Below are 406387 nucleotides of genomic sequence, written 5' to 3'. Positions count from 1 at the left end.
CTCTCTCTCAACACTCAGAGCCTCTCGTACCACCGTGCAAATGCATGTAATGCGATACCCACTACCACCACCTGGAAGGTATAATCACTACAACATTTAACGTCTGTCGTAATACCCCCATGCCACCGTCTCATCCATCTGATCGCACCTGCATTCATTCTGCCATAACTGTCCCTCTTTCATGCCTTCCATCTAATCGCTATTGCATGAGTCCCAAGTAAGACGATGATCTAGCCCGCATCCCGATCAAGAAAAATATTAAGAGATGTTAAAAATACAAAAAATTATAAAAATCCAAAATAAAAAAATGTAAATTAATTCTATTTTAATTATTAATTTATTTGACCCAAAAAAACTAAATATATCATTTCAAAAATGCCGAGGACAATGCACGTAGAAGGTGTAGTCTTGTTAAGTACTTTAGAAAGTGTAGTCTTGTTAAAAAATGCCGAGGACAATGCACGTAGAAGGTGTAGTCTTGTTAAGTACTTTAGAAGGTGTAGTCTTGTTAAGTACTTTATAGGCGTTGAAAGGGTGGAGAAACAATTTAAACGAAGACCCATTTTAATCTTTAGTCGATTTGAATTAAGGAAAATACTTCGTGGGCATGATGGACGGGGCTCCATAAATAGGTCGTTGAGATATACATTCATTTGCTTAACTACATTCACATAGTACATTTAGCGCCGTCCATAGGTTTGAGATTTTAGATAAAATTGTCAAATCACCGGGGCGTAAACCTCTCTGGGTTTTCTTAAGCGTTGTGCAGCACAGAGGCAAGGGCTCCATCAGAGCAGCCTCTGTATTTGAAGCTCTGTGAGGAATATTTGAATTTTCTGTATAGATAGGGTTTTTCTGAGTTGCAAAGCTTTAGCCCTAAAACATGGGACCTCGCAAAGTAACTAATAAAACTGCAGCCTCGACGCCTTCCAAGAAAGCAGCGGCTACCAAGGCCACCAAGAACACTACATCCAAAGCTCGGTCGTCGTCCAAAGTCCCGGTGGAGAATCGTTCGCCAGAGGCCGAAAAATCGACTTCGGCCGAGGTGAAATCTGCTGAGGTTTTGAAAGAGACGAACACTGTCAGTGAAGAGGAAAAGGAGGTTTTGAAAGATGCGGATGAAAAACCCTCAGTTGGAGAGGGCTTGGAAGATGAGAATGTTGCAGAAGATTCTCCAGCCGAAATTTCGGGAGGTAAGGTAGAAGATGCTGCAGCTGTGGCGGAGGTCAAGATGGAAGAGCAAAGCGCTGGATATTTTGAAGAAAAAACAGCGGAAAAGAATCAAGAAGAAGAGAAACAAAGCGTTGAAAATTTAGACGAAAACGTTGATCAAAATGCCGATACAAAGTCTGCAGAGGATGAAGATAAGGAGGATGCTGGGAATGAAGCAGAGGTTGCCGATGCTAATGCGGTGGATGAATATTCTGAATTGCAGAACTCAGTGTCGACGTTGGAGCGGCGGAAGAACAAGAAACTAGAGGTCTTTGTTGGAGGGCTTGACAAGGAAGCGACAGAGGATGATCTTAGGCAAATTTTCGAGAAAATGGGAGAGATTACCGAATTGCGGCTGATGAAAGACCCTCAAACTGGAAAGAATAAGGGCTATGCTTTTGTGCGCTACGCCACTCCGGACGAAGCGAAGCGTGCTGTGAATGAACTCGCTAAAGTAGAGGTACGTTGAAAGTAGTTTTGTGTCCATCGAAAAAGAGAAGTATGCTGTGGATTATTTTGTTTCTATTTTATTTCATAAATTGATTGTTGATCGGTGTTACGGAATGCTTCTGTAGACACTCCATGACACGTTCTATTCATTTCATTTTTTTCTTGTTCGATTACTTGTTCTATAATTGAAACTACTTATGTCATCAAAAGCAATTATATATTTTGATCTCCTCTAAAACTGTACCTAGACCAACTTTGCATGTCGAGTTTGGTTAGGCTTATTTTATATTTATTATCAATTTAAGATGTACTCTAGGGACGAAAAAATTAGGCTTCGCTAGAGACGAATTTTTTAGTTTGTAGCTGCAGTGAAAGTAATCTGGAGACAGTAATGGGAATGCTTATTTTATATTTATTATCAATTTAAGATATACTCTAGGGACGAAAAAATTAGGCTTCGCTAGAGACGAAAATTTTAGTTTGTAGCTGCAGTTAATGTAATCTGGAGACAGTAATGGGAATGAATTAAATACTATATTGTCAGCCTGGGATAGCTCCCAGTAATGGGAATGAATTAAAGACTATAGGGTCAGTTTGGGGTATCTCAATTAGCAATGGTAGTGGAAATAAAGTCTCACTGAATTGGAAGTGGAAATAAAATCTCACTGAATTCAAATCTGTGCTATCTCTGTCTCTGTGCTATCCCCGATGGAGATGAGAAGTCGGGATGAGAAGTTAGGGCTATATTGTCAGTTTGGGATATCTCAATTAGCAATGGTCGTGGAAATAAAGTTTCACTCAATTGGAAGTGGAAATAAAGTCTCACTGAATTTAAATCTGATTCAAATCTGTGCTATCTCTGTTTGCTATAGCCTATCCCCGATGGAGATGAGAAGTCGGGATGAGAAGTTAGACATGATGAAGATGTAGTCCTACCAAGCTTACAAAAAAATAAAAATTAAAGACTATTAAATACACCGATTTACTGCTTTTGTCCTAACATGATTGGCCATTTTGGAAGAAAGTTATAGTGTGGAAAGCTGTCACAATTTTTTTCTTCTATTTTTTATTTATTTTTATCAACAAGATGTGTTTTCTTGATTGTTTTTTTATTTTCCCATGTTTTTTTTACATGTTTAACCTTTACAGAAATAGTATCCATTGTTTTTTCCTTGTGCTTATTTAAAAAAAAATTAGCCACTGCTTATTGCATCCATGTTTCTTCCCATTGTATATAGTACTTTCTGGTGTTATGTATTTAATGAAAAATTCTTCTTTAATCCAATGACGTTTGCATTCTTTCAGATTCGAGGGAAGAAGTGTGGAGTTTCTCCCCTTGCTGAAAAGGACACCGTCTTCATTGGAAACATCGACAAGAACTGGACCAAAGATGATGTAAGGTTTACAAATCAGCGTTTAAAGAAACGATAGGGTGTTGTTGCTATTGGCCTTGTGTGTTCGCTACTGTTTCTTCATTCTTAATATATTAGAGTTTGAGGAAAGGCTTTATGTATGGGGTTTTTACTACGTTGGAATTCGTTAAAGAAACGATAGGGTGTTGTTGCTATTGGCCTTGTGTGTTCGCTACTGTTTCTTCATTCTTAATATATTAGAGTTTGAGGAAAGGCTTTATGTATGGGGTTTTTACTACGTTGGAATTCGTTGTCTTATTCTTTGAATATTATCGCCAGTTCATCATTCATTTTATCCGTACTGTAAACGGTTCGGGGATGTTTTTTGGGTTGCGTAAGGTTCAGCATGTACAGAAATGTCATTTACATATTAAAAAGTTCAAGCTGCAAATGTCTTGTTTGTGTCTTCGCAGGTTTTCAACAAGTTGAAGGAGCTGGGAGTCGAAAATATTAATGATGTCAGTGTGGTTGAAGACCCCAGCAATGCAGGAGTTAACCGTGGCTTTGCATTTATAGAACTGGAAACTCATAAAGATGCTCTAATTGCATTTAGAACATTGCAAAAGAATAGAACTTTCAAGGAGGATAGAACTATTAAGGTTGCTTGGGCTCAGCCTTCGAATGATCCTGATGAAGATGTAATGGCACAGGTATGACTAGAGGAATATTTATTGCTTTGTTCTTTAAAAGTAGTGTTGTACATCTTGTTTGTACATATGTGCTATAATCATTATTCTGTATGGTTCTAAACTGTAGTGCATGCTAAAGTGGAATCTTTGTTGCCTTTGCAGGTAAAGTCAGTGTTTGTAAATATCTTGCCTCCTACATGGAATGAGGAACATGTTAAAGAACACTTTGGCAAATTTGGTGAGATAGAAAGGGTTGTTCTTTCATGCAATATGCAATCTGCGAAGAGAAAAGACTTTGCGTTTGTGAACTATACTACTCGAGAAGCTGCTATTGCATGTATCGAGGCATTCAGCAAGGACGATGAGCTGATTGATGGAGATTCAAAGGTTTTCTATCTTTATTGCCCATGCTCTAAGAAAAATTACCTAGCAACATATGGAGCTTGTTGCAATTTCAGTTGGAACTTTTTTAATATTTTGGTTGTCATACAGGTGAAAGTGAAGGTGTCACTAGCCAAACCTGCACATAAGGGAAAAACTAAAAAAGTAAAGTCAAAAGGACCAAATAAAGGAGATCTAAAGGGAGGGAACAAAGGTGTTTCTCAAGGTAAAACAAATCAAATTTCTTTGATGACTATAATTTCCCTAAGAAGATATTTCTATAATTTGGTTTTTATGTTTGGTATAAAGTAGATTACCATGTACGACACTATTTTTTTATGTGATGTTGGTCACTTTTTAATGTGTAATTTTGTTGCTTTAGGCCTTCTGTTGATTGCTACTATATGGTAATTTATTATTTTATTGGCTTCCATTTATTGACTTCCATTTCTTTGTTAATTGAAATAGCTTTATAACCAAAATTACAAAGTGCAAACACATCCTTGAAATTTCTATTAATGTGTAAGTACAAGTGTTGAAAATATCAGTATTGGCAAAATATCGGCGAGGGTCCAGAAAACATCTTATTGGCAAGCATAAAAAATGCATAATATATTAATTTTTTTCTTCAGATTTTTAAACATATAAAGCAATAACAACATGAAATAAACACATTGGCACATAAATATGAAGAAAGCATTGATATATATGATGTCAAATAGAAATGATACATCAAAGGCGATACCAAATCCTACTGATCCCTGATAATTGTCCAATCAAGGACTCAAATGTGGAGAACCAATACAAAATAACATCACATATATAAAAGTATCTCATCATCATGAGTTATATGTAGCAAAACAAATAAAACTAGCAACTATCTATCTGAAATCACTGCCCTCTCCCCCTTTTACGGGAAAACATGATGGGTTGTTTGCTAGGCCTACCGTTAGTAGTAGAAGGCTTTGGCCCTGCCTCTGCACCTAATCTCAAATAATGAGTGCTAGGTATGGAGCTGTGCTCTCCTATATCTATAGTAGATGGTGTTGATGCTGATGCTCCCACAGTGCCCTGCTCCTCCTCCTCTTGCTGCCCCTGTTTTAATGGATCATCTGGCTCTAACCATGAAGGTGACTCCTCCAAGATGGGCTCCTCAAACTCCACCCTCCATTGAGACAATACATCAATATTGTCTAAGGAAATGGCATCTGGATCCATTGGTGCTTCTATTTGCCTCACTCGAAGTCGGATGTTATAATGCACATACACTAAATCATTGAGGTGTGCGAACTCCAACTTGTAAGACTGTAAAAAAAACTAATGAGTCTTGACTCTTGACACTTGAAGGTCATAAATTAAAAATTAAAAATTACAGTAAGTGTAATTGCTCAACTGAAGGCTGGCACTCAAAGTTATACTTGTTGCGCTTTTTTACGTGTATTTTCTCAAATACACTTCAATTTCCCTGAAGAGCTACATGTTTGACTCAAGATTCTTATGGCCAATTTATGCAAATTTGGTGCCCTTGCACCATAGCTTCGCCACCAAATATCTACAACAAAATAAAGAAATAAAAAATTCAAAAACTTAAAACATAATTAAACTTCCAAATAAAAGTTACATAATTGAATTTTAAAAAAATAGAATTATGAGTGGAAATTCTAAATTGAAAATTCTAATTTCTAATGAGTGATGACTTGTCACTTACGTGGCATGAAGAGGGTCATGTCCCTAATAGCATCATCAAAGCCAAATAGGCCAACACAATCCCGATAAAACTGTATCTCGCGATTGATTTTGCTACGAAGCTCAGGATCATGTACCATCCTATGAATGCAGGAATGGAGCCCTTCCATCACTTCACCATCAAAATCAAAGCCGCATTTGTATGAAAATGCGGGGTTGAGGAAGAGTGCTACTGCATGAATGGGTTGATGAAGCATCCATGTCCATCGACTATCAATCACATCCCATAACATCATATGCCTATCAAGGCCAGCAGAACCCTTGTTTGCATAATAAGAACGAATGGTCTCCTTGGCCCTATCCATGGCCTCATACAAATAAGCCATTGCAGGCTTCTCCCCATCTACCAATTTGAGAACCTTTACTATAGGTTCACTAACTGAGCATGCTTATTCTACTCCACGCCAAAACGTCTCAGAGTACACCATTTTTGCAATGGCTTTCCTGTCCTGTCCCCTGCTGTATCTACAATTACGCCAGTAATCAGACATAAACATTTGCTTCAACTTGAATTGACATCGAAGCAAAGATTGAAGAGTAATAAAGTTTGTGGCAAAACGTGTGATCGCAGGACGCTGCAACTCCTTGTTTTTAGTGAATTTCCTCGTGAGGCTAAGAACAAAAGCATGGTTATAAATAAACTTGGGGACGCTCCTAGCCGTATCAACCACCTCCTTGATGAAGGAGAGTTTCCCCATATCATCAAGCAGCAAATCGAGACAATGTGTTGCGCACAGAGTCCAGAACAATGTGCGATGCCTCTCCATAAGCATCTTGCCGACAGACACATAATTCGCTATATTGTTTGTTATGACTTGCACCACATTCTGCACACCAATTTCCTGAATGAACCCATCTAACAACTCACATATCGTTGCTGCATCTTTGATATGCTCCGATGCATCCACTGATTTAATAAACATGGTACCTTTAGGACACTGTACCAAGAAATTTAGAAGGGTCCTACCCTTCCTATCGGTCCAACCATCGGACATCACTGTGCATCCAGTAACTTCCCATGTTCTGTTCAACTCCGCCAATCTAGAGTTGATGTCTTGCTTTTCTACTTGAAGAATTGGCCCTTGCAACTCCTCATATGGAGCACTTTTGTACCCTAGGCCCACAACAACAATAGCATCATACATTGGCTGCCAAAATGGATTGGTTTTGGTGATGTTGAGAGGTAAGTTGCTCCAGAAAAGACACCTCCCCATGACTCTATCTGCTTCTTGGTTCTCCTTTTTTTTAACAAGTGATTTTATGCCAGGTTGTGATCCATGTCTTGTTCGTGGAACAAAGAGTTGATGTCCTGCTTTTCTGCTTGAAGAATTGGCCCCACAACTCCTCATATGTAGCACTTTTGTACCCTGGGCCCACAACAGCAATAGCATCACACATTCGTTGCCAAAATGGATAGTGGTTTTGGTGATGCTGAGAGGTAAGTTGCTCTAGAAAAGACACCTCCCCATGACTTTATCTGCTTCTTGCTTCTCCTTTTTTTTAACAAGTGATTTTATGCCAAGTTGTGATCCATGTCTTGTTCGTGGAACAAAAAATGCTGACCTCGCACTAGCAGTAGCAGGTGATGCTGTGGAGCCCCTCCCACTACTCTCAGCATCAAAATCAAGAGAAGATATGCCGAAAGATCTACTTGCACGTTCAACCTTGTTTCTTTCTGTCTCTTCCTTCTTTTTGTCTTTTTCATCAATTGCCTCAAGATCTTTTTGTATAAGCTCCAGACTAGAAACTGTACAAATCTTAACATCATGTCCAGTGAGTCTAGCCTGATGGTATTTCAATCGTGTAACCCCTCCTGTCATCTTGGTCCCACACAATTTGCATGTAAGATATGCCCGATTTGTCCCACCATCAAGCTCCCCATACTCCCAAAATGGGTCCAAGGCTTTTGGCATATTTGAATTTTGTAGTGAGCTAACTCAAACCTAGGGCACCAAAAAAAAATTTGGAATTGATAAGTAATAACCACTTGATTTTGCAAAATATTTTTTTTGCTACATTATTTGCAATGTGAATTCAATGAAAAACCATAAATGACAATAAGACGGTGCATTTGAAAGTTAAAAAAAAATGGAGTTTGCTGCCCAAATATGGAGAAAACCCTTGCATTTGTTCATAGGCATGAAAATCATAGCAAATGGAAAAAAAAACAAGCAAAATGTTTGTAGGCAAATAGGCAAGCAAGAATAATCGTAAAACTATCAAAAAATTCATTAACATAGGGGTTTATTTGAACATACCTGTTAATGGAAGAAATGAAATTGTCTCACTGTTCTTCAATCAACAAAATCTTCGTTTTTGGTGGCAATAATGGCTATTCAACACTCAAATCCTCCTTGGCAGCAAGTACATACCTCTCCCCTTCCTTCTCCAGCAATCAGAAATGAAAATGAATGAAAAAAAAAACAAAATCAGCCTTTTCTAGCTGCGGCAGCAATTTTTTTCTGTGTTGTCTGGGCGATATTTTGCTTTGTAGCGCGATATTTTCCCGAGATGTCGTCGATAATTCGGAAATATCGCGATATTTTCGGGGAGACAAAATATCGTGATATTTCCTTGGCGATATCTTGTCTCCCCAAAAATATCGCGATATTTGCGAATATCGGCGATATCTTGGCGATATTGTCAACACTTTATACCATACTAGTCTCTTATGTGTTGTTTCCTTAGAGCGTAACTATTTATACATTTAGATTTTTAGTATGTATTGATTTTCTTTAATTTAGATTTACTCTCTAGTTTGATCCTTCTTTTTTTCTGTTACGTCAACGGGAATAGAAATATCTTTTGATCTGCTTAGTTTGATTAGTTCCACAGACCAAGTTGTATGTATGCCTTCTAAATTTTATATCTGGTGTAGTATATTACTATATTGTAGCTATTTATTCTTCTAGAGTACAAGATTTCTATCAACCTGTTTGTCTGATTTGCAAATCTATATCTGGTTTGTTGAGTGGAAACAGGTCATGTCATTGCAAAATATTCCTCGAACACAACAGCTGGTGCTGTAGCCCTTGAAAAGGGTGGCCAACCAACACTCCCTTCAGCAACGCTCCCTTCAGCAACTCTACCTTCAGCGGCTCTACCTTCAACAACTCATGAAATTCTACATATTTTAAGACAACAAGCAGCATTGGGACAAGGACATGTATCTGTTAGTGGAGGTGCTCATTTTGTTTCATGCTCAAACTTTTTGTTGGCTTTGAATTAAAGCGGTTGTATGCTGATGCTATTTTCCTTGGAAAACCTTTTCATTATTCTGAAGAATTACATACTATTACAATAAAATTTGGCATAATGGCAACCACAGGTCATCTCAGCCCATATACATTCCATCTATAGGAGTGATATTTTTGAAAAGCGTGAAAGAAGGATGTCCATTTCATCATAGAAAATGAATCTGAAATAATTAAGTAACCTAAAAGGCTATAAACTTAAAGAGACCCAGAAAGCCAGGGATATCTGTTTACGGTGGGGGATTCACAGGCAGCTGCATTAGCATCTTATGTATGGTCATCCTTCTCTCCCCAAATCAAGTCAGTGACATCAGTTTGTCGGGAGCATGTCTCTTTTCTTCTATATATGATATCACTCTCAGAATCCTAGTCTGTACAGGCAACTTGTCATGCTTGTAGTAGAGTTGGGTCCCAAATTGTGTTTTGATCGTGTTGGGTTGTTCTCTGTTTACACACACAATCTCTATTAGTAGACAGTGATTAAGCAATCCCAGGTTTGTGCATCTTGCGTTGTATATTGTGAAATATCATGTATGTCCATTTCTGAAACTTTCAGGTCATGTTGGAGGGCTTCAACAAGCACCTATGGTTCAAAACCTACAATCCATGGCTTCTGTTCAAGGGTATGGCCACACCTTACCAGGAGTTAAACGCTCACACACAGCGCTGGTAATATTCACATATTACTTGAATGTCTGTTATAGTTTTAATGTGAACTGCAATTGTTTAACATTTTCTGTTATAATTTTTCTTTATACAGTGGTGAAAGGATATGTAACATCTCTTTTTCAGGGTGACATATCTGTAAACTCGAGAGGTAATCCTCGTGCTCGCTTGGAGAGTACTACTGCAGCTGGAGGCTTAAGGTGTGCTTATTTTGTATCTGATACTAATATTTTTTTATCAGAGGCCACAACATAAAATGATGAAACTTAGGGAATACATTTCAATGTTGAGGATTGATGTTTCCCATTCCATGGTGGTTTTGAATATGAATATCATGGATCATGTTAAATGATGTGGGAACATTGTTGACAATTTTATTGCTTGTAACTCTAAAGAGGTTCTTTTTGTTGTTCTGGCAGCTATGGCTTGTCTGCAGGAGGACAGGGTTCTTTTTCCAATCCTATATTTGCAGGAGCATCTACAGAACAATTTTATCACCGTCCAAGTATTGGAGGTGCATTAGGCATATCTAATGGCTTTCAGTCATAATTTTTGCCTTAATTTTGGTTTATGTTCAAGTTCCCGTGCATCAAATCTTAGCACAGAATCATATTCCAATTATCTACACTTACCTTCGGACAAAAATGCAGGTGTACCTTATGCTACAGGTTCTGTAAGTTATGCCCCTATTGGATTTCAGGTGAGGTTCTGCTCTGATTATATGAATATAATCTGATTGTTTATTAAACATTGATTATTAATCTGTAAGCGTTAATAGTGTGACTTGTTATTAGCAAGGAATTTGTTGTAGGATTGTTGTTTTATGTTTTTGTTCTGCATATGTATTGTAGGGGGCATATGCACATGGTGGTCGTGGTGGTGGTGCCAGCTCCTATGGTAAACGTATGTGTTACTGTATTTAGCTATAGTGGGACATTGTAGCTATGTTTCTGGATACCTTTAGGCTCTTTTGTTAAGCTTTTGACATTTCATTGCTTTCTTGTCCTATGAGCTGATTTTGGCATCACAACTTGTTATTTTTGACACAGGTTGATAGTGCCAGGCATCATTTCTGGCCATAACCCTGACCTGGAGATAGGTTTCCATATTGGTTGTGGGTAAAGACATTATAGATATGCTGCTCAACAAAATAATCTCAAGCTTTTGCTTCACAAATTTTGAAAATCCTCGAGTTTTGGGCACTCTTCTACCTTGGCTCATTATAACGAGTGCAGAACTTAATTTTATCAGACTCCTTTCAGCAAGCTCATTTTTCTTTTCAACAATGAAATCGGAAAGGAGAACTTTCTTTGCTTATTGGGCACTTTATCAAGGGGGATTGCGATGTAAATTATAAGTTTTAAGCTTTCTGGGCTTGATGCAAACTTTTTTTGGTCCATTTCTTTACTCATTTGTTGAATATGAGTTGGAACTTGGATTGTTATCGATTGATATTCCCTTTTTTTGACATTTTGATTCCTCAGGATACATTGTGATACTCATCTGGTGCTTGTTTATCAGAATATTGGATCTTAGTCTACGAGCCTTTGAGTTTAATCCTTAGAAATGAGCTTTCAACAATGTACCTAGTCTGACTTGGTATGAGGTGGTTGTATTTTGCTTATTCAATCCTTGAGAGAAAACTGATAAGTTATGTATTGAATACAGCCTAATTTTCTTTCGAGAAACACATGCTAAAGTTGATGTAACAGCAAGTATACTTAAATGTGTTCTCATCTTATCTCACTAATATTTGTATTAAGATTCAATTTGAACTTTTCTTCTTGGTTTAACCTGAGAAGCCCATTTGGTGATATATCTCAGAACTCATTAATCAAATTCTGAACTTTAACCCTTATTTTGTTTATGAATCTTATTTAGTTTTCTCTAAAAATTGCGGATTGATGTCTTTTCCCTTCCTGATTGTTGTTGGAATGCTGGAAGTAATGTGAAAACTTATTTCTTCTGCATGCTTTATGAAAACCATTGCCATTAACATTGGAATGCATTTTGGTGCATTGAACTAGGCACATTACACACCTTAAATAATGCCATTCACGGAAATGCTAGATTATGCTTCCATGAAAATCCACATCTTGGATTACATGGCAAACCTGAGGTATTGATATATATTCCTATCAACTCTAAATAACAGTGTTTTTGTATAAGTTACATTAGTTCAATAAAGTTTGATATTTGAGGTGGCTATCGAAGGATATTATCACCTTCTCTCTGTTTCTATGTTAATCTCTTATTCCATGTGCAAGGTTAGCATATTGTCTTTTCTAAACTGCCCGAGGTATGTTTCATGTCCCAAGAAATAGAGCTTTATCTGCAACATGTTATTGGGTTTGGTTGTGGAAGCGTTGCACATAACAGACATTGGTGAAAAGTGCATTTAACCATTCAAAAGTGAAAAAGGTAGGTTTTAGCAGATGAATGTTAATTTAAGTCATTTTCTTAGCCCTTTTAGAAGACGGGCAGTATTATGTACTTAATATATTCTTACTAATTATTTATTAGATGCAGGAAATTATATACCACCCTGATGACTTACGGGTTGCTCGCATTTAATCCATTAATTATGGATTTTTTGGTAAGTTAGTATTTCCTGTTTCAGGTAAGCTTTGTAATAAATTTTGTAATTTACTGTACGATGCTATCGTGGAGGAAGAAAATTTATTGTCCTCCTTTGATGGGCTTTGTTTGGATATCATTCATGCCTTTGGATTTTTCTCATATCTCAAAATATTGTGCGCAAAATATCACTATCATTGTTTGTAAAGCATAGGTCGGAACTCCAGAATACTTTATATTGGTCTGATGTTAACTGGCTAGGTTCTGTTTCAATTAAGAAACTCACTTTATTTTACCGTTGCTCCAATCAAGTTCCCAATATAAATTCATGTTTGTAATTTACGGTCAGAAACTATAGTTTACAAAAGTGGATTAGATTTTGTGGATTGTTACACTTGTTTCCAAAATGTTGTTGAGTTTCCAGTTTATGGAAATCTTTATAAATTTCTCACAGCCCAGCCACCATGAGTGATATTCGTTTTCCTTAATCACATAGCTACCTTGTTAGAATCATGTCTGTTTTTTCATTTAACTTAATTGTTGTGTTATACTTTTTTTCAGTTGACAGTCAGGTTTGTCAGTGAAGTCTTGTAGAGGGCACTTATTAGTTGTACAAAATGAGAATTGAATTGTCCCTGCCATGTATAAAAGTGTGATGAAATTTAATTTGAGTTTTGTTAGGACGTGGTTCTGTAATATTGGTCAATTATGGATTTTACATCTGATATATTACTTTTCAAAATTATAGAAGCTGAAGTTCAGTACCACCAATATGTCATGCCATCTAGCCATTGACTCAATTATTAATTCTCCCAACGTTTGATAGAGTTTTATTGTCTGATAGTAATCTCAAGATGGAATGTAGTCTCCTTTTTTGGTGATGGTTTTATTCCAAGCATGTGTTCTGTCCCTTTATAGTTCTGGAGAATATGTTTCTGAAACGTTATCTTGAGTTTGCAAATCCTACATAGGGTCTCTCTGGGCTCGGTGAATTCTCCAACAATCTGTTTAAGATGGTTGGTGGAGATGGTCAATTAATGTCTGGTCACTTACTGCTATTATAGATCAACGGGATCTCATGGTACTGTTGCAAGTGTGCATGATAAGTATAATTGAGATGGTTTCAAAGTTAGTGTGGGTCCCAATGTAAGCAAAAGTTTCTGATTTCTCCTGTTTTTCCTAGATTTTCACGTCTCGGAGACTTCCGAGATTTCTGCGTTTTCAGTTTTAGTTTATGCTTGCAGATATTTGCTTACATTCTGGGTTGCAATGTGTTTTCCATTATCAGAGATGTGAAATCTTGTTACGATTTTAACAAATATCATGCATGCATTTTAGTATTTTTTTCTTTACACTCGCTCATTAAGATGTCTCAATCAACTTCTGGAAATTATTCTTTACATGGAAAGTCCAATGAGCCATCATCAGTGCTGTCTTGTCATTTAGAGTCTCATGGATGAAAAGCCAAGGGTTTACTTTCTTGGATAAAAGGTTGAGTAATGGTTGCAGATTTCGGATGTATGTTTGGTCTCTTTGAGAAGATGAGAAATAGGATTAACAAATGCATGGACTAGGGTATTTTTAGATACATTTGTATGTGTTTGTAAGTTGGTTCATAGACTGCATGAGCCCTTTCGGACTTCAAAAGCTTTTTGGAAATGAGCGATAAAAAAATTCCTCAAGGAGCTTGTATTGGATATCAAAAGTTTCTTGGAAATCAGAGACAAAGAAGCTTCTCGTGGACATTAAAAGGTTTTCAGAAATGAGAAAGCATCTTTTGAGCATTTACTGGTTTTTCATACTCTTCGGGTGGAAACTATATCTATCACATCTTCAAATTGTAAGAATACAGGATGGTGGACAAACTTCGTTTCGATCCAGAGGAGCATGAAGCAATGATTAAACACTTTGTCTACAAGACTGAAGGATTGGTTAAAATGGAGGTTTGTGGTCACCCTTGATGGATTGGTGTGACGTGGATTGGATACAAGAGCTCCATTTAGCCTTTTTGGAAGATGACAAAACAATCTGCAAACTTTAGATGGATTTCCATATCTGCATAAGGTAGTACTTCGCCTATCCAGCTTCAAATTTAGGGAACATAAGATAATGGTTTCTCCAATAGACAGGTTCACTTTGTATATTTTTTGAAGACGATGTTGGAGCGTTTTATCATAGCCATAGTCAGTTGACATAATGTGCTAACATTGTACATTTCCTTGCCTATTATATTGTTATTTGGTTTTACCCAAGTATGTTGATATTTTTGGAAGGTATGCAACTTATAAAAGGTAAATGTGAAAGACAGAAGTGTAATTTTATAATGAAATTAGTATGACATGGTTAATGTTAGGATTTAGATTTCGTATTTTCAATTTAGCTTTTACAAAATATCATTATCATTTCATGCCACATTGGTAAGACATGCACACGTGACTTGATTTTATCTCCCGTTATCTCCTGGAGTTCAAATTCAACCTATCCTCATCTTTTTAATTATCATTTATCTATTACTGAATATTACAAAATTTGTTTTCTTCTTAAACCACTTTTATGCTAATTATTTGGAAATACAAATTATTCTCATTATTTTGATTACTTTACTGCTATCATGTATTATGCAATAAAATTAATTTTCAAAACGAAATATTCCAAATGTTTGATGTGGTACATCTATCCCCTTCAAATTCCCAAATAAAATAATCCAATCCACATATACCGGTAGTGTTAATTTAATTTTCATTGGATTTTATGAATGATGCAAGTAATTTAACTAAAATAATCCGATCCACATTGACTAATATTGTCAATTTCCATTGAATTTAATGATCGAGGCAAGTAATTTAGTCGTGATAGTCTTCTGATTATGTATTTAAACCAAACTCAGCTAATACATGCTCGTAAGAAATGATATGAGCATAAAGGTGACCAAACTCAGCTAATACATGCTCGTAAGAAATGATATGAGCATAAAGGTGTCTGGGATATGATTTGATTTTTCCACAATTAGAATTTTATATTATAACAATATTAATATATGTAATATGAGATTCACACCCATTTTTATGAAGACATTAGAAATTAGAAATATATGAACATAGAAATATCAAAGTAGTTAAAGGAATTGATTATATAAATAATTATTTATATTATGTTTGGTATTTATGCGGTAAGACTAAATCCATACCAAACCTTAAAAGTTTAAAATGATCTAAACCCAAACCATATCCAAGGAGGACCATTAAGAATAAAGTTGGGAGGTTACATTCTTCTCTTCATTCACAAGGCAATGACTTGACTTCAATAGTTGAAGGCATTAACAATTGTGGGATATATACTCATATATGTGTCTATCTTTCATGTGTTGTGATATATCCCTCTCTTGGTGATGTCTCTACTAGATTTATATAATCTTCATGGCTCAGTTCCTCATTCATGGCTCAGTTCCTCATTTGTCGCTTTGTGGAAGCCATGATCCATTAGGTTGTTGTATATAACTCTTAAATAAGGTTTATTTTAATATCATCATCACTAACAATGTCATTGGGTGGAAGCGTGGGTGTCCATGTGGCCGCGCCACTTGCCAACCCACATTTGTTGCGTTGAACCAGCGCTTTTAATCACCGGCATTTGGGAGGTCTTCAAGACACATTGATCTACGTGAAAACCTTAAATGGTCCACAATATTACACTGATTTTAATCCATTTTCCCAAGTTCTAAGAATTCCTTTTTAGTTTGGAAGCCATGATTCATTAGGGTGTTGAATAGAATTCTTCAATAAGGCTTATTTGAATATCATCATAATTAATAACATCATTGGGACTAGCATTGAGGGTTAACTCAATTGGTTGAGTACTTATCGTTAAAGCAAACATTGCTATTGAGAGATTATGAGTTCAATTATCTTGCCACTCTTGAGGTTAGGGTCCGTGGTTGAACCATTAGGAAGTGATCATTTTGAGTGGATTTGCTTGATACAAATATTTCGTGGATGTAGTGATCATTGATCTTTGAGGTCTATGAAACATAGGGGAAAAAGTGTTATTGGGATCATGTATGTTCTTCTAAGTGTTGGCACAAAAAACACATGTCCAGAGGCTATCCTTCAAGACATGCTTGGAGGTAGTGCTATCCCTAAAATGCATTGAGATATATTGAAGCATCTAGTGGTTCACAATATTTAGTAATGATTTCTTTCCCATTTTCCTAAGTTTTATGAGTTTTTTGGATTTTATCGTAAAAAAGTCTCCTTAGTGTGAAAGTTCACTTCATCCTTGGTTCACATGATTTTTTTTCTTAGTCGTGATTCCTTTAAACATGAATATTTCTTCTTGAAGTCAACTTCCAAAATGCTTCATTGGATAGAGGAGTTGCTCTTTTGGCCATGTAGCCTTGAAGGGGTTCATCTTGAATATGATTGACGATGGTAATTGTTGTATGCAAAGACTAACAAAGGAGGTGAATTTTTGATGACCATGTTTTTTGAGGTGATAGGTTGTGCTAAAGCTCAATTGTATGACTAGTGCAAAGTATAATCTTTGTCATTCCATGCAACATTACTTATTTTATTTATGAAAAATATGTACAATATAAGTTGTTTTATGGGTGGTCTTTATTGGAATAAAGTGAGGCATTTTTAGTTAGTGATTTAACATCATGGAATTGAATGATTTTGTGATAATTCATATATATCTCTTTCCATTTTCACTTAGGTATTTTGAGTGGTTGTAATAGTCATGTAAGACATTGGTGTTTGATAGGCATTTTCCACTTTCCACCCTATCTTTCTTCCTTCTAAGATCACTAGCACTACAAAGCTACAACTCTTTTAATATATTTGGTGCATTGAATCAGGCAAATTACACACCTTAAATAATGCCATTCTATAATGTTTTTTTCTCCATAAATATTTAATAGAAATAGGCAATGTTTGAGTCTTTTCTAAAATGGGAAAAGCAACATGAGAAAAAAAATGAAATCTACATATAGAGAACTACAATTTTCATGAAATATGATGCCTTATATCATCTTTACATCAATCCAAAAGAGATTATCATCCCATCATTGCTTTGACATTTTGCCAAAAGAATTTACAAAAAAATCATCAAGGAAGATGCTTCACATTACCCTCCATGAATCTTGTCTCTGACAAATATCCAGGTGTGTTTGATTGGGCTTCCTTGTGTTTCATCTTTAATGCTCAAGCCATTGCTTCATTGAGATTCATATTCATGTTCTATAAAGTACCATGCTTTCTCATAACATGATGCAATAATATCTTATGTAAATCTCATCTGTAATGCTTAGGCCATTTCTCCACTAAGATTCATATTCATGTTCTCTAAATTACCATTTATCCAAGAGAGAATAAGTTGAGTGCCCCATAAGTTGTTTATTAATGATTTTCCTTTTCAATGCTAAGGCAATTAGAGTGATGAAATCGATCACTACATGTGTTGCAAACAATGTTTCATTGCATGTGTCAACTTGGGTTGTAACTAGGATTGGTGGGTTGGTTTGATACCAAGTTGGTCCAAACTAGTATGAACTGGTTGAGTTTGTCAAGAACCAACCAAGTCATTGTGCGTCCCACCCATGCGAAATTAGCCAGTAGATTTTTTTTTAAAACTAACAAAATAATATATCTCTCCCCCAAAGCCTAGCAAATTCCTATAAAGAGTTCATGTAAGGTCTTTGAATCTTGGGACCATGGATGATAGGATTTAAATGGAGAAAAATGTGCAAATTCAAGAATAAAACATGTAATAAATGTTAGAAAGTGTAGCAAGAAAGACTCAATTTGACTTCAACCTTAGTCAAATTGAGTAAATCAAATTTCCACATTAGCAAGACAACTTGGAGGCAGTTAACTAGTGTTACATGACTCTTGTCACTCAATTAACTCAGCAAATTCGAGTTATAGGCTTGGAGTCCAATGATGCTTGTGTTGACTGATCATTTTTAGCAATCTAGTTCAATTATTTTAAGTTTGACTCAGTTAATTGTCCTCTAACAATCAATAGAGTTAGTTGAAGGCCAGGGGTGTAGTGAGACAACAATCTAACTTAGAGATCTGTAGGTTAACTGATCAATCAACCCAAAATTGTTCATGCATGCATGGAATTCAAATTCTTCAATTTGAGTAGAAGAATTAAGGCTAATGTATTTTTTTTGTATACTAGTGGAGTGTACAAAATTTTGCATGCAGGGAGTTGATTAATCCTTGGGAATTGCGTAAGAAAATAAGAACCTTTTTTATTGTTTAGGAGCTCTAATTAGCTTAGATTTGCGCAAGGAAATGAGAGGCTGAATGAGGCATAACGTGGTTGAGTGTTGGTAAGAGGTCCTCAATAAGTAGGGAACAATTTTGCCTTTATAGGTTATGCTTGAAGTTGGAGCAAGCAATTGTAATAGATTCTCTATTCAACTGATTAATGCAAAGAGGCTTGAGGGGTTTTTCCCAGTTGGGTTCCCCTAGAAATCATTGTGTATTTGTGGCTTTGTTTATTGCATGTTTTAAATTGTGATTTCCATTTCGCAGATTAGTAGAGTAGAATTGTGTCTCTTGTTTTCAATTTGAAATCTTGAGCAATTGCAATTTCTATCAAATTTCTACATGGTATCAGAGCCTTGAAATCACATTGGAACCAATATTATAAATCTGTCCCTTAGGAATTTTGAATTTGTAGCTTCAATGTTATGACTTTTCTTCAGATTCGAGAGGATGTCTTTCAACAGACTGAGATTGGAGTATGCCTCGGAAGGTAGATCAAATTTCATAGTATGGAAGGATCGAATGGAAGCAGTACTTGATGATAATGGTGTGTTAGAATATGTTAAAAATGACATTGTAAAACCCCAACAGTCTGATGCACAACAATTAGCCCAATGGAAGAAGGATGTTGCTAGAGTGAGGAGGATCATCCTAGAAAGTGTGAGAGACCATGTGGTCTCAAATATCCATGGCAAAGAAACACCATTTGCTATGTGGAAGACACTGACTGAGCTATTCGAAAATAGTAGTGACCATAGAAAATTGGCCCTGAAAGAAGAACTTCAAAATATTAGGATGCAAAAAAATGATACCATTCCACAATATCTAGCTAGGAGCCTATGGTAAGTGCAGGAGGAGATGCCTTGGCATCTCAATTCGAGCTAGATTTCACCCTCCTTGCTTGCTTGGCAAGCACAATAAGAGGGAGTGATTAGTACCTATATTTTGGTGCCTTTTACCATATGACAGGGAACAAGGAATTTTTCAATAGCTCAGAGGAGAAGGATCTCCAGATGCATATAGAACTTGGGGATGATGGGAGGTACAATGCTACATGAATTGGTACTATAATATTTAAGAGGGAGTTAGGCTCCCATCTTTGCCTCAAAGATGTTATGCTTGTATCTGGGTTGAAGAACTTGATCTTTGTAGTAGTGCTGGAAGATAAAGGATATGATGTTATTTTCAATAAGGGGAAATCCTTTTTGAAACATGTAGCTACTGGGAAAGTGAAACAAATTGGAGTTAGAGTGAAAAATATTTACAAGCTAGAGGTATATTTTTCCACACATGCAACTATACCTCTAGGAGTGAGGTGAGACGATGTAGACCTTTAGTACCAGAGTTGCAAATAACTTGGACAAGGTCCATTGAGGTGTCCTCCTCATGGATCATTACCTTGCTACAGGGGCCCACAATATTCAGTAGTAGAAGGATCAATGTCAGTTGGTGCAGTCAGATGCTGAGGAGCACAAAGCAATGTTGATAGCAGTGCAAGAGGCACAATGCAGAATCAACATCAGTGCAATTTTCCTAGTAGACAGTTGCAAAGACACAATTGATTCAATGTTTTTTTGGATGCTTCTCAGTTGCAGTTGTTGCAATAGCAACAACAATAGTGAGAGGTAGTGCTACAATACATTCCATAGGTGCTGGATAGGGCGGTGAAAAAACCCTTTCTTTCTAAGAGGGAGTGTTAACAAGTGTAGCAAAAAAGTCTCAATTTGTTTTTAGCTTTAGTCAAATTGAGTAAATTTAATTCCACACTAGCATGACAACTTGGAGGCAGTTAACTAGTGTGACATGGCTCTTATCACTCAACTAACTTAGTAAATTTGAGTTATAGGCTGGGAGTTCAATCATCCATGTGTTGATTGCTATATTTTAGCAATCTAGTTTAGTTATTATTAGTTTGACTTAGTTAATTGATCTCTAACAATCAATAGAGTCAGTTAAAGTTCAGTTGTGTAGTGAGACAACATTGTAACTCAGAGATCTGTTAGTTGTTGAAGAATCTAGGGCAATTAGATATAGTAGGATTTTTCTATACTTGATAACAATTTGTGAAGCACTTTTTCAATTCATCTTGTTAGCATGATCTTCTTTTCTTATTATTATTGTATGTGTGTTTACTTCATCAAACTGCTACCAAAACACAAGAAACAAGAACACACGATATTGGCTCTCTGCAAGGGCAAGACCTCTCTCTCTTAGAGAGGAAAACCCTTTCATAATGTTATCTTATTGAAGCTTCTTATTGATCAATGCCAAACCCTAGACCCTTGACAAGAATATCTTCTTTCTCTTGACACTTTGTTTCCCGACACTTTGTCCTCCTTCTGACAGTTCGTTTCTCAGCGCTTTGTCCTCCTTCCTTTGGAAACTGGTGATAGACCTTGTTTATGTGAGCTATAGAAGAAATAATTATCTTTGATACTTAGTGAGATCCTTCACCTATGAAGATACCTTCCTTCTCTTGTCCAACTGAGCTTCTTCTTGATGTGTAGTTGTAGACTTGATATGACGGCACTGCAGCCCTAGTTTCTCACACATTTGGGAGGTTTCCTTGTATATTTGACTCCTTTTTCCTTCGCTTGGGAGAGCCTCTTCTTCGATCTAGTGGGAGGCCTTATAGGCCTAAGTTTCTAGCCCAAACAATATAAATATGCAACTGTGATATTGCTGCTGTAGTGATTGCATACAACCCTCCTTTCCTCGCACGTGTGATTGTAATCTACCCTTAGAATAGCCCTTTACACTTTGGTTTTGTCTCCTCCTTCGTTGCACTAGAGGCTCCTTATGCTTGTCATTCTTCACCCTTTTCTCGACTTCTTATCTCGCTGATTTCAGAGGCTTTAGTGCTTGTCATTGGAGGAGTGGACAACCTCTATATATAGGGTCCTGTCCCTCCTTTAGGCCGAGTTGAGGCCAACTTGAAGACTTAAGGCCGACTTGAATTTTCCACTTTGTTTTTTCTTCTTTGGTGATGTCATTGCACGGAGAGGACTTGTGACTTTGCTTGGAGGGATATCTTTGACTCTAATACATAAATATACATGGTGTAACATGCTCTTATGGGTCTTCAACATTTTATTTTGACTCTTTGACTTACCTATAGCACTTTGACATGTGCTAGACCTATTTCAAGGAGCAAGAAACTCATTGATAAATATAACAAAAATAATATTTGTTTTCTTGTATAAATACAAATATCAAAATTACATTTATGAAGACCGAACCTAGTTACACTTTCTTCAACACTCCCTCTTAACTAGGGAGGTATTCATAGATTATTACAAGGGCTTTGACTATTTTTCAATCTTGAATAATTCACATAAGAGAAACTGGATTGGAAATCCATATGTTATAGCATCATAGTAACCAACATTGTTCATAGCAAGGCCTTGACTAACAACTCTATCTTTAATAAGATCAGAACACAATGTTGACGAGACCAATGACTTATAGACACCTTAATCATTGTCTCTCAAGGTACATACCCACCCGGGTGTTCACTGAGTATGACCTTTTAGGACTATTCTTGTCTTGGGTTCCCAACCCTCAAAGAATATTGATCCTCTTGCCTACTCTTGTCTTGGATGCCCTACACATCCTCAAAGAGTATCAGATGCCAGATGATTACCCAATCCTTCCATTCTTTCTTCCCAAGTGAAGACAAGAATGTTGTGTCTATCTCTTCCTCTTAATTGAGGAAGACATGCCCAAGTTTCCTCTGACCAGAAACTTGACCAAGCTCCTTTGTAATTAAGAACTTGTTAGAAACTCACTCTTAGTTTGGGACTTGTCCACACATCAACAACTTCTTCTTCGTGGGTTCTTTGGCTGCTGGATCTCCTTCTTCCTTTGATGTCATGAGGTTTTTGTTTGCATTTCTTATTGGTAGGGCATCGACCATCAATCACTTTCCTTCTTGGCTTGTGATGTCATTGCTTCCTTCGTGGAAAGTGGCCTTCTTGATATATGTTAGGTTCTTTCATCATACTACTCCTTTGTCATCCGACTATGCTTTAGAATATTTATCACATTGATGCTTAGTTGTACTTGCTTGTTCCCATACTTCGATTTAGTAGCCCTTCATGACTTCATCCTGATATTTGCTTGAACATCAAATAGTGCTTGGATGGCTTTTTCATCATGACATCTTAGTAGAGTTGAATAAGTTATTTGCACGTTAATATCTCCAAGGCCTTCATAGGTGTCAAGGCTCCTTTGATATTTTTCTTCCTTTGTCAGAGTTGTCATGCCTTCTTTCGGGAGATCTCTTTAATGGATTTTGTTAGATAGTGATTCTTTGTAACCATGGTGTTCTTCACATGCTTGATCTCTTTCTTCATTTACATCTTCTTGGATTGATTAGTCAACCACCTTATACTCCTTATGGGAGCATTTCTTCATGTTGACCTTCTTTGTATTGTAGTACATGCTTTCGAGCATGTCATTGGTGAAATAGATCCTTTTATGCTTGATCATGTTTTAGAACTATTCCAGTGACTCAATAATATATATTATGACATGGCTAACTTTGATGTATACATACCTCATCTTGATTATGCTTTGATCATCTTGGCTTCATTTGATGGTTCTTCTTGATTGGTGTAACTTTTCTTGCTTCATCTTTTCTTGCCCGCATATCATCCTTTCTTGAATCTCATGAATGGGATTCCTAATGAGACATCTGCTCTAATTTATCAACCTTCTTTTGAAGATTCTATTAGAGGATCTTGAAGACTCTTATCCTACAAATGTTCCTTCCTTTTGATGATAGAGGCCTTCTAAGATTCTTAATCATGATAAATTATTCTTTCATTGTGGATGAGGTACTATAATAGGTATTCTCCTATATGAATATCTTGAGCTATATCTACACCATGCTCTTATATTCTAGAAGATTCTACTTAACTATTCATTCTATCCTATATATATATGCTCGTATGCTACTCAAAGCTTTGAAACAAGACTTAAGTAAAGAGGTTGACTTAGTCATAGTAGAGATTTGGAGGATCTTCCTTCTTCTGCTTCTTGTCTTTTTATTTCACTTCTTGAGTTATGTGTGCTTCTTCCCTTTTTCTCTTGTTGCTATTTGCCTTCTTAAGTTTGGGACAATCCCTTTTGTAGTGTCCATATTCTTCGCATCCAAAGTATTGAACTTTGGACATATCTTTATTGCTTGTTTTTCGTGGACCAAATTTTCCCTTAGTGGGGTAGCTTCCTTCTTGGCGTATATGCTTGATGTGAAGTTGCCCCAATCCTCAGGTAAAGCATTGTGTCTACAGTTGTCATTTCTTTGTCAGACATGACTTGTCCTAGTTCTTGAAGTTGATCACTCATCTCAGAGATCTTCATGAAGTAGGGAGCTATTCATTCCTTTGATATCTTCATTTTGTACAAGTCATTTCGTAGAGATTTCACTTCTCTAGCTGTGCTTACCGAGAATAACTCTATTAGTTTATCATAGATTTCTTTTGATGTTTCAAATTTGGAGACATAAGGGACGAGAGAGTCCTTGATAGATTCCATTAGAATCCTTTGAGATCTTGTCTCATCCTTATTGTACTTGGCTAAGGCTTGATTTTGTTCCTTAACAGGGATAGTGATATTTCCTTTGATGAGGTATAGAAGTTCATTCTCTTTGAGAAGTAAATCAATCCTCTTCTTCCATGTAAGGAAGTTATTGGTCCCAACCAATTTGTTACTTTCCTTGCAAAAAATACATTGATTTATATTCAGGAGGGGACATATACTTGATAGAGTTTTCTGATGTAGTAGTCTTGCTTTCTTCTTGAAGACTTGATGGCTTTCCTTCTCGGATCTTCAAGTTGCTTCCTTCAAATAGACTTGCTTGATGATGAGATTTGCTTTGAGAGTAAGACTTGACTTGTAGTGCTTCTTCCCTTGAAGATGGTGTAGCTTGATGTAGGTCCTTTGACTTGATCTTCTTGTAGGTGTCTTTGTATGAAAGGCTTCTTACTTTGTAGTCCTTGATGAATAGTAGATGGTAGACCTTCTTGTCCTTGATGTGTCACCTTAGCTCTGAAACCATGTTGAAGAATCTAGGGCAATTAGATATAGTAGGATTCTTCTATACTTGATAACAAATTGTGAGTCACTTTTTCAATTTAACTTGCTGGCTTGATATTCTTCTCTTATTATTATTATATGTGTGTTTACTTCATCAAAATGCTACGAAAACACAAGAAACAAGAACACAAGATATTGGTTCTCTGCCAGGGCAAAACCTCTCTCTCTTGGAGAAGAAAACCCTTTTGTAAATTCCTCTTATTGAAGCTTCTTATTGATCAATGCCAAACCCCAGACCCTTGACAAGAATATCCTCCTAGCACAAGTCAAGCCCCTACTTCCGACACTTTGTTTCCCGACACTTCGTCCTCCTTCTTCTTTTGGAAACTGGTGATAGACCTTGTTTATGTGAGCTCTAGAAGAGATACTTACCTTTGATACTTAGTGAGTTCCTTCACTTATGAAGATACCTTCCTTCTCTTGTCCAACCGATCTTCTTCTTGATGTGTAGTTGCAGACTTGATATGACAACACTGCAGCGCTGTAGTGGGAGGCCTTATAGGCATAAGTTTCTAGCCCAAACAAAGATAAATACACAACTGTGATATTGCTGTTGTAGTGACTGCATACAACCCTCCTTTCCTCTCACATGTGACTGTAATCTACTCTTAGAACAACCCTTTACACTTCGGTTGTCTCCTTCTTCGCTGCACTAGAGGCTCCTTATACTCATCTTTCTTCACCCTTTTCTCGGCTTCTTACCTCGCTGATTTTAGAGGCTTTATTGCTTGTCGTTGGAGGAGTGGATGACCTCTATATATAGAGGTCTATCCCTCCTTTAGGTCGACTTTGTTTTTTCTTCTTTGGTGATGTCGTTTCATGGAGAGGACTTGTGACTTTGCTTGGAGGGATATCTTTGACTCTAATACATAAATATACATGGTGTAACATGCTCTTAAGGGTTTTCAACATTTTATTTTAACTCTTTGACTTACCTATAACACTTTGACATGTGTTAGACCTATTTCAATGAGCAAGAAACTCATTGATAAATATAACAAAAACAATATTTCCTTTCTTATATAAATACAAATATCAAAATTACATTTATGAGGACCGAACCTAGTTACACTTTCTTCAACATTAGTTAACTGATCAATCAACCCAAAATAGCTCATGCATGGATGAAATTCAAATTCCTTAGCTGGAGGGGAGGAATTAAGGGTAATACAAAATTATTTGTATACTAGTGGAGTGTACAAAATTTTGCATGCAGGCATTTGATCAATCCTTGGGAATTGCATAAGGAAATAGAAACCTTTCCTATTGTTTAGGAGCTCAAATTAGCTTAGATTTGCGCAAGGATATAGGAGGATGATGTAGGCATAAAGTGACTAAGTGTTGGCCAGAGGTCCTCAATCAGTAGAGAGAACAATTTTTCTTTTGTAGGTTGTGCTCAGAGCTGAAGCAAACAATTGTAACGGTTTCTCTATTCAACTAATCAATGCAAAGAGGATTGAGGGGTTTTTCCTAGTTGGGTTCCACTAGAAATTATGTGTACTTGTGGTAGTTTTTGTTGCATGTCTATGCATGTCGTTCTAAATTTTGATTTCCATTCTGCAGATCAGTAGATTAGAATCGTGTCTCATGTTTTCAATGTGAAATATTGAGCAGTTACAATTTCTATCAAATTTCTACAATAAGTAATAAATTACTACTACTAAGGGTGTAGATGTCCCTGAGGAGTGTGAAGATTTTGAGCTAGATGATGTTTTGTAGCTCATGTTGATGATCCTATTTCTAGTAGTGATGATGACTTTGATGAGGCCATAGAGGCCATTTAGAGCCTTATTGATTATGTATTTTATTGTTGATATATACGACACTCAGTGCCATTTTGATATATTCATTCTTACATGGGATATAAATGAACATAATTGGCATATTTTGTCTTTAATGGTTTGGAATCTTGAACATAATATTTTTTCATTAAAATTTAATTATGTTGTGTACTTAATTGAAAACGAGTCATTGAATCTCAGTGAGAACTTGAGTTGATAAGTAGTTGAGTCAAAGTCCAAGTTTGAGTTTTAAAACAATGGTTTCAACATGATAATGTCCTTGTTCTTAATTATACCTTTTGGGATTTTTGGGATATAAACTTTGCTTTGCCAATGTCAAGTTTCATTCTTATTATTTCCTTATTTGATTATCACTCCAATTTATATTGTGTCTTCACAAACTTTGTTGCACCACTTTATTTTATTTCTCCATTACATGTTTAAGCTCAAATTATTATTCCTTTGAGAATAACATTGATTTTCTTGTTTGGAATTCGATAGAGGTTGCATTGAAACGTGGTTGATGCATTCATGGTATACTTATAATTCATTACTTTCACAAATTAACTGATGCCTCCATATCTTCAAAGCATGAACCAATGCTAACATCTCATGAGTTGGATAATTGAGTCAAAGGTTTTTTAATTTCCATGATTCATAACCTATTATTCATTCTTCTTACATTAATAACCCACTAATTTGCTCATGAAAATCATTCATACATTTGAGGAATTCTTTTGGAATGTTTTCTGTGATGAACATAGATGTTGTTGTGAGGAGCTTCCTCAACCATTCAAACCTTTCTTTATGTAGAGCACTTCAAAATAATATTTCTCCCTTTCTTTAAAATTGGTAGAGTGGCCAACCTCTATAAACTTTTTATAATATCTTGCTAAATCCAAAAAGCTCACTAATTCATTCTTATATGTGGGCCAAATGATAATGATGTCATTACTCTTTGGGTCAATCTTTAAAAATTATACAAAGTAGATATTGATTTTTTATTTTGTATGAGGTCCCAAATTGATGCAAGAGCATTGAAAACAAGCTTATGATTAAGCCAAAAACATAGGTAAAGTTGATGACAAAAACAAGTAAACGCAAAACGTATTTGCAATGTAAAGGTATTTGATGAACTATGTATGGGAAAGATTTTTGTAGAGAATTGATGGATACAATCATTGGTAATGCTAATATTCCGGTGGATGGTAATTATTTTATATGAAATTCAACTACATGCGTGTTTTAGATGTTTTAGATGAACGAGGTGAAGCATAAATCTACGAAGATGGAACATGTGAAAAGATGTAAAAGGCTATTTGCAACTCACACGTGGGCATGACGAAGCTCACAAATGAGGAAGTGAAAGATGACTATGGATGGTCATATAGAGGGTTCGAGAGGAAGACACAAGAAAGTGAAAGAAGACTCCATGAAAACAAAGGATAAAGAGATGAGAGACATACGAGGATGAGGACACAAAGAATGCAAAAAAATACAATAAAAGTGACACAACAGAAGCATGACGGAAAAAATGGAAAAGGAGGAAAGGTATAAATAAAGTTAATGTGTAATGTGTTGTAACAAAGCTATATAAACCTTGTTGAAAGTTGAGAAAGTGTATGTACCTAAGTCATATGTGATGTAAGCCTACAAAGAAACAGAGAGAGAGAAAGTTGCCCCTTAGAGTTTGTGGTAAGCTTGAGACCATTATGTAGCAATTTGTGGTCCATAAAAAACCATTTTTGTAAAGGTTGCCTTTATGTGTATTGTGGTAATTGTACCATGTGAGCGCAATTCATTCAATGTAAGAAGCTCAAATGTGAATTTGAGGTTGCTAGGAATGACCATCAAGTCAAAGGAAAATTAAGGATAGAATTTGCAAGAGTTGAGGAACACATGGTCAAGAGACCATGAAATGTTTTGTTTTTTGGGAGTCTGATGCAGGGGCATCAATAACATGATTATGGGTGAGCCATAAACATAGGTGACAGATGATGACCGATATGGAAAGGGGAAAACATGTATAAGTAAAAGGCATTTTCAATGCAAAAAGGTAGTTGATGAACAATACATGGGAAAGCGTTTCCTAGAGAACCAACATAGACAATGGTTGGAAACTCATGTATTCCTTGAATAGTAATTCTTTTATATGGACTTCAACTACATGTGTGTTTTGCAGGAACGAGGTGAAGCATGGAGGATGTGGGAAGAAGACCATAAATCCAAGAAGATGAAATGTGTGAAGAGATGTAAAGATGAAAGGAAAAGTTTGAGGACCAAAGGAAAGAAAATGGAAAAATAATTATAAAGTATTCATTAGAAAGGGATATGAGACATAATGCATATGGGAGAATTATTAATGTATGAAAATGGAATAATTGAGATAAACATATCCCTGAGAAGATAGAGGAGGAATAGAGATATTAGGATCAAAAGTTATGTATAAATTCATGGAGATATGGTAGAGGATTCAGTGGATATTTTAGGAGATGGTTAAGGAGAGGATTCAAATTAATGACTAAATATGAAAATGGTTGTTATAGTTTCCCTGTATATAAGAAGAACATTTGTAAACTTTTCTATTATTATGAAAGTGTATATGGGTGATTAATAGAGATTTCCCCTAGAGGGGTATTATGGAGTGAATTTTGTTATCTTGCTTCTTATGCGATGTGAGTTTTTGAGTGTATATTTTCTGCTACATTATACGAGTGTCAATTTTAATGGAAGGAAACATTTAACATGTATAATGTGGTATCATAGCACATGATTATGCTCTTTGAGATTGTAGAGGGTATTAATCAAACTTCCGTTTAAGAGAATTCATAGGTACATATTGACTGGTGCATGCAATTTGTAGTGGTAAGCTGCTGTATGGAGGAGTTATGAAAATGGTTGTTATAGTCCCCTTATATTATATAAGGATAAAATTTGTAACATTTTTTATTATTATGAAAGTGTATGTGTTATTACTATAGATTTCCCCTACAGGGGAACTATAAAGTGAAAAATTTGTTATCTTGCTTCTTATGTGATGTGAGTTTTTGAATGTATATTTTCTGCTGCATTATATGACTATGGATTTTAATGGAAGGCAACATGATTCTTGCATTACAAATTTACTTTGTTTCACATGGAATTTGTTTTTTCTTAGCATTGTCAAAACAATGCTCAAATCGTTTCATGTTCCTCCCTAGTTTGTGAGCTTACTAGAATTTATTCAATTAATTCTCAAAGACATCATTTATCAACCTCGAACTATTTTGAACCAAGGGAAATACCAATACACTGTGTTGGGCACATCTTCCGTTAACATCTTAATTTGATTGTACCTTGACCTCAAGTCTAGCTTGGAAATTATTTTGGAACTATTCCTTCGGTAAAACAAAGTGTCAATTGATGCAAGCCATGATGACACATTTGGTCTTATGAATCCCCTTACTAGCAACTTCAATTTCAAATTCATTTCTAACGAGTTAGTCCTGTTTTGTAAATAAGGTGATCTACATATTGTTGTTGCAATGTTATATTTGAGTTATTGATTAAGTGACATTCTTGAAAACTCTTTAGGAAATAAACAAACTCTTGGATGACATGCAAATGCATTGTTTCTTCCTCACTTCCTTCCTCCACTATGCCCACTTGGGTTGTGAAGGTCGTACAACCTTTTGATACACTTTTGTTGTGTGCATGACTAAAATTTATCTAATTGTGTCAGGATTACCATTTCATGGTAATTAACCTTTACATGATGGGGATTCAACCAATCAATAGGTATTATACCATCATATTCACCCATAGGAATATTTTGTTACTCCATTTCTTTCTCCAATTGCTTCTGTTATTTATCCTCCCCTTGTAATTTATGCGGAAACAACCCCGATTAAAAATCCATCTAATAAAGTTAATAAAGGCAAAAATAAGACTAAGGTCATGGGACACATATTCCAAGTTGAATGTTGGGAAAAAACATAGTGATGGGTATCACTGGTGATCATTTAATGGCTATGGAAATTGGCAAATGCATTGGCAAAGGCTTTGGAAAGGAAAAATTGCATTAATTGGCATTTATTTATGAAGATAATGAAAAATAGGAGAAAAGGAAGGTGAAAGGTCATATAATTGCATGTGAGGAAAATTCAAGGAAAAATAGAGGAAAATGAATAAAATAGAGGCCTCAATGATAAAAAGGATTTTGAGGATCTATTCACAACTTTTTGTCAGTATAAGCTTTTTTTAGTTTTACCTTGGAGCTCTCTTCTATTCTCTCTCTCTCACTCTTGCAAACTTGGAGTTTTCTTGAAGCACACTGTATATGGAGAAAGAAGGCAAAGGAAAACATGAAAGTGCAAGGGATAGCGGGATCAATAACTACAACTGGATTTCTTTGCAGGTATTGAGTCACATTTATAATTTACATGTTGGTTTTGGCATGCATGGTGTATGCATGTAGTTATTGTTTATGATCTGTCATTGGCACGGAGGATTGCTCAAATTAACAATGGTTTTGCCTAGCCTTGCCATTTCCTGGATAGCTATGGTGTTGTGGGTTTTCCCTTTAGTTTTTTGATTGGTGCTCATGTTCCTTATGGTTGTGGGTTGAGTTTTTAGTTCCTGAAGCCTTGGTTGGACAAACGCTCTGGAAGCCCTGGAACAACTTAGGTTGAGTTACTAGACTAGGAAGCCATTGGTTGGAAAAACGCTCTGGATCCCTTGGTGGGTTGAGTTACTAGTCCTGGAGCCTTGGTTGGAAAAACGCTCTGGAGCCCTACAAAAATTGTTGGTTGAGTTACTAGTCTTGGAGTTGGGTTGGAGCAAACACTCTAAAGCCTCGAGCAACTTGGGTAAAGATCAATTTGGTGATGGTTTGTGATCTCTAACCGTGAGTTGGAATCACTGCTTGAGGGTTGAGGTGGTTTGGCCTTTGTAAGCCTTGGTTTGGTTATGATTTGTTTATTTCGTGAGATCCCACATTCATGCTTGAAATATGGCACGAGGGTGATTGGTTGAAAGAGAGATTTGGTTTAGGGTGGTAAGTGGAAGTCCCCGACTTGGTTGGATTTTCATATGTTAATAAGAGCTCCTTTCCTCTTGTATTTTATGAGTAAATTTACTTGTTATTATGTGGCTTTGATGGCTGTTCTATCATTTCTATTATTTTGGTTATTTTCTAGTTATAAGCATTGTTACATGACAAATTTTAGTTATGGCTCTCAACATGTGTTGATTGTAAATGAATGGTTATTGAATGCATTTCCTAATTGATGTTGTTGCCTCTATTATGAGAGGGAAAAAACTTTCTTGATGATTTTCAGATACGTACGAGACCCCTGTGTTCATTTATGCATTTATAACATGTAGATTACATGTTCACAAAATGTATGACAAAATGTCTGTCATGGTTAGGCCTGGTTAGGTCAAGTTCTTGACTAAGTTTTTCATTAATGGATTTTTTCTTGTGTCATTCATCATTCTTTAAAGTTCTATCAAGTTCTGGGCATAGGTTTGGATGTTGGCCCTGAAAAAGTGGCTCAGATTTTGGGGTCGCTGGCTCAAAACTGGGAAATCTAGACTGTATTCGCTAGGAAGAAGGGTTATCCATGTGACTGGAGGGTTATAGTTTCTGGATTGACTTGTCATGGGAGTGACTGGGAGTCTAGATCAATGAAAAATAAAATTAACTCAGGGTTTGGGCACCTGGAGTGGTGGTTTAGCTCTTGGGGTTCCTGTGGCTCTTGAGGAACGTTAGTTAAGTTTTGTTTTGTTAGTTCCACTTCCTTACTTGTACCAAGGAGGTTGAGTCATATCATAGTAACTCTTCGTCACATGTTTACCGCGGTAGGCCGATGAACTTGGGTAAATGTGGGAGGAAGTTCATGTTCCTTAAGTTGGAAAATGTTCATGTTCCTTATGGCTATGGGTTGAGTTATTAGTTCTTGGAGCCTTGGTTGGACAAACACTATGGAATCTATGTAACAACTTGTGTTGAGTTACTAGTCTTGGAAGCCTTGGTTAGAAAAACACTCTAGAGTCCTAAGTGGGTTGAGTTATTAGTACTGGAGCCTTGGTTGGAAAAATGCTCTGGAACTTTGTGACAACTGTGGGTTGAGTTACTAGTCTTGAAGACGGGTTGGAACAAATGCTTTAGAGCCCTGGACATCTTGGGTAGAGATCGATCTGGTGATGATTAGTGATGTCTGACCGTGAAGTGGAATCACTAGTTGATGGTTGAGGTGGTTTGGCCTTTGGAAGCCTTGGTTTGGTTATGTTTTGTTTATTCCATGAGATCCCACATCCATGCTTGGAATATGGTGCCCGGGTGATTAGCTGAAAGAGAGATTTGGTTCAACCCAATCTATGGTTGGGTGGTACGTGGAAGTCCTTAAATTGGATGGATTTGCATATGTTAATAAGAGCTCATTTCCTCTTGTATTTTGTGAGTAAATCTACTTGTTATTATTCTGGTTATATGTTGGTTATAAGCGTGATTACATGACATATTTTAGTTATGGTTCTCATCATGTGTTAATTGGTACATGAGTGATTATTAAATGCATTACCTAATAGATGTTGTTACAACTATTATGAGAGGGAAACAAACCTTCTTGATGATTTTCAGATAAGTATGAGACCCCTGTGTTTAGATATGCATTTATAACCTATAGATTTCAAGTTCACAAAATGTTTGACAAAATGTCTATCATGGTTAGACCTGGTTAGGTCAAGTTATTTACTGAGTTTTGAATTAATTGCTTTGCCCTTGTTTCATTCATCACTTTGGAAAGTTCTATCAAGTTTTGGACAAAGGTCTGGATGCTGGCCCTGAAAAAGTGGCTCAAATTCCAAGGTTGATGGCTCAGAACTGGGAAATCTAGACTGCAGTCGCTCGGAAGCAGGGTTATCCATGCGACTGGAGGGTTATAGTCGTAGGATTTCCTTGTCATGGGAGCGAATGGGAGTCCTAATCAATGAAAAAGAAAATTTACTCAGTGTTTGAGCACCTGGAGTGGTGGTTTAGCTCCTGGGGAGTCTTGTAGTTGCTGAGGAAGGTTAGTGAAGTTTCATTTTGCTGATTCCACTTCTTTAATTGTACCTAGGAGGTTCAGTCATATCATAGTAGCTCTTCGTCACATGTTTACCCTGGCATGCCAAAGAACTTGGGTAAATGTGAGAGGAGGTGGTTACATATGCCTAGCTCTTTTTTAAATCACCTTTGCTTTAGAAAGTTTTCCTTATACACTGCTATTAAAAGTGTTGTAGGAGAAACTTTTTATGTTTTGGTTTTGATTTTCTCCTCAAGCATATGCATGAATTTGTCCAATTTGAATTGTTCTATTAGCATTAAAGCATACTTGCTTTGGTTTGTGAACTTTCTCATATCCTTTAGGGATAATTGATCCTTGCTTCAACTCATTAGAGCCATTTTATTTTGTAGGACATCTCACTTAAATACTTCAACTCAAAATATCTTTGAGGTTTTGCCCAATCCATTATCTCTTCCTCAATTAGCGTTACTTGTTTGATGATGTCCCATGAAAGGGATGCATTATCCATGCACTAATACATTTTCCTACGTTAATAACCCAATTTCTGATACTAGGAGTCTAATTTTTTTTTGGTGACCTAACCATGTAGCTCTTATACTTATTGTCTGCCTTAGAACATGATGATTCCAATGCTTTTATAATTTATTTCAATGAAGTTATATATCCATAATTTGGTTTCTCAAGGTTGTCATAGTTTATTGTCATAGTCAACGATTTAAGACCCAATTATTGACTACTTTCTTGTGGTTTCTTTATTATTCCTGCTATCTATCACACTAGATGTTATCCATTACTCGTAAGTATGGTCCTGTAATTATTTTCCTGTTGGAAATACTGAGAGGGGGGTGAATCAATATTTCTTACTTTTTTTTTATTCTAGTGATTGCCAAAGGATATGTATATGTATACACAGAACACAGAAACCAGCAGCTGGAATAAATGCTTTTATTAAAACTCAAGACAGTATGATGAAATAAATACAATATAAGTATATATCTGACTGTGAATAGTTGCCAAGCTCCAACTTGGACTTCAGTGAGGTTCCAACCTCCAGAGCACCAACTCTGTTTAGCAGTGGTTCTACACTTAGGAGCACCTACCCCTAATGACTTTAGTCATGTTCGGTTATGAGGCTCCAACCCAATCTTAGTATCAACTGTTTTGCTGCAGTTTTCTGCACCCAACCCTGCTGAGCTTCTGCCGTTCTCCAGTTCTCCTGCTTCTCTGGTCTCTCCTGCCTCTTGCCTTTTCTTCGGCTTCCTTTCTTATAGATTATGCATACATTCGCGTTACTTCACCTTGTGTTTTTGTTTTTATGTGTTTCAGGCACCTCTGACTGATCGTTTCCACTTTCCACCACCTTTTTGGTTTCCTCCTCGGTCGCTGTAGATTCCTCTGCCTCGATTGATCCTTCGGTTTCCCTCCATAGTCGTTGTGGCTTCCTCTGAGTTGTTCGAGTTCATTGATACTCCATGGATACATAAATTCATAAGAGAAGTCCAAAGGGAAAAAAAAACTCAAACGGAAACCCGTGCGATTGAACCCGCACCGTTCGATCATCACATCGCGATTCGATGGTCTCTGTTGCTTTATTCACGTGCGTTAAACGTTGTTCTCTTTCCCACCATTGATCACGTCCATCGCGAAATCTAACAGTAGTCACAAGCCCCGGTCGCGCGACTTGCGCACGCGTTAACCCGCGGGGGCGGTGGTTTTTGTCTGCCACGTGTCGCAAAACAACTGGATCACACAATCATATACGGATACCGCTGTTGCTCCGTAGGCGGTGCGGGGAATACCGCCCGCCCGCGAAACCACCTGTCCCCCGGCTGTTAACTTTCGCGCGACTTCTGCTCTTGATCATCGTTGGATCCACCGCGCCCTGATCCGACAGCCCGCATCTGTCATGTCAACCAATAGACATACGTACACCTCCCACCGTCCGATCTCGCCCGACATATCATTCGACGGCGTTGGCTAACCCTCACCCCGCAAGCCGTGCACGCGATAGCCCGCAGGGAAGGCGGTTTCCCGTCGGACCTGCCTGCCATGTGTCGCAATCTGACAGGATCGCTCCTCCATGTACGAAAACTGCCTGTCTCCCATGAGCGGTGCGGGGAAACCGCTTACCACCCATATGTACAGCTCCCCACTCATTAACCTGCGTGCATCTTTATCGCCCGCGATCATTGGATCTGCCCGTCGTGCTGTATTTGCCGTCCATCTGCACAACTCTGATAGTGTATCCGGGGATTCATAGTATTCCGCCTCCCTGATAAGCTTCCGATAGTGTAATCGCTAGCATCCGATAAGCTTTTGTGGCCTATACGGCTCCCGATGGCTCCTGATAGCATTATCTGTGGTATATTTGCTCCTCTCGTCTCCATCTGCTCCGATGGCTCTGTGTGCTCCTCTTCTTCGGCTCTATCTGCTCCTCGATTGTTGCCATATTGACATCAATGACATTTGTGTCCAACGATCTCCCCCTTTGTTATTGATGGCAATTATCTTCTGCTTTTTCCCCCTTTGACATCAATGGCAAAGGGATGCATATGGATTCCCCCTGTCAAACTGCTCCCCCTGTCCTGCTACATATTTATGAATGAACTTGAGTGATGATAAAGAAATAACCCCCACCTTTTGACGCAGATGTTCGAATGCTTCTTTAGGAAGAGGTTTTGTGAAAATATCAGCTATCTGCTCCTTATTACTGATATATTCCAGGACGATGTTTTGTTCAACTACTTGTTCATGGAGGAAATGATACTTGATTGGTATGTGTTTGGTTCTTGAGTGCATCACAGGATTTTTGCTGAGACTGATAGCACCTGTGTTGTCACAATAGACAAAAATTGGTTGATCTGTACATATGTCGAGATATTTTAGAGCTTCCTTCATCCATAGTATCTGAGAACAACAGTCTGCTGCAGCAATATACTCAGCTTCGGCTGTGGATAATGATATGGATGACTGTTTTTTGCTGAGCCAGGATACCAAACAGTCTCCTAGGAAGAATGAATTTCCACTAGTGCTTTTTCGATCATCTATACTTCCAGCCCAATCAACATCGGTGTATGCAGTTACAGTCAGTGTTGAGTCCTTTGGGTACCAAAGACCGAAATCAGAAGTTCCCTTCAGATATTTGAGAATTCTTTTTACAGCTAATAAATGGGATTGTTTGGGAGCAGATTGAAATCTTCCCACCATTCCTACTGCTTGCATTATGTCTGGTCGTGTAGTTGTTAAGTATAGAAGGGCTCCAATCATTGACCTGTAATGAGTTGCATCTACTAGAGGGGAGTCATCATCTTTGCTCAGTTTGCAGTTTGTGGTCATAGGTGTGCTCATGGGTGCACAATCCTCCATTCCATATTTTTTGAGCATGTCTTTTAGATATTTGGTTTGAGATATACACAATCCTGCTCTTGTTTGAGATATTTGAAGTCCAAGGAAGTGGGAAAAATCTCCTATCATTGACATCTCAAAATCTTTTGACATGTTTTGAGAAAATTCATGGCTCATTTCATCATTATTACTAGCAAAAATCAGATCATCGACATAAACAAGCGCAACTAGTAACTTACCTTGATCTGTCTTTCTGTATAGATTGCTTCCAGCCACTCCCTTTTTGAAGCCTTGTTGTTGTAGATAGTGATCCAGTCTTGTGTACCAAGCTCTAGGAGCTTGTTTCAACCCATATAAAGCCTTTTTCAACTTACAAACTAAGTCCTTTCCTGCTATTAGATCAAAACCTTCTGGCTGCTCCATGTAGACTTCCTCCTTGAGTTCCCCATTTAGAAATGCTGATTTCACGTCCATTTGATAGATTTTGAATCCTTTTGAGCAAGCAAATGCCAAGAACATCCTGATAGCTTCCATACGAGCCACTGGTGCAAATGTCTCTTCAAAGTCAATTCCTTCAATTTGTGAATAGCCTTTGCAGACAAGTCTTGCCTTGTTTCTGATAACCTGTCCTTCCTCATTCATTTTATTTTTGAACACCCATTTGGTTCCTATTATGTTTTTGTCCTTTGGACGAGGTACCAGTGCCCATGTCTTGTTCTTCTCAATTTGGGTCATTTCTTCTTCCATGGCTTTTACCCAATGAGGATCCTTACTTGCTTCTGCAAATGTTTCTGGTTCTATCATAGATAGGAGGGCAATGACTTTTCTCTTGGGTGTAATTGTTATCCTTCTTCGGGTCTGCACACCTTCATCTTTATCACCAATGATCTGCTCTTTTGGATGGTGTCTTTGGACATACTTCGTCTTAGAAGGGGTATTAGGTGGTTCTCTTTCCTCTTCTTCTTCTTCTTCTTCCTCATCTATTTCTTCTTCTTTAGGTTCTTCTTCTTCAATGAGAGAGTCATCTTCATGTTCTTCAATTTCATTTACTGGAAGATCTTCATCAACCTTTACATCAATGCTTTCCACTATTTTCTTCAGTCTATAATTGTAGCACTTGTAAGCCTTGCTCTGTGTAGAGAAATATCCCTTCATCAACCTGAGAATCAAACTTTCCTGGTGAACCATCATTTATTTTTATGAAGCACTTGCTTCCAAAAATCTTGAAGTACTTCATCGAAGCAGGTCTTCCTTTCCATAGCTCATAAGGATTTTTATCACAATTTGGTCTTAGTTGAGTTCGATTCAGTTTGTAGACAACTGTCCCTAATGCTTCTCTCCATAATCTAGGCTGTAAGTCTGCTGCTAATAGCATAGTTCTTGCCATTTCTTGGACTGTTCGGTTTCTTCTTTCAACTACCCGATTTTGCTGAGGTGTTCTGGAAGCCGAGAATTCCCTTTTGATTCCATGAATATTACAGAACTCACTAAACTCGTTTGATGTGAATTCTCCTCCTTTGTCTATTTTGAGGCACTTAATTTTTGAATATTTTTCATTTTCTACAAGGGCTTTTAGATTCTTGAAATGCTCAAAAGTTTCAGATTTATACTGTATGAAATATATCCACATCATTCTAGTATAATCATCAACAAATAACACAAAGTACCTTTCTCCTTGGAGTGCTTGATTTCTAGTGGCCCACATACATTAGCATGGATGATTTCTAAGGGCTTCGATGTAGAGTGTTCCTTTGTCTTGTGGCTGATTCTGGTCTGCTTTCCATGTTGACATGGACCACATACTGCTTGATTTGGTTTGAACATCCTTGGGATGTCTCGTATAGTTTTGATCTTGCTAATATTGATCAGATTTTCGAAGATTGTATGTCCAAGTCGCTTGTGCCACAACCAACTGTCGTCTGTCTGACTCAGGTAGCATTTATTTTCTTGAATCTTGTTCAGAATGTAAATGTTGTCTGGTGTCCTCACCCCTTTTGCCACAAGTTTCCCTGAGGCAGAGTTCCTTATTTCACAGTCTTTGGTGCTGAAAACAACCTTATGTCCTTGATCACAGATTTGGCTGACACTCAAGAGGTTGTGTTTGAGTCCATCAACCAGTAGAGCATCTTGAGCTTTTCCTTTTCCATTGATCAGAGTAACTGTTCCTTTTCCTGCAATTCTGCCAGATCCACTTCCAAAGGACACATTCCCTTCCTTTTTTCTCAGTGAGACAAACTTCCTTCTGTCTCCTGTCATGTGTCTGGAGCACCCACTATCTATAAACCACTGGTTTCCATTATTTTGAGCATATAGAGCCAGGCCGCATTTGTCCATGCTGGAGTTCTTGCTACTCGTCTTTCTTCCTTTGAGTGGGAAGTCTTGTTCATAGTGTCCATTATTGTAGCAGAAAGAGAAAATTAGATCAAATTTGGTCAAGGGATCAAATGAAAGGTTTTGATTTGTACCTGCCTTTTGGGGGCATATGAGTTGATTATTCTATCCTTTAACTTTGTCTTTTCACTTCTGCGAACCATACAATGTCTGGCTTGATGACTGAAGTTTTTACAGTGAAAGGAGTGTCCAAGAAAGATGGTTTTGTACTTGTTGAAGCAACCACGATTTGAATCGATTTCCATCCTGGGAATTACTCCTCCCTCGTTCTTCGGATTTGCGATGGGCCTTTGGTGGAGTACAAGTTTGTATTTGTTGTAGTGTCCATTGTTCGACTCCATATTCTTCTTTGGAGAAACTCTCTCTTCATTCTTGGGATCTGGGATGCACTTTTGATAACATACTTTTTCATCTTTTGGATTGCAGGAAAATGCATCGGCATAGCTTTTCGCATTATTCTTAGTGCTTGAGGATTCTCCTTTGAAACCTATTCCAGACTTGTCATGTTGAGGTTTTTGATTTTTTCAGAATAGTCTCAAGTATTTGAGAGCTTTTATAGCCCTTTTTAATTTTCTCCAACTCCTTTCTCAGAGACACTATTTCGGTCTCGCGTTCTTCACAAGGCTCTTCCTTTTCTTTAAGCTTTGCTTCCAAGAGATCTTCTCTCCTTCTTATTTCCTCGTTTTCCACTTTGAGAGAAATGATTTTGTTCTGTAGTTTCTCATTTTCTTCAATGGCACTTATTAACAGTTCATCTACATTTCCTTCCAGCCCTGAGTCATCATCATCTGCGAGTGCCATGAATAATGCTTCTTGGCTTTCATTATGATCGCTTTCCTCATTTGATTTCATTTTGATGGCCATAAACTCATCCTCATCAAACTCATCTTGCTTGGAGAAGAAGTTTTTCTTATTGAACCCTTCCTTTTTATGTGCCATTCTTTTAGAATTTCCTTCATCATCACTGTCATGTTTATGAGGACATTTTGCTGCATAATGACCTTTTTTTCCACATTTAAAATAAATAAGAGGATACTTGCCTTTAAGCTTAGATCCTCTCTTCAGCTTTCGTACAAATTGATCCAATTCGGATTCCACATCTGACTCATCACTACAGTCATTCCTTTCTTTCCCCTTCTTTGACTTTGAGGCCTTGAATGTTGCATCTTTGGAGCTTGGGCCACCTTTCCTCATTTCATAGGCAGTGAGAATTCCATGGAGTTCATCCATTTTGAGGGTATCTAGATCCCTTGCTTCTTCTATAAAACTTATTTTGGAGTCAAACCTGTCTGGAAGAGACCTTAATACCTTTTGAACAATGGTACTTTCTTCAACTTTTTTGTCCAATCCTTTCAGGGAATTTACCACTTCAGCTACTCGGAGTAGGTATGCTGCAATATCTTCTTCATCTTCCATCCTCAAACTTTCAAATTGTCTTCTGTGAGTTTGAAGCTTTGCCTTTTTGACTTTTGAGTCTCCATCGTACAGGCCAACTAGCTTTTCCCACATTTCTTTGGCAGAGGTACAGTGCATGATTTTTGTAAACTCGGAATCAATGATTCCACTAGTGATGGAGTTCATGGCCTTTGCATTTGCGATGTAGGCTTTCCTCTCGTATTGGTCTATTGGAAGAGTGGAAGTAGTTTTGTATTCATTTTGAACAAAATTCCAGACTTCAGGTCCAAGGGACATTAAGTAGTAGGTCATTCTTTTCTACTAGAAACCAAAGTTAGTGCCATCGAACAAAGGAGGTCTTCTTGATGCTTCGTGATTTCTCATCATGGCTGCGGATCCTTCTTCAAGCTATTAGGCTAGTATGAAGAAGCCGACTCTGATACCAATTGTTGGAAATACTGAGAGGGGGGTGAATAAGTATTTCTTATTTTTTTTTTTATTCTAGTGATTTCCAAAGCATATATAGATATGTATATGTATACACAGAACATAGAAACCAGCAGCTGGAATAAATGCTTTTATTAAAACTCAAGACAATATGATGAAATAAATACAAGTATATATCTGACTGTGAATAGTTGCCAAGCTCCAACTTGGACTTCAGTGAGGCTCCAACCTCCAGAGCACCAACTTTGTTTAGCACTGGTTCTGCACTTAGGAGCACCTACCCCTAATGACTTTAGTCCTGTTCAGTTCTAAGGCTCCAACCTCTTGGGCTCCAACCCAATCTTAGTATCAACTGTTTTGCTGCAGTTTTCTGCGCCCAACCCTACTGAGCTTCTGCCGTTCTCCAGTTCTCCTGCTTCTCTGGTCTCTCCTGCCTCTTCCTTGTTCTTCGGCTTCCTCTCTTACAGATTATGCTTACATTCGCGTTACTTCACCTCGTGTTTTTGTTTTTATGTGTTTCAGGCACCTTTGACTGATTGTTTCCACTTTCCACCGCCTTTTTGGTTTCCTCCTTGGTCGCTGTAGATTCCTCTGCCTCGCTTGATCCTTCGGTTTCCCTCCACAGTCGTTGTGGCTTCCTCCGAACTGTTCGAGTTCATTGATACTCCATGGATACATATATTCATAATAGAAGTCCAAAGGGAAAAAAAAAACTCAAACGGAAACCCGTGCGATTGAACCCACACCGTTCGATCATCGCATCGCAATCCGACGGTTCTGTTGCTTTCTTCACGCACGTTAAACGTCGTTCTCTTTCCCATCGTTGATTGCGTCCATCGCGAAATCTAATGGTAGTCGCAAGCCCCGATTGCGCGCGTCAACCCACGGGGGTGGTGGTTTTTGTCCGCCACGTGTCGCGAAACAACTGGACCGCACATTCATATACGGATACCGCCGTTGCTCCGTAGGCGGTGCGGGGAACACCGCCCGCCCGCGAAACCGCTTGTCCCCCGGCCGTTAACCTCTGCGCGACTTCCGCTCCCGATCACCGTTATATCCGACGGCTCGCATCTGTCATGTCAACCAATAGACATACGTACACCTCCCGTCGTCCGATCTCGCTCGACATATCATCCGACGGCGTTCGCTAACCCTCACCCTGCAAGCCGTGCACGCGATAGCCCGCGGGGAAGGCAGTTTCCCACCGGACCTGCGTGCCACGCATCGCAATCTGACAGGATCTCTCCTCCATGTACGAAAACTGCCTGTCTCCCGTGAGCGGTGCGGGGAAACCGCTTACCACCCATATGTACAGCTCCCCGCTCATTAACCTGTGTGCATCTTTATCGCCCGCGATTGTTGGATCTGCCCGTCGTGCTGTATCTGCCGTCCATATGCGCAACTCTGATAGTGTATTTGTCAGGGATTCATAGTATTCCGCTTCCCCGATAAGCTTCCGATAGTGTAATCGCTAGCAGCTGATAAGCTTTTGTGGCTTATACGGCTCCCGATGGCTCCTGATATCGTTATATGTGGTATATTTGCTCCTCTTGTCTCCATCTGCTCTGATGGCTCTGTGTGCTCCTCTTCTTCAGCTCTGTCTGCTCCTCTCGTCTCTATCTGCTCCTCGATTATTGCCATATTGACATCAATTACAATCTGTGTCCAACATTTCCACCCTATAAAATCTTTCATATCATTCTTGTTTCTTTATTCAAAACTTCAAAATAGAGTTTGCTTGCATTTTTTCAAAAATAAAAACTATTTTCAAAATTGGAACAAAAATAATTCAACACTTTTTACAATAAAGGTTTCAAGCTATTTCTATCCGTAAGTGTAACATTATTTTCAATAAGTAATGAAACAATCTTAACTTGAGTGTTCTCAATAACCAAGTTGAGCATTCATTTCATAGTTTTGAGGGGGTTGTAGGTTCAGTTCAAATTTCTTCAATATCATTGCCTAAAATCACTTTCATTAAATGCTTCAATCTATAATTTGCTTATAAAAGTGGTTTGCTTTTATTAAAGGAAAACATCATAGGATCCCTACTTTTTCCTTGGAAAATTTTAAATGAGGTTGAATCAAAACTCAATTGTTAGCTATAATCTAAGGGACTCAACCATATTTGAACTTGTGACATATGATCTTGTTGGAGACATAAGTTGTGATGATGGTTCCACTTATTGAGCTAACCCCTAGGGCCATCCACATGCCATCTCTCTCTACACACAGACATGAGTGTAGGTATACATATGTTTTTTTAAACAGAATAAAAAGTAAAAAAAACAAAAACAAAATCATAGGTCTTTATTAGCTAAGTCAAAAAGATCCTAAAAGGGTTTTCAAAGCTAATTTTTACAGTCATATATATATATACACACACACATTTGTGGAGTTCATGCACGATTCATAGACCTTAGAGATAGGTGACCACTAAGTCCATAAAATATTTGTACTAGGCAAATCCACTCGAAGGGATCACTTCCTACCGGTTCAACCACAGAGCCTGATCTTGAGAGTGTCGAGAGAATTGAACCCGTGACCTCTCAATAACAAAGGTTATTTAATGACGGGGACTTAACCAATTGAGCTAACCCTCATGGCTAGTCATCTTTAGGCCTATATTAACTATGCTAGGAAGACCTATATGATGGCCAACTCGTATAGTTGGACTGTCCAAGTTATTTCTTACAAGTGAAATCCCCCATAATACAAAAAGTTGTAAATTCCTACGTTCAAGAATTGATTAAGAATAAGGAATAAGTACACAAAATGGGGAATAGGTTGAGAAGATATCTCAACCATTCCCATTAAAATATCTAGTCTCTCATACTAGGAAACTAAAAGGTTTTGAATTACAATCTCAATAACATTCACATCGTACAAATAACAATACATATTGAATTATGTAAATACAGGGACCAAAGTGTTAATTTGGCAGCTCAGGGACAAATCCCTCCATTGGACAACCTTTGTCATCAAGAAAGACCCCTCCAAGCCCTTGGAAGAATTTAATTTGGTTAAGGAAATTAATTTTTTAATTTGGAATCCCATGTGCATAAAAGGACAATTTTGCCCTAAGAAGAATTTGGACACCCTTGGATACCTATAAATACAAGTCAAGTGACCCTCATTTGTAGATCATAAATCATTCTTCTTTCTTTGATTTGGCTCACACAAGTTTGAGGCAGTTTGCAGATATTTGTTCGTATAGGTCTAAAATTGCAGGGTTTGAAGCTCACACGTGTGATTAGGGTTTTTGGTTCCCAGCTGCAAGCACGCTACAAGATATTTTTGATTGCAACTACATGCATGCTACAAGATACTAAGATCACGACTATAGTTATACTAAGATCATACTTGCATCTATTATGACTTCTTCTGGACTATATATCGAGACAGAGTGTGTCTTCATGAGATCACGACCTTATCACAATAATGATGAGATTGTGAGGTTGATTCAAATGTCACTGTATAGATATACCTAGACAGTGAACACCGAGGAGATGAGGAATGTAGTTTTCTCAATGTAATTATTGCAAAGATATCCGTGATGCACCCTACTGTACCCATCGAAGTTCTTGAGCTTGAGGATAGGCCTCCAATAATTCCATCCGAAATTCTTTCTGCAACTGTCCTGTACTTCCTGCACCTATGCAAAATTCAGGGAGAAACCGGGTTTTGTTATTCTGTACTTCCTGCACTCATCCGAAGCTCTGAAACACCGTGATTTCATCCGAAAATCTTATATGAATTCGAGATCTGTCTCTATGATTTGCGGATACCCTAGTTGGGTATTTATAATTGTTTTGTCCCCATATTTAGCCGACCCGTCAATGTGAACAAATGTGTCTATGTTTGCAAGCTGACATGACTTTCATTTAGTTCATTTGCTGGCCGAATTCATCCAAAGGATTGTGCTTGTATTGGAGGTTGTTCTAGACATTCAGTTGGACCCATATACAATACACATAGGCTCAAGAAGAGCTCTTCAATTTTCTTTTGACTCTTTGACTTTCCTAAACCTATGGAATGAGCATAAACTCATTCATATAATTTACAAAAATAATATCTCTTTTTTCTTGACAAGTACAAAGATCAAAATTACATTGACAAATACCCAACCTAGTTACACTTTTCTTCAACACTCCCTCTTAACTAGGGAGCTATTTACAATGGTACTTGGTTATTATCAATATGAAGAATTTATCATAAGAAGAATCAGATTGGTAACCCATATGTATAACATCATAGTAACCAACATGTTTCCACCACAAGGCCTTGACTGCCAACTCTATCTCTCATCAGATCAAAGCACAATGTTGGCGAGACCAATAACTATAGACACCTTCCTCATTGTCTCTCAAGGTACATACCCACTCGGGTGTTCACTGAGTATGATCTTCTAGGAATATTCTTATCTTGGGTTCCCATACCTCAAAGAATATTTGTCCTCTTTCCTACTCTTATCTTGGACGCCCTACAAATCCTCAAATAGTATAAGATTCCAGATGATTACCCAATTCCCCCATTATTTATTTCGAGGTGAAGACAAGAACGTTGTGTCTATTTCTCCCTCTCAATTAGGGATGATACATCCACCATGTGTCTACATTTCTCTTCATGGCCTTCACTAATACTTACAACTGTTAGCCTTGTTCTAGTTGATGACACATGAAATAGAAAAACACATCTATCACTCCTTTGTAATCAGGGGTGACTTAATTCAAGCTCCCTCTTGATCAGGGAGCTGTCAAAGCTTCATCTTAGCTAGGGACTCTTCTATACATCAACAAATTCTTCTTCGTGGGTCCTTCATCTGCTTGATCAACTTCTTTCCTTGATGTCATAAAATTCAGTTGAGATTATTTCTTTTAGGGCATCAACCATCGATCACTTTCCTTCTCGGTTCGTCTTGTCATTCCTTTCTTCATGGAAAGTGGCCTTCTTGATACATATCTAGAACCTTCGTCATGTAGCTACTTCTTTCCCATCATGCTTCTTTCAGGAATTTCCATCCACCACATGAATGCCAGTTGTACTTGTACTTACAATTCTTGTTCCAGTAGCCTTGCATGCACTCATCCAGATATTATTCAAGAAATCAAAACATAATATTAAATTAAATCGTACCTTACTAGATGGTTCTTCATCATGATATATTCCTGTAGGTATCAACATCCTGCATTCATGTTGACACATCTCCCAAAGATGTCCATTGTCAAGGGTCTTCATCTTTTCCATCAGAGTCTTCATATCTTTCTGGGAGATTTCCTAGTCAAGTCTTCTTGGTCTTTGGATGTTGATTGCCTTCATTAGGGTTGCATATCTCATGATCTCTTCCTTCCTCACTCATTCCATTCCAGGAGCTTTCAATCAGAGTTTCTTAACTATAGTCAACCACCTCATACTTCATATGAGGACATATTATGTTGATTTCATCTTAGTGTGACTTTATGCCTTCTTGCATCCTTTCAGAGGAGGAGATCCTTTTTCTCTTGATCATGCTTCTCAAGATAGAAGTAATGATCCATGTTACCTGCAACCATACGACATGACATTATAATATTAAACACAAGCATACATACCTTATTTTACCTTTAGGTCATCGAGGCTTCTTCCAATAGCTTCCTTGGTTGAAGAGATCTTCAATCCCTTGATATGCTTCATGTCATCACATCATTATCTCATGGATTTCATAGGTTGGAATTCTTGTTGAAACACTTGCTTCCTCTCTAGATTAGAGAACCCTTTGATGAGGATTCCATCAGAGAATTTTGAGGATCTTGTATATCCCCAATTGACAGATGTTTCCTTTTTGACTTGATGTATGATGAGCCTTAGATGACTCCTTTCTTTTCTTAAATGTCCACTGAGGTTCCCAAGAGCTATATACCCTACATGGATTTTGTCCTTCATGATTCCCATGGTGATGTGACAATCTCTTGTTTATAATGCTTCCATGATGCCATGATGCATCTTATTATCATTGTCATATCTTATAACACAAGATTTAAGAGCTTATGATAGGACCCTTTTGTGAGGGATACTATCTTACTCATATGATAGATTTGTTACTCCCTCTTTCCTTGGCCCTTTTCTTCATCTTCCTCCATCTTTCAGTGATATGAGCTTCCAAAATATTTCTATAGCACTGATTCTTAGCTATACTTATTCTGTCTTGTTTTAGGAGTAACCTTTCCTTTCCTTTCTACACATGGTTGATTTCTTTTAACCTTCAATATTTTTGTCATCAACCTGTATTTCTCTATCTAGCATAGAGACCACAAGTTGTTGAATGGGGTAACCTTCTTGTTCATGGTCATTTTTTACCTTGCCAATCAGTTAGAACAATGATGATTATCTTCCTTCCTAGATCTTGTATATGAGATATTATCAAGATATCCTACATCCCTTGATACCCTTTACTTTCATGTAGATCATATTTCATGTGACCTTCTTCATTGCATCTTTACAGAATGAGTTTATCATCTACATCACTTTGATGTCTCCAATATTTCTATGTGAGGGGATATTTCATAAGCATCCCTTTCCATAAATTTAGAGGAGACCTATTGATATGTTTAATGCCTTAAGCTTCTTAGAGGACTATGACTATCCTCCTTCTTCATGCAAGGAATATTGATGACCCATCCAACCTATAGATGTCTTTGCAATCATGAAATCATTTAACCAAACTTATTTATAGAATGAAAAGATACTAACTTGTCATGTGAAGATGAAATCTTCACCTTGATCATGTTGGAAGTGGTTGAAGCAGATGCATTGATGCTTTCTCTGGATGAGATCATTGTTGTACTGATAGGAATATTGCCTTCTTTGCCTTCGAGTTACTTCGACTTATACATCTAACAAGTTACTGTTGATGTACTTGGGATGACACTACATTGCTATCACATAAGTAGACCATGGAACCTCGTAGTATGCATCATTGTGTAGAATCATAGAGTATTGAGGTTGCTTTCCATGATGCATAGATCCCCAATAGTTAGAATTGTTGTGTCATAGGACTTATTCATTTTATATTGAGTATTGTTTATACAAACTTCTATATATATGCCCTTGAATATATACAATCAAGCTCCGAGAATCCGAGATGTCAAGACTATTCCTTTTATAGAAAGGATTCAATCCAAGGTGGACATCTTCATATAGTGGCACTGAGACTGTGGGTAGAATGGGACTTGTAAAATAAATGTCATTTGGTTGTGTATCCAAATTGAACTGTTGTATGAGCTCTCCTAATCGAGTCTTTTTCCTGTGATCATTTACATCTTTGTCTGAGTTTTCTGAGGTTGAGAATGTGGGAAGAATCCGAGAATAGGTCATTTAGTTGAGAGAGGCTATAATTCAAAATTGTGACATTGTATATTGCTCCTTGAATGTCTCTTTTAGCTACCCTTCCTTTGACTTTATCACCTTAGCTCTGATACCATGTTGAATAATCTAGGGCAGTTAACATTAGTAAGATTATTCTAGACTTGATAACAATTTGTGAAGTGCTTTTACAATTTATCTTATCTTGATCTTCTTCTTCTTATTATTAGTGTGTTAGTTTACTTCATCAAACTGCTACTAAAAACAAAGAGACAAGAACTCAAGAAGTTGGCATTCCGCCAGGGCCAAAACTTCTGCCTCTTGGAGAGGAAAACCAACACGCACATAATTATTCTTATAGAGATTCCAATTGACGAACACCAAGAACATGACCCTTGACCTACAAGGCCACTCCAAGACCAAGACACCAATCCTCTTCTTGTTACTGCTGAGATCATCATCATTGTTGTACCATTGAGGCCATCATTACTGCATCATCGAGATCTCCATCGCTGCTGCAACATTGAGATTATCACTGCTGTACCACTGAGATCCTTATTGCTGTATACTCATCGATATATATATATATATATATATATATATATATACATATACATATATATATATATATATATATATATATATATACACATATACATATACACATATACATATACATATACATATACATATAAATATACATATACATATACATATACATATACATATACATATACATATACATATACATATAGGAGTCTAGTTGCACTTAGTTTTACCGAGATACTGATCTTCTCCATTGAGGTCATGACTATAGTTATACTAAGATCATACTTGCATCTATTATGACTGCTTTTGGACTATATACCGAGACAGAGTGTGTCTTCATGAGATCACTGCCTTATCACAATAATGTCGAGATTGTGAGGTTGCTTCAAAGGTCACTGTATAGATAGACCTAGACAATGAAATATATATATATATATATATATATATATATATATATATATATATATATATATATATATATATATATATATATATATATATATATATATATATATATATATATAAGAGAGTTGCACTTAGTTTTACCGAGATACTGATCTTCTCCTTTGAGGTCATGAATATAGTTATACTAAGATCGTACTTGCATCTATTATGACCGCTTCTGGACTATACCTAGACATAGTGTCTTCATGAGATCAGTGCCTTATCACAATAATGTCGAGATTGTGAGGTTGCTTCAAAGGTCACTATATAGATAGACCTAGACAGTGAACACCGAGGAGATGAGGACTGTAGTTTTATCACTGTAATTATTGCAGAGATATCCATGATGCACCTTACAATACCCATCGAAGTTCCCGAGCTTGAGGATAGGCCTCCAAGAATGTCATCTTAAATTCTTCCTGCAACTATCTTGTACTTCATGCACCTATATGAAATTCAGAGAGAATCCAAGTTATCTTATTTTGTACTTCCTATACCCATCGAAGATTTAAAACACTGTGATTTCATCTGAAAATCCTAGATGAATTCGAGATCTGTCTTTGTGATTTGTGGACACCCTAGCTAGGTATTTATAGTTTTTCCTCCCCATATTTATCCAACTTGTCAGTGTGAACAAATGTGTCTCTATTTGCAAGCCGACATGACTTTTATTTAGTTCATTCGTTGGCTGACTTCATCTAGAGGATTGTGCTTGTCTTGGAGGGCTGTTCTAGACATTCGGTTTGACCCATATACAATACACATAGGCTCAAGAAGATCTTTTCAATTTTCTTTTGACTCTTTGACTTTCCTAGACCTATGGAATGAGCAAGAAACTCATTCATATAATTTACAAAAATAATATTTATTTTTCTTGACAAGTACAAAGATCAAAATTATATTGACAAATATCGAACCTAGTTACATTTTTATTCAACATGTACAACCACAAATTGGTTGATGAAGGGAGAATTTAAGCTATATGACAAGGAATTTTGTTGATAAATGACAAATGGACAAATTAACCATTGTACATCGTGGATTTACTCTCACCTAATGTGCTTATGCACTTCAATCATTCAACATTTATAAGAAATATATGTCAAAAAATTTAATATAAAAGATCCAATGCCAAAATCTCACACTAGTAATTAACAATACATTAAGTAAATTTGTGGAGAAAGACAATAAAGTTCGTGTCTCAAAACCACTAGGAATGTTTTCAGGCAATTGCAGCTTGGTGAAATCAATTCAGAACTCAAATCAAACTAAAAGGAGTAAATTGAAAACTAGTATCCAAGTTTGGAATCGGATCACAACATGCTCTCATACCAATGATGTGGGACTTACCACTAAGTGTGAAATTCCACTCAAGAGATCCAAGTTCGTACACACAAGAAAATGCAAATTCTAACTAAATTTTTACTAAGCAAAGCACAAGCTCTTATAATTTTAGAAAAATGACATAACCTTGAAAATTAGTAGAGAAAGACTCATTGATCTAACAAATTGGGATCTATACACAAAACAAGGAATAGGTTGAGGAAAGATCTCAATCATTCCCATAAAAATCTCAATGAATCTCTAAGTTTAGTAAACCAAAATGTCGCTAAACACAATCTAAATGATGATACAATCTCATACAAATAATAATACATATGCAAATATCTAAATAATCATATATATGCTCACTTTATACAAATAATAATACATATGCAAATATCTAAATAATCATATATATGCTCACATTATACAAATAATAATACATATGCAAATATCTAAATACTATGGACTAGAATCCTATCATTGATCCACAATTTCCTTGTTTTTACATATACTGCAACATCTAGGACCATGCAAATTTCTCTTTTGATATCATCAAAATTAAGATTTTGTTGACATTGCCAACAACACAGTACTCTAGTTTTAAGAGCATTGTTTATTTTCTATATTTTTCTCCAACACCATTTTTCCTCTTGGATTTGTTCCTCCGTTTTCACCATTTACCCTAGCTTTTCTATATAAACACTTAAAACCTTGTTTTATGATCACCTTAATTCATTTTCTTGATCATTAAGTTTCATATCACTATGTTTGAGATCATGGTTACAATGATTCCATTCTTCAACATTCTCTTCTTGAAGGAATGGATCATTTACATGCTTCCAATCTTATCTACATTTATCATGCTTTAGGAATTTACATTTACTAAACTAAAAGTAACTTGATTATGAAGAGTATTTAGTAAAATCATTAAAAGTCTCTAGTTTTGAGAACATTTGATCTTGAGATTTTCATCAATTTTGACCTAAATAAAGTTTACTAGCTTTCTAGTCTAACCATTTGCCAATAAAATGTAAAGCTTTTACTAAAGCTTGTTAGATTACAAAATCTGCATTAATTGACTTCCTCACTCATTATCCACTCTGTTGTTCCTTCATCTATCTATTTTTCCATCATCACTCATTCCTATAGGCCATTGTTGTGAAGCAATGCCCATAGAATTTTTGTTGCCAAATTTTGTCCGCTAATCATTTTTGCTTAAAGATCCAAGGGACAACACTAATACCTTCTATAAAAGAAGAGAAAGCTATGCAGAACTCTTTTTTTGATGCACACTATTGCCAGATAGATGTCCTAATGCTAAATTGCTTTCAAATGAATAATGAATTTTAGTTTATGAATTTTGTATGTGTGGAGTTTCCATTGAGTGGAACCTCTTGATATTAAAGCACACCTTTAAACTATTAGTGTATTTATCTTTTGTAAATCTTAGTCGCAGGTCAAGGGTCCATGAGGACGAAGGGTACCCAAAAAAAACCAATGAGAGGTTCATTGATAAAGCAAGCAACATTGTCATCCAAATTATAAGTTTCCATAGTAGTAGAGATATCAGAGTGGGAAATACTATCTCATAAATTCCTTCATCAACTATTAGTTTTACATTGATCTTATTCATTTTATGAAAGAATGTACTGTATGAAATGTAATTTATGTTCATGCAATTATTATGTATCAATTATTCACGCTAATGTGCTAGAACTCTAAAAGCATTCCCTTCCATTCAAATACTTTAATGATCATTGCAGAGCCTATTACATAATCGTTCCCATGCTATGTCTTAGAGTTTTCAAAGCAATATGTCGATTATAGTAATAGTGTACCTAATTCAACAATCTAGTTTTGCAAGTTATAATGGTATTTTTATCTAACAATTATGTATCATTAAATAGTCAAGATAGTAGTTTCTTATCGGATGTTCACAATCTTCTTCCAACTATTACAATAAAATAATACAATAATATTGAAACATTATTATATAATCATAAACAAGTAACACAATTGCCATAAAGTTATTACTAAAACACATCAATTATTTAATAAAATAGTAGAGATAAAAATCAGCAATATTATGGTTAGCTAGTCGTAATACCTTAGATGATTATATCTCCTCGTATTTCAAACTATCAAGGTATATACTACACCATCCATGTATGTTGTGATTTTAATTTCACCTTATATAACATCTTAATGTTTTTAAGATCAATTTTTCAATGTAACTCTTATGAACCAACAAAATGAAAAGCATTTATGTAATTAAAAGTTACAACTGTGCATAATACATTGCCATATTTAGTTTTTATGAAATAATCACTATGTCTATTCAAGCCAAGTAGGTTATATATATATTGGTCCTACTTTTAATCAGCAATGTGGAAAACAATATCTCAGTGCCTACCCTATTGAAATTAATCAGCACTGTGGAGAACAATATCTCATTGCCTACCCTATTGAAATTGTCGACAAATTAAAGGAAAATTTGGTTAGGAAGTATGTTTAGTGTAATCGGAGTTTAATCTAAATATAGAAATCATGTACACAAATTTGTAAAATAATTGAAATTTATTTTGATGTATAGCAGACAATTTATCGAGGCAAAGTGGTTATCTGATTTATTTTTTGAGAATAATTATTATTATTATTTTAAGTAGTGGTAAATAATTGAAATCGAAATCTATTTTGATGTATAACAGATAATTTATCTATACCAGAAACCCCTGCATGGTGGTATATAATTTTTTTTTAAAATTATTCAACATAGTCATGTTTCCGGAATGAAATCTAAATGGAAAAATTATTATTAAACCCTCCCAATCACCCAAACTGTTATCTGATTTATTTTTTAGAGAATAATTATTATTATTATTTTAAGTAGTAGTAAATAATTGAAATCGAAATCTATTTTGATGTATAACAGATAATTTATCTATACCAGAAACCTCTGCATGGCGGTACATAAACTTTTTTTTCAAAATTATTCAACATAGTCATGTTTCCAGAATAAAACCCAAATGAAAAAATTATTATTAAACCCTCCCAAGCACCCAAACTATATATCATTTACTTATTTTTAACAAACTTAATATCAAATCTGGTTATTTGAAACTGGTGCGGTCTTTACTTCAGATCTGTATTAACCAGAACTCACTCAAATTGAGCATGTTAATATTCAACTAATAATTTGAATTAAAGAAACCTGTTTGCAACTGTTGTTAGCGGGCATCGTAGAGTAATTATAGTGTTGACGAGGGTAGTTCTTGGCGTACAAAAAAACTCAGGTTAAATATTCAAATATTAATTCTAATAAAATGCAACAGTTAAGTTGTTTTTTTTTGAATTTTAAGTGATGTACTTTAATGATTATAAATTATAAGCGTTAATAACACGTTTCTTATAACAGATCGATTGAGTATTAGAAAAATTGCAACTCCTATTAATGATAAAATAGGAAGGTTCCAACTTAATTCTTAAGTTAAAGATTTACAACAATGATCCTGGGCTATAATTTATATTGGAGTTAAAATTAAGGTGAAGGAATGTAATGATGAACGAAGATAATGAGATAGATATAAAATAAAATAAACATATAATATAAGTGAAAGTATACTAGTTAAAATTAGTAATGTTACACTTTCAAAGTACTTTATATAACAATATTAATATTTATTTTAGTTAAAATTAGTAAGGTAAATCACTTATTCATTAGTATAATATTTTTACACTTTTAAATTATTTCAAATAATAATATTAATATTTTAAGTTTAGTTGCTCGAGAGTTGAGATTAATTTAAGTTAAAATTAGTAATATAAATTATTTTATATTTTTAAATTATTTTAGATAACAATATTAATATTTTTTAATTTTAATAATAAATTGATAACTTAATAAGAAAAGGAAAAAAGCATAGTCTAATTTATATATGAAATAAAATTTTTCATTGGAACTTGGTAAAACAATTACAAGTGGGGATTTATTCTCAGAAGGAACGCCCTAAGATGTAAAAATAATTTAATGAGCTCAATAAACTTATTATTATTATTTTTATTAATGAAATAGTGTGTTTTCCATCAGTAGTCTTTTACATGAATAATGTCAGTTTTGAGTGATTGGAGACTTCCACAATTAATCATATTGTTAGAGATTTCCAAAATAACACTATGTAATATGTGTGATCTGTCCAACGTTTCACATAGTGACTCTATCCATCATCAGGGACCACAGAGATCCTTATGAGTAAATGAGTGTTGGAGAGCCTTTTTATAAGAAACTATTTGAATATTGGATTAACTGTCAAATTTTGATGTAAATAAATAAATAATATTTGACCAATTTTTGAAACCAGAAAATATTTGAATGTTGGATCAACGATATAAATTTTGATTTAAATAAATAAATCATATTTGACCAATTTTTGAAACCATAATATGATTAGGATTTGGTAATTTTGAAAAAAGTGAAAAAAGTAAACATAGAAATAAGGTTTTTAAAATTTATTTTTTTAGTTGAGAATTAAAATTTATTTATTTATGAATTATAATAATTATATGAAAATTAAACGTAGATATGTTAATGATAAATATGTCCATCTATTATTAGATCATAAATTAATAGAATGGTTGAACTGGATCAACGTTAAGTGAATGGGGGATTTTTATGGTGAAGGGGATTTAATAAAACTAACATAAAACTTTCTTATTATATAGTCAATGGTCAACAATATGACTAGGAAAACAAAGAGGCTAAGGATTAAAGTGAAATATAAAATAAAAAAGGAGTTAAAGATTAAAGTCAACTAAGATGCTTAGAGATTAAAACAAAAAATAAAATAAAAGGAGTTAAGGATTAATATCAAATAAAAGGCTAAGAATTAAAGCGAAAAATAAAAATAAAAAGAGGTAAGGATTAATACAAAATAAGATGATAAATAATATATGTAATTATCGATATTAGATCATAGTTAAAGATTCTATAAGATGACCAAAACATTTTTATATAAAGGGAAGGATAAAGAGGGTTGGAGATGGGGGGTGAAGTTTAACCAGAGGCAATTGGAAGGGGGAAGACGAAGATCAGGGATGGGTTAAGAGTTATTGGGTGAGATGGTGGATGACGGGTTTCCAAGATTAGGTGAGCCTATAACCATCCTTCCTATTAAAGTTATTAGGGTTAGGGTTCTTCTCAATTTCAAGGGCTTCTTGAAAAATACGAGTTGTAGAATGGTAGAGACTATGAATTTTGATTGATTGAAACAAATTAAGTGCTTGGATTTATAAGAGTGTTCAATGATGAAAAAATTTGAAATACGGACCATATTAATTTTATTATTTGTTGTCAGGAGGATGACGTGTTTTATACCACTGCAATGTCGTTGATTTTACATCTTTAAATTCGTTGACATCATATTGTTGTTCATGTCTTAACTTGGTTTTCCCCGTTTACTGAAGTAATATTGGTTTACCGAAAACCTATCGTTAAATAACCTAATGTTCACGTTTGTGCAGAGATTTAAACTCAAGAAACTCTGAAAAGATACAAATGAGTGTGGTTAAGGTAAAGTTATGAGAGATATTTAAAAGAAATAAAATAATTAGAACTCTTAAATAATAACCGGGGAAAACGAATAATATTTTAAAAACTAATGTGATAGTATATAGAATTTGCTGAATTTTCTAGTTAGGGCGGATCTTCATAATTAATATTTTAGCTTTTGAGATATATAATGAAAATTATAAGATATGCTTTTCATGTCATTTTCTTGTTTGTTTGTTTTATTTTTTGGAGAAAAAAATGTAATTTTATTAAGAGAAAATAAAAATTATACTTTGTAGACACACCATGTGTAGGGAAATTTTAGCTGAAACTTGACATAAAAGAAAAATAAAGGGCAAAGAAAGATCGAAATATGTCAATAACCCTAAGATATAAGGACAATGAGAAATTTAAAAACAAAAATATATACAATGATTGTAATAAAAAATATAGATACTACATTATCCAAACTTTTTACCCTTCTTTTTATGCACCTTATGCCAACTATATAACACTAATTCGATGGGAACCTATGCCAAAGCTCTTTCTGCGTCCACCAGGGGAGCATCTTTATCTGAGTCAGAACTCTCTATAACATGGGCCCTTTTGGAGCTCCCGGGCCCATTTGAAATCTGCATACCTACATGAGGAGAATCCTGTTGGAACTAAATGATCGGTCCTATCTGAGTCTGAGAGATATTTTTCGGTTGTTGTGTAGGTTGAGCCATATTATCCTCTTCAAATTGGGCTTGTAAATTCTCTTTGGATTCTTCTGCTTCGTCTTATGAAGGGAGAAACTCTGAAAACTACCACTGTTTTGGTCGCTTGGGTTGCTTCTTTTTGTTTTTTGGTTTTTTAGCTCGAGGACAAGTATTCTGTAGGTGACCTATTTGAAACCATTCACGACATCCACATTTAATGTTCTCATAGTCCAAAACTTGTGAATACTATAATTTTTTGTGCTTCAATATTATGTGATTTGGAAGTCCTTTGCTTAGATATATTTCGACACATATTCTAGCAAAGGTGAATAACTATTATCCCAAAACCATGGACTTCCCTGAATATCAAAATCCAGATCCTTTTGGGTGTCAAATTTAACTATAAAAAACCCTTTGGAGCACAAGTATATATTGTAGTTTGGCGTCCACGTAGAGAGAATATATTGTGTTTGTGTTTCATTTTTTGGCCCAAACCCATAGAATCTACATATGATAGTCTTGTTTTGAAGGGTGAAAAGCAAAGATGAAACTTCTGCATTATTGACCACCAAATTGGGGACTTGTTTCATTTTGTCAACAATATAGGGTCCAAGAATATTTTTTTTATGTACAACAGATACAAAACCTATCCCTTGAACACCTTCTTTAAATGATATTATTGTTCCATTTGATAATATGGCTCCTGGAGCACCTCCACATAACCTTGTGTTCAAAATTATGATTGAATATTTTCTAATATTGCAGTCCTTGAGCATGTAGAAATCATGAAGAATATTCCCTTCAAATTACAAGCATTGGAAACTCATAGGAATTCCTCATTTATCTGCAACAACTTTTTTCAAAGAGTAGACAAGGGCATACCTATTTTACCAGAAAGAGATTTACCATGAAAATTTCCGATACAAATATGGAAAGAACTAGCATGTTCTAACAAATTCTAGGTCTGTAGGGAAACATTACATGGGGATGTAAACCCAAAATAAAGCAGCCATGAGCCCCTCTTAAACCCCAGGAGCACAGGGGATGATGGCACATTATGTATCCCCTGAGTAAAAAACATTGAAAATAGAGAACATTGACTGATGAAAAGGAAAACGGATTATAAGGCAGGCCATTTGTATATTTCAACACTATCAAAATGAGGCAACCATTGTAGACAATAGCAAATATCCCATGGAATTTTGAAGAATCCCAACTAGAATTTGTGCATACTAGAGCAAATTTATCATCAACAAATTTGTGCCTCCCTATGTCATTTACCTCCTTTGGAGATTCACATAACACAGATGGCAGTTTCAATAGATACGCCAATCAATCCCAACTATATCCCTTACTATCGTCAAATAAACGCTCACATAATATTGAACCAATGACGACAAAAGCTTTAGGGATGTTAGATGACATGGCAAAAAAAACTTGTGCTTCTCTACATCATAGTGTAACCCTAACTTCCCATGCCATTTTCCACCTAGAGATTGTCTTAATAATATCCATGCCATTTTATTATTAGCTCTTGAAATGATTAATATAAGACATGTTCTTCATGTCAATTTGAAAATAGAAAATTTTGAATTTTGAATATTGAATTTTTGGCTCCAAACTTGTCAAGTTGAACCTCTTTCAAGTCAATTCAGCTTCGGTGAAGAGACAACCATTCAAGCTAGCCATAACACTATATATAAGGTAATCAACCTCCTCCACAAGACACAATTCAATCTCACACATAACAAAGTATCTTTTGGGAATCCAAGTGAAGGAGAAGAAGAAGGAAAAAAACATCTTTAGCATCTTATCTATCTCTCTTTGACTTCGCACGTGTGATTCTCTCTCTTTCTACAACTTTGAACGTGTGAACTTATGAACAATTTTTGCGCAGCAGGGTTGAAATTATTGGTAACAATTTATGGGTAGCAGGGCTGAAATTTTGGGTAGCAATTTTTAGGCAAAAGAGCCAAGTTTCTAGGTAGTTTCTAGGAGTCCAAATTTTGGCTCAGGAAGATTAGGTAGGGTTGAGTTTGTTGGGATTGATAAGAGGGAAGTTTGACCATTGTATTGTTGGTCAGTTTGACCATCCTATTTGACTAACAGAATTGGGTGTATCTCTTATTGAACATAATAATTTCTCTAAGGAAAAGGTCCTGAGTTTTTCCCCCAAATGGATTTTTCCAGGGTAAATCTTGTGTTATTTGTGCATTGTGATCTCTACTGTCCTTGTACATTTATGGTTGAATTTCTAAAGTGTAATTTCTTAACGATAAATTGTAAGTGATAAAAGAATATCTATAACATTAGAAGTAATAATCATTTTTTCAAAAAATAGTTCTTGTATCTATTGCACTTGAAAAATCAACATGGTACTAGAGCTTTGGTGAAGGAAAGGACATTGAGATCACTCTTGAAGAGATTTGGTAAAGGAAAGGGCCTTGAAGATGAACCTTGAAGAGACATACATTTGCAATTTAATTGTTTGTCTATATCCATGGGTTCCTCTACAAAGTCAAAGAACACACTGTAAGGAGCTTCAAATTTAAGGGCTTGGAAGACAAGGATTGACCTCATTCTTGCAAAGAACGATGTTTTGGATATATTAAAGGGAAAGGTCACCAAACCTTTAGATAATGAAAGGCAAGAAAAATATGAGAAGGATGACATCACAACTAGAAGTATTATTATGGATTCTATCAAAGATCATTTGATTCCATATGTCCTAAATATTGACACTTCAAAGACGTATGGTGCCCTAGTTGGATTACACACCATCAACAACATTGGTCAAACAATGAGGGGGGCGATATCCCCTGTGTTCGTTGCGCCAAGTGTAATAGGGGGGTCACGGGGGGGGCGGTAGCCCCCTTGTACGGGGTTTGGGGCAACGCCTCAGAAATTTTTTGGACCCTATATTAGGTGTGCAGACCTACCTATGGTTTTGCACATGGTTTTGGGCATGATGGTTTTCTACCCATGGTGTTTTGTAGATCTGGTCAAGGGAAATATAGGTATGTTCTAATCTAAGGTTAATGGATTAGGGTTTATGAATGCTTCGACATGTATATATATGTATTATAACATTGAAAGGAATATAATGAAAAATCAATCTGGTAGTCCTGGTTTTGGGATCCAGGGGAAAATCTCTGTGTATTTGTTTTGTGTTTCTCACCATTGTATATTTTTTGTTTTTTAAGAATTCGTTTGCAGGTAATTTCTGTACAGGGTTAAAACCTACATTTTGTATCAGAGTTGTTTCAACTTCAAGGGGACGCCTTTGCTGCTGAGGGGTTTTTCTCGGGCCTGTGGTAGACCTTGTTCAGTGGGAGATCTGTGGGATCGATTCTTGTGGTGAAAGAAGATGGCGAGCAGTGGAAAGATAAAGATCGAGAAATTTAATAGTCATAGTTTTGAGTTGTGAAAACTCAAGATGGTGGTTCTACAGGTGGATAAATATTAGTGGATCACGATAGATTCATGTACTAAACCAATGACAATGTCATTAGAATACTGGGCAAAGTTAGATCAGAAGGAAAAGAGAACATTACGGTTGTGTATTTCAGATTAAATATTGTTGAATGTATTAGGGGAAGCCACAACGAAGGATTTGTGGGTTAAGTTAGGGACTTTGTACCAATCTTAGTCTCTAGCGAACAAATTGTTCCTGTGAAAAAGGATGTATAACTTGAGGATGAAGGATGAAGACTTGGTGACAGAGCATATGAGCACTTTTAATACGTGGTAAGCTAGTTGTTATCTGTTGATATAAAATTTCGGATGAAGATAAGTGCATCAATTTGTTGTGTTCTCTACTAGATTCATGGGATAGTATGGTTGTTTCTATAGGCAGTAATAAAACTACCTTGAAGTTTGATGAAATAGTCTCATCCTTGTTGTCAGAGGAGATGAGACGAAAAATTATGGAGAGCGAGAATGGAGATGCCTTGTCTGTACAAGGATGGTCCCATAATAGAAACAAAAATAAGTCCTCGAGTGGGAGATCTAAATCTAGAGGGAGACCTAAATCTCTAGGAAAACCTGTAAAGGTATGTTGGAAATGCGGAAAGGAAAAGCACTACAAAAAGGATTGTAAATCTAAAGCTCCTGAGAAAGGAAATGAATCTGATGATGCTCCTTTTGCAGAGGCGAAAACCATCTCAGATGAAGGTGGGGATATGTATTTAGATTCTTCTTCAAGTACACATGTAGATCACAAGGCATGGTTGATTGACTTAGGTGCATTCTTTCACTCGGGAGTGGTTCTGCGAGTATGGGAACTATGATGGTGGTGATGTCTCCTTAGGGGATGATAGGAAGGCTAGAATCGTTAGACGTGGAAAAGTCAAGCTAAAGTTGCAAGGTGGAAGGATTAGAACACTTTCAGGTGTTCTGCTTATTCTTGCATTGGCTAGAACTCTGATTTTTGTTAACAATATGGATGATGCATGTGTAAAAACAATGTTAAAGAAAGATACCCGCAAGATGGTTTTGGGAGCACTGGTATTGATGTAGGGAGTTAGGATGGGAACTCTGTACAAGCTTCTAGTACTATTATTGATGGGTGCAATAGTTCCGTGGTTCCTGAAAGTGGAGCAAAAAATATAGTGGTCTCTGGAGAAAAGACCATGCTATGGAATTAAAGGCTTGGACATATTAGAGAGAAGGGCATTCAAATACTTCATGGTAATGGTATGGTAGATGGTATGTCTAATTTCTCTCTAGCTTTGAATTTCTGTGAACATTGCGTATATGGGAAGCAAAATCGGGTGAGTTCCCCCTCTAGTGCTAAGAGGGCGAAAGGGATATTAGAGCTTGTGCACAATGATGTGTTTGGACCTGTGTCGGCTCCATCACTAGGTAAGTCTGTGTTCTATGTATCATTTATAGATGACTTCTCAAGGAATACATGGATATATTTCCTACGGAAGAAATCTGAATTCCTTGACAGGTTTAAAGAATTTAAGGCTCTAGTGGAAAACCAGATAAAGAAGAAGATAAAGGTGTTGAGGACAGATAATGGTGGGGAGTTATACAAGAAGGAATTTGAAGAGTTATGTAAGAAGTGTGGTATATCACAACAAAAAACTACTCCATACACACCTCAGCAAAATGGAGTTGCAGAAAGAATGAACAAGACATTAATGGAAAAGGTAAGAAACATGTTCAGTGGTGCCATGTTAGGACAAGAATTCTGGGCAGAGGCGGTGGAGACTGCATGTTAATCGGTTAATAAATCACTTTCATCAATGTTGGAGGATAAGACTCCATATGAGGTATGGACTGGTAAGAAATCCTCTCTTTCACATCTGAGGGTAATTCGCTATGATGCATATGTACATGTTCCAAAGGAGAAAATAACCAAGTTGGACAGTAAATTTGAAAGGTGCATCTTTATTGGGTATAAGGATGGTTTAAAAGGTTATAAGATTTGGAACCCAGAAACAAGGAAGGTTGTGTACAACCGAGATGTGGTATTTAGAGAGGTGAAAGATGTTATTAAGCATGAAGTCCTACCAAAGGAACTTGAGAAGATAGAGTTTGAGCTAAATGATGAAGAATCAAACTCTACAATAGAACAAGAATCAAAAGATGAAGAGCCACAAACTCTAACTGTGAAAAGATCAGTTCGAGAAAAAAGGCAGCCAGAAAGGTATAATCCATCTGCTTTTTGTTCAATTTTTCTTTATCTATTACTGATGATGATCCCAGAACTATAAGGGAGGCAGTAGATTTAGAGGATGACAAACTCTGGAAAGAGTCCATGGTCGATGAAATGGCATCTTTGGACAAAAATGAGGCTCGGGATTTGGTGGAGTTGCCGGCTAGAAGGAAACCCATTGGAAACAAATGGGTGTTTAAGAAGAATATGATTGCATAAGGCAAGGTGGAGAAATACAAATCTCGGTTCGTAGCAAAAGGTTATTCCCATGCGCCAAGACTTGATTTTGGTGATATTTTTTCCCCCGTTTCCAAGGTAGCTTCCATTATATTACTTTTATATGTTGCTTCTGCTTTTGATTTTGAGGTAGAACATTGGATGTGAAGAGAACATTTCTTCATGGGGATCTGGAAGAAGAGATCTACATGAAGCAACCTGAAGGCTTTGCGGTGAAGGGAAAGAAATAACTGGTATGCAGGTTAAAAAAAGTATATGTATGGGTTAAAACAGTCACCAAGGATGTGGTATCATAAATTTGATACATTTATACGGGGACTTGGCTTCACTAGAAGCAAAGCGGATCACTGTGTGTATTTTAAATTAATTGGTGACCGTGTTATTTATCTAGTCATGTATGTGGATGATATGTTGCTAATTGGAAATTATTCAAGATTTGAACACCCAATTGTCCTCCAAATTCGACATGAAGGATCTTGGTGCTGCAAACTATATTTTGGGCATGGAAATTAAACGAGATCGGGAAAAGAGGAAGCGATGGTTAAACCAGAGGAAGTATGTCGAGACAATATTGCAAAGGTTTAATATGAATGATAGTAAATCGATGAAGGTTCCTATTCCTGTAGGTGTAAAGTTATTTGCTGAATAATGTTCCAAGACACAAGAAGAGGAAGAGGACATGTCCCGTGTTCCATACACAAGTGCAGTCGATAGCTTGATGTATGCAATGGTATATACTAGACCAGACATTGCACATGCAGTGGGAGTATTGAACAAGTTTATGTCAAAACCAGGGAAAAAACATTGGATAGTAGTGAAACAATTTTTTAGGTATATGCGTGGCACTAGTGATTATGGTCCATGCTACCAAGGAAGACCAAGATTGAGATTGGATAGAGTTTTGGACATCCATGGCTTTGTCGATGCACACTGGGATGGAGATCTGGATCAAAGAAGATCTACAAGTGGGTATGTGTTTAACCTATTTGGAGGTGCACTCACTTGGATGAGCAAGAGAGAGTCTGTAGTGGCACTTTCAACCACAGAGGCAGAATACATGACAACCACTCATGCAATCAAGGAAGCAATTTGGTTGCAGAGATTGTGTTCTAGTATGGGGTTAGTACAACAAGCTATAGGGATAAACTATGACAACCAAAATGCAATTTGGAAAAGAACCCTGCTTATCATTCAAAGACAAAGCACATTGATGTTCAATATCACTTTGTGAGGGATATGGTCAAGGACAAAAAGGTGTTGCTGGTAAAGGTGGACACTTTGAAGAATGTCGCAGACGCATTGACGAAGTCTATGAGCACTGAAAAGTTTTCTTGGCGTAGAGAAACAATGGGCATTGCAGGGCTAAATCAATGACTAAGCTCTCTTGTGACCCCCTGTGTGGAAAAGAAAACAACAAGTGGGATAATGTTGGGTGTATGTTATAATCTTTGCACGACGAGTCACATGCGCGGGGCGGCAATTGTTTGTTGCCCTGAGCGCATCAGGGGGGCAGTAGCCACCCTGTATGAGGTCCAGGACAACACCTTGGGAAATTTTTTTGGACCCTTTATTAGGTGGGCAGACCTACCTATGGTTTTGCACATGGTTTTCGGCATGATGGTTTTATGCCCATGGTATTTTGTAGATTCGGTCAAGGGAACTACAGTTATGTTCTAATCCAGGGTTAAGGGAGTGGGGTTTATGAATGTTTCAACATATATATATATATATATATATATATATATATATATATATATATATATATATATATATATATATATATATATATATTGTAACATTGAAAGGAATATAATGAAAAATCAATCTGGTAGTCCCGGTTTTGGGATCCAGGGGAAAATCTCAATGTATTATATTTGTGTTTCTCGCCATTGTATATTTTTTATTTTTAAGAACTCGTTTGCAGGTAATTTTTGTACAAGGTTAAAACCTATAGTTAAGAGAAGGAGAAAAATGAGAGCATGAAAAAGATATATCTCATGAAATGGAAATTTTACTTCATTTTCAACCAAGGGATATGGAGTAGGAATTTGTCAAGAAGTTGCAATGGGAAACAATAGAGGTACACATGCAAATAACCTCCTGAATGAAGGTAAAAAATCTAATTATCACAATAGGTTCATTCCATATGTAAAGGATAAAAGTCTATATTCCATAGAGAAGCCATGGGAAATACTGTCAAATTTCTTTAATGAAGAATGAGAACTATATGATAAGTTGGAAAATGAAGCCATGAAGCTTTTGGAGGAACTACTACAAATAAATAGTTAAATTCAACAACAAGATGAGTTGAACATTGAAATTGGAGGATTATGGATGTTGATGAAGAGGGTGCCTAAGAAATGGTATAGAATTAACGAAGATGAACTAGTAAACCGTAAAATAGAGTTGATTGTAAGAGATTGCATCAACAGATTAAGAGTAAGGCAACAACATAATAAAACATGGGATCCAGGAAGGACAAGGACAACAACCAGAAAACAACATAAATGGATGAATGGACAACAACAACATAAAGTGTGGGATCCAGGAGGAATACCACAAATTTGAAGACATATGACAAGGAGGTCATAAAAATATTTATTACCTGGGGAGTTTAATGCAGGAGCATCAACCCCTAGTTAGACATTTTTTATTAGATCCAAAGGGGTGATGAAATATTTTAGGGGAATACATTACCTCAAATGTAATTTTTGTAAAAGAATCTATAATAGGAAAATTTCATGTCATTACAAGTGTCCAGACTCTAAAATAATCTCGGATGTTAGGTTGTGACGTTGTCTTGGTGAGCTAGTATTTTGGCCAAGTGGGCCTTTGTAAAAGTGACTAATGTCAGGCTAAGGTGTTAGTAGTTTCTAGGAGTTGGGATAGATGTTTGAACAATTTTGATTATGCTATGATATTTTCTAGCCAATAATTATACATGTGCAACATGCAAGGGTAGAGCCTAATCCAAGGTTTTGAGAACATAGCTCAAGGAGCTCGAGAGAGCAACTCAGAAAGAGAGATGCGTAAAACTTTCTAAATACCTCTTATTTTGAGTAATGAATGTGTTTTTTTGTTATTCACGTTGTATATATGTGTGCATGGTTTCCCACATGGTATGATTATGAATGCATCGAACAAATTTGGTGTTGGTACAATGAGCACACTATTGTGACAATCAAAGTAGTGATGTGTCATAGACCTGTTAGTTTGTGCTAGGCTTGGTTGTACCAAGTAGAGTGAATCTAGGCATATTGAGGTGAGAAACTAGGGAAAATAGCCTATGTTCACACCACACCAAGGCTAAAAGTTTTAGAAGTGGCGTTATCCTTCTGAATGGCGAGAAATCGCCAGAGGTTGGAATTCAAATCCATGTGTAGAGGAGTGTTGGAAGGCAAAGGACATCCTTGTAACCAACAAATATACAACCAACATGAGGTTTCACCAATACAAGGCTCCATAGTGAGGTCTCGGTGAAAGAAAACCTAAGTGGTTTGCGTAAGAGAAGAGTCTAGTATCAGACCCCCCTCATTAAATGATGATTGACCAGGGTGGCCCTCAGGCGAATGAGAATTATGGATCGCAGTCCCATTGACAACGCGACACATCCCATCATTCAAAAGGTGGAGTGATTTAGCATGGGTCTCTCAACGTGATTTTCCTTTGTGAAACCCCCTTGCTTTTCTTATGTCACAAGATAGACCACCCCCTTAGTCCATTTATTGGAGGGCCACTTCAAGCGAGAGTGCCTATTCATCACCACGGTGGATTAGAGGTGGCTTGTACAAGGCCCAAGCACCTTTGGGGATAACCCCTAGTTACTAGTAGTTCAGGGCTAAGTGCAGTTTGGCATTATGGCATAGTTTGGGGATTAGTCTTGGACACATAGTTCAACAAGTGCTTGTGCATGAAATAATCAAACTCCATGATGATGCTGATGACAAGGAGGAAGGTCTGATCAAAGGTCCATATGGTGTAAAAAGAGAACTTAGAGTTCACATGCATCTGTGAGACTAGGAAGAGTAAAGAAACAAGTCCAAACTTAGGTTGGTTGTGTTAAAGTCCTTACTAACTTTCTTATTCACCTTGCTTCATTCCATGAGTGTTATATTAGCATACATTAAAGTTTTTGATGGGAAATTTTTACTTCTATAAATATTATATGAAAGAAATACATAATCAACAGTTTAAAGAGACTAATTACACATAATATTGAGACTAGAGATCATTATTTCTAGTCTACAAAAAGTACTTTGTGGAGTTGCCATGAGTTGACCAATGTATAGCCTATCTAGCCTATCTATGTTGTAAAAGTGTGAAAAAGTGTTGCAAAGTTCATTATCCTTGTTTTATGCTCAAACTAATGTAGTTGGGGTCCCCTAATGAAAGTGTCATAGATGATTGATTTTAATATACCTCTATATGGCACTTTTTTCGTTCACATGAACATCTTTTATGGTTTATTATCCTTTCTTATGCATTTTTTTAATGTTTTGAGAGAGTTTGTAGTTCTGCATTTGGCGATTTATAATGCAAATTTGGTTTTGCATGTATAATTTATTACACTTAAAGGTTGAATAGGGATTCATAAAACACCTTGATAATATGTGTAGGAACCTTCGTAAGTACACAATATATCTTTTAGTTTTAAAAAATAACAAACAAATTATTTATACACATGATGCCATACACAAAATTTTATTAGCAAAATAAATTATGCATTCCATGTTACAAAGTTACAAAAATAATAAGCAATGGTACTTTTTTTTTTCAAATTAATTCATCCATTGGATAGTGACAACTAACATAACAAATTATTCACATACAAATAACTCAAAGTATGCATAGCATCAACCAAAATTTTTGCACCAGGAAACATTCCTTTAACCTCTACAATCCATTTAATAATTACAACCAATAATAATAATACACATATAAATATTTTCTAAAGACCATTGATACCATGCACCAAGGGGATGGAACTTGAAACTTAGATCCATTAACTCCTCGCGCTCTCTTGATGTAGTCCTCCTGTACATGTGGAAAATTTGTGTCCCAACAAATCATCGCCGACTCACTAGTTGACCTACCGACCTTTCATTGGATACTCTTCTTCGACGTGGACCCTTGAGCTACAATGGGGTTGTATGAAAGAAGACAAACACTAGCATGTGAGGGATAACACTTCAGCTCAAGAGTTTTTCATTCACAAAGCCTCCACTTCCATCAAAATCACCATAGATTTCAATAGTCACTTTAAGTACACAATGGCATTATGATAATCATCCAATAATAGGGTAAAAGAGAATTCCTTTCTCATAACTTGTGCCTTCTTTTATGGAAGGTTTCAGTGATGATACTTGGTCACTTCATGATTTTTTTTTCATTTATCCAATATTTTGATTATTCATCTATCCATGTGTCAACATCTCACTAAATCTCTCCTAAAATTATTTATTTTTCATATGAAAAATGTTATTTTCTTTCACCCACACATGTTCTCCTATTTATTCTCATAGTTGTCACTTGATCCCAATTTATACCCCCTAGTTTATGTTCATTAACTTAAATCAACAGGTAGGTCTTATATTTTGTCCCCCAATTACTCTATAATTTTTCTCAAGTTGAAATCTTAGTTAGATATTTGTGTGTGATACTCTTGCCACATGGAGGCAATCTCATGAAATAAAATTTCTCAAAATTTTAAATTATTGTGCTTTAATTTCATGCACAACCCTCTTTTCCTAATGTGAGTAAATTTTCATTGCATAAAGGTTACTTATTTTAACTGTATGTCCCATTTTCCCTTTGTTATTAGAAAAATTCTAATAGTTATGATTTATTTAAATATACATTATATATTTAAGGTTTTCCAAGAGTTAGGTATGGCAGGGTTACTTATTCGGTTCAACTTTTATAATTATAATTATTCTCCCTTTCCCAAAGTATACTTTTTTTTTTCCAAAACCCACTTACATTATGTGAATTTATGGTTATCATTGCATGATCACGAACTCTTATTTACCTTCCATTTTTTCTTCATGATGTTAAGGGTGCCAAGTCGATCGTGCCCTTTAAGAACTCCCTTTCCAAGGTCTAAGGGAGCCATGCTATTTTCCCTTTAGGCATCCGTGACTAAGAAGGAAAAACTGAGCGTGACAACATATATCACCATCATCTCCTACGTCTCCCTCTATGGTGAGATTAATGTCGTTGGGGATCAAGGAATTTGCCTTGATACACACCCCTTAGCAAATCCTCGTGAGCAACCCAATCTAGGGTCTTCCTGGCAAAGGTATTCCAATACCTTTCGATACAAGTCACGATGAGAGTGCTAGCAAGTGGAATCAGGGATGTTGTCCCACCCCTTCCATGGGTTCCATCTGTCTTATATAGCCCCATAACCCATGTGTGAGTTGTTCAACCAAGTAGCTGACATGTGTCTGCAACCACTATCATGACATTAGTAATGATAACAAAATATTAATTAAAACTTTAAATTCCACTATTAATAATATATAATATATCAAACCAAAGGTCGTTGACTCATCACATGCAAGTGCATCCCAGTGGCATATTTCCACAATAATCATTAATAATATTTACTCATAATGTTAGTCATTGATATAATTGCACATGTTAAATTATCATTATGACATAATCATCAATATAATCACTAAATGAAAGTAAGAAGTTAGTCCTTAGAATATGTAAACACAACAACATAATGAATTCACCACCATAATTACACATAGTCATCAAATAGGTCCATCATAACCATGATCAAAACCAAAATAACATCAAAAATAGTATACTACAATTATTAACACATCCACTAATAATAAAAGTAAAATAATTAGATCTTCAACCTGAGGTCCTCAAAGAATAATATATGTGCCATAGGGCTATATCAAGGTTAAGGTAATTTCAATGTCAATCAACTAGAGTGGGCCATTACATACACCCCCTCCTAACTATAGAATTTGTCCCGAAGTCCTCAAAATAGGGAAGGAAAATGATGACACATCTCCTCGAAATTTTCCCAAGTAGCCAAATTGAGACTATAACTGTCCCATTGGACTTTCACTTGGTACACCAATCACCACCTAATTTGTAGAGTGCACTGGTCCCATATGTGAACTGGATCTTCAATCACTGTGCCCTCGTTTGAGACTTGCAAATGGCTCAAGTCAATAACATGCAGATTTGAAATATAATAGTGTAATATAGACATATAAAACACATCATGCATACGTGCTAATGAGGTAGGTAAAGTAAGTCTATATTCCAACGACCCTTTCTTCTTTATGACCTCAAATAGTCCCACAAATCATGGAGACAATTTCACTCTCTTCCCAAACTTTATGGAGCTCTTATGGGGCTTTACTCTCAAAAACACCCTATCTCCTACTTCATAACTTCGATTTGTCCGATGAGTATTGGCGTAGCTCTTTTTTTATCTTGTGCTTCATTTATCCTTCCCTTGATCACGATCATTTATTATTCTATCTCTTATACTACTTTTGGTCCTATTAAAATCTGATTCTCTAGTCAATCTCAATTGAAAAACATTCATCAAAGCCTCCCATATATAAACTCAAATGGATCCATCTTGATGGAACTCTGATAATTGTTATTGTAAGAAAATTCCACCAATTGTAAACACTCTTTCCATCTTTTTTGTTGGTCCATTACATACATCCATAACATGTCATCAAGGATTTGATTAGTTCTCTTTGTTTGAGTATCCATCTCGAGGTGATAAGCAATTTTGAAGTTTAATTGGGTTACCAAGGCTTTTTGGAAACTAATCCAAAACCTTTTGGTAAACACCACTCCCTTATATGATATGATCTTCCATGGCACTCAGAGTAATCTCACAATCTCATGAATGAAATCTCTGACTATATCAGGGGCATTATATGTAGTTTTAATTGGAATAAAATGGATGCTTTTGGTTAATGTGTTGACCACTACAAATATATCATCATGTCCCATTGGTAGTCCCATGATGAAATCCATTGATATAACTTCCCATTTAGACTTTGGTATCTCATGGTTGACCTGTTGGACGTATATGCTCAACTTTTAATCGCTAACACTCCAAAAATCTAGATACAAAATTTACAATGTCTTTCTTCATCCCCTTCCAGAAGAATAATGGTTTAAGGTCTACACACATCTTCTTATAACTGGAGTGTGCCATGTATCCTACTCGATGTGCTTCATTCAATATTAGTTGGTGAATTTCTTCATTCGACAGAACATATATCTTTCCATGGAATCATAGTAGTCCATCACTATCTAGAGAGTACCTCTCATATTTTGGGATCATCATTTCATCCCCCTTAGATTTGTTGAAGAATGTAATTAGGTTTGGTCTTCATATTTGTATTTGAGTCTTAATGAAATGTATTTATCAAAACAAAGAAAAATAATTTAATATTATTATTAATATGACTTATTAAAGCATGGGTTTCATGCTTGGGTCATCATGTTTTAGGTCAAATTCCCCTTTGAGGACTTCTAGGATTTATATTGAGTCATTAAAGTCATTTTCCATTTAAAGAGACCCTTCTTGGGCTTTTGAATCATGTAAGAATAATTATTATTGAGTCAAATAAGTTATTTGTCACCTCCACACCAATTTGTCCTCAAGGAGATCAAGTCGGCCTCAAAAAGGGTAATTCGACCTCACCAGAAGCGTACACATACAAGAAGTTCGAATTCATTTGGAGACATATTTCACACAAGTTAGATATCCAAGAGGAGGATGCAGAAAAAGTGGGAAATTCCAAGAGAAGGAGAATTGCTCGAAAGGACAAGATCAATTTTTTTGGGTCATCTCTCTCCCTCACACATGTGGATTTTTTGGTTTACTACTGGAGGGTTGAAGTGTTGTCGTTGGACCGAAGTCTTTTTTCTGGGTCGAAATTATGCCGAGTCGAATTTGTTGTTGCTAGTTGTTGCCACTAAGTCGAGGTTGTTACTGAAAGGGTTATCATCTACAAAAGTAAGAAAGCGCTGACTTGGTGTGGAGGAAGTTTGTGTCTTGATCAAGAGTGTTATGCAACCAACTCACAAATAGATAGATCAACAAATAAAAAATTATCTTGTTCGAGGGGGAAACCTCCTTTACATTACATAAATAAACAATTCTTGGATGATTCAAATGACAAAACCTCCTTTCTATATATAGGAGTCTAAGGGATCACAATATAATCAGAGCCTACATGCCAATAATAATGTAATGGCACAACAATAACAATAGTGGGCTTCTATGGGTCACAATAATAACAATAAAAAAGCTACATGGGCACAACAATAACACTAAGGGGGCTACACTAACAATAACAATAACGGGCTACACTAGTATTCTAGAGACCTAACATGCCCCTATCTTTCAAAAGAGTTTTGTCCTCAACACTTGAGTAGTTATGGATGCTTATGTATAAAATTCTCATCCTCCCATGTGGAATATTCAACGGGTAAGTTATTCCACTTGATGAGATACTTTGAAATTAATCGATTTCGTAGTTGTCGAGTTCTTGTTTCTGTGACTGCTTTAGGTTCCAATATGATTTTTCCTTCCTTGTCAAGTTCTGTCATTATTTTTGAACTGGGAGTTTGTCACCTATAACTTTCTTTAAGCATGAAACATGGAAAACTGGGTGCACTCAAGAAGATACAAGAAGCTCCAATTTGTATGCCATAGTACCAATATTTTGCAACGACTTGTAAGGACCATAGTACTTTGGTGATAATTTATTATCCTTCTTAGCTTGCTTAAGGGACATTTGTTTGTACAATTGTAGCCATAAAAATACCAAGTCACCCACATCAAAACTTCTTTCACTGCGATGTTGATTTGTCGATTGTTTCATCCGATTCTGCACTGAAGTGAGGTGATCCTTTAAGAGTTGGAGAGCTTGTTGTTGATGCTCGATGTGATCTTCCACTGCTTTAACCTTATAATTTTCTCTTAAAGATGATATTATTGACGATGGATTATATCCATAAAGTGCCATAAATGGGGTCATTTTTGCTGCAATATGGAAGGAAGTGTTATACCACTATTCAGCGAGAGGTAGCCCCTTGACCCATTGTGTTTTCTTATCAGATACAAAGCAACGAAAATATCCTTCCAAACATTTGTTCACTATCTCAGTTTTCCCATCAGATTGAGGATGATAAGATGAACTATGAGCTAATTGAGTACCCAAACAAGAAAAATAATTCCGTCCAAAAATTTCCAGTGAAAATGGAATCTCTGTCGCTAACAATAATCTTTGGGTTTCACTGTAGCTTTTGAATTATTTCCATAAATGCATTAGCAACTGTACTGGATTTAAATGGAAGAGACCATGCACAAAAGTGTGCATACTTGGTAAGTTTATCAACTACCACCATGATGACACTCTTTCCTTTAGACTTGGGTAAACCTGTGATAAAATCTATTGAAACCTCCTCCCAACATTGCCCTCTTATTGCTTTTTTTCTTCCAATTGTTGTGGTGTCAACCTTGTAGGTTGTCGAAGGCTAGGAGCAACAAAAATTCCATCTTTATAGTTGTGAGTGGTAGGCTTCCTTGTTGCCATAATTTTGCTTTCAATTTTTCTTGCCAACCTGAATGCCTTCTCCAATGAATCAGGTTCCCAAAGGCGAACCTCATGTTGGATGTTATCCTTTAAAGTCCCTATGAAGACATCAATCCTATGCTCTTTTGGAATATCATTTACCCTTATATTCAATTTTTGTAAGTCCTCATTTTTCTCCGCCATTGAACCCTTTTGTTTGAGATTTATCAATTAGATAAAGAAGGTGTTTCTCTTTGTATCCTCATAATGTGCTATCATTTCCTCCGTAAAAATTGACCAAGTAACAAGTGGTTTACAAGAAAAAATCCATTGATACCATACAAACTGATTGGGTTCTAAATATAAAGTTGCAATGTGTACCTTTTGTGTGTGTTGCACATTATGGAGATCAAAATATTGCTCCATCTGTAGTATCCATGTTACCGGATCCTTGTCATCAAACTTCCTCATATCGATCTTTGGAATATGGGGAGTATTCAATCCAACGTTGGAGCCTATGAAATCATGATTAACATTTCTTTTGTTCTAATCACGAGTTTCATCTAATACCTTTTAGCCATTAGGAATCATTTCTTGTAGCAACTTTGTCAAACATTCCTTCAAACCTTCCATGTTTTCTTTTAAGCCATCCTTCAAATCTTCCATGCCGCCTTTCATTTTTGCTTATATACCATCCATACTAGCTTTCATGCCATCTTTCAAACCTTACATGTCTGATTTTAAACTATTCTTCAAACCATCCATCTTAGCTTCCCTTTCATATTTTGTTACTCTTTGTGAGAGCGAAATTTGTTGCACTTGATCTAGCAATTTTGATATATCATGTTGCATTTCTTCTTCTTCTTCATGTGTCATAGAAGAGATTTCTAGCTAATTACTAGGCATGTCCAAATTTTTTGTTTCAAGACATTTTGAAAGCAAACAATGATATCTATGCTTCACTATGCCCTTTAAATCACTTCAAACTATTTTTTCAAACAAAAGTTATGCAAAATTTAAAAAATACACACCTTTTTCTTGCTTTTTAGGAGCTCGATATTGAAATGATTGTAACTTTGTAATTTTGGATCTCCAAGTTCTAAAATTTCTTCCTGTGGTAGCTCTCAGAGTCCTCTTTTGAACCCCACAATTCTGATCGAGATTGGATTCTTCAAGGAAGAGTTATGCCAAATCTCCCACGATGACCGGATTATGGACTAGTTTTGTAGAGCAAAATTTTACGGGGTAGCATGTGTCACTGTTTCAACCTTAGGCCTTGAAGTTGCTACACGAAATACTGCAATCCGTGAAATTTCAGCCACTTTTTACAGAATTCAAATCCGATGCCTGAAACGAAAGTTACAATGATTTTCCCTAGGTCACCCGTTTGACACAGAATTCTAGAGCCCACAACAACCCTAACTTCCTCAGAAAATATCTCCAAAAATACAGAGAACCAAGATTTAAAATTTTTATTCGAAGTTCTATGAGATCTTGGCTCCACGTGGTAAAAATTTCAGCTTCTGAAGCCTCGTAGAATAAACGTTATAGAAAAAATTCCAAGATGACCTGTTTGAAGAAGCGAAACCCTAGAATCCAAAGCTCCGATACCAAATGTTATGCAACCAACTCACAATTAGATAGATCAACCACTTAAAAAATATCTTCTTCGAGGGGGAAACCTCCTTTACATTACATAAATGAACAATTTTTAGATGATTCAAATGAAAAAACCCATTTTCTAGATATAGGAGTCTAAGGGGTCACAATATAATCAGAGCCTACATAACAATAATAATGTAAGGGCACAACAATAACAAGAGTAGGCTTCTATGGGGCACAATAATAATAATATGGGGGTTACATGGGCACAACAATAGCAATAAGGGGGCTACACTAACAATAACAATAAGGGGCTACACTAGTATTAGAGGGACCTAACAAAGAGTCTTGGATCATCTCGTGAAATTATTAAGGAAGAGTTGTTGACTGGGTTTTCCCCTAGATAGGGGTTTTTTTGTGGTTGTCTACCTACCACTGGTGTTTGTGATCTTTGTGCTATTGCTTTGATAATTTCTTGATGAACTTAAGATAAAAGAAGAACATAAGAAAACATAATAATATCACAAGTAATTATCAATATAAATAAAATATTTTTGCCTTTCTAATTTTCTAACATGGGATTAGAGCTAAGGTGAAGAAGAAGGAAAAAGGCAACTTAAAGATATATTAAGCGAAGAGTAAGGAGTTTTAAGAAGTTTGAATAAGGATCATATAAATGGTTAAGCCTACCATTTTCAGGCAACTTAAAGATCTATTAAGAGGAGAGTAAGGAGTTTTAAGAAGTTTGAATAAAGATCATATAAACATTTAAGCCTACCATCTTCAAGGACAATGTATAACTCAATGAAGGGAGAAAACAAATTAGAAGGAGCATCCAACTATAGGGCATGGAAGAAGAGGATATAACTCATCCTCGAGAAGAATAAAGTATTGGATTTAGTCAAAGGAAAAGTAAAGAAGCCTAAAAATGAGTCAAGTAATGCATAAAAGGAAAAGTTCAGGGAAACATAAATACTGGCCATGAAATTAATAATGGATGGAATAAAGGATAACCTCATTCCCTATATATCCAACATATATTCTACTTAAGAGATGTATGAGGCATTATCAAAATTATTCACTATCAATAATCTTGGTCAAATTGTAAGCCTTAAGAATGAACTAAGATCTATAAAGATGACAAAAGAAGACACTGTGGCATCCTTCTTTGTGAGAATTTCTAGAATCAGAGATGAACTCCAAGCAATTGATGAGATAGTACTTGAAAAAGAGCTTGTAATCACTACACTTCTAGGATTACCAACATCTTGGAGTGCCTTCTCATCAGGTCTCAACAGTTGGAAGGAAACTCCTACATTTGAACAACTATGGAATGCATGTAGTTAGGAAGAAGTCAAAATTTCTCTAGTAAGCAACAAAGAGAATGAAGAGGAGAAAGTTTCAAATGCCTATTCCACTCATCACAAGAACAAAGGATCATTCAAGAAGTCTAAAGGGCCCAGAAGGAAGATATACCAATCCAAAATTGAATGCTACAATTGTCACAAGATGGGTCACTATAGAAGTGATTGTCCTGAGAATTTGAGGAATAGAAAGAGAAATAGGGATCAAACAAATGTTGCAGAACAAGGATCTCCAATGCAGAACAAGACTGAATAATCAAAAATAAAGGACTTATACTACTAAGTCCCTCTACTCTATGTTTTTGAATTGTTTTGTATTTTGATTTTTAGTACTTATAGGTTTAACATGCTTTGGGAAAACATTGTTGAATTGTTTTGTTAAAGTTATAGGTATCCCTTGAGATTGAACTAAAAGGGAGCCTCACCAATTTTCCAAAGATAAGTATCTTATTCCTTGTATTATCTTTCATATTTGGTCCTCCTCTTCTTATCTAAATGTGTTTATACTAGATGCTAATAACATTTCTTTTTATATTTTCCTTGTTTAGGAAAAACTTGATGATATGCTCAAGGGTTATGAGGAGACCTCACAAGGCAAAGCATAGAAGTTCTATTGGAATTGATGTCCTATAAGGTTTGTCTAAACTCAAAGGTATGCCTTAAACTATAAGTTTTGTTTCTCTTTGTTATAAAGGTATATTAATTGATTCTAAGAAATTTGCTTTACATTACTAACAAGTGTTATGTCTAGGACCTTTGAATCATAAAGATTCTTGTTTGGGTTATTAATCATTAATTGAATCTACACTCATTAAAAAATCATGTTTGTGGAACCCTAATGGGTTCTCTATAAAAACCCTAGCCTAAGGGCATGCCAATGTTAATGTGAAAAACCCTAGTCTACTTAGGGTTACTAATGAAATCTAGAAAATACTATTCTTTTGATGTTTGGGGTTTTGATGGTAATGTGTTCTTCGACCTTGAGGTCTTGGTAAATTATGGTTTATGAGTAAAACCCTTATGTATCAAGAGTAAGCTCATAGGAATGAAACCCTAAGTGTATGTTTGTCTGTCTGATAAAAACCCTAGCCTAATCAAGATCATTATATGCCTGACATTAAATGTATTGATATTTGTGTCTTGGGTTTGTCTAATATATGTTATGATATGCTTGTACATGATTATTCTACATATGTATATGTGATAACCTAATTGTTGATAAGTTCTAGTGTTTGTAACTAAGCCCTAGTAGAAGTTTGATATTCTAGGATATGGTGATATTGTTTCCATGATGATGGGTTTACAACAAACCCTAGTAAAAGTTGGTCATTTAGTTGAAACCTTAGATTGTGTTGTGATTGGTTTTGATTATTGACATCTAAGGCTGAAGTTGGAATCTAGGGTTTGCATTAAATCCTAGTAGAAGTCTAAAGTTGTTGGATGCATTGTAGAGATATACTTGTTTGAATTTCTTCTAGGGTTTGCAATATATTATAGTAGAGTATATCATATCTCTGGAAGAAATATTGAGGCCCTAGATATAATGAGACTGATATCTTGATTGAGTTACTGATGTGATCTAGGGGTTATAACCTAACCCAAGCAAGAAGTTGAGGTTTAAAAGGTTTGAAGTATGTGTCTCTTGCTGATTATGAATTTGATGTCTAAAGTCTAATACTTCCATGATTTTGATATAGTTAAGTTCATGCTTCTATATATGTATTTGGTTGTACTTGCGGTTTATGTTGTGCAGGTACATAATCTTCAAAATATTGAAGATATTCATAAGTAAAGTTGATTTGATGGATAGGCATAATGAAGAAAATTATATGAATGATGATGATCAAGATGACTTTGATAAGAAGGATGGAAGCCATGAAAGATTCTCCGATGTCATACAAAGTAGTTGATCTCCCTAAATTAAGAGGGAGTCGAGATAAAATGAAGGATATCTCCCAAGTTGAGAAGGAAGGAATATTATAGTCATGATGCATACCTTGAAGACGAAATTGGAGAATGAATGATACGGTGTTGCTGAAAGAAGGAAAGTAGGATCCGGTTGTAGAATATGTTGCTGTAGGAAAGGAAGTTGTATGAATAAGGAATATTCTGTCAAGATTTGTTTGAAGCCTCTTCTTATACTTTTCCTGTTGGTCCTTCAACGGCCAAGATTAAATCTCTAATCAACGACTAAGATTAGATTTGGCTTGATCCATGATTTTTGGAACCTTCTAACCCAGTTTTATATTAATACCCATTAATATTTTATTTTTCCTAAGTTTAGACTTAGGAACTCTATTAAAAATATTAATTATTTTAATATCTCCCAAACCAGGTACAATCTGTCCAAAACATTTCTGGGTCTTGGAGATCTCATGTGCTTTAGCCTCTCTAGCTTCTTCCTATTTTCCTCGAGTATACGGCAATATGCTAAGCTCTCAAATATCCTGAAATGACTGACTTCAAGCGTCTTCCATGTGAAGACTTTCTCTGGAGTAATCTTGCCCAATGCCCAATGAGGAGTTCTATTCTGAACATAGATTGTCGTGTTGCATGCTTCTGCCCACAGAAATTTTGGCATATCCTGATCATACATCATGGCTCTAACTACTTTTACGATAGTCTCGTTCTTCCTTTCAACTACTCCATTATGCTCTGGATTGTAAGGAGTTGTCCACTCTCTTCTGATGCCCTCCTTAGCGCAAAAATAAGTGAAGTCCTTATCGACATACTCTCCACCATTATCTGAGCGCAAAACTTTTATTTTCTTCCTAGTCAGATTCTCCACCAGAGCCTTGAACTCTTTGAATCGATAGAAAACCGCGTCGTTGGTTTTCAGAAAATAAATCCAAGTTTTCCTTGAGTGGTCATCAATGAAGGTGACGAAGTACTCGACACCACTAAGAGCTTTAGTGGACATAGGTCCGCAGATATCTGAGTGTATCAATCCTAGTACACTCTTGGCCCTGTTTTTACTTCTAGGAAATGCTGCTTTGGCATACTTTCCCAGAGCACATCCTTTGCATACATCATCTCGTTCTGTACTAAGATCCAAAACTCCTGTTACAGTGTTCCTGAGAATTCTCAGAGCCCCATGGTGCAAATGTCCCATTCTTCTGTGCCATAGTTCGTTCAAATCTTTGTCTCCATGACTGCCTATTAGTGCCATTGGTGATTCTAGTTGTAGTCTGTACAACCTATTACTTCTGATCCCCATCTACACTTTCTTTTTCCAGCTCGGGTGCTTGACGTATACTTTCTCCTTGATGAAGAAAACATCATAGCCCTTGCCTTGAAGTTATGATAAAGAAAGTAAATTCATCCCCAATCCTGGTACATGCAACACATTGGTAGCACGAAACCGTTCTCATGTTTATGTTTGAAAAACTATGGTACCCTTCCCTATTGTAGTACACTTTGCCTTATTCCCCATGGTGATATGAAAATTCATCCTTTCCTCCTGATAATTTGAGAAACATTCTCGGATTCCCGTCATATTCCAAGAGGCTCCACTATCTATATACCATACCAATTGTTGGAAAATATTGAGAGGGGGGGGGGGGGGGGGCGTGAATCAGTATTCCTTACCAATTAGCACTTTTAAATCTTTTCAGAGCATTAGTTAATCTTCAATTATTATTAACGTTTATGCAGTAATAACAGTAAATAAAAGAACCCAAGAGGCACAAAGATTTTAGATGGAAAACCCCCTCCGGGTCAAAAACCACAGAACGCTTTTCTAATAAATTCTTTAATCTTCAGCACCAACTGAAATGAAAGCAACAACTTCCTAGAATTCTAGAAAAGCATTCTTCTCCAGCTCCCACTGGATGGACGCTCCAATGCCCGAGATTCTTCAATAGTCAACTGAACAAATGCCCCAACACCCAATGAGCTACAACTCACCCTAGCACCACCCTACCACCTTGAAGTTTTCATAGGCTTGAACCTGTTGGTGACTTCATGCACCAACCTAGCACCACCCTACCACCCTATAGAAGAATGAAAGAAGAATGGACTCCCGTACTAGGGAAAATGTACCACTTTACAATGATATAGAATGATGTAGAAGAAGAAGACACACTAGACCATAACCCCAACTATGACACAACCACCTAATGATGATCCTAGACCTCCCGACACTGCCTCTTCAACTCTTGGCAGATAAACACTTGTACAACTTTTACAAAGATGCTTTTACAATGATACTTTTACAATGTCTATATGCAATGCTGCCCACTTGAAGACTTCATGTGGTGAACTTCTTGTTGCTGTTCTGCACCTTGATTGCTGCTCTTGTCATGCTACCCTTTCTCATTCTTCAGAACATTAGATTATGCATTGAGTCTTCTCTTGATGAATATATAATACCTGCAAAAAGTCTTCAAGGAAATATCCATGACATGATAATAGCAAAACTTACCTCATCCTGCAGAGCATATGTCAGTGCTAAACAAAAACAACAAATTAGAATACAAAGAACCTAATGCAATTAAGAGATGAACATGCATATACAGAAGATACTTACCTATAGCTTACCTCTGCTGCATCATTTTGCTGCACCTTGCTCTTTGCTACCCTAGAAAGTCTAGTCCTTTGCACCCCTTAACAACACTTGATCTAGTTTTTCTTGCCTTCTAGGAGCATGATATTTAATCTGATGTATCTCTGCGATTTCAAATCCCCAACATGTGATCTTCGGTCTTGTAGAAGCCCTTTGAGTCTTCTTTCCAATGCCACAAGTCTGACCCGATTTGGACTCTTCAAGGCAAAGTTATGCCCAATCTCTCACAATGACCTAATTATGGACTAGTTCAGTAGAGCGAACTTGTACGGCATGCCACGTGTCATTGTTTCCTCCTTCAACTTTGAAATTGATAAACAGAAAACTACAATCTGTGCGATATCCCCCACTTTTTACAGAATTCCAAGCCTCTTCTTAGAGAGAGAGTTATGACGATTTTCCCAAGGTCACTTCTTTGAGGTGAAATTCGGCAGCCTGCAAAAACCCTAACTTCCACAGATCATATCTTCTGAAAATATAGCGAACCAAGAACTGAAATTTGGTCACGACGTTCGTTAGGATTGCGAATCAAATGGGTTTTAATTTCAAAATCTAAGACTTCACAGAAATGAAGTTATAGCGAAAATGCCACAATCACTACATTTGGAGGATATATGAGATTTTTTTTATAGAGTTGAGAGGGGCTTCTATAGAGAATGTTGGAGGGATTTTAGGAGCTTAAAAAATTATTAATTATTGACTATTCAATGACCAAAACCAATTATGAGTGCCATGCCACAACCCCATAGGGTTTTAGCGCACTAACTGGGATTACTAACTTCAAACATGAATATCTCTCAAACTGTGAAGAATTACTTGGTGTGCCATATATCAACGGAAACATCTCGACGAGTAGAACCTATCTAGAAGATACTTGACTCAAAATAGAGTAAGTTGTCAAGTCAAAATTCCCTTGTAAGATCAGGGTAGCCCCTGGTGCTGCTTGGGTTGACATCAATGACAACCTCAAATCATCTTTAGATCAACATACCTTTGATGATGCAGATCTGGTCACACAAGCCACTTCTTCTTCCAGCCTGGAAGCCAACATAGAGAAATCGAAATTACTATCTCTTGTGCAATTCTAAAAATCTGTGTGAGTCTCAAGATGTAGATGCCTCTGCATCATGGTCTCGACCCATAATTTATTTTCCCTTCATGTCTCTGATTACTTGCTCCGATACCATGTGAAAATTCTATCATTACGACAATTAATTTATTTTACCCACTTATTTCCCAATAAGTTATTTATGAAAACCTTCCATAAACATTAAAATAAATTATGCTGCAGATATCACACCATAATGCAGAAACAAATACATGCACAGGAATCAAACACACCAAACATAGATATTTTGGACAATTGTCCCCGGAAAAATCCAATGCAAGAAAACCGATGCAGCAGAGGAGGATTTTTATTATTCAACAATTCTTCAGTACAATTGGGTGCCAAATTGGCTTACTGAATAGAGAAAAAATTCTCCAGCACTTCTCCCAGTCTCAGCGTTAGGCTCGCTGGCCGCTGCGTAGCTCCCAGACCCTTTGTGTCAGCTTCTGCCTCTTTGTGTCACTCACGCAGGCCCTACAGTGACTGCACAGTTCTGCTGCCTCTGCGTCTGCCTCTCTAACCTCTGCGTTGGTCCTCTGGTGTTGTTCCTGACTCTCTGTTCCATACCATCCGTCTCTTGCTGCTCTCCAGACCACTAGTTCGAATTTCTCAGCTAACCCTGCTCCAGAAATCGAACTGACTAGTCTCCCTCAGTGTGTTCTCCAACTGACCCTCAAGCCTCTTCTTATACTTTTCCTGTTGGTCCTTCAATGATCGAGATTAAATCTCTAATCAACGGCTAAGATTATATTTGGCTTGATCTATGACTTTTGGAATCTTCTAACCCAGTTTTATATTAATACCCATTAATATTTTATTTTTCCTAAGTTTAGAGTTAGGAACTCCATTAAAAATATTAATTATTTTAATATCTCCCAAACCGGGTACAATTTGTCCAAACCATTTCTGGGTCTTGGAGATCGCATGTGCTTTAGCCTCTCCACCTATTTTCATGGCTAGAGCACGTTCGATGCTACCCCAAATCAACACTTAATTGAGAGACCCTCATGAGGAAGGATGCCACATCCTCATCCTTTGATTTCTTCATTTTGTACAACTTGTTCCTCAACGACATATTTTTATTCCTTATTATCATAATCTTTGCTTGTTGATATTAGAGTGTGTCTTCCTAGTGTTGAATTTTCTAAGTCTATCCGTTAGAAAATTAATCTCTATTCTGCTGGTTTATTTCTTCCACTTGTTTAAATTCGAACAAGTTATTTAATACATTTAAATACCGAAATAAACATAATACAATCACAACATCTATAGATCAACAACTGAAAGAAAACAAGCACACAAGTAACACCGTTATTTTTGGACAAATGTCCCCAGAAAAACCTAATGCAGGAAAACCGGTGCAGCTATTCTGAGAGTTTATTATTATGCAGTATTTCCTTGAGTACAACTGGGTGCCTAATCGACTCACCTAACAGAGTAAAATTACACAACAACAATACCTCTATATTCAGAAACAAGTATTCAAAAAACCTATCCCATGAAACCCTCTCCAACGACTCTAAAGCTCAGCGCTGGCCCTTCTAGCCTCTACCTGCGTCAGCCCTCTGAGGCACTGCGCAACCTTTGGGACCCTCTACGTCACTCCAACAGCCTCTGCGTGGATGACGCAGTCCCTCTGGCTTTTGCGCTGTCTATGCTGGGCTTTGCGTGGCCTAAACTGGCTGCTGCTCTCGCTCTCTTTGCTTCTGCGTTGGTCTCTCAATACTGTCTCGTACTCACTGCCCCTCACTGTTGATCATTGATTCAACTTTGCTTAGCAACCCCGCTCTAGGAAAATGAATGACTGATCACTCTCGCGTGTTCTCCAACTGACCCTCAAGCCTCTTCTTATACTTTTCTCGTTGGTCCTTCAACGACCGAGATTAAATCTCTAATCAATGGATAAGATTAGATTTGGCTTGATCCTTATCCTTTGGAATATTCTAACCCAGTTTCATATTAATACCCATTAATATTTTATTTTTCCTAAGTTTGGACTTAGGAACTCCATTAAAAATATTAATTATTTTAATATCTCCCAAATCGGTTAGAATCTGCCCAAACCCTTTTTGGGTCTTGGAGATCTCATGCGCTTTAGCCTCCACCAATTTTCATGGTTAGAGCACATCCGATGCTACCCAAAATCAACACTCCCTCTTAGCGAGGACTGTGCTCTAGTAATACTCCTCACTGAGCATCACTCTTGATTATCTGGCACCGGTACCTGTGCTGATGCTAGGCCTCCCTGCCCACATCCTTTGCACTGCTGCATCCGTACAACAACTCCCTCTGCATCCGTGCTGCTGCTGGTCCATACTACCAACACTGCATTCCCCTCTCATCATGTTGCATCGTGCTACTACACTACAACTCAGTTACTGAGAAGTAAGTAACTGATCCACCCAACTTCTGACATCCCTGTCAGGCTAGAAACACTCCCGATGCTGAAGCTCCCTCTGCCGCTAACAAGTGCTCCCTCTACTAACCTCTGCGCTGTTGCAACAACTCCCTGCATCTCGCACCGTTGCACACCTCTCTGTGCCATCCTACACTGGTGCAACACTCTCCATGCCTCTCGCACTGTTGCAGCCTGCTAGCCTCGCGCTGCCCAAGGACTCCTGCACTGTAGCACTCTCTGCCGCTTCATCCGCATCCGTCTCTACCCACATCCGCCAGTCCTGCTACTCTCTCTTCAAGGCTCCCGTAGCAAGGTATAATCCAAGAGGTTGGGTACCTCAAGGATCCTGCCCATCATTGCCTGTAGTCTTCCTGACTACAACTCGATGTCTCCCCACTTCTTCTCTAGTGGCACATGAGCACTCATGGCACAATCGTCATCCTCCTCGACTTCTTTCTCCACCTTCGCTGGCGCTGCCTTAGAGTCAGAAGCCTCTCCCTTACTCTTCTTCCTTGGACACTGGTTCGCATAGTGACCCAGTTCCCCATAATGGAAGCACTTGACATTAGAGACATACTTCTTCTTCCTCTTCTTCTGCTTTCCCACAAATGCCAGAGCTGCATCCTCTTCCTCTTCCTTCTTGATCCAGACTCCTTTGCTGCTACCTCCCATCTTGGTTAGTCGTCTGATCTCCTCTTGGCGAAGAGTCGCCCACAGTTTTTCACAATTTGGAAGACTCGCCTTGCCTAGTATGCTTTGGACAAATATCTCCCACTCCTCAGAGACTGTCTTAAGTGCGGTCCTTACCATCAACTCCTAATCCGACATGGCCCCTATGGAAGTCAGTTGATCCCGGATCTCCTGCAACCTGCTGAGGAAGTGATCTATCTGCTCTACCTTCTGCATCTAGTATGGCCTTAGCTGATTCTCAAGGAGCATCTTCCTCTGCATGGAAGCATGCTAGTACAACGACTTCAAGGTGTCCCACATCTCCTTTGCCGTTTCCTTCTCGACAATATGTTAGACCACATGATCCTTGACCCCATCAAGGATGATGCATTTTTCCTTGGCCATTGCCTCCTCGTACCTCTCATTAGCTACCGAGTCAACTGGGATAGCCATTACTCTCAAGGTGAAGCCCTTGATGCGATGTTTGTCTAGAATGGACAAGATCCTGGCCTTCCAGACCACAAAGTTGGACGCTTCATCCAACCTATCCTGATCCCTCAGCCCATTCACGACCATCTCTCTGCTCTTCTCTGTCGACTCCTCCAAGTCTCTCTACTTCCCGCCTGGAAGTTCTCGGTTCGACTCCTGTTGAGTCTCTCTACTTCCCGTCTGGAAGTTCTCGATTCGACTCCTCCGAGTCTCTCTACTTCCCGTTTGGAAGTTCTCTTCTGGACTCCCTTTGAGTCTCGATTTCCCTCTTGGAAATCCTTCTGCCAACCGTCAAGTTGCCCCTCTCTGATCGTCTGTGCAATTGCAACACTGATCCAGATTCCTTGGCTAGAAATCCACCTCGGCAACAACTCCCTCTACCTTGGTTTTGCCTTGTTAGGTACTGTTCTGACCACAGTACCCCACCAGCTTTGCTCCCGCAAACTGCCCATAGCTTCCTTCACCCCAGCAACTGTAGGACTGAGCCTCTAGGCTCTGTGCAATCCCAACACCGGCAAAACAACTCCCTCAACCAATTGCGTCAGCCCTCCTGGCCTCTGTGTGAGCCTGGTTCTGCCCTCCTCAAGCCTCTGCGCTGGCCTCTCTTTGCCCCGGACTAATGACACAGTCCTTCTGCGTCAACCCTTCCTCTGTCGTTTCTGCAAGGATCAACTACTGTCACTCGGGACAACTGATTCTGCTACAAATGCTTTCCTTAGCTGATGTCTTCAGCTCTCCTGTGATCTGCAATCACCCTCTAATACCATGTTGAATTTTCTAAGTCTATTGGTTAGAAAATTAATTTGTATTCTGCTTGTTTATTTCTTCTACTTGTTTAAATTCGAGCAAGTTATTTAATACATTTAAATACCGAAATAAACACAATACAGTCACAATATCTATAGATCAACCACTGAAAGAAAACAAGCACACAAGTGACACCGTTATTTTTGGACAAATGTCCTCGAAAAAACCCAATGCAAGAAAACTAGTGCAACTATTATAAGGGTCTATTATTATGCAATATTTCCTTGAGTACAACTGGGTGCCTAACCGGCTTCCCCGACAGAGAAAAATTACATGACAACAATACCTCTATATTCGGAAACATGTATTCAGAAAACTTGTCCCACAAAACCCTCTCCGGCGACTTTGAAGCTCAGCGCTGGCCCTTCTGGCCTCTGCGTCAACCCTCTGAGGCACTGTGCATCCTCTAAGATCCTCTGCGTCACTCCAACAACCTCTGCGTGGATGACAGAGTCCCTCTAGCCTCTGCTGGGCTTTGCGTGGCCTGCACTGGCTGCTGCTCTTGCTCTCTCTACTTCTGCACTGGTCTCCCAGTACTGTCTCTGCCTCTCTGTCTCGTACTCACTGCCCCTCGCTGCTGATCACTGATTCAACTTTGCTTAGCAACCTCGCTCTAGCAAAATGAATGACTGATCACTCTGGTGTATTCTCCAACTGACCCTCAAGCCTCTTCTTATACTTTTCTCGTTGGTCCTTCAATGACCGAGATTAAATTTCTAATCAACGACTAAGATTAGATTTGGCTTGATCCTTATCCTTTGGAACATTCTAACCTAGTTTTATATTAATACCCATTAATATTTTATTTTTCCTAAGTTTGGACATAGGAACTCCATTAAAAATATTAATTATTTTAATATCTCCCAAACCGATTAGAATCTGCCCAAACCCTTCTGGGTTTTGGAGATCTCATGTGCTTTAGCCTCTCCACCACTTTTCATGGCTAGAGCACATCCGATGCTACCCGAAATCAACACTTAGTTCATCAAATAGTTATCAAAACAAAAGAGACAAGAACACAAGATGTTGGCTTTCTGCCAGGGCCAAAACCTCTCACTCTTTGAGAGGAAAACCCACAAAAAAATCTTCTTATAGAGATTCCAATTGACGAATACCAAGACCATGACCCTTGACCTATTTAGCCACTCCAAGACGAAGACACCAATCCTCTTCTTTGTCATTGCTGAGATCAACATTGCTGCTACTGAAGTCATCATTGCTGTAACATCGAGGCCTTCACTACTGCACCACCGAGATCTTTATCATTGTTGCACCCTTGCTGCACCTTCACCGAGATCTTCATCTCTGTTGCACTATTGTTGCACCTTCACCGAGATCTTTGTCACTGCTACACCATTGTTGCACCTTCACCGAGATCTTCATCACAACAATGAGATCTCCATATATATATATATATATATATATATAAGAGTTGTACCAAGGTATTCATCATGATCTTGACCTTGTAACTTACGTCTTCATCAAGATCATGACTGAGATCATGATTACAACAATGCCGAGGTCATGATTGTGTCTAGGATGTATGCCACACCGAGATCCTCCTCATCACAACTATACCGAGGCTGTGACTATGTCTAGAGTGTGTGCTGAGAGGGTATCACTGTGAGATCACCTAGATCCTCCACATCACACATACGCTGAGATTGTGATTGCGTTTGGTATAACGAGACAAAGATCTTCAAGACTGCAGGGAGGTCAAGACTTCATCTCTGTACCCATCCGAAAACCACAAAGATGCTTGTCTGAAATTTGTCTTTCTGTGGTGACCCTAGCCGCATATATATAGTGGTTTCCCATCATAAATAAGCCGACTTGTCATGTTGAACAGGTGTGTTTCCATATGTGAGCCGACTTGACTTTCTTTATTATTGTTTGGAGGCCGACTTCTTCAAGAGGGATTGTGCTTGTCTTTGGAGGGATTCTAGACAATGCTATAGACTTGTATTCATTAAACATAGGCTCAAGAAGAGCTCTTCATACATGACATTAATTCTTAGACTTCTAAATGACATCCTATTATTCTAAAATCACTTGCTCATGAAACCCAAGAAGCAAGTTTACAATAATAATTTGTTCTCTTTATTACATCATTTACATTAGTCATAATTACATGTCATTATGAAGACCGAACATAGTTACACTTTCTTCAACAATTTTGCCTTGTTGTACTTATCGAATATAAATGCACTCGCTTATCATACATAGCCTTGGAAGTCCTCAAGTTTGCAACAAATGGAACAAGAGAATCCTTAATTGATTCAACTATGATCCTTTGAGCTCTTACTTCTCCTTTCTTGTACTTTGCTAGTTCTTGTATCTTATTTTTGTCAGGTTTAATAATTTCCCCAGTAACATATTCCATTACTTCTTGTTCTATGAGTATCAAGTCAATTTTTTTCTTCCATGCTAGGTAGTTTGACGCCCCAATGAGGTTGTTGCTTTCTTTGTAGAAAGAACCCATATGACTTGAAGATTCAAGCATGATGTAATAATATGTTACTTACTTGATGACCAAGATTCTCCTTGATGATGTCTCCAATCTTCTTGATGCCTTCAAGATCTTTGAAGAGTCTTTGATGATGTCTTAGAAAGATGCTTCCTTCAACAACCACTTTCAAGATTCTTGATGCTTCCTTTAAGGATGCCTTCCAAATGGACCTACTTCCAGAGAGATCAATATTCTTCTTGAAGTCTTTCTCCCAGATCTTCCTTTGATGCGAGCTTGATGTAGACTTGATCTTCTTTAGTAGAAACCCTCCTACTAGGTCTTCTACCAATGAGTCCTCAATCCTTCTTGAAGTCTTCTTTTTTAGTCTTTCCTAGAGAGTTTCCTTTTCCCTTCCCCTTCACAAGTAACTCCTTCTAGTTTCCTTCCTGTCGCCTTCCTCGTTCACCTTAGCTCTGAAACCACGTTTGAAAATGGATAATGGCAGCGTATTATACTTATTTTCCTTAACCTTGATACTTATTTGTGAATCTTATTTATCTTCTTTAGTTCTTTAGTTGGATCTTTTCTCTAAACAGTATCAAGAAAAACAATAGCAACAATAGAGGACACTGATATTAGGTTCTTAGCTAGGGAAAAACCCCACCAAGGGGAAAAACTTCTTAGAATCTATTTCAAATGAGATACAAAGACCCAAACCCTAGACTGAGTCCTTCTCCTAGTACCAAGTTAGCCCTTCCTTCAAGTCCTTTCTTCATTTTGCATCAACCAACTTCAATACAACAACTTCGACCTACTAGCTTCAATACTGCACTTCATCTTGCAACTTCGACCTTGCAACTTTGTCCTTGCAGCTTCTCTAAAAGCCCTAATCCAACCTCCTCTTGAGACCTACCTAGAGCAAGACAACTCTCCCAAGGTCAACGAGGTCAATATAGGGTTTTATCCCTTCCAGCTACAAGATTTTGTACGTCGTCCTACTGCAACTTGGAACTGCAATTTCAACCTCCTTTCTGCAACACCAGAAACCCTAGATCTTCCCACGTGTAAGAGAGATACAACCTAAAACAAGATATTTTCATCCTTTTGGTTCCTTGGCCTTCTCTCTTCTTTTCTGCTTTCCCTAACCTCAGATCGAACTCTTTCTTGTAGATCAAACTTGTTGAGCGATTGTATCCAATTGAGGTCGAATTGCTTTCTTTTATAGCCTTCTCAAGGGGTTGAAATCCATCCTTTAGGCCGACTTGATGATCTCAAGGTTGACTTGTACTTTAGGAGCTTCCAAGACTTGCTAGACTAAAAAATAATTCTTTTTACAAATATATTTTTTCCCGTAAGGGTCTTATAAACATGATGTTGACTCCTTTGACTCGAGACAACAAATCCTAAGACCTATTAAACCCTAGAAGCACGGAGAACATGCATTTACCTAGAAGACCATCAATAATGAGCATGAAACCCATGCTTTAACAATAATAACTTTTATTTTATTTTCTTGTTTGTTCCATAGAATACATATTGAAATGAGTACAACAATTATGAAGATTGAAACTAGTTACATTTTCAACATAATGAATATTTAATTTGGAGTTATAAGCAACACTTATGGGCAAACTAGTGGGATCCTTGCCTATTTTATTAAACAATATATTACCACTCTTGTTAATTTAAAAAACACTTTAATGATTTTATTCCTCCTACTCATTTCTTGTATGATCTACCAAATGGTTGGAAAATTAATAAATTAATGATAAATGAAAGGGAACAATAAAAAAGGAGAGGAAGAATCAATGAGAAAAAAAGGGAATTATTAGAAGATGGTATTCTCTATAAATGACACAAAAGGCAGAGTGAAATTGATTCATGGTTCTCTTTCTTAATAATATCAACTATGCATTGCACTAACCTTGAGGTGGTCCAAGTAGATTTCAAATATTTTTTGTTTTTTGTGGCATTCGATGGCCTTTGTATGAATCATTAACATTTGAGGTTATTTGAGAGTTCTTTAGTCCAAGTTTTGCAGGGACTTGTAAAAGTTATTTGTCTAAGGCTTATGACTATTTCTTAATAAAGGATCTTGTTTTCTTCTCATTGTCAGTTTCACTTCTTGATTGACTACCTTCTTTTATATATTTGTAAACTTGTATAAGATATTTCCTTAATTTGAAATTTATTTCTGCAATGATACTTTTTCATTTTTTATTTATTGTTTATATTTTCTAGTGTATTTCTATTTGATAAAGTTATTCTTTTATATCCTTGTTTCATATATATTTGTAAAATAAAGAAATTTACTAAAAAAACATAAAATATATCATTTTCTAAACTAAAATTTAACACGAGATCTTTTTCATTCTAAGATAAGGCTTTAACCCTAGGGTGATAATCCCATCTACCTTGCTTAGCCTTATGAGGTTTGAGGTGTTTTTCGTGAAATATTTTGTTTCGTACATCAACACACCCAACATTTTTTATTGACCAAAGGCCCTTTCTTTTGCACACCTTAAGGTATCCAAGTTAGTAATCTGTGAGAGTAGGTGGAAGGATTAGATATTTGTTGTCCCTTTGGTAAGATGAAACTTGTCTAGGAGTTGTGTAGGATGGGACTTGGTGTGGCACCATATTTGCAATCAATTGCCTATAGGCTAGAGTAATTTTTAGAGTCCCAAATTTCAAGGACACAAGTTGAGTAAGAAATAAATAATCTTTTGGAGTGATATATAGGATTTTGGGACTAAGGACTAGAGGGTTAAAATATTATTAGCTCATTAGAAGGCCATGTTGTCCTCTAATAAGCTAGAAGTATGAGAATGTTGCCTCCTGAAGAGAAATATAAGTTGAATACATATATGCAGGGCTCACTTTGTGAGGTTGAGGTTAGAGAGATGGGAAACCAATTGAGTAGTTGTTAATTTTTAGGGCTAGATTGTTCTCTGCTGTAGACTGCATTTTTAAACAATTTATACATTACATTCACCCCATACCATCATATTACCATTAGCAATTATGTAGAGCGAAACAATAAGGAACAATAGAAGAAAATCATATACAATAGAGACACTGGGATTTAGGTAAAAAACTAGGGAAAAACCCCACAAGGGGGAGAACCCAACTAGATTCTTCTTCTTAGATATTCATCAAATGTTCAACTAAGATATGATGTATAGTTACAATGAGACAAGTCTTTTATCATCAACCACATTAGGCCACCCACGGCCAATCCTGGATCATACTAGATCCTGATACGATAGCAACAAACATACTTCTCAAGAAGATATTCACAAGCCCTCCTGTCCTTGTCACACGAATTTATGTCAATACTCTCATACTTCCATATACAAGAAGGTCATAGTCAACACTTCACTGTCATATACACTGTCACATCATACACTATCATATCACTGATATTAGAACACTGCCATTCATCAATGTCACAATGTTTGTCATCCATTACTGTCATATAACCCAATAGCAACTCAGACATCCAACACTGTCATACATTATTATTGTTATAAAGCCACTACCATTTATCACTCTCATAAGCATAGGTATGCCTATCACATGTCACTGTCATATAACAAGGTCACTGTCATGTCAAAGTCACTATCATGTCAAGGTCATTGCCATATCAAGGTCACTGCAATGTCAAAGTTACTACCATATCAAAGGTCACTGCCATACAAGGTTATTTCCATATCAAAGTTTACTCTATCATCGCAAGTATCATTGCCAACATATATTACTGTCATAACCAAAGTTACTGCAATGTCAAGAACACTGGCATATCAAAGTTACTGTCATATAAAAGTTTACTGCCATATCAAATTTTAGTACAAAGAGAAGGGGCTGCATACACTACACAGATAGGCCTCAGGCTCGATCTTAACCGTAGAGAATATAAGCCTGAAGCCCGGCTGTTAATCACACAGAATACATGCGAGCCACAAAGATAAGTGCAAGACACTGAGATAGATTGTGAGCCACAAAAGTAGGTGTGTGAGTCACTGAGATAGATTACGAGCCACAAAAATAGATGTGCAAGTCACAGATAAATTGTGAGCCACAGAAATAGGTATGCAAGAACCTGAGATTGATTGTGAGCCACAAAACAATATGCGAGGCCACAAAGAAACAATACGAGGCATAGATATATATAAGCGAGCTACAAAAATAACAATACAAGCCACAAATACATAAAGCGAGCCATAACAATACGAGCCACAGATACATAATGCAAGCCATAACAATACGAGCCATAGATATAATGCGAACCACTGAGAATACAATGCAAGCCATAGGGAATAGAATGCGTGCCATAGAGAAACTAATGCAAGCCACAAAAAAATCAAATACAACCCATAGAGAGTGTGAGACATAGAGAATCAAATTCGACCCATAGTAAATGATGTGAGCCTTGTTGCCATCGAAATCTTAGATTGAGTTGATGATATTTTCCATTCAATGTGTCTCGAGATCAACTTCATTGGCACACAATGTTGTTTGGTGAATCTTGATCCTTGGTACTTTATTCCTTCATGGGTATTTCACTGTCTATGTATTACTGCTTTTCTACCCTCTAGAAGTTACAATATAAATGCCCTTTATAATTAGGTCAGTTATCCAATATTTTTCCCAGTCTTGTGAGAAAAAGTATGCATGCTATTGTTTTCCAAAGGCTATCTTCTAATTAAGGATGCTAAAGAGTTAGATGCATTAGCTTGCTCTGAATTTATTGCAATGTTAGTAGCTCTAAGGAAGAGGATATAAGACTTCATTGTATATACCATTCCACTTTTATTTTCAACATTCTTGTAAATATTCCTTTGTTATTATAAGAGGTATTTTCAAAGCAAAGAAAAATGATTAGCCATAACGTCTCCCTTGGTCCCAAGAGCCACCATGCAATTTCAACGTGTATTCTCTGTTTAGGGCATTCCACAAACTTATGTCCCACTTTCTTGATCTCAAACTATATCAATGAATCTCTCTTTAATTTTGGCTTAATGAAACTATGTTTTTGATGGTGTTAAAACTACCCAATTCTTGTTGTTCTTCAAGCTCCATAAATAATCACTAATTGTGAAATGAAACATAAATGCAATAAAGAATCATTTAAATAGCTAGTAAGATGACAAGTATTATGGTTTTGATCTAACTTGCAAAGAAAGATAATAAAGTAGAAAATGTTACAAATATATGACATGAAAACAAAAAGCTTTCTTAAATGTAGTTGCAGTTTAGTAGATAGTCGAATCACCATGTGTTGACATAATATATAAGTAATTTTCTTCAGCCAATAAGCATCCCCTCTATCTTTCACTGCGATTGGAGAGTCTATTGCTTTTAAAGCCATATTCATTGTGATGTTCCTTTTTCTGGTGTTCCTTATGGCATCATTAGGATGGACTTTCAGGGTTGGAGGCAGATAGGTCACAGGTGCAGGTTTACGTCATCAGCTGGCCCATGGACTTTTCGAGATGTTTTATGGGGTCTAGATGAGTTCACTTGCAATCTTCCATCATCAGGATTGATTTTGCATAGCTCGCTTTTCATTCCATTGCATTTTGATAATTCCTTTAGAATGGAGTTATTATTGTGCCAAACTCAATTAATTATGCTTAAAGTGGCATTTCGAGAGAAATACTTGACAGAACATCTTAGTGTAATAGCTCGTTGGAACAAAAACAAGAAGATATATAAGATGAGATGGTTAGTGGGGATTTTCAATGGCCTGAGGAGGCATGATGGCCAATTTACCATTTTCCCACATTAAAAAGATATTTTAATTGAGGGAAATGTGCTCAACGATTAAAATAATAATAAAATAGGAGCTTCTAGAGGGGTCCATCGGATCTATAAAAAAAGGAGAAGACCATTAGAGGACATCTTGGATTCAATCTTTCTTTTTGTGTGAGAGGTTTGAGAACCCAATTTTTCTACATCATTTGTAGCCCCAAGACGGAAACTCTCTGGTGATTTAGTGAGACTGGGCGAGTACCCATCTCCCTTTGGTGAATTCATCCAAAATTCATAGGAGATCATTGTAGTGTCATTTCAGTTCAGTTTGGAGGGTTCGCACAACATTGGAGCAGAGTCTTGAGGCCAGTTCTATCTCAAATATATCAGTGGTTTCCGCATGTAAAACCCCAATATATATATATATATATATATATATATAAAAAGCTGAAATTATTTCTGCTCATTATGTTGTCATTTGCAGTTCTATGTTCCTAAATTTTACATGGCAATCTTTTGTTTATGAATGGAAATTTTATGTGAAATACTTTGAGTTAAATTTCAAGAAATTTTCCAAGTTTTTGCATTTGGAACATTACAGTCATATAAAAACATAGTGCATTTCCTGAGCATATGTTCAATCTTCTTCAGTAGGTAACAGCAAAGCTATATCAATTGAAATCTGAAATCAAAAAAATTCTGGTACATATAACGAAAGGATTGTGAAAGAAATAAAAAACAAAAGATAATGAACAACTAGGTTGAAATAGATTACTGTTTCTTTGTCAATTTGTGTACCATATCAACTGCTCATAGGATGATGTTTACAATCATTCCAGCAAAAATAGTAATAGAAAAAGATAAAAACAAGAAGTTCTATTTGGCAGGTAAGACAGCTAAAAATAAACAGTGATCATGCATTTATGTTTCATATATATCACCTTATAGTAGAAGCATAATCTCTATACAAATGCAGTGCTTTCTTTCAACCACTGTATGTACTCTTTACTTCCTTCTGTGATTGGAACAGCTATTACTTCTGGAACCCTTGACATACAACAAAAGTATACAATAAGTTTTCCAAACCATGAGATATTATATTCTGTTAAGTGAAAAAATTTAATTGACTTCACAACCGACACAAATGCACCGCAAATAACATTGGTCTAAGTAGAATATGGCCGAAATAGATGCAGCGCACTGGGTTGAAATTAATTTATTCTCCTTTCGGGTCATTTATTGAAAACATCATGATCAGAAGACCGTATTTGGCACCATTCAGAAGACAGCAATCGATGTCAATATATATTAACCTAAAGAAAACGTAAGGCTTAACTTGGTATGAGAAAGTCTGCAGAAAATACACCAATGACACTACATTTGTGAAATCAATAATATACCTTGTATACGCTATATACTATATGCAGTTAAACAGCTCTGTATGTGTATTATACACACAAACATACATATATCAGAAAGGTGTTTAATATGTCAAAATTGGTATGAATTTGTTTATTGCACCCAAATATAGACTTGTGTTTTTTCTAGTGTTCCATGTGGACGCATCCCCAGGGTTGGGTGCATGCACCCCTCGCTCCCCATGCACCCGGGACGAAGAGTCTACTGGGGGTGCATTTCTCCACGCACCCTTTTTGGGGAGTCATGGGGAGATGAAAGGGGGTGCGTTTCCCCAATGTGCGTGACGAGACTCCCCAAAAAGGGGTGCGTCTGGGTGTCCCCCCTCAAAACTTCAGTATCTAATATATAATATATAGTAATATACTAACGTGTTTTGCTTTCAATTTAGATTCTAGAATGATGAATGATGAATGATATGGATCAATGTATTATATTTCATTATTGAATTTATTTATTGAATTTCATGGTATGGATGAATAATGAGTATGTCATATGAATGATGTATGTATCAAAATGAATGATGAGGATGCATCAATGTATGTCATTATTTAATTCAATTATGAATTTAAATTTTATGTGTGGATCAAATTTGAATTTTCAATTTATTGGTATCCATATTACTATTAGTCAATTTAACATTTACGCTTTCATTATTGAACAATGAATATGAACTTGAATTTTATATATATATATATATATATATATATATATATATATATATATATATATATATCAGTGTTCCACGGGGACGCGTCTCCCAGGGTCGGGTGCACGCACCCCTCGCACCCCACGCACCCAGGACGGGGGGATGTCTGGGGAAACGTTTCCCCACGTCCCCCTTTTGGGGAGACGCAGGGGGGACGTTTCCCTAGTGTGGGGGACGCGACTCCCCAAAAAGGGGATGCCCCTCAATATGGGCTATATGTCCCCGTTAAATTTGCTTGTAAACAATGATTTATGACAAGGAAAACCTAATATTTGACCATATTTCCATAATAATGCTATGCAATTCATGGTAATGTTAAATTCTTAAAGTAAAAGTGACATTCTCCTTTATCTTTCATTTTCATCCTTTTACTTAAATTTTTAACATTACCATGAAATGACTTAGGATGTTTGAGAGTGGTTTTGACCTCATTGGATTTCATATGGAGAAAGTAGAATTTTAGATCTCACTCAAAATCCAGCAGACTTAACAGTTTTTCAGGAATTCAGGATTCGATGGATTCCAATGTTTCCACTGCATTTTGTCATGTAGAAGTGTAAGGAATTAGTATTTAATCAGGAGCACCAAGCCCTCTTTGTACTTTAGAGTGACTTTTAGACTCATCACTCCACTGTTTTTGAGTTTTAGTTATATCAATTTACTATTTCAGTATTCAGATTTCAATATCTATTATAGTCTATTATGCTTAGTACTAATTAGATTCTAGAATGATGAATTCTAATTTTAAATCAATTTAGAATCTAGAATGATGAATTTAATTTTTAAATCAATGTAGATTATAGAATGGTGAATAATGAATAATGAATATGGATTGGAGTATTTCATTATTGAATCTCGTGATCTATGGATGAATCATGTATGTATTAGTAAGGATGATGAGTATGGATCAATGTATTTCATTATTTAATTCAATTATGTATGTATCATTGTATTTATGCTTTCATTATTCAATATGAGTTTTGAAATATATATATATTAAAAAGGAAAAAAATATATATATACCCCGACGTCCCCCCGTCCCCCCTAAATTTCCCTAAAATTTGAGGGTACTCCCACACGTCCCCCTTGTGCGTCTCCTAGCACCCGCGTCTCCCCATCCTGGAGTCTTGGTGGAACATTGATATTGATATATATATATATATATATATATATATATATAATTAAAAATTATGTACCCCGACGTCCCTCGCACCCTCGAAATTTCCCTAAAATTTGAGGGTACTTCCACACATCTCCCCGCACCGGAGTCTTGGTGGAACATTGGTTTTTTCTTGAATTAAGCAAAAATTAACTGGACATCAAGAGGGTACAGAAAAACAAATATGGATCCTAACTTTCTAACAGAGTAAATGCAATGGTTCATTTCTATAAATGCATGATTCAACATATTGTGACCAAAAGGGTAACTATTATAAACGACTGTTATAACAGTGAAAGTTCTAACAGGATTGTTGTTACAATGACTTGAGTTGCTGCCACCCAAAGTTGTCAATTTAAATCAGGGTTTGAATAGAAGAGAGGGTGGGAAATTGCATCGTCATTTTTTTAATCGATAGGAAACCTGCAAATAAGAAACCCATCAAAAGATTCACAACAAAGTCATGCCATGGACGAACATTTTAGAGAGAATAAACCCTAAGTTGTTGTCTTTACTTTGTGTAGCATAAAAACTTAGGCTGAAGCACAAAGACTAATAGCTTGTAGACTTGAATGTAAAAATATACACAGGTATTTAATAATAATAATTTATTAAGTATAAGATGATATAAGAAGATTTGAATGTTACAATGAGGCCCTGCTTTTATACCGCAACATGTGACCTTTCGTGAATGGGCATGTCTTTTAGACATGCCTTTTCACTTAACTTAATGACTATTTAACCTAACTAATATTTGAATATGTAATATTTATATTTATTTAATTGTTATAAATTATATTCATAACATAGCCCCTTCCTTCAGAAGCTTTGTCCTCAAAGCTATATTGCTGGCAATTGTCTTTGCGGTGGTTGTCGTCTTGGCATATGGGAGGCGGAAGGTCTCTGGTGGCTCAACGTCTATAATTCGCTAATAACTCTATTTTTGAGTCCAAGGTTGTCTTCTTTTGTTCCCTTTTTTTATTATAAATTATTATTATTATTTTTTTAATTTTTTTTAAATATATATATATATATATATTTTTAATATATAATTTTTATTTTTATTTTTAACTTTATAACTTACTAAGCCCTGACCGAATCACCCTTCCCAAATTAATACTATAATAAGGTCCACTGGACGTCGAAGGTAGAATCGGGCGGCTCTATGAGTGGATGTAACTGTAAAAATTGACAGCAATGAATGGATTCATAACAAGACACAACAACATGGAACCAAAAACTGTCACGCTTTTTCTGTCGATTCTTGCTCATTCGTGTTTGATAATTATAAGCTTGGACCACCGAGTGATCCACAGTAATTATCGCTCGAACCACTAAGTGACCCACAAAATAGGATTCATAACAAGACACAACGACGTGGAACCAAAAATTGTCGCGCTTTTTCTGTCGATTCCTGCTCCTCCGTGTTTGATAATTATAAGCTCGGACCACCGAGTGACCCACAGTAATTATACGCTCGAACCACTAAGTGACCCACGGTATCCACAAAATACGACATGTTGTAAGTATATCTCGAGCCAAGCCAATTATATGCTCGTTCGAATGAACAGTCGCCACCGTTAACCTTCAGACACGGTGCTTGACGGTAGAGACTGTAACGTTTTAACTGTATCGGTTTGTTCGAATGGCAAGGAAAGGTTGCAGTGGATGGTAGGGTAATACTATGAATGGGTGATACTGTCACACTGTTAATAAAGTGGCCATCCTCTTTAGAAAATAATATCAGACGTATTTCACGAGTAATCTCTTGATGGTACAACATAATCATAGAGTTCTCTAACCTGTGAAATCCGTGGACCATTGGCCATTCAAATTCGCATTGTATTGTATAGAGAATATTGTAATTTTTTAATTCAAAGACCTTAAATTGCCTTTGGGCCTGTTTATAGAAAATACCCTTGCAGTTGGGAATGTCAAAGTCAAAACGTGATTTCCACATATCTGCTTGTAAATGGCGTGTTAACTCTATGAGGGTACAGAAAAACAAATATGGATCCTAACTTTCTAATGGAGTAAATGCAATGGTTCATTTCTATAAATGCATGATTCAACATATTGTGACCAAAAGGGTAACTATTATAAACGACTGTTATAACAGTGAAAGTTCTAACAGGATTGTTGTTACAATGACTTGAGTTGCTGCCACCCAAAGTTGTCAATTTAAATCAGGGTTTGAATAGAAGAGAGGGTGGGAAATTGCATCGTCATTTTTTTAATCGATAGGAAACCTGCAAATAAGAAACCCATCAAAAGATTCACAACAAAGTCATGCCATGGACGAACATTTTAGAGAGAATAAACCCTAAGTTGTTGTCTTTACTTTGTGTAGCATAAAAAATTAGGCTGAAGCACAAAGACTAATAGCTTGTAGACTTGAATGTAAAAATATACACAGGTATTTAATAATAATAATTTATTAAGTATAAGATGATATAAGAAGATTTGAATGTTACAATGAGGCCCTGCTTTTATACCGCAACAGGTGACCTTTCGTGAATGGGCATGTCTTTTAGACATGCCTTTTCACTTAACTTAATGACTATTTAACCTAACTAATATTTGATTATTTAATATTTATATTTATTTAATTGTTATGAATTATATTCATAACATAGCCCCTTCCTTCAGAAGCTTTGTCCTCAAAGCTATATTGCTGGCAATTGTCTTTGCGGTGGTTGTCGTCTTGGCATATGGGAGGCGGAAGGTCTCTGGTGGCTCAGCGTCTATAATTCACTAATAACTCTATTTTTGAGTCCAAGGTTGTCTTCTTTTGTTCCCTTTTTTTATTATAAATTATTATTATTATTATTTTTTTTTTAATTTTTTTTAAATATATATATATATATATATATATATTTAATATATAATTTTTATTTTTATTTTTAACTTTATCACTTACTAAGCCCTGACCGAATCACCCTTCCCAAATTAATACTATAATAAGGTCCACTGGACGTCGAAGGTAGAATCGGGCGGCTCTATGAGTGGATGTAACTGTAAAAATTGATAGCAATGAATGGATTCATAACAAGACACAGCAACATGGAACCAAAAACTGTCACGCTTTTTCTGTCGATTCTTGCTCCTTCATGTTTGATAATTATAAGCTTGGACCACCGAGTGATCCACAGTAATTATCGCTCGAACCACTAAGTGACCCACATTATCCACAAAATAGGATTCATAACAAGACACAACGACGTGGAACCAAAAATTGTCGTGCTTTTTCTGTCGATTCCTGCTCCTCCGTGTTTGATAATTATAAGCTCGGACCACCGAGTGACCCACAGTAATTATCGCTCGAACCACTAAGTGACCCACGGTATCCACAAAATACGACATGCTGTAAGTATATCTCGAGCCAAGCCAATTATATGCTCGTTCGAATGCACCGTCGCCACCGTTGACCTTCGGACACAGTGCTTGATGGTAGAGACTGTAACATTTTAACTGTATCGGTTTGTTCGAATGGCAAGGAAAGGTTGCAGTGGATGGTAGGGTAATACTATGAATGGGTGATACTGTCACACTGTTAATAAAGTGGCCATCCTCTTTAGAAAATAATATCAGACGTATTTCACGAGTAATCTCTTGATGGTACAACGCAATCATAGAGTTCTCTAACCTGTGAAATCCGTGGACCATTGGCCATTCAAATTCGCATTGTATTGTATAGAGAATGTTGTAATTTTTTAATTCAAAGACCTTAAATTGCCTTTGGGCCTGTTTATAGAAAATACCCTTGCAGTTGGGAATGTCAAAGTCAAAACGTGATTTCCACATATCTGCTTGTAAATGGCGTGTTAACTCTACGAGTTCCTGTTGATAGAATGATTCAATTGGAACTGTTTCCAATAAATTTTCCCCATTTGCAGCTATGTTAACTATTACCAAGGAATCGTCGTGCTCATTGTAGCAGAACGTTAAGCAAAATGCTCCTTTTGTGAAATTCAACTTGCTTATAATTCTGGTCGTTTCTTGATCAAATATGAGCACATATTTTGCATTGTCATATTTCATAATCAGATTGTCGATCGTTTAATGTTCTTTGCACTTTATGTACAATAGTACATGTGATTGCTAATCTGTGGAATATAATAAGAAAAAGAAGTAAACTGTTATAAGCATAGAACATACCATAACTTAACATGGTATCAGAGCTGAGGTGAAGACAAAGCCCAAGCAAGAGCAAGAGCAATCACCAAAGAGAAGATTGGCAAAGCTATCCTAAAAGAACGATGGGGTCCTCAACACTCTTTCCTGCCGAAGATAAGCTTCGTGAGAAAGCTGACTATCACGGATGGAAGATGTCTATCGATCTAACCCTTGAGGATCAAGGAGTGTTGGATCATGTGAGAGGCAATATTGTTGAGCCTCCATCAAATGCGCCTCCTGCTGCCAGGAACAAATGAAAGAATGGAGAAATTAAAGCGAAGAAGATCATCCGGGACTCTATCAACAAGCGCTTGGTGCCTACATCTCTGAACTAGACACCTCCAAGGAAATCTACGATAGACTGGTGAGTTTATTTAAAGTTAATGATGCAAATCAAGTTTTGTTTCTTAAAAATAAGCTGAGGGAAATCAAGAAGGGTAAAGATGAGAATATGCAAGCATACTTCTTAAAAATCACCGAGATCAAGAACGATCTCCTATCTATTGGGGAGACTATTACTGACAAAGAAATAGCACTCACGACTCTTGGAGGATTACCATACGAATGGTACGTGTTCAGGACTACTCTTCTGAACAATAATATAATTCCTAGTTTCGAGAAATTAATGGCTAGATGCATTCAAGAAGAAACAAGGGTAGAAGAGCAAGAAATGCCCTTGCCTAAAGGTCCTCCTGCTGCCTTTTCTTCTCATGCTAAGAAAAGAAATAATTCCAGGACTAAATCAAAAGGAAAGGCTGGACCTAAAGGACGATGTTACATCTGCGATAAAGCAGGTCACTATGCAAGGGAGTGCCCTGATAAAAGGGACTCACTTCGGGACGATGATCAAAATCTCTCTCATGGTAATCGAAGGGATGGAAAATTCAATAGCAAAGGTAAAAGGAATGCTGGAAATCAAGGAAGAGGACAACCATTCAAGAAGGCTAGAAATTCCAGAATGTATTAAATGCACCTAACCTCAAAAAGAACCTGGTGTCCATCTCGGCAATGGAAGACAAACGCTACAAGGTAACCTTCAGCGATGGCAAGGTACATGTATCGGAAAATAATGTTAAAGGTGCCTTTACTCTTGGGTTTCGTGTTGATTCATTATATCAGGTCGATTGAAGTCTACTAGGTGTCATGTCTCATGACACATCTCTTTAGTCCAAACTTTGGCATTAGAGGTTTGCCTACCTTCATTATAAAGCTCTACTCGGTGTAGGACAAATGGTGACAGGGATGCCCGAATTCTGAGTAGAGAAAGAAGGTGTGTGTCCAGGATGTGCTGAAGGAAAGCTCAAAAAGGGGACCATTCCCCTCAAGCCTAAGCAAGACCTCCGATATATTACAGTTGGTTCACTCAGGCATATCTGAGGTTGGCATTAAGAGGGAGACTACTACACCACATACTCCTGAGCAGAATGGTGTGGCGAAAAGGAAGAACCATACGATTATGGAAGCTGTCTCTATGGATAGATGATGCCTGATGTGGAGGAACCCATGGATCTTATTTATCCACCTGAGCCTCCCTCTTCTAGAAAGAGGCCTTCATGGCTTAGGGGGATACTTGATGATGCTGAAAGACATGCTGCACCTTGAGGAACCTTCCGTCAAAGTAAGAAACCTAACAGGTATCAGGGATACCTGACCATCATGAGCACGATCATACAAAATGAGCCTTCATCATTCTCAGATGCCGTCAAGCATCAAGTATGGAAGGATGCTATGACCATAGAATATGAGTCTATTATGGAGAATGATGTCTGGGAAGTAGTTCCCAGACCCCAGGACAAGACAATTGTCACTTCTAAATGGCTTTACAAGATAAAGCATGCAGCAGATGGAAGTACGAAAAAGTATAAGGCTCGTTTTGTTGCTCGTGGTTTCTCCCAGAAGGAAGGTATAGACTATGATATTTGCACCTGTTGCCAGATATACGACCATCCGCTTGATCATAGCCCTTGTGGCTTCACAAGGATGGAACCTACATCAGTTGGATGTTAAGACTGTGTTCTTGCACGATTCAATCAAAGAAGAGGTCTATGTGGAGCAACCCAAAGGATTTGAGATTTATGATTGAAAATCTCATGTATGCAGGTTGAAGAAGGCTCTTTATGGGCTGAAGCAAGCACCCTGAGCATGGTATGAGAGGATCGATAGCTACTTGATGAAGCTGGGATTCACTAGGAGTGAAGCCGATCCTAATCTTTACTTTAAGGTTGAAGCTGACAAGCCTCTCATACTGGTGCTATATGTGGATGACCTCTTTCTAACAGGTGCAGACCCTCTCATTCACAAATGTAAGAGGGAGTTGGCCTCTAAATTTGAAATGAAGGACCAAGGACTTGAAGTGTGGCAGAATCAAAGGGAAATTTTCCTATCTCAAGGAAAATATGTGGTAAAGGTATTGGAAAGATTCGGTATGATGGACTGCAAGCCTGTGACTACCTTGAGGATCTTAACTCTTAGAAGTTATATGGTAGTGATGTCGGACCAGATTTGGGAAATGCCTCTGAGTTTCATAAACTCATTCGCATTGATGTTCTTGGTGAACCTCTGTCCGAACATATGTTTTGCAGTTAGCATTGTGAGCTCATATTTGGTTGAGCCTCACTGGATCAATGCTAAGAATCTTCTGAGATATCTTCGTGGCACAATTACTAATGGGTTAAGATACACTGCCGGAGATGTGAGACTACTTGGATATAATTATGCTGATTGGATAGGCAGTGTGGTGGACTGTAAGAGCATTTCCAGGTGTTGTTTCACCTTGGGATCTGCTTTGATATCCTGGATGAGCAGGAAGCAGAAGTTGGTGGCTTTGAGCACCACCGAAGCAGAATATATTGCTGCTAGCATGGCTTCTTGTGAGGCAGTCTGGTTGCGAAAGCTCTTCAGTAAACTGTTTGGATTTACATTGGATACCATTGTGATTCTCTGTAACAACCAGAGGTGGGATTCGATTATTGAGGAATCCCGTATTCGTTGATTGCTCCAACAGATAGACATCATCTCGGATATGGTAAGTCGATGAGCAAGGAGGCTCCATCGCATTAAGATGATGTATAGGTCGATACAACTTGTCAAAGCCCCGAGGAAAGATCTAATATGTGATTTTCCCAAACGACTTGGAGTCATCAAGAAACCCTTGTACAAGGGTCCTGCATGTTGCATACATTGAGCTTTGGGAGCTCTAAGGGCTTGCAGTTCTTACTGGAGCAACATATGACCATAGGGTGACTCACCCTCCCCTAGTGGTGCGCACTGGAACAAGATGATTCGCTCTCTTGTGGGACAAGATGATTCGCTCTCTTGTGGAACAGGATGATTCGCTCTCTTGTGTAGCAGGATTGATGTGTTCTCCTGTGAGGCCTGGATTGATGTGTTCTCCATGGCGACTGTAGCAGGATTGATGTGTTCTCCTGTGAGGCCTGGATTGATGTGTTCTCCATGGCGATTGTAGCAGGATTGATGTGTTCTCCTGTGAGGACAGGATTGATTAATTCTCCTGTCGAGGCATCCTACCCATGCAGTCTGGGACTCATGGGAAGTACCTCTCATCTGATCAATGAGCAGGGAAATGAAGTTAGGGACCATAGTAGTACCGATGGACGCATCGTTGTATCTACCATACTCCCTATGCTAGGATGACCTCCATTGATCTGGGATCAATGATACTGGTCTGGGACCAGTGGTAGGAGTTGTACCATACTATGACACTGACTTCGGGTCGGTTGAGACTGGTCTGGGACCAGTGGTACATACTCTGAGACTGACTTCGTGTCAGTGCAGTATTGGTCTGGGACCAGTGAGAGTGGTACATACTATGACGCTGACTTCGGGTTGGTTGAGACTGGTCTGGGACTAGTGGTACACTCTCTAAGACTGCGATACTGGTCTGGGACCAGTGGTAGGAGTGGTACCTACTATGAAGCTGACTTCGGGTCGGTTGAGATTAGTCTGGGACCAGTGGTACGCACTCTGAGACTGACTTTGAGTCAGTGGAGGATGATACTAGTCTAGGACCAGTGGAGTTGTACTCACTATGACGCTGACTTTGGGTTGGTTGAGACTGGTCTGGGACCAGTGGTACATACTTTGAGACTGACTTTGAGTTAGTATGATACATCCTCGATCATTTCTTCTTCTTCATAATTCGGACAAAAGCAGAGCAGAACAGAACAATGCAAGAGTAGAGCAGAATAGAGTAGAACAAGACAGATCAATACAGGGCAGAACAAGACAAAGCAGAACAGGCAGAATAGAACAGAGCAGGGCAAGGGTCAGGCTGTACAGGGCAGTGCATTTGATGGATGAATAGTAGTGACCATCAGACAGATTGCAGATGAAGTTCTCCCTAGTTGAGAGGGAGTGTTAAAATTGGCAACTAGGGCCAAACTTCATGTGTGTCATCTTATTCATGGCTGATAATATTTTTATTAGATTTCTCTCGTCGAGACGTGTATGATTGATATAAAGATCATCCGATTCCGATAATTATTCATGGAGATATGAATTTATTTTGATTAAGAGAATTATTATCAAGCTGACCTACAACTCATGTAGGTTTAGAAGCCCAACAGTCGCATCTATTCAAACATCATCAGTTGTGTATAAATACAAGAGGACTTTTCCTCATTTGCACTCACACATCTCATCACATCTCTCTCTATTGCGCAAAAAAGAGTCTCTTCTCTACTGCGTAGAAAAGGGTCTCTCCCTCACACATGTGAAGCCGGAAGCTGCTGAAACTGAGGCTGCAACTGCAGAAGTAAAGTTTGACCTGTGTGGACTAGAAGATCTCCTCATCTGAACAGTGCTGTAGGTTCATTTGAGCCTCCTCTGGAAGCCACAACTTTTGGTGGTGGAATCAAGTCAATCCAACGGACGATTTGCAAGATATCGACTGCCCTAGTTTGAAGGAAGCTGCTGAAACTGAAGCTGCAATTGCAGAAGTAAAGTTTGACCTGCGTGGACTAGAAGATCTCCTCATCTGAACTGCGCTGTAGGTTCAACTGAACCTCCTCTGGAAGCCGCAACTTTTGGTGGTGGAATCAAGCTGATTCAACGGTCGGTTTGTGAGATATCGTCTGCCCTAGTTTGATGATGAAGCCGCTAACGCCGATGCTACTGATCTAGGGTTTGCTACTGCTGATATGAATCAGATTTATTGTACTATTTCTCTCTGCTGAATTATTGAATTGTGTCTCTTGTCTTGGCTTGTTTTCTATCAATCGTTTAATGTTCTATCTGCACTTTACTTTATGTACATGTGATTACTAATTTGTGGAATATAATAAGAAAAAGAAGTAAACTATTATAAGCATAGAATATACCATAACTTAACATTTCTTACATAGGTGACCCCAGAATGATGCCAATGATTGTAACCTGTCTGACAAGTTAAGATCGTCTTCTTTCAGTTTTTCACACCCTCCATGAGTAAGGTACTCTATTACAACTTTTGCTTGCTGTGGGGTTTTAATTACCTTAGTAGTTTGCTGCTTATTAGCCTTCAGATTAGCATCACTCTCATCTGAACTGTCCTCTTCACTACTCTCTTTCTTGGCAATTTTTGCTGGTTGTTGGGTCTTTGTTACCTTAACATTCTGTTTCTTTGCCTTTGGCTCATCATCACTCTCATCTTCCTTATCACAACCATTGATGAGATTTTCTTCATGTGGATCTCTGTCACTACGACCAAGTTTATTTTTACCTTTATTAAAAGTAGTGTTTTGTGCCTTCTTCTCATCATTTTGATCATGGTTTTCTTTCTTATTATTGATTTCCTTTCTACATTCATTAACTTCTGCAATTGATTTTTCTAATCGTTGAAATGCTTCTTGAATACTAAACTGCTTGACGTAATCAAGACGTGAACGTAATGGCACATTGTGCGATGAACAACGTTCAAAGACTCGCATGATTATATCGTGTGGCATGGCTTTGATACCACTGTAGCATAAAAACTTAGGCTGAAGCACGAAGACTGATAGCTTGTAGACTTGAATGTAAAAATACACAGGTATTTAATAATAATAATTTATTAATATATAAAATTGTATAAGATGATATAAGATGATTTGAATGTTACAATGAGGCCCTGCTTTTATACCTCAGCAGGTGACCTTTCGTGAATGGGCATGTCTTTTAGACATGCCTTTTCACTTAACTTAATGACTATTTAACCTAACTAATATTTGATTATGTAATATTTATATTTATTTTATTTATTTAATTGTTATAAATTATATTCATAACACTTTGATGCAAAATGATAGAATACTTACGATCTTTGAAAATTATTCATTGCTCTTTCCAAATTTTTTATCATCCTGTGTTCATTCTATGTACTAGTCTACAAGTCAAAGCATTCACTGTAAGAAGGAAAGCCAATATACATGTCGGAAAACCAATAAAAATTTTGTAGGACATTTATGATGTTAAAATAAGGCCAAACTCCATGTGGGTCATCCTATTTATGACAGCCGATATTTTTATTGGATCCCTCTCATCGAGAGGTGTAGGATTGATCTAAAGATCATCCAATTCCGATAAGTATTTATGAAGTTATGAATTTATTTATGTTATAAAACAAATTGTCAAGTCGGCCAGCAACTTGTGTAGGCTCAGAAGCCCAATAGTCATGCCTATTCATCATCCACGTTTTAGTATAAATAGAAGAGGACTTGAAGTCATTTTTGGAGACACACTTCTTGTGATCTCCTCTCCACGTCTTTGGGTTTTTGGAGAAGGAGAAATGTTGAGAGTAAACGCTAGTGTATGATGCCCTAGTCGCAGGTCATAAAGACAGGACATACGCAGGTCATAAAGACACTTATGTACAGGTCATGGAGACAATGATACGCTGTTCATGGAGACAGTGATACGCTGTTCATGATAAGACATTATACGCTGTGTAAAGGTGACCATAATAAGCCCTAGCCGCAGTCACAAATGGAGACACCTAGCCGCAGTAAGGGAAGCAATTCATACGCTGTAATGGAGACTATATACGCACAGCATGGAGACTCTATATGTTCATGGAAACATTTGTATATACACAACTATGGAGACTATCTACGCACAACATAAAGACCTCTCTGCGCAGTTAGACATTGATACACAGTCAACGTAATGCCCTCATCATTTATACGCAGGGCAGAGGAACTCCACACGCAGTCATGGAAACTCATGCATATAATGCAGACTATATACGCAGCAATGGAGCAAACGCACAGCTACGTGATGCCCTAATCCGTTGACAATGGAGCAAACACACAGCTACATGAAGACCCTAATCCGTTGTCAATAGAGACATATATACGCAGTTATGAAACCATATACGCATTGAGAACAACGCTGTCATGATATACGCATGGAGAGCACCATATACGCTGTCAAGAAATATGCAGCAAGAACGCATCTTACTTTCTGGGCCAAAGCATATTTTGGCATATGTATAGATCAGTATATATATGTGTGTTGATCTGAGCTCTTGCTAGCTCGTATACCCTCAGCAGTAATGAACGTTATTCTTGGTTATAATATCATAACTCAATCCTGATCATAATAATCTCATCTCGGCATCAATTTAAGGATGAGCTTCTCAAACGTTGTCACAACTTTAATGGAAGTATATTCATTATACTAATTGAAGCCTGTTGACAGCATGAGGTAGACTAGATGGACAACATGTAAACCTTTGAGTATTGTAGGTGACAACGTGGCACATAAGGCAGCCTTAAGGCTTGAAGGGTTGTTAGCAAGGCTGGAAGTTACAGTCATAAAGGGCAGCATGATGATGAATGAGATCATGAACATGGGCAACATGATGATGAATGAGACCATGGAAGATGCAGCACAGTGAACATGATAAGGAGCAGCATGATGATTTGAGCAGATGAGAGCAACTCAGTCATCTAGGTCCAGCACTGTGATGGGGCAGCATGGTGCTACACGGTAAGGTGCAGCAAATGGACGAGATGCAGCACCTTGATAGGAGAAGGAGTCATCTTAGAGAATTAGTTGAAGCAATATGTCTTCAACTGATCTCTGCAGATATGAAAAGTCAAAGTGTTGACTTCTATTGTAAATGTACTATCTCTCTCGCTTTCTTTGCTGAACTTTGAAGAACATAAAAGAAGAATTGATCAAGGGTTTCCCCACAATGTGGGGTTTGTCCTTGGCTAGCACCACCTCTTGTGTCCTCTTTGTCTTGGCTTGTCTTTAGTGATTTATATTTATGTTCTATCTGTAGTTTACTTTAATGCTGATGTGATTGCTAACTTGGAAAAGATTTTGAGTTATCTGTGAAAATTGAAATAAATTGCTCTAGCATAGAACATACCTAAAATTAACATGGTATCAGAGGTGAGGTGAAGACAATGCCCAAGCAAGAGTGAAAGAGCAATCACTGAAGACAGTTGGGATAGGACAAAAGGATCAATGGGTTCCTCATCCCTCTTCTAATTCACCAAGGGTGAAGTTGAAGCAGAAAATATTATCAGAATGGCGCAGCGGAAGTTTCTGATGGCCTACCTAAAGATCACTTCATTGGGAAGTTCGGATCTAAGGGTGGAAGGAAAGGCGGATGCCATGGTTGCAATAAGTTCAGCCATTATGCGAAGTAGTGTCCGAATGGAAGGGACACATCACTTGATAAAGATAACAATCACTCCAGGGATGGAATAATAGGTAATGCAGGTCATCAAGGAAATGGCCGGCTCTTCAAAGGAAGCAAGATTCATGACTGAAATAGAAAAGAGGGTGCATTTAAGTTAACCAACTCAAATATATCTAAGAATGAGAGTAGGTTTATGGATACCTATTTTGAACACATCTAAGAGTGGGTGTATGGATACCCAACTCAAATACAACTTAGAGTTGGTTTACGAATACACAATTGAATATAGTGGGCTCAAAATTCAACTAAGGTTGGGTGTATGCATATATCCAACTCAAACACAGAGTGCGGGTTTATGGACACTCATCTCAAATACAATCAAGAGAGCTACAATACCACGAGTGGGTTTATGGATACACAATTGGAATACAACTATGAGTGGATTTATTGATACCTATCTTGAACACAACTCTCTCAACTATCACTGAGTGTGTGTACGACTACCCTACTCAAATACAATTAAGAGAGCTCAAGTACCGAGAGTAAGTTTATGGATACCCAACTTGAATACAAATGAGACTAGGATTATTGTTGAAATTTCTAAGCCTGACTGTTAGAAACCCTTCATGTACTTTACTGATTTATTTCTGCCTACTTGTTCTATTAATTAACAAGTTATTTGCCATGTAAATACTGGAAATAAATATAAGCACATGCTCAGCAAATTACAGATCATCAACTGAAGGAAAAACAAGCACACAAGTGACACAGTTATTTTTGAAATTTGGACCAATGTCCCCGAAAAAACCCAATGCGGGAAAACCGGTGCAACTATCTGAGGGTTTTATTATTATGTAGTTTCTGAATACAATCTGTGTGCCAAAACCGACAAACCCAACAGAGAATAATCTCGGCAGTAGTACCTCTCTACTCGGAAGCAGATATTCCGGCTAAAACCCCAGATGACCAATCCAACAGCTCTCAGCTCCAATCTGCCCCACGAAAATCCCAACGTCTGCCTCTAGGGACTACGTCAGCCTCTCTCTGTGGTGGCAATACCAAGGAAAAGGAAACGTGTCAACAAACTGCTTAACTTCGTAGATCTTCTGAATAAAAAATCAGGGTTTTAGGTGTGAGGGTTTAATGCACTTTTAATTGTTTTGGCCTACCCCTTTGCACTGGCCTTGGTTTCGCAAATGTAGCTAATTCACATCTGCCGAGGGAAAACTAAGAGTTAGCCTCCATTCTTGCATCCACTATTGGTCTGGTTCGGCTCTGTGTATGCGTTGTGCCTTCACTTGTTTCTTGTGGTGGTTTGTTTGCTGGTCCACGGAGGCTTCAGGTCAACTTTCAATCTGCAAGTTTTCACTTATTCTTTGTTGCCTGGCTTATGCTTCGTTTTGTTCTGCTCGTGGTGGTTTCTGATGTTAGTTCTGGTGTTGACTTGGCTCTGTGTATCCACAGGTTCTTCCCTTGCTACTTCTGTGGGCAGCTCAACAAACGCTATTTCAGGTAAATTTTTGTTCTGGTTTCATTTCTGCATTTCATTTTTTTGTGATTCCAACCCTTTGGCCCCTTGGTGAGCAGGTAAACTTACCAATGGCGTTCTCGCTGGGAGAAACCCTCTGGCTAAGGACTCGGTTCTCGTCCTCTGACTTGGAGACAGGCTTTTTCCAGGTAAACCCTTGTTCTTCCCTTCTTTTATCTGCTCTCTGTCACCTTATTTTACTTGCCTTTCTGGTTTTTGACTACCCATCTCATTTTCATGGTGATGTGCAGGTCGTACCTGGAGAATGCTGCTCCACGGCCTCGTTCTTGGGAGTCTTTGTGGCTTGGGGAAACAGGGTAGGATCCCTTCGTGATTGTCTTGTTGTTTTTGCTTGTGTTATCCTTAGTCAGGCATAAACCCTTGGGGTTTCGTTTTCTCAGTTATGTTTTGTATGGTTTTATGGGTTTCAAACCCTCGCTGTCAGACTGGTCTTGGCCTGCAAAACGTTGTTTTCGACACTTGTGGGTTTCGAAACCCTCTACTGTTTTGGTTTCATAAATGTATATTGAACTGTTAAATTTTGAAATGTAACAAATGCACAGGTGTGCTTGAATATTGAATGTAAATGTACTTGGGTTTTTGAGAAAGAATGTGATATCTTTGCTGGCTTTGCCTTTGTCTGGTTTCTGGTCTGAAATGCCTTCAGTCACGAGATTTCTGTCAATGTCATTCAGCCTCTTTAATGAAATACTTCACTATTTTGCTTAAAACAATATTTGAAGCACTAATGCACAGGAAAAAAGAAATTGTCTTTCTTTCTTTATGACAGAGATTTTAGATTCATTTGCTTTCACATATACTCAAGAAAACAAATTGTAATTTCAATTTCTGTATTCTTTCTTCTCTCTAGATGGCAGACCCTCACAGTGGGGATCTGGTTTGGCTTTTATGCCTTACCAACGATCCCTTACAGTTGAGATACTGTCTTTCAGTTACCTTACAATTATCTAACAGTTTCTTTAAGCATACTCTTAAACTAATCCTATTTTACTTGCTTACTTAATTTTTAAAGGACAATGGCTGTATCAGCTTTAATTTAAATAAAACAAAAATAAAACAAAATTCGTAATTTTTTCCTTCCTTTCCGGCAGAAAGTAAAAAACCATTTCCAGTTGTCGCCTTTTCAGTCGGATGCTCCTGCATCACTCTGGTTCAGCGTCACCCTTCCTTGCCCTGCGTCAACCTCTGGAGACACTATGTCAGCCTCCAGAGCCTCTGCGTCACCTACGTTGGCTCTCTCAAGCACTGTGCAGCTCCTGGCTGGCTCTGCGTCCCTCTGTCCCGACTTCTGCGCTGCTACTCTGGTACTCTCTCTGCCTCTCTGCTTCTGTATTCATTGCCCCTCAGCTGCGACTCAAATCACTTCACCCAATTTCCTCAGCAAACCCTGCCCCACAGAATCGAGTTCTTGATCTCTCTCTGTGTGTTTTCCAAGTGATCCTTAAGCCTCCTCTTATACTTTTCTCGATGACATTTCAACGGCTGAGATTAAGTCCCTAATCAATCGCTAAGATTAACTCTGGCTCGATCCATGACTTTTGGACCCTTCTAACACAGTTTTATATTAATTCACATTAATATTTTATTTTCCCTAAGTTTATACTTAGGGACTCCATTAAAAATATTGATTATTTTAATATCTCCCAAACTGTTTAGAATCTGCCCAAACCATTTTTGGGTATTGGAGATCTCATGTGCTTTAGCCTCTCCAATTTTCGTGGCTAGAGCACATCCGATGCTATCCCAAATCAACACTCCCTCTTAGCAAGGACTGTGCTCTAGTAATACTCCTCACTGAGCATCACCCTGATCATCCAGCATCTGTCCCTTTTCTGATGGTAGGCCTTCTGCCCAACATCCTCTGCGCTGTTGCATGATGTACTGCTACTCATGGCCCTACCACTGTTGCATCTGTATGATAGTTCCCTCTGCATCCGTGCTGCTGCCCATGGCCCTGCCACTGCCACTGTTGCATCTGCACTGCAACCCCTCTCATCATGTTGCATCGTGCTTCCCATAGCACTGCCATTGCTAACTGCTGCACTGCAACTCAGTTACTGAGAAGTAAGTAACTGATCTCCCAACTCTAACATCTCTGTCAGGTTAGAGACACCCTCGATGTTGAAGCTCCCTCTGTCACTGACAAGTGCTCCCTCTTTGACCTCTACACTGCTCCATAACCTCTGTGCATCTCGCACTGCTGCCTCACGCTGTCCTGGGACTCCTGCACTCAAGCTCCCTCTGTCGCTCCATCCGCATCTGTCTCTACTGACATCTGCCAGTACTGCTACTCCTCTTCGGGGCTCCCGTAGCCAGGTATAATCCGAGAGGTTGGGTACCTCAAGGATCCTGCCCCTCATCGCCTATAGTTCGTCTGACTACAACTCCATGTCTCCCCACTTCTGCTCAAGTGGCGTGTGAGCACTCATGGCACAATCATCATCTGTCTCCACTTCCTTCTTCGCCCTTGCTAGCGCTGCCTTGGTCTCGGAAGCCTCTCCTTTGCTCTTATTCGTCAGACACTAGCTCGCATAGTGACCCAGTTCCCCACAGTTGAAGCATTTGACCTTGGAGAGGTCCTTCTTCTTCCGTTTCTCCTACTTTCCCTCAAATGCTAGGGCAACATCCTCCTCTTCCTCCTTCTTGATTCTGATCCCCTTTCTGCTGCTTCCTGCCTTGCTTAGCCGTCTGATCTCTTCTTGGCGAAGAGCCGCCCACATTTCCTCCAAATCTAGAAGGGTCGCCCTGGCCAATATGCTCTAGACAAACACCTCCAAGTCTTCTGATACTGAGTTCAGGGCTGTCCTCACCATCAATTCTTGATCTAGAGTGGCTCCTATGGAAGTCAGCTAATCCCAGATCTCCTTCAATCGACTGAGGAAGTTGTCGATCTGTTCTCCCTTCTGCATCTGGTATGACCGCAACTAATTTTCTAGTAGCATCTTCCTCTGCACGGAAGTATGCTGATACAACTTCTTTAGCGCCTCCCACATCTCATTTGCTGTATTCTTCTCGGCAATGTGTGGTACTACATGGTCCTTGACCCCATCAAGGATGATGATCTTGGCCCTCGCCATTGCATCCTCGTACATATCGTTATCAACCGGGTCAATTGGGACTGCTATTGTCCTCAAGGCGAAGTGCTTGAGACAGTTCCTGTCTAGAATGGATAAGATTTTGGCCTTCTAGACTACGAAGTTTGAGGCTCCGTCCAGTCTGTGCTGGTTTCTTACCTCGTTCACTGCTATCTTGCTGCTCCTCTACTTCCCTTTTGGAAGTTCTCGGTGTGACTCTCTCTGAGCCTCAATTTCCCTCCTAGAAACCCCTCTACCAATGTCAAGATGCCCCCACTCTGATCCTTAGTGTAGCTGCACCACTGATCCACATTTCTTGGCTAGAAATCCTCAGTAGAAACTTCCTCCTCCTTGGTCTTGCCCCGTTAGGTACTGTTTTGACTACAATACCCCACCAACTTCACTCTGCAACTTACCCACAGCCTCCTAAGCCCCAACAAACTGAAGGTTAGAGCTTCTAGGCTCTCCGCAGTCCCGGCACCAACAAAATCCGCACCTCCTGGCCACGGGCGTCAATCCTTCCTAACTGAGAAAGATGATCGGGCACTACGTAGGTCGAGTTTGCTCCCTTTTGCCACTGCGTTGATCCTCTTCTCGGCTCAAACTTGATGAGGCAGGCATTGCGTCACCCCTTCCTTGCTGCTTCTCCGCTAGGAACAACTTCTATCACTCGGGACAACTGTTTCTGCTGCTGCTGCTCTGCTCGACTGATGCCCTCAGTTCTTATGTGATCTACAACCACGCTCCAATACTATGTTGAAATTTCTAAGCCTAATTGTTAGAAACCCTTCATGTACTTTACTGATTTATTTGTACCTACTTGTTCTGTTAATTAACAAGTTATTTACCATGTAAATATTGAAAATAAATACAAGTACATGCTCAACACATTACAGTTCATCACTTGAAGGAAAAACAAGCACACAAGTGACAGTTATTTTTGGACCAATGTCCCCAAAAAAACCCAATGCGGGAAAACCGGTGTAGCTATCTGGGGGTTTTATTATTATGCAGTTTCTGAATACAATCTAGGTGCCAAAACTGGCTCACCCAACAGAGAATAATCTTGACAGTAGTACCTCTCTACTCGGAAGTAGATATTCTGACTAAAACCCCAAATGACCAATCCAGCAGCTCTCAGTTCCAATCTGCCCCACGAAAATCCCAGCATCAGCCTCTCTCTAGCTCAATGTCAGCCCAGCGTCACCCCTCCTTGCCCTGTGTCAAGCTCTAGAGACTCTGCGTCACCTACACTGGCTCTCTCAAGCATTGCGCAGCTCTTGGCTAGCTCTGCGTCCCTCTATCTCGGCTTCTGCGCTGCTGCTCTGGTACTCTCTCTGCCTCTCTGCTTCTATATTCACTGCCCCTCAGCTGCAACTCAGATCACTTCACTCAATTTCCTCAGCAAAACCTGCCCCAGAAAATCGAGTTCTTGATCTCTCTCTCTCTGTGTTCTCCAAGTGACCCTCAAACATCCTCTTATACATTTCTCGTTGACATTTCAACGACCGAGATTAAGTCCCTAATCAATGACTAAGATTAACTCTAGCTTGATCCATGACTTTTGGACCCTTCTAACAAAGTTTTATATTAATTCACATTAATATTTTATCTTCCCTAAGTTTATACTTAGGGACTCCATTAAAAATATTAATTATTTTAATATCTCCCAAATTGTTTAGAACCTGCCAAAACCATTTCTGGGTATTGGAGATGTCATGTGCTTTCGTCTCTCCACCAATTTTCGTGGCTAGAGCACATCCGATGCTACTCCAAATCAACAATTATGGACACCTAGCTTGAATATAACTCACTCTAATGTAATTGAAAGTGGCTATATGGATATCCAACTCATACATTGAGGTTTCTCATGGCCAAAATACAATGGAAATTGGTTGTATAATACCTAGCTCAAAATAGGATAGCTCCTATGCACAACACTTCCCCTAACTTAAATAAGAGGCATCAAAGATAGAAAGAGCAATACATCACAACTTCCCCCCTTAATACTAAATGTAGGCCATATAATGAAAATCTCACATATAATCCCCTTTGAATGCCATATTTCTCACAGCAATACAATTCCATAATTTGGTGAAGGTGGCCTCTAACAGAGGTATTGAAAAAAGGCCCATTATGACACACTGATCAACCAAAGGTACAAAGGGTGGCTCAAGTTATCTTTAAAATTCAAGTTGTCAAATATAATAAATTCAAAAAGTACCAACATCATAATTTGGGAAGAAGTGATTCACTATAGATTGAGACTCATCCATGGAAGAATCATCTATAAAATGTGGCAGCACATATCCTATGGACCTGTTACCACACAATCCAGTAGGGCCGGTTACCCACCATTTTGTGGGTGATATCCCTAAGAGATTTTTTGTTTTATCCAAGATGGTCCTTAGCTGGCAGCCAGCAGCGCCTTGCAGCCATCAACTAGCTTGTCGTACCACTTCTCCGCCACCTGAGCCAGCCATGTGGTCCCTCACCCATCTGTCATGATCGTATGTTTGAAGGTGGGCCTCCCAAACCTAAAGGTATGCCTTGTCATTTGGTAATTGAGTATTGTAGTTTGCTTATCATGGACACTTCTAGGCATGGATTAATGGGGAATTCGGTGGAAAGAATGGGCTAGGTCTGTGCTCCTGTCCCTTAGACCCCTTTTGGATATTAACCTTGGATTCTAGTCTCGTGGGATCTCTTTTACTGACCATTTGGCTTTAGGGATGGTATTTCATGGGAAACCTTGATTTTGGTTGCATGGTCCCGCTCCCTCATCCACATATATTGCCCCCTTTCCACTCATTATAACCCCATTCATCATTTCTCCCATTTGGGTCCACATTCCTCCACTGGGTCCACATAGGGCTAGCTCTCCCCTTCCCCTTGCCCACACCTTGGGTCGTGCCTGGAACGATGCCTCGGTGGTTGATGCACCTAAAAAGAAAAGTAAAAGCATAATTGGCCAAATTCAACAGCAAAAAATACCACAAAATGCAAAAGATGGCCAGGACAAACACATTTAGCACGTGGGCAAAAGCCAAGACATGAGCTCTATGGTTCTACCCCATCATCATGGCCATCACCTTAGTTCCTATAGGTTCTATGAGCCTCCTTCATCATATAGGAACCCATGATTGTCCCAACCCCTAGTGGGAAATGAACCACCAAACCTTAAAAAGGGGTATCCACTGCTATATCTCACACATCATGCTCTTACCCCTTGAGCCCCGAGCAGTTAATTAAAGAAAAATCATAAAAAGGCAAAAGGCGTATAAATAAGGGTGGTAAAATCAAGGTCGAGGCACCTCATGTACCACGATTGCTCCCTCCTATACATTATGTACCCAAGTGTGGGCTTCCCTATTACTAGCTACACTTGTACCCCAGCATGTGGCCCAGGGCTACCCCTTTCTATTCCCTACTCCATCCATCTCTTTATCACATGCCACCACCTTTTAAAGGATGTACCTTGGACATATTATCCCCTTTAGAGGTAGAAACCACCTAATGGGATACTTGGTTAACCCCATTTGGAACTTGGAAACATTAGCACCTGCCAAAGGCCATTATGGAAGGGAAGCCCATTATGAAGTCCCCACTTGTGGTCCATGGTTTATAAGCTCTTTCACTCGATTTCCTTTATGACTTGTTGTACTGGAAGGCTAGGGGACGCATTGGATCTTATGCAGGATTGCAGGTGGTTTCCATCTTGGGTTTGGTTTCTCTATACGGGGTTCTAACCCTCCAAAAGGCTACATTGGCACATGTAGGGTGTGTGTTGAGAGCCACGAACCACCACAACAGTAGACAACACTCCATGGATCCCCAGAGATTTTCAGAGATTGCTCGACATTCACCTATTGGACGAAGAAGATGCACCTGGTTCACCTTTGCCCGCCTGCCCCATAGTTGTACCATGCACTTGGCGGATGACCCACGACTTGTATGCTGATGTGGCATCACTTACACCATCATTTGAGCCCTTACAAATGGTTTATAGGGATCTTCGACTTACTTGGAGACCCATCAGGTCACTTGTGTGCCCTCACAGCCATTAGGAGCACCACAGGTTTATTTTGTGGAGAACAAGGGGCCAACCCCTTGTTCATTACTTTTGGAAGTTTAACTCATCATTTGGTCACTTATGGAATTCATTATGTTGATTTGTGGTAGCACTGGATGTGCTTTGGCCATGAAAATTGGTGGAGAGGTTAAAGCACATGAGATCTCCAAGACCCAGAAATGGTTTGGGCAGATTCTAACCAGTTTGGGAGATATTAAAATAATTAATATTTTTATGGAGTTCCTAAGTCTGAATTTAGGAAAAATAAAATAGTAATGGGTATTAATATAAAACTGGTTTAGTGTGAAAATTCTATCACTGCAGCAACTGATTTATTTTCCTACTTATTCCACAATTAGTTATTTATGAAATTACTTCAATAAACATTAAAATAAATACTGCTGCAGATATCACACTGTAATACAGAAACAAACATATGCACAAGAATCAACACATTGACACGGTTATTTTGGACAACAGTGCCCGGAAAAACCCAATGTGGGAAAATTGGTGCAGCAAGGGAGGTTTTTATTATTCAGCAATTCTTCAGTACAATAGGGTGCCAAACTGGCTTACCCACAGAGAGAAAAATTCTCTAGCACTTCTCCCAATCCCAACGTTAACCCCGTTGACCTCCACGTGGCTCTCAGACCCTCTACGTCAGCCCTGGGCCTCTTTGCATCACCCACACAGGCCCAGTTGATGACTGCGCAGTCTCCTGCTGCCTCTCCTGCCTCAGCGTTGATCTCTAGTGGCTGATCCCATCTCTCTGTTCCGTACCTGCTGCCTCCTGACTGCTCACCAGAACATTGGTTCAATTTCTTAGCTAACCCTGCTCTAGAAATTGAACTGACTGGTCTCCATCAATATGTTCTCCACGTGACCCTCAGGCCTCTCCTTATACTTTTCTCATTGACAAATCAATGGCCGAGATTAAGTTCCTAATCAACGACTAAGATTAGATCTGGGTTGATCCATGACTTTTGGACTATTCTAACACCGTTTTATATTAAATCACATTAATATTTTATTTTCCCTAAGTTTAGACTTAGGGACTTCATTAAAAATATTAATTATTTTAATATCTCCCAAACTGTTTAGAATCTGCCCAAACCCTTTCTGGGTATTGGAGATCTCATGTGCCTTAGCCTCTCCACCAATTTTCGTGGCTAAAGCACATCCAATGCTACCTCAAATCAACACTCCTTAACGAAGACTGTGCTCTAACAATACTCCTCACTGAGCATCACCCTGATCATCCAGCATCGGTCCCTGTGCTGATGCTAGGCCTGCTGCCCATCATCCTCTGCACTGCTGCATCCTGTACTGCTGCCCATGGCTCTGCCACTGCCACTGCTGCATCTGTACGACAACTCCCTCTGCATCTGTGTTGCTGCTGGTCCTTTCTCCCAACACTGCATCCGCACTACAACTCCCTCTGCATCCGTGCTGCTATCACTCCCATTTCTGCTTCTGAAACGGGTTCTTCACCATCCCCATCTTTTCCCTGAAGTAGTCAAACTGTTCTTCCAAGGGCCTTGGTGAGGATGTCCGCCACTTGTTCTCTTGTAGGAGTGTAGCTCAACTGTACTGATCCTCGTTGGACATAGTCTCTGACAAAGTGACACCGGATATTAACATGCTTCGACCTATCATGAAACACTGGATTTTCAGAGAGCTTGATGCAACTCTGATTGTCGCACATGATCCTGGTCGCCTCCATATTCTCTCTAAATAGGGTCACCAACAGTTTTCTAAGCCATATGGCCTCACACGAAGTTGTGCTTACTGCCATATATTCTACCTCAGATGAGCTCAGAGCCACGGACTTCTGTTTCCTACTGCACCAGGAAGTCATTCTTGATCCAATATTAAAACAATACCTAGAGGTACTTTTCCGATCCACTGAACTTCTTGCCCAATCTGCATTAGTAAATCCACTCAAACTGATATCCTTACCTTTAGTGTACAAGAGCCCATAATCGATTGTTCCCTGTAAATACTTGAGAACGTGTTTGGCTGCTGCCTAGTGTGCCCTCTTTGGTTCCACCATGAACTGACTGAGGGTGTTTACAGCGTAGCAAATGTCTGGCTTGATATTGACCAGATACATCAGGGAACCTATGAGCTACTTGTATAGGGTGGGATTGACATCCTTGTCTTCTGATGCATCAATCTTCTTCCAGTTGGTGATCATTGGCGTAGCCATAGGTCTACAGTCCTCCATCTCGAATCTTTTCAGGATTTCTATAGCATAACTCCCTTTCCCAAGGAAGATTTCTCCCTTCTGCTACCAAACTTCCAACCCTAGGAAGTAGTGCATTCGTCCCAAATCTTTCATATCGAATTCTGTGGCTAGATTCTTCTTGTAGTCCCCAATGATTCTAGATGATCCCGTCAGAAAGAGATCATCCACATACAATACTAAGATTAGCAACTCGTTCTCTACAACCAGATAGTAGAGATTTGGATCCGCGTCACTCTTGACAAATCCCATCTTCTGCAAGTAGCCATCTATTCGACCATACCATGCTCTTGGTCCTTGTTTCAGCCCATACAAGGCTTTCTTCAATCTGCATACATGAGACTTCTTCTCATGAGTTTCAAAGCCCTCTGGTTGTTCAATGTATACCTCCTCTTCTATTACCCCGTTTAGAAATTTCATTTTGACGTCCATCTGATCGATCTCCCATCCCATCTGCGCTGCAAGAGATATCACGATCCTAATAGATGTATACCTAGCTACTGGGGCGAAGGTCTCCTCATAGTCAATCCCTTCTTTTTGAGCATACCCCTTAGCCACAAACCTAGCCTTGTATTTCTCAACATTGTTGTCTGCAGCGTATTTGATCTTGTAGATCCATCTTGAACCTACCACTGATCTGTCTTGAGGCCTTGGCACCACTTCCCAGAAATCGTTTACCATTATGGAGTTGTATTCCTCTACCATCGCATCTAGCCAAACCTGATGTTGAGCTGCCTCCTTGAAGTTGGCAGGCTCTCCATCCTCAGCTACTAATGCCTGATATCTATATGGTTATTTTCGCTCCCTATTATTGTTTCTTGGCGCACTAATGAAGTCCTATGCATCTCGCAATATCTGACAAAGTTCCCTGCTAGTTTTTCCTTTGCCAGCAGGAGCTTCTGTTCGCTCCTCCTTCTCATCCTGAGAATCTTCATGTTCTGAGGAAGAATTCTTTACTTCTGTTGGTTGAAGAGGCTTAACCAACGGCTCCTCTTTTGACTGCTCCTCGGAAGGCATCTCGCGAGATCTTCTGAAAGCCCTGTCCTCCATGAACTTTACATCTCGTCGTACTACTACCTTCCTGCTCCCTGGAAGATAGATTCTGTATGCCTTAGCGTTCTCGCTATATCCCACCAGATATCCCTTTTCCGCAGTTTGATCCAGCTTCTTCCTCTTTTCTTTGGGTATGTGGCAATATGCTAAACTCCCAAATATCCTGAAATGACTAACTTCAGGTGTCTTCCCTGTGAAGACTTTCTCTGGAGTAATCTTGCCCAATGCCCGATGAGGAGTCTTGTTTTGAACATACACTGTTGTGTTGCATGCTTCTGCCCACAGGAATTTTGGCATGGCCTGATCATACATCATGGCCCTAGCTGCTTCTACAATAGTCCTGTTCTTTCTTTCTACTACCCCATTCTGCTCCGGATTGTAGGGAGTTTTCCACTCTCTTTTGATGCCTTCCTTAGTGCAAAAATCAGTGAAGTCCTTATCGACATATTCTCCACCATTATCTAAGCACAAAAATTTTATTTTCTTCCCAATCAGATTCTCCACTAGAGCCTTGAACTCCTTGAATCAACCGAAAACCTCATCCTCGGTTTTCAGAAAATAAATCCAAGTTTTCCTTGAGTGATCATCAATGAAGGTAAGGAAATACTCGGCACCATTGAGAGCTTTGACAGACATAGGTCCACAAATAACTGAGTGTATCAATACTAGTACACTCTTGGCCCTGTGTTTGCTCCTAGGAAATGTTGCCTTGGCATACTTTCCTAGAGCACATCCCCTGCATACATCATCTCGTTCTTACTCAGATCCGGAACTCTTGTTACAGTGCTCCTGAGAATTCTCAGAGCTCCATGGTGCAAGTGACCCATTCTTTTGTGCCATAGTTCATTCAAGCCCTTATCTCCATGACTGCCTATTAGTGCCATTGGTGATTCTAGTTGTAATCTATACAATCGATTACTTTTGATCCCGATCTGCACTTTCTTTTTCCAGCTCGGGTGTTTGACGTATACCTTTTCCTTGATGAAGTAGACATCATAGCCCTTGTCTTGTAGTTGTGACACAGAAAGTAATTTCATCCCCAATTCTGGTACATGAAACACATTTGTAGCACGGAACCGTTCTACTGATTCTGTCTAAAAGACTATGGTACCCTTCCCTACTGGAGTACACTTTGCCTTGTTCCCCATGGTGATCTGAAAGTTCATCTTCTCTTCTCAATATTCTGAGAAACACTCTTGATTCCCATCATATGCCACGAGGCTCCACTATCTATATACCATACTTCTAATGATGCAACATTAGTCATACACGCCACTTCTTCTTCCAGCCTGGAAGCTAACATAGAGAAATCAAAATCTCTTTCTCTTGTGCAATCTTCTGAAAATTTGTGAGTCCCCTGACGTGGATGCCTTTGCATTGTGGTTTCGACCCATAACTGATTTTCCCTTCCTGTCTCTGATTACTCCCTTTAATACCATGTGAAAATTCTCACTGTAGCAATTGATTTATTTTTCCTACTTATTCCACAATAATTTATTTATGAAATTACTTCACTAAACATTAAAATAAATATTGTTGCATATATCACATCGTAATACAGAAACAAACATATGCACAAGAATCAACACATTGACACAGTTATTTTGGACAATAGTCCCTGGAAAAACCCAATGTGGGAAAACCAATGCAGCAAGGGAGGTTTTTATTATTCAGTGATTCTTCAATACAACAGGGTGCCAAACTGGCTTACCCACAGAGAGAAAAATTCTCAAGCCCTTCTCCCAATCCCAGCGTCAGCCCAACTGACCTCTGCGTGGCTTTCAGGCCCTCTGTGTCAGCCCTGGGCCTCTCTGTGTCACCCATGCAGACCTAGTTGTTGACTGTGCAGTCTCATGCTGCCTCTGCGTTTGCCTCTTCTGCCTCAGCGTTGATCTCTAGTGGCTGATCTTGTTTCTCTGTTTCGTACTTGCTGCCTCCTAACTGCTCACCAGACCACTGGTTCAATTTCTCAGCTAACCCCGCTCCAGAAATTGAACTGACCGGTCTCCCTCAGTATGTTCTCCAAGTGACCCTCAAGCCTCTCCTTATACGTTTCTCGTTGACAAATCAACGACTGAGATTAAGTCCCTAATCAACGTCTAAGATTAGATTTGGCTTGATCCATGACTTTTGGACCATTTTAACATAGTTTTATATTAATTCACATTAATATTTTATTTTCCCTAAGTTTAGACTTAGGGACTTCATTAAATATATTAATTATTTTAATATCTCCCAAACTGTTTAGAATCTGCCCAAACCCTTTCTAGGTATTGGAGATCTCATGTGCCTTAGCCTCTCGACCAATTTTCGTGGTTAGAGCACATCCGATGCTACCTCAAATCAACAGTTAGAAGGTTACAAAAGTCATGGATCAAGCCAGATCTAATCTTAGAGGTTGATTAGAGATTTAATCTCGGTCGTTGAAGGACCAACAAGAAAAGCATAAGAGGAGGCTTGATGGTCAGTTGGAAGACACACTAGAGTGATCAGTCATTAGATTTACTAGAGCGGGGTTTGCTAAGTAAAGTCGAATCAGTGATTAGCAGCGAGGGGCAGTAAGTACTGGACAAAGAGGTAGAGATAGTACCGAGAGACCAATGCAGAAGCAGAGAGGCAAACCCAAAATCCAGAGCAGGCCACGAAAAGCCCAACAGAGATAGTGTAGAGGCCAGAGGGCCTGCATCATCCACGCAGAGGGCAGCAGGAGTGATGCAGAGGGTCCCAGAGGCTGCGTAGTGCCTCAAAGGGCTGATGCAGAGGGTTCTGAGGCTGACGCAAAGGCCAAAAGGGCCAGTGCAGTGCTTCAGAGGTGTTGGAGAGGGTTTCGTGGGACAGGTTTTCTGAATACCTGTTTCCGAATAGAGGTATTACTGGCAATTGTTTTTCTTTGTCGGGTGAACCAGTTTGGCACCTAGTTGTACTCAAGGAAATCCTGCATAATAATAAACCATCAAAATTGCTGCACAATTTTCCCGCATTGGGTTTTTCAGGGGACGAATCGTCCAAAAATAACAAAGTCACTTGTGCGTTTGCTTTCTTTCAGCTGTTGATCTGTAGATGTTGAGACTGTATTGTGTTTGTTTCGTTATTTATATGTTTTCAGTAACTTGTTCAGAAATAACAAGTAGAAGAAATAAACCAGAAGAATACAGATCAAATTTCTAACGGATAGACTTAGAAATTTCAACATGGTATCAGAGGGTGGTTGCATATCACAAGAGCGCTGAAGGCATCGGCTAAAGCAGAGCATTTGCAGCAGAATCAACTGTCCCGAGTAATAGAAGCTGATCCTTGCAGAAAGCGACAGAACAAGGGTTGACTGCGTCATCAGTCCGGGCCAGAGAGAGGCCAGCGCAGAGGTTGAGGAGGGCAGAAAAAGGCTCACGCAGAGACCAAGAGGGTTGACGTAGTTGGTTGAGGGAGCATTCTTGCCAGTGTCAGGATTGTGCAAAGTCTAGAGGCTCAGTCCTTCAGTTGCTAGGGCATAGGAAGCTATGGGCAGTTTGCTGGAGAAAAGTTGGTGGGGTACTGTGGGAGAACATTACCTAACAAGGAAAAACCAAGGTAGAGGGAGTTGCTACTGAGGCGGATTTCTAGCCAAGGAATCCAAATCAGTGTTGCAGGTGCATAGAAGATCGGAGAGGTGCAACTTGTTGATTGGAAGGAGCATTTCGAGAAGGGCAATCGAGACTCAGAGGGAGTTTAGCAGAGAACTTCCAGGCGGGAAGTAGAGAGACTCAACATGAGTCGAAGAGAGAACTTCCAGAGGGAAGTAGAGAGACTCGGAGGAGTCCACAGAAAGGGCAGAGAGATGGCTATGAATGCGTTGAGGGATCAGGACAGGCTGGATGGGGCGTCCAACTTTGTGGTCTGGAAGGCCAAGATCTTGTCCATTCTAGATAGCCATCGCACCAAGCCTTTCGCCTTGAGAATAGTGACGATCCTAGTTGACCCGACTGAAAATGAGAATTACGAGGAAGCAATGGCTAAGGCGAAATGCATCATCCTTGATGGGGTCAAGGATCATGTGGTCTAACATATTGCCGATAAGGAAACGGCAAATGAAATGTGGGAAGCCTTGAAGAAATTGTACCAGCATACTTCCGTGCAGAGGAAGATGTTACTTGAGAATCAACTGCGGTCATACCAAATGTAGAAGGGGGAGCAGATAGATCACTTCCTCGGTCGGTTGAAGGAGATCCGAGAGCAATTGACTTCCATAAGGCCCATGCCAGATGAGGAGATGTTGAGAACCGCTCTAAACATAGTCTCCGAGGATTGGGAGACATTTGTCCAAAGAATTCTGGGCAGGGCAGATCTTCCAGATTGGAAAGAATTGTGGGCAGCTCTTCGTCAAGAAGAGATCAGAAGGTTGAGCAAGACGGGAAGTAGCAACAAAGGAGTCCAGATCAAGAAAGAAGAGGAAGAGGATGCAGCGCTGGCATTTGCGGGAAAGCAGGAGAAGAGGAAGAAAATGGATCTCTCTAAGGTCAAATGCTTCAATTGTGTGTAACTGGGGCATTATGTAAACTAGTGTCCGAAGGAGAAGAGTAAGGGAGAGGCGTCTGACTCTAAGGCAGCGCTAGTGAAGGCAGAGAAGGAGGTCGAGGAGGATGATGATTATGCCATGAGTGCTCATGTACCTCTAGAGAAGAGGCGAGGAGACATCGAGCTGTAGTCAAGGGGACTACAGATGATGAGAGGTAAGATTCTTGAGTTACCCAACCTCTTGGATTATACCTTGCTACAGGAGCCCCGAAGAGAGAGTAGTAGGACTGGCGGATGTGGGTAGAGACGAATGCAGATGAAGCGGCAGAGAGTGCTACAGTGCAAGAGTCCCGGGGTAGTACGAGGCTAGCAGGCTGCAATAGTGCGAGAGGCACAGAGAGTGTTGCAACAATGCAGGATGGCACAGAGAGGTTTGCGGCGGTGTGAGACGCAGGGAGGTGTTGCAGCAGCGTAGAGGTCAGTAGTGGGAGCACTTGTTAGCGGCAGAGAGAGCTTCAACATCGAGAGTGTTTCTAGCCTGACAGGGAAGTCAGAAGTTGGGTGGATCAGTTACTTCTTAGTAACTGAGTTTCTATGCAGTAGTAGTTGGCAGTAGCACGATGCAACATGATGAGAGGGGGATGCAGTGCAGATGCAGTGTTGGGAGGATGGATTAGCAACAACATAGATGCAGAGGGAGCTGCCGTACGTATGCAACAGTGGCAGTGGCAGGGCCATGGGCAGCAGTACAAGATGCAACAGTGCAGAGGATGTTGGGTGGGGAGGCCTAGCATCAGCGCAGGCACCGGTGCCGGATAATCAGTGTGATGCTCAGTGAGGAGTATTATTAGAGCACAGTCCTTGCTAAGAGGGAGTGTTGATTTGTGGTAGCATCAAACGTGCTCTAGCCATGAAAATTGGTGGAGAGGCTAAAGCACATGAGATCTGCAAGACCCATAAATGGTTTGGGTAGATTCTAACCGGTTTGGGAGATATTAAAATAATTAATATTTTTAATGGAGTTTCTAAGTCTAAACTTAGGAAAAATAAAATATTAATGGTATTAATATAAAACTGGGTTAGAAGGTTCCAAAAGTCATGGTTCAAGCCATATCTAATCTTAGTTGTTGATTAGAGATTTAATCTCGGCCGTTGAAGGACCAACAGGAAAAGTATAAGAGGAGGCTTGAGGGTCAGTTGGAAGACACACCAGAGTGATCAGTCATTCGATTTACTAGAGCAGAGTTTGTTAAGTAAAGTTGAATCAGTGATCAACAACGAGGGGTAGTGAGTACTGGATAGAGAGGTAGAGATAGTACCGAGAGACCGGCGTAGAAGTAGAGAGGTAGACGCATTAGCCAGAGCAGGCCACGCAGAGCCCAGCAGAGACAGTGCAGAGGCCAGAGGGCCTGCATCATCCACGCAGAGGGCAACTGGAGTGACGTAGATGGTCCCAAAGGTTGTGCAGTGCCTCAGAGGGCTGACACATAGGGTTCTGAGGCTGACGCAAAGGCCAAAAGGGCCGACGCAAAGGCCAAAAGGGCTAGCGCAATGCTTCAGATGTGCTGGAGAGGGTTTCTTGGGATAGGTTTTCTAAATACCTATTTCCGAATAGAGAGGTATTATTGCTAGTTGTTTTTCTTTGTCGGGTAAGCCAGTTTGGCACCCAGTTGTACTTAAGGAAATATTGCATAATAATAAACCATCAGAATTGCTGCACCGGTTTTCTTGCATTGGGTTTTTCCGGGGAAGAGTTGTCCAAAAATAACGCTGTCACTTGTGTGTTTGCTTTCTTTTAGTTGTTGATTTGTAGATGTTGAGACTGTATTGTGTTTATTTCATTATTTATATGTTTTAAATAACTTGTTCAGAATTAACAAGTAGAAGAAATAAACGAGAAGAATATAGATTAAATTTCTAATGGATAGACTTAGAAATTTCAACACATCAGGCCTCTTAGAGAGCCTAACGATATGCATTATTGATCATTCAACCTCTTGGTAGGCTTATTATTTTATTTATGAGCTAGTTTGACGGGTTTGTCACCAATAGATGGTTATTTGCACATTATTTTAGTTGATGGGCTAATCTAGGCTCAAATTAGGTAATTCGAACTCCTAATGACTGTATAAATAGGAAAGACGGGAATTCATTTGTATCATCACTTTGGATTGGATCATTTTTCTCTCTTGAGAATTTCGCACTTCTTTCTTGGAGGATGAATTGGAGCATGGATGAATTTTGATGTTTGGATTGGATTATCTTATCTTGGAGCTTCTTTATTGTCAAATTGTTGATGGTTGGATATGTTTTCTTACATGTAAGTACACACATTTAATGCTATTCTTGTTTTACTTTGTCATATGCATTGGAATGGGATTTTCGCTATACTAGGGCTAATTGTTGCATTGCATAATTGCGAAATTGTGGAATTATTGTTTCTATATAGCATCTCTCAATGTATGGGCCATGTATGTTGAATGAAATATCCTAGGGATAATTCTACCATTGAATTTATCTTGATAAGCCATCTCTTTTTGAAAAGCGAAGTATAAAGCTTTGAGGTCACTTCTTCTTGCCCTAAAGGCCAAGCGAAGTAGTCCTTGAGGCCTCCTTGACCGAGAAACAAAGTCCTTTCTCATCATTTTCCTAGACTCCATTCTCCCCAAGGGATTAGGCACTAATCTACCAATAGGTGGTTACTCAAAGAACCATTTTTCTTCACGTTTCCCCTCCTCTTCTAGGTGTAGCCAAGTTGGGTCACCTAGAGCATCACTTTCCCGATAAAGTATCCTTAGAAAAAGTTCGATCTCCTAGCCTCTACTGTGTTGGTGTGTCCTCAAGGTCTCCAAATTTTAAGAAATTTCGATGGTGGGATAGTGGGATATCCCAAGCCCTAGCTCCGAGATCAAACTTTGCCCCGGTGTTCCTTAGGCTAGTACCTCATAGGATCAATTTGACACCTTTAAGTGAAAAGTCTTGTTTTGATCCTTTCCCTTTCCTTGTCTGGGTTAAAACCATCACTGGTTGTTAGATTCCCTCCCCTTAACCTAGACTAGGTCCACTTAGTCTCGTGTGGTCCCATACCTTTGACAAGTTAATTCTTCAAGAACCACTTGGGAAACCAAGTTTAATAAGGATTTTAGGGATTGGGAAACTCCTTTGCAAGGCACATTCCTTAAACCTAGCACATAAACCCTCACCTCTTTCTCCTAGAAAGCTTTGTACCTTTCTTGAAGAGCAAGCAAGATCCATTCTTAACTCCCTTCTAGGAGAAGGGTCACTAAGGTCACTTCAAATCCATTTGTTGATTCATCCTTCACAAGTAAATTTCCATATACTGGGTCTCCTCCCATTCGTGAAAGTAATATGAAGTCTTAGCTGAGGTGATAGTGGGGTAAGTCTCCATTGTTTCCCTTGATCTAATAGTTGTCCCTTTGGAGTCCCTTTTAGGCTCCCTACTAGTTTGAGTAGTAATAGGGCCCTAGGAGGGGAAACCTAAGGGACAACTACTAGACTAAGTGACAACAATGGGACAATGACCCACTGTCACCTCAGTCAATGTCCCCTGCTCTTTATGGACTTTCACCGATGGGAGGAGTCCCGGTAGGTAGGAAATCACTTGGAATGGATACGTCAATAACTAGGGACTAAGTGATTTCACAAAGCCCATTCAAGGAGAGACACAATAAAGGCTCAATGCTTCAAAGAAGCTAACATGCTCTCCAAGAAAGACCTTGGGGAGAGAAGATCAAGACCTAGGGTTTGAGATATGCAATGGTAATATGTATTCCTAAGGTCAAGACTTTAGGGGATGAGGTAGGACCTCTCAAAGGAGCTCTATGTGATGATTTAACACTTCTAAAAGGCTCTTCACTCTCTTTGAAAGACCTAAGGAAGGCTTGCGCTAGACCTAGGGTTTATGAATAAGTGTGGGAAGAAATACTTCCAAGGTACTCACTAGGTCAAGGCAAGGGAGGAGAAAGGGCTTCTTATGATTTATTCCAATGAATACTAAGCTCATACAACCCTCAAAGAAGTCCCCAAGGTGAGAGAGAAAGACCTAGGTTTTCCCTCTTGGAGTGGCACCTAGGGAAAGAGATTTTATGGATAAAACTCAGGCAAATGTCCACCAAATTTGGAGCATATATAGGGCTTGATGTGTAGACCCTTAGATTCCTGAAAAATCACCTCCCTAAAAATTCGTTGCAAGCCCTAGATTTTTTCCCTACCTTTAGGGGATCAAATTGTAGAAGAAAATATGGAGAAGAGAAGAGTTGATCAACAAACTTCTTGGATTAGTGCCTAGTCCTTTGGGCTATGGAGTCTGTTGACCACTACGTGTCAATGACCCATAGCAGTACACCCCTTTTTTTCTTAGAAGGGATAGCGCCAGATCGATGTGTTCATGCCGTACAATTATTATCATCAGCTTGACTTCCAAGATGTTATGTAAACTCTTTCTACATGTGTATAATGTAAATGATCTCAACAGATCTGTGTCATGTATGTAACGACCTAGGTAAACCTACTTTTCTAGGGACGATTTCCATTCTGGGAGGTTTTTGTCTCATCGATCCATTCTCAGATGGTTTGCAAAGTTTTCCTCCAGTCTTACCCCAAAGCTGGAATGGATTTTGTCACTGGAATCTTAGGCGAGTCCTAGTGTTCTAGATCGAGCCTATGTAAAAGTAATTTGGGAATAATCCTAACTATTTGGTTAGGTTATTTTATTACAAATTGCTTGATTATATTTGTGTCGCAAAAATGGGTAGTCTGTGAGGGCCTATTACAAATGGGTTTTTCCCCTTATGATGTAAAAAATATGAAAGTCATGATTTAAAGTGTCTTGAGGGTTGGAAAAAATAATTTATCCCTTCAGGTTAATTAATTGAAATTTCTGGCAAAAAATTAATTAAAATCCTAAGCCAAAAATTTAATTAATTCTAAGTCCTAGATAAATTTAAATTCTCCAAAAGCAAAATTCGTCGATCCTTAGAAATTAAATTTTAAAAGGTTCCGGGACGAAGGTAAATTAATTATTTTGATATATTTTAAACCTTTGATCCCTAGGGGTTAAGTCAAAGTCAAAATTTTGGGGAAATTAACTCAAAAATTTAATTTTTGAGTTAATTAAAATGCATTTAATTGAAAATTTCGAATTTCCCCAAATATTTAAATATTTTGACGGATGAGATTAAAAGAAATTTTAATTTTCATCAATGATCGAGATTGCTTTGACGAGGATCACTCGAACTAGCCGTTGGAAGATTTATCTTTAAATAGGAGATCATTTGTTAGTCGATTCATCTGACCTTTGAGTCATGTGCTTAGCAAGAAGCTCTTGTGTAATCTTTTTTTGGATAATAAAGGAAGACTTTGGAGTTAAGTTTTGCTGGTGTTATTCTTCATGAGAATGTTGTAAGATGTTTTTTATTTCATGCATAATTTTTTCTAAAGCCATTGATGGTAGCTTCTGAAGAGTGATTTGAGTATAAGTATCTTGCTCAGTTGTTGGGGTTTGAATAATAATTTAAATTTTGAACGTAATAGCAGGTATTTCTATTTGTCTAAGTTTTATTATTATTTTCTCGTTCTATTTTTAATGGCTGGATCGAGTTTTGAAAGGAAATCTTGAGTTAGATCCTCGAGCATTAGGGGAAGTTTTCAATTGGACCAGCCAACTCCCGATCTGTGTTTTATAAAGAGCCCAGCGAAATTAATTCTGGGCTTATCATAGGACCCTTTGCTTTATTGATGCATGAGGGTTTCGAGTTAGCAACTTTAAAATTTAAAAATCTTTTAATAAATGTGTAGCATAATGATAGATTTGACTCATGAGAGCTTGCAGTTTGTAATTATTTTTCTACTGTGGGTTTTTTTTGGGTTTTAGTTTTTATCATTGTATATATCATTTAGGTGTTTTCTTGTAGTCGTGCAACCTAAGTCACCAGGTTCGAGTTCGAGGACCATGAAATTCGAATAAAGTTCGGCAACTCAAATTTTGTCGATAAAATTCGACATATAGAAATTCGAAAAAAAAAAGTATATTAAAGATAGAGGGCAGATTTATACACTTATAAAGACTATCTTATTGTTAGAAATTATATTAACTGAAATATACTTCATATTCAGCTATGGAATACCCATAAATTTGACCAGGAGGGAACCATTATAAGCTGGAAGGTCTGCGTGTTATTGTGTAACGAGAAGATAAGCAAGAGCTAGTACCTTATCCAATAATGGAGTCAAAGCATAATTCGATGAAAAGCTTGAAATGTATAGGAAAAATCAGCAAGTTATGTAGCACATGAAAATTGCTAATGAGTCAACCATATTGACAAAGAAATAATGAAAATTTCTAAAAGATACCATTTGATCACCAACCAAAATATGATGTAACCATCAAAGCGAATAGAACAGTAAACAGTCATCAATGAGACAGAATTTCGTGAAGGCATAGTATATTGAAGAGATGAGTCATGACTTCATTGTAAATTGCAGAGATGATTTCGGTGCAGTGACAACTACAAGGTTTCGGTGCTACCACATAATACATTGACAAGGTCTAGATGCAGTGACAAAGTTTCAGTGCTGCCACAATGACAAGGTCTCGGTGCTAAATTTTGGACAGAGGCACAGCCGCACAGGACGTGAGTAACTCCACCAGCAAACAAATAATTTGTAACATTATGGACCATGGTTCGTTCCATTACTAATAACTATGACGGAAAAACTTACAAGTTACAGCACGCGGCAGTTTTCTGAGTTCTAACTTCTCGCCTCTCGGCCTGCCGCCTGGTAAACTGATATAGCAGAAGATAGATATGCCCAGAACAACCCTTTCTTTCACGCCTTGTTTCTGGAAAAACCCGAGCCCGTCAAGGTGTAGACTGTAGTCTATGGCGTCTGCGGCAGCAATGAAAACTTAAACAACGAAACCCGCCAATGAAACCTAAAACAGCAACACTCATACCCGCGGGCGCGAAAAAAAACGAATTTTAATCTGCTGCCGGCAAATTTCAACGCATCGAAACGATTTTAATGGCGAATTTATTCGGCAAAAATTCGAATGCGGCATGAAATTCGAGTTCGCCGAATTTAATGGCGAACTCGAACGAACATATTCGTTTGACCTTGAAATACGGCGAATTTCGAATTTTATGGATAAAAAACGGCGAATCCGGTGACTTAGCGTGCAGCTATAGATCTGAAGAAAAAATTTGTGTAGAGTCCAGATCTAAGCCCTAGAGGGTAAGATCTAGATCTTTAGACTTTATCAACATAATTTTCCAGGGATATTATTCAAATTTTTTGCAGTCCAAGGGTTTAAAATTTATTGGATCTGAAAATTTTCACAAAGGGTTTTGAGTTAGCACCTCCTTTAAAATTTAAAAACTTAATTTGTGTGGAAAATTGATAGATCTGGCTATTGAGAGTGTTAGATTATCAGATCGAAGAGCAGAGTTGGACTCATACTCCTCAGATCTAATAGATCTACCATTTTTGTGCATAGATCTATAATTTGTTTTGTTTTCTGACTTGGGTTTTTGGGGTTTTATTTATTTTTGTATATCTGGGTTCTGGGTTGTTTTTGTTTTTCTTTCATTTTTATGACTTTGTGTTTTGATTTTTTGATTTTCATTTTTGATTTCATTCAAAAAATATTTAAAAAACATAAAAAATTAAAAAAATTAAAAAATTCAAATTTTTTTTGGTGACTTTGATTGCTAATGAAATAAATCAAAAGCAGAGCTTAAGCCCTCACATTTAAATTTTTTTAATTTTTATGTGGCCTATGGCCCATAAAAATTTAAATTTAATTAAGTACTTTTGATTTTTTTTATTTGTTTCGTCACATTAAAAAATTTAATTGCCACATTAAACTTTGCTTCATAAGCTTAGCGCATTAAACTTACCTAAGGGATAATTAAATTCTAATTTAAAGTTCCTTGGTGTCTTTTGTGTTAAGTGTAAAATTTTAAATTTTGTGGTAGTGATTTCTCTATTGTCAAATGCGATTAATGTTTTAAAATCATTGACTATAGGAGAAAGATAATTAATTCTAGATTTGGGTTATTGAAGAAAATCATTTTTAATCTAGAATCATTGCTTAGCAGTTAATTTTCATAATTCTTCATGGGATTTAATTGCTAGAATATATCGCAATTTTGAGCATTCACATTTAATCATTCATGATCGTCACTATTCGTCACATTTATAAATTTCTCTGGATAACTTATTTCTGTTTAGTCTATGGTTAATTGAATATAAAGGCACTGGTCTATAATTATTTTTTTCTTGTGGTTGTGTCTTATTTTAATCTATCCATCTCAGTTGATCAAGATTTGTTCTCATTCGTCAAGTTGTCCATCTTTAAGTCTCCTAGAGCCTGTCTATTCTCATTCATTCACCTTAGGAACTACCCCCTTGACTTGTCTAGGAGAGAGTCTAAACGGAGTGAGTAAAGATTAGAGTGACAACCTTTACTCTGAGCATTGTCGCGGTGCCTAGACACTTTGTGCGACAACAGAGTCTTAGATGATTTAAAATTGGCCAAAACCGTCCTTAAGGATGCTAAAGATTGATGCCCTAGCAACCAACCTTTAACATTTACCCACTTGAGATTTATGGAGTTTTATGGAGAAAAGACAATTTCATCCACTAGGAACATTCATCATTTGCCATACCATGAGTAACATATGCAATTGCCAACCAAGAAGCTTTCCAAAAATGATTTTCAACAATTAGGGCACAATAGCATTAACCTAGTTGCAACAATTCCATACATTAGACATAATTCCAAGAAAATATTCAACAAGAAGCACTTACAAGATGACAATATGATATATTCATCCATAAATAATGAGATAGCTCCAAAGAAGTTCGAAAATTTCAGCTCCAAATGTCAAAATGCATCTAAGAATCTCCAATAGTCTCCAAAGAAAAAGTGAGTTCTTTTACAAGAGAAGAATCCAAGTGATGATGATGAGTTCTCACAAATGAGACTCATCTCTATTTATATGAATCTCTCCTAATTCAATTTAGCCTAATGACCCCCCTAAATTATAAAATAATGTGCAAATAACAAATCTTGGTTACAAGCCAACCAAGTAGCTACCACAAGTTATGAAAAATTCATCCATAAGTGAGCCGAAATGATGATGTCATGATGAAGAAGGGTCGTTGGACGGCCTCATTGAGTCCTCTAGGTGCCATGACCAGTGAGAGGGCTGCGATAAAGATGAATTAGGGGGTGTCCCCTAATTTTCCATGCAAGTCATCATGTGGGTCCCTAAGTGGGTTTGGGGCACATGTTTGTTGGAATTTCTAAGTCTAACTGTTAGAAACCCTTCATGTACTTTTCTGATTTATTTCTGCCTACTTGTTCTGTTTAATTAACAAGTTATTTATCATGTAAATACTGAAAATAAATACAAATACATGCTCAACACATTACAGATCATCAACTGACGGAAACACAACAAGCACACAAGTGACACCGTTGTTTTTGGACCAATGTCCCCGGAAAAACCCAATGCGGGAAAACTGGTGCAACTATCTGAGGGTTTTAATTATTAAGAAGTTTCAGAATACAATCTGGGTGCCAAAACCAGCTCACCTAGCAGAGAATAATTTCAGCAGTAGTACCTCTCATTCGGAGACAGATGTTCCGGCTGAAACCACGGATAAACACTCCAACAACTCCTAGCTCCAATCTGCCCCACGAAAACCCCAATGTCAGGCTCTAGGGACTGCATCAGCCCTTTCTAGCCCAACGTCACCCTAGCTTGTCCTGCGTCAACCCTTAGAGTCTCTACGTCACCCACGCTGGCTCTATGAAGCACTCCACAACTCCTTGCTGCCTCTGCGTGAATCTCTAGCTGGCTCTGCATCCCTCTCTCCCGGCTTCTGCGCTGATCCTCCTGGTACTATCTCTACCACTCTGCTTCTGTATTCACTGCCCCTCAGCTGCAGCTCTGATCACTCTTTCAACTTCCTTAGCAAACCCTACTCCAGAAAATAGAAATCTTGATCAACTTGGTGTGTTCTCCAAGAGACCCTCAAGCCTTCTCTTATACTTTTCTCGTTGACAATTCAACGACCGATTAAGTCCCTAATCAACGGTTAAGATTAACTTTGGCTTGATCCATGACTTTTGGACCCTTCTAACACAATTTTATATAAATTCACATAAATATTTTATTTTCCCTAAGTTTATACTTAGGGACTCCATTAAAAATATTAATTATTTTAATATCTCCCGAACTGTTTAGAATCTGCCCAAAACATTTCTGGGTATTGGAGATCTCATGTGCTTTAGCCTCTCCACCAATTTTCGTGGCTAGAGCACATCCGATGCTACCTTAAATCAACACTCCCTCTTAGCGAGGACTGTGCTCTAGTAATACTCCTCACTGAGCATCACCCTGATCATCCGACATCAGTCCCTGTGCTGATGCTAGGCCTGCTGCCCAACATTATTTGCACTGCTGCATCATGTACTGCTACCCATGGCCCTGCCACTGCCACTACTGCATCCGTAGGCAACCCCTCTCATCATGCTGCATCGTGTTGCCCATAGCACTGCCACTGCTAACTGCTGCACTGCAACTCAGTTACTGAGAAGTAAGTAACTGATCTCCCAACTCTGACATCTCTGTCAGGGTAGAGACACCCATGAAGCTGAAAACTCCCTCTGTCGCTGACAAGTGCTCCCTCTCTGACCTCTGCGCTGCTGCAACCACTCCATGCATCTCGCACTGTTGCCTCATGCTGTCTTGGGAATCCTGCACTGTAGCTCCCTCTGTCGCTCCATCCTCATCCGTCTCTACTGACATCCGCCAGCACTGCTACTCCTCTTCGGGGCTCCCGTAGCAAGGTATAATCCAAGAGGTTGGGTACCTCAAGGATCTTGCCCCTCATTGCCTATAGTCCGTCTGACTATAGCGCGATGTCTCCCCACTTCCACTCAAGTGGCATGTGAGCACTCATGGCACAATCATCATCTGTCTCCACCTCCTTCTTCGCCCTTATTGGCGCAACCTTGGTCTCGGAAGCCTCTCTCTTGCTCTTCTTCCTTGGACACTGGGTTGCATAATGACCCAGTTCCCCACAGTGGAAGCATTTGACCTTGGAGAGGTCCTTCTTCTTCCATTTCTCCTGCTTTCCCTCAGATGCTAGGGCAGCATCCACCTCCTCCTCCTTCTTGATTATGACCCCCTTTCTGCTGCTTCTTGGCTTGGTTAGCCTTCTGATCTCTTCTTGGCGAAGAGCCGCTCACATTTCCTCCCAATCTGAAAGGGTCACCCTGCCCAGTATGATCTGGACAAACACCTCCCAGTGTTCAGAGACTGTGTTCAGGGTTGTTCTTACCATCAATTCTTGATCCGGCGTGGCCCCTACGGAAGTCAGCTGATCCTGGATCTCCTTCAATCGACCAAGGAAGGTGTTGATCTGTTCTCGCTTCTACATCTGGTATGACCTCAGCTGATTTTCTAGTAGCATCTTTCTCTGCACAAAAGTATGTTGATACAACTTTGTAAGGGCCTCCCACATCTCATTTGCTGTATTCTTCTCGGCAATATGTGGTACTACATGGTCCTTGACCCCGTCAAGGATGATGCTCTTGGCCCTCGCCATTGCATCCTCGTACTTATCATTATCAGTCGGGTCAACTAGGCCCGCTATTGTCCTCAAGGCGAATTGCTTGAGACGGTTCCTGTATAGAATGGATAAGATTCTGGCCTTCCAGACTATGAAGTTTGAGGCTCCGTCCAGTCTGTCCTGGTCTCTTACCTCGTTCACTACCATCTCGCTGCTCCTCTACTTCCCTCCTGGAAGTCCTTGGCGTGACTCCCTCTGAGCCTCGATTTCCCTCCTGGAAACCCTTCTACCAATGTCGAGATGCCCCCACTCCGATCATTAGTGTAGCTGCACCACTAATCCAGATTTCTTGGTTAGAAATCCTCAGCAGTAACTCCTTCCTCCTTGGTCTTGCCCTGTTAGGTACTGTTCTGACTACAGTACCCCACCAGCTTCACTTTGCAACTTACCCACAGCCTCCTAAGCCCCAACAAGCTGAAGCTTTAGAGCTTCTAGGTTCTGCGCAATCCCGACACCAGCAAAATCCGCACCTCCTAGCCATAGGCGTTAATCCTTCCTCACTGAGAAAGATGACCGAGCATTGCATAGGTCGAGTCTGCTCCCCTCTGCTACTGCGTTGATCCTCTTCTCGGCTCAACCTTGATGACGCAAGCACTGCGTCATCCCTTCCTTGCTGCTTCTCTGCTAGGAACAACTTTTATCACTTGGGACAGCTATTTTCTACTGCTGCTGCTTTACTCGACTGGTTTCCGTAGTCCTCTTGAGATCTGCAACCACGCTCTGATAACATGTTGGAATTTCTAAGTCTAACTGTTAGAAACCGTTCATGTACTTTTCTGATTTATTTCTGCCTACTTGCTCTGATTGATTAACAAGTTATTTACCATGGAAATACTGAAAATAAATACAAGTACATGCTCAACACATTACAGATCATCAATTGAAGGAAACACAACAAGCACACAAGTGACACCGTTGTTTTTGGACCAATGTCCTCGGAAAAACCCAATGCGGGAAAACTGGTGCAACTATCTGAGGGTTTTAATTATTAAGCAGTTTCATAATACAATTTGGGTGCCAAAACCGTCTCACCCAACAGAGAATAATCTCGGCAGTAGTACCTCTCAGTCGGAGACAGATGTTCCAGCTAAAACACCAGATAAACACTCCGACAACTCCCAGCTCCAATCTGCCCCACGAAAACTCCAACGTCAGCCTCTAGGGACTGCGTTAACCCTTTCTGGCCCAGCGTCACCCTAGCTTGCCTTGCGTCTGCCTCTGGAGGCATTGCGTCAACCCTTAGAGCCTCTGCGTCACCCACGCTGGCTCTCTGAGGCACTGCACAGCTCCTGGCTGCCTCTGCGTGAGCCCTAGCTGGCTCTGCGTGAACCTTTGGCTGGCTCTGCGTGAACCTCTGGCTAGCTCTGCGTCCCTCTCTCTCAGCTTTTGCGCTGATCCTCCTAGTACTATCTCTACCACTCTACTTCTGTATTCATTGCCCTTCAACTGCAACTCGGATCACTCTTTCGACTTCCTCAGCAAAACCTACCAGAGAAAATCAAAATCTTGATCAACTCGGTGTGTCCTTGAAGTGACCCTCAAGCCTCCTCTTATACTTTTCTCGTTGACAATTCAACGGTCGAAATTAAGTCCCTAATCAACGGCTAAGATTAACTCTGGCTTGATCCATGACTTTTGGACCTTTCTAACACAGCTTTATATTAATTCACATTAATATTTTATTTTCCCTAAGTTTATACTTAGGGACTCCATTAAAAAATATTAATTATTTTAATATCTCCCAAACTATTTAGAATCCGTCCAAACCATTTATGGGTATTGGATATCTCATGTGCTTTAGCCTCTCCAATTTTCGTGGCTAGAGAACATCCAGTGCTACTCCAAATCAACTGGTCTCATGTGTATCCTTATGAAATATAATCCTATAAATTGCTCCAAATGTGGGCTCTGACAATGGTGCCTTCCCTCCCATGTCTCAAGGATGAGACAAACCTCCTTTGGGTCTTGGATCAACTGCCCTGATCATGATAAGTCGGTTGGGTCACACTGGTCCAAGTGTATCATCTCGCGAATGAACAATTTGTTGAAAGTGTCGAGGTTTCCCATGGCATTAAATGATGCTAATACACATGATGGAGTCCCATGGCTCTCAATGCATGCCCTATGAGTGTCAATATTATCCTTTGGTGGGCTTGGGCATCAGTTAAGTTGCCTAGCCCATGATGAAACCAACTGCCAGTTACATATAAGATCCAATGTGCTTCCTCACCTTCATGTACAATGATTCATTAGTGCATCTAAGTGAACCAACCTTGTTAATCAAGGGCACAAATGAGACTTCATAATGGGCTTCCCTTCCGAATTTGGAGCTTTGAGCATGTAATAGTGTTACCTCCCTAAGTAGGAGTCACTAATAACTAACCCTATAGTGAAAATTTCATCTATCACAACAACTGGAAATTATTTTCTTAATTGTTAATTTATTTAACAATTTATTTGCAGTTTGCTACAACAAATACCAAATAATTCACATTGTGATTTTCAAAAATATATACTGTGAAAGAAAGTAGCGCTCGAAACTGAGAAAATCTAGCACATGCACATAAAAATATGACACAATTATTTTTGAACAAATGTCCCTGGAAAAACCCAACATCGGAAAACCAATGTAGTAATTGAGGGTTTTATTATTATGCAACAGTGAAATTCTAAGTACAAATTATGGAAGCCCAACTGGCAATCGAAAATGCAAGTATCTAACAAAAGTAATTAGAGAGAAAATTCTTTCACCCCACTAGCAATCCCGACACTGGCTTCTCTAGAAAAACTATCCGTCCAAACACTAGCATAGGCCCTCTTTGTAGTCCTTGCGCTCTCTCTCACACGTGGCTCGAATCCGCCTCTGAACAAGCCGTCTAGTCTGTCTCTGCTGCTCGAAGTGACTCTCCGGCCCTTTGAAAGACTTTCCCGACCTCTGGAATCTAAATCGACTTCCTCCACAGCTAAATCGAGCTGCTTTGCTTTAGCTATTGCGTAGTCACTGCACTGCTTTTGCGTGGATCACTTCTGTCACTTGTTGTTGCCTCTCCGGATATGGAAAACTTCCTCTGAATCATTGTTCCTACCCCTCACTATCTCTGCTTGGAGCTCTGGCTCTCCGGCAATTGTTGTTGCTCTCTGGAAATCGATCTGCCAAGGAAATAGAACTGCTCAAGTGTATTCTCCAAGTGCCCATTGACTTCTTCTTATAATCCTCTATTGGAGCACCAAATATGAAAATTTCTCAACTAGAATCCCTACTGCAGCAACTGATTAAACTTCTCCTATTTGTTAATTACTGAAACAAATTATCTACTGCTTCCTACAACAAATATCGAAGCTAATACGACTGTACCCTTTAGTTAATTAATTAATTTGCCCAAAACAAGAACAGAACAATAGAGAAATATATACAAGTGACACAATATTTTTTGGAGAAATGTCCCCGGAAAAACCCAATGCGGGGAAACCGGTGCAGTAGCTTTGAGGGTTTTATATTAGTAACCAGTAGTTTCTGAATAGGACTCTGGATGCCCTTCCGGAAATCCAGTTACAGAGAAAATAAATTGGCAAAAAAACTTAGTGAGATTACTGCACTCGATCCGACAAGTCCCGATTGTTCTAGCAGCTGAACCAACTGTCCCTGACTATCTTTGCACTGGCCTTGCGTCAGCCTCAAAAGGCTCTGCGTCAGCTCAACTGGGAAACGCCTTGCCTTCTGGAGCAATTTCAAGCCCTCCCAACTCAGAAATGTAAGCTCCTCTGCAAAACTCAGACTTCTGCTCTGGATGACCACGTTGTCTCTGCATGAGCCCTTTTGGCTCAGCATCAAGCTCTACGTGGGCCCTTTTGGCCCAGTGTCAACCCTTCTAGTGTCTCTTTGCCTCTCTCTGTTGCTTATCCTAGGTCCTGGAGAAGATACTCCAACCCAACTATCCCTGCCCCTCACTGCAATAGCCCACTATCGAAAATCTTTCGGTAGCTCCTCTGCTCTGCTTCAGAAAATCGAACTTCTGAACTCTCTGTGTGTATTTCCAAGTGACCCTCAACCTTCCTTAGATAATCTCTTCGTTGACATTCAACGGCCCATATTAGAAGCTAATTAATAGCTAAGATCATTTCTGCTTGATCCTCGTCTTCTTCCAGAAATTACACCCACAGTTTATATTAATACCCTTTAATTATTTTATTTTCCTAAGTTTAGACTTAGGGTCTTGTTGTCGCACGAAGTGTCTAGGCACCGCGACAATGCTCAGCGTAAGGGCTGTCACTCTAATCCTTACTCACTCCGTTTAGACTCTCTCCTAGACAAGTCAAGTGGGGTAGTCCCTATGGTGAATGAATGAGGATAGCTTGTGAAACACAGGCTCTAGGAGACTTAAAGATGGACAACTTGATGAAGTTAGGATGAGTCTTGGTCAACTAAGATGGATAGATTAAAGTAAGACACAACCACAAGATAAAAATAATTATAGACCAGTGCCTTTATATTCAATTAACCATAAACTAAACAGAAACAAGTTATCCCAAGCGATTTATAAATGTGGCAAAGCAACGATCGTGAACAATTAAATGTCAACACCCAATCTTGAAATTTAGATGCTAAGCAATGATTTTCATTAATAACCCAGATTTAGAATAATTTATCATTCTCCAATAGCCAATGATTTTAAAACATTAATTGCACTTGACAATAGAGAAATCACTACCACGAAAGGACACCAAGGAATTTTAAATTAACAATTTAATTATTTCTTAGGCAATTAATTTAATGTGACTTAAAAAACCAAATAAAAGAGACCTTAATCAATTTAAAAAAAAATTATGGGCCATACATAAAAATTTTAAATATGAAAGCTTAAGTTTGTTTTTGATTTATTTCATTACCAAATCAAAGTCACCAAAACAGAGAGAGCTGCATGTAGGAGATGAGGAACAACAGGCAGCGGAGGACATGAAGATACACAGAAGAAGGCAGCGAAGGGAGAGGAAAACTCGGGTTCGAAGGAGCTTGATGGCAGTGGAGAGTGCAGGTCGACGAGGAGAGAGAGAGAGAAGCAAGGGAAGGCTGCAGGAGGAGCTTGGGCAAAGAGATAGGTGGGGCTGTGAGGAACCGCGGGGAAGAGGAGCAACAGGAGGAACACGAATGAGTGAGGGGAGAAGGTGGCAGTGGAAAGGGACAAGAGGACACAAGCTGAGATGGAAACCGTAGAGGAGGACGGTGACAGTGCAGAGAATGGAGCAACAAAAGTGGAAGAGGAGCTCGAATGGGTGAGAAGAGTTGGAATAAAAGGCAGCGTGAGGAATTTGCAGATCGTTGGAGGAAGGAGGGCCGAAGAGAGGGAAAGATGAGGGTTTTGAGGTCGCAGCTACGCAAGGATGAGCCACAACAATGGAGAAATAAGGGTTTCTAAAAAAGATTCGAAATTTGCAGCATAAAATAAAAATCCCAGGCAGCAGATCGACAAAACCAATCAGCAAAGAAATGGTAGCCCAGAAACTTAAAAAAAAATTCAGAAAAATTTTGATTTTAAAATGATGTGTTCCTTTGCTTCAGATTTATCCCTGAAACCCTTATGAAAGTTTCCAGATCCGTGAAATTTTAAACCATTGAAATATCCCTGGAAAATTATGTTGATAAACCCCAGAGATCCAGATCTTACCCTCCAGGGCCTAGATCTGGACTCTACACAAATTTCTTCCTCAGATCTGTAGCTGCACGACAACAAGAAAACATCCAAATGATATATACAATGATAAAAACTAAAACCCAGAAAAACCCACGTTAAAAAAAAAATTATTACAAAATTTACAAATTGCGGGCTCTAATCAACCAGATCTACCATTATGTGGCACATAAATCAAAAGATTTTTTAATTTTAAAGGTGCTAACTCGAAACCCTTTGTGCATCACCAACAAAAATCTTATGATAAGCCTGACGCTAATTTAGTTGGGCTCTTCAGTAAATACAGATCAGGAGTTGGCTGGTCCAACTGAAAACTTCACCTAACGCCCGAGGATCCTAAATCAAGATTTCCTTGCAAAACTCAATCCAACCATTAAAAATAGAGCGAGAAAATAATAATAAAACTCAGACAAATAGAGATACCTGCTATTACGTTCAAAATTTAGATTATTATTCAAACCCTAGTGACTGAGAAAGATACCTGTACTCAAATCACTTTTTAAAAGCTATCATCAATGGCTTTAGAAAAAATTATGCATGAAAAAAACACATCTTACAGTATTCCCATGAAGAGTAACACCAACAAAACTTAACCCCAAAGTCTTTCTTTATTATCCAGAAAAAGATTACACAAGAGCTTCTTGCACATGACTCAAAGGTCGGATCGATCAACTGACAAATGACTTCCTATTTAAAGATAAATCCTCCAACGGCTAGTTCGAGTGATCCTTGTCAAAGCAATCTCGACTATTTTTTTTTTGACAAAATCGGGTACTGATATATTATAAAAACTTCCAGGGACTGAGTCCTATTACATGGATATGATAAACCAAGGCATTAAGGATCCAAAACGGGTTCGCAGACCCTTGATCCTTATTGCTACATAAACGGTAACTAAAATGAAAGAGGTAACGGCTATATTGCCGGATGAAAGAGCCTGCTAGCCAACAAAATTTATAGTTCATGAGTCCTAGGGGTATTTCTGGTTAACTGAGTCATCCGGGAGAGGTTCCTTCCCTACGCTGGCTCTGGTTGAAGCTTCTGCTTGCATACTTTGGGTAAGTGTCCTGATATGGGCTATAGCTTCCTCTAGGTGGGAGCATCTGTCCTTCAAAGCCTCGATCTCAGCTTTTTGTTTTTCTAGCTTCTTCCTTTTGGATCTGCTGTCCGCCTGATAATCGTCTTTGAGGTCGTTGAATCGCTTGATGAATCTGCCAATCATGAAGGTGTGCGCTTTGCAGAGAGTGCACTCACTGTTCGTGATGACATTTTCTAAGGGATTGTTAGCAGGCACCTGAGCTTCCTGCTGTTCCTGTTGATCCGCCATATCTCCTAGGTGGAAAAGAGAACCAGAGTGCTGATGATGCAGAAAGGGGCGGTTTCTGGGGATGAGGGCGAAATAGGGGAAGGACAGAAAGGGGGAGTGCAGAGCTTTGCGCAAGGAGGGGACCAGAAGGGAGGGACAGGATGACGAAGGAGCAGAAGAAAGAAAGAGGGAGCGCTGTAACAGCCAAACAAACAACCTGTTAGAAGGAAATAAAACTCTGTAATTAAGATTGCCTGAGTTTACCGTTGTCGAGGGACGTGATCCAAGCTCCAGATGACTTCGCTCTGCTTCGTGAGAGAGACTGTGCTGGGAGGAGGCGCGTGCCAGGGCCTTCGTAGCGGTGGAGGATGAAATTAAAGAGAGAGCCATGCTGCTATAAATAGAGGGGGAGAGGTAGCTCGAATGAGTGATCCCTTGCTGGTCGATTCGATCCCTGAGGTGACTGTGAGGCCAGGGAGAGATTTTGCTGCGCGCGATGGGGATTTTGGAATGATGACCGTCTGAGCAAGACCTGAGATTGACGGCGAAGGACAAATAAAACATAAAATCGGGGCAGTAAGAGGTGACATATGCGATCGCAGGGGGGAGGATCTGAGAGAGGAGGGACGGAGTGGCGCAGTCGAGGAGATTTGGCAGAGAATGTGGAGATTCGGGGATGAGCAAATTTCGAGAAGGATGGAGTCTGAGGTGGCTCAGAATCTGAGTAGAGAGAGAGGGGTGGGTTTTTTTAAGGGATTGCTTTATCATATATAGAATCGTTTTCTCTGACTTGGCCTACGGGTCTACTGGCTGCCTTGTTGGCCTGATCATCCGCCTCTTTGTTGCTGCTCCTTAGCACATGTTTGAGAGTGGCTCCATTTAAGTCTCTTAAGTTGTCGGTGATCCTGGTTTTCACATTGTTCAGGGCAGTTTGCTTGAAATCCCTCCCCGAAACCATAGCAGCTATAATAATAGCTGAGTCACCCATTATGAGCGGATTTTGAAGACCTAGTCTCTTCAGAATGGAGGTTCCCAGGAGAAGACTGTAAGCCTCGGCCCTATTGTTGGACATTATGCCCAATCCCCACTCGTAAGTCACTAAAATTTTACCTTGATGATCTTTGATGACTCCTCCTGCACCTGCCTGACCCGGATTGTTTTTAGATGCCCCATCGAACAGAAGGGAGGGCCTCTTTTGGTTTTGAATCCAATCTCTGATTTCCTCAGTGGAACCTCTTAGCTTCCAATCGACCTTTCTCTGTCCTGTACTTACTGCTTTGTGATTCCTTGCTTCATAACTGAATTTGCTCATCCACTCAGTTTCCCTTGGATCCCCCGATTCTTGCTCTGATTGGACTATTCCATTGGCACTGATGGTCTCAGAGATGAGGGCAATTGTTTTTGCAAGGGTGCTGGAGATGCTGGGCTTCTTATCGTTAAAAATGCTTTTGTTTCGGGTGTTCCAGATTTGCCAACAGAGGGTTGGGGGGATGCTATTCCACAGTCTTTTGGCAAGGGTTTTGTTTTTCTTGGGGTAGGGATAGCTGTTCCCCCAATTTTTTTGAAGGAGGGTGATCTGATTGGGCAATTCACCTATCCTTAATGGGCTGGTGATGAGCTTCCAGCAATTTCGAGCAAAGGAGCAATCTAGGAAGAGGTGATTGCTGCTTTCTTCCGCTGCTCTGCACAGGCAGCATATCGAGGGACCGAGGATGCCTTTCTTCCTTAGATTTTCCGCTGTGAGGATTTTGCTTTTAAGGAGGGTCCAATTAAAGAATTTTATCTTTGGGAGGCATTCCGGATTCCAGGTCGCTTTATAAAGAGGCCAATTATTGTTGGCTATGGCATTTTGGAGGATTTTGTATCCTTCTCTGACTGTGTAGATTCCGCCATTGGGGTCCCAGACATACTTATCCTCGGACACACTGTTAAGGGGGGCTGACCCTGAGAGAGATAGCTTGAGGTCGGCCCACTGTTCCCTTAGGTTGTTTGGGAGGGTGAGGTGCTTCCAGCCCAGCCACCTGTTTTGGTCCCAAGAGGAAATATCATATAGGGACTTAAGATTTTTCCTTTCCATCCACAATTGCAAAGGTCTGAGATTTGGAAGAGTTTCCCTTGCTTCTGAGCCCATTATGCGATCAGTCCAGATGTTAATGTCTCTTCCACTGCCCGGAGCTCTTGAGATATAATCTTTGAAATGGGGGAGAGTTTTTTTTATAAGTTTCCAGACTGGGGTGCACTGCCTGTCAATGATAGGTTCCGATAGGATGTTGGAGTTGGGGCCGTTCAGGTATTTTCTTTTGATTACTTCTGTCCACCAGGCTCCTTTTCCGTTGAGAATTCTCCAAATCAGCTTGAAACCCATGGCCATGTTGGCAAGCCTTGGGATTCTTATTCCTAGCCCTCCTTTTTCGAAAGGTAAAATAACCTGGTCCCATTTAACAAGACTGAACTTTTTGGAGTCCTGCCTTCCTCCCTGCCACAAGAAGCTCCTAATAATTAATTCCATGTGCTTATGAGTGCTGGCCGGGGCGAGAGTGGTTGCGAACTGATATATGGGGAGAGCAGATAGGATGGCTTTTATGAGAATTGTCCTTCCAGCCAGGTTGAGCCAGGACACACCCCAACTCTGAAGTTTCCCTCTCAGCTTCTCAATTAGTTTCACCCAAATTTCAGTTTTGACCGATTCCTTTGCTAATGGCAATCCCAGGTACATGAAATGGCTCCAGTTCCTTTGGGCAGGGATGTCCAAGATTGAGGAGATTCTCTGAATAATCTGCCTGGGGACGTTCCAGGTATATATCATGCACTTATTGTTATTGAGCTTTCCTCCGGACACTTGTAGAAAGAGCTCTAACGTTTTCTTGAACCTTCTTGCCATGAGACTGGAAGCTCCTCCAATTAGGAGGGTATCATCAGCGAAGAGTGAGTGGTTTATCCCCTTGGTTCCACGCACTATGCTGATACCTGTGATTTCTTTTTGCCTACGAAGATTTTCCAGGTGTATGCTTAGCGTTTCGGCCATAATGATGTATAGGAATGGGGAGAGCGGGCAACCTTGTCTCAATCCCCTTGAGCTTCTGAAGAAGTTGCTTGGCCTGCCATTAATCAGAGGGGCTGTCCATGGGAATGATATACACTCCATGATCCTGCTGATGAAGGTGCTGGATATCCCAAATTTCCCAAGGGCTGCCTTAAGAAATTGATGGTTAACTCTATCAAAGGCGTTTGCCATGTCTAATTTAATAATCATACCCTTTTCCTTTCTATTTATGCTGCTGTGGATTGCCTCTTGGATAAGGATAACGTTATCCGTGATTTGTCTTCTGGGGACGAAGCCTCCTTGATTCTCAGAGATGAGGGAGGGGAGGAGCTTTTTTAGCCTGTTGGCTAGAATTTTGGTGATAATTTTATAGGAGACATTGCACAGGGAGATTGGGCGGAATCGGTCGAAGGATTGGGGGTTGGGATCCTTGGGGATAAGGGCTAAGTGAGAAGATTTAATGCTGTTCCCCATTTTGCACTTTGAGAAGAAGTTCTTTACCATTCTAATGAAGTCTTTCTTGATGGTTTCCCAGTGATTTCTGTAGAATGCCACTGTGAACCCGTCTGGGCCCGGTGCCTTGTCCTGCGCCATGCTGAAGATCGACCACTCAATTTCCTCTGTCGTGACCTCTTGATCCAGCTCATTGTTTTGGTCTGCTGAGATTTTATTTTCGATTAGGCTGAGGAATTCCGCATTATCGTTGGGCTGAGTGTCTGCGGATAGGAGGGCGCAGAAGTGTCTGGACGCAGCCTCTTTTATTTCTTCTTGATCTCTGAGCTCTCTTCCATCAATCATGATTCTCTCTATATGGTTCCCTGCCCGCCTGAGTTTTAGGCTATTGTGAAAAAAGGAAGTGTTTTTGTCTCCGGCTTTGAGCCAAAGGCAGCGAGACTTTTGTCTCTGCTCTTCTTCTTCCATCCTGTTCTGCTTATACAGTTCTTTGTACATTTCATTCTCCTTGGCCTGGTCTTCCTCTGTATATTGGATTCGCTCCTTTTCTTGACTCCATTGTTCTAGCTGTGATTGGAGATCAGCTCTTTTTTTACTTTCCTCTGCAGCGTGGTTTCTTGCCCATTGTTTGATAACGGTCCTGAGGGATTTGAGCTTAGTTTCCCAAATATAATGAGGCGAGCCAATAATTTCTTTTGCCCACTGCTCCTTGATCAAGTTTCGGAATTCTTCTTTGCTGTCCCATGCCTTGTTGTATTTAAAGGGGAGAGGCCCCATGTTCTTACCTTTGTCTAAAGTCAGAGCCACCGGTTTATGATCTGAAATGTATCCTTGGATGATTTTGCTTTGGATATTTGAGAATCTTGCTACTGTTCTTTCTTGAGCGAGGATTCGATCTAATCTCTCTTTTATATTGTTGTTGTCGGTTCTTTTATTGCTCCAGGTGAATTTCCCGTTGTGCGGAGGAATGTCCACTAGATTATGGGTTTGGATTATTGCTTCTAATGAGTCTCTTGAGGGATCAGCATAGTAGTTTCCTCCCAATTTCTCATCAGCATTCCTTATAAGGTTTAAGTCACCTCCAAGGAAAATGTTCCTTCCCTGTACTGTCATGAGGTCTAATGTTATTGATTCCCAGCATGAAGCTTTGTCCCTATAGTGGTTAGGGGCGTATATGTTGTATATAGAGTATTCCTCTTTTGAGGCTTTGTTCTGCATGTTTGTTCTTACCCACCAGCTGTAAAACTTTTGCTCTTTGAGTTCCCATTTGCTTTTGTCCCATAGTGTTCCTATGCCTCCTGAGGCGCCAGCTGCACTTGTTGCTACGCTTGCATAGCTTTTGCTTCTTTTTATGTGATTTTGGAATTCTTGTTTCGTGATTTTGGTCTCCTGAAGTAGGAGAAGGTCTGGATGTTCAGATTTGAGGAGATCTCGGACTGCATTTGTTTTTAGGGAGGAGCCCATCCCCCTACAATTCCAAGAGACCAATATCATCATTTACCTTGTTTGGTATTTGCCCCGCTTTTCTCTTTCATTTTTTCTCCGCTTCCTTTTGATTTATCTAGAAATGTGTCCATTGGTTGCTGCATTCCGGTGGCCATTTCTTTTGCAGCGTTTTCATCTCTAATCTCTTTGTTAGACTTTCTTCCAACTTTTTTGGGGGGATCTGTGGAGAGGTTGTTTTCCTTTGATTTATTTCTGGTTAAGATTCTTTCCACTGTTGGGGGAGGAGAGGGCTGGGGGAGGGGGCTGGGGGAGGAGATAACGATGGCGGTACCTCGAGGGGAAGGGGGGGGGGATGGAGGGTCCTCTGCGGACAGGGTTTCAAAGGGGTTGGAGGAGGAGGGGAAGGAAGGGGCAGAGCCAGAGGGATGAGAAGGAAGGGAGGGGTTTTCAGGGGGAACCTTTGAGCTTGGGCCTGGAGGGGGGTTTGATTTTTTCTTTTTGACATGCTCCCAGGCTCCCTCAGGGGTTTCGACATTGTCTTCAAGAACATTTGTTTTAGATTTGCTACATCTATTAGCGAAATGCCCATATTCATGACATACCTTGCACTTGAAGGGTAGCTGCTCGTAGTCCACTTGCTGAATGTGCGTCCACTAATCGACTTTGAGTTTGATTGCTTTCGACAGTCCTTTCCCCAGATCTACTTCAACACAGATCCTCGTGCATGCATGCATGTTCTCCTTCGGTTCAGATCTATCAATATATTTGCCAACTGCGTTCCCTATGGCTTTGACTGACTCATCCCCCCAGCAATGAAGTGGCAAGTGGGGCAGACGAACCCAGACGGGTACAGCGTTGGGGACATCCATTTCTGGATCAAAGTCTGGAGTCCATCTGTTTAAGTAGAGACCCCAGGAGTCCATGAAATAGGGGCCGTTTCTGAAGATGAGGTTCCTGTCCTCCATTGATTCGAATAGAAAGGTGTAAAATCCTCTGCCACAAAACCTGATTGCTATTTTCCCTTGCACCATCGCGTTCCAGTTGCTCTCGACCCATCTCTCAACTGATCTTGGGGAGGGCCACAGTCCCGTGAACTAGCCGACTAGGCCTCTTTCTGCTAAGGAGATTGCTGCTCTCCTCGGGAGGGAAGGAGGTAGAGAAACTTCTGGTATTTCATCTAATTTCTTGATGAACTTGGAGGCTGTAGGACGGATTTTTCCCGCTGCGCTCTCGGGAATGAGAGAGGCAAACATTTTCTCGAAGTCTTCTGGATCCTGAGGCGGGGGATCCATTGCTGCCATTGTAGAGTCAGATCTCAGGGAAAACCTCAAGAGGACAACCGGGGGGAGGCCCCGGTGCTGGGGGAGGGCAGGAGGCCCGGGAGCGGAGGAGGGGAGGCCAGCAGATGAGGAGCGCGGGCCTAGCAGCAGCGCTGCCAGGCGCAGAGGCGCAGAGCAGCCCGCCATCCTGCATTTCCCTCATATACCAAAGCAATCTCGACTATTGATGAAGATTAAAATTTCTTTTAATCTCATCCGTCGAAATATTTAATTCTTGAGGAAATTCGAATTTTTCAATTAAATGCATTTTAATTAACTCAAAAATTAAATTTTTAAGTTAATTTCCCCAAAAATTTGACTTTGACTTAACCCCAGGGATCAAAGGTTTAAAATTTATCAAAATAATTAATTTAGCTTAGTCTCAAGGCCATTTAAAATTTAATTTTTTAAGGACTGACAAATTTTGCCTTTGGAGAATTTAAATTTACCTAGGATCTAGAATTAATTAAATTTCTGGCTTGGGATTTTAATTAATTTTTTGCCAGAAAATTTAATTAATTAACCTATGAGGGGATAAATTATTTTTCCAACCCTCAAGACATTTTACATCATGATTTTCATATTTTTCACATCACAAGGGGGAAAACCCATTTGTAATAGACCCTCACGGACCACCCATTTCATGCGACACAAATATAATCTAGTAGATCAAGCAATTTGTAATAAAATAACCTAACCAAATAGTTAAGATTATTCTCAAATCACTTTTACATAGACTCAATCTAGAACACTAGGAATCGGTTAAGATCCTAGCGACAAAATCCATTCCAGCTTTGGGGTAAGACTGGAGGAAAACTCTGTGGACCATTCGAGAATGGATCGGTGAGACAAAAAACCTCCCAGAATGGAGATTATCATTAGAAAAGAAGGTTTACCTAGGTCGTTACATACATGACATGGATCTGCTGAGATTATTTACATTATACACATGCAGAAAGGGTTTACATAACATCTTGGAAGTCAAGATGATGATGATAGCTGGACGGCACGGACACATCGATCAAGTGCTATCCCTTTTGCGAAAAAAGAGGGTGTACTGCTATGGGTCGTTAACACGTAGTGGTCAACAGGTCTCATTAAAAATAATTAATTATTTTAATAAAATTGTTTCTAGGTGGAATTTCCCAAAACCAATGTTACTTGGGAGCGAGAGCGGAAGCGGGGAGCGGGAGCGACCATTTTCAGAAGCTCCCGGTTTGGGAGCGAATCCCGGAGCGATTTTTTAAAAATATATATATTTTTTATATTTTTTAATTTTTGATACATATATGTCAACAAAAACATGTAGAATGATGAATTAGATATAAAAAACATAAAAAAGCATAGATTGAACCATATGACAACAATCATCTAGAAGTTATAATCTTCATCAACCACGTCCGCAAGTTAGTAACATAGTAACATACAACATATTGAGTCTCATGATTCATCAATCTTAAAGTTTCAAGCTTTCAAAATTCAATATATAACATTTATCATCATTGATCACCAAAGTTGTACTTGTAAGCTAAGTGTAACCATTACAACAAATAATATCTAACATGAAATGAAATATTATAAAATGAAATGAAATGAAACAACTTTCAACTTTCATGAAGCATCATATTCATAATTCATTACTAATGAGTTATAATTGCCAACTTCAAACTTAAATTGTCATATATTGTTTAAAAAAATATCATAATAAATATGAAAGAGTCAATAGTTATAAAAGCTACTAGAAACTAGAAAAGAGAAGTAAATCTATTATCTATTTCTTATGCTTGGGCCTCTTGCCACCACTAGAAATGTCTAATTTTTTAGTCTTGTTGCAAAATCAGGATCTTTGTCATTAATATCACCCTCCAAGCATTAATATCCAGAGGTATCTTTGTCATTACCTTTGTATCTGTATAGGGATCTTTGTCATTAATATCACCCTCTAAGCATTAACATAAGATAGAAAAAGCATAGCATGTCAAGTCAAGATTTTGTTTGAGTGATGCGTACATTTTTAGAAGGGTCATGATAGAGGAGTTCGACAACCAATGTCACTAACATCAAGGTACATAGAGGGATTGGTACTCTTGATTAAATATGAGTTCCATACCCTAATATATGACAAAATTCAATGGAAACATTGCAATCCCCCAATCCTGAAATCCTGAAAAACTGATAAGTCTGCTGGATTTTGAATGAAATCTAAAATTCTACTTTCTCCATATGAAATCCAATGAGGACGAAACCACTCTCAAACATCCTGAGTCATTTCATGGTAATGTTAAAAATTTAAGTAAAAGGATGAAAATGAAAATTAAAGAAAATGTCACTTTTACTTTAAGAATTTAACATTACCATGAATAGCATATCAATACTAGGGCCTAGACTTGATCATTAAGTTGCCCCACTCAAAAACTATTTGTTTCTTTCAAAAAAAATTGCATTTTGAACATTACTACAAAAAAAAAAATGCAAAAAAGGCAAAACGCTCCCGAAAAGGCAGGGAGCAAATTTTTTTTTAGGGAGCACGCTCCCGACCCGCTCCCGAGTCGCTCCCGCCCGGAGCGCGGATCGGGAGCGGGAGCGAGGGGAGGGGGGGCGCTCCCCCGCAACACTGCCCAAAACGTTTGCTGGGTTCTTTGGAATACATGTGCCCAAGCCTCCCAACAAAATTTGAGACTTAGAGCACATCCGATGCTACTAGAAATCAACACCAACGACCAAAATTAAAACTTAATCAAGGGCTAGGATCATCTTGAAGTCAATCCGTGTGAGTTTCTAGACTATTCTCACATTGACTTAATTAATTCTGATTAATTAACTAGTTTTCCTAAGTTTAGAGTTAGGAAACATTAAAAAATAGGTTAATAATCTAATTAACTCATCGCTAGGTGGAATTTCCAGAAATAATTTCTAGGTTTCAGAGATCTCATGCATTCTAGCCTCTCCACCAAATTTCATCGCTAGAACACATCCGATGCTACAAAAACTAACACTCCCTCTTAGCAAGGACCGTGTTATAGTGCTGCACACCCTGCCACAACACTGTCTCTTTGTCATCTCCTGTCACGCTGCTGTTGTCTGGCTATACTGCCCACCAACCACTACACAACTCTGATGTTATATCCATGTTGCTGCTAACCCTGTTATACTGTTGTCAACATTGCAACTCCCTCCCATCTATTGTTGCTGCAACTGCAACTGAGCAACATCCGAAACACTGAATCAACTATGTTCAATGTGATGCATCTGTCTCTCGAGTCATGACTATTACTAGCATTTGCACTATGTACCAAGGGATTTGCGCTGCTACTGACTCTGCACTGTTGCCAACACCGCACTGCGCTCCTTTGTATCTGACTACTACTAGTCTGCAACTGTCACTCAGAATCTGACTGCATCATTATCACTGATCCATCCTGCTATTGAATACTATGGGCACCTGTAGCAAGGTGATGATCCATCCTGCTACGGATTATTGCGGGTCATCTCAATGGACGCTACCCATCTTTGTAGCTCTCTGGGGCTATAACTCCATATCGCTCAACCTCACTCTTGGAGGTATAGTTGTAAACATAGCGAAGTTTGATGTACTCATACTGTTGTTGTTACTGCTCTGCTGCTATCTCTGCACTGCTGCTGCAACTACTGCAATAATGAGTCCGATCTCTTAGATCTTGAAGCACTAGCTTCCATAGGGTTGCTCTCTTTGAAGCTAGACCCCCTTTGAGTTTTGATATCCCTTTGGGAAATCTCTCTTCTCCCTCCTGGCAACTCGCAATGTCCTCCTGCACTGGAAACTGGACTACAGAGCTCTGTGCTGGGAATCTTCTGGCTAGAACTGCAACTGGGCAATTTGCACTGCCTGTGACCCTGCATCTAGCTCTGGCATTGTCTCTCGGGTACTGACTGCAACTAGATTTACAACTATCTAATGACAGATTGCGTTTGCTAACACTGAACCTGCTACTATGATACTGTGGGCTCCTGTAGCAAAGTTGATGGTCCCGTTGCAACAATCTGGAATTGATTTGACTAATCTCCTTGTTGCAACTGCGTTGGACCCTACCCATCTAGCACACTAGAGTCTCATACTCCTCCTTTTGGATTTGGTGCCCCACTATCTCCTTTCGAGCCTTGTCCCTAGTTGGGACCCTTCTTCGCTTTGCAACTCACACTGGATAACTCATACTTCCTTCAAAACCTAAATCTGGAAACTGGAAGTCGATCTGCTACCCAAATCTGCATTTTGGCTAACTCGACGGCCTCCTCTGGCAATCTCGTATGACCATCTCTGCAAAGTTGCAAAATATGTGAAACTCAAAAACTAGAATGGAAATCTCCCTCTTTCACCTACTTGGCTAGTCAATTTGCTATTCACACTCCCTCCTGGAGTGAGAAAGTCTGCACTCAGCTACTTCCACTGCAAAATGGAAAATCAGATTTTTGCAACTCGAATTTCCCTGAGAGAAATTTTCCCTCTACTGTGTGTGCTTTTCTCTTCCACCCAATGCAGATTCTGCTTCTGCAAACTGCTGCAAAACCCTAAGTGTCCAACCAACAAATATGCTAGGCGAAAATATGAGTTGCTACTGCTTCCTCTCACTGCTGTAATCACTATTCCGGGCAACTTAAATTTTTTGCCAACCTGCAACTGAAAATCAAATTCCTAACCTAGCAATTCAGCCTGCCTACCAATAAATTGCGCAGCTTCTAGGAATTTCGGCCTGTTGCTCTATTTGAGCAGCGAAATTCTCTCCTTCGCTTTAGAGTTTCTCGACTGATCACTCATGCTTTGATACCATGTGAAAATTTCATTTATCACAGCAACTGGAAATTATTTTCCTAATTCTTAATTTATTTAACAATTTATTTGTAGTTTGCTATGACAAATACCAAATAATTCACACTGTAATTTTCACAAATAAATACTGCAGAGGAAAATAGCAGTGGAAACTGAGAAAATCTAGCACATGCACATAACAAAATGACAATTATTTTTTGACAAATGTCCTCGGAAAAACCCAACTTGGGAAAACCAGTGCAACAACTGAGGGTTTTATTATTATGCAATAGTGAAATTCTTAGTAAAATCTATGGATGTCCAACTGGCAATCCAAACAACAAGTATCTAACAGAAATAATTAGAGAGAAAATTCTCTCACCACACTAGCGACCCTGACACTGACTTCTCTAGAAAAAACTGGTTGTCCAAACCCCAAGCTAAGAGGTTGATTCTCAATGGGGTTTGATATCACGTGGTATCTCACATCGCTGGTAAAGATATTGCCTGACAGATGTGGGATGCACTAGCTACGATGTACAAAGGATCTTCCAAGCAACGAAAGATGTATCTTGAGGAGAAGTTGAGACACACAAGGATGTAGAAAGGGGGGCATATAGACCCCTTCCTTACTAGGATTCAAGATGTTCGGGACCAACTGTATTTAGTAGGGTCAACGCCCCAACCTACAGAGTTGGTGCGATTAGCTCTGAATAGCGTTTTCGAAGAATGGGATCACATGTCGGACAGATTGGGATCGCATGTGGGTTGATATGCAACAAGAGGAGATGAGGTGAGATCTGGTGAAGAGCACCATTAGTGGTAGCAGTAGCAGCAGTGCGATGAAATAAGTAAAGGAAGAGGAAAATGGAGCCCTCACATCACAGAGGTAGTAGGAGCAGCGCAAGAAGAAGGACATTTCCAAGATCAAGTGCTTCAGATGTGGTGAGCTTGGCCACTACAGCTCTCAATGTCCTCTCAGAAAGAAGGACAAGGGGGGGAAGTAGGATCAGCAAGTTGCATCCCCTGAGATCGACAACCTATCCTCTAGATTAGAGGAAGAGTTTGCCATGATCACCGAGTTACCTCTAGGGGTGAGGCGGGGTGATTTGGTTTTGTAGCCCCATAGAGCTATAGGATGGATAGGATTCTTGAGGAGGTCCACCTCATGAATCACCACCACGCTACGGGAGCCCATAACATGCAATCGCAAGATGGACCAGTGGCAGTTGGTGCAGTCAGGTGCCAGAGTGACAGATGCAGTAGCTAGTAACAATACAGATACTAGGCAGCGCAGTGCAGAGTTGGCAGCAGTGTAGTTGGCACAGAGCAGAGTCAGCTGCAGCGTAGAGGCTTCAGTGACAACGTAGAGTCTAGCAGCAGTCAGGACTTGGGTGACAAATGCATCATACTGACCACAGTTGGTTCAATATTTTGGATGCTTTTCCATTGCAGTTGTTGCAGTTGCAGCAACAACAGTTGGAGAAGGTTGCAGTGTAGATGCAGTGTTGGTAGCAATTCAACAGGGCCAGCAGCAGCACGGATGCAGAAATCAGAGTTGTGCAGTAGTTGGTGGGCAGTAGAGCTAGACATCAGCAACGTAACAGGAGGTGTTACAGAGACAGGGTGTTGCTTCAGTGGGTTGCAACGTTAGAACACATTCCTCGCTAAGAGGGAATGTTGATTTTTGTAGCGTCGGTTGTGTTCTAGCCACGGAATTTGGTGGAGAGGCTAGAATACATGTATTCTCCAAAACCCATAAATCGTTTCTAGAAATTCCACCTAGAGACGACTTAATTAAAATATATATATATTTTTTTAATGGTGCCTAAGTCTAAACTTCGGAAAACTAATTAATTAAAGGATATTAATTAAGTCATGGTGAAATCTTCTAGAAGAAGACATGGATCGAGTTCTAGTTAATCTTAGCCATCGATTATGTTGTAATCTTGGCCTTTGAAGCCTCAACGAGAGATTATAAGAAGAAATTCGATGGGGGTTGAAGAACACACCTGTAGCCACCGGGAATTCGATATTGTTGGGAAATCGAACTCCAAAGTAGCAGCTATGAGTTGCTGAAGGCGAATCAGTAGTTTCGAAACAGTGATAGAGGGGCAGGGATAGTAAGGTCGGAAGGAAGTTTTTCCAGTCTGGTGAGCGCATAGAAGAGAGACATCGTACTCCACAGAGGCTGACGCAATGCAGAGAGGCAGAGTAGAGCTTCAAAGGGAGATCCGTATTTGTTGAGGAGAAGTCGAGTTTTAGAGGCAAAAGAGTGAGAGCCTGGAGAGCCAAAAGATTGAGTTTCCAGAGCAGCAATTGATCAGCAAAGTGAGAGAGATGCTAGTCCCTGCATGGTGACATAGATCTGCGTAGGTTGATGCAGAGGCAGAAAGGGGCAATTCATCTTGAGCTAAGGTCAGTGTCGGATAACCGGTGGAAGTGAGATTTTTTTCACTAGACGTTTGTTAGTTATTTTCTCCGCATGGATTGCTAGATGTGAGCATCCATAGTATTGTACTCAGATTTACTACTGCATAATAATAAAACCCTCTGCTGTTGCACCGGTTTTCCTGTATTGGGTTTTTCTGAAGACCTTTGTCCAAAAATAACGATGTATTATTGTGTGTGTGCATCTATTCTTCTAGTGTTTTTATTTCTTCCGCAGTATTTATTTTGTGAAGGCTGCAGTGTACATGTTTCGATATTTGCCGTAGAAAACTGCAAATAATTTGTTCATTTAACTTAACAAATAGATGAAATATTATCAGTTGTTGTAGTAGGATTCGGGGTCACCAAATTTTCACAATGAGAGCATGATATGTAGGATATAGCAATGAATACCCACTTTATGTGGGGCAATACATTGACCACCAAGTGTTGGGATAATCATGGGTTCCCAAATGATGTAAGGGGCCAATGTGAGGGGCCCTAGGAACCAGGGTGATGGCCATGATGATAGGGGTAGAACTCATGTTTGGCTTTTGCCCACGTGCTATGTCCTAATTGTGAAAATTCTGAATCTAACAAACCAGAAATCTTACTGCAGTAAATTGATTTGCATTAATGCAAACTAGAAATATTCAAAAAATATTAATGCAAATACATTGCAGCCTACACCACCATACAGATCAAGAACTGAAAAAAATGAGACAATCACACTGTTGTCGCACAGAGTGTCTAAGCACCGCGACAACGCTCAGATCGGGGGCTGTCACCCTGATCCCCGATCTCTCTGTTTAAGCCGTCTCCCTACAGCAAGCTAAGGGGGGTAGACCCTATGGACAAACGAGATGAAGGAGAACTAGCTGGGAATCAACCGGCTCGGGAGACACAGCGAGGCAAATCGAAAACTTGATAATACTTAGCGAGATTGAGAATTTGATTAGATTTTAAATGATTAATACCAGTGCCTTATGAAGTTGATGATCTCGCTAGATGAAATGAAAACCAAGTAATTGGTTAGCTGCTGCTTATAAAATAGAGATATAAAAAACTCTTTAACAATCGCTTGAAAATATTTGCAAAGTATCTAGCATGTAATGAGCATTAAATAATCCAAGTAATGACGATAGATTTTCTATAGATAAACAATGTCTTAGCAATTAAATTTCAAGAGATGCAAATACTTTAATTAACCACGAAATTTAAAAGCTAACCAACTTTGATCCTAGAATTGAAAGATTATGCTCAATGACCCAAATCCAGGAAAATTTCACTGCCTTCAAATAGTTAATCTCTAGATATAAAAATTAAGCACACTTAACTATAGAAAAATGACAAATATTAATACCACGAAGGTCTACCTTTCAACTTTTAGCCTTAGCACAAAAAGACACCAAGAAGAAATTTTAAATTGACACTTAACTTTTCCTTAGGTGAATTTTTTTGATATTTTAAGCAAGACTAAATGTGGCAAAAATAAATCGACAAATAATTTTTTCGATTTGTTTTTGTTTTTTGTTTTTTTAAATGATAAAAATCAAAGTCAAAAATAAAAATAAAATTGAATTTTTAGAATTTTTTTAGAGTTATTTATTTATTTATGATTTATTAATTTCAAATGAAATGACTATCATAAAATCAAAATATATGAAAACTAATCTACCTACACCCTAACTATAATAATATATAAAATTAAACTAAAAAAACACCTAACTTAACAAAACCCTAAAAAAATTAAAATAAATATATATCTAAAAAATAATACCTGACTTATAACTTAACGCATGCACATAAAATGAAACCAAATCAAAAGGATTTCAAATGTTTTTATTTAATGTTGTTTGTTGTGTAGGAGAACGCAGGTTTGCATGGCGGAGGGAGGAGCGACTCGACGGAGGGGAGGTTGAGTTTGCTCGACAGCGGAAGACGCAACGAGGAGCAGGGACGGCAGAGAGATGGGAGCATGGAGATGGTTGAAGGTGACTGCGTGAAGCTGGACCGCGACAAGGGCTTGGCTGCGATGAAGAGCGGATGAGGGAATAGCTGCAGATGTGGAGCGTTGAAAGCCGTAGGTATAGAAGGATGTGAGAATGAGCAGCTACGTGAGAAGACCGCTGGAAAGATGAAGACTGCGTGGAATGGACTGCGATAAAGTTGAGGACGCTAGAGGGATGGCTGGAGCGATGGGTAATGGCAGGGCTGCGATTTCCTTGCAGATGGATGCTGGAGGAGCTTGCCGCGTGGAGATGAACCGGCAGTAGATTTCCATGGAGAAAAGAGAGACACCCAGGCTTCCTTGTGTTTGCAGGTTCAATGAGCACGTAGAGAAGAGCGTGGAGCAGCTCATGACTTCGATGAGCAGGAAACTGCGTGAGGGTCTTAGCAGCGTTAAGGGAATGAAAGGTTGGGAATATGCCTGTGGATTTGGCAGCTATGGAAGGGAGAAGGTTTCAACGCAAGCCCAATAGGATGAGATATTGGGGATTTACTGGGAGAAGAGAGGATTTTACACGATTTGCTTCAAAAAAAATTCGAAATTTTCCTGCAAAAAATGAAACCCCAGGTAGCAACAGACGTGGCCCAGAAAACCCTCAAATTTTTTTTTCCAGATCTGAAATAAATACCCCTGTAAGAGCTGATTCTAAGGCCAGATCTAACCCTCCAAGGCCTAGATCTGGCTTCAAACAAGAATTCCCCTTCAGATCTGCAACCTGTGATGACAAAGACAAAACACCCAGAAAGAATATAAACTCAAAAAAACCCCAAAAACCTAGCTAAATAATTACAGTAATTACAAACTGAAGGTTCTAAGTAGCCAGATTTATCATTATGCCACGAATATTTTAAAATTCTAGATTTAAAGGGAGGTGCTTCGCCCAAAACCCTTCATGCATCAACAATGAAATTTCTAATGATAAGCCCGGGATTCAATCAAGTTGGGCTCTTCAGAAAATGCTGATCGGGAGTTGGCTGGTCCAACTGAAAACTTCTCCAAACGCCCGATGATCTCAAAATCAGGGATTCCCTGCACAACTCAACTCAACCAGTAACGTAAAGGGAGAAAACGACAATAAAATTCAGACTTAATGGAGATACCTGCCATTATATTCAAAATTTAAACTACCATTCAAACCCTAGTGCTCAAGCAAGATACTTGTGCGTAAACCACTCTTCATAAAGCTATCATCAATGGTTGAAAAGGAGATCTATGCATGAAAATAAAACATCTTACAACATTTCCATGACAAATAACACCAGCAGAAATTAACCCCAAAGTCTTTCTTTATTGCACATGAAAAACGATTACAAGAGAGCCTTCACTTAGCACAGGACCCCAAGATCGAATGAATCAACTGACAACTGACCTCCTATTTAAAGACAAATCTTCCAACAGCTAGTTCGAGTGATCCTTGTCAAAGCGATCTCGATCGTTGATGAGGATCAAATTTTTTTTTAATCTCATCCGTCAAAATTTTAAATATTGAGGAAATTTTGAAATTATCAATTAAATGCATTTTAATTAATTCAAAAATTAAATGTTTGAATTAATTTCCTCAAAATTTTGACTTTGACTTAACCCAAGGGACCAAGGGCATAAAATTTAGAAAAATAATCATTTAACCTCAGTCCCTGGACCTTTTAAAATTTTTTATTTTTTTTTAAAGGACCCTCGAATTTAGCCTTTGGAAAATTTAAATCTACCTAGGACCTAGGACTTATGAGGGGATAAATTATTTTTCTAACCCTCAAGACATTTTACATCATGATTTTTACATTTTTACATCTCAAGGGGGAAAACCCATTTGATATAGACCCTCATAGACTACCCAATTCTGCGACACAAACATAATCTAGTAGATCAAGCAATTTGTAATAAAATAACCTAACCAAATAGTTAGGATTATTCCCAAATCACTTTTACATAGACTCGATCTAACACACTAGGACTCCCCTAAGATTCTAATGACAAAATCCATTTTGGCTTTGGGGTAAGGCTGAAGGAAAACTCTGCCAATCATGGATCAGTGAGACAAAAAACCTTCCGGAATGTAGATCATCACCAGAAAATTAGGTTTACCTAGGAAATTACATACATGACACGGATCTGCTGAGATTATTTACAATTTACACATGCAGACTGGGTTTACAATATAACATGATCAGGCTGATGATGATAGTCGAATGGCATGGACATGTTGATCAAGCGCTATCCCTTTTGCGAAAAAATGGAGTGTACTGCTATGGGTCGTTGACACGTAGTGGTCAACACACACAAAGGACACACTTATTTTTGGACTAAACGTCCCAGGAAAAACCTAGTGTGGGAAAATTGGTGCAGCAAATATGAGAGTTTTATTATTAAGAAGATTTTTGAATACAACTAGGGTGCCAAATCTGGCTCACCCAAAAGAGAATAAACCCGGCAGGAGTACCTATATCCGGAGACAGATATTTTGGCGAATCCAGCAACTAGATGAACAAACCCCACAGATGACTGTGTTGTCCCCAGTGATGTGCAACACTGGTTGCTCCCTGCTCTGTGCTGGAATTGTGTCACCTCCTCTAGGAGTTGCGTCACCCTCCCAGTAAGCCTTCCTCGCTCAAAAATCGATATGTTGAACTGCTACTCGATCTGCCTCACTGAATCCCCAGCACTGCCTCTAAGTGACTGCGTCAGTTCCTCTAGCCTCTGCGTCACCCTTCTGGAGTTGCGATGTCTCTCCCTGGTGCTGTGTTGCCTCTTTTCTATGTATTCTCGGCCTTGGACTGAAGTCCCTCTACCAAATTGTCCCTCTCTGCACTAGAAGCTTACTCCGAAATTCTCAGCAAACCACGCCCCAGAATTTCGAATTAGCTCTAGTGTTGCTCTCTCTGTGTGTGTTCTCCAACTAACCCCAAGCCTCCTTTTATACTTTTCCTGTTGAGAAATCAACAGTGGTGATCTAAGCTCTAATCAACGGCTAAGATTAAATTAGACTTGATCCTCGTCTCTTAGAAACTTCTCACCCATATTTTCATTAATACCCATTAATATTTTAATTTTCCTAAGTTTAGACTTAGGAAACCTATTAAAAATATTAATTATTTTTAATAAAATACAATCCAGGTGGAATTTCTCCAAACGATTTCTGAGTCTTGGAGAACTCATGTGTTCTAGCCTCTCCACAAAACTTCGGAGCTAGAGCACATCCGATGCTACCCAAAAAATCAACACTCCCTCTTAGCGAGGAATGTGCTCTAGCAATACTTCCCAGCGTAAGTATTGCACTGATCCACGACATTGGTCCTCTGCGCTGTTGATGCTCGACCTGCTGCCCCTCATCCACTGTGCCGCTGCAATCTGTATTGTTGCCCATGACACTGCCACTGTCACTTCTGCATCAGTACTCATGCTGCCCATAGCACTACCACTGCTAACTGCTGCATTGTAACTCAGTTGTTGAGAAGTAAGAAACTGAAAAGCCACCCAAAAGTTGACATGTTGATCAGTTTGGATGCCCCTTGACGCTGAAGCTACCTTTGCTTCTAATTTGTGTTGTCCCTCTGATGCTACTGCACTGCTGTTGTATCTACTCGGTGCCTCCCGCACTGCTGCAACACTCCACTGCGCTGCTTCAAACTTTGGCACTCTAGCTCTACCACTGTTGCTCCATCATCCCTCACACCAACTGACTCTCGTCATTTTGCTACTATCATTAAGGGCTCCCGTAGCCATATGTGATCCAAGAGTTTGGGCACCTCAAGGATCCTGCCCTTTATGTAGTCCTCCCGACTACAGCTCAATATCGCCCCACCTCTTCTCTAGAGGTGCATGAGCACTCATGGCGCAATCCTCATCGTCCTCTTTGTCAGCTTGCACTGGAGCAGCCTTTGAGTCAGACTTCTCTTCTTTGCCCTTCTTCCGAGGGCATTGCGTGGCGAAATGACCCATTTCTCCACATCTGAAGCATCTGACTTTGGATATGTCCTTTTTCTTTCTCTTCTATTGCCCTTGCTGTCTCGCTGATGCGAGAGACGCATCCTCCTCTTCCTCCTTCTTGACTCTGATCCCTTTGCTGTTGCTTCTCGCCTTGGTCAACTCTCTGATCTCTTCCTGTCGAAGAGCTGCCTAGATCTCCTCCCAACTGGGAAGAGAAGCCCTGCCCAAGATGCTTTGGACAAAGGTTTCCCAGTCTTCAGTGATTGCCTTCAGGGCAATCCTGACCATAAATTCAGCATCTGGTGCAAACCCTACAGAAGTTAGCTGGTCACGGATCCTTTGTAACCTGAGAAGGAAGGGATCAATTTCTTCTCCCTTCTGCATTTGAAACTATCTCAGCTGACTCTCAAGCAACATCTTCCGCTGAACGGAAATTCCCTCGTACAATGTGCTCAAGGCCTCCCATATTTCCCTTGTTGTGTCTTTCTCAACAATATGTGGGATCACATGATCCTTGACCCTGTTCAAGATCATGCGCTTTTCTTTTGCCTGAACCTCCTCGTACTTCTTGAGAGGATCAACATCAACTAGAACAACAACCGTCTTCAAGGCATAATCTTTGATGCGATTTTTATCCAAAACCACCAGGATCCTGTCCTTCTAGATGACAAAGTTGGATGCTCCATCCAACCTATCCTAATCCCTCAGTCCGTTAACAACCATCTCTGCTCAAATGAATGTCAAACTAGTTCTCTCCTCCCTCTTTCACTACTGCCCCAGCAAAACTCGGATCTAGATTTTTTTGGCGCTGGAAATCCTCTAAGAAACAAGCTCCCTCTGAATTTCGATTTCCTTCATGGAAATCCTTCTGCCAACCATTGTTGAACCACCACTCTTTGATCTCTCTTTGTTGCTGCTTAGCACTGGATCTAGATTTCTTGGCAAGAAATCTTTTGAGGGAATGATTTCCTCTACTTCGCTTCTGCCCCACTAGGTATTGTTTTGCACCAACAGAATCAGCACCCCACCAACAACTCAAGATGAAATTTGCGTTGCTCCTCTAGCCACGCAACTGGAAAAAACGAGACTCAACGATCTTTGTGCTGCCCTCTACAGCAACAACGTCACCCAATTAGGCTGATGCAGGCTCTGCGTGAGCCTCCCTTTGAGATTGTGTCACCCCTCCTCTGCTCTCTTGGCCAGAAACTGTGTCGCTTCTCGGGACAACTGTCTAATTTTCCTCTGTCCTTTCGTTGATGGCTTCAGTCCCCCTTGATCTGTAATCGCTCTAATACCATGTGAAAATTTCTTAATCTAACAAACCGAAAATCCTACTGTATTAAATTGATTTGCATTACCTACTTGTGTTCTTCATTTAACAAGTTATTTTCATAAAATTTCAGAAACTATTAATGCAAATACACTAGAGCTTACACCACCATACAGATCAAGAACTAAAAAATAAATGAGACAATCACATAAAGGACACACTTATTTTTGGACTAAATGTCCCCGAAAAAACCTAGTGTGGGAAAATCGGAGTAGCAGACATGAGGGTTTATTATTAAGCAGATTTTTGAATACAACTAGGGTGCCAAATCCGGCTCACCCAACAAAGAATAAACCCAGTAGAAGTACCTCTATCCGGAGACATATTTTGGCAAATCGAGCAACTTGATGAACAAACCCCACAGATGACTGCGTTGTCCCCAGTGCTGTGCAGCAATGGCTGCTCCCAGCGCTGCGCTGGAACTGTGTCACCTCCTCTAGGAGCTGCATCACCCTTCCAGTGAGCCTTCCTAGCTCAGAAATCGATATGTTAAACCGTTGCTCGATCTTCCTCACAGACTCCCCAGCGCTGCCTCTAAATCACTGTGTCATCTCCTCTAGCCTCTGCGTCACCCTTCTAGAGCTGCGTTGTCTCTCCCTAGTGTTGTGCTTCCTCTCTGCTATGTATTCTCGGCCTTGGATTGAAGTCCCTCTACAGAACTGCCCCTCTGCACAAGAAGCTTACTCCGAAAATCTCAGCAAACCATGCCCCAAAATTTTGAATTAGCTCCAGTGCTGCTCTCTCTGTGTGTGTTCTCCAACTGACCCCAAGCCTCCTTTTATACTTTTCTTGTTGAGAAACCAACGGTCGTGATCTAATCTCTAATCAACAGCGAAGATTAAATTAGATTTGATCCTCGTCTCTTAGAAGCTTCCCACCCATATTTTCATTAATACCCATTAATATTTTAATTTTCCTTAGTTTAGACTTAGGAACCCCATTAAAAATATTAATTATTTTAATAAAATACAATCTGGGTGGAATTTCTCCAAACGATTTTCGAGTCTTGGATATCTCAGGTGTTCTAACCCCTCCACAAAATTTCGGAGCTAGAGCACATCCGATGCTACCCAAAAAATCAACACCAATGGTCTTTTGAGAGTGGCTGAATTATGCTTTTTTTTTTCTTTTAGCTGCATCAACCTCCAGGGCATCATTCCAAGCATAACCCAAGGTGTGGACAAGGGGAGGGGAAAGCTAACTCCTTGTGGACTCAATGGATAAATGTGGACCCGGATGGGAAATATGGTGAATGGAGTTATAATGAGCAGAGGGAAGTGATGTATATGGTGTCAGGAAGCGGGACCACACAACCAAAATTGAGGTTTCCCATGTAGTGCCACCCCTAAAGCTAGTGGCCAATAAAGGAGATCCCATGAGACTAGGATACAAGGTTAACCATCAAATTGGACAGAGGAGACAAGAGTACATACCAAGCCCACTCTTTCCGCCGACTCCCCCACTAATCCATGCCCAAAAGTGTCCACGATAAGTAAACAAATATATCCAACTACACAATGAAAAGCCATACCTTCGGGGTTGGAAGGCCCACCTTCAAACATACAATCATGACAAATGGGTGAGGGGTGGAGATAATGGCACATCGAGCTATCTGGTAGCTGCAAGGGGCTGTTGGCCATCAACTAAGAACTATCTAGGAGAAAAAAATTCTCCTATGGATACTACCCACAGGTGGTGGGTAAGACACACTTCTTTTACAAGAGAGACATGAGTGTGTGTGACAAATTGTCCTCCTAAATTTGACTTCCCTATATTTATATGAGGGCAACCAAGTGGACAACCATCATTTATAATAATTATACTAATCTAGCTTACCTACTTAATGAACTTATGTTCATCACAAGAGCATGCATAGTGCAGTCTCAACACACGTAGTAATTTGAACATAAGGTAAGATTTTCCCGATTTCCAGCAAAAAAAAGACCCCACGGGCTATGAAAAGATGTTAGCAAATCAGAAGAGTTATAACTCAGATTCATAAGGTATGGTGTACATCTACAAGAGAGACATGAGTGTGTGTGACAAATTGTCCTCCTAAATTTGACTTCCCTATATTTATATGAGGGCAACCAAGTGGACAACCATCATTTATAATAATTATACTAATCTAGCTTACCTACTTAATGAACTTATGTTCATCACAAGAGCATGCATAGTGCAGTCTCAACACACGTAGTAATTTGAACATAAGGTAAGATTTTCCCGATTTCCAGCAAAAAAAAGACCCCACGGGCTATGAAAAGATGTTAGCAAATCAGAAGAGTTATAACTCAGATTCATAAGGTATGGTGTACATCTCATAAAATTATTTTTTCATTTCATATCTTCGTTGGCATGCATTTATTAATATAGTATGCCTTTATTTGTATCCACATCTGAAGTCATTCCAAGGTTTAGTAAAGAAAATATCCAATTGACAAGGAAAAACAGCCTATTTATCTTTGAGAATGACTGAGATAGCTGAATGTAGACTATCTGCAAATCTTACTAAGATGCTTTCAAAGGTGTGTGTCTTTACTCATATGGGTGGTTCGCTTTAACATGTGTCGAGAGAGCATTGAACAAAGATTCTCGTGTTTTGATCAGAAGAAGAACTTCTGTGTCAGACACAACCTGTCAAAACTCAACACATTGACATATCAGATTAATCTCTATGCACACTGATAAAAACAATTTTCTTGAACAATGCTGCCAACTAGAATCTAGATATTAATGCTAGTTCTTGCAAAAGACTAAACAACTTGATTTACAATTTCATACCATTTACAAGCAATAATCAAATCAACCCTTTTGCCAACATATCAGTATGTTGTATTAGCTTCATCTAATTATAAAATTTCACACTGAAATTTAGGAATGTCATCCAACTTCGAATGATGCAAAAAAAAAAATCCATACTTCAGGTTTCTTGTCTGAACGTTCTTTTGTGGGACAATGCCCTAACTATTTGACATATTTCATTTCTTTTAGGACTATCACATCCAAGAAACTTTAAAAAGTGATAACTGCAGCAGAAAAAAACATTTAAACAATTAAGAGAAAATATTCAACAAAGAAAAATACCAGCAGGGCACAAACCCTTGATTTCGAAGATATTTTATAGAAATACATCAAGTTCCATCAATGTTCAATGAAGTATTTGCAGGAAGATTAATCTTCTCAATGCATGCATTCATGAAAAGGTACAATAAAGCATGACATAAACTATGCAAACCTAAACATGAACTTAAAGATAAACTCAACCAACAAGATAACAAATGTGGATGGACCAGACTCAAAAACCCAAAGCGACAAAGCATGCTACATACAGATAACAAAGAGTTTAGGACACACCCTTAACATTAGCCCATGGTTCAAAGTTCAAACTTCAGATTTCAGCCAGATCTGAGACCATTATTTTTGGGTCAAGTTTTGGGCAGTCTGTTTTCAGCAGGCGGATGTTATTTCAGACGGGTGATTATCTTTTTAAGTACCCAGTATGGCATAGAGTATCAGTGCAAAATACTAAGCCATTCTGAGCACTTTCATATTTCAAAGGCCAGTTACATTTTGACACTTGTCGGAGTGACATTTGAACTCCAACTCACAGTTATTTTGGTTAAGAGATGAAGCAATACACTAGATAAGGATTCCCATGACTCGTTGAGGGTTCTGCCTACTATTTTTGGCTAGATACAGGAGTGCCCACTTTCTTTGATTGACATTGTTCATTTTGAGCCAATTCTAATTACTATTCTTGGTTCCTATTACCCACCTGTGTGGATAACCCCTAGGAGAAAACATTTCTCCCATTGTTCAGCTTGCCAGCCAGCAGCCCTATATTGATCCACATATAGCTAGCATCAAATGCCTCTCATTCATGCTCCGGATGTGAAAATTCCAAACTGGAATCCTATTGCAGCAACATGAAATTATTCTCCTAATTGTTAAGTTAATTTAACAATTTATTTGTTGTTTGCTATGGAAAATACTGGTAACTGAATAAATCACCCTGCAATCTACACAAATAAAATTGCAGAAGAATAAACGCAGGAAGAAATGCTAGCACACACACATAAAAATAACAGAACTATTTTAGGATAAAAGTCCTCGGAAAACCCCAGCTTGGGAAAACCAGTGCAGCAGTTGAGGGTTTTTATTATTAAGCAACAGTGAAATAATCTGAGTACAATCTGGATGTCGAATATTGGCGATCCTGCAAAGAAAATACTGGCAAAAATCTAGTGAGGAATTTTCCTCACCCCACAGTCAAATTCGGGCTTTGACAGCAGCTCTAAGTGAGCCGTCCAAATTGCCTCTGCGCAGGCTCTGCATCACCCGAGCACAGTCCCTTCTAAGCTCAGTCTGAATCAGCCTCTCCTCAAGCCGTCTAGTCCACTATTGTCTGGGAAAATGTCTCTCCTGGCCTCCAGAACCTCTATCCAGCTTCTGGCACTGAAACTTGTCTTTCCCCAGCAGAATCAAAACTGCCTCTAAAGGCTACTGTTCTGCCCCAACGTCAGCCTCTCTGTGGATCGTATACCTCTACAAATGTACTCGCCGGATCTGGAAATCTTCCTCCGGCGTCACTGTCTCTGCCCCTCTCTCACTACTTCGATCTCTAGCTCTCGCTCTCTCTCTAGCAACTGACTTCTGCTACTCTAGAAATTGATCTGCTCAGAAATCAAGCCTCTCAAGTGTCTTTTCCATCACCACATCAACCTCCTCTTATAATCCTCTGTTGGAGCACCAACGGCCAAGATTTAAAACATAATCGATGGCTAGAATCATCTCTAGATCGATCCGTGTGAGTTTCTAGATGATTTACGCCTTGACTTAATTAATACTGATTAATTAACCACATATTCCCTAAATTTAGACTTATAAAATATTTAAAAATTGGTTAGAAATCTAATTAAGTCATTTCTAGGCAGAATTTCCAGAGACAATTTTTGGGTTTTGGAGATCTCATGTATTCTAGCCTCTCCACCAAATTCTGAGGTTAGAATACATCCGATGCTACAAAAACTAACACCAGTATTTACATCTAGCCTGCTCATCTGATAAAAATTGCTCAACATATGTGAGGTACATTAACCATTTTTGTATTCAAGTGCTTTCAATTAATGTTTAAGGACATTCTAGTATGGATCATAAGTTGAACTGGATAATAGACCACTTTTAGTTGTACTCTTGTTTCCATGCTTCACGTTGATAGTTATCAATTGACCCGAGTCTAGTGTGACCTTCTTTGAGGCATTTCTCTCATTGTCTAGGAGGGACACGAAAGTTTTGATTGATGTTGTGTGTCTATGGTAATCCATACTTACCATCTCCCATCTCTCCCTTGTATCCACATCCCATCTTCAATTGATTGCTACTTGTCACTAGTATTGGTTCCCCATCTTCCATTGTTGAGAAATCAATGTACTTGTAGATTAGGGTTTGTTGTCGCGCAGATTGACACGACAACGCTTAGACCGGGGGCTGTCACTCTGATCCCCGATCCCTCCGTTTAAGCCTGTCTCCCGCGGCTAAGGGGGGTAGTCCCTGTGAGATGAGGAGACCAACTGTCGACCAGTTGGTTGGGAGACACGAGACACGATATAAAAAAAGCACTCGATGGATTTGATTAATTTAGCAGACCAGTGCCTTAAGAGATTGTGGTTTAAAGATTAATTGTTAGATGATATAGAAACATGAACCATGAACAACAATCATTTGTCATCAGCTAAATCACAATGCTCTTAAAATGACCAAAACGATATCCAGCAACTGAAAATTTTGAAAGCCTTAAACCACCACGAGAATCATGAATTATTAACCAGATATCATATTCGCATCTCAACTTGAAAATTTTAGATCTCAGCATGAAAGATGATAAATCCCGAAAATGACTGGATCTGACGAAGAAAAATTTCCACAATTTTTTTTTTATACTTTTTCGAATTATTATTATTATTATTATTTTTTTTTAAATCTAAAAAATGAAAATTAGAAATCTAACTAATATCTAAAATCTAAAAAAAATAAAACTAAGGCTTAAAAGTTTTATAAATAAATCTTTTTCATTTTATTTTTTTATTTTTCAAAAGTTAAAAGATAATGAAATCTAAAAATTAATCTAAAGCTAAACTATAAAAAATAAAACTAAGCCTAAAAACTAATTAAAACATAAACAATTTTTTTATTTTTTTTATTTTTTTTTTTTTTTTTATGAATCTATATTTAATAAAATGAAACTATTTAAAACAAAAAAAAATTAAAATTTAATTATAATACAACAAAATCCTAAATCTACCTAAATCTAAAATCTTAATAAAAACATTATAATCTAAAATCTAACTAAATCTAAACATAAATTGAAATGTAAAGCAAACTATATGAAATTTACATCTAAATCTATCGAAGACAGAAATAAAACTACACTACGAGACTATTCAAAACGCATATATAAAAAACCTAAGTTATGCCTACGCTATGGAATCGGAACAAAACCTATGATCTGATAGAGCCTGCGATTAACCTATGTAAAAAACACAGAATTTCAATGCACGTTATGTGACCATAAAAAAAAATCGATTTCTGCTGCTACGGAATATGCCCAAGCCGTCAAACGAAATTAAAGCACCAACTGAATGCAATCGATATACCTTGAAATCTCATTTACCTGGCCCGATGAATGATTTCGATACCTGCGGCGATGAATCGGAAGTGTTCAGGGGAAATGGTCGGGTTTCATACAGTCGACGGCGGCAGCAAAGTGTTCGATGGATGTAATACGCAGTTGAGACCACAACCGCAGGAGCATACGCCCCAACTGCTGAACGATAACGTCTCAGCTACCAGAGGAAAGAGATGCGGCCTCGAATTTTTTACGGGGAAGTGGTGGCACGCAATTACAGCTATTTCCTGGTGAATGGCTCTGAGTTTGCTGATCAAACGTGATTTTATACAAACCATAACATTTTTTAAATGCTGCACAAATCGACGGCACCAGGGACTGAGATCGCTGTCTATCCGAATTTACTCCGCCTGTGTGATGAAATCGGCTGACCCGCGTGCCAAACAAATAGACGGCGACAGATAAAAGGAAGCTTGCTTCTCAACGAAAACCCAGGCGTAATCCAAAACTATATTGTCCTTCAAAAAATTTGGAATTAAAATTCTCATGCGTCGCTGAGACTGAGAAAGACTAATATCAAATGGCAGGGGCCTTTATGAACAGTTTTCTGGGCTGTAGCAACAGCGTGGGTCTTCGAACCCCTTTGATATTTCTCAGATATTCCTTGGCTTGCCTGAAAAAAAAAACTCTTACAATAATGCCCACCTTTAGTTTGCTGATCAGATGGATTGAATACGTTCTCTTTTATCCAGCTAGTGTACTGATGCATGAAATAATGCCCATCACAGCTTTAGCACATGCTTTTACAACCTCAGATCAGAAGTACATGAGCCTGCAAAAACCCTAGTCAGTGCAATGATAACCCTGGAGAGCAGAAAACAAAAGCCCTAATCAAAACTGCATTAAGCAAAAAAAAAAAATATTAAAATCCTAGATCAGCCTAATAATTTACAGATTTGGCCCCTTAACAGCCAGATTTCAGCAATAGGCACAGAAATATTTTAAAGAAATAAAGATTCTCAGATTTTCACTGTGAAGAACTTCAGAAAATCCCTCATGCAAATTTAAAAAAAAATAAACCGAATGATAGACCCAGGATCAAATCCAACTGGGCTCAACACAAAATGCTTGCGGGAGTTGGCTGGTTCAGCCGAGAACTTCCCCGAACGCCCACAAAATTTCCTTCAATGATGTTTTCTGCACAGCTCAAAACAACTGTCAATAAAGAGGGCAAAAATGCTGCTAGATCTCAGGAAGTAATGGAGATACCTGCCATTACTTCAGAAACCCTAACAGCACCCAAACCCTAGCAAGTGAACAAGATACCTGTGCTCACAATACTCTACAAAAAGCTATTATTAACGGCTGAAAATAACATATGCAGAAAATTAAACAATCTCACAGCATTTCAAGAGAGTAACACCAGCAAGATATGGACCCCAAAGTCTTCTTTTATTAACCAGAAACAGATTTACAAGAGAGCTTCTACAGTATCAGACTCACAGATCCCATTGATCTGAAATGACCACCTAAGACCCTATATAAAGGAGATGATCCCAACGGCTAGCTCGAATGATCCATGTAGAAATGATCTCAACCGTTGATGAAGATCAAGACATCTCTTGATCTCATCCGTCGATTTATTCACTTAAAATATTATTATTTTATTTTATTTTTTAAATTTTTAAATTTTTTTATTTATTTTATTTTTTAAATTTTTTATTATTTTTTATTTTATTTTATTTTTTTAAATCTTTAAATTTCTTAATTTTTATTTATTTTATTTCATTTTTTAAATGGATCATCGAACTAAGCCTTTGGAAACATCACCTAGGACCTAGGACTTAGGACTCACGAGGGGATTTAAAACATTTTCAACCCTCAAGACACATTTCATGATGACTTTTTACAATTTACATCTCAAGGGGACAAACCCACTTAATACAGACCCTCACAAAACACCCAGTTCTGCGACACAACTATAATCTAGCAGATCAACGCACTAAGATTCTCCTAAAGTTCTAATGACAAAATCCATCCCGGCTTTGGGGTCAGGTTTGAAGGAAAACTCTGCCGATCCATGGATCGGTGAGACGAAAAACCTTCCGGGACGTAGATTACCACTAGAAAATTAGGTCCACCTAGGCAATACACATACACGACTCATGTTTGCTAAGATTATTTACAATTCATACATGCAGACTGGGTTTACAATCAAAATGATCAAGCTGTTGATGACTGCAGGATGGCATGGAAACGCTGATCAGGTGCTGCCCCTTTTTGCAAAGAAAAGGGGGGTGTACTGCATGGGTAGTTGACCAGTAGTGGTCAACAGGGTTGATTCTTCTTACTTGATAATTACTTGCGAGTATTTGTTGGCTTTTATTACTTAATTAGGTCTTCTTCATCAAGCAATTACTAAAACATAAAATGCATGAAGATCACAAGACACAAGATATAGGCTCCAAGCCAGGGTAAAACCCCACAAAGGGCTAAACCATAGGTGCAGGAATTCCCCCCCCAAGGATCTTGAGGCAGAACTGCGTCCCGTACGGATCTGCCACCGATCCTTCGGTGGAACCGCGGATCCAAAATTTGAATCCGCGGTTCTGCCTTTTTTTGGCGATTCCCAGAAAATTCAATCTTGGGGGCCCGATCCGCGAATCCGGAAAGGATTGAGTGCGGATCTGTGGAGGTTCAGCTGTGTATCCACCACGGATCACGAGCGGATCCGAGAGAAGGTGGACAATTCACACGGTTTCGCGAGGCTTTTTTTGTTTTTGTTTTGGAAATTTTGAACTGTTATGTGAGGAAATACACTTTCCAAATACTCCCAAGGTGCCCCTTGATGCTCCCAAGACGCTTCCTAGATGCTCCCTAGTGGTAATGTTAAATTCTTAAAGTAAAAGTGACTTTCCCCATTATCTTTCATATCCATCCTTTTACTTCAATTTTTAACATTACCATGAAATGACTCAAGGATGTTTGATAATGGTTCCAACCTCATTAGACTTCATATAGAGAAAATAGAATTTCATATCCCATTCAAAATTCGGCAGACTTAACAGTTTTCAGGATCAATGGGATTGTGGCATTTCATTGGATTATATCATGTATGAGGGCATGTGATTGGCATTTAATCAAGTGCACCAAGCCTTATATGTACCCCAGTGTTGGTGTTGTTGATTGTTGAACTCCTTTGTCATGGCCTTAGCAATTATGTACCCCTTCACTCAAGTCAAAATCATTGATCAGGCATGTTAAGCTTTCTCTACCATATTATAAGGCTTGGATTAGGCTGTTTGATCAAAATTATGCAATGTTGACTAATATCCCTATAGAATTCAAGTAGAGGCAAAGGCTAGACAAGAGAAGAGGAATCTAGCTTCTAGATGGTCGATGTTGGAATAATTAATCATTGATGTACAATGGATGCCACATCTATCTTATTTTATGTAAAAATATGAATGTTTTCATGTTTTCTACAACTAATTTGGTATTTTGGATGTTTTTTAATATAAATGCAAAAAAATATAAAATATACATATATATAGTAGATGCTTCGCTTTAGCCCCAAGGGTTAGCTCAACTGGTCGAGTCCCCATTGTTAAGTACCTCGCCGATCGAGAGGTCATAGGGTCAATTCTCCTCGACGCCCTTGGGGTTAGGCCCTACTAGTCTGGCCGACGGGCTTTAAAAGATTCTCTTCAGGGTTGATCTGCCCAGATTTTTCCAAGGGAAAAAAAGTAGACGCTTTGCTTCTTAGATTTTTGGGAAATGACGCTTTTGCGTCCCCACTTCCAAAAAATGCCTCCGCTTCGTCCCCGCTTTGTGCAACATTGGGGTAAACCCAAACAACTTCTCTTCTTATAGAATTAGATCAAAGTGAGACACCAAGAACCAAAGACCAAGACCAAGACCTCCACAAGCACCAATTTAGCCCTCCTTTAGAACCTTCCTAAAACAAGTCAAAGTCCACAAAGTCAACGCTAGTCAAACTTCATCAAATCTGGTCAAACTCGGAATTTCAACTCTGTTGCAACTTGCACCCATTTTTTCACAATTCCATGGAAGCAGTTGTGCCATTTTTTTCAAAGATCAAAATCATTAGCTAGCAACTTATTATGTCATTATAAACCCAATTTCTGCAAATTGTAATGTAAATGGTGCTAGTATGGTCATTTAATTATGTAACAACCTAAGTAAGCCTATGATTTTGACAACAAATTTCATCCTAGGAGGTTTTTCGTTTGATCGATCTATGTGTGTTTTTTGTTACTTTTTGTAGCATCGAATGTGTTCTAGCTATGAAATGTGGTGGAGAGGCTAGAATGCATGCGATATCTAAAACCCATAAATTGTTTTTGGAAATTCCACCTATAGATGACTTAATTAGATTAATAACCTATTTTTTAATGTTTCCTAAGTCTAAAGTTAGGAAAACGTAAATTAATTAAGTCAAAGTGAGAATAGTCTAGAAACTCACACAGATCGACTTCAAATCGACTTCAAGATGCTCCAAGTCCTTGATTAAGATTTAATTTTGGACGTTGGAGTCCCAACAGAGGATTATGACAAGAAGTCAATGGGAACTTGGAAAATACACTTCAACAACTCGATTTCCATAGAGCAACAACAGTTTTCAGAGAGCTAGAGATTGAAGTAGGGACAATGAGGCTAGAGGAAGTTTTCCAGATCCAGCAAGTACTTTTGCAGCGAAGACGAGATTTCTCCAGGAGGTTGCGCAGAGCCTCAAGAAGGCAGCTCAATTTGTTGAAGAGGGCAAACGTTTTCAGTTCCAATGTTGATTTGGGGTAGCATCGGATGTGCTCTAGCCATAAAATTTGGTGGAGAGGCTAAAACACATGAGATCTCCAAGACCGAGAAATGGTTTGGGCAGATTGTATCCAGTTTGGGAGATATTAAAATAATTAATATTTTTAATAGAGTTCCTAAGTCTAAACTTAGAAAAAATAAAATATTAATGGGTATTAATATAAAACTGGGTTGGAAGGTTCCAAAAGTCATGGATCAAGCCAAATCTAATCTTAGCCATTGATTAGAGATGTAATTTCGGTCGTTGAAGGACCAATAGGAAAAGTATAAGAGGAGGCTTGAGGGTCAATTGAAGAATACACCAGAGTGATCAGTAATTCGATATACTAGAGCGGGGTTGCTAAGTAAAGTCGAATCGGTGATCAACAGCGAGGGGCAATGAATACTAGACAGAGAGGCAAAGATAGTGCTAAGTGACCAGCGCAGAGGCAGAGAGGCAGACGTAGAAGCCAGAGCAGGCCATGCAAATCCCAATAGAGACAATGCAGAGGCCAGAGGACCTGCGTCATCCACGCAAAAGGCAACAAGAGTGACGTAGAGGGTCCCAAAGGCTGCGCAGTGCCTCAGAAGGCTGATGCAGAGGGTTCTGAGGCTAATGCAGAGGCCAGGGGGGCTAACACAGTACTTTATTGTTGTTGGAGAGGGTTTCGTGGGGCAGGTTTTCTGAATACCTGCTTCCGAATAGAGAGGTATTACTGCCGGATTATTTTCTCTGTCAGGTGAGCCAGTTTGGCACCCAGTTGTACTCAAGGATAGACTGCATAATAAAATAACCCTCATAATTGCTACATCGGTTTTCCCGCATTGGGTTTTTCAGGGGACGAGTTGTCCAAAGATAACGGTGTCACTTGTGTGTTTGCTTTCTTTCAGTTGTTGATCTGTACATGGTTGAGACTGTATTGTGTTTATTTTGTTATTTATATGTTTTAAATAACTTGTTCGTAATTAACAAGTAGACGAAATAAACCAGAAGAATACAGATTAAATTTCTAAAGGACAAACTTAGAAATTTCAACATTGTACCAGAGCGTGGTTGCAGACCACAGGAGAGCTGAAGGCATCAGCTGAAGCAGAGCATTTGCAGCAGAGACAACTGTCCCGAGTGACAGAAGTTGTTCCTTGCAGAAAGCGACAGAAGAAGGGTTGACACAGAGGGACTGTGTCATCAGTCTGGGCCAGAGAGAGGCCAGCGCAGAGGCTGAGGACGGCAGAAAAGGCTCATGTCGAGACCAAGAGGGTTGACGCAGTTGGCTGGGGGAGCATTTCAGCCAGTGCCGGGATTGCGTAGAGCCTAGAGGCTCAGTCCTTCGGTTGCTGGGGTTTAGGAAGCTGTGGGCAGTTTGCGAGGAGTGAAGCTGGTGGGGTGTTGTGGGCAGAACAGTAACTAACAGGGCAAAACAAAGGTAGAGGGAGTCGCTACCGAGGCAGATTTCTAGCTAAGGAATCTAGATCAATGTTGCAGGTGCACAGGAGATCGGAGAGGTGCGACTTGACGACTGGCATGAGGATTTCCAGAAGGTAAATTGAGACTCAGAGGGAGTCTAGCAGAGAACTTCTAGGCGAGAAGTAGAGAGACTCGGAGGAATCGTCAAGAAGAGCACAAAGATGGCCATGAATGGGCTGAGGAATCAAGACAGGCTGGATGGGGCGTCCAACTTTGTGGTTTGGAAGGCTAGGATCCTGTCCATTCTAGATAGACATCGCATCAAGGCCTTCGCCTTGAGAACATTGGTGATCTTAGTTGACCTGGCTAATAATGAGAACTACGAGGAGGCAATGACCAAGGTGAAATGTATTATCCTTGATGGGGTCAAGGATCATGTCGTCCAACTTATTGCCGAGAAGGAGACGACAAAGGAAATGTGGGACACCTTGAAGACATTGTACCAGCGTACTTCCGTACAGAGGAAGATATTACTTGAAAATCAGCTACGGTCATACCAGATGCAGAAGGGGGAGCAGATAGATCACTTCCTCAGTCGGTTGAAGGAGATCCGAGACCAACTGACTTCCATAGGGGCCACACCAGATCATGAGATGTTGGTGAGGACCGCTCTAAGTGCAGTGTCCGAGGAGTGGGAGACATTTGTCCAGAGCATTCTAGGCAGGGCGAATCTTCCAGATTGGGAAGAATTGTGGGCGGCTCTTTGTCAAGAAGAGATCAAACGACTGAACAAGACGGGAAGTAGCAACACAGGAGTCCAGATCAAGAAGGAAGAGGAAGACGATGCAGCTTTGGCATCTCCAGGAAAAAAGGAGAAGAGGAGAAAAAGGACCTCTCCAAGGTCAAGTGTTTCAACTGTGGGGAACTAGGCCATTATGCGAACCAGTGTCTGGGGAAAAAGACTAAGGGAGAAGCGTCTGACTCCAAAGCAGCACCAGTGAAGGCGGAAAAGGAGGTAGATGAGGATGACGATTGCACCATGAATGCTCATGTACCTCTAGAGAAGAGGTGGGGAGACATCGAGTTGTAGTTAGGAAGACCATAGGCGATGAGGGGCAGGATCCTTGAGGTACCCAACCTCTTGGATTATACCTTGCTACGGAAGCCCTGAAAAGAGAGTAGCAAGACTAGTGGATGTCGGTAGAGACAAATGCAGATGGAACGACAAAGAATGCTACAGTGCAAGAGTGCTAAATCAAAAATAAAAATTCGAAAATTGAAAAACAATAACCCAAAACAAAAAATTTGAAATTTTTAAACTAAAACAAATTTAAACAAACCAAAAAATTCAAACCTAAATCTAACTCATGACAATACAAATGAAAATTAAAATAAAAAGTCCGAGAGCACCCTAACTAAAACACAATCGAATAAATAAAAAAGAAAAGGTAAAGTCGAATGTCTATTTGTTGTGCGTGCGGGTCTTGTAATGGTGGTAACAGAATAGGGAGGTCTTCAAGCTCAAGCGAGGGGAGAGCTGGGACAGGTAACGAGAGGACAACGAGGGCAATTTGAGGCCACACGCAGATGGCGGCAAGAGGAGGTCGAATGCAAATGGAGATGAGGGTTACAAGCCAACGAGAACGGACATCGATGGAGATAAACGTAGGAAGAGAGAAGCGGGTTTGGATTTGTTGCAGGGATGGTGGATGGCAGCAACGAAGAAGTAATAAGCTGAAGAAATCCGCGGGGATAGCAGGTCGAAGAGGGTTTGCTGCAGCAAATGGAAGAGGGAGTGGAAGAGAGCTGCACGAGAGTGAATGGAGTAGCGTGCAAAGGGAGTGAGGCAGAGAGTGATGAAGAATGGACGTGGGTTCTTTCCTGTTACAGGTTTGCGTGGAAGGAAAAGGTAGCAGGTAGAGACAGGGAGGAGTTGGATGGAGCAGCGAGGGTTTGATGGTACTAGGAGGGAGAATTGCATGCAGATGGTTGAGGATGGGAATGGAGAACACTATTTGCTAGGCAGAGAAGGGGTGAGTGAGGAAAATGCAGGTAGAGGGAGATGGCAGTGAGGATTTAAAAAAAATTCGAAATGCATAGTGAACCCAAAAAAAACCAAGCAGCAAACCAATCAGCAAAAATGGTAGCCCAAAAACTATTTGAAAAAATTCCAGAAAAAATGTTGAATCCACTTGTTTCAGACTTAACCCTAAAATCCTCATGAAAATTTCCAAATCTAAGAATTTTGGAACCCCTATAAAAATTTCCAGATTTAACACTCTTTAAACCCTTGGACTGCAAAATTAATTTGAAAAATATTCCTGCAAAATGATGTTGATAAACCCCAGAGATCTAGATCTTACCCTCCAGGGCCTAGATCTTGACTTTACACGAATTTCTTTCTCAGATCTGTAGTTGCACGACAACAAGAAAACATCCAAACGATATATACAATGATAAAACTAGAACCCAGAAAAACCAACGTTAGAAAAATAATTACAAAATTTACAAACTACAGGCTCTAATCAGCTAGATCTGTCATTATACCACACAAAAAAATTATTTATTTAAAATTTTATGCAGGTGCTAACTCGAAACCCTTCGTGCATCACCAACAAAAATTCTTATGATAAGCCTGGGATTAATTTTACTGGGCTCTTCAGAAAACACGGATCGGGAGTTGGCTGGTCCAACTGAAAACTTCCCCTAATGCCTAAGGATCTAAAAATCAAGATTTTCCTGCAAAACTCAATCCAACCATTAAAATAGAGCGAGAAAATGATAATAAAATTCAGATAAATAGAGATACCTGCTATTACATTCAAAATTTAAATTATCACTTAAACCCCAGCGACTGAGCAAGATACCTGTACTCAAATCACTCTTTAGAAGCTATCATCAATGGCTAAAAAAATTATGCATGAAAACAACACATCTTACAGTATTCCCATGAAGAGTAACACCAGCAAAACTTAACCCCAAAGTCTTTCTTTATTATTTGAAAAAAGAATTACACAAGAGCTTCTTGCTAAGCACACGACTCAAATGTCGGATCAATTGACTGACAAATAACTTCCTATTTAAAGATAAATCCTCCAACGGCTAATTCGAGTGATGCTCGTCAAAACAATCTCGACCGTTGATGAAGATTAAAATTCATTTTAATCTCATCCGTCGAAATATTTAAATATTTGGGGAAATTCGAATTTTTCAATTAAATGCATTTTAATTAATTCAAAAATTAAATTCCCCAAAATTTTGACTTTGACTTAACCCCAAGGATCAAATGCTTAAAATTTATCAAAATAATTAATTTACCTTATTCCCTATACCTCTTAAAATTTAATTTTTAAGGATCCAATGAATTTTTCCTATGGAGAATTTAAATTTACCTAAGACCTAGAATTAATTAAATTTCTGGCTTAGGATTTTAATTAATTTTTGGCCCGAAAATTTAATTAATTAACCTATGAGGGAATAAATTATTTTTCCAACCCTCAAGATACTTTATATCATGATTTTCATATTTTTTACATCTCAAGGGGGAAAACCCATTGTAAAAGACCCTCACAGACTACCCATTTCTAGACACAAATATAATCCAGTGGACCAAGCAATTTGTATTAAAATAACCTAACCAAATAGTTAGGATTATTCTCAAATCACTTTTACATAGACTCGATCTAGAACTCTAGGACTCATCTAAGATCCCAGTGACAAAATTCATTCCGGCTTTAGGGTAAAACTGAAGGAAAACTCTGCCGACCATTTGAGAATGGATCAGTGAGACAAAAAACCTCCTGGAATGTAGATCGTCACCAGAAAAGTAGGTTTACCTAGGCAATTACATACATGACACGGATCTGCTGAGATTATTTACATCATATAAATGCAGAATGGGTTTACATTAGAAAATAATGATCAAGAAGATGATGATAGTTGTACAACACGAACACATCGATCAGGTGCTATCCCTTTTGCGAAAAAAGGGGGTGTACTGCTATGGGTCGTTGACACGTAGTGGTCAACATCTCGCTCTACTCGGGGACACATTGCTGCACAGGAGGAATGTGAGAATCCAGAATCTGCATCCATGCAACTCACAATATAACATAAGTAGCGTCCATCCAAAACCATCATATAACATTAAGCATAGGAAAGATATAAGCTCTTCATTTATTAATTGGTCTAACAATATGAAAAACATAAATCTACTTACACAATAAAATACTGAAATAAAAGGGTGTAGGGTTAGGAATACAATACAAAGGATGCCCCATGGCATCAGATGCATTCAATGTAGTGCATGCTGAGCATTTGTCTGCTTTCAAGGAAATCTATTGGTTGTTTCTCAGATATGCCATGTCCAATCCTGCACACGATAGGACTTTTTCCTATCCGAAAATCAAGTTGCTCGCAGCCATCAGATGCATCAAACCACTTTCTCATTCTCTTTCTCTTGCGCCTTTTCTTTGTGGCAGGTTGTGATGTTGATGATGATGTGGTCGGCGCACAACTTCCTTCTTGATCCGAAAAACGCTCATATGGAAAACTTGGAATGTTCAAAACTTTTGTGATTTTCGCTTCTTTATGAACTTGATCTATTATGACTGGTGGATTAGCCATGTGAGAATCAATCTGATTCTTATCAATTTCCATTTTATCTGGGTCACCTTCAATTAGCCACTTTTCAATGGAACATGTTGTCGCACAGATTGTCACGACAACGCTCAGACCGGGGGCTGTCACTCTGATCCACGATCTCTCCGTTTAAGCCTGTCTCCCGCGGCTAAGGGGGGTAGACCCTGTAGGGAAATGGACAACCAAATGCGAACCAGTTAGATTGGGAGACACGAAGGAACAAGCACTAAATTGATTTTATTTATTTAATGGACCAGTGCCTTATGGGCTTGATGTTTAAACGATTACTTACTAGATGTTGCAGAAATGTAAACCGTGTACAGCAATCATTTACCATCAAATAACTTGAACGATGCAAGATATCCAGTAAAACCACAACGTTCTTATAATGATTCAGCGATTAAAACTCAATAACGATATTCCAACGATTAAAAATTTCGAAAGATAAATGCTTTAAACAACCACGCAATTTCAAAAGTTAACCAGGGATCACATCCATATAGCTAATCTTCAAAATGATCATTCATGCATGCCAACTCATATAAAATGATAAACATTCATTCCACATCAAAAAATTTAGCCTTAGCAAAGATAATAAAGCGTGATAAACCCCTGAGCCAAGACCGAAAAATATTTCCAAAATATTTTTATGTTTTTCAAATGAAAATTAAAGACTAAATGAAACTTTAATTTAAAAAAAATCTAAATATTAAGATCTAAACTAAAAGAAAAGAAAATCCTTTTTTTTGCCTTTTTATGTTATTATACTTTCTTTTTTTTTAAGAAAAAAAAGCTTAAATTTAAAATGAAACAAAATCTAATTTAAAACAGAACTTGATTTTAATATTTTATAAAGATTTAAAAAAAAGGTAATAAAAAAAATAAAACTAAGATCTTAAACTAAATCTAAACTAAAAAAAAGAAATCTATTAAAAGTAAAAATGATACCCGCTTTCCTTTTTATATATTTTCTTTTTTATTTGATTTTTTATATTTATAAAACATAAAAATAAACTCTTTTCATTTAAAAGAAATCTAAAACTAAACGATAACTGACCAAACCTAGACTAAATAAGATCTACATTCGAATGAATATATGCAAAACAGAGTTATATGCAATACCTAACACATAAATATATGAAATCAAACAAAATGAAAATCTTAACACCACCTACGCATACGTCGAAAATACCTATGCTAAAACTTTACAAAATACAAAAATGCGTTGATAAAATGAGATCAAGGAATACGCTGTCTCTAACACGCACTGTCCAACAAAGGTTGAATGCTTTGCTTACGCTGTGCAGGTCAGACGGCAGAAGGAAAGCGTGAGGAGCTTGGTTGCAAACGAGGAGCTGCGTAAGGAGTGAAGACTGGACGCAGGGATCCGGAGATTGGGGAGGCTATGCGGATACGGCAGTTTCGATGGACAGGCTGCAGGCTTCACGTGAGGGATGAGAAGAAACACTGCGCAGGTTTTGAATTTGTTACGTGGACAGCTGGAATGGTTATGCTGCGTAAAAAAAATAAAAATAAATCGATGATCTGTTTACAGTATTGTGACTGCATGCGGTGCATTGAGGTAGAAATAGAAATCGTGGGTGCAAACAGCGTGTAAATCAAAGAAGGATATGCGCAGGTAAAGGGAGCACGTTGGAGATTGAGTGAAAATAGATTTGCAGGTTGGGCAGCTGAAAATGCCAGAAGAAACTATGTGAAGCTTTGACAGAGTGTGGATTTGGCAGCTATGGAGATGAAATGGATTACCCAGATTGCCAAGATAAACCACTGAAGCTTTTCATGAAATTTATATTTGAATTTCCCTGCTCCAAAAGCACCTGTAACCTGCAAAAGAAAGGAAAACCCTAATATAATATGTGTATAAAACAAAAAAAACCCTAGATCAGCTAAACAATTTACAACTTTTAGCTCTTAAACAACCAGATTGATCAATAATCAGCAGTAATATTACCGAAAATTCCAGATTTGCTATAAAAAACTTCAAAAAATCTCTCATGCATTTCAGAAAAATAAACTAAATGATAAACCCAGGATCAAAACTAGTTGGGCTCTGCAAGAAAATGCTAGCGGGAGTTGGCTGGTTCAGCTGAGAACTTCCCCAAACGCCCACTGGTCTTCTTCGATAAGGGTTTCCTGCACAACTCACTTCAATCATCAATAAAGAGAGAAAGAACAATTCTAGATCTCAAAAAGCAATGGAGATACCTGCCATTACTTCAGAAAACCTAATACCATTCAAACCCTAGCAAGTGAACAAGATACCTATGCTCAACAATACTCTATAATAAGCTGTTACTAATGGCTGAAAATCAAAATATGCAGAAAATAAAATAGCTCACAGCACTTCCAGAGAGTAATACCAGCAAGATTTTAACCCCAAAGTCTTTCTTTATTAGCACCAGAAAAAGTTTACAAGAGAGCTTCTTCAACACAAGACTCCAAGATCGAATGATCTCAAATGACCCCTAACACCCTATTTAAAGGAAAAGTTCCCAACAACTAGTTCAAGTGATCCACGTTAAAATGATCTCGACCGTCGATGAGGATCAAGATATCTCTTGATCTCATCTGTCGAATTTTTAATGTATTAAAAAATTGAAATTCTGCATTTATTTACTCAAAATATTATTATTTTATTATTTTTAGGTTTTTTACTTTATTTATATATATTTTTTATTTTTATTTTTTATTTTTATTTTTAATTTTTTAATTTTTTAATTTTTTATTTATTTATTTAAATGGATCCTTGAACTTAGCTTTTGGGAAAATCACCTAGGACCTAGGACTTAGGACTTATGAGGGGATTAAAACATTTCTTAACCCTCAAGACACTTTACATCATGACTTTTACAACTTTACATCCCAAGGGGGGAAAACCCATTTGACATAGACCCTCATAAACCACCCAGTTCTGCGACACAACTATAATCTAGCAGATTAACACACTAGGATTCTCCTAAGATTCTAATGACAAAATCCATCCCGGCTTTGGGGTTAGGCTGAAGGAAAACTCTGCCGATCATGGATCGGTGAGACGAAAAACCTTCCGGAACGTAGATTATCACTTAGAAAATTAGGTCCACCTAGGCAATTTACAGACATGACTCATATCTGCTAAGATTATTTACAATTTATACATGCAGACTAGGTTTACAACATAAATTGATCAAGCTGTCGATGACTGTAGAATGGCACGGACATGTCGATCAAGCGCTACCCTTTTTGCAAAGAAAAGGGGGTGTACTGCTATGGGCAGTTGACCGGTAGTGGTCAACAGAACAAATGACCTCCTCATAATAAGATGGAGCTTGCTGCAGCAGACAGGGAGGCTTATGATCTGTTGACATTTCCTTGTTTCTTTCATCCTTTGACTGATGCTGAAATTTCTGTACCTGTATTGTTATGGCATCCATCTGGTTAGAGTGTTCAACCTTCATAGCACTGACTTCCTTGGCATGGTTTTCCTCCATGGTCAATAACTTATTCTGAAGACATATCTGACCAGCTTCCATATCTTTTATTACTTTGTCATTATCTGCTTTTATGGTTATCAAGCAATTTTGCATAGAGCTCATTTCTCTATCATGATTAGCTTTCATGGTTTCCATTTCCTTAGCATGTTTTTCTCTCATGACAAGTAAATAGTTTTGCATGGAAGTCCTTTCTTTGTCATGACCTGCTTCCATGGCCTCCATCATTGTGTTATGATTTACTTGAATAGTACTCATTTCTTTCTCATGATGACTCTGCATGTCGGTCCTCATAGCCTTCATATTCTGAGCACACTTTTCTACTACGGTGGCTACGTGATCAGAGTGTTTAATTTTCATGATTTCCATCTCCTCATCACGTTGAGTGTACAAAGTTCTCATATCCTTGGCGTAATCAACTATCAATTTTTCTTGACTAAGCTCCATATTTTTTACAAGTTGTGTTTGACTGAACTACATGTCTTTAACCAACTGCTTTAGTTCTTCTATAAGATGCTTATCATTTTCCCTTTCATTGTCGACACTGATTTGACAACTTGTTCCTACTTTTCCACTATCATGGATTCGTCTTGCAACCGTACAAGTGGATGGCACATTTTGATATAAAGAATTGTCTTGAAATCTTTCATTGACAGTTGGATCCTTTACAAGATCACTTTCATCCTATTGCATAGTATTAGGGGCACAAGGCGAGCCACCTTGATCTCCATATCTATCTTTAAAAGCATTGATGATGTCTTGTAAAGAAGCGAAAGAATCTTCAGGACAATTATGAAACCAATTCAAAGCATCACCCTCTAAAGAAAAGGCAAATAGACGCATCTTGACATCTTCATGTTTATATTGGGAAGAAAGACAATATCTGATTATTATATGAGTAATCTTGGATAGATGCTTTCTAGTAGCAGCTGAATCACCACCCGAGAACAAAGGTAATTTATGAATGGCCTCTTCCGGCATATCATGGAGAAAGTTAGTAAAATGACACGGGGCAAACAAGTCATCCATGATGACTTGCTTAAAGGGATAAGGAGGGACCAAATGGATGCTAGAGAGAGAACCTGCTCAAGAAAATCAAGAGATCCACAAGAAGCGAGCTTCTAGTAGAAATTCTTGTAAGAAATGAAAGAAGTGGAGTCGCCACTTGAACATGAATCTAGCTCTAGGATCCAAAAGGCAAAAACAATTGGATATAAGGGAGGGCTTCTTGTCTGAGAAATAATGGATGAATAAGTGGAGTCGCCACCCAAACAAGAAACGAACCGAAATGTCCAGGTGCTAAAAGTGCAGATGAAACGATTAATGAGATGACGAAAGATAAGGCGATGAAAAGATCAAATGACGCCAGGAAATGTTGTGCTGATGGGATAAGAAATGATGAAAGATTAGATGATTAGAAAAATGTCGTGAGGACCAAGGACAGAAAAACTCTATCCCCGACAACGACACCAAAAAATGTTGTTGCAGAAAGTGTCTATGCACTGCAATAACGCTCAGCGTAAGGATTGTCACTCTAATCCTTACTCCGTTTACTCTCTCCTAGACAAGTCAAGGGGGGTAGTCCCTAAGGTGAATGAATGAGAAAAGCCTATGGAACACAAGCTCTAGGAGACTTGAAGATGGAAAACCTGATGAATTTAGGACAAATCTTGGTTAACTGAGATGAATAGATTAAACACAAGACACATCCACAGGATAGAAATGATTATAGACCAGTGCCTTAGTATTCGATAAACCATAGATTAAGTAAAAAACAAGTTATCCAAAGCAATCTACAAATGTGACGAATAGTGACAATCATGAATGATTAAATGTAAACGCCCAAAACTCTATCATGCAAGAGATTCCAGATTTAAAATGATTTTCATTAATGACCCAGATCTAGAATTTAATTAACTTTCTCCTATAGCCAATATAAATTTTAAAACATTAATCGCACTTGACAATAGAGAAATATTACCACAGAATGACACCAAGGAAATTTATGTAATCAATTCAATTGTTTCATAGGAAATTAATTTAATGTGGTAAATGAAGAAATTAAATTTTTAATATGACAAAGTAAATCAAAAGGATTAATAAATTGAAATTTTAATGGGCCATAGGCCACATTAAAAATTTTAACGTGAAAGTGCAAATCCTCTTCTAATTTAATTCCTTAATCACTAGAATCTAAAAAAAAAATGGATTTTTTTAATGTTTTAGATTTTAAAAATATTTTAGATTTTTTTTTTTAATAGATTTTTTGAACGTAAATAAAAGTCAAAACCAAAATCACAAGTTAAATAAAAAATTGAAAAATGAAAACAAAAATACAATAAAATCAGAGATAAAAATTCAAAAACCCAAAACAAAAAATTCGAAATTTTTAAACTAAAACAAACTTAAACAAACCAAAAAATTCAAACCTAAATCTAACTCATGACAATACAAATGAAAATTAAAAAAAAAAATCCGAGAGCTAACCCTAACTAAAACACAATCGAATAAATAAAAAAGAAAAGGTAAAGTCGAATGCCTATTTACTGTGCATGCAAGTCTTGGAATGGCGGCAGCAGGAAAGGGAGGTCTTCAAGCTCGAGCGAGGGGAGAGCTGGGAAAGGCAGCGAGAGGACATCAAGGGCAGTTTGAGGCCACACGGAGATGGCAGCGAGAGGAGGTCGAATGCAAATGGAGATGAGGGTTACAAGCCAACGAGAAGGGACAGCAATGGAGATAAACGTAGGAAGAAAGGAGCGGGTTTGGATTTGTTGCAGGGACAGTGGATGGCAGCAGCAAAAAAGTAGTATGCTGAAGAAATCCGCGGGGATAGCAGGTCAAAGAGGGTTTGCTGCAACAAATGGAAGAGGGAGCGAAAGAGAGTTGCACAAGGGTGAATGGAGAAACGTGCAAAGGGAGTGAGGCGGAGAGTGATGAAGAATGGACGTGGGTTCTTTCCTATTGCAGGTTTGCATGGAAGGAAAAGGCAGCACGTAGAGACAGGGAGGAGCTGGATGGAGCAACAAGGGTTTGATGGCGACAAGAGGGAGAGCTGCACGCAGATGGCTGCAGATGGGAATGGAGAAGACTGCTTGCAAGGCAGTGAAGGGATGAGTGAGGAAAATGCAGGCGGAGGGAGATGGCAGCGAGGGTTTAAAAAAAAATCGAAATGCACAGTGAACCCAAAAAACAAATACCAGGCAACAAACCAATCAGCAAAAATGGTATCCCAGAAACTCTTTGAAAAATTTCTGGAAAAAAATGTTGCATCCACTTGCTTCAGATTTAACCCTGAAACCCTCATGAAAGTTTCCAAATCAAAGAATTTTGGAACCCCTATAAAAATTTCCAGATTTAGAACTCTTTAAACCCTTGGACTGCAAAATTAATTTGAAAAATATTCCTGCAAAATGATGTTGATAAACCCCAGAGATCTAGATCTTACCCTCCAGGGCTCTCAACTTTACACAGATTTCTTCTTCAGATCTGTAGCTGCATGACAACAAGAAAACACCCAAATGATATATACAATGATAAAAACTAGAACCCAAAAAAACCCATGTTAGAAAAATAATTACAAAATTTACAAACTACAGGCTTTAATCAGCTAGATCTGTCATTATACCGCACCAAAAAAAAAAAAAAATTATGCAAGTGCTAACTTGAAACCCTTCGTGCATCACCAACAAAAATTATTATGATAAGCCTAGGATTAATTTTACTGCGCTCTTCAGAAAACACAAATTGGGAGTTGGTTGGTCCAACTGAAAACTTCCCCTAACGCCCGAGGATCTAAAAATCAAAATTTTCCTGCAAAACTCAATCCAGCCATTAAAATAGAGCGAGAAAATGATAATAAAATTCAGATAAATAGAGATATCTGCTATTACATTCAAAATTTAAACTATCACTTAAACTCCAATGACTGAGCAAGATACCTATACTCAAATCACTCTTCAGAAGCTATCATCAATGGCTAAAAAAATAATTTATGCATGAAAACAACACATCTTACAGTGTTTCCATGAAGAGTAACACCAACAAAACTTAACCCCAAAATCTTTCTTTATTATCCGAAAAAAGGGTTACATAAGAGTTTCTTGCTAAGCACACGACTCAAAGGTCGGATCAATTAACTGACGAATGACTTCCTATTTAAAGATAAATCCTCCAACAGCTAGTTCGAGTGATGCTCGTCAAGCAATCTCGACCGTTGATGAAGATTAAAATTCCTTTAAATCTCATCTATCAAAATATTTAAATATTTGGAGAAATTCGAATTTTTCAATTAAATGCATTTTAATTAATTTTCCCCAAAATTTTGACTTTGACTTAACCCCACGGATCAAAAGCTTAAAATTTATCAAAATAATTAATTTACTTTAGTCTCGGGACCTCTTAAAATTTAATTTTAAAGACCGATGAATTTTGCCTCTGAAGAATTTAAATTTACCTAGGACCTAGAATTAATTAAATTTTTTGCTTTAGATTTTAGTTAATTTTTTGCTAGAAAATTTAATTAATTAACCTATGAGGGGATAAATTATTTTTTCAAACCTCAAGACACTTTACGTCATGATTTTCATATATTTTACATCTCAAGGGGGAAAACCCATTTGTAAAAGACCCTCACAAACCACCCATTTCTGCGACACAAATATAATCCAACAGACCAAACAATTTATAATAAAATAACCTAACCAAATAGTTAGGATTATTCCCAAATCACTTTTACATAGACTCAATCTAGAACACTAGGACTTGCCTAAGATCCCAGTGACAAAATCCATTCCGGCTTTCGGGTAAGACTGAAGGAAAACTCTATCGACCATCCGAGAATGGATCGGTGAGACAAAAAACCTCCCAGAATGTAGATCGTCACCAGAAAAGTAGGTTTACCTAGGCAATTACATACATGACAGGGATCTGTTGAAATTATTTACATCATATACAAGCAAAATGGATTTACATTATAACATAATGATTAGGATGATGATGATAGTTGTACGGCACGAACACATCGATCAGGCGCTATCCCTTTTGCGAAAAAAGGGGGTGTACTGCTATGCATTGTTGACACGTAGTGGTCAACAAGGTGAAAGAAAGCAACTTCACACACTATCAAAGGAGCCATCCTCTCATGCAGTGGAATTGGGTGACAACAAAAGCTATGATGTTAGAGGCTTCAGCTCAACATCATTGAAGCTGGATAATGGATCGAAGTTGCATCTCAACAACATTCTCTATGTTCTAGGTTTGAAAAAGAATTTACTTTCTATTTCTTGTTTAGAAGATAAAGGGGGAAGCAGGGTTGCAGGGGAGTGCCCCCTCTCACGTCCCCTCTTCGAATTTGCGCTTCGATTAGGAGCTAGTCGAGAGCGCGCTCCCGGCAAAAAGAAAATGCTCCCTATTTTTCGGGAGCATTTAGGGGAGCGGTCGGGAGCGTGCGCTCCTTGACCGCTCCAATACGCTTCGGGAGCACCTTTTAAGAGGAGGGAGAGGTTGGGGAGCAATCACTCCCAACCGCTCCCCCCTCTTAAAAAATGCTTCCATCCGGTGCTGAAAAAAAAAGGTCGCGCTGCTGAGAGGGAGGGGCTATAGCTGGTGGCGTAGAGGAGAGAGGAAAGGGAGGGAAAGGGGTGGGGAGAAAAGATAAATACACCCTCTCCCCTCCCATTATTCACTTCATCCATTGAAAGCAAGAGGAGCAAGAGTGTTTGGAGCAAGAAAGAGTTTGGAGCTTGGAGAGAGGAGCTTGGTGAAAGAGGAGCTTGAGGAGCTTGCAAAGGGAGATTGGAGTTTGGGATTGAAGGCCAAAGAGGTAGGATCTACACTCTAATCTAGCATTTTTTTTATGTTCATTGCTAAATAAATAAATAAAAATTCTGTATTTCCCATTCCCATTCCTCCATTTTTTTGCATACTCAAAACATCAAAGTTCGAACATCATGGTTATATGGCTTGGCATTTTCTTCTTCTTGGTTCCTTTTTTGGATATTATGGTGTTGGAGAGTAGAGGAAGAAGAGGATGAAGAAGTGGGTCATAATGGATTTGATGAAAATCCCAGAGATTTGTTGAGGAAGAGAGTGAACATGATTTTCAGCCCAAAAAATTAAACAAGACCAAACCCCATTGTGGAAATATGTTTCTAGGTTGAAGGAGGGAAAGGAGGTGGAACCACTAAATTTGAATGACCCCATTGCAACAAAATTTACACAAGTTTATACACCTGTGCCAAAAGGCACCTCTATGGGAAAAGGCCATGGGATGAAGATAAACCAATAGGAATCAAAACTTGTGCAAGTGTGTCAACAACAGATAGAGCCAAATACATAAGGGAAGAGGAGAAGCCCAATACAAATCTAAAAAATAAAGGGTTTCTTTGAACATAGCTCACAAGCACATCAACATGCACAAAGAACTCCTTCAGCATCCTCCCATGGCAGTGGATATGGAGGCATAGGACCAAACATCTCTCTAAGGCATAGAACCATATCATATTTCCTTGATGAAGGTTGTAGGAATGATGTGGATTAAAAAATTTACCAGTTCCTCTATGCATGTGGGATACCATTCGATGTTCTTCACTCACCTTATTGGCATGAAATGGTTTCAGCCATAAATGATGCCCCTGAAGGATACAAGAGCCCTGGGTATGACAAGGCTAGAACCATTGGACTTGATCATGAAAAAGCAAAAATATCACATTCTTTGAGTAGAATGACAAATTCTTGGACTGAGCATGGGGGGTCCATTGTATCTGATGGATGGACGAATGTAAAAGGAAAGCCATTAATAAATGTTCTTGTTGTGTCTGTTAGTGGTGCCATCTTTCTTTCAGCATATGATTACTCAGAGAAGTTCAAGACCGGCATCAACATTGCAAAACCATCACTTGAAACAATTGAACATATTGGGCCATACAGTGTCATCCAAATCATCACTGAAAATTCTGCTAATTGTAAGGCAACAGGAGCAATTATTGAGGATAAATACCCCAACATATTTTGTTCTGGGTGTTTGGTTCACACAATGAACCTTTTGATGCATGATATTATTAAGAACAAAAACCAACAATACAAATGGATTGGTGATTTGTACACGAGAGGCAAACAAATGATAAAATTTATTACACATCATAGCAATACCCATGGACTTTTCCGTAGTCACTCAAGATTGGAGTTGTTAAAGATTGCGAAGAATAGATTTGCTAGCTATTACCTCACCTTCGGACACCTTTTGAAGGTAAGAGAGTCATTGGCTAGCATGGTATCAAGTCCACATTGGCAGGTATTAAAGGAAAGGGCTACAAATGCAGCTGACAAGCAAGGTTTTGAATAGGTGGAGTGTTAATTTTAGGTATGTTCTATGCTTAGAGCAATTTATTTCAATTTTCACAGTTAGCTCAATAGCTTTTCCAGATTAGCAATCACAACAGCATTAAAGTAAACTACAGATAGAACAGAAACATAAATCGCAAAAGACAAGCCAAGACAAGAGGACAAGAGATGTGGCGCTAGCAGGGAAAAACCCCAATGTGGGGAAACCCTTGATCAATTCTTCTTATATGTCTTCAATAGTTCAGCAGAGAGAGAGAGAGAGAGAGAGATAGTACATTTACAACAGAAGTCAATGCTTAGACTTTCTAGATAAGAGAATAGATCATCTCTAAATGAGATCAGTTGAAGACATGCTGCTTCAACTGATTCTCCAAGGTGACTCCTTCACCTATCATTGTGCTGCATCTCGTCATCATGCTAGACCTCACCGTGCTGCCCCATGCTGCACCCATCATCACATTGTTGGACCTCATGTTGCCACTGCTGTCCCATGTAACATATTGTTGTCCCACTGTTAGTGATATTGCCATACTGTTGTCCCGTGTGCTTGCTCCATCAAGATTCATTGTTGTCCCAAGGCTGCACCATACAGCACCATATGCCTTCATCATGCTACCACCTATCACATCATTATGCTACTGTACATATTGTGCACAGATCCGCCCCAAGCCTATCCACTTTGTCTCTTGTTTGAGGTGATAAGGCCTCTTGCCTATCACAGTATAGCTATCATCTACAGCCCACTTCAAAACCCCTTGATTGTAGTCCAAACTATCTTGATTTGGGCTTAGTCTTAACAGCCCTACACACAGCTCCTTGATCCTTGAGACAACCCTGTTCAGGACCTGTTTGCACCCTCAAACAGCCCTCAAACTAATCTGCACTTCCACAGCAACTTGTCCTCTGAACTAAGCTCTCCATGCTGTCCTGAAGTGACATTACCTTGTTGTCTCTTCTTGCTGCGGCTAGGGCATCCAGTCATCATCTTTGGACTGCATTTGGCTATGTATAGACTGCGGCTAAGTCTCCTGGTTGCTGCGTCTAAGGGTTGTCCTAAGCCCTTCCAAAAACAGTGTTAAGGTCTTACCTTGTTGCGTATAGATGATCCTCTAAACAACTCCCTTCTTGTTGCAGCTAAGTAGCCTTTGTAGACTGCCATTAGGGCATTCTTTTAGACGAGTTAGGGAAGGCTAGAGCTGCGTATAGGAGCAGGTTAGGGCAGGGTTCATCTCTCTTGGACTGCGGCTTAAACCACCCTCTTTAGGACTGCGGCTAGGGCAGTATTGAACCTCCCATTAGGACTGAGTATAGGGCAGCATTAGCCCTTCCTTGACCACTGATTAGGGCATGCTTGGACAACAACTTGAGCTCCTAGATTGGACTATGGCTAGGGCATTTTATCTCCATTAAGACAGCATATAGAACCCTTCTTGAATGCGTAGAGGTGTCTCCTCCTAGGACTGCGTAGACGCTGATTTAGGGCTTCTCCATTAGGGCAACGTAATCCCTTAGGATCTCTCCTCCCACTAAAACTCAAAGACAAGTAGAGAGGAAAAGATCCCAAGTGTGTGTACAAATGACTTTCAAGGCACCTCTATTTATACTAAAATGTTGAGCACGTGGGGTTTATTTGGTTGCTGGCCGACCTTAACGAATTGTCCCATAACACCAATAAATTCATATCTTAATGAATACATATCGGAATCGGATGATCTTTAGATCAATCCTACACCTCTCGATGAGAGGGATCCAAGAAAAATATCAACTGCCATTAATAAGATGATCCACGTGGAGTTTGGCGCTAGTTTCCAATTTTAACAAGGAGACCGCTCTTGATGGTCTGTTTTGGGCACATGTGAGGCAAGTATTGGAATTCACCAAGCCCATTTATAACATGATTCGTTTTGCAGTGTTGATTTGGGGTAGCATCAAATGTGCTTTAGCCATGAAAATTGGTGGAGAGGCTAAAGCACATGAGATCTCCAAGACCCAGAAATGGTTTGGGCAAATTCTAACCAGTTTGGGAAATATTAAAATAATAATATTTTTGATGAAGTTTCTAAGTTTAAACTTAGGAAAAATAAAATATTAAAGGGTATTAATATAAAACTGTGTTAGAAAGGTCCAAAAGTCATGGATCAAGCCAAATCTAATCTTAGCCGTTGATTAGAGATTTAATCTCAGTCGTCGATGGACTAACGAGAAAAGTATAAGAGGAGGCTTGAGGGTCAGTTGGAGAACACACCAAGAGATATAAGAACTCGATTTTTTGGGGCAGGGTTTCTTGAGGGAATTGAGTGAGTGATCTGAGTTGCAGCTGAGGGGCAGTGAATACATAGCAGAGAGGCAGAGTTAGCACCAAGAGGATCAGCGCAGAGCCGGGAGAGGGACGCAGAGCCAGCTAGAGGCCACACAAAGCCAGCTAGGAGCTGCCCAGAGCCAAAGAGGGCCAGCATGTGAGACGCAGAGGGTCCAGGGGCTGATGCAGAGGCTCTAGGAGCTAACGCAAAGCCCAAAGAGGCTGACCCTGGGCCAGAGAGGCTAACATAGGGCCTAGAGGCAGTGCTGGGAGCATTTCATGGGACAGACTGAGAGCTGGAGAGTCGAATAGGCTGACGTAGTCCCTATCAGAGTGACGCAGAGCAGCAGAAGCTGCATTGTTGCTGTGGGATCGTTCAATCGATGATTTAGCCGGAATATTTGTCTTCGACTGAGAGGTACTACTATCAAGGGCATTCTCTGTTAGGCGAGCCATTTCTGGCACCCAGGTTGTATTCTGAAAATTGCATAGTAATAAAACCCTCTGAATAGCTACACCAGTTTTCCCGCATTGGTTTTTCTGGGGACATTAGTCCAAAAACAAAGGTGTCACTTATGTGCTTGTTTACTTTCAGTTGATGATCTGTATGTGTTGATACTGTACTTGTATTTATTTTCAATATTTACATGGTAAATAACTTGTTAAGTAATTCAACAAGTAGGAAGAAATAAATCAAATAGTACAGGAAGAATTTCTAGTAGGTTAAATTTAGAAATTCCAACATACAGATATAGATAAACCAGTGATTGGGGAACTGTATGAGCAGATAGATACCATGTTGGTGCAAATAAAAATATTGTTCAGAAAAATGATCCCAACTTGTATACACAGATTCACAATTGTGTGTGTACACGGTGGAATAAACTTAATGTTCCACTACATGCTTTGGCGTATATCCTTACGCCAAAATACTACTCTCCTTCTTGGTTGGGCCAACCTACACTTGGGGGTGGGGTTAGGGTCAAACTCCATACAGATCCAGAGTTATCTACAGGATATATGCAAGCATTAGACAAGTTGGTACCTGATAGGGAGGAGTGTGCTAATCTGCGTCTTGAATTAGGCAGATACTTCAGTTGCACTAGTTTGTTTGGTTATTTGCATGCAATGGAAGATAAAGACAGATTTGATGCTTTCACATGGTGGGAAGCATATGGCGTCATGGGACTTTTGCCAAAACTGGCAAAAAAAGTTCTCTCACAGGTTGTAAATACTTCTTTTGTAGAGAGGTGTTGGAGCACCTACAACTTCAGACATAATGTGAGAAGAAACAAACTCAATGAAAGCAGGGCAGAAAGCTTGGTTTATGTGCACTGTGTTGTCGCACAGAATGTCTAAGCACCGCGACAACGGCTCAAATCGGGGGCTATCACCCTGATCCCCAATCTCTCTATTTAAGTTATCTCCCTACAGCAGGCTAAGGGGGGTAGACCCTATGGAAAAGTGGAATGAAGAAGAACTAGTTGGGAACCAACCAGTTCGGGAGACACAGTGAAGCGATCAAGTACTTGATTAAGATTTAACAAGACTTATAGGATTTGATTAGATTTTAAACGATTGATACCAGTGCCTTATGGAGTCAACGATCTTGCTAGGGAAATTAAGACCAAGTAATCGATTAGCAACTGTTGCTTAGATGAATGACTATTTTATATGAAATGCAGATCCTAAAACTAATGTGAGATGCAAGAATCTTGGTTAATTTTAGTTAAATGCCTATTTAAATGTGAACCCTTCAATCCTTTCTGTGTTGAGCCTGATTTCATAGTAATTGGCAGAGAAAAGATTAGGAGAAGTACACTAAGCTGTGATTAACGATACCTCTCTTGAAATTCTAACATACCCGGTGCCTCCGGTGCTGCGGAGAACTGTGGCTTTGACGACTGCAAGATTACCATTTTAAATACTATCAAAACAGGCTTCTCAAGAAAAGACGGATGGAGATCTATCTGTCTATCGACCAAGCTTATGCTTGGAAGTAAATTTTATCTATGCAAAGTTAACTTGTATGCAAATGCACCGGAAGATGAGATGAAGTTAGACTGGAGAATGGGAAAACACTTATGCCTCAAAAGCCCTCAATTACCCAAATGAAATGCTCGCCTTTTTTTAAATGAAGAATTACAAAATAAACTCTTGAAGAAACTATAGTTAAAACACCAACTTATTTCAAATCTTCTTGATACAATTTAGCTCAAAGAGAACAAAAACAACTTTGCAATTCGATATCAATGTCAACAGATGCTCAAAAAAATACTTATTTTATGAAACAAAGGATATGCATTTTATCACAATTCCATGACAGAGTACTTAATTTTCATAAATTAACTTTTAGGACAACAGTAAGAAAAACTTTATGGTAGCAGCAATATGACAATGAAAACAGTAAGCTATTAATGGTACCAAAATTTTACCGAAATGTTTCCAAACTTGCCCACATGAATTATCAAAAATTTCAGCCTGTTGTGATGTGATTTCAGTAATTATATCAAATTTGATATACTTATTACGGCCAGCCATTAAAACATGAAATACGCCTAATGATGAATGCCCAACTCAAGAAATTAATTCCTTAATGTATTAGACAACTTAGCAACTGATTTTAGACTAACCAACATGAAACTTTTACACTGTTATATTTCAGACTTCAGAAACAGAATTATTCAAAGATAACAGTGACCCAAAATGTAGATCTAGGCCAAATTCTTTATACACATCAAACATAAATGACTTATTAATGTATTTAGCAATTTTTTAGTTAATTTCAAACCACTTAGATGTGTTTTTCACCACTATTAGAAAGGTATATGACTTCTGTAGCAAACAGTGAGGAAAAAGATGGTTTAGAAATCAAACCCTTAGGCCCTAGGCCTTGAAGATCACTTGCCCAAGTTGCCAAAAAAAATTTCAATATCTGAAACACAAATTTTTACCAAATTTTCTGCAAAAACCCACCAATGATTAGCTTCATAAAATCAAATATTCAAATCAGAAATGGAGCAAGGGAATCTAGGGCCAATGAGAGCTAACACTAGGCCCAATACAATTAGCGTTGGGCTAGGAGAAGGCAAATTTGGGCTTAGGAGCCCCAAAACTTGAAACCCTTGTTCTAAAAAAATTTATTTTGCTTCAGATGTTCAAATTTATTGCAAAATCTTTAATGGCTAGCCTTGTAAAAAGATTTGGGATAAGATATTGCCCTACATGGCCTAGATCTGTCTCAAAACCCCCAGATATGCTTGAAAAATCTCAGATCTGAAGATTTACTTGGCTGATTTCTCAGATCTATTTCTGCAAACAATATTTGAGCCCAGATCTTGCCCTCCAAGGTCTAGAACTAGCTCAAATCTAAAGATTTTCTTAGCTAATTTCTCAGATCTATTTCTGCACAAGTAAAAAGAGAAAAACCCAATACCCAATATGTACAAAAACAGAGAAAATCCCAAAAACTCAAGTGTTAAAATTCAAAATTATGTTACAAAATTTCAAATCTACACAAGTAAATAAGAGATCTATACATATAATTGACAGATCTATTAGATTTGAGGAGTATGAGTCCAACTCTGCTCCCAGATCTGTAGATCTAAGGTTCTTGCTAGCCAGATATAGCTATTTTTCGACAAAATATTTAAAAGTTTTTGAAATTTTAGAGAGGTACTAGCCCAAAAACACCCTGCAGAAAAATAAAAAATAAATAAATAGATAAATTAAAAATTAAAATAAATAAATAAATAATTATCGTTAGATAAATCCCAAGGCTTATATGAAGTAGGTTCTTTAGAAAATATATGTTGAGAGTTGGCTGGTCCAACTGGGAACTATCCCCAAACGCTCAATGAGAACCTGATAGATCTTCTGCAAACACTAGATCAACCATCAATTTCTGAAAACATAGAGATACCTGCTACTTCAATCAAAATTAAAAATGTTACCCTAGATCCAACAAACTGAATAAGATAACTGTAGTTAGATTATTCTAAGAGAGCTATTGATTGATAGTTTTCACATAATATTAAGAAGAAATTAAAACAATGTTACCATAAATTCATGAAGAGGAACACTACAACACGTTGAAACCCCAAAGACTTTTGCATTAGTTCAAAAAAGTATACAAGAAAGCTTGAGAGCTTAGTACATAATCCAAAGATCGGATGATCTCAACTGAAAAATGACCTCCTATTTAAAGATAAATCCTCCAACGGCTAGTTCAAGTGATCCTCGTCAAAGCAATCTCGACCGTTGATGATGATTAAAATTTATTTTAATCTCATCCATCGAAATTTTAAATTATTGAGGAAATTCGAATTTTTCAATTAAATGAATTTTAATTAATTCAAAAATTAAATTTTTTGAACTAATTTCCTCAAAATTTCGACTTTGACTTAACCCTAGGGACCAAAGGCTTAAAATTTAGCAAAATAGTTAATTTACCTTAGTCTTGAGATCTTTTAAAATTTGAATGTTAAAAAACCCACAAATTTTTCCTTTGGAAAATTTAAATTTACCTAGGACCTATAATTAATTAAATTTCTGGTTTAGGATTTTAATTAAATTTTTGGCCAGAAAATTTAATTAATTAACCTATGAGGGAATAAATTATTTTTTCAACCCTCAAGACACTTTATGTCATGATTTCACATTTTTTACATCTCAAGGGGGAAAACCCATTTGCAAAAGACCCTCACAGACTTCCCAGTTCTGTGACACAAATATAATCTAGCAGACCAATCAATTTGTAATAAAATAACCTAACCAAATAGTTAAGATTATTCCCAAATCACTTTTACATAGACTCGATCTAGAACACTAGGACTCTCCTAATATCCCAGTGACAAAATCCACTCCGGCTTTGGGGTAAAGCTAAAGGAAAACTCTGTCGACGATCCGAGAATGGATCAGTGAGACAAAAAACCTCCCGGAATGTAAATCGTTACCAGAAAAATAAGTTTACCTAGGCAATTACATGACACAGATCTGCTAAGATTATTTACATCATATACATGCAGAATGAGTTTACATTATAACATGACAATCTGGCTGATGATAATAGGTGGACGACGCAGACACATCGATCAGGTGCTATCCCTTTTGCGAAAAAAAGGGGTGTATTGCTATGGGTCATTGACACGTAGTGGTCAAGAAACTGCAACTTGAGGTTGTTGAGTCATTATTGTGATCGGGCTTATGAGGATCCAACATATAAAATTTGGGACAACCACCAAGAGGACGATAATTTGGAGGATGGCACTATACATCTTGAAGAATTGGAGGCAGACCATATGAGAGATGAAGATGAAGCAACAACAACCATGCCACCCCCACCATCCAGTAGCAGTGCCAGTGCTCGAGTTCCAAGTCTTGTTCCTTTGTTGTCGCCATCTCCATGTACATCCTCACGTGGAGGGCATGTGCCTTTTGGTTCTGGTCATGCGACTATGCGGGAGCAGACTCCTAGAAGACCACCACGACCTGCTCAGAAATTAGGCATTTCTCATGGCGGCTGTAGATAATAAATTTACTTGTCTTTTCTAGTTTCTAGTAGTTTTAATAATTGTTGACTCTTTCATATTTATTATGATATTTTTTGTAAAAAATATATGACAATTTAAGTTTGAAGTTGGCAATTATAACTCGTTGGTAATGAATTATGAATATGATGTTTCATGAAAGTTGAAAGTTGCTTCATTTCATTTCATTTCATGTTAGATATTCTTTGTTGTAATGGTTACACTTAGCTTACAACTACAACATTGGTGATCAATTATGAAAAATGTTATATATTGAATTTTGAAAGCTTGAAATTTTAAGATTGATGAATCATGAGACTCAATATGTTGTATGTTACTAACTTGTGGGCGTGGTTGATGAAGATTATAACTTCTAGATGATTGTTGTTATATGGTTCAATCTATGTTTTTTATGCCTTTTATATATAATTCATCATTCTACATGCTTTTGTTAACATATGTGCATCAAAATATAAAAATATAAAAAATATATATATTATATAAAAAATCGCTCTCAAACCGGTAGCTTCTGAAAATGTCGCTCCCGCTCTCACTCCCAAGTAACTTTGGGGGAAAGGATTGCTTTTGTTGATCGAAAAGTATTGGTTTGGGGAAAAGACTCTAGCATTGATAAAGCTAGGGTTATTGGAGTTCATGAAGGAAGTCTTTACCGAGTCATTACACCATATCCTCAAGCCTTGTTGCATATGGAAATAAGTCCCATTAAGCTATGGCATCGGAGATATGGTCATCTTCATTATAGGGTCATCCCTACTCTCAGCCAACTAGTTCATGGTATTCCTAATATGAAGTTAGATCATGAAGGTGTGTGCAAGGGAAGCTCTTTGGGGAAACATACTAGAAAGCCATTTCATCACAGTGAAACTAGATCTAAAGAAATATTTGACCTCATCCATTCCGATGTGTGTGGGCCCATGTCTGACAAATCACTTGGAGGTCATCTTTACTATGTAGCATTCATTGATGACCATTCTAGGAAGACATGGCTCTACCTACTCAAAACTAAAGATTAAGTATTCGATAAGTTCAAGGAGTTCAGGGCTAAAGTGGAAACCCTAACCGACAGAAAGATAAAGATGTTGAGGTCTAACAATGGTGGGGAATACACTTCTAAAGAGTTGATTGCATATTGTAAGGATGCAAGTATTAAGAGGGAGCTCATTGTTCCCTACTATCCCGAACAAAATGGATTGGATGAAAGGAAGAATAGGTCAATTGAAGAAGGCATTCAAACTACGCTCCTTGATCAAGATCTACCAAAGTTCTTATGGGATGAAGCAACAATGATTGTCGTGTACATTCAAAATAGAAGTCCTCATAAGAGTCTTGATAATACTACACCTGAGGAAGTATTCACAAGGAAAAAGCTGAGTGTGGATCATCTCCGAATCTTTGGAAGTCCAGCATATACCCATGTTCTGAAAGACAAGCAAAAGAAGTTGGACTCGACAAGTATCAACGGAATATTAGTCGGTTATAGTATTTCCTCAAAACCATATAGAATTTACATAAAGGAAGGAAGACACATTGAAGTAAGCAAGGATGTCATATTCGATGAAAATCAAGTTTACAAGAAATCAAAGGATATTCCTATCGATTTTGATGACGAAGAAGTTCATCATGAGAACTCTACTACAAATGTTGAAGAAGAAGGACCAAGTGAGCCTATTCAACCAGTGGTTGTCCCAACCACAAGGAAGAGGCCAAATTGGTTGAAAGCTACATTAGAAGATGTTGAAGGACATGAAGCTGAAAAAGGGTCCTCCAGGGAAAGTAAGAAATTGAAGAGATATTTTGGCTATGCTGCATATATGACAAAGTTAATTGAAGCCGAACCATATACATTCAAGGAAGTTGAGCATGAAGAGGTTTGGAAGAAAGCTATGCAGGAATAATATCAATCCATCAGGAAGAATGCGGTTTGGGAGATCGTTCCTAGACCTAGTGACAAATCGATTGTCACATTGAAGTGAATCTACAAGATCAAACATGTTGTTGATGGAAGTATAGATAGACAAGTACAAAGCACGATTCGTCGCAAGGGGTTTCTCTCAAAAGGAAGGTATTGACTATGAAGAAGCCTTTGCACCTACAACAAGGTACACTACCATTAGATCAATGGTTTCATTGGTTGCTACAATGGGTTGGAATATCCATCAAATGGATGTGAAGACCGCATTTCTGAATGGGACCATTGACGAGGAAGTGTATATCGAACAACCCAAAGGCTTTGAAATTAATAGCAAGGACTCTCATGTTTGCGGACTTAAGAAGACCTTATATGGTTTGAAGCAAGCACCTAGGGCATGGTATGCAAGGATGGATGCATATCTAGTTAGAATTGGGTTCGTAAAGAGTTCTGTTGATCCAAATCTATACATCAAGGTCGTGGATAATAAGCCTAACATTATTCTACTATATGTGGATGATCTATTCATCACAGGGGTAGAGCGAAGAATTCAAGAATGCAAGAAGATGTTGGCAGCTGAATTTGAAATGAAGGATCTAGGACTGATGCACTCTTACCTAGGTCTAGAAGTATGGAAGAGACCTAGGGAGATATATTTGGGGAAAGGAAAGTATCATCAACTTATTGCAGAAATTTGGGATGACGGAATCCAAGCCGATGACTACTCCTATGATCACAAACCTCAAGAAGTCGAGGAGCTTTGACTCTAGTCTTGTGGATCCTACCTCATTTCGTCAGTTGGTGGGTTCCCTAATGTATCTGGTAAATACTAGGCTAAATATATGTTTTGCAATGAACATTCTTAGTCAGTTTCAGTTGGAACCTCATCATGATCACTAGATAGCTGCCAAACATATATTGAGGTATCTTCGTGGCACTATACATCACTACCTAAAGTATGATAGTAAGGAATTCAAGCTAATTGTCTTCACAGACTCTAATTGGGGTGGCAGTGAGACCGCTGGAAGCAGCACTACTAGAGGATGCTTTAGTCTGGGAGTTGCTATGATCTCATGGATGAGTAGGAAGCAAGATCCCATTGCATTAAGTAGTGCCGAGGCAGAATATGTGGTTGCATGTGAAGTAGTAAAAGAGATTGATTGGTTAAGGAAGCTTCTGACAGATTTGTTCGAGAAGTCTCTGGGTCCTACTGTGATTAATTGTGACAATCAAAGTTGTATCAAGATGTCTGGAGATCCCGTGTTTCATTCGAGGACGAAACATATCAATAATAAGTTCCACTTTATTAGGAACTTGGTGCAGGATGGGATCGTGAAGTTAGAGTATGTCCCAACAGATGAACAGGTAATAGACATACTAACAAAGGCTCTTCCTAATAAGAAGTTCGAATATCTAAGGAACCTGTTGGGTTTGGTAGATATTGGTGATTGTATTGATGATAAAGAAATGGAAGAGATTTGTTGAGGCTTTGCGAGTGAAGCATTGCCTGGGAGACATCAGGCCGACACTCTGTGTTGATGTCTGGATCCTGAAGTTGAAAAGGTGGTGTTGGTTATTGAGCCATGTTTTCGATACACACATGTATGTTTGTGTTGGTGGTTAGCAAGTAAACCTGATGGTACCTAGAGGGGCTGAAAGCTTGAGTCCACCTTAGTCCCACTTGGATAGATTTCCCTGGTCAAGAATATAGTCCATGGCATTGCGGTGCCTAAATTTTTGAATACCTGGTTGGATAGTTTTACCTAGCTAGGAATCTAGTCCATGGCATTACGGTGCCTAAATTGTTGAGTGACTGGTTGGATAGATTTCCCTGGTCAAGAATCTAGTCCATTCGCATTGCAGTGCCTAAAATTTCTTCATGTTTTCATATAGTTTGAGATCTTCCATAGTATATGTACATTATGAATACTTTCCTAGTTAAGATGGACTGTTAGAAAATGTAACTATGTTCGGATGTAACTATGTTCGGTCTTCAATAATGTACTTGAGTCATTATGAAATGTACTTGTCAAAAGAATAAAGAAAATATTTTTTTATTATTGTAACAATGACTTATTAAAGCATGGGTTTCATGGTTGGGTCATAATTATATTAGTCAACGTCCCCGTTGTGGACTTTTAGGATTAATATTGAGTTTATAGAGTCATTGTATATTCAAAGAGACCCTTCATGGGCTTTTGAATCATGTAAAAAGTTTTTGTATCAAGTCAAATATGAATTGTGTACCCTCCACATCATGTCGGCCTAAGGACCTTCATTCGACCCACGAGAAGCCTATATATACAAGGAGGTCAAAGTCATTTGGAGCATGCACTCTCAAGCAAGTTTGATATCTCAAGAAGAGTTGGAGAAGTGCGAAGTCTGTTCCTAGGAGGTCAAAAGAAGTGTGTGTTTGGGGAAGTCTACAGAGAGGAAGAGAATCAAACTTTTGGTGCCTCTCTCTCTCTCTGTTTCGTGGTTTGGGTTGGGAGATTGAAGTCTCTTAAGATTTCGCTGTTGTCGGAAGATGCATGTTGCCGAAAGTTGCTGCCTAGTCGAAGTTGCTAGAAGAGGTCGAAGATCTGGGAAGCTAACATGTTGTGGAGGGAAACTCTGGTCTTGGTCTAGCGTAAAGTGTCTCAAAGAATACTATTGAAAGGAAGAATTATCTCGACAGGTTTTCTCCTCGAGGGGGTTTTTCGCTAGCATGTACCTATATCTTGTGTCTCTTGTTTTGTGATCTTTATACACACATAATATGGTAATTGCTTGATGAAGGATAAGATAATAAATAAGTAAAAGAAGCCAACACACTCACAAGTAATTATCAAGAAAAGAGAATCAAACCCTAAAATAATATCTTTGATTTTCCAACAAATTTTAGATACAAATTCTATTCACGTCAATAGCTTATGTCAAATAAAAAAGAACCAAACGTTTTTTGTGCAATTCAGAAATCTTTCATATTGAATCATTTATGGTCCTAAATGCATGTTTCTAGTAATATCCTTGCCATTGCTTGCATATCCAAGAAGAACAGTTCCATGGACTACATTAATCAGATATTTGTCTTTCATGTTAATTATTCCAATCAACTGATGTATTTCAAATTCAAAAATACCTTTCCATTCCACCAATAAGTTGATTCAATACCTGCAAATACAAGAAACAAAATTGTTTATATATAAAAGGAAGGAAAACAAAGAATGTGGAACCTGAAATAGCATGTAAAATTGAAAAAATACTAGTAAATAATAATAATTTATGTTATGAATGATCCTGAAAACACTGTTGATGCACTTATTTCATGTGATGGTCATTAATATTTAGTGTTTTGTACTAATGGTTTCCTTGGAGTTTATATTTTAAAGAGTACTTAAGACAACTAATACAAACAACTTATGGGAAGTCTTATCCACCTCACACTACTAGACCATATATTACATTTGTTGTCAGACATTGGTCTGCTGCATCATGAGTTCTAAAATACTTGAAACGAACTCAAGGCATTGGACTCAAATATTCACAAGTGGATGACTTTAACCTGATTGGATATTTTGATTCAGACATTAATGGAGACAAAGAAAATGGAGAATCTACTTCAGCCTAGCGTATGACTCTTGTATCAAGAGTTGTCTCCTAGAGGTCACTCAAACACTCAGTTCCAACAAATTCCACAAAAGAGACAGAATATGTGGCAGTTGCACAAGCAACAAAAGAGATTGTGTGGATTAGGAAAATTCTTGAAGACTTACAAGGGAAACAAGTGAATTCAACTCCTCTTCTGATTGACAATACTTCTGCAATCAAATTGGCCGAGAATCCCAGATTTTGTGATCGAACCAAATACATCAATTCAAAATATCATTTGATTTGATATCAAGTAGAGGCCAAGACTATTCATCTAAAACATTGTTCCACAACTGAGCAAACTGCAAACATCTTCACCAAAGCAATTGGAAGAGAAAAATTTGAAAAAAAAATCAAATTTAGAATGCTGCATGGGCGCACTAACAACCCTATGGATTAAGGGGGGGAATGTTAAACACCTAATCCTCAGGGATTTGGAGAATATTTAGCAAATATATAAATATTTGAAATTTGAATTTTTAAAATAGGAAGAGATATTGGACCTGGAATTTGAAACCAAATCTCATGACATCTTTTGTATATATATGTGTGCTTGATTAATGGAAAATCAATGAAGTGAGTGTGAAATTGTATCTATTGCAACCACTAGAAATTATTCTTCTAACTGAAAATTTAATTATGTAGTTTATTTGCTACAGAAAACAACGAATAAAATCACAACCACAATTTTCAACATAAAAAAACTGCGGAAAACAAAATACTAGAAACTGAGAAATTCTAGCACACACATAAGAATTTTGACACGTTATTTTTGGACATTGTCTCCGAAAAAACCCAACTTGGGAAAACAGGTGCAGCAAATGAGGGTTTTATTAATAATCTTTAGCAGCAATTCTGAATACAATAATTTAGATGCACAACTAGTAATCTAGTATAAGGAAAATACTAGCAAAAATATCGTGAGAATTTTCCCTCACCCCATAGCTATTTTTTGCCTTCGACATTGCCTCCCTAGCCTCTGCACTAAGCTTCCTGCATCACCCTTTGCGCAGAGCTTGCGCTAGCCCTATGCAAATTTCGATCTTCAATCCTTTGCCTCTCCTGGGGACTGGAAATCTTCCTCCCAGAATACTGCTGCCCTCCTCTTCCACCTGCTACTCACCCTCTGGTTCTATCTTCTCTACCGAGTTGCTGCTACTAATAAAATCGAATTGCTTGGGCAACTAAGTATCTACACTGGTGTATTCTCCATCAACACATCGACTTCCTCTTATAATCCACTGTTGGAGCACCAACAGCCAAGATTAAAAGTTAATCAATGGCTAGGATCGTCTTTGGACCGATCAGTGTAAGTTTCTAGATTATTCTCACATTATCTCAATTAATACTGATTATTAACCATATTCCAAAGTTTAGACTTAGGAAATATTTAAAAATCAATTAATAATTAATTGAGACACTTCTAGGTGGAATTTCCATAAACGATTTATGAGTTTTGGAGATCTCATGTATTCTAGCCTCTCCACCAAATTTCATGGCTAAAACATATCTAGTACTACAAAAACTAACAGTGAGGAGTTACCTCTGACAAAGAGGCACCATACCTCATTATATGTTCCATCCACATGAAATCAAACTAGTGAGTACCCCAAATATCCAAATCTCTCAATGATAAAAAACATTAGGGTAATGAGCAATTTCATTCACCCATGCTCATCACTCTTACCCCAACATCAAAGTCTCCTATCATCATCTTCTCCACCACAAAACACCTCTTTGTCTCTCAAAGAAGATGACATGTTTACCTCTTTTACTCACTCCCCTAGACATTTATGCCGCACCATCTTCCCCCACCAATCCCCCCTCCCATTCGACCTTAACCGTGGATCCATATTCTTTCACATCTCCACCCTTTGTGATATCCCTAGGCAGCCCCAAATTCATGTTACATCTCCACTTTCTTCATGCCTATTACACTCAGATAAGGACATTAGATAGGTTGTGCAGGAAATGATCAGCAGCAAAGTAGCAGATGAGGATGGTTTCCAAGCAAAATTATTTAAACACAGTCTTCATCCTTTGGTTCCTTGGTTGATCTCTTTATCCATGTGGTTTGTACAAGTTTTCCATTGATTTGGTCACATCACATTATTCACCCAATACACAAACCAAGACCTAGCTCTAATCCCAATAACCATAAGACAATCATGGTGGATCACACGTTCCTGAAGCTTTATGCTATAGTTCTCCACTTGAAGCTCTCCCAAGAGCTTAAGCGATGAAACCTCAAAGCTAGAGGACAAGTCAAATTTCGATGTGAGCACCAAACTATTACTCACATCCTTATACTCAGAGCCATCATTGAGGAAGCTTTTCATTGCTTTTCTAAAGTTTATTGTTGATTTCTAGACTTTCAATAATCTTTTGATTCCATCCCTAGGGAGGCTTTATTCAAGAGACTCAAAGACCTTGGCATCTCAAAGACCCTATTTTCAGCCATCATGCATCTATACGAGTCAATCCTTCGTCACCTGTGCACAACACATGGTATATCACATTTCATTTACAGTACCATTGGTGTTAAATAGGGATTCCCCCTATTCCCCCATATTATTTGGGGTCTAAAATGATGAGTCGGAGTCCTTCTTGACCAAACACGTCTAGGATGGTGATGGTTTCCTTCTACACCATGTTCTGATTTATTTCTTTTTGTTTGCAAATCATATGGTACTGTCACTCCTAGCCTCATCCCCATATTGATTGCAAAGACAACCAGATGCCCCGGCACTTTCTTTGTGATCTTTGTCAGTTGACAGTCAACCCAAGTAAAACCAAGGCCATGATCTTCAACACAGCAAAGAAGATTCTCTAGAATCACCACTTCTTTTCTAAAGGTGAGGAGATTGAGATCACCACCACATATAACTATCTGGGGATATTATTCACAGGTCCTCGCTTCAATTTGCAGCCTGCATTTCAACCTAAATCAACAACGGCTACGAGTCCTTGGACCTCCTGGAGAGATTGTTTTTGTGAAAATTCCAAAATTGAAATCCTATTGCAACCACTGGAAATTATTCTTCTAATTGTTAATTAATTTTAACAATTGATTTGCTACAACAAATACCAAATAAATCACGCTGCAACCTTAACAAATAAAATATTGCGGAAATAATAGCGTTGGAAACTAACAAAATACTAGAACACACACACAATAAAACTGAAACCGTTATTTTTGGACAATTGTCCCAAGAAAAACCCATCTTGGGAAAACCGTTCAACAGCTGAGGGTATTTATTATTATGCAGCAGTGAGAAATTCTTAGTACAATCTCGATGCCGAAAACTGGCAATCCTACAAAGAAAATATTGGCAAAAATACTAGAGGGAAATTTACCCTCACTTCAGGCAATTATGGCTCTCAACTGTCACTAAAAAGCAAGCCGACCAACTGGGTCTACGCAGGGCCTGCGTCAACCTGAAGTTGCCTGCTACAATTGCTGCATGAATCGTCTACTAATCAAGTCGTCCTGCCTGCTACTGGCTGGGAAAATTCTTCTCTGGCATTATGGGACTCCTTCGCGACCTCTGGAAATGAAGACATTGTCACCTCTCAGCAAATCAAACTACCTTCTAAGGCTTCTACGCTAGGATTGTGCAGCCTCCTGGAAAAAATTCGACCTCTCTGCAAATGCACTTGCTGGATTTTTAAAACTTCCTCCAGCCTCACTGTCCTTAGTACCTACCCCTCACTGTCTCTACTTTGATCTATGGCTCTCTAGCAACTAATGTTGCTCTCTGGAAATCGATCTGCCAAGAAAATAAAACTGTTGGTGTATTTTCCATCACCACATCGATCCCTTCTTATGTCTTCCTGTTGGGACTGTTGACTTATGGTAGCATCGGATGTTCTCTAAGCCTCAAAATTTGCAGGGAGGTTAGGACGCGTGTATTCCAGAATACCCAGAAATCGTTTTGGGAAATTCCACCCGAAGAAGGTTTTATTAAAATAATTAATTATTTTAATGGATGCCTAAGTCTAAACTTAGGAAATTAAAATAATTAAAGGGTATTAATTAAACTGGGGGTGAACTTCTAGAAGAAAATGAGTATCAAGCCAAAATGATTTGAGCCATTGATTAGAATCTAATCTGGGCCGTTGGTTCTCAACTAGAAGATTATAAGAAGAGGCTTGATGGGCATTTGGAAGACACATCGAAGAGAGATCAAGAGATTGAATATCTCAGAGAGAGCAACGCAGCAGTTGCTAGAGAAATGATCGAGAAGATTTCTTGCAGTGAGGGGCAAGGATAGTTCCGAAGGGAGATTTCTTGATACGAGAATACATCGCAGAGAAGGCAGAGAGAGATTTAGAAGAGGCAGCGCAGAGGCTACGCTGGGCAGCGTAAGTTCACGTAGAGGCAGCCCAGAGCTTCAGAGGGAGTTTGAAATTCAGTTGGGAAGTCGAGTTCTAGTGCCAAAAGTTGGGGTGTGAGACCGAAGAGCCAAGGAACGAAGCTACAAACAGCAGGAGATCCGAGACGAGGTGATGCAGATCCGCAGAGAGGTTGACGCAAAGCTACGTACGCTGATGCAGTGACTACGCAGAGCCAACGTGAGACCAGCCATTCAAGGCCTAGATGAGTGTCGAATCACCAGTGATACTGTGAGGTATTTCTCACTAATCTTCTGCTAGTCAAATTCTTTGTATTGGATAGCCAGTAAGACGCCCAAAGATTATATTCAGAAAACTACTACTTAATAATACAAACCCTCAGTTGTTGCACCAGTTTTCCCACATTGGGTTTTTCTGGGGACATTTGTCCAAGAATAACGGTGTCATGTGTTGTGTATTTCTTTCTTGCTCAGTTTCTTGTTTCCGCATATAATTTTAATTGGTGAAGGCTCCAATGTATAAGTTTCGGTATTTGTTGTAGGACATAGTAAATAATTTGTTCAGTAATTTAACAAATAGAAGAAACTTAATCAGTTGCTGCAGTAGAAATTTGGGTCTTCCAAATTTTCACATGATATCAGAGTTGCAGGGGAAGCAAGAGGGCAAAGTCGGAAGAGCCCAACACTAAAGAGAAGGAGGAAAGTCAAATTGTTGTATAGGCAGCAAATTGAATCCCCAGAGGGATTGCACAATCCAGGAAAGGATGGCAAAATTTTCGTGGGAAAATCTCTCTCTGAGTGAGTTGATAGAGAGTAATATTTCCAGATTGAAGTTTGCCAGTGTTAGAGGGAGCAACGCAGAAGCATCAACGCAAATAAATTTTCTGGTGAGACGCAGTTTTTTGTTGTAGTTGCTGGGGCAGAAAAGCGTCAAAAGGAAGAAGGAGACACTATTGAAGGAATTTCTTCCTCAGAGAATTCCTAGTTAGGGAATTTGATTTCCCTATTGTTAAGCAGTAGCAGAGAGGAGAAGATCTACTAACTCCAACAGGGAGTGCGTAGGCTAGCCTAGTGCTGCGCAAAGGATAGAGGAGGCAGTTCGACATTTCGTTGGCAGAGACGGCAACTAGTTGTTTAAGAGATCAGGGTCGGTTGGAAGGTGCATCCAACTATGTGATCTAGAAGGCAAGGAACTAATGCCTTTGGGATGAGCATGATCTCAAAACCTATGTCGACAGTGTGGTAGTTGTACCCACGGATCGTGATCTGCTCAAAAAGTACAAGGCTGAAATGGTGAAGGCCAAACGATTGATCCTCGACGAAGTGAGAGATCACGTAGTATGTCACATTATCGGCAAGGATACTGCTCGGCAGATGTGGGAAGCATTGGCCATGCTATATGAAGGATCTTCCAAGCAACAGATGATGTATGTGGGACAGAAGATGAGATCCACGCAAATGCAGAAGGGAGAACGCATTGATCTGTTCCTAACGAAGTTTCAGGAAATCCGAGACTCATTGGCAGTTGTGGGGTCAACACCTCAGCCTACCAAGATGGTGAGGTTGGCCCTGAATTCAGTATCAAAAGAATGGTAAGTGTTTGTCCAGAGTATCCTAGGTAGAGAGAGATTGTCAGATTGGGAAGGGATGTGGGCCGCTCTTCAGCAGGAAGAGATGAAGCGAGACTTAGTCAAGTGAAAACTTCATGGCAGCAGCAACAATGGGACGAAGCCCAAGGAGGAGGAAGAGAATGCGGCACTTGAATCTATGGGGCAGCGGAGAAAGAAGAAGGACGTCTCGAAGATCAAGTGTTTCAAGTGTGATGAATTTGGTCACTACACTACACAATGTCCTCTCAAGAAGAAGTACAAGGACGAGAAGCATGATCTGAAGGCTGCATCCACAAAGATCAAGGAGGAGCTTGCCATGATTGCCCAAATACCTCCAAGGGAGAGGTGGGGTGATCTAGTACTGTAGCTCGAAAAAACTGTAGATGGAAATGAGGAGTCCACCTCTCGGATCAAAACCTTGGTACGGGAGCCTTGATCAGAAGTAGCAGGATGGACCAGTGTCAGTTGGTGCAGAGGAGTGTCGGAGTGAGAGTTGCAGTGGCTAGGAGCCCCAGAGACTAAGCAGCGCAGAGCAGAACTGGCAGCAGTGCAGTTGGCACAATGCAAAGTCAGCAACAACGCAAAGGCTTCAGAGGGTCATTGCAGAAACTAGCAGCAGTCAGAACTCCAACAACATATGCATCATACTGAACACATGTTTTGTAATTTTGGATGCTTTTTCGTTGTTGATGCAGTAGCAGCAGTAAATGGAGAAGGTTGCAGTGCAGATGCAGTGTTGGCAATGGCAGGGCCAGCAGCAGCACAGACGTAGAATTTACAAAGGTTGCAGTACAGATGCAGTGTTTGTAGTGACAGGGTCAGCTACTGTACAGATGCAGCGTTTGCGCAGTAGTTGGTGGGCAGTGATGTTAGACATCAGCAGCGCAGAGGGAGATGTTACAGAGTCTGGTTGATGCTTCAACAGGTTGCATTACTAGAGCACATACCTCGCTAAGAGGAAGTGTTGATTTCTAGTAGCATCGGATGTGCTCTAAGCCTCAAAATTTGCAGGAAGGCTAGGACACATGTATTCCAAAATACCCAGAAATAATTTTGGGAAATTCCACTCGGAGAAGGTTTTATTAAAATAATTAATTATTTTTAATGGATGCCTAAGTCTAAATTTAAGAAATTAAAATAATTAAAGGGTATTAATTATACTGGGGGTGAAACTTCTAGAAGAAGACGAAGATCAAGCCAAAATGATCTGAGCCATTGATTAGAATCTAATCTGGGTCGTTGGTTCTCAACGAGAAGATTATAAGAAGAGGCTTGATGGGCATTCGGAAGACACATCGAAGAGAGATCAAGAGATCGAATTTCCCAGAGAGGGCAGTGCAGTAGTTGCTAGAGAATTGATCGAGGAGATTTCTTGTAGTGAGGGGTAGGGATAGTTCTGGAGGGAGATTTCCTGATCCGAGAATACATCGCAAAGAAGGAAGAGAGAGATCTAGAAGAGGCAGGGCAGAGGCTACGCTAGGCAGCGTAAGCTCATGCAAAGGTAGCGCAGAGCTTCAGAGGGAGTCTGAAATTCAGCTAGGAAGTCGATTTCTAGCGCCAGAAGCCGGGGTGTGAGACCGAAGCGCCGGTGGAACGAAGCTACAAACAGCAGGAGATCCAGGAAGAGGGGACGTAAATCCCCAGAGAGGTTGACGCAGAACTACATAGGTTGAGCCAGCGTGGGGCTAGCCATCCAGGTCCTGGTTCAATGTCAGATTGCCAATGATAGTGTGAGGTATTTCTCACTAATCTTCTGCCAGTCAGATCCTCTGTATTGGATAGCCAGTAATGCATCCAAAGATTGTATTGAGAAAACTACTGCTTATAATACAAACCCTCAGCTGTTGCACCAATTTTCCCACCTTGGGTTTTTCTGGGGACATTTGTCCAAAAATAACAGTGTCATGTGTTGTGTATTTCTTTCTTGCTCAATTTCTTGTTTCCGCGTATAATTTTAATTGGTGAAGGTTGTAGTGTATTAGTTTCGGTATTTGTTGTAGGATGCAGTAAATAATTTGTTCAGTAATTTGACAAATAGAAGAAACTTAATCAGTTGCTGCAGTAGAAATTTGGGTCTTCCAAATTTTCACAAGGACTCCAACGGCCAAGATTAAATCTTAATCGATGGTTCAGATCATTTCTGGATCGATCTGTGTGAGTTTCTAGAGAATTCTCACCTTGACTTAATTAATTTTGATTAATTAACCAATTTTCCTAAGTTTAGACTTAGGAAACATTAAAAAATTGGTTAATAATCTAATTAAGTCATCTCTAGGTGGAATTTCCAGAAACGATTTCTGGGTTTTGGAGATCTCATGTATTCTAGCCTCTCCACCAAATTTCGTGGCTAGAACACATCTGATGCTACAAAAACTAACACTCCCTATTAGCGAGGAATGTGTTCTAGCCCTGCACATCCTGCTACAACACCTTGTCTTTGTATCACCTCCTGTCACGCCGCTGATGTCTGGTCATACTGCCCACCAACCTCTACGCAACTCTAATGTTGCATCTGTGTTGTTGTTGACAATGCCATACTGCTGCCAACACTGCATCTGCACTACATCTACACTACAACTCCCTGTCATTTGTTGCTGCTACAACTGCAACTACAACAACTAAGAAGCATCCAAAATATTGAATCAACTGTGTTCAATATGATGCATTTGTCTCCCAAGTCTCTGACTACTACTAGCATTTGCAATGTCACTGAAGAATCTGTGGTGCTGCCAACTTTGCTCTGAGCCACCTTCTCTACTTTTAACATTGCACTGCGCTCCTTAGCATCTGACTGTTGCTAGTTTTCAACTGTCACTCTGGTACTGACTACATCAACTGCCACTAATCCATCCTGCTATTGAATACTATGGGCCCTCGTAGCCAAGTAATGATCCATGAGGTGGACTCCTCAACGACCCTACTCAATCTATGTAGCTCTCTCGGGCTACAACTCCAAGTCACCCCACCTCACTCTTGGAGGTATGTGGGCTATCATAGCGAAGTCTTCCTCCAACCTGGAGAACAACCTATCTATCTCAGCATGCGCTGTTGCCTGTGTTGAGAAATCTAGGGCATAGAAATTAAGTGATTTCTCTTCTATTAGTAATTGCTTGTGAGTGCTTTTTACTTCTTTAGATTAGGATCTTCTTTTACTTAGGTTATTAGTGTTCTTCTTCATCAAACAGCTACAAATGCATAAACTATAAAGAGACAAGAGACACAGAATATAGGCTATCAGCCAAGGCCAAAACCTCTCACATTTTGAGAGGAAAACACGAACAAATTCTTCTTCTTATAGAGATTCCAATTGACGAATACCAAGCGCAATACCGTTGACCTATATGCCACTCCAAGACCAAGACACAAATCCTCCTTTAGTCAATGAGAGTCAACGTTCTACTCCTTCCTTCTCGACTTCTCTTTGACTTCAACTTCCTTCAAACTTACGGTTATTTTGGTCTCCCTAAAGTCAGAAACCCAAACTCATGAATAAGATCCTCTCTTATGCCTTGTTTTCCTTTGCTTTAGTAGCTGACCTCTTCTTTACTAACTCGACTAGTAGTATACCCTTGCTTCCTCCTTGATTTACCCTTCCAATAGGTCTGTAATAACTTCAGCCCTTTCTGCAATAGAAAAACAGTCCTTTTACTTCGCGCGTGTGAAGGTAGATCGCCTTAAAAAAGTCCCAAAAACAAAGCTAAAGACCTCGCTTCTCCTTCCCATCTCCTCGCTAGTTATAGGGCTTCTATTTGATGACCTTCACACTTATTGACTTCAGACTTCCTTCACCGAAATTCTACTCTGAAGTGTGAACGTTTTGCCCTATTTATATTTGTTGCAACCTCATAATAAGATGACTTGTCATCCAGCTAGGCCAACATGTCCTTTGGAGAGAATATTATTCCATTTGAAGCCGACTTGAAGGGAGATACTTGTGCTTGTCTTGGAGGGTTATTTATACTTATCTAATGACCCATACAAAACATAACATGCCCAAGAAGGGCCCTTCATACATGACATTGACTCAATTTGACTTTATGACTAGATGACAAATCCTAAAGGCTCACAATGGGAGCCATTACTAAAATAGAATTCCTTGCTCATGAAACCCATGATAAAAGCATTACAATAATAATTTTATTTTTCTTCTTTTCATCAATTACATAAAATCACAATTACACGTCATTATGAAGACCGAACCTAGTTACACTTTTCAATAGCCTGGTCATGCTTCTCCTTTTTGTCCTTCTTTCTGAGAGGACACTAGCTAATGTAGTGGCCAAATTCGCCACACCTAAAGCACTTGACCTTAGAAAGGTCCTTCTTTTTTCTTTGCTCCCCTTGTCCTTGACTGGGACCCTTAGATGTTACGGTCACATTCTCCTCCTCCTTCACCACCTTCTATCCGCTTCTACTCCTCCCACTGATGGAGCTCTTCAACAGAGCTCATCTCAACTCCTCCTACTGCAAATCAGCCCACATTCTGTCCCAACCTGGTAGCGTGTCTCTACCCAATATACTTTGGATGAAGACATGCCAATCCTATGGGAAACTTTTGAGTGTCAATCTTACTAGCTCTGAAGGTTGAGGTGTTGCCCCAACAACTGACAGTTGATCTCGAACCTCCTGAATCCTGGTGAGGAAGGGATCTATGCCTTCCCCCTTCTGCATCCTAATGCATCTCAGCTTCTCCTCTAGGAACATCTTCCTCTGCTCAGAAGTACCCTGGTATAGCGTGGAGAGAGCATCTTGCATTTCGTTGGTTGTTCCCTTTGTTGATTTTTGTAGCATCAGATGTGCTCATGCCTCGATATTTTGCAGAGAGACTAAGACACATGCATTTCCAATACCCAGAAATCATTTGGGAAAATTCCACCTGGTGATGGTTTAATTAAAATAATTAACTTTTTTAAATGGCTCCCTAAGTCTAAACTTAGGAAATCTAGTTAAGTAAAGGGTATTAATTAAATCAGGTGTGAATCTTCTAGAAAAAGGACGAGGATCAACTCCTAGATAATCTTAGCCCTTGATTATGTTTTAATCTTGGTCGTTGGAGCTCCAACGAGAGATTATAAGGAGTTTGATGGGCACTTGGAGTACACATCGAAAGAGAGATCAAAGATCGAATTTCTCAAGAGTAGAAGCATTGAGTTGCCGAAGTGAGATCGAGTGATCTTCTTACAGTGAGGGGCAGGGATAGCAGTTCGGAGGAGAGTTTTCCAGATCCGAAGAGTGCAAGGCAAAGAAGGCATAGAGGAGTTTAGAGAGGCAGCGAAGTGCCACGCAGAGGCAACGTAGAGCTTCAGAGGGAGTTCGAAATTCAGCTAGGAGAGTCGAGATCTAGTGCCAAAAGCCAGGGTGTGAGACCGGAGGGCCAGAGGGTCGAATTTCCAGACAACAGGAGATCAGAAGAGGAGGTGATGCAGAGCCCAGCAAGTGTGACGCAAAGTTGCGTAGGATTGACGCAGAAGCTGCACAGAGGCAGTGTGGGGCTAGCCAGTCTGTCCCTAATCAGTGTCGAATCTCCTGAATCAGGGTGAGATTTTTCTCATTAACTCTTTGCCAGTTTTTCTCTATACTGAATAGCCATTTTGGGCATCCAACGATTGTACTCAGAAACTACTGCATAATAATAAAACCCTCAATTGTTGCACTGGTTTTCCCAAGTTGGGTTTTTCCGGGGACATTGTCCAAAAACAACTATGTAGATGTGTGTCTGTTTATTTCTCTCCTGTGTCGTATTTAGTTTTTGCAATATTTGTTTTGTGTAGGCTGCAGTGTATGTATTTCGATATTTGTTGTAGAAAAATGCAAGTAATTTGTTCAAGTGATTAACAAGTAGGAGAAATATCATCAGTTTGTTGCAGTAGGAATCGGGTCACCCCAGAGGCAGGGCAGTCCTTGAGCCAAGGAGGTCGAAATTTTGAGTTAGATCGATTTCTTTGAGTGAGTCGACAGAGAAATTTGATTCTCCAGATCGAAGCTTTCTAGAGGAAGAAGGGAGCACTGCAATTTCCTTACAGAGCAAATCTTCATCTAGGACGCAATTATTTTACAGCAATTGCTCGCAGAATAGCGTCAAAAGGAGAGAATTGAACGTACTGAGGGAATTTCTTCCTCAAAGGAATTCTAACCAAGAAGTTCAAATTTTCCAAGCAGAGCAATAGTAGTTGTGTGTGGGATTTCTCACTCCAGAAGCGAGTGCGAATAGTTGGGCAGCAGCTGCGCACAAGAGAAGGAGCAGTTCAACTTTTTCAAGAGAGATGGCATCAACTAGGTTGAGAGATCAAGATCGATTGGACAGAGCCTCCAACTATGTGATCTAGAAGGCTAAGATCTCCTGCCTTCTATATGAGCATGATCTCAAAACTTATGTCGATAGTGTGGTAGTTGTACCTGTCGATGTAGATCCACTCAAGAGGTACAAGGCTAAGATGGCGAAGACTAAGAGGATCATTCTCAACAGGGTTCAAGATCATGTAGTATCCCATATAACCGACAAGGATACTGCCTCACAAATATGAGAAGCCTTAGCTATGCTATACGAAGGATCTTCCGAGTAGCAGAAGATTTACTTAGAGGAGAAGATGAGATGCATGAGGATGTAGAAAGGGGAGCGCGTAGACCCATTCTTTATGAGGCTTCAGTATGTCTAGGACCAGCTGGCTTCAGTAGGGTCAGCGCCCCAACCCTCAAAGTTTGTACGATTAGCGCTGAATAACGTTTCTGAAGATTGGCAAATTTTCGTCCAAAGCATCCTGGCTAAAGAGAAACTACCAGATTGGGAACCTGTGTGGGCTAATCTGTAGCAAGAGGAAATGAGGCGTGAACTGGTGAAGGCCATCATCAATGGCAATAACAGCAGTGAGACGAAGCAGGTGAAGGAAGAGGAGGGTGTGGCCTTGCATCAAAGGGGCGGTAGGAGCAACGCAAAATAAAGAAGGATATTTCGAAGATCAAGTGCTTCAGGTATGGCGAGTTAGGCCACTACAGCACTCAGTGCCCTCTAAGAAAGAAGGACAAGGAGGAGAAGCAGGATCAACAAGCTGAATCTGCAGAGATCGACACGTTGTCCTCCGGACTGGAGGAAGAGTTTGTCATGATTGTTGAGATGCCTCCAGTGGTGAGCTCAGGTGATCTGGAGTTATAGCCTCAGAGAGCTACAGAATGGGTAGGATCCTTGAGGAGTCCACCTCTTGGATCAATACCATGCTACGGGAGCCCATAGTCAGCAATAGCAGGATGGACCAGTGTCAGTTGGTGCAGTCAGGTGCCAGAGTGGCAGATGCAGTAGCTAGTATCGGTCGGATTCTGAGTAGCGCATAGCAGAGTTGGCAGTAGTGTAGTTGGCACATAGCAGAGTCAGCAACAGCGCAAAGGCTTCAGTGACAACACAGAGACTAGTAGCAGTAAGAACTCAAACGACGGATGCATCATACTGAACACAGTTGGTTCAGTATTTTGGATGCTTTTCCGTTGCAGATGTTGCAGTTGTAGCAGCAGCAGATGGAGAGAGGGTTGAAGTGCAGATGCAGCATTGGCAATAGTTCAACAGGGCCAGCAACAGCAAGATGCAACAATCAAAGTTGCGCAGTAGTTGGTGGGCAATACAACTAGACATCAGCAACGCAACAGGAGATGGTGCAGAGACAGAGTGATGCTTCAGCAGGTTGCAACACTAAAGCACATTACTCGCTAAGAGGGAATGTTGATTTCTATAGCATGGATGTGCACTTGCCTCAAGATTTTGTAGAGAGGCTAAGACACATGCATTCTTCAATACCCAAAAATCGTTTGGAAAAATTCCACCTAGTGATGGTTTAATTAAAATATTTAACTTTTTTAAATGGTTCCCTAAGTCTAAAATTAGGAAACCTAGTTAATTAAAGGGTATTAATTAAATCAAGTGTGAATCTTCTAGAAAAAAAGACGAGGATCAACTCCCAGTTAATCTTAGCCTTGATTATGTTTTAATCTTGATCGTTGGAGCTCCAATGAGAGATTATAAGGAGTTCGATGGGAACTTGGAGTACACATTGAACGAGAGATCAGAGATCGAATTTCTCAAGAGTACCAGCGTTGAGTTGCCAGAGTGAGATCGAGTGATCTTCTTGCAGTGAGGGGCAGAGATAGTAGTTCGGAGGAGAATTTTCCAGATTCGAAGAGTGCATGGCAAAGAAGGCATAGAGCAGTTCAGAGAGGCAACGCAGTGCCATGGAGAGGCAACGCAGAGCTTCAGAGGGAGTTCGAAATTCAACTAGGAGAGTCGAGATCTAGTGCCAAAAGTCGAGGTGTGAGACCGGAGGACCAGAGGGTCGAATTTCCAGACAACAGGAGATCAAAAGAGGAGATGACGCAGAGCCCAACAAGTGTGACGCAGAGCTGCGTAGGATTGATGTAGAATCTACACAGAGGCAACATGGGGCCAGCCAGCCTGTCCCTGATCAGTGTCGAATCTCCCGAATCAATGTGAGATTTTTCTCACTAACTTTTTCCTAGTTTTTCTCTGCATCGGATAGCCAGTTTGGACATCAATGATTTGTACTCAGAAACTACTGCATAATAATAAAACCCTTAGCTGCTGCACCAGTTTTCCCAAGGTGGGTTTTTCTGGGGACATTGTCCAAAAACAACTGTGTAGATGTGTGTGTGTTTATTTCTCTCTTGTGACGTATTTAGTCTTCAAAATATTTATTTTGTGTAGGCTGCAATGTATGTATTTCGATATTTGTGGTAGAAAACTGCAAGTAATTAACAAGTACGAGAAATATCATCAATTTGCTACAGTAGGAATCGGATCACCGATTTTTCACACCCTTGGCCGCTATATGTGAGACTATATGGTTTCGAACTCCATCCAGGATTAATCGCTTCGCCTCCTTCCTATATTTCTTGAGTTGGTCTGCATTTTGAGCAACTTCCACTACATTATCAATGCAGGCTTTCAGGCCATATTCATCTAGAAGGAAGGACATCTTAGCCTTCCAGATGACATGGTTGGAAGCTCCATCCAACCTATCCTAATCTCTAAGCCCAGTTGTGGCCATCTTTGATCAAGTCGAAAACTCCCTCTTTCCCTCTGCTTCCCTGCTACTCGCACTCCCTTCTGGAATTCACAGATATGCTAGCTGTTACTGCCAATTTGCGCGGAAAAATAGAACTTCTGAGACTCAAAGTTCCCTGAGAGAAATTTTCCCTCTGTTGTGTGTGCTTTTCTCTTTCACCCAACACTGATTCTGCTACTGCAAAACCCTCTGCATCCAACAAAAAATCTGCTCAGCGAAAATCTAAGCTGCATCTGCTCCCTCTAACTGCTGGAATCACTCTCCTGGGAAAATCGAATTTTCTACACCCCTACAACTGAAAATCGAACAGTTGGCCCAGCAATTCGACCTACCTCTCTGAACACTGCGCTGCCTCAAGAATTTCGGCCTGTTGCTCCCTCTAAGCAGCGAACTTTTTTCTCCACTCCTGAGCTTCCCGGCTGATCAACCATGCTCTGATACCATATCAAAATTCAAAAAGTAAAATCCTATTTCAGCTACTAGATATTATTCTTCTAATTGTTAATTAATTTTAACAATTAATTTGCTACAGCAAATACCAAATAAATCACACTGCAACCTTCACAAGTAAAATATTGCGGAAATAATAGCGCTAGAAACTAAGAAAATACTAGCACACACACAAAATAAAATTGACACCATTATTTTTGGATAATTGTCCCCGGAAAAACCCAACTTGGGAAAATCAGTGCAGCAACTGACAATTTTTATTATTATGCAGCAGTGAGAAATTCTTAGTACAATCTAGATGCTGAAAACTAGCAATATTTTAGAGAAAATACTGGCAAAAATACTAGAGGGAAATTTACCCTCACTCCGGGCATTTTTGGCTCTCGACTGTCACTGAAAAGCAAGTCGTCCAACTGGGTTTGCGTAGGGTTTGCGTCAACCTGAAGCTGCATGCTGCAATTGTTGCCTAAATCATCTACTAATCAAGTCGTCCTGCCTGCTGCTGGCTAGGAAAATTCTTCTCTGGCACTATGGATCTCCTTCCCGACCTCTGGAACTGAAGACATCTTTCCCTCTTAGCAAATCATACTGCGTTCTGAGACTTAGACGCTAGGACTGCGCAGCCTCTTGGAGAAACTTCGGCCTCTCTACAAATGCACTTGCTGGATCTAGAAAACTTCCTCCAGCCTAATTGTCCCTACCCCTCACTGTCTTTTCTTTGATCTTTGGCTCTCTGGCAACTGTTGTCGCTCTCTAGAAATCAATCTTCCAAGAAAATCAAATTGTTGGTGTATTCCCAATCACCACATCGATCCCTTCTTATACCTTCCTGTTGGGACTCCAACAACCAAGATTAAATCTTAATCGATGGCTCAGATCATTTGTGGATCGATCCGTGTGAGTTTCTAGAGAATTCTCACCTATACTTAATTAATTCTTAGTAATTAACCAACTTTCCTAAGTTTAGACTTAGGAAACATTTAAAAAAATGATTAATAATCTAATTAAGTCATCTCTAGGTCGAATTTCCAAAAACGATTTCTCGGTTTTGGGGATCTCATGTATTCTAGCCTCTCCACCAAATTTTGTGGCTAGAACACATCTGATGCTACAAAAACTAACAATTTTCAACACCACTTTCAAGCATATTGAACAAGATTGTCTTTTATGCTACACACTTCGTGACGATGAGGGATGAACTCATTCCTCATCCCCATTACATGCTTCACCATTGGATGCACGCCCTATGGATTCCCTTAGGATTGTTCAAAGTTGGCTCCCATTGACCGTGATTTGAAACAAACCATCGAATAGGCCATTTACACAGAATCTGCTAACTATGTTATCTCCAAGAGATTAAGTCAGAGCAACATCCATCTTCTATTGCCCGATTTATTATGAGATATATGGGAGATTTGATTGCTTGTTTGGGGGGCTCCAGGCCCTCTCTAGTTTCTTCCAGTAGTCAAACTAGAGATGTCTAGCCCTGTACATACAAGAAGCCCTCACACTCTATACCCACACTCTCCATCCTTCTCTCAGGGCGGATCTTATTCAGTGGATTCCCTCCTTTTCTGTTAAAATTGGCAACTAGGGCCAAACTCCATGTGGGTCATCTTATTTATGGCAACTGATATTTTTCTTGGATTCCTCTCATCGAGAGGTGTAGGATTGATCTAAAGATCATCTGATTCCGATAAGTATTCATGGAGATATGAATTTATTTGTGTTATGGGACAATTCGTCAAGGTCGGCCAACAACCAAACTGCCCCCACTTGTGCTCCACGTTTTAGTATAAATACAAGTGCCTTGCAAGTCATTTGTACACACAACTCTCTTGAGATTTCTTCTTCTCCACTTGTTTTGGGTTTTAGTGGAAAGAAGAATCTCTAAGGGAAAAACGTAGGTCTAGAAGGAGACCCTATACGCAGCAAAAGAAGGATGCCCTAGCCGCTATCAGAATGAAGCCTAGCCACAAGTCTTGTGAAGGTTTAGCCGCAGTTCAAAGGGAGATCTATCCACTGTTTAGGGAAGCTAGCCCTAATCTTGGAGCCCTAGCCACAGATCTAAGGAAGGGTTATAGCCCAACTTTGGAGGAGCCATAGCTGATGTAATAACGTGCCCTAGCCGCAATCTATTCATAGATAAACGCAGCCATGATGCCCTAACCCTATACGATGTTATGGAAGGGTTTCTAGTCATGGAGGACAACCCTTAAGACGCAGCAAAGAGGCTACCACAGCGAGGCAGTTTGGGGACTGTGTTAAGTGCTCATGGAAGGATATACAAGCTACTGTTTTAGGGTAACCGAAGTGCTGGTTGGAGGGTTGAGGGTATGTTCTTGAAGGCCGAGACAGGGAGGATAAGTTTCAGGGTTGTTTGAGGTGGTTCTTGGGTGGAGAAGCCTTGGGAGAGGCAGCATAGATTGTTGTGTTTACGCCGCAGGCCCTACCTCACTGTTGAAGGGCAACGTAGGGTATATTGAGGGTTGTTCATGCCCAAAACAACATCAAGCTAGCTGAGCACCTCTCCTAGTATAGGCCGCAGCCAAGGAGGGTTGCTTGGGGGACTGTTTAGGGGCTGCCAATATGCCCTAACCAGTCACAGTCACAACAACTATATTGCAGACCTAAAACTGCAGTAAGACCTAGTGATAGTGCAGCAAAATACATGGACAGCAAGTACATGATACACAAGGCACAGTGGGACAACAGTGTAGTTGTACATACAACAATACATGGACAGCAAGTACATGATGGACAAGGCACAGTGGGACAGCAGTGTAGCTGTACATAGCAGCAATGATTCATGGTGGATACATGGGACAGCAAGTACATGATGCAGCGATCATAGTGCAGCAATGGTACTTGGGTCAGCAATGGTACCATGGTACAGTAAGTACATGGAGCAGCAATGCACAGCATAGATCAGCATTGTACAACAGTACAATGATGGGTACAGTCATGATTAGTGAAGCATGATGAGATGCAGGGTAGTGATGATAGGTGCAGCATGGTGCAGCACAGTGAGGTGCAGCATGTTGATGAGGAGCAGCACAATGATAGGTGCAGCATGGTGATGGAGTCACCTCGGAGAATCAGTTGAAGCAGCATGTCTTCAACTGAGTTCAGTTACCTCATGTATCATCTACTTAGAGATAATCTATGCTCTTATTTAAGATAAGTCAAAGTGTTGACTTCTGTTGTAAATGTACTATCTCCCTCTCTCTCTTTGTTGAACTATTGAAGAACATATAAGAAGAATTGATCAAGGGTTTCCCCACATTGGAGTTTGTCCCTGGCTAGCGCCACATCTTGTGTGCTCTTGTCTTCTGCGATTTATGTTTATGTTCTATCTGCAGTTTACTTTAATGCTGATGTGATTGCTAATCTGGAAAAGATATTGAGCTAACTGTGAAAATTGAAATAAATTGCTCTAAGAATAGAACATACCTAAAATTAACATTTTCGTTGCTCCCATTAGCTAGGGTGTTAAATTTATGTATGTTCTATGCTAGAGCAATTTATTTCGATTTTCACAATTAGCTTAATATCTTTTCCAAATTAGCAATTACATCAGCGTTAAAGTAAACTGCAGATAGATCATAAATATAAATCGCAAAATACAATCCAAGACAAGAGGACACAAGATGTGGCGCTAGCCAGGGACAAACCCCAATGTGGGGAAACCCTTCGTCAATTCTTCTTATATGATATTCAATAGTTCAACAAAGAGAGAGATAGTACATATACATCAGAAGTCAACATTTTGACTTATCAAAATAAGAGCAAAGATCTTCTCTAAGAAGATGTCACATGAGGTAGCTGATCTGAACTTAGGTGAAGGCAGACTGCTTCAACAGATCCTCTAAGGTGACTCCATCACCATACTGCACCTCACTGTGCTGCACCTCATCATCATGTTGCACCCGTCACTGTGTTGCACCCATTCACTGAGCTGCTCTTGTCACTAAGATGCAACCAGTCATGGTTGTACCCATCATGGTGCACTATGCTGCACCACTCACAGTTGTACCCATACATGCTGTTGTACATACTGCCTCCACTATGTTGTAATCATTACAGTTGTACCGATACATGCTGTTGTACATACTATCATCATGTTGCTGCACTAATTGTCACCTACAGCCAACCAAAACATCTTTTTTCCTTTACCTTAAAACTGCCCACATAGACCTGTGTCCTCCTTTCTTCAAACTCGGCCTAGCTGTAGCATTTAACAACCCTCCACGCAGTCACTAAGAAACCCTTGCTATGATGCTATGGCCTATGGCCTAGCACATAGCAACTTTGAAGTAAATATCCTCAAAACAGTGACATAAACATCATTAGCGCAGCAACACTAAGGAGCAGACTTCAACGCTTTCCTTTACTGTATAACTATGGCTTATCAAACAGTCCTGAAGGCATGTCTATATTAGCTTCCTTTATCACACAGTCACCTACAGTAAACATGCATCTTAATGTTGTGATAAGACATTTCCTTGCAGCATTATAGGGCTACCTTTGTTGCTTTATTGATAGTGGATGAATGCTCCCTTAGGACTATGGATAAGGGCTGCTTCAAGCAGCGTATTAGGGCCTTCATTAACAGCATATTAAGGCTCCTTCTGGACTGCGTATAAGTATCTCTTGGACAGTGTATTAGGACCTTTCCTAACTGCGGATTAGGGCCTTGATTTAGGGCCTATATTAGCTGTGTATAGAACCTCCTCTTAGCTGCGTATTAGGGCCCAATTGCTGCGGAATAGGATCATTGTTTAGCTGTGAATAAGGGCTCAACAGACTGCGGATTAGGGCACCTTAGGACAGTGTATAAGGGCCTCTTTAACAGTGAATTAGGGCCACCCTTAACTGCGGATTAGAGCTCCCTCCTTGACTGCGTAGAGCCTTCTCTTTTGACTGTGCCTTGATCTCGTATAGAACAGCAGTTAGGGCATCTCCCTTTAGGTCAGCGTTTAGACTTCTTCTCTCCTCCATGACAACATTAAGGTCTCTCTCAGAATGCGGATTAGGGCATGGCATATTCCCTTTGACCGCGTCTAGATGTTCCTCCTTTGACTGTGGCCAAACTGTTGCTAGGGCATCCTCCTAACTGCGGCTAGGGCATCATGAGACTTAGGCCAGCGTATACTCTTAGGATCTCTCCTCCCACCAAAACCCAAAGACAAGTGGAGAGGAAGAGATCACAAGAAGAGTGTGTGTAAATGACTTGCAAGTCACCCCTTTTTGTACTAAAATCTTGAGCACAAGTGGGGTTTATTTGGTTGCCGGCCAACCTTGACGAATTGTCTTATAACACAAATAAATTCATAACTCTATGAATACTTCTCGAAATTGGATGATCTTTAGATCAATCCTACACCTCTCGATGAGAGGGATCCAAGAAAAATATCAGCTGCCTTTAATAAGATGACCCACATGGACGTTGGCCCTAGTTGCCAACTTTAACATAAGGGCACTAGGAGACTAGTTGATGATAGCATTGCTTCTAGCTCCAAAACAATGCAGATTAGAAGGGACCATTCCCCCTCCCTAGATAACTCAAAGACGATGCCAGACTAGATCCCTTACCAATATGCAATGTGGATCGCCTAGACATCAACAACGAGTTATAGTGCAGTAGAGGGTCCAGATCTTCTCCTAGCTCTTCCTTAGGGCATCATTCTATCATGAGCTTTTTTCATTCTGCCTCAGATGTTAGGAGAGGTAGATATAGTAAACCATGACCTCGGTCTTATATCCTTCCCCTCTGCACATCTCCCTCTCATTGCAACTACCTGTGAAATTTCCTTAAATTGTAGCAATTGGAAATTAATTCTTCTAATTGATTAATTACCAGTTTATTTGTTACAACAAATAATGAATAAATCACACTGTAATTCTTCACAACAAAATTACGCTGCAGAAAATAAATTGGTACTGAGAAAATAGATGCGCACACACAATAAAATTGAGATTGTTATTTTGTACTAATAGTACCCAGAAAAACACAGAAGGGAAAATCGGTGTAGCAAATGAGGGTTTATTTTTAGTTTATTTTTATTACGTAGCAGCGAAAATCTGAGTACAATAAATCTAGATGCCAAACTGGCAATCTTTCGAAGATAACATGGCCAAATAATTTATGAGACAAATTGTTTCACTCCACAACTGATCTGACTCCAAAACTAGCTTAATCTGGGCTACTCAAAATGCCCCTACATCAGCCTCTGCACAGCACTTGTGCAAGCCCTACTCGCACTACCTGTGGCACTACGTGGAATTTGTCGTTCTAGCTAACTTTGCCTCTAGAAATGGCTCACTTGGCCTCCTGGAAATTTTCCTAGCCTCTAGCACTTGAATCGATCTCACTTTTTACTGAATCGAACTGTGCTCTAAACCCTCTGCGCAGCATCATTGAGGAATAATGCGACCTCCCTTTCCTCCACTAGAAACTGACTGGGACGCTTCGAAACTACGTTGTTGTTCTTCCCTCAATCATTGATGCTCCAATTTCTCTAGCTTGAATTCTTCTTCCTATTGAATCTTTGCAACTGGATATCTCGGTCTTACCAAGGAACTCGCTCTCCCACTTGCTTGATGTGTTTATCTCCATCCCCATCAATATGCTCTTATAATCTCTTGTTGGATCACCAACGACCATGATTAAATCGTTATCAACGGCTAAGATCATCTTAAGACTCAATCCGTGTGAGTCTCTAGAGCTTTCTTGATCTTTCTCAATTAATTGTTATTAATTAATCAATTTTCCTAAGTTAGACTTGGGCATTTTTTAATTATTGATCAATTAACTTAATTGAGTTGTCTCTAGGTGTTTTCTCTCAAAACCTTTTCTGGGTTTTTGAGATCTTGTGTTCCTTAGCCTCTCTGACACAAATCACGACTAGAACACCGGTCCAAGGCTACAAAAACTAACACTACCCACACTTGGATCCAAGGGTTTTCCCATGTTGACATATATACTTAATGTTTCTAGTTCTACTTTATGTCTTGCTCTTTATATAGGAGACATTTCAATACTCCTACTTTGTATTGACCAATGTTACATTTATTGTTATCAACAATTAATTGTTGGGGGTCCAAAATTTAAATTATCAACAATATCAGGGAAAATATTGTATATTATCAAGAAATTTTAAAAAATACAAAAATAATCATTTTTTATCAATTTTTAAAGTTTTAAAACAACATCTACATCAAACAAACACTTTGCTACATAAATAAGAAAATATAATCGATATATAAGAGGTATAAGATGTCAAGCTATACATTAGACACCAATATTGAAATATGATATTTGTCTTGAGCCATAAGATCTAATAGAATGATACAAAATCATATCAAAACAAAAATAAATGTATCTCATGAGATGAATCATGGCAATAAAAACAATGGATTTCCCCTTGTTTGCTTGATGGAAAATGGTCACAACATCCTCAACAATGTTATCAGAACTGGACCAAAAGATTGGTCGACCAAAAAATACATAAAATATTCAAATTTTGAAAAGAACATATAATTCATGTGCATCCATATGAATCGAAATTATTATACACAAATAGGCAAAATTTCTCATGTATATCGAATGGGTGCACATAACCAAAATATCACCAAGTGAATCAGAATAGATCTCAATAAAGAGGCTCTAAATGGCCTCTGAAATCCAAAAAAAATCATGCTACAACAAATAGGTACATAAAATTAAAATCATTGCCTATATTGGGATCCTCCTCATCAATATCACATTAAAATAAGATAGAAAAAGCTTAACATCCTAATCAATGATTTTGTTTGAGTGAAGTGAACATTTTTACTAGGGTTATGGAGAAGGAGCTCAATAGTCAATGCCACCAACATTGAGGTACATAGAGGGCTTGGTGATCATGATTAAATGTTAGTTCCATACCCTCGTACATCACGGAACATAGTAGAAACGTTACAATCCCACCAATCCTAAAATCCTAAAAACTATCAAGTCTATTACAATTTGAGTGGGATCTAAAAATCTACTTTCTCCAAATGAAATCCAATGAGGTCGAAACCAATCTCAAACATCCTAAGTCAAATAATGGTACTGTTAAAAAATTAAGTAAAAGGATGAAAATAAAAGATAAAGGAAAATGTCACTTTTAATTTAAGAATTTAATATTACCATTAACTACTAGGGTATCTATCTCATGAGATGAACCATGGGAAATGAAAACAATAGATTTCCCCTTGTTTCATTGATGGAAATAGTCAGAGTATACTCATAGCTCAATCCCCTTACTCACTTTTAAAAAATTAGAGTCAAAAGAAAAAAATGGCAATAAGTTGAAATTGACAAAAACAGGGCGATAATTTCGAAATTATCACGATAATTACCTCAATTATCGTGATAATTTCAAAAGGGCAACTTATCATGATAATCACTGTAGATATTATCGTCGAGGTTGGTTGTGGTGATGTTATCACAATAATTCCGATAATATTGCGATAAGTGCAACACTGACATCATTGTGCTCAGCAACCCCATTGACCTACTTTTATGGTCATCTGTTGAGCATTAACATAATTATCTTATCCTCTCTCACTCTCTATGTAATGTAAACTCATAAATTTATAGGCTTTATGAGTGTATTGGACCTAATAAATTTTTTAGCTGCATTTTATAATTAAATTATTTATATTATAATTTAGAACTCATATATTATAGTATAAATTAGAGTTCATAAATTTAAGCATATTCATTAAATTTAGTAGTTAAAATTTAACATTATATATATATATATATATATATATATATATATATATAGTTTGTATGTACCATCCCCACCGTATCCATATGCTAGCTTTTCAAAAATCCAACAAACTTGTACCTAGATCCAAATCCTAGAAAGTTAGGTTATGAGAAAGAAGTTAACAAATCCATTTCTGGATCCAAATCCTTGAAACTTAGGTTATGAGAAAGAAGTTATGTTGTGTAACCTCTTCCTCTCTCTCACATACATTCAATGAAAAAGAGAATCAAGAATTAAAAAGGATATCAAGTAACTTTTCTTCCTATATTTATTTTTTCTCTCTAGATTTCTTGTTTGGCTAAATCTAATAATATCAGTGTTTCAAAAATCACAAATTTCCCCAAAACAATTTAATCATCTGATTCAATTGGCAGTTTTTTCAAAAAAATCGCGATCCGACCCCAAAAATCGTTGGCCCAAAGAACAACTTTTAAAAGGCTAAATTGGTTTTTTTTGTTTCATTTAGCAATCAAAGGACAACAGTGAGAGGTAATGAGGAGGAGAACTAATCTACAATGATGAGAGAGGAGAAACCTGAAGGAATTTAGGATTCCAAGCAAATAAATTTTGAATTTGGACCAAGTTTCTTCAGCAAGGCATGGATTTCACGTATGGGCATCAAATTTGACCCTATTTTTTTTGTTTTCGCGTTTTAACTTGGGTTTCAGTCACCCATTATTTTCCATGATTTTTGCTTGGGTTTGAGTGTGTGTTTTTTTTCCATTAGTGTTGCATTTAGTGGAGAGGTTTCTTTGCCAAAAAATCAAAATGTTGATTGTTAATTTTATTTGTTTAAATTCTTGTACCCAGTGTTTTTAAAATCGGCCGATCAGAACCGGTAACCGATCAAACCGGCCAATCAACAAGGCCACCGACCCAAACCGACTAAAAAACCCGGTCAGCCACCCCATTTCGCCAGTTTTGAGCCCTAACTGGTCCTAACTGGCCAGTTTAGGACGAAACCTGCCGATTTGTAATAAAACCGGCCGGTTAACTGCCACGGCCACGGAGGACCCACGCAGCGATTTATCCAAGGTGGTTAGGGTGTTTTGGAGAGAAAGTAAGGGTCATTTCCCTCCAAAAACACCCTCTCCAAGCCTTTAAGAGGCCCTTCTCCCTCTCATTTGTCTCACACATCTCATTTGGAGTATTTGTGAGTTTGATTGGGAGCTTGGAGAGTGTTGAGTTTTTGCTGGAGTAGTGGAACAACAGAAATTTTAAGCTAAGTAGTAGTCATCATGCCTCCAAAATCCAGAGATACTGCATGGGCTCATTGCGATGTGATTGATGGCAAAATGATCTGCAAATATTGCCAAAAATCCATTGAAGGAGAGGGTATTAACAGGTTCAAGCAACATTTGGCTAGGATAGGAGGCCACGTAAAGCCATGTGGTGCACCAAATGAAGTAATAGGGCATATTAGGGCAGAATACCTTCAAAAGTTTGAGACTCAAATCACTGAACCAACAGAGAAGTTTGTGACTGCAAAGTTTAGGAGTCGAGACTCAACCAACTAAGTTTGATCATGATGACTCATGAGAAGTTTCAAGTGATAATGTTGATCACTATTATCATATATGTAGACTTGAGTCTTGTAGTAGGCCACTGGCCCCATAGTTTGTAGGCTTTTTTCCGCACTCTAGAGGCCATTTAGAGCCTCATTCCTTATGTATTGTGTCGATGATATGTATTGCACTCGGTGCCATTTTGATATATTCACCTTTACATGGTATATAAATGAGCAAACTTTGCATATTTTGTCTTTATTGGGGTGGAATCATGGTTTTAAATCTTAAAAATAGTTTTGTTTCATTAAAAAATCATTATTTCATGTATTTTTCTAAAACCGGTTCGTTTAGACCTAACTAGTCCCGGTTCGACCGACTCTGGTGGGTAACCCGGTTCATTAGGTGGACCGGTCCGGTCACCGGTTCCGGTTTTTAAAACATTGCTTGTACCCGAGGTTTTTTCCACGATTTTTACTTGGGTTTCAGTGTCTTTTTTTCCATTATTGTTGCATTGAGTTAAGCTTTTTTGTCAAAAATTCAAAATGTTGATTGTTAATTTTATTTGTTTAACTTTAAATTCTTCTTGTGCCCTAGGTTCAATCTTACATTAAGAGTTCAACAAACATGCCAAGAAAATTGGACCCTATGTGGGAGTATGGTGAGCCTGATGGGGGGTGATACAGGTGGATATTGGTGGCCACCAACTATTCGACCTAAACCTCAAGTCGGTTTCATTTGTTTCCTTGTTTATTTCAACATTTACTATTTTTAGCAGTTTTTCGAGTCCCGAACTTCTAGAGCAGTTTTGACCCCCTAAACAGCGTTTTTTTGAGGTCCATTGTAGGCCCATAGCCATAGGCAAGGGCTTGCGGAAAAACCTGTAGTACTCGGAGATACCTTTCCAACAAGGTATCGTACGCGCCAAACGGAGATAATATGACCAAGTTATGACCCCGGAAAGTTGGTTGCCCAACTAACCCCAATAGGGCCCACAAACTCTTGGCGTTACATCTCCTGGGGTTAGGGTTTTGGTTGTTTAGGGTTTTCTCATGTTTTTCAATAATAAATAGGCCCTTGAGCCTCATTATAACACAGTTCATAGGCATGTAGCCGCCACATATCTTCTCAGAGATAAGTTACCATCGCCCGAACTAGTCTTATTTCCATTCTATTTGTAAGCGTATTTCAATATTTGATATTAATTTAATGAAGGGTTATTTCTGTTGCATCTTTGTATTTCTGGTTATATCTGTAATTTGTTGCATTTGTGTTTAAATTTGGATCAGTGGTATCAAAGCGGTCTGCTCTTTCTCTGTTTTTCTTTGCATGTCCCCAACGAGTTCGGGATATAAGGAGTTAGGACTTGAACTAGTCGAACCTTTGCAAGACCAACCTTGCAAATCCCGACGGCCTCCCATGGCAGAAAAAAAGAAAGACGAGGGGGCAGGAGATCCTCTCAAAAGGAGAAGCTCTCGAGCGACAAACAAACGCGATGATAGAAAACTTTGCCCAAATCCTTCAACAGCTACCCAAGGGCGACGCATCTACTTCCAGCAGCTACTCTGAAAGTGCCACACCCTTTAAGGTACAAGTTAACTTTGACATTCCCATATTTGAGGGTCAGGTAGGTGCGGACACCGTAGATAAATGGTTAAATCTGCTAGAAGAATATTTTTATGTTCATGATTTTTCCAACCAGGAAAAGATTACCTTTGTTCTTCTCAAAGTCTCCCCCCACGTCAAGGACTGGTGGGAAACCCACTGTGAGCAGAAGGATGAAAGTACGCAATCACTATTTTCAGCCGCACCCACTTGGGATTCGTTCCGAGACGCCATCAAGGAGCAATACTACCCTTGCTGGGAGCTATGAGGATAAATACATAAAGAGGACCACATGCGACAGGGAAGGGACCAAGGTGTGCCGGAGTTTACCAATGTTTTTCATACCCTTCAGACGAAGTTGGGTATCAAGGATTCTGAAAAACATTTGGTACTCAAGTATAGCAGCTGCGTACACAGGTACATCCAGGATGAGATGGAGTTCCTGGACATCTCCTCGCTCGGCATGGCGTACCGATACACTGTCAAGATTGAGCATAAGCTTAAACAGAAAAAGCGAGACTTTGGATCTGCGAATCCGAAGCAAGGGAAAGGCGCCCCCAAACTGCAGAACAAAGGACAAAGCCAAGGCGGGGCAACCCAGGATAACCCGTCGAAGCCGCAAGCAAAGAACAACACCACGAAGACAAAGAAGGACACGGGAAAGTGGTGTGAGTTCCATAAGAGCTCCACTCACAACACAAGTGAGTGTCGGACCAAGCAGTCACTGGTGGCCGAGCTAAAGGCTTCTGAGTCCGACGCATGTTCTGACTCTGAGTCAGAACCCAACAAGGGGAATGACAAAGGGAAGCAAATCATTGACGTGGAGCCCAGTGCCACTATGGCCACCACCAAGATCCAGAAGATTGAGCCTGAAGATCCAAAAGAAGGGGAGCGCCTATTCTACTCATATATGTGGGTGAAGGGTTCTCCACTTCAGTTCATTATCGACAGCGGGAGCCAAAAGAACCTCATTTCAACAAAGGTCATGAAGCGACTAGGCCTGCCAACTACAACACATCCACAATCGTACACCATTGGGTGGCTTCACCAAGGACGAGATCTCCGCTTCAACCAGTAGTGTCGCCTCTCCTACAGCATCAAGCCCTTCACGGATGAGTGTGTGATGTCGCTCCTCTTGAAGTTTGTGATGTATTATTAGGACAACCATACTTATGGAAGCAGCATGTTGTATATGAGTCTAGACCTCGCTCTGTTATTATTTCTTTAGGTTCTAAGTTATACAAGATACCAAAGGTATCCCCACCTACCGCCATCTCTTTGATCTCTGCTAAGCAATGCAGTAAGGTCATCTCCTGGACTGGGAAATTTGTTTTCTTTCTAATTTTCTCTCAAAGTAAGGGGAAGGTCGTGGCCACATCCATGGCCCCCGGGAAGGGTTCCTCCAAGAAGCAGAAGTAGGTGGATACGGTCGTGGAAGAATACAAGAACATCTTCTCCCCACCCACAGGGGTACCCTTGCATTATCAAGTGAAGCATTCAATTGATCGGACTCCTGAAGCACCTCTACCCAACAGGCGATATATCGTCACTCCATTCTGGAAAATGAAGAGATCAAGCGGCAAATCCAAGAGTTGCTGCAAAAAGGGCACATCCGACCAAGTTTCGCGCCTTTTGGGAGCCCGGTTGTACTTGTATAGGAGAAGGATGGGACCTGGAGGCTATGCATTGATTATCGGGATTAAACAAAATCATTGTCAAGAACAGGTATCCAATCCCTCGGATAGATGACCTACTGGACCAACTCAAGGGGGCCAAGTATTTCACCAACATCGATATGAAGTTTGGTTATCACCAGGTTCCACTAGAGCCCACAGATGTATGGAAGACCTCCTTTAAATCCAACGAAGGCCTTTCCGAATGGTTGGTTATGCCCTTTGGGTTGAAAAATGCCCCTGCTACTTTTATGAGGCTAATGAATGACATCTTGCAGCCCTTCACCAACTCATTCATAGTGGTTTATCTGGACGACATCCTCATCTTCAGCAAGAGTTGGGAAGAACACTTGCAACATATTCGACAGGTCCTTCAAACCCTTCGACAGCACAAACTGTGTGCCAACTTGGAGAAATGCACCTTTGGCATGAGCCAGGTCCAATACTTGGGTTACATCATAGATGAGCGTGGCGTGCATGTGGACCCGACTAAGATCCAAGTCATTCGGGATTGGCCAGCCCCAACCACTCTAACAGAGCTTCGCAGCTTTTTGGGCCTTGCAAATTTTTATCAGAGGTTCGTGTTAGGATTTTCCCATATTACTTGACCTTTGAGTCATCTTACTAAGGGCGGGGAGAAAGCAAAGTTTTCTTGGTCCGAGTCTCAACAAAAGGAGTTCATTGAGTTGAAGCACCGCCTCTGTTCTACACTGGTACTCACACTTCCAGACTACAGCAGCCATTTGAAATTGAAACAGACACCTCAGACAATGCTATTGGTGCAGTCTTCACCCATCACGGGCATCTAGTGGCCTATCATAGTGAGACACTTTCTGATACAATTCGGAAGTACCCCACCTATGATAAAGAGATGTATTCCATTGTGCAGGCTTGCCGACAATGGAAGCACTACACTCTGGGGAAGGAGACGGTCATCCACACTGATCATCGACCTCTTCAGTTTATATAGACAAGGGGGAAGTTGCACAACAATCACCATCAGAAGTGGTCTACATATCTGAAATAAATCCACTTGAACATTAAATACAAAAAGTGCAGCACAAATCATGTCGCAGACTGCCTCAGCCGGCCCCCAGTTGCAGCACTGACTATTGTTCTCAACTCTTGTGGTCATGAGACCTATGGATGGTCGCAACTATACAAAAATGATCTAGAGTTCGCCTCCACATACCAGATGCTAGTAAATGGGAAGCAAGTTCTTGATTTCAACCTCCACGACGCATTATTACGCTACATGGGCCACCTTTGTGTTCCTTCAAGCAAGCGTGCCAAGCTGATTTGGAAGGCACACTACAATCGGGTCGCAGGACACTTTGGTGTGGAGAAAATTGTGGTTGTACTACAAAAGTACTTTTATTGGCCCAAACTCCGAATGGATATTGCGAAATATATCAGATCCTGCACGGCCTGCACCATCGCCAAGCCAACCATCAAGAAGCAAGGCATCTACACTCCTCTACCTACTCCCAGCGAGCCATGGGAATCCATCTCCACAGACTATATGTCTAGCCTCACTTCTACTAGGCATGGTAATGATTGTGTATTTTGTTGAAGGAAATGTAACTAGGCTAGGTCTTCATAAATGTAATTTTGATATTTGTATTTATTCAAGAAAAGAGAAATTATTTTTGTCAATGAGTTTCTTGCTCATTGAAAATAGGTCAAGCACATTTTAAAGTGCTTCTAGAAAGTCAAAGTCAAAATGTAATTATGATAAGACCCTTTGAGGGCATGTTACATCAAGTATGTCAATGTACAAGGTCATGGGAACACCTCCAAGATAAGTCAAATCCTCTCCTAGCATCAACGAAGTCTCCAAGAAGCAAAATGATGGATAAAAGTTGAATTATAGTGCAAACTGTAAGTCGGCCTAATGGACAGTCAAGTCGGCCTAAAAGAGGAGGGACAAACCTCTATTTATAGAGGTTGTCCACTCCTCATTTGATACAAGAACAAGCTCTGAAATCCGCAGAAATAAAAGGGACTAGAAGGACGCAAAAAGCTAAGGAAGCAGGTCTACAAGAGCAGCAAGACAAGGAGACAAAACAGCGAAGGAGAAAAGATAGTTTCTAGGGTTTCTGTGGCCACACGTGCGAGGTTCAGGAAGGCCTGCCTGCGGCCAAAACAACAGAAAAGTAAAAGTCTTCATATATCACTGTTTTGGGTGCAAACTAGGCCTACAAGGCCTCTCTCTCCAGCGAAGAAGGAAGGAAAAGAAAGCGAGGAAAAGGAGGATTGTTTTAGGGTTTTGTCCACACGTGCAGCAAGGAAATCTTTGCGGATTTGACAGCAGTTGAAGACAACAACATGAGAAGCCTCATTCAGATATGCATCTAGGCCTACAAGGTATCCAAGGAAAGCGAAGAAGTCTCTCCCTATAACGAAGTAAAGAAGCCCTAATGTTCTAGGGTTTCTCCTAAGAAGAAAAGAAGCCTAAGCAGCAGAAGAAGGACGAAGTGTTGAGGAGCAGAGTGCCGGAAGACAGAGTTCCATGTGCCGGAAGTTATAGTGCAGAAAGAGGAAGGATTTGACTTATGCTTGGAGGATGTCCCAGTCAAAGGTCTAGGGTTTGGTAGTTGTTCAAATAAGAAGCTTCAATAAGAGAAAACTTACCAAGGGTTTTCCTCTCAAGAGTGGAGAGGTTTTGTCCCTGGCAAAGAGCCAAACTTTGTGTTCTTGTTATTTTGTTTTGGTAGCAGTTTGATGAAGTACACACATATGCACTAATAAGAAGAAGAAGAAGCATAAGCTAACAAGAAAAGTAAAAAGACTCCACAAATTGTTATCAAGTAACGAAGAATCATCACAACACTACTTTGCCCTAGATTCTTCAACATGGTATCAGAGCATAGGTGACACATCAAGGAAAGGGCAACTCAAGAACACTCATCAAAAGAAACATCTACAAAGTTGAAGTATCAAGCATAGAAGTCTCAACCACTTCAAGGACAAGAAGGGTCTACAATCCATCATTCACTAAGGTCTACAAAGCTAGAAGAAGAGCCTTGCATAAAGGCACCTACAAAGAAGAACAGAGTGGAGCAGAACCTACATCAAGCTACAAGTCATCAAGCAAATCTCATCATCAAGTAAGTCCCCTTGAAGAAGGCAACTTGAAGAGAATCAAGATCTAGGGAAGAAAAGCCACCAAGCCTTCAAGGAGGAAGCAATTCCATTGCATTTCAAAATCTATCAAGTAAGTACATGTCCCCTTCTGAATAAACATCAATGCTCTTTTGCAAAGAAAGCAATAAATTGGTATGTACCAATAACTTTCTTGCATGGAAGAAGAGGATTGATCTACTTCTCCGGGAAAATGAACTCCTAGAGCATGTCGAAAGGAATATCAATATCTCTATTAAGGAGTGTTAAAATTTCGAAGTCTAACCCGTTAGAAATTCTTCCTGTACTCTCTGGTTTATTTCACCTACTTGTTTAAGTACATAACAAGTTATTTACTATGTAAATACTGAAAATAAACACAAGTACAGTATCAACATTTACAAATCATCAACTAAAAGAAAACAAGCACACAAGTGACACCGTTATTTTTGGACCAATGCAGGAAAACCAGCGCAATTATTCAAAGGGTTATATTATTATGCAGATTATCTGAGTACAACTGGGTGCCTAAACCTGCTCACCCGACAGAGAAAAATATACGGCAGCAATACCTCTATATCCAGAAATAGGTATTCAGAAAACTTGTTCCACGAAACCCTCTCCGGCACAACTAAAGCTCAGCGCTGGCCCTTTTGGCCTCTGCGTTAGCCTCCTACTGACCTGTTAAGTTTAGGTATGTTCTATGCTTAGAGCAATTTATTTCAATTTTCACAGTTAGCTCAATATCTTTTCCAGATTAGCAATCACGTCAACATTAAAGTAAACTGCAGATAGAACATAAACATAACTCGCAGAAGACAAGCCAAAACAAGAGGACATAAGATGTGGCACTAGCCAGGGACAAACCCCAATGTCGGGAAACCCTTGATCAATTCTTCTTATATGTTCTGCAATAGTTCAGCAGAGAGAAAAAGATAGTACATTTACAACAGAAGTCAACACTTTGACTTATCCAAATAAGAGCACAGATCATCTCAAAGAAGATGATACGTGAGATCAGTTGAAGACATGTTGCTTCAACTAATTCTCCAAGGTAAGTCCTTCACCTATCATTGTGTTGCATCTCACCATCATATTGCACCTCACTGTGTTGCACCATGCTGCACCCATCATCATAATGTTGGACCTCATGACCATGTTGTACACATCATACTGCTGCACCATGCTTGCCTTGTTGTCTATTGACCCTGCCGCCTACACCTACCTACAAGTCAGTGAGAAAAGCCTTCAACCCCACAAGGTGTGGTTGGTGGCAGAGAACTCAGAGAAGGGGTTGTCACACTAATCCCGACTCTCTCTGTTTGAGCTATCTCCTAAGTTAGCTAAGGGGGGTGGTCCCTAATGAAAAGTTAAGTTAAAAGATGTGACTTTCTAGGAGAGTGTTATAGTGAAAATGGATTACTTTTAAGGATTTCTTGGCAAATATAAAGTGATCATCTTGAAATAACAATGCAAATCATTAATATGATTAAAAACCATAAAACCAATGCCTTATAAGGAATTTGTTCAACAATTTAAAGATATATTTTCTCAAAGTAAAATGCAATGCTTTCAAAAGAGAAAACAAAGTAACCTGAAATGTAAATAAAAATTGTTAGCACAAGATATGTAAGATACAAAATGCTTTTGATATAATCAACTTTATAAATCAAAACATGAGAAACATATCTTGCCAAAACCCAAAAATTAGTAATTAACTTGGAAATGTAAAAGAAAAGAAGTGTTAAACCAAGACATCAATATGCAATTAGAGTTGAAACATGAAAAGAAAACACTTGTTTGAAATGATTACAATACTTGCTTTTGAAATAGACTTTGCATATGAAAATTCAAACCATCAAGAGACAAGTAAAGTAAATGTAATGGAAAATTTTCTTGGTTAATTTTATTAATTAGCTCTACAGCAAAATTACAATTTAACTCTTCAATCCTCAGACCTCACCCTCGCCCAATGATATGGATCTCACAGTGATGAGTCAATAGAGTAGAGGATCCCTAAGATGTCTACTTCAACCAACTTATGTTAGAGGTAAAATTTTAATGAGGTTTAGAGCCTTCCTACACTAAAATGCCTACATGAAATTCAAATTGTGTTAATTCCCCAAATTAAAATAATGATATGTGCAAATGTTTCAAAGAGATTGATTTGTAATACTTGAAAACGAAATAGTGTTCAACATAAGTTGCAATTATAACTTCAATTGGAAGAAAATTAGCTTACAAGTGTCGCATGTGTTTCATCAATGAATTAAAATGATACAAGTAATTTGCTTGAAAGTAAAATTTGTTTCAAATAGACAATGACAATAAATTGCTTCAATATTCAAGATAATAATGTAGCATAAAATTGAAGCATGTATTCAAGTATTCATGAAACAATTTACGAAGACAAATGGAAACAAATCAAAGTTTGTTAAGAATATAAAATGCTTGCATGTAAAGGATGAATTGCACAAAGTAAAGTGTAAGCTTGTAGCTTCAAGCAACAATGAGAAAGAAAATGCAAAGCTCAAATGAAATTGTAACAAACTTTAACTTAATGAAATGTGATAGTGAGGTTGTGTTAATTCCCAATTAAAACACGCATGTAAGTGAATGAAGTATGAAAGCTCAAACCATGCAAATGTCAATCCACCCAAGAGAAGCCTCCCTCTAAATGGGGAGATAGGATACCATGGAAGAAATCCCAAGCTCCCACAAGAAAATTAGATCTTTTATTAATATTACAAAGAGAAGAGGATCCTTCAAAGTCCTCAATTAAACTTCAAGGAGAGTCCTCACAATAATTGCTTGAAACTTGGACACTAGACCTCCTTTCTTGAGAAAGTAGTGAGAAGATCTCACAAAACTTATGCAAGGGAAACAAGGTGTGAGTTTCCTCCAAATGCCCACGGCTTAAAGAGGAAAATGGGCAACCCTCTAGTGAACTCTGCCACAATAAGCCTCAAAAGGGCTCACGACATCCTTGGAAATCGAACCCCCAACACTTGTCAAAAGTCATGCAAACACTTGTTAGATGTTGCGGGAAGTTGCTCTTCAAAATCTACCACACAAGAGTTAGCAAACAATCCAAACAATGACTGCAAAATAGGTTAAGTATTAATCGAAAAATCAACAAGATAAAATGTATATGTACAATTATAATTTACAAAAGGCTAAGCTAAAGAGTGAGAGTAAACTCTCGTCTTTCCTTAGCCATCTTCAAGCTCTTAGATAGCAAATGAAAGAAACGAAGTACAATGTTATTTAAATTTAGAAGTTCTCGGCTTGTGTACAAGCTATGTGCCGAAATCCTTACAAAACCATTTTGTAAGATAAGACTATGAAGATTCAAAGAACAAATCAAAGCTCCTTTAAGAATGTAGTAAGAGTGGGTTGGTCTCTCCAAAGACTTCCCCTCATGCTTGATTATGTAATCCCAACAAGATGTTCCCTCTACAAAACTTCAATCAAGAACTAGTTCCATATAGATTTAGCAATAAACAATGATAAGAAACTCTAGAGATTTATATAAAACCAACTAGATTATTTTATACCTAGAGCATACTTCTAAATCAAATCTCAATGCAAGATAGCTCTACATTAACAAATCTACAAGAGCATATGGAAGCAAATTAGATCAAAGCATGAGTAAAAGGAATTATACCAATGCTCAACAATTCATCACATTTGAAAAGGAAGAACACCTCATGAATGAAATCCCAAAGTCTTTATTGATATTTCTGAAAGTGTACAAGGCAACAGCGCTTCCGCAAGCACAATAGCTAGCAACAATATTATACAATGTGAGAGCCCATGGCTCTATTATATAAAGAGTTGGGAGCGAATCCCAATGAAGAATGACAATGACAAATGGCATTGGAGCCAATCCCAATGTAGAAGTGATTAAACAAGTGGCATGAGGTGACAATCCCAAAGAGAAATTCGAATTTGTTAAATGGAGCTCCAATGCCAAGTGTAAAAATCGAATTTTGGCAAGTGGACATCATTTTTTTCTTCCCTTATGTGCCAAATTCGAATTTTATGGTGGAATGACAAGTGTATATGGGTGGTAACCCATATGGGGACAATTTCCCACAAAAATCTCCACCAAATATTCTCCCAAATCCTCCTAAATGTGCATTAACTTCACAAATTCGAATTTCCAAGCAGCATTTTCATTTAATGCCAAAAATTCGATTTTATTTGAGCACATGTCCTTTCCTTGATTTTAGGAGTCCACATCACCTTGGGACTTCACTTTAACTCCCCCATAATTTTCCACCTCATTTCCACAACATTTAGCATGTGTGGATATTTATTCTTCTCCATTTATTTAATTTCTGGCTTAATTAATTGTCAAATTTCCCACTAAACTTAGGAAAAGTGAGTTTTGAGGGTCCAAAACACATTATTAACCCCTAAAAGTGTCATAGTACAATGTTGAGGGTGAGAAGTGTAATTTTGATTACTCATACCCCATACAACTTCTCTAGACTACACTTATTACAATTTAAATACAATTTTATTTGCGATTTTTGGCCTGCGGGAAATCTAAAAGATTAAAAAACGACTACTTAGACCTAACCAAATTCCATGAAATTTTTTGTGTAATTTAGTATGGTATACATCAACTCTAGAAACTAAGATGTGTCAGGGGCTCAACCTTCAAATCGTCACCCTGGCTTTGGGGTAAAACGTGAGTGAAAAAACCTAGAAAATTATCTGCCTCTGAAAAAGAAGGGATAATTAACCAGATAAAAAAACACTCCAAGGTGTACTCGTTTGTTGATCGAGTCCCAACATCCTAGGCCTGTTACAGACTCAAAACTCATCATTACTAGTATCACTTATTACAATTCCCCGTAGGGTGTGAAACCTGGGTACAAGAAATATAATGAGAAGATAAAAGTAGAGTTAAAAAACTCTGTTGACTGACGATATCTGATGCTACATGTGTCCTCTAGATCATCCTTAGGCATGGAGTCTTCATATAATCATCAGGTGTCACTCCAGTGGTCAACATTTGACTCCATATGGGGATGCATGCTAGATATGAAGTGATAGTGTGTAAGAACCTGGAATCTGCATCCACTGACAAAAGACATATATCAGCAGTGTCCATTCAAAATATCATGAAAAGAAATCAAGTATAGAAACGAAAAAATGAAAATTTATTCTAAGAGCATAAATGAAAATTTACTCATGAAATAAAACTACTTAAACAAAAATGACGCGAGATAAGTGTTGATTTGGGATAGCATCAGATGTGCTCTAGCCACGAAATTTGGTGAATAGGTTGGGGTGCATGAGATTTCCAATACCCAGAAAGGGTTTGGACAGATTCTAAATAGATCAGAATATATTAAAATAAATAATATTTTTAATAGAGTCCTTAAGCCTAAACTTAGGGAAAATAAAATATTAATGTGTATTAATATGAATCTGTATCAGAATGGTCCAAAAGACATGGATCAAGCCAGATCTAATCTTAGTCATTGATTAGGGACTTAATCTCGGTCGTTGATATGTCAACAGGAAAAGTATAAGAAGAGACTTGAGGGTCACTTGGAGAGTACACCAAATGATCAGTCATTCTATTCTCTAGAGCAAGGTTTGCTATACGAAATAGAATCAGTGATCGAGAGAGCAGCTGAGGGGCATTGAGTACAGAGAAACAGAGAAGGCAGAGATTGTGCCAAGAGAGCAGTGCAGCGGCCAAGGAGGGTGACGCAAAGCCAGCAAGGGTTCACACAGGGCCACGCAGAGACAGCCAAGTGTTGCGCAAAGCACTAGAGGGGCCAGCACAGCTGACGCAGAGGCTTCCAAAGCTGATGCATGGCCTCCTGGGGCTGACGCGGCCCTAGAAAGGCAGACGCAGGGCCACCGTGAGACAGATAGGGGCTGACACAGTCCAGTTTGGGCAGAGGCTGGGGTTGCAAAGCAATTTTGTGTTGGGGAGCTGCCGGAAGGATTTTCCGGGGTTTCAGCTAGGAGATTTCTCTCAAACTATGAGGTATAGTTGCTAAAGAAATTCTCTGTTGGGTAGGCTAGTTTCGGCACCTAGATTGTACTCTGATGTTGCTTAATAAGAAAACCCTCAGATAGCTGCACAGGTTTTCCCGCATTGGGTTTTTCCGGGGACATTGGTCCAAAAATAATGGTGTCATGCGGTGTCTTTGTTCTTGTTTCTTTTAGTTGTTGATCTGTAATAAGTTGAGCATACGCTCGTGTTTATTTTCAATATATACTTTGTAAATAACTTGTTAAAGGAAAAATAACAAGTAGGTAGGAATAAATCAAAAAAAGTGCATGAAGGGTTTCTAAACTAAGTAAACTTAGATACTTTAACATGGTACCAGAGCGTGATTGCAGATCACAGGAGAACTAAAAGACATCAACGGAGCAGAGCAATAGCAGCAGAAAACAGCTATCCCGAGGTGACAGAAGTTGTTTCTAGCAACGCAGTAGCCAAGAAGTGTCACGCAAAGCCAGCGAGAGCCACGCAGAAGAAGCCGGGAGCTGGGTAGAGCCTCATAGAAGCCAGCGTTGATGACGCAAAGGGCTAGAGAGCTGACGCATGGCATCCCAGCGCTGACGCAGACCCATTCGAGGTGATGCAGAGCCAGCGTGAAGTAGAGAGGGGCTGACACAGTTCACAGAGAGGCAGTTGCTAGGGTCTAGAACGCTGCAGGAATATTGCAGAGTGGAGCTAGTGAGGTATTGTAGTCAGAACAGTACCTGACAGAGCAGGGCCAGGGGAGTTGTTACCGAGGGTTTCTAGCCGAGGAACCCGGATCAGCGGTGCAGTTGCACAAAGATGATCAGAGTAGGGAGCATCTCGACAAGCGACAGGAGGATTTCCAAGAGGGAAATCAGGACTCAGAGGGAATCCAGAAAAGAACTTCCAGACGAGAAGTAGAGACTCAGAGGAGTCGAACAAAGAACTTCCAGGAGGGAAGTAGAGGAGCGTCATGGCACTACATGGGGTAAAAGACCAAAATAGACTGGACAGAGCATCGAACTTCGCAGTCTGGAAGGCCAGAATCTTATCAGTGCTTGACAGGAATAGTGTCAAGAACTTGCCTTGAAGGTTATAGCTATCCCAGTCGACCCAAATGATAACGACAAGTATGAAGAGGCAATGGCGAGGGCCAAGTGCACTATCCTTGACGGGGTCAAGGATCATGTGGTACCACATATAGCCGAGAAGGAAACGGCAGTCGAAATGTGGGAGGCTTTCAAGAACCTGTACCAGCATACTTTTGTGCAGAGAAGAATGCTACTAGAGAACCAGATGAGGTCGTATCAGATGAATAAGGGTCAATCGGTTGACACCTTCCTCGGAGGACTGAATGAGATCCGAGACCAGTTGACTGCTATAGAAGCAACACCAGATCAGGAGCTTATGGTGAGGATAGCCCTAAATGATGTCTTAGAAGATTGGGAAGTGTTTGTCCAGAGTATCCTAGGCAGAGGGACTCTCCTACCTTGGGATGAGATGTGGGCAGCTCTTCGCCAGGAAGAGATCAGACGGCAGTCGAAGACAGGTAGCAGTAGCAAAGGGATCAAGGTCAAGCAAGAGGAGGAGGATGTGGCCCTAGCATCTGAGGGAAAGCAGGAGAAGTGGAAGAAGAAAGATATCTCCAAGATCAAGTGCTTCCACTGTGGGGAGATGGGTCATTATGCAACCCAGTGCCCAAGGAAGAAGAGTAAGGGAGAGTATTCTGAAACTAAGGCAGCGCCAACACAGGCAGAGAAGGAAGTTTTGACAGACAATGATTGTGCCATGAGTGCACACGCGCCACTTGAGCGGAAGTGGGGAGACATCGAGCTGTAGTCAGGTGGACTACAAGCGATGAGGGGCAGGATCCTTGAGGTACCCAGCCTCTTAGATTAGACCTCGCTATGGGAGCCCTGGCGAGGAGTAGTAGGACTGGCTGAGTGGGTAGAGACAGATGTGGATGGCGCGGCAGAAAGAGCTACAGTGCAAGAGTCATGAGACAACGCAGAACTAGTAGGTTGCAGCAGTGCGAGAGGCACAGGAGTGTTGCACCAGTGCAGGAAGGCACAGAGAGGTGTGCAACAGTGCGAGATGCATGGAGTTGTCGCAGCAGCACAGAGGTCAGAGAGAGGGAGCACTTGTCAACGGCAGAGGGAGATTCAGTATTAGAAGGTGTCTCTAGCCCAACAGGGAGGTCAGTTGGGAGATCAATTACTTACTTCTCAGTAACTGAGTTGCAGTGCAGCAATGGGCAGCACGATGCAACATGATGAGAGGAGGTGCAGTGCAGATGCAGTGCTGGGAGAAAGGACCAGCAGCAGCACGGATGCAGAGGGAGTTGTCGTACAGATGCAGCAGTGGCAGTGGCAAAACCATGGGCAGCAGTACAGGAGGCAGCAGTGCAGAGGATGTTGGGCAGGAAGGCCTAGCATCAGCACAGGTACCGATGTTGAATGATCAGAGTAGTACTCAGTGAGGAGTATTGCTAGAGCACAGTCCTCGCTAAGAGGGAGTGTTGATTTGGGGTAGCATCGGATGTGCTCTAGCCACGAAATTTGGTGGAGAGGTTGGGGCACATGAGATTTCCAATACCCAGAAAGGGTTTGGGCAGATTCTAAACAGATCAGGAGATATTAAAATAATTAATATTTTTAATGGAGTCCCTAAGTCTAAACTTAGGGAAAATAAAATATTAATGTGTATTAATATGAATGTGTTAGAATGGTCCAAAAGACATGGATCAAGCCAGATCTAATTTTAGTTTTTGATTAGGGACTTAATCTCAATCGTTGATATGTTAACAGGAAAAGTATAAGAGGAGTCTTGAGGATCACTTGGAGAGTACACCAGATGATCAGTCATTCTATTCTCTAGAGCGGGGTTCGCTAAGAGAGATAGAATCAGTGATCGGGAGAGCAGTTGAGGGGCATTGAGTACAGAGAAATAGAGAAAGCAGAGATTGTGTCAGGAGAGCAGTGCAGCAGCTAAGGAGGGTGACGCAGAGCCAGCAAGGGCTCACGCAAGGCCACGCAGATGCAGCTAAGTGTTGCGCAAAGAACCAGAGGGACCAACACAGCTGACGCACAGGCTCCCAGAGCTGACGCAGGGCCTCCTGGGGCTAACGTAAGGCCAGCGTGAGATAGAGAGGGGCTGACGCAGTCCAGTTTGGGCAGATGCTAGGGTTGCAGAGCAGTTTGGTGCTGGGGAGCTGCCGAAAGGATTTTCCAAGGTTTAAGCCAGGAGATTTCTCTCAAACTGTGAGGTATAGCTGCTAAAGAAATTCTATGTTGGGTAAGCCAGTTTCAGCACCCAAATTGTACTCTGATATTGCTTAATAAGAAAACCCTTAGATAGCTGCATCGGTTTTCCCGCATTGGGTTTTTCCGGAGACAATGGTCCAAAAATAATGGTGTCATGTGGTGTGTTTGTTCTTGTTTCTTTTAGTTGTTGATCTGTAATATGTTGAGCATGCACTGGTGTTTATTTTCAATACTTACTTTGTAAATAACTTGTTAAAGGAAAAATAACAAGTAGGTAGGAATAAATCAGAAAAAGTGCATGAAGGGTTTCTAAACTAAGTAAACTTAGAAACTTCAACAATAAGGTTAGAAATATGATACAAAAATATTGTAATACCCATAAATTGAAATACAGAAAACATGAAAATATTCATAGACTGGAAAACAGGAAGCTTTAAAAACTTAATTTTTGCACTTGCACTTACCTGAACTGCTAGCTGATCCTGTGAAGCTGTCGATACTGTTGCTGTTGAGCTCCAATTACCCAGGGAGACCAATTCCGCCCAGCCTGATTGAGTAGAAGTTGACTACTCAATCCAGCAAGCTTCTCACAGAAGCCCACTGTCCCCCGTGCCCAGGACCTCAGACGAACTAAAACTCTTCCAGTAGCAAATCTCTCTCACTGCTCAGTTTCTCCTCCTCTGGTTTCACTGCTCCCTTTTTCCCCCCTTCCTCAGCCATTTCTCGGTGATTTTATAGGCAGGGCTAAGCGGTGGCTGCCCTGTACACCGACTCCACCGCTTACTCTCGCGGTGACAGCTTCCTCCAGCTGTGAGTCATCCTCCCGTACAGAAGTTTCTGTTATGCGTTAAGCTTAGATCTTTTATGGAATATTTATAAGATTGAAGGTAATATACATTTGATCATTATATACATATTAATAATATTTATGTTATATGACATACTTTGTACCTTATGTATATATATATATTTTTTCTAATATATAAAGTTCATTTATACTTGCTTTAATATAACTTTAAAACTTTAGATTAATTAATTAGTTATTGGTACCATACTAAATCTTTATTCTATTTTATAATTATCATTTTTATTCCTTTATTATTATATTTTAGTATTATATATATATATATATATATTTTTTTTATACAGGAGCACATAATCTGTGAAATTAAAGATGGGTCGTTACATACACTCCCCCTTCAGAAAACTTCGTCCCGAAGTTAGAGAGTTTTAAGTTTATGATTTCGATGGATAAATTTTACCGTAGCCAAATTCCCAAGCTATTCTAAAATCATCCTATCCTTCCTAATCTCTTCCGCTCCCATCCTATCCGTCCTCTACTGGAGTATGCCATGGCGTCAGTTTTACTGACCTAACCATTCATAAACTCTACGGTGGCAGCGTCGATTATACCGACCTGATTCCCAGTAGGCATCCGGCAGTCATCATCACACGTCTAGGGGAGCGTGATTCACACAGTCCTCCCATGACCCCAGGGTTCGGAGGATAAACGGTGGGCAACACCTCCACCCCTCCCAATAGAACTTAGGGCTAACACCCTATCATAGAATCACTTGGAGCTTTAATTGTTCTGAGGTCCTGTCATCACGTGGTCATCCCGGTAATTGGATACTTGAATCTGCAATCATACACTCACTCATGCATTCATAAAATGTGCATCAGCATATTCAAAATAACTCATATATTATCCACATATGATACTACAGTATAACATATTTTACCATTTTCTATGCATGTCTTTTGACTCCTATCTAAAATGTATTCACTTCCTGATTTCTATGCCATTGATCATATTGACATGTAAAAACAAAGCAGATTTACAATATCTTAATTTCTATTAGAAGTAAAATCCTTTAACTGTCTTAACTTTCCTTCGACAACTATAATTTAATAAAATGAACCACATATATCATTTTGGTATCCATGTACCAGCAGAATTTAAACATATATTATGTCACAAAATTTCACGTTTATTTATAATCATTCAAAATGTTTCTGGGTCTCTGATTGCAGTGAAGTAAATGTATACTAAACATAGTTTAAAGTTCTTTCAAAATTGACATAGATTAGGGTATCTTTGGCATATGTCCACAGTATTTTCCCAAGCTACTGATCCATAACATACAGTCACAACATGTCTTCAAGTACTTGATTTACTCTTTCAGTCGGCCCATCAGTCTCAGGATGGTAAGCAGTGCTTAAATTTAACTGAGTACCTAAGGCTGTCTGCATGCAAGTCCAGAATCTAAAAGTGAATCGCGAATCTCTATCGGATATAATCTTCTTAGGTACTCCATGAAATCTAATAACTTCATTTATGAATACTCGAGCTATGTCAGCAACATCGTCATCCTTGTAAAGAGATAGGTATCGAAGAGTGAGATTTTCTCTCAGCCCTCGACTCCGAGAAAGGACACAAAAAAAAATGGCAGTTTTCAAACCTACGTCTCAGGTTATTAAAACTACATAGGACTACAAAGCAACCAAATTGACTATTGATTTGAAACATATTCATCTGGTTTATCAAATGGATCTTCACAGGTAAAATAGGAGAAATGTTACGCAAAAGCTTAGCTAATACAACTACTACTGCTTTAAAATTAGAAAATATGTTAATCAAAGGACCAACCAGCTGAGACAAGAGAAAATTTCCACGAAAACAAAACAGATGAGAATAGATAATTTGGAGCATATTGTAATCAAATTAGGTGCAAATCCAAATGATTCCTCTTCAATACAAGCCTTGATTAGACCAAGAGTTACAGATATTCAAGTGCTCAGGAGAAAAACTCAAAATATCAGCTCTAGAATATGTCCCAACACCAGAGACAGTACAGAAAGAGAACAACAATTGCTATCCCTGATTATCGACCAAAATAAACAGATATGAAAACAGGATCAAAAAGTTAAGTAAAAGAGAAGAGTGAGCATATATGTGCAGTAATCACAACTGAAGCACGACTACAGAGGGGGATCATTCAGAGAAGTTAGCAGAGACTTTGTCACGTCTAAGCATTTAATACCAAGAAATTGAAAACCTCAAAAAGATGCTTTCTATAAAGAATAATGAGATAAGGGATTTCAAGGATGATTTAGTAGATAAAAATGCGATCATCAATAAGGAGCAAGAAATAAAGGCTAAAATGCAAAAAGAATTTGACTAGTTCAGAAACCAATTAACAGGTACACAATCACTGATTGAAGCCTAAGAAGTTACTTTAAGATGAAGTAATTAATAATGTTGCTAAAAAGTGGAAATCAATTCTTGTGATTGGAGAAGAAGCACTATTGTTACAGAATACAGGGCGGTCAATTAAGACAGGTTCAGGCTCATTTGGGAGACAACCTACCAATTGCTATCAACTGGTAAAATATCTGAATTCCAGGAGTGAAGAACAACTCAGAAAGCAAGTGTGCAGGACAGGACTCTGGTGTTTATGGAGGCCAACAAAATCATTATGAAAAGGAATTTTATACAAGTACAAGATAATTTAAGTTGGTCAAAAAAAAGAGGTTGATGCTTTTAATGCAAAAACTTTCATATTTTGGAAGCAATGGGATTGCCATCCTGATGGGACAAGGAAGGAAAATTATTACCTCCAAATGTTTACAGGTATCCGTTCCTTAAGTCAAGGCAGATTCAAAGTGATTCCTTAGATATGACTGGCAAATTGAGTGGACATGATTAGTGGATAAAATGATGAATGACTTTTATATCCAATGACAAGTTCAAATGGTGTTTCCTACTGTACCAGCGTATCAAAAGTAGACTGAGTTCGATTATCTTATAAGTTTCTCAACCACTACAACAGAGTTCATTATTCAGTTAAAGTAGGACAGATGACAACTTATGATTGGACCGAGGAAGACATTTTCTTTTGAATATTAGATCCTAGAAAATGCCTTTTGCAACAATTAGTTGTTATGAGCTTTTTGTAAAAAAAATCCATGAATAACTCATGAAATGGGTTCATTTTTTTGGAGAGAAAAGTTTCTAATTTGAATTCAAAGTCACTACTTTCATAAAGCTTTAATCAAAAGATTCCTTATTCAGCATATGACAGTTTGTTCTCTTTTGTGGATGTTTGCATTTTGTAAGTTTCATACTTTATTTCATGTGAACACTTTGAAGTTATATGAAACACCTGAGAGGTTAAGCTGAGGATCAGTTCCCTTATATCTCCCAGCCAAGTTATATTTTATACCGAGATCTATGATATAATCAGGTTGTTTGTATCATACCTCTCCAGACATAGATTGATGCCTTGATTTCATGTGACTAAATTCTGTTCTTTTGTTAAACCATTATAATATTACTCTGTGTATTTCTGCTATATCAGATAGCAGATATATTCAGGTGAATATTGAAGAAATCTGTTATATTTCTTCATTCTTCTTTCATTATTCTCAGTTTTCAGATATGAAACATATAGACATGGCCCATACTACATCTTAATTCCCTAGGGGGCAGTCAAGACCTTTCACATGGAACTGTAGACTCTCTCTCTCTCTCTATATACATATATATATATATATACTGATTTCTTCATGCCACCTCAAGATAGTCAAAATTTGCTTAATGGACCCTTCAGTTTCACCTTAGGTATACTTGGGATTAGTTTATTTAAAACAGGGATTTCGAATTGAAGTACAGAAGCACAAAGCTGCATGTATGACCTTATACAGTGCATAATTTAGGAAATATTGTGTATACTTTACAGCACATGACACTATGATTAAGGAATAGAAGTCATTTCCAAATACATCTTATCAGGTGATAGAAAATCTAAGGCATAGTAATCACGAGCCATAGCTTCATAGTCCCGGTTAACCATGTGACTACATGACCAATGATGGCTCCACTTCCATTCCCCGCTTTCTTCCTTGCCAATTTCATTTAAGTTGAAGTTTAGAGTTGGTTTAGTTCACATTCAAACACTTCTGTTTCATTTTCAGCAACACTAATAAGGATGAGTCTACATTGTAATTATAATAAATCTGATGGCGTTCAAATTGCATTGTCGATCTGTCAGTTAACAATGTGCAACAAATGCTAGCTGACTAACAAAGTAATCATCAACCGGGGAAATCTAAGGATTCGCCTATTCTACACGCACACACATTGTTAAGCATCTTGGTATCATCCTAAAGCAATTTGAATTCTGTCTGCAAGCTTTGTTCAAGAACTGCTCAATTTGAAGAGGACTTTGCTAGGAGTTTAAGCCAATCACTAGCCAAATTTCAGAATTCAGCAGGAAAAAATTGTGCTTGATTTTTCTGCCTGACCATTAGCAATCTATTCTGTCTTACAAATGCTATAATTATGAGTGTAAATCCTCCTTTCTATTCTTATTCAATGTTGGCAGCGTATGCCTTTCACAGAAGGAAAGTGGATTCATTCTTATATTTATCTTTTCTTAGGATTTATATTTTTGAAATATTTTTGTAACAGGTTTGGAATGCTCTGTTTCTTGATAAAACTTTCCAAAGTACATCCAGGTTGTAATTCTATTTTCTTGAGTTCAGCTGTCACTTCCTATATACGATTCATTTTTATTCAGTGATGTTCTGTTTGTGCCAACTATGTTATATATATATATAACCTGTCTTTTTGGAAATATTAGCTGATGTACCTGCTGTAGTTTTATTATACTGAGCATATGATGCTTCTATAATCCTACACTTTAGGACATGGTTACGAACTGTAATGGTTTGGGAAAGAACTTTTAGATAGTTATAATGACAATCTTTTGCTGGTCATGAAAACTATACTAATGGCAAATTTTTCCAGTTGAGGGGTTTCACTCATCATTCCAAAATCCAAAAGTGCAAGCTTTCCATCGGCTGTGGTAAGAAGATTCCCAGGATGTGGGTCTGCATGAAAATAGCCATGTTCCAGTAGCTGCCTGAGACTACACTGGATGCCTATGTTCACCATGCCTATAAGCTTCAGGCCTTGACTTTGTATAGCTTCCTGCTCATTCAGCTTGACATCATCTATCTAATCCATTGTCAAAACTTTCATACTGGTATAATCCCAGAAGATTTCAGGGACAAGGACATCTGGCCTGTCTCCATACAGCCTTTTAACCCTTATTGCATTTTTAGCTTCCTGTACATAGTTGAGTTCCTGGTATACTCTTCTAGCAAACTCATCCAATGGCTTCTTTAATCTCAGGTCTTTGTATTTTAACAGCACCCAATTTGCCAGAGTATCGTAGGCGAGCTTTATAAACTTGGTCCAAACGAACCAATGTATTCCGATGCCATGGTATGATATCGATGTTCTTCTAACTTTTAGTAAAACAGACCAGACTCCAAACAATACAAACTAAAATATATGTTTCCTATTACACAAAGTCAACTTACGTATTATAACGATGGTTAGGCTGTCATAGGCAAAACGTTGCTACTTTCTAATGGTTATAAAGATATTATAATATTGGTACTAGCATAACAGTGAATACTCAACAGATACAACTTTATCCTCCAAATAAAAACACAGAACTTGGTGTCCAAGAGCTGACAACAGGGAGATTAATTGGACGGGAATTGACAGCAAAATCCTACGCATGCTGACCTTTCCTAGCCATTAAAACAAAATACTTATCAACGATATTGAATATGCTGTTGACAGAGAATGAACTGGCTAATCTGGACAGTACATATCATTCTGAAGTCAAATAAGAGGTGGGAATGATTTAATATCTACTTTTAGCTATTGGATTTCTCTTCTTTTTTTTTTTGTCAGCAAAAAAATATTTACTCCTCCTTATAGTCATGGGCAAAATGCTTTTTCAAAAGTAGCTCAAACACGGGAGCCTTTCACAAGAAATTTCAATCAATAAGCCTTACACAGGGAATTCAGTCAACAATAAAATGCCATAGACAAATAGTTTCAATCATTAAGGCCATCCTTACAAAATTTCAAACAACGAAATCAAGCTTTTCACGTGCAATTTCACAGAACTAGATAATTCCTAAATGCTGCAAACCGATCATTCCATGCAACAATTTGTCAAACCAAATAATACATTAAAATCATATCAACTTTATTATTGTATCTGGTCATATTGGGATAACATCATTTATTGCCTATCACCGCAAGTTTTGTTACTCAAACTTATTATTATTTTTCTTTGACTGTTGTTGATGTGGAAGCATTCATGACAAGTCAAAGTACGAATGTGAACAGCACACACCATGGAGAATTCAAACAAGATCAAAAATGGAGCATGGATGTAAGGCAAAGTGAAATAGCATGGGCACAGAAGAGCATGCTTGTGCAAAAACAGCTTGGAGCACTGTGGAGTAGCACACAATCGGAGGAAAAGGCACACTAGAGAGATAGACCAAGTAGATGAAGAAAAGTGCAAAGGATGGATTCCGGCAAGAAGATTAGTAGATAGCAGAATTATTTTTCTTTTCAGTTAACGATATAGATTCAATAAGTTAGAATTATTTGTCTTTATTATGCCCCATTTTGTAGACATTCTATGAAAATTGAAGTTGAAACTGTTGACTGCATATTACAACCCTTTGGTCAAGATGCTATGTTTCATTTCATGGTTGATATTATCTACTACAGTTTATTGATGACAAATGTTATATGTGTTGAAACTTGAAACTTGAAGATTGATGTTATGATTGATCATTTGATGACAAAGCTATAACTTATAACTGCCAGATGCTTGATGTTAATAGAGTACAAAAAGGGTCTTGCAGTAGTTTTGACAGTAGTCTATGAATATTATGGTCTTCATGTTTCTTGCTAAACTGTACTAGCATATTACTTATTTTAAATAAGCATCTTATTGCCCTAAAACAGGGAAATATTGAAGAGAAATGAGGTTGATGGTGAAACATCTGTACGGCACACCATTTTTTTTTTCTTTTTTTTTTTTTGCGTGAAGGAATTTTAAAATCTTAGGCATGATTAGAGATGAGACAGATTTTAAATATACACCAACAATTTAGAAAGACTGTATGTCCTAAAATCATGACATATGACAGCCAATCGTTTGGAAACATATGCCATGAATTTGCTCAATATTTATATAAAAAAAAATAATTATTTCAAAAGATGGGAAGACATACGCCAAATATGAAGAGGGTAAAAGCTGATTTTATTGATCAAATAAGAGTGTACAGTCAACTATCTTTACAAATTTCTGCGAAATTTTGGACTAAAAATAACTTTGGAAGCCAAAGATGTTGAATGTTCATACAAAGGTAATTGGGTGTTATGAAAGAAGCAAAAGAATGAAAGTTTCTGATTTGGAGCCTTCTTGTAATGCCTTCCCCAATTTTTCGAGCTATAGGTTCGTCACCGTCTAGGGCATCAAAACTGTCTACAGATTGACAAAGAGACAAACTTATGACTAAAAAAAAGGACGCTGTTTGGTAAAATCGATTAATAGGATAATTTGGATTCTAACACCGTGAAACTTCCTCAACATGCAAACTCAAACACTTTAAACTTATTATTTTCCTAATTCTAATTCTAATTAGATTAGAATCCAACGTATTGAAATGATCACTCACGTATTAAAAAAACAAGGCCATACGTGTTACAGGTAGAACGTCTTTTCCAACCTAAAATTCAAATTGCGTTTCAAAGCTTGCACCTTAATTTTCGATTAGTTTAGAGTAATTATGGTCCGGGCAATCGTGCTGATTTGGAGTGGAACCACGTAATTCGGGTCCTGATTGAAACGCGAATCCAACGACTTGGATTCTTCTTCCATCGAATTGACGCAAAGATTGCGCGAATGACCGGTGGTCATCGAATACAAACCTTAAGATTGGCCTCGAGCCCGATATTTTGAGCAAAACACTGATGCCTCCTGGATTTCTTTCTCGGTGCATTATCTCCGTAAGAAGCATAAGCAGCCGTCGCAGAAGCCACAGTAACAGTGCCGCCAAGCAAAACTTCAAAAACTTGGTCGCGTATCTCTCTTTATCTGAAATTCGCCGCCACTGCCGTCGCTCGGTTGCTCCGCTCCTTCGCTGCCTACTTGTTGGCAAGGATTAGCTTCTGATGAGACGACGGATGCTTCGGAAACCGCTGAAAACCTCCTCATTGTGACGCCTCGGTCAGGGATGCGCACCAGGCGTTCGAAACGCAGGATGCCCGACATATCTAATGGCCGACAACGCTTTCTTGATCTTCAAATGAAAATGTTGCATGCGGTAATGCTACACCATAATTTCTTGGTGAAATACCGTCACAGCGATATATAGGGCACCCCAAGAGCAGAAATTCCTTTGACCAACGATCCTTTTCTGCGTAACCGGCCCGGCGTTTCCTTCTGTCTATAAAGAAATGCAAGCCTGACTTTGAAGGTCCTGCGCGCTACCATTAATAAACTACAGCTGGCGCAAAAAAAGAAAAAGAAACTCGGTGCCCAACGTGTCTACCAGACGCTGCAGCTCCTGCCGCGGTAGCCATGGTTGCCGTGGCCAATAACGCAGTTATAAAGAAAAAAAAAGCCGCACGCCCGTCGAATCGAACTCGTGACGAGCCACGGTTGATTACAGAGATCACCGATAGTTTTATGAAAATTAATGGAAGCAAAAAAAATCGCTCATTTAACCAGAAATTTGAAATTCTAGCCGACAGGCAGACCCTCAGACAGCCATTTATACGCTCAGACAGAGGTTTCTCGCTGTGTAGGGCCTGTGAGGTCCCAAAGGGTTTGAACGCAGCTCTGATACCATGTGTAATACCCATAAATTGAAATACAGAAAACATGAAAATATTCATAGACTGGAAAACAGGAAGCTTTAAAAACTTAATTTTTGCACTTGCACTTACCTGAACTGCTAGCTGATCCTGTGAAGCTGTCGATACTGTTGCTGTTGAGCTCCAATTACCCAGGGAGACCAATTCCGCCCAGCCTGATTGAGTAGAAGTTGACTACTCAATCCAGCAAGCTTCTCACAGAAGCCCACTGTCCCCCGTGCCCAGGACCTCAGACGAACTAAAACTCTTCCAGTAGCAAATCTCTCTCACTGCTCAGTTTCTCCTCCTCTGGTTTCACTGCTCCCTTTTTCCCCCCTTCCTCAGCCATTTCTCGGTGATTTTATAGGCAGGGCTAAGCGGTGGCTGCCCTGTACACCGACTCCACCGCTTACTCTCGCGGTGACAGCTTCCTCCAGCTGTGAGTCATCCTCCCGTACAGAAGTTTCTGTTATGCGTTAAGCTTAGATCTTTTATGGAATATTTATAAGATTGAAGGTAATATACATTTGATCATTATATACATATTAATAATATTTATGTTATATGACATACTTTGTACCTTATGTATATATATATATTTTTTCTAATATATAAAGTTCATTTATACTTGCTTTAATATAACTTTAAAACTTTAGATTAATTAATTAGTTATTGGTACCATACTAAATCTTTATTCTATTTTATAATTATCATTTTTATTCCTTTATTATTATATTTTAGTATTATATATATATATATATATATATTTTTTTTATACAGGAGCACATAATCTGTGAAATTAAAGATGGGTCGTTACAAATATGCCCCATGGCATCAGATGTCTTCGATGAAATCCATCTTGAGAACCTGCCTACTCATAGGCAAGTCCATAGGTTCTTTCTTTGATGTGCCTTGCCCAATTCTGACTATCTTGGGATTATGACTTGCCCCAATTTTAACATGTTTGTGGCCATCAGATATACCAAACCTCTTTCTTTTCCTTTTCCGACTATTGATGCGTTGAGGCTTGATCCTGCTCAAAATTGGTGGTTCATTTTTTATATCTTTTTCCTTTTTTCGATTTTTTCTTTTCTTCTTGGTTAGTTGTGATGGTGATGATGATGCATTTATTTCCAATCCTACTGCTTTGTCTTGAAAATGCTCTGATGGAAAATTTGAAGTACCAAATCTTTTTGAATTATGCCTAATCTCTTCGTTTTGTATCTGTTTTGTTAAGGGAGGAAGGAAATTTGTCAACACTGCATCACTCCCTGTCTAGCATGATCTACAGATAATCTCATTGTTGGGTTTCCTTGGATCTTCAACATGATATCTTTTCTCTAACTCTTGATCAAGTCTGGCAAAGGTATTATCAAGCATGGGGATGGTGGCATATGATAAGTCCATTTGGAGGCTGCCACCTAGACCTGATGCCCATTTTCTTGATATGAGCATTCCCCATGAATCTAGAACATCTATCACAACAATACCCATAGTCATTATTCTATCTGTGTATGCAACTAGGAAAACTTGTAGATCTTTAATTATCCCACAAACTTCAATTCTTTTAGAATCCATTGAACATATGTTGTGATAGGGCCTAAAAACCCTTAAATTCAGTTGCTCCATGACTTTCTTGGTCATGACATTTGACGAAGCCCCTGAATCAAGCATGCAGTTGTGTAAAAGACGATTATTCACGATCAAAGAAACATAAAATGGTAGAAGATCTTCATTCCCCACATAACATTTCTACTTTTCAATACAATTTCCTCATCTTCCGAGTAGTCACTAGGCTTTTCTTCCCTTTGAGTAACTTCAATGGCACTTAGTAACTTGGCCCTTTGAGATGGTATCTTTAAAAGTTTTGTCACTGGAATAGAAACCTTTGCATTATTCACCCAATTGCCCAAGTCAAAATTCAATTCTGAAGTAGGAGGAGAAAAATTTATGTGATTATTCGGTCTTGGATATCCCTTTTGTGATAAGTCATCCCTTTGTGTTTTTCCATAGCAAGAATCTGTCCAGATGTAGGTTTTTCCCCAAAAAATTTAGTGACCTCATCAAAATATGCAATCATATTGTAAACCCCAAGATTATTAGGCCTATGGTCAATCTCTTGATTTCTCTCAAAGGTGTATATCTGATCTTTCATGGAGAACATATTGATTTGACCACTTGTCCCTCCTAACATACCACTTTCCATGATTCTCTTCACATATGGGCATGTGGCTTCTTCATGGAACTCATTACATGGCCTACAAAAAGGGGGAATCTGATCTACCATGTTGGTGGATTCCAATGGATTTGGAGGCCTATGCTCCTGTTGAGGGCCTTTATTATTTTTCCATCTATCATTTGGCCTAGTTTGGAATCTTTGCACTTGTGATCTCTCCATGGCCACCAACCTATTTTGCATGGTTTGCATTTCTTTGATGTGATTTGCTTCCATGCTCTTGATGAGTTGAGTTAATTCTTTAATAGGATCATGTGTAGTCTCTTCCTTGGCATTACCTTTGTAATCCTTTGATTTTTATGGCCCTCTATTGAAACCAGGAATTTTAGATTTTCTTAACTACTTTCTAGCCCTTTCTATCTTCAAGGCTTCAGATTGAGCTACACTTAGATTCGTAGGATCCTTCCTCCTCAACTCATAGGCAATGTCAACCCCAAAAGCATCTAGATATGAGCATAAAAGAAATTCATGAGGAGTTTTAACAATGGCAGGCATGCTTTTTACTAATTCATTGAATCTCTTGTTAAACTCCTCCATGGTTTCATTCTCATTTTTCTTCATGTTGCTAATGGCATTGATCAAATGCCTATTTTCCTTCTTCTCTCCAAACTTATCTAAAAATGCAGTCAGAATGGCTTGTAAAGAGTTACATGAGTTAGCAGGTTGCTCAGTGAGCCAATCAAGAGCATCCTCTTCTAAAGATAAAACAAAAAGCCTCATCTTCGCATCCTCATAATTAGCAATGTTACACCATTTAAAGATACAAACAGTAAAGTTTTTCACATGTGATGTAGCACTAATGGCAATGTTACCTTGAAAGGAAGGAACCTTTTCAATAGCCTTATCAGGGATATTGTGAGGATAGCCATTTATGATAGTGAAGTCACAAGGAGCAAAAAGATCATTCATGATGCTAGGCTCTACTTGTTCTTGAAAAAGCAAATGAATATCAGAAATAGCCTCTTACCCAAGACTAGCAAGAGTTCTACTATGAGAAAGTCTATTCAACCTCTCTCTAAAAACCCTTTCAGGATCAGGAGAGGGGCTATCTAGACCACTTGAATTTCTCCTAGTAGAGACTCTTGCAAAATTTGGATTGAGTGGAGTCGCCACTTAAGCAAGAATCTAAATCTAAAGTTCAAAATGTTAAAACCAAAAGTTTTGATGATTTTCCCAAGTACAAAAAGACCTGTCCCCAGCAACGGCGCCAAAGATGTTGACCCCGCCGCCTACACCTGCCTACAAGTCAGGGAAAAAAGCCTTCAACCCCACAAGGTGTGGTTGGTGGCAGGGAACTCAGAGAAGGGGTTGTCACACTAATCCCGACTCTCTGTTTGAGCTATCTCTTAGGTTAGCTAAGGGAGGTGGTCCCTAATGAAAAGTTAAGTTAAAAGATGTGAGTTTCTATGAGAGTGTTATAGTGAAAATGGATTACTTTTAAGGATTTATGGGCAAATATGAAGTGAGCAACTTGAAATAACAATGTCAATCATTAATATGATTAAAAACCATAAAACCAACGCCTTATAAGGAATTTGCTCAACACTTTAAAGATATATTTGCTCAAAGTAAAATGCAATGCTCTCAAAAGAGAAAAGAAAGTAACTCTGAAATGTAAATAAGAATTGTTAGCACAAGATATTTAAGAGACAAAATGCTTTTTAGATAATCAACTTTATAAATCAAAACATGTGAAACATATCTTGCCAAAACCCAAATTTTAGTAATTAACTTGGAAATGTAAAAGAAAGGAAGTGCTAAACCAAGACATCAATATGCAATTACTTAAAACATCAAAAGAAAACACTTGTTTGAAATGATTACAATACTTTCTTTTGGAATAGACTTTGGATATGAAAACTCAAATCATCAAGGGACGAGTAAACTAAATGTAATGGAAAATACTCCTAGTTAATTTTATTAATTAGCTCTACAGCAAGATTACAATTTAACTCTTCAATCCTCAGACTTCACCCTCGCCCAATGATATGGATCTCACAATGAGGAGTCAATAGAGGAGTAGAGGATCCTTAAGATGTCTACTTCAACCAACTTATGTTGAAGGTAAAATTTTAATGAGGCTTGGAGCCTTCCTACACTAAAATGCTTAGATGAAATGCAAATTGTGTTAATTCTCCAAATTAAAATAATGATACATGCAAATGCTTCAAAGAGATTGATTTGCAATGCCTGAAAATGAAATAGTGTTCAACATAAGTTGCAATTATAACTTCAATTGGAGGTGTTGTCGCACAGAATGTCTAAGCACCGCGACAACAGCTCAAATTAGGGGTTGTCACCCTGATCTCCAATCTCTCCGTTTAAGTTGTCTCCCTACAACAGGCTAAGGGAGGTAGACCCTATGGAAAAGTGGAATGAAGAAGAACTAGTTGGGAACCAACCAGTTCGGGAGACACAGTGAAGTGATCAAGTACTTGATTAAGATTTAACAAGACTTATAGGATTTGATTAGATTTTAAACAATTGATACCAGTGCCTTATGGAGTCAACAATCTCGCTAAGTAAATTAAGACCAAGTAACCGATTAGCAACTGCTACTTAGATGAATAACTATTTTATATGAAATGCATATCCTAAAACTAATGTGAGATGCAAGAATCTTGGTTAATTTTAGTTAAATGCCTATTTAAATGTGAACCCTTCAATCCTTTCTGTGTTGAGCCTGATTTCGTAGTAATTGGCAGAGAGAAGATCAGGAGAAGCACACTAAGATGTGATTAATGATACCTCTCCTGAAATTCTAACATACCCAGTGCCTCTGGCGCTGCAGAGAACTTTGGCTCTGACGACTGCAAGGTCACCGTTTTAAGTACTATTAAAATAGGCTTTTCAAGAAAAGAAGGATGGAGATCTATCTGTCTATCGACCAAGCTTATGCTTGGAAATAAATTTTATCTATGCAAAGTTAAGTTATATGCAAGTGCACCAAAAGATGAGATGAAGTTAGACTCGAGAATGGGAAAACACTTATGCCGCAAAAGCCCTCAATTACCCAAATGAAATGCTCGCCTTTTTTTAGATGAAGACTTAGAAAATAAACTCCTGAAGATACTACAGTTAAAACACCAGCTTATTTCAAATCTTCTTGATACAATTTAGCTCAAAGAGAACAAAAACAACTTCGCAATTTGATATCAATGTCAACAGATGCTTAAAAAAATACTCAGCTTATGAAACAAAGGATATCCATTTTATCACAATTCCATGACAGAGTACTTAATCTTCAGAAATTAATTTTTTGGACAGCAGTAAGAAAAACTTTATGATAGCAGCAATATGACAATGAAAACAGTAAGCTATCAATGATATCTTTATGCCAAAAATTTACCGAAATTTTTCCAAACTTGCCCACATGAATTATCAAAAATTTTCAGCCTGTTATGATGTGATTTCCGGAATTATATCAGATCTGATATACTTATTACAGCCAACAATTAAAACATAAAATAAGCCTAATGATGAATGCCCAACTCAAGAAATTAATTCTTTAATGTATTAGACAACTTAAGAACTGATTTTAGGCTAACCCACATGAAATTTTTCCACTGTTATATTTCAGACTTCAGAAATAGAATTATTCAGAGATAACAGTGACCCAAAATGTAGATCTAGGCCAAATTCTTGATACACATCAAACATAAATGACTTATTAATGTATTTAGCAATTTTTTAGTTAATTTCAAACCACATAGATATGTTTTTCACCACTATTAGAAAAGTATATGACTGTTGTAGCAAATAGTGAGAAAAAAGGTAGTTTAGAGATCAAACCCTTAGGCCCTAAGCCTTGAAGATCACTTGCCCAAGTTGCCCAAAATTTTTATATACCTAAAACAAAAAAATTTACCAAATTTTCTGCAAAAACCCACCAATGATTAGCTTCAAAAAATCAAGTATTCAAATCAGAAATGGAGCAAGGGGAATCTAGGCCCAATAGAACTAGCGTTGGGCTAGGAGAAGGCAGATCTGGGCTTAGGAGCCCCAAAACTTGAAAACCTTGTTTTAAAAAAATTATTTTGCTTCAGATCTTCAGATTTATTGCAAAATCTTTAATGGTTGACCTTATAAAAAGATTTGGGATAAGATATTGCCCTCCAGGGCCTAGATCTATCTCAAAACCCCCAGATCTGCTTGAAAAATCTCAGATCTGAAGATTTACTTGGCTGATTTCTCAGATCTATTCCTGCAAACAATCTTTGAGCCCAGATCTTGCCCTCCAAGGTCTAGATCTAGCTTAGATCTTAAGATTTTCTTGGTTGATTTCTCAGATCTATTTCTGCACAAGTTTAGAGAGAAAAACCCAATACCCAATATGTACAAAAAAGAGAAAATCCAAAAAACCCAAGTTTAAAATTCAAAATTATGTTACAAAATTTCAGATCTACACAAGTAAATAAGAAATCTATACAAATCTATACAAATAATTTACAAATCTATCAGATCTGAGAAGTATGAGTCTAACTCTGCTCCCAGATCTGATAATATAAGGCTTGTAATAGCCAGATCTATCAAAATTTCCACAAAATATTTAAAATATTTTGAAATTTTAGAGAGTTATTAGCCCAAAAACACCCTGCAAAAAAAAGATTATTGTTAGATAAATCCTGAGGCTTATATGAAGTAGGCTCTTCAAAAAATATGTGTTGAGAGTTGGCTGGTCCAACCGAGAACTATCCCCAAACACTCAATGAGAACCTAAGAGATCTTCTGCAAACACTAGATCAACCATCAAATCAAGTAGAGAAATAAAACAACAATAAAATTCTGAAGAAATAGAGATACCTGCTACTTCAATCAAAATTAAAAATGTTACCCTAGATCCAACAAACTGAATAAGATACCTGTATTCAGATTATTCTAAGAGAGCTATTGATTGATAGTCTTCACATAATATTAAGCAGAAATTAAAACAATGTTACCATCAATTCAGGAAGAGGAACACTACAACACGTTGAAACCCCAAAGACTTTTGCATTAATTCAAAAAAATATACAAGAGAACTTGAGAGCTTAGTACACGATCCAGAGATCGGATCATCTCAACTAACAACTGACCTCCTATTTAAAGATAAATCTTCCAATGGCTAGTTCGAGTGATTCTTGTCAAAGTAATCTCGACTATTGATGAGGATCAAAATTTCTTTTAATCTCATCCGTCGAAATTTTAATTATTGAGGAAATTTCGAATTTTTCAATTAAATGCATTTTAATTAATACAAAATTTTTAATATTTGAATTAATTTCCTCAAAAATTTGATTTTGACTTAACCCATGGATCAAAGGCTTAAAATTTAGCAAAATAATCAATTAACCTTAGTCCCTGAACCTCTTTAAAATTTAATTTTTAAAGGACCCACGAATTTTGCCTTTGGAAAATTTAAATTTACCTAGGACCTATAATTAATTAAATTTCTGGCTTAGGATTTTAATTAATTTTGGCCAGAAAATTTAATTAATTAACCTATGAGGGGATAAATTATTTTTCTAACCCTCAAAACACTTTACATCATGAGTTTTTTCATTTTTTACATCTCAAGGGGGAAAATCCATTTGAAATAGACCCTCACAAACTATCCATTTCTGCAACACAAATATAATCTAGCAGACTAAGCAATTTGTAATAAAATAACCTAACCAAATAGTTAAAATTATTCTCAAATCACTTTTACAGAGACTCGATCTATAACACTAGGACTCCCCTAAGATCCCAGTGACAAAATCCACTCCGGCTTTGGGGTAAGGCTGAAGGAAAACTCTGCCGACCATCCGAGAATGGATCGGTGAGACAAAAAACCTCCCGAAATGTAGATCGTCACCAGAAAAGTAGGTTTACCTAGGTGATTACATACACGACACTGATCTACTGGGATTATTTACATCAAACACATGTAGAATGGGTTTACATTATAACATGATCCTCAGGTTGACGATAATATTTGGATGGCAGGAACACATCGATCAGGCGCTATTCCAATTGCAAAAAAAGGGGTGTACTGCTATGGGTCGTTGACACGTAGTGGTCAACATCTGGCTCTACTTGGGGACACGTTGTTGCATTGGAGGAATGTGAGAATCCAGAATTTGCATCCACGCAACACACAACAAAACATAAGTAGCGTCCATCCAAAAATCATCATATAACATTAAGCATAGGAAAGATATAAGCTCTTCATTTATTAACTAGTCTAACAATATGAAAAACCAAATCTAACTACAAAATGAAATACTGAAATAACAGGCCATAAAGTTAGAAATACAATACAAAGATGCCCCATGGCATCAGATGCATTCAATATAGTGCACACTGAGCATTTGCCTGCTTTCAGGCATTTAATTTAAATACATGATTTTTAAACTCAATAAGCTAAATTAAATTAACTAAATTACTACCTAACCAGCTAAACTAACTAAATTACTAAGTTACTTACCTCTGCAGGCTTGCTCCTCGCTCCTTGGCACTTGCTCCTCGCTCCTCAGCACTTGCTCCTCGCTCCTTTGCTCTTGCTCCAGCTCCAAACTCAAGCTCAATGAAGTAACAATGAATATTTTTTTGGCCCATTGGCCTTTTAAAACCAAAAAAAAAAATTAAAAATTTAATTTTTTTTGGGTCCGCGGAATTTTTTTCCGCCGACCCGCTCCCGGCCCCGCGCGAATCGCTCCCGGAGCGATTTTTAATGCCCGGGAGCGATCGGGGAGCGGGGGTTAAAAATCGCTCCGGGAACGTCGGAGCGATCGCTCCCTAAGTCGATTCTGAACAGACCAGGGAGCGCAAATTTTTTTGAGGGAGCGCGCTCCCGAGCCGCTCCCGCTTGGAGCGCGATTCGGGAGCAGGTTCGAGGGGGGGGGGGCGCTCCCCCGCAACATAGGGTGGTAGAGTACCCAATCTCTACAAGCTTGTCATTCAAGTGCTCAGCCAAATATGTAGCTCCTCCGGATGCCTATGCAACTGGAATGTATTTGAAAAATACACACCAAGAAGCACAACAGTCAACAGGTTAAAAAAATTCCAAATAATTTTTTGAATTCATTAAATAATAAAAAAAAAATTATTATTTTTATAAATATTAATTTATAATTTATGACCCTCGTACAAGTTGGAGTCACAGTGTCTTAATGACATGGTCTATGTCTACTACAATATTTGAATGTGGGTGAGGCAACTTAAGAGGATACCTGACATGGGAGGCCATCTCATTGGATGAGATTGACACCACTTTTGCATGGAGGGTTGAGGCCAAGAGGCCTATCATGGAAACGGCTCCTGATTGATTAGAGGAGGTAGTGGAAAGGGTAGCAGTTGCAAGGGAGGAGGAGGAGGAGCAACAGGAGGAGGTGACACCACCTACCATAGTCACTAGTATAGGACGTGGTCTACCTCCTTTGGCTCCTAGTTCTTCAGCTTCTAGAGGACATCAGAGTGAAATGCCAGCCCGAAGGCCTTCTTCATTTAGAAGGAAAGCCATTAAATTTTCTTGCAAGAGGGGCAAAGGAAATCATTAGTTACTTAGCGGTTCATTTCATTGTATATGAATCATGATATGAAATACATTATTATGTTTTTTGTTGATATTTTGAGGTTGAGTCAGGACTCAGGATTCAAGACATGATTCACTATTATGTGTGATGTAGCACTAGACATATTACGCACCTTATATATTAGTTCTCTTTTCATATTTATGTGTCAATGCATTTATTTTATGTCATCGATGCTTTAGATACTAAAAAAATGGAAAAAATGAAATTTTTTGTATTTTTTTTATTTTGCCGATTTTTTGTCTATTTTGTCTATTTTTACCATTTTTTACAATTTTTTCTTTTTTCCGGACCCTTGCTGATTTAATCCTAATTGCCATCAAGTTATGTAACCTCTTCATCTCTGTCACATACATTCAATGTAAAAGAGAAACAGGAATTAAAAAAGATATCAAGTAAATTTTCTTCCTATATTTATTTTTTTCTTTCTACATTTCCTGTGTGGCCAAATCTAATAATATGTCTCCTATATTTCTTTTTTCCAAATGCTTATTCTATTTTATGCATTCTAAACGGTAAATCCTAGTAATTTTATTTAATCAAAACAATCAAATAAATTCCACGTATGGTAAGTTCATGGAAAAACTATCTTATGGGAAAAAGTTCATGACAAATGAACAAGTCCAAGACAAAGTTTCAAAAAGTCCAATACAGTAAAGAATACACATAAACGCAGTCTCAACAAAGTAATCAACTACCAACCAGGAATTTGATTGACACATGCTGCGAGCCTGTTGGATATGATGCTATTTGCTAATTCCTTTCCTGCATCCACAACGATTGATCTTAATCAGATAACTAAACCCATAGCACGATTATTGATCTTTAATTAGATAACTAAAATTGTAGAAATTGCAATCTCCTTGTCCGTGAATAATTAATGTAGCTGAGGAAATAAAATGCTCCCAACACAGTTATATACAGTGACAAAAAAAAGCATAATTTCGAAGAAAATTAAAACAAAAAAAAAAGTATTCTAGTGAATCGACAAACAGCCTACAATTTGATGCTTAACTCCACATAAAACACTTTCAGAAAACTAATAAAAAGCAGGTGATCATTTACAGTAAAATTTAGCCTTACAACGCAAAAAAGCATCCATCATAAGCTGCGTAATGATCATTTTTTTCAAAATAACTCTAACTCAAGAAAACATGATATACACTAAAATGGAAATGTAATTTAAAAAAAAGTGTATAAAATGATATCTTACTTCAAGTTATACCGTACTGAATATACAATGACTGCAAAGTACAGTCAATCAACCCTCATCAAAGTGATCAATTCACCAAAACAATAAAATAATATACCAAGACGTATATCTGCCAATAAGCAGCCAAATGTCAAACAAAATGAGATAAGAGTTTACAGTTGTCATTGAAATGGGCTTGGCTATATTCCATGCTTTTGATTGATGAACCGCCCTCTTGGTATATATTTGATGAGATGCTTGCTACCTGTAACCTCATGATTCATCTTAGCATCATGGTGCTGCTCTTGATATACTTGCTCCACTGTGCACATTTGTATGGGAAATCTAGACCTTTTATTGCTAATGACACGGTTCTTGTATGGAGCACCCTAGTGATTTTGATGGATCATAGTGGCATGGCATGCTTTTAGTGGATGGTAGTCTAATATAATAGAGCACTTCTCAAGCACAACTTTCTGTATGTTGTTCTAGTCATCACATGACTAGGTGATGGGACATGGTTCAAACATCATTGGTGATACATGATGCATAGATGATAAGCACCCTAGCACTCTAGGCCATACTTTACATGTGCATTACACCTTGGTATGAGTGTCATTACACTTCTCGAGAGTGCTTAGCATATGAACCCATTTTCATATGGTTCCAAGCATTTCAATGGTTTATTTGTGGCTTGAGATTCCTAGGCTGAGCACCCTAGCCTAGTAGGGTGTTTTTGTTGGAGAACGCAATATGGCAGCTATTAATTCAATTTCTCCTTAATCATAATAATTGCTAGTGAATTTTATTTATCTTCTTTTGTTTCTTTATTAGATATTCTTCATCAAACACTTATCAAGTGCAAGAACAATAAAAACAATGGACACAGAAATTAGGCTCCAAGCTAAGGCAAAACCCCTCTAAGGGGAAAACCCAGAAAATATCTTCTTTTCTTATAGAATCTGCTTCAAATGAGAAAACCAAGACCCAAAATCAAGGCCAAAGCCTCCTCTAGCACCAAGTCAAACCAATTCAACAAGAAGCCCTTTCAATTAGGTCAAAGTCAAACCAATTCAACAAGAGTCAAACCTTTCCAGAACTATGCCAAACACAGAATTTTAGCCCCCAGCTTCAAGATTTCAGACCTGCAGTAGGTTTGCAACTTCAGCCCCCACAGCATCTCAGTATCTTCGCATGTGAGAGAAATTAGGGCAAAACCTTGACCAAAAACTCATTTTTCTTCCTTCTTGCTCCAGCTTCTTTTCTTCTTGCCTTTCTAGACTTCCTCTTTGGAGTTCGCACCTTAAATCTATTGAAAAATACAACTAGGTTAAGTCTTCATAATGGCATATGTAATCATGATTTTATGTATTTAATGAAAAGAGGAAACCAAATTTATTATTTGTGTTCTTGAGGCATAGTTTTCGAGCTGAAGGAAAATTTATTTTAAGGTCAGGCACCCATTGAGTGCTTCTAGGTTCGTCATAAAGTCAATTGAGTCATTGTCATGTATTGAAGACCCATTTGGGCATGTTACATATTGTAAAGAAAAAATTATTGAGTCAAAAGACCCTCCAAGACCTCGTCATGGCACAAAGATCAAGTCAGCCTACATGAAGGGACAAGTCGGCCTCAAGATAGCAACTTGTACCCCTCTCAAGCCTATAAATAAGAAGGAATTCGACTTCATTTGCTCACTCACTCAAGCAAGTTCGATCTCCTCAAGATAGAAGCTGGAAAAGGACAAAAAGGAAGTAGAAGATCAATATCGAAGTTTTTGGGCCTCTCTTTCTCTCTCTCCCTTTCGTTAGGGTTCCTACAGTTTCTAGGCTAGACGAAATTTTGAAGTTGTTATGAAGCTGTAACGTCGAAATTGTGAAGCTACAAGGTCGGAGCTGTGAAGCTGCAAGGTCGAAGCTGTGAAGCTACCTCTAGGTCGAAGCTGTGAAGCTACGTCGAAGCTATGAAGCTGCCTCTAGATTGAAGTTGTGAAGTTGTTAGGTCGAAGTTGTTGAAGTTGCATCAAGGTCGAAGTTGTGAAGCTATTAGGTCGAAGTTGCTCAAGCTGCTAGGTCGAAGTTGCAAAAATTGTTGTTGGGGTCGAAGTTGCCAGAGAAGTTGTTGGAAGGTCGAAGTTTGTCGCTGGAAAGAAAGCCCATCAAGAAGGAAGAATGACTTGGTCTTGGAGGGTTGTTAAGTTTAGGTATGTTCTATGCTTAGAACAATTTATTTCAATTTTCACAGTTAGCTCAATATCTTTTCCAAATTAGCAATCACATCAGCATTAAAGTAAACTGCAGATAGAACATAAACATAAATCGCAGAAGACAAGCCAAGACAAGAGGACACAAGATGTGGCGCTAGCCAAGGACAAACCCTAATGTGGGGAAACCCTTGATCAATTCTTCTTATATGTTCTTCAATAGTTCAGCAGAGAGAGAGAGAGAGAGATAGTACGTTTACAACAGAAGTCAACACTTTGACTTATCTAGATAACAGCATAGATCATCTCTAAGAAGATGATACATGAGATCAGTTGAAGACATGCTACTTCAACTAATTCTCCAAGGTGACTCCTTCACCTATCGTTGTGTTGCATTTCGTCATCATGTTGCACCCATCATCACTATGCTGCATCTCATCACACTTCATTAATCATGACTGTACCCATCACTGTACTGCATTATGTGCCATTGCTGCACCATGTTGCCATCCTGACGTATGTGTTGGCTACACCTTGCTTGCTTGTTGTCCCTTGCTTGCTTGTTGTCCATAGCATGCTTGTTGTCCTTAGCATGCTTGTGTTGCATGCTAGTTGTCCCTTGCATGCTAGCTGTAACATTGCATGCTTGGTGTATTTGTCGCTAAGTACCATACAACTCTCCCAATGTTAGTTAGTTGTCCCTTGCATGCTGCTCTCCTTCAGAGACAGATGCTCCGGCTGTTTCGGCAGTTTCGGTTGTTCCCGACAGTTCTGGCAGTTCCAGTTGTTCCCAGCAGTTCCGACAGTCCCAGCAATTCTGGCTTTTCCAGCAGTTCCAGCATTTCCGACTTTTCTGGCAATTCTAGCTTTTCCGGCTTTCCCGTAGTTCCGACTTTTCCGGCTTTTCTGTATTTTCCGGCAGTTCTGGCTTTTCCAGCAGTTCCGGCTTTTCCGGCAGTTCCAGCTTTTCCGACTTTCTGCCCTTTGGATCAGGGCAACGTTATTCCTTATGATCTCTCCTCCTACTAAAACCCAAATACAAGTAGAGAGAGGAGGAGATCCCAAGTGTGTAGAAATGGCTTGAAGGCCACCTCTATTTATACTAAAACGTTGAGCACATGCAGGGTTTATTTGGTTGTTGGCCGACCTTGACGAATTGTCTTATAACGCAAATAAATTCATAACTCCATGAATACTTACCGGAATCGAATGATCTTTCGATCAATCCTACACCTCTCGATGAGAGGGATCCAAGAAAAATATCAGCTACCATAAATAAGATGACCCACATGGAGTTTCGCCCTAGTTGCCAATTTTAACACTCCCTCTCAACTAGGGAGAACTCCATCCGTTGATCCATATGTCTGACTGTACTATCTCTGCCATCAATGCCCTGCACTGCTCTGATCTACTAAGCTCTGCTCTACTCTACTTTGCTCTGCTCTGCTAAACCATGAAGAAGAAGAATTGATCGAGAATGTCTCATACCATTCTCTACAGACCCGAAGTCAGTTTCATCTGAAGAGAGTGTGTCATATCACTCTTACTGACCCGAAGTCAGTTTTATTGATCCCAGATCAATGTCACAAGAAAGTGTCTCAATCCACTCATACTGATCCCAGATCAGTTTCATTGATCACAGATCAATGTCACAAGAGAGAGTCTCAAACCACTCATACTGATGCCAGATCAGTTTCATTGATCCCAGATCAATGGAGGTCATCCTAGCATAGGGAGTACGGTAGATACAGCGATGCGTCCATCGATAGTACTACTATGGTCCCTATCCTCATTTCCCTGCTCATTGATCAGATGAGAGGTACTTCCCATGAGTCCCAGACTGAATGGGTAGGATGCCTCGACAGGAGAACTAATCATCCTATCCACAGGAGAACGAATCATCCTGTCAGTGGATGCCACGGAGAACTAATCATCCTGGCCCACAGGAGAACTAATCATCCTGTTCCACAGTCGCCACGGAGAACAAATCATCCTAGCCCACAGGAGAACTAATCATCCTGTTCCATAGTCGCCATGGAAAACAAATCATCCTGGCCCACAGAAGAACTAATCATCCTGTTCCACAGTTGCCACGGGAGAACTAATCATCCCGGCCCACAGGAGAACTAATCATTCTGTTCCATAGTTGCCACAAGAGAACTAATCATCCCGGCCCACAGGAGAACTAATCATCCTATTCCACAGTCGCCACAGGGTATCACAGGGGAAGGTTGAACCTGTCATCTTGTACATAGCGCACCACTAGGGGAGGGTGAGTCGCCCTGTGGTCGTATGTTGCTCCAGTAAGTACCCCAAGCCCCCCAGAGCTCCTAGAGCTCAATGCATGCAACATGCAAGACCCTTATAAGGTCTCTCAATGACTCCAAGTCGTTCGAGAAAGTCACAGATTTGACCTTTCCCCGGGGCTTTGACAAAATGTCTGCGACCTGTACATCAATCTCAATGCGATGGAGCCTCCTCGCTCATCGACTTACCATATCCCAGATAAGGCAGTATCTGATGTCTATCTGCTGGAGCAATCATCGAATACGAGATTCCTCAATAATCGAATCCCCCCTCAGGTTGTCACAGAGAATCACAGTGGTATTCATCATGTGTACAAATAACTCACTTAAGAGCTACTGCAACCATGCAGCTTCACACGAGATCATACTCGTAACTATGTATTTGGTCTTGGTGGTGCTTATAGCAACCGACTTCTGCTTCCTGCTCATTCATGATATCAAAGCAGAATCCAAAGACAACCAGCGCTGAGACGTGCTCTAGTGATCCTCCACACTCCCTGCCCAGTCAGCATTCGAATAATCATGCAGTTTCATATTTCCGGCAGTGTATCTCAATCCATGAGAGATTGTGCCCCAAAGATATCTCAGAAGATTCTTGGCACCAATCCAGTGAGGCTCAACCAAATATGAGCTCACCATGCTAATTGCAAAACATATGTCTGGATGAAAGTTCACCAAGAACATCAACGCAAATGAGTTTATGAAACTCAGAGGCATTTCCCAAATCTGGTCCGACATCACTACCATATAACTTCTGAAAGTTAAGATCCTCAAGGTAGTCACAGGCTTGCAGTTTATCATTCCACATCCAGAATCCAACTCCCTCTTACTTCTACAAATGAGAGGGTATGCACTTGTCAGAAATAGGTCATTCTCGTAATGTGCCAGTATATCATTCACAACATTTGGGTAATGGTTTGGATCGGTTTCACTCCTAGTGAATCTCAGCTTCATCAAACAGCTATCAATCCTCTCATACTACGCCCAAGGCGTTTTGCTTCAAGCCATAGAGGGCTTTCTTCCACCTATATACATGAGATTCTCGATCATGAATCTCAAAATCCTCGGGTTGTTCCAAACCTGTGGACCTGTTGCATGAGGGGAATGGTCCCCTTATAAGATTTTCCTTCAATACATCTCAGACATGTACCTTCATGCTCTTCTTGAATTCAAGCATCCCTATCACCATCTGACTCACATCAGGTAGGGCCCCATAGGTAGACCTCTGGTGTTATAGATGCGATATGTCAATTGACATGATCCCCAATGGACCATCCTGTAACTTGATACAAATTGCCAACCCTGAACCCATGAGAAAAAGCATCTTTGAAAATTCTATTTTTTTTTTAACACGTACCTTTCCATCGATGAATGCCACCCTAAAACCTTTGACTTCCATTTCTGAGATGGACACCAGGTTCTTCTTGCGATCAAGTACATAAAAGAGATTATGTAAATGAATCAAGTTACCCTCATTCAATTAAGGGGTGACATTCCCTACACTCTTTCCGGGATAGGTGGTATCGGCTCCAAGTATAATCCCACGATTGTTTCCATCTCTACCAAATTAGAGAGTGCACCTTTCTATCAGATGAAGTGCCTTGAAGCACTACAATCAATAAGCCAGATTCCCAAAGAATTTGAAGGAGAGGGCCAATACAAGAGAACGCTTCTTTATCTTATCAAAAACAACATTTGATTCTTCATATCTGGGGTTCTTTGCTTTCTCTAAAGAGTCGACCGTTTCCTTGATGACATGCATTACCTGTCATTCCTCTGATCATTGAAGATTTCCCTGGAATGATTGTTATCATCATCAAGTGATGTGTCCCTACCTCAAACACTCCTTCGCATAATGGCCGAACTTATTACAACCAAGGCATCTGCCTTTCCTTCCACCCTTAGATCCGGACTTCCCATTGAAGTGATCTTTAGGTAGGCCATCAGAAACTTCTACTACGCCATTCTGATAATATTCTCTGCTTCGACTTCACCCTTGGTGAATTTGAAGAGGGATGAGGAATCCATTGATCCTTTTTTCCTTTCCCAACTGTCTTCGGTGATTTCTCTTTCACTCTTGCTTGGGCATTGTCTTCACCTCAGTTCTCATACCATGTTAAGTTTAGGTATGTTCTATGCTGAGAGCAATTTATTTCACAGTTAGCTCAATATCTTTCCCAGATTAGCAATCACATCAGCATTAAAGTAAACTGCAGATAGAACATAAACATAAATCGCAGAAGACAAGCCAAGACAAGAGGACACAAGATGTGGCGCTAGCCAGGGACAAACCCCAATTTGGGGAAACCCTTGATCAATTCTTCTTATATGTTCTTCAATAGTTCAACAGAAAGAGAGAGAGAGATAGTACGTTTACAACAGAGGTCAACACTTTGACTTATCTAGATAAGAGCATATATCATCTCTAAGAAGATGATACGTGAGATCAGTTGAAGACATGCTGCTTCAATTAAATCTCCAAGGTGACTCCTTCACCTATTGTTGTGCTGCATTTCGTCATCATGTTGCACCTCTCTGCGCTGCACCATGCTGCACCCATCATCACTATGCTGCATCTCATCACGCTTCATTAATCATGACTGTACCCATCACTGTACTGCATTATGTGCCATTGTTGCACCATGTTGCCATCCTAACCTATGTGTTGGCTGCACATTGCTTGCTTGTTGTCCCTAGCATGCTTGTTGTCCTTAGCATGCTTGTTGTTACATGCTAGTTGTCTCTTGCAAGCTAGCTGTAACATTGCATGCTTGGTGTATTTGCTGCTAAGTACCATACAATTGTCCCAATGTTAGTTAGTTGTCCCTTGCATGATGCTCTCCTTCGGAGACAGACGCTCTTGCTGTTTCGGCAGTTCCTGGCAATTCCAGCTGTTCCCGGCAGTTCTGGCAATTCCGGTTGTTCCCGGCAGTTCAGGCAATCCTGGCAGTTCCGGCTTTCTGGCAATTCCGACTTTTCCGGCAGTTCCGACTTTTCTAGCTTTTCTGGCAATTCCGGCTTTTCCGGCATTTCCGGCTTTTTCGGCAGTTTCGGCTTTTCCGGCTTTCTGCCCTCTGGATCAGGGCAACATTATTCCTTAGGATCTCTCCTCCTACTAAAACCCAAAGACAAGTAGAGAGAGGAGGAGATCCCAAGTGTGTTGAAATGACTTGAAGGCCACCTCTATTTATACTAAAACGTTGAGCACATGTGGGGTTTATTTGGTTGCTGGCCGACCTTGACGAATTGTCTTATAACGCAGATAAATTCATAACTCCATGAATACTTATCGGAATCGGATGATCTTTAGATCAATCCTACACCTCTCGATGAAAGGGATCCAAGAAAAATATCAGCTACCATAAATAAGATGACCCGCATGGAGTTTGGCCCTAGTTGCCAATTTTAACAAAGGTCTTGGTCAAGGTTTATTGGTCTTGCGAGTCATCAATTGAAGTTCTATAAGAAGAAAAGGATTCTAGTGGGTTTTCCTCTCAGTTGGAAAGGTTTTGGCCCTAGTTGATCACCTATATTTTGTGTCCTATTGTCTCATTATCCTTTATGATTTGGTAGTTGTTTGATGATGGAGAACACTTATAATAATAAAAGAAAGAAGAATTTAATCAAGTAAAGTAAAAATACATCACAAGCAGTTGTCAGAAATAAGAGAAATCACCTACACTTGTTGCTCCCTAGATTTCTCAACATGGTATCGGAGCTAAGGTGACTACAACAAGGAAGGGCAACACAAAGAAGGATACTCGAGGGCCAAAGTATAAAGAGATCATCTTGGAAACATCAAGAGCATCAATCATCAAGAAGGACTAACCCTCTCATCATATTGAAAGGGAATAATTAAGAGCATCAAAGAAGACCTCAAAACCTTATCTCATCCAAAGAAAGGTTCCACACTTGAAGCGTTCTTGGGAATCTCACACTTTCTACAATCATTATCACAAGGAAGGAAGAGTGAAGCACTTTTGGGTCTGTTTTTCTGGGCTATATTCTCCACACGTGCGAAGTATTAAGACATCCTTCTGTAGCAGCAAGTATCAAATTGCATCCACCATCAAGGATCAATTTATGTGCCAAGAAAGGTCTCCTTTGCAAGTCGAAATAACAAGAAAAATAATTCAATTCAAGCAAAGTAGAAAGGAGGCAAATTTGTCAATCTTCAAGCCACATGTATGATCTAAGGTTAGGTTGTGTTGTTGCACAAAGTGTCCAAGCACCGCGACAACGCTCAGAGTAAGGATTGTCACTCTAATCCTTACTCACTCTGTTTAGACTCTCCTAGACAAGTCAAGGGGGGTACTCCCTAGGGTGAATGAATGATGGTAGCCTGTGAAACACGGGCTCTAGGAGACTTAAAGATGAATAACTTGATAAATGTGAAACAAGTCCTAGTTAACCGAGATGGATAGATCAAACAATTACGACAAATACAACCACAAGATAGAAATGATTTTAGACCAGTGCCTTAATATTCAGTTAACCATAAGCCAAATGAAAACAAATTATCCAGAGAAATTTGTAAATGTAATAGAAGTGACGATCATGAACAATTATATCAAAACCTTAGCACACAAAAATATTTTAGCAATTAAATTTCGAAAAATTTAAATACCATGAAGAATTATGAAATTTAAATGCTAAGCAATTCACAATCCAAAAATTTTAAATGATTTTTCTTTAATGACCCAGATCTAGAAAGATTTGTCATTCTCCTATAGTCAATCTTTAGAGACGATTTAAAAATTATTAAGCGTGTTTGACTATAGAGAAATAAAAATGCCAATACCACAAAATTATTTCCTTTAGATTTTACCCCTAACACAAAAAGAAACTAAGAAGGAACTTTAAATTAAAATTTTAATTATTCCTTAGGCAATTTTTAATGTGCTAAGTTTATGAAGCAAATTTAATGTGGCAAATGATCAAAAAGAAAATTTAATGTGCCAAAAATAAAGAAATCAAAAGGCTTTAATAAGCTAAATTTTTAATGGGCCAAAGGCCACATAAAATTTTAAATTTTTAAATGTGACAACATAAGTTCCCCTTTTGATTTAATTCCTTCGCAATTTCAAAGTCACAAAAAATAAATTTGAAAAAAAAAAAAAAATTAGTTTTTAATTTTTTTTAAACAAAATCAAAATCAAAATAGGAAATCAAAACATAAAAATAAAAATCAAAGACATAAGTTAAAATATATGTATATATATATAGATTTCTTTTAAGTTTAAATCAAAACAAAAAAAATTAATGAAATGTAAATAAAACGAAAAAGCAACAAAAATAAAATCGAATTTGTTTTTAAAGGAAAAGTCTAACCCTAACCCAAAGAAAAAACAAAGATAAATTAAATAAAACCAATGAAGTTGGATGTTTATTTTTTGTAGGTCGAGAGGAGAGGCAGTAGCAAGAGCTTCGAGCTCGGGCAATAGAGAGGAGATGGACACGGGCAGCACGCAAGAGGGAAGAACGAAAGATGAAGGTTTAGCTTGCAGGTCTGCAGATTAGGAAGGGATGAGGGAGCAATTGCAGGCAACGAAGAAGGGATTGTAAGAAGGACGGGTGGAGGAGAGATGACAGGTTGAGGAGCCACGGGGAAGAGGAAGGCATCATACTCTTTTTGTATCACTTCTTTCCATTCATCATGAGAAGAGGCTTCTTTGAAGGAAGTTGGTTCAAAATCTGTAGACAAATTCATTTCACAATCATAAGAAACATCCATATCAACGGGTGAATCAGAATTGTCTACATCACCTTCATTCTGTCTGGTTGAACTTCTTGTTCATGTATTTCCAACCTCATTAGGACGAACACTTTCAAGTGTATTTGTCATCCATTTTGGAGGACCTTTCTAAGATGGCCCAGGCTGCTCAGTTGACTGAGCTGAGGATAAATCAAGGTTGAGTCTCCCAATTCTGTCAATCACATCACTTAAAGTGTCATCAATGGCTAGTGCTTGATGTGCGCGAGAGAGCGCTTCAGAAGAAGATTCCACAGATTGATCCAGTATAGGAATCCCCCCTTCAATATGTGGAATCTCATTATCAAATTCTTGAAAAGACTTGGCATGTTTGAATCTATCCAAGTGATCAAGCTGCCGCTCAACAACATTGTCAGCCTTGGAAGATTCAATAAAGATCACATCTCTAGACACTACAAACTTCTTATTAACTTCATCATAGAGACAGTATGCTTTGGAAGTATTTGAATACCCCAAGAAGATACACTTACGACTCCTTGCGCCAAGTTTGTTTCTTTGTTCCTGAGGTATCAAGGCATAACATGTGGAACCAAAGACGTTGATATGCTTTACCAAAGGAATGTGGCCATACCACATTTCATAAGGAGTCTTGTTTCTAATAGCATTAGATAGACACCTATTCTTTATATACACAGCATATAGAACTTCATCAGCCCAAAACATAAATTTTACATTCTTGAAAAACATCATGGAATGTACCATATTTAAGATTGTCTTGTTCATTGTTTCAGCTACTCCGTTCTGTTGAGGATTATAAGGCAGAGTTGTTTAATGTTTGATCCCAAGCTAGCGAAGATAGTTTTCAAATTCATTTGAAGTGTACTCTTTTCCATTATCAGTGTGAATAGAGCCAATATGAGATTGTGCATCATTTTCAATCCATGCATGAAAGTTCTTGAATGTTTGAAAAGCATCAGATTTGTTCTTCAATAAATAAACCCAACACATTCTGGTGTAGTCATCAATAAATGTCATCATATATTTATTTCCATTTTCATAAGGAACATGCATTGGGCCACATAAGTCTGAATGAATAAGTTCAAGTTTTCTATGTGCTCTGGAATGTGAATCATGAAAATATTGTTTGTTGTGCTTTCCTAAGATACAAGCATCACATTGCTTAAGTTTCCTAGGAATTGTAGGCAAACCAGTAACACCACTTTTCTTCAACATATGAAAGTTGTCATAATTCAAGTGTCCAAATCTAGCATGCCATAAAAGACATGATGGAAATGTACCTTCATCATAATGAGAACTACATGAAAAGTTTTGCGCATGAGTAGAGGTTCCTTGCACCTTCAAAAGTCTTTCATGTTCTATCCCCATCATGACAAGTGAGAGATTTGATGCTTTTCTGACCTCAACCTTGCCATCAAACATGTGAATGGAGTGTCCTTGTTGGTGGATGTGGAAGACCATCAGCGTCGGGAGATATAGAAAATCATGCAGAAGAAAGTTAAGCCTGACGGTGCCAAGCCCTGATGGCTTGAGTTTTGACTTGTCTGCAAAGTATACTACATCAAAATTGTCAGTAAATTCTGCAAAAAAACTCTTATAAAAGTCATGTGGCAAATTTCCCTTGAATCAAGCAAGCAATCATTTTTCCAAGAAGCAAGTGAAGCATTAAATAAGTCTTCAGTTACTCCAATATTACAATGTGCCACAACATAGTGAGCGGATTCGGGTGCTTTACCTTTCCCTTTGTCATTGGTTTTACCTTTGGCTTCATTTCTTTCCTGCTCAATTCTGTCCCAAGGAAACTTACATGTGGATGCATCATGTCCATCTCTATTGCAACGTATGCAATGAAGATCAGACTTTTCTCCTTGGAACTGTCTACCCCCCTGCCTCTAAAATTCCTTCTTCCTCTTCCTCTTCAGCCACCTCTTCCTCTAGAAGAATCTTGTTCAGGATTCTTCTCTCAACGTGCAAGACACACAGCATCTTCAAAAGACTAAGAATTTGTCTTCTTCCCAAAAGCCTTCTCTCTCTCAGCGAACTTCTTCTCAAGGGAGTCAAAGGTGATCTCCTTAAGGTTTCCACTTGCTTGCAATGACTCAAAATAATTTGAATAAGGGGGATATAGTGCCTTGACATAAACTATGAGAGGAATGTCTATTTGAATACTAGTGGTTTTTATATCATGCATAATGGATCTAACTTCTGAGGATAAAGCAAGAGGATCATCATTTTTCAATTCAAGACTGAACAATTTAATCATCAATTGGACAACTTCAAGTTCAGAGTGGGAGTCATACAATCCCTTCAAATTTTGTAAGCCTTCAAAGCATTTGAGAATGGTAAAATATGGCGACTCACCTCTTCATTTACAAATGTTGCAATTAAGGCATAGGCCTTGTTGTTCTTATTTTCCCAAATGGCAATCTCCTTATCTGAGGTGGGATTTGCAGGTTCATTATCTCCTTCTCCTACACAAACTCCTTTCCACAACTCATTGAAAATGAGAGTGTGTTTTATCTTCCTTGACCATTCAGGATAGTTCTCTTTTCCCGAGAGAACTACTCCAACAATAGATATCAATGAATGCATTTTAAATATGTGTACTATGTAAAAATGTACTCTGCTGCCAATATATATATAAATTTCACTTCCGGTGTAAAAAATTGCACTCTAGTAGCAATATTGTGAAAAATACAATTCTGATTCGCAATATATATGACAGAGGTAATATTTGAGGGAGGGAGTATATGAGGGAGGTAGTATATGGGGGAGGGTTATATGGGGAAGGGATTATATGAGTGGAGATAATGTATGAGGGGAGGATTTCATTTTAAATCACAAATGAGGCAGCACAGCAGTATGGTGGTATCAATTGTTGGTTCATATAACATGATAGCGTTCATATAACATATATGGGGGAGGAGTTAATTGGAGCGGGGAGGTATTAACCGGTGGGGATGTACTATAACAGAGCGGGATTTAACATATTGGTATGGCAGTTAATATATTATAGCCAACAATTATATATTATAACCGGTGTCCGGGAGGAGTCGGTATGCCAGGTGTTAGACATTAAAACCGCAATTGATGCAACGGACAACGTTCATATAACTGGACAACATTCAACATATGGTGTATCGCACTGAGCGTTCAACTGTGGTATGGCACATACCATTCAACCAAGCAACCGGGTAGCGGTGATATGGTTCAGGCAGTGGGAGGTATGACTGGGAATGTAGTTAAGCGGTGATGTGATATATGGTCTAGGCGGTGGAGGGTTGTATAACTGGGTAGGTTATACAGTAATACGACCAATACAGTGGCCAGCGGGTTATACCATTCAACGGAGCCACACCAACTAGGAGTTGGGGCTCATCCACCAAGGAAACATAGCGGAGTCAACAATGTATGGGAGGAGGCGGTGTTGTAATATATGCAACTCAAAACATATATATATATATATATATATATATATATATGCAATGATGGCAGTTGATATAAAGGCGGAGGTGGAACACAGTATAAAGAAACACCGGATTTTGATACACCTTATATAAAACGTTGTTTAAAACGCAAACCATACAACACAGTCACGCCGACACTCCAACATATTCATAACACAGACAGTTATTAAATATCGGCATACCATTCGCGCAGGAGAGCTTTAACGCATCTCTGTTCGACTCTCACCGCACCACAGCTCCTCCAGGCAGCAAACCTGCAGCACCCTCATGCGTTCAACATCTCCAAACAGCAAACTCTAAATGGGAGCAGAAAACTGGCAGAATACAAGAGTTACAAGTCTAAAAAGGGACCTGTGTTCTGATACCATGTCAGACCAGGAGGTAACTCCTCAAATGAATTGTGATCATAGATATATACATGAAGGGAGAGACTCTTGGGCTTCATCTCCCAGTGTCTCTTCATATTCCAACTCTCCTTATTTTCTATTTACATTATTTTACACATATTCACCCAATCCCAAGGATTAGGTGTCAACAGACACAAATCTGTCACTTGTAAGTCAAGCTATTTTTATCTTCGGCCAATGCTTTTGACTGCTCATGGATGCCCGTTCCAATCACGACAGGTTCAAATACATTTGCCTGGAACTACATTAAGGCCTGTGTTGAGGCTTGTTCGCTATTTAAGGAAATGTAACTAGGTTCGGTTTTCATTATGACTTGTAATTATAATATTATGAAGAAAAAATTGGTATTCCTTGCATCATGGGTTTCATGAGCAAGATGTGTTTACCATAGGTCAAAGACTTCTTCTTGATGTCTTTAGGATTTTATGTTACATCATAAGTATTATGAAAGTCATAAGGTCAAAGGCTAACACTCCAAGACAAGTGTCACTATCCTCATGCAAATCCGCTCTACGAAAATGAAGTAATCTCCTTGTTGATATGTCAGCCTAGATTCAAGGCACTCCTGTCGACTCAATACACCATCGTTGACCCATATATATAAGGAGTAACGTGGAGTCAATTGAGACAAGTCTTCGGATCAATTCATATATTACAGTCAACGAAGAAGGAAACGAATACACAGTGAGCAAGGTAATATCTCGGAAGTGTCAAGTTCTCGAAAGTCTATTCTCAGGATACATAGACAGCGTGTCAAGTTCTCGGAAGTCCGTAAGCCATCCTCAGTGATATATCTCGGAAGTCTGTAAGCCATCTACGGTGATATATCTCGGAAGTTTGTAAGTTATCCACTGTGATAGATCTCAGAAGTCCGTAAAGCCATCAACTGTGACATATATCGGAACTCATTGAAGAACTGTGCAAATATATATACATAGTGACTGCGCTCTCGGTGGTGGCCTATCTTATCACAGTTGTATGGAATGACATAATTGAAGAAATGTGGTAGCTGAGCAAAGAAGGTGTCAAAGATAGTGACAGGACAAGTGACGACATAAGGAGTACAGTGATATCAAGACAGTGAATTGTAGACCAAACAGAGCAGAGGATAGTGACAAACATCTTGGAAGTAACCTTGTGTCTATTTTGTCAAGGGTCTTGGTATTCATCATCTAAATATCTATAAGAAGAGATTCAAGGGTTTTACTCTCAAGAGGAGAGGTTTTGCCCTGGCTTGGAGCCAACACCTTGTGTACTTGTTCTATTGTTGATCTTCTAGTTTGATAATTGTTTGATGATTGAAGAACACACTAACATAACAAAGTTAATTGAAGAAGACAACACAAATTGTTATCAATAAGTCTAAGAAGAATCACTAAGCCATGAATTTCCCTAGATTCTTCAACATTTGTTGTATTGAATTGAGTGCAGTCTGTGTTGGATTACTCTGAAGTTGACTAGCATTGCGTATAAACTACATTATGCATCAGCCGAAGCCTCAAATTTCATGTTTGAATGATAATTATATCCCAGCACAATGCGTGGAGTTCGCATGACAATTGTGCGTGAAGTGGAGTTCCAATTAATTTTTTTTTTCTAATAAAGCTTCCCATTTCACTTTATAAAGGGGCACATTATTTTAATGCAAAAAATCGATGAGAGAGAGTTAGTGGAGACATTTAGGCAAGACATTTTATTTTAAATAGCATATGAGATGAAGTATTTAAAAATTATGTTATTTCTTATATAAGGGTTTTGCTAAAAGCCTAATTGACAAGGAGTTTAAAAGGATTGCACTTGAGTTTGTAAAAGGTTAGCATGACAATGCCACTAGCCTCTAGCTTGTTATATATGCTATGGCATGGTGCATGATTCTATTATCAAGTGTGATTCATAGTTAATAAAGGTATCCAAAAATTGAGCAAAGTATGTGAGATAGATTGATGGTATATGCATGTTGCTAGGGTTTCATATTGTGTCTTGTTAATGTTTTGGAGTAAAATTCATGTTGCTAATGTGAAATTGACAACTTGAGTAGAGATAGTGCAAATTATTGTGGCTACGAGTTTGATACACTACTAGTGTTTGTCAAAAGATGTATATGGCAAGAAATATTGGACTCAATTGTTTCAGCTAGGGTTTGATCTGTGTGCAGAGAAAATATGAATAAGGGATTGACTTAATGATTTTTTGTTGAATGTCTTGCAATAGATTTAGATGAGATTAGTTGGTTGATTGATATATGTTGTAGTATTACTGGACTATGTGAGCAGAGGATATGTGCCAAGTTTGATGACAAGAAAATTAACGATTAGAGCAAAGACATTAGGATGAATTGAGCAAGGATGCAAAGATCTATTGAGCAGAGATTTTATAGGCTAATGTACGGACAAGGGTATGCATGTTGATGATCGGTGCGGAGATGAGCAATGAAGTTGCTAAGCTTTGCTATTGATATACATACTGAGCAGAAGCAGCAAAGATGGTATTGCAGTTTGTTTTATATCGACAATGAGGACAGGGGGATCTAGTCTGAAAATATATGAAAATGTGGTCTGCCATGGTAAGCTGAAGGTTGGAGCCTTCAAGCCAAGTAGTAGCTTGTTGAGCAAGTTGGCAGGGCGATGCAACGCAAGAGAGTGGAGTCTCCTTCAAGTTGGAGCTTGAGAACACTTCAGGGCGGCAAGGTGGTGGAGGGGCAAGTTGGATCTTGCACAGTGTGTTGGAGCATCCTTCCACTTGGAGCTTGTAAACCAGAGCGTTGGAGCGCCCTCCCATTGGAGCTGGTAAACAAGGTGTTGGAGCATCCTTTCAGTTGGAGCTGATAAATTTGGAAGTTGGAGCTTCCTATTGATGTAAATCATTGAAGACAAATATTAAGAAGCGTTCGGTGGTTTTTCTTCCAGAACGGTTTCCACCTAAAAGTTTGTTGTCTATTGTCTTGATGTTTGTGCATTGTTGAACGGTTTTGTTTATTAGTTCATGTGATATGATGTTAATTTAATGTTAATGTGAATTTAATGCTCTAAAGATTAAAAATTAACTAATTGGAAGGACAAATTGATTCACTCCCCTCTCAGTGTTTCCAACAATTATCCCTCATCTCCATGGGAAGACGTCAACAAACAATATGTGGAAAGCCACCTTTGCTTTGTATTAGGGATCCAGTCATGCCAGGAAGCTTGCCTTGAAGGACAAGCTAAGAAATATCCAAATGAGCAATGGCGAGCCCATCATTATGTACCTTTCCAGGTTCAGCCATGTTCAAGATGAGCTAGCTAGAGTGGGCAATATTGTAGCAGACAAAGACCTTGTGAGTCTTGTGCTACTGGGACTTCATAAGTCTTGGGAAATTTTCCAAGATGTAGGCAGTGGCAGAAAGAATCTTCCCAACCGGGACAGGTTGTGGGGAGAGTTGGAAAGTTGGACGAAAGATGGAGTTTCAGAGAAGACAAAGGACGAGGAGAACTTTTCCTTGGCAGGCAAAGGAAGCAAGGCCAAGGGAAAGAAGAACCAAGGCAAGGTCAATTCTAGTCAAAAAGGCAAGAAGAAGAAGAAAGATCTGACCAAGATCAAATACTTCTCCTGCCACTAGTTCAAACACTATGCCACTAAGTGTCCTAACCGGAAGAAGGGGTCTAATAAGGATCATGTGGTAGCATCAGCCGAGGTAGATGATTTTACTTCTCAGTTCAAGAAGGATTTCTCATTGATAGCTTTCATGGAAAGCTTAGTGGGAAGCAGCGTGTGGTACATTGATTCTGGAGCATCTTTTCACATGACCAGGAACAAGGAATTTTTCAGCCATTTGAAGGAGAAGGACATGTAATTTCACATTGAGCTAGGAGATGATGGCAGGTACTTGACCAAGGGCGTGGGTACTATCAGTTTTGAGAGAGAGACTGGTAACACTCTCCATCTCAAGGATGTCCTCTATGTTCCAGGCCTCAAAAAGAACCTTGTTTATGTTTCCACCCTAGAGGATGTTGAGAAATCAACGCTAATAGTAATTAAGATTTGATTCTTCTTCTTTGATAATTACTTGTGAATTATGTCGGCTTCTTTTACATTTTTATTATATTATGTTTCACAGTGTTGCGGGGGAGCGCCCCCCCCCCTCGAACCCGCTCCCGAAGCGCGCTCCGGGCCGGAGCGGCTCGGGAGCGGGTCGGGAGCGCGCTCCCGTAAAAAAATTTGCGCTCCCTGGTCTGTGAGGGAGCGCTTCAGGGAGCGATCGCTCCCGGAGCGCTTTTTAATGCCCGGGAGCGATCGCTCCCGGGCATTAAAAAATGCTACGGGAGCGGTTCGGCGGAAAAAAATTCCGCCGGACCCGAAAAAACAAAAAAAATTAACTAATTTTTTTTGGTTTATAAGCCCAATGGGCCAAAAAAAAATCATTTCAATGAGATTGAGCTTGAGCTTGAGAGCTGAGGAAGAGCAAAGGAGCAAGGAGCAAGAGCTGAGGAGCAAGGAGCCAGAGCTGAGGAGCGAGGAGCAAGTGCCAAGGAGCGAGGAGGAAGCTTGCAGAGGTAAGTGACTTAATCATTTAGTTAGTTTAGCTCGTTAGGTAGTTAATTTGGTTAGTTTCATTTACCTGTTTGAGTTTAAAGATCATTAATTTAAATTAAATTAATAAATTAAATGAATTAATCCCAATAAACTAAATTAATTTGCAGATTCAAGACTCAAACCCTACAAACATCAAACACGATGGACCTGAGGATTTTTATTGGCATTTTCCTCTTCCTGGTCCCCTTTCTGGTTATTATGGTGGTGGAGAGTAGGAAACGGAGGGGGCCTGAAACTGAAGAGGTGGATGAAGAAGCCGGAGGAAGTCAAATGGGTGAAAACCCCAGTGAGGAGGATGTGGAGGAGGGTGAACATGAGGGTCAAAAAACTAAACAAGACCAAACTCCATTGTGGAAATATGTTCACAGGGCTGAAACAGGGAGAGGGGGTGGAACCACTAAATTTCATTGCCCCCATTGCAACACTGACTACACAAGCTCATACACCCGTGCTAGAAGACACCTCTGCGGGAAAAGGCCATGGGATGGAGAGAAACAAATAGGAATCAAAACTTGTGACAAGGTGTCAACAGCAGATAGAGCCAAATACATAAAGGAAGAGGAGGACGCCCAATACAAAGCAAAAAGATCAAGGGGTTTCTTTGAACCAAGCTCACAAAGAACTCCTTCAGCATCCTCCCAAGGCAGTGGATATGGACATGGAGGCACAGGGTCATCATCTTTACGCCGTAGAACCATATCAGATTTCCTTGATGAGGGATGTAGGAATGATGTGGATTCAAAAGTTTACAGGTTCCTCTATGCATGTGGGATACCATTCAATGTTCTACGCTCACCTTATTGGCACGAAATGGTTTCTGCCATAAATGATGCCCCTAAAGGATACAAGAGCCCTGGGTATGACAAGGCAAGAACTGTTGGCCTTGATCATGAAAAAGCAAAAATATCACATTCTTTGAATAAAATGACAAGTTCTTGGACTGACAATGGGGTGTCCATTGTATCTGATGGATGGACAAATGTAAAAGGCAAGCCATTGATAAGTGTTCTTGTCGTGTCTGTTAGTGGTCCCATCTTTCTAGCTACACATGATTACTCAGACAAGTTCAAGACCGCTATCAACATTGCAGAAGCATTGCTTGAAACAATTGAGCGTATTGGCCCATACAATGTCATCCAAGTCATCACTGATAATGCTCCTAATTGTAAGGCAGCGGGAGCAATTATTGAGGATAATACCCGAACATATTTTGGTCTGGATGTTTGGTTCACACATTGAACCTTCTGTTGCATGATATTGTCAAAAACAAAAGTGAACAATACCAATGGATTGGTGATTTGTACAAGAAAGGAAAAAAAATGATAAAATTTATTACAAATCATAGCAATACCCATGGCCTTTTCCGCAGTCACTCGAGATTGGAGTTGTTGAAGATTGCGAGGACTAGATTTGGTAGCTATTACCTCACCTTCAGGCGCCTTTTGAAGGTAAGAGAGGCATTAGCTAGCATGGTATCAAGTCCACATTGGCAGGTGTTAAAGGAAAGGGCTACAAATGTAGCTGACATTGCAGGTTTTGAAACGGTGGAGGAGGCCGCTCTTGATGGGCAGTTTTGGACAACTGTGAGACAGGTATTGGATTTCACCAAGCCAATTTATAACATGATTCGATTTGCAGATACAGACAAACCAGTGATTGGCGAGGTGTATGAGCAAATGGATACCATGTTGGGGGTAATAAAAGACATTGTTCATAACAAAGATCCCGACCTGTACAAACTGATTCACGATTGTGTGTGTGAACGGTGGAATAGGCTTAACCTTCCACTACATTGCTTGGCGTATATCCTTACGCCAAAATACTACTCAGATTCTTGGTTGGGCAAACCTGCAGCAGGGGGTGGTGTTAGGACCAAACCCCATTTAGATCGAGAGGTAACTAAAGGATATCTGGAAGCATTAGAAAAGTTGGTGCCTGACAGGGAGGAATGTGCAGCTGTGCGCCTTGAAATAGGCAGATACTTCACTGGCAGTGGTTTGTATGGTAACTTCCATGCAATGGATGAAAAAGATAAATTTGATTCTCTCACATGGTGGGAAACATATGGCGGCCACGGACTTTTGCGAAAATTGGCAATAAAAGTTCTTTCACAGGTTGTAAATTCTTCTTCTGCAGAGAGGTGTTGGAGCACCTACACTTATATACATAATGTGAAAAGAAACAGGCTCAACGAAAACCGAGCAGAAAGCTTGGTTTATGTGCACTACAACTTTAGGTTGTTGAGCCATTACTGTGATCGGGCTAATGAAGATCCCACATATAAAATTTGGGACAATCACCCTGAGGACGACAATTTGGAGGATGGCATTGTACATATGGAAGAACTAGAAGAGGAGCTTGTACGGGATGAAGCTGAAGCAGCTGCAGCAGCCATGCCACCTCCACCTCCACCATCCAGTAGCAGTTCTCGGGGCCCGAGTCTTGTTCCATTGCTGTCGCCACCTCCATCGACACCCTCGCGTGGAGGCTCTAGTTCTGGTCGTCGGTCTGGGCAGGAGACTCCTAGAAGACCACCACGACCTACTTATACTCCTGGAGACTCTCGTGGCAAGGGCCACTTGTAGATTTACAGTTTACTTGTCTTTTTTAGTTTCTATTAGACTTGTCACTTTAGTTTTCATAACTGTTCAGTGTTGAGTTTTGAGTCCTTGACTCTTGACTCTTGACTCTTTCATATCATTATGACATTATGATATTTTTTGTAAACATTATATCACTGTGACAATGAAAATTTGAAGTTTGAAGTTGGGCCTTGGCAATTATAACTCATTGGTAATGATTGTGAATTATGAATATGATGCTTTGTGAAAGACTAAAGTTGTTTCATTTCATCTCATTATTCATGTTTCATTTTATAAATTTTTAACATTTCATATCATGTTAACAGTTAGAAGTTAGGACTTAGAAATATCTTCAATATTACTTCTTGTAATGGTTAAACTTGGCTTACAAGTACAACTTGTTACTTTGGTGATCAATGATGATAAATGTTATTGAATTTTCAATTTTGAAAACTTGAAGTTGAAACTTTAATATTGAATTTGATGAATCATGATTTATAAGACTCAATATGTTGCAGTTGTAATATGTATTTTAATTTTACTAAGGTTGATGACGATTATAATTTCTAGATGATTGATGTGATATGGTTCAATGATCAATTTATGTTTTTTTATGTTTTTTATGTCTATTTCATCATTCTACATGTTTTTGTTGACATATATGTATCAAAAATTAAAAAATATAAAAAATATATATATTTTTAAAAAATCGCTCCAGGATTCGCTCCCAAACCGGGAGCTTCTGAAAATGGTCGCTCCCGCTCCCGCTTCCGCTCCCGCTCCCAAGTAACATTGATGTTTCATCAAGCAATTACCAATTTATGTGTATATGAAGATCACAAGAACAAGAGACACAAAATGTAGGCAGGCAACCAGGGAAAAATCTCTATAAGGGGAAAACCCAATCAGAACTCTTCCTTCAGTAGATTCGAAGACAAGATGAGATAGTCCAAGGCTCTTTTGACCTAGCCATAGACTTCCCCCAATCACCAAGTCTGCCCCTCCTTCTCCAAGTGATGTTTTCCCAGCAACAACTTCGACCTAGAATTTCGACCTGGCAACAGCAAAATTTCAGCCTCCCCAGCAGCAAAACTTTGACCCTACAGTAGAATTCAAAATTTTGACCCCAACAATAGCCCAGTAACTTTGCACGTGTGAGAGAAAGATAGCCCAAAAATTTTAATTTGTCTTTTTCTACAATCTTCTTCCTTCTCTTGGAATTTCGCACTATTTACTGCCTCTCTTTCTTGTATATCGAACTCGTTGAGTGAGTGAGCAAATCGATCGAACTGCATGCCCGTATATAGCCTCTTTGTGGGTCGAATTTCCCTAATTTAGGGAGACTTCATCATCATAGGGCCGACTTGGTGTGGAGGTGTCAAATGACCTATTTGACTCAAAATTTTTACATGATACAAAAGCCCAAGAAGGATCTAATAAAATTGGCAATGACTCTATTGACTCAATATAAAACCTAGAAGCCTAAAATGGAGGCTTTGACCTATAAACATGATGACCCAAGCATGAAACCCGTGCTTTAACAAGTCATAATAAAATTTCTTTTGACAAATAAATTACATTTTACAATTGTGAAGACCGAGCCTAGTTACATTCTTCAACACTCCCTCTTAACTAGGCAGGTATATATATATATATAAGTACATGGAAGATCTCAAAAACATATGAACTATGAAGAGTTCAGGCACACTCAATGCCACGGACTAGATACCCAACCAAGATTATCTATCCAGGTGGGACTAAGATGGACTAAAGTTTGCAGCCAATCTAGGTACCATCAGACTTACTAACTAACCATCAACCTAGGGATCTAGGTGTGTATCCAAGGTCAGAGATCCAAGACCAACGCCACCCTCCCTCTTCAGGATCAGGACATCAAACACACATAGGCCAGTCAAATTTCCTCCCAAGCATCCACCATTAGATGCTTCATCTCTCTTTATCAACTAAACCTGCAATGTCAACCAAACCAAGCATGCTTCTAAAATACTCAAACTTTTGATTCAGAAGAGACTTTGTCAGCACATCAACTACCTGTTCATCTGTTGGAATATACTGTAGCTTTACGACCCCATATTGTACCAAACTTCTAATATAGTGGTACTTCTTGTTGATATGCTTCGTCCTTGCATGGAATACAGGGTCTTCGAACATCTTGATGTTGCTTTGATTATCACAATTTATTATAGTAGGATCCAGAGGCTTTCCAAACAAATATGACAAGAGTTTTCTCAACCAAACAATTTCCTTTCCTACTTCACATGCAGCAACATATACAGATTTGACACTACTTAATGCAACAGGAACTTGTTTTCTACTCATCCATGAGATCATTGCAGCTCCCAAACTAAAACATCCTCCAGTAGTGCTTCTGCCATCAGTCTCATTGCCACCCCAATCTGAATCCGTGAAACCTATCAACTTAACTTCCTTTCCACAATATTTTAGGTAGTGATGTATAGTGCCACAGAGATATCTAAGAATATGCTTAGCAGCTATCCAATGGTCATGACAAGGCTCCAACTGAAATTGACTAAGAATATTTACAACAAAACATATATCAGGTCTTGTATTTACCAGATACATTAGAGAGCCCACCAACTTATGATAGCTAGTAGGATCGACGAGACTAGAGTCAGAGCTTCTCAACTTCTTGAGATTAGTGATCATGGGAGTAGTCATAGGCTTGGAATCCATCATACCGAATTTCTGTAAAATCTTGATTATGTATTTACCTTGACCCAGATATATTTCTCCAAGTTTCTGCCAAACTTCCAAACCCAAGTAATAATGCATAAGTCCTAGATCTTTCATTTCAAATTCAGCTGCCAGCATCTTCTTGCATTCTTGTATTCTGTGCTCCACACCTGTAATAAACAAATCATCTACATAAAGTAGTATAATGACTAGTTCATTGTTCACTACCTTAATGTAGAGATTTGGATCTGCAGAACTTTTGACGAACCCAATTCTTAAGAGATATGCATCCATCCTTGCATACCATGCCCTAGGAGCTTGTTTTAAACCATATAGGGCTTTCTTAAGTCTGCAAACATGTGTGTCCTTGCTATTTATTTCAAAGTCTTCTGGTTGTTCAATATATACTTCTTCGTTGATGGTCCCATTGTGAAAAGTTGTTTTTACGTCCATTTGATGAATATTCCATCCCATTGTAGCAGCTAGCGAAACCAAAGATCTTATAGTAATATACCTAGCAATAGGTGCAAAGGTTTCTTCATAGTCTATACCTTCCTTTTGAGAGAAACCCCTTGAAACAAATCTAGCTTTGTATTTATCTATACTTCCATCGATTGAATGTTTGATTTTGTAAACCCATTTTGAAGGGACAACTGATTTGTCCCTTGGCCTAGGAACAATTTCCCAGACTCCATTCTTCATGATGGATTGATATTCTTCTTACATCGTCTTCTTCCATTCTTCTTGATGAGTAGCTTCTTCAAATGTAGTTGGTTCAACTTCTACCAATTTAGTCATGTATGTTGCATATCCTAAATATCTTTTTGGTCTTTTGCTTTCTTTAAGAGTTCCTTTAGCAGCTCCATGTCCTTCGGCATCTTCAAGAGTAGCTTTCAACCAATTTGGCCTCTTCTTTGTTTCAGGTATGATCATAAGTTGAATCGGTTCACTTGGTCCTTCATCTTATTCTTCTTGTTTTGGAGTTGTCTCATCATGATGTTTTTCTTCTTCAAATAGTGGCGTATATTCGTCATTGGAATCAATTGGAATATCCTTGGAATTCTTGTAGGCATGATTCTCATTGAATAGAACACCCCTGCTTACTTCAATTTGTCTCCCTTCCTTAATGTAGATTCTATATGCCTTTGAAGAAAGACTGTAGCCAACGAAGATCCCTTTGATGCTTGTAGAATCTAGTTTATTTCGCTTGTCATTTGAAACATGGATGTATGCAGGACACCCAAAGATTCAAAGATGGTCCACACATGGCTTCTTCCCTATGAATGCCTCTTCAGTTATCATATTCTCAAGAAATCTAAGAGGACTTCTATTTTGTATATATATGTTGATTTGGGGTAGCATCGGATGTGCTCTAGCCACAAAATTTGGTGGAGAGGATGGGGCACATGAGATCTCCAATACCCAGAAAGGGTTTGGACAGATTCTAAACATTTCAGGAGATATTAAAATAATTAATATTTTTAATGGAGTCCCTGTGTCTAAACTTAGGGAAAATAAAATATTAATGTGGATTAATATGAAACTATGTTAGAATGGTCCAAAAAACATGGATCAAGCCAGATCTAATCTTAGTCGTTGATTAGGGACTTAATTTCGGTCGTTGATATGTCAACAGAAAAAGTATAAGAGGAGGCTTGAGGGTCACTTGGAGAATACACTAGATGATCAGTCATTCTATTCTCTAGAGCGGGGTTTGCTAAGAGAGATAGAATCAGTGATCGGAGTTGCAGCTGAGGGGCAATGAGTATAGAGAGGCAGAGATAGTGTCAAGAGATCAGCGCAGGAGCTAGAGAGAGTGACGCAGTAGCATCCAGGGCTCATGCAAGACCACGCAAAGGCAGCCAAGAGCTGCGCAGTGCTTCAGAGAGGCCAGTGTTGCTGACGCAGAGGGCCAAAAGGCTGACGCAGGGCCTCCTGAGGCTGACACAGACCCATTCAAGGTGATGCAGGGCCAACGCTGGGCAGAGAGAGGCTGACGCAGTCCAGAGAAAGGTTGATGCTAGGGTTTCTGGGGCAAATTGGAGCTAAGGAACTGCCGGAGGGTTTATCCGGGGTTTCAGCCGGGACATTTGTCCCAAACTAAGAGGTACTACTGCCAAGGGCATTCTCTGTTGGGTAAGCCAGATTTGGTACCCAGATTGTACTTTGAAATTGCTCAATAAGAAAACCCTCACATAGCTGCACCGGTTTTCCCGCATTGGGTTTTCCCGGGGACATTGGTCCAAAAATAACAATGTCATTTTGTGTGCTTGTTTCTGTTTCCTTCAGTTGATGATCTGTAATATGTTGAGCATGCACTAGTGTTTATTTTCAGTATTTACATTGTAAATAACTTGTTAAGTAACGGAACAAGTAGGTAGGAATAAATCAGTAAAGTGCATGGAGGGTTTCTAACTGGTAGACTTAGAAACTTCAACATGGTATCAGAGCATGGTTGCAGATCACAGGAGAACTGAGGACATCAGCCGAGTGGAGCAATAGCAGCAGAAAACAGTTGTCCTAAGTGACAGAAGTTGTTTCTAGCAGAGCAGCAACAAGGGAAGGGTGACGTAGTGCCTGCATCATCAAGGGTGAGCCAGGAAGAGGCAGCGCAGAGGCTAAGGGAGGCAAAGGGAGACTCACGCAGAGCCACGCAGAAGCTAGGAGGGTTGACGCAGTTGGCTGAGGAGGCCGAGTTGCTGGTGTCAGGATTGCGCAGAGCCTAGGAGCTCTCACCTTCAGGTTGCTGGGGTTTAGGAGGCTGTGGGAAAGTTGCAGAGTGGAGCTGGTGAGGTACTGTAGTCAGAATAGTACCTGACAGGGCAAGGCCAAGAGGAGGGAGTTGCTACCGAGGGTTTCTAGCCGAGAAATTCGGATCAATGGTGCAGTTGCACAAACGATCAGAGTAGGGGGCATCTCGACATCGACAGAAGGATTTCCAGGAGGGAAATCGAGACTCAGAGGGAGTCACATCGAGAACTTCCAAGAGGGAAGTAGAAGAGCATCATGGCACTACACGGAGTAAGAGACTAGGACAGACTGGACGGAGCATCAAACTTCGCAGTCTGGAAGGCCAAAATCTTATCCGTACTTGACAGAAATCGTGTCAAGCACTTCGCCTTGAAGACGATAGCTATCCCAGTCGACCCAGCTGAGAAAAAAAAGTACGAGGCAATGGCGAGGGCCAAGAGCATCATCCTTGACGGGGTCAAGGACCATGTAGTACCACACATTGCCGAGAAGGAAATGGAAAATGAGATGTGGGAGGCCCTAAAGAAATTGTACCAGCATACTTCTGTGCAGAGAAGGATGTTACTAGAAAATCAGCTGAGGTCATATCAGATGAAGAAGGGAGAACCGATTGACACCTTCCTCGGAGGACTGAATGAGTTCCGAGATCAGTTGACTGCCCTGAATTGATGGTGAGGACAGCCCTGAATGTAGTCTCAGAACACTGGGAGGTATTTGTCCAAAGTATACTAGGCAGAGGGACACTTCCACCTTGGGATGAGATGTGGGCAGCTCTTCGCCAAGAAGAGATCAGACGGCAGACAAAGGCGGGAAGCAGCAGTAAGGGGATCAGAGTCAAAAAGGAAGAGGAAGAAGATGTTGCCCTAGCATCTGAGGGAATTGATGGTGAGGACAGCCCTGAATGTAGTCTCAGAACACTGGGAGGTATTTGTCCAAAGTATACTAGGCAGAGGGACACTTCCACCTTGGGATGATCAGGAATTGATGGTGAGGACAGCCCTGAATGTAGTCTCAGAACACTGGGAGGTATTTGTCCAAAGTATACTAGGCAGAGGGACACTTCCACCTTGGGATGAGATGTGGGCAGCTCTTCGCCAAGAAGAGATCAGACGGCAGACAAAGGCGGGAAGCAGCAGTAAGGGAATCAGAGTCAAAAAGGAAGAGGAAGAAGATGTTGCCCTAGCATCTGAGGGAAGGCAAGAAAAGCAGAAGAAGAAGGATCTCTCCAAGATCAAGTGCTTCCACTGTGGGGAGTTGGGTCATTATGCGATCCAATGTCCAAGGAAGAAGAGTAAGGGAGAGTCTTCCGAGACTAAGGCAGCGCCAACAAGGGCAGAGAAAGAAGTGGTGACAGACGATGACTGTGCCATGAGTGCACATGTGCCACTTGAGCAGAAGTGGGGAGACATCAAGCTGTAGTTAGGTGGACTACAGGGGATGAGGGGCAGGATCCTTTAGGTACCCAGCCTTTTGGATTAGACCTTGCTACGCAAGCCCCGACGAGGAGTAGCAGGACTGGCTGATGTGGGTAGAGATGGATGCGGATAGAGCGGCAGGGAGAGCTACAGTGCAGGAGTCCCGAGACAGCACGAGGCTAGCAAGCTGCAACAGTACGAGAGGTACAAGAGTGTTGCACCAGTAAAGGATGGCACAGACAGGTGTGCAACAGTGCGAGATGCAGGGAGTTGTTGCAGCAACGCAAAGGTCAGAGAGGGAGCACTTGTCAGCGGCAAAGGGAGCTTCAGCATCAATGGGTGTCTCTAGCCTAACAAGGAGGTCAGATTGGGAGATCAGTTACTTACTTCTCAGTAACTGAGTTGCAGTGCAGCAGTGGGCAGCATGATGCAACATGATGAGGGGAGGTGCAGTGCAGATGCAGTGCTAGGAGAAAGGACCAGCAGCAGCACAGATGCAGAGGGAGCTGTCGTATAGATGCAACAGTGGCAGTGGCAAAACCATGGGCAACAGTACAAGATGCAGCAATGCAAAGGATGTTGGGCAGGAAGGCCTAGCATCAGCACAGATATTGATGCCGGATGATGAGAGTAATACTCAGTGAGGAGTATTGCTAGAGCACAGTCCTCGCTAGGAGGGAGTGTTGATTTGGGGTAGCATCGGATGTGCTCTAACACGAAATTTGGTGGAGAGGTTGGGGCACATGAAATCTCCAATACCCAGAAAGGGTTTGGACAGATTCTAAACAGTTCAGGAGATATTAAAATAATTAATATTTTTAATGGAGTCCCTAAGTCTAAACTTAGGGAAAATAAAATATTAATGTGGATTAATATGAAATTGTGTTAGAATGGTCCAAAAGACATGGATCAAGCCAGATCTAATCTTAGTCGTTGATTAGGGACTTAATCTCGGTTGTTGATATGTCAACAGGAAAAGTAAAAGAAGAGGCTTAAGGGTCACTTGGAGAATACACCAGATGATCAGTCATTCTATTCTCTAGAGTGGGGTTTGCTAAGAGAGATAGAATCAGTGATCAGAGTTGCAACTGAGGGGCAGTGAGTACAGAGAGACAAAGAGGCAGAGATAGTGTCGGGAGATCAGCGCAGAAGCCAAATAGAGTGACGCAGTAGCAACCAGGGCTCACGCAGAGGCAGCCAGGAGTTGCGCAGTGCTTCAGAGAGGCCAACGTTGCTGACGCAGAGGGCCAGAAGGCTGACGCATGGCCTCTTGAGGCTAACGCAGACCCATTCAGGGTGACGCAGGTTCAGCGCTGGGCAGAGAGAGGCTGACGCGATCCAGAGAAAGACTGACGCTACGGTTTCTAGGGCAGATTGGAGTTGAGGAACTGCCGGAGGGTTTATCTGGGGTTTTAACCGGGACATCTGTCTCAAACTGAGAGGTACTACTGCCAAGGGCATTCTCTATTAGGTAAGCCGGATTTGGCACTCATATTGTACTCTAAAATTTCTTAATAAGAAAACCCTCACATAGCTGCACTGGTTTTCCCGCATTGGGTTTTTCTGGGGACATTGGTCCAAAAATAACGGTGTCATTTTGTGTGCTTGTTTCTGTTTCCTTGAGTTAATGATCTGTAATATGTTGAGCATGCGCTAGTGTTTATTTTCAGTATTTACATTGTAAATAACTTGTTAAGTAACGGAACAAGTGGGTAGGAATAAATCAGTAAAGTGCATGGAGGGTTTCTAACTGGTAGACTTAGAAACTTCAACAATATAATCTGCTTCACCCCATAGAAACTTTGGAAGGTCTTGATCAAATATCATAGTTCGTATGCATTCTTCAATTGTTCTATTTTTCCTTTCTACAACTCCATTTTGTTCGGGATTGTAGGGAACAATGAGCTCCCTCTTAATACCTGCTTCTTTACAATATGCAACCAATTCTTTTGAAGTGTATTCCCCACCATTGTCAGATCTCAAGGTCTTTATCTTTCTTTCGGTTAAGGTCTCTACTTCAGATCTAAACTCCTTGAATTTTTCAAATACTTCATCCTTTGTCTTGAGAAGGTAGAGCCATGTCTTTCTAGAGTGATCATCAATGAAGGTCACATAATAAAGATGGCCTCCAAGTGATTTGTTAGACATAGGCCCACACACATCGGAATGAATGAGGTCTAATATTTCTTTAGACCTTGTATCACTGCTTGTGAAAGGCTTCCTTGTATTCTTTCCCAAAGCACATCCCTTACATACTCCTTCACGATTTTCTTTGATGTTAGGGATGCCATTTACCATTTGATTGAGAGAGGGAATGATCTTGTAGTGTATATGCCCATATCTTCTATGCCATAGTTCGATGGGATTGATTTCCATGTGAACTAGAGCTTGAGGAGATGGTGTTATAACTCTATATAGTCTTCCTTCATGAACTCCAATAACTTTTGCCTTTTCAATGCTTGAATCCTTTCCCCAAACCAAGACTTTACCATCTACAAAAGCAACCCTATCTCCTTTATCTTCTAAACAAGAAATTGAAAGTAAATTTTTTTTCAAACTTGGAACATAGAGTATATTGTTGAGGTGTAGCTTTGCTCCATTTTCCAGCTTCAAAGATGTAGATCCAAGGCCCTTGACTGCATAACTGTTATTGTCTCCTAGCTCCACTGCATGAGATGATTGTTCCTTCAATGGAGTATGAAGTTGTTCGCTTTCTCCTGTCATATGTCTTGATGCTCCACTATCAATGATCCATACATTGTCATCATCAAGAGTACATGTAAGTGTAGCCAAGAATCCTTCTCTTTTGACCTTCTTAGATAGGTTGTAGAAGATCCTTCCAATCCAGTTTCTTGCAATTCTTATGATATTGAACCCCATCTTCAAGTAACTTGTTATAGAGGTAGTAGCCTTCCTTTTCAAGCCAACAAAGTGATCTCCAACCTTTTTCGACCTTAGCTCTAATACCATGTTGAGAAATCAATGCTAGTAGTAATTAGGGTTTGATTCCTCTTCTTTGATAATTACTTGTGAATTATGTTGGCTTCTTTTACTTCTTTATTATATTATGTTTCATCAAGCAATTACCAATTTATGTGTATATGAAGATCACAAGAACAAGAGACACAAGATGTAGGCAGATAGCCAAGGCAAAACCCCTATAAGGGGAAAACCCAGTCAAAACTCTTCCTTCAATAGATTCAAAGACAAGATGAGATAGTCCAAGACTCTTTTGACCTAGACACATACTTCCCCCAATCACCAAGTTAGCCCTCCCTTCTTCTCCAAGAAATGTTTTCCCAGCAGCAACTTTGACCTAGAATTTCGACCCGGCAGCAAAGGAATTTCAGCCTCCCCAAAAGCAAAAATTCGACCCCAGCAGCAGAACTTCGACCCCAGCAACAGAACTTCGACCTATATTAGAATTCAAAACTTTGGCCCCAACAATAGCCTAGTAACTTTGCACGTGTGAGAGAAAGATAGCCCAAAACTTCAACCTTGTTTTTTTTTTGAAATCTTCTTCCTTCTCTTGGAATTTCACACTTTTTGCTGCCTCTTTTTCTTATGTATCGAACTTGTTGAGTGAGTGAGCAAATGGATCGAACTGCCTACCTATGTATAGCCTCTTATGTGGGTCGAATTGCCTTAATGTAGGCCAACTTCATCAGCATAGGACCGACTTGGTGTGGAGGTGTCAAATGACCTATTTAACTCAAAAATAGTTCTTTTTACATGATAAAAAAGCCCAAGAAGGGTCTAATAAAATTGATAATGACTCTATTTACTCAATATAAAACCTAGAAGCCTACAATGGAAGCTTTGACCTATAAACATGATGACCCAAGCATGAAACCCATGCTTTAATAAGTCATAATAATAATAAAAAATTGACAAATAAATTACATTATACAATTATGAAGACTGAACCTAGTTACAGTCTTCAACAGAGGACAAGGGTTATGATGTCATTTTTAGTAGAGGAAAGGCCTACCTCAAGCAATTAGAATTTGGAGCCATGAAGCAGATTGTTGTGAGGATGAAGATTCTTTACAAGTTACAGGTTGAGAGAGGCGTAGCCTTGAGCAACAAGGTAAGGCATCAACATGGCAGACATGTGGGGGATCTTTGGCACAAATGCATGGGGCATTTGCATCATGGGGTGTTGAATGTCCTTCAACAAATAGCCACAGTGCTACCACGATGTAGTATTGACCAGCATGAAGTGTGCAAGGGATGCACCCTTTGCAAGTATGCCAAGTCATATTTTTAGGGCCAAGATAGTAGAGCCAAAGGGATTTTGGAACTAGTACATTTTGATGTATGTGGGCCCTTCTCTTCTCCATCCTTCATGAGACATAAGTATTATGTCACCTTCATAGATGGCTATTCTCAAAAAATATGCATCTTCTTTATGAAGAAGAAGGAGGAGGTCTTCTCCATGTTCATGGAGTTTAAGGCCTTGGTAGAAAACCAGACTGGGAAGAAGATCAAACCATTGAGGAGTGACAATGGCAAGGAATATGTCTCTAATGCTTTCAAGGATGTGTGCCAAGGAGGGCAATAGGAGGGAGCTTACAGCACCCCACAACCCTCAACAGAGTGGGGTAGCTGAGAGGAAGAACCGTAGCATAGTTGGAGAAGCCAAGGCCATGTTGCATGACTAGGGGTTGCCCATGTTCTTGTCAGCAAAGGCATGCAACACTACAGTATTTCTATAGAACATGGGTCCACATAGCGTGCTTGGATGATTTACACCAAAGAAGGCTTTCACAGGAAAGAAGCTTGATATTTCTCAACCGCGTCTTTGGGACAAGATTTTACTACCATGTGCCCAAAGAGGTCAAAAAGAAGTTGGAGCCCACAACTGAAAACAGAATTTTTGTGGGTTACTGTGAGACACCTTAGGCATACAAGGTGTGCATACCATCACTCAAGAAGACAGTTATCAGATGAGATGTGAAGTTTGCAAAGGATAAAGCTATGATGGAGTCCTTGGAGCGAGAGCAGGTTCGAGTACCTTAGGAGGAGCTTCTTGCTCCCAAGCAAAAGCCTCACCCAGTACCACAAACTAAGTCTCGGCCAGGTGGCAAGCAGGTTGTACAACAAGATGACAAGGAGTCATTGCAGGATGAGGAGGATAGACCAAGACGAGTGGAGGCAACAACTCTATCAATGACTCCCAATGTTATGAATATAATTTATATAAAAATAATACAAATAATGTAAACAATAATAATAACAAATAACGATTGATTAACTAGTAATTAGTTAATGAAGAGGTATGTCCCTAAGGACATGACTGTTGGTGAAGAGGTACCTGCCTAGGGTATATAAGCAGACCCTCACCCTCATATGTAATCATCTCATGAATTCTTATATAATATTTAATATACGTTACTTGTCCTGCAATAGATGTCTTTGTCTTCGAAGTCTTTTGATGATTTTTTCACTGCTTATACGAACCTTGTTCGTTACATTGGCATCACAGTTGCTCGATCCTATGGCCGCTTAGCCGCTGCATAGAGCCAGTTTGATCCGGCCTTTGGCCTTCAGCTCTTCGTCAGCCTTGTTATTGTCACAACTGAAGCGCTTCGCTACAGAAGTTGGATTTTCTCCATTTTCACCAATTGGCCTTTGCCCAAAAAGGAAAAAATAATTAAAAATATAAAAAATAAATATTAGAAAAAAACAAATATATTAAAAAAAAGTTAAAAAAATTGGAAAAAAAATATTAAAAAGGGTTAAAAAAAAATCAAAAAAAGGGTATATAAGAAAAAAATAAATAAAAATAAAATCCTATGGATTGAGGTTGTACGCAATCGCAGTGCCAGACCACCGTTCACCTGCAACCGCCATCACAACCACTGTATACAGCGCCTCACAACAAACCACTACCCATCCGCATGCAACCTTTTGCCAATGCTACACGCCTAACCCAGTCGACACAGCCACTACTGTCACAACCAGGACAGTACATCACTTGGTGCTCGACCATCCCGCTTCGTCAAACAAACAGTGTTGTGGTTACTTGACCTACCCGCTTTGTTGCTACAGCAAGAAGCAACCCCCACACGACCACTTCCTTGCAGCCACATTCGTTGGCCTCGCTAACTGTTGGATTTACAGCTGCCATTACCAAGTCAGCGATCCTCCCTCTCTGCCAGTCGCAAGCATCACGCCACCGCTTCCCCTGTAGCCACCACCACCACAATCCAACTCAAACTATCTGTGTTTGTCCTGTTGTCACTGTAACAAGTGTTGCCGACTACTGGGTATTGGGACGAATAAATCATGTTCACTTTCATCATGTACGTTGGGAAAATATATTCTCGTGTATGGGCACGACCCTTCATAAAAGAAATTATGTAATTATTTCAACAATAAATTGATTAGTGTGAGGATATATATAATATAATAAGGGTATTATATTGATCTTGAGTAAAAGGTCAGCATAAACCATAAAAGCGATCTTTATATATTTATATGTATTATGACAAAGGAATCAAAAGGAAATTACAAGAAAAAAAGGTAAAACAAAAAGTGATTTATATGGACTTCTTATAATAATAAAAAAGATTAAAAAAATAGGGAAAAATAAAACAAAGGGTATATTAAAAAAATACAAAGGAAACAATAAACCTTCATTCATCAAGATGTGAAGTAGAAAGGATTATTTGATGATAAATAAAATTAAAAAATAAATAGATAAATAAAATTCAAAAGTATTTGAATATTATAGTGTTTTGCTCGAATGCAAAAGGAAGTCACTCATTCAAGAGAAAGGAATGGAGTCTAAATCAGATATGATGAAGGAAGGAAGGTTTTCATATAACGATCTTTCAATTACAGATTTTAAATTATTCACATTAAAAGGGAATATCCAAGGGAAGGATGTTAATATTGTGATTAGCACAAGCAACGAGAAAAATTACATCAATATTAATTTGGCGAATCAGCTATTAATTTTAGAGCGAAATATAGATGAAAGAAAGGATATTTTTGGTGAAAAAGAGTATGAATTTAATGATTTACATGAGACAGTTAATCATTACGAATATATAACTCAATTCAGCGTGGTATCTATGTATAACAAAAAGGTTGACATAATTTTTGGTCTACCTTCGTTTAAAGAATTGGATACATTCATGCTAAACATAGAGCAAATTTTTTTTATGTTTCCCTATAAAAAGAAGATGATCATATTTCAAGACATAACAAAAGGTAGAATCGATAATGCCTTCATCAAAAGAATTTAAGGATATTTCAAAATTGATGCTACAAGAGAATCAATAAACAATGTTAAAGAAGCAAAAGGAGCTTAAAGAAGTCATATCTAACAAAAATGAAGAAAATTCATGTTTGAAGGATCACAATAAAAAACTACTTGCGCAAGTCAAAAAGTGTAAAACTAAGAAGCACAAATTAGAACAAGAAAATGAAGGTTCCGAGAAGAAACTCAATGAAAGTCTATCAGAGAAAGAAGAAGAAAATTTGCGCTTAAAAGACCTTAATCAAAGGTTATTAGAACAAATCAAAAGTTTAAAAGATGAGGAGGATACTAAGAATAAATTCAACAATCTAAAAAACGAAGAGCTTTTACGTCTAAGGAATCATAACCAAGCCCTTCTTACACAAATAAAAAAGCTTAAAAGTGACAAGAAGTCACTAAATGACAAGTTAGAACAACTTACTCAAGAAGAAGTATTGAAGTCTCCAGTCGTAACAATCCAAGTTGAAGATAAAGGAACAAATACCAATCTAATCAATATCACAACTCAAGAAGAGGATAAATCAGTTGAAATGAGGATGTAATCAAAAGTTGCAGTGCAAACAACAAAAATTTCAAGTGAAGATCTCGCAATTAATCAAACAATTTATGTACCTGAAATAAATCATATACCCCCAATAAAACAAGAAATCACAACAAACGTATTAGGGCGAGATTAAAACACAAGAACTCCTTATCTGTTGAAGAATGTAACTAGTGTCATTCTTCATAATTGTATTTGAGTCGTGATGTAATGTATTTGTCAAAAGAAAGAAAAAGAAATTGACTTATTAAAGCATGGGTTTTATGCTTGGGTCAATTGTTTTTAGGTCAAATTCTTCATTGAAGACTTCTAGGATTTATGTCAAGTGTCCTTGTCCATGACATAATGTAAAAGACCCTTCTTGGGCTTTAGTTGTCAAGAAAGAAATTTATTTTATTGTAAAATAGGTCAATTAGGCCTCCTCCACCAAGTCGGCCTCAACAAGGGAATTCGACCTCACAAACTCACTATATATTGGAGCAACTCGACTCATTTGGAAGCACATCTCTCACAAGTTCGAATTGTAGTAGTTGGAAGCAGAAAAAGTGTAAAGTTCAAGAAGGAAGTTGGAATCTAAGTTTTTGGGTCTCTCTCTCTCTCTCTCTCTCTCTCTCTTGTGCAACGAAATTCTGAAGTTGCATCGAAGCTGTGAAGTTGCATCAAATTTGTGAAGTTGCATCAAGGTCGAAGTTGTGAAGCTGCATCAAGGTCGAAGTCGTGAAGCTGCATCAATGTCAATGCTATGAAGATGATAGGCTGAAGCTATTGAAGTTGCTAGATAGAAACTGCAGTCCTAAAGTTTAGTCAAAGTTTTGAAGCTGGGGGTCGAAATTTTGGGTTGAAGTTGCATTTGAGAAGTTGGCACTTGGTAACTTTGGAAGAGATCATCTATCAGAAGGAAGAGTTGACTTCGTAGAGGAGGAAGGTATTTTGGTCTAGGGTCTTGGTTTATCTCAATTTGAATTTACTGAAGGAAGAGTTTTAACTAAGTTTTCCCCTATAAAGGAGTTTTAGCCCTAGATGAGTACCTACATCTGGTGTCCTTGATCTTCACGTTTTTACTTTGATGATTGCTTGATAAGAAGAAGATAAAAGAAGAACATAAAGAAGTTAATAAGAAGATAAGAATATCACAAGTAATTATCAATATAAGAAAATATTTCTGCCTTTCCGATTTTCTAACATGGTATCAGAGCTAAGGTGAAGAAAGAAGAAAAGGGCAGATTGAAAATCTATTAAGGAAAAGGAGATCAAAGGAAGGTCATTAAGAAGGATCATATAAGGAGATAAGCCTACTATCTACAGGAATTATGTCAAACTCAATGAAGGGAGAAAACAAACTAGAAGGAGTCTCCAACTACAGGGCATGGAAAAAGAGGAGAGATCTCATCCTCGAAAAGAACAAAGTTTTAGATCTTATTCAAGGAAAAATCAATAAGCTTACAGATGAAGAAGAGAAAGCAAAGTTCAAAGAAACTGAAATCTTGGCTATGAACCTAATAGTGGATGGAGTTAAGGACAACCTAATTCCATACATTTACAACATAGATTATGTTCAAGAAATGTATGAGGCTATCTCAAAAGAATTCACCATCAAGAACATTGGTCAAATAGCAAGCCTCAAGAATGAACTAAGAACTGTTAAGATGATAAATGATGGTATCGTTTCATCATATTTTGTAAGAATCTCCAGAATAAAAGATGAACTCCAAGAAATAGATGAAATCATACCAGAAAAAAGAGCTTGTAATTACTACTCTTCTAAGACTACCAAAATCTTGGAGTGATTTTGCATCGGGAATTAATTGTTGGAAGGATACTCCAACATTTGAACAAATGTGGAATGCATGCAGTCAAGAAGAAGCCTAAATATCATTAATAAACAACAAGAAGGACGATGAAGAAGAAAACACCTCGAATTATGCTCATTATAAGAAGAAGCGAACTTCAAGAAGTTCAAAGGACCAAAGAAGAAAGTTGACCTATCCAAAATTGAATGTTACAATTGTCATAAGATGGGTCATTATAAAAGTCAATGTCCTGAGAAACCAAGGAATGGGAAGAGAAAAAGAGATCAAGCAAATATTGTCGATGAAGCTCCATCGAAGAAGAACAAAACTAAGGAATCGAAAGTAGAGGACTTATAAGTTATACTACTAAGACTTCTCCTACATATCCTTCTCAGTCTTGTATTGTTTTCCTTTATATTTTGATTTCTAGAGTTTGTAGGTCTAACATGTCTCGTTAGAACATTTCTGAATTATTTTGATAAGTTGTAGGTATCCCTCAAAGGGATTGGGTTAAGAGGGAGCCTTCACCATTTTACAAAAGATAAGTATTTTGTTGTTTGTATCATCTTTTCATGTTTGGTTTCCTCATCACATCAAGACTTGTTTATATTCTATACTAATAAACTCTCTCTTTTCCTTGGTTAGGAAATCTTGCTGAATGCTCAAGGGTTATGGAGGAGAGTTCAAAGCATAGACTTGAATCATGGTAGAAGTCCTATTGCAAAGGAAGCCCTTTAAGAATTGATGTCCTACAAGGTTTGTTAAGGAATAACTCAAAGGTATGTTTTAGAATATAAGTTTTGTAATAAAGTTCTCTTCATGCAAAAGGTATGATCATTCTCTTGAAATTTTCTTTACATCACTAACATCGTTATGTCTAGGGTTTTGAATCACAAAGATTCTTGTTAGAGTGATTAATCATTAGATTGAATATACCCTCATGATATTATTTGATCATTCTTGTGTAACCCTAGCCTTTAAGATTCACTGTAAAATCCTAGCCTCTTGTTGTTAAAGGTATGTCAATATTGATTATGAAACTCTAGTCTACTTAGGGTTGTTATTCTTTTGATGTTTAGGTTTTGGTATTATAGAAACCCTAGTTCTTTAGGGTTTACTGTTAATGTCTAAGTTATGTATTGAATCCCTAGATCTTTAGGGTTTGATGAATTAGGGTGTATGAGCAAAACCCTTGCAGTAAGATCCTAGGAATGAAACCCTAGGTGTATATTCATCCAATCGAAACCCTAGCCTGAAGAAAAATTATTGTTTGTCTGACTTTGATGTATTGGTGTTTGTGTCCTGGGTTTACCTAGTAGGTATGAATGTTGACATGGGACCCTAGATATGTATATGCTAGTATTCTAACCTAATTGTTGATTTTTATGAATTCTAGGGTTTGTAAAGCTCTAGTAGAGATTGATATTCTAGGATAATGATATTTTTTTCGATATGATTTAGTTTTGATGATAAAATCTAGGGTTTGCAACAAACCCTAGTAGAGTCTAAAATTGTTGAAACCTTAGATGTATAGTAGGATTGTTATTTGATTGAATTGTTGATATCTAAGGCTTTGTGTCTAAGGGTTTGTGACAAAACCCTAGCAAGAGGTTGAAGTCTAGTATGTGTCTCTTACTGATTATGAACCTAACTAGGTTTAGGTATTTAATATTTGATTCTTTCAATGCCTCCATTATATTGACATAATTTTGATATAGTTAACTTCATGCTTTTGTATATGTATTTTGGTTGTACTTGCTATTAAAGTTTTTGCAGGTACATAATCTTCAAGATAATGAAGATGTTCGTATAAGCATGATAAAGGAAGCTATAAGAATGATGATGATCAAGATGACCTTGATGCCATAAGAAAGAAATAAAGCCTTGAAAGGATGAAGTTTCTTTGATATCATGAAATTGTTGATTTCCCTAAATTAAGAGGGAGCCTAGATAGAAGAAAGGGTATATCTCCCCGGTTGAGAGAAACGGCATATTATGACAATGAGTACCATGAAGTAACAATGGAACCAAATGAATGAAATTATTACAGATAAAGGTTTGTGATTCATGAAGACTTGAGAAGTACTGAGGCTGTATTTGGTGTTGCTAAAGAAGTGAAAAAAAGCTTTCGGAAAGATGTATTTGAAGAACTTAATGATGATGTTAGTAGCATCCAAATGATTGAAAACCCTGAAGGTTTGTGTTTACTTGTATATATATTTGAAATTTTATTATTGATAGGGGTTTGTGTTTGTATAGGTAGATCTCTCCATAAGAAAAATGAACACATTGGAAGCATGCTTGGATAAATGGATATATCTGGTTTACTTTTTAAGGAGAGGTGAAGCATCTAATGGCAAGATGCTTGGGAGGACATCTGGTCAGCCTGTGTGTTGATGTCTAGATCCTGAAGAGGGAGGGTGGCATTGTTCATGGAGCTCCAACCTTGGATACGCACCTAGATCCCTAGGTTGATGGTTAGCAAGTAAGCTTGATGGTAACTAGACTAGCTGAAAGCTTGAGTCCATCTTAGTACCACCTAGATAGATTACCCTCGTCACGTATCTAGTCTGCAGCACTGAGTGTGCTAGAACTCTTCGTAGTTCATTTTGAAATCTTCTATGTACTTCTATATATATGTAATTATGAATGCCTCCCTAGTTAAGAAGGAGTGTTGAAGAATGTAACTAGTGTCAGTCTTCATAATTGTATTTGAGTCATGATGTAATGTATTTGTCAAAAGAAAGAAAAAGAAATTTTAGTATTAAAGAAATTGACTTATTAAAGCATGAGTTTTATGCTTGGGTCAATTGTATTTCAGTCAAAGTCTTCATTGAAGACTTCTAGGGTTTATGTCAAGTGTCCTTGTCCATGTCATAATGTAAAATACCCTTCTTGGGCTTTATTTGTCAAGAAAAAAAATTGTTTTATTATAAAATAGGTCAATTAGGCCTCCTCCACCAAGTCGGCCTCAAGAAAGGACAAGTTTGCCTCAACAAGGGAATTCGACCTCACAAACTCACTATATATTGGAGCAACTCGACTCATTTGGAAGCACATCTCTCACAAGTTCGAATTGTAGTAGCTGGAAGCAGAAAAAGTGTGAAGTTCAAGAAGGAAGTTGGAATCAAAGTTTTTGGGTCTCTCTCTCTCATGTGCAACGAAATTCTGAAGCTACATCGAAGCTGTGAAACTGCATCAAAATTGTGAAGCTACATCGAAGTTGTGAAGCTACATCAAGGTCGAAGCTATGAAGCTGCATCAATGTTGATGCTGTGAAGTTGCATCAAGGTCGAAGCTATGAAACTTCTAGGCTAAAGCTACTGAAGTTGCTAGATAGAAACTGCAATCCTAAAGTTGGGTCAAAGTTCTGAAGCTAGGGATCAAAATTCTAGGTTAAAGTTGCATTTGAGAAGCTGGCACTTGGTAACTTTGGAAGAGATCACCTATCAGAAGGAAGAGCTGACTTGGTGGAGGGGGAAGGTATTTTGGTCTAAGGTCTTGGTTTATCTCAATTTGAATCTACTGAAGAAAGAGTTATGACTGGGTTTTCGCCTATAAAGGGATTTTAGACCTAGATGAGTGCCTACATCTAGTATCCTTGATCTTCACATTTTTACTTTGATGATTGCTTGATGAAAGAACACAAAGAAGTTAATAAGAACATAAGACTATCACAAGTAATTATCAATATAAGAAAATATTTCTTCTTTACCAATTTTCTAATATTACCGACATCCAAATCACAAGAGCAGACAACTAAGTCAGTCTACATATTTGAACCATTCAGAACGGAAACAACAAATTTATGTTCCAAGGAACACTGATATTTGCATTAATCTAGGATGGTCAAATCCATTCTCAGTCTGACAATTTTGTTTATAACTCAGAGGATCATATCGTCTTGTACCAACGAAGATCAAAGTTCTGAGACGAGAAGATGTTCGAAACGAAAAAGGAGATCAAACCCTTTCATCAGTGAGCTTTCAGGATAAAGCTTTTTTAAGAAGAAGACAATGTTATGAATATAATTTATATAAAAATAATAAAAATAATGTAAACAATAATAATAATAATAAATAATGATTACTTAACTAGTGATTAGTTAATGAAGAGGTATGTCCCTAAGCACATGAGTGTTGATGAAGAGGTACCTGCCTAGGGTATATAAACAAACCCTCACCCTCATTTGTAATCATCTCATCAATTTGTATATAATATTTAATATACATTACTTGTCCTGCAATGGATGTCTTTGTCTTCGAAGGCTTTTGAAGATTATTTCACTGCTTATACACAGACCTTGTTCGTTACACCCGTGACCCAACATAGGGAGGACGAGAACCAAGTGGCCCAAGAGGTTGATTCAAGAGGCCTAGGAGCAAGTTGAGACTCCCAACTCTACATCCTGGAAAAGCAAGCAACCACTGAGGTACACTGGATACATGGCATTGATGACTGAGTTGTTATACTCAGAGCCTTCTTGTTATGAGGAGGTAACCTCTCAGCAGGTTTGGTGGGATGCCATGGTGGAGGAATATTCCTCCATCATGAAGAACAATGTCTGGGAGATTGTGCCACGCCTGGAGGGAAAATCAATGGAAGGATTCTAGGTGTACAAGGTGAAGCATGGAGCAGATGAGAGTGCGGAGAAGTACAAGGCCAAGTTTGTGGCCAAGGGCTTCTCGCAAGTTGAAGGCATTGACTATGAGGAGATGTTTGCTCCAATGGCTCGTTATTCATCCATTAGGATGATTTTGGCACTTGCAGCTTAGATGGGGTGGAGGATCCACCAGATGGATGTGAAGGCAACATTCCTCAATAGGGTGGTTGAGGAAGAGATTTATATGGAGCAGCCAAAGGGGTTTGAGACTTTCAGCAGAGACACTCATGTTTGTTTGTTGAAGAGAGCTCTTTATGAGCTCAAGCAGGCACCAAGAGCTTGGTACACTCGCATTGACAGCTACCTTTAGGGATTGGGCTTCAGTACGAGTGACACAAATTCCAACTTGTACTACATCACGATTGGAGAGCTTCCGCTAATTCTAGTGCTTTATGTTGACGAGCTTATCTTGACTGGAGCAAAGAGCTTGATCCAGGATTGCAAGGCAAATCTTACAAGAGAGTTTGAGATGAAGGACATAGGGCTTATGCATTATTTCCTTGGGCTGGAGGTATGGCAGGGTGATGGGGGAATCTTCTTGGGGCAAGGGAAGTACACTACAAAGATTCTCAGTTGGTTTTGTATGCAGGATTGCAAGCCCATGACCGCGCCTCTAGTCACAAACTGGAGGAAGGTGGGCACTAGCAGAGCGGAGCAAGTAGATGCCACCTTGTACAGGCAGCTCATTGGGTCATTGATGTACTTAGTCAACACACAGCCTGACATATGTTTTGCAGTGAACCAGTTAAGCCAATTCATGATGGAGCCTACCAAAGTTCACTGGGTTGCTACCAAGCATGTCTGAGGTATCTCAAAGTCACGAGAGATTATGGTTTATGGTATAAACAGGCTGATGGAGTGAGGCTTGAGGGCTACACAGATGTAGATTAGGCAGGGATCTCCACAGATTGGAAGAGTACTTCAAGTTGTGTCTTCAACATTGGGTCAACAGCTATTTCCTGCTGAGTAGGAAGTAGAGATCAGTTGCTCTTAGTTCAGCAAAGGTCAGGACTCAAGTACATGGTTGCCAACTTAGAAGCATGTGAAGCCATATGGATGAGGAAGTTGTTTGTGGGTCTTTTCAGGCAGGGTTTGGGGCCCGTCGTGATTTACTATGACAATCAGAGTTGCATTAAGTTGTTTGAGAATCCAATTTTTCATTACCGCTCCAAGCACATCGAGATCAGGTACCATCATCTCAAGGATTGTGTGTAGAAAGGGATAGTAAAGCTATTGTACATTCCCACAGATGAGCAGGTTGTAGATATCTTGACGAAGGCCTTAGTCAAAGGCAAGTTCGTGTTTTTCAAAGATAAGTTGGGAGTTGTACAGAATCCCTTCCTCGCTAAGAGGGAGTGTTGAAAATGTAGCAAAGTAAGGTCTTTTGGCTTGTGCCTTAGCCGGTAAAGACCTCGAATTGTCTTTCTCTAGGATGAATGCGAATTCATAAGATAAACTTCAACGTGACGAGTTGATTTCTAGTTCATTGAAATGGTCATCAGTGGATTGCATGTGTAGTTTTGGAGCTTCAATTCATCCGAGATTCTTCTTCATTTAGACTACAGGATGAGGTGGCAAAGACAAGTCCAGTTAGGACGAATCAAGATTGGAGAGACAAGTTTAGTTGGGACAAGTTAAGTCTTCAGTTAACTCGGTTCACAACTAGAGGAAATCAAGTAGCAACTCAAGCTAGTTAACTAAGAACTAGTCCAAGTGTCACTGAGACTTGCTCCAATTAACTAGCAAAAGGAACTCATTGCACTTGTGCGAACAGAAATTTGAACTTGGCCTCCTTGCATGAATCAAAGATATATTACGGCAAGAGAAGAAAGAAGGCACATATTGATGATTCATTGTTGTTGGTAGAGTGCATTGGTTGAGGAGTGAAGATCAGAATTTGAAGAGTAGAAGTCAAGCCTAGTTTCAGCAGGAAACAATTGTGTGTACATGTCGAGATCAAGAGGCGGGGTCAAGAGCATCTTCTCAAGGACAAGAGCAGTGATCTAAGAGCATGCCGAGAGAAATTGTGGAGTTGAGATTAATTTCTCAGAGGCTATTTGTTGGCTGCAATAGCAGCAAACTTTGTTTGTAAAAGATCTATTTGCTCAAAGAAAAATCAATAAAAATTGACAACAAAGAAAGCAGGTTTTCCCATTTGGGTTTCCTGGGTAAAAAACACTAGTGTCAAGTTTATGTGTGTGCGTGTGTTTTTATCTCAACTATTTTCCACTGCATGTTGGATATTAAGAAGTTTTGTATCTTGGTGAAAGTTAAACTTGGTTTTAGTTTTCAATTACCTTGATTTTTCAATAAAATCATCTAAGTAGTTGCAAATTTTCAAGAAAAATAACATATTGCTCCAATACCATATTGAACAATGAATACATGAGATGTGAAATATAAGATTTTTATTATGAATGGAGTCGTCCAATACAATGAAGGTTGAATGGAGTCGCTCATTACAAGTTCAACGACTTTTATGTTTTTCCAAGGCTATACTAAATGATATGATACATGAGATATGAAATATATGATTTTTGTATAAATAAATTTATGAGATACGAAATATATGTTATTTATTATGAATAAAGTCATCCAATGTAATAAAGTAATAAAGGTATAATATAAGATGTGATAAAGGTAAGAAAATAGAAAGGTAGGAAGAAAATCTAAAGTTTGGAGTTATGAAATATATATATATATATATATATATATATATATATATATATATATATATATATATATATATAATTTGTATTTTTGTCTTTTTTATAAGTTTATTCACATGTCAAGTATAGGTATTTGTTGGATATCGAATTAAATTTTGCATTTAATGAGTACTTCGCAATTTTTTTAGTAGACCCACATCGAAACAAATTGAAAAATATGCAGAGCAAGTACTCATTGGATGCAGAATTTACTTCTACATCCAACACTTGACATGTAAGTAAACCTATAATAAAATAAGTTTAAAATACCAAAACGAAATCCAAAAATATTTACCCATGAAGATGACATCATCCTTTTGATTCTTTTTTTAATTAATTTTATTTTTATTTTTTAAAATTAATTTAATTATTACACTTTATTTTAAGATCTATTTTTAATTTGTCCACGGGGTCTTGGATAGACAGTGATCGGGTGCTTTGTTAAGGCACTCTCTGATGTGAAGTTACCTGTTCAATTCCCCGCCCCAATCAAGGTGATATATTGGACATGATGAAGATGTGGTCTCACCAGGCTTACAAAAAAAGATCCATTTTTAATCTCGAAATTATCCTAATAGAGATCCCATTATTCATTAGGTAATAATTCTTTTACCTAGTTGACTTAACCACTTTATATTAAAATTACCTTGATAAACTCTGATGATCAATATCAGCAAGACCAAAATAATGATTTTCTCAAATAAAAAGAAGCAGAGTCAACATACGTTCTTCTTTGAAGGCAACATTCTTGAAGAAGTAAATGAATACAAGTACCTCGGGATTGATTTCAACAACAAGCTTAATTGGGAGCACTACAGAAAGAAGAGAATTTTAGGAGGGTGGAAAGCATTATATGCTCTTCAAAACAGATGTAAAAAGGCAGAGTTATGGGATTGGAAAACAATTAAAGTGCTTTTTGGGCTCCTAGTTTGTCCAGTGATATTATATGGGTGTGAATTATGGGCTAGCAGCATCCCTGTCTCAAAATGGAAGCAAATTGAGAAAATCCAAAAATGTTTGATCATGAGCAAGTTTAAAATAAAAAGTTCAGTTTCTTATGAGATAATGTTGAGTGAAACAGGAGCAACTTCCATCGAAGCAATTGCTATGGTGCGTCTCATAAGGTATCTTCAAAGAATTGAGCAAATGGGAGAAGGTAGATGGCCTAAAGTTATCTTCAATGAAAGAATGAGTGAAAAAAAGAAATCATGGATGAGACAAAACAACAAATGGATGCAAAAATGGAATATTTACCTCAATGCATGTCCCACAAATAGCAAGGATTTAAAGAGTTATGTTATGGAGAAGTTTCGTAAGCATATATGGGGAAAAGAGTTGGGTAGAAAGAAGAAGTACTATGTTCAAGAATTCAACCCCATGTGTGATCTCCAACAAAAAGAGTACATTGGAGCTAGCATTCCATGGAGATCAAAGATTCTTATTGCTCAATTAAGAACTAACTCGCATCAACTACGGTGCGAAACAGGTCAGTGGAAAAGACCTAAAGAAGCTTGGGAAGAGCGGGTGTGTACTTTTTGCACTTCTAGGGCAGTGGAATCGGAAAAACATTTCATTTTGGAATGTGATGCTTTCAAAGATATCAGAGACAGTTACAATAGTATGTTAACATCAGTTCCTTGGCATTGTCTTTTCAGTGAGCGGACTGTTAGAAGGTTGGGTCAGCTCATCATTAATTTGAATGATAAGAGGATTGAACTGGAAAAGGCAAAACGCAGGGAAGCTAGTGGTCTCATAGACTATATCTAGTCTCGTGGACATTAAAATTTCATTCATTCATCTTAAAATTACCTTGATAAACTATGATGATCACTTAATGTAACTTTTATTCATATCTAAAATATTTTTTTAAACTCATAGTATCGGAGTGTTCAAATATTTCATTAAACTGGGACTCATAATATTGGAGTGTTAAACTACAACAAAGAGAGTTTACACATGTTGCAAAGCCTACTGCAAGGAAGATGCACAATTGGAAAATGGATATGAAACTGTCAAATATAGATATAACCAAAAAGCACACAACCTTATAAACTCAGGATATTCACTGGTAACAAAAATGTATGCAACCACCCCAGAATGTTTTTGAAGATGCAACTGAGTCGTCCCTGCAATCTACAGAACAACTCACCCTCATTTCTCATTGTGTTCAACAAAAGAATCATTTTCTAGCTATATTTGAAAGTTCTAGGCATGGGATGTGCATACCAACTTCTCTGCTTGGAGTAGTAACATAAACTACAATGAACTTATCAACATCCACCACTGATGCCGGAGCCCAAGAACCAGTTGACATTGAAGAGAAATGCTCAGGCGTGCCAATTAAAGGATGAAGGAAGTTCAGAAAAAAAAGTAACAGTACAACACCTGCCACCATAATCTCAATGTGGAGACGAGATAAATGCTGCATAATGTTTCAGACTGGAAAAAGACACCACTGAAGAAATCTTAGAAACCCCACATGTTATAAGTATTATTTATACACATTTCACTTTTATACTGCCCAGGAATCTGAAGCATTCTCTGACACGTACACATACAAAAATCCAACCAATGTCCAGCTCGGCATAAAAATGAATGGAATTACAAAAACATGTATAACTCTTATTGCAAGACTTCAATGTACCACTTATTCTCACATGCATTTATTAGTACCAACTCAACATATGTTTCATGCATTAAATGTCTGAAATTCAACCATGGGAAAAGGAACTTTCAATGGATGTTTCATGCATACAATGTCTGAAACCTGAGCATGGCAAAAGGAATTTTCATTGTAAGTTCCATGCATTAAGTGTATGCCATTTAACCATAGAAAAAGGAATTTTGGCCAGATTGAAGTTTGAACGGGGCTTGGGACTAATGCAACATAAGTATCCATCGTGTCTTGAAACTTACTGAAACCTTAATTTGCTAATTATACTTTTTGATAGACATGAGATATCTTGGCAGACTAGAAAGATAATGGTCACATTCTTTGATATTCATTTAATGAATATTGTATCATATCCATTGCAGCAAGCTTAAGGATTTAAATAGCCCACAATAGATCCTGCTTTTCTGATTAGAGTTATCACAAATCAGGATCTCTTTATAACACTGAGAGGGGGTGAATCAGTTTTATATAATTTTTAACAATTATTTAGCCAATCAAACGCATCCAATCATAAAACAAATGCACCAATCACATAGAGCTTGAACACAGGATATTTATGTGGAAACCCATACAGGAGAAAACCACAAAACTTCTTTTGACTATAGTGCAAGCACCAACTTCAGTTTACATTAGATTTTGTCAGCACCAGCCTAATAGAGGCACCAAACCCAATTTCTTTGCAAGCATCCACTTGTTGGAGGCACCAACCTGCACTGTTTGCAGGCACCAACCTGCACTATTTGCAGGCACCAACCCCCGATATGCAATCACCGACTTGCTTCATCCACTCAGATCTCTCTTTCGTTCATTTTCAAACTCAAATTTGTGACTCTACAATTATGTTGGAATTGTAACTGGTTTGGTCTTCATAATTATCATTGTACTTGTATCAATATGTATTTCATGTAAAAGCAAAAGGAAAAAGAAAAAAAATATTATTACTATTATTTTCATTAGTCAAAGCATGATCTTCATGCTTGTAGGGTTATTTGAGTCAAAAGAAAATTTGTCATGAGTCAAACAAATGTACTTGAGTCAAATTTTCATTTAGACTTGTTGTATAAATATATATATATATATATATATATATATATATATATATATTTTGAGTCAAACAGAGTCAATTAGTCATCCACATACCAAGTCGGTCTAGAAAGCCACCTATTCGACCTCCAAGACAGCTATAAATACAGTGCAATTCGACCTCACTTGGACATCAATTCATCACATTGATATTTGTGCCAAGAAAGAGAAAAAACCAACAAAATTCAAGACAAGAAAAGTGAAAGTCAAAGGAAAGAGAGCGAAGGTCAAAAGGAGTGAAATTTTGCCCTATCTGTCAAATGTGCAAAATTTCATATCTACTACATGTTAGTTTTTGTAGCATCGGATGTGTTCTAGTCACGAAACTTGGTGGAAGGGCTAGAATACATGAGATTTCCATAACCCATAAATCGTTTCCAAAAATTCCACCAAGAGATGGCTTAATTAGATTATTAACCTATTTTATAATGTTTCCTAAGTCTAAACTTAGGAAAACTGGTCAATTAATCAGAATTAATTAAGTCAAGGTGAGAATTCTCTAGAAACTCAAACGAATCGGCAGGGAATTAATTTGGGCCCTTGATTAAGTTCTAATCTTGGTTATTGATGCTCCAACAGATGATTATAAGAAGAATTTGATGGGTATTTGGAGATCACGCTTGTGGAGTTCGCTTTCCTTGGCAGTTCGATTTCCAGAGAGCAGCATTAGTTGTCAGAGAGACAGAGATCGAAGCAACGATAGTTACGCTGGAGGAAGCTTTCCAGATCCAGCGAGTTCATTGCAGAGAGTCAAAGATAGCCACAGTGAGGCTGACGCAGGGGCTACGCAGAAACCTCTAATAGGCAGTTTAATTTGTAGATTCAGGAAGTCGTTTCAAAGATCCGGAGGCAAAAGAATTTCATAGAGGTCAGGATAAACGTTTCTAGAGTTAGTGGCAAGCAGAAGAGGCAGCTCAATGTGAGATCCAAGTCGTACAGATTAGTGTCTGCGCAAAGCCCACGCAGAGAGTGACGCAGGGCAATTAGTAGAGGGGTTTCATAGGCCGGTCTTTAGTGTCAGATTGCCTGTGGGATGAGGAAAATTCCACTAGATTTTTGCCACTATTTTTTCTCTGTAGGATCGCCAGATTCGGCATCTAGATTTGTTGTACTCAGATTTTTCCCACTGCTGCATAATAATAATAAAACCCTCAGTTGTTGCACCAGTTTTCCCCAGTTGGGTTTTTCCGAGGACATTTGTCCAAAAATAACGGTGTCATGTTTTTTGTGTGTGTGCTAAATTTTCCCAGATTCCAGTGCTATTTTTATTCCGCAGTATTTGTTTGTGAAAATCACAGTGTGAATTATTTGGTATTTGTCGTAGCAAACTGTAAATAAATTGTTAAATAAATTAACAATTAGGAAAATAATTTCCAATTGCTGTGATAGATGAAATTTTCACATGGTATCAAAGCATGAGTGATCAGTCGGGAAGCTCAGAAGCAAAGAAGGGAATTTAGTTGTTCAATGGGAACAGCAAGACGAAATTCCTAGAGGTTGCGCAATTCATTGACAGGCAGCTCAAATTGTTGGGGCAAAAATTCGATTTTTCAGCTGCAGGTTGGCAAAAAAGTCAAGTTGCCCAAGATAGTGATTCCAGCAATCAGAGGGAGCAGCAGGACAAATTTTTGAAGTTTGCGCAAAGCCAGAGCCAGGTTGATCAAGATGCTTGGGGAAGTTCGATTTTTCAGTGCAGGTTGGCAGAAAAATTCGGTATTCCAATTGAAGTGATTCCAGCGGGCGAACTATCAGCGACTCATATTTTTCACTGAGCAGATTTCTTGTGTGGGAACAGAGGGTTTTTGCAGCAGTTTGCTAGAGGAGAATCTATGTCGAGTGGAAGAGAAAAGCAAACACAAAGGGAAAATTTCTCTTAGGGGATCTCGAGTTTTAGAGATCTAATTTTTCCAACTGCAGATTGGCAATAGTTGTGAGCAGATCCTCTCACTCCAAAAGGGAGTGCGAGTAGCAGATCTAGCAACCAAGCAAAGGGAAAGAGGGAGTTTTCGACTAGATCATAGATGGCCACAGTTTGGCTTAGACATGAAGACAGATTGAACAGTGCCTCCAATTATGTCATTTGGAAGGCCAAAATGTCCTTTCTCTTGATGAGCATGGTCTGAAAACCTATGCAAAAAATGTGGTGGTAGTACGAAGAGATAGTAGGGCACCAGATCCAGGAGGAGCATGAGACTCCAGTGTGCTAGATGGGCAAGGTCCAGCGCAGCTGCAACAAGGAGATCAGTCAAAACAATTCCAGATTGTTGCAGTAGGACCATACTTTTGCTACAAGGACCCACAGTATCATAGTACCAGGTTCAGTTTCAGTAGACACAGCCAATCATTCAGATGATAGTTGCAAATCTAGTTGTCGTCAGTATACATGAGATAGTTGCAGAGATAGATGCAATGACATGGGCAGTGTGAATTGCCAAGTTGCAGTATGCAAGTGCAATTCCAGCCAGAAGATTCCCAGCACAGAGCTACGCAGTCCAGTTTCCAGTACAGGAGGACAATGCGAGTTGCCCGGAGGGAGCAAAGATATTTCCTATAGGGAGATCGAGACTCGGAGGGAGTCTAGTTTCAAAGGGAGCATCCCTATGGAAGCTAGTGCTTCAAGATCTGGGGAGATCGGACTCATGATTGCAGTAGTTGTAGCAGCAGTGCAGTGATAGCAGCAGAGCAGTAGCAGCAACAATATGAGTAGATCAAAGTTCAGGATTGCAGAGGATGGGCAGGGTCCATTAAGGAGTCCTCCTCTTGGATCATCCCCTGGCTACAGTGGCCCACAGTATTTAGTGGAAGGATGGATCAGTGTCAGTTGATGCAGTCAAATTACCAAAGTGACAGTAGCAGACTAGTATCAATCATATGTTGAGGAGCGCAGTGCAATATTGACAGCAGAGCCAGTGGCTCATTGCAGAGTTGGCAGCAGCACAGATTCTTCAGTGACAGTGCAGAGGCTAGTAGCAGTCAGGACTCAGGAGACAGATGCATCATATTGAACACAGTTGATTCAGTATTTTGGATGCTTCTCAATTGCAATTGTTGCATGTTGATTTCTGGTAGCATCGGATGTGCCCTAAGCCTCAAATTTGCAGGGAGGCTAGGACACATGTATTCCACAATACCCAAAAATCGTTTTGGGAAATTCCACCCAGAGAAAGCTTTATTAAAATAATTAATTATTTTTAATGGGTGCCTAAGTCTAAACTTAGGAAATTAAAATAATTAAGGGGTATTAATCAAATAGAGGGTGAAACTTCTAGAAGAAGATAAGTATCAAGCCAAAATGATCTAAGCTATTGATTAGAATCTACACTGGGTCATTGATTCTCAATGAGAAGATTATAAGAGAAGGCTTGATGGGCATTTGGAAAACACATCGAGTGAGAGATCAAGAGATTGATTTCTAAAGAGAGCAACGCAGCAGTTGCAGGAGAAGTGATCGAGGTGATTTCTTGCAGTGAGGGGAAGAGATAATTTTCTGGAGGAAGTTTTCCTGATCCGAAGAGTGCAAGGCAAAGAGGATGATGCAGCGCTACGTTGTAGCAGTGCAGAGCTTCTAAGGGAATCTGAAATTCTACTGAGGAACAGTTGAGATCAAGTGTTGGAGCCAGGGTGTGAGACCGAAAGGACAAAGGTTCGAAGTTTCCATCCAACAGAGTATCAGAGGAGGTGTAGTGCAATCCCAGCAGCAGTGACACAGTGACTGCGTGAGTGTCACACAGTACTGCGCAGAGACAGTGCAGAGGCTCATCTCCAACGCAGATCAGTGCTGGATTTTCCAGTGACAGGGTGAGATCAGCTCACTATCTTTTTGTCCAGTTAAATCTCTGTATAGGATTGTCAGTTTGGGCATCCGAAGAATTGTACTTAGAAATTACTCCATAACAATACAAATCCTCAGTTGTTGCATTGGTTTTCCCATGTTGAGTTTTTCCGAGGAAATTTGTCCAAAAATAACGGTGTCAAGCATTGTGTATTTCTTTCTTGCTCAATTTCTTGTTTCCGCATTTAATTTAATTGGTGAAGGTTGCAGTGTATTAGTTTCGGTATTTGTCGTAGGATGCAGTCAATAATTTGTTCAGTAATTTAACAAATAGAAGAAACTTAATTAGTTACTGCAGCAGAAATTTGGGCTTCCAAATTTTCACATGGTATCAGAGCTGCAGGTGAAGCAAGAGAGTTGAGCCAGAAGAGCCCAGCGCTGAAGAGGAGGAGGGAAGTCGAAGTATTGCATAGGCAGCAAATCGAATCCCCAGAGGGATTGCGCGGTCCAGGCAAGGAGGGAAAAACTTTAGTGCGAAAATCTCTCTTTGAGTGAGTCGACAAAGAGAAAGATTTCCAAATTGAAGTTTGCCAATGTTAGAGGGAGCAGCACAAAGTAGTTTTCTGGTGAGACGCAGTTTTCTACAATAGTTGATGGGGCAGAAAAGCGTCAGAGGGAAGAAGGAGACATTGTTGAGGGAATTTCTTCCTTAGAGAATTCCTAGCCAATGAATTCGATTTCTCTATTGTTGAGCAGTAGCATAGAGGAACAGATCTACTACTCCAGCAGGGAATGCGTAGGCTAGCCTAGTACTGCGCAGAGGAGAGAGGAGGCAGTTCGACATTTCATTGGCAGAGATGGTAGCTAGTGGGTTAAGAGATCAGGATCAGTTGGATGGTGCATCCAACCATGTGATCTAGAAGGTAAGGATCTCATGCCTTCTGGATGAGCACGATCTCAAAACCTATGTCGATAGTGTGGTAGTTGTACCCGCGGATCCAGATCCACTCAAAAAGTACAAGGCTGAAATGGCGAAGGCCAAACAATTGATCCTCGACAGAGTGAGGGATCACGTAGTATGTCACATTGTCGACAAGGATACTGCCCGGCAGATGTGGGAAGCATTGGCCACGCTATACGAAGGATCTTTCGAGCAGCGGAAGATGTACTTGGAGCAGAAGATGAGATCCACGCAAATGCAGAAGGGGGAACACATTGATCTGTTCCTAACGAAGCTTCAGGAAATCCGAGACTCGTTGGCAGCTGTGGGGTCAACACCTCAGCCTACCGAGATGATAAGGCTGACCCTGAATTCAACTCTTGGAGAATGGAAAGTGTTTGTCCAAAGTATCCAAGGTAGAAAAATATTGTCGGATTGGGAAGGAATGTGGGCCGCTCTTCAGCAAGAAGAGATGAGGAGAGACTTAGTCAAGTGCAAACTTGATAGCAGCAGCAACAGTGGGACGAAGCCCAAGGAGGAGGAAGAGAATGCAGCCCTTGCATCTAAGGGGCAGTAGGAGCAGCAGAAGAAGAAAGATGTTTCGAAGATCAAGTGCTTCCCGTGTGGCGAATTTGGTCACTACACTACACAATGTCCTCCCAAGAAGAAGGACAAGGACGAGAAGCATGATCCGAAGGCTGCATCCGCAAAAAATCGAGGTGGAGGAGTTTGGTTGCCCAGATACCTCCAAGGGAGAGGTGGGGTGATCTAGTAATGTAGTTCGAAAGAACTACAGATGGGCAGGATCCTTGAGGAGTCCACCTCTCGAATCAATACCTTGCTATAGGAGCCCATATCAAAAGTAGCAGGATGGACCAAGGTCAGTTCATGCAGAGGAGTGTCAGAGTGACAGTTGCAGTGGCTAGTGTTAGCGCTTGAGATTTCACCCTAGGCTGAGGAAGGTAAACCTTCAAGGCTACATCAAACCATTTCACCTCGTAGCTAGCCCTACGAGGTATGAGAAGGCTCTCTCGGGTCAGATTCGGTAGATCTTTCAATATGATAAGCTGACCAATTAGGAATAAAGATTTTAGGCTAGTAAATTGATAAGGGAGGTTGATTTAAAGATTTTTGGGGTTTTTGGTGGCAATTGGAGGGAGTGCAATTCAGGGTGTGGGGATTGAGCTCAGTTTTTGCAGGTGGGTCTTTGGGGCAAGGAAGGAGTTTGTGCTGATGCCTTAAGCTGAGATGGATGATCAAGGAAGAAAGAGAGGGAGCTAAAGAGGGCAAACAATGACTTTGAATCCTCTTTAGACAGTGGAAAACATAAATATTAAACAAAATTGAAAGCTGAGCATGGCATGCATGAATTCAAACTTTATCACTTCATCTGTTCAATTGGCAGCAATAGAATAAGAGATGGAACACATAAACACACTTACAATGACAAGTAGGAAACACACCATCAACACAATAATCCACAAGAATCCACAATGATGTCTGCAAAACCCTGGCCTTCCTTTTCCTTAAATTGCAGTAATAGATGTACAATATACAATAATGCTTCTCCCACAAGAGTCCAACCATGAAAATGAGAAGGAGAGAGCATAATATAGACCATCTAGACCATCTAACTCCTTTCCCCACCTCTAGGGGTTGAGCTCAGCTTCCTAGGAGCAGTTTGAACTAATTCTAAACTAAGAACTAGAAAATAGGCAGCCAAACAACTTGCCTCTATTACTTAGCTAACTCATCCATGCATTAATTTTTCACTTTTTACATCATGGAAGCTTCTAGAAGGGTAAAGAGAGATAAAATCTATCAAAGTGCCATGAAAATATTACATTTATCCATCATCTACAAGTAAAAATGGTCAACCATAGTCAAAACAGTGTTTTTTGACAAAAAAGGTCAATTCTGGTAAAGCTGGCTCGAATGGTCGCGCCCCTTTGCAGCTACTTTTGAGTGGGTTCCACTGATCCAAATAAGGTGCAAGATGGCTCATTGGAAAGCTTGGTCTGTCTACTTTCCATCCCAAGTGGAATTTCTGAATTTGGAGTTGTTTTGCCCCCTCAAAAACCATTTCTCCCCAGGTCACTTTCTGCAACTCAAAAAGTGGGCAGAAAGTCATTTTTTTGATGTATTTTGAGCTTTTGGAGGCTCAAATCTCAAAATCAGGCTTCTCCCAAGTATTGGTAATTTTTCTCTTTGCATGCCCTTTCCAAAAATGCTAAGTTTTCAAAATTCCGAGCAATCCTCCAGAATGGTCTCACCCGGGGTGAGACCATTCCAATGGCCAAAACCTGTAAATTGCACAAAAAATTCACAAATGACAAAATTTTCTCCAAATTTCTTGAAATTTGGGCTGGGAGTCCCCAATCAAGTACCATGCTCAGTCAAAGAGGCTTTGGCCAAAATTTGGAGTGGATCGGGCGTTTTCCTTCGTTTTTGTGCTTTGGCCAACCGTCCTTGGAGCACCTTCATTCTCGCCGGTATTTTTGACATTTCTCTCAAACCATGACACCTGTGTAAAAAGTGAAAGAGGTTTTTCTTCCTTGGCATGTTTTGGACAAAAACCTCTCTCAGTTTTGCAAAATTCATCTCTGATTGCTCTGAAACAGCTTTTGAGTGAAACTTGTTCCGATGTGTGAAACAAGGGATTTTGTCGAAATGGAGCGAAATGAAGGGGATAGAGGGCTTCTAAATTCTTGGGGAAATTTTTGGGAGTGGGGAGGGATGTTAGGAAGCAGGGGAAAGTGGAATCTCAGAGATTAAGTGAGGGGAAGGGGTCGAAAAGGACAAAACACAGGCCAAACCTAGAAAATTGCCAAGTTGTAGCTAGAAACTAGGGTTTGTGCAAAAGTGAGGAATTTGGCGAATCTAAGGGATGGGAAGTGTTTGATAAGGTACTTTAAGGATAGGGGAAGGTGTATGAACATTAGGAAACAAGTTTTTCCGGTGATTTGGCCGCCCAAGAGAAATCGCCTTCAAAACCCTAGGAGAGGGAATTGAACCTTGCCTAGGCACAACTGAAGCATGAACAAGGTGTCAAATGACCCATTAGACACTGACATGACAATGAAAACCCTCTGAATGATGATAGGCTCAGCTGAATGATGACATGGACTGACATTTGGGCAAACCCTAGACCTAATGCCTAGTGACCAAATTTTGCTTGAAGACTCACTGAAATGACAAAATTTGACCTTGACACTTCAAAATCACTTTGTAAGAGCATATTTGATCACTGGAGGAAGGCTGTAAAGACTGACACTAACAGCTAGGAGCGCCAGAGACTAAGCAGCGTAGAGCAGGATTGGCAGCAGTCAGTTGGCATAGTGTAGAGTCAGCAGCACCGCAGAGGCTTCAGAGGATCAGCGCAGAGACTAGCAACAGTCAAAACTTCAACAACAAATGCATCATGCAGAACACTTGTTCAACAATTTTGGATGCTTTTCCGTTGCTGATGCAGTAGCAACAGCAGTTGGAGAAGGTTGCAGTGTTGGCAGTGGCAGTGCCAGCAGCAGCACAGATGCAGAACTTATGAGGGTTGCAGTACAGATGCAGTGTTGGCAGTGGCAGGGTCAGCAGCAGTACAGATGCAACATTTGCGCAGTAGTTGGTGGGCAGTGATGTCAGACATCAGCAGCGCAGAGGGAGATGTTATAGAGCAGGGTGATGCTTCAGCAGGTTGCATTACTAGAGCACATTCCTCGCTAAGAGAGAGTGTTGATTTCTGGTAGCATTGGATCTGCTCTAAGCCTCAAAATTTGTAGAGAGGCTAGGACACATGTATTCCACAACACCCAAAAATCGTTTTTGGAAATTCCACCCAGAGACAGTTTTATTAAAATAATTAATTATTTGTAATGGGTGCTTAAGTCTAAACTTAGGAAATTAAAATAATTAAAGGGTATTAATCAAACTGAAGGTGAAACTTCTAGAAGAAGACGAGGATCAAGCCAAAATTATCTAAGCCATTGATTAGAATCTAATCTGGGTCGTTGATTCTCGATGAGAAGATTATAAGAGGAGGCTTGATGGGCATTCGGAAAACACATCGACTAAGAGATCAAGAGATTTATCTCTGAAGAGAGCAGCGCAGCAGTTGCCGGAGAAGTGATCGAGGTGATTTCTTGCAATGAGGGGCAGAGATAATTTTTTGGAGGAAGTTTTCCTGATCCGAAGAGTGCAAGGCAGAGAGGACAGAAATACGTCCAAAGAGGTTGACGCAGAGCCACGCAGAGCTACGATGTGGCAACACAAAGCTTCAGAGGGACTCTGAAATTCTGCTGAGGAATAGTTGGGATCAAGTGCCGAAGCCGGGGTGTGAGATCGGAAGGACAAAGGGCCAAAGTTTCTAGCCAACAAAGGATCAAAGGAGGTGCAGCACAGTCCCAGCATCAATGACGTAGAGACTGCGTGGGTGTGACGCAGTACTGCGCAGAGGCTCATCTCCAACGCAAATCAGTCTCGATTTTCCAGTGACATGGTGAGATCAACTCACTATCTTTTTGTCCAGTTAAATCTCTGTATAGGATTGCCAGTTTGGGCATCCGAAGAATTGTACTTTGAAATTACTGCATAATAATACAAACCCTCAGACGTTGCACCAATTTTCCCACATTGGGTTTTTCTGGGGACATTTGTCCAAAAATAACGGTGTCATTCCCAGCACAAAGTTATGCAGTCCAGTTTCTAGTACAGGAGGACAGTGCGAGTTGCCAGGAGGGAGCAGAGATATTTCCTATAGGGAGATTGAGACTCAGAGGGAGTCTAGTTTCAGAGGGAACATCCCTATGGAAGCTAGTGCTTCAGGATCTGGGGAGATCAGACTCAAGATTGCAGTAGTTTTAGCAGCAGTGCAGTGATAGCAGCAGAGTAGTAGCATCAACAATATGAGTTGATCAGAGTTCAAGGTTGCAGAGGATGGGCATGGTCCATTGAGGAGTCCTCCTCCTAGATCATCACCTGGCTACAGGGGCCCACAGTATTTAGTAGCAAGATCGATCAGTGTCAATTGATGCAAACAGATTACCAGAGTGACAGTAGCAGACTAGTATCAGTCAGATGCTGCGGAGCGCAGTGCAATATTGACAGCAAAGCAAGTGGCTCAGTGTAGAGTTGGCAGCAGCGCAAATTCTTCAATGACAGTGCAGAGGCTAGTAGCAGTCAGGACTGAGGAGACAGATGCATCATATTAAACACAATTGATTCAGTATTTTGGATGCTTCTCAGTTGCAATTGTTTCATGTTGATTTCTAGTAGCACCGGATGTGCTCTAAGCCTCAAAATTTGTAGGGAGGCTAGGACACATGTATTCCACAATACCTAGAAATCATTTTGGGAAATTCCACCTAGAAACAGCTTCAATTAAAATAATCAATTATTTTTAATGGGTGCCTAAGTCTAAACTTAGGAAATTAAAATAATTGAAGGGTATTAATCAAATTGAGGGTGAAACTTCTAGAAGAAGTCGAGGATCAAGTCGAAATGATCTAAGCCATTGATTAGAATCGAATCTCGGTCGTTGATTCTCAACGAGAAGATTATAAGAACAGGCTTGATGGGCATTTGGAAAACACATCGAGTGAGAGATCAAGAGATCGATTTCTAAAGAGAGCAGTGCAACAGTTGTTGGAGAAGTGATCGAGGTGATTTCTTGCAGTGAGGGGCAGAGATAATTTTTCAGAGGAAGTTTTCCTGATCTAGAGAGTGCAAGGCAGAGAGGACAGAAAGACGTCCAAAGAGGTTGATGCAGAGCTACGTTGTGGCAACGCAGAGCTTCAGAGTGAGTCCGAAATTCTGCTGAGGAACAGTGGGGATCAAGTGTTGGAGCCAGGGTGTGAGACCGAAAGGACAGAGGGCCGAAGTTTCCAGCCAACAGAGGATGAGAGGAGGTGCAGCGCAGTCCCAGCAGCAATGATGCAGTGACTATGTGTGTGTGATGCAGTACTGCACAGAGACAGAGCAGAGGCTCATCTCCAGCACAGATCAGTGCCAGATTTTCCAGTGATAGGGTGAGATCAGCTCACTATGTTTTTGTCTAGTTAAATCTCTGTATAGGATTACCAGTTTGGGCATCTAAAGAATTGTACTCAGAAATTACTGCATAATAATACAAAACCTCAGTTGTTGCACCAGTTTTCCCACATTGGGTTTTTCTGGGGACATTTGTCCAAAAATAATGGTGTCATGTGTTGTGTATTTCTTTCTTGCTCAGTTTCTTGTTTCCGCATTTAATTTAATTGGGAAAGGTTGCAGTGCATTAGTTTCGGTATTTGTTGTAGGATGCAATTAATAATTTGTTCAGTAATTTAACAAATAGAAGAAATTTAATCAATTACTACAGTAGAAATTTGGGCTTCCAAGTTTTCACATCGCAATTGCAGCAACAACAAATGAGAGGGAGTTGTAGTGCAGATGCAATGTTGGAAACAGTACAGCTGGGTCAGCAGCAGCACGGATGCAACATCAGAGTTGCGTAGTGGTTGGTGGGTAGTACGACCAGACATCAGCAGCGTGACAGAGGATGATACAGAGACAGATTGTTATAGCAGGGTGTGCAGCACTAGAACACAGTCCTCACTATGAGGGAGTGTTAGTTTTTGTAGCATCGGGTGTGTTCTAGTTACGGAACTTGGTGGAAGGGCTAGAATATATGAAATCTCCATAACCCAGAAATCGATTCTGGAAATGCCACCTAGAGATGGCTTACTTAGATTATTAGTCTATTTTTTAATGTTTCCTAAGTCTAAACTTAGGAAAATTGGTTCATTAATCAGAATTAATTATTCAAGGTGAGAATTCTCTAGAAACTCACAGGGATCGATAGGGAATTAATTTGGGACCTTGATTAAGTTAAATCTTGGTCATTGGTGGAATTAATTTGGGACCATGATTAAGTTCTAATCTTGGTCGTTGGTGCTCCAACAGAGGATTATAAGAGGAAGTTGATAGGTAGAAGGAGAACACACTTGTGGGGTTCGATTTCCTTAGCATTTTGATTTCCAGACAACAGCAGTAGTTGTAGGAGAGCCAAAGATCGAAGCAGAGACAGTGAGGGGTTGGGACAGTGAGGCTAAAGGAAGCTTTCCAAATCCAACGAGTGCATTGCAGAGAGGCGGAGATAGCCACAGTGAGGTTGATGCAGACGTTGCGTAGAAGCCTCTAATAGGCAATTCAATTTGCAGATTTGGAAAGTCATTTCAGAGATTTGGAAAGTCATTTCAGAGATTTGGAGGCAGAAGAATTTCGCAGAGGTCGTGAGAAATGTTTCCAGAGTCAGTGGAAAGCATAAGACGCAGCTCAGTGAGATCCAAGTCATACTGATTAGTGCCTGTGCAGAGCCCACGCAGAGGGTGATGCAAGGAAATTTGTAGAGGGGATTCAGAGGCCAGTCTTCAATGTCGAATTGCCTATGGGGTGAGGAAAATTCCTCACAAGATTTTTGCCAATATTTTTTCTCTGTAGGATTGCCCGATTCGGCATCTAGATTTATTATACTCAAATTTTTCTCACTACTTCATAATAATAATAAAACCCTCAGTTGCTACACCGTTTTTCCCAAGTTGGGTTTTTGCAAGGACATTTGTCCAAAAATAACAGTGTCATATATTTTGTGTGTGTGCTAGATTTTCTCAGATTCCAACACTATTTTTCTTCCGCAATATTTGTTTGTGAAAATCACAATGTGAATTATTTGGTATTTGTCGTAGCAAACTGCAAGTAAATTGTTAAATGAATTAACAATTAGGAAAATAATTTCCATTTGTTGTGATAGATGAAATTTTCACACTATAGGGATGAAATTTCAAAGTTAGACCAGATTTGAAGAGCGTCGACTTTGTTGATTTGACTTGGTTGAGGAAGGTTTGAAGGAGGGCTGACTTGGATCTTGTGGCATGTCTTGGTCTTGGTTTTTCGTCTTGGATATCTCACTTTGATATGATTGTATAAGAAGATGATTTGTTTGGGTTTTCCCCCTTGTGGGGTTTTGCCTTGGCTTGGAGCCTACATCTTTGTGTTTTTTTGTCTCTTGTGATCTTCATGCTTTGAATATTTTGGTAATTATTAAGTAAGAGGAATCAATCCTAATCTACTAGCATATTCATTTCTCAACATGGTATCAGAGCAAAGGTGAAGGAAGGGCAGCTTGAGGATCACATTGTGTTGGCACATTTGACACTTCTACAATATTCATTCTCAAGGCACATTGGAGGACATCATTTGTTAAGGGCATAAGGAAGAAGACTCAAAGACCATTATTCACCCTTAAAGAAGAGTATTGTAGCAGCGATCTATCTCTTTCTCTCTATCATTGAAGACTCTTGTTCACTCATCATCCATCATTGAAGAAGTCATCATTGCAGCTTGAAGACATTATTGTAGCAATCATCCTTGAAGACATCACTACTACAAGCAACATCTTTGAAGATTCTTCGAAGCATCATCATTCAAGCACTCCACTCCTTTGACAAGTACTTTACTATACTCCATGTCTCAATCTTTAAATCAAATTGCATCTTTTTGTAAGGAAGGCAACGAACTTGATGGAGCATTGAATTTCAAAGCTTGGAAGAAGAGAATTGATTTGGTTCTCATAGAAAATGAAGTTATGGATCACGTTCTAGGCAAAGTTCCAGAACCAAACAAGGACAAGACTCAAGAAGTGGCCAAGTACAATAAGGGAGAAATAAGGGCTCAAAGAATTCTCATTGAGTCCATCAAGGATCACCTTATCCCCTTTGTTGTAGATTTGACCACATCAAAAGAGGTCTATGACAAGTTGGTAAAATTATACTCTGTTAACACTATAGGTCAGAAAATGTCCTCAAGGAATCAACTTTACAAAACAAGGTTATCAAAAGATTAATATTTGGCCCCATACCTTGTGAAAATCTTGAAATTGAAAGATCAACTTCAAGGGCTTGGATAAGTCATATCTGATTCTAAGTTAACTACTTGGATACTCAATGCTCTAACTTCATATTGGAGTAGTTTTCCTACTAGCATCTATTCAAAAAAAGATACTCTAACATTTGATGAACTATGGGCTTTATGTGTTCTAGAAGAAACAAGATTGAAAGCCAAGGATGACACCGAACCCAACAATGAACAATCGCATGCTTTTGCTCCGAGATCAAAGCAGGGTTGCGGGGGAGCAACTCTACCCCCTTTGAATTGCTCCCAGAGTGCGCTTCGAGCGGGAGCGAATCAAGAGCGCGCTCCCTAAATTTGCTCTTGTCACGCTGCCACGAAAACAAAAAATGCTCCTTGGTTTTTTCACAAAACTTTTGTCACAAAGATGTTCCAAATGGAAATTGTTTTCAAAGAAACAAGATTTTTTTAGTAGGGCAGCCTAATATTCAAGCTTATGGCCCTAGTATTGATATGCAATTCATGGTAATGTTAAATTCTTAAAGTAAAAGTGACATTCTCCTTTATCTTTCATTTTCATCATTTTACTTAAATTTTTAACATTACCATGAAATGTCTCAAGATGTTTGAGAGTGGTTGAACCTCATTGGATTTCATATGGAGAAAGTAGAATTTTAAATCTCACTCAAAATCCAATAGATTTGTCAGTTTTCAAGATTTCAAGATTGTGGGGATTGCAATGTTTCCATTGGATTTTGTCATGTGCTAGGGTATGGGACTCGTATTTAATCAAGAGCACCAAGCCTTCTATGTACCTTCATGTTAGTGACATTGGTTGTCAAACTCTTCTATCATGACCCTACTAAAAATGTACCCATCACTCAAACAAAATCTTGACTTGACATGCTACATTTTTTCTATCTTATGTTAATTGCTTAGAGGGTGATATTATTGACAAAGATCCCAAGATAGGCAATGATTTTGATGATATGTAGCTATTTGTCGTAGCATGATTTTTTTGGATGTTAGAGGCCATCCAGAGCCTATTTGTTGATGTATTTTCAGTTCAGATATGGATTACACTCGATGTTATTTTGGTTATGTGCGCCCTTACATGCTATATAAATGAGAATATGAAACTTGTGGACGTGGTTGATGAAGATTATAACCTCTAGATGATTGATGTTATGTGGTTTAATCCATGTTTTTGTGTTTTTTTACATATAATTCATCATTCTACATGCTTTTGTTGACATATATGCATCAAAATATATAAAAATATATATTATATAAAAATTTGCTCCCGACTTGGGAGCTTTTGAAAATGTCGCTCCCCACTCCCGCTTCTGCTCCCACTCCCAAGTAAACTTGGATCAAAGAAGAAGTTTGGAAGATTTGGAAGATTTGAACCTTGTCAAAAATACAACAACAACAACAATTAGCCACGTGGAGACCGAGACATGTCCAAAGTACAATGCTTTGGTTGCAATGAATTTGGACACTATAAGAGAGATTGTCCTAAAGATCCCAGTAACAAGAAGAACAACAAGAGGAAAGAAAGAAGTGGAGCTCACATTGCAAAAGAGGAAGAAGCCGAGAAGAAACCTAAGGTTGAAGACAACAAGGACCTTTACTATTAAAGAATCTGATGAATACTAGTTTTGCAAGCAATTTGTTAGAATAGCAATTATAGTTACACTTAGAAGATTCTTGGGATTTGGGGACCTAGTAGAAGCACTGAAAAAGTCTACATATTGCATCTCATCACAAAGAATTGAAGGCAGTCATCACATCATCTAGCCAGCCAGAATATAAGAGTTTGGGTCATCTAAAGTTGTCTACACATTATTTCATAGTCACAAGCATTCTACAACTGAAAGCAATTAGTTTCATCATGAAGATTTTGAAGCAGTCAAGAACTACAAGACTTACAATAGAAGCAAATCTATAGCAAAATCAAAGCCATTCCCAACATGATATTGTAGCAAAAATCTATTCTACTAGAAGAACATGAAAGCAGCATTGAAGTAGTTTAGAAGTATGAAGATAGTCTAGAAGCAGCACAGAAGCATAAATGTAGCATTTCTCATCACAAAGAAGAAAATTCATCATTCATAGGTATTATCTTCAAAGAAGATTAAAGAAGCAGCTTAATGACAGCTTTGAAGGAAGTAATTATGACTTCAGAGGGAGATAGAAGCAGATAAAGACTTGAAGGCTCTTACAATTTGGAGCTGCATTAACTGTTTTGGCAACTCTGATAATAAAGAACGATATCAATACTGTTTGGGATATGGCATGGCTTCCAAGAAGAATATATATTAGAGGGTAGAAAAGGCAGTGAATTGATATAAGAAGTCATGAGACAGTTTCTTGATCACTTGACAATATTATGGATTCGATATTAATTCAAAGGAAGTCCACCCACCTTGCCCAGAAAAAGGGAGCTATAATTGGTTTGGTAGGAAGTTGAAGAATTCTGATATTGTTGCACCAGCAGCTGATAGGTTCAATTCAGGAAAACATTGAGTTGACAGTACCAATGTTGATAAAGATACTATTGATGATTGGAAGCTAATATAATTTCTTGAGAGCAGAATCCTATATCGAAGAAGGGCTTGTGCAATTAATTGTGAAGTTTGGCTCCATAAGATGTTTGATGAACTACTTCATGGCATGTTAAAGCTACATGAAGGTTAACAAAGATCCCGGAAGGTCGAAGCTCGTTATGATATGATGCGGTTAAAGAGCCCAGCAGCAACAACAGATCTCCACAGAAGAACATGTAATCGATGCTTTGATGATTATTTTTGAGACAAGCTCAGGCTTGTGGTTGTTCTCGATGCTTGAGAGGGAGTAATGGTGGACATTGTATTCTCCATGTGCCATGTACTATGGCCAGTACTAACAGTTGTAAGCCTAGTGAAGGTACTAGTAGGGAGAATGGAGGATTGGATAAACATCTAGGACCAATACTCCTTGAGGAATGGTATCCAAGATAGGAGTAGTCCCGAGGACCGATACTCTTTGAGGATAGGATATTCAAGATAAGAGTAGTCCTGAGGACCGATATTCTTTGAGCATGGGTGATATCCAAGATGAGAATAGTCCTGTAAGGACATACTTGGTGAACATTTGGATGGGGTATGTGCCTTGAGAGGCGGTGGTGGTGTCCAAATGTATGCCTCCTAGCATTGTGCTCTGATCTAGTGGAGAGATAGAGCTTGTTAGTCAAGGCCTTGTTATGTTTGACAATGTTGATTATGATAATGATGATGCTTACCAATTTGAACTCTTCTTATGAGAATATTTCAATTTGAGAGTATCCTATTGTGTCATTATGAATACATCCCTAGTTAAGAGGCAGCATTGGAATTGTAAAAAAAAAATATATATTATTATTATTATTATTATTTTCAATAGTCAAAGCATGTTCTTCATGCTTGTAGTGTTATTTGAGTCAAAAGAAAATTTGTCACGAGTCAAACAAATGTACTTGAGTCAAAGTCCCATTTGGACTTGTATGAAAAAAAATTATTTAGTTTGGTCAAAAAGAGTTAATTAATTAGCCACATACCAAGTCGGCCCGGAAAGCCACCTATTCGACGCTCTGGACAGCTATAAATATGGTGCAATTAGACCTTAGTTGTACATCAATTCATCACTCGACATTTGTGCCAAGAAAGAGAAAGAAAACCAACGAAAGTCAAGGGAGAGAGAGTGAAGGTCAAAAGGAGTGAAATTTTGCCCTAATGCAATCATAAGTGCCAAATTTCAGAGCTACTAAAGGGCCAAAAATTTCAGGGTTATTGCAGTGCCAAAAATTTCAGGGTTATTGCAGGGCCAAAATTTGCAGAGTTTGACCATATTTGAAGAGCATTGACTTTGTTGGATTTGACTTGGTTGAAGAAGGTTTGAAGGAGGGCTAAATTGGATCTTATGGCAAGTCTTGGTCTTGGTTTTTGGTCTTGGATATCTCACTTTGATCTGATTCTATAAGAAGAGGATTGGTTTGGGTTTTCCCCCTTGTGGGGTTTTTCCTTGGCTTGGAGCCTACATCTTTGTGTTCTTTTGTCTCTTGTGATCTTCATGTTTTGAATATTTTGGTAATTGCTTGATGAAGAGAAGATAATATAAGTAATAAAAGGCTAACAACATTCACAAGTAATTATCGAGTAAGAGGAATCAACCCTAATGTACTAGCATATTGATTTCTCAACAAATTAGACATCACTCTTTTATTTTCAAACAACGATGCAGATATACACTATTTGTTTTCATATCAGCTTCAGCTTTCAATTAATTTGATCTCTTTGCCTCTACACAATTCTAATTTCAAACTTAGCACCCAGATCTATACCAAGTGGCTCACAACATCTCCACCACCACTCCTTTGCCATGTTGCTCTCTTTTTTTCTTGATTTGAATAGATGTTCCTGTTAGAAAATGTAACTATATTCGGTCTTCAATCATGTACAAGAGCCATTATGAAATGTACTTGTCAAAAGAATAAAGAAAAACAAAATTATTATTGTAACAACGACTTATTAAAGCATGGGTTTCATGCTTGGGTCATCATTATATTTGTCAAAGTCCCCATTGTGGACTTCTAGGATTAATATTGAGTTTATAGAGTCATTGTACATTCGAGGAGACCCTTCTTGGGCTTTCGAATCATATAAAAAGGTTTTGTATCAACTCAAATATGAATTACGTACCCTCCACATCATGTCAGCCTAAGAGAGATCAAGTCAGCCTAAGGACCCTCATTCGACCCACAAGAAGCCTATATATACAAGGAGAATGAAGTCATTTGGAGCATTCATTCTCAAGAAAGTTCGATATCTCTAGAAGAGCTGGAGAAGTGCAAAATCTATTGCAGGGAGGAGGAAAGAAGTGTGAGTTTGGGGAAGTCTTTAGAGAAGAAGGAAATCGAACTTTTGATGCCTCTATCTGTTTCGTGGTCTGGGTTGGGAGATCGAAGTCTCCTAAGATTTCGTTGTCGGTGGAAGCTGCTGCCTAGTCGAAGTTGCTGGAAGAGGTCGAAGATCTAGGAGGCTGACATGGTGTGTAGGGAAAAGTTTGGTTTTGGTCTAGGGTAAAGAGTCTCAAAGAATATTATTGAAAGGAAGAATTATCTTGACTGGGTTTTCCCCTCGAGGGGGATTTTGCCCTGACATGTGCCTATATCTTGTGTCTCTTGTTTTGTGATCTTCATACACATATAATATGGTAATTGCTTAACGAAAGATAAGATAATAAAGAAATAAAAGAAGCCAACACACTCACAAGTAATTATCAAGAAAGGAGAATCAAACCCTAATATAATATCTTTGATTTTCCAACATGGTATCAGAGCTAAGGTCAAGAGAAGTCGAAGATCACTTTGTTGGCATGGATTCTCCCTCTATGGTGAACTACATAAGATTGGGTTACAATACTGTTGGAAGCTAGATCAAGAAGGTCATCTACTATTTGTTCAACAAGGTTAAGAGTCAAGGATTCTTGGCTTCCCTTACAGGTTCTCTTACTGATGACAATGCATGGATCATTGATAGTGGAGCATCGAGACACATGACAGGTGAAAGCAAGCAACTTCACACACTATCAAAGGAGCCATCCTCTCATGCAATGGAATTGGGTGACAACAAAAACTATGATGTTAGAGGCCTGGGATCAACATCATTGAAGTTGGATAATGGATCGAAGTTGCATCTCAACAACATTCTCTATGTTCCAGGTTTGAAAAAGAATTTACTTTCTATTTCTTGTTTAGAAGATAAAGGGGAAAGGATTTTTTTTGTTGATGGAAAAGCACTGGTTTGGGGAAAAGACTCTAGCATTGACAAGGCTAGGGTTATTGGAGTTCGTGAAGGAAGCCTTTACCGAGTTATCACACCATCTCCTCAAGCTTTGGTTCATATGGAAATCATTGTTTTACAAAACGGCCGAATCGACTCCGACTCGGCCGAGTCGAACCGAGTCAAAGGCCTGGGGAGTGACTCGGCCAGCTACCCGGTTCGGTTGACCGAGTCACATATGACTCGGCCGAGTCATCCAATGACTCGGCCGAGTCATATGTGACTCGGTCAACCCGGCCGGGTAGCTGGCCGAGTCACTCCCCAAATCACAATATAAGTGTTATTACTGAAGGTGAAGATTTGTTGAAGGTGTATAGTGTTATTACTGTTGCCAAAGTTTCACGGTCATAGTCACATATCAAAGTAAAGGTTGTCTCGTTGTCAATACTAATAGGTCACTGTCTCACAATATAGAAGTCACTGGTGTCAAATTTCAATAGGGTGACTAATGCTGTCACATACCAAGGGCATTGTGATGTCATGTAGATCAATGGTATTGTCTAAAGGTAATGTCAACATGAACATCCAGTCATACATCCATGCAATGCATCTATATCATGTCAACTTTATTATATACTACCATACTATTGATAGTGTCATTGTCACTGTACTCAGAACTTACTCCTGTAGAGTTGTAGTACTAGTGACTGTGAAACCAGGGTATTGATAGTGACTACGGTAGAGTCAATATTTAGACCTAAACCTTCACATGTGATGGATCAAAAGTTACAGAAGAGAAGGCTGCATCTTCTGTCTATCACAGTATGGACAATAATGTTTATGAAAATACTCATATCAACAATACAAACCCTTTCAGAAATTCTGATCAAGGATCCAAAGATCAATGCACATGTATGTGCTCCACCACCATACTGTTACCAAGACTTCTTCAATCACCTTAATGCTGCAAACAATAGGACTGGTTAATTGTGTAACTTTTACATGCTGTTGTAGGATGAAGAGTCACCAACAAAACTGTTAATGCAAACATTGTCATAACCTCAACAGAACTCATACTTAGCATGTGCAATGAACATGGAGATTCAAGCATTTTATGTGACTGCTCAAGATTATAGTTCCAGGTAGCTTCAATGGAGCCACAGATACTTCATAATACATATGTGGTCTAGAAGAAAGGGCCAAGCACCTTCAATAAATTCCAAAACTGTCTTCACCCACTGTGTGTTTGGAAACATGAATGAAAATCTTTAAAATTATGTTTAAAATATTTAAAATTATGTTTTTTAATAAAAAAATAAATATTTAATGTATTTTTTACAACGACCGAGTCATTGAAATTGAGCCGGCCGAGTCATTACTGAGTCGAAGTCGGAGTCGGAGTCGATCCTCGGCCGAGTCGGAGTCGGAGTCGGAGTCGTAAAACACTGATGGAAATAAGTCCCAATGAACTATGGCATCGAAGGTATGGTCATCTTCATTACAGGGGCATCTCTGTTGAAGGAAATGTAACTAGGTTCAGTCTTCATAAAATGTACTTTTGATATTTGTACTTATTCAAGAAAAGAAATATTATTTTTATAATATATATCAATGAGTTTCTTGCTCATTGAAATAGGTCTAGCAAATGTTAAGTGCTATATGTGAGTCAAATAGTCAAAAGGAAATGTTGAAGGCCTTAAGGGCATGTTACACCATGTATGATTATGTATTAGGGTCAAGAGAATACCTCCAAGCAAAGTCAAGTCTCCTCCTATGCAAAGGTGTTAAAATTGGCAACTAGGGCCAAACTTCACATGGGTCATCTTATTTATGACAGCTGATATTTTTCTTGGATTCCTCTCTTCGAGAGGTATAGGATTGATCTAAAGATCATCCAATTCTAACATGAACAAACGAAGATATGAATTTATTTATATTATGGACGAATTGTCAAGGTCGGCCATCAATCTCATGTAGGCTCAGAAGCCCAACAATCATGTCTATTCATCCTCAACGCTTGCCTATAAATTCATGATGCCTCATCTTCATTTAGACATCACTCATTTCACTCACATCTATCTCTCTCCTCATCTGATTGGGTATGCATTTCTGGGCAGTCTTCTCTCTCACACGTGCGAAAGAAAGAAGGGCAGAATTTTGTTTGTTGCGTTGACCGAGCTACTGGGAGGCTGTTTGACTACGTTGACTTGATGTGTTGACCTGTTTTGACTTCGATTTGGGTGAGGAATCTTTGTCCTAGCAAGCTGCAAATCTGGGCACAAAAATCAAGGCAATATGACCTATGTTTTGACCAACGTTGACCATATTAGGGCTGGCCGCAGGGTTGACTTTCATTGACCAATTTTCACTAGACTTTTTTACACTGTTTTGGGTTGATTAGACTTACTGTTGGAGGCCGAAGTTGACTGGGTTTGACTTTTGTGGTTAGGGCTCTTTTTGCTGTTGTCATAAATTATCAAATTTGTAAATTTTACTATCTCTCTATGTTGAACTATTGAAGAATATAAGAAGAATTGATCAAGGGTTTCCCCACATTGGGGTTTGTCCCTGGCTGGTGCCACATCTTGTGTCCTCTTGTCTTGGCTTGTCTTCTACTGTTTATGTTTATGTTCTATCTGCATTTACTATCATGTTGATGTGATTGCTAATCTGGATATTGATATTGGACTAATAATGAAATTGAAGTAAAATTGCTCTAAAGCATAGAACATACCATTGTTGCCTAAAATTAACATGGTATTAGAGTTGAGGTGAAGACAAAGCCCAAGCAAGAGTGAAAGTGCAATCACTAAATACAGTTGGACAAGGACAAAAGGCTCAATGCGTTCCTCATCCTACTTCTCGGCTGAAGACAAGCTCCATGATAAATCTAACAATCATGGATGGAAGATGTCTCTCGATTTGACCTTCGAAGAACAAGAAGTGATGAATTATGTGAAGGGTAAAATCCCTGAGCCTCCTTCAAATGCACTGGTTGCTGCGAAGACCAAGTACAATAGGGCTAAAGTCAAAGCAAAGAAGATTATCAGAGATTCCATTGACAAGCGTCTGGAGGCCTACATCTCCGAATTGAAGACCTCCAAGGAGATCTACAAAAGGTTGATCGGCATGTTCAAGGTTAGTAATGCTAATCAAATTTTATTTCTCAAAAATAACATGAAGGATATTAAGAAGGGCAAGGACGAGGATATTCAATCCTACTTCTTAAGGATTACTGAGATCAAGAATGATCTACTTTCGATTGGAGAAGTCATTCCTGACAAGGAACTTACTCTCACCACCCTTAGAGGACTCTCACCTGAGTGGTATGTATTTAGAACCACCATACTCAACAATGATCGAATTCCAGGGTTTGAAGAATGTCGAGATGCATTCAAGAAGAAACAAGAATGGTGAAGCAACAAATGCCTTCTAATAGAAGCAACCCCACTGCATTCTCCGCTCATGCCAAAAGGAGAAATAATGCAAGGTCTAAAGGTCATTTCAATGGAAAGCCTGGATCCAAGGGAGGAAGGAAGGGCAGGTGCTTTGTTTGCAATAAGTTTGGCCACTATGCAAGGGAGTGTCCAAATAGAAGGGACACATCGCATGATGATGATCATAATCATTCCAGGGGCAACTTCAACAACAACGATCAAAGGAATGGCAGGTCCAATGGCAAGGGTAAAAGGAATGCGAAACATCAAGGAAATGGTCGACCCTCCAAGAAAGCAAGGAACTCCAGGTATGAAGAATCAAATGTTGTTAACAATAAGCAAAAGGAGTACTATCTTATATCGGCCCTCTCCACTACCTCTCCACAGGACACTTTGGGGAATTGGCTAATTCATAGTGGTGCCTCAAGGAACTTCACCGGATATAAGGAAGCCCTCTCTAATCTGATAGAAAAGGAGACAAACTTGGCGATCATCATTGGAGACGATGCCACCTATCCCGTGAAGGGAGTAAGGAATGTTACCCTTCAATTGAATCAAGGTAACACTATTCATTTACAAAAAGTACTATATGTACCTGATCTCAAGAAGAACCTGGTGTCCATTTCGGCAATGGAAGACAAAGGATTCAAGGTGGCATTCATCGATGGAAAGATACGTGTTTGGGTTCAAGGTTGACACTTTGTATCAAGTTGGAGGAAGTCCATTAGGAGCCATGTCTTGCGACACATCTCTACAATCTGAACTATGGCACCAAAGGTTTGCCCATCTTCATTATAAGGCCCTACCCGATCTGAGACAGATGGTGACAGGTATGCCCGAGTTCAAAGTAGAGCATGAAGGTGTATGTTCGGGATGTGCCAAAGGAAAACTTACAAGGGGACCATTCCCCTCAAGTAATAGCAAGACCACAGATATATTGCAATTGATCCACTCCGACATATCTGGTATGATGCTCGTAAACTCTTTGGGAGGATACTTATATTATCTCACCTTTACAGATGATTATTCTTGCAAGACCTGGATCTACTTCTTGAAAAAGAAGGATGAAGTGTTCACCTGGTTCCGACACTTCAAAGCCTTGATCGAAAACCAATCCGAGAAGAAAATCAAGATATTGAGGACTGATAATGGGACCGAGTATGAATCAAATGAATTCCAAGATTATTGCAGAGAAGTTGGCATTAAGAGGGAGACTACAACACCATACACCCCCAAGCAAAATGGTGTGGCTGAAAGGAAAAATCACACTATTGTAGAAGTTGTGCGTGCCATGCTTCTCTCTCTTGTTGAACTATTGAAGGATATAAGAAGAATTGATCAAGGGTTTCCCCACATTGGGGTTTGTCCCTAGCTGGTGCCACATCTTGTGGCCTCTTGTCTTGGCTTGTCTTCTACTGTTTATGTTTATGTTCTATCTACATTTTACTATCATGTTGATGTGATTGCTAATCTGGATATTGATATCGGCCTAATAAAGAAATTGAAGTAAAATTGCTCTAAAGCATAGAACATACTATTGTTGCCTAAAATTAACAAAAGGCACCATCAAAGAAGCTCCTTCAACCGTATTACACCAAACCATCCGAAGTTTGCATAGCAAGTCGGCCTACATATAGATAACATGTCGGCCTTCTAGTCGGCCTAAAAGGAGGAACAATCCTCTATAAACAGAGGTTGTCCACTCCACTACAACGCCAATCAAGAACTTTGAAATCCAAGGAGAGAAGAAGCTAAGAAAAGGACGAAGAAGAGGTCTTCTAGGGAGCGAAGGAAGGGAGAAAGAAGTTGAGGTGGAGGGGACTATTTTTCTAGGGTTAACACAGCCACACATGCGAAAAAGGAAGGGTCTGCTTGCGGTCATAACAGCGAAAATCCACAGTTACATATCTCTCTATTTTGGGCTAGAAAACAAGGCCTATAAAGCATCTCACTCAAGCAAAGAAGGAAGAGATCAACATCACAAGGAAAATAGTCACATGTGAGAAGGTAAGAAGGTTGTCCCTGTTGTCATAATAGCCCTCCCATTATAGTCATACAAGTTCATTGGTTGGTGAAGAGAAGGAAGGGATCATCATAAGGAAAGGGTCTCATCTAGGTATCTCCTCTAGAGCAAGTGCAACAAAGTTGGAAGGAGGACGAAATGCCGGGAAACGAAGTGCTTGTTGATTTGGGGTAGCTTCGGATGTGCTCTAGCCACGAAATTTGGTGGAAAGGTTAGGGCACATGAGATCTCCAATACCCAAAAAGGGTTTGTGCAGATTAGGGTTGCAGGGGAGCGCCCCCCCCCCTCAATCTTGCTCCCAATCCGCGCTCCGGGCAAGAGCGACTCGGGAGCACGCTCCCTAAAAAAATTTTCGCTCACTGCCTTTTTGGGAGCGCTTTCGGGAGCGTTTTTCCTTTTTTGCAATTTTTTTTGTAGTTATGTTTGAAATGTAATTGTTTTTGAAGGAAACAAATAATTTTTGAGTGGGGCAGCTTAATGATCAAGTCTAGGCCCTAGTATTGATATGCTATTCATGGGAATAAAAGTGACATTCTCCTTAATCTTCATTTTCATCCTTTTACTTAAATTTTTAACATTACCATGAAATGACTCAGGATGTTTGAGAGTGGTTCCGGCCTCATTGGATTTCATATGGAGAAAGTAGAATTTTAGATTTCATTTAAAATCCAGCAGACTTATCAGTTTTTCAGGATTGGGGGATTGCAATGTTTCCATTGAATTTTGTCATGTATTAGGGTATTGAACTCGTATTTAATCAAGAGCACCAATCCCTCTATGTACCTTGATGTTAGCGACATTGGTTGTCGAACTCCTCTATCATGACCCTCCTAAAAATGTACGCATCACTCCAACAAAATCTTGACTTGACATGCCATGCTTTTTCTATCTTATGTTAATGCTTAGAGGGTGATATTAATGACAAATATCCCTATACAAATACAAAGGTAATGACAAAGATACCTTTGGATATTAATGCTTAGAGGGTGATATTAATGACAAAGATCCTGATTTTCCAACAAGACTAAAAAATTAGACATTTCTCGTGGTGGCAAGAGGCCCAAGCATAAGAAATAGATAATAGATTTACTTCTCTTTTCTAGTTTCTAGGAGCTTTTATAACTATTGACTCTTTCATATTTATTATGATATTTTTTTAAACAATATATGACAATTTAAGTTTGAAGTTGGCAATTATAACTCATTAGTAATGAATTATGAATATGATGCTTCATGAAAGTTGAAAGTTGTTTCATTTCATTTCATTTTATAACATTTCATTTCATGTTAGATATTATTTGTTGTAATGGTTACACTTAGCTTACAAGTACAACTTCGGTGATCAATGATGATAAATGTTATATATTGAATTTTGAAAGCTTGAAACTTTAAGATTGATGAATCATGAGATTCAATATGTTGTATGTTACTATGTTACTAACTTGTGGACGTGGTTGATGAAGATTATAACTTCTAGATGATTGTTGTTATATGGTTCAATCTATGTTTTTTATATCTAATTCATTATTCTACATGTTTTTGTTGACATATATGTATCAAAATATAAAAAATATAAAATATATATATATATATATATATATATATATAAAACACTCCGAGATTCGCTCCCAAACCGAAAGCTTCTGAAAATGTCACTCCCGCTCCCGTTTTCGCTCCTGCTCCCCGCTTTCACTCCCGCTCCCAAGTAACACTGGGGCGGATTCTAAACAGATCAAGAGATATTAAAATAATTAATATTTTTAATGGAGTCCCTAAGTCTAAACTTAGGGAAAATAAAATATTAATGTGTATTAATATGAATCTGTGTTAGAATGGTCCAAAAGACATGGATCAAGCCAGATCTAATCTTAGCCGTTGATTAGGAACTTAATCTCGGCCGTTGATATGTCAACAGGAAAAGTATAAGAGGAGGCTTGAGGGTCACTTGGAGAATACACCAGAGTGATCAGTCATTCTATTCTCTAAAGCGGGGTTTGCTAAGAGAGATAGAATCAGTGATCAGAAGAGCAGCTGAGGGGCATTGAGTACAGAGAAACAAAGAAGGCAGAGATTGTGTCGGGAGAGCAGCGCAGCAGCCAAGGAGAGTGACGCAGAGCCAGCAAGGGCTCACGCAGGGCCACGCAGAGGCAACCAAGTGCTGCACAGAGCACCAGAGAGGCTAGCGTGTCTGACGCAGAGGCCCAGAAAGCTGACGCAGGGCCTCCTGGGGCTGATGCAGGCCAAGAAAGGTTGACGCAGGGCCAACGTGAGATAGAGAGGGGCTGACGCAGTCCAGATTGGGCAAACGCTAGGGTTGCAGAGCAGTTTTGTGTTGAGGAGTTGCCGGAAGGAATTTCAGAGGTTTCAGCCAAGAGATTTCTCTCAAACTGTGAGGTATAGATGCTAAGGAAATTCTTTGTTGGGTAGGCCAGTTTCAGCACCCAGATTGTACTCTGATATTGCTTAATAAGAAAACTCAAATAGCTGCATCGGTTTTCCCGCATTGGGTTTTTCCGAGGACATTGGTCCAAAAATAATGGTGTCATGTGGTGTGTTTGTTCTTGTTTCTTTTAGTTGTTGATCTGTAATATGTTGAGCATGCACTGGTGTTTATTTTCAGTATTTACTTTCTAAATAACTTGTTAAAGAAAAATAGCAGGTAGGTAGGAATAAATCAGAAAAAGTGCATGAAGGGTTTCTAAACTAAGTAAACATAGAAAGTTCAACATGGTATCAGAGCGTGATTGCAGATCACAGGAGAACTAAAAGACATCAGCCAAGCAGAGCAATAGCATCAGAAAACAGTTGTCCCAAGGTGACAGAAGATGTTTCTAGCAGCGCAGAAGCCAAAAAGTGTGACGCAGAGCCACACAGAAGAAGTCGGGAGCTGCACAGAGCCTCAGAGAGGCCATCATTGCTGACACAAAGGGCCAGAAGACTAACGCAGGGCATCCCAAGGCTAACGCAGACCCATCTGGGGTGACGCAAAGCCAACGTGAGGCAGAGAGGGGCTGACGCAATTCATAGAGAGGCAATTGCTGGAGTCTAGAAGGCTGCAGAAATATTACAGAGTGGAGTTGATGAGGTACTGCAGTCAGAACAATACCTGACAGAGCAGAGCCAGAGGAGTTGTTACTGAGGGTTTCTAGCCGAAGAACCTGGTTCAGCAGTGCAATTGCACAAGACAATCAAAGTAGGGGGCATCTCGACAAGCGGCAAAAGGATTTCCAGGAGGGAAATCAGGACTTAGAGGGAGTCCAAAAGAGAACTTCTAGACGGGAAGTAGAAACTCAGAGGAGTCGAACAGAGAACTTCCAGAAGGGAAGTAGAGGAGCATCATGGCATTACATGGGGTAAGAAACCAAGATAGACTGGACGGAGCATCGAATTTCGCAGTCTGGAAGGCCAAAATCTTATCAATGCTTGACAGGAATTGTGTCACGAACTTCGCTTTGAAGGTTATAGCTATTCCAGTTGACCCCAATGACAACGACAAGTACGAAGAGGTGATGGTGAGGGCTAAGTGTATCATCCTTTACAGGGTCAAGGATCATGTGGTACCACATATAGCCGAGAAGGAAACGGCAATTGAGATGTGGGAGGCTCTCAAGAACCTGTACCAGCATACTTCTGTGTAGAGAAGAATGTTGCTCGAGAACCAAATGAGGTCGTATCAGATGAAGAAGGGTCAATTGATTGACACCTTCCTCGGAGCACTGAATGAGATCCGAGACCAGTTGACTGCTAATAGGAGGGACACCGGATCAGGAGCTTATGGTGAGGACAGCCCTGAACGTTGTCTCAGAAGATTGGGAAGTGTTTGTCCAGAGTATCCTGGGCAGAGGGACTCTCTCACCTTCGGACAAGATATGAGCAGCTCTTCGCCAAGAAGAGATCAAAGGGCAGTCGAAGACAGGTAGCAGCAACAAACGGATCAAGGTCAAGCAGGAGGAGGAGGATGTGGCCCTAGCATCTGAGGGAAAGTAGGAGAAGAGGAAGAAGAAATATCTCTCCAAGATCAAGTGCTTCCATCGTGGGGAGATGGGTCATTATGCGACCCAGTGCCCAAGGAAGAAGAGTAAGGGAGAGTCTTCCGAGACCAAGGCAGCGCCAACACGGGCAAAGAACGAAGTTTTGACAGACTATCACTGTGCCATGAGTGCACACGCACCACTTGAGCGGAAGTGAGGAGACATTGAGCTGTAGTCAAGCGGACTACAGGCGATGAGGGGCAGGATCCTTGAGGTACCCATCCCCTTGGATTAGACCTCGCTACGGGAGCCCCGACGAGGAGTAGCATGACTGGCTGAGTGGGTAGAGACAAATGCGAATGGAGCAGCAGAGAGAGCTACAGTGCAGGAGTCCCGAGACAGCGCAGAGCTAGCAGGCTGCAGCAGTGCAAGTGGCACAGGAGTGTTGCACCTGTGCAACAAGGCACAGAGAGGTGTGCAACAGTGTGAGATGCGGGGAGTTGTTGCAGCAGCGCAGAGGTCAGAGAGGGAGCACTTGTCAGCGGCAGAGGGAGCTTCATCATCAGAGGGTGTTTCCAGCCCAACAGGGAGGTCAGTTGGGAGATCAGTTCCTTACTTCTCAATAACTGAGTTGCAATGCGGCAATGGGCAGCACAATGCAGCATGATGAGAGGAGGTGCAGTGTGGATGCAGTGCTGGGAGAAAGGACTAGCAGCAGCACGGATGCAGAGGGAGCTGTCGTACAGACGTAGCAGTGGCAGTGGCAGAACCATGGGCAACAGTACAAGAGGCAGCAGTGCAGAGGATGTTGGGCAGGAAGTCCTAGCACCAGCATAGGTACCAATGCCAGATGATCAGAGTAATACTCAGTGAGGAGTATTGCTAGAGCACAGCCCTCGCTAAGAGGGAGTCTTGATTTGGGGTAGCATCGGATGTGCTCTAGTCACGAAATTTGGTGGAAAGGTTGGGGCACATGAGATCTCCAATACCCAGAAAGGATTTGGGCAAATTCTAAACAGATCAGGAGATATTAAAAAAATTAATATTTTTAATGGAGTCCCTAAGTCTAAACTTAGGGAAAATAAAATATTAATGTGTATTAATATGAATCTGTGTTAGAATGGTCCAAAAGACATGGATCAAGCCAAATCTAATTTTAGCCGTTGATTAGGGACTTAATCTCGGTCGTTGATATGTCAACAGGAAAAGTATAAGAGGAGGCTTGAGGGTCACTTGGAGAATACACCAGAGTGATCAGTCATTATATTCTCTAGAGCGGGGTTTGCTAAGAGAGATAGAATCAGTGATCGGGAGAGCAGCTGAGGGGCATTGAGTATAGAGAAACAGAGAAGGCAGAGATTGTGCCGGGAGAGCAGCGCAGCAGCCAAGGAGAGTGACGCAGAGCCAGCAAGGGCTCACGCAGGGCCATGCAGAGGCAGCCAAGTGCTGCGCAGAGCACCAGAGAGGCCAGCGTGTCTGACGTAGAGGCCCAGAAAGCTGACATAGGGCCTCCTGGGGCTGACGTAGGCCAAGAAAGGCTGACACATAGCCATCGTGAAATAGGGAGGGGTTGATGCAGTCCAGATTGGGTAAGATGTTGGGGTTGCAGAGCAATTTTGCACTGAGGAGCTGCCGAAAGGATTTTCCGGGGTTTCAGCAAGAAGATTTTTCTCAAACTGTGAGGTATAGTTGCTAAGGAAATTCTTTGTTGGGTAGGCCAATTTCGGCACCCAGATTTTTCTCTAATATTGCTTAATAAGAAAACCCTCAAATAGCTGCATCGGTTTTCCCGCATTGGGTGTGTTTGTTCTTGTTTCTTTCACTTGCCGATCTGTAATATGTTGAGCATGCACTAGTGTTTATTTTCAGTAATTACTTTGTAAATAACTTGTTAAAGAAAAATAACAACTAGGTAGGAATAAATCAGAAAATGTGCATGAAGGGTTTCTAAACTAAGTAAACTTAGAAACTTCAACAGTGTCGAAAGAAGGAAGTGTCGGGGAACAAAGTGCAGAAAAAAGGAAGGACTTGGCTTGTGCTTGGAGGACATTATAGTCAAGGGTCTAGGGTTTGGCAATGATCAATAAGAAGCTTCAATAAGAGAAACTTACTAAAGGGTTTTCCTCTCAAGAGAAGAGAGGTTTTGGCCCTGGCAGAGAGCCAACATCTTGTGTTCTTGTTCTTATGTTTTGGTAGCAGTTTGATGAAGTACACACACATGCATTAATAAGAAGAAGAAGAAGATTAAGCTAACAAGAAAAAGTAAAAAGACTCCACAAATTGTTATCAAGTAATGAAGAATCACACTACACCTAATTGCCCTAGATTCTTCAACAATCCCTACTCTTAGTCAACTGGTTCATGGTATTCCTAATATGAAGTTAGATCACGAAGGTGTGTGCAAAGGATGCTCTTTGGGGAAGCATACTAGAAATCCATTTCATAATAGTGAAACTAGGTCTAAAGAAATATTAGACCTCATCCATTCCGATGTGTGCAGGCCCATGTCTGACAAATCACTTGGAGGTCATCTTTACTATGTAACATTCATTGATGATCATTCGAGAAAGACATGGCTCTACTTTCTCAAAACTAAAGATGAAGTATTTGATAAGTTCAAGGAGTTCAAGGCTGAAGTGGAAACCCTAACCGAAAGAAAGATAAAGACTTTGAGGTTTGATAATGGTGGGGAATACACTTCTAAAGAATTGATTGCATATTGTAAGGATGCAGGTATTAAGAGGGAGCTCATTGTTCCCTACTATCTCGAACAAAATGGATTGGCCAAAAGGAAGAATAGGTCAATTGAAGAAGGCATTCGAACTATGCTCCTTGATCAAGATCTACCAAAATTCTTATGGGGTGAAGCAGCGATGATTGTCGTGTACATTCAAAATAGAAGTCCTCATAGGAGTCTTGATAATACTACACCCGAAGAAGTATTCACAGGGAAGAAGTCGAGTGTGGACCATCTCTGAATCTTTGGAAGTCCAGAATATATCCATGTTCCAAAAGACAAGCAAAAGTAGTTGGTCTCGACAAGTATCAAGGGAATATTCGTTGGTTATAGTCTTTCCTCAAAAGCATATAGAATCTACATAAAGGAAGGAAGACACATTGGAGTAGGCAGGGATGTCATCTTTGATGAAAATCAAGCATACAAGAAATCAAAGGATATTCCTATTGATTCTGATGATGAAAAAGTTCATCATGAGAACTCCACTACAAATGTTGACGAAGGACCAAGCGAGCCTATTCAATCGGTGGTTGTCCCAACCACAGGAGGCCAAATAGGTTGAAAGCTACATTAGAAGATGTTGAAGGACATGAAGTTGTGTAAGGGTCCTCCAGGGAAAGTAAGAAACCGAAGAGATATTCTAGATACGTTGCATATATGACAAAGTTAATTGAAGCCGAACCATCTACATTCAAGGAAGCTAAGCATGAAGAGGTTTGGAAGAAAGTTATGCAGGAAGAATATCAATCCATCATGAAGAATGGCGTTTGGGAAATCGTTCCTAGACCTAGTGACAAATTGGTTGTCACATCGAAGTGGATCTATAAGATCAAACATGTTGTTGATGGATGTATAGACAAGTACAAAGCAAGGTTCGTTGCAAGGGGTTTCTCCAAGGTTGCATGAAACGGGGAAACGAGTACGAGTTTCCGAAACGAGAACCGATACGAAACGCGACCTCCCCAAATTTTGGAAACGGGGAAACGCAAATATATATATATATTAGGACATTTAAGAAATGTGCAATCATAAAGCATATATGATACATTCTAATTTATTACATTATGATAAAATTGTCAATTGTCAATGCAGAAACTATAAGTCTCTAAATTTACATCACATTTACTCATGAATGATCACATAATGAAAATAGAAATACCCAAAATCAGCCACGAGAAATTTCTAATTTCTTGTCTTGTGCTTGATTGGGAGTCTCCTCCTACATAGTCAAACGACCTTAATGCTCTTGATTAAATACAAGTTTCATACCCTAGTACCCTACATGCTCTTGATTATTGGGAGTCTCCCCTGCATAGAGGGCTTGGTTCTCTTAATTAAATACAAGTTCCATACCCTAGTACATGATAAAATCCAATGGAAACATTGCAATCCCCCCAATCTTGAAATCCTGAAAAACAGATAAGTTTACTGGATTTTGAGTGAGATCTAAAATTGTACTTTCTCCATATGAAATCCAATGAGGGCGAAACCACTCTCAAACATCCTGAGTTCATGGTAATGTTAAAAATTTAAGTAAAATCATCCTTTTACTTTAAGAATTTAACATTACCATGAACTGCATATGCCTCAAACTTCCTGATGAACTGCATATCAACACTAGGGTAAAAGTTCACTTTTATAACTTTAGACAGGCATCTAGAAGCAACTAGAATTCATTAGGAAAACTTAATAATAAATTTAAAAAAAAAACAAAAAACAAAAAAACACAAAGTTACAAGTGGAAACGTGCGTCGTACGGCCGTGAAATGCGTTTCTGGCCATGTTTCCGCATCGAGAAACGTGCCAATACGGCCAGAAACACGTTTCAGGGTTTCGTTTCCGTTTCCGTACGGAAACGGCCTCCTACCCTGCGTTTCCTGCAACTTAGGGTTTCTCTCAAAAGGAAAGTATTGACTACAAAGAAATCTTTGCACCTACAGCAAGATACACTACCATTAGATCATTGGTTTCATTGGCTGCTACAATGGGTTGGAATATCCATCAAATGGATGTTAAGACCGCATTTCTAAATGGGACCATTGATGAGGAAGTGTACATCGAACAACCTGAGGGATTTGAAGTGAATAGCAGGGACTCTCATGTTTGCAGACTCAAGAAGGCCCTATATGGTTTGAAGCAAGCACCGAGGGCATGGTATGCAAGAATGGATGCATATCTTCTTAGAATTAGGTTCGTGTATTGTTGATCTGAATCTATACATCAAGGTCGTGAATAATGAGCCCGTCATTATTCTACTATATGTGGATGATCTATTCATCACAGGTGTAGAACGAAGAATTCAAGAATGCAAGATGTTGGCAGCTGAATTTGAAATGAAGGATCTAGGACTGATGCACTATTACCTAGGTCTAGAGGTATGGCAAAGACCTGGGGAGATATATTTGGGGCAAGGAAAGTACATCATCAAGTTATTGTAGAAATTTGAGATGATGGATTCCAAGTCGATGACTACTCCTATGGTCACCAACCTCAAGAAGTTGAGGAGCCCTAACTCTAGTCTTGTGGATCCTACCTCATATTGTCAGTTGGTGGGTTCCCTGATGTATCTGGTAAATACTAGGCTAGATATATGGTTTGTAGTGAACATTCTTAGTCAGTTTCAGTTGGAGCCTCGTCATGATCACTGGATAGATGCCAAACATATATTGAGGTATCTTCATTGCAATATACATCACTGCCTAAAGTATGATGGTAAGGAAGTCAAGCTAATTGGCTTCATAGACTCTGGTTGGGGTGGCAATGAAACCGATGGAAAGAGCACTACTAGAGGATGCTTTAGCCTGGGAGCTGCTATGATCTCATAGATGAGTAGGAAGCAAGATCCAGTTGCATTAAGTAGTGTCGAGGCAGAATATGTGGCTACATGTGAAGTAGGAAAATAGGTTGCTTGGTTAAGGATGCTTTTGACAGATTTGTTCGAGAAGTCTCTGGGTCCTACTATAATTAATTGTGATAATCAATGTTGTATCAAGATGTCTGGAGATCCTGTGTTTCATTCGAGGACAAAACATATCAATAATAAGTTCCACTTTTTTAGGAACTTGGTGCAGGATGGGATCGTAAAGTTAAGAGTACATCCCCACAGATGAACAAGTAGCAGACATACTGAAAAAAGGCTCTTCCTAATAATAAGTTTGAATATCTAAGGAACCTGTTGGGTTTGATAGATATTGGTGATTATATTGATGATAAGGAATTGGAAGAGATTTGTTGAGGCTTTAGGAGTGAAGCACTGCCAGGGAGACATTAGGCCGGCACTCTGTGTTGATGTCTGGATCCCGAAGTTGAAAAGGTGGTGTTGTTTGTTGAGCTCTGTTTTGGATACACACCTGTATGTTTGGGATGATGGTTAGCAAGTAAGCCTGATGGTACCTAGAGGGTCTGAAAGCTTGAGCCCACCTTAGTCCCACTTGGATAGATCGCCCTAGTCGGGAATCTAGTCCATGGCATTGTGGTGCATGAAAGTTCTTCATGTTTTCATATAGTTTGATATCTTCCATTGTATATGTACATTATGAATACCTCCCTAGTTAAGAGGGAGTGTTAGAAAATGTAACTATGTTTGATCTTCAATAATGTACTTGAGTCATAATGTAATGTACTTGTCAAAAGAATAAAGAAAAGATCTTTTATTATTGTAACAATGACTTATTAAAGCATGGGTTTCATGCTTAGGTCATCATTATATTAGTGAAAGTCCCCATTGTGGACTTCTAGGATTAATATTGAGTTTATAAAGTCATTGTACATTCGAAGAGACCCTTCTTGGGCTTTCAAATCATGTAAAAAGGTTTTGTATCAAGTAAAATATGAATTATGTACCCACCACATCATGTCAGCCTAAGGACCCTCATTCGACCACGAGAAGCCTATATATACAAAGAGGTCGAAGTCATTTGGAGCATTCATTCTCAGGCAAGTTCGATATATCTAGAAGAGCTGGAGAAGTGCGAAGTCTGTTGCAGGGAGGAGGAAAGAAGTGCGAGTTTGGGGAAGTCTTTAGAGAAGAAGAAAATCAAACTTTTGGTGCCTCTCTCTCTGTTTCGTGGTCTGGGTTGGGAGATCGAAGTCTCCTAAGATTTCGTTGTTGCCGGAAGCTGCATCTTGTCGGAAGTTGCTGCCCAGTCGAAGTTGTTGGAAGAGGTCGAAGATCTAGGAGGCTGACATGGTGTGGTGGGAAAAGTCTGGTCTTGGTCTAGGGTAAAGAGTCTCAAAGAATACTATTGAAAGGAAGAATTATCTTGACTAGGTTTTTCCCCTCGAGGGGGGTTTTACCCTGGCATGTGCATATATCTTGTCTCTCTTGTTTTGTGATCTTCATACACATATAATATGGTAATTGCATGATGAAAGGTAAGATAATAAAGAAGTAAAAGAAGCCAACACACTCACAAGTAATTATCAAGAAAGGAGAATCAAACCCTAATATAATATCTTTGATTTTCCAACAGTTCCTTGTGAAAATTCCTTGAAATGCAGCGACCAGAATTTATTCTTCTAACTGATTAATTATGCAATTTATTTTGTTATGGCAAAATAATGAATAAATCACACTACAATTTCTTCACAATAAAAATGTTGCAGAAAATAGACTGGAACAGAGAAAATAAATGCACACACATAATAAAATTGACACCGTTATTTTTGGACAAATGTCCCCAGAAAAACCCAATGTGGGAAAACCGGTGCAGTAGATGAAGTTTTACTTATTATTCTTTAGCAACAAATTTTTTACTACAAAAATTGGATGTCAATCTGGCAATCCTCTCCTAAGAAATCACTGGAAAAATTATTAAGGGAATTTTTCCCTTCTCCACAAGCAATCCAACAACAATTTGGCCACTAAAACTAGCTATCCAAGATCCCTGTGCAGGCCTTTGTGCAGACCCTCACATGCACTCCCTGAATCTGCTTCTAGATGAGACGCCCTGCCTACTGCTACTCCTAGAACTGATTCTCCGATCCTCTGGAAAATTATCCTGGCCTCTGGCACCTAAATCGACCTCCTCTGAAGCTAAATCGAACTTCCCTTTGAAGTTTCCTAGGTAGTCCCTGTGCAGCCTCACTGGGGAATAATTTTGCCTTTCTCTGCAGCCTCTTCCAGTACTAGAAAACTCCACCGGATCACTCTACTGCTACTCCTCACTCTCTTCTATTGATCTTTGGCTCGAATTCTCTGCCCAGGTGTATCTCGGCTCTCTGGGAACTTCAATCTACCTAGATTACCCACTCACTCGATGTGTATTCTCCATCCCCATCGTTCTGCTCTTATAATCTCTCGTTGGTGAACCAACGGTCATGTTTAGATCCCCATCAACGGCTAAGATCATCTTAAACTCAATCCATGTGAGTTTCTAGAGCATCCTCACTTCTCTCAATTAATTCCTTTAATTAATCGATTTCCCTAAGTTAGACTTCGGCATTTTGTAATTATCAATCAATTAATTTAATTGAGTTTTGTCGAGGTGTTTTCTCCCAAAACCTTTTTTGGGTTTTGGATATCTTGTGTTTCTTATCCTCTGGCCAAAGTCGAGACTAGAACACCTATGTGATGCTACAAAAACTAACATTCCCTCTTAGAGAGGAAGGTTTTCTACTGTCTTTCTCACGTAACATCTTCCCTCACGCTGTTGATGTCTGACAACTGTGACAACCTGTCATTGCCCACCAAGCCACTGCGCACACTCTGATTCATCTGCCACTCTGTAGTTGAACCATGTCGCATCTGCAGTACTACTGACACTACACTGTACCTCCTATATTGTTGCCAACACTGCTCCTGATCTCATGCTACTATTGTCGTTGCTCCTGCAACTACTGCAACTGAGAACTCTGAATCAACTGTGTCCCTGTACTAGCTCTGCAACTGTCTCCTAAGTCTCTGACTTCAACTAGCCTCTACGCTATCTACTGAGTATCTGTCTGCGCCTTGACAGGTTTTGCGCTCCTCAATAATAGACTGCAACTAGTTCTGCAACTGTCCCTCAAGATCTGATTGTGCCATCTGACACTGATCTATTTGTTATTGAATATTGTGGGCCCCTATAGCAAGGGTAATGATCCATATGAAGAGTATGTTGTTGCTCATACTCTTCCACGGATCTTGCTTGAATCTTTGCAACTCTGGTGACTAGCCTTTCAATGTCACCCCATTTCTCTCCTGGAGGTATAGCTACATACAAAGCGAATTCGTCCTCCAACCTACTGGACAAATTATCAATCTCTGTCGAAGTTGCTACCTGCTCCTACGTTCCCTTCTTATCCTTCTTCTTCTTTGGACATTGAGTACTGTAGCAACTGAACTCACCACATCTAGAACAACTGATCTTCAAGAGATATTTCTTCTTCTTTTCTTCACCCTTTGAGATTTGTCCTTGAATGAGACCTTTCTTTGCCTTCACCTTTGATGCAAGGGCTACATTCTCCTCACCCTTCACACCGTTCGGCCCTTTGCTATTGTTGTCATTGATGTTACTCTCAACTAGAGCAAGCCTCATCTCTTCTTCAGTGAAATCGGCCCACAATCGATCCCATCCAGATGGTTGATTTCGTCCAGTAATACCTTGGACAAATGTTCCCCACTCCTTGGTGAAACCATTGAAAGTTGTACGAACTAGGTCACTCTTGAGAAGTGTCTCTCCAACTGTTGCAAGCTCATCTTGGACATTCTGAATTCTAGTGAGGTAAGGAGTGACCCCTTCACTATTATGCATCCTGGTGGTCCTCAACTTTTCTTTCAAGAATATATTTTGATCCTCGGAAGGATTCTGGAAGAACGTAGTGACTGCATCCCGCATTTCTTTGCCAGTATTCTTGCAAGCTAGATGTGAAACTATATGATCTCGAACTCCATCAAGGATCAACTGCTTCGCCTTGGCCATCTCCTTATTGTAGTTCTCTAGCTGTTGTGGGTTTGTAGGTATGGTTATAACTCTTTCTGCATATATCTTTAAACCATGCTCATCTAGTAGGAAAGACATTATGGCTTTCCAGATACAATAGTTAGAGGCTCCATCTAGCCTATCTTGATCTCGAAGTCCTGTTGAGACCATTTTACAAAAGTCAAAATTGGGAAAATAAACAGGAATCTCCTCCCATTCATACTTGGTTGCCTGCTGTTAATTTTAGGCAACAATGGTATGTTCTATGCTTTAAAGAAATTTTACTTCAATTTCTTTATGAGCCCAATATCAATTTCAGTTTAGCAATCACATAAACATGTAAGTAAAATGCCGATAGAACATAAACATAAACAGTAGAAGACAAGCCAAGACAAGATGACACAAGATGTGGCACCAGCCAAGGACAAACCCCAATGTGGGGAAACCATTGATCAAATCTTCTTTTAGTATTCAATAGTTCAGCAGAGAGAGATAGTACAATTTACAAATTCTGATAATTGTAGGTTTTAACCCCGTACAAAAATTACCTGCATTTAAATTCTAAAACACAGAAAATAAAAAATGCGAGAGCATAACACATAAAACATATATACACTGAGATTTTCCCCTGGATCCCAAAACCGGGACTACCAACTTGATTTTTCATTATGTTCCTTTCAATGTTACAATACATATTTATACATGCTAAAGCATCCAATACCATGGACCAAAAACCATCGCGTCCAAAACAATGTGCGAAAAACATGCACAAAACCATAGGTAGGTTCGCCCGCCCAACCTAATATAAGGTCCAAAACCAAAATTTTCCGAGGCGTTGCCCCAGACCCCATAGAGTGGGTTACCTACACCCCTCAAACCCCCTGTGACTCCCCCCGCTATGCAATCAACGCAATGAAGGGGGGGCTCTGCCCCCCTTCTAACCCCCCGGTTAACTACGTGGGCTAGTCGTGGAAAGAATAAACACAACCCAACAATAATTTATAGCAGCAGCGAAAGAGCCCTAACCAGAAAATTCAACGCTAGTCAACAGGGCATATTTGACCCTCAAAGATTCGGTCAACTTTGACCTCCAAACAGCAAGATGAAACAACCCTCAAAACAGTCAAATTTTGCCTAGTCAAAGTCTGGTCAAACAGTCAACCTGCAATCGACCCTAACCACAGTCAATGTTGGCTAGTCAACATCGGTCAAACCCTTCCTGAAATTCGGTCAACGCTGATCAATGTCCAAAACAGAAAATTGTTGTCCTTTCCTTCGCAGGTGTGGAGAGAGAAGCTGCCCAGAAATCCGTACCCAATTAAATGAGGAGAGAGAGATGTGTGAAGATGAGTGATGACCAAATGAGGCCAAGTCACCTTCTATTTATATGCAATGTTCAGGATGAATAGACGTGACTGTGAGCCTACATGAGTTCGCTAGCTGACCTTGACAATTTGTCCAAATATAAATAAATTCATATCTTCATTTGTACATGTCAGAATCAGATGATCTTTAGATCAATCCTACACCTCTCCGATAGAGGAATCTAATAAAAATATCAGTTGTCATAAATAAGATGACCCATGTGGAGTTTGGCCCTAGTTGCCAATTTTAACACTCCCTCTCAACTAGGGAGAACTCCACCTGCTAATCCATCTACCAATCTATACTATCTCTGCCATCCATGCACTACTATGCATTGCTCTACTCTGCTCTGCTGAAATATGAAGAAGAAGAAGTGATCGAGAATGTATCATACCATTCTCTACTGACCTGAAGTCAATCCCAATCAAAAGAGAGTGTCTCATACCACTCTTACTGACCCGAAGTCAGTTCCCATTGATCCCAGATCAATATCAGACATCCTAGCATAGGGAGTACGGTAGTACACGATGCGTCCATCGGTAGTACTATGGTCCCTATCCTCATTTCCCTACTCATTGGCCAAATGAGAGGTACTTCCCATGAGTCCTAGACTGCATGGGTAGGATGTCTCGACAGGAGAAGGATGAACCACTCGTCCTGCTCACATGTCGCCAAGGGGTATCACAGGGGAAGGATGAACCACTCACCCTGTACACAACAAACCACTAGGGGAAGGTTGAACCACTCACCCTATGGTTGATCACCGCTCCAAGAAGTACCCCAAGCCCCCTGAAGCTCCCAGAGCTCAATGTCCATCTCATACAGGACCCTCATAAGAGGGTCTCTCCATGATTCCAAGTCGTTCTCGGAAGACCAAGAATTTGACCTTCCCCAAGGGCTTTGTCAGAATATCAGTGACCCGCTCATCAGTCCCAATGTGATGGAGCCTTATTGTTCCTCATTGTACCATATCCCGAATAAAGTGGTACCTGATATCTCTATGCTTGGAGCGATCATGAAACATGGGATTCTCTGATAATCGGATCCCACTCTGGTTGTCACAGAGGATCACGATGGTATCCAACACATGTCCAAACAGCTCACTGAAGAGCTTCCTCAACCAGACAGCTTCACAGGAGGCCATACTAGTAGCTATGTATTCAGCCTCGGCGGTGCTCAAGGCAACCGATTTCTGCTTTCTGCTCATCCAGGATATCGAAGCAGAACCAAAGAAAAACAGCATCCAGAAGTGCTCTTGCGATCCACCACACTGCCAGCCCAAACAACATCAGAATAACCATGCAACGTCATATTTCTGGCAGTGTATCTCAGTCCATGAGTGATTGGGCCCTGAAGATATCTCAGAAGATTCTTGGCGACAATCCAATGTATATGATGAGGCTCAACCATGTATTGGCTCAATGTATTAACTGCAAAACATATGTCTCAACGGGAGTTCACCAAGAACATCAGTGCTCCTATGAGTTGAGGATACTCAAAAGCATTTCCCAATTCAGGTCCAACAGCACTATCACATAACTTCTTAAAGTTAAGTTCCATCGGAGTAGTCACAGGCTTGCAGTCCACCATCCCAAATCTTTCCAATATCTTCACAGCATATTTTCCTTGAGAGAGGAAAATTTCACCTAGGTTTTGCCAGACCTCCAACCCTAAGAAATACTGCATTAGTCCTAGGTCCTTCATCTTAAATTCAGAAGCCATCTCCCTCTTACATTTGTGAATGAGAGGGTTTGCACCTGTCAAAAAGAGATCGTCCACATAAAGTACCAGAATGAGAGGTTTATCATTTTCAACGTTAAAGTAAAGGTTTGGATCGGCTTCACTTCTAGTGAATCCCAGCTTCATCAGATAGTTATCGATCCTCTCATATGGTATACCAAGCCCGGGATGCTTGCTTCAATCCATAGAGAGATTTCTTCAACATGCATACATGAGATCCCTGATCATGAACTTCAAACCCCTCGGGTTGTTCCACATAGACTTCCTCTTTGATTGAACCATGTAAGAAGGCAATCTTGACATCCATCTGATGTAGGTTCCATCCTTGCAAGGCAACAAGGGCTATGATCGAGTGGATGGTGGTGGATCGGGCAACAGGTGCAAATACCTCATTGTTATCTACACCTTCCTTTTGAGAGAAGCCTTGAGCAACAAAGCGAGCCTTGAATTTTTCTGCACTTCCATCTGCTCCATGCTTGATTTTGTAGAGCCACTTAGAAGTGAAAACCGACTTGACCTGGGTCTAGGGACCACATCCCAGACATCATTCTTCATAATTGACTTGTATTCTTCATTCATAGCATCCTTCCATACTTGTTGCTTCACGGCTTCTTCGAATGATGAAGGCTCATTTTGAATGATAGTGCTCATGGCGGTCAAATATCCTTGGGACCTGTTTGGATTCTTGCTTTCACGGAAAGTACCCCTTTGGTGCAATGTGCCTCTTAGCATCTTCAAGAGTCTCTGTAAGCCATGAGGGTCTCCTCTTGGAGGAGGAAGGCTCATGAGGGGGTGGATCAATAGGATCCATAGGTTCATCAACATCAGGCATCGTTTCGTCCTCTTTTTCACCCTGATTTCCTGTGTCAGCTTCTTTGTCCTTCCTTAGGATAGGAAGGTTGTTGATCTTCCTGAGGACCATATCTTCGTCGAAGGTGACATCATGACTTATCTCAACTTCCTTTTGACCAGCCACATAAATTCTATATCCTTTAAAATTTTCACTATAGCCCACAAATATTCCTTTCTTCCCAGATGCACCCAATTTGTTTCTTTTCTCTTTAAGCACATGAAAATATATGGGGCTTCCAAAAATTCTAAAATTAGAGACATCGAGTTTCTTACCAGTGAACATTTCTTCGAGAGTCTTGGAGTCGAATGCTTGATAGGGGCATCGGTTTTGAACATAAATGGCGGTATTTGCAACTTCGGCCCATAGAAACTTCGGAAGGCCTTGATCATGAAGCATGGCACAAACAGCTTCTACAATAGAGCGATTCTTCCTTTCAGCCACACCATTCTGCTCGAGAATGTATGGCACTGTAGTCTCCCTCTTAATGCCAGCTTCTCTACAATAATCTTGGAATTCATGGGATTCATACTCAGTCCCATTATCAGTCCACAATATCTTGATTTTCTTCCCGAATTGGTTTTCGATCAAGGCTTTGAAATGTCAGAACCATGTGAACACTTCATCCTTCTTCTTCAAGAAGTAGATCCAGGTCTTGCGAGAATAATCATCCACAAAGGTGAGATAATATAAGTATCTTCCCAAGGAGTTTATGGGCATCATACCAGATATTTCAGCGTGGATCAATTGCAATATGTCAGTGGTCTTGCTATTACTTGAGGGGAATGGTCCCCTTGTAAGTTTTCCTTCGACACATCTCGAACATACACCTTCATGCTCTACTTTGAACTCGAGCATACCTGTCACCATCTGTCTCGCATCGGGTAGGGCCTTATAATGAAGATGGGTGAACCTCCACTGCCATAGTTTAGATTGTAGAGATGTGTCGCAAGACATGGCTCCCAATGGACTTCTTCCAACTTGATACAAACTGTCAACCCTGAACCCAAGAGTAAAAGCATCCTTGAAATTTCTTTTCCAAACACGTACCTTTCCATCGATAAAAGCCACCTTGAATCCTTTATCTTCCTTTGTTGAAATGGACACTAGGTTCTTCTTGAGATCGAGTACATATAGTACTTCTTGCAAATGAGTGGTGTTACCTTGATTCAATTGAAGGGTAACATTCCCTACTCCCTTCACGGGATAGGTGGCATCGTCTCCAAGGATGATCGCCAAGTTTGTCTCCTTTTCTATCAGATTAGAGAGGGCTTCCTTGTATCCGGTGAAGTGCCTTGAGGCAACATAATCAATTAGCCAATTTCCCAGTGTGCCCGGAGGAGAGGCAATGGAGAGGGCCGCTATAAGATAGTACTCTTTTTGCTTATTGTAAACAACATTGGATTCATCATACTTGGAGTTCCTTGATTTCTTGGAGGGTCGACCATTTCCTTGATGTCCCGCATTCCTTTTTCCTTTGCCATTGGACCTGCCATTCCTTTGATCGTTGTTGTTGTTGTTGAAGTTGCCCTTGGAGTTGTTATGATAGTCATCATCTCGAGGTGTATCCCTTTCATTAGGACACTCCCTTGCATAGTGGCCAAACTTATTGCAAACAAAGCACCTGCCCTTCCTTCCTCCCTTAGATCCAGGCTTTCCATGGAAATGACCTTTAGACCCTGCATTATTCCTCCTTTTGGCATGAGCGGAGAATGCAGTGGGATTGCTTCTATTAGAAGGCATTTCTTGCTCCACCATTCTTGTTTCTTCTTGAATGCATCTCGACATCAATTCTTCAAACCCTGGAATTTGATCATTGTTGAGTATAGTGGTTCTAAATACATACCGCTCACGTGGGAGTCCTCCAAGGGTGTATAGAAATTTCTGTTTTCCCACCCCGGTTTTCAGTTTCTCCTTATTTCTCCCATGTAGTTAAATGCCTATTCCCATAACCATACATTTAACAGACTGAAAAAAATAAATATTGCTGAAAACACAAATTCTGGAAATTTTTCAGAATGCTGGAAATTGCAGAATTAAAAATCAGCAATCAAAAACAGCCATTAAAACACTGATATTTTTGGTCAACTTGACCCTGGAAAAACCCCCTAAAACTCTTGGGGAAAACCAGTTTGAGAGCTCTTCTTTATTTCTGAAAATTGCCTTTTTACAGTGAGAATTATTCAGCAAAAAATCAGCAAGCAAATTTACAACTTATCTCATTTCCCGTGCCTCACAGCGATCTGGAAATTACAGCAAACAGGACAGCAATAAATGTTGTACGGCCTCCATTTTGTGTGCAGAAAAATCAGCAAACTGCTCCTCGATTTTTGTGCAAAAATCTGCCTTTCACTATGTGCTGAATCAGCTGTACAAATCTGCTCAACTGCTGCTTTGGAATGTGTGCCAAGCTGCTGTCTTCTTCTCCTCCCTGCTCAGAAATCTCTCTTGCTCTCCTTCTCCCAATCTGCTCATGAAAGAATGAATGACCTTTTCCTCCTTTTCCTCCTTTAATATAACTCCAAGTGACTTTTGGGTGATCCAAGTGACTTTTGGGTGATCTCTAAATCCAATGGCTGAAATAGATTTAGATTAATGGCTGAGATTAAATGCTCATTTAAATCTCACTTTCTATTTTTTAATTCACCCCACTTTAATAAAGACCCACTTAGTCATTTATTTCCAAAGTCACTTTTCCTTTCTAATTTTTCATTTACTTTATAAAAGTTACTTTAAAATTAGACTTAGTAACTTTATCACTTAAAGTCACTTTTAAATTAGATTTAACTTTATAAAATTATAAAGTCCTTTTAGGAGAAAAATTAAATTCTTTTGGACACTTCTCCCTAGGCCAAAGATCAAAGCCTAAGGGAACCACCTGTCCTCCGGTACCAAATTTCAACACTCCCTCTTACCGAGGAAGGTGTTCCTCACCACACCCATCTTGTCCCTGAAGTAGACATGTTTGCCCGTGGTAAAGCTTTGGTAAGGATATCTGCAACCTGCTCATCAATGGAAATATACTCAAGCTTCACAACTCCCTTCTGAACATAGTCTCTGATGAAATGATATCTGATCCCGATATGCTTTGACCTGTCATGAAATACTGGATTCTCCGTGAGTTTAATGCAACTCTGATTATCACAGTAAATCACTGAAGGTCTCAACGGCTGACCAAATAAGCCAAACAACATCTTGCGAAGCCAGATAGCCTCACAACTAGCTAGACTGGCTGCCATATACTCTGTTTCCGCTGAACTCAGTGCTACTGACTGCTGCTTCCGGCTGAACCATGACACTACTGCTGAACCCAACCCAAAGCAGCACCCTGAAGTGCTCTTCCTATCAGAAGCACAACCTGCCCAATCAGAATCAGTGTATCCTGCCAATCTCACTCCATCTCCCTGCCTGTAGTCCAGACCATAATCCACTGTCCCCTGCAAGTACCGCAAAATGTGTTTTGCAGCCACCCAATGAACCTTCCTAGGCTCACACATAAACTGACTCATCGTGTTGACTGCAAAACAGATATCTGGTCTAGTGTTGACCAAATACATCAAGGAACCAATCAGCTGCCTGTACAATGTGGGATCCACCAACTCGGAATCCGAAGCATGAAGCTTCTTCCAGTTGGTGATCATCGGTGTCGACATGGGTCTACAATCCTCCATGTGGAATCTGCTAAGGATGTCCACAATATACTTCCCCTGCCCCAGGAAGAAATGCCCCTCCTCCTGCCACACCTCCAAACCCAAAAAGTAATGCATCAAACCGATGTCCTTCATCTCAAACTCCGCCGCAAGATCTCCCTTGCAGTGCTCTATGAGTCTCTCTGCACCTGTAATGATCAAGTCATCCACATACAGCACCAGAATGAGAGGCTCCTCACCAATCACAATAAAGTAAAGGTTCGGATCTGCCTCACTCTTTGTGAAACCCATCCCCTGCAAATATGTATCTATCCTGGAGTACCAAGCTCTGGGAGCTTGCTTCAGGCCATAAAGGGCCTTCTTCAGTCTGCACACATGGGACTCCTTCCCATGCACCTCAAAGCCCTGTGGCTGCTCAATGTACACCTCCTTCTGTATGAAGCCATTGAGAAATGCGGTCTTCACATCCATCTGGTGGATCTTCCAACCCATTTCTGCTGCTATCGATATAATGGAGCGGATCGAAGTATATCGAGCCACGGGAGCGAAGGTCTCCTCATAATCAACTCCCTCTACCTGGGAGAACCCTCTAGCCACAAACCTTGCTTTGAATTTCTCAATGCTGCCATCTGCAGCATGCTTTACCTTGTAAAGCCATCTGGAAGTAACCACGGATTTGCCCTCAGGCCTCGGCACCACCTCCCAAACATCATTCTTCATGATAGAAGAATACTCCTCATGCATGGCCTCTTTCCAGACCTGCTGGCTAGCTGCCTCCTCATAGCTAGAAGGCTCAAAGTCAAGGATGCTGGTAACCATCGCCATATAGCTACAAAACCTCTCAGGTGGTCTACTCTCTCTGACCGGCCTCTTCGGCTCAGCAACAGATGTGGCATCTCTCAAGGTGTCCTGAAGCCACTTGAGCTTCCTCTTCCCTGAGCGCACTTCTCCCACCGGAGAATGAAACTCCTCCTCATCATCATCATCAGTAGCCTGAACTCCTGACTGTCTGTCTGTTGTCCTCCTGCCTGCACCTGAACCTGTAGAAGCTGAGGTACCGTGTGAACTGTCCATCAGTGGACTCCCTAGTGAACTGCTCTGTGAACTGCTCTGCATGCTGCCCAGAGCACCACCCCTCTAGCTCGATGAGCCACTGCTCACTGACGGACCTGACATCCTCATAGATGTACCTCCTGATCCTTCTGATCCCTGCCCACTGGATCCCTGCGACTGACTCAACTGCTGCTGAGGGTATGGCTGATCCAGATACTCTAACTCCCGTGACCTCCTAAAGGCCCTGTCCTCCTCGAACTTCACATCCTGTCTGACAACAACTCTCCTCTGTGCAGGAATGTAAATCCGAAAGGCCTTTGAGGTCTCACTGTAGCCCACAAAGATACCCTTCTCTGCAGTGGGCTCTAGTTTGGTCCTCTTCTCCTTGGGTATATAGGAGTATGTAATGCATCCAAAGATATGAAGATGACCAATATCAGGCTTCTTCCCAGAGAAAGCCTCCTCCGGAGTCATGTGCCCCAAGGCACGATGCAGACTCCTGTTCTGCAAGTAAACAGCTGTGTTGCAGGCCTCTGCCCACAAGAACAATGGCAACCCCTGATCATGTAACATGGCTTTGGCAGCCCCTATGATGGATCTGTTCTTCCTCTCTGCAACCCCGTTCTGCTGGGCGTTGTAAGGAACAGTGAACTCCCTCCTAATGCCTGCCTCCACACAATAGTCAACAAACTCTCCAAGGGTGTACTCTCCTCCATTGTCCGACCTCAAGGACTTGATCTTTCGACCTGTTTGAGTCTCCACAAGAGCTCTGAACTCCTGAAACCGCTTGAAGACCTCACTCTTGGTCTTCAAAAAATAAATCCAGATCCTCCTGGAGTGATCATCAATGAATAAAACATAGTATTCATATCCACTCAAGGAAACATGAGACATCCGACCGCTCACATCGGAATGAATCAAATCAAGTATCCTCGTCGCTCTGCTGTCACTGCTGGGAAAAGGGGATTTGGCAAATTTGCCCATCGCACAACCTCTGCAAGTATCAAAGTGATCAGTACTGAAATCTGGCACACCTGTAGTGATCTCCCGCAATGTCCTCAAGGTTCCATGATACATATGTCCCATCCTGCGGTGCCAAATCTCACACAGCTCAGAACTGCTAGCTCTGTTGTCGGTACTACTGCTCAATGCCAAAAGGGGCTGGAATGCAAACTTGTACACCTTTGCATGGCGTACACCTATCACTCTAGCTGAATCAGCTGGAGTGTCCCTGGGATACATCAACACCTGTCCTCCCCTGAACAGTACGTCATATCCTATGTCCTCCAAAGCTGAGACGGATATGAGGTTCTTCCTCATCCCTGGCACATAAAGAACCTCTGACACCTTCAAGGGAGGTTTGGACTCCCTCTGAAATGTCATTGTCCCCACCCCGACTGCTCTAACAACTCTGTCATCACCGAGTACTACCTCAATATCAGTGCCACTCTCTGAAAGCTCTGAGAAGTACTCCCGGAGGCCTGTCATGTGACGTGAAGCCCCACTGTCCACATACCAGATACCTGTAGATGCTCCGCTAATCGAGGGAAAAGCATGCTCCCTCTGAACCTGTGTGGCAGGTGATCCTGCACTAGAGGACTCACATGTAGTGAACGCAAACTCTCGGTCAAAACGACCTGCAAAGTCCTCAATCTCTGCTGAAGCTGCCACGTCCTGGTTCTTCCCCTTCTTCTTCTTCTTCTCCGGACAGACAACTGCATAGTGTCCCATCTTCTGACAATTCCAACACTTCACCTTGGAATAGTCCTTCTGTGTGTTCCCCTGTTTACCTTTACCTTTGCCTTTGCCCCCACCACTGCTTGTGGAAGCCTGCTTCTTCCCTTTGCCTTTCTTGCCTCCTGCCACCAGTGCTACATCCTCATCCTGCTCAACTGGCTTGGCTGCCCCAAGCTGACCTTTCTTGATCTCTGTCTGAATGCAATCATCCCAAAACCTCTCCCATGTGGGAAGGGTCTCATGTGCACAAACCCCATCAGCAAAGTTCAACCATGAACGGGGGAGGCAATTCACTGCAATACGCACCAACTCAGTGGATGGAATGGCCTCTCCAATCGCTGCCAACTCATCTCTCACATGGTAATCTTTGTGAGATATCCAGCTGCACTATCATTCCCCATCTTAATGTTCTTCAGCTTCTCCTTCAGGACCATCTTCCGGTTCTCATTGGTACTCTGGTAGAGATTGGACAATGCTGTCCACATCTCATGGGCATTGCTCTTTCCTCCCACATGAGGAATGCAATGGTCTTGGATTCCGTCTAGAATCAGCCTCTTACCCTTATTGTTCTTCTTTTTATACTTAGCCAACTGAGTAACATCAGTGGGCACAACAACAGGTTTCTGTGCGGTATGCACCATGATATCCCAGACTTCTGCCTCCTTAAAGATACTCTGCATTCTCTCCTTCCAAACACTGTAATTTGTATGCCCATCCAACCTATCCTCCACCCTCAATCCCAATGACATCCTGTTGTCCTAAAACTGAAAGAATAGCACTGTTGTAGTAAAGATAAAACTGTTGTTTATGAAAAAATCAGCTTGCTGGAATTTTCTGAATGAAAAATCAGCAACTGTAATTTTTCCTTTTGTTGTCCCAAACTGCCCTTCACTACTCAAGCTCTGATACCATGTAGAAATTTCTGTTTTCCCACCCCGGTTTTCAGTTTCTCCTTATTTCTCCCATGTAGTTAAATGCCCATTCCCATAACCATACATTTAACAGACTGAAAAAAAATAAATATTGCTGAAAACACAAATTCTGGAAATTTTTCAGAATGTTGGAAATTGCAGAATTAAAAATCAGCAATCAAAAACAGCCATTAAAACACATTAAAACACTGATATTTTTGGTCAACTTGACCCTGGAAAAACCCCCTACAACTCTTGGGGAAAACCAGTTTGAGAGCTCTTCTTTATTTCTGAAAATTGTCTTTTTACAGTGAGAATTATTCAGCAAAAAATCAGCAAGCAAATTTACAACTTATCTCCTTTCCCGTGCCTCACAGCAATCTGGAAATTACAGCAAACAGGACAGCAATAAATGTTGTACGGCCTCCATTTTGTGTGCAGAAAAATCAGCAAACTGCTCCTCGATTTTTGTGCAAAAATCTGCCTTTCACTGTGCTGAATCAGCTGTACAAATCTGCTCAACTGCTGCTTTGGAATGTGTGCCAAGCTGCTGTCTTCTTCTCCTCCCTGCTCAGAAATCTCTCTTGCTCTCTTGCTCTCCTTCTCCCAATCTGCTCATGAAAGAATGAATGACCTTTTCCTCATTTTCCTCCTTTAATATAACTCCAAGTGACTTTTGAGTGATCCAAGTGACTTTTGGGTGATCTCTAAATCCAATGGCTGAAATAGATTTAGATCAATGACTGAGATTAAATGCTCATTTAAATCTCACTTTCTATTTTTTAATTCACCCCACTTTAATAAAGACCCACTTAGTCATTTATTTCCAAAGTCATTTTTCCTTTCTAATTTTTCATTTACTTTATAAAAGTTACTTTAAAATTAGACTTAGTAACTTTATCACTTAAAGTCACTTTTAAATTAGATTTAAATTTATAAAATTATAAAGTCACTTTAAGAGAAAAATTAAATTCTTTTGGACACTTTTCCCTAGGCCAAAGATCAAAGCTTAAGGGAACCACCTGTCCTCTGGTCCCAAATTTCAACAGGGTGGTGAGAATAAGTTCCCTGTCCGGAATGACTTCTCTAATCAAGAGTAGATCATTCTTGATCTCAGTAATCCTCAAGAAATAGGATTGAATGTTCTCGTCCTTGCCCTTCTTAATATCCTTCAACTTATTCTTGAGAAAGAGAATTGATTAGCATTACTAACCTTGAACATGCCGACCAACCTGTCGTATATCTCCTTGGAGGTCTTCAATTCCGAGATATAGGCCACCAGATACTTGTCAATGGAATCCCTGATAATCTTCTTTGTTTTGACTTCAGCCTTATTGTAGTTGGTCTTTGTAGTAGTTGGTCTTTGTAGTAGCCGGTGCATTTGAAGGAGGCTCAGGGATTTTACCCTGCACATAATCCATCACTTGCTTCTCTTCCAAGGTCAAATCAAGAGACATCTTCCATCCATGATAGTCAGATTTATCATGGAGCTTGTCTTCAGCCGAGAAGTAGGATGAGGAACCCATTGAGTCTATTGTCCTTGTTCAACTGTCTGTGGTGATTGCTCTTTCACTCTTGCTTGGGCTTTGTCTTCACCTCAACTCTAATACCATGTTAATTTTAGGCAACAATGGTATGTTCTATGCTTTAAAGCAATTTTACTTCAGTTTCTTTATGATTCCAATATCAATTTCAGTTTAGCAATTACATAAACATTTAGTAAAATGCTGATAGAACATAAACATAAACAATAGAAGGCAAGCCAAGACAAGAGGACACAAGATGTAGCACCAGCCAGGGACAAACCCCAATGTGGGGAACCCTTGATCAAATCTTCTTTTAGTCTTCAATAGTTCAGTATAGAGAGATAGTACAATTTACAAATTCTGATCATTTATAACAGCAGCGAAAGAGTCCTAACCAAAAAAGTCAATGTTGGTCAACAAGGCAGATTTGACCCCCAAAGATTCAGTCAACTTCGGCCTCCAAACAGCAAGATGAAACAGCCCTCAAAACAGTGGAATTATGCCCAGTCAAAGTCTGGTCAAACAGTTAACCTGCAGTCAGCCCTAACCACACTCAATGTTGGCTAGTCAACGCTGGTTAAAACCTTCCTGAAATTCGGTCAACGCTAGTCAACGTCCAAAACAGAAAATTGTTGTCCTTTCCTTCGCACGTGTGGAGAGAGACGCTGCCCAAAAATTCATACCCAATCAAATGAGCAGAGAGAGATGTGTGAAGATGATTGATGACCAAATGAGGCCTAGTCACTTTCTATTTATATCCAACATTGAGGATGAATAGACGTGACTGTTGGGCTTCTGAGCCTACATGAGTTTGCTAACCGACCTTGACAATTTGTCCATAATATAAATAAATTCATATCTTCATTTGTACATGTCAGAATCAGATGATCTTTAGATGAATCCTACACCTCTCTGATAGAAGAATCTAATAAAAATATCAGTTGTTATAAATAAGATGACCCATGTGGAGTTTAGCCCTAATTGTCAATTTTAACACCTGCGCTGCTACTCACACTCCTTATTCGCAATTTTGTCTGCTGTTACTACCTCTACTACTAGGAATCACGGATTCCCTCCTAGAACTGGATCTGGAAACTCTCTAAGAAATTCTTTTGTATGTGTTTTTTCTCTTCCACCCAGTATTGATCTGCAACTACAAAAATTGTTGCAAAATCACTACACCCAAATCTTCTCAATGAAATATCTGATCTGCTCACCGAGACTACTTCCTATTGAAATTTCTAAGTCTAACCGTTAGAAATTTTATCTGTATTCTTCTGGTTTATTTCTCCTACTTGTAAATTACAAACAAGTTATTTAAACATATAAACATCGAAATAAACACCATACAGTCTCAACCATCTACAGATAAACAGTTGAAAGAATAGCAAACACACAAGTGACACCATTATTTTTGGACAACTCGTCCCCGGAAAAACCCAACTTGGGAAAACCAGTGCAGCAATTCTGAGGGTTATATTATTATGCAATCTTTCCTTGAGTACAACTGGGTGCCAAACCGGCTCACCCGACAGAGAAAATAATCTGGCAGTAATACCTCTCTATTCGGAAGCAGATATTCAAAAAATCTGCCCCACGAAACCCTCTCCAACAACCTCTGAAGCTCAGCGCCAGCCTACCTGGCCTCAGCGTTAGCCCAGAACCCTCTGTGTCATTCCTCTGAGGCATTGGGCAGCCTCTACGGCCCTCTGCGTCACTCCTGTTGCCCTTTGCGTGGATGACGCAGGCCTTTCAGGCCTCTGCACAGTCCCTGCTAGCTCTGCGTGGCTCCCTCTGGCTGAGTGTTTGCCTCTCTCTTCTTCTGCGCTGGTCTCTCGGCACTATCTCTGCCTCTCTGTCTCGTACTCACCGCCCCTCAATGCAACTTATCACTGATTCAACTTTTCTTAGCAAACCCCGCTCTAGAAAATCGAATGACTAATCACTCTAGTGTGTTCTCCAACTGACCCTCAAGCCTCATCTTATACTGTTCTTGTTGGTCCTTCAACAGCAGAGATTATATCTCTAATCGACGGTTACAATTAGATTTGGCTTGATCCATGTCCTTTAGAACCTTCTAACCCAGTTTTATATTAATACCCATTAATATTTTATTTTTACTAAGTTTAGACTTAGGAACTCCATTAAAAATATTAATTATTTTAATATCTCCTTAACTGGGTTACAGGTAGAATTTGCCCAAACCATTTTTGGGTCTAGGAGATCTCATGTGCTTTAGCCTCTCCACCAATTTTCATGGCTAGAGCACATTCGATGCCACCCCAAATCAACACTCCCTCTTAGCGAGGACTGTGCTCTAGTAATACTCCACATTGAGCATCACTCTAATTATATGACTTCAGTACCTATGATGATGCTAGGCCTCCCTACCCAACATCCTCTGCATTGTTGCATCCTGTATTGCTGCCACTGCCACTGTTGCATCCGTACAACAATGCCCTCTACATTCGTGCTGTTGTTGGTCCTTTCTCCCAACACTGCATCTGCATTGCAACCCCCTATCACCATGCTGCATCGTGCTACTACTACACTGCAACTCAGTTACTGAGAAGTAAGTAACTGATCCACCCAACTACTGACATCCCTATCAGGCTAGAAACACTCCTAATGCTGAAGCTCCCTTTGCTGCTAACAAGTGCTCCCTCTACTGACCTCTGCGTTGCTGCAACAACACCCAGCATCTTGCACCGTTGCACACCTCTCTATGCCATCCTGCACTGGTGCAACACTCTCACGCCTCTCGCACTGTTGTAGCCTCCTAGCCTCATGCTGCCCAGGGACTCCTGCACTGTAGCACTCTCCACCGCTTCATCCGCATCCATTTCTACCGACATCTGCCAATCTTACTACTCTCTCTTCGGGGCTCCCGTAGCAAGGTATAATCCAAGAGTTTGGGTACCTCGAGGATCCTACTCCTCATCGCCTATAGTGTTCCTGACTATAGCTCAATGTCTCCCCACCTCTTCTCTAGAGGTATGTGAGCACTCGTGGCACAATTGCCATCCTCCTCTACCTGCTTTTCCGCCTTCGTTGGCGCTGCCTTGGAGTCAGATTCCTCTCCCTTATTCTTCTTCCTCGAACACTGGTTCGCATAATGACCCAGTTCCCCACAGTTGATGCACTTAACCTTGGAGAGGTCCTTTTTCTTCCTCTTCTCCTACTTCCTCGCAGATGCCAGAGCTACATCCTCTTCCTCTTCCTTCTTGATCTGGACTCCTTTGCTGCTACTTCCCGTCTTGCTCAGTCGTCTGATCTCTTCTTGGCGAAGAGCCGCCCACAATTCTTCCCAATTTGGAAGATTCGCCCTGCCCAGAATGCTCTGGACAAATGTCTCCCACTCCTCAGAGACTACGTTTAGAGCAGTCCTCACCATCAACTCTTGATCCGGCATGGCCCCTATGGAAGTCAGTTGGTCCCGGATCTCCTTCAATCTACCGAGGAAGTGATCTATCTGCTCCCCCTTCTGCATCTGGTATGACCACAGCTGATTCTCAAGTAACATCTTCCTATGAACGGAAGTATGCTAGTACTACATCTTCAAGGTGTCCCACATTTCCTTTATCGTCTCCTTCTCGGCAATATGTTGGACCACATGATCCTTGACCCCATCAAGGATGATGCATTTCGCCTTGGCCATTGCATGCTCGTACTTCTCATTATCAGCCGAGTCAACTGGGATAGACATTGTTCTCAAGGCGAAGGACTTGATGTGATGCCTATCTAGAATAGACAGGATCCTGGCCTTCCAAACCACAAAGTTAGACGCCCCGTCCAACTTGTCTCGATCCCTCAGTCCATTCATGGCCATCTCTCTGCTCTTCCTTTCGACTCCTCCGAGTCTCTACTTCCCTCTGGAAGTTCTCTCTTCGACTCCCTCTGAGTTGCTACTTTCCGTCTAGAATTTCTCTGCTAGACTCCCTCTGAGTCTCAATTTCACTCCTGGAAATCTGCCTGCCAACCTTCAAGTCACACCTCTCCGATCTCTTGTGCACCTACAACACTGATCTGGATTCCTTGGCTAAAAATCCGCCTCGGTAGCGACTCCCTCTACCTTGGTTTTGGCCTGTTAGGTATTGTTCTGTGAATCAACAGCACCCCACCAGCTTCACTCCTCGCAATCTACCCACAACTTCCTAGACACCAGCAACCGAAGGACTGAACCTCTAGGCTCTGCGCAATCCCGGCACTGGCTGGAATGCTCCCCTAGCCAACTACGTCAACCCTCCTGGTCTCTGCGTGAGCCTTTTCTGCCCTCCTCAGCCTCTGCACTGACCTCTCTCTGGCCCGAACTGATGACGCAGTCCCTCTGCGTCAACCCTTCTTCTGTCGCTTTCTACAAGGAACAACTTCTGTCAATTGGAACAGTTGTCTCTACTACAAATGATCTGCTTCAACTGATGCCTTCAGTTCTCCTATGATCTGCAACCACGCTCTCATATCATGTTGAAATTTCTAAGTTTAACCGTTAGAAATTTTATCTGTATTCTTCTGGTTTATTTCTCCTACTTGTTAATTACAAACAAGTTATTTAAACATATAAACATCAAAATAAACACAATACAGTCTCAACCATCTACAAATCAACAACTGAAAGAATAGCAAACACACAAGTGACACCGTTATTTTTGGACAACTTGTCCCCAGAAAAACTCAACTTGGGAAAACCGACACAGCAATTCTGAGGGTTATATTATTATGCAGTCTTTCCTTGAGTACAATTGGGTGCCAAATTGGCTCACCCGACAAAGAAAATAATTTGGCAGTAATACCTCTCTATTCGAAAGCAAATATTCAGAAAATCTGCCCCATGAAACCCTCTCCAGCAACCTCTGAAGCTCAGCGTTAGCCCACCTGGCCTCAGCGTTAGCCCAGAACCCTCTACGTTAGCCTTTGAGGCACTGCGCAGCCTCTACGACCCTCTGCGTCACTCTTGCTGCCCTCTGCGTGGATGACATAGGCCCTTCTGGCCTCTACATAGTCCCTGCTAGCTCTCCGTGGCTCCCTCTGGCTCAGTGTCTGCCTCTCTCTTCTTCTGTGTTGGTCCCTCGACACTATCTCTGTCTCGTACTCACTGCCCTCGCTGCAACTGACAACTGATTCAACTTTTCTTAGCAAAACCTGCTCTAGAAAATCGAATGACTGATCACTCTGGTGTGTTCTCCAACTAACCCTCAAGCCTCCTCTTATCCTTTTCCTGTTGGTCCTTCAACGGTCGAGATTATATCTCTAATCAATGCTACGATTAGATTTGGCTTGATCCATGTCCTTTAGAACCTTCTAACCCAGTTTTATATTAATACCCATTAATATTTTATTTTGCCTAAGTTTAGACTTAGGAACTCCATTAAAAATATTAATTATTTTAATATCTCCTTAACCGAGTAGAATCTGCCCAAACCATTTCTGGCTCTCGGAGATATCATGTGCTTTAGCCTCTCCACCAATTTTCATGGCTAGAGCACATTCAATGCTACCCCAAATCAACACTTCCCGCCAACACCACTACATGCAAATCACTGCAACTGAAGCTTATCGACTTTTTTGCCACCTGCAATTGAAAATCGAACACTTGCCTCTGCTAATTCACACTCCTAGCTAGCCTCTACGCAGACCCGGAAATTTTGCCCAGAAATTCCCTCTAAAGCTGCAAAATTTCTCCTCCGTTACTAAGCCATTGATCTGTCTTCAAACTCGCTTTGATACCATGTGAAAATTCCTTGTAATGCAGCAACTGGAATTTATTCTTCTAACTAATTAATTATGTAGTTTATTTGAAATAAACGTTGGTTAGAAACTACGAAGAGATGGCGAGGGCAACATTCCACCCTTCATATCCAAATTGATTTTACATAGCGGCCGATTTTGGCGAATTCGCCAAACTTGCTAGGATTTTTTAGGAAGAAACTGCTTTGCTTCTCTACGCCCTTTATCAGCAGGCGACAGTTGGACCTTGCAATGCCCCAAAGTCTCGAGCCTATAACCTCACGGAGCAGAGCACGTGGTCTAGGGCTCTAACAACCGGATCTGCTTTCCATGTTAACAGCACCGAAGGCAGCAGGGTCGCGTTTCCCTTTCAATCTTCTATTCGCATGGTTCAAGATATTGTAGCAACTGCGCGTGCTTTTACCTATGTTTCATGGGTCTACCTGCCTCCTATTAAGCCAGATCTGGACTCCTCCTATTAAATGAAACTCTGCTCTGATCTATCTTTCTGCCTATAGATCGACGCCGTCAGGGTATTTTAGATGCAGATCGCAGTTTTTTCAGCCTGATTGAAGGACGAATCCTGTGGCGTCAAACTTGTGGGGGTGGTATTAGTGATATGCTTCATGATTTACAATTTTTCCTCTTCATCAACAACCATATTTGTTTCTTTGAATCAGATCTAGATGAGCGACAAGTAGAGGGGAGCCTACAATGCCCAGATCCAGATCCCAAGGAGTTTTTCCAGGTTTTCATCAAAACTCTTAGTGGGAAATCGATCTTGCTAGGTGTCAGGGGAACGAATCTAACACAAGATCTGAAGCAGCGTGTGCAAAATGCATCAGGTATCCCAACATTCTTACAAAGCCTGCTTTTTGAAGGAAAGTTGTTGCAGGATGACATGCAGCTAGAAGATTATGGCATTCACGGGAACTCAATAGTTATCTTAAATCTAAGATTGCAAAGGCTTTAACCTAGGAGCAAGCATCCCAACTAGATCTTCTTCCGCTAACAAGGGACCATTTTCATTTAAGGATGCATTGAGAGGGAAAGCAGCTACATCATAAAAACAACCCCCAAATCTGACAATTCCAAGTCCTTACCTTGTTGAGAAGATGGAGAAAGCTCCAGATCTGACAACAAAATCATCAGAGGTGAGTGGCCTTTTGTCTGTGCTATAGTCAAAAGCTATCATATGTCGTTTTAATGGTTTCTGGCCCAAATCTGAAGAGCTCCATCAATGAATCCACCTCAACTAGACAAAAAATTGTGACATTTACTAGTGCTCGAATGGTTTTTTTGTGGTACAATTTGACAATCAGACAGATTTGAATTTTGTCGCAAATGAAGGACCATGGTTCTAGGGAAGAGCGGGCCTTTTTGTAACACCATGGTTTCCCGGTTTCGATGCCAATACAATGGTGGTTACGAAAATGTCAGTATGGGTAAGGTTACATAATCTCCCTCTTCCTTTCTAGCACCACCAAGTCTTAGAAGACATTGGAAATTCACTAGGGAGATTCCTAAAGATGGACTGAGAAAGAATGGAGAAAGGTATCTTTAATTTTGCCCGCATATGTGTGGAGATAGACTTAAATAAAGGCCTTCTAGATCATGTCCATCTTACTCACCAGGATTTTAAGTGGACTCAATGGTTAGATTTCGAAAATACTGCTTTCAAGTGTCGGATCTGCCATCAGACAGGGCACTTGCAGACTACATGTCCACAAGCAAAGAAACGAACAAAAAAAGACCACAAAATCCAAAAGGATGGCAATTTCCTGAACCGCAATCTTCTGATGATGAAGATGAAGAAATGAACAAGTAACCAACAACAAAGACACAAAATCAACAAGATCCCCAAAGGAAGGAGGGAGAAACGAAACAAAAGGACTCAGCCACATATACAGAGGAACTAAATGACTTACCAGTGATCCAGTCTCCTGGAACTCAGCATAAGGGAAAGAGCAATAGCCAAGCTTCAGGTGGATTAAAGAGAACACATGTTTCTGAAAGTTCGGAATCCGACAAGGAAGCACCAGCAACTCTAGAAGGAAAAGAGTTGGCAATTGTAAAGGCCACTCCATCTTAAGGGGTATGGGAAAAACTACAAGAGAAAAAACCAGTTTATCTTGGTAAATTTATTTTTTTTGGTAGTTAGACTAGCATAGGTGCTTCTAGCACTTTCAAATGGTCATGAAGGACAGTACTTGAATGCACTTATGCATCTAATTATGTAACTTTTTATTTTTGTTAATAGAAAGTTGTGATTTTTCCTTGGAAAAAAAATTATGCAGTTTATTTTGCTACAGCAAAATAACGAATAAATCACACTGCAATTTCTTCACAATAAAAACGCTACGAAAAATAGAATAAAACAGAGAAAATAAATGCACACATAATAAAATTGACACCATTATTTTTGGACAAACATCCCAAGAAAAAACCCAATGTAGGAACCCAGTGCAGCAGATGAGGGTTTTATTATTATTCTTCAGCAACAAAATTCTGAGTACAAAAACTAGATTCCAATTTGGCAATCCTCTCCTGAGAAATCACGGGAAAAATTATTAAGGGAATTTTTCTCTTCTCCACAAGTAATCTGGCAACAATCTGGCCACTCAAGTTGGCTATTCAATACCCATGTTGGAAAATGTAACTAGGTTCGGTCTTCATTTAATGTATTTGAGTCTTGTAATGTACTTGTCAAAAGAATAAATAAAAGAACTTTTATTATTGTTATTGTGACTTATTAAAGCATGTGTTTCATGCTTGGGTCACCATGTTTTAAGTCAAAGTCCCCATTGAGGACTTCTAGGATTTATTCTGAGTCAATAGAGTCATTGTACTTTTAAAGAGACCCTTTTTGGACTTTTGAATCATGTAAAGAGGTTAAGTATTGATTCAAATATAATTTATGTATCATCCACACCAAGTCGGCCTAGAAGAGATCAAGTCGACCAAAGGACCCTAATTCCACCTCACATGGAGCCTATAACTACAAGCAAATCAAATTCATTTGGAACACACTCTCTCACAAGAAGTTTGATATCTCTTGTATCTGGGAAAAGTGCGAAGTCTGTTGCTAGGAAGCCAAAGTAAGTGCGAGTTTAGGGAAGTCTAAGGAAAAGAAAGAAATCAAAATTTTGGTGCCTCTCTCTCTCTTTGTTTCGTGCCGTAGATTGGGAGATAAAAGTCTTCCAAGTTTCTGGAAGTCGCTACCTAGTCAAAGTCAATGGAAAGGGGTCGAAGATCTGGGAAGCTGACTTGGTGTGGAGAGAAGGTCTAGTCTTCGTCTAGGGTGAAGAGTCAAAGAATATTATTGAAAGGAAGAATTTACTTGACTGGGTTTTCCCCTCGAGGGGGGTTTTTCCCTGGCATGGTGCCTATATCTGGTGTCCATTGTTTTATGTGTTGCAGCTTTGGTAATTGCTTGATGAACTAAAAGAAAGAAGATATAAAGAATCGTAATAACAAGAACATCACCAAGTAATTATTAAGAATAAGAAAATCTTTCTACCTTTCTGATTTTCTAACATGGTATCAAAGCTTTGGTGAAGAAAGAAGAAAAAGGCAGTCTCAAGCACTTGATCAAGGAACCATTCAAAGGATTATCTCAGGGAAGAAATCTACTATATTCAAGGAAGATGTCTAACACAATCAAGGGAGAGAACAAACTTGAAGGAGACTCAAACTACAAGTCCTGGAAGAAGAGGATTGACCTCATCCTTGAAAAGAACAAGGTACTAGACTTGGTCAAAGGAAAAGTAAAGAAGCCTACAAAGGACTCTAGTGATGCTGACAAAGTGAAATTCAGGGAACTAGAATTGGTGGCCATGACTCTAATGGTAGAAGGAATAAAGGAAAACCTTGTCCCATTCATAGTTAACATTGATCATGCTCAGGAAATGTATGAAGCCTTGTCAAAGTTATTTACTATTAAGAACATTGGTCAAGTAGAAAGTTTGAAGAATGAGCTAAGGACCACAAAGATGACTAAAGAAGACACAGTGGCATCCTTCTTTGTGAAGATAGCAAGAATCAGGGATGATCTTTTGGCCATTGATGAAATTGTTCCAGACAAAGAACTCGTGATCACTGCCCTATTAGGATTGCCACCTACTTGGGGTGCATTTGCTGCAAGACTTAACAGTTGGAAGGTAGCTCCAACTTTTGAAGAACTATGGACTACCTGCAGTCAGGAAGAATTAAGGATCTCATTAGTTGCCAATCCTGAAGGAGTATCAAATGCCTACATTGCTCAACATAAAGGAAAGGAATCGAAAGGACCAAGGAAAAAAGTTGACATGTCTAAGGTAGAATGCTATCAATGTCATAAGAAGGGTCATTATAGGTGTTAATTTTGAGTATGTTCTATGCTTAGAGCAATTTATTTCAATTTTCTCAATATCTTTTCTAGATTAGCAATCACATCAGCATTAAAGTAAACTGCAGATAGAACATAAACATAAATTGCAGAAGACAAGCCGAGACAAGAGGACACAAGATGTGGCGCTAGCCAGGGACAAACCCCAATGTGTGGAAACCCTTGATCAATTCTTCTTATATGTTCTTCAATAGTTCAGCACAAAGAGAGAGAGAGATAGTACATTTACAACAGAAGTCAACATTTTGAATTATCTAGATAAGAGCATAGATCATCTGTAAGAAGATGATACATGAGATCAGTTGAAGACATGCTGCTTCAACTGATTCTTCAAGTTGACTCCTTCACCTATCATTGTGTTGCATCTCATCACCATGTTGCACCTCACCGTGTTCCACCATGCTGGACCTCATGACCATGTTGTACACATCATATTGTTGCACCTTATGCTGCACTGTTGTCCCATCTACCATTGTTGCACCATGCTGCCACAGTTGTCCCATGTGCCATACTATACTAAGCACCATGCCTAGCTGTCCCATTTGCTTGCTGCATCTTGTTGTTGCTGCTATCCCATTGTGTCATTGCTACACAATGTCATTGTTGTCCTATTTATCATGCAGTTGTCCCTTGCAGCTTCATGCTTGCCACTGTTGCCTAGTTATATTGTTGTAGCTGTTGTCCCTAACAGTCATGCTATCCCAATTGTGTTGTCCCAACATGTTGTTGTCCATAATGACATTGTTGTCCCATCATTGTGCTGTCCCAACATGCTGTTGTCCATAATGACATTGTTGTCCCATCATTGTGTTGTCCCAACATGTTGTTGTCCATAATGACATTGTTGTCCCATCATTGTGTTGTCCCAACATGCTTTTGTTCGTTGTTGTAGTCCATTGTTGTCCCATCATCCAGAACAGCCTTCTATGAGGGCAGCCTTCACACAGACCTTGTTGCCTCTTCACACAGTCCTCAAGGAGCAAATCCGAGCTCCTTTCCTTTGCTCTCCAACAATCACAAGGGTGACCTTAACGTCCCCTCTTCTTTTGCTGAAGTAGACCTTGTATTGCAGCCTTCTAGCCTAGTATACCGGACCTCCTAACAGCAGCTTGGTCCTCCAAAAGATCCATGGCTTTTGCTGTGGCTAAGACCTATTAGGGCAGCTAAGACCTATTAGGGCAGCGTATATCCTCCTCTTAATTACCCTTGAGACAGCGATGAGGATTGGGGTATGACTGCGTCCTCTAGGTTAGGTTAGGGCTCCTTCTTTGATAGCGTTAGGGCTACCTTCAAATCTGCGTTAGGGCAGCCTTTAGGTCTGCGTTTTAGACTTCCCTTTGACAGCGCCTAGGGCAGCTCCCTTAGTCTTCTTTCCTCCAACATCTAGGGCTTCCACTCCTAGATTTCTCTTCCACTAAAACCCAAGACAAGTGGAGAGAAATCAAGATAGAAGTGTGTGTGAAATGACTCTCAAGTCATCTCTTTTTATACTAAAACATTGAGCACATGTGGGGTTTATTTGGTTGTTGGCTGACCTTTACGAATTGTCTTCTAACACAAATAAATTCATAACTCCATGAATACTTATCGGAATCAGATGATCTTTAGATCAATCCTACACCTCTCGATGAGAAGGATCCAAGAAAAATATCGCTTCCATAAATAAGATGACCCACATGGAGTTTGGCCCTAGTTTCCAATTTTAACACTCTCTCTCTCAACTAGGGAGAACTCCATCCGCTGATCCATCTGTTCGACTGTACTATCTCTGCCATCAATGCCCTGCACTGCTCTGCTCTACTCTGTTCTGCTCTGCTCTGCCGAACCATGAAGAAGAAGAATTGATCGAGAATGTCTCATACCATTCTCTACTGACCCGGAGTCAGTTCCATATGAAGAGAGTGTGTCATATCACTCTTACTGACCCGAAGTCAGTTTTATTGATCCCAGATCAATATCACAAGAGAGTGTTTCAAACCACTCATACTGATCCCAGATCAGTTTCATTGATCTCGGATCAATGGAGGTCATCCTAGCATAGGGAGTACGGTAGATACAACGATGTGCCCATCGATAGTACTACTATGGTCCCTAACCCCATTTCCCTGCTCATTGGCTAGATGAGAGGTACTTCCCATGAGTCCCAGACTGCATGGGTAGGATACCTCAATAGGAGAACCACTCATCCTGTCCCTAAGTCGCCACAGGGTATCACAGGGGGAGCTTGAGCCATTCACCCTGTACACAGCGCACCATTAGGGGAGGGTGAGTTGGTCTATGGTCGCTTGTTGCTCCAATAAGTACCCCAAGCCCCCCGAAGCTCCCAAACATCAATGCATGCAACATGCGGGACCCTCATAAAAAGGTCTCTCAACAACTCCAAGTCGTTCGGGAAAGTCACAAATTTGACCTTTCCCTGGGGCTTTGACAGAATGTTTGCGACCTGTACATCAGTCTCAATGCGATAGAGCCTCCTCGCTCATCGACGTACCATATCCCAGATAAGGTAGTATCTGATGTCTATATACTGGAGCAATCATAGAATACGGGATTCCTCAATAATCAAATCCCCCCCTGGTTGACACAGAAGATCACGGTGGTATCCATCATGTGTACAAACAGCTCACTAAAGAGCTTCTGCAACCAGGCAGCTTCACACAAGGTCATACTCGTAGCTATGTATTCGCTCTCAACAGTGCTTATAGCAACCGACTTCTGCTTTCTGCTCATCCAGAATATTGAGGAGAACCCAAAGAGAATCAGCACTCAAAAGTGCTCTTGAGATCCTTCACACTGCCTGCCCAGTCAGCTTTCGAATAATCATGCTGTTTCATATTTCCGGCAGTGTATCTCAATCCATGAGGGATTGTGCCCTGAAGATATATTAGAAGATTCTTATCACCAATCTAGTGAGGAAAACCAAAATATGAGCCCAACATGCTAACTGCAAAACATATATCCGGACGGAAGTTAACCAAGAACATCAATGCGAATGAGTTTATGAAACTCAAAGGCATTTCCCAAATTTGGTCCAGCATCACTACCATATAACTTCTGAAAGTTAAGATCCTCGAGGTAGTGATAGGCTTGCAATTTACCATTCCACATCTGAAATCCAACTCTGCACTTGTCAGAAAGAGGTCGTCCTCAGAAGGTGCCAGTATGAAAGGTCAATCATCCACAACCTTCAAGCAATAGTTTGGAACGGCTTCACTCCTAGTGAATCTTAGCTTCATCAAACAGCTATCAATCTTGTCATACTACACCCGAGGTGTTTTGCTTCAAGCCATAGAGGGCTTTCTTCCACCTGCATACATGAGATTCTCGATCATGAATCTCAAACCCCTCGAGTTGTTCCAAACCTGTGGACCTGCTACATGAGGGGAATGTTCCCCTTGTAAGATTTACCTTCGATACATCTCAGACATGTACCTTCATGCTCTCTTTGAATTCAGGCATCCCTGTCACCATCTGACTCACAGACCTCCGTGCTATGTGTCAACTGACATGGTCCCCAATGGACTTCCTGCAACTTGATACAAATTGCCAACCCTGAACCCATGGGTAAAAGCATCTTTGAAAATTCTATTTTCAAACACGTACCTTTCCATCGACGAATGCCACCCTGAAACCTTTGACTTCCATTGCCGAAATGGAAACCAGGTTCTTCTTGCGATCAGGTACATAAAAGAGATTTTGTAAATGAATCGAGTTACCCTCATTCAATTGAGGGGTAACATTCCCTACACCCTTTCCAGGATAGGTGGCATCGGCTCCAAGTATAATCCCACGATTGTTTTCATCTCTACTAAATTAGAGAGATCGCCCTTCTATCCGATGAAGTGCCTTGAAGCACTACAATCAATTATCGATTTGGGGTAGCATCGGATGTGCTCTAGCCACGAAATTTGGTGGAGAGGTTGGGGCACATGAGATCTCCAATACCCAGAAAGGGTTTGGGCAGATTCTAAACAGTTCAGGAAATATTAAAATAATTAATATTTTTAATGGAGTTCCTAAGTCTAAACTTAAGGAAAATAAAATATTAATGTGTATTAATATGAAACTGTGTTAGAATGGTCCAAAAGACATGGATCAAGCCAGATCTAATCTTAGCCGGATTACGGACTTAATCTCGGCCGTTGATATATCAACAGGAAAAGTATAAGAGTAGGCTTGAGGGTCACTTGGAAAACACACCAGAGTGATCAGTCATTCTATTCTCTAGAGCGCGGTTTGCTAAGAGAGATAGAATTAGTGATCAAGAGATGCAGCTGAGGGGCATTTGAGTACAGAGAGACAGAGAGGCAGAGATAGTGCCAGGAGAGCAGCACAATAGCCAAGGAGAGTGACGCAAATTCAGCCAGGGCTCAGGCAGGACCACGTAGAGCCAGTCAGCAGCTGCGTAGAGCCTCAGAGAGGCCAGCATTGCTGACGCAGAGGGCCAAAGGGCTGACGCAGAGCCTCCCAGGGCTGACACAGACCCATTCGAGGTAACACAGAGCCAGGGTGAGACAGAGAGGGGCTGACGCAGTCCAAAGAGAGGCTGACGCTGGGGTTTCTGGGGCAGATTGGTGCTGAGTAGCTGTCGGAAGGATTATTCGGGGTTTCAGCCAAGAGATTTGTCAGAAACAGAGAGGTATTACTACCAAGGAAATTCTCTGTTGGGTAGGCCAATTTCGGCACCCAGATTGTACTCTGATATTGCTTAATAAGAAAACCCTCAAATAGCTGCACTAGTTTTCCCACATTGGGTTTTTCCGGGGACATTAGTCCAAAAATAATGGTGTCATATGGTGTGTTTGTTTTTGTTTCCTTCAATTGCTGATCTGTAATATGTTGAGCATGCACTAGTGTTTATTTTCAGTATTTACATTGTAAATAACTTGTTATGTCAAATAACAAGTAAGTAGGAATAAATCAGATAAAGTGCACGGAGGGTTTCTAACTAAGTAAACTTAGAACCTTCAACATGGTATCAGAGCATGATTGCAGATCACAAGAGGACTAAGGATATCAGCTGAGCGAAGCAATAGCAGCAGAAAACAGTTGTCCCGAGGTGACAGAAGTTGTTTCTAATAGAGCAGCAATAAGGGTAGGGTGATGCAATGCTTACGTCATCAAGGGTGAGCCGAGAAGAGGCAATGCAGAAGCTAAGGAGGCAAAGGGAGCCTCATGCAGAGCCACGCAGTAGCTGGGAAGGCTAACGCAGTTGGCTGAGGAGGCTGGGTTGCTGGTGCTGGGATTGCGCAGAGCTTAAGAGCTCTCACCTTCAGGTTTCTAGGGTTTAGAAGGCTGTGGGAATATTGCAGAGTGGAGCTGGTGAGGTACTGTAGTCAGAACAGTACTGACAGAGCAAGGCCAGAGGAGTTGCTACCGAGGGTTTCTAGCCGAAGAACCCGGATCAGTGGTGCGGTTGCACAAGACGATCTGAGTAGGGGGCATCTTGACAGCAGCAGAAGGATTTCCAAGATGGACTCAGAGGGAGTCCAAAAGAGAACTTCCATACGGGATTTAGAGACTCAGAGGAGTCGAACAGAGAACTTCCAGGAGGGAAGTAGAGGAGCATCATGGGACTACATAGAGTAAGAGACCAGGATAGACTGGACGAAGCGTCGAACTCCGCAGTCTTAAAGGCCAGAATCTTATCTGTACTTGACAGGAATCGTGTCAAGAACTTCGCCTTGAAGGTAATAGCTATCCCAGTGGACCCCAATGATAATGGCAAGTACGAGGAGGCGATGGCGAGGGCCAAGAGCATTATTCTTGACGGGATCAAGGATCATGTAGTACCACACATAGCCGAGAAGGAAACGGCATTTGAGATGTGGGAGGCTCTCAAGAAGCTGTACCAGCATACTTCTATGCAGAGAAGAATGCTGCTTGAGAATTAGTTGAGGTCGTATCAGATGATGAAGGGAGAACCGATTGACACATTCCTCGGAGGACTAAATGAGATCCAAGATCAATTGACTGCTATAGAGGCGACACCAGATCAGGAGCTGATGGTGAGGACAGCCCTGAATGTTGTCTCAAAAGACTGGGAGGTATTTGTCCAGAGTATACTGGGCAGAGGGACAATCCCACCTTGGGATGAGATGTGGGCGTCTCTTCGCCAGGAAGAGATCAGACGGCAGTCGAAGACGGGTAACAACAGCAAGGGGGTCAAAGTCAAGCAAGAGGAGGAAGATCTAGCCCTAGCATCTGAGGGAAAGCAGGAAAAGTGGAAGAAGAAAGATCTCTCCAAAATCAAGTGCTTCCACTATGGGGAGTTGGGTCATTATGCGACCCGTGTCCAAGGAAGACGAGTAAGGGAAAGTCTTCCGAGACTAATGCAGCGCCAACACGCGTAGAGATGGAAGTTTTGACAGACAATGACTGTGCCATGAGTGCACATGCGCCACTTGAGCGGAAGTGGGGAGACATCGAGCTGTAGTCAGGCGGACTACAAGCGATGAGGGGCAGGATCCTCGAGGTACCCAGCCTCTTGGATTAGACCTTGCTACGGGAGCCCCAAAGAGGAGTAGCAAGACTGGCTGAGTCGGGTAGAGATGGATGCGGATGGAGCAGTAGAGAGAGCTACAATGCAGGAGTCCCGAGACAGCGCGAGGCTAGCAGGCTGCAGCAGTGCGAGAGGCATAGGAGTGTTGCACCAGTGCAAGATGGCATAGAGAGGTGTGCAATAGTGCGAGATGCAGGGAGTTGTTGCAACAGCGCAGAGGTCCGAGAGGAAGCACTTGTCAGCGACAGAGGGAGCTTCAGCATCAGTGGGTGTCTCTAGCCCAACAGGGAGGTCAGGTTGGGAGATCAGTGACTTACTTCTCAGTGACTGAGTTGCAGTGCAGCAGTGGGCAGCACGATGCAGCATGATGAGAGGAGGTGCAGTGCGGATGCAGTGCTGGGAGAAAGGACCAGCAGCAACACGGATGCAAAGGGAGCTGTCGTACAGATGCAGCAGTGGCAGTGGCAGAACCATGGGCAACGGTACAGGATGCAACAATGCAGAGGATGTTGGGCAGGAAGGCTTAGCATCAGCACAGGGACCGATGTCGGATGATCAGAGTAATACTCAGTGAGAAGTATTGCTAGAGCACAGTCCTCGCTATGAGGGAGTGTTGATTTGGGGTAGCATCGGATGTGCTCTAGCCACGAAATTTGGTGGAGAGGTTGGGGCACATGAGATCTCCTTTATTTGGTGGAGAGGTTGGGGCACATGAGATCTCCAATACCCAAAAAGCGTTTGGGCAGATTCTATACAGTTCAGGAAATATTAAAATAATTAATATTTTTAATGGAGTCCCTAAGTCTAAACTTAGGGAAAATAAAATATTAATGTGTATTAATATGAAACTGTGTTAGAATGGTCCAAAAGACATGGATCGAGCCAGATCTAGTCTTAGTCGTTGATTACGGACTTAATCTCAATCGTTGATATGTCAACAGGAAAAGTATAAGAGGAGGCTTGAGGGTCACTTGGAGAACACACCAGAGTGATCAGTCATTCTATTCTCTAGAGCGGGGTTTGCTAAGAGAGATAGATATAGTGATCGGGAGATGCAGTTGAGGGGCATTTGAGTACAGAGAGACAAAGAGGCAGAGATAGTGTCGAGAGAGCAGCGTAGTAGCCAAGGAGAGTGATGCAGAGCCAGCCAGGGCTCACGCAGGGCCACGCAGAGGCAGCCAGGAGCTGCGTAGAGCCTCAGAGAGGCTAGTGTTATTGACGCAGAGGGCCAGAGCGCTGACGCAAGGCCTCTCAGGGCTGACGCAGACCCATCCGGGGTGACGCAAGGCCAGCGTGAGACAGAGAGAGGCTGACGCTGGGGTTTTTGGGGCAGATTGGTGCTGAGTAGTTGTCGGAAGGATTATCCGGGGTTTCAGCCAGGAGATTTTTCAGAAACAGAGAGGTATTACTGCCAAGGAAATTCTCTGTTGGGTAGGCTAGTTTTGGCACCTAGATTGTACTCTGATATTGTTTAATAAGAAAACCCTCAAATAGTTGCATCGGTTTTTCCACATTGGGTTTTTCCGAGGACATTAGTCCAAAAATAATGGTGTCATATGGTGTGTTTGTTTCTGTTTCCTTTATTTGCTGATCTGTAATATGTTGAGCATGCATTAGTGTTTATTTTCAGTATTTACATTGTAAATAACTTGTTAAGTACAATAACAAGTAGGTAGGAATAAATCAGATAAAGTGCATGGAGGGTTTCTAACTAAGTAAACTTAGAAACTTCAACATCAATAAGCCAGATTCTCAAAGAATCTGAAGGAGAGGGCCAATACAAGATAACACTTCTTTATCTTATCAGAAACAACATTTGATTCTTCATACCTGGGGTTCCTTGCTTTCTTTAAAGAGTCAGTCGTTTCCTTGATGTCCAGCATTACCTGTCATTCTTTCGATCATTGAAGATGTCCCTGGAATGATTGTTATCTTCATCAAGAGCTGTGTCCCAGACATTCAGACACTCCTTCGCATAATGGTCGAACTTATTACAAACAAGGCATCTGTCTTTCTTTCCACCCTTAGATCCGGACTTCCCAATGAAGTGGTCTTTAGGCAGGCCATCAGAAGCTTCCACTGCGCCATTCTGGTAATATTCTTTGATTCGACTTCACCCTTGGCGAATTTGAAGAGGGATGAGGAATCCATTGAACCTTTTGTCCTTTCCCAACTGTCTTCAGTGATTGCTCTTTCACTCTTGCTTGGGCTTTTGTCTTCACCTCAGCTCTAATACCATGTTAATTTTAGGTATGTTCTATGCTTAGAGCAATTTATTTCAATTTTCATAGTTAGCTCAATATCTTTTCCAAATTAGCAATCACATCAACATCAAAGTAAACTACAGATAGAACATAAACATAAATCGCAGAAGACAAGAGGACACAAGATGTGGCGCTAGTCAGGGACAAACCCCAATGTGGGGAAACCCTTGATCAATTCTTCTTATATGTTCTTTAATAGTTCAGCAGAGAGAGAGAGAGAGAGAGATAGTACATTTACAACAGAAGTCAACATTTTGACTTATCTAGATAAGAGCATAGATCATCTCTAAGAAGATGATGCATGAGATCAGTTGAAGACATGTTGCTTAAACTGATTCTTCAAGTTGACTCCTTCACCTATCATTGTGCTACATCTCGTCATCATGCTGCACCTCACCATGTTGCACCATGCTGGACCTCATGACCATGTTGTACACATCATATTGTTGCACCTTATGCTGCACTGTTGTCCCATGTGCCATTGTTGCACCATGCTGCCACAGTTGTCCCATGTGCCATACTGTACTAAGCACCATGCCTAGTTGTCCCATTTGCTTGCTGCATCTTGTTGTTGTTGCTATCCCATTGTGTCATTGTTGTCCTATTTATCATGCAGTTGTCCCTTGCAGCTTCATGCTTACCACTGCTGCCTAGTTATATTGTTGTAGTTGTTGTCCCTAACAGTCATGCTATCCCAATTGTGTTGTCCCAACATGTTGTTGTCCATAATGACATTGTTGTCCCATCATTGTGTTGTCCCAACATGTTGTTGTCCATAATGACATTGATGTCCCATCATTGTGCTTTCCCAACATGTTGTTGTCCATAATGACATTGTTGTCCCATCAATGTGCTGTCCATAATGACATTGTTGTCCCATAATTGTGCTATCCCAACATGCTTTTGTCCATTGTTGTTGTCCATTGTTGTCCCATCATCTAGAAAAGCCTTCTATGAGGGCAGCATTCACACAAACCTTGATGCGTCTACACACAGTCCTCAAAGAGCAAATTCGAGCTCCTTTCCTTTGCTCTCCAACAGTCACAAGGGTGACCTTAGCGTCCCCTCTTCTTTTGCTGAAGTAGACCTTGTATTGCAGCCTTCTACCCTAGCATATCGGCCCTCCTAACAACAGCTCGGTCCTCCAAAAGACCCATGGCTTTTACTGCGGCTAAGACCTATTAGGGCAGCGTATATCCTCCTCTTGATGACCCTTGAGACAACAATGAGGATTGGGGTATGACTGCGTCATCTAGGTTAGGTTAGGGCTCCTTTTTTGATAGCGTTAGGGCTGCCTTCAGGTCTGCGTTAGGGTTGCCTTTAGGTCTGCGTTAGGGCAGCCTTTAGGTCTACGTTTTAGACTTCCCTTTGATAGCGCCTAGGGCATCTCTTTTAGGGCGGCTCCCTTAGTCTTCTTTCCTCCAAAGTCTAGGGCTTCCACTCCTAGATTCTTCTTCCACTAAAACCCAAGACAAGTGGAGAGAAATCAAGATAGAAGTGTATGTGAAATGACTCTCAAGTCATCTCTTTTTATATTAAAACGTTGAGCACATGTGGGGTTCATTTGGTTGTTGGCTGACCTTGACAAATTGTCTTCTAACACAAATAAATTCATAACTCCATGAATACTTATCGGAATCGGATGATCTTTAGATCAATCCTACACCTCTCGATGAGAGGGATCCAAGAAAAATATCAGCTGCCATAAATAAGATGACCGACTTGGAGTTTGGACCTAGTTGCTAATTTTAACAATAGGAGTGACCATCCCGACAATCCAAGAAACAAGAAGAGAGAAAGAGATCAAGCCAACATTGTTGAAGAAGGAGACCCAAAGAAAGTCAAACCCGAAGAATCTGACATTAGGGACTTACACTACTAAGTCCTTTGCTTGTAGCTTAGATATCTTGTTTTATATTTTTTATGTTTTAGAATTTATAGGTTTTTAACATATTTTTGGAAAAGACATTTTTATTGTTTTTATAAGTTTGTAGGTATCCCTCAAGCTTTGGAGGGAGCCCCCAACAACTCCCAAAGATAAGTATCTCATTTCCTTTCAGTTTTTGGTTTCATGTACTCATTTAGTTTTGATTATATTAAATACTAATCACCATTCTCCCTCTATTGTCTTGACTAGGAAGACATCTGCTATATCCTCAAGGAGTATGGAAGAAAGCAACCCAAGATAAGGTTTGTCAAGAAATAAAGGTATGCCTTAAACTACAAAAACATTGACTTCTTTAGTAAATGTTTATTCATTTGACAATCTGTTACTAACATTGTTGTGTCTAGCTATATTGAATCATATTGATTCTTATTTTGGGAGATTCATCACTTGATAAATCCACCCTTCATATTCTTCACTGATTTTATAGAACCTTAGACAAGTTCTCTGGAAAACCCTAACCTAAGGGTATGCTAATGTGAATGTCTAAAACCCTAAACTGCTTACGGATTTTGCTACTTGAAGTTTTATTGATGATGTCATGTTTGGGATTTTGGTATGATCAGGAAAACCTATCTTAGGGTTGAATGATAAGGTCTAAAATCCTGAACCTTTGAAGTATTGGTAATTTTTGGGTTTGTTATGTTCCTAGGAGGAAGTTTTGATAGAGTAGATTTCTTGCAGTTGAGGGGCAAGGATAGCATTCGGGGAGAGAGGGATTTTCTCAGCTGGAGAATCATCAGCAGAGAGAGGCAGGGAGTGATCCAACAGCTCTCACGCAGAGGCTGATGCATGGTCACGCAGAGGTAGCGTAGAGGGTGAGAGAGAATCCGAAATTTTGTTGGGCAGAGTAAGTTTCAAAAGTCGGCAGTCGAGGTGTGAGACCAGGAAGCTGAGAGCAGTGACTCCGGGCAGCAAATCGATCAACTGGCTAGGTGACGCAGTGTCTAGAGGGGTTGATGCAGGGACTGCGTGAGGACTATGTAGAGGCAGCGTAGGGCCTGCCAGAGGCACCTCATCCAGTGACTGGATCAGCTGGGATTTTTCTCAGTGATTGTGTGAGGTAATCTCACAAATCTTTTTGCCATTATTTCTCTCTCTGTAACTGAATAACACGAGAGGTATTCAAAGATGTATTCAAAATTTCCTACTGCTTAATAATAATAAACCCTCAGATCTGTTGCACCGGTTTTCCAACACTGGGTTTTTCCGAAGACATTTGTCCAAAAATAACGGTGTCTATTGTGTTGTATTTTCTTTCTTACTCAGTCTCCTATTTTCTCATATAAATTAAGTGAAGACTGCAGCGTATGTATTTCAATATTTGTCGTAGGAAACTGCAAATAACTTGTTCATGTAAATTAACAAGTAGGAGAGATATCATCAGTTGTTGCAGTAGGGATTCCGATTTAGGAATTTTCTCTCGGTACCAGAGCTGCAGGTGGAACAAGAAGAGCAATCTCGATAGTTCTAGCGCTGAGCAAAAGAGGGAAATCGAAAAGTTGTATGAAGCAGCAGTGCGAAACACCAGAGGGTTTGCACAATCCAAGCCGAAGGGATGAAATTTCGAGGCAATCTCTCTCCGAGAGATTTGACGAAGAGTAGGGCTTCCAAATCGATATTTTGTCAAGGCAGAGGGAGCAACGCTGAAGCCTCAGCGTGAGGAGAACTGGTGGGACGCAGATTTTTCTGCAGGGGAGTTTGTTGGGCAGAAAATCATCAAAAGAAAGAGGAGAAGCGTGGCTGAGGGAATTTCTTCCTCGAAGAATTCCTAGCCAAGGAATTCGAATTCTCTAAAGTTGAGCAGCAGTAAGGGGCAGTAGTTTTACTAGCTCTAGCAGGGAGTGCGTAGGCTAACCCTGCAACAGCACAAAGGAGAGAGGAGGTCATTCGACTTTCTATTTTTGGCATAAATGGCAACCAGTGGCTTGAGGGATCAAGAAAGGTTGGACGAAGCATCCAACTATGCAATCTGGAAGGCTAGAATGTCATTCCTTCTAGATGAGCATGCCCTCAAGACATATGTCGACAGCGTGGTTGTGCCTGCAGATGTAGATCCATTGAAGAAGTATCGATCAGAAATGGTGAATGCCAAGAGGATGATCCTTGATGTAGTAAAGGATCATGTGGTGTGTCATGTCTTTGGCAGAGGGACTGCGAAGGAGATGTGGGATGCCTTAGCAATGCTATATCAAGGATCTTCCAAGCAGTGAAAGATGTACTTGGAGCAGAAGCTGAGATCTGCTCAGATGCAGAAGGGAGAGCATGTGGACCCATTCCTCGCGATGAATTGTCTGCTACGGGGCATACGCGTCAAGATTCAGAGTTGGTTAGACTGGCCCTCAATTCTTTCTCAGATGAGTGGCAAGTCTTTGTCCAAAGTATCCTGGGCAGAGCAACCTTGTCGAATTGGGATGAGATGTGGACAACTCTAAAGCAAGAGGAGCTAAGGAGAGACTTAGTCAAGGTAAAACTTGACGGAAGCAGTAGCAATGGGTCGAAGCCGAAGGAGGAGGAGGATAATGCAACCCTTGCATCGAAGGGAGAGCAGGAGCAGTGGAGATGTAAGAAGGACGTCTCAAAGATCAAGTGTTTCAGATGTGGTGAGATGGGTCACTACGCTACTCAGTGTCCTCTCAAGAAAAAGAACAAGGATGAGAAGCACGATCCGAAGGCTGCACCCGCGAAGATCGAAGAAGAGGAGTTTGCCACGATAGCTGAGATACCTCCAGGAGGGAGGTGGGCTGATTTGGAGTTGTAGTTTGTAAGAGCTACATATGGCCAAGATCCTTGAGGAGTCCACCTCTTGGATTAATACCTTGCTATGGGAGCCTTGCTTCAAAGACTTGCACTTGACCCCAACTGCATGAAACAACCTTGCTTCAAGGGTTAGAAAGCCACAAGTGCAAAACGTGTCTATTGAGAAATTGAACTTGGGTGGCCAGTAGAAAGCACCATCACTTTGACAAGGCCCATTAATGCAGTCGAGCTGTATATGCCCACCGCTAGATAATGTCCTTGTTTAAAACTAACGGTGGGCATATACAGCCCGACCACATTAATGGCCTATAGACTTGGAAACAAGTATCGCCCTTTTACAATGCCCACAAATAATAAAATTGGGTGACACGGAGAAAGATAAGAGCATATTACATCATTCAAACATGTTAATTGATGCACCGGACTAATAAACCCCAACTACCTATCTATTCAGACTACAGGATTTGACCCTTCCAACACCCGCCCACCTCGATGTTAGAGAATTGCTTCCCATTATTACTCGCCACTGGCAGCCAACCACATATTTGAGCCAAGACGACTAATCTTAAACTTAAATGGGATATCCACAAACAGTGCACAATTTAATTAATTTAAAAGCGCAATACTGAGATCTCCTAAGGGCTTCAGATATGGGAAGTCCATATATCCTTCGACCGATTCCCTGTAAATATATGAAAAATTGTTTGGGGCGCGCTGCTTTGTAATACTGTTTAATGCCTCGCAATTACCGGTTCCGTGTGTATAGAATAAATTTGAACTTTACAAAAATGACAAAAAAACGATCAGAAAAATATACGAAAGCGTTTGTAGAATGCATAATTTTGTATTTGACAGATAACAAGATCAAGTTCTGAGAAAAACATGAGAAATGTTTGAGAGAATTTGCTCTGGCACTTACCGGCAATGCAGTGTCTACCGTTGGAAAAGTGAAGGGTGCAGCTCGGATCACAAGAGCGACAGTTTTTGGACGTTCTTTGCGGGCTCCCGCATAGTGACATCATAGTTCAGTCGAAAGGCCGGGAAGCCTCTTTTTCGTTTTCTTGAAAAGCATTAAGTTTAAATATTTCATGGTGTTTTGATTAATAAATTGTTAGTTTATTTCTCGTTTTTTTATTTTTGAGGTTACTATTAAGTTAATTGGTGCATAAAATCTCTATTTTCAAGTATTAATTTCACTATTAAAGTCTAAGAAGTGTACATATTTTATTTTTTCCATCTTTGGACATGTAATTTTGTAGAAGGAAATAGATGTATTTAATTTGGACATGTAATTTTGTATGAAAAATATATGTTCTTAACCATTAGGCCCACTCAAGTTGTACTTTCATGAATGTTATCATGTCACTACAAAGAGAGAACAATTTGAGGATTAGAATAAGTACATTTATTTTATAATAAGTTAGTTTATATGCTATTTTGTTCTTATTATTATTTTTTTAAATCTAGTTAAGAATTCCTTATTTAATAAAAAAACATCATTCCTTAGTTCCCAGGTCTAGATTGGAAGGGACCTGTGGACAGGTAGTCACGACAATGAGCCCCTTCCAAAACATCTCAATTGTAAGCTTAACATGGAAGGATTTCTTTTCCTAGACCGTCTTTATAAGAGACGTTGTTGGTGGCACTTGGCGATGAGTTTTTAGCCATATCTCTAGTTGGATATCGACCAGGACTTAGCTAGGAATCGATATACCACTTCTCTTCACTCTTCATTTGTCACTATATTAAATCAGTACAAATGGAGATATACCCCAGAGACAAGATATTCCTCGCTTGCCCAAGAAAATCAATTTTATTTCCTCTCCCTAGTTGTGGAATAAACTATGGAAGTTAAAGTGCCTACCAAAAGAAAAGCTCTCTAAGTGGCTCCTTCTCTAGAATAAGGCCCTAACTTGGGACAATCTTCAAAAAGGATTTTTTCAAGGGCCCAGTTAATGTGTGTTATATATGTGTGTGTGTGTGTGTGTGTGTGTGTTATTTTGAAAAGTTTTTTTCACATTAATGAAGAGTGGCCACTAAAGATAGATCTAAAATTTGGGATCCCCATTGCTCTGAGTTGATTCCAACAAAACCCTAAGATTTATCTTGAGTAGTCTTGAAAATGAGCCTCTCCGTTGGAGGAGGTCATCCTCCTCGCTTGAAATCACTGCATTTAATGCCCTAGTCATGGGCCATCCCATAGCGAAGAAACCTCCTTTGTCCAAGTTTGTTAAGTAGAGAGATGAAATTCCAAAAGTTGTCATCCCCTCCCAATCCTAAGTGATGGCCCTCTATCTTGTTGATAGAGAACATGTTGGCCAATTTATGAGTATTTGGCATTCCCTTTAATCTTTGGCATCTTAGGTAGACAAGAATTGGAAGTCAACGATAAAAGGGAAAATTCCACTATCTTTTATATGGAAAGTGTTTCTTTGCATTCCTGATTGGATAAAAAGAGGATAGAGACTTAATATTTAAAAGAGATTGTATGGGGGGCACAAGGTCTATATTTTAATATATGGAATTTGGACTTCAATCTGGAGAATGACATCCTTTCAACAATGCCTTGTCTAGGTTAAACTCCCCTGCTTCCACCACATTATTGGAATGAAGATGCCTTAAAAAATACAGGAAATGTCATGGGAAAATACATAGACAAGGTTGAGCCAAAGCCATAATGTTCACCTATGTTATAGCATGTGTTGAAGTGGATTTGGAAAAAGGCTTTCCTGAAGCAATTCAACTCTCTTTAGATAATTATACCTTTATTCAGTAGGTGGATTATGATCAGATTCCCTTCAAGTGCAAGACTTGCCATGAATATCACCATTTTGTCGGGGATTGCCCAAAGAAAGTGACAAAGGAAATACAAGAAAACTAGAGAGAGTAATGTTAGCAATCAAAAAAAGAAGACAAAGGCAAGAAATTCCCTTAAAAAACCCAGCAACCCTCCACCATTCCTCCCCCCTCTAACCTTGTCAACTCCTACCCAAAGATTATTCTAGTATTCTCCTTCCATGAACCTCCTCTCCTCCCTACCCTCCCTCAATCTAGTAAGTATGAAGTACTCTCACACTTTAGCAATCAATATATGCATACTTCAAGAAAATTGGAGCATAACAAATTAAAAGGAATTCCTCCTTTGCAAGACAGCCCCCTCCAAATATTTGAAACTTTCATCACCCCTTCTTAGGAAGTAAGCCATGTTATCTCTAAGAACGTAGGAACACCTAGAGCGTGCATCAGGATGGTTCTTCTAGAGATGGACTAGGAGAGGATCAACTAAAAAATAGAGACAATAAGGACTTAGTGGTAAGCAAGTCCAATAAAAAAACAAGGGAGGAAGCAAAACAAATAAAAGAGGGAGGAACAAGCAAAGTGAGACGAGGAAATGGGCACACAACACACAAAAGAAGGATGCTACAATAATGTACTAGGAACTCAAATGGTGGTTTAGTTCTTCCCACGAGGGGAGCTCCCAAAATAAATAGTAAATGATGAAATCCAGCTCCTGGAATTGTAAGGGCTTGGGGAGTGAAGACAAGTGGAAACTAGCAAATAACCTAATTAAGGAAGAAAACCCCGAAATTATGTTGCTTCAAGAGACTAAGATAGATGGGAAAATAGTCCTCCAAATAAGTAAGAAAATATTGTCAAACAATGAGACGTAACTAGTTCCACAACAATTTTAGGAGGAATGTGCACAATTGGGTCAACAGAGCACTTCCACCTCATGTAAGACTTATCAATAAAGTGTTCGATTGCAATTCATTTCTTGGATATTTTTATTAGTGTTTATTTTTTATCAATACATACCATGGTAAAATCACTTGTTGGAACTCCATTTTGAATTTAAAAGGTTATATCTAGGATCAAAATAACATTATAGCAAGAGATCTCAGCACCACAATCTATAGCTAGGAGAAAAAAATGATTCTTTAGTCAAATACTCTTTTCAAAAAAGTTTAGAGGACCATGTCACTTCTTTTGATTTGGTTCACATGAAACTCATAAAAGGAAAGTACACCTAATCTATAAAAGGATAGGGCAAGGGCACATTATGGCTAGACTGGACATCCTTGTTCACAATTCGTTGCTGGAGGAAACAACATCCCACTCTCCTAGATTATCCCTTAGTCTACGTTAGATCATAAGGCAATAACCATTGTCTTATCCACCTGTTGACGGTGCTGGACTCGCCAACATTCAACGGATCACTCCGTATGAAGTCCCAACTAGACCTCACATCGTTTGGTGTGGAAGTCCCATCCGGTATGATGGCCCGGTTGCCATGATCTTGAAGATTTGCCTCAACTCTTACTTATCAGCACAGGAGAGTGGTATGCTTTGTCTTTCGAGAAGTGAGGTTCGCATGCCTAGTGATTGTAAGTGTCACTTATGTCAATGGTTCTTTCACCATAAAGGGAGAGGGTGGGAGTGAGTCCCAAGTTGATTGGGGGAAGCCCCAACTCTGCTAGGAACACACAACGCAACAGGACGTGCACAGCTTCCGAAGGAACAGTCCACACGGATGCGGCAGTCACAACACACAAGGGAAGATCACGTATAATACTCAACGAACTAGTCCGTGCAAGTGCAATGGTTGTTATAGCAAGTTTTATGTGAAAGGTCTGTCTGATGTCCGGGAGAGTAGTCAACACGGGCGAGACAATGTTAACAGCATATACAACACATTTTCATCAACATATATGTATTACAACAAGTGAATGAGTTCAAGTGTTAAACATAGGTTAAAGCGAGAAATGCACTGCAGTCGGGTTCGTATGGGGCTAGGGTAAAACCCTAGGGTTTTTACAGTTACTGCAGACAGATGTCTCTGTTCTGATGCCGCGCTCTGTCTACCCTGCCGTTTCTGTTCGCACACCCGTCGCTTTCAGTTATAGACCTCTGGCTGAAAATGGGGGACAATATGGAGGTTGAGGCGGTGGATTATTCCGAGGAGCCTTTTCCAGATCGCGTTAACTTTGGAAACCCTAGCTTCTCTCGCTCTCAGCCGCTTGACTCCGCTATATCGCTATCTTTCCGGATCCGCCATTGTCCTCGCCTGTCGTCTCCTTTCCTCGGCATAGCTCGGATCCCCTACCATCCGGGTCGCATTCTGTGGATTCTCCGGGCTTTGAAGTACCTCCTTTATCACCGGGCACCCTCCACATCTTATCCTCGCACACTCCCCCCTCGCCCTCCTTTGACCCGCATTCATCTTTCTTCACTATTCCCTCTGTTGATATTCCGGTGACCGCAGCAGCCCCTCAACCCCCCTGCTCGGGTGCTCGACCATCTGGCTGTTTCGAGACCCCTGCAGTTAAGGTTAGACCGGCAAAACAAAACCCTCCGGAAGGCGTTCCAAACCCCCTGGTGGACCACCCATCAGCTACTCGTACTATTAAAAAAGAAGACTAAGTGCGTCAAGGCGACCTCAAAGGATATCACCATCAGATTTGGCGAGACCTCGGCTATTGGTGAATTTGCTATCATGGCTTGCACGGTGCTGGTTGGACATGTACGTGGTCGGGCGTATTCAGCCAACAGGCTGTCTCAGTGGGTTAAGGAGATTTGGGGAGGTATACTGATGGAACTACCTGAGGTTCATGTTTTGCCCAGGGGTTGGTTCTCCCTGCATTTTGCAAAGGAAAACTACACGGACCTGGTACTGGCCAGGTACTGGCACATTGAGATGGCCCCGGTCCTTCTTAAACGGTGGAGCCCTTTATTCGACCCTGAACGTGAACAAATTGGGGCAGGTCCGCTCTGGGTGCGCTTGCCAGGGCTACCACTACAGTTCTGGAGTGAGGAGGTTTTTATCAGGATTGGCAATGCTCTGGGCACATACTTAGATCATGACCGTACCTTTGTGGAGTCCAAAAACAGAACTCTCGCTCGCATTTTGGTCCACTTGGATACCCGTGAGGGCTTGGAGGAAAAGATTACTCTACAATGGGGGAAGTACATCAGAGTTCAGATCTTGGACTATGAAGGGGTGCCATTTCACTGCAAACGATGTCACAAGGTCGGACATCTCTTCAAAGAATGCCCTCTCAATCGAAGAACAGAGGACTCACCTAAAATCACGCCTACACCATCCAGGGCAAATTCTCTTGTCAGTTCGCGCCCCTCGCCCTCGGGTCCGGCACCAGCGGTCTCCCCTCCAATATCAAAGTCAGTGGACAGTGGCTCCAGACAGTCTTTGCCACTGATGACCAGGGCCCGCTCTGCCACGGAGGCCACGATTACTTCGGGTATCTCTTTGAACCCTCCTCACTCATCTTTTGATTTTACCTCGCATATGGCTGCCTCACCGATGCAGACTTCTATAGCTCATTGTATCATGTCTACTCCTCCGCTCATTGTCACTACCGCCCCCGCTTTTTCCGCTCCTTCCTCATCCGCTGCATCGTTGTCATCCACAAGGTTTCACCCCCTCACCATTATTTCCTTCGCTCCAGGTCACACACTAAGGAACCCCCGGTCCATCAGACTGGTCTAGGTCTTATGATGCATGGCGTCATCCCCCTATCATCTAGGGGTAGAAAATCAGATCTCTCCAAGGCTATCAGGAGGGTTTGGGTGGAGGTCGCTTCCGGTCGCCAATCCACTATCAATGGGGTCCTTAGAGCTGGACATACCCCGAGAGGTGTCCCTCCATGAAGTGCTTGTTGTTTTAATTGCAGGCGTTTGGCTAGTACCTCAAAGAAACTAGCCTTGAGGAGACTCTTCGAGACCAAACCAATTGACATTATCTTACTTCAAGAAACTCTGGGTATGGCTGATCAAATCTCCCATACTCTCCAATCCATGATCCCGAGCTGGTCATTTGTAGCCCTAGATGTTGTTGGGAGGTCTGGGGGTCTGGCTATAGGATACAACCCCCGAACAATCAGGGTTGATGCATCTTGGGGGGGATCGGGATACTTGGGTCTGGATATATTCTCTGCTGATCTAGGTATGATCCTCAGGATTGTGAATGTGTATGGACCCTGTCATCAAAGGGAACATTTCTGGCAGTGTCTTCTAAACCTCTCCCTTTTGGACTCTGAGCATACTATTATAGGAGGGGATCTAAATTTTTCTCTGGGGTTCAGAGAATCATGGGGATCTGCAGCCCAAATTGATGTTATCACTTACCATATGACTAATCTACTGGAGCAGACCGATTTTATTGATGTCCCCATGCAAAAACACTACCCACCGGGAGGAACAGAAGGGTGGGTGATGCTGCACTAGCTCGCAGACTTGACAGATTCTTAATGAAAGGACCTCTCCTTCAACAGTTGCATCACTACAAACAATGGGTGGGTACGGGGGGTGTATCGGACCACTCACCTATTTATCTGGAAATTCAGGGGCCTTTCAAAAAGCCGAAAACCCCTTTCAAATTCAATCATGTCTGGCTTAGCGACCCTTCGTACATCAAGTTGGTTTTCGACTTCTGGAATGAAAACCCTATTAACCAAGCTGAGTCCTTCACAAAATGGTTTTGTAACAATCTCTTTGAGATCAAACATCTCTCTATTAAATGGGCCAGGGAGAAACATGCTCGGGAAACCTCACAGCTAACTAATATTGAAGCTGAGTTGAGCACTTTACTTGATGATCGAAGTTTGGGATTCATTTCTGCAGAGGAAAAGATCCGACTGATTGAGCTTGAAAATCAGAAGGCCAACATCCTAAAGGAGCGTGAGGAATCCCAGAGGTTGAGGAGTAGAGCTATATGGCTAAAAGTCGGGGACGATAATACGAGGTTCTTCCAAAATTATGCAAAGGGCCGAAAGGTATCTAACACCATCTGGAATTTTCCCATGCCGGAGGGAGGCTATGTAGATACCTTCAATAAGCTAGCCCACCTTGGTACTTCACACTTCAGGAACCTCTACAAATGTCCCCGCGAAGCAAACCTTCCTGACATCATTAATGTGGCAGGACACTTTCCAAGGTTTGTCAATGAGGATGAAGCAGAAGAGCTCTTTGCACCAGTCAGCTCTGGTGAACTTGAAGGCACGTTAAAATGGTTCAAAAAAGATAAGAGCCCTGGCCCAGATAGCTGGACCATTGAATTCTACTTGGCTTTTTATGAACTACTGGGGCAGGACCTATTGAAAGTTGTGGAGGAAAGCAGAATTTCGGGTTCCCTATACCATGCCATCAACTCGACCTTCATCGCCTCATACCAAAGTCCGATGCCCCATCCTCTTTTGATGATTATAGGCCTATTTCCTTATGCAACTGCCTATATAAGATTATTTCAAAGATAATTGCAAATCGACTCAGGCCGATCCTCTCCAGGCATATTGCTCCTCAACAATTTGCCTTCCTTGAGTCTAGACAGATCCACGAAGCCATTGGTTTGGCTCAGGAAGCCATCCACTCCATCTGGACCAAGCACCTAAAAAGCATCATCCTCAAGATTGACTTATCCAAAGCTTTTGACCGGGTCAGCTGGCTTTATATTAAGATGCTGCTGATTCATTTGGGCTTCCCTCACAATTACATCTCTTGGATCATGGCCTGCATCACCACACCCTCCTTCAGTGTCCTCATCAATGGCTCAGCCTCACACTTCTTCCACTCTGAAAGGGGGCTACGGCAGGGCTGCCCTTTATCCCCACTTCTTTTTCTTATTGTCATGGAGGGGCTGAGTCGTTTGATTGCATCTGCCAAAAGGGACGGAGATATCTGTGGACTCAAGATCTCTGAGGACTGTTACCTCACACACCTCCTATTTGTGGATGATGTGCTTATTTTGCTTGATGGCAGCATCCGGGATTCCAGATCTTTTTCCAAGATTCTCCTTCTCTTCTCATCCGCTACTGGAATGCTTTCCAACCAATCCAAATCCACCATAACCTTTACTCGCACCTCTGTTCATGAATCCCAATTTGCACACCAGGTCTTTCCCTACAGTATCCACCCCTTGGATAGAGGTCTCAAATATCTGGGTTATTGGCTTAAACCTACTTGCCACAAGATTGCAGATTGGGTCTGGCTGGTTACAAAATTGGAGAAGAGACTATCCATCTGGAGTCATAGATATTTATCCAGGATGGGCAGATTGGTGCTTATCAAATCGGTCCTGGAAGCTACATGGTTTACTGGATGGCACTTGCATGGATTCCCAGGAATATTCTATCTCGATTGAAACAATTATGTAACAGATACCTCTGGAACGGGAATCAGGACAAAAGATTATTTGCATGGATCAGTTGGCAAAAAATTGCATTACCAAAGAAATGGGGAGGTTGGGGACTGAAAGATCTCCCCCTTTTTGCCCAAGCCTTAGCTGCCAAAATGGGTTGGACTTTGTTGACAGGTCAGAATCTATGGACTCACATCACATACCATAAATACATCTGGCCACAAAACTTGTTGGACTGGGCTCGTCTTCCCACTTGGCCGTCGATGGGTAGTTCATCTGTATGGAAGGCATTGATCCACTCCCTCCCTCTTATAAGAGACAACCTGGCATGGCGAACAATTGATGGTTCCCTGGGTAGGATCGGGCTGGATCCGTGGATCGGCTGTGGAGGAAGACACATCCTATCTAGAGACCTCATCGTATATTTACACGCACATGGGATCAAGTATTTCTCACACATTGCAGACCAACAAAACTCGAATATATTTTCTCAAGCTTGGAAATCGGCACAACATATTGACCTTCCCCCTCGATGGCACCAAGAATGGAGCGTACAAGCACTTCTGGAATCCCACATTAGGATAAAAGAGGGGCCTGACGAATTAGTTTGGATTCTGGCAGATAATGGTATTTACTCCCCAAAGTCTGGATTTAACGCACTTATACAACACAAAAAACCAGATCAGATTATGAATTGGTGGAGTCACATTTGGAAGCTTACTGCACCCCCGCACACTAGACTTTTCTTCTGGTGCATTCTTAAAGACATAGTGCCCACGGGGAGCATCTAACACACAGAGCTATCTTTAGACCAACCTGGTGCATACTGTGTAAACGCGAATCGGAATCCACGGAACACATCTTCCTACTCTGTGCGGCAACACAAACTATCTGGAGGAACATATCCTCATCTATCGGTTTCACGGGGTCATGGTCTGGTAATGATATTTACAGCGCATGGGAGGACTGGTCTAGAAGGAACAATGGGAAAAAACTTCAATGCCTTCCCTTGCTTGTCAGCTGGTCTGTCTGGCAGGCACGAAACCGATACATATTTGATAACAAATCTGTGAGCTGGCCACACATTGAGGCTGGAATTATCTCTGCATATCACGAATTATCAGATCCTACTCCCCCTAGAGCGACGCACTCACCCACCCCCAGCATTGACAAAGCCTCCCCCTGGGCCTTCTTTGATGGGGCCGCAAATCAACAGGGCTGTGGAGGTGGCTTCATTCTATTCATAAATGAACATCATTTTTACAAAGTAAAGATGGGATTAGGCGCTGGCACCAACAACTTCGCAGAACTCATTACCCTCTGTCACCTATTGCATTTCTCCTTGAGACATCAGTGCTACAATTTGAATATATTTGGGGACTCAAAGATTATCATTAACTGGTTCAATAGCATATCTGTTTGCCACATACACACACTCAGCATTATACTAAATGAGGTGAATATATTCAAGGCTGAATTTAACAATATCTCTTGTAATCACATTTACAGGGAGCATAACAGCAGCGCTGACCAACTATCCAAGGAGGCCGCGTCATTACCCAGAGGTGAATGGGTGATACAAGAGCAGAGGGGGGCTGATGAATTTCGTTATTATCATCGGCCGTATATGGATCAACATTATCAGGGGGACCCTAGCCCCTGACCTACAAATGTTATTGTAAAGAACTTTAAAATGCAAATTTTTGAAACATTTTTGATAGTATACATATGAGATATCATACTGAAAGGGGTCCTGCGAGGCCTATGTACAGGCGAAAACAGATATATAACAGTATATAAACAGCTGATTTTGTTACTTAAGCAGATCACCCTGCGTGGTGTATCTAAACTGCTAAGAGTCTCTCATAGACTCAGATTACAGCATATGCAAAAGCATCTACAATTTGTAATTTTCTCTATCTAATGAAAATTACGGATTTTTCCAGTGGAAAAAGAAGAAGGTTAAAGCGACATGCATTACAAGTGTTCAAGATTAGTCTTACAACAATTACAATACATGTGTGAAAATGTGTTGGCCTGTTAGCAGGCTTCTGAAATTGAGCGAAAGTTCCAAGACACATCGTTACACCATACATCACTAACCCCGTGTGAGGGGCGTTGGAGCCACTACTTACTCCTCAAAGAAAAGATTACAGACTCTCAAGGCTAAGAGGGAGGAACTGAGGTGAAAAGTCCCTTGCATGTACAAATGAGGGGGTATTTATAGCCAAGGGTGAAACTACCCTTGTGGCTATTCGAATTCCCTCATGACTGTTTGACTTGCATGACTTTTCGACTTTACATGACTCTTCATACAACAAGTGGGTATCTCTTGGACTTCCACATTACATTACATTGATTGAGAGTATAGTCCATAGTAGGGATGTGGACAACATGAGAATCTAGTACATTTGTGTTGTTGTTGGTGTGCATGTCGAGCTGCAGTGTTGTTGGGGTGATGGATGTCTTCATGGTGTGTCACAACATCATCTCCGCATGGCAAAGTGTGAGGAATCGAATAGTCTGGTTTGCTTGATGTTTCATTCACACATTACTCCTTGCTTGTATGTTGGTAAGCTCGACAGGTTTGTCCGTTCGCGAAAGGTGCATGTTTTCTCATTCGCTCGTCTATGAGCACACCTTTGCATGATCATCTATTCGCGAACACATCTCTTTGCATGCATCGTTTGTTCATCTGTTAGCGAAAATGTCCTTTTGCATGTGCTCCTTTGTTCATTCCATCCGTCGGCACGCCATGCTTTTTGTGTACCTGTATCTACAGACACTCATGAATAGATGTCGTTTTAGATGCAGGTGACCGGGAGAGGAGACAAGGTTATGAGCTAGGATAGAGGCTTGGGCACTACTGACAAAAACTGCGCAGCAGTCATGGGTGATGAAATGGGAAATCCGAATCGACATTAAC

General features: G+C 39.7%; 2 protein-coding genes across 10 annotated transcripts; one reads left to right on the top strand and one right to left on the bottom strand.

Annotated features, from left to right (window-relative positions):
- Positions 1-657: 657 nt before the first annotated feature.
- LOC149231549 (uncharacterized) lies at positions 658-11290 on the top strand. Its single transcript, XM_089379237.1, has 12 exons — positions 658-1672; positions 2968-3057; positions 3488-3724; positions 3866-4090; positions 4196-4310; positions 8812-9012; positions 9641-9753; positions 9877-9950; positions 10170-10264; positions 10401-10450; positions 10602-10653; positions 10800-11290. The coding sequence occupies exons 1-12, from the start codon at positions 884-886 to the stop codon at positions 10802-10804; spliced, it is 2046 nt and encodes a 681-aa protein (XP_089235363.1). The 5' UTR covers positions 658-883; the 3' UTR covers positions 10805-11290.
- Positions 11291-92096: 80806 nt separating this feature from the next.
- Positions 92097-395367, bottom strand: LOC149231548 (uncharacterized). 9 transcript variants are annotated; one of them, XR_016248077.1, is made up of 8 exons: positions 395230-395367; positions 317903-318115; positions 270069-270131; positions 207870-207901; positions 185927-186004; positions 169213-169307; positions 95643-95740; positions 92097-92602 (listed from the first exon to the last, which is right to left on the bottom strand). XR_016248077.1 is itself a non-coding variant. In XM_089379231.1 (8 exons), the coding sequence occupies exons 2-7, from the start codon at positions 318102-318104 to the stop codon at positions 95664-95666; spliced, it is 555 nt and encodes a 184-aa protein (XP_089235357.1). In that variant the 5' UTR covers positions 318105-318115; positions 395230-395367; the 3' UTR covers positions 92102-92637; positions 95643-95663. The 9 variants fall into 9 exon arrangements, 7 of the variants coding, with proteins under 7 accessions (XP_089235357.1, XP_089235358.1, XP_089235361.1 ...); XM_089379231.1 differs by having other exon boundaries at positions 92102-92637; positions 95643-95748; XM_089379232.1 differs by having other exon boundaries at positions 92103-92602; positions 95643-95748.
- Between the last annotated feature and the right edge of the window lie 11020 nt (positions 395368-406387).

This window comes from Pinus tabuliformis, chromosome J (genome assembly GCF_031772625.1).
Source record: "Pinus tabuliformis cultivar Carrire ecotype Pingquan chromosome J, CPIR1, whole genome shotgun sequence".
In the NCBI taxonomy this organism is placed as follows: Eukaryota; Viridiplantae; Streptophyta; class Pinopsida; order Pinales; family Pinaceae; genus Pinus; species Pinus tabuliformis.
This window is presented reverse-complemented; position numbering and strand designations above follow the sequence as displayed.

Bases quoted from the DNA above. Each gene is read 5' to 3' on its own strand.
- LOC149231549 (XM_089379237.1), top strand. From the start codon at position 884: ATGGGACCTCGCAAAGTAACTAATAAAACTGCAGCCTCGACGCCTTCC. The intron at 9,951-10,169 runs GTGTGCTTATTT...TTGTTCTGGCAG, and splicing joins ACTGCAGCTGGAGGCTTAAG to CTATGGCTTGTCTGCAGGAG. The intron at 10,451-10,601 runs GTGAGGTTCTGC...TATGTATTGTAG, and splicing joins ATGCCCCTATTGGATTTCAG to GGGGCATATGCACATGGTGG.
- LOC149231548 (XM_089379231.1), bottom strand. From the start codon at position 318,104: ATGCAGCATTTATCTCGTCTCCACATTGAGATTATGGTGGCAGGTGTT. The intron at 270,132-317,902 runs GTATGCACATCC...TTGTGGATGCAG, and splicing joins TACTCCAAGCAGAGAAGTTG to GAAAGGAATTAGCAAATAGC. The intron at 169,308-185,926 runs GTAATCCATTTC...GAGTTTTGACAG, and splicing joins GGTTTATCTTGGCAATCTGG to GTTGTGTCTGACACAGAAGT.